The 576,716-nt window shown below is 43.1% G+C and overlaps 6 protein-coding genes and 5 long non-coding RNA genes across 18 annotated transcripts; 5 read left to right on the top strand and 6 right to left on the bottom strand.

Annotated features, from left to right (window-relative positions):
• Positions 1-31,455: 31,455 nt before the first annotated feature.
• Positions 31,456-33,052, bottom strand: LOC115152403 (cyclin-dependent kinase inhibitor 1B-like). Its single transcript, XM_029697253.1, has 3 exons — positions 32,352-33,052; positions 32,054-32,171; positions 31,456-31,660 (listed from the first exon to the last, which is right to left on the bottom strand). Exons 1-2 carry the CDS (start codon positions 32,944-32,946, stop codon positions 32,056-32,058), a joined length of 711 nt encoding a protein of 236 aa, XP_029553113.1. The 5' UTR covers positions 32,947-33,052; the 3' UTR covers positions 31,456-31,660; positions 32,054-32,055.
• Positions 33,053-39,775: 6,723 nt separating this feature from the next.
• LOC115152404 (cyclin-dependent kinase inhibitor 1B) lies at positions 39,776-41,771 on the bottom strand. Its single transcript, XM_029697254.1, has 3 exons — positions 41,071-41,771; positions 40,773-40,890; positions 39,776-40,379 (listed from the first exon to the last, which is right to left on the bottom strand). The coding sequence occupies exons 1-2, from the start codon at positions 41,663-41,665 to the stop codon at positions 40,775-40,777; spliced, it is 711 nt and encodes a 236-aa protein (XP_029553114.1). The 5' UTR covers positions 41,666-41,771; the 3' UTR covers positions 39,776-40,379; positions 40,773-40,774.
• Positions 41,772-87,276: 45,505 nt separating this feature from the next.
• On the top strand, positions 87,277-412,791 carry LOC115152405 (membrane-associated guanylate kinase, WW and PDZ domain-containing protein 2). 8 transcript variants are annotated; one of them, XM_029697258.1, is made up of 23 exons: positions 87,277-87,904; positions 132,137-132,253; positions 208,216-208,335; positions 229,180-229,404; positions 269,849-270,083; positions 287,547-287,626; positions 334,182-334,239; positions 335,058-335,179; positions 344,606-344,788; positions 347,243-347,775; positions 347,933-348,104; positions 362,948-362,979; positions 364,781-364,973; positions 365,696-365,811; positions 370,454-370,646; positions 372,276-372,527; positions 377,234-377,419; positions 399,577-399,910; positions 401,011-401,239; positions 401,641-401,784; positions 401,982-402,120; positions 409,671-409,759; positions 412,143-412,288. In XM_029697258.1, the coding sequence occupies exons 1-23, from the start codon at positions 87,607-87,609 to the stop codon at positions 412,197-412,199; spliced, it is 4,107 nt and encodes a 1,368-aa protein (XP_029553118.1). In that variant the 5' UTR covers positions 87,277-87,606; the 3' UTR covers positions 412,200-412,288. The 8 variants fall into 8 exon arrangements, with proteins under 8 accessions (XP_029553118.1, XP_029553122.1, XP_029553119.1 ...); XM_029697262.1 differs by having other exon boundaries at positions 365,696-365,787; XM_029697259.1 differs by having other exon boundaries at positions 412,140-412,223.
• On the bottom strand, positions 159,695-164,053 carry LOC115152407 (uncharacterized). Its single transcript, XR_003867477.1, has 5 exons — positions 163,832-164,053; positions 160,808-160,949; positions 160,367-160,593; positions 160,080-160,266; positions 159,695-159,774 (listed from the first exon to the last, which is right to left on the bottom strand). It is a non-coding gene; the product is annotated as an uncharacterized LOC115152407 (long non-coding RNA).
• LOC115152409 (uncharacterized) lies at positions 186,612-187,495 on the top strand. Its single transcript, XR_003867479.1, has 3 exons — positions 186,612-186,772; positions 186,883-186,958; positions 187,075-187,495. It is a non-coding gene; the product is annotated as an uncharacterized LOC115152409 (long non-coding RNA).
• Positions 250,960-257,380, top strand: LOC115152408 (uncharacterized). The gene is made up of 6 exons (XR_003867478.1): positions 250,960-251,388; positions 252,002-252,048; positions 253,803-253,894; positions 254,566-254,695; positions 255,378-255,566; positions 257,133-257,380. It is a non-coding gene; the product is annotated as an uncharacterized LOC115152408 (long non-coding RNA).
• A 24,784-nt stretch (positions 412,792-437,575) lies between the features above and the next one.
• On the bottom strand, positions 437,576-453,788 carry LOC115152410 (L-lactate dehydrogenase A chain). The gene is made up of 8 exons (XM_029697264.1): positions 453,670-453,788; positions 451,665-451,790; positions 445,718-445,835; positions 445,294-445,467; positions 444,556-444,729; positions 444,300-444,417; positions 439,057-439,180; positions 437,576-438,684 (listed from the first exon to the last, which is right to left on the bottom strand). The coding sequence occupies exons 2-8, from the start codon at positions 451,788-451,790 to the stop codon at positions 438,520-438,522; spliced, it is 999 nt and encodes a 332-aa protein (XP_029553124.1). The 5' UTR covers positions 453,670-453,788; the 3' UTR covers positions 437,576-438,519.
• A 6,682-nt stretch (positions 453,789-460,470) lies between these two features.
• On the bottom strand, positions 460,471-463,070 carry LOC115151329 (uncharacterized). Its single transcript, XR_003867278.1, has 5 exons — positions 463,018-463,070; positions 461,582-461,696; positions 461,403-461,487; positions 460,721-460,820; positions 460,471-460,637 (listed from the first exon to the last, which is right to left on the bottom strand). It is a non-coding gene; the product is annotated as an uncharacterized LOC115151329 (long non-coding RNA).
• A 148-nt stretch (positions 463,071-463,218) lies between these two features.
• Positions 463,219-463,538, top strand: LOC115151330 (uncharacterized). Its single transcript, XR_003867279.1, has 2 exons — positions 463,219-463,273; positions 463,376-463,538. It is a non-coding gene; the product is annotated as an uncharacterized LOC115151330 (long non-coding RNA).
• A 9,493-nt stretch (positions 463,539-473,031) lies between these two features.
• On the bottom strand, positions 473,032-474,404 carry LOC115152411 (uncharacterized). The gene is made up of 4 exons (XM_029697265.1): positions 474,268-474,404; positions 473,995-474,123; positions 473,676-473,897; positions 473,032-473,576 (listed from the first exon to the last, which is right to left on the bottom strand). The coding sequence occupies exons 1-4, from the start codon at positions 474,281-474,283 to the stop codon at positions 473,203-473,205; spliced, it is 741 nt and encodes a 246-aa protein (XP_029553125.1). The 5' UTR covers positions 474,284-474,404; the 3' UTR covers positions 473,032-473,202.
• A 3,859-nt stretch (positions 474,405-478,263) lies between these two features.
• On the top strand, positions 478,264-554,324 carry LOC115152412 (filamin-C). Its single transcript, XM_029697266.1, has 42 exons — positions 478,264-479,069; positions 485,959-486,207; positions 490,421-490,518; positions 495,464-495,620; positions 495,952-496,148; positions 496,671-496,833; positions 497,023-497,223; positions 498,690-498,954; positions 499,201-499,337; positions 499,587-499,780; positions 499,929-500,186; positions 500,469-500,592; positions 501,000-501,160; positions 503,025-503,406; positions 503,655-503,917; positions 504,153-504,431; positions 504,645-504,963; positions 505,310-505,483; positions 506,640-506,802; positions 507,117-507,277; positions 510,917-511,084; positions 511,241-511,361; positions 511,544-511,700; positions 511,770-511,959; positions 512,046-512,314; positions 515,933-516,029; positions 516,316-516,456; positions 517,493-517,621; positions 517,936-518,109; positions 518,441-518,602; positions 519,289-519,492; positions 519,785-519,937; positions 520,172-520,294; positions 524,464-524,721; positions 525,090-525,362; positions 525,578-525,715; positions 526,467-526,582; positions 527,002-527,134; positions 527,388-527,564; positions 552,483-552,701; positions 553,217-553,429; positions 553,523-554,324. Exons 1-42 carry the CDS (start codon positions 478,670-478,672, stop codon positions 553,708-553,710), a joined length of 8,148 nt encoding a protein of 2,715 aa, XP_029553126.1. The 5' UTR covers positions 478,264-478,669; the 3' UTR covers positions 553,711-554,324.
• Positions 554,325-576,716: the final 22,392 nt, after the last annotated feature.

Below are 576,716 nucleotides of genomic sequence, written 5' to 3' on the forward strand. Positions count from 1 at the left end.
ACGCGCATCTCCAGTGTCACTGTTCCCAGCCTGACCACTCACAAAACAGAGCTGCTGTACTTAGCCCAGAGACTGCAGACACCCCATTCCACTTTCTGGCAGCTTTAGAGAGCCAATGGAAGCCTTAGAAAATGTCACGTTACAGCAGAGATGCTGTATTTTCGATAGATATGCCACAGAAGGAGAACAAATTGTCAGACAGGGCACATCCTGTATGGAATCTTCTCAGGTTTTGGCCTGCCATATGAGTTCTGTTATACTCACAGACACCATTCAAACAGTTTTAGAAACTGTAGAGTGTTTTCTATCCACATCTACTAATTATATGCATATTCTCATTTCTGGGCAAGAGTAGTAACCAGTTTAAAATTGGGTAAATTTTTTATCCGGCCGTGCAAATACTGCCCCCTAGCCCCAACAGGTTTTAAATGCATTTGGCTAAGGTGTATGTAAACTTCCGACTTCAACTGTACATTAATATCCACACATTGTTATTGTTTTTCATAGTCCATTATTTTCTATTGTGTCCATGTCTTTCATTGTCTGTCTATGTTAAATGCTTCTTTTACTGTGTAGTAAAGTGACTTCTACTGTGTTGTGGCCTATGAATGACCCTGCTCTCCAGATGGGCCCAGAGCGGGCCCTCAACAGATCCTCAGTGGCCCCTGGCACAGAAAGCCACTAGGTCTCCCAGGCTTCAAGTCCCCGTCATTAATATATTAGCTACTGCTAAATGACACCTCCAAAGTCACACAGCCAACATAAGTAATTAATGGGCTCCTGGAATCATAAATATTGTGCCTGCGCGCACACACACGAAAACATGCACGCATGCACGCACCAACGCAGGCATGCAAGTGCACATGTGCAAGCGCTCAAGCATGTAGAATGTACACATACTGAACAGGCACATGTGGACACTCAGCTAGAGCAGAAACAGGGAGGTAGTGTATTGAGTGGAGCTGGGGCCTATACCGTCAGCTGACTACTCCCCTGCATAGATAAAGTGGGGCAAACTCTAGAGGGGAAGGCCAAACAACAGGGCTAATTGGTGACACATTCCACCCATTAACGCTATTATACTGCCTCACTGCTTTTTTTTTTAGGAAAGATTTTGGCACGGCTTCAGAAACTCAGAGATATTGAAATACAATGCCTGGCCCTACCCTTGCAGCTAACCAAACCCAACCCTGGGGGTTAATGAAAGGCCCAAAGTCATTTCTAGCTAAAACCACTGATCAAATCAAAGTTTATTTGTCACGTGTGCTGAATACAACAGGTGTAGGTAGACCTTACAGTGAAATGCTTACTTACAGGCTCTAACCAATAGTGCGAAAAAAAGGTGTGTGCGTGTGTGTGTGTGTGTGTGTGTGTGTGTGTGTGTGTGTGTGTGTGTGTGTGTGTGTGTGTGTGTGTGTGTGTGTGTGTGTGTGTGTAGGTAAGTAAAGAAATAAAACAACAGTAAAAATACATTTGAAAATAACAGCAGCAAGGCTATATACAGACACCGGTTAGTTAGGCTTATTGAGGTAGTATGTACATGTAGGTATGGTTAAAGTGACTATGCATATATGATGAACAGAGAGTAGCAGTAGCGTAAAAGGAGGGGTTGGCAGGAGGTGGGACGCCATGCAGATAGCCCAGTTAGCCAATGTGCGGGAGCACTGGTTGGTCGGGCCAATTGAGGTAGTATGTACATGGTTGTATGGTTAAAGTGACTATGCATAAGATAAACAGAGAGTAGCAGCAGCGTAAAAGAGGGGTTTGGGGGGGGGGGGCACACAATGCAAATAGTCCAGGTAAAAATTGGTTACCTGTTCAGAAGTCTTATGGCTTGGGGGTAAAAACTGTTGAGAAGCCTTTTTGACCTAGACTTGGCACTCCGGTACGGCTTGCCATGCGGTAGTAGAGAGAACAGTCTATGACTGGGGTGGCTGGGGTCTTTGACAATTTTTAGGGCCTTCCTCTGACACCGCCTGGTGTAGAGGTCCTGGATGGCAGGCAGCTTTGCCCCAGTGAGGTATTGGGCCGTACGCACTACTCTCTGAAGTGCCTTGTGGTCAGAGGCCGAGCAATTGCCGTACCAGGCAGTGATGCAACCGGTCAGGATGCTCTCGATGTTGCAGCTGTAGAACCTTTTGAGGATCTCAGGACCCATGCCAAATCTTTTTAGTTTCCTGAGGGGGAATAGGCTTTGTCGTACCCTCTTTACGACTGTCTTGGTGTGTTTGGACCCTTCTAGTTTGTTGTTGATGTGGACACCAAGGAATTTGAAGCTCTCAACCTGCTCCACTATAGCCCCGTCGATAAGAATGGGGACGTGCTCGGTGCTCCTTTTCCTGTAGTCCACAATCATCTCTTTAGTCTTGGTTACGTTGAGGGACAGGTTGTTATTCTGGCACCACCCAGCCAGGTCTCTGACCTCGTCCCTATAGGCCGACTCGTCGTTGTCGGTGATCAGGCCTACCACTGTTGTGTCGTCTGCAAACTTAATGATGGTGTTGGACTCGTGCCTGACCATGCAGTCGTGGGTGAACAGGGAGTACAGGAGGGGACTGAGCACGCACCCCTGGGGAGCTCTAGTGTTGAGTATCAGTGTGGCAGATGTGTTGCTACCTACCCTCACCACCTGGGGGCGACCCGTCAGGAAGTCCAGGATCCAGTTGCAGAGGGAGGGTTTTAGTCCCAGGTTCCTTAGCTTAGTGATGAGCTTTGAGGGTACTATGGTGTTGAACGCTGAGTTGTAGTCAATGAATAGCATTCTCACATAAGTGTTCCTTTTGTCCAGGTGGGAAAGGGCAGTGTGGAGTGCAATAGAGATTGCATCATCTGTGGATCTGTTTGGGCGGTATGCAAATTGGAGTGGGTATAGGGTTTCTGGGATAATGGTGTTGATGTGAGCCATTACCAACCTTTCAAAGCACTTCATGGCTACGGACGTGAGTGCTACGGGTCTGTAGTCATTTAGGGAGGTTGCCTTTGTGTTCTTCGGCACAGGGACTATGGTGGTCTGCTTGAAACATGTTGGTATTACAGACTCAATCAGGGACATGTTGAAAATGTCAGTGAAGACACCTGCCAGTTGGTCAGCACATGCCCAGAGCACACAGCCTGGTAATCCGTCTGGCCCCGCAGCCTTGTGTATGTTGACCTGTTTAAACATCTTACTCACGTCGGCTACGGAGAGCGTGATCACTCAGTCGTCCGGAACAGCTGATGCTCTCATGCATGCCTCAGTGTTGCTGGCCTCGAAGCGAGCATAGAAGTGATTTAGCTCGTCTGGTAGGCTCGTGTCACTGGGCAGCTCACGGCTGTGCTTCCCTTTGTAGTCTGTAATATTTTGTAATAGCCCTGCCACATCTGACGAGCGTTGGAGCCGGTGTAGTATGATTCAATCTTATCCCTGTATTGACGCTTTGCCTGTTTGATGGTTCGTCGCAGGGCATAGCGGGATTTCTTGTAAGCTTCCAGGTTAGAGTCCCGCACCTTGAAAGCGGCAGCTCTACCCTTTAGCTCAGTGCGAATGTTGCCTGTAATCCATGGCTTCTGGTTGGGGTATGTACGTACAGTCACTGTGGGGACGACGTCCTCAATGCACTTATTGATAAAGCCAGTGACTGAGGTGGTGTATTCCTCAATGTCATCGGAAGAATCCCGGAACATGTTCCAGTCTGTGACAGCAAAACAGTCCTGTAGTTTAGCATCTGCTTCATCTGACCATTTTTTTATAGACCGAGTCTGTTGTGGTCGGATTTACCAAATGGAGAGCGAGGGAGAGCTTTGTACGCGTCTCTGTGTGTGGAGTACAGGTGATCTAGAAACGTTTTCCCTCTGGTTGCACATTTAACATGTTGATAGAGATTTGGTAGAACTGATTTAAGTTTCCCTGCATTAAAGTCTCTGGCCACTAGGAGCACAGCCTCTGGGTGAGTGGTTTCCTGTTTGCTTATTTCCTTATTCAGCTGACTGAGTGCAGTCTTAGTGCCCGCATCTGATTGTGGTGGTAAATAAACAGCCACAAAAAGTATAGCTGAGAACTCTCTAGGCAAGTAGTGTGGCCTGCAATTTATCACAATATACTCTACTTCAGGCGACCAAAATCTAGAGACTTCCTTAGATTTCGTGCACCAGCTGTTGTTTACAAATATGCACAGACCGCCTGCCCTCGTCTTACTCGTGTGCTGTTCTATCTTGCCGGAGCAGCGCATATCCCGCTAGCTGAATACCCATGTCGTCATTCAGCCACGATTCCGTGAAACATAGGATATTACAGTTTTTGGTGTCCCGTCGGTAGGATATTCATGATCGTACCTCGTCTAGTTTATTGTCCAATGATTGCACGTTGGCGAGTAATATTGACGGTAACGGCAGCTTTCCTACTCGCCTTCTGTGGATACGGACGAGGCATCTGGCTCTACTTCCTCTGCGTCGCTTCCTTATGCGAATAATTGGGATGTCTGCCCTGCGGGGTATTTGGAGAATATCGAGTGAGTCCTGCTTGTTGTTGTTGTTGTGTGTGAAAAAATATTTGTCTAATCCGAGGTGAGTGATCGCTGTCCTGATATCCAGAAGCTCTTTTCTGCCGGAAGATATGGTTGCAGAAACATTATGTACAAAATAATTTACAAATATCAACAACAAAAAACCCACAATAGCACAATTGGTTAGGAGACCGTAAAACGGCGGCCATCTCCTCCGGCGCCATTTTTCCAATCAACATGGCCTGCGTCACTCCACCAAATCAACAATTGACTGTAACTGTAAATCTGCTAACTGCACTCTACTACACAGTAGAATAGATAACAATTAGAAAACACTGTAAACGTCTTTGGGTTGTCTGTAGCATCTGACAATATCTCTGATTTTAATTCTCATGTCCATTAGGTTATACTACTGCTTTTAAAAAATCTGTGCTTTATTGTTGAACATCATTCTTTTGGTAGAGCTCCTAGACAGGCACTTGTACATACAGCATCTCATCAATTTGTGAAAATGGACAAAGAATCCTCTGATCTCCCAATCCTCTTTAGTTAGGCTCTCTGTTGGTACCATTACTTTTCTGGTTTTACACTACCTCTCCCTGAATCCACAGAGAAAATGATAATGGTGGGACAAAATAACAAAACAGACAAAAATGATTAAAGAAAAAACTGACTAGTGACAGCCAGAGGGAGGAGGATAGGTTCCCTTGTGTCTGGTTCTTCTCAATCTCCTCGATGTAGTTCTTCTTTCTCACCATCACCCAGGCATTGGCTTTTAGGGCTTCAAGTTCAGGGTCTTTGTTCGTGACAAATGGACGGCAAGAAAAGGCTGCACAAATAATAAATGATTGATTGATTGGGCTTCCAAGCCAAAGTAATGGGAGGCTACCTTTGGGAAGTTCTGAAGGGGATAGTTTCTTAGTCCCCATACACTTGTGACATGCTTCCACACTACAACGCTGGCCTGCCTCTAACAGCCCTGGCTTGACTTTCCATTATGCTGCGCATTAAGGTTTACATTTCTCCCCTCTGCTTTTTCGTGCCTTTTTTTCCATCACAGGAAGCCAGATGGGAGTCTGGCATGCAAGGTATTTCACCTCATTCCATCTTAAAACCTGCGTCTGGTGTGCGCTGCCTTCTCACGAGTGTAAATTAATACCTTGGCTCATTCAGTCACATGTTTGACACTGTAATTGGGGTCGTTTTTTTGCCAGCGAAAAATGCACTCTAGCAAAAGCTGCATAGTGTATGGAATAAAAGTTTGATGAAGTTCCTCCCTTTTAAACTCCCCCGTGCTATTCTGCTTCATACTGTTAAAAATAAGTTTAATTTATGACCATAAGTGGGACTTTTATTGCTGAATCTACACTACCGTTCAAAAGTTTGGGTTCACTTAGAAATGTCCTTATTTTTGAAAGAAAAGCAATTTTTTTTGTCCATTCAAATATCAAATTGATCAGAAATACAGTGTAGACATTGTTAATGTTGTAAATGACTATTGTAGCTGGAAACGGCTAATGGAATATCTACATAGGCGTACAGAGGCCCATTATCAGCAACCATCACTCCTGTCTTCCAATGGCACATTGTGATAGCTAATCCAAGTTTATCATTTTAAAAGGCTAAATCATTAGAAAACCCTTTTGCAATTATGTTAGCACAGCTGAAAACTGTTGTGCTGATTAAAGAAGCAATACAACTGGCCTTCTTTAGACTAATTGAGTATTAGCATTTGTGGGTTAGATTACAGGCTCAAAATGACCAGAAACAAAGACCTTTCTTCTGAAACTCATCAGTTATTCTTGTTCCGAGAAATGAAGGCTATTCCATGCGAGAAATTGCCAAGGAACTGAAGATCTCGTACAACGCTGTGTACTACTCCCTTCACAGAACAGCACAAACTGTCTCTAACCAGAATAGAAGTAGTGGGAGGCCCTGGTGCACAACTGAGCAAGAGAACAAGTACATTAGAGTGTCTAATTGAGAAACAGACGCCTCACAAGTCCTCAACTGGCAGCTTCATTAAATAATACCCACAAAACACCAGTCTCAACGTCAACATTGAAGAGGTGACTCCGTGATGCTGGCCTTCTAGGCAGAGTTGCAAAGAAAAAGCCTTTTCAGACTGGCCAAGAAAAATAAAAGATTAGGATGGGCAAAAGAACACAGACACTGGACAGAGGAAGATTGGAAAAAAGTGTTATGGACAGACAAATCTAAGTTTGAAGTGTTCAGATCACAAAGAACATTTGTGAGACGCAGAAAAAATGAAAAGATGCTGGAGGAGTGCCTGATGCCATCTGTAAAGCATGGTGGAGGCAATGTGATGGTCTGGGGTGCTTTGGTGGTGTGTAAAGTGGTAGATTTGTACAGGGTAAAAGGGATCTTGAAGAAGGAAGGCTATCACTCCATTTTGCAACACCATGCCATACCCTGTGGATGGCGCATCATTGGAGCCATTTTCCTCCTACAACAGGACAATGACCCAAAGCACAGCTCCAAACTATGCATTAACTATTTAGGGAAGAAGCAGTCAGCTGGTATTCTGTCTATAATGGAGTGGCCAGCACAGTCACCGGATCTCAACCCTGTTGTGGGAGCAGCTTGACCGTATGGTACGTAAAGAAGTGCCCATCAAGCCAATCCAATTTGTGGGAGGTGCTTCAGAAAGCATGGGGTGAAATCTCTTCAGATTACTTCAACAAATTTACAACTAGAATGCCAAGGTCTCCAAGGCTGTAATTGCTGCAAATGGAGGATTCTTTGACGAAATCAAAGTTTGAAGGACACAATTATTATTTAAATTAAAAATCATTATTTATAACCTTGTTAATGTCTATTTCCTATTCCTTTTGCAGCTCATTTCATGTATGTTTTCATGGAAAACAAGGATATTTCAATGTGACCCCAAACTTTTGAATGGTAGTGTAATTCATGCTGATAAAAAAAATTAATAGGTCTCAAACTCGCGCACTTTTGATAGACTTAAACTGCAAATTATTGAGATATCAGTGTCACCAACAAAAACTTAAACAATAGGCCTGTAGCAAATGCAGCATATGGAACACATTTTTCACCTGCAAATAGCACTTTTTCAGTAGTGCTCAAAGCATGATAATCCGAGAGCAGCATTTATTTTTGTATTTGAAGCAATGAGCTCAATCAGTCCTCTATAACATGTCACGGATTCCCCCGGTACTGCTCCTTATACATTTACATTTAAGTCATTTAGCAGACGCTCTTATCCAGAGCGACTTACAAATTGGTGCATTCACCTATAATATCCAGTAGAACAACCACTTTACAATAGTGCATCTAAATCTTTTAAAGGGGGGGGGTTAGAAGGATTACTTTATCCTATCCCAGGTATTCCTTAAAGAGGTGGGGTTTCAGGTGTCTCCGGAAGGTGGTGATTGACTCCGCTGTCCTGGCATCGTGAGGGAGCTTGTTCCACCATTGGGGTGCCAGAGCGGCGAACGGTTTTGACTGGGCTGAGCGGGAACTGTGCTTCCTCAGAGGTAGGGAGGCGAGCAGGCCAGAGGTGGATGAACGCAGTGCCCTTGTTTGGGTGTAGGGCCTGATCAGAGCCTGAAGGTACGGAGGTGCCGTTCCCCTCACAGCTCCGTAGGCAAGCACCATGGTCTTGTAGCGGATGCGAGCTTCAACTGGAAGCCAGTGGAGAGAGCGGAGGAGCGGGGTGACGTGAGAGAACTTGGGAAGGTTGAACACCAGACGGGCTGCGGCGTTCTGGATGAGTTGTAGGGGTTTGATGGCACAGGCAGGGAGCCCAGCCAACAGCGAGTTGCAGTAATCCAGACGGGAGATGACAAGTGCCTGGATTAGGACCTGCGCCGCTTCCTGTGTGAGGCAGGGTCGTACTCTGCGAATGTTGTAGAGCATGAACCTACAGGATCGGGTCACCGCCTTGATGTTAGTGGAGAACGACAGGGTGTTGTCCAGGATCACGCCAAGGTTCTTAGCACTCTGGGAGGAGGACACAAGGGAGTTGTCAACCGTGATGGCGAGATCATGGAACGGGCAGTCCTTCCCCGGGAGGAAGAGCAGCTCTGTCTTGCCGAGGTTCAGCTTGAGGTGGTGATCCGTCATCCACACTGATATGTCTGCCAGACATGCAGAGATGCGATTCGCCACCTGGTTGTCAGAAGGGGGAAAGGAGAAGATTAATTGTGTGTCGTCTGCATAGCAATGATAGGAGAGACCGTGTGAGGATATGACAGAGCCAAGTGACTTGGTGTATAGCGAGAATAGGAGAGGGCCTAGAACAGAGCCCTGGGGGACACCAGTGGTGAGAGCACGTGGTGCGGAGACAGATTCTCGCCACGCCACCTGGTAGGAGCGACCTGTCAGGTAGGACGCAATCCAAGCGTGGGCCGCGCCGGAGATGCCCAGCTCGGAGAGGGTGGAGAGGAGGATCTGATGGTTCACAAAGGCAGCAGATCGGTCTAGAAGGATGAGAGCAGAGGAGAGAGAGTTAGCTTTAGCAGTGCGGAGAGCCTCCGTGACACAGAGAAGAGCAGTCTCAGTTGAATGCCCAGTCTTGAAACCTGACTGATTAGGATCAAGAAGGTCGTTCTGAGAGAGATAGCAGGAGAGCTGGCCAAGGACGGCACGTTCAAGAGTTTTGGAGAGAAAAGAAAGAAGGGATACTGGTCTGTAGTTGTTGACATCGGAGGGATCGAGTGTAGGTTTTTTCAGAAGGGGTGCAACTCTCGCTCTCTTGAAGACGGAAGGGACGTAGCCAGCGGTCAAGGATGAGTTGATGAGCGAGGTGAGGTAGGGGAGAAGGTCTCCGGAAATGGTCTGGAGAAGAGAGGAGGGGATAGGGTCAAGTGGGCAGGTTGTTGGGCGGCCGGCCGTCACAAGACGCGAGATTTCATCTGGAGAGAGAGGGGAGAAAGAGGTCAAAGCACAGGGTAGGGCAGTGTGAGCAGGACCAGCGGTGTCGCTTGACTTAGCAAACGAGGATCGGATGTCGTCAACCTTCTTTTCAAAATGGTTGACGAAGTCATCCGCAGTGAGGGAGGAGGGGGGGGGAGGGGGAGGAGGATTCAGGAGGGAGGAGAAGGTAGCAAAAAGCTTCCTAGGGTTAGAGGCAGATGCTTGGAATTTAGAGTGGTAGAAAGTGGCTTTAGCAGCAGATACAGAAGAGGAAAATGTAGAGAGGAGGGAGTGAAAGGATGCGAGGTCCGCAGGGAGGCGAGTTTTCCTCCATTTCCGCTCGGCTGCCCGGAGCCCTGTTCTGTGAGCTCGCAGTGAGTCGTCGAGCCACGGAGGAGGAGGGGAGGACCGAGCCGGCCTGGAGGATAGGGGACAGAGAAAATCAAAGGATGCAGAGAGGGAGGAGAGGAGGGTTGAGGAGGCAAAATCAGGAGATAGGTTGGAGAAGGTTTGAGCAGAGGGAAGAGATGATAGGATGGAAGAGGAGAGAGTAGCAGGAGAGAGAGAGCGAAGGTTGGGACGGCGCAATACCATCCGAGTAGGGGCAGAGTGAGAAGTTTTTGATGAGAGCGAGAGGGAAAAGGATACAAGGTAGTGGTCGGAGACTTGGAGAGGAGTTGCAATGAGATTAGTGGAAGAACAGCATCTAGTAAAGATGAGGTCAAGCGTATTGCCTGCCTTGTGAGTAGGGGGGGAAGGTGAGAGGGTGAGGTCAAAAGAGGAGAGGAGTGGAAAGAAGGAGGCAGAGAGGAATGAGTCGAAGGTAGACGTGGGGAGGTTAAAGTCACCCAGAACTGTGAGAGGTGAGCCATCCTCAGGGAAGGAACTTATCAAGGCGTCAAGCTCATTGATGAACTCTCCAAGGGAACCTGGAGGGCGATAAATGATAAGGATGTTAAGCTTGAAAGGGCTGGTAACTGTGACAGCATGGAATTCAAATGAGGAGATAGACAGATGGGTCAGGGGAGAAAGAGAGAATGTCCACTTGGGAGAGATGAGGATTCCAGTGCCACCACCCCGCTGGCTCGATGCTCTAGGGGTATGCGAGAACACGTGGGCAGACGAGGAGAGAGCAGTAGGAGTAGCAGTGTTATCTGTGGTGATCCATGTTTCCGTCAGCGCCAGGAAGTCGAGGGACTGGAGGGTAGCATAGGCTGAGATGAATTCTGCCTTGTTGGCCGCAGACCGGCAGTTCCAGAGGCTGCCGGAGACCTGGAACTCCACGTGGGTCGTGCGCGCTGGGACCACCAGGTTAGAGTGGCAGCGGCCACGCGGTGTGAAGCGTTTCTATGGCCTGTGCAGAGGGGAGAGAACAGGGATAGACAGACACATAGTTGACAAGCTACAGAAGAGGCTACGCTAATGCAAAGGAGATTGGAATGACAAGTGGACTACACGTCTCGAATGTTCAGAAAGTTAAGCTTACGTTGCAAAAAATCTTATTGACTAAAATGACGAAAATGATACAGTACTGCTGGCTGGTGGAGTAGGCTAGCTAGCAGTGGCTGCGTTGTTGACTTTGTTTGACCGTGTAGCTGGCTAGGTGTAGCTGGCTAGGTGACCTCGATAGTTTCAGTACTACACCTTGTCATGATACAAAAGCAACTTTGTAGCTAGCTAACATAACACTAATCAAGACGTTCCTTTGTAATGTATTTAGTTTCTACAGTGTTACTAGTTGGCTGGGTTTGGAAAAAATGGCGTCGCGGGGGACGGCAATAGCTGGCTAGCTAACCTCGGTAATTACTAAACTACACAATTATCAAGCTATGACAAAGACAACTATGTAGCTAGCTAGCCAACACTGCACTAGTCAAATCGTACCGTTGTAAAGTATTGGTATCTACAGCGCTGCTAGTCGGTAACGGTTGGCTAGCTGTTGACTAGCTAGCTAGCAGTGGGTTAATGATGACTAGGTGTGTTGACTACGTCTGGCGTCGCGGCTGGCTAGTTACTAATAATTACTCTAAACTACACAAATATCTTAGATGCAAAGACAGCAAAGACAACTATGTAGCTGGCTCACTAACACTACACTAATCAAGTCGTTCCGTTGTAAAGTATTAGTGTCTAGAGCGCTGCTAGTCGGTAACGGTTGGCTAGCTAGCTAGCAGTGGGTTAATGAAGACTAGGTGTGTTGACTAAGTCTGGCGTCGCGGCTGGCTAGTTACTAATAATTACTCTAAACTACACAATTATCTTAGATGCAAAGACAACTATGTAGCTGGCTCACTAACACTACACTAGTCAAGTCGTTCCGTTGTAATGTAATAGATTCTACAGTGCTGCTAGTCGGTGGAAGTTGGCTGGTTGGCTAGCTAGCAGTGTTGACTAGCTAGCTAGCAGTGATGACTACGTTAGGAGGACGAAGATAGCTAACTTCGATAATTACTCTAAGCTACACGATTATCTTTGATACAAAGACGGCTATGTAGCTAGCTAAGAAAAGAATTGCTCGGATCAAACAAATCAAACCGTTGTAATGTAGTGAAGTGTAATATTACCTGTGGAGTGAAGCGTAGTGCGACTGCTCGCTCCAAACCGGAAGACATACACCAGTTCGAGGTCTATGTCACCGGGCTCTAGGTGTCACTGAACTGTCTCATTACGCACACCTGATTCCAAATCCCCTGATTAGTAATTGAATATAGGTGCCCTCTGTTATCTATTGTCTTGTCGGTTATTGTTCCCATGTCCGTTGGTCTCCGATGCAACTTCGGCAGCTGCAACTGGCCCGTCCGCCACCGCTGGAACTTCGGCAGCTGCAACTGGCTTGTCCACCACAACTTCGGCAGCTACAACTGGCCCGTCCAACGAAGACGCAACTTCGTCAGCTACAACTGGCCCGTCCAACGAAGATGCAACTTCGTCAGCTGCAACTGGGCCTGACCGACCCGCACCACGTCCCTGTGGTCGTCCCCGAGGCTGGTGTTGTTCCGATGCTGGTGCAGCGCGTCGGCGGGGTGGGTGCACCAGTGCACCAGTTCCGGAGGTCTACGTCACCGGCCTCTAGGCGTCGCTGAACTGTCTCATTACGCACACCTGATTCCAATCCCCCTGATTAGTAATTGTATATAGGTGCCCTCTGTTCACCATTGTCTTGTCGGTTATTGTTCCCATGTCTGTTGGTCTTGTGAGTACCTGTGCTTTGTTGTTTCGGTTTTTGTGCAGCGTGTATTGTGCACATGTTATTACTGGTCTCATCCTGTGTAGTGTTTATTACAGGTCTCGTCCCATGTAGTGTATTACGGGCTCGTCCCGTATATTTATTAGAGGTTTTACCTCGCTCTTTTGTTCTGGGTTACAACCCTGTGTTTTTGTATACATGTTTGTTTTATGCTTCGTCCCCGTGCCTTTTCATGGCATGTTGTATTTTTGGGTGGAGTATTAAAACCCCCTATTACATATTCCTGTGCCTGTCTCGATTCATTTATACAATGTGACAGAATAACCAACCAGACAATGGAGACAGCGGGAATGGCCCGTCCGACACTGCGGCAACGTTGGCAGCTGCAACTGGCCCGTCCGCCACAACTGTCCCGTCCGACGCCGCCGCAACTGGCCCGTCCGCTGCAACTGGCCCTTCCGATGCAACTTCGGCAGCTGCAACTGGCCCGTCCGCCACCGCCAGAACTTCGGCAGCTGCAACTGGCTTGTCCGCCACAACTTCGGCAGCTACAACTGGTCCGTCCTACGCTGCCGCAACTTTGGCAGCTGCAACCGGCCCGTCCAACGAAGACGCAACTTCGTCAGCTGCAACCGGCCCGTCCAACGAAGACGCAACTTCGTCAGCTGCAACCGGCCCGTCCAACGAAGACGCAACTTCGTCAGTTGCAACCGGCCCGTCCAACGAAGACGCAACTTCGTCAGCCGCAACCGGCCCGTCCAACGAAGACGCAACTTCGTTAGCCGCAACCGGCCCGTCCAACGAAGACGCAACTTCGTTAGCCGCAACCGGCCCGTCCAACGAAGACGCAACTTCGTCAGCCGCAACCGGCCCGTCCAACGAAGACGCAACTTCGTCAGCCGCAACCGGCCCGTCCAACGAAGACGCAACTTCGTCAGCTGCAACCGGCCCGTCCAACGAAGACGCAACTTCGTCAGCTGCAACTGGCCCGTCCAAAGAAGACGCAACTTTGTCAGCTGCAACTGGCCCGTCCAACGAAGATGCAACTTCGTCAGCTGCAACTGGCCCTGACCGACCCGCACCACGTCCCTGTGGTCGTCCCCGAGGCTGGTGTTGTTCCGATGCTGGTGCAGCGCGTCGGCGGGGTGGGTGCACCAGTGCACCAGTTCCGGAGGTCTACGTCACCGGCCTCTAGGCGTCGCTGAACTGTCTCATTACGCACACCTGATTCCAATTCCCCTGATTAGTAATTGTATATAGGTGCCCTCTGTTCACCATTGTCTTGTCGGTTATTGTTCCCATGTCCGTTGGTCTTGTGAGTACCTGTGCTTTGTTTCGGCTTTCGTGCTGCGCGTATTGTGCACTTGTTATTACTGGTCTCATCCTGTGTAGTGTTTATTCACTCTTTTGTTTGGGTTACATCCCTGTGTTTTTCTATACGGGTTTGTTTTGGGCTTCGTCCCCGTGCCTTTTCATGGAATGTTGTATTTGGGTGGAGTATTAAAACCCCCTAATTTGTATTCCTGAGCCTGTCTATAATAATTTATAAATGTGACATGACAAAAAAAAAAAATCAACAGAGTAGGCTAATAAGTCATTCGTTTTTTGGGTTATTTTCAGGCAAAACAATTTGAAGATCAAGGGGTATGAATTGGAATGACTGGAAATCTGACAGGTTTTTAAAAAATGTGAAGATATAGCCTAATCGTTTTATTATCTGTAGTAGAATCAATGGGTTAGAAGAAGCCTACATAACCGACCCATAAAGTAAACTAACATTGATTTATCCTGCAATGGATGTCGTGCCATTGGTAATATTAATTTGTCTTCTTCTAATGCCCCAAAATGCCTTAAGCAGGTTGATGTTTATTGGGATGAGTCTTATCCTTGAGGCAGAACTGAGCAATTTCTGCTAGATGGGCCAGCTGCAAAGTCAAAATTGGCTTTGTAATTTACTTAATTTACGGTTAGCCACTAGGGTTCGCATTGTGGTTAAGTTTACAATCAGATTTTGAACTTTGTGGCTGTGCCAGCTACTAACCACTCTGCAGAGCTGCCTCCAGAAGAAGATTCATGACAAAAACGCTAACCTGCGCCTCCTAAGGGGAATGAAATCTAAATGTAACTGAAAGTATCAGATTATGTTGCTGAGTTTGGGTGATCCAAAAGTTACTGATTACAATTTGACAGGTAACTATTAACTGTAACGGATTACATTTAGAAAGCAACCGACCCAACCCTGAACACACACACACACGGTCTGGTGCATGGACCACTCAAGAAGAACCAACCCCTTTGATAATAATAAATTCCTCCTCAGCCTGGTGTTACAAGTTCGGTCAGCAAGGCAGTCACTGATGTGCATAATAGAGTGATGGAGGCCAGTTTAGAACCTGGTAGCGGAGTGCAGCGGACCATAGTGATCAACTATAATGGACGTAGTATTGTGGAACACTACAGCTTCAAGTCCCTCTGAGTTATAACACACTATTCATTGTCTCTGTTACATTGTCTCCGTTACAATGTCATTGTCATACAAAGCATTCGTAACAGCTAATAACAAACATGTAATGTCATTACTACTAACGTAGTTTATGCTCCACTACATTTCTGGTTGAATGTTCAGAACAGAGAAAGACACACTATTCTGAGAAATTAAAATATAAGTGGCAATTACCCAAACACCCAGCACTTGACTAGTCCTTTAGAGCCACCACAACTGGATATAGACATGACAGAGGCCAGTATGGAGTACCCACCTCAGATACTTACTGATAAGGTTGTAGAATTCATCTTTATCTTTGCAACACCTGACAAAGCATGCATTTCGTGAAATGAGTGTCATTGTATTTTCATATAAAAGAGGAATATTTCATCAAAATGAAACCAGCATCTACCAAGCCCTGAGTGCCGAACTGCCTAAACAGAGGGCAACCTACAACAAGGCGAGATCCCCACTACGCAAGCTAAACCTGAGATGCCGCTTCATCCAACCTGAAAAACTCATCTTGACCTTCCAGAATACAACACACTTGTTTTCCACTGCCAAGGAGGCTCAATACTTTTTCTAGAAGCACATCAAGCCCAACACACAAAGGGACGAGCCGACAAGATGTAGGCTAACCCCAACTTGACTGGCTCAATATTCAGGTAGAGTTTTCTATACATGCACAATCACGCAACCTATGGCTATGATGCTGCCCTCAGTATAAGACAATGATGAGGACAAATCCTCAATACTATTATTACTGTTTAACATTGGACTTTGTTATTATATTGCCTATGGACCAATATATTGAAGTGTCATTGACACTGTGGCTGCTTCCTTGTGGGGCTAGAGCGCATTGAATATGATGGATATATGGTAATATAAATTGGGTAGTTATTTTTTGGGGGGCTACTGTTTAGGGAGATGGCTAGTCCCATATGGGCTACCACACAATTCCTTTAGTTTTTTCTTCCTGTAGATTGCAGTTCCTATGGCTTCCAGTAGATGTCAACAGTCTTTAGAAAGGGTTTCAGGCTTGTTTTTTGAAAAATGAACAAGTATTTGTAGTTTTTCCACTGTGTCCCCCATTAGAAAAATAGTCATGTTGCGCGCTTCAACGAGAGCTTCGTTATTTATCTTCGCTATTGAACACATTTTTCTCTGTCTAAATATTATTGTTTATTTAGATATTAGAATACCTGAGGATTAGGATTCGTTTGTATGCATGTTGAACGAGAGAATTACTGAATCAAGCGCGCCAACTAAACAGACATTTTTGGGATATAAAGAAGGACTTTAACAAAACGACCATTCATTGTGTAGCTGGGACCCTTGGGATTGCAAACAGAGGAAGATCTTCAAAGGTAAGGGATTTATTTAAATCGCCATTTGTGATTTTATGATGCCTGTGCTGGTTGAAAAAGTATTTTGGTGTGGGGCGCTGTCCTCAGATAATCGCATGGTATGCTTTCACTGTAAAGAAATCTAACAACGCGGTTGGATTAACAAGAAGTTAAGCTTTTAAATGATGTAGGACACTTGTATTTTCATGAATGTTTAATATTACGATTTTTCTATTTTGAACTTCGCTCTCTGCAATTTCACCGGATGTGTGTAGGTGTCCCGCTAGCGGTTCATGTGCCCAAACAAGTTTTAATTTGCAATTTATTGAGAAATGACATATTAAGATCATTGCATATGAATGATCTAATAAATATCTTGGCATATTTCTTTAGAAAAATTCTTCGGCATTGAATTCCAAATTCTATTCTGCATAATATTATGTAAAAACCAATATTTGGGTTTATATATATTTAAAAATATATATATTTTCCTTCTTTATTATATTCCCCTAACCCTACAACCGTATTCTGCACATGCAATCCCTGATTAAACAGCAACACTTTAGGTCATAATAAATGTAAGTGGTAATGTTAGCACCATTATTTTTGTTTGAGTTAACTCTGAGCATGACAACATATAATCAACACAGACACAATGACAAATGACAAATCAGGCAGCCTGCCATCACAAATTGAGTCAAAATGTAGGTATTGATAGCATAAAATGATCAGTGGGCCTAACTACCAAGTAAAAACTAGATGAGAAAGGGCTATGATATAAAGCATGATATCTTCATATCATATGTATATAATGTAAGAATAATTAAGCCTACTAACTGAACACATTTGCCACATAAGGTTACAAAATTAGGTTATGTAATAGTTAACATAACTATACAATTTGTTTAAGTAAGTGAAAGTGTTATATGCTTAATTGATAGTAAACAATATTAGTGTGAATACATACTTTACAAGTAGCAGCACAATACCTACTGATATTATTTGTTTGCAATAGAAAAAGATACATTGCAATCTATGGCATTTATAGAACTTGCATTGGAGAATGTGAATGCGCCCCAAATCGATAGCTGTCCTTTTCACCCCATTCGAGGCAGTGAAACGGAGTGCATCGTACTGCAATGACAACTTTGACTGATGTGAAGGCCAAGACGTCAGCATTTACGTCTCTACAAAATCATATAGGCCTCTACCATATTGTTGTCCTTGTGAAGGGCACTCGTTTTACAGAGATGATTTCAGCTTACATCCATTTAATTATGCTACTTCACAAGTAGTCACATTAATGTGTAGTAGGATATAGGCTACGATGTTGTTTGCAAACGTGTTACCTTGCATGACAAGACAAATACAGGAGACTGACAAACGCAATGGATTTGGAAGTCGCTCCACCAGGTTGTGAAACATTGCAAAAGATTGAAAATGTAATACCATTTATGCTTGCAGGGAGAGCAAAGTGAATTGTTAATTATTAGAGATTGGGGTGGGAGGTGGGATTAAGGCACCCAACCGAGGCCAGACTCAGGGTGCAAAGACAGGAGAAGACCAAAATAATATATCTAAAAGGCTGCCACGAGTTCTATATCATCCAGCCTTCTGCGTGGCCATTGTCACACATACACATGAATATTGAGTGGTGGTAGGCAAAAAAAAAGAGAGGAGCTGGCATCTGGAGGCAAAACACATTGCGCCGTATCTCTCTCCCTATCCCCCTCTCTCTCCCTCCTCCCCCTCTCTCATTCATTCACTGACTTGCACCACGCACACACACACACACACACACAAGCTTGCAAACCAACAGCGCACACGCGCAAAAACAATGGACACATAAAAAGTTAGGCAAACAGAGTTAGAGATTATCTGCAGGTGCCCTAATGTGCATCACCGACTCCCTAGTGAGCATGCTCACCACCACACCTTGGCAAAGCGTCAGAGGGGCTAAAACATGAACATCTATTGCAACATTTTGAGATCTGTCTGTTCATGACTAACGATGTAGAAAACTGATACCAAAGTCGATATGACATGCGTTCACATCCAAAGGGAGCATAGGCCCAAAACCTATCCAAACTCTGCATTGTTATAGGCTACAATGCTACCATCAAAGTAGGCCTAATAGAATGGGGATAGTAGGCCTAGTCAATATTAGATTCTGTTGGCCTTTTGGTGCATGATTGCGCAATATTCAGCCCAATATTCAGCCCAGCTGCACTGTCTTGGTTGCTGGCAAAATAGACCGCCCACTGCAGAAATACACACAAAAATGTATAGACATGAATTCATCCATCCATTCGTCACGCTAGGTAAAAATCTATCGAGCTTTAGGGAGGGGGGTAAGGGGATCAGGGAACTTTAATTTGGTGACAGAGCCTCATTTGCAGGTCAATGCGATGGTACACTTCTCGCTCAATCCACCAGTGCCAGATGGCCATGGAAAATGCTAATTTGTGTTGGCTGCATTTTCCTACTTTCTGTATATAACTGCCGTCTTTGCAGATGGGTGCTGTTAATTGTGTGCTTTCTTCAAACAGGATTTATGTTTTGAGAGTTTGAATATTTAGAGGCACGTTTCTTACCTCGTGCGTGAGCTAAGCTTTCACTCCAATGGGTGTGAGGCATGAAAAATATATGTTTTATTGTCACATACACCATATAGGTGCAGTGCAATGTGTTGTTTTACAGGGTCAGCAATAGTAGTACGGCGCCCCTGGGGCAAAATAGGTTAAAGTGCCTTGCTCAAGGACACATCAACAGAATTTTCACCTTGACGCATCAGGTATTCAAACCAGCAACCATTCTCTTACTGGCCCAACCCTAACCCTACCTGCCAGGGCCATCCCTCCTGTACATAAAATGTTACTCAGTGTGGGCAATTGGTACCTGATTTTCCAAGTCGAACATGTACAGAGAATATTGCTTTTTGATATAATTTACCAATGATTTAAGCAAGTTTTATCTACCATGATGAACACAAGCTTGTATTAGGCTACAGAAATCCGTACCTGCAGTTACAAGGCAAGGCCTAAACTATATAGTAACTACATACAGTGGGGGAAAAAAGTATTTGATCCCCTGCTGATTTTGTACGTTTGCCCACTTACAAAGAAATGATCAGTCTATAATTTTAATGGTAGGTCTATTTCAACAGTGAGAGAGAGAATAACAACAAAAACATCCAGAAAAACGCATGTCAAAAATGTTATAAAATGATTGCCATTAAAATGAGGGAAATAAGTATTTGACCCCTCTGCAAAACATGACGTAGTACTTGGTGGCAAAACCCTTGTTGGCAATCACAGAGGTCAGACGCTTCTTGTAGTTGGCCACCAGGTATGCACACATCTCAGGAGGGATTTTGTCCCACTCCTCTTTGCAGATCTTCTCCAAGTCATTAAGGTTTCGAGGCTGACGTTTGGCAACTCGAACCTTCAGCTCCCTCCACAGATTTTCTATGGGATTAAGGTCTGGAGAGTGGCTAGGCCACTCCAGGACCGTAATGTGCTTCTTCTTGAGCTACTACTTTGTTACCTTGGCCGTGTGTTTTGGGTCATTGTCATGCTGGAATACCCATCCACGACCCATTTTCAATGCCCTGGCTAAGGGAAGGAGGTTCTCACCCAAGATTTGACAGTACATGGCCCCGTCAAATGTGGTGAAGTTGTCCTGTCCCCTTAGCAGAAAAACACCCCCAAAGCATAATGTTTCCACCTCCACGTTCGACGGTGGAGATGGTGTTCTTGGGGTCATAGACAGCATTCCTCCTCCTCCAAACATGGCGAGTTGAGTTGATGCCAAAGAGCTCCATTTTGGTCTCACCTGACCACAACACTTTCACCAGTTGTCCTCTGAATCATTCAGATGTTCATTGGCAAACTTCAGACGGGCATGTATATGTGCTTTCTTGAGCAGGGGGACCTTGCGGGCGCTGCAGGATTTCAGTCCTTCACGGCGTAGTGTGTTACCAATTGTTTTCTTGGTGACTATGGGCCCAGCTGCCTTGAGATCATTGACAAGATCCTCCCGTGTAGTTCTGGGCTGATTCCTCACCATTCTCATGATCATTGCAACCCCACAAGGTGAGATCTTGCATGGAGCCCCAGGCCGAGGGATATTGACAGTTCTTTTGTGTTTCTTCCATTTGCGAATAATCGCACCAAATGTTGTCACCTTCTCAACAAGCTGCTTGGCGATGGTCTTGTAGCCCATTCCAGCCTTGTGTAGGTCTACAATCTTGTCCCTGACATCCTTTGAGAGCTCTTTGTTCTCGGCCATGGTGGAGAGTTTGGAATCTGATTGATTGATTGCTTCTGTGGACATGTGTCTTTTTTACGGGTAACAAGCTGCGGTTAGGAGCACTCCCTTTAAGAGTGTGCTCCTAATCTCAGCTCGTTACCTGTATAAAAGACACCTGGGAGCCAGAAATCTTTCTGATTGAGAGGGGGTCAAATACTTATTTCCCTCATTAAACTGCAAATCAATTTATAACATTTTTGACATGCGTTTTTCTGGATATTTTTGTTGTTATTCTGGATATTTTTGTTGTTATTCTGTCTCTCACTGTTCAAATAAACCTACCATTAAAATTATAGACTGATCCTTTCTTTATCAGTGGGCAAACATACAAAATAAGCAGGGGATCAAATACTTTTTTCCCCCACTGTATATAGCATATACAGTCAGGTCCATAAATATTTGAACATTGACCAAGTTATTTTTATTTTAGCTGTGTACCACGGCATATTGGAGTAGAAATTAAATAATGAATATAATGAGGGTATTTACATCCAAATCAGGTGAACGGTGTAGAAATTACAGTCCTTTTAATATGTGGCCCCCCTTAAGGGACCACAATTCGACTTTTTTCATTCAACTTTTTCACGCCAGACGCTTTATCTGGACCTGGTTCGTCAGGACCTCCACCAGCCGAAGCTAAGTAGTAACATTAACATTATGCCTTCTAATTGCAGTCGCTGTACTAATAATATACAGAAGAACAATCACCATATGGCGAGGATAGCTATACTGCAAACCCAACTTCAGACGCAATCGTTAAGCAAGGGTAATTTAAGTGTAGGAAAGGATGAAACAGCATCTGTGCCACCAATAAATACAAATAGTAGTATAAATCCCCTCGCACAGTCCCCGCAGCCGGACAATTTTCTCATGGCTTCTAGAGGGAAATGCTGTAGGAATGCTCAACCGGTGTCGCTCATTCAGCTGACAGAAACTTTCAACCGGTTCTCCCCATTAAGCAACGGGTCGGAGTCAGAGGCCGAGCCTTCTCTGGTCTCTCCTCCTCCCGTTACGGGGTCTGAGACACCGAAGCCTCCCGCCATTAGCTCTGACAAATTGAAAACCCTAGTCATTGGCGACTCCATTACCCGCAGTATTAGACTTAAAAAGAATCATCCAGCGATCATACACTGTTTACAAGGAGACAGGGCTACCAATGTTAAGACTAATCTGAAGATGGTGCTGGCTAAGGCTAAATCTAGCGAGTGTAGAGAGTATAGGGATATTGCTATCTACGTCGGCACTAACGATGTTAGGATGGAACAGTCAGAGGTCACCAAGCGCCACATAGCTTCAGCGTGTAAATCAGCTAGAAAGATGTGTAGGCATTGAGAACTGTCTCTGGCCCCCTCCCAGTTAGGGGGAGTGATGAGCTCTACAGCAGAGTCTCACAACTCAATCGCTGGTTGAAAACTGTTTTCTGCCCCTCCCAAAAGATAGAATTTGTAGATATTGGCCCTCTTTCTGGGACTCACCCACAAACAGGACCCTGCCTGGCCTGCTGAGGAGTGACGGACTCCATCCTAGCTGGAGGGGTGCTCTAATCTTATCTACGAACATAGAGCCCTATCTAAATCCCCTAGCTCCACAATGAGATAGACAGCCTGCCAGTTTAGTGGTCTGCCACTAGAACAGTCATTGTAGTCAGCTCAGCTATCCCCATTGAGACTGTGTCTGTGTCTCGATCTAGGTTGGGCAAAACTAAACATGGCAGTGTTCGCCTTAGCAAACTCGCTGGAATGAAGACCTCCTCCATTCCTGTCATTATTGAAAGAGATTGTGATACCTCACATCTCAAAATATGTCCACTTAATATTAGATCCCTCACTTCCAAGGCAATTATAGTCAATGAACTAATCACTGATCATAATCTTGATGTGATTGGCCTGACTGAAACATGGCTTAAGCCTGATGAATGTACTGTGTTAAATGAGGCCTCACCTCCTGGTTACACTAGTGACCATATCCCACGTGTATTCCGCAAAGGTGGAGGTGTTGCTAACATTCACGATAGCAAATTTCAATTCACAAAAAAGAATGACAATCATGATCATTACAAAGAAAATTACAGACTTCTCTTTAAATCTGCGTATTCCTCCAAAGCTCAGTTGTCCTGAGTCTGCAAAACACTGCCAGGACCTAGGATGTGTACCAAACTCACTAAAAGTGGCAGTAATAAAGCCTCTCTTGAAATAGTTTTAAACATTTTCTGGGTCAAGATTTGGCTATCGACCTATATCAAATCTCCCATTCCTCTCAACATTTTTTGAAAAAGCTGTGGCGCAGCAACTCACTGCCTTCCTTTAGACATTTAGTTAACAACGGGCATGGAACAAGACAGGACAGCGTCTGGAAATTAAAACATAACATTAATGCTGACACGGAAAACCAACGGAGGAACAGACAGATATAGATGGGGCAATCAACAAGGTGAAGGAGTCCAGGTGAGTCCAATTAGCGCTGATGTGCGTAATGATGGTGACAGGTGTGCGTCATGAAGGGCAGCCTGGCACCCTCGAGCGCCAGAGTGCACGGGAGCAGGCATGACAAAAAACATGTGGCCAAATCAACTATTTGGTACATTCTTAAAAAGAACGCACTGGTGAGACCAGGAACACCAAAAGGCCCAGAAGACCACGGAATCTTTCCCTGGTGAAGAAAAACCCCCTCACAACAGTTGGCCAGATCAAGAACACCCTACAGGAGGTAGGCATATATGTGTCAAAGTCAACAATTAAGAGAAGACTTCAGAGTAAATACAGAGGGTTTACCACATGATGTAAACCATTGGTAAGCCTCAAAAACAGGAAGACCAGATTAAAAACATTTTTAAAAGCCTATACAGTTCTGGAACAACATCCTTTGGACAGATGAGACAAAGATCAATGTGTACCAGAATGATGGGAAGAGAAGTGTATGGAGAAGGAAAGGAACTGCTCATGATCCGAAGCATACCACCTCATCTGTAAAGTGTGGTGGAAGTAGTGTTATGGCGTGGGCATGTATGGCTGCCAATGGATCTGGTTCCCTTGTATTTATTTATTTGACTGCTGACAAAAGCAGCAAGGATAATTTTGAAGTGGTTAGGGCTATATTATCTGCTCAGATTCAGCCAAATGCTTCAAAACTCATTGGACGGCGCATCACAGTGCAGATGGACAATGGCCCGAAGCATGCAACGAAGTGGAATGTTCTGCAATGGCCAAGTCAATCACCTGACCTGAATCCAATTGAGCATGCATTTCACTTGCTGAAGGCAAAACTGAAAGCCCCAAGAACAAGCAGGAACTGAAGGCTGCAGTAAAGGCCTGGCAGAGCATCACCAGGGACGAAACCCAGCATCTGGTGATGTACATGGGTTCCAGACTTCAGGCAGTCATTGACTGCAAAGGATTTTCAACCAAGTACTAAAACTTACAATTTAATTTATGGTAGTTTGTCCAATTACTTTTGAGCCCCTAAAATTGGGGGGCTATGTATACAAATGGTTGTAATTCCTACACGGTTCATACAATAATTTTGACAAAATCCTTAAATTAAATATGAAAGTCTACACATAAAGCACATCTTAATTGTTTCCTTTCAAAACCATTGTGGTGGCGTACAGAGCCAGAATAATGCAAATTGTGTCACTGTCCAAATTCTTATCGACCAAACTGTATACAGTACCAGTCAAAAGTTTGGACACCTACTCATTCAAGGGTTTCTTTATTTTTAAAATGTTCTACATTGTAGAATAATAGTGAAGACATCAGCTTTATGAAATAAATATGGAATCATGTAGTAAACAAAAATGTTAAAATATATTTTGATTTGTTTATAATGGAGATTCTTCAAACCGTAGTGTGGCTTTTTTATAGAGGTTTTGGAGCAGTGGCTTCTTCCTTGCTGAGCGGCCTTTCAGGTTATGTAGATATAGGACTCGTTTTACTGTGGATATAGATACTTTTGTACACGTTTCCTCCAGCATCTTCACAAGGTCCTTTGCTGTTGTTCTTTGATTGATTTGCACTTTTCGCACCAAAGTTCGTTCATCTCTAGGAGACAGACCTGAGCGGTATAACAGCTGCGTGGACCCATGGTGTTTATACTTGCGTACTATTGTTTGTACAGATGAACATGGTACCTTCAGGCATTTGGAAATTGCTCCCAAGAATAAACCAGACTTGTGGAGGTCTACAATTTTCTTCTGAGGTCTTGGCTGATTTCTTTAGATTTTACCATGATGTCAAGCAAATAGGCACTGAGTTTGAAGGTAGGCCTTGAAATACATCCACAGGTACACCTCCAATTGACTCAAATGATGTCAGAAGCTTCTAAAGCCATGACATAATTTTTCTGGCAATTTCCAAGCTGTTGAAAGGCACAGTCAACTTAGTGTATGTAAACTTCTGACCCAGTGGAATTGTGATACAGTGAATTATAAATTAAATAATCTGTCTGTAAACAATTGTTGGAAAAATGACTTGTGTCATACACAAAGTAGATGTCCTAACCGACTTCCCAAAACTATAGTTTGTTAACTAGAAATTTGTGGAGTGGTTGAAAAACGAGTTTTAATGACTCCAACCTAAGTATATGTAAAGTTCCAACTTCAACTGTACATAACCTTTGTTATGTTTCACTATATTGGATCACTCCAATATATTGGTATACCAGTACCAGATTTAGTCGGGACCGAGACTCAGGGGCCATCAATGTGGAAGGGGGGGATCTCGCACAGACCCCGGAAGGGGAGGCGATGCCCAGGACCGCTGAACCAACCACAGAGGGAGGTTTCACATTTACCCGAGAGTACCTAGTAAAGGTGCAAGAGGAAGCCCAGCTGGCCACAGCACAGATATCAACGAGGGGCATTCTCCTCAGTATAGCCCAGAACGCAGCCACACCTCGTTTTGAATGTGCCACCACAGATCCCAGCACTGCCTTGCCAGCCAGGCGGTATGCTGTCGTAATCATGTACACAATCCAGTGAGAGAGCCTCTGCTTTGATAGCCCAGCCCGCAGGACTCTCTCACCATAGCAGACAAAGAGCTGGTCTGTTGTTCTCTCTGACCGCATCCGCTCCACATAGGCAGCCAGTGCACGCACAGGGCACAGCATGCCGGAGGGAGTCACAGACGCCCCTGCTGGGGGGGGGGTCAAATACCCTCTCACTGTAGAGGCTGCCAAGCCCTCATCCAAGCAAGACTGCAGGTATTGGAGGACATACTGCTGCCTGCCCCCCCCCCCGCATGACTCGGGCACAACCTCAATACCGGTGCACTAAGAGCAGAACAACCGCCAGCGCAACGGTTGTAGCCGGTGCCCTTGCGCTCCGCATGGTGTTCATTACGCCCTCCTGTAGTCCTAACATCAAATCAAATTTTATTAGTCACATGCGCCGAATACAACAGGTCCAGTGAAATCCTTACTGACAAGCCCCTAACCAACAGTGCAGTTTCAAAAAATACAGATAAGAATAAGAGGCCAAGAGAACAGAGAGACCCATATGTGGCTTTCAAGTCCCCATCAAAGACTCTGGAGGGCTTCAGTCGCGGGTTCCTCCCTATAATCTCCCGGTCCGGGAGAACCATGGCAGCTATCATGGTGTCCATGGTCGGGTACTCCCGGAGGCCGAGTGACTCGCAACGTAACTCCATGGTCCAGTCTCTGCTGTGAGTCGGAAGCACCCCCCTGCAGAGGCCCAGCTCTCCTGCAAGGCATCACAGACCTCAGCAGAGATGGGGACAGAGGGAGAGTAATCACTGTCCACCAGATTGATGTCCAGTGCAGTGTCTACCCGAGTGAGTAAGCTCCTCATAGCCTTTTGAGCCGCTGGGGGCGATGAAGGTCCGCTGCCAGCTTCTGATGGCCTGTCATGAACCTCTTGGAGGAATAGGAACCCGGTGAGGGATAAATTACCCAGTACCTCTGTAAAAAACAAGGAAGACCCGTGTGGGAAAAGCAGGCAGACAAAAGAAATACAAAATAAAAGAATCAGCAACCAGGTAATGGATTTGATTTATTTGTTTTTTCGCCAACTGCAATATTACCTAACCGGTTTAATATCCAAGCAGTAAAAACAGCACCGTATGATGGAGTAATCGTTAAGGATCTCCAAAGTTAATGTCTCAATGTAGTGGAAAGCCCACCACGATATTCTTATTCTTACTCTGCAGGGGAAAGAACAAGAAAAAAACCCTGCAGGGTAATTAGCAGAGAACCTGCGAGGGAAGCAGCATGTTAAAGCAATTCACAACACAAACATAGAACAAGCCAGTCGGCAAGTTGTGAAAGGTAAATTACAGTTTGTGGCAGCAAGAGCCACCATACTAATGGATGCACACGGATTCGTAGTGTAACGCTAACGAAACACACGTACGACAAAACACGGGCGGAAGATACAGATCAACCACAAACGAAGCACTCAAGAGGAGGAGCTGGCCATGTGGCCAGCTGCTCCAGGTTGCAAACAGCCAGTGAGTATACTTCCACGCAAGATATTACACTTTAGAGTGACTTACCAAGTGAACTTCAGAAAGTTTGTACCTCAAACCATATGGATGTCCGCCGACAAAATGAAAGAGAACGTGTGTCATGGCAATGGGGTCTATATATAGGGGCAGACCCCAGGCGTGACACAGGTGTACACAGGAGTGAATCTGTAAATCCTCACCTCGGATGTATCCCTCCGCCGCGAAGTGATACCATTATATTGGAGTGATCCAATATAGTGAAACATAACATTCTAGAACAAATACATGCCATAGCGTACAGCAACAACCTGCTACAAACAAACTCAACACTGGGATTAAAAACTTGAGTTACCTAGCTATCTTCCACCTCTGCACAGTTTCCTCAACTCAACTGAGAGAGAAGGTTAGCTGTTTTCTCACTGCAGCTGCACTCTCAATAGTCCTAAAAAAAAGCGCCTGCCAATCAAACAGGCTTCCCATTAGTTCTGAGCCATCTGCATGGTCCTAAAGCCAGCCCTCTAATACTGCAAGAACAAACGCCCCTTCTATTTTGCTTGTGACAATTTGTTTATGACAACGTTCTTGTGGGCCCCTCTCATTAGCTGCTATGGGTAATTTTATTTAACCTTTATTTAACTAGACAAGTCAGTTAAGAACAAATGATTATTTACAATGACGCCTTTCACCAGCCAAACCCTAACCTGGACGACACTGGGCCAATTGTGCGTCGCCCTATGGGAGTCACAATCACGGCTGGTTTTGATACAGTCTGGAATTGACCCAGGGTCTGTAGTGACGCCTCTAGCACTGAGATGCAGTACCTTAGACCCCTGCGCCACTCGGGAGCCCAATGCACACCCATGGTAATGCACACCCATGGCACCCATTCTAGTCTGCCCATGCGCGTGAATCTACAGCAGAGGTTGGCACCCCAAGGACATGTTAAGATAAACCACATATCAGTGCTACACTTGTGGTGAAAGACTATTCCTTTTCGGTTTAAAGTTTTGGACATGTGCAATTGATATTATTTCCATCGTTTTTAGCATTTTACGAGGAAACAACACTTATATTTTAGGTTACGTCTTGTATCCACTCATTCCAAATAGACACAATCAAAAATGTTAATAGAATGAGAAAACATGCAGACTTCCAAAACAGAAAAGCCTATGAAGACCTATCACATTTGGCATGTGCTGCATTTATCATATCAACTGTATCATATGGATAAAATAGATAGATACATGTATTGGTTTTACATCTCTAATATTGCAAGCGAGAAGTTTAAGAATAATTGTGTTCTGTGTAGGCCGACATATAGGCTACTCATCGACAAGACTAGACTCCTATTCTTGTTTAATAAAATGTTGTCCAGTGGGCCTACTAAAACATTCAAGTTATGGACATTCTACTGTATAAGACATTATATTCAACCAAATTAATTTGTTGTCAATTTACTGAACATGTCAGGGCTGAATTTTGTTGCCTGGTGATTTGTTGAGACCATTTTGGTAACATCTTTCAAAACTTGGCAAATGTTATATTTCAACATTGAAAGTAAAGCTATCGCCTCATTAGTTAACATATTATTTTTCAAAATGTGAAGAATATGTTTTTATTTTTGCGTTGGAAAGCAATAGGCCAATGACCCAAACTCCTATGAAGGGATGTATAACTCCACAAACATCATCAGTATTGCCATCAATATTTCCACATTTATTTTCATGAACTAAAGACAAAATGGTTGTTATCTCCGATTTTGAAGTGTTATAAACTCAGCAAAAAAAGAAACGTCCTCTCACTGTCAACTGAGTTTATTTTCAGCAAACTTAACATGTGTAAATATTTGTATGAACATAACAAGATTCAACAAATGAGACATATAAACTGAACAAGTTCCACAGACATGTGACTAACACAAATGGAATAATGTGTCCCTGAACAAAGGGGGGGTCAAAATCAAAAGTAACAGTCAGTATCTGGTGTGGCCATCAGCTGTATTACGTTCTGCAGTGCATCTCCTCCTCATGGACTGCACCAGATTTGCCAGTTCTTGCTGTGAGATGTTACTCCACTCTTCTACCAAGACACCTGCAATCCCGGACATTTCTGGGGGAATTACCCTCCGATCCAACAGGTCCCAGACGTGCTCAATGGGATTGAGATCCGGCCTCTTTGCTGGCCATGGCTGAACACTGACATTCCTGTCTTGCAATAAATCACGCACAGAACGAGCAGTATGGCTGGTGGCATTGTCATGCTGGAGGGTCATGTCAGGATGAGCCTGCAGGAAGGGTACCACATGAGGGAGGAGGATGTCTTCCCTGTAACGCACAGCGTCGAGATTGCCTGCAATGACAACAAGCTCAGTCCAATGATGCTGTGACACACCGCCCCAGACCATGATGGACCCTCCACCTCCAAATCGATCCCACTCCAGAGTACAGCCCTCGGTGTAACAATCATTCCTTCGACGATAAACGCGAATCCGACCATCACCCCTGGTGAGACAAAACCGCGACTCGTCAGTGAAGAGCACTTTTTGCCAGTCCTGTCTGGTCCAGCGATGGTGGGTTTATGCCCATAGGCGACGTTGTTGCCAGTGATGTCTGGTGAGGACCTGCCTTACAACAGGCCTACAAGCCCTCAGTCCAGCCTCTCTCAGCCTATTGTGGACAGTCTGAGCACTGATGGAGGGATTGTGCGTTCCTGGTGTAACTCAGGCAGTTGTTGCCATCCTGTACCTGTCCCGCAGGTGTGATGTTCAGATGTCCCGATCCTGTGCAGGTGTTGTTACACGTGGTCTGCCACTGCGAGGACGATCAGCTGTCCGTCCTGTCTCAGGCGTCTCACAGTACGGACATTGCAATTTATTGCCCTGGCCACATCTGCAGTCCTCATGCCTCCTTGCAGCATGCCTAAGGCACGTTCACACAGATGAGCAGGGGCACTGGGCATCCTGTCATTTTCAAACTATTGGCTAAGCCACTGATAGGGGCTTTGTCAGCATTATGAAGGGGGTATAGGCCTATGCGTCTACCATGCTGAGTGCGTGGCTTGCTTTCTTTCAATTAAGGGTAAACTTGTAAGTATGACAAACTGAATGGTTTGTTTCAATGGATCAGGACAATTACAAAGACTAGTAGTTTTTTTTCTTATTTCGGGCAGGTAGCCTCCACGGCCGAGGTGGTGTGGCACGTTGAAGTAAACAGTGTGGGTGAGAGGTTCTTTAGACGAGTTGAGTGCGGGTGAATGTGGGAGTGTCCGTGTGGACAATGCGGGTTCCAAAGGCAGCTGCTGCCGTTCTTTAGAAGCGAAAGGGGCCTTTAAATTAGACTATATCCCACAGCTGCCATGCTGCCCATTTGAATGTACCATCCCAATGCAATCCAACTAAGCTTGTACTCTTCTCCCTCATCTTTCTTATTTCATATTCTAGTTATTTCTTTAAAAAACCAAGGACAACTTTTTTAAGCATCCAGAAATAACAAAGTTGACCATGAAGGATGTTATATGAGGAACATTATTAGGCTGTGGGGCATTTTATTTCAATTCAATTGTATCGTTAATAGTTTAGGCCTATGCTTGCTTGATTTAATGTCCATGATTCTCTTGCCAGATGAGTTTGTAATCAGACATGCTATGAATTTTCATCTCAGGAAAAGGGGTAGGCTATTTGATGGCAAAACAGAGCGGGCGGCGCAAATTGTGTTTTTCTTGTTGTGTCTGGTTCCAACAGATGTTGGCCGAGCTATGAGGTGACGTAGGCTATGGAAGGAGTGTCTATACGGCTGTAAGCGTTTGTTACCACTTTACAAACAGGTGGGATAATTCACTACTAAAACTGACCCTTCCCGTAAAATATTCTGAGGTGATAAAAACCAAATTGTTGCATTTCAACAAAAATATTTTATTTTCATCTTTTGCTGAACAGAAAATCAGGGCAAAAAAAATAAATCTCAGAAGCACTATGAAATCTACTTTTTAAGTGTACTATAAAAAGCTACATGGTTGCAAAACATCACCAAAAAAACATTGTAAATCAAATAAAAAAAGTTGCCCTTTGGCTAAATGAAAAAGGTATTTGCAAATATAAAGAAATATAAATAAATTATAAGTTAGAATAGTCTTAAAATATAGCCTATATTTAAACAACCCTGATATACTTAACAGAAATCTGTATTTATAAAGCTGAACACTTTGGCCAGTGTAGACAATTTAAAATAGTTTAGGATTGCACATTTAACACTGTCAAGTGTCTGTATGCAAAGCAACCATGAATGCTACATTTTGTTTGAGTCTTTCTGCGAATTCTCTCTCCCGACCATTCAATCTTGAGACCCATGGAGTGTCGGCTACTTTCTATATACTGTAGGTCCACTCAGACACACCAAGCCAATGAATGGTCGAGCAGGAGTGTTCTCCTTCCCTTGTTTTCAGTCTTGTCTTCAAGTCGGAAGGTAGGGTTATAAGGGAAAGGATTGTTCAAACGCCTGGAAATATTAACAAAAAAAGTGTTTGTTAACCGAAATCCAAAATTGTATAGACATGAACGACAAAAATCATGTATCAGATCTCTCAAAATATATTCTGAGTTGCAACCTCAGCAGGGGTCACCATTTGCCTGAGCCTTTCTGGTCACAGTGACGCAGATTTCCCTACCCAATCACAAATTTACTACGAGCTAAACTCACTATCAGCTTCCTCGACCAGTTAAAGTGTGTAATAGTGTTTTAGTTATGCTTTCCCTTCGAATGCTTATCGGGAATAAAATAACCCCACAATGTATGCGCAATTACGCACAAGTAACTATTGTGTCCATATGTAAAACGGCCAATGGTCAAATGCCTTGTAGCCATATTGAACTATAAACTATAGCTACATACCTTCAACGAATTCTCTTCCGTGGAGTTTGTTCTACATGACATTGAGACGAAGGATGGTGGCAAGTGCTTTCATTTAGCTTCGTTTCGGTCGTCATCCGTTTTCGTTTCACGTAGAAGTCTGGGGGGAAAAAAGTAACATTTAAATCCAAGAACTCACAGCATGGCCCGGGTGGCCAAATATTAGCCCACTGACCGGACAACACATGAAAATGACTACATCACTTAACCAAATATATCTCGAGATTCAGCATCAATGCGTAAAACACCCTAGGCTTAGCCTACAGATATTTAGGCCTACCTGTAGCAAGTGTCGTTGTCGTATCAGTAGTAGTAGTTATTTTGCATCGAACGCACTGGACTTGTTTGCGAGTAGGCTTCCCCGAGTTCAGCTTCACTGCGCAGTTCTCCTGGTTGACTTCGGTGAGGCGTGGAGTGTTACTTTTGGAGCTGGTCAAGCGGTCATCACAATGAGGCGATACATCCCGAGAAGAGGAGTCCAGTAGGATAACTTCAACGTCTGGCTTCACATTGACCGGTGTTACAACAATCCTCGCCCTCCCGACCAGTACAGAGTCCTGGTAGAAAACAGGGCTCGTATCCACCGGGGTTTCCTCCCACACATAGTCCCCAGACAGTGGCACTTCGGCCTCGAAATTAAAGTTCCATTTCCGGCGGTCCCTATACGAAATCTCCCGCATCTTGGATTTCATATCCCGGTTCAGTTCGTCGTGATCCACCGGCCCAAAAAGATTACGACAGACGCCCGTATGTGCGTGGAGAGGAAAGGTCATCGGTGTGGACAACCTCTCCACGGCGCTGCTTAATAGCAGGACGTTTGACATGGTTTTCCCCAAATTCAACAAGAGATGTAAATAAATCCCAGGATTTAGCATATCCTTAAATAGTTGGGGTTGCGTTTGCCCTCTTGTTTCTATGGAGTTGCGCCACACGGTTCTAATTTAAATGTGCCCGAGAAGAGCGTCACACCGTATTTAAAGTTCCAACAATAAGTTGTAGGTTCCTCTAGCGAGAACGCTCGACCATTGGTTCCTTTACGTCCAACCCTTTCTAAGAATCCATAACCCATGTCCATTGGCTGGTACGAATATTTGGACAGGGACCAAGAAGATTTGTGTCTGGGGTGTCAGTACTGGGAATTGACTGAATGCATTTCCAAAGTCAATGTGAAACTGTTGCTACCTCAAGATTGCCGTTCTGCTTGTCCACAGTTCATGGTTGCCATGTCGACCGTTTTCTAGCATTGGGCTACTGTGGAAAATGTTTTGGTCCAGGGTTGCGGGTTTTAGAGCTACCTAAAAATTGCGCCTGCGTCCACCATGGCATTTCTCTTAAAATGTGATATATTTCACTGTGACCTGCTGCTGGCTGTTGCTGGGTGAGTGAGTGCGTGAGTGAGTGAATGAAGGGCTGTGATTGAAATGACAAGGCAATTTATAACGGTTTTTAGTCTTAACGCCTGGCACAGTATAATGACACTGCGGTCAAGCAATCTGCACTGTAGAATTTGCGTGCGCACATGGAATGTACATATGGTATCTCGCGGAATATGCTTGACAGGGATAGACGCTCCTATCGATGAACCTCTTCTAAACATATGTAGTGTTGCCAGTGAATTGTGTGAGGATGATGTGATATGTTCATAACCATTTCATTCAAAAAGTGAAACAAGTTGTATTGACTTTATTCACACTGTTTTTGTTTCGGTTTCGGTAGCAACACGCATCACAAGCAGAGACATGCCTCCCCATGCAGTAGTTCGGGAAGACCCTATTCAGTGATTTAGATTACACATCACTATTATTGCATTTGGGATCTCATGAAACATGTCAGAAATACAGACTTGCAGCAAAGCAACATCTAAGCACTTTATAAGGGCATAGATCTGAATAAAATAATATATTGTGATTAATAGTCATGATTCGATAACCTGTTGCCAAATATGATAATGTATAATTTTGGAATGGTCATGCTTTTGATTGAAGAACTAATTCAAATAGATTGCCAATACAAGTAATTACTGAGTTTCATCTCATATTCCATAAGTTATACATATCCCATATAGGAGAGTTATTGTAAGTTTAACATATTGTTTCAAATATGTACCATTTTGAAAATACACATACATATTGGCCATATACCACAAATCTCGAACTGCCTTATTAAGTGACAATTAAATTATTGTTTCAAATACTTTGTTAGCAACCTCAATGGATTCATGTAGTACAACTACTCCACTATCTATGTTATGGATTGGAAGCATCTTTACAGTTCAATTTTGAAAATGCACCCCTCCAGACCAACTTACATTGCATACGTGATAATGGCATCCATCCTATATTGGAGACTCATTTAAAAGACAGTTTCAAAAAGTAGTCAGCAAACTCAATGGAATAAAATGTACTACACTGTAAGACTTTTCTGTCATTTCAATACAAACTATCAAGCGAGACCCAAATGCAGACACAGGAGGCAGATGGTTGGAGTCTTACAATGTTTATTAATCCAAAGGGGTAGGCAAGAGAATGGTCGTGGACAGGAAAACATTTCAAAACCAGATCACAGTACCAGGAGGTACAGAGTGGCAGACAGGCTTGTGGTCAAGGCAGGCAGAATGGTCAGGCAGGTGGGTACAAAGTCCAGAAACAGGCAAGGGTCAAAACCGGGAGGACTAGAAAAGGAGAATGCAAAAAGCAGCAGAACAGGAAAACCGCTGGTTGACTTGGAAACATACAAGATGAACTGGCACAGAGAGACAGGAAACACAGGGATAAATACACTGGGAAAAATAAGCGACACTTGGAGGGGGTGGAGACAATCACAAGGACAGGTGAAACAGATCAGGGTGTGACAAAAACACTAGGATGCACAGTATAATACCATACAGGTGTTTTACAGCATTCATGTTGTAGATTGCAATGCATTATGGGTAAAATGCTGAAAAATACTGTAATTTGGAATCCTCCTGTAAGAATTACTCTAACATACTATATTTCTTTACAGTAATAGCTTATGCCTACTTATCTGTTTCAAATCAAATTAAAGTTTATTTGTCACGTGCGCCGAATACAACAGGTGTAGACTTTACAGTGAAATGCTTACTTACAGGCTCTAACCAATAGAGCAAAAAAAAGGTGTGTATGTGTGTGTGTGTGTGTGTGTGTGTGTGTGTAGGTAAGTAAATAAATAAAACAACAGTAAAAATACATTTGAAAATAAGAGTACCAAGGCTATATACAAACACCGGTTAGTCAGGCTTATTGAGGTAGCAGGTACTGGTGGGTATGGTTAAAGTGACTATGCATATATGATGAACAGAGAGTAGCAGTAGCGTAAAAAGAGGGGTTGGCGGGTGGTGGAACACAATGCAGATAGCCCGGTTAGCCAATGTGCGGGAGCACTGGTTGGTCGGGCCAATTGAGGTAGTATGTACATGAATGTATAGTTAAAGTGACTATGCATATAAGATTAACAGAGAGTAGCTGGGGGGGGGGGGGGGGGCACACAATTCAAATAGTCCAGGTAACCATTTGGTCCAGGTAACCATTTCAGGAGTCTTATGGCTTGGGGGTAAAAACTGTTGAGAAGCCTTTTGTCCTAGACTTGGCACTCCGGTACCGCTTGCTATGCGGTAGTAGAGAGAACAGTCTATGACTGGGGTGGCTGGGGTCTTTGACAATTTCCAGGGCCTTCCTCTGACACCGCCTGGTGTAGAGGTCCTGGATGGCAGGCAGCTTTGCCCCAGTGATGTACTGGGCCGTACGCACTACCCTCTGAAGTGCCTTGCGGTCGGAGGCCGAACAATTGCCGTACCAGGCAGTGATGCAACCGGTCAGGAGGCTCTCGATGTTGCAGCTGTAGAACCTTTTGAGGATCTCAGGACCCATGCCAAATCTTTTTAGTTTCCTGAGGGGGAAGGCTTTGTCATGCCCTCTTCACGACTGTCTTGGTGTGTTTGGACCATTCTAATTTGTTGTTGATGTGGACACCAAGGAATTTGAAGCTCTCAACCTGCTCCACAACAGCCCCGTCGATGAGAATGAGGACGTGCTCGGTGCTCCTTTTCCTGTAGTCCACAATTATCTCCTTAGTCTTGGTTACGTTGAGGGATAGGTTGTTATTCTGGCACCACCCGGCCAGGTCTCTGACCTCCTCCCTATAGGCTGTCTCGTTGTTGTCGGTGATCAGGCCTAACACTGTTGTGTTGTCAGCAAACTTAATGATGGTGTTGGAGTCGTGCCTGGCCATGCAGTCGTGGGTAAAAAGGGAGTACAGGAGGGGACTGAGCACGCACCCCTGGGGAGCTCCAGTGTTGAGGATCAGCGTGGCAGATGTGTTGCTACCTACCCTCACCACCTGGGCGCCAACCTCATGCTGTCAGGTGAGACACATGAAGTTCAGACTATTTTAGTAAATATCTTCTTGAAGTGGCTGTGAAGTGGAATAATATTTTCACCAGCTACTGGGTAGGTACCTTGCCTTGTTTATAATCATACTTATTGTTAGCCAACATTGAATTACTGCATGTTTCCTTAGCTAACTTAGCTAGATAGCTGGCTAATGTTTGCTAACTAGCAAGTTAGCTAAAGTTGACAAAAGCCATTTCGGTCTGCTCTAAATTGCTCATAGATATCTAGCTGTGCGACCTAGAAAAACATAATGAGAGAATATTGTGATTATAGACTGTATTGCAGACTCTGAGTGCCATAGAGAATACACTGAGCGCAGATCCGTGACCGTTACATTTCCACCACTACTACAGAGAATATGGCTTGTTTCAAGCAGTTTAAAAGATGACCCATATTTTTTCGGATTGATGTGCCTCATTTTACACATAAACCGCGTTGTAGGCAGTACTCGTGAGCCACTAAAGCTGATGTGAATGACCAATGCACCATATGTGACTCACCACCTGGATTCGGTCTTATGTAGCAACATTTGAACTTCATTATTATTATTTTTTTTACATTGGATTAAAGTAGAGACTCAAAGCTACAAAACGGTATATCATACACTGCATTTGAGGAAACAATGGGAAAGTAATTCTGATTTGAATGTTGATCAACTTGTAAACTCACTTTTGAGAACCCGTCTTTTAATGTTTTGGTGCTACTATTGGAGAGCCCTTCTCTGTCTACACCCATTCAGCATTGTTCACACCCTCTTAAGCCTTAGCCCTACCCATCTCTTTAAGGGTTGATCTGACCGTTCTGTACTAACTTGCTACTTCCAGACATCTGAGAGAGAACAGCTCACTGAACATTACTTACCCTAGCAGAGCTGGTTAGGCTGTTATCCAGAGCGTTGGTGACTGCAACTGTGCTGTCAGATTGTCCTTTTGTAAATTCAGAGTGCACACTAGACTCTCTGGCCAATAAGTATGGTTGTTCCAAAAGCTCTGACCTCACACAACGACAGTTAAGCATCCAAGCTAACTGGCTAACATTGGCTAGCTACTTCCAGTCACATGAGACACCCCACTCTGACCATTTTAATCACCCTAGCAGAGCTGGTTAGGCAGTTTGTTGGCTTTGTTGCTGACGTTTACTGACACCGGAAATATTCAACGGGTGTTGAGCGTTCAAAAATTAATCAGTTAATCTGTGTTCTGGCACACTAAGACGAGAGTCTTTTGGGTAGGGGGCAGTATTTTCACCTCCGGATGAAAAGAGGGCCCAAAGTAAACTTTTTGGTTTGAATCAGGTTTGAATCAACCCAAGATGATGAATCCTGAAGATGGAACAAGGTGCATGACAAGATGGCCCAGAGGAAGCCAGCTGTTTGTTCTCAATCCCTACCTTGCCCCATTCTTCCAAATGTTCACTGAGTTTGAATGAAGACCTCTAGTGAGGTAAGATTTGCCAGTTCTTGCTGTGAGATGTTACTCCACTCTTCTACCAAGACACCTGCAATCCCGGACATTTCTGGGGGAATTACCCTCCGATCCAACAGGTCCCAGACGTGCTCAATGGGATTGAGATCCGGCCTCTTTGCTGGCCATGGCTGAACACTGACATTCCTGTCTTGCAATAAATCACGCACAGAACGAGCAGTATGGCTGGTGGCATTGTCATGCTGGAGGGTCATGTCAGGATGAGCCTGCAGGAAGGGTACCACATGAGGGAGGAGGATGTCTTCCCTGTAACGCACAGCGTCGAGATTGCCTGCAATGACAACAAGCTCAGTCCAATGATGCTGTGACACACCGCCCCAGACCATGATGGACCCTCCACCTCCAAATCGATCCCACTCCAGAGTACAGCCCTCGGTGTAACAATCATTCCTTCGACGATAAACGCGAATCCGACCATCACCCCTGGTGAGACAAAACCGCGACTCGTCAGTGAAGAGCACTTTTTGCCAGTCCTGTCTGGTCCAGCGATGGTGGGTTTATGCCCATAGGCGACGTTGTTGCCAGTGATGTCTGGTGAGGACCTGCCTTACAACAGGCCTACAAGCCCTCAGTCCAGCCTCTCTCAGCCTATTGTGGACAGTCTGAGCACTGATGGAGGGATTGTGCGTTCCTGGTGTAACTCAGGCAGTTGTTGCCATCCTGTACCTGTCCCGCAGGTGTGATGTTCAGATGTCCCGATCCTGTGCAGGTGTTGTTACACGTGGTCTGCCACTGCGAGGACGATCAGCTGTCCGTCCTGTCTCAGGCGTCTCACAGTACGGACATTGCAATTTATTGCCCTGGCCACATCTGCAGTCCTCATGCCTCCTTGCAGCATGCCTAAGGCACGTTCACACAGATGAGCAGGGGCACTGGGCATCCTGTCATTTTCAAACTATTGGCTAAGCCACTGATAGGGGCTTTGTCAGCATTATGAAGGGGGTATAGGCCTATGCGTCTACCATGCTGAGTGCGTGGCTTGCTTTCTTTCAATTAAGGGTAAACTTGTAAGTATGACAAACTGAATGGTTTGTTTCAATGGATCAGGACAATTACAAAGACTAGTAGTTTTTTTTCTTATTTCGGGCAGGTAGCCTCCACGGCCGAGGTGGTGTGGCACGTTGAAGTAAACAGTGTGGGTGAGAGGTTCTTTAGACGAGTTGAGTGCGGGTGAATGTGGGAGTGTCCGTGTGGACAATGCGGGTTCCAAAGGCAGCTGCTGCCGTTCTTTAGAAGCGAAAGGGGCCTTTAAATTAGACTATATCCCACAGCTGCCATGCTGCCCATTTGAATGTACCATCCCAATGCAATCCAACTAAGCTTGTACTCTTCTCCCTCATCTTTCTTATTTCATATTCTAGTTATTTCTTTAAAAAACCAAGGACAACTTTTTTAAGCATCCAGAAATAACAAAGTTGACCATGAAGGATGTTATATGAGGAACATTATTAGGCTGTGGGGCATTTTATTTCAATTCAATTGTATCGTTAATAGTTTAGGCCTATGCTTGCTTGATTTAATGTCCATGATTCTCTTGCCAGATGAGTTTGTAATCAGACATGCTATGAATTTTCATCTCAGGAAAAGGGGTAGGCTATTTGATGGCAAAACAGAGCGGGCGGCGCAAATTGTGTTTTTCTTGTTGTGTCTGGTTCCAACAGATGTTGGCCGAGCTATGAGGTGACGTAGGCTATGGAAGGAGTGTCTATACGGCTGTAAGCGTTTGTTACCACTTTACAAACAGGTGGGATAATTCACTACTAAAACTGACCCTTCCCGTAAAATATTCTGAGGTGATAAAAACCAAATTGTTGCATTTCAACAAAAATATTTTATTTTCATCTTTTGCTGAACAGAAAATCAGGGCAAAAAAAATAAATCTCAGAAGCACTATGAAATCTACTTTTTAAGTGTACTATAAAAAGCTACATGGTTGCAAAACATCACCAAAAAAACATTGTAAATCAAATAAAAAAAGTTGCCCTTTGGCTAAATGAAAAAGGTATTTGCAAATATAAAGAAATATAAATAAATTATAAGTTAGAATAGTCTTAAAATATAGCCTATATTTAAACAACCCTGATATACTTAACAGAAATCTGTATTTATAAAGCTGAACACTTTGGCCAGTGTAGACAATTTAAAATAGTTTAGGATTGCACATTTAACACTGTCAAGTGGCTGTATGCAAAGCAACCATGAATGCTACATTTTGTTTGAGTCTTTCTGCGAATTCTCTCTCCCGACCATTCAATCTTGAGACCCATGGAGTGTCGGCTACTTTCTATATACTGTAGGTCCACTCAGACACACCAAGCCAATGAATGGTCGAGCAGGAGTGTTCTCCTTCCCTTGTTTTCAGTCTTGTCTTCAAGTCGGAAGGTAGGGTTATAAGGGAAAGGATTGTTCAAACGCCTGGAAATATTAACAAAAAAAGTGTTTGTTAACCGAAATCCAAAATTGTATAGACATGAACGACAAAAATCATGTATCAGATCTCTCAAAATATATTCTGAGTTGCAACCTCAGCAGGGGTCACCATTTGCCTGAGCCTTTCTGGTCACAGTGACGCAGATTTCCCTACCCAATCACAAATTTACTACGAGCTAAACTCACTATCAGCTTCCTCGACCAGTTAAAGTGTGTAATAGTGTTTTAGTTATGCTTTCCCTTCGAATGCTTATCGGGAATAAAATAACCCCACAATGTATGCGCAATTACGCACAAGTAACTATTGTGTCCATATGTAAAACGGCCAATGGTCAAATGCCTTGTAGCCATATTGAACTATAAACTATAGCTACATACCTTCAACGAATTCTCTTCCGTGGAGTTTGTTCTACATGACATTGAGACGAAGGATGGTGGCAAGTGCTTTCATTTAGCTTCGTTTCGGTCGTCATCCGTTTTCGTTTCACGTAGAAGTCTGGGGGGAAAAAAGTAACATTTAAATCCAAGAACTCACAGCATGGCCCGGGTGGCCAAATATTAGCCCACTGACCGGACAACACATGAAAATGACTACATCACTTAACCAAATATATCTCGAGATTCAGCATCAATGCGTAAAACACCCTAGGCTTAGCCTACAGATATTTAGGCCTACCTGTAGCAAGTGTCGTTGTCGTATCAGTAGTAGTAGTTATTTTGCATCGAACGCACTGGACTTGTTTGCGAGTAGGCTTCCCCGAGTTCAGCTTCACTGCGCAGTTCTCCTGGTTGACTTCGGTGAGGCGTGGAGTGTTACTTTTGGAGCTGGTCAAGCGGTCATCACAATGAGGCGATACATCCCGAGAAGAGGAGTCCAGTAGGATAACTTCAACGTCTGGCTTCACATTGACCGGTGTTACAACAATCCTCGCCCTCCCGACCAGTACAGAGTCCTGGTAGAAAACAGGGCTCGTATCCACCGGGGTTTCCTCCCACACATAGTCCCCAGACAGTGGCACTTCGGCCTCGAAATTAAAGTTCCATTTCCGGCGGTCCCTATACGAAATCTCCCGCATCTTGGATTTCATATCCCGGTTCAGTTCGTCGTGATCCACCGGCCCAAAAAGATTACGACAGACGCCCGTATGTGCGTGGAGAGGAAAGGTCATCGGTGTGGACAACCTCTCCACGGCGCTGCTTAATAGCAGGACGTTTGACATGGTTTTCCCCAAATTCAACAAGAGATGTAAATAAATCCCAGGATTTAGCATATCCTTAAATAGTTGGGGTTGCGTTTGCCCTCTTGTTTCTATGGAGTTGCGCCACACGGTTCTAATTTAAATGTGCCCGAGAAGAGCGTCACACCGTATTTAAAGTTCCAACAATAAGTTGTAGGTTCCTCTAGCGAGAACGCTCGACCATTGGTTCCTTTACGTCCAACCCTTTCTAAGAATCCATAACCCATGTCCATTGGCTGGTACGAATATTTGGACAGGGACCAAGAAGATTTGTGTCTGGGGTGTCAGTACTGGGAATTGACTGAATGCATTTCCAAAGTCAATGTGAAACTGTTGCTACCTCAAGATTGCCGTTCTGCTTGTCCACAGTTCATGGTTGCCATGTCGACCGTTTTCTAGCATTGGGCTACTGTGGAAAATGTTTTGGTCCAGGGTTGCGGGTTTTAGAGCTACCTAAAAATTGCGCCTGCGTCCACCATGGCATTTCTCTTAAAATGTGATATATTTCACTGTGACCTGCTGCTGGCTGTTGCTGGGTGAGTGAGTGCGTGAGTGAGTGAATGAAGGGCTGTGATTGAAATGACAAGGCAATTTATAACGGTTTTTAGTCTTAACGCCTGGCACAGTATAATGACACTGCGGTCAAGCAATCTGCACTGTAGAATTTGCGTGCGCACATGGAATGTACATATGGTATCTCGCGGAATATGCTTGACAGGGATAGACGCTCCTATCGATGAACCTCTTCTAAACATATGTAGTGTTGCCAGTGAATTGTGTGAGGATGATGTGATATGTTCATAACCATTTCATTCAAAAAGTGAAACAAGTTGTATTGACTTTATTCACACTGTTTTTGTTTCGGTTTCGGTAGCAACACGCATCACAAGCAGAGACATGCCTCCCCATGCAGTAGTTCGGGAAGACCCTATTCAGTGATTTAGATTACACATCACTATTATTGCATTTGGGATCTCATGAAACATGTCAGAAATACAGACTTGCAGCAAAGCAACATCTAAGCACTTTATAAGGGCATAGATCTGAATAAAATAATATATTGTGATTAATAGTCATGATTCGATAACCTGTTGCCAAATATGATAATGTATAATTTTGGAATGGTCATGCTTTTGATTGAAGAACTAATTCAAATAGATTGCCAATACAAGTAATTACTGAGTTTCATCTCATATTCCATAAGTTATACATATCCCATATAGGAGAGTTATTGTAAGTTTAACATATTGTTTCAAATATGTACCATTTTGAAAATACACATACATATTGGCCATATACCACAAATCTCGAACTGCCTTATTAAGTGACAATTAAATTATTGTTTCAAATACTTTGTTAGCAACCTCAATGGATTCATGTAGTACAACTACTCCACTATCTATGTTATGGATTGGAAGCATCTTTACAGTTCAATTTTGAAAATGCACCCCTCCAGACCAACTTACATTGCATACGTGATAATGGCATCCATCCTATATTGGAGACTCATTTAAAAGACAGTTTCAAAAAGTAGTCAGCAAACTCAATGGAATAAAATGTACTACACTGTAAGACTTTTCTGTCATTTCAATACAAACTATCAAGCGAGACCCAAATGCAGACACAGGAGGCAGATGGTTGGAGTCTTACAATGTTTATTAATCCAAAGGGGTAGGCAAGAGAATGGTCGTGGACAGGAAAACATTTCAAAACCAGATCACAGTACCAGGAGGTACAGAGTGGCAGACAGGCTTGTGGTCAAGGCAGGCAGAATGGTCAGGCAGGTGGGTACAAAGTCCAGAAACAGGCAAGGGTCAAAACCGGGAGGACTAGAAAAGGAGAATGCAAAAAGCAGCAGAACAGGAAAACCGCTGGTTGACTTGGAAACATACAAGATGAACTGGCACAGAGAGACAGGAAACACAGGGATAAATACACTGGGAAAAATAAGCGACACTTGGAGGGGGTGGAGACAATCACAAGGACAGGTGAAACAGATCAGGGTGTGACAAAAACACTAGGATGCACAGTATAATACCATACAGGTGTTTTACAGCATTCATGTTGTAGATTGCAATGCATTATGGGTAAAATGCTGAAAAATACTGTAATTTGGAATCCTCCTGTAAGAATTACTCTAACATACTATATTTCTTTACAGTAATAGCTTATGCCTACTTATCTGTTTCAAATCAAATTAAAGTTTATTTGTCACGTGCGCCGAATACAACAGGTGTAGACTTTACAGTGAAATGCTTACTTACAGGCTCTAACCAATAGAGCAAAAAAAAGGTGTGTATGTGTGTGTGTGTGTGTGTGTGTGTGTGTGTAGGTAAGTAAATAAATAAAACAACAGTAAAAATACATTTGAAAATAAGAGTACCAAGGCTATATACAAACACCGGTTAGTCAGGCTTATTGAGGTAGCAGGTACTGGTGGGTATGGTTAAAGTGACTGCATATATGATGAACAGAGAGTAGCAGTAGCGTAAAAAGAGGGGTTGGCGGGTGGTGGAACACAATGCAGATAGCCCGGTTAGCCAATGTGCGGGAGCACTGGTTGGTCGGGCCAATTGAGGTAGTATGTACATGAATGTATAGTTAAAGTGACTATGCATATAAGATTAACAGAGAGTAGCTGGGGGGGGGGGGGGGGCACACAATTCAAATAGTCCAGGTAACCATTTGGTCCAGGTAACCATTTCAGGAGTCTTATGGCTTGGGGGTAAAAACTGTTGAGAAGCCTTTTGTCCTAGACTTGGCACTCCGGTACCGCTTGCTATGCGGTAGTAGAGAGAACAGTCTATGACTGGGGTGGCTGGGGTCTTTGACAATTTCCAGGGCCTTCCTCTGACACCGCCTGGTGTAGAGGTCCTGGATGGCAGGCAGCTTTGCCCCAGTGATGTACTGGGCCGTACGCACTACCCTCTGAAGTGCCTTGCGGTCGGAGGCCGAACAATTGCCGTACCAGGCAGTGATGCAACCGGTCAGGAGGCTCTCGATGTTGCAGCTGTAGAACCTTTTGAGGATCTCAGGACCCATGCCAAATCTTTTTAGTTTCCTGAGGGGGAAGGCTTTGTCATGCCCTCTTCACGACTGTCTTGGTGTGTTTGGACCATTCTAATTTGTTGTTGATGTGGACACCAAGGAATTTGAAGCTCTCAACCTGCTCCACAACAGCCCCGTCGATGAGAATGAGGACGTGCTCGGTGCTCCTTTTCCTGTAGTCCACAATTATCTCCTTAGTCTTGGTTACGTTGAGGGATAGGTTGTTATTCTGGCACCACCCGGCCAGGTCTCTGACCTCCTCCCTATAGGCTGTCTCGTTGTTGTCGGTGATCAGGCCTAACACTGTTGTGTTGTCAGCAAACTTAATGATGGTGTTGGAGTCGTGCCTGGCCATGCAGTCGTGGGTAAAAAGGGAGTACAGGAGGGGACTGAGCACGCACCCCTGGGGAGCTCCAGTGTTGAGGATCAGCGTGGCAGATGTGTTGCTACCTACCCTCACCACCTGGGCGCCAACCTCATGCTGTCAGGTGAGACACATGAAGTTCAGACTATTTTAGTAAATATCTTCTTGAAGTGGCTGTGAAGTGGAATAATATTTTCACCAGCTACTGGGTAGGTACCTTGCCTTGTTTATAATCATACTTATTGTTAGCCAACATTGAATTACTGCATGTTTCCTTAGCTAACTTAGCTAGATAGCTGGCTAATGTTTGCTAACTAGCAAGTTAGCTAAAGTTGACAAAAGCCATTTCGGTCTGCTCTAAATTGCTCATAGATATCTAGCTGTGCGACCTAGAAAAACATAATGAGAGAATATTGTGATTATAGACTGTATTGCAGACTCTGAGTGCCATAGAGAATACACTGAGCGCAGATCCGTGACCGTTACATTTCCACCACTACTACAGAGAATATGGCTTGTTTCAAGCAGTTTAAAAGATGACCCATATTTTTTCGGATTGATGTGCCTCATTTTACACATAAACCGCGTTGTAGGCAGTACTCGTGAGCCACTAAAGCTGATGTGAATGACCAATGCACCATATGTGACTCACCACCTGGATTCGGTCTTATGTAGCAACATTTGAACTTCATTATTATTATTTTTTTTACATTGGATTAAAGTAGAGACTCAAAGCTACAAAACGGTATATCATACACTGCATTTGAGGAAACAATGGGAAAGTAATTCTGATTTGAATGTTGATCAACTTGTAAACTCACTTTTGAGAACCCGTCTTTTAATGTTTTGGTGCTACTATTGGAGAGCCCTTCTCTGTCTACACCCATTCAGCATTGTTCACACCCTCTTAAGCCTTAGCCCTACCCATCTCTTTAAGGGTTGATCTGACCGTTCTGTACTAACTTGCTACTTCCAGACATCTGAGAGAGAACAGCTCACTGAACATTACTTACCCTAGCAGAGCTGGTTAGGCTGTTATCCAGAGCGTTGGTGACTGCAACTGTGCTGTCAGATTGTCCTTTTGTAAATTCAGAGTGCACACTAGACTCTCTGGCCAATAAGTATGGTTGTTCCAAAAGCTCTGACCTCACACAACGACAGTTAAGCATCCAAGCTAACTGGCTAACATTGGCTAGCTACTTCCAGTCACATGAGACACCCCACTCTGACCATTTTAATCACCCTAGCAGAGCTGGTTAGGCAGTTTGTTGGCTTTGTTGCTGACGTTTACTGACACCGGAAATATTCAACGGGTGTTGAGCGTTCAAAAATTAATCAGTTAATCTGTGTTCTGGCACACTAAGACGAGAGTCTTTTGGGTAGGGGGCAGTATTTTCACCTCCGGATGAAAAGAGGGCCCAAAGTAAACTTTTTGGTTTGAATCAGGTTTGAATCAACCCAAGATGATGAATCCTGAAGATGGAACAAGGTGCATGACAAGATGGCCCAGAGGAAGCCAGCTGTTTGTTCTCAATCCCTACCTTGCCCCATTCTTCCAAATGTTCACTGAGTTTGAATGAAGACCTCTAGTGAGGTAAGTACACATGCACACGACACCAGCTTTATTTGTCCCCTGTCTTTTTACCCACAGAGTAACAGCCTTGGTGCTGAACGCACCATTGGGTGCACATTGCCTGCCTTCCAGGACACCTACAATATCAGGTGTCGCAGGAAGGCCAAGAAGAACATCAGGGACCTCGCTATCCGAGCCATGGCCTGTTCTCCCCGTTTCCATTGCTCATAATCATAGTACCATCTAAACCGCTGTGAAATATATTTTCAGCTTTTTGAAGCTGGTGTACAAAACCGAAAGAAAATGTGAGAAAACGAAACTTAAGAACGGGAAGCATAGAAATAGCGCACGTAGAACATATCTACCGCTTCTTAGACTTGCTTTCAGTGAGAATGGCGCACATTTCTATGTGGATTTGATTGGGACACACAAACAGTTACATATTGCAGCTTTAATAGAGAACAACTACTCATCTATCTATGTTATGGATTTAAAGCATTTTTACTGTACCATTTTGAAAATGTAAACTTGCTGAGAATAATTACAGACATTTAATCCTATACCTTCACCATAAGTACTGACATCTACTGTTGGAGTGCTTGGACGTGTGACCTACCATCCTTACCCATCCTGTGCAACTCCTGTAACACTCTTCTCTGACTCCTGCTCAATGGCTCATGTTCCGGGTACTCTACTTCTCCAATACACCTGAATCTAAGGCCCTCACTGGCATTGGAAGGAAATACATATCTTGGTCCTTGACAGTGCTTTGTTTTATGTTCACAATGCTGTTGTGGCAGGATTTGATTTGATTTATTCTTTCTATTTCTAAATGGCATCTGCTGAGGGATTCCTTCGTGCTCCATCCCCAGTTGCTCTTTCGTCAAACTGCATCCAAACAGCAGATGTTTGTGGCACTATTGCTGGTGCTTCTGCTTCATCTGATCCCTCTTCTTCCTATTGCCCTGGTGCCTGAGCCAGCTGACTGCTGGGGCTGTCCCTCCCTGCTGCTGAGGTTATTCATTGAAGAGCCTCATCAATCACTCTGGCATCACTGAAGGCTAACTTCTTAAACCTGGGGTCAAGTGCAGCGGTTTCTGATAGCACGTGATTATAGTCCATTCTGTGGAACTTTCTGTCCATTGATGAACATAGGGTGTCCATCAGCTCTGTCACATGTCCTGTGGTTACATTTGCTTCTCTCTGGTGGCTGGCTGTGATTCGCTGCAAACCCTTACACAGGAGTATAATGTTTGATGCTGTTACATAGCTGAAAAGAGAGAACAGTAACTTATTAGTTCTGGCGTTGCATAGACTTTCGTTTTTCAGCACCTACTGTGCTCCTGTGGAAGTATTTCATAGCTGCTTTCACTTTGTCCACAGTGGGCTTCATCATCTTCAGAGCATCTCTTACAATCAGGTTGATTGTGTGGGCAAGACATGGATGTGGTTCCATTTTAACATTTTCATGGCTTTGGTTATGTTAGCTGCATTGTCGCTAACACAACAGACTACTTTTCCATCTACTTGCCACTCCTCTGCCAAGTACTCTGAGGTGTGTCTGTTGCTGATCTAAAAGTCCAGAAGACAGCTAGACATAGACAAATCTTCAATGAAGTGATTACCCTTGATGTCCAGCAGTCAGTGGTAAGGCAAACTGCAGTAGCTTTTTGGACTCTTTCCCGCACTGAAGCCTGTGTGCTCTCGTGAAGTTGTGGAGTAAGTGATTTTGAAAGGGTTTTCCTGCTTGGAATTGTGTACATTGGATTTAGACTATTGCTATAATTTCTGAAACCTCTGTCCTCCACGATCGAAAATGGCTGGAAATGAATCGGTGGCAATCATTTTAGCCAATGCAATATCAATTTGGCCTTGTTTTGCTACAGACATAGACTTTGGCATAAACTGGTCTATAGAAGACTGCGTTGCTGTGGGTCGTGGAGTAGGCCTACTTGACTGAGTGGATACATCTCCACGTGTGGAGGTGCTGGCTCCACCACTATCACTAGCAGGCCCGCTAGTTTCTCAAAGCTCCGCTACAGTTAGCTTCACAGTTGGGTGCACAGTTCGCATATGCCGGTGTAGGTTGTGCGTAGAACTGGCTTTATATGAGATTTTGTTTTGGCAAATTCTACACTGTGCTCTAACATTGTCTACATTTATTAAAATGCATCCAAATGCTACTGTGCTTCCGACTCATTTTCCAGCTGTTGTTTTCACAGCTGACCTTCCTCTCTCTCCTCGGCTGCTAAGTGTGTGACTGTGAGTGAGTTGGCTCGGCCCTCCCTCACGCATCTTTGGTTCATTGGTTGACACTGCGTGTCTGACAGGAACAAAGGTGAGGCGGTTAGTCTGAGTAGACAGTCAGAACGAATGTGTGCGCTTGAGCATTTAGGCCTATATTTTATTCCTTTTTCGTTCTTTGAATTAGTTAATTCTATTCATTTAAATCTTTTGATTATTCACATCTTAATTTTTTTATAAATTGATTCGGCTCTTCTGAAATGCAAGCCGGCTCCCAACGTTCACCTACAAGAGCTGACTCGTTCGCGAATGACCCATCACTACTGTTTATGCAACTTGTTAATTGGTGAGCATTTAGTGTTTACATTGACAGCCGCAAGTTATACCACTAAATCCTTGATCACCAAGCTGGTCGAGAGCTATGATCAAAGACAAACTTGACATGTACTACTACAAATTATTCATTATGAATGGAAAGGCCAACTTAGGTAAATAAGGTTTCTGTTTATTATTTTTAATACATTTGCAAACATTCTAAAAACCTGTTTTCACTTTGTCATTATTATTGTGTGTAAATTACTGATGAAAATAAATGCATTTTAGAATAAGCCTGTAACATAACAAAATGTGAAAAAAGGGAAGGGGTCTGAATACCTTCCGACTGCACTGTATGTGTGTTTAAAATCTGTCCATGTCTTTCTGTCTGTGTTGTCCTCAGAATGCCCAGTGTGTGAGTGATGGCTGCAGCGTGATCAACAGTGTTCTGGAGGGAAACGTCAGTGTTGCGTCAGGAGCAGTAATCCAGCACTGCCACCTTCAGGTCTGGGGAACTCTTACACTGAAACGTATAACAAAATGTTTATTTCACTGTGGCCCCATACGCTGTGATGTTGTTTGACCCATGACCTCTTCTCCCAGGGCCCAGTGGCAGTGCATTCAGGTTGTTTAATATCAGGCCTGTAAGTGACATCCTCGTCGCACATCCAGCAGCTGGCCTTAACCAAGGACCTCATCATCCAAGGGCACCGCATTGTTGTCACCTTAGCTTGCTACATAACTTCTGAGGGGGGGGGGGGGGGGGGGGGGGGGGGTGCTGGCTAGAAGCATGAGGAGCTCTGCACACTAGACTCCAGTGAGTGTTGATGTCCCTTTATTTTACCATTGGGAGCTGAGTGAGAACACATTGGGATTTACACCAGGGGTTGCAGTGGTGCTATTTAGTGTCTCAGGCCCTGCCTCATTCTCTTCCCCTATTCCACACTTGATGTGTACAGTCTCTAAAATGTGCATTTGTGTGGGAGTTCCTGTGGGGGGCAGGTGCCTGAGTGCATTTCACAGGCTCATTTTGCACTCTTTCTGTCAGACGGCCATAGAAATAGAAAAATGGCTGGTGGAAAACAAGTATAGACCTACTGTTATCTGAATGCTGACTCTTTTTAATGACAATAGCCATCTCTTGTGCTCCAGTTGCAGCGGGGAGCAGGGAGAACCTGGAAGTGGCCACCCGCTGCCTGGCCTGTATAGATGAAGTGCTGGGCTGCCTGGTCGAGGGGGGCTGATGAGCAGGCTGGCTGCTAACTCCGTATGGAGCCATTCCTTCTCCCTCCTGGTGTGGGAAGACCTGCCAGGTGGCGTCCAGGCCCTGGCCACTGAGAGATTCAACTGGCTCAGCAGGTCAGACCCATACTGATACTAATAACTTCTAACCCTACATTAATAGGTGCTGCTAATGTCTGCATATTTGCACCATAATGCTTTCTCCCTGCAATTTAAATTCCTGAAAAAACTGCTGTCAAGAAGAAAGGGAAACAAGGAAAGGAAGCCTTTCCTAGTGACAGTATATGACTGCCCCCTACAGGCCAGATTTACTGGTGCGTGCTCCACTGCACTATGAGGGGGCGGGGCAGGTGCATATACGACAAGCTGTGATGTCATCACAGTGATCTCCATTGGTCAAGGCAAGGTCCCACCCCTTAGGGTGTTGCAAGAAGTGGAGTGTCCTCCCATATTGGACCTCTCACGTGAGTTAACTGCCCAGTTCCAATTCCCCCCTAGACCTGGGTTTTTCAATGTTGGTCCTGGATGGCCAAAACACTCCTGGTTTCCATCCTCTCCTTCTAATCAGGGACTGATTCAAACACCAGGTGGGACACCAGGTGAGTGCAATAAACTAACCAGGTAGAAACAAAAAACAGAAATGTTTTGGCACTCCAGGACCGGAATTGAAAAGCCCTGCCCTTTCGCCTAGCCAAACTCTCATGGCAAAGCTATTTTGATGAGTTATCACTACTCTTTTAGCCGGAACAATACCCCTAAAAACATAACCCTGAACTGGAGGCTGCTGAGGGGAGGAGGGCTTATAATAATGTCTGGAACGAAGTTAATGGAATGGCATCAAACACGCAGTGGTGAACGTTAGGGTGAAGGTTGACGGCCCATTGCTGCCCGAACTCGTCGCATCAAGCACCCCGTATTGTTCCGTTCCAATAAAGGGCAGGACGGCGCTGTCACCAGGGAGAGAGAGGCTGGAGTGCGAGAGGCTGGAGGATCTGAAAGACCACTGTGTGATACATGCAAGACTATAGCCTTGTTCACACTGCAAACCTTAGTGCTCAAATCAGTTTTGTTTTTAAAATCTGTTTTGGAATACTGACTGTCCAAACAGCAAGTTACAAGTGACCAAATAGGATGTGTGTGTGTGTTCAGACAGCAGTCATTTGCTGACATGTCTACGCTAGTTGTCATGAACATACTTTGGTGCGAAAAGTGCAAATCGCTAGTTGTCATAGTAACGACCGGTGTGTGCACAGTGGTGTAGGCTGATTGGTGGCGGTAATCAATCCCAGAACAACAGCAAAGAACGTTGTGAAGATACTGGAGGAATCAGGTACAAAAGTATCTATATCCACAGTAAAACGAGTCCTATATTGACATAACCTGAAAGGCCGCTCAGCAAGGAAGAAGACAGTGCTCCAAAACCTCCACAAAAAAGCCAGACTACGGTTTGCAACTGCACATGGGGACAAAGATCGTACTTTTTGGAGAAATGTCCACTGGTCTGATGAAACAAAAATAGAACTGTTTGGCCATAATGACCATCATTATGTTTGGAGGAAAAGGGGGACGCTTGCAAGCTGAAGAACACCATCCCAAACGTGAAGGGTGGTGTTCTTGTGGATGGTGTTCTTGTGGATGGTGTTCTTGTGGGGGTGCTTTGCTGCAGGAGGGACTGGTGCATTTCAAAAAATAGATGGCATCATGAAGAAGGAAAATTATGTGGATATATTGAAGCAATATCTCAAGACATCAGTCAGGAAGTTAAAGCTTGGTCGCAAATGGGTCTTCCAAATCGACAATGATCCCAAGCATACTTCCAAAGTTGTGGCAAAATGGCTTAACCTCTCTGGGATAGGGTCCCTTTTTCAGAATTTTCGCCTGTTTGATGTGCCCAAAGTAAACTGCCTGTTACTCAGGCCCAGAAGCTAGGCCTGATATGCATATAATTGGTAGCATTGGATAGAAAACACTTAGAAGGTTCTATAACTGTTAAAATAATGTCTGTGGGTATAACAGAATTGATATAGCAGGCGATAATCGAAGAAAATCCAACCGGAATTTTTTTTTTGGAGCTCCCAGGCTCTTCCAATGCAAATCTATTGCTCAATCTTATTTCTGTTCCCCAGATTTCAGTACCTATGGCTTCCACTAGATGTCAAAGTCTTTATACAAGGTTTCAGGCTTGTTCTTTGAAAAACAAACAAGTAGTTGTAGTTTTTCTGAAGTGCGCTCCATTAGAAAAGTAGTGTTTTGGCACGAGTGAATGAGGGCGCTCTTCGTTATTTTCCTTTCCTATTGCACATACTACTTTCTGTATTAAATATTCTCATTTATTTAGATATTAGAGTAGCTGAGGATTAATTAGAAACGTTGCTTGACTTGTTTGGACAAAGTTTACAGGTAACTTTTTGGATTCCTTTGTCTGCATGTTGAAGAGAGGATTTCTGAAATTAAGGGCACCAACTAAACTGACTTTTTGGGATATAAAGAAGGACTTTATCGAACAAAACAACCATTCATTGTGTAGCTGGGAGCCTTGGGATTGCCATCAGAGGAAGATCTTCAAAACTAAATGATTTATTTTATGCTGATGTGGGGCGCTGTCCTCAGACAATCGCATGCTATGCTTTTGCTGTAAAGCTTATTGTAAATCGGACAACGCAATTCAATTAACAAGATTCTAAGCTTTTGAATGATGTAAGACACTTGGATTTTCATGAATGTTTAATATTACGATTTTCTATTTGAATTTGGCGCTCTCCAATTTCACCGGATGTTGTCGACTGCTGTCCCGCTAGCCCTATTAAGGACAACAAAGTCAAGGTATTTGAGTGGCCATCACAAAGCCCTGACCTCAATCCTATAGAAAATTAGTGGGCTGAACTGAAAAAGTGTGTGCGAGCAAGGCCTACAAACATTACTCAGTTACACCAGCTCTGTCAGGAGGAATGGGCCAAAATTCACCCAAATTGTGGGAACCTTGTGGAAGGCTACCCAAAATGTTTCACCCAAGTTAAACAATTTAAAGGCAATGCTACCAAATACTAATTGAGTGTATGTAAACTTCTGACCCACTGGGAATGTGATGAAAGAAATAAAAGCTGAAATAAATCATTCTCTACTATTATTCTGACATTTCACATTCTTAAAATAAAGTTTTCTTTATAAGCCTATTTGTTTATCTTCTACTGTTTTTGTTTTGTCTGTTACTGTTCATCCCGAAATCTGGATGAAAATACAATGTTTTGAGAAAGAAATACATTTTATTTACCCCCCCACTTGCATTTCTGTTTATAGTGTAAATATATGCTGAATATGCATACATACTGTATACATTTGTGCACATACATGTACCTGTGAGCGCTATGACAAACTGCCGTGGACTCCACTGAACATGCAAAAGACACGAGATTGTAGTGTTTTACATTTGTCACATCCGTGTGTAGTTGGCGTGTATAAGAGATAATCATTTGATAGTTTGTGTGTAGAGTTTTGATGCAAAAACACCATTTTGAGAAGAGTTTTGAAGAGACGTGTGACGTTTTGTGTGTAGAGTCTAGAGAAAAGGAGCCATAGTTACAGAAATCATGTTTAAGCAATTTTCAAAAACTGTAATGATAAACCTTCAGTTTTTATAAACTGCACTCTAGAGTTGTAAGCCTAGATATCTCCAATCCTAAAATAAAATGGCGCATACATAAAAAACAAGTACTTTCCCCCCCTTGTCAACCACACGTCTCTGCTTTTCTGCTTCATAAAAAGCTGAAGTCTGGAACTCCTTCCAGGTCATCTCTCTCTCCATTCCTTGGCCTTGGTTGCCTGAAGACTCACCCTGAATTGAATCCTGCTGCTCTATTGGTCTCTACGTACATTCATTGTGTAAAACAAACATCAGTTTGGCCGGAGCGATGTGGATGGTTAGCCAAGGAATGGCCTTGGTACGTAAAAAATACGTTTGCAGGACAATAAACATATTTTCCTGTGAAACCTGTACATATGTGAGGGCTGTTGGGGTCCTGCTCCAGATGACAAAACCTGCACGCACTCCGAGGGTTGCAGGTTTGCCAACTTCCTTTTGGTCACTCATTTTAATCAGAGAAATATCCAATAAACCAAAGATGTTGCTTTAACTGTGAATGTACTTTATTGCACACAATCTTCAAATAAAATGGAGCATAGATAAAATAAACAAGTTATTATAATTTATTTACATTGAGTTGTGTGTGTGTGAGAGAGGGGGCACGTTTTTAAACTCTAACTGTACACATTAAGCAATACTCTATTACAATATTATCAATCACACTTTGATAGATATTTTGAGTAATATAGTAATTATGTAGATATTTATAACGGATACCGTATGTAGGCCTAGATATCTAAAATAAAATGGAGCATACGCAAAATAAATAAGTAATTACAATAGGTTTACTTTGGGGATAACGTGTATGTGTGACAGAGAGAGTGTGTGTACATGTTGTGTTTTATGTTTCCTTGTCAGCCACCCATCTCTGCTTTGTCAGTCTTGATAGCCCCCGGTGCATGCACTTCTGGGTGAAGGTGTCAAGGGGCAGTGGTGGAGTGCATGGCAGATCTGAAAGAGAGACACAAATTCACAGTAAGTACACATTTCATCAACATGTTTGTGTGTGCACATATAGATGGGCATTCATAGCTTTTCATTTCAGGCAACACTGTAGGCTACACCTCATTAGCCTACAGTGTTCTTAACTGACTTGCTTAGTTAAATAAAGGTTAAAAAGACTATTCTTGTTTTGCTGGGGGCTGCATTTATTGGTCTCAGCAGAACCGCAAAGACCGGTCTTGGCTGTAGGTCAGGCCCTATTGTGCCCTATTCGGATGGGATTAGTTTTACTGGGGGAGGCTGTGTAATGTAATTATGTGCACGAGCACACAACACCACACCTGTAATGTTTGTCCCGTCCTATCTGCCATGTCAGTAATTGTTACATGGCAGGAGAGTAACAATTCCAACCAAAATAACCTATTTTTTTTTGCGAACTCCAAGGTCCTCTGATAATAGTAGTCCCATGAGAATCGATGTCCCTGTGTTTTGAGAGAAATGTCTGTGTTTGACAGGTGTTGCTTGCGTTTTGTGCAGGAAAACGATAACTGATGCGAGAAATTTAACTAAGTGCTGCACATAAGCTATATATGAATGGCCTACATGTAGACTATCAACTTTCACCGTGAATGCTTTTGTTTATATGTTTTGTGTGTATGAATTAAATATTACCAAGGGCATCAGTAAAAAATAGAGCCTTTTTAATACAACCCTTGCTCTTAATAGAGAGCAAAGCAGCAGCACACAACTAACCTAAACATTTGGAAATGATAAGTTAACATTCTCATTGATAGCCTTACATGCTGACCAGACCACATGTGCATCTGCGCGCACCATCGCACGCTTGTTGATTTTGTCCCCCCACACCAGACACTATCAGGACAAAACTCTGAACCAATGAATTTGGGGACAGGTCAAAAAGCATGAAACATTTATGGCAATTTAGCTAGGTAGCTTGCTGTTGCTAGCTAATTTGTCCTGGGATATGAACATAGGGTTGTTATTTTACCTGAAATGCCACAAAAGACTGGAGTGTGGACCTCAGTTCATCTTTCAATCACCCACGTGGTTATATGCTCCTAAAAACCAATGAGGAGATGGGAGAGGCAGGACTTGCAGCATGTCCAGCATCACAAATATAAGCAAGTTCTATTTTAGTGCCTGGCCACGCAGACACTTGCTGATGCATGCGAGCAGTGTGGGTGCAATAATTGAATAACCTGTATGTGTACATTTATTTTGCAACGCTTGCACATGCGACTCAATATACACTGCACTCTTTGCGAGAGGTAGTTAGCAAACCAGGCCAAAGACCCTTCAGAGACACCAATACTCCTTAGCCTGCCCACAAGAATGGAATGGTCTACCATATCAAAAGCTTTGGCCAAGTCAATAAAAATAGCAGCACAACATTGCTTAGAATCAAGGGCAATGGTGACATCATTGAGGACCTTTAAGGTTGCAGTGACACATCCAAAACTTGAGCAGAAACCAGATTGCATACCAAAGAGAATACTATAAACATGAAGAAAGCCAGTCAGTTGTTAATTGACAAGTTTTTACAACACTTTTGATAAACAGGGCAAAATAGAAATAGGCCTATAACAGTTAGGAACAGCTTGATCTACCCCTTTAAATAAAGGACGAACCGTGGACGCCTTCCAAGCAATGGGAACCTCCCCAGAGAGAAGAGTTAGGCTTGACGATTATAAGGGCAGCAACCTTAAAGAAGAAAGGGTCTAAACCATCTGAGCCAGATGTTTTTTGGGGGTCAAGTTTAAGGAGCTCCTTTAGCACCTCGGACTCAGTGACCGCCTGCAGGGAGAAACTTTGTAGCGGGGCAGGGGAAAAAGAGGGAGGAGCATCGGGGCGAGTAGCATTAGAAGGGGTGGGAGATGAGGAAATGTTGGACAAGCAAGGAGGCATGGCTGAGTCAAATACGAATCCTGACTTAATGAAGTGGATGATTAAAAAGCTCAGCCATGTGCTTCTTGTCAGTAACAACCACATCATCAACTTTAAGGGACATGGGCAGCTTTGAGGAAGAGGGTTTATTCTCCAGGTCTTGTTTTCTAGAACTTCTTGGGGTTAGACCCACAGAGAAAGAACTGCTCCTTAAAGTAACTAACCTTGGCCATCCGGATAGCCTGAGTGCACTTATTTCTAATTTTCCTGAATGACAGCCAATCAGTATGCGTATGCCGAGCCTTTCGCCAAATGCAATTCTTGAGGTGGAGTAACTCTGCAAGATCATGGTCGAACCAGGGGCTGTTTTTAATTCAAATGTTCTTTATTGGGGAGTGTTTGTTCACAATATCACTGAAAATATTCAAAAGGAAGGTCCAAGAGTCTTCGACAGAAGGAATCAAGCTGATGCTATACACATTTACAGAGGCCAGGTCATGAAGAAAGGCTTGCTCATTAAAGTTTTTTAGCAAGCGTCTATGACAGATCAGGACAGGTCGTTTCACTGAGCAGCCATTATGAACACAGGCTGTAAAACAGTGATCACTAAGGTCAATTACAGAAAACACCAGACTAATACCCATCAGGATTATTTGTGAAGATAGCATCAAGGAGAGTAGCCTTTTCTGGGTGTTTGGAGTCAAACCTTGTGGGATTGGTATTAATCTGAGAAAGATTTAGGGAGTCCCATTGCTTTAGAATTTGTTCAGGTAGTTTAAGCATGTCCCAGTTTAGTTCACCTAGCAGGACAAATTCAGACTTAGTGTGAGGGGCCAGGAGAGAGCTTAGGGCAGGTAGGGTACAGGTCGGTGCTGATGGAGAATGATAACACCCAGCAACAGTCAACGAAGAGCTATTTAAAAGTTTAAAGCTTAAAACCAGCAAATCAAATTGTTTGGGGACAGACTTGGTGGAGATAACTGAGCACTGAAGGCGATCCTTGGTAAAGATTGCCACTCCCCCACCTTTGGAAGCTCTGTCTTGCTGAAAAAGGTTATAACCAGAAAGGTTAACATCAGTATTCAAAACACTCTTAACCACGTCTCAGTAATTACCAACACATCTGGATTGGAGCTGTGAACCCACACTTTCAATTGATCCATTTTAGGCAATAAGCTTCTAGTGTTAATGTGCAGAAAACCCAGGCTTTTACGAGAGCAGAAATCAGTGAAACAGTTATCAGAGCACAAATCAGAATTGGGGCTAGCAACAGTAGATGGGCCAGGGTGTACATGCACATTTCCAGATATCATCAACAGCAATACAATCAATGCACGGCAGAAGATAGCGAGAGCTCTGCAGTGTTGATTTATGACATTTGAATGTGCATTAGATGGCAACAAGATCATATTATATAGCAATTTCATCAGGTAACAGGAATACAAAGCCGGCGATAGGTGGTTAGAATAGGATGGGAGGCATCATAACTGTCATTTATTGGGAAAAAATAAAGAATTTACAGGGGGCAGTTTGGAAAAAACTAATCCGGTCCAAATCATCCTCTGGAATAACTGACATTCTGGAGTAACAATTACATAACATAATAAAGCGATGCTCTGCCTTCTTAACAACGCTATCAACAAGGCAGGTCCTACAGTACCTAGTTTTGTCGCACCTTGACTACTGTTCAGTCGTGTGGTCAGGTGCCACAAAAAAGGACTTACGAAAATTGCTCTTGTCTCAGAACAGGGCAGCGCGGCTAGCCTTTGGATGTCCACAGAGTGCTAATATTAATAATATGCATGTCATTTTCTCCTGGCTGAAAGTGGAGGAGAGATTGACTTCATCACTACTTCTATTTATGAGAGGTATTGACATGTTGAATGCACCAAGCTGTCTGTCTAAACTACTGTCACACAGCTCGGACACCCATGCATACCCCACAAGACATGCCACAAGACTACATGGAACTCTATTCCACATCAAGTAACTGACGCAAGCAGTAAAATTAGATTTAAAAAACTGATTAAAAAAACACCTTATGAAACAGCGGGGACTGTGAAGCAACACAAACATTGGCACACACACACACACACACACACACACACACACACACACACACACACACACACACACACGATAACATACGCACTATACATACACATGGATTTAGTACTGTAAATATGTGGTAGGGGTGGAGTAGGGGCCTGAGGGCACACAGTGTGTTGTGAAATCTATGGATGTATTGTAATCAATTGAATCCATTTTGAATTGAGTCTGTAACACAACAAAATGTGGAATAAGTCAAGAGGTTTGAATACTTCCTGAATGCACTTTATGTATGGAATAAGGTGCCATTTGGGACACCCAATGGAACAGGTTATTGAATCCCCCATCAAATCTAATTCAACATTATTTTAAACTGACATGGCTAGAATCATGATTTACACAAAAAAGAGTAGCATAGGTCACTGTTGATTGTCACGTATACTCCCTCTCTGGCCTCTAGGTCACCAGACTGCTGATTATTACGCACACCTGTCACCATTATCACGCGCACCAGCGCTTATTGACACTCACCTTGACTCTATCACCTACTTGATTACCTGCCCTATTTATGGTCACTCCCTTTGGATCTTTCCCAGGCGTTCTTGTTTCTGTATCTGTTTCATGTCAGTGCGCTGTTAGTGTTTCTTGTTTTGTTCATGGTCGTTTATTTATTAAATGTATTCACTCACTGAACTTGCTTCCCGACTCTCAACGTACATCGTTACAGAATAATGCCTCACCAAAGGGAAGCATCAGGGTGTGGTTTTTGTGTTGGAAGTTACTTCGGGCCAGGGTTCCTCTGCCAGAGCAACCAAGGATGCCTCAGCCAGCTCTTCAGGCTTTCATGCCTCAGCCGGTACATCGGGTTGTCAAGACTCGGTTGGCGGGTCAAATGTGTATTGCCGAGTCTACCGAGGATGCCTCAGCTAGCTCGTCAGGCTTCCATGCCTTAGTTAGCTCGTCAGGCTTTCAAGGCTCGGCAGGCTCCCATGCCACACCTGGCTCGCAAGCCCCGGCGCTTCAGACTGCTCATCAGGTTCCTGTGCCTCAACGGAGGCAACTGGTCCGCTCCTGATCCCTGGGAACGTCCCTCTGGTCGGCGTCCTGCGGCTGGAGCTGTGCGTCGGAGAGGGGGTGCTGTTTCGTCTGCTCCTTCTTTGGCGCTCTAGGTCGCCGGGCTCCCGCTCCCCAGCCGGTTCAACAGGTTCCCGCGCTTCGGCTGGAGTCATGTGTCAGGGAGGGGGTACTGTCACGTATACTCCCTCTCTGGCCTCTAGGTCACCAGACTGCTAATTATTACGCACACCTGTCACCATCGTCATGCGCACCAGTGCTTATTGACACTCACCTGGACATCACCTCCTTGTATACCTGCCCTGTTTATGTCACTCCCTTTAGTTCCTTCTGTCACGTCCTGACCATAGAAAGATGTTATTTTCTATGGTAGAGTAGGTCAGGGCGTGACAAGTTTTTTCCTCTCTATGTTTTCTATTTCTATGTTGTCAGGTTCTAGTTTTGTATTTCTATGTTGGGGTTTTGTTTGGGATGATCTCCAATTAGAGGCAGCTGGTCCTCGTTGTCTCTAATTGGAGATCATATTTAAGTAGGGTTTTTTTCCACCTGGGTTTGTGGGAGATTGTTTTTGAGTAGTGTATGTTTCACCTCTGCGTCATGGTTTGTTGTTTTTGTTTATGTATTGCATAGTTTCATAGTGTAAATAAAATGTGGAACGACACACACACTGCACTTTGGTCCGCTTCTCCTTACGACAACCGTGACACCTTCCCCAGGCGTTAATGTTTCTGTATCTGTTTCATGTCGGTGTGCTGTTAGAGTTTCATGTTTTGTTCATATTTGTTTATTTATTAAATGTATTCACTCCCTGAACTTGCTTCCCGACTCTCCGCGTACATTGTTACAGTGATACAATAGAATCAGAACATAATGTTATGACTCAATTTGAGTACTTGTGTTCCCAAACCACAATGAAATCTAATGTTATTTACAAAAAATGTGTTTACAACTGGAAAAGAGAGACAGGCGGAGTTTGAGCTGTATTGCTCACACCTTTCCAATCCTTTCAAAACTACACAAGTGCCCAGGTGGTAGGGGGAATAGACATTGGCCCTGCTAGAAACAACCCCTAGCTCCTTCCGCCTAGACACTTTGATGGAATAGATAAATGTATAGTTGTAAGCAATATCTGTTAAATCCACTTCAGAGTAGATGAGACAGGTTAAAGAGATTTTTAAGCCTTGAGACAATTGCCACATGTATTGTGTATGTGTGCCATTAAAGAGAGTGAATGGGCAAGACAAAAGATTTAAGTGCCTTTGAATGTTGCTGGGTACTGTAATGCTACTGGGTATTTCACGTTCAACAGTTTCCCGTGTGTATCAAGAATGGTCCACCACCCAAAAGCCATCCAGCCAACTTGACACAACTGTGGGAAACATCATAGTCAACATGGGCCACCATCCCTGTGGAACGCTTTCGACATTTTGCAGTCCATGCCCCGACGAATTGAGGCTGTTCTGAGGGCGAAAGGTGGTGCCACTTCATAGTAGGAAGTACTATTATAAGAAGTATAAGAAAGCCATTATACATTGAAACTAACAGAGGGGCTATGGTAGTAGTGTATGTCAACATCAGAGGTACAGCGCCTTCAGAAAGTATTCATACCCCTTGACTTACTCTACATTTTGTTGTTACAGCCTGAATTCAAAATGGATTAAATACCATTTTTTCTCACCCACCTACACACAATACCCCATAATGACAAAGTGAAAATATGCTTTTAGAAATGTTTGCAAATTTATAAACAAAAAACATAATTTACATAAGTATTCATACCCCTGAGTCAACGCATGTTAGAATCACCCATGGTAGCGATTACAGCTGTGACTTTCTCTGGGTAAGGTCTTCATGAGCTTTGCATGCCTGGATTGCACAATATTTTTCAATAATTACAATATTTTAATTCTTCAATCTCTGTCAATTTGGTTGTTGATCAGTGCCACACTGCCATTTTCAAGTCTTGCAATAGATTTTCAAGACTTGGTAGGCAGGCTCAGATTTTGTAACTAAGCCACTCAGGAATATTAAATGTCATCTTGGTAAGCAACTCCAGTGTATATTTGGCCTTGTATTTTAGGTTTTTGTCCCGCTGAAAGGTGAATTCATCTCCCAGTGTCTGTTGGAAAGTTGAACCCGGCTTTCCTCTTGGATTTTGTCTGTGCTTAGCTCTGCCGTAATTTCCAGACTATAAGCCGCAAATATTTCCCGCTTTCCAATTTTTTTTCTCCAAAAAAACACATTCTCTGACGTGCTCATTTTTTGGGCTGGACGAAGCTTTCATTAGACCAATGAAATTGCCGAACGGGTTAATGAGTCGATGATAAGACGTTGGAAACAGCAGCGTGAGGAATTGACTCGGTGCAAAAAGACAACTAAAGCTTACTGCTAATTTTTTATTTTTTGTTACAAGCCGTGTTTCGTTAAAGCCTATTTATTTTTGTTACAAGCCGTGTTTCGTTAAAGCCTGTGTAAAGTTCATTTGTTTCAATGTACCGGTAGGCACCTGCGGCTTATTTATGTTCAAAAAATATATATCTTTTTTAAATTCAATGGGTGCGGCTTATATTCAGGTGCGCTTAATAGTCCGGAAATTACGGTATTCTGTTAATTTTTATCCTAAAAAACTCCCTAGTCCTTGCTGATAACAAGCATACCCACAAAGAGATGCAGCCACCAACATGCTTGAAAATATGGAGTGGTACCCTGATCTGTTTCACTTGTCTTTGTGCTTGTCTACACCCCCCTCCAGGTGTCGCCCATCTTCCCCATTATTCCCAGTGTATTTATACCTGTGTTCTCTGTTTGTTTGTTGCCAGTTCGTTTTATTCGTCAAGCCTACCAGCGTTTTTCTCCTTGCTCCTGTCTTTTTCTAGTTCCTGTTTTCAAATTTTTCTGGTTTTGACCATTTCTGTCTTCCCTGAGCCTGCCTACCATTCTGTACCTCATCACACCACCCTGGATTATTGACCTCTGCCGGCCCTGACCCCCAAGACTGTCTGGCGTCCTATACCTTATGGACTCTGATCTGGATTACGGACCTCTGCCTGCCCTTGACCTGTCGTTTTGCCTGATCCCTGTTCTAGTAATAAACTTTTGTTACTTCGACACTGTCTGCATCTGGGTCTTCTCCTGAAATGTGATAGATGTGCTGATTTTGCCCAAAACACAATACTTTAAAATCAGAATATTAAGTTAATTTCTTTGCCACATTTTTTTCAGTTTTATTTCAGTGCCTTAATGGAAACAGGATGCATGCTTTGGAATATTTGTATTCTGTACAGGACCTGTCAAACTCATTCCCCAGAAGGCCAAGTGTCTACGGGTTTTCTCTCCTCCCTGGTACTTGATTGAAGAATTATTGTCACTGATTAGTAAGGAACTACCCTCACACTGTTGTCTAGGTCTTCATTTAAACGAGAACCCAAAAACCATCAGACACTAGGGCCTCCATGGAATGAGTTTGTCACCCCTGCTGTACAGTCTTCCTTCTTTTCACTCTGTCATTTAGGTTAGTAATGTGGAGTAACTAGGGCTGTGGCGGTGACCGTATTACCGCCACACCGGCAGTCACGAGTCATGAAGTCAGTCAAATTCCACGTGGCTGTTTAGTCACGGTAATTAGTTATGCTGCTGATGGTCATTAGTTGCTAAACTTGCTAATGTAGGTGAAAATTCATGAGTATGATTGATTTTCCAGTATCTAGACTGTTCTCCCAGAAGTATTGAGACAGAAAACATAGGGTTAATTAATAGACACGTGTAAGAAGAATAAAGGCTGAGCTCAGGAGAATGTACAGACTGGGTCAACATGGAGTTAATCACTAGACATGCAAAAAAAGGACGTAAGCAGAAAATGTATGCCTGTGCTGTTATAGGCCTGACGGAAGTCATTACCTGGTCTTGTGACTAGCATTGAGACATGCAATTACATTATGTATGTATGTCTGTGCTGTTGTAGGCCTGAGGGAAGTCATTGCCTGGTCCTGTGACTAGCTTTAAGGCATGTGCTTGTATTGTATATGTATGTCTGTGCCATTACAGGCTTGGGGAGAGCCATTGTGTAGTCCTATGAGTATCATTGGACAGACACCTGCATTTGTGTATGGATACGCCACCAACAGAATCGGTAAACAAGCAAGAATTGAGACAGAAAGATAATGGTGGCAAGAGGTCAAGGGGTGTTAATCATCTACATAGAGGGGAGTGACCATGTGTGTTATCTGAAAGTGGAAACCTATAAAGCCTGAGGTCTGTGGCAAGAATGTAGTTCTTCCATGGAATTGCTCGGCTTTGTTACTTTCTGTAATAAAGTCTATTTGAATTCACAAGCTCTGGTATCTGAGAAATATTTGATTCAATATTTCCATGACACTAACTGCCTGGTACTCAACATTCTATTGTCCCTCTAATCCCTCTGACGTCAATGAAAATGTTATTGAAAATCTAATCAAACACTTCATTTATTTATATAGGCTATGCAATTGCGTGAGAAAACAGAGTGATAGCCTCTACTAAATAGAGGAGGATCCCATCAGCTTTCTATAGGCTAGGTCTACTGTATTTATTTCTCAATTTTCCTGATATTAAGCACATTGCTTATATTTACAACAGGAGTATAGCCTACCTGTCTGGTATGAAAATGAACCACGGGAAAAGCGTCCTCCATTTGCTATTTGAGTGCATAGATGACACGTCTTTTTTCCCACTGCACCTGTTTCGACACAGGTGCATGATAATGGTCCTTTCTAAATGAAAAAAAAAATTCACACATATATTATTTTGTATTTGTAAATACAAGATTAAATCAAGAATAGTCTGATGGGTGACAATATCACTTGTGAATTATATATTATCACTTGTGAATGATGCCCAGCATAAGAAACAATGCCTTTTTTTTACCTTAAAAAATAACAATCACACACACACACACACACACACACACACACACACACACCACAAACGTTTAGGTGTTTAGTTTAGCCTAGTTTTTGTTTTGGTTGATAAAGGCCATTTAGTGGAGGGTAAAATAATGAACATTTTATTATTTATATTTATTATTATTTCTGACGAAAGAAATGTTAAACATGGCAATGTTGTTCTCATGGTCTCAATAAACACATTCAATACTTAGTTGCATATCATGATTTATGCACTTTTTCATTGCTATTTCAGTTTTTTTATTTCATTCTAAAAACCTGTTTTCGCTTTGTCATTATGGGGTATTGTGTGTAGATTGATGAGGAAAAAAGTGTTTTTAATACATTTTAGAACAAGGCTGTAACGTAACAAAATGTGGAAAATGGGAAGGGGTCTGAATACTTTTCGAATGCACTGCATTTCAGCAATGTGACTTTGCACCCTCACTTGTCACTGATCGCTCTGCTCCAACTGACACACTGGCCTTGCCACCTGCCTCCCAGGTCACCTCTTCATCCACCTCTCAGGCCACTGTGACCACTGTTCCCACTGCTATCCAGCCCACCTCTCCAGCTGCCTCCCAGGTCACCTCTTCAGCCACCTCTCAGGCCACTGTGCCCACTGTGCCCACTGCTATCCAGCCCACCTTTCCAACTGCCAAAACAAAGCACACTGAACCAGAAGATTCGAATTCCTCCAATGAGTAAAACTTCTTTACACACTTTTAATTGTTACAATTCACCCCAAGCACTGTTACAACTAACCCAGGCCATGGGGTAAATTGTAAAACTTCACTCCTTGTATTTAAGACAACACCATGCGTTTGCAGTTTCCTTTACATATATGAACACACCAATTTGTAAAGGACAGACGTAGAATGTTTGTATCATGTTTTGAATACACTACCATAAACGATCTCTGAGAAACTGACAAAAACATATAGTCCAGCAGAGAGAATACAGTAGACGGCACACATCAAAAAGTGATTGATGAGGTATTTTATGGGTCACGTGGTTATGCCCATATATGTACATCCTGTCCTTCCGTTCTCACGCTATCGAGTGAATGTTTATGTAACCTGATAGTGCATCTGTTTATGTTAAAGCTGTCATGATGACTGATGTGTAGTGACCTCGTTGAACTGTGGAATGTGTTTGAACATTTGAAAGATTATGGCCCCTGTTCTAGTGAACTTAGGGCCTGGCTGTTGTATATGAAACAGTAATGTCTGGGGTGTAGGTCAGCCGGAGTATAAGTAAGAGCTGTGAACACTACGAGCGACCTCAAGAGATAAACCCCAGAACACTAAAGGAGAAATTAAACATGGATTTTTTGATCACTGACACACCCGTGATGACCTTAACAATGGAAGCAGGACCCCGGTTAAAACATATAGAAAGGGAAGAGTACAAAGCATAAATATACGATGCGCCAAAAAAGCGTTTTCTAAATATGTATAGAACCCAAATACCGCCCGCAACTGTGTTGAAAGATCAAGTGTTGATGTCTAATGGACAACTATGGGGTTATCTGTTTGATTACCCAGCCTGTAGAGTGAAACTCTATACCGTAGCCGAAGGAGAAGAATATACAGACCAGACTTTAGGAGTGGACTACTGGCTTGTAGACTGGCATGTGTTTCGAACTGAGAGTTATCACAAAGGGGTATAGCTTGTTCACGGGCTACGAGATCCGTTGGGAAGGTGCCCCTGACTCCTCAGGAAGAATATTTCATAGGGTGAAAATACAAAGAATGAACTTCCATCTGGGTGTGTGGAGTTCTATATCAGCAACGAGAAAATCCGCAACGGTAACATCCGTGATGGTGGACTGACTGGGGATTTTAGGTTGCGTATGCTTATTCCTTTTAAAAGTTGGCATATAATGGAATTGAAAATGTTTGAGTTAGTGGATGCTCTCTTTGTACAGAGCCAACACCAGCAGAATATTGTTAAAATAAGGAAGTGCATTATACATATGAATCCTAAGGATGTTGATTCAAAGGAACCCCCAGAAGGGTCATCCTCAGAAGGGTCATCCCCTGAAAAAAACCTATATGTGGATGTTACATTAACCACGCCCCGATACCAAAGGAATGGTTCAACAATAAAAGGGGGTGACCATAAAGCCTCTGGTTCTTCATTTCAGCATATACCATGGATATTCATATACCATATCAGGACTCCAATATGTCATGGGTACCAGACCCTAAGGACTCTATGCCTCACAGCCCTCCATTCTACTCCCCCCAGCCAAGACCCTCGACACCCCCTACATGTACACAGCCTGAGGATGTGTTTGATGGGGTGGTCAGTACTATTTTTGTGGACACCATCAAGGCCTCTGTAGCCTCACTTTTAGATGTGGTGATTGGAGAGTATATAAGAGAAAAATGCCACGGTTGTGAGATCAATCACCCCAGCCAGCGCCGGCATCCGTGTTTATATGACCCACCCAGGTACTACTTCTTCAACCACTTTGAGGAGCTGGTGAAAAGACTGTGGTCCAGCCGCTTTATACCATCGATGGTCAGAGCCCTGGAGTCTATGGGTCTTGTGCCATCTATTCCCAGAGTTTACGGTGTAACCGAGGCTTTCCTACATGAACTGAAGGAGGTGATCTACATCCATGAGAAACTCAAAGAAATCCGGCACGCCCTGGTGGACGACAACAAATACAAGGAAGCTTTGGTGGCTGATGTGGTGACTTTCAAGCTCAATAAACCCCAAGAGAACGAGTAACAATCTATATTTTTTATTTAGATATAAAGCAATGGGTAACTATATGCATACAATGTTAGAGAGAATAAATACATTTTTTCTTTTGAGAGAATTTACAAATATTATGTAGCAAATTATTGAAAATAAAGTGAAGAATGTATCGCTCTACACAACCCACAATACAGGGGTTAATGCAGAGTGTGTGCTAAAAATGGAACAAATCATGAGTCATGTAAGACATACGGGGAGACTCTACAATGGTCACAACTGGTATCCCGTCTTGTGGATGATTCTGAAGAACTAGAAACATCCTTGTCTAAGATTTTAGTTTATTTGTTTGAAACATCATTTAATTGTAACATGTATCATATATATTTGTTGTTTATATACTTATAAAACGGATGTATGTGTCTTAAAAATTCAGCCATATAAGCCTGTAAATGTAAACCAAGTATACAAGGTGTTGCATGCATGGGTCATTGAGAAAATGGGTACTAATATCCTGCTACGTATCCTGAATTGTATGGATACGTAATACTTAAAAAATGTTTGCAAAAATAAAATGCAATTTTATTATTTGAAAGGGGCTCATTAATGTTATTGTACATCAGAGAGGCAAGAATGATGACAGAGCAGATGTTGAAAAACATTTATTATACCCCCTCTAACCCAGGGTCTTATTGGGGGAAGGAGAGGTTCCAGAGAGCTATAGCCGAAGAAACAGGTAGCAGGTTAGGCGCTGCTCAAGTGAATGAATGGCTAGCATAAACCTGTGCGAAAACAATTTCCACGAAATAGAGTTTTTTCTACTCATCCCTTGTCCAAGTTTCAGGCGGATCTATGTGACATGCAGGCCCTTGCAGATAAAAATGATGGAAATCAATACATGCTAACGGTTATAGATAGTTTCTCTAAAATAGCATTTGTAAGGGTCTTAAAAATTAAGAGTGGGGCAGAGGTGACCCGGGCCTTTGACTCTATCTTGAAGGAAGGAGGAGCACCCAAGAAAGTGCATACGGACGGCGGTAAAGAATTTTTGAATAATACTTTCAGAAACTCATGAAGAAGCACAATATCGTACATTTTGCTACAGGTTCAGATTTGAAAGCTTCCGTTGTTGAACACTTTAACAGAACTTTGAAGGAGAGGATGTGGAAATACTTTACGGCTCACAACACCCATAGATATGTGGATATAGTTCAAGATTTAATAAAGGGTTATAACTACAGCTACCATAAGAGTATACGGATGAAGCCATCTGAGGTCTCTTCTGAAAACTATTTTCAAGTCTTTAAAAATCTGTATGGTTTGTTCCCCCTTTGCCGTATGAAAAAAGATAGATTTTAAATTCATGTTGGGGGACTTGGTACGTATAGAAGGGTTCCTTTTATGAGAAGGAACTCCAGAAGGTACAGCTGGGTAAAGACAAAGTCTTTCACGTGGAGGAGATTCTGGATCAAAAGAGAGAAAAGGGTAAAAAAATGGGTGTTGGTCCATTGGAAAAACTGGCCACAAAAGTTCAACAGTTCAACAGTATTAGAGGACGAGGTGGTGGAGGCAGTGGGGGTTAACTTAAACCCTCATGCATGATAAAAACACCTCCATTCGAGTGTACACAGGAATGCATCATGGAGCACAATGTATTTTACCTGACTCTCCCCAGTAATGCATCTGCACATATATATGAATAACCAAAGTTCGAATTACACAACCAATTTTCCAAAGCCTATAGAGTTATCAGAGGCCTGGGAAGTAGGTCTCAGCGAGATTACATACCCCTATAGTTGGTATAATATCAAGGATAAGGACTGCGATTTTTATTGCAAAAGGATATCGGAACCCCCAAAACGTATAAAGCTTAAAAAAGGGTTCTATAGAACTATAGAGAGGATCATGTCAGAGTTGAATGAACTCCTAACCCTGAACAATATGGAAATACTATTGAACTACAACCCTATTCATAAACGTGTACAAATCTCAGGGGCTGCTGATGGGGGTATAAAGACCAGTGGTAATTTAGCCTACATGTTGGTGATGATTTCCAATAAATGGACGTACGTGTACAAATCTCAGGGGCTGCTGATGGGGGTATAAAGACCAGTGGTAATTTAGCCTACATGTTGGTGATGATTTCCAATAAATGGACGTATGTGAAAGATAAATTATTCCCATTCCCTGCGGATATACATGCAGGGTTTTACAACATATTTGTGTATACCGACATCATATCCTATCAAATGGTAGGAGACAGTTATGTGCCCCTCCTGAGAACAGTTCATATAGAGGGAAAGGATGGTGATGTAGTCACTGTTAACTATGACAAGCCACACTATATACCTGTAAGCAAGAAATATATTGAAAACATTCTGGTTGAGCTTAAAACGGATCAGAACAAAAATATCGAATTTACTTATGGTAAAACGATTGTGAAACTCCACTTTAGACCCTCCAAAAATTCTCTACATATCTAATATATTATTAGTATTATATATATATATAATTTGTTTTTATAAACATAATACAAATATATTAAAATGGTTATGGTACACAACCACCATCTCGACCCTAACCGCTATGTCTCATACTATGTTGATCAAGTGGGTAATGGATTACCCGGTTATCATGGAACCCCTACCATGTACGGTTCGAGGATAGGAGGTATATTTCGTAACCTCTTTAGGATGGTTTTACCGTTTATGAAGCGTGGCCTCAGCATAGCCAAACCACGTTTAAAATCAGCGGCCAAAAAAATTGTGAGGTGGTGGCCAATGATATGACTAGACGGGCTTCATCAGATCCCGAGCATCAAGAAGGCTTGGGTCTTATGCTGTTGTCTCGAAGACCAAAAAAGAGACCTCCGGGTATAAGGTGTAGGCCAGCCCTTAAAAAGCGGAGGTTAACCGTTAAAAGAAACTCAGCAAGTCGAAGACGCCGCAAAGTGAGCAGGTCTGGACCAAAAACTGCAAAAAGAATACTCAGAAGTATTTTCTAAAAGAACAAGCAACATGTCTCTTTTACACCGCATGTCCTCTAAAGCTATAAAGACAGAGCTCGGTCTTTTCACGGCCCCCTTAACCCAATTTTCAATAGATAGGTCCTGTTATGTGGAGATAGCCCCACTCTCTGTCATTACAGACAATGGTCCTATAGAATTTTTCATACCAGGGCATGATGACAACTACCTGGACCTCAACAACACCTTATTACATTTACATCTCAAAGTGGCCAAAAGAGATGGTACTAATTTTGCAAATGATGCCAAAGTGAGTCTCCTTAATTACCCCTTGGCAACCATCTTCTCCCAAGTGGATGTGACTTTGGGTGAACGCCTTGTCAGTCAAACCAGTGCCACCTATCCTTATAGGGCTATCCTGGAATGTTTACTAAACTACTCAGAAGACACTCTGAAGACACAATTCAGTGCCGGGCTGTTTAGCAAGGATTTCTCTATCTATGGAAGACATAGACCCCACCACCGGTGAAAACAAAGGACTGGAGGCACGTGCTCGCTACTGTGCTGAATCTCGGGAGTTTCTTCTGCTAGGGCCTATACACTCTGACATTTTCTTTCAAGAACGTTTACTCTTATATTCGGTTGATTTAAGGCTAAAATTAACCAGGGCCAAGGATGTGTTTTGTCTGATGTCCGCCCAAGACGGTAACATTAGTTTAAAAGTGTTGGGGGCTACGCTTTTTATTTTAAAAAGTGTCTGTATCTCCGGCCGTTCGTCTGGGTCATTTACAGGCTTTGATGAAAAGAAATGCCCTTTACCCTCTCCAAAGAATTACCATGAAAACCTTTAGCATACCTGTGGGCAGTAGAATCTGTAGTCAAGGAAACCTTTTTCTAGGCCCTTTACCCCACTATATGGTTATAGGCTTGGTTGATCACGCCTCTAATACGGGCAGCTTACATAAAAAAACTTTAACTTTAAGCATTTCAATGCAGAGTATGTAGCTCTCTGTCAGAACGGACGTCAGGTCCCTGCTAAGGCTTTCCAACCATAATTTAATAACATATCTGTGCGAGAATTTTACAATCTATTCCTGGCTACCGGGAGGCATCTAAAAGATTTCTCTTTACCTATTGACAGAAATGATTTTGCAGAGGGTTACACATTGTATGCGTTCAATTTATCACCGGATGATGACACCTCAGGAAATCTGTCTGTGGTGTCCCAAGGTAACCTCAGGCTGGAAATGTGTTTCCGTACACCTTTAGCTTGTACAGTTAGTATGTGTAACGTTCATCATATGTGGTAGTTGAAGTAGACCAAGGCGCAGCGTGGTAAGTGTTCATGATTTCTTTATTCATAAACACACTCAAACAAAATAACAAAAGCGAAAACGCACAGTTCCATCAGGTACAGACACTAAACAGAAAACAACCTCCCACAAACACAGGAAGAAAACAGGCTGCCTAAGTATGATTCCCAATCAGAGACAACGATAAACAGCTGCCTCTGATTGGGAACCACACTCGGCCCAAAAAAATAGAAACAGAAAACATGCCTAACCAAACATAGAGAATAATAAGGATCTCTACGGTCAGGGCGTGACAGTACCCCCCCCCCCCCCCCCCAAAGGTGCAGACTCTGGCCGCAAACCTGAACCTATAGGGGAGGGTCCGGGTGGGCATCTCCTCTTGGTGGAGGCTCCGGTGCGGGATGCAGATCCCCCTCTGCTTTGGGCTCCCCCCACTTTCGTGGAACCGGATCGTGGATCGTCGCCAGAGGCTCCGGACCCTGGATCGTTGCCGGAGAAACCGTACCGTAGATCATTGCCGGAGGCTCTGGACTGGGAACCCCCGCTGGAGGCTCTGAACTGCCGACCTTCGCTGGAGGATCTGGACTGCCGACCGTCACTGGAGTATCTGGACTGCAGACTGTCGCTGGAGACTCTGGACTGCAGACCGTTGCTGGAGACTCTGGACTGCAGACCGTTGCTGGAGGCTCCGTGCCATGGATCATCACTTCAGGCACCGCACCATGGATCATCACTGGAGGCTTCATACGTGGAGCCGGAACAGGTCTCACCGGACTGGGGCGATGCACTGGAGACCGGGTGCGCGGAGCTGGCACAGGATATACTGGGCCGTGGAGGCACACTGGAGGTTTGGAGCGTAGGGCAGGCACAACCCGTCCTGGCTGGATGCTTACTTTAGCCCGGCAAGTGCGGGGTGCTGGCACAGGATGAACTGGGCTGTGAAGGCGCACTGGCGACACAGTGCGTAGAGCTGGCGCAGGATATACTGGGCCGTGGAGGCGCACTGGAGGTCTGGAGCATAGGGCTGGCACAACCCGTCCTGGCTGGATGCTCACGTTAGCCCGGCAAGTGTGGGGCGCTGGCACAGGATGAACTGGGCTGTGAAGGCGCACTGGCGACACAGTGCGTAGAGCTGGTGCAGGATATCCTGGACCGAGGAGACGCACCGGAGACCAGGAGCGCTGAGCCGGCACAATCCGTCCTGGCTGACCCGGTGCCTGACTGGTCACACGCTCCCCATGGTAAGCACGGGGAGTTGTCTCAGGTCTCAACCCTGACTCCGCCAATCTCCCCGTGTGCCCCCCCACCCCCAATTTTTTTTGGGAGCTACCTCTCGGGCTTCCGTTGTTTCCGTGACTCCCGATCTCGTCGCCGTTCCTCCCTCGCTGCTTCCACCTGTTCCCATGGGAGGCGATCCCATCCGGCCTGGATCTCCTCCCACGTCCAGGATCCTTTGCCGTCCAGGATGTCCTCCCATGTCCACCTATATGGCCACGCTTGTCACGTCCTGGCCAGTATAAGGGTTAATTAGTATTGTAGTTTGGTCAGGACGTGACAGAGGGTATTTGTTTTATGTGGTTCGGGGTGGTGTGTTTTTGTTGAAGGGGCATTTGGTTTAAGTATTCCGGGGTTTTTTGGGCACTGTTTGGTGTTCTGGTATTCTATGTTTAGTCTAGTATGTCTGTTTCTATGTTTGGTTAATTGGGGTTGGGACTCTCAGTTGAAGGCAGGTGTTGTCTATCTGCCTTTGATTGAGAGTCCTATATATTAGGGTGTGTTTGTGTTTGTTATTTTGTGGGTGATTGTTCTGTGTTGAGCTTAGGCTTTGCCAGACTGTTTGTTGTTGTTTGTTCGTTAGTTCTCGTGTTTTTTGTTCTTTTTGTACGTTCATTTTTGGAAGTAATTAAAAATCAAGATGAGCATACACGTACCTGCTGCGTTTTGGTCCTCCTTCACCGACGACAAGTGTGACAACGCTGCTTTGTCCATTTTTGGTGGGAGGTTCTGTAACGTTCATCGTATGTGGTAGTTGAAGTGGAACAAGGCGCAGCATTGTAAGTGTTCATGATTTCTTTATTCATAAACACACTCAAACAAAATAACAAAAGCGAAAACGCACAGTTCCGTCAGGTACAGACACTAAACAGAAAACAACCTCCCACAAACAAAGGAAAAAAACAGGCTGCCTAAGTATGATTCCCAATCAGAGACAACAATAAACAGTTGCCTCTGATTGGGAACCACACTCGGTCCAAAAACATAGAAACAGAAAACATAGTTTTCTCACCCGAGTCACACCCTGATCTAACCAAACATAGAGAATAATAAGGATCTCTACGGTCAGGGCGTGACAGTATGATTGTTTATGCATGCTCTGATTCAATCTTGGAAGTGAATGCCCGAAGACAAGTCTTAGTGGATTATTATTAAGATATTAAGGATCGTTGAGCAAAAACATGAATACCCAAGAGCTAGAAGGTCTCATGAGCCGCTTGATTGGAAAACAATTTTGTGGAGTATGGGCTTGTGATGAACTACCTATTGAGAAATGGAAGGAGCGACCGGCCATGTTTATTGTCAATACCCATCCTAAACACATGCCGGGTGAACATTGGCTTGCTGTGACATTAGAAAATGAAGGAGGAAGAAAAATCTCAACTTTTTTTGATTCCTGCAGCTTTCCCCCCGGATTTTCACATTAGCAATAAGGCAGCAATAAGGCTGGTGATGAAGGGCACCACTATAGTTAGTAAAGGCAGAAGAAAACCCCCAGACTGTTGTATGCTATGTCTTTTCTTTTGAAGACTGGCCCTTTTATTGGCAAAGAGTTTGATCGCAGTCTTTTGTCTCTCAATTTTATTTAATTGGGTCAGGGTGAGTGGAATGCGGCCTTTGGGAAGATTCAAAGCAATCTCACATAGCGATAATATGAGATCTGAAGAACAGTGACCCAAGATGGCCTTCTGTTCTTTAGGGGTAGCCCCAACTAGGGATCTCAAGAGAAGTAGGTTTCTTTTTAAACGCAGAGACATATTGGTTACTTTTTAGCAATGTAAACTGTCGGCCACTCCCACGGAAACATTTACATTTACATTTAAGTCATTTAGCAGACGCTCTTATTCAGAGCGACTTACAAATTGGTGCATTCACCTTATGATATCCAGTGGAACAACCACTTTACAATAGTGCATCTAAATCTTTTAGGGGGGGGGGTTAGAAGGATTACTTTATCCAATCCTGTTCTGAGCCTCAGGTGTTCTGGAGTATTTGATTTTAAATCCACGATTAAATAAAAAAATGGGGCTTTGGTAGGGTCCTCATAGCTTTCCATAAAGTAGGATTTCCTTCCAGGGTACATCTGCTGAGCTAGAGTGTTTATTTGTAGTTTGTCTCTAGGGTTTTTGAACAAAACCAAGTAATTGGCGTTCAAACTAATGGTACGGCTATTTTTACCTTGGTGAAACACATTTTGTACCAAGTAAAGCACTGACAGGTTTCGATGATGAGTATATTGAGTGAAAGCTCCTGCAATTTCAGGATGTTCGCTACCGGCAAATAGCATATCGTCCAAAACCAGCAGATTGTTTTTATGAGGTAAAAGTTCATCATCAGACAGGGATGCGGGTATTCCTTCAACAAACTTGATTTTTATTTTCAAAGGTTGATAACATGAATAACACCACACAATACTGTCAGGTTTCTGAGATAATACATGTTCAGAATTCTCTAAAATACTTTTTACAAAACAAGTTTCACCGCTATTGGATGGGCCTGCGATTAAGGCTGAAAATGTTAGTTGCAACCTGGGATCAAAACCTTCTACAGCAGCCTCTACAGCAGCCATTATATCTTTTTAAGACACACGGGGCTTGTAACATAAGTCAGTAACCAAAGGGCAAGGTGGTCCCGTCAGGTAAAAGCTAAATCTTGTCATAGACTACCCGGAATCTTTTAGTAAGTGGGGCATTACGTAGATCGAACCCCATTTTATCCCTAACAATCTTTTTGTAGTTCAGAATTTCCAATTCACTATTCCGGTCATTTATGAACACCTCGACTAAGCGTGTGATTGATTCCAAGTTTACACGCGGGGCATTTTCATAATTTTGAGTCACGCCTTTGATACAGTTGTGTACTCTATCGCCCACCATGCTGATCTTGCTCTATCTGAACTACAGTATAATTTCATTATTTTGCAGAAAAAATGTATTGACCTTAAATTATGATTGAATACATGGAAAACTAAGTATATGTTGTTTTCTAGAGTACACAAAAATGATTATAATGATTCAAGTGTACGTACCTAGTTCGGTGTATTTTTGTTTTAAACATATTGATGAGTTAGTTAATTAAGATGCTGAATATAAAAATGGGCTTCTTCTATAGAAATAGGTCAGGCCTCTTTCTTAATAGTACCAAGCAGCTAATTCAATCTATGTTCTTACTGGTCCTAGACTATTGCAAAATCATCTATGTGAATGCAGCTGCCACTTCATTAAAGCCTTTAGATGCATTTGACCATAGATCACTTTGTTTTATTACGGGTACAGGTTCAGTACACATCCCTGCATTCTCTATTATAAAGCAGTTTGACCCTCTTTGAGGTCACGTAGGTCAATTTGTTGCTCTCTTTGCCTTTATAAAGCTCTTTTGAGGTCACGTAGATCAATTTGTTGCTCTCTTTGCCTTTATGAAGCTCTTTTACATACTGTAAACTCCCTCTGTAGCTAACATCTACAATAACCATTAGACGTACGAGTCAGAGTTATCATACACAGTCTCAGGGATTGCTAACTCTGGAAATTCCTTTGGTCTGTACAGAGTTAGGTAAATCAGCTCTTTGCCCCTTACTTGTGGAATAATCTCCAAGCTTCTCTAAACATTGATGTTTTGGTGTCTCTAGGTTAATCTCTACACTGCTGAATGAGGACCTGTTACAACTTACTTACAAAACATTTAAAGGAGTTTGTGAAACCATTCAGTCATGGATGTATGTAAATATTTAATACGTATTGCTTGTTACAGAAGACTACTGTTGTACATTGAATAGCCATTCATCCCTGTTACACCTTGATGTGATGGCTCTCTATGTTTGTACATGTTTATAATCCACATAGTGTGAATAGTGGTTTCCATAAAATTATTACCCCCACTAAACATGAATCTGAAATGATCTTTCTTACCACTATTACTTTGGGGTTCTAATCCCCCTATTTCAGAATCCCCACTGTGAACAAATATTTAACATTCATTATCCTTCACTATATTTATCCCTAAACCTCCCACAATAACTAAAGTCTATTGTTAGTCTCAATGACCTTACTGACAATATCAAAGTTTTATACATAGCTAAATATATTGTTGGAGACAGTTTTCATGTCTTTCATTATGCCAACATTTGTTTATTAGTTTATACACTGCTCAAAAAAATAAAGGGAACACTAAAATAACACATCCTAGATCTGAATGAAAGAAATAATCTTATTAAATACATTTTTGTTTACATAGTTGAATGTGCTGACAACAAAATCACACAAAAATAATCAATGGAAATCCAATTTATCAACCCACGGAGGTCTGGATTTGGAGTCACACTCAAAATTAAAGTGGAAAACCACACTACAGGCTGATCCAACTTTGATGTAATGTCCTTAAAACAAGTCAAAATGAGGCTCAGTAGTGTGTGTGGCCTCCGTGTGCCTGTATGACCTCCCTACAATGCCTGGGCATGCTTCTGATGAGGTGGCGGATGGTCTCCTGAGGGATCTCCTCCCAGACCTGGACTAAAGCATCCGCCAACTCCTGGACAGTCTGTGGTGCAACGTGGCGTTGGTGGATGGAGCGAGACATGATGTCCCAGATGTGCTCAATTGGATTCAGGTCTGGGGAACGGGCGGGCCAGTCCATAGCATCAATGCCTTCCTCTTGCAGGAACTGCTGACACACTCCAGCCACATGAGGTCAAGCATTGTCTTGCATTAGGAGGAACCCAGGGCCAACCGCGCCAGCATATGGTCTCACAAGGGGTCTGAGGATTTCATCTCGGTACCTAATGGCAGTCAGGCTACCTCTGGCGAGCACATGGAGGGCTGTGCGGCCCACCAAAGAAATGCCACCCCACACCATGACTGACCCACCGCCAAACCGGTCATGCTGGACGATGTTGCAGGCAGCAGAACGCTCTCCACGGCGTCTCCAGACTCTGTCACGTCTGTCACATGCTGTGTGAACCTGCTTTCATCTGTGAAGAGCACAGGGCGCCAGTGGCGAATTTGCCAATCTTGGTGTTCTCTGGCAAATGCCAAACGTCCTGCACGGTGTTGGGCTGTAAGCACAACCCCCACCTGTGGACGTCGGGCCCTCATACCACCCTCATGGAGTCTGTTTCTGACCGTTTGAGCAGACACATGCACATTTGTGGCCTGCTGGAGGTCATTTTGCAGAGCTCTGGCAGTGCTCCTCCTGCTCCTCCTTGCACAAAGGCGGAGGTAGTGGTCCTGCTGCTGGGTTGTTGCCCTCCTACGGCCTCCTCCACATCTCCTGATGTACTGGCCTGTCTCCTGGTAGCGCCTCCATGCTCTGGAGACTACGCTGACAGATACAGCAAACCTTCTTGCCACAGCTCGCATTGATGTGCCATCCTGGATGAGCTACACTACCTGAGCCACTTGTGTGGGTTGTAGACTCCGTCTCATGCTACCACTAGAGTGAAAGCACCGCCAGCATTCAAAAGTGACCAAAATATCAGCCAGGAAGCATAGGAACTGAGAAGTGGTCTGTGGTCACCACCTGCTGAACCACTCCTTTATTGGGGGTGTCTTGCTTATTGCCTATAATTTCCACCTGTTGTCTATTCCATTTGCACAACAGCATGTGAAATTTATTGTCAATCAGTGTTGCTTCCTAAGTGGACAGTTTGATTTCACAGAAGTGTGATTGACTTGGAGTTACATTGTGTTGTTTAAGTGTTCCCTTTATTTTTTTGAGCAGTGTATTTCTCATTAAGAATAATGTTGTTTTAATTCTATATGGGTCATGCTTTGCTTTGGTCATGTGTTCTCTTATGGGTCAATGATTTTAATTACAATATAGCAATTATGAGATCATGGAACGGGCAGTCCTTCCCCGGGAGGAAGAGCAGCTCCGTCTTGCCGAGGTTCAGCTTGAGGTGGTGATCCGTCATCCACACTGATATGTCTGCCAGACCTGCAGAGATGCGACTCGCCACCTGGTTATCAGAAGGGGGAAAGGAAAACATTAATTGTGTGTCGTCTGCGTAGCAATGATAGGAGAGACCATGTGAGGATATGACAGAGCCAAGTGACTTGGTGTATAGCGAGAATAGGAGAGGGCCTAGAACTGAGCCCTGGGGGACACCAGTGGTGAGAGCACGTGGTGCGGAGACGGATTCTCGCCACGCCACCTGGTAGGAGCAACCTGTCAGGTAGGACGCAATCCAAGAGTGAGCCGCGCCAGAGATGCCCAACTCGGAGAGGGTGGAGAGGAGGATCTGATGGTTTACAGTATCAAAGGCAGCAGATAGGTCTAGAAGGATGAGAGCAGAGGAGAGAGAGTTAGCTTTAGCAGTGCGGAGAGCCTCCGTGACACAGAGAAGAGCAGTCTCAGTTGAATGACCAGTCTTGAAACCTGACTGATTTCGCCATCACGGTTGACAACTCCATTGTGTCCTCCTCCCAGAGTGCTAAGAGCCTTGGCATGACCCTGGACAACACCCTGTCGTTCTCCGCTAACATCAAGGCGGAGAACAACAGGGTCAGTCCCTACACCCAAAGAAGGGCACTGCACTCATCCACCTCTGGCCTGCTCGCCTCCCTACCTCTGCGGAAGCACAGTTCCCGCTCAGCCCAGTCAAAACTGTTCGCTGCTCTGGCACCCCAATGGTGGAACAAGCTCCCTCACGATGCCAGGACAGCGGAGTCAATCACCTGAAACACCTGAGACACCTGAAACCACACCTCTTTAAGGAATACCTGGGACAGGATAAAGTAATCCTTCTAACCCACCCACCCCCCCTCTACCCCAAAAAAAGATATAGATGTACTATTGTAAAGTGGTTGTTCCACTGGATATCATAAGGTGAATGCACCAATTTGTAAGTTGCTCTGGATCAGAGCATCTGCTAAATGACGTAAATGTAAATGTCTTTCTCTGAGACAGACAGATATCTAGAGAGAGAAAAAACTGAGATTACATTCATTAAAGTTAAGATACAATTTTAAAACCCTTTATTTAATTCTAAATATTTAGTACTGTCAAGTTCGTCGTAAGGATGGGACCAAAACGCAGCGGGAATATGAATACTCATCTTCTTTATTTAGAAGAAGATCAAAATAAACACTTAATACAAAACAACGACAAAAAAACAGTCCTGTAAGGCACACAGCTACACCCGGAACAACTACCCACAAACAGTGACAAAAAAAAACCCTTACTTAAATATGGCCTCCAATTAAAAGCAACGAAGAACAGCTGCTTCTAATTGAAGGCCAAACCAAAAACCCTGAACATAGAAATAGACTAAATAAACACAGACATAGAAATATACTAACATAGAACATTGCCCAAAAAACCCGAAACACACTAAACAAACACCCCCTGCCACGCCCTGACCAAACTACAATAACAAACAACCCCTTTTACTGGTCAGGACGTGACAAGTACAGACCTTTTAAACATGTTATAATTAGTTAAACAATTTTACTATGCAATATTTAACCAACCAGAATGTTTTTATACACATAAAACATTTTTATACAACATATATATTATTACCGCACAGTACTACACTTTAATATCCTTTAAATGTTTATATTTATAATTATCTGTTGTAGGAAAGACTGTATTCATATAAAATAAGGCCTTTTGATTATTTTCAAGATTCTCTAGGTGTGTGTAAAAATAGTTGACATCCGTGCAGGCTTTTGAAAATACATACGAACTAACTGATTTGGTTTCATTTGAACTATCGAATTCGGCACAACCTAAAATTGTCACTTCGGAGTCTGGACTAAATCAAATCAAATCTTATTTGTCACACACGGTTAGCAGATGTTAATGCAAGTGTAGCGAAATGCTTGTGCTTCTAGTTCCGACAATGCAGTAATATCCAACGAGTAATCTAACCTAACAATTTCACAACAATTGTCACAGCTGTCTGAAGAATGGGACCAAAGCGCAGCGTGTGTATCGTTCCACATTTTATTACATGTCATGTCCTGACCGGTAATAGGGGTTATTTGTTATTGTAGTTTGGTCAAGACGTGGCAGAGGGTATTTGTGGTTGGTTGTTTAGAAGGGTGTTTGATTTATTATTTCCGGGTTTTGGCCTATGTTATATGTTTTGTATTTCTATGTTCATTCTAGTATTAGTATTTCTTTGTTTAGGTCATTGGGTGTTGAACTCTCAATTGGAGGCAGGTGTTTCCTAGTTGCTCTGATTGAGAGTCCTACATATAGGTATGTGTTTGTGTTGGTAGTTTGTGGGAGATTGTGCTAGGTATAGCTTTTATGCCTTACCGGCCTGTTATTCGTCATTGTGTTTTGTGTACGTGTTTATTTTGGGTTTTCCTTCTTTGCCAATTTAATAAAAGAAGATGAGTGCACATAACCCCGTTGCGTTTTGGTCCGACAATGATTTTTCTTTATCATCTGATGAAGAAGAATGTGACATTATAACTGTGAAACTATGCAAGACATACAAATAAACTCATAAACAAAACAACAAACCGTGACGAAGAGGTGCAACATACACTTACTCAAAATAATCTCCCACAAACCCAGGTGGGAAAAACAACCACTTAAATATGATCCCCAATTAGAGACAACGATGACCAGCTGCCTCTAATTGGAGATCATTGCCCCCCAAAAAACATAGAAATACAACAACTAGAAACCCACATAGGAATACATAAACTAGACAAAACCCCCAACATATAAAAAAGAAGCTAGAACCAACATAGACATAAATAAACTAGACAAAACCCTCTGTCACGCCCTGACCTACTCTACCATAGAAAAATAAAAGCTTTCTATGGTCAGGACGTGACAACAATTACCTTATACACACAAGTGTAAATGAATGAATAAGAATATGTACATAAAAAAATATATATATATGAATGAGTGATGGTATAGAACGGCATAGGCAAGATGCAGGGGATGGTATAGAGTACAGTATATACATATGAGATGAGTAATGTAGGATATGTAAACATATAAAAGTAGCATTGTTTAAAGTGGCTAGTGATACATTACATCAAGACGGCAAGATGCAGTAGATGGTATAGAGTACTGTATATACATATGAGATGAGTAACGTAGGGTATGTAAACATTATATGAAGTGACATTGTTTAGAGTGGCTAGTGATACATTTATTATATACATTTTTCCATTATTAAAGTGGCTGGAGTTGAGTCAGTATGTTGGCAGCAGCCACTCAATGTTAGTGATGGCTGTTTAACAGTCTGATGGCCTTGAGATAGAAGCTGTTTTTCAGTCTCTCGGTCCCTGCTTTGATGCACCTGCACTGACCTCGCCTTCTGGATGATAGCGGGGTGAACAGGCAGTGGCTCAAGTGGTTGTTGTCCTTGATGATCTTTTTGGCCTTCCTGTGACATCGGGTGATGTAGGTGTCCTGGAGGGCAGGTAGTTTGCCCCCAGTGATGCGTTGTGCAGACCTCACTACCATCTGGAGAGCCTTGCGGTTATGGGCGGAGCAGTTGTCGTACTAGGCAGTGATACAGCCCGACAGGATGCTCTCGATTGTTCATCTGTAAAATTTTGTGAGTGTTTTTGGTGTCACGCCAAATTTCTTCAGCCTCCTGAGGTTGAAGAGGCGCTGCTGCGCCTTCTTCACCACGCTGTCTGTGTGGTTGGACCATTTCAGTTTGTCCGTGATGTTTACGCCGAGGAACTTAAAACTTTGCAACCTCTCCACTACTGTCCCGTCGATGTGGATAGGGGGGTGCTCCCTCTGCTGTTTCCTGAAGTCCACGATCATCTCCTTTGTTTTGTTGACGTTGAGTGTGAGGTTATTTTCCTGACACCACACTCCGAGGGCCCTCACCTCCTCCCTGTAGGCCGTCTCGTCATTGTTGGTAATCAAGCCTACCGCTGTAGTGTCGTCTGCAAACTTGATGATTGAGTTGGAGGCGTGCATGGCCACGCAGTCGTGGGTGAACAGGGATTACAGGAGAGGGCTGAGAACACACCCTTGTGGGGCCCCAGTGTTGAGGATCAGCGTGGTGGAGATGTTGTTACCTACCCTCACCACCTGGGGGCGGCCTGTCAGGAAGTCCAGGACCCAGTTGCACAGGGCGGGGTCGAGACCCAGGGTCTTGAGCTTAATGACGAGTTTGGAGGGTACTATGGTGTTAAAAGCTGAGCTCTAGTCGTTGAACTGCATTCTCACATACGTATTCCTCTTGTCCAGATGGGTTAGGGCAGTGTGCAGTGTGATTGCTATTGCATCGTCTGTGGACCTATTTGGGCGGTAACCAAATTGGAGTGGGTCTAGGGTGTCAGGTAGGGTGGAGGTGATATGGTCCTTGACTAGTCTCTCAAAGCACTTCATGATGACGGAAGTGAGTGCTACAGGGCGGTAGCCATTTAGCTTAGTTACCTTAGCTTTCTTGGGAACAGGAACAATGGTGGCCCTCTTGAAGCATGTGCGGACAGCAAACTGGGGTAAGGATTGATTGAATATGTCTGTAAACACACCAGCCAGCTGGTCTGCGCATGCTCTGAGGACGCGGCTAGTGATGCCATCTGGGCCTGCAGCCTTGCGAGGGTTGACACATTTAAATATTTTGCTCACGTCGGCTGCAGTGAAGGAGAGTCCGCAGGTTTTGGTAGCGGTCCATGTCAGTGGCACTGTATTGTCCTCAAAGTGAGCAAAGAAGTTGTTTAGTCTGTCTGGGAGCAAGACATCCTGGTCCGCGACGGGGCTGGTTTCCCTTTTATAGTCCGTAATTGACTGTAGACCCTGCCACATACCTCTCGTGTCTGAGCTGTTGAATTGCGACTCTACTTTGTCTCTACACTGACGCTTAGCTTGTTTGATTACCTTGCGGAGGAAATAGCAACACTGTTTGTATTCGGTCATGTTTCCGGTCACCTTGCCCTGATTAAAAGCAGTGGTCCCAGTCCACGTGATCGAAGCAATCTTGAAGCGTGGAATCCAATTGGTCGGACCAGCGTTGAACAGACGTGAGCGCGGGAGCTTCCTGTTTTAGTTTCTGTCTATAGGCTGGAAGCAACAAAATGGAGTCATGGTCAGCTTTTCCGAAAGGAAAGTTAGAATAACAATGATCTAGGGTTTTGCCAGCCCTGGTAGCGCAATCGATATGCTGATAGAATTTAGGGAGCCTTGTTAAAATCCCCAGCAACAATAAATGCAGCCTCAGGATATGTGGTTTCCAGTTTACATTGAGTCAAATGAAGTTCGTTCAGGGCCATCGATGTGTCTGCTTGGGGGGGATATATGCGGCTGTGATTATAATCGAAGAGAATTCTCTAGGTAGATAATGCAGTCGGCATTTGATTGTGAGGAATTCTAAGTCAGGTGAACAGAAGGACTTGAGTTCCTGTATGTTGTTATGATCACACCACGTCTCGTTAATCATAAGGCATACACCCCCGCCCTTCTTCTTACCAGAAAGATGCTTGTTTCTGTCGGCGCGATGCGTGAAGAAACCAGCTGGCAGTCCCGACTCCGATAGCGTGTCTCGGGTGAGCCATGTTTCCGTGAAACAAAGAACGTTACAGTCTCTGATGTCTCTCTGGAAGGCTACCCTTGCACGGATTTCATCTACCTTGTTGTCAAGAGACTGGACATTGGCGAGTAGTATGCTCGGGAGCGGTGCGCGATGTGCCCGTCTACGGAACCTGACCAGAAGACCGCTCCGTCTGCCCCTTCTACGGCGTCGTTGTTTTGGGTCGCCGGCTGGGATCCGATCCATTGTCCTGAATGGTGGGCAAAATAGAGAATCCGCTTCGGGAAAGTCGTATTCTTGGTCGTAATGTTGGTGAGTTGACGTTGCTCTTATATCCAATAGGTCCTCCCGACTGTCTGTAATAAAACCGAAGATTACCTGGGGTAACAATGTAAGAAATAACACATAAAAAAACAAAATACTGCATAGTTTCCTAGGAACGCGAAGGGAGGCGGCCATCTCTGTCGGCGCCGGAAGTAAACGCAACTGAAGAGATTCTTATGGCTTTCAAATCATCTCGCCCGCAGACTTCCTCTCCCAGTGTGTACCCAGGCATGGTTGTCTCACTCAGGGCCTGTTCGATCTGGCCGTATCTTAAGCCATTCTCTCATCCGCAGCGCAGGAGAAAAACTCCCTGCTTTTGTTTGAAAAGGGTGCTGTGGCCGCTGTTTGTGAAAATCTTCACAGTTGAATCATCCGGTTGGAAAATGTAACCCATATGGCCGTCACTCATATCCAGCACTCCATTAAAACAATCAGGGGCATCACAAAGAATGTCTTCGATGGTTTTGTCATTGTGTTCTTGACATAAGGAACACAATACACCTACAATTTGTCTAGGAGACATGTTTAATTTCTTCTTTAGTTTTCTGGGGTTTATCTCTTGAGGTCGCTCGTAGTGTTCACAGCTCTTACTTATACTCCGGCTGACCTACACCCCAGACATTACTGTTTCATATACAACAGCCAGGCCCTAAGTTCACTAGAACAGGGGCCATAATCTTTCAAATGTTCAAACACATTCCACAGTTCAACGAGGTCACAACACATCAATCATCATGACAGCTTTAAGCTTTAACATAAACAGATGCACTATCAGGTTACATAAACACTCACTCGATAGCGTGAGAACGGAACGACAGGATATACATATATGGGCATACCCACTCACTCGATAGCGTGAGAATGGAAGGACAGGATGTACATATATGGGCATAACCACGTGACCCATAAAATACCTCATCAATCACTTTTTGACGTGTGCCGTCTACTGTATTCTCTCTCCCAATGTTTGTAGAGCAACTAAAGTTACATTCATAACTCTAAATGAAGCATAATAGGAATACCCATTTCTTTGTTATCTGCTCAACACAGAATAGCTGTATGTGCGCAGAAAATATCCTTTCTATTTTATTCAGCTTTGTTTAATTGTATTGTTCATACTATAAAATAATTCCACGGAATTCTAAACAAACCTTGTCTGTTATTTGAACTAGTGTTGCCCACAGCCATTTGGCATAGCCAGATCAGGCCCTAACATAAGGACAACTCAGAGTATGCTATTCTGTTCTTCTGAAATAGACTACATTTTCTTCATATCATGCTTCTTTAGACCTGTCTAAATGTCGTGACCGCCACAGCCCTTGAAGTAACTATTGTATAATGTTGTTGATCCATCCTCAGTTTTCTCCTATCACAGCCATTAAACTCTGTAACTGTTTTGAAGTCACCATTGGTGAAATCCTTGAGTGTCCTTCCTCCCCGGCAACTGAGTTAAGAAGGACGCCTGTATGTTTGTAGTGAGTGGGTGTATTGATACACCATCCAAAGTGTAATTAATAACTTCACCATGCGCAAAGGGATACAATGCCTACTTTATTTTTTGCCATCTACCTATAGGTGCCCTTTTTTGAAAGGCATTGGAAAACCTCCCTGGTCTTTATATTTGAATCTGTGCTTGAAATTCACTGCTCGACTTAGGGACCTTGATAATTGTATGTGTGGGGTACAAAGATGAGGTAGTCATTCAAAAAGCATGTTACACTATTATTGCATACAGAGTAAGCCCAATTAATGTATTATGTCACTTGTTAATTTGAATTTTTACTCCTGAACTTATTTAGGCATGCCATAAAGGGGTTGAATACTTATTGACTCATACTTATTCAGCTTTTCATTTCAATTCTAAAAAACACAATTCCATTTTGACATTATGGCATGCCTAAATATTGTGTTTAGGCCAATGACACTCAATCTCAATTTAATCCACTTTAAATTCAGGTTGTAACACAACAACATCTTGAAAAGGTAATGGGGTGTGAATACTTTCTGTTGGCAATGTAGGCTACACTACCTTTTAACTGGCTGAACACAGACCATTAGACACTCGTGATGTGCATTGCAGCTATCGGAGACAAGTCAGACAGCCGACATCAGATGCTTTTTTTTTTACTGCAATAGAATAATAATACATAGAAAGCGAATGTGGTGGAAGAGGAGGACGACGAAATAAACGATTTGATGCTTGTTGCTTTAAATCTGCGCGTGCTCAATCTCAACTGGTCTATGCACTATGAGCAATCTGGCGGTGCAGACTAAAGAACATTCATTTGCGACTCTATTTTTTTCCTTTCCATCCATCCCTCCTATTAATCTCCCCTCCTGCAGACTTCACATCCGGTTCACCCGCTAGTTAGTAGCCTATCTTCTGTGTCTTGCCTGTGTGTGTGTGACGGCCTGATTCTCCACCGAGCTGTACTGCAGACCCCCTATCTGAACGCGCTGCGTGCTAGACGGATACTACGCCTGGCGTGCATCGGTGATGGAGCTACCGTCGGCGCTCTGAGCTGGTGGGAGCCGATCTGTATGACACAAAGGCCGGGATGAGACGATAGGCTATCGGATGGGCGCCCCGGCTTGGTGATACTCGCTCAACGATGTCCAAGAGCCTGACGAAGAAAAATCACTGGACCAACAAAGTCCACGAAGCGGTCGTCACCAGGAGCATAGAGGGAGAATTTGGCTTCGAGTTGAAGGGGGGCGCGGAGATTGGGCAGTTCCCCTACTTCGGGGAGGTGAAACAAGGAAAAGAGACCGTCCAGAGCGGCAAGCTGGCCCAGGATGAGTTACTGCTGGAGGTCAACGACACGCCGGTGGCCGGGCTCACCACCCGGGATGTTCTGGCTGTCATCAAACACTGCAAAGATCCGATCCGCTTCAAGTGTGTCAAACAAGGTGAGGAATGCCAGACGGGGCCAAAGGCGTAAAAGCATGAACATTGAATGAGTGTTTTTGAGCCGCCGCCACACAGGGAAAGACAAGGAGCCATCTGTCTGGTTGTAGCCTATTTTATGTATGTCTACTCATCAGAAATAGCCTATATATGTGTCGTCAATGGGTAGGCCTATTGTAAACTATGTCACTCAAATGGAAGAGAAATAGTGCCCATAAGCATAGACTATTGTCGCATTTCCATACAGGATTTACCCCAGTGTTATACCCAGAAGGGCGTAGGTGCACATTTTGCTATGGGGTCACCTCTGATGTTGACATGCACTACTACTACCACCAGAGGTGGGACCAAATCACTGTTATTCTACTAACAAGCAAGTCACAAGGTCTGAGTCCCAAGTTGAACTGGTCAAGTCCAAATTGTGCATTCCAAGAGCAAGTCAAGTCACAAATCTATAATTGCACTGACTTCAATGCTACCAGACAGTCCATTTTATTATTTTGTCTACAATACATTTTGATTACGTAATGATTAATTCCAAATGTAATTTTATTAAGTAAATTATTAATATCAAGCCATTTTTACATGCCAAAAGACCGGTAGGCCTATGCTAGTAATTGTTGCTTGGTGCCCCATTATTGCTGGTGAGCTTGCAAAGTAAATAGTGAATATTCTTGATCACGAAACCATTTTTGGAGCTGCATATTTATTTATGGCAATCCTCTCTCCCTATAATTTGATGTTTGCGCTGCACCCAATTATATAGCTGTACAGCAAATCAGCGGTCTGTTCGCTAGCTCAGTGGCTCTCAAACCTTTTGGCCCATGACCCCTAAAAAGGAGTGGTTAAAGGTTTGCGACTCCCACCCCCCAGCACATGCTCGCGAATACACGTGAACATGCGCACACAATCTCTGCGCAAAGGTAGCCTGTCATTACAGCCATAAACGGTGATGCTTTTTTAAAAACATTTACATTTACGTCATTTAGCAGATGCTCTTATCCAGAGCGACTTACAAATTGGTGCATTCACCTTATGATATCCAGTGGAACAACCACTTTACAATAGTACATCTATAAGATACAGAAATACATAAGAAATGCATAAGATACAGAAATAAACTGCATGTTATAACTGCATTTTGAGATGAAAGTCATTCATGTTAGCAGTCAATATCAACTAAGGATATCATGTCACATTCTCACTCAGCCTTTTGAGGGTTGGGGGGCCCCCAAATCTTCTGGCAAAACGTTTTAGTGGCCCCTCTCTTGACGACAGAGTTTCCTGCAATTCTACACACTTTGTCATGGGTTCGAGAGAAAATTGTGCAATTTTATAACAAATGTAATGCAATTTGCCATGGGGCAGAGAGACTTTAAAAAAATGTTTTACAGCTCATTTCCCAGAAGCACAGCAATTCACTTTTTTTTAGTAGAAAGACGATGACCATAACTTCCCCCATGAAGTTGCACAACGATTTAAGTCATTCGTTTTAATCAGTATGATATACTTGGGGTTGAAGTGGGAAACCTGAAGTGATAACTTCAGATATTTTCAGTGCCAATGTCATGCGTTTTCCCTTATGAAATGACATGCTAATACTTTTCAGTCTACGTTTCTTTTTAGGGCTGGGTTTTATTGCAATGTTACCCATTCAGAAACACCTGCAAAGGTATTCCTCTTCTCAAGTCGTGACTGAGCCAAACAACTTTTTGCGGTAGCCTACACTTCACCGTCTGAGCCATGGAGCAAATTAAAATAGGGGGTGCAAATTTACGTTTTAAACCTAAGCACCAAATTATCATAATCCGTTGAATAATTTGAAGTTTCACTTATTTTTTTAGCTAGTCTGCATAACAAATATTTTATAAATGGTAAAATTGCGTGTGATATGATTGTATTTTGGGACCCTGCTTCCCATCGCTCCAAGATGAGTGGTTTTGACCACGCTCCACTGCTTTGATTGGTGCAACAAGAAGTCTATCCTATAATGAAAGGACAACCTCGTAAGAAGTCAGAACTTGTTTATCTATTTTTTTGGCTGTTTTTACATTTGTATTGATGTTTCATGTCCAATGCACTCAGGGTGTTTTTTTGGTCTCTTCACAGCAACATTTGCAGAGCTGAGATGGTTGTATCCTTCATATACACTACCAGTCAAAAGTGTGGACACACCTAGTCATTCCAGGGTTTTTCTTTATTTTGACTATTTTCTACATTGTAAAATAATAGTGAAGACATCAAAACTATGAAATAACACATGTAATCATGTAGTAACCAAGCAGATTTTTTTTGTTTTGGTCCTTAAATGAAACTGGTATATTTCTTTATATTTCACAATTTAGCCAATTTAGGTTTTTAATGCAGGGCCGACAGACAAGTTCCTTACTTTCTCCCCCTTCCACTTGCCTCTTCCATTTGGGCGGTAATGCTGAAATTAGTTGGTTGTAATTTTGAGTAGAGCAGACGTTTCCATATATTTTTGTTAGGCGCATGTGTGACATAACGCCACCAGACATTCCTGTCTTGCAGGATATCACGCACACGATTGAGCAGTATGGCTGGTGGCATTGTCATGCTGGAGGGTCATGTCAGGATGAGCCTGCAGGAAGGGTAGAGAGGAGGATGTCTTCCCTGTAACGCACAGCGATGAGATTGCCTGCAATGACAACAAGCTCAGTCCAATGATGCTGTGACACCGCCCCAGTCCATGACGGACCCTCCACCTCCAAATCGATCCTGCTCCAGAGTACAGCCCTCGGTGTAACACTCATTCCTTCGACGATAAACACGAATCCGACCATCACCCCTGGTGAGACAAAACCGTGACTCAGTGAAGAGCACTTTTTGCCAGTCCTGTCTGGTCCAGCGACGGTGGATTTTTGTCCATAGGCAACGTTGTTGCTGGTGAGGACCTACCTTACAACAGGCCTACAAGCCCTCAGTCCAGCCTCTCTCAGCCTATTGCGGACAGTCTGAGCACTGATGGAGGGATTGTGCGTTCCTGGTGTAACTCGGGCAGTTGTTGTTGCCATCCTGTACCTGTCACGCAGGTGTGATGTACCGATCCCGTGCAGGTGTTGTTACACGTTGTCTGCCACTGCGAGGACGATCAGCTGTCCGCCCTGTCTCCCTGTTGCGCTGTCTTAGGCGTCTCACAGTACGGACATTGCAATTTATTGCCCTGGCCACATCTGCAGTCCTCATGCCTCCTTGCAGCATGCCTAAGGCACGTTCACGCAGATGAGCAGGGACCCTGGGCATCTTTATTTTGGTGTTTTTCAGAGTCGGTAGAAAGGCCTCTTTAGTGTCCTAAGTTTTCCTAACTGTGACCTTAATTGCCTACCGCCTGTAAGGTGTTAGTGTCTTAATGACCGTTCCACAGGTGCATGTTCATTAATTGTTTATTGTTCATTGAACAAGCATGGGAAACAGTGTTTAACCCCTTTACAATGAAGATCTGTGAAGTTATCTTTGAAAGACAGGGTCCTGAAAAAGTGACGTTTCTTTTTTTGCTGAGTTTATATTTTGATTGTTCAAATCCATTTTGATTTGTCACATGCGCCGTATACAACAGGTGTAGACCTTACCGTGAAATGTTTACTTACAAGCCCTTAACCAACAATGTAGTTTTAAGAAACTAGAATTAAGAAAATATTTACTAAATAAACTAAATAAAAAATGTAAACAAAAGTAAAACAATAAAATGACAACGAGGCTATATACAGGGGGTACCGGTACCGAGTCATTGTGCAGGGGTACAGGTTAGTCGAAGTAATTTGTACATGTCGGCAGGGGTAAAGTGACTATGCATAGATAATAAACAGCGAGTCGCAGCAGTATAAAAACAAAAGGGGGTGGTGGTGCGATTGCAAATAGTCCGCTTGTCGTACAGTAGCAGAGAGAACAGTCTACGACTTGGGTGACTGGAGTCATTGACAGTTTTTGGGACCTTCCTCTGACACTGCCTAGTATATAGGTCCTGGATGGAAGGAAGCTTGGCCCCAGGGATGTACTGAGCCATGCACACTACTCTCTGTAGCGTCTTATGGTCATATGCCGAGCAGTTGCTGGTCAGGATGCTCTTTAGTGCATATGTAGAACTTTTTGAGGATCTGGGGACACATGCCAAATCTTTTCAGTCTTCTGAGGGGGGAAAGATGTTGTCGTGCCCTCTTCACGACTGTTTTGGTGTGTTTGGTCCATGATAGCTTGTTGGTGATGTGGACACCAAGGATCTTGAAACTCTCGATCCGCTCCAGTACAGCCCTGTCGATGTGAATGAGGGCGTGTTTGGCCCTCCTTTTCCTGTAGTTTACGATCAGCTCCTTTGTCTTGCTCGTGTTGAGGGAGAGGTTGTTGTCCTGGCACCACACTGCCAGGTCTCATCGTTGTTGGTGATCAGGCCTGCCACCGTTGTGTAATCAGCAAACTTAATGATGGTGTTGGACTTGTTTGGCCACGCAGTCGTGGGTTAACAGGGAGTACAGGAGGGGACTAAACTCGCAGCCCTGAGGGACCCCAGTGTTGAGGATCAGAGTGGCAGACGTGTTGTTACCTACTCTTACCACCTGGCGGCGGCCCGTCAGGAAGTCCAGGATCCAGTTGCAGAGGGAGGTGTTTAGTCCCACTGTCCTTAGCTTAGTGATGAGCTTTGTGGGCTCTATGGTGTTGAATGCTGAGCTGTAGTCAATGAACAGCATTCTCACATAGGTGTTCCTTTTGTCCAGGTGGGAAAGGGCAGTGTGGAGGCGGTATGCGAGTTGGAGTGTGTCTAGGGTATCCGGGATGATGGTGTTGATGTGAGCCATGGCCAGCCTTTAAATTCATGGCTACCGACGTGAGTGCTGCTGGGTGGTTTGCTTTGCTTTCTTGGGCACAGGGACAATGGTGGTCTGCTTGAAACATGTTTTAATTACAGACTCGGTCAGGGAGAGGTTGAAAATGTCAGTGAAGACACTTGCCAGTTGGTCCGCGCATGCTCTGAGTACATGTCCTGGTAATCCGTCTGGCCTCGCGGCCTTGTGAATGTTGACCTGTTTAAAGGTCTTGCCCACATCTGCTACGGAGAGCGTGATCAGACCTTGGCCCTGATCAGACCAGGTTTACCGTTAGCAATATTTTTGGTAATTTGATTTAAACAATGCCTTCAGAAAGTATTCACACCTGTTTACTCTTTCCACATTTTGTGTTACAGACTGAATTTTCAGTTGATTAAAATGTTATTTTGTGTCACTGGCCTAGACACACAATACAGAATTCTACTTTGACATTATAGGGTATTTTTACATATTAATTTAAAAATAAATGTGTTTGTGAACAGAGCCCCATAACCAGCATGCTGAGTGGACTATTGTCTAGGTTAATCTCTTTGTATGTGAGGGATTTGTGGTGGAATGTGTGGCCATCGCTTCCTTTTAGTTGTTTGCAGAATTGAATAGCTCTTTTCGGAATTTTTATAAGTAGCGGGTATAGTCCTAACTCTGCTCTGCATGCATTGTTTGGGGTTTTGCATTGTACACAAAGTCCATGCAGAATTTTGCTAAAGTATAGTCCCTCAATTGGGTGTTTGTCCCATTTTGTGAATTCTTGGTTGGTGAGTGGACCCCAGAACTGACAATCATAGAGGACAATGGGATCTATTACTGATTTTAAGTATTTTTAGCCAGATCCTAATTAGTGTGTTGAGTTTTATGTTCCTTTTGATGGCGTAGAAGGCCCTTCTTGCCTTGTCTCTTAGATCTTTCACAGCCTTGTGGAAGTTACCTGTGGTGTTGGTGTTTAGGACAAGGTAGGTATAGTTCTTTGTGTGCTCTAGGCAATTATTTTTTAAATCTGGCTCCTGGACCTTTTTGGGAACACTATTTTATGTCTTTCTGAATTTCACTGTCAGGGTCCAAGTCTGACAGAAGATCTAGGTGCCACTGTAGGCCCTAATTAGTTGAGGAAAGAAGCACCAGATGATCTGCAAACAGTAGACATTTGATTTCCGAGTTTAGTAGGGTGAGGCCGAGTCCTACAAACTGTTCTAGTGCCCTCACCAATTCATAGATGCATATACAGTGCTTTCAGACCCCCCCCCCCCCCCCCCCAGTATTCAGACCCCTTGACTTTTTCCACATTTTGTTACGTTACAGACTTATTCTAAAATTGATTATATAATTTTTTTCCCATCAATCTACACACAATACCTCGTAATGGCAAAGCAAAATCTGTTTTTTTTTAATTATCAAACTGATGACATTTACATACGAATTCAGACCCTTTACTCAGTACTTTGTTGAAGCACCTTTGGCAGCAATTACAGCCTCGAATCATCTTGGGGATGACGCTACAAGCGTGGCACACCTGTATTAGGGGAGTTTCTTACATTCTTCTCTCCAGATCCTCTCAAGCTCTGTCAGGTTGGATCGTGACCGTTGCTGCACAGCTATTTTCAGGTCTCTCCAGAGATGTCCGACCGGGATCATGTCCTGGATCTGGCCGGGCCACTGAAGAACATTCAGAAACTTGTCCCGAAGCCACTCCTGCGTTGTCTTGGCTGTGTGCTGAGGGTCATTGTCCTGTTGGAAGGTGAATCCTTGCCCCAGTCGGAGGTCCTGAGCACTCTGGAGCAGGTTTTCATCAAGGATCTCTCTGTACTTTGCTCCATTCATCTTTCCCTCAATCCTGACTAGTCTCCCGGTACCTGACGCTGAAAAACATCCCCACAGCATGATGCTGCCACCACCATGCTTCACTGTAGGAATGGTGCCAGGTTTCCTCCAGACGTGACACTTCAGGCGAAATAGTTTAATCTTGTTGTCATCAGACCAGAGAATCTTGTTTCTCATGGTCTAAGAGTCTTTAGGTGCCTTTTTGCAAACTCCAAGTGGGCTGTCGTGCCTTTTACTGAGGAGTGGCTTCCATCTGGACACTACCATAAAGGCCTCATTTTTTGGAGTGCTGTAGAGATGGTTGTCCTTCTCGAAGGTTCTCCCATTTCCACAGAGGAACTCTGTATCTCTGTCAGTGACCATCGGGTTCTTGGTCACCTCCCTGACCAAGGCCCTTCTCCCCTGATTGCTCAGTTTGATCTGCCGGCCAGTTCTAGGAAGAGTCTTGGTTCCAAACTTCTTCCATTTAAGAGTGATGAAGGCCACTTCAATGCTGCAGAAATATTTTTGGTACCCTTCCCCAGGTCTGTGCCTCGACATAATCCTGTCTCAGCGCTCTACGGACAATTCCTCCGAGATCATGGCTTGGTTTTTGCTCTGACATGCACTGTCAACTGTGGGACCTTATATAGAGAGGTGTGTGCCTTTCCAAATCATGTCCAATCAATTCAATTTACCACAGGTGGACTTCAAACAAGTTGTAGAAACCGCTCAAGGATGATCAATGGAAACAGGAGGCGCCAGAGCTCAATTTCAAGTCTCATAGCAAATGGTCTGAACACTTATGTAAGTAAGGTGTTTCTGGTATGTATGTATGTATGTATGTATGTATGTATGTATGTATGTATGTATGCATGCATGCATACAGTTGAAGTCAGATGTTTAAATACACCTTAGCCAAATACATTTAAACTCAGTTTTTCCACAATTCCTGACATTTAGTCCTAGTAAAAGTTCCCAGTCTTAGGTCAGTTAGGATCACCACTTTATTTTAAGAATATGAAATGTCAGAATAATAGTAGAGAGAATTATGTATTTCAGCTTTTATTTCTTTCATCACATTCCCAGTGGGTCAGAAGTTTACATACACTCAATTAGTATTTGGTAGCAAAGCCTTTAAATTGTTTAACTTGGGTCAAACATTTTGGGTAGCCTTCCACAAGCTTCCCACAATAAGTTGGGTGAATTTTGGCCCATTCCCACTGACAAAGCTGTTGTAACTGAGTCAGGTTTGTAGGCCTCCTTGCTCGAACATAATTTTTCAGTTCTGCCCACAAATTTTCTATAGGACTGAGGTCAGGGCTTTGTGATGGCCACTCCAATACATTTACATTTTTACATTTACGTCATTTAGCAGACGCTCTTATCCAGAGCGACTTACAAATTTGACCTTAAGCCATTTTACCACAACTTTGGAAGTATGCTTGGGGTCATTGTCCATTTGGAAGACCCATTTGCGACCAAGCTTTAACTTCCTGACTGATGTCTTGAGATGTTGCTTCAATATATCCATATAATTTTCCTGCCTCATGTTGCCATCTATTTTGTGAAGTGTACAAGTCCCTCTTGCAGCAAAGCACCCCCACAACATGATGCTGGCACCCCCTTGCCTTACTGTTGGGATGGTGTTCTTTGGCTTGCAAGTGTCGTGTCTTTGGCTATGCCGGATTAAGTGATATGACATGCTATCCTATAAAATCCTTTCTCTGTAATTAATATCACCTAATTAGCTAATCATGTAAATGTAATTAACTAGAAAGTCGGGACACCACGGAAGAGTGTTTATAGAGCCGTTATCTTCCGAATAAACTCTTAAAAACGTAGTAATATTTCACATCAATAGCCGTCTATTAATCCTCATCTTATTTTCAGTCTCATAATGAAAGTTGTAAATTCTTGGTTATCTTCACGAACCCTGGCTACCAAGTTGAATCAGCAATACAAAATTGGGTTTAATTATTTATTTACCAAATACCTAAACTAATCACACAGAATTACATATACACAGAATACAAATTATGTCATACAGAAAACGCCCCTGGTGGACGGAGCCGACATGGCGGCTTGTTACACAAAGAAAGGGGGTTGGGCTTGAATGAAAGAGCGGGAAGACTGAACACAGAAACAGCTTTGCTATGCCATCGTAAATACATTAACGTATGCATTCTAAATTACCGCCTATTTGGAAAAGGAAAATGCAATAAATATTTACTCTGAGCTGCGCTTCGGTAGGTTGGTCGTAGATGCTGGCGGTGTTGGCCAACAGAGATCTTCCTGTCCTCGGAAGAATGTCTCTGGTGGTAAAATGGATACGTTGTAGTACCTTCGTGGTGTGTTAGACTGGGTCCGTCGTCCGTCCATTCCTAGCCCACGTCTACAGCGGCCGCTGCTAACTCAATGGCTAGGAAGTATCACTTCTGTCGTGAATAAGCATTCAAAGTTCATACCATTCGCAACCAAAGCTCATGCTGAAGTTGGCTTAGTTCTGTACTTGACGTGTGTCCTTTTAAAACCTGTTGAGGACAGACGTTCCGCTAGCGGAACCCCGTTCCACCTGCGGAACCCCTAGCCAACAGCCAATGGCATCGCATGGCGCGAAATACAAAACCAACTAAAATACCACAATTAAATTTTCTCAAACAATCAACTATTTTACACAATTTTAACCACATTGTCCGATTTCAAAAAGGCTTTACAGCGAAAGCAAAACATTAGATTATGTTCGGAGAGTACATAGACACAAATAATCACACAGCCATTTTCCAAGCAAGCATATATGTCACATAAACCCAAATCACAGCTAAATGCAGCATTAACCTTTGATGATCTTCACCAGATGACACTCCTAGGACATTATGTTATACAATACATGCATGTTTTGTTCAATCAAGTTCATATTTATATCAAAAACCAGCTTTTTACATTAGCATGTGATGTTCAGAACTAGCATACCCACCGAAAACTTCCGGTGAATTTACTAAATTACTCATGATAAACGTTCACAAAAAGCATAACAATTATTTTAAGAATTATAGATACAGAACTCCTCTATGCACTCGATATGTCCGATTTTAAAATAGCTTTTCGGTGAAAGCACATTTTGCAATATTCTAAGTAGATAGCCCGGCATCACAGGGCTAGCTATTTAGACACCCAGCAAGTTTAGCCTTCACCAAACTCCGATTTACTATTAGAAAAGTTTGATTACCTTTCCTGTTCTTCCTCAGAATGCACTCCCAGGACTTCTACTTCAATAACAAATGTTGGTTTGGTCCCAAATAATCCATAGTTATGTTCCAACAGCGGCGTTTTGTTCGTGCGTTCAAGACACTATCCCAATGGTAAATAAGGGTCATGCGCATGGCGCATTTCGTGACAAAAGATTTCTAAATATTTCATTACCGTACTTCGAAGCATGTCAACCGCTGTTTAAAATCAATTTTTACGCCAATAATTATATGCATATTCTAGTTACTGGGCAGGAGTAGTAACCAGATTAAATCGGGTACGTTTTTTATCCGGCCGTGTAAATACTGCCCCCTAGCCCTAACAGGTTAACCAATGTTTAGTTGGCTTCAAAGCCCTTTTGAGATCATCGAACAATAATTCAGAGATGAGTGATATTGTCGCACCCGAATCAATTAGCGCATGACAAGTTAAGCAGTCCTCCAGGACTGTTTCCAGGTATGGTAGTTTGGATTTGTGTTTAGTGGACATATTCCCCACAAAGTGGAGTGGTCGTTCGCAACGATGTGATGTGTCATTTCTGTTCAAAGTGGAAGCAGATCGACTTTTCAGATTTTGAGTGGGCTTGGCTTTAACGAAGCGTTTGACATTTTTCTTTGCAACTTTTGTATCAGAGTCTATAGACAAAGCCCGTGGGCTTGATTCTTGATCAAGTGGGCCCTGGATAGGGTCTTGAGTGAGAGCGGGAGAGATTTGAATTTTAATGTCCTTGCTATGGGTGTTAATTCCTGCAGACCTGGTGTCCGGTAATCCCCTGTCTAGTCCTTGTGACTTATCTTTTACCCTTTTCTCAAATGTTTCTCGCTTTAGTTCTTCATGTAGTGGAACATCTGGAGAACATTGGTCTATGTTTTGATCGTCCTTCGTCCTTCAACCCTTTGTTGAAGGACGATCAAACCCTTGTGCTCTGACACTTTGTGTGGGTTGGGTGCAGGAACGTAGCGAACATGTCGATTGTAGCGGTAGTCGTTTTGAAGGCGACGTACTTTACAGTTATTTCGACCGCGGCGGTTATTGGATTCGTGGTTTCGTGGTAGAAACCGTTGTTGTGCGTCACCTCTCAACACTCCAATACCTGATAATGCACCCTCTATTTGGAGTGAGTGCTCCTGGTCAAACTTCAAAACCGAGTGGTCAGGGCTCTTAGCATTGCCAGCTTTTGATGCCTCAAAAGCTGTGGTTGCAAGCTCTCTGAGTTGTAAGATAGGCAAGCCAACGTGGGCTGCAGGGCCCAAGTAGGTAATGAAGGTGGGATACATGTTCGACAGAAACATTTGTTTGAATGGTAACAGCTCTTCCATTCCTGTTTCCGTGAGTAGGCCGAAGTAAGCTGAACGAAGCCTATGATAGAGAGCTTGTGGGTGTTCGTTCCGAGCTTGTTTGACCGTGTTAGCCAGTGAGCTATCGTATTTGCGAGTCGCAGAACCACTGAATTCTAATTTCAAAGCTGTGGCAAGTTTAGCGTAGTCATTTAGCACGTGTTGCTGTTGTAGGCGAATGAACCTCGTCACGTGTCTATTCGACGTTCGCTTCAATAGGTAAACCCTGTCAGAACCCGCAGCATTCGGGTAGCCACCCAACGCGTCCTCTGTCAGCTAGGAACGTCTCAGTATCGTTTGGCTGACCTGGAACGGGGTCAAAGGTGGGGAAATTCTTGACGAGTTTGTCCAGGTATTCTGCATCAAGCGGGCGGAGAGGGTTGGCTTCATCCTGTGGGGAAATTGTGGCCGAAAGGCCAAGAGGAGAAGACTGAGGGACACATGATGGAGGCAATGTCTGAAACCTATCGTCTTCACTCCTTTGAGTACCGGACTCCGGTTGCTTGGATGGGTAGTTGCACTGTAGAGCGTGACCATTCTGGATTTCCTCCAGATGGTACCTAAGGGTGGTATTCTGCTGCATTGCAGAGTCCACTTGAGCGCTTTGAGTACCGATTTTGGACACGTGAGTGTCACACCTGCTCCTTTCGGTCTCAAACTTATCTGTCATGGTTTGCAGATAGAGGTCTTGAGTACGGAGCGAGAGATTCAGTGATGATATTTCCTCCGCTTGCTTAGAAATCAATATTTCCATCTTCATCACCTGAGTTCTCTCATCATTCATTTGGTCAGCGACTTCAATGAGTTCTGCTGATTTGTCATCCAACTTTGTCATTGTGTTCATTAACTGATCGTCTTTGGTCTGCAGCGCTTTGAGTAGAACCGTGTTACTTTGAGTAACGTTCAACAAAACTGCATGTATGTTATCAAGTTCAGCGCTCCTGTTTGTAGATAACTCTTCAGATGTATCTAGTTTGGCGTGGACTACATTGCATTTAGTTTTGGCTAAATCGAGTTGTTCCTGCAGACGATGATTTTGTTGGAGAGTTTGTGCTCGTTCATCGTCATAAGTATTTGCAATTACTTTTAATTGTTCTGATTTCAAACGCAGTTCCTCGACTAGCAGAATGTTTTAATTTGCTGCTTTTGTCAATAGTTGCTCAGTTCTCTCCACCTGTGCCCTCATGTTAGCCATGTCTTGCACGTGCTTCAGCTGTGCACTGTGGTATTGGACCGATGCCAACCTTTGATGGTGATACATAAGTACTAAAGTGGAGAGAAGAGTCACAAAGCCTGTGTTTGGTTGATTTTGGAGAGCGTTCGCAATTTCTGCAGTTTTTTCACTAATGGCATAATTAGGGTTGGTATCGCTGCTGAGGTCAGAGATCAATCGTTTTATGGGTGGAGGTTAACTAATTAGCGGAGGAGTGGTGACCACCTCTTTTGATAGCTTGCACATTATTAGAAAAATTTAGAGGAAAAATGTTCCTATTTTTTTCAATGTTTGGGTTTGGAATTCATTGGAAGCTGCAAAGACAAGTTTAATCTATTTATAGATGTTGACGAACCATCAGTACTGTACCAGTAATGTGGAAGTTGGACGTGAATGAATTTGAAAATTGAATTAATTATTCAATGCCAATGATTAATCCTACCTGGGTAGGCTATCTGGGTATCAACCTCTCTAGGGTATGTGGGACGAAATCGTCGCACCTACTCAACAGCCAGTGGAATCCCATGGCGTGATATTCAAATACCTTAGAAATGCTATTACTTCAATTTCTCAAACATATGACTATTTTACACCATTTTAAAGACAAGACTCTCGTTAATCTTACCACACTGTCCGATTTCAAAAAGGCTTTACAACGAAAGCAAAACATTAGATTATGTCAGGAGAGTGCCCAGCCAGAAATAATCAGACACCCATTTTTCAAGCTAGCATATAATGTCACATAGACCCACACCACAGCTAAATGCAGCACCAACCTTTGATGATCTTCATCAGATGACACTCCTAGGACATTATGTTATACAATACATGCATGTTTTGTTCAATCAAGTTCATATTTATATCAAAAACCAGCTGTTCTTCGTCAGAATGCACTCGCAGGACTTCTACTTCAATAACAAATGTTGGTTTGGTCCCAAATAATCCATAGTTATATCCAAATAGCGGCGTTTTGTTCGTGCGTTCAAGACACTATCCGAAGGGTAAATAAGGGTTACGTGCCCAACGCGTTTCGTGACAAAAAAAATCTAAATATTCCATTACCGTACTTCGAAGCATGTCAACCGCTGTTTAAAATCAATTTTTATGCAATTTTTCTCGTAAAAAAGCGATAATATTCCGACCGGGAGTGGTTGTTTTCGTTCAAAGAGAGAGAAAGTAAACATGGAGTCGACTCGGGCACGCGCCTCCAGTATCATTGTTCTCAGATCGACCACTTACAAAATGCGCTAATGTTTTTCAGCCAGGGCCTGCAAAGCCACCATTCAGCTTTTTGGCGCCTTCTGAGAGCCTATGGGAGCGTTAGAAAATGTCACGTCATGCCAGAGATCCCCTGTTTTGGTTAGAGATGATCAAGAAGGCCATGAAATGGTCAGAGAGAGCGCTTCCTAAAGTTTTAGAAACTTTGGGGGTTTTCTATCCAAATCAAACAATTATATGCATATTCTAGTTACTGGGCAGGAGTCGTAACCAGATTAAATCGGGTACGTTTTTTATCCGGCCGTGCAAATACTGCCCCCTAGCCCCAACAGGTTAATGTGGAAAAAGGTTACAATGTCTCATTTAGAAAACTCATCACTTTGGATATTATTTAAAAGATCCACTTGAGAATGTAAATCTGGCTTATTAGTTCAATTGAATAAGACATCGATATCCGTCTGGATATCATAAGTAACGACTTGAGTGTCACCTGACTAATTCTTCTTGAAGGAAAGTACTGGTGACTCTTCAGAGGTCCCTGATTTGCACACGCTGAAATCAAACGGAAGTACCCAGGGCGGGACTTCCGTTCCGCAAGGCGGAGGAATTACAATGTGGCACAAGACAAAATGGCTGTTCTCTTTGTTAGCTTAACATCTCGGGCAAGCTAATCCTACTTTATGTCTGAAAAATGCACAACATAGGATTCCCTTGGCAAGGGAAAGGTTTTAATACGTTATGAGTATGTTCAAACCCTTTTTGGCATTATTTTGATGACGTTTTAACCGGAACTCGCGGCAAACAACGAAATGCGCCGTGGTCTACTTGCGTGGAAACACGAGAGAGACAGAGAGATACTTATTGCTGGTCAAGCTAATCTCTACTAAATTTCAATCGGCTGGCTCTTTGTCCTCGCTCGAGAAATTAATAATGACCGAGCCTACATGCGTCTGAAACGCGCAAGGCAGAAATAGCCTAGCGTTTGGCCAAACGCTCTATTCCTCAGATAGCTTTATCAGCCCTCATACATAACTGTATAGCTTACGCTACCCACTGACTACGTCAGAGAACAACATGGAGGCGGGGAATCTCCAGCACACACCACCAATAATTCCTGTCAACAATTCCTATAATGTATATAGTAAACTTGGTATATTATGTAATCTGCTTTTCAATTTTATATAGGCTGAATCAAAATGAAGCGTCATCCTATTTTAGGTTCCTCGCACGGGGGCTCCAAATGTCGTGTCTTTCGCTATGCCGGATTAAGTGATATGACATGCTATCCTATAAAATTCTTTCTCTGAAATTAATATCACCTGATTAGCTAATCATGTAAATGTAATTAACTAGAAAGTCGGGACACCACAGAAGAGTGTTTTATAGAGCCGTTATCTTCTGAATAAACTCTTAAAAACTTAGTAATATTTCACATCGATAGCCGTCAATATTAATCCTCATCTTATTTTCAGTCTCATAATGAAAGTTGTAAATTCTTGGTTATCTTCACGAACCCTGGCTACCAAGTTGAATCAGCAATACAAAATTGGGTTTAATTATTTATTTACCAAATACCTAAACTAATCACACAGAATTACATATACACAGAATACAAATTATGTCATACAGAAAACGCCCCTGGTGGACGGAGCCGACATGGCGGCTTGTTACACAAAGAAAGGGGGTTGGGCTTGAATGAAAGAGCGGGAAGACTGAGGAACACAGAAACAACTTTGCTATGCCATCGTAAATACATTAACTTCTTGGGGCTATGTGGGACGTTAGCGTGCCACCCGTGGCGCACCCTATCAACAGCAGGTGCATTTCAAGAGCGGCAAATTTGAAACCAAATAAATGTCAAAATTCAAATTTCTCAAACATACAACTAACTTACACCCTTTGAAAGATCAACATCTCCTTAATCTAACCACGTTGTCCGATTTCAAAAAGGTTTTACGGGGAAAGCATAAAGTTAGGTTATGTTAGGAGAGTACATTGACAATAGCTGTGTGTAATGCATTGTCGATTCAAAGACAGGCGTCACCAAAACCATAAAATCAGCTAAAATTATGCACTAACCTTTTACAATCTCCATCAGATGACACTCCTAGGACATTATGTTAGACAATGCATGCATTTTTAGTTCTATCAAGTTCATATTTATATCTAAAAACAGCGTTTTACTATGGCGTTGATGTTCAGGAAATCGTTTCCCTCCAATACCGGCAGTCAAGTCATGACAACAAAATAATGAATTAATATTAGAAAACATTGGTAAAATATTATATTGTCATTCAAAGAATTATAGATTTACATCTCTTGAACGCAATGGACTTGCCAGATTTAAAATTAACCTTACTGGGAAATCACACTTTGCAATAATCTGAGCACTGCGCCAGAAAAATACGCATTGCGATACAGACTAACCGCCATGTTGGAGAGATCTAAAATCGAAAATACTATGTAAATAATCCATTACCTTTGATTCTCTTCATCAGATGTCACTTCCAAAGAATCCCAGGTCCATAACGAATGTAGTTTTGTTCAAAAAAGCTCATCATTTATGTCCAAAAACCTCCGTGTTGTTAGCACATGATCTAAGCCAGCCGGACTTCACTTCACGAACGGAAAAAAATATATTTATGTTCGTTCAAACATGTCAAACGTTGTATAGCTTAAATCATTAGTGCCTTTTTTAACCAGAACATGAATAAAATTCAAGGCGGACGATTGGGTTCTCTTTTAAAACGTTTCGGAACGAGAGTACCCACCATCAACTTGCGCGCCAGGGGTCTAATCGGCCATCACAGTTCCAAGTCTCTTATTCGGTCAGATCTCACAGTATAAGACTCAAAACACTTTGTAAAGGCTGGTGACATCTAGTGGAAGCCATAGGAAGTGCCAAAACATTCCTCAGCCCCTTTGTTTTTCAATGGCATAGGTTTAAAGTCAATTCAACACATCAGGTATCCACTTCCTGTCAGAATCTGTCTCAGGGTTTTGCCTGCCAAATGAGTTCTGTATTACTCACAGACACCATTCAAACAGTTTTAGAAACTTTAGGGTGTTTTCTATCCATATATATTAAGTATATGCATATTCTAGTTACTGGGTAGGATTAGTAACCAGATTAAATCGGGTAAATTTTTTTATCCAGCCGTGAAAATACTGCCCCCTATACCCTAACAGGTTAACGTATGCATTCTAAATTACCGCCCATTTGGAAAAGGAAAACGCAATAAATATTTACTCTGAGCTGCGCTTCGGTAGGTTGGTCATAGATGCTGGCGGTGTTGGCCAACAGAGATTTTCCTGTCCTCGGAAGAATATCTCTGGTGGTAAATTGGATACGTTGTAGTATCTTCGTGGTGTGTTAGACTGGATCCGTTGTCCTTCCTTTCGTAGCCCACGTCTAAAGCGGCCGCTGCTAACTCAACGGCTAGAAAGTATCACTTCTGTAGTGAATAAGCGTTCAAAGTTTATACCATTCGCAACCAAAGCTCTCGCTGAAGTTGGCTTAGTTCTGTACTTGACGTGTGTCCTTAACGCAGAGGCTGCAGACCTCATGTACCGGAACTCTGGTTACATTGTGTCATTGTCTTATATAGTGGCGAGGGGAGAAGGGTGTGTTTCATCGTTTATAACCCCTGGCTCTTCACAGGGGCGGGCCACTGACTAAGCAGGGAACTTTCCTTATGAAAACCCAATTCTCTCATTTGGAAGCTACAATTACATTTATTCTTCTAACAAACAGTTTCAATATCAAACATTTAACTTGCACAACAATTCCATGTGAATTTGATAACTAGAATATGTAGGCTTTCCCAGGTACAGTTTATGTCGTCCTGTCATCAGTCCCGCTAGCGGAACGTCTGCTCCAATATCCAATGATGGGCGGGGCGCGAAATACAAACTCCTCTAAAATCCGAAAACTTCCATTTTTCAAACATATGACTATTTTACAGCTATTTAAAGACAAGACTCTCCTTTATCTAACCACACTGTCCGATTTCAAAAAGGCTTTACAGCGAAAGCAAAACATTAGATTATGTCAGCAGAGTACCCAGCCAGAAATAATCAGACACCCATTTTTCAAGCTAGCATATCATGTCACATAAACCCAAACCATAGCTAAATGCAGCACTAACCTTTTATGATCTTCATCAGATGACACACCTAGGACATTATGTTATACAATACATGCATGTCTGTTCAATCAAGTTCATATTTATATCAAGAACCAGCTTTTACATTAGCATGTGACGTTCAGAACTAGCATTCCCACCGAACACTTCCGGTGATTTTACTAAATTACTCACGATAAACGTTCACAAAAAGCATAACAATTATTTTAAGAATTATAGATACAGAACTCCTCTATGCACTCGATATGTCCGATTTTAAAATAGCTTTTCGGATGAAGCACATTTTGCAATAATCTAAGTACATAGCCCGGCATCACAGGGCTAGCTATTTAGACACCCAACCAGTTTAGCCTTCACCAAAATCACATTTCCTATAAGAAAAATGTTCTTACCTTGCTTGTTCTTCGTCAGAATACACTGCCAGGACTTCTACTTCAATAACAAATGTAGGTTTGGTCCCAAATAATCCATCGTTATGTTCCATCAAGACGTTTTGTTCGTGCGTTCTAGACACTATCCCAACGCTAAATCTCGGCCACGAGCATGACGCAGAATTTGACAAAAAAATTCTAAATATTGCATTACCGTACTTCGAAGCATGTCAACCGCTGTTTAAAACCTGTTTGGGCTAGGGGGCAGTATTGAGAATTTTGGAAAAAAATATGTGCCCATTTTTAACTGCCTCCTACACCAACTCAGAAGCTAGAATATGCATATTATTGTTCAGGTTTGGATAGAAAACACTCTGAATTTTCTAAAACAGTTTGAATGGTGTCTGTAAGTATATCAAAACTCATATTGCAGGCAAAAACCTGTGAAAAATAGATTAAAAAAAATGATAATTTTGTGACTGTACTATTTAGTGTCATTGTTTTATAGATACCATAGTGAGAAAGGATTCAGTTCGCAACTCCTACTGCTTCCACTAGATGTCAACGATCTTTAGAAAGTTGTTGGAAGCATCTGTGATTAATACAGACCGAATTAGAATGCTTGTAAGTTGACACGTCATCACTTCATTTTTTGCGCCTGCGCATAAATCTGAGAAGAGTCTCTTTGTCATAATCGTTTATTCTAGACACTTGATAGGTTGTGTGAAAATATTACTGATGTTTACTGATGTTTCACGTTAAAAATGGACCAAAAGATTAATGCTAAACAACGTTTGACATGTTTGAACAAACATAAATAGATTATTTACTAGGTTTTTTTTAGCTTTTCGGCGTTACTTTACACTGCCCACCTCATTTTGTGGGAGCCTACTGAACGCTAACTATTTGGACATAAATTATGAACTTTGTCAAAAGAAACCACATTTGTTCTGGACCTGGGATCCCTGGCAGCGCCTTCTGATGGAGATAATCAAAGGTAAGGGGATATTTAGAATGTTATTATCGATATTAGATGATGCTAATGCTAACGGTATAGCTTAGCTTAGCTTAGCTTAGCTTATAGCTTAGCTTATGTTGTTAGCATAGTACCCAGTTTATAGCAAAATGTGATTTCCCAGTAAAGTTATTTTGAGATCTGGCCATTCGGTAGCAATTACGAGATGATAATATATTATTCTTTGAATGACAATATTATAATTTACCAATGTTTTCGAATAGTAATTCCGTGATTTGTAATGCTGGATTCACTGGGAGCATTCGAGCTGAAAAAAATTCTGAATTTCACCGCGACTGTAAATGCTGTTTTTGGATATAAATATGAACTTGATGGAACTAAAAATGCATGTATTGTCTAACATAATGTCCTATGAGTGTCATCTGATGCAGATTGTCAAAGGTAAGTGCATAATTCTAGCTAGTTTTCTGTCTGTTGATGCCCTTCTTTGAAATGGCTAAACATTACACGCAGCTATTGTCAATGTACTCTCCTCACATAACCTAACTTTATGCGTTCTCCGTAAAGCCTCTGAAAATCGGACAGCGTGGTTAGATTTAGGAGATATATCTTTCAAATGGAGGAAAATAGTTGATTATTTGATTATTTGAAATGATTACTCTTGCAGTTTTGAATTCCCCGCCATGGTCACATGACAATGAATCCCAATACCGGGATAAGTTCCTGGCCTCAACTTCTCAATTTCTCAAGTTTGATTGAATTTCTTTAACCCTATTTTTGACATGATCGGTTAACCTCTTATGGCTAGGGGGCAGTATTTTCACGGCTGGATAAAAAACGTACCCGATTTAATCTGATTATTAGTCCTGCCCAGAAACTAGAATATGCATATAATTATTAGCTTTGGAGAGAAAACACTCCACAGTTTCTGAAACTGTTTGAATGGTGTCTGTGAGTATAACAGAACTCCTATGGCAGGCAAAAACCTGAGATGCTTCTGTTCAGGAAGTACCCTGTTTGAACATTTCTTGCCCTTGTTGATTCTCTCTATCTATTACAAGGGATCTCTGCTGTTACATGACACTTCCCACGTCTCCAATGAAGTCTCAGAGCCCGGGAAAAACAGGAATGACGTAATTCAGAGCCCTGGCTGAAGCACACGAGAGCAAAAGCTAAGTGGTCACTCAGTGGACTAAGCCTTACGCTCGCGACCCGCCCCGCCCCCGGCTTTCGGTTTTTCCCTCAGTATACAGACAGGCAGATTCCCGGTCGGAATATTATCGCTTTTCTACGAGAGAAATTGCATAAAAATTGGTTTTAACAAAGGCTATTCAACAGTTCTTCAGTAGGGTCAGAGAGAGAGGGGAAGGGAGAAAGGTATTTAAGGAGGGGGGTCATAAACCTTACCCACAGGCCAACGTCATGACTCAAGCCTCCCCCTTTTTCCTCCAAACATAACGATGGTCATTATGGCCAAACAGTTCTATTTTTGTTTCATCAGACCAGAGGACGTTTCTCCAAAATGTACGATCTTCGTCCCCATGTGCAGTTGCAATCCGTAGTCTGGCTTTTTTTATGTCGGTTTTGGAGCAGTGGCTTCTTCCTTGCTGAGTGGCCTTTCAGGTTATGTTGATATATAGGACGCATTATACTGTGGATATAGATACTGTTGTACCTGTTTCCTCCAGCATCTTCACAAGGTCCTTTGCTGTTGTCCTGGGATTGATTTATACTTTTTGCACCAAAGTACGTTCATCTCTAGGAGACAGAACGCGTCTCCTTCCTGAGCAGTATGACGGCTGCATGGTCCCATGGTGTTTATACTTGCGTACTATTGTTTGTACAGATGAACGTGGTACCTTCAGGCGTTTGGAAATTGCTCCCAAGGATGAACCAAACTTGTGGAGGTCTACAATGCTTTTTCTGAGGTCTTGGCAGATTTCTTTTGATTTTCCTATGATGTCAAGCAAAGAGGCACTGAGTTTGAAGGTAGGCCTTGAAATACATCCACAGGTACACCTCCAATTGACTCAAATGATGTCAATTAGCCTATCAGAAGCTTCTAAAGCCATGACATAATTTTCTGGAACTTTCCAAGCTATTTAAAGGCACAGTCAACTTAGTGTATGTAAACTTCTTACCCACTGGAATTGTGATAGTGAATTATATGTGGAATAATCTGTCTGTAAACAATTGTTGGAAAAATTACTTGTGTCATGCACAAAGTAGATGCCCTAACCGACTTGACAAAACTATAGTTTGTTATGTGTGTGTGTGTGTGTGTGTGTGTATATATATATTTGCAAACATTTCTAAAAACCTGTTTTTGCTTTGTCATCATGGGATATTGTGTGTAGATTGTTTTTATTTTTAATCCATTTTAGAATAAGGCTTTTATGTAACAAAATGTGGAAAAAGGGAAGGGTTCTGAATACTTTTCGAATACACTATAAATGTATGGCAAGACCTGATAATGGATGTCTAGCAATGATCAACAACCAATTTGATAGAATTTGTTAAATAATAATGGGAAAATGTTGCACAATCAAGATGTTTTTCTCACATCTGTCACGGAGAGCGAGATCACACTGTCATCTGGAACAACAGGGGCTTTTTTACATTTACATTTTAGCAGACGCTCTTATCCAGAGCGACTTACAGTAGTGAACATACATTTTTTTTTCTTTCTGTACTGGTCCCCCTTGGGAATCGAACCCACAACCCTGGCGTTTCAAACACCATGCTCTACCAGCTGAGCCACACAGGGCATGGCTTTCATGCAGGCCATTTGATTAGATGTTCAAGAGTCTTATGGCTTGGTGGTAGAAGCTGTTAAGAAGCCTCTTGGATCTAGACGTGGTGCTCCGGTACCGCTTGCCGTGCGGTAGCAGAGAGAACTTCTATATATATATATATATATCTATACATCCACACAGTATGAACGCCCAGTAGCTGTCTGATTTGTAAACACACACACACACACACACACATTCTGTGGTTGATTCAAACAGTTCAATTGGTGCTTTAAAGCAGGTAAAATTGGTGCAGATCCGATCAGAAAGGTAGGGAGGGAGAGAAGGAGCAAGGGATAAGAGAGGAAGAGGTCAAAGGGATGAGGAAGAAAGAAAGGAAGAGGGAGTGGGGGAAGAAGAAGAAGAAAGAAAGGAAGTAAGATTTGAAAGAGAGGAAAGTAATGCAGATGGACTCAGCGGGAACAATCCAGAAAGTAATAGTATAGAGATTGTAGCGTACTCTTTCTAAGCAGTTCTCTGTGAGTTTGTGCAGTGTTATAGAATGAATTATACAGTATTCACTCCCCTTCACTTTTTCCACATTTTGTTATTAGGGCCTGAATTTAAAATGGATTACATGTAGATTGTGTCACTGGCCTACACACAATACCCCATAATGTCAAAGTGGTTTATTGTTTTTTGAGATTTTTTCACAAATTCATCGAAAATGAAAAGCTGAAATGTCTTGAGTCAATAAGTATTTAAAACCTTTTATGGCAAGCCTAAATAATTTCAGGAGTACAAATTTGCTTAACAGGTCACATAATAAGTGCCATGAACTAACTCTGTGTGCAATAATAGTGTTTAACGTCATTTTTTAATGACTACTTCATCTCTGTACCCCACACATTGAATTATATGTAAGGTCCCTCAGTCGAGCAGTGAATTCCAAAACACAAATTCAACCACAAAGACCAGGGAGGGCTTCCAATGCCTCACAAAGAGGGGCACCTATTGGTAGATGGCAAAAAAACAGACAATGAATATCCCTTTAAGCATGGTGAAGTTATTACTTACAGTTTGGATTGTCTATCAATACACCCAGTCACTACAAAGATGCAGGCGTCCTTCCTAACTTAGTTGCAGAAGATGAAGGAAACCAGTAATGTACTGAACTATACTCTACTTTTCTTTACTGTACTATAAAATTCTTTCCAAACTTGTGTGAGAGACAGAGACTTTTCACACTCAAATCAAATCAAATCAAATTTATTTATATAGCCCTTAGTATATCAGCTGAAATCTCAAAGTGCTGTACAGAAACCCAGCCTAAAACCCCAAACAGCAAGCAATGCATGTGAAAGAGGCACGGTGGCTAGGAAAAACTCCCTAGGAAAAACTCCCTAGAAAGGCCAAAAACCTAGGAAGAAACCTAGAGAGGAACCAGGCTATGAGGGGTGGCCAGTCCTCTTCTGGCTGTGCCGGGTGGATATTATAACAGAACATGGTCAAGATGTTAAAATGTTCATAAATGACTAGCATGGTCAAATAATAATAATCATTGTAGTTGTCGAGGGTGCAACAAGCACGTCCGGTGAACAGGTCAGGGTTCCGTAGCCGCAGGCAGAACAGTTGAAACTGGAGCAGCAGCATGGCCAGGTGGACTGGGGACAGCAAGGAGTCATCATGCCAGGTAGTCCCGAGGCATGGTCCTAGGGCTCAGGTCCTCCGAGAGAGAGAAAGAAAGAAAGAGAGAAAGAGAGAATTAGAGAGAGCATATTTAAATTCACACAGGACACCGGATAAGACAAGAGAATACTCCAGATGAAACAGACTGACCCTAGCCCCCCGGCACATAAACTACTGAAGCATAAATACTGGAGGCTGAGACAGGAGGGATCAGAAGACACTGTGGCCCCATCCGATGATACCCCCGGACACGGCCAAACAGGCAGGATATAACCCCACCCACTTTGCCAAAGCACAGCCCCCACACCACTAGAGGGATGTCTACAACCACCAACTTACCGTCCGAAGACAAGGCCGAGTATAGCCCACAAAAATCTCCGCCATGGCACAACCCAAGGGGGGGGCGCCAACCCAGACAGGAAGGCCACGTCAGTGACTCAACCCACTCAAGTGACGCACCCCTCCCATGGACGGCATGGAAGAACACCAGTAAGTCAGTGACTCAGCCCCTGTAATAGGGTTAGAGGCAGAGAATCCCAGTGGAAAGAGGGGAACCGGCAAGGCAGAGACAGCAAGGGCGGTTCGTTGCTCCAGCCTTTCCGTTCACCTTCACACTCCTGGGCCAGACTACACTTAATCATAGGACCTACTGAAGAGATAAGTCTTCAGTAAAGACTTAAAGGTTGAGACTGAGTCTGCGTCTCTCACATGGGTAGGCAGACTATTCCATAAAAATGGAGCTCTATAGGAGAAAGCCCTACCTCCAGCCGTTTGCTTAGAAATTCTAGGGACAATTAGGAGGCCTGCGTCTTGTGACCGTAGCGTACGTGTTGGTATGTACGGCGGGACCAAATCGGAAAGATAGGTAGGAGCAAGCCCATGTAATGCTTTGTAGGTTAGCAGTAAAACCTTGAAATCAGCCCTTGCCTTAACAGGAAGCCAGTGTAGGGAGGCTAGCACTGGAGTAATATGATCAAAGTTTTTGGTTCTAGTCAGGATTCTAGCAGCCGTATTTAGCACTAACTGAAGTTTGTTTAGTGTTTTATCCGGGTAGCCGGAAAGTAGAACATTGCAGTAGTCCAGCCTAGAAGTAACAAAAGCATGGATTAATTTTTCTGCGTCATTTTTGGACAGAAAGTTTCTGATTTTTGCAATGTTACGTAGATGGAAAAAAGCTGTCCTTGAAACAGTCTTGATATGTTCTTCAAAAGAGAGATCAGGGTCCAGAGTAACACCGAGGTCCTTCACAGTTTTATTTGAGACGACTGTACAACCATCCAGATTAATTGTCAGATTGAACAGAAGATCTCTTTGTTTCTTGGGACCTAGAACAAGCATCTCTGTTTTGTCCGAGTTTAAAAGTAGAAAGTTTGCAGCCATCCACTTCCTTATGTCTGAAACACAGGCTTCTAGCGAGGGCAATTTTGGAGCTTCACCATGTTTCATTGAAATGTACAGCTGTGTGTCATCCGCATAGCAGTGAAATTTAACATTATGTTTTCGAATGACATCCCCAAGAGGTAAAATATATAGTGAAAACAATAGTGGTCCTAAAACGGAACCTTGAGGAACACCGAAATTTACAATTGATTTGTCAGAGGACAAACCATTCACAGAGACAAACTGATATCTTTCCGACAGATAAGATCTAAACCAGGCCAGAACTTGTCCATGTAGACCAATTTGGGTTTCCAATCTCTCCAAAAGAATGTGGTGATCGATGGTATCAAAAGCGGCACTAAGATCTAGGAGCACGAGGACAGATGCAGAGCCTCGGTCTGACGTCATTAAAAGGTCATTTACCACCTTCACAAGTGCAGTCTCAGTGCTATGATGGGGTCTAAAACCAGACTGAAGCGTTTCGTATACATTGTTTGTCTTCAGGAAGGCAGTGAGTTGCTGTGCAACAGCTTTTTCTAAAATTTTTGAGAGGAATGGAAGATTCGATATAGGCCGATAGTTTTTTATAATTTCTGGGTCAAGATTTGGCTTTTTCAAGAGAGGCTTTATTACTGCCACTTTTAGTGAGCTTGGTACACATCCGGTGGATAGAGAGCCGTTTATTATGTTCAACATAGGAGGGCCAAGCACAGGAAGCAGCTCTTTCAGTAGTTTAGTTGGAATAGGGTCCAGTATGCAGCTTGAGGGTTTGGAGGCCATGATTATTTTCATCATTGTGTCAAGAGATATAGTACTAAAACACTTTAGTATCTCCCTTGAGCCAAGGTCCTGGCAGAGTTGTGCAGACTCAGGACAATGGAGCTTTGGAGGAATACCCAAATTTAAGAGGAGTCCGTAATTTGCTTTCTAATGATCATGATCTTTTCCTCAAAGAAGTTCATAAATGTATTACTGCTGAAGTGAAAGCCATCCTCCATTTGCGAATGCTGCTTTTTAGTTAGCTTTGCGACAGTATCAAAAAGACATTTCGGATTGTTCTTATTTTCCTCAATTAAGTTGGAAAAATAGGATGATCGAGCAGCAGTGAGGGGTCTTCGATACTGCACGGTACTGTCTTTCCAAGCTAGTCGGAAGACTTCCAGTTTGGTGTGGCGCCATTTCCGTTCCAATTTTCTGGAAGCTTGCTTCAGAGCTCGTGTATTTTCTGTATACCAGGGAGCTAGTTTCTTATGACAGATGTTTTTAATTTTTAGGGGTGCAACTGCATCTAGGGTATTGCGCAAGGTTAAATTGAGTTCCTCGGTTAGGTGGTTAACTGATTTTTGTCCTCTGACGTCCTTGGGTAGGCAGAGGGAGTCTGGAAGGGCATCAAGGAATCTTTGGGTTGTCTGAGAATTTATAGCACGACTTTTAATGCTCCTTGGTTGGGGTCTGAGCAGATTATTTGTTGCAATTGTAAACGCAATAAAATGGTGTTCCGATAATCCAGGATTATGAGGAAAAACATTAAGATCCACAACATTTATTCCATGGGACAAAACTAGGTCCAGAGTATGACTGTGGTAGTGAGTAGGTCCAGAGACATGTTGGACAAAACCCACTGAGTCGATGATGGCTCTGAAAGCCTTTTGGAGTGGGTCTGTGGACTTTTCCATGTGAATGTTAAAGTCACCAAAAATTAGAATATTATCTGCTATGACTACAAGATCCGATAGGAATTCAGGGAACTCAGTGAGGAACACTGCATATGGCCCAGGAGGCCTGTAAACAGTAGCTATAAAAAGTGAGTGAGTAGGCTGCATAGATTTCATGACTAGAAGCTCAAAAGATGAAAACGTCATTGTTTTTTTTTTTGTAAATTGAAATTTGCTATCGTAGATGTTAGCAAAACCTCCGCCTTTGCCGGATGCACGGGGGGTATGTTCACTAGTGTAACCAGGGGGTGAGGCCTCATTTAACACAGTAAATTCATCAGGCTTAAGCCATGTTTCAGTCAGGCCAATCACACTCTTACTTTGACCACCAGACGACAGAAAGAGAACTGAAAAATGTGGTAATATACAGTCGTGGACAAAAGTTTCGAGAATGACACAAATAATAATTTCCACAAAGTTTGCTGCTTCAGTGTCTAGATATTTTTGTCAGATGTTACTATGGAATACTGAAGTATAATTACAAGCATTTCATAAGTGTCAAAGGCTTTCATTGACAATTACATGAAGACCTCTGCAATCCGCCCTGGCATGCTGTCAATTAACTTCTGGGACACATCCTGACTGATGGCAGCCCATTCTTGCATAATCAATGCTTGGAGTTTGTCAGAAGTTGTGGGTTTTTGTTTGTCCACCCGCCTCTTGAGGATTGACCACAAGTTCTCAATGGGATTAAGGTCTGGGGAGTTTCCTGGCCATGGACCCAAAATATCGATGTTTTGTTCCCCTTGCCACTTAGTTATCACTTTTGCCTTATGGCAAGGTGCTCCATCATGCTGGAAAAGGCATTGTTCGTCACCAAACTTTTCCTGGGTGGTTGGGAGAAGTTGCTCTCGGAGGATGTGTTGGTACCATTCTTTATTCATGGCTGTGTTCTTAGGCAAAATTGTGAGTGAGCCCACTCCCTTGGCTGAGAAGCAACCCCACACATGAATGGTCTCAGGATGCTTTACTGTTGGCATGACACAGGACTGATGGTAGCGCTCACTTTTTCTTCTCTGGACAAGCTTTTTTCCCGATGCCCCAAACAATCGGAAAGGGGATTCATCAGAGAAAATGACTCTACCCCAGTCCTCAGCAGTCCAATCGCTGTACCTTTTGCAGAATATCAGTCTGTCCCTGATGTTTTTCCTGGAGAGAAGTGGCTTCTTTGCTGCCCTTCTTGACATCAGGCCATCCTCCAAAAGTCTTTGCCTCAATGTGCGTGCAGATGCACTCACACCTGCCGCTGCCATTCCTGAGCAAGCTCTGTACTGGTGGTGCCCCGATCCTGCAGCTGAATCAACTTTAGGAGATGGTCCTGGAGCTTGCTGGACTTTCTTGGGCTCCCTGAGGCCTTCTTCACAACAATTGAACCGCTCTCCTTGAAGTTCTTGATGATCCGATAAATGGTTGATTTAGGTGCAATCTTACTGGCAGCAATATCCTTGCCTGTGAAGCCCTCTTTGTGCAAAGCAATGATAACGGCATGTGTTTCCTTGCAGGTAACCATGGTTGATTCCATGCACCACCCTCCTTTTGAAGCTTCCAGTCTGTTATTCCAACTCAATCAGCATGACAGAGTGATCTCCAGCCTTGTCCTCGTCAACACTCACACCTGTGTTAACGAGAGAATCACTGACATGATGTCAGCTGGTCCTTTTGTGGCATAGCTGAAATGCAGTGGAAATGTTATTTTGGGATTCAGTTCATTTGCATGGCAAAGAGGGACTTTGCAATTAAATGCAATTCATCTGATCACTCTTCATGACATTCTGGAGTATATGCAAATTGCCATCATACAAACTGAGGCAGCAGACTTTATGAAAATTAATATTTGTGTCATTCTCAACTTTTGGCCACGACTGTACAGTACCAGTCAAAAGTTTGGACACACCTACTCATTCCAGGGTTTTTATTTTTACTATTTTCTACATTGTAGAATAATAGGGACAACATCAAAACTATGAAATAACACATATGGAATCATGTGGTAACCAAAAAAGTGATTCTTCAAAGTAGCCACCTTTTGCCTTGATGACAGCTTTGCACACTCTTGGCTTTCTCTCAACCAGCTTCACGAGGTAGTCACCTGGAATGCATTTCAATTAACAGGTGTGCCTTTTTAAAAGTGAATTTGTTGAATGTCTTTCCTTCTTAAAACGTTTGAGCCAATCAGTTGTGTTGTGACAAGGTAGGGGTGGTATACAGAAGATAGCCCTATTTGGTGAAAGACCAAGTCCATATTATGGCAAGAACAGCTCAAATAAGCAAAGAGAAATGACAGTTCATCATTACTTTAAGACATGAAGGTCAGTCAAACCGGAAAATGTCAAGAACTTTGAAAGTTGCTTCAAGTGCAGTCGCAAAATCCATCAAGCGCTATGATGAAACTAGCTCTCATGAGGACTTCCACAGGAAAGGAAGACCCAGTTACCTCTGCTGCAGAGGATAAATTAATTAGAGTTAACTGCACCTCAGATTGCAGCCTAAATAAATGCTTCACAGAGTTCAACAGACATCTCAACATCAACTGTTCAGAGCAGACTGCGTGAATCAGGCCTTCATGGTCGAATTGCTGCAAAGAAGTCACCACTAAAGGACACCAATAAGAAGAAGAGACTTGCTTGGGCCAAGGAACACGAGCAATGGACATTAGACCGGTGGAAATCTGTCCTTTGGTCTAATTAGTCCAAATTTTAGATTTTAGATTCCAATCGCAGTGTCTTTGTGAGACGCAGAGTAGGTGAACGGATGATCTCCGCATGTGTGGTTCCCACCGTGAAGCATGGAGGAGGTGGTGTGATGGTGTGGATGTGCTTTGCTGGTGACACTGTCAGTGTTTTATTTAGAATTCAAGGCACACTTAACCAGCATGGCTACCACAGCATTCTGCAGCAATACGCCATCTCGTCTGGTTTTCACTTGGTGGGACTATCAATTGTTTTTCAACAGGACAATGACCCAACACACATCCAGGCTGTGTGCGGGCTATTTGACTAAGAAGGAGATTGACGGAGTGCTGTATCAGATGACCTGGCCTCCACAATCATCCAACCTCAAACCAATTGAGATTGTTTGGGATGAGTTGGACCGCAGAGTGAAGGAAAGGCAGCCAACAAGTGCTCAGCATGTGTGGGAACTCCTTCAAGGCTGTTGGAAAAGCATTCCAGGTGAAGCTGGTTGAGAGAATGCGAAGTGTTCAAAGCTATCATCAAGGCTAAGGGTGGCTACTTTGAAGAATTTAAAATCTGAAATATATTTTGATTTGTTTAACACTTTATTGGTTACTACATGATTCCATATGTGTAATTTCATAGTTTTGATTTCTTCACTATTATTCTACAATGTAGAAAATAGCAAAAATAAAGAAAAACCCTTCAATGAGTAGGTGTGCCTAAACCTTTGACTTGTACATACAGTACCAGTCAAAAGTTTCTCAAAAGTATAGACTCTTAGCTTTCATTTGACACCCAATTTGACATGCTCATTTGAACTTCACATGTCACATAGTCACTTTTACATGGAAATGACCTTAACGCCTGCTGTAAACCACCGTTCACTGGTAAATTATTTTAAGTGTTTCACCAAAATGTCTGAATTCAACATTACCCTCTTCCTACTCGTCAGCACTGAAGGTTGAAACAGACAAAGTCCCCTTGCGAAGACTATATGGGCCCCGCAGGCAGGCAGTCAGACAGCTGCAGGGAACAAACAGACTGTATATCTCAGACTGACAGAAAGTTATTTGTATCCGAATGACAATTGACAATTAATGTGATGAATGATGACCTTTGACATGTCCGACTCCTCCCTCTCCTCATTTAACACAACCTGAACCCTAGAGGCAATTATTTAACAAGAGTTTAGTAAACTGAGCAATATAAAAACTTGCCTCCTTATAATGTACATTGTTAAAGAAAAGTTTCCAAATAAATTATAGTGTGAGATTATAATAAAGTTTACTGTATTTTTTGCTTTTTGCATGGTGCGTTTGCATTACAAAAATGTTGGACATTAAAAACCTCTCCTTATCTGGCAATGTGAACCAGGCTGTAAATCTCTGATTGAGAATGTTTCAGGCCTCCTTCCAGGAGCCTGATGATTCAAACAATATTCATGTTATGCTAATGTTTATTTCTTCTATGTTGAGGAGTGTGAAAGAGTGCCATGTCAAAGGTCACCAGTCATCATTTGTTTATTTTTGTGTTATCATAAAAAAATTAAATAATTTCATAGCAATGTAAAGCATACATTCATTTAATTTGGACACAGTGTTTCCTGTCCTATTCTCCTGAATCTATGCTTTCCGTTAGGGTCTGTGTAGTTACTAGGTTTGAATGGCGGGAACCTGGTTACTGAGATTTACCAGAATATACCGCCCAAAACCACTCCCTTTTCCCGGGATAAATAACTGTGAGAAACCGGTAAATGATAATAAATTATTAATATGAACAGCATTGTGTGAAATGAAACTGTTAAATTATATGCGATGTCTAAATCTGTCTTTTCTGCGACCTCTGCATGATGAATCATCAACACTCATGGTGGGGACAGACAGCCCATCTCAGTATGGAGTGCAGTTCACAATGCATGTAGACCTATCATCTCATCATCGTAACGTTTTATGTCTGTGGTACAGTAATATAAAGACTGAATGCGCATATAATTTACCCATCTCCATCTGGCTTTCAGGGGTCACCTTCAGGTAATACATTCCATGCAGTATTAGCCGTATAATTAGCTAATTAATGATGGGTTATTTATAATAAGCTTCTAACTTATATCCTCTGTCTCTTGCGCAATACGGATGTACCTGTGCTCTGCTGGACTTTCCTTCACGGGACTCTCCTTGGAGTCCCATGCAGGAAAAACTAGCCTAGAATAGCTTGCTGGACATAATTCTTTTGCATTTCTTATACCAATGGAATATTCGCTGGTGTTTGCTCAACGTTAAATACAACAGCCAATAGAACTCACGGGTAGTTTGAAAGAAGATTGAATGTGCAATGGCGGAAGGCTATAGCAGTTATTTATTCAGACCCATAGCCATTCAATCTTCATTGATGAGAAGTGAAGGCCTTCTGCATCTAATTCTATTCCTACAGTATATTATTCAAGGATGTCATTAGAATGACAAAGATAAGGAAAACAAAACTTATTTAATTTAGCTGTTGAAAGCAAGGAAGGAATGAAGCAACAACAGAAAGAGAAAGAGAAAGAGGAGGTAGGCTAATAACATTAAGGGACATTTTATGAAAGGTATATATCCGTCAGCCTACTGATTATACAAATAGGCCCTATTATTTCAAAATGAAAGTCAAATTTGCTAGTCTATACAGTGAGGGAAAAAACTATTTGATCCCCTGCTGATTTTGTACGTTTGCCCATTGACAAAGAAATGATCAGTCTATAATTTTAATGGTAGGTTTATTTGAACAGTGAGAGACAGAATAACAACAAAAACATCCAGAAAAACGCATGTCAAAAATGTTATAAATTGATTTGTATTTTAATGAGGGAAATAAGTATTTGACCCCCTCTCAATTAGAAAGATGTCTGGCTCCCAGGTGTCTTTTATACAGGTAATGAGCTGAGATTAGGAACACACTCTTAAAGGGAAAGATCCTAATCTCAGTTTGTTACCTGTATAAAAGACACCTGTCCACAGAAGCAATCAATCAGATTCCAAACTCTCCACCATGGCCAAGACCAAAGAGCTCTCCAAGGATGTCAGGGACAAGATTGTAGACCTACACAAGGCTGGAATGGGCTACAAGACCATCACCAAGCAGCTTGGTGAGAAGGTGACAACAGTTGGTACGATTATTCGCAAATGGAAGAAACACAAAATAACTGTCAATATCCCTCGGCCTGGGGCTCCATGCAAGATCTCACCTTGTGGAGTTGCAATGATCATGAGAACGGTGAGGAATCAGCCCAGAACTACACGGGATAATCTTGTCAATGATCTCAAGCAGCTGGGACCATAGTCACCAAGAAAACAATTGGTAACACACTACGCCGTGAAGGACTGAAATCCTGCAGCGCCCGCAAGGTCCCCCTGCTCAAGAAAGCACATATACATGCCCGTCTGAAGTTTGCCAATGAACATCTGAATGATTCAGAGGACAACTGGGTGAAAGTGTTGTGGTCAGATGAGACCAAAATGGAGCTCTTTGGCATCAACTCAACTCGCCGTGTTTGGAGGAGGAGGAATGCTGCCTATGACCCTAAGAACACCATCCCCACCGTCAAACATGGAGGTGGAAACATTATGCTTTGGGGGTGTTTTCTGCTAAGGGGACAGGACAACTTCACCGCATCAAAGGGATGATGGACGGGGCCATGTACCTTCAAATCTTGAGAACCTCCTTCCTTCAGCCAGGGCATTGAAAATGGGTCGCAAATGGGTATTCCAGCATGACAATGACCCAAAACACACGGCCAAGGCAACAAAGGAGTGGCTCAAGAAGAAGCATATTAAGGTCCTGGAGTGGCCAAGCCAGTCTCCAGACTTTAATCCCATAGAAAATCTGTGGAGGGAGCTGAAGGTTCGAATTGCCAAACGTCAGCCTCGAAACCTTAATGACTTGGAGATCTGCAAAGAGGAGTGGGACAAAATCCCTCCTGAGATGTGTGCAAACATGGTGGCCAACTACAAGAAACGTCTGACCTCTGTGATTGCCAACAAGGGTTTTTCCACCAAGTACTACGTCATGTTTTGCAGAGGGGTCAAATACTTATTTCCCTCATTTAAAATGCAAATCATTTTATAACATTTTTGACATGCGTTGTTCTGGATTTTTTGTTGTTGTTGTTATTCTGTCTCTCAAATGAACCTACCATTTAAAATTATAGACTGATCATTTCTTTGTCAGTGGGCAAACATACAAAATCAGCAGGGGATCAATACTTTTTTCCCTCACTGTACTTTGTAGGCTGCAAGCCTGCACCAGAATCGCATGTTCTCTCCCTGCTTTATCAAGGTTTGAATGAGGTGTGTAATTCCAGTCCCTTATGATACATTTTATCATCTGGATCTGCACCTCAGTGCACTACTGCCGTCAGTGAACAGGGGGCACTACAGGACTGTAGAACCCCTCTAACCAATCAGCATCCAGATCTGGATGAGTCCGGCTTCCCACTGGCAGATAATTTTTTCCTCTGTCGTCTCCCAATGGTCTCTATCTCTCTTCCCCCGTCTCCATTGCCGTTCCTGGGATGTAAATTAGCTGCAGCGGGGGCTTTGTGCTGGAGCATCGGTAAGGAACCAGGGACAGAGGGACGTAGAGGCTGACCAAAACAGTAGACGATGCTCCGTGTCTGGGCACAGGGCTAGAGGACGACTGGGAGGACAGGGCTCTCTGTGGATGTATACCTGTGGAGAACAGCGGACCTATTTTACCAGTCCTGCCAGCTGGGCCAGCTGCTGATGAGGTGCCTACGCTGTCTGTGCTGGTGTGTGTGTCCTTGCTGTGCATGCGTGTCTATGTATGTGTTCAGCACTGATTGTGTCAGTCGTGATTTTCACACTCTGACCGGCTGATCATCTTTTCCCAATCAGCTACCATTTTTTTGTTGCTTTGCTCTTTGTTCCTCTCTCTCCTCTCCTGCTCTAACCAGCAGACTTATGCTGTGGTCGAACTCACCAGTGCCTCAGAGCTTGGCTAAAATGGTGATCTTAATTTTTACATATGATGTTATTGATGAGGAAGAGCTATGTGTTTTTTCAGATCGAATCAGTACAGTTGTCATCGCCAGGGTTAGAAGCTGTGTGCATGTGTGTGGGTACATGTGTGTGTTTGATTTAGATCTGTGCAGTTTACCCTGTCTAGAGGCAATGTTTCTGTGCGCGTATGTGTGTGCACATTTGCAAGCGTGTGTGGTCATGTGCACGGTTGTGCTTGAGTGTGTGTGACAGGGTTTGTGTGTGTGTGTGTGTGTGTGTGTGTGTGTGTGTGTGTGTGTGTGTGTGTGTGTGTGTGCTCCTGTAAAAGCATTTCCTTTTTAAGGACAGTAAACATCATTGTCATTGTGTATGCATGAGTGGCTGGACATGTTTGTCATTTATACATGACAGTGCCTGTGCCAGTGGATAGGAAACAGTGTGTGTACTTAGTGTAACCTTAGCTTGTACATACTTGTGAAGATGATATGAATGTCCTACTGAATGACTGTCCTCTCTGTTTGTGAGGAAGTCTTCATTCACTGTATGGCCATCCTGTGTGTAGGGATGTTATGGTGACCGTATTACCGCCACATCGGCGGTCACGGGTAGAGGTTGACCGATTATGATTTTTCAACGCCAATACCGATTATTGGAGGACCAAAAATGCCGATACCGATTAATCGGGCCGATTTCAAAAAAATATATATAAAAAAATAAATAAACACATAAACACTTATTTTAACTTAATATAATACATCAATAAAATCAATTTATCCTCAAATAAATAATGAAACATGTTTAATTTGGTTTAAACAATGCAAAAACAAAGTGTTGGAGAAGAAAGTAAAAGTGCATTATGTGCCATGTAAGAAAGCTAACGTTTAAGTTCCTTGCTCAGAACATGAGAACATATGAAAGCTGGTGGTTCCTTTTAACATTGAGTCTTCAATATTCCCAGGTAAGAAGTTTTAGGTTGTAGTTATTATAGGAATTATAGGACTATTTCTCTCTATACGATTTGTATTTCATATACCTTTGACTATTGGATGTTCTTATAGGCACTTTAGTATTGCCCGTGTAACAGTATAGCTTCCGTCCCTGTCCTCACTCCTAGCTGGGCTCGAACCAGGAACACATCGACAACAGCCACCCTCGAAGTAGCGTTACCCATGTAGAGCAAGGGAAACAACTACTCCAAGTCTCAGAGCGAGTGACGTTTGAAACGCTATTAGCGCACACCCGCTAACTAGCTAGCCATTTCATATCGGTTACACCAGCCTAATCTTGGGAGTTGATAGGCTTGAAGTCATAAACAGCGCAATGCATTGCGAAGAGCTGCTGGCAAAACGCACGAAAGTGCTGTTTTGAATGAATGCTTACGAGCCTGCTGGTGCCTACCATCGCTCAGTCAGACGGCTCTATCAAATCATAGACTTAATTATAACATAATACACAGAAACACGAGCCTTAGTTTCCGGATTCAACCATATTAATAACCTATCACGTTTATTATTTCAGTGAAATACGGAACAGTTCCGGATTTTATCTAACGGGTGGCGTCCATAAGTCTAAATATTCCTGTTACATTGCACAACCTTCAATGTTATGTCATAATTACGTAAAATTCTGGCAAATTAGTTCGCAACGAGCCAGGCGGCCCAATCTGTTGCATATACCCTGACTCTGCGTGCAATGAACGGAAGAGAAATGACACAATTTCACCTGGTTAATATTGCTTGCTAACCTGGATTGCTTTTAGCTAAATATGCAGGTTTAAAAATATATACTTCTGTGTATTGATTTTAAGAAAGACATTGATGATTATGGTTAGGTACAAGTTGGAGCAACGACAGTCCTTTTTCGCGAATGCGTACCGCATCGATTATATGCAACGCAGGACAGGCTAGATAAACTAGTAATATCATCAACCATGTGTAGTTAACTAGTGATTATGATTGATTGATTTGTTTTTATAAGATAAGTTTAATGCTAGCTAGCAACTTACATCGGCTTCTTACTGCATTCGCGTAACAGGCAGGCTCCTCGTGGAGTGCAATGTAAAGCAGGTGGTTAGAGCGTTGGACTAGTTAACCGTAAGGTTGCAAGATTGAATCCCCAAGCTGACAAGGTAAAAACCTGTCGTTCTGCCCCTGAACAAGGCAGTTAACCCACCGTTCCTAGGCCGTCATTGAAAATAAGAATGTGTTCTTAACTGACTTACCTAGTTAAAAAATATTTATAAAAAAAATACAATAATCGGCAAATCGGTGGCCAAAAATACCGATTACAGATTGTTATGAAAACTTGATATCGGCCCTAATTAATCGTCCATTCCGATTAATCGGTCGACCTCTAGTCACGGGTCATGATGGCAGTCAAATTCCACATGACTGTTTAGTCACGGTAATTAGGCTTCTCCAAGTTCGGATGCAGCTGATGGTCATTAGTAGCCTACCAAACTTGCTAACTGCCTGGTACTCAGCACTCTGTTTTCCCTCTAATCACCCTGACATCAATGCAAATGTAATCGAAAATATAATAAAATACTTCATATGAGCTCATGTTGCGCAACATTTCTATAGGCTATGCAATTGTGTGAGAGAACAGAGTGTTAAAAAGAGGAGGATCCCATCATCTTTCTATAGGCTAGGCCTACTATATTTATTTCTCAACTTTCCTAATATTAAGCACATTGCTTCTCTTTACAACAGGAGCATAGCCTACCTGGCTGGCATGAAAATTAACCACAGGAAAAGCGTCCTCCATTCACTATTTAAGTGCATAGATTACCTATTTTTTTCCTGCTGCCCCTGTTTCGAGACAGTTGCATGATAATGGTCCATTCTAAATCAAAACAAATTTCACACATACACTAAATAATATATGTAAAGACAAGATTAAGTCAATAATAATGTGATAGGTGAAAATATTAGCCTATCACTTGTGGATATGTTATCACTTGTGAGTTATGCCCAACTTAAGGCATGAAACAGCGCATGTTTTTTTTGTTGCTAAATGTTCTAGGCCTATATGTTTTGATAAGGTTTATATCACAAATAAAGTGGCCAAATAACTTAAAATGAAGCTCATTAATCCGCTTTACAATGGGTGTAGAGCCTAACTGATATTTGGAAAGTATTCAGACCCCTTTTTCCACATTTTATTACGTTACAGCCTTATTCTAAAATTGATTCAATTAATGCTTTTGCTCATCAATCTACACACAATACCCCATAATGACAAACCAAAAATTGTTTTTACAAATTTTTACAATTTTATATCAAATTTCAAATGGAAATACCGTATTTACGTAAGTATTCAGACCTTTTGCTATGAGATTCGAAATTGAGCTCGTGTGCATCGTGTTTCCAATGATCTACAACTTGATTGGAGTCCACCTGCGGTAAATTCAATTGATTGGACATGATTTGGAAAGGCACACACCTGTCTATATAAGGTTAAACAGTTGACCAGTGCATGTCAGAGCAAAAACCAAGCCATGAGGTCGAAGGAATTGTCTGGAGAGCTCCAAGACAGAATTGTGTTGAGGCACAGATCTGGGGAAGGGTACCACAACATTTCTGCAGCTTTAAAGATCCCCAAGAACACATGTCTCCATCATTCTTAAATGGAAGAAGTTTGGAACCACAAAGACTCTTCCTAGAGCTGGCCGCCCGGCCAAACTGAGCAATCGGAGGAGAAGGGCCTTGGTCAGGGAGGTAACCAAGAACCCGATGGTCGCTCTGACTGAGCTCCAGAGTTTCTCTGTGGAGATGGGAGAATCTTCCAGAAGGAAAACTATCTCTGCAGCACTCTACCAATCAGGCCTTTATGGTAGAGTGGCAAGACGGAAGCCACTCCTCAGTAAAAGGCACATGACGGCCCGCTTGGAGTTTGCCAAAAGGCACCTAAAGACTCTCAGACCATGAGAAACAAGGTTCTCTTTTCTGATTAAACCTAGATTGAACTCCTTGGCCTGAATGCCAAGCGTCACGTCTGGTGGAAACCTGGCACCATCTCTATGGTAAAGTAGGGTGGTGGTGGCAGCATCATGCTGTGGGGATGTTTTTCAGCGGCAGGCACTGGGAGACCACTCAGGATCGAGGGAAATATGAATGGAATAAAGTACAGAGATTCTTAATGAAAACCTGCTCCAGAGCTCTCAGGTCCTCAGACTGGGGTGAAGGTTCTCATTCCAGCAGGACCACGATCCTAAGCACACATCAAAGACAGCGCAGGAGTGGCTTCGGGGCAAGTCTCTGAATGTCCTTGAGTGGCCCTGCCAGAGCACGAACTTGAACCCGATCGAACATCTCTGAAGAGACTTGACAATTGTTGTGCGGCGACCTGACGAAGCTTGAGAAGATCTGCAGAGAAGAATGGGAGAAACTCCCCAAATACAGGTGTGCCAAACTTGTAGCATCATACCCAAGAAGACTCGAGGCTGTAATCACTGCCAACGGTGCTTCAACAAAGTACTGAGCAAAGGATCTGAATATTTATGTAGATATGATATTTCAGTTTTTAAAATTTGCAACATTTTTAAACCTATTTTTGCTTTGTCTTTGTATGGGGTAGTGTGTGTAGATTGATGAGAGGGGAAAAAACTATTTAATCAATTTTAGAATAAGTCTGTAACTAACAAAATGTGGAAAAATCAAGGGGTCTGAATACTTTCCAAATGCACTGTACATACGCAGCGTGTGAGTTTCAAGTTTGGGGAAGAACATGTTTTTCTTTTAAAATGCTCCTTTATAATAAAAGCATTACATGAATAATCGCATTTGTGGTCAATTTTGAGAATGGTGTTTTCCTCCTAATGGAATATTCACGCTTATAGTCTACTCCCTTGTGTGCATTGCTATGCTCATAATGTGAAAAATTGCCTAATAGTTTATCAACATTTTAAGCTAAACGTTCTCATCTATTGCGTCAGACTCATTGCTTAAAACAGTTTTTTTGATGCTAGTGGTTGAATTAATTTGGGATCTATTGCATCCCACAACTGTCCCAGACTATGTTTGGAAAATGTATTTATTGCACAGAGTAGACTGGGGAATGGTAGATTGACATAGGTTAGTGCTTTTGCTGTTCATTAGGCCTACTCATATTGTTGGCTAACAAAGTATGTGTGGACAGTATATCTTCAATATGCATCTTGGAATTGGCTGAGGACGAGCTCAGTTGCATCTCTAATGTGTGTTCTGTCTTCTCTTGTAGCCTATGAGAAACACCCGATCACGTGACTGAGAGCCATGTGAGTGAGAGGTGCTTTGGCTTGCAGCCGGGAGAAAGGAATTATAAAAATTATATTCAGCCGTTGTGCAAAAGGCATGGATTTTTTAGGTGGCATTAGAGCCACACAAAGGGGATGTAGCCGGGCAATTCGAGGCATTATCAAGTGCTTGTCAAATTGTGAATGAGAGACTGATGAATTGTGTACAGCCTGCGCTAAAAACAAAGCAGAGCTCATGCCTTTCATGCAACTTTTTTTGAAATCGTCATTAAAGTTGTCATGCAGCCTTAGAATGTATTAAAAATGTAAACATATAGCGCAACATTTGTATCACAACTAATGTTACATAAATAACTCTAAATTATAGGAGTACCTATTTCTTTGTTAACCTCTCAACACAGAGTAGCCGCATGTGTGCACTCCCTCAAATCAATTGGAGAAAATATACTTTCTATTTTATTCAGCTGCATTCAATTGTATTCTTCATACTATAAAATTAAGCCACTGAATTGTGAGCAAATCATGTCTGCTAAATGAACTAGTGTAGCCCACAGCCATATGGCATAGCCAGATCAGGGCCTAACATGAGGACAACTCAGAGTATGCTATTCTGTTCTTCTGAAATAGACTACATTTTCTTCATATCATGTTTCTTTACACCTGTCTAAAATAAATAATGGATTTATTGTGATGGTGTAAGTTATATTACATGGATTTATTAGACTTTTTAAAATGTAGATGTTCCAAAGGTCTGCATCATTGGCTTGTAGGCTATGCATGGAAGCCAGGAGATGCTAAATGTGACCGACTGGATCGATTCAGTCTTATGTAGCAACATTTGGAAATTGTGTTTTTTACATTGGATAAAAGTAGAGACTCAGAGCTAGAAAATTGTATATCATACACTACAGTTGAGGAACAATTGGTAAGTAATTATGCTCTGAAAGTTGATAAGCTTGTAACTGCACTTTTGAGAAAAGGCCCCTTGAATGTTTTGGTACCTACCCATTCAGCATCGTTCACACCGTCGTAAGGCTGTAGCCCCACACATCTCTTTAAGGATTCACATGTGAGGCTATGTACTAAACAACCAAAGATTTCAAGACTAAAGGCTGGTTTATACTTCGGGTGTGTTCGTAATTTTAATCTGGAGTGCCAGAGTGTGCTCTGGGCTTCCGTAAACTCAGAGCGTTTCACTCTCGTAGTGTTCAGATTAGAGGTCGACCGATTTATGATTTTTCAACGCCGATACCATTTATTGGAGGACCAAAAAATGCCGATACCAATTAATCGGTGTTTAAAAAAACAAAAAACAATACAACAATACTGAATGAACACTTATTTTAACTTAATATAATACATCAATAAAATCTATTTAGCCTCAAATAAACAATGAAACGTTCAATTAGGTTTAAATAATACTAAAACAAAGTGTTGGAGAAGAAAGTGAAAGAACAACTACTTCAAGGTCTCAGAGCGAGTGACGTCACCAATTGAAACGTTATTAGCACGCAGCCCGCTAACTAGCTAGCCATTTCACATTGGTTACACCAGCCTAATCTCGGGAGTTGATAGGCTTGAAGTCATAAACAGCTCAATGCTTGAAGCACAGCGAAGAGCTGCTGGCAAACGAACGAAAGTGTTGTTTGAATGAATGCTTACGAGCGTGCTGCTGCCTACCACCGCTCAGACTGCTCTATCAAATATCAAATCATAGACTTAATTATAACATAATAACACAGAAATACGAGCCTTAGGTTATTAATATGGTCAAATCCGGAAACTATCATTTTGAAAACAAAACGTTTATTCTTTCAGTGACATATGGAACCGTTCTGTATTTTATCTAACGGGTGGCATCCCTAAGTCTAAATATTGCTGGTACATTGTACAACCTTCAATGTTATGTCATAATTATGTACAATTATGGCAAACTAATTACGGTCTTTGTTAGGAATAAATGGTCTTCACACAGTTAGCAACAAGCCAGGCGGGCCAAACTGCTGCATATACCCTGACTGCTTGCACGGAATGCAAGAGAAGCGACACAATTTCCCTAGTTTAAAGAAATTCATGTTAGCAGGCAATATTAACTAAATATGCAGGTTTAAAAATATATACTTGTGTATTGATTTTAAAGAAAAGCATTGATGTTTATGGTTAGATACACATTGGTGCAACGACAGTGCTTTTTTTGCGAATGCGCTTGTTAAATCATCACCCATTTGGCGAAGTAGGCTGTGATTCGATGAGAAATTAACAGGCACCGCATCGATTATATGCAACACAGGACATGCTAGATAAACTAGTAATATCATCAACCATGTGTTGTTAACTAGTGATTATGTTAAGCTTGATTGTTTTTTTATAAGACAAGTTTAATGCTAGCTAGCAGCTTACCTTGGCTTCTTGCTGCACTCTGTTAACAGGTAGTCAGCCTGCCACGCAGGCTCCTCGTGGAGTGCAATGTAAGGCAGAGCATTGGACTAGTAACCGAAAGGTTGCAAGATCGAATTTGTTCTTAACTGACTTGCCTAGTTAAATAAAGGTAAAATAAAAATTGCAAGATCGAATCCTCGAGCAGACAAGGTAAAAATCTGTCGTTCTGCCCCTGAACAAAGCAGTTAACCCACCGTTCCTAGGCCGTCGTTGAAAATAAGAATGTGTTCTTAACTGACTTGCCTAGTTAAATAAAGGTTAAAAAATGTATAATAATAAATAAAATCGGCCACAATCAGTGTCCAAAAATACCGATTACCGATTGTTATGAAAACTTGAAATCGGCCCTAATTAATCGGCCATTCCGATTAATCGGTCGACCTCTAGTTCAGATTGCACACAGGACGCTCTGGCCGAGGAGTAGGTTTGATCCAAGCATTCTGACCTAACAACAGAAGTCAAGAACCCAAGCTAACTGGCTAACAATGGCTAGCTTGCTAGCTACTTCCAGACACAAATGAGAGAATAGCTCACTCTGACCATTGGGATTATGAACCATAATCCCAACTAATAACGTTACTACCCTGCATTAATCTGCAGGTAGCTAACCAACCAGGTTAAATGTTAGCTAGCTAACATTAGGCTATAACTAGCAATGCAAATGGCTCTGAGATACGAGTAATATTACTACACAGATCATACAAGTAATGTTAGCTAGCTAGCCAGCCAGCTAACATTAGCTAGCTAACAGTACACTTTAATTTAGAAACATGTAATATCTAAAAATGTAGCTAGCTAGACTCTCTTACCCGTATACATGGATGGACGCTTCTCCCTCTGTCACGATTCCATGGTTGCCCTGAGTTTGAAGATGTCATCTGGAGACAGGTGTTTTATACAACAGCTTTCTGTGTGTTCTCTTTTCGACTCCGTCTGCATATTTGCAATCAAATGGCAGAGTTTTCTCCATCTCCTTAGCTATCATACTCTGATTCCACTGATTTCTGAACTTGGTCCTCCAGAAAGTGGAGAGCAACACTTATGCAGTTCTACTATGAGATATATTTTTAAAAAAAAGATGCGTTAGAAAGGATTACCTACACATACTGACCAGTTCATATTATAGACAGAAGCGCGCTACATGGCAGACCAATCCGAACTCATCTCTCGTCATGTCCAGCCCACTCATTATCTCAGCCAATCATGGCTAGCGGGAAGGTTGCTGTATTTTTCCGTGACTAAACCAACTAGGCTCGTAATTTAACTATTTTATTTGTATTTACAGATGGCATACAAGTTTGTTATTAAGGCACATGAAAGTTCGCATGTTCCAGAAAGTATTTCTGTCATAAAATGTATTTTGATAAAAAACTATTTTTAAGTTCAAATGGCACTCCTGTGAAGTAGTGACGTGCGACATACGCCGAGTTTCCTGAAACAAGTCACAAATGTGTTTATGTAAATTAACGGTCAATTACCGTGACACCGGCAGTTATTTGCTTGACAATCACCGGCTGACAAAATTTAATGGCCGCCACAGCCCTACCTGCATGTTAAATGTTGGGTAATATGATGTGTAGTTAGGGGTGGGGATGGGGGTGCGGTGACATGTGAATGCGGAGTATGGTGTACTTGTCATGTTGTTCTTTTGGAATTGGTAGTGCAAGATACAGGCCTTGTAATGTGGAGACATTTTAGTGGGAGAGGTTTGGGGCATGTGGTGTAGTCTATGGTGTATGGTGTACACAATGGGTTTCAAATTCAATTCCCGGAGGACCATTTGTCTGCGGGTTTTTGCTCCTCCCTTGTACTTGATCGGTCAGTTAAGGTCAATTGATTAGTTAGGAACGCCCCTCACCTGGTTATTTAGGTCTTTATTGGACACAAAATTAAAGTCCCTCAAGGAATTTTGTTTTTCCCCCCTGGTGTACACTGAAGTTTTACAAGGGTTTGTCATGAGATGTAGGGATGAGGTGATACACTGCCAGATTGAGACTCAATGCACTCTGTCAGACTCAGTACACTACGTCAGTGAGATGTGATAAAATAGGCCTCTGTCCATGTCCCCCTCAGTTACACAATTACTGTGATGTGTGTTTTACTATGTGTTAGTTTGTGTGTGTGTATGCGCCTGCCTTCCTGCACGTGTTTGTGTGTGAGTGTGTGCGTCTGCTTGCCTGCTTGTGTGTTTTTTAGTGTGTATTTTAACCTTGTCTGTTTGTGTGTGTAGGGGGCATGGTGGATAAAGACCTCCGGCACTACCTCAATCTGCGCTTCTCCAAGGGTTCCGTGGACCACGACCACCAGCAGATCATCAGAGACAACCTCTACCTCCGCACCGTACCCTGTGAGTCAACACATACACACACAGTCAGACAGACAGACACCCACAGACACACACACGAAAAGACACACGCGTAGACACATGCACGGTTGTCATAACCTACCTCCGCATCTGACCCCTTACCATAGCAGAACACTAGGGATGAATTTCATTATTTATCCTGTCCTTGAGCTCTCTCTCTTTCTCTCCTTGACATTATACAAATGGACAGGTGGAGGCCAAATCCCTGTAGGCATCCTACATATCCCTTTCAATCGACTTGTGTTGAGGTGAGACTATTGAGATGCACCCGACCTGTGTTTGAGGTGCGGTGAGACTATTGAGACCCAGCAACTATCCCAACTATTGAGATGCAGGACATACAGTATAGGCCATATTTGGTTTATTTTAATATTTTTTTCCAAGGTGGTTGATGCTAGGTAACGGTTGTCTTTTTTTTAATATCGAACTGTCGAAATGTCACCATTTTCACTACTTATGGCTACTATGTAGGGAATGTGTTGCCATTTCCGATGCACTCTGTGTGTGAAGATTTACCAGACTACTCTGGTAATACATAAGGAGCCATAGAAAATACTTACCTGCGTGAGGACAAAGCCTCTAGCAAGAGTTGTAAAAGAAATGGTGCTATATGCTATATGAATCCTGAATGAATACAGTCTACCTATACTGTTGCTTTGCATTAAAGGGGTCTCTCTTTCTCTCTCTCTCTTCCTCTCTCTTCTTCCTCTCTCTCTCTCTCTCTTCTCTTTCTCTAATTTCTTTCCTTCTCCTCTGATTTGGTGTATTTTCAGTGTTTCTCTCTCTCTCTCTCCTCTGATTTGGTGTATTTTCAGTGTTTCTCTCTCTCTCTCTCCTCTGATTTGGTGTATTTTCAGTGTTTCTCTCTCTCTCTCTCCTCTGATTTGGTGTATTTTCAGTGTTTCTCTCTCTCTCTCTCTCTCCTCTGATTTGGTGTATTTTCAGTGTTTCTCTCTCTCTCTCTCCTCTGATTTGGTGTATTTTCAGTGTTTCTCTCTCTCTCTCTCCTCTGATTTGGTGTATTTTCAGTGTTTCTCTCTCTCTCTCTCCTCTGATTTGGTGTATTTTCAGTGTTTCTCTCTCTCTCTCGCCTCTTATTTGGTGTATTTTCAGTGTTTCTCTCTCTCTCTCTCTCTCTCTCTGATTTGGTGTATTTTCAGTGTTTCTCTCTCTCTCTCTCTCGCCTCTTATTTGGTGTATTTTCAGTGTTCTCTCTCTTTCTCTCTCCTGACTTTGCTTGGTGCTCCATTACTGCACACGCTCAGTATCTCTTTTTCTTTCTCTCTTTTTTTCTCTCTCGCTCCCTCACCCATCGGTCGCCAAGCTCTCTTTCCATGGCAACCAGCCTCGTCTCAGTCCTGCGTTGCCATGACGCCCTGCTGCCCCTCCCCCACCCCTGCACACAGAATGTGCACAGTATTAAAGACCCAATGCAGTCGTTTTTATAAAAATATCAAATCATTTCTGGGTAACAACTGAGTACCTTACTGTAATAGTCTCCCATTTAAAATTGACGAAATTAGCAAATAACTATTTAGCAAGCAAACATTTTGCTAGGACTGTCTGGGATTGGTCTGAGTGGGGAGGGCAAAACTAGCTGTTATTGGCAGAGAAGTTTGGAACTCTCTTTGTTATTGGTCTATTAACCAATTTACCTGCATAATGATGTCACCAGGCAAGCCGAAACTCCTGCCCACACAAACCTGCTGATTTAGAAGATCAGGAAAAAACACTGATCACAGTTTTTACAGTGTTAGTTTCATCAGCTGTTGTACAATATGATACAAAAGCCAGGTAAAACATAATTTGAACTGCACTGGACCTTTAACACACACATAAATCGAAGTCACACACACACACACTTAGTGTACAAAACATTAAGGACACCTGCTTTTTCCATGACATAGACTGACCAGGTGAATGCTGTGATCCGTTATTGATGTCACCTGTTAAATCCACTTCAATCAGTGTAGATGAAGGGGAGGAGACAGGTTGAAGTAGGATTTTTAAGCCTTGGACAATTGAGACATGGATTGTGAGTGTGTGCCATTCAGAGGGTGAATGGGAAAGACCAAAAAATGAAGTGCCTTTGAACGGGTTATGGTAGTGGGTGCCAGGCTCACTGGTTTGTGTCAAGAGCTGCAATGCTGCTGGGTTATTCACACTCAACAGTTTCCAGTGTGTATCAAGAATGGTCAACCAGGCAAAGGACATCCAGCCAACTTGACACAACTGTGGGAAGCATTGGAGTCAACATGGGCCAGCATCCCTCTCGACACCCAGATGATATGAGGCTGTTCTGAGGGCAAAAGGTGTTACCAATGTTTGGTATATATCCATATACTCAGATAGATAAAAAATGCAACAGTCTGACTCTGACTTCTTTCCTCTGTGTGTGAGATATAGAGTGCTTAGTGACAGGTTCTGCCATGTCACCTATAAGAGCATGACAGTCTGACAGGTGTGTGCGCGAGCCCTTTTAGCTCATATGGATGTCTGTCCAGAGGCCTTTGTATTTTGTTTGTCGTTGCCGTGGGGAAGCGATGTCATTGCTTTGATTCTGTTTCTACCAGCACTCTTCTGTCAATATGCGCACGCACACACGCACGATAGGGATGTGACAAATGTAAAAATTATCTTACATGCATGGGACATCATGTCCCACTATTTTTCATCAATGTAATGGTTCGTTGCAGTGATGTATGACAGCGTGTTCATAGAAATCCAACAATCTGTTATTAACGCCACATATGGGGTGTCTGAGAGCTCGTGCTTTGTACTGGCAGAGGAATCATTGTACAATTTCTCCATCCTGGCCGTCACGGTTTATCCATATGGAATCTGGTAGTCTGGCTGTAGATACAGTGCATTCGGAAAATATTCAGACTCCTTGACTTTTTCCACATTTTGTTACGTTACAGTGTTATTCTAACATTTATAAAATAATATTTTTCCTAATAAATCTACACACAATACCCCATAATGACTAAGCAAAAACAGGTTTTTAGACATTTGATCATGCTTGAGATGTTTTTACAACTTGATTGGAGTCCACCTGTGGTAAATTCAATTGCCTGGACATGATTTGGAAAGGCGCACACACCTGTCTATACAAGGTCCTACCGTTGACAGTGCATGTCAGAGCAAAAACCAAGCCATGAGGTTGAAGGAATTGTCTGGAGAGCTCCTAGACAGGATTGTGTCAAGGCACAGATCTGGGGAAGGGTACCAAAACATTTCTGTAGCATTGAAGGTCCCCAAGAACACAGTGGCCTCCACCATTCTTAAATGGAAGAAGTTTGGAACCACCAAGACTCTTCCTAGAGCTGACCGCCCGGCCAAACTGAGCAATCGGGGGAGAAGGGCCTTGGTCAGGGAGGTAACCAATAACCCGATGATCACTCTCACAGAGCTCCCAAGTTCCTCTGTGGAGATAGTTTTCCTTCTGGAAGATTCTTCCATCTCTGCAGTACTCCACTAAATGGGCCTTTATGGTAGTGGCTAGCCGGAAGCCGCTCGTCAGTAAAAGGCACATGATAGTCTGCTTGGAGTTTGCCAAAAGACACCTAAAGACTCTCAAACCATGAGAAACAAGATTATCTCGTCTGATGAAACCAATGTTGAACTCCTTGGTCTGAATGCGAAGCGTCAGGTCTGGAGGAAACCTGGCACCATCTACGGTGAAGCATGGTGGTGGCAGCATCATGCTGTGGAGATGGTTTTCAGCGGCACGGACTAGGAGACCAGTCAGGATCAAGGAAAAGATGTACAGAGTAAAGTACAGAGAGATCCTTGATGAAAACCTCCAGAGTGCTCAGGACCTCAGACTGGGGCAGAGATTCACCTTCCAACAGCAAAACGACCCTAAGCACACAGCAAAGACAACGCAGGAATGGCTTCGGGACAAGTATCTTAATGTCCTTGAGTGGCCCGGCCAGAGCACGGACTTGAACCCGATCAAACATCTCTGGAGAGACCTGAAAACAGCTGTGCACCAACGCTCCCCAACTTGACAGAGCTTCAGAGTATCTGCAGAGAAGAATGTGAGAAACTTCCCAAATACAGGTGTTCCAAGTTTGTAGCGTCATACCCAAGAAGACTCGAGGCTGTAATCACTGCCAAAGGTGCTTCAACAAAGTACTGAGTAGAGTCTGAATACTTACAGTTGAAGTCGGAAGTTTACATACACCTTAGCCAAATACATTTAAACTCAGTTTTCAGAATTCCTGACATTTAATCCTGGTAACAATTCCCTGTCTTAGGTCAGTTAGAATCACTACTTTTATTTTAAGAATGTGAAATGTCAGAATATTAGTAGAGAGAATTATTTATTTCAGCTTTTATTGCTTTCATCCCATTCCCAGTGTGTCAGAAGTTACCATAAACTCAATTAGTATTTGGTAGCATTGCCTTTAAATTGTTTAACTTGGGTCAAATGTTTTGGGTAGCCTTCCACAAGCTTCCCACAATAAGTTGGGTGAATTTTGGCCCATTCCTCCTGACAGAGCTGGTGTAACTGAGTCAGGTTTGTAGGCCTCCTTGCTTGCACACACTTTTTCAGTTCTGCCCACAATTTTCCATAGGATTGAGGTCAGGGCTTTGTGATGGCCACTGCAATACGTTGACTTTGTTGTCCTTAAGCCATTTTACCACAACTTTGGAAGTATGCTTGGGGTCATTGTCCATTTGGAACACCCATTTGCGACCAAGCTTTAACTTCCTGACTGATGTCAGGAATATATCCACATAATTTTTCATCCTCATGATGCCATCTATTTTGTGAAATGCACCTGTTCCTCCTGCAGCAAAGCAGCCCCACAACATGATGCTGCCACCCCCGTGCTTCACGTTTGGGATGGTGTTCTTTGGCTTGCAAGTGTGTTCTTCGGCTTCTCCAAAATGTACGATCTTTGTCCCCATGTGCAGTTGCAAACCGTAGTCTGGCTTTTTTATGGCGGTTTTTGAGCAGTGGCTTCTTCCTTGCTTAGCGGTCTTTCAGGTTATGTCGATATAGGACTCGTTTTACTGTGGATATAGATACTTTTGTACCTGTTTCCTTCAGCATCTTCACAAGGTCCTTTGCTGTTGTTCTGGGATTGATTTGCACTTTTCGCACCAAAGTACGTTCATCTCTAGGAGACAGAAAGCGTCTCCTTCCTGAGTGGTATGACGGCTGCGTGGTCCCATGGTGTTTATACTTGCGTACTATTGTTTGTACAGATGAACGTGGTGCCTTCAGGTTTGTGGAAATTGCTCCCAAGGATGAACCAGACTTGTGGAGGTCTACAATTTCCTTTTTTTTATTTATTTCACCTTTATTTAACCAGGTAAGCTAGTTGAGAACAAGTTCTCATTTACAACTGCGACCTGGCCAAGATAAAGCAAAAGTAGTGCGACAGAAACAACAACACAGAGTTACATGGAATATACAAGCGTACAGTCAACACAATAGAAAAAAAAGTATGTGCAAATGGCATGAGGAGGTATGGCAATAAATAGGCCATAGTAGCAAAGTAATTACAATTTAGCAGATTAACACTGGAGTGATAGATGAGCAGATGATGGTGTGTAAGTAGTGATACTGGTGTGCAAAAGAGCAGCAAAGTAAATTAAAACAATATGGGGATGAGGTAGGTAGATTGGCTGGACTATGTACAGCTGCAGCGATCAGTTAGCTGCTCAGATAGCTGATGTTTAAAGTTAGCGAGGGAAATGTAAGTAGGCCTTGAAATACAGCCACAGGTACACCTCCAATTGACTCAAATGATGTCAATTAGCCTATCAGAAGCTTCTAAAGCCATGATATCATTTTCTTGAATTTTCCAAGCTTTTTAAATGCACAGTCACCTTAGTGTATGTAAACTTCTGACCCACTGGAATTGTGATACAGTGAATTATAAGTTAAATAATCTGTCTGTAAACAATTGTTGGAAAAATGACTTGTATCATGCACAAAGTAGATGTCCTAACCGACTTGCCAAAACTATAGTTTTTAACAAGAATTTTGTGGAGTGGTTGAAAAACGAGTTTTAATGACTCCAACCTAAGTGTATGCAAACTTCCGACTTCAACTGTATGTTATATTGATATTTACGTTTTTTTTAAAAACTGTTATTGCTTTGTCTTTATGGGGTACTGTGTGTAGATTGAGGGATAAAAAAATGAAACAAAATGTGGAAAAAGTCAAGGGGTCTGAATACTTTCCGAATGCACTGTATGCCACCTGGGTATTGAAGCAGACATCGTATACCATTGGAAAAGGCTGCATATCAACTGCAATCATTTCTGTATTCAGTGTAGTGATTTTCTCACTTTGTCCCTTTTTCACTTTTGTGTGAAGAGCCTGTTTAATGTCTGTTGTTGAGGGCCTGCGCTGCTCCCAGCAATGGTTTGGGTCTCACGGTGCCTACCTTTCAAAGACCATGACAGTTATTCTGACCATTTGATATTTCAATTGTAAATTAATGCATTTATTATGTTAAAAACCTCTTATGGACAGGCGTTCCGATAGCGGAACGCCTCGCCAATATCCAATGGTAGCGCCTGGCGTGAAATACGAAAAACCTTAAAAATGCTATAATTTCAATTTCTCAAACATATGACTATTTTACACCATTTTTTTATTTTATTTATTTATTTCACCTTTATTTAACCAGGTAGGCAAGTTGAGAACAAGTTCTCATTTACAATTGCGACCTGGCCAAGATAAAGCAAAGCAGTTCGACAACATACAAAAACACAGAGTTACACATGGAGTAAAACAACATACAATCAATGATGCAGTAGAAAAAAATAAGACTATATACAATGTGAGCAAATGATGTGAGATAATGGAGGTAAAGGCAAAAAAATGCCATGGTGGCAAAGTAAATAAAGTATGGCAAGAAAAAAACACTGGAATGGTAGATTTGTAGTTTGAAGAAAGTTAAAAGTTAAAATATAAATAATATGGTGCAAAGGAGCAAAATAAATAAAATAAATAAATACAGTAGGGGAAAAGGTAGTAGTTTGGGCTCAATTAAAGATGGGCTATTTACAGGTGCAGAGATCTGTGAGCTGCTCTGACAGCTGACATTTGAAAGATAAGACTCTCCTTTATCTAACCACATTGTCTGATTTCAAAAAGGCTTTACAGCGAAAGCAAAACAACAGCCAGAAATAATCACACAGCCATTTTTCAAGCTAGCATATATTTCACAAAAACCAAAACCACAGCTAAATGCAGCACTAACCTTTGATGATCTTCATCAGATGACACTCCTAGGACATTATGTTATACAATACATGCATGTTTTGTTCAATCAAGTTCATATTTATATCAAAAACCAGCTTTTTACATTAGCATGTTTTGTTCAGAACTAGCATACCCACCAATACCCATTATCACCAAAATAGTGATAATATTTCAACCGGACGACGACAACGTATTCGTTCAAAGAGAGAAAGAAAAACATGGAGTCGTCACATGCACGCGCGTGCCAGTGTCATTGTTCTCAGAAGGACCACTCTCCAATACCCCTGCTGCTTTTCGCCCAGAGACTGCAGAGCTATCATTCAATGTTCTGGTGCCTTCCTAGAGCCAATGAAAGCCTTAGAAAATGTCACGTTACAGCAGAGATCCTGTATTTTCGATAAAGAGGCTAGAGAAGGACAAGAAATGGTCAGACAGGGCACTTCCCATATAGAATCTTCTCAGGTTTTGGCCTGCCATATGAGTTCTGTTATACTCACAGACACCATTCAAACAGTTTTAGAAACGTTAGAGTGTTTTCTATCTAAATCCACTAATTATATGCATATTCTAGTTACTGGGCAGGAGTAGTAACCAGATTAAATCGGGTACGTTTTTTTATCCGGCCGTGAAAATACTGCCCCCTATCCCAAACAGGTTAAAATAGGTCATAAGATACCTCAGGAAACCAAATGTAAATTGGAATTCCTCAGAAAATGTATTGATTGATCCAGAAGCACATGGAAAATAAGATGATAGTGTATTTTATGACTGTAAGACAACAGTTGCTGGCCTGTCCAAACTACTCCTAAACTATATTGAAACTAATTTCACACATAATAATAATAATAATAATAATAATAATAATAATAATAATAATAATAAATGTGGCCTAAAGACAATATCAAATTGACAATAGTCTGAGCGACTATTCTATTGTCAAATAGAGAATGAAGAGACTGATGACCAGCACAGCTTGCATTGACGGTGTGCATTGGCAAAAAAGCGAGGGGCTTACCAAATAGCACTTCTTCCATATCATCCTACAGAGGTCTATGCAGGCCAGACGTATTGATTGCTATGCCCTATCAGAAGGAGCAGATTCCAAGGTTTCTAATGAACCTTTCCAAATAACTCTACAAATTGCACGAATGGTCTCTGTTTCAAAATATAACTTTTTCCTAGATTAATTGTGGCTCTGTGCAATCCTCATCAGCAATAGCCATTTGGCGAAAATATAATTGATATTTTCTTCTGTTCTATTATATTCTTACTGTAAAATATGTGTGTTGACTGTGGTAGGGCAGGGCCTGTGACGTCTGCTGAATGAACAAGTACATTTCATTGGCAAGGCACAGTCATAGAATGGCATGGCACAGCCATAGCCTTGGTACTAAAGCACAGTTAAATAAAACTCAAAACATGCTATTCTGTTCTTTTGAAATAATTTGCCTTGTATCATGTTTTTTATGACTTTCCCAAACAAAATATGAATGGATTTATTTGTGATTGTGTATATTAACACTAGAAAGGCAGAGAGCATCATAATGACTCAAAACAGTGTTTAATTACTCCGCCATTTTGAAAGTCATGCCCCCCTCCGTCCTTGACTTTTCCTAAATAAGTCTATATAACACACTGTCATTGTTTTGAATCTTAATATCACAAACTGAACTGGAGTTATAAGGAGTTCATTTTTTGAATGGTTTTCCCCGGCCTGCTCCGCTCCGATAGTTGAATGTGCCACGCCCAGTTGATAATCACCTTGATAATTGCCTCGAATCGGAACCTAAACTAAGGAATTTCACACACGTAACAACAGATTAAATAAATGAAGTATAGTATTATGTTGGAGAATTGGTGAGTTGATGCGAACGATGCATAATTATGTAATCTCCAGTTGTGAACAAAGAACAGGGTATTCTTTTGTATTTATCTATTCTAATTATAATATCAAAACAGTGTACCCTATATCAGTCCACCGAATCCTAGCAGTTTTATTACTCTATTCTTGGCCTACTTGGAGTAGGCCATTTATTTATTTATTTAACTAGGCAGGTCAATTCTTATTTATAATGACAGCCAGTGAGTTAACTGACTTGTTCAGGGGCAGAACTACAGATTTTTAACTTGTCAGCTTGGGGATTTAATCTAGCAACCTTTCGGTTACTTGCCCAACGCTCTAACCACTAGGCTACCTGCCGCCCCAATACACAATGCTACACAATGAGAGTGTGCGTAATTTACAATGGCAAGACCAAAATTAATGGATGCACATGCTGTGTTAGCATTGCTACAAGATCTGAATGAAAATGACTCCGATGGCTGGGAAGAAATGGATCATAACATCTCTGAGTATTATTCTGATTCATGCTGAATTGCTTTCCATATGTGGGAAAGGATCCATATCGGGCAGCAGGTGAGCGAGTGTTGGACAATGTTTCAGATCAGATGTCACGGCTGTATTAGGTGAAAGGAGGAACTCGTGTTTCAACGCAAATTATTTTTGTTTCATAGTTGTAACAAAAGCACTCCACAAATAAAATACATTTTACACTTTAACTTCTGTATTTTTTGTGGTTTTTGGTTTTTACATATAGACTACAGTAACAAACTAATGAAACATTTTATTATGTTCTTTGAAATATTTACATTCCATATTCTAATGTTACCTACAGCGAGGGAAAAAAGTATTTGATCCCCTGCGGATTTTGTATGTTTGCCCACTGACAAAGAAATGATCAGTCTATAATTTTAAGGGTAGGTTTATTTGAACAGTGAGAGACAGAATAACAACAACAAAAATCCAGAAAAACGCATGTCAAAAATGTTATAAAATGATTTGCATTTTAATGAGGGAAATAAGTATTGTAAGAGCTTGTTGTATCATGAGCCTATAGCTGTCAGTGTGTGTCAGCCAGTGCTGCAGCCTCAGCAGCATGGGCAATTCCTCAATGTCACTCAGGCATTAGGTACACTCTCTACACTCTCTTCTACCGGCATCAGATAGTCCAGACACATACAGCACAGCTTTCCAGGGAAGGGGATCAACCTTGGCACTGCACAGAATCTTGTATCCAAAGTAACTACTCATTAAAATATTAAGATTAGTGAAATTGCACAGTGGCTTGCTCAGGCTGATCCCTTTGAATGTCTTTTAACTAACACTTGGACGCAAAGAGCCCTTCCAACCATTTATACTTCAGAGTATAATGTTCTTCTAAACAATTAACCTTGTACCCGGGTTGATTAAATGTAATGAGATGCGCACGGTCGCTCGCGCACACACACACTTGCACACACTTACTTTACACACACCTTGTTACTATGTAACTAAAGCCATATGGAAATTGTGTTGGAACAATATTCTCAAGCATCCAGGAGTTATTGGAATAAAACAATTATTGATTATTTGGTTTGGGTAAATTAAATAATTTCCTTGCACACACCATGGCCGTGCACCAGGCTGACCGTGTTTACAGATGCCTGCCAGATATCACAACACCTGGATAGCTCATATTAGATAATGACATCTACAGTACCGTTTCCATTGAATTAAACGTTGCACACTGTTCTGTCGTACTGAAGCCCCTGGAACAATACGTGTGATTTCTCTAGCCAAGGGATGGGCAACTCCTCGTGGGACTTATTGGTGTTACATGTTTTCCCCAGCCCTAGCTAATACACCTGAGTAAACTAATTGTATTCTAATCTAAACTGAAGACCATGATTAGATGATTATGGGACTCAGTGACAAAGAAACAATTGTATTCTTATTATATGTATTATTATATTTCTAATGGTTGGATTATATATGTTAACATGTTTCTACCTGGATGTTTTAAACCAACACCTCATCATCATGGATTGGTTAGTTTCCCTGGTGAAATGCTACAGACATTTACATTACATTTGTTTACATTTTAGTCATTTAGCAGACGCTCTTATCCAGAGCGACTTACATTTCATTTCATACATTTTTTTTTTTTTCGTACTGGCCCCCCGTGGGAATCGAACCCACAACCCTGGCGTTGCAAACACCATGCGTTGCAAACACCATGCTCTACCAACTGAGGGAAGACCATACTGGGAAGACCATACTGCAGATGTGTGAGATGTGACAGAAATGTTATTTTTCTGTTGTTGCCATGGTGAGGTGGTGTTGCTAGGCCCTGGCATGTTGTCATGGCAGCAGACAGAGGTGTCTGTGGAGTGGAGAGAGAGAGAGAGGAGTTTAAGAAAGACAAGGATGGAATGAGTAATAGGAGGAGAGGAAAATAAGAGAATGGGGAAGGTAGAGATGGATTGAAATAGACTGACAGAGACAGGTTGAAAGGGAGGGGGAGGGATAAGAAAGAGGGAATGGAATAAGAGGTGAGAAAGAGAGAGGGACAAGGAGAGACAAAGAGCGAGGGAGATTGAGGGAGAAGAAATAGAGGGATAAGGGAAATTAGAGTGAGATGAGGATGAATTGAAAGAGGGGGAGAGAGAGAAGATAGAGGGAGAGAGAATGAGGGATGGAGAGAAAGAGAGAAAAAGAGGGAGGGGGAATTGAGAAGGCTCTTAATGACAATCTCTCGGCTCCTTGTCTCCCTTATCTCAATGGTGTTCTGGTTGATCAGTGGTGAAAAGGATGCTGGGTAAACAAATGGGTGCAGAAAGCGAGTGTGTGTGTGTGTGTGTGTGTGTGTGCACATGTATGTTTGTGTGCACGTTGGCTGTAGCAATAGACCTCTAAACCAGGAAATGTATTACCCATCAAACTTCCCTTTTCTGGGAAGTTAGGAACCAATATACACAGGAAGTTAGGAAAGCAAAGGCTAGCTTTTTCAAACAGGAATATGCATCCTGTAGCACAAACTCAAAACAGTTCTGGGACACTGTAAAGTCCATGGAGAATAAGGGCACCTCCTCCCAGCTGCTCACTGCACTGAGGCTAGGAAACACTGTCACCACCGATATCCACGATAATTGAGAATTTCAATAAGCATTTTTCTATGGCTGGCCATGTTTTCCACCTGGCTACCCCTACCCCGGTCAACAGCCCTGCACCCTCCACAGCAACTCGCCCAAGCCTCCTAATTCATCCAAATCCAGATAGCTGATGTTCTGAAAGAGTTGCAAAATCTGGACCCCTAAAAATCAGCTAGGCTAGACAATCTGGACCCTCTCTTTCTAAAATTATCTTCCGAAATGGTTGCAACCCCTATTACTAGCCTGTTGTCACGACTTCGGTCGAAGTTGATGCCTCTCCTTGTTCGGGTTGTGTTCGACGTCACCGTTCTTCTAGCCATCGCTGATCCATCTGTCATTTTCCATTTGTTTTGTCTCGTTTTCCCACACAACTGGTTTTCATTTCCCAATTATTGGTCATGTATTTAACCCTCTGTTTCCCCCATGTCTTTGTGTGTGATTGTTATTTGTTCAGGTCGGTATGTTCTGGCTGGTTTGTACCGGGTGCTGTTTATCACCCATGCTTTGTGGCAATTGTTCTTTTTGCACTTTGTAAATTGTTTACTTTGTGTTGTTGAGTAAAGTGCGTTGTTTCACTCATCTCTGCTCTCCTGTGCCTGACTTTATACACCAGCTACACCCACCATCCTGACAGAATCACACACCAAACCATATGGAGTCAGCAGGAGCAGATACCCCCCTATTAGGGGTCGAGGAGCACGTCCAGCAGCATGCAGCCATACTACAACATCTCGGCACCGCCATGGGTCGCGTCCTGCAGAATATGGATTGTTGAGAGAGAAGAGGAGTTCCTCCAGCGCCTCCACCAGCACCACCAAGGGCACCACTACTCACCCCTCCTTCATCCGGTCCCAGTGGGATTCAGCTCGCTTTTCCGAGTATGATGGGACGGCTGCGGGATGTCAGGGGTTCCTACTCCAGCTGGAGCTCTACCTGGCAACCATCCACCCGGCTCCTTCTGGCCGTGAGAGCGTGTCCGCCCTTGTTTCTTGTCTCTCAGGGAAAGCCCTGGATTGGGCCAACGCCGTATGGGAGGAAGGAGACGCGGTGTTGGACCAACTCGAGGATTTCACCTGCCGCTTCCGGGCAGTTTTCTACCACCCGCCTGAGGATACGTCTCGTCCACCTTAGGCAGGGGACGAGGAGCGCACAAGAGTTCGCCTTGGACTTTTGGACCCTGGCCCCCTGCGCAGGATGGAACGACAGGGCCCTGATCAATCACTACCATTGTAGTTTACGTGAGGACGTCCGTTGGGAGTTGACCTGCAGGGATGCCACTCTCACCTTTGACCAGCTGGTGGACCTGTCCTTCCGGTTGGATAACCTGCTGACTACCCGCGGACGTCCAGATTGGGGTCTGTCGATTCCATCCCCCAGCACCACCGCTCCTACGCCCATGGAGCTGGGAGGTGCTGCTATTAGGGCGACCGGAGGAGGGGCCGGTCCATGCACCATATGTGGCAGCAGTGGGCACACTGCCGGTCGGTGCTGGGGAGGTTCCTCTGGGAGTCGAGGCAGCAGGCAGGGCACTCTTGTGTCACCCCAGGTGAGTCGGCACCAGGCTCACCCAGAGCCCCCTGTTGCTCACATGTTTTTGTTTAGTAATTTTCCTGAGTTTTCCCCGCATTCCCAGCATAAGGCGCTCGTAGATTCAAGCGCAGCTGGGAATTTTATTGACAGATCATTTGCCCATAGTTTAGGGATCCCCATTGTTCCTATGGATATGCCCTTCCCTGTGCACGCCCTAGATAGTCGACCATTAGGTTCAGGGCTAATTAGGGAGGCCACCGTTCCACTGGGCATGGTGACGCAGGAGGGTCACAAGGAGAGAATCAGTCTCTTCCTTATTGATTCTCCTGCGTTTCCCGTGGTGCTGGGCCTACCCTGGTTAGCCTGTCATGACCCCACTATTTCGTGACAACAGAGGGCTCTTACGGGGTGGTCACGAAAGTGCTCGGGGAGGTGTTTAGGGGTTTCCGTCGGTGCTACTACGGTGGAAAGTCCAGACCAGGTCTCCACCGTGTGCATCCCCTCTGAATATGCCAATTTGGCTCTCGCCTTCTGTAAAAAGGCGACTCAATTACCACTCCATCGACGGGGGGATTGTGCGATAAATCTCCTGGTAGATGCAGCACTTCCCAGGAGTCACTTGTATCCCCTGTCGCAAGACGAGACTGCGGCTATGGAAACATATGTCTCTGAATCTCTGGGGCAGGGGTACATTCGGCCCTCCACTTCACCTGCCTCCTCGAGTTTCTTTTTTGTGAAGAAGAAGGATGGAGGTCTGCGCCCGTGTATTCACTATCGAGGCATCAACCAAATCACTGTGAGGTACAGTTACCCGCTACCTCTCATAGCCAGTGAAATAGAGTCAATGCACGGGGTGCGCTTCTTCACAAAATTGGATCTCAGGAGCGCTTACAACCTGGTGCGTATCCGGGAGGGGGACGAGTGGAAGACGGCATTTAGTACCACCTCAAGGCACTATGAGTACCTCATCATGCCGTTAGGATTGATGAATGCTCCATCAGTTATCCAGGCCTTTGTAGACGAGATTTTCCGGGACCTGCATGGGCAGGGTGTAGTGGTGTATATCGACGACATTCTGATATACTCCGCAACACGCGCCGAGCATGTGTCCCTGGTGCGCAGGGTTCTTGGTCGACTGTTGGAGCATGACCTGTACGTCAAGGCTGAGAAACGTCTGTTTCCAACAGTCCGTCTCCTTCCAAAGGTACCGCATTTCCACTTCAGGGGTGGAGACGGAGAGTGACCGCATTTCAGCCGTGCGTAATTGGCCGACTCCCACCACGGTAAAGGAGGTGCAGCGATTTCTAGGGTTTGCCAACTACTACCGGAGGTTTATCCGGGCTTTGGTCAGGTAGCGGCTCCCATTACCTCACTGCTGAACGGGTGACCGGTGTGTTTGCAGTGGTCAGCTGAGGCGGACAGGGCTTTTGGTCAGCTGAGGGCTCTGTTTACCTCTGCTCCCGTGCTGGCTCATCCGGATCCCTCTTTGGCATTCATAGTGGAGGTGGACGCATCCGAGGCTTGGATAGGAGCCGTGCTTTCTCAGCGCTCGGGTACGCCACCAAAGCGAAACTATGACGTGGGGGACCGGGAGTTGTTGGCTGTCGTCAAGGCTTTGAAGGCGTGGAGGCATTGGCTTGAGGAGGCTAAACACCCTTTTCTTATCTGGACTGACCACCGCAATCTGGAGTACATCTGGGCGGCGAGGAGACTGAATCCTCGCCAGGCAAGGTGGGCCAAGTTTTTTTTTTTTTTACCCGTTTTGTTTTCATCCTATCCTACACACCAGGTTCCCAGAACGCGAAGGCAGACGCACTGTCCCGGATGTATTACACAGAGGAGCGGCCCATGGATCACACTCTCATACTCCCGGCCTCTTGCCTGGTGGAGCTGGATGCGGACATCGAGCGGGCGTTATGTACAGATCCCACTCCCCTCCAATGTCCAGCTGGGCATCTGTATGTTCCGTCTGCTGTCTGCGACCGGCTGATCTATTGGGCCCATACGTCACCCTCCTCTGGTCATCCTGGTATCGGTCGGACGGTGCGCTGTCTTGGTGGGAAGTACTGGTGGCCCACTTTAGCTAAGGACGTGAGGGTTTATGTTTCCTCCTGCTCGGTGTGCGCCCAGTGCAAGGCTCCTAGGCACCTGCCCAGAGGTAAGTTACAACCCTTACCCGTTCCACAACGGCCGTGGTCACACCTGTCGGTAGATTTCCTGACTGATCTTCCTCCTTCACAGAGTAACACCATGATCCTGGTCGTTGTGGATTGTTTTTCTAAGTCCTGTCGTCTCCTCCCTATGCCCGGTCTCCCTACGGCCCTACAGACTGCGGAGGCCCTGTTTACACACGTGTTCTGGCACTACAGGGTGCCTGAGGACACAGTATCTGATCGAGGTCCCCAGTTCACGTCAAGGGTCTGGAGGGCGTTCATGGAACGTCTGGGGGTCTCGGTTAGCCTTACAGGTTTTCACCCCGAGAGTAATGGGCAGGTGGGGAGAGTTAACCAGGATGTGGGTAGTTTCTGAGGTCCTATTGCCAGGATCGGCCGGGGAAGTGGGCAGCGTTCGTGCCCTGGGCAGAGATGGCCCAGAACTCGCTCCGACACTCCTCCACTAACCTCTCCCCTTTCCAGTGTGTATTGGGGTATCAGCCGGTTCTGGCTCCTTGGCATCAGAGTCAGACCGAGGCTCCTGCGGTGGACGACTGGTTCCGGCGTGCAGAGGAAACATGGGACGCCGCCCATGTTCACCTTCAGCGCGCCGTGCTGCGGCAGAAAGTTGGCGCAGACTGTCACCGCAGTGAGGCCCCGGAGGGGCAGCCGAAACCTGCCCCTCCACCTGCCCTGTTGGAAGCTGGGTCCGCGGATTGTGGGGCCATTTAAAGTCCTGAGGGGAGTGAACAAGATTTGTTACAGCTTCCCCCCGATTACCGCATTAACCCCTCGTTCCATGTGTCTCTCCTCAGGCTGGTGGTGGCTGGCCCGCTCCAGGAGTCTGAGTTGCGGGAGGTTCCTCCACCCCCTCTGGACATCGATGGGGCCCCGGTGTACTCCGTTCGTTCCATACTGGATTCGAGACGTCGGGCGAGGGGCCTTCAGTACCTCGGGGACAGGGAAGGGGTATGGTCCAGATGAGAGATGCTGGGTTCCGGTGGAGGACGTGTTGGATCCTTCAATGCTGCGAGAGTTCCACCGCCTCCATCCGGATTGCCCTGCGCCTCGCCCTCCGGGTCGTCCCTGAGGCCAGTGTCGATGCGCTGCTGGAGCCGTGCTTCAAGGGGGGGGGGGGTACTGTCATTACTTCGGCCGAAGTTGATGCCTCTCCTTGTTCGCGTGGTGTTCTGTGGTCGACGTCACCGGTCTTCTAGCCATCGCCGATCCATTTGTAATTTTCCATTTGTTTTGTCTCGTTTTCCCACACACCTGGTTTTCATTTCCCAATTACTGGTCATGTATTTAACCCTCTGTTCCCCCATGTCTTTGTGTGTGACTGTTATTTGTTTAGGTTGGTATGTTCCGGCTGGTTTGTACCGGGTGCTGTTTATCACCCATGCTTTGTGGCAACCGTTCTTTTTGCACTTTGTAAATTGTTTACTTTGTGCTGTCGAGTAAAGTGTGTTATTTCACTCATCTCTGCTCTCCTTTATACACCAGCTACACCCACCATCCTGACACCTGTTCAACCTCTCTTTCGTATCATCCGAGATCCCTAAAGATTGGAAAGCTTCCGCGGTCATCCCCCTCTTCAAAGGGGCAGACACTCTAGACCCAAACTGCTACAGACCTATATCTATCCTACCCTGCCTTTCTAAGGTCTTCGAAAGCCAAGTTAACAAACAAATCACCGACCATTTCGAATCCCACCGTACCTTCTCCGTTATGCAATGTGGTTTCCGAGCTGGTCATGGGTGCACCTCAGATACGCTCAAGGTCCTAAACGATATCATAACCACCATCGGTAAGAGACAATACTGTGCAGCCGTCTTCATTGACCTGGCCAAGGCTTTCGACTCTGTCAATCACCACATTCTTATCGGCAGACTCAACAGCCTTAGTTTCTCAAATGACTGCCTCGCCTGGTTCACCAACTACTTCTCAGACAGAGTTCAGTGTGTCAAATCGGAGGGCCTGTTGTCCGGACCTCTGGCAGTCTCTATGGGGGTGCCACAGGGTTCAATTCTTGGGCCGACTCTCTTTTCTGTATACATCAATGATGTCGCTCTTGCTGCTGGTGATTCTCTGATCCACCTCTACGCAGACGACACCATTCTGTATACTTCTGCCCCTTCTTTGGACACTGTGTTAACTAACCTCCAGACGAGCTTCAATGTCATACAACTCTCATTCCGTGGCCTCCAACTGCTCTTAAATGCAAGTAAAACTAAATGCACACTCTTCAACCGATCGCTGCCCGCACCTGCCCGCCCGTCCAGCATCACTACTCTGGACAGTTCTGACTTAGAATATGTGGACAACTACAAATACCTAGGTGTCTGGTTAGACTGTAAACTCTCCTTCCAGACTCAGATTAAGCATCTCCAATCCAAAATTAAATCTAGAATCGAGTCCGTATACTTTTGGTCATGTAGTGTAAGTTGCTGCATGTAGGCAGGGAGTAGGAACATAGAGACAATCTGATTGGCCGAAGTGGGGGGGCTGTACACGTGGCTGATTTTGGTCTAAACATGGTCAAGCACGCTGGATCCTCTTGTGGGTCAGGATACATGTTGGTGATATTTGGGGAAAATTTGTTCAACGGGCTTGGTTAAAAAGGCTTGGTTAAAGTTGCATTGCAGTGAGACTGGAATTCTGTGAGAAAGGGTTGTCAAAGGTCATCACCTTACCAATATTCTGTGTCCACTGGTGGGAAGGCCGTGATATAATTTCTTCAGGATTTGCGTGGAGATCAGTATGTTTATGCGTAGGTGAGGTGTCAGTGACCCTGTCTGAGACTGGGGCTGTACTGTTGCAAACACTGGAGTATAGCTGCATACAGACAGATCCGCTGGCAGAGATATGGGGCCATATATGTTGAGCATCTCAGAGTAGGAGTGCTAGCTATTTATTTGCTACCGTTTGCCATTTTTGTTTGCCTTTTCTATTGTTTACATTTTGTCATTTGAACTTCACTGAGTGTATAAAACATTAGGAACACCATCCTAATATTGAGTTGCCCCTCCTTTTGCCCTCAACAGCCTAAATTCATCAGGGTATGGACTCTACAAGGTGTCAAGCGTTCCACTGGGATGCTGGCCCATGTTGACTCCAATGCTTCCCACAGTTGTGTCAAGTTGGCTGGATGTCCTTTGGGTGGTGGACCATTTTTAATGTGTGGAAAAACCCAGCAGTGTTGCAGTTCTTGATACACTCAAACCGGTGCGCTTGGCACCTACTACCATACCCCATCCAAAGGCACTTAAATATTTTGTCTTGCCCGTTCACCCTCTGAATGGCACACATACACAACACGTCTCAATTTTCTCAAGGCTTAAAAATCATTCTTTAACATGTCTTCCCCTTTATCTACACTGATTTGTCTACACTGGTTCCTCTCTAGGTTTCTTCCTAGGTTTTGGCCTTTCTAGGGAGTTTTTCCTAGCCAACCGTGCTTCTACACCTGCATTGCTTGCTGTTTGGAGTTTTTTGGCTGGGTTTCTGTACAGCACTTTGAGATATCAGCTGATTTGATTGAAGTGGATTGACATCAATAAGTGAGCTTACCAATATTCTGTCCAGGGGTTTGAATAGTATGTGGTGTTATCTGGTAGGTACAAATCATTAAAATCCAGACAGAACATATTTACACAAGAAACAACCTATTATCACACAGTCAAACTCTCATTTCATTTAGTAATAAGTTCACCATTCTGCCGTAGGTAAGTACGGAAGAAAAAAATGTATAAAATGTATGCATTCACTACTGTAAGTCGCTCTGGATAAGAGCGTCTGCTAAATGACTAAAATGTAAATGTAAGTAGTTTAGGCCAAAGCTAGTCAGCATACTACCATGATACACACTCCATTCCCACACACACACACCTGACACGGACTGCATACTCATACTTTCACGTTAATGCACACGTAGTCAGGCCTAGGGCCCCTAGACCTAGCAAGTATAGCATAACAGTAGGTTTGTCTAATCGGTTCCATAACAGTAAGCCTGTTTGTACTGGGCCGGTGTCTTCCGATTCTTGTCACGGGGGCCGAAGGGGTTCTACATTTTTGTTTCTGCTCTAGCACTTGACACACTTGAGTCAGCCATTCAAAAGGGGATGGGGTGTGCGTCATTCTGGGCCCCGGAGCCAGGATTGGGAGACACTGTTGGGCATGTGCAATCATCAAATTACTGATGGTTCAGTTATAGTTGAAGTCGGAAGTTTACATACACATAGGTTGGAGTCATTTAAACTTGTTTTTTCAGCCACTCCACAAATGTCTTGTTAACGAACTATAGTTTTGCCAAGTCGGTTAGGACACCTACTTTGTGCATGACACAAGTAATTTTTCCAACAATTGTTTACAGACAGATTATTTCACTTATAATTCACTGTATCACAATTCCAGTGGGTCAGAAGTTTCCATATGCTAAGTTGACTGTGCCTTTAAACAGCTTGGAAATTTCCAGAAAATTATGTCATGGCTTTAGAAGCTTCTGATAGGCTAATTGACACCATTTGAGTCAATTGGAGGTGTACCTGTGGATGTATTTCAAGGCCTACCTTCAAACTCACTGCCTCTTTGCTTGACATCATGGGAAAATCAAAAGTAATCAGGCAAGACCTCAAATTGTATACCGCAAGTCTGGTTCATCCTTGGGAGCAATTTCCAAACGCCTGAAGGAACCACGTTCATCTGTACAAACAATAGTATTCAAGTATAAACACCATGGGACCACGCAGCCGTCATACCGCTCAGGAAGGAAACACGTTCTGTCTCCTAGAGATGAACGTACTTTGGTGCGAAATATACACATCGATCCAAGAACAACAGCAAAGGACCTTGTGAAGATGATGGCGGAAACAGGTACAAAAGTATCTATATCCACGAGTCCTATTTCGACATAACCTGAAAGGCCGCTCAGCAAGGAAGAAGCCACTGCTCCAAAACCGCCATAAAAAAGCCAGACTACGGTTTGCAACTGTACATGGGGACAAAGATCGTACTTTTTGGAGAAATGTCCTCTAGTCTGATGAAACAAAAACAGAACTGTTTGGCCAAAAGGACCATCGTTGTGTTTGAAGGAAAAAGGGGGACGCTTGCAAGCTGAAGAACACCATCCCAACCGTGAAGCACGGGGGTGGCAGCATCATGTTGTGGGGGTGCTTTGCTGCAGGAACGACTGGTGCACTTCACAAAATAGATGGCGTCATGAGGCAGGAAAATTATGTGGATATATTAAAACAACATCTCAACACATTAGTCAGGAAGTTAAAGCTTCCTGACAAATGGACAATGACCCCAAGCATACTTCCAAAATTGTGGCAAAATGGCTTAACTTCTTGGGGCTATGTGGGACGTTAGCGTGCCACCCGTGGCGCACCCTATCAACAGCAGGTGCATTTCAAGAGCGGCAAATTTGAAACCAAATAAATGTCAAAATTCAAATTTCTCAAACATACAACTAACTTACACCCTTTGAAAGATAAACATCTCCTTAATCTAACCACGTTGTCCGATTTCAAAAAGGTTTTACGGGGAAAGCATAAAGTTAGGTTATGTTAGGAGAGTACATTGACAATAGCTGTGTGTAATGTATTGTCGATTCAAAGACAGGCGTCACCAAAACCATAAAATCAGCTAAAATTATGCACTAACCTTTCACAATCTCCATCAGATGACACTCCTAGGACATTATGTTAGACAATGCATGCATTTTTAGTTCTATCAAGTTCATATTTATATCTAAAAACAGCGTTTTACTATGGCGTTGATGTTCAGGAAATCGTTTCCCTCCAATACCGGCAGTCAAGTCATCACAACAAAATAATGAATTAATATTACAAAACATTGGTAAAATATTATATTGTCATTCAAAGAATTATAGATTTACATCTCTTGAACGCAATCGACTTGCCAGATTTAAAATTAACCTTACTGGGAAATCACACTTTGCAATAATCTGAGCACTGCGCCAGAAAAATATGCATTGCGATACAGACTAACCGCCATGTTGGAGAGATCTAAAATCGAAAATACTATGTAAATAATCCATTACCTTTGATTCTCTTCATCAGATGTCACTTCCAAAGAATCCCAGGTCCATAACGAATGTAGTTTTGTTCAAAAAAGCTCATCATTTATGTCCAAAAACGTCCGTGTTGTTAGCACATGATCTAAGCCAGCCGGACTTCACTTCACTTCACGAACGGAAAAAATATATTTACGTTCGTTCAAACATGTCAAACGTTGTATCGCAAAAATCATTAGGGCCTTTTTTAACCAGAACATGAATAAAATTCAAGGCGGACCATTGGGTTCTTTTTTAAAACGTTTCGGAATGAGAGTACCCAACATGAACTCGCACGCCAGGTGTCTAATGGGCCATCACCGTTCCAAGGTTCTTCTTCGGTCAGATCTCACTGTAGAAGACTCAAAACACTTTGTAAAGGCTGGGGACATCTTGTGGAAGCAATAGGAAGTGCCAAAACATTCCTCAGCCCCTTTGTTTTTCAATGGTATAGGCTTAAAGTCAATTCAACACATCAGGTATCCACTTCCTGTCAGAATCTGTCTCAGGGTTTTGCCTGCCAAATGAGTTCTGTTATACTCACAGACACCATTCAAACAGTTTTAGAAACTTTAGGGTGTTTTCTATCCATATATAATAAGTATATGCATATTGTAGTTACTGGGTAGGATTAGTAACCAGATTAAATCGGGTACATTTTTTTATCCAGCCGTGAAAATACTGCCCCCTATACCCTAACAGGTTAAGGACAACAAAGTCATCCTATTGGAGTGGACTTCACACAGACCTGACCTCAATCTTATAGATCATTTGTGGGCAGAACTGAAAAAGGGTGTGCGAGCAAAGGGGCCTACAAACCTGATTCAGTTACACCAGCTCTGCCAGAAGGAATGGGCCAAAATTCACCCAACTTATGTGGGAACCTTGTGGAGGCTACCCAAAACGTTTAACTTGAGTCAAACAATTTAAAGGCAATGCTACCAAATACTAATTGAGTGTATGTAAACTTCTGACCCACTGGGAATGTGATGAAAGGAATTAAAGCTGAAATAAATACATCTCTACTATTATTCTGACATTTCACATTCTTAAAATAAAGTGGTCATCCTAACTGACCTAAAACAGGCAATTTTTGCTCGCGTTAAATGTCAGGAATTGTGAAAAACTGAGTTTTACCTTATTTGGTGAATGTGTATGTAAACCTCTGACTTCAACTGTACGTTGCAGTGTTGTTCTAATATTGTATGAATTCGTTTTTTACTCTGTGATGATTTGTGGATTCGGCCCTGGTGTGTGTGTGTGTTTGTTTGTGTGTGTGTGTGTGTGTGTGTGTGTGTGTGTGTGTGTCAGTGGAGGATCCTCAGAGGAGGAAGGGGAGGACCACCCTCCTCAGTGATTTTCATAAAAATACAAATTGTAAAACAATAAAAAAGTTACCAAATAATTTATTAAAACATTGTTTTGCAATGAAGGTCTACAGTAGCCTCGAGCACTCTGTAGGGTAGCACCATGGTGTAGCCGGAGGACAGCTAGCTTCCGTCCTCCTCTGGTTACATTGACTTCCAAATAAAACCTAGGAGGCTCATGGTTCTCACCCCCTTCCATAGACTTACACAGTAATTATGACAACTTCTGGAGGACGTCCTCCAACCTATCAGAGCTCTTGCAACATCAAAGGATCAGAGAATGAATCTAATACTGAAAGCATAAGCTACAGCTAGTTAGCACTGAAGTGCATAAATTGTGGTGAGTAGTTGACTCAAAGAGAAAGACAATAGTTGAATAGTTTTGAACACATTCATTTCTTCAAAAATGAAGGAGAATAGATAGAGATTTCACTTTTTAGTTTCACTGCTAGCAAACGCACCTAGCTAGTTTAGCCTACTCAAACACCCTGCTCAAACTGAGGGATGCTATGTTAGCTAGCTGGCTATGATTATCCAACACAACACTGGAACTCTTCCAAGTTAAGGTAAGCTTTTGGTTTTACTAATTTATTGCCAGCAGGGTCCGCAGGTGTGAGTGCTAAACTGCTTACTGACTGTACACTGTAACTTTACTGCATGATTGTAGCAGGTTTACTAGCGTGTTAGTGCTATTAACTATGTTGACTATGATGTTACTTTAGTTAATATGGTGACAATGATGTAGGCTGTATGTAGCGGTTATGATATGGTTTGGCTTGGTGTGTTGTGCATTGAAGTCCACAATCGAAGGGAAAAGGTAAGAGAAGGGTAGCGCATAGATGTGAGAAGGAATACACCGTGGCTGCTATGAAAGTGAACCGTCTGTACGTGCTTTCATGGGTGGATTTATTCCTCTGATTCTGTTGAAAAACGTTTCTTAAATGTAAGCAAACGGAACGAAACGGGGATAAACATACCTGAATTTCTCCAATATAAACTCTCATTTGCAACTGTTGGACTAATGATTACACACTAGATCAGCTAGATACAGGCAAGAATGTGCAAGGCAGTATGGAATGTGTCACTGTCTGTCACCTCAACATTTTCTCTCGACCTGTGTGCACCGACACTGTAAACGTTCATTCATAGGCTAGGTTGTATCAACCTCATGATGGGTATAGGGAAAATGTATAATGTAGTAGCCTAAACCTGTCGATGTTACATGTAACTATTCCCCAGGTCGTTGCAGTAAATGAGAATGTGTTCTCAGTCAACTTACCTGGTAAAATAAAAAAAATGTAATAAAAGAACTGGGTGAATGGAATATGAATGACATTTGTCCAATATGCTGTAATAGAAATAAGGCTGACCGCCACTGGTATATGTGTGAGTATTCTTACATAGGCATTCCTCTTGTCCAGATGGGATAGGGCAGTGTGCAGTGCGATGGCATTGTCTGTGGACCTGTTGGGGAGGTATGCAAATTGAAGTGGGTCTAGGGTGGCCGGTAAGGTGGATGTGATATGATCCTTGACTAGTCTCTCAATGTACTTCATGATGACAGAAGTGAGTGCTACAGGGTGGTCATCGTTTAGTTATCTTTGCCTTCTTGGGTACAGGAACAATGGTGGCCATCTTGAATCATGTGGGGACAGGAGACTGGTATAGGGAGCGATTGAATATGTCTGTAAACACACCAGCAAGCTGGCCAGCACATGCTGGACGCGGCATGAGGACGCGGCTAGGGATGCCGTCTGAGCCGGCAGCCTTGCGAGGGTTAACACGTTTAAATGTCTTTCTCATATCGTCCCCGGAGAAGAAGAGGGGGGGGGGCCCACAGTCCTTGGTAGTTGTTGGCACCTCAAAGCGGGCAAAGAAGGTGTTTAGTTTCTCTGGAAGCAGGACGTCGGTGTCCGTGACATGGCTAGTTTTCTTTTTGTAGTCCGTGATTGGATGTAGAACCTGCCACATACATCTCATGTCTGAGCCACTGAATTGCAACTCCACTTTGTCCCTATGCCAACATTTTGCTTGTTTGTTTGCCTTGCGGAGGGAATAACTAAACTGTTTGTATTCAGCCATATTCCTAGTCTTCTTTCCATGGTTAAATGAGGTGGTTCGCGCTTTAAGTTTTACGTGAATGCCGCCATCTATTCAAGGTTTCTGTTTAGGGTAGGTTTTAAGTCACAGTGAGTCACAGTGGGTACAACATCTCCATATACTTCCGTATAAACTCACTCACCGAATCAGCGTATGAATCGATATTTTTCTCTGAGACTGCCCGGCACATTTCTCAGTCCGCGTGATCAAAATAATCTTGAGCGTGGATTACGATTGGTCAGACCAGCGTTGCATGGTTCTTGTCACGGGTACATCCTGTTTGAGTGTCTGCCTGTAGGAAGGGAGGAGCAAAATGTCGTCAGATTTGCCAAAGGCCTCCCTTTGGAGGGGGAGGGCCTTGTATGCATCGCGGAAGTTAGAGTAGCAGTGATGCACGAGTGCTACCATCAATATGCTCGTTAGCCATGTTCTCAAATTTGCTTTCTTAAAATCCCCAGCTACAATATATGTTTTCCAGTTTGCATAGATTCCAGTGAAGTTCCTTGAGGGCTGTCGTGGTATCGGCTTGAGGGGGGATATACACGGCTGTGACAATAACCAACGAGAATTCTCTTGGGAGTTAATATGAACGGCATTTGATTGTGAGGAATTGTAGGTCAGGTGAACAAAATGACTGTATGTTGTTACTATTACACCATGAATCGTTAATCATGAATCATACACCCCCACCCTTCTTCCCAGAGAGGTTTATTTCTGTCGGCGCGACGCATAACAGATCCCGGTGGCTGTACCGACTCCGACAACATATCCCGAATGAGCCATATTTCCGTGAAACAGAGAATGTCACTATCTCTGATGTCTCTCTGGAAAGCAATCCTTGCCCTAATTTCGTCTACCTTGTTATCTAGAGACTGGACATTGGCGAGTAATATGCTCGGGAGCGGTGGGTGGTGTGCACGCCTCCTAAGTCTGACCAGGAGGCCGCTCCGTCTACCTCTCCTGCGGCGACGTTGTTTTGGGTCGGCCTCTGGAATTAGATCCAAAGCCCTGGTTGGTGGTGCGAACAAAGGATCCACTTCGGGAAAGTCGTATTCCTGGTCGTAATGTTGGTAAAGTTGACGTCGCTCTGATATCCAATAGTTATTCCTGGCTGTATGTAATAACACTTAAGATTTTCTGGGCTAATAATGTAAGAAATAATACATAAAAAAAATACTTCGTAGTTTCCTAAGGACTAGAAGCGAGGCTACCCTCTCTGTCGGCGCCATCATATTAGGAGTGATATACTGTTTGCTGTGACTGTAGGGGGTCCATCCTTTCTAACTCCTGCCAAGAGATCTCTTTGACTGTTTTGACTGAGTACAGCATGAGGTACTTTAATTCAGTTCTGCTAATCAAAAACAGCAATTGTTGCTACAGAGTAAGAATGACAAGATAAAGAAGCCCTTACAAATGTGGAAGCTTATGCAATACTTATGTAAACTATAGGCACATCTGCTCTTACTAATATGTATTATTTTGTATATGTTATCTGTAAATAGTTTTCTGCTTATACTGGCCTCTTACTTGTTTTCTTTTTGTTCTGCACAAATAACGTCAAGACCTCCAGTGGTCAGGTTACATACTGACTGCTGCTGGTCTACTGTCTATCAGTTCACCTCAGCTAATAAGATAATGGAGTTTGACGTTTAACATTGCAGCTTTGATTTATTGGTGGAGGAGCCCCTCCCCATTACATGAATACAGGATATGATTAGATTTGTTGGAGAGTTATAAAAACAATAATATTGTAATAGAGTGGAAAATTCCACAGCTAATCTTTTCATATGCAATATCTAATAACTAATTATGAGGTGATAAGAAAACACAATGCAACTGTTTTGAACCTCAAAACAGTCCCCACTAACCTGCCAGCTTAAAGAAAATACACACAAAATGTTAAAATACAATAGTTTAAGGATTCATGCATTCAAACATGAATCTGTTCTGCTGGGTAACAAATGGGACAAATCCCCTCCAGAGATTGGACAGTTTGATGAGCTGAGCTGGTGATCCCTCTTCTCTGCGTCTGGGGACATAGTGTCCATCAACAGGGCACACATATCATCAGCCTGAGAAAGGAGGAGGATGTGGTCAGAAGCAGAGTTAATGGGTGATGAAGAGTTTCCCCAGGCATGCCTGTAAAAATATATCCGATGGGATCATTGAAGTGAGCAGACTACATCATTGTAAGTCAGACACTTAGTTGTGCAACTATAAAGATAATACACATGCATACATTCACCATGTCTACCATTCTGAGCAAAGAACATAAGGGGTCTCTTGTTTATGTTAAGAATCTTCAGTGAATACTGAGCATTTCATTTGACATCTTCATGCTATCTACTGTTAACCGTAGCAGAGGAAGGATGCTTACCGTGGCCAGGTCAAGTGCGGTCTGTCCCTACTTCTTCTTCATTGTAGGGTCAGCTTCGTGGGCCATCAGTAGAGCACACAACTGAGTACAACCCTTCCAAGCTGCCTCATGGAGTGGAATGAAGGCCCGCTTGTCTGTAGCATTCACACGTGTTGAACTTGATCAGGAGGGCTGCAATGTCCACATGCTGTAGAGCAGTGACAGAGGAGAGGAGAAGTGACATTACTTACACAGTAGGTGTGATCATGTGCAGCAGACGCTTTCACATGATCAACGTTGCCACTAACCTCTGTACCTACTGTATTCCTTTGTCTGTATCTACTGTGACCGCTTTTGAAGACAATCATGGAAGGAGAAAATGGTAGGCACAGGTAGGCCAAAAACATGGTAGGCCAAAAACACTCATCTTCAAAGTGATGTGCACAGATGAGATTGTGTTTGGGTTGGTTTCCAATTAATCCGCCTGACATTTGCAACCCACTGCTGCAGCCTGGGCTTGTCATGAAATGTGAATCTGTGGGAAAAGATTATGTATTTTAGTAGTAGTCTAGGTCTTTGCCAATTGTAAACAGTAAACAACAAATATACTAATCAGCTGTTAAATATTGCACAAATAAAGTAGGCCAACATACCTAGTGACAAATTAAGCACAGTGAAATGGTTTCCAGTAAAAGTTCAATAGTGTGTCTTTATACATGTAAACCTTAAAAGAGATGAAAACCACATACACCACCAATTGTGCTGACTCAAGCGCAGTGGAAGTCTTGACTGATTGTACACCCATCTTGGAATACCCGATGGTCAAATGCTGACCCTTCTACCTCCCGAGGGAGTTTTCAGCTGTTATCGGGACTGTTGTATACATTCCACCTTAGGACAAGGAATATAGGTAACACTTTATTTGACGCATGGTGTCAACGCCTTCATGACTAGGGCTGTGGCGGTCATGAAATTTCGTCAGCCGGTGATTGTCAAGCAACTTACTGTCGGTCTCACTGTAATTAACATAAACACATTTAGCATCCCCTGGCTTCCACACACAGCCTACAAGCCACTGATGCGCACCTTTGGAACATCTACATTTCTATAAGTCTAATGAATCCATGTAATATAGCCTACACCTTCACAATAAATCCATTATTTATTTTAGACAGGTCTAAAGAAACGTCATATGAAGAAAATGTAGTCTATTTCAGAAGAACAGAATAGCATACTCTGACTTGATACCCTGATCTGGCTATGTCATATGGCTGTGGGCTACACTAGTTAATTTAGCATACAAGATTTGTTTATAATTCTGTGGCATTATTTTATAGTATGAAGAATAAAGTTGAACAAAGCTGTATAAAGTAGAAAGGATATTTTCTCCAAACGATTTGAGGGAGTGCGCACATGCGGCTATTCTGTGTTGAGCGGTTAACAAAGAAATAGGTATTCCTATATGCTTCATTTAGAGTTATTAATGTGACTTTAGTTGTTCTACAAATGTTGGGCTATATGTTTTGATTTTTAATACATTGTAAGGCTGCATGATGCGACTCTAATGATGATTTGAAAAAAGTTGCTTGAAAGGCATGAGCTCTGCTGTGTTTTTTTCCAATAAGACTGTACATACTTCATCAGTCTCTCATTCACAATTTGACAAGCACTTGATAATGCTTAAAATTTTCCGGCGGCATCCTCTTTGTGTGGCCGTAATGCCCTCTAAAAGATTCCATGCCTTTTGCGGGCAGTGGCTGTTGTGCCCTTGGGCTTAATATAATAATTATGATTCCCTTCTCCCTGAGTGCTGCGTGGTCAGAAGCACCTCTATCTCACATGGCTCTCTCTGCCCATCACGTGATCGGGTCTTTCTCACAGGCTACAAGTGAAGACAGACACATCTCGTCCTTATCCAATTCCGTGGTGCGTATTGAAGATATTGGAAGAACTGTCCACATTTACTTTTTGTCAGCCTACAAGATGAGTAGGACAAAGGAACAGCAAAACGCACTAGCCTATGCCAATATTCTATAGCCCATAGTACAAAAGTTACCTATTCTGTGTGAGAAATAAATATTCCAAACATAGTCTGGGACAGTTGTGGGATATGATAAATCCCAAATGAATACAACCACTAGCATCCCAAAAACTTTTTTATGCAATGAGGCTGACGCAACAGATTTAGCTTAAAATGATGATAAACTATTAGGATATTTCTTCACATAAGGGCAGCAATGCGCACATGGCAGTAGGCTATAAGCGCAAATGTTCTGTTAGTGGGAAAACACCATTATCAAAGGTGACCACAGTTGCTATTATGAATATAATGCTTTTATGATAAAGGTGCATTTTTATGGTGAAAATGTTCTTCCCCAAACTTGAAACTCACGCGCTGCTTTGGTATGCCAGTTAGTCTCTACACCCATTGTAAAGCGGATTAATGTGCTTAATTTTAAGAAGTTATTTGTCCACTTTAGTTGTGAAAGTTCGAAAAGTGTTCAGACCCCTTGACTTTTTCCACATTTTGTCACGTTGCAGCCTTATTCTAAAATGTATTATAGTTTTTTCCGACATCAATCTACACAAAATACCCCATAATGACAAAGCAAAAACTGGTTTTTAGTATTTTTATCAAATATATAAAAAATAAGAAACTGAAATATCAGATTTACTTAAGTATTCAGAACCTTTACTCAGTGGGATGGTGCCCATGAGGCCATCGTAGAGGTGTGTACACGTGAGGGACGCCCTCCCTAAGGGGGTAATGCAAAGACCTTAACCCAACACCTAGCGACCTCGACAAGCGGTTCAGACCTCTTGGCGTAATGATTAAGGTATGGGCTTGACAGTCGCTGAACCAGGGTTCAAGTCCCTGTCGGGGCTACCCCCAGAATTCGCTGCAATATCCCCAGCAAGATTCCAGGTGGTAGCTCAACGCTTTATGCTACTAGGCCTACAGTCCCTCAACTAAATAACCCACCTTGTGCTATTCCTGAACTTTAGCCTCAGTATTAAGCTGTGAAGATTTCATATCACAATCAATATTTTACCTGTAGATGAATTCCAGACATTTCCTGAGAGGTTTGTGAGATCTGTAGAAAATACATCCATGGCGAACAGAGAGATGCTTTGTTTTCTGTGTCTTTTGACAAAACCTATAGGTTTTTTTATTTATATTTTTACCTAAAAAAACACCTGACGTATCGGTTAACAAATTTAAAATGATTGTAGAAAATACATGTTAGGCCTATCGTATAGGCTTTGTCGGGTGTTGTATTTTTTTACACAATCAAGCTGTTACTACTCCTAACAGTCACATAGCTAACTAGGCCTACACTATGCCTAACAGTCACAACTTTATGTACTTTTGTGACATTGTTATTAATTAATATAATGAATAAAATCATCAGAAGTGCTAACAAATTACAAATTAGCCCATTAGCTTAATTTGAGTGAGCCATAAAGGTTAAAAGCTAGGCTAATTGTCTATGACTTTTTTTAATTAGGCTAGCAAGTCACACCATGCTCAACAGTAAAAACTCACCACTGTAAGCCAGTCCTGTTTTAGACACTGTACAATCACATTCGCAATCTATATTATGGGCATTGGACTTTCGTTTTAAGCAATCCCTTTTTTTTTGCATCCATCTTGTTCGTTCACAGTTGTTTTTAAAATGGTTCTCTTTTCTAATACATTTCTGGACTCTCTAACGTCATAATGAAGCTAATCAGATACCAAACATTACCCAGATAGCAAAAATGTTTCTTACTGCGATACAAGTTGGATCTATTGCAACATCTGGTCCGGATCCATAAAACTGACCTAGCCAAGGTCCAAATGTACAACAGGAAAATACCTGGTGCAGTTTTCGAATTTCTGGAGTTTGGCCAGAACAGGGTGCATGGAATGCTTATCAATCCAATAATTTAATATGATTGTTCAAATTGATAATATAATATTATTTTCGATGTTTCAATTTCTCAATTTTCTGATCCACTTGCTAAATTCAATAACAGTCTAGCCTATAAACTGAGTTCCAATTTTTCAATTTAAAATGTTTATATAGCTTTCGTTATTCTTTTGTTTTATTTTTATTTAGGCTACCTGGTGTAGTTTGAAAAATGAATGTGTGCGGTAGGAAAACTGGGTAGTTCAAGTGGATGCTATAGGCTACAGTGCAGAGACCCTGTTCATCCAAAATGGTGTATGAATGTGGATCCTGTTGATGAGAAATCACACACACACACACACACACACACACACACACACACACACACACACACACACACACACACACACACACACACACACACACACACACACACACACACACGCACACACACACACATCAAATTTCCCCCATGCAACTTTTGACTATGCATACTCTTCTAACAGCCATGGTGCGTTATGAGCACAAACAAATTAAGCAACTTGACCTGGTGTGTGTGTGGAGGCTGCCTGCGGCTGCAACTACGAGTGCCAGCTGATTAATAATAACAAGTATTTAATTCAGTGCTGGCCACAAAATGTATCATACCCATCATGTTTTGCTCTATTAAGAAGTTTACTTTGGATGTAATAGGCTATAGGTTACTTGGGTTTAACAGATGCCTATACCTTTGTCTTGTTTAGGGTACTAGGTGGTAACTAGATCATGCTTAGGCGAAAAAACTATAAAGGGAAATAAGTGGCTACATTTTACACTTTTAGAGTTATTTCATGAAATGTTGTTTTTAGAAAAGGGTGTTTCTTTTAAGAACCGTGGTACTCAACTCAGTTCAATAGTAATCCAATCAGTCAGTGACGTATCGGTAAAAGCACGAAATTGAAAATCATTTGCAGTGGTGATTTTAGCATGTAAATCTTGGTGGGGAAAACAAAGATTTTCTTAATTGCACTATAACGGTGACAAATGGTGTCCACAAACTGTTAGATCCTACATAAAGCTGTCCCAACAGCAGAGTTCCAACAGCAGTCCCAACACCTTACCACTGCTACACCTGGCTATCAGCAGAGCCTTGTCTGGCAGTGAAAGAGTTCATTCAGCCTCATTTACTGCCTTTTTAAAAAACACAGCTGATATGGCTGACTTGCTTCAACAAATGTGGTTTTTACTAACAATTGAGATGTACAAACTATGGCATAAGGGGACGACAAGCGGATAAGAGGCAATCCGTAATTTCGATTAAGACATTAATGAGCGAGCTAGGACGGACGTAGTCAATATAACTATTTGTTTAGCACTTTTGAAATGTACAGCGACAGAATTCAGAACATGGACTGTTCTTACAGTGTTCTTCCTGTACACCAAGTCAGAACCGTAGGATACATAAAGGGGGGAAAATAGGCCAAATGATTAAGGTGATGCACATTGGCTACTAATAGCTCACTACACAACATACGCTTAGTATTACTTTCTTAGCTACAGTATACATATCTCCCTGGCATATTACATAATTTATGCAGGAGCATACAATACATTTTTGGACTTACCTTGTTGTGCTGTGCTCTCTTGAACAGGAAGGTGGCGCGGCGGTCCTTCGTGGGCAAATTTTGGCATCAAAGTCTGGCATTCTCTGGATTTATGGTGCTTTCAAGACAACTGGGAACTCTGAAAAAAATCAAGGTCGAATCATGATGACGTCAGTGAACTTCAGGTCTTAGCTCTAGAAAGAGGCCAGAGTTCCCGATTTACAATTCTGAGTTGGATTACCATTCAAAAAGCCTATAATGGAATATCGAAGGACATTCATGCTTTCTTTAATGGTAGTAGGCACTAAAGCTTGTGGTGATCGGTTGCATGTTATGGAGCCTATCCACAATTATATTGTCGGTTCCCGACGGGTTCGGGTTAAGGTACGAATAGGCAAACATAGTTTACGGTGCATAGAAACCGATAATCTAAAACACAACATTTGAATAATCAAACCATTATTCTGTTTCTCGTTATTCAATATTTCCTTTAGACACTAACTTTTTAGCCTATGTGTTTTTTTAAATGTCAGATTCAAATCAAATGAATGAGGAATGACCCTTTTCTCATTTTGTATCTTGTCATCTAATAAGTATTAATTGGCCAAAAGTTAGGCTACCCCTACAGGTCCTTTTTAAAAAAAAAAAATAATGCATCCTATAGGCTAATTACTATTTTGCCCCTGTCAGTTTCCCCCCCAAAAATAAAAACATTGGTCTATATAGAAAAATCACAAGCTTTGAATTAGAATTTTTCCTCAGCGAGTCATTTTGCTCCATGCAGTGAATGTGATTGTAAAAGGTAGGTCAAGGTATGCTAACAAAGTGACATTTCCCAAAAACATGATTACTTGTAGCAAACAGTAAAGTTAATTTTGGAATTTTCATTTTACAGAAATGGTAAAATCAGTCATAATTTTAGCTAGCTAACTTACAATGGTAGCTAGCATATTTACATTGTTTGCTGACTTGCTTTGCAAGCTACCTAGCTAGCTAGCTAACAGAAAACCTTATCATAGTAGCTAGGTAGGAAGACTCACACAATTAGCTTACCGTTAATAACAGTGTTATCCAATGTCATCATTGTATACCAAATGTGACTCAAGTAAATTATTCTCACTAGCTACTTAGTTATCATAGGTACATGTGCAATCTTGATATTATGGTATTTCAATATATGTGGTGGTCATGTTACTGTAACATTACAGGGCTGGCTGTATTAGCTGTAGCTAACGGTAACTAGCTAACTGTTCAGAAATTCCAGATAAGCTTGCCCATATAGCACGAATTTGTATTATACCGTTAGCTGGCCAAATAACTTGTAGCCTACTAACTGTTAGCTAGATAACTGTTAGTAAATCAAGAACATTGTATTTTTTATAACCACGTGTAACGATGTGACACGCTATGCATTGCAGCCATGAGATTACATTTTGGTAGTGCAATTAAATTGCATTCAGTGGAAATATGTTTTACATTCACTCCATGTAGATGCAATCAAAATGTATTTGATTTAAAGCAATATCCATGTGACATAGACTTCTTTGAAAATTACAGAATGGATCCTTGGCGGAAGAAGGAGCGCCAAGAAAAGATGAACACACGCAAGGCAGGTTGCGCAGGCCAATGGCACCATCTGCTGTTCAACTGCTTTGGCAGGGTGTGTATTTATTTTTTCCATGTTATCTGTGCGATATTGTCCTTTTGATTAAATGATTAATATTTAACATGGGTTTTAATGTCAGTCAGATCTAGGACCTTACTCAAAATAGATAGATAAATAGATAGATCTGTATTGTCCTCAAAGAGCACATTTGTTTTCACAGCCTTGTATGGTAAATAGCTGTATATTCACCAACAGTCAACATCATTATATAAAATAAAAACATCATCACACTCAACCCAACACCATCATGAAGGTGACATCTAGACAAGACAGCATGACATAACTTAATGGTAGTTATCAGGAGGGAAGTTTGTTGAGCTCAGTGATGGAAAAAGGCACAAAGCTCTTACCAAAGCATGCCTTTTTGCACAGCAGGAACCTGTTATCTGAGGCCGGATGGGAGGGGTGTGTTTTAAAGGCAGTCTGTGTGATCTTGAATACTTTGTATTCTATTAGTGACTGTGGGCATTGTAAAAAAGCAGGTGGTGGAGCCATAGAGGAGGACGTCTAGATGATGCCAACTCCTTCAAATGCTAAATGTATGAAAGAAAGCCTATAATACCTCTGTATGATAAACTATGAAAACAGATGATCCATCTTCCTCGAAATGGAAACGAACGACGAAGACAAAGCCAGCGAAGTCCAGGACTACTCAAGGTGAAGTGATGGGTAGGTTGGGGCCTACACTTCAATTATATGAGCATTAACAGAAATGTATACACCAACATTTAGCCCTTTCTGGTTTTTGATATAATTTAAATTAACTTTAACTTAAAGCTACAATATATAACTTTTTGGGCGACCTGACCAAATTCACATTGAAATCTGAGTTATAGATCTGTGCATGCATGTCTAATAAGCGGTCGATCTGTTCTATGTGGGCTATTTCTATACTTTGTTTTTGCGTCTTTTGGTTTTGTACACCAGCTTTAAACAGCAGAAAATACAATATTTTTAGTAATGGAAAATATATTTCAGTGGTTTCACAATGACTGTTTCGTCACATAAACTGAAATTAGGAGAAATATTCAAATTTTAGCAACCAGGAAATGGCAGAGCGATTTCTGGATATTGCAAAAAACAAAGATATAGATACAGTTGAAGTCGGAAGTTTACATACACCTTAGCCAAATACATTTAAACTCAGTTTTTCACAATTCCTGACATTTAATCCTAGTAAAAATTCCCTGTTTTAGGTCAGTTGGGATCACCACTTTAATTTAAGAATGTAAAATGTCAGAATAATAGTAGAGAGTGATTTATTTCAGCTTTTATTTCTTTCATCACGTTCCCAGTGGGTCAGAAGTTTACATACACTCAATTAGTATTTGGTAGCATTGCCTTTAAATTGTTTAACTTGGGTCAAACATTTCGGGTAGCCTTCCACAAGCTTCCCACAATAAGTTGCGTGAATTCTGTCCCATTCTTCCTGACAGAGCTGGTGTAACTGAGTCAGGTTTGTGGGCCTCCTTGCACCCACTTGCTTTTTCTGTTCTGCCCACAGATTTTCAATAAGATTGTGGTCAGGGCTTTGTGATGGCCACTGCAATACGTTGACTTTGTTGTCCTTAAGCCATTTTGCACAACTTTGGAAGTATGCTTGGGGTCATTGTCCATTTGGAAGACCCATTTGCGACTAAGCTTTAACTTCCTGACTGATGTCTTGAGATGTTGCTTCAATATATCCACATCATTTTTCTGCCTCATGGTGGCATCTATTTTATGAAGTGCACCAGTCCCTCCTGCAGCAAAGCACCCCCACAACATTATGCTGCCACCCCCGTGCTTCATGGGTGGGATGGTGTTTTTTGGCATGCAAGCCTCCCCCTTTTTCCTCCAAACATATCAATGGTCATTATGGCCAAACAGTTCTATTTTTGTTTCATCAGACCAGAGGACATTTCTCCAAGAAGTACGATATTTGTCCCTATGTGCAGTTCCAAACCGTAGTCTGGCTTTTTATGGCGGTTTTGGAGCATTGGCTTCTTCCTTGCTAAGCGGTCTTTCAGGTTATGTCGATATAGGACTCGTTTTACTGTGGATATAGATACTTTTGTACCTGTTTCCTCCATCTTCACAAGGTCCTTTGCTGCTGTTCTGGGATTGATTTGTACTTTTCGCACCAAAGTACATTCATCTCTAGGAGACAGAACGTGTCTCCTTCTTGAGCGTTTTGACAGCTGTATGGTCCCATGGTGTTTATACTTGCGTACTATTGTTTGTACAGATGATCGTGGTACCTTCAGGTGTTTGGAAATTGCTCCCAAGGATAAACCAGAGGTCTACAATTTTTTTTCTGAGGTCTTGTCGGATTTCATTTGATTTCCCCATGATGTCAAGCAAAGAGGCACTGAGTTTGAAGGTTAACATTGAAATACATCCACAGGTACACCTCCTATTTACTCAAATTATGTCAATTAGCATATCGGAAGCTTCTAAAGCCATGACATAATTTCCTGGAACTTTCCAAGCTGTTTAAAAGCACAGTCAACTTAGTGTATATAAACTTCTGACCCACTGGAATTGTGATACAGTGAATTATAAGTGAAATAATCTGTCTGTAAACAATTGTTGGAAAAATTACTTGTCATGCACAAAGTAGATATCCTAAGTGACTTACCAGAACTATATTTTGTTAACAAGTAATTTGTGGAGTGGTTGAAAAACTAGTTTTAATGACTCCAACCTAAGTGTATGTAAACTTCCGACTTCAAGTGTTTCTTTAAAGTTTAAAAGTAATAAACAATCAAAGCAAAAAAGGCCACTTTTGCATCATACTTACACTAAAGTCTGTCCATGTTTGGTTTTGAGCTATGATGTCCTCTGCTGTCAAAGTGTCTAGTCCAACAACACGAACCCAGCGGTTTTGGCAGCTGACGTGCCTTGAAGCGTATGCAAGGTCTAAATCAAAGCCTTAGTACCTAATCCCCTGGTAACGTTCACACAGGCCAAAGCGTCACTGTGAGACAGACTTTAAAACAGTGTTTAACTTTAGTCTTTATTGAGTTCTGTTCTTTATTTAAAAACAGATTATCCATCTATGGAAGATGTGGAGGCACTGGGGCCAATTCAAACAAAGTCCCACACTGTCATTATATGACCAGTAATCGACACATCAAGAATTTGCCATTTTTTGATTTTTCATCATTATATATCAACTGTTATTTTAGAGGTTTAAAACTAATAAACAAGCAAAGCAATATAGCCAACAATTACAACATAACAACACTAAAGTCAGTCCTAACTCTTTTTTTGATCTATGAGGTCCTCTAGGACTGTTGTTATTCTGTCACAATGGGAGGCCTGAGGAATCAGGAGAGGTGGAGTCAGGCACAGGAGACAGATGATTTCGGGAATAAACTTTTAATAAATATTCTCACGGAAAAAATGAAAAGAACGGAGTGCAGGGTGTGCTAAATAAAAGGCACCACCCTCTTACGAACGATAACCAGGGACGCAACCCAAATACAATACTTCGTAATCCCGAGAGGGAAAAACACAGATCCTCATAACCAACATACAACCCTGACAACAAACAATCCCGCACAAACCACAAACCTAACTAACTAGCCTAAATACCCCTCCCCACTAACAACTAATACAAAACAGGTGCGTAACTAACCTAGGCCTAACTAACAGAACGTGAAGCATAAATCAGTGGCAGCTAGTAGGCCGGCGACGACGACCGCCGAGCGCCGCCCGGGCGAGGAGGGGCGCCACCTTCCGTAGGTGTCGTGACATATTCTGTGCTGTGTTGTGCTAAATTCTGCATGCCTTCAGATTTGATTCCTCCTTGTTTTTCGGTGCAAAAGCGAAAACTATACTAAATCTCTAATATACTACATCATTATGTTATGTAATCATTGTTTAGTTCAGGTTTTCAATAGCCCTATTCTTCTTTAATTACCGTGCTCTCCGTCTGGTTTTAGTAAGTTTTAGTTACTGTTGGACCGGGCCCGAGTGTAATGGCCACTACAGTATGTACTGTTGGTAAAGCTTATCCAAGTTGTCTTATCTTTGGAGTTAACATTAGTTAACAGTCCAACAGTAACTCAAACTTACTGCGCGTTCTCCAGAGAGAGGGCACCGTTATTACAGAATTATAGGGTTATTTAAAACATGAACCTAACAGTCATGTTAACTCATCATGTAATATGATCTCATGACATTTGGGCAAAATATTGTCTTTCAGTGTCAGGATTGAGACAACACTCAATCTACATTATCCAATTCGGAAATGAGAGCCAAGGCTGCCTCCAAAATCAGAGTGAGATAGAGGTATAATGTGCACTCCAATAAAATGTTGCTGAATGGAATGTTTTTATACTTTGTTGCAGAAGCCAATTATATTTTCACCTACTATAATGTCCGAGATAAACAAACTGAGGGCACAGCTGGCTGCTAAAGGTGAAGTTATCGCAAACTTGAAAGACGTAAACAAGGATCTGAAATGTGGAAGTGACTGAAAAGGACAAAAGTCAGTCTCATGATCAAAAGGTGGGCCTGACTTCACTCACTCACTCACTCACTCACTCACTCACTCACTCACTCACTCACTCACTCACTCACTCACTCACTCACTCACTCACTCACCAATACTCTGTTTAGTTATGTTTGCCACAGTTTGCTGTAATGATGGATATTGCAATCTCTTCTTATTTTGTTTATATTATTAAATGAATGATTGTTTCAATATTATTTATTATTTATTGGTTGGTTGTCCAAAAACATTAGATTCTCAAACCCTTTTAATCATTAAAACAGTATCCTTCAAATACTATAAAATGTCATCCTAGACTTCTTTGTGTGCTTTTAAGGGTTTCAACTTAGAAGCACATGTACTAACTGTAAGAAAGACTACCTGTTGGTGTAATATATTTGATCAAAAGCCTTGGAAATTCTGTCGTGATTCAGGTGGTTAATGAGGATGGGATGTCAGACTATACAGACAGTCAGTCATACGGAGTTGTGCATGTGTAGTTTATATTTTGGTTTTACTTCAAAACAGGATTGTTGCTTTAATAAGTTCTACAATTTGCAGGTGTCTACATCTCAGGGAGTGAGGAGGAAGGAGATGATGATTATGACAGCTCCTCCGATGAGGAAGCGACCCATGAGTAAGAAGTGCAACCTCTTTGTCTCATATGTAAGTATCTCTCTCGCTCTCTCTGTGTCTTTGTCTCTCCATCCATCCCTTCAACATTTCACATGTATTACCACACATTTTTTGGGGGAAATGTACTTTTTCTAGATTTATTTTATCTGCAAGGTTGGATTTTGTTCAGGTTATTGGGTAATGTCTTGCAGGGATAGAAAACCAGCGATCCCCTGATTTATTTAACCTTTATTTAACTAGGCAAGTCAATTAAGAACAAATTCTTATTTACAATGACGGCCTGCCCATCATAGTATCTACAATGGCGGCCTACCTGATCAAGTATCTGTGTCTTTGTTTATGTTATATAGTATAACGTTGACTACGTGTTTCATAAAGTTGCCTAACTGGTATTCTATTTTGTCGGGGGTTAAGCCCTTACACTCGTGGAAATTGACCTATGTGGATAGGGCCAAAATAAAATGTTTTTAACAGAAGAACCATAAAAAGAATATACATTGCCTTCGGAAAGTATTCAGACCCCTTGACTTTTTCCACATTTTGTTACGTTACAGCCTTATTCTAAAATGTAAATAAAATTATCCTTTGCGATCTACACCCAATACCCAATAACGACAAAGTGAAAATAGATTTTTAGATTTTTTTGCAAATGTATTAAAAATAAAACAGAAAAACCTTATTTACGTAAGTATTTCAGACTCTTTGCTATGAGACTCAAAAATGAGCTCAGGTGCATCCTGTTTCCATTGATCAGCCTTGAGATGTTTCTACAACTGGATTTGAGTCCACTTGTGGTAAATTCAATTGATTGGACATAATTTGGAAATGCACACAAATCAAACCAAATTGTATTTGTCACATGCGCCGAAATCCTTACTTACAAGCCCTTAACCAACAATGTAGTTTTAAGAAAAATAAGCGTTAGGTAAAAAATGAAGTAAGAAATAGAAGCAGTAAAATAACAGTACAGAGTCAATGTGTGGGGGCACAGGTTAGTTGAGGTAATATGTACATGTAGGTAGCGTGAAAGTGACTATGCATAGATAATAACCAGAGAGTAGCAGCAGCGTTAAAGAGGGGGTGGGGGGGGGGGGGGACAATGCAAATAGTCTGGGTAGCCATTTGATTAGCTGTTCAGGAGTATTATGGCTTGGGGGTAGAAGCTGTTAAGAAGCCTTTTGGACTTAGACTTGGCGCTCCGGTACCGCTTGCCGCGCAACAGCAGAGGGAGCAGTCTATGACTAGGTTGGCTGGAGTCTTTGACCATTTTTAGGGCCTTCCTCTGACACTGCCCGATATAGAGGTCCTGGATGGCAGGAAGCTTGGCATCAGTGATGTACTGGGCCGTATGCACTACCCTCTGTAGTGCCTTTCGGTCGGACGCCGAGCAGTTGCCCTACCAGGCAGTGACGCAACCAGTCAGGATGCTCTCGATGGTGCAGCTGTAGAACGTTTTGAGGATCTGAGGACCCATGCCAAATCTTTTCAGTCTCCTGAGGGGGAATAGGCTTTGTCGTGCCCTCTTCACGACTATCTTGATATGTTTGGACCATGATAGTTTGTTGGTGATGTGGACACCAAGGAACTTGAAGCTCTCAACCTGCTCCACTACAGCCCCGTCGATGAGAATGGAGGCGTGCTCGGTCCTCCTTTTCCTATAGTCCACAATCATCTCCTTTGTCTTGATCACATTGAGGGAGAGGTTGCTATCCTGGCACCACACGGCCAGGTCTCTGACCTCCTCCCTATATGCTGTCTTGACGTTGTCAGTGATCAGGCCTGTCTATATAAGGTCCCACAGTTGACAGTGCATGTCAGAGCAAAAACCAAGCAATGAGGTTGAAGGAATTGTCCGAAGAGCTCCGAGACAGGATTGTGTCGAGGCACAGATCTGGGCAAGGGTACCAAAACAATTCTGCATGATTGACGGTCTCCAAGAACACACTTGCCTCCATCATTCTTAAAAGGAAGACATTTGGAACACCAAGACTCTTCCTAGAGCTGGCCACCCAGCCAAACTGAGCAATCGGGGAAGAAGGGCCTTGGTCAGGAAGGTGACCAAGAACCCGAGGTCACTCTGACAGAGCTCTAGCATTCCTCTGTAGAGATGGGAACCTGCTCCAGAGCGCTCACTACCTCAGAGAGAATGGCGCTGGAGGGGATGGCTGCCATTTTTATGGGCTCCTAAACAACTGTGCTATTTTGTTCGTTTTTTTGTTTCTAACTAGTTTTTTTTACTAATTTTGTACATAATGTTGCTGCTACCATCTCTTATGACCGAAAATAACTTCTGGACATCAGAACAGCGATTACTCACCTCGAACTGCACAAAGATTTTTTCTGTAACGAGTCCGATGTGAAGGATTTACTGCTTTCTCGGGAACGGGCCCAAATCCCCATCATTTGTGTAGACGAGTGAGTAGACTTCCACTAACGTCTGTTCTATTGGACAACGTGCAATCATTGGAAAACAAAATAGATGATATACGATCAAGACTTTCCTGCCAACGGGACATACAAAACTGTAATACCTTATGTTTCACTGAGTCGTGGCTGAACGACTACGCGGATAATATAGGGCTGGCAGTATTTTCCATGCATCGGCAGGACTGAGAAGCTACGTCTGGTAAGACGAGGGGCGGGGGTGTTTGTCTTTTTGTAAATAACATCTGGTGCGCGATGTCTAATATTAAAGAAGTCTCGAGATATTGCTCGCATGAGGTAGAGCACCTTATGATAAGCTGTAGACCACACGATCTACCAAAAAAGTTCTCATCTATATCATTCGTAGCCGTCTATTTACCACCACATGCCGATGCTGGCACTAAGACGGCACTCAACCAGCTGCATAAGGCCATAAGCAAACAAGAAAATTCTCAGTTTCAATCCGTTTTACCTAATTTCTACCAGCATGTCACATGTGCCACCAGAGGAAAAACAACTAGGCCACCTTTACTCCACACACAGAGACGCATACAAAGCTCTCCCTTGCCCTCCATTTGGCCAATCTGACCATAATTCTATTCTCCTGATTCCTGCTTACAAGCAAAAACTAAAGCAGGAAGTACCAGTGACTCGCTCAATATGGAAGTGGTCAGATGACGCGGATGCTACGCTACAGGACTATTTTGCTAGCACAGCCTGGAATATGTTCCGGGATTCATCCAATGGCATTGAGGAGTATACCACCTTAGTCATCAGCTTCATCAATAACTGAACTCAAAGCATGCTCTGACCAATTTGGCAAGTGTCTTCACTGACATTTTCAACCTCTCCCTGACTGAGTCTGTAATACCTACATGTTTCAAGCAAACCACCATCGTCCCTTTGCCCGAGGAAGTGAAGGTAACCTGCCTAAGTGATTACCGCCCTGTAGCACTCACGTCAGTAGCCATGAAGTGCTTTGAAAGGCTGATCATGGCTCACGTCAACAGCATCATCCTAGACACACTCCAATTCGCATGCCGCCCCAACAGATCCACAGATGACGCAATGTCAGTCACACTCCACACTGCCCTTTCCCACCTGGACAAAAGGAACACCTATGTGAGAATGCTGTTCATTGACTACAGCTCAGTGTTCAACACCATAGTGCCCACAAAGCTCATCACTAAGCTAAGGACCATGGGACTAAACACCTCCCTCTGCAGCCGGATCCTGGACTTCCTGACGGGCCGCCCCCCAGTTGGTAAGGGTAGGTAACAACAAGTCTGCCACTCTGATCCTTAACACTGGGGCGCCTCAGGTATGCGTGCTTAGTCCCCTCTTGTACTCTCTGTTCACCCACGACTGTGTGGGCAAACACGACTCCAACGCCATCTTTAAGTTTGCTCACAACACAACAGTGGTAGGCCTGATTACCGACAGCCTATAGGACAACAACCTCTCCCTCAATGTGAGCAAGACAAAGGAGCTGATCGTGGACTACATGAAAAGGCAGGCCGAACAGACCCCCATTAACATTGACAGGGCTGTTGTGGAGCGGGTCGAGAGTTTCAAGTTTCTTGGTGTCCACATCACCAACAAACTATGATGGTCCAAACACACCAAGACAATCGTGAAGAGGGCATGACAACACCTTTTCCTCCTCAGGAGACTGGAAAGATTTGGCATGGGTCCCCAGATCCTCAGTAGGGAACAGGAATTAGGAGGATGCAATTATGGTCAGATTTTCCAAATGGGGGGCGAGGGAGAGCTTTGTATGCGTCTCTGTGTGTGGTGTAAAGGTGGTCTAGAGTTTTTTTTCACTCTGATTGCACATTTAACATGCTGATAGAAATTAGGTGAGACTGATTTCAGTTTTCCTGCATTAAAATCCCTGGCCACTAGGAGTGCTGCCTCTGGGTGGGCGTTTTCCTGTTTGCTTAATTCCTTATACAGCTGACTGAGTGCAGTCTTAGTGCCAGCATCCGTCTGTGGTGGTAAATAAACAGCCACGAAAAATATAGATGAAAACTCTCCTGGCAAATAGTGTGGTCTACAGCTTATCATGATATACTCTTTTTCAGGTGAGTAAAATCTAGAGACTTCCTTAGATTTCGTGCACCTGCTGTTGTTTACAAATATACACAGACCCCCCCCTCGTCTGACTGGAGTGTGCTGTTCTATCTAGCCGGTGCAGCGTATATCCCGCCAGCTGAATGTTATCCATGTTGTCATTCAGCCACGATTCAGTGAAACATAAGATGTTACCGTTTTTGATGTCCCGTTTCTGGTGACACTGTCTTCTGACTGTGCCGGGGTGGAAATTATAACAGTACATGGTCAAGATGTTCAAACGTTCATAGATGACCAGCAGGGTCAAATAATAATAATCACAGTGGTTGTAGAGGGTGCAACAGGTCAGCACCTCAGGAGTAAATTACAGTTGGCTTTTCATAGCCGATCATTCAGAGTCAGAGAAAGCAGGTGCAGGAGAGAGAGAGAAAGCCGAAAACAGGAAGTCCGGGACAAGGTAGCACATCTGGTGAACAGGTCAGGTTTCCATAGCCGCAGGCAGAACAGTTGAAACTGGAGCAGCAGCATGACCAGGCTGACTGGGGACAGCAAGGAGTCATCAGGCCAGGTGACAAGGCATGGTCCTAAGGCATGGTCCTAGGGCTCAGGTCCTCAGAGAGAGAGAGAGAGAGAATTAGAGGGAGCATACTTCAATTCACACAGGACACTGGATAAGACAGGGGAAATACTCCAGATATAACAGACTGACCCTAGCCTCCCGACACACAAACTATTGCAGCGTAAATACTGGAGGCTGAGGCAGGAGGGGTCGGGAGACATTATGGCCCTGTCCGATGATACCCTCGGACAGGGCCAACCAGGAAGGATGTAACCCCACCCACTTTGCCAAAGCACAGCCCCCACTAGAGGGATATCTTCAAACCACCAACTTACTACCCTGAGACAAGGCCGAGTATAGACCACCAAGATCTCCCCCATGGCACGAACCCGAGGGGGGCGCCAACCCGGACAGGAAGTTCACGTCAGTGACTCAAGTGACGCACCCCTCCTAGGGACGGCATGGAAAAGCACCAGTAAGCCAGTGACTCAGCCCCCGTAATAGGGTTAGAGGCAGAGAATCCCAGTGGAGAGACATCAAGGGCGGTTCGTCGCTCCAGTGCCTTTCCGTTCACCTTCACACCCCTGGGCCAGACTGCACTCAATCATAGGACCTACTGAAGAGATGAGTCTTCACTAAAGACTTAAAGGTCGAGACCGAGTCTGCGTCTCTCGCACAGATAGGCAGACCATTCCATAACAATTTAGCTCCAAAGGAGAAAGCCCTGCCTCCAGCTGTTTGCTTAGAAATTCTAGGGACAATAAGGAGGCCTGCATCTTGTTCTCCAGCTGTATCCACTGAAATAGCGGTGGGTGAGCGAGGTTCAAGGTACGAGAGCAGGGGGCACGGGATGGGCCGCAGAGCCGTTCACAGAAGACGGACCTAGCCCATGGGGAAGGGAGGAGGTAGCACAGAGCAACACTTTAAGGGGCATTGCACTAATAATGGCGCTGACTAGGGAAACGTTCCTGCTGTTCTTAGTGCCAGTCTACACGTGTGAACAATTCCCCTTAGATAAGAATTTGGAGGGCAGATATTATTAAATATTAAAGCATTAGACCTCTCACTAAAGGCGTCACACAAAAGTTATAATTAAATCCGAACTGGATTTAACTAAAAATCTATTGAAAAGCACACATTTGTAAATTTCTAACACTAAAAGTAATTGGAAAGGTAGATACAAATTATTTGTGACATTGTGGTTACAATAAAGAATGTAAACAAGATGCTATGTTTTTATTTACATTACTGATGGACAGCTGGTGGCATTTTGAAAACAGGTTTTCAAACACTTGTAGCCCGATTAGCAGGACAATGGACTCTTTATAGCCCGGCTACTGTAGGTATGAAAATCACAACTTTCCAGTTCTCCTCACACCGCACAAAACTCCACCCTGGTAACACAGCTGCTTATCTAAAAATGACATTGAGACCAAAGAGAACAGACAAAATGGACATTGTTTTCATCAAGCCAGCTTCTTTCTATGGTGCTACCCGTTCCAGGGTTAGGACTGTAACCACGACTTGAAAATGAGCCGAAGCTGAGAGGATCACCAAAACTAAAAGTATTTTGTTTTCAGTGCATTTTCTTAAAAAAAAAATATATATAGCCTATCAATGTGTAGGCATACTGTGTAATAAAATCGCTAACTAAATAAAGGTTAAATAAAAATAAAATGTAAAAAAATTATTCTGTACTAAAACGTGAATATGTTTTGCAGAGCATACAACCATGCCGACAACCATCCGTGGAGATCAGTGGACAAAGGGCTGGACAACGGGACACACCGAAGAAATGCATGGTTGCCAAGAAAGCGGTTAGTTTTGCAAGATTCTTAAAATATGTATGCAGCATTTGTGTGTTGGAGTCACTTTAATTCTTAATTGATATACCGTTTCTATTATAGGCCATTGTAATCGATGGAGGCTCCGGGCGATACCATTCTGCTCGTCAGATTCTAACTTTGAAGACCGAGATCCAGTCATTGAAGGCAGACCAGCAGAAAGAGAAACATTATCTGAGGGCAGAGATACGGGCGACAGCTGATGCATTGGTCCAGAGTCAGGCGGCATTGGTGGAGAGTCAGGCGGAGAATGACGCGTTGAAGAGGGCGAGGAACGGGATGGAGTCACAATCCATGCCAGGCACACCTGTGAGCTCTGGAACTCCACCACCTCAGAGACGAGCACGGAGAAATGACAATGTTCAATTATATTCCATGATATTCTTTTAAGATATGTTTTGAATATAAGCAAGTGATGTCTGCTATATAATCAAGTTGATGGCACAGTCATATAGCCTCGACACCTACATAAAGAAGCGTGTGGGCGACCACGTGCAACTGCAAAATGTCGGATAAAGCATATACTGTAGAGTACTGTATTTCTTCATCAGCATCTTTATGCTTTCGTTATAATAATGATAAAAATACTCTTTCAAAATGCAGATGTTTATTTAGTTATGGATCATAATGCATTACTATGGGAATAAATATCACTTAATTACAGAAATGTTGGAACAGTTGGAAGTTGTTTAATGAAGGTAAACAAATTGTTGCTTACTGGAAAATACTCTTTCAAACACACACGGTCACATTGTACAGCACCATTATGGCTATTAGCAGGTAGCTGGACAATAAATAGACTTGCCTAGAAGGAGGGTAGGGGGATAGTTATATCTTCAAATGTATTTCTGTTAGGTTGGCTGTATCACAACCGGCCGTGATTGGTTGCAATTTCAGCTTAATCCACCAGAAAATAAAAACACATAATAACAATAATTAATAATATTATTAATACATATGACCGTGATTGGGAGTCCCATAGGGCGGTGCACAATTGGCCCAGCGTTTCTCCCTCTAAAAACAGAAATAAATGTTTTGGCCTTGTTTTTTTGATAACAAAATAACCTCCAAAATATCGTTATATATTCTCAAGTTGATGGCACAGTCGTATAGCCCGGCACCTACATAAAGCTGAGTAACTCACTCATTCATGGCTTTAGATCAAAATAAATAAGTACCAACATTCTTTCTGATATTCTTTAATAAAGAAATGTTTTGGTTATCCTGACCTGGACACCATGTACAGTATTATAAAATAACTCCTGATTGGTGCAGGGGTCTAAGACAGTGCATTGCAGTGCAACATGTGTTGCTACAGATGCAGGTTTGATACCCATGCCGGCCGCCACGGAAGACCCATTTGTAATTATTGTCAGTCACGTCATTGAACTAAAATATTTTTAGATATGCTGTTGGCCTACTGTAGGCGACATGAGTCTCACTAGTGTTGTGTAATGTGCTGTTAAAAGTGGTGTAGGTCTTATTTATTTAACGAGTATATTGAAGTTAGAAGCAATATGATTTGAAGCAATAACCTACAACTATTTTAGCACCCTTTCACACTGCTCTGAGACGAGCATTTTAACTGAATCTCCGTTTGGGTATTGTTTAGACTACAATTAGGGTGTAGAAATGTTATGCTCTTAGTGTAACCTTTATTTAACTAGGAAAGTCAGTTAAGAACAAATTCTTATTTACAAGGACAGCCTACTCCTTCCTCCCCATCGGGGAATTGAACCCCGGTCTCCCGCATGCCAGCACAACACAGGGATTCTTTAGCTAAATAGCCCAGTACTGTAGCCTACTCCCAACCGTCACGTTGTTCAGTGCCATATTTTCCATTCCATCCTAACGGAAACCCATAGGGTTTTACTTGGAATAGAAACACCATAATATTAATCAAATTAATTAAACAACATTTCTTAGTCAGTCCCATATACTATGTTCTTACAAAAAAAGGTTTTAAATTCTCTTGTACAGCCACTATTGAAGGCTATCAAATGCTTCTCAAAGATGCCCTCTGGTGGTCAAACTAGCACTAACTAGCTGTAATGTTTACAATGGCTGACACTTAAATAACGTGCCATAGAATTCTGCGGCACCATACAAGCTGTGCTGCTGTACGCTGCAACTTTTAAAGGATGAACGACTGTATCAAAAGCAGCACTAAGATCTAGGAGGACAGATGCAGAGCCTTGGTCTGACGCCATTAAATGGTAATTTACCACCTTCACGAGTGCGGTCTCAGTGCTATGATGGGATCTACAACCAGACTGAAGCGTTTCGTATACATTGTTTGTCTTCAGGAAGGCAGTGAGTTGCTGCGGAACAGCTTTTAATTTTGTTTTTGAGAGTATTGGGAGATTCGATATAGGCTGATAGTTTTTTAGATTTTCTGGGTCAAGGTTTTTTTTTTTTTTCAAGAGAGGCTTTATTACTGCCACTTTTTGTGAGTTTGGTACACATCCGGTGGATAGGGAGCCATTTATTATGTTCAACATAGGAGGGCAAAGCACAGGAAGCTGCTCGTTCAGCAGTTTAGTTGGAATAGGGTCCAGTATGCAGCTTGAAGGTTTAGAAGCCATGATTATTTTCATCAATGTGTCAAGAGATATAATATAAAAAAATGTGAGTGTCTCCCTTGATCCTAGGTCCTGGCAGTGTTGTGTTGTGCAGGACAACTGAGCTTTGGAGGAATATACAGATTTAAAGAGGAGTCCATATTTTTCTTTCTATTGATCATAATCTTTTCGTCAAATAAGTTAATGAATTTATCACTGCTGAAGCGAAAGCCATCCTCTCTTGGGGAATACTGTATTTAGTTAGCTTTGCGACAGTATCAAAAATAAATGTTGGATTGTTGTTATTATCCTAAATTAAGTTGGAAAAATAGGATGATCGAGCAGCAGTGAGGGCTCTTCGATACTGCACGGTACTGTCTTTCCAAGCTAGTCGGAAGACTTTCAGTTTGGTGTGGCGCCATTTCCGTTCCAATTTTATGGAAGCTTGCTTCAGAGCTCGGGTATTTTCTGTATACCAGGGAGCTAGTTTCTTATGACAAATGTTTTTAGTTTTTAGGGGAGCTGCTGCATCTAGGGTATTATGCAAGTTTAAATTTAGTTCCGATTTTTGTACTCTGAGGTCCTTGGGTAGGTGGAGGCAGTCTGAAAGGGCATCTAGGAATCTTTGGGTTGTCTGAGAATTTATACCACGGCTTTTGATGATCCTTGGTTGGGCTCTGAGCAGATTATTTTTTGCGATTGCAAACTTAATAAAATGGTGGTCCGATAGTCCAGGATTATGAGGAAGAACATAACATTAAGATCCACAATATTTATTCCACGGAACAAAACTAGGTCCAGAGTATGACTGTAGCAGTGAGTAGGTCCAGAGATATGTTGGACAAAACCCAGTCGATGATGGCTCCGAAAGCCTTTTGGAGTGGGTCTGTGGACTTTTCCATGTGAATATTAAAGTCACCAAAAATTGGAATATTGTCTGCCATGACTACAAGGTCTGATAGGAATTCAGGGAACTCAGTGAGGAACGCTGTAAATGAGGCATCTTCTTAAATGAGGAGAGGCCTCATTTAACACAGTAAATTCATCAGGCTTAAGCCATGTTTCAGTCAGGCCAATCACATCAAGATTATGATCAGTGATTAGTTCATTGACTATAACTGCCTTGGAAGTGAGGGATCTAACATTTAAGTAGCCCTATTTTGAGATGTGAGATATCACAATCTCTTTAAAAAAATGACAGGAATGGGGGAGGTCTTTATTCCAGTGAGATTGCTAAGGCGAACACCACCCTATCTCATTGTGGAGCTAGAGGTGTTAGAGCCCTGTCTATGTTCATAGATAAGATGAGCGCACCCCTCCAGCTAGGATGGAGTCCGTCACTCCTCAACAGGCCAGGCTTGGTCCTGTTTGTGGGGGAGTCCCAGAAAAAGGGCCAATTATCTACAAATTGTATCTTTTGGGAGGGGCAGAAAACAGTTTTCAACCAGCGATTGAGTTGTGAGACTGCTGTAGAGCTCATCACTCCCCCTAACTGGGAGTGGGCCAGAGACAGTTCTCAATGCCTACACATCTTTCTAGCTGATTTACACGCTGAAGCTATGTGGCGCTTGGTGACCTCTGACTGTTCCATCCTAACATCGTTAGTGCCGATGTAGATAGCAATATCCCTATACTCTCTACACTCGCTAGATTTAGCCTTAGCCTTAGCCAGCACCATCTTCAGATTAGTCTTAACGTTGGTAGCCCTGTCCCCTGGTAAACAGTGTATGATCGCTGGATGATTCTTTTTAAGTCTAATACTGCGGGTAATAGAGTCGCCAATGACTAGGGTTTTTAATTTGTCAGAGCTAATGGTGGGAGGCTTCGGTGTCTCAGACCCCGTAACGGGCGGAAGAGAGACCAGAGAAGGCTTGTTCTCTGACTCCGACTCGTTGCTTAAGGGGGAGAACTGGTTGAAAATTTCTGTCGGCTGAATGAGCGACACCGGTTGAGCATTCCTACAGCATTTCCTTCCAGAAGCCATGAGAAAACTGTTCGGCTGCGGGAATTGTGCGAGGGGATTTATACTATTTTACTTATTGGTGGCACAGACGCTCTTTCATCCTTTCCTACACTTAAATTGCAATTGCCTAACGATTGCGTCTGAAGTTGGGCTTGCAGCACGGCTATCATCACCATAAGGTGATCGTTCTCCTGTATATTATGAGTACAGCGACTGCAATTAGAAGGCATAATGTTAGTGTTACTGCCTAGCTTCGGCTGGTGGAGGTCATGTAGAACCATGTCCAGATAAAGCATCCGGGGTGAAAAAGTTTAATTTAAAAACGTTGAGTGAGGGGAACATTTTTTAAATATAAAACAGTAATTAAAAAGTAAAAACTAGCAACAAACCGCACAGCAGCACGTAAAGTCCGCAAGTTGTGACCGGAAATTACAAATATGTACAGTTAATTTCACAAATTAACTGTTAACAAGGCACACCTGACCTCTTAAGGATCGGATACTTCATCTCAATTTCCGCCTAAAATGACATACCCAAATCTAAATCTACCTCAGGACATGAAGCAAGAACATGAATATTCTTGATACTGTTTTTGAAAGGAAATACTTTGAAGTTTGTGGAAATGTGAAATTAATGTAGGAGAATATAACATATTATATCTGGTGAAAGTCAAAGCAAACAAACATGTGTTTTCTATTTTTTTGTTGTTGTTGCATCATCTTTGCAATGCAAAAGAAAGGCCATACATTTACCTAGGAAGCTGGGTGTAATTGTGATGTTGTCCACAAGAGGGTGGCAGTGTATGTGCAAAGTTTCAGACTGATACGTTCAAGAATGAGAGCTCGACATAATATTTTGTATCAAGTCTCCCAGGTGTCCGTCACGAGTTTGCCCATATGTACACAAGTGGCCGAATTGGTCTCTTGATACATTTCCAAGTACATAACTATAGTGAACATACAAAAATGCTATGGTAATAAAACATTTAAGCTTACACTTAAATGGTCAAACGAGCAGTTAAGGAATCCCTAGAGGAACTGCTTTCGAGAGAAATTAAATCACTCAAGGATATGGTGGAAGCCTCCAACACGTCTATCTTAAAACTCTCAAACGACATTGCCAGCCAATCGGTCACATGCAAGTGTCTGGAGCTGTGATGAGATGCAGGTTAGCGCCAGGGCAGCTACAGATGACGTAGCCACCTGCCGAGATGCAGTGAAGCAACTGCGGGATAAAATTACATTGCATGACGACAGAGAGAGAGGAGAATGAACATGCGTCTTGTGGGTCTGGAAGAAACGGCAGAAGGTTCTGACCCAAAAGGTTTTCTTCACGAGAATCTGCCAAAATGGATACCGTTTCTACAGTGGTTCCTCCTTTAAATGTTGTGTCATACTGCGGCACACCTTGTGGGCTGCTGCAGTATTCTGTGGCACGTTATCTATTTGTCAGCAATTTTTCTGTTAATGGAAGTTATTGCTAGTTTGACCACCAGAGGGCATCTTTGAGAAGCCTTTGATAGTCTTCCGTATTGGCATTAACAGAGAATTTAAAACCTTTTTTGGAATGACATAGTATATGGGATTAATTTTAAGAAATTTGGCTTAATTTGTTTAATATTATAGTGTTTCTATTCAGAGAGTAACAAAAAACTAAACCCTCAGGGTTTCCGTTAGGTTGGAATGGAAAATATAGCGCTGTACAACGGAAGGAGTAGGCTGTCCTTGTAAATAAGAATTTGTTCTTAACTGACTTGCCTAGTTAAATAACGGTTACACTAAGAGCATAACATTTCTGCACCCTCATTTTCTAATTCTTGTATAACCAATACCCAAACGGAGATTAAGTGAAAATAAAATCTAATTGATTTATCAAGACCTGTCCCCATGCTTGCCTCAGAGCAGCGCGAAACGTTGCTAAAATAGTTATAGGCTTTTGCTTCTAACTTCAATATGCTCTTTAAATAAATAAGACCTACACCATTTTTAACAGTACATTACTCAACACAAGTGAGACTCATTTCACCTATGGTAGGCCTACAGTATATCAATTTTATTTTTTTCAATGATGTGACTCTCCGCCAATAATTACATTTAGAGGATTGGAGGACTCTAAATGAATATCTAAGGGGAATTTTCCATTAGGATCTGTGAGAATATCTGAGAATATCTAAGGGGCTTTTATATCATTCTAAATTAATTAAATAATAATAATAACCGCTTTGTTTAAAAAGTAACAATATTTTGGAGCTTTCCTTTTCATTTAACCTAGAGTGAGCTAGGAAAAAGGCAATTCTTGAACATGGGGCTTGACATTCTCACTAATTTGTAAATAAAACCAAGTTGTTATTTAGAATGATTTATTTCTGGAGAAACCTAACTTTATTATTTAGCAGACATCACTTGCTTATATTCATGAAGATGATGAGCGATCGGCAAAGGCAATCTGTAATCTGCTGGCATCACGGCACGACATCGACATCGCTCTAATTACAGTCAGAAGACAGTAGAAGACACTTGCGTGGACTTGGAAAGGCTCGGTAAAAATGTTTTTATTTATATATTTTTTTAAATTATCAGAACATTAACCATGTGTGTTCGCTTGTTTTGTACTGTTCTGTAGTTTCAACCCAATGATTCGATTGACAAACAAAGAACTTTGCGTCCTGCAGGCCCAGGCATGGATCAAAGCTGGCGAGACATTCAATAATGTCATCTTCACAGACGAATCAACCGTGGCCCTTGAACAAAAGGAAGAAGATCAAGCAAGCCGAGTCCCAAGCATCCGCTCAAACTCCATGTGCGGGGGGCAATTTCTCGCCAGGCACCAGGCCCATATTGGATTTTTGATGGTAAGTTTGGCTATTTACAAAGCAAAAGGTACATAAAATACTGTAGCCTACACCTCACGGACTGTTATGTGTTCCACAATAATTCACTCTTGCCTCCTTTTTCAGATATCGTGGCTCGAGATTTCTTAGAGTAACATGATGGTCAGAGAGGTGTTTCTGGGTACACATAGTTTCTTTCAAAGTAGGATTATAGCAATATTTATGTTTTGGCCTATTTACATGTATATTTCTATTATTGTACCTAATTTTGACTTGTTAGGCTAAATGTCTTTTTTTCTTCTCCAAATGCAGACAATGACCCAAAACACACTGCCGCCCGGGTTTGCATTGCAAATAAGGCCATAAACTGGGTCAAGATGCCAGCAGAGTAAGTAGACCTTTATGTAGTAAAATAAAGGTTAAATAAAAATAAATAAAAGACCTACAACACCTTCGGTAGGCCTACAGTATATCTACAAATATTTTTTTCATCTCTACACGTAGGTCTCCTGATTTAAACCCGATCGAACTTGTTTGGCATCAACTGAAAACATTCATCCATAACTCTGCCAAGCCGACAGGCAAAGATGAACTGGTCAAGGCCATCAAGATGTTTTGGCTAGAGAAATTGACGATACAACAATGCAGCAAATACATTGATCATCTCAGCAAGGTTTTACCTGTGGTCGTGGAGCTGGGTGGAAGTGTGACTAAAATGTGGTTAATATAAACATCCGCATTTGAATGTCTTTTTTCTCGTTATTTTATTAACAAAAGCATAAAGATGTTGATGAACAAATACTGTACTGCTGTTTTGAGTTAGAAAGGTAACACTTTAGAGTACTTAAGCATCGAATACATTGCAAGTTGAAGCATTTTCACAACAGTAGCCGGGTTATAAAAAGTATATTGTCCTGCTAATAGGAAACATTTGCATGATGGGCTACACTTGCTCATGTGTGATGTCTTCACTATTATTCTACAATGTAGAAAAAAGTAAAAAGATAGAAAAATCCGGGAATGAGTAGGCATGTCCAAACTTTTGACTGGTACTTCCTTAATTAATTTGATTAATATTATGGTGTTTCTATTCCATGAAAATGAAAAACCTTCTGGGTTTCTGTAAGGATGGAATGGAAAATATGGCGCTGTACAACGTGACGTTGGCAGTACAGTACTGGGATACTTAGCTAAATAATTCCTGTGTCGTGCGAACGGGAGACCGGTTGCAATTGTAAGTAGACCTAATAAAAAACATCCTACTTCTATTTGGCTGTTAAGCCTCATAACTTAACTGGCTGAGGTAAGCTATTTTATATAGGTCTCCTAAGAAATATACTCCAATTAAGCAAATAGACTCCAATTAAACCCTCTTGTTGTTTGTAAAGTAAAATTAAAATGAAGATTATTGTTGAAATGAATTGCTCGACTGGTGTAGGTTTTCTTCATCTGTTGGTCTGCAACACTTGCACAGAAAGTTAGCTATATTTTCAGCACCAGTCACTGTTCACCTCATATTGATTGCGCTGCAGTTGCCGGCAGTTGTTTTTTTAAATTGAACCTTTATTTAACTAAGCAAGTCAGGTAAGAACAAATTCTTATTTACAATAAAGGCCTACCCCGGCCAAACTCGGATGACGCTGGGCCAATTGTGTGCAGTCGGATGTGATACAGCCTGAATTCCAACCAGGGACTGTAGTAAAGCCTCTCACACCAAGATGCAGTGCCTTAGACCGCTGCACCACTCGGGAGCCATGACCAATATATATATATATATATATATATATAATATATATATATATATTTTTCTGAACATTACCCATGTGTTATTTTTTTTGGGGGGGGGTCACACCTAGCTCAAGTTGGGGGGGGTTCACACCTAGCTTGGCTATTAGACAATTCTTTAGTAAAGGTTGAATAGTCTATTGTTCAGCTAATAGCCCATCCTGCTACACTGTGAAAAACTAATAATAATACTTTTTCCCTTTTCCACATGTTGAAGATTCCAATTGATAAAGTGTTTTTTGCCACAATCGGCCCCAACCCCAATTAATACATTTGTGCACAGTCGATAGCATGCCGGGCTAGAATGTTGAGGGTTCGAAACCTGCTCCCTGCTTGTTTCATAACATTATTTTGCTAGCCTGGATGGTTACTCCCATCTCATTCCTGCTCTCTTCCACGTGGAAGAGTGGCTCGCTTGTGGGCGTGCTGGCAGGATGTACTGTTTTTTATTCTGTATATATGAATTACAAATCAGCCTTTACTTAAATCATGTTTCTAGTCTATTGCATAGTTACAATGTGTAATCATTGATGTCCCAGGAGCAGGAGTGGTTAACACTGTTGAGGTGTATAATTGTAATACATACATGCAGACACAGCATCATTCAAAGAATTGAGTTTGATACACCTTGTATTGGATATGACTGAAAAAAAACGAGCTAAATAGCAATTTTGTAAATTAACTTTATGACAAAAAGATATGCACAATCGTTTGTCTCTTCGTTAACAAACATATTCCTCTCAATCGTACATTTTTTGCTTGACTCGTTATGACGTTATAATTACTTAAAGGAACCGCTGTACAAGTGAAGAAAATTGAAATTCAACGGTAACACCGAATCTACAGTGGCAATAATAACCGTAGCCGCACCCTCATTTTCTGTCTGTTAAGATATGAGGACTGAGTGGATATCCTGCGGGGAACCCACCGAGACATGGAAGATCCAATCTGGAATTCTACCTAGACTACAGCAACGAAACCACACTGAATAGGAAATCGACCTTCGACCACGTTAAATGACAGATGAAAGAAAGAGGACTTCGCCCTTTCCTGATATACCCAGCCATCCTGAGAATCAGGAAAAATGGAACACTCCAAGAATTCCATACTGTGGAAGAAGCAGAGGCATACCTTGCAGCTGAGAACAACTACAAGATAAGGAGTCCAGTCATTGCCCCCCATTCCTCCAGATGCTCCCCACTGCAGACGGAAGAAACAGACAACTATGGCCCCCCTCCTTCCTTGGATACCCCATCGCATGAAAGCCCATCTTAACTAGTAAGATGGACACAACTAATGCTAAGCTAACTAGTTAACTTCACCCATATTTATTTGTTCTTCAGCGACATAATTTAGGTAATTTGGTGAAGGGCATGGTGGATGTGTTAGCTTGGCTGTTAGGAGTCTGGTTATATGGCTAAAATGCAGCTGGCTGGCATGTGGCTCGCTAGCTGAGTCGGCTGGCCGGGTAGGTTAGGTTGGCTGGATACATTTTTGGTTCAGGCTGCAAACGTTAGATGGCTAAAATAATTAGCCGTCAGTAAAGCAGTCCTCGGGTAGGGTAAAGTTTATGGGGATTAACCTTTCTGGCGCAGGCGTTCCACTAGCGACCCACCTCGACAACATCCGGTGAAATTGCAGAGCGCGAAATTCAAATTACAGAAATATAAATATTTAACATTCATGAAAATACAAGTGTAATACATCAAAATAAAGCTTCACTTCTTGTTAATTCAGCTGCTCTGTCAGATTTCAGAAAAGCTTTACGGCGAAAGCACACCATGCGATTATCTGAGGACAGCGCCCCGCATACAAAAGCATGAAAAACCTTTTTCAACCAGGCAGGTGCGCCACGAAAGTCAGAAATAGCGATATAATAAATGCCTTACCTTTGAAGATCTACTTCTGTTGGCACTCCAAAAGGTTGCAGTTATATCACAAATGGTCCTTTTGTTCAATAAAGTCCTTCTTTATATCCCCAAAAACTCAGTTTAGCTGGCACGCTTCATTCAATAATCCACTGGTTTCCCTCCTTCAAAATGAATACAAAATGAATCCCAAACGTTACCAATAACCTCTCTGGGGTAGGGGGAAGTATTATGACATCCAGATAAAAAGTGTGCCCAAAGTAAACTGCCTGTTACTCAGGCCCAGAAGCTAGGATATGCATATAATTGGTAGATTTGGATAGAAGACACTCAACATTCTAAAACTGTTAAAATAATGTCTGTGAGTATAACATAACTGATTTGGCAGGCAAAACCCAGAGGACAAACCATCCAACAACAACAAAAAATTCAGCCTACCACTGTTTGTCCTCGGGCTGTCATGTTTATTATGAGGCGGAATCCTCCCAGATTGCAGCACCTAGGGCTTCCACTAGATGTCAACAGTCTTTAGAAAGAGTTTCAGGCTTGTTTTTGGAAAAATGAGCTAGAATTTGTAGTTTTTCTAAGTGGCTGCCATTTTGGCTGTAGTGTTTTCATGCCCGTGGATGAGAGCGCGTTCTTTGTTGCCTGGTTGAACCGTGAGCTCATCGTGATGTCATTAAATTCCCATGCTTTGAATTCCGCTATCAAGCGTACCAAATGCTTAGAATACATCAGACGCAAAAAGGTTGATATCGCCCTAATACAAGAAACCCGCCTCAAACATTCTGATATCAATAGATTCCAAAACAGATACTATAAATGTGTTGCTCACTCCTCAGCCACTAACAAAATGAAAGGTGTTTTAATATTATTTGATAAAAAAGACTATGCGTTCAGGTTGATGGTTCTGATAATGACGATGAAGGACGTTTCGTATTTGTAACTACGGTTATAAATCACACTAAGATGTGTTTTGCCTCAATATATTGCCCAAACATATCGAATTCTAATTTCCTTAGTTCTATCTCAAAAAGACTATTAGATCTTAAAGAATACCAACTTGTTGTGGGAGGAGATTTTAATCAGGTATGTAATTCTCAGTTAGATAGGTCTCATCTTTCATCGCACTCTCAAACTGATCAGGCTTCTGTTGATCTCATTTCTGCAGAGCTTAATACACTGCTCATAAAATATAAAGGGAACACTTAAACAACACAATGTAACTCCAAGTCAATCACACTTCTGTGAAATCAAACTGTCCACTTAGGAGGCAACACTGATTGACAATAAAATTCACATGCTGTTGTGCAAATGGAATAGACAACAGGTGGAAATTATAGGCAATTAGCAAGACACCCCCAATAAAGGAGTGGTTCTGCAGGTGGGGACCACAGACCACTTCTCAGTTCCTATGCTTCCTGGCTGATGTTTTGGTCACTTTTGAATGCTGGCGATGCTTTCACTCTAGTGGTAGCATGAGACTGAGTCTTACAACCCACACAAGTGGCTCAGGTAGTGCAGCTCATCCAGGATGGCACATCAATGCGAGCTGTGGCAAGAAGGTTTGCTGTGTCTGTCAGCGTAGTGTCCAGAGCATGGAGGCGCTACCAGGAGACAGGCCAGTACATCAGGAGACGTGGAGGAGGCCGTAGGAGGGCAACAACCCAGCAGCAGGACCGCTACCTCCGCCTTTGTGCAAGGAGGAGCAGAAGAAGCACTGCCAGAGCCCTGCCAAATGACCTCCAGCAGGCCACAAATGTGCATGTGTCTGCTCAAATGGTCAGAAACAGACTCCATGAGGGTGGTATGAGGGCCCGACGTCCACAGGTGGGGGTTGTGCTTACAGCCCAACACCGTGCAGGACGGTTGGCATTTGCCAGAGAACACCAATATTGGCAAATTCGCCACTGGCGCCCTGTGCTCTGCACAGATGAAAGCAGGTTCACACTGAGCACGTGACAGAGTCTGGAGACGCCGTGGAGATCGTTCTGCTGCCTGCAACATCCTCCAGCATGACCGGTTTGGCGGTGGGTCAGTCATGGTGTGGGGTGGCATTTCTTTGGGGGGCCGCACAGCCCTCCATGTGCTCGCCAGAGGTAGCCTGACTGCCATTAGGTACCGAGATGAGATCCTCAGACCCCTTGTGAGACCATATGCTGGTGCGGTTGGCCCTGGGTTCCTCCTAATGCAAGACAATGCTAGACCTCATGTGGCTGGAGTGTGTCAGCAGTTCCTGCAAGAAGAAGGCATTGATGCTATGGACTGGCCCGTCCGTTCCCCAGACCTGAATCCAATTGAGCACATCTGGGACATCATGTCTCGCTCCATCCACCAACGCCACGTTGCACCACAGACTATCCAGGAGTTGGCGGATGCTTTAGTCCAGGTCTGGGAGGAGATCCCTCAGGAGAACATCCGCCACCTCATCAGGAGCATGCCCAGGCATTGTAGGGAGGTCATACAGGCACGTGGAGGCCACACACACTACTGAGCCTCATTTTGACTTGTTTTAAGGACATTACATCAAAGTTGGATCAGCCTGTAGTGTGGTTTTCCACTTTAATTTTGATTGTGACTCCAAATCCAGACCTCCATGGGTTGATAAATTGGATTTCCATTGATTATTTTTGTGTGATTTTTGTTGTCAGCACATTCAACTATGTAAAGAAAAAAGTATTTAATAAGATTATTTATTTAATTCAGATCTAGGATGTGTTGTTTAAGTGTTCCCTTTATTTTTTTGAGCAGTATATTTTAGACGCATGGCGTCTAAGGTATTTGACTGTCAAAGATTACACTTTCTTTTCTTCAAGACATAATACATTTTCACGGATACACTACATATTTGTATCTCCCTATATAAACAGGTGTATTCAGACAACCGAGATGCTCCCCATAGTCATTTCTCACCATGGAGCTGTCCTGTATAGTATTTTACTTGACAGCTACAATCAGAAAAGTGACAGAAAATGGCGCTTCAACACAACATTGCTGCAGAATATTGCATTTTTGACAAAACTTTCAGAAAAGTTGAAAGAATTTGTATTGTTTAATACAGATACAGCCACATCCCCTGAGTCACTTTGGGAGGTGACAAAATGTTTTCTGAGAGGAAACTGTACCTTCTTTGCCTCACATCTTAACTCAACTCGCAGTAAAAAAGTAGTAGATCTGGAAAAACAGATTGCTCTGGTTGAAAATTAGCAGAAACAAAAATGTACAGAGCTAAAGGGGAAGATTTTAACAGCATTAAAACATGAGTTTAACACTTTACTAAAATCTAAAGCAAAATGTATAATGCATCGCACAAGAGTAACATACCATTCTGCAGGGGAGAAAGCTAGTAGAATTTTGGCTGCAAGGCTTAAGCAAAATTAGGTGTTTTCTTGTATCAATACAATTCAATCACCATCTGGTAAGATATCACATGACCCAGCAGAAATTAATGATGCGTTATGGCTGTTTTATTCCCAATTATATACGTCAGAGGCGGACCCTGATCACAGTAAGATGACACACTTCGTATCATCATTGGGCCTTCCCAAACTCGACAGAGAGCAATCTGGATTCCTTGATTCCCCACTTACTCATGAAGAACTCAGGAATGCATTAACATCTATGAAAAGAGGCAAATCACCAGGACTTGATGGTTTCCCTTCTGAGCTGTTTCTTGAAATATGGGATATTGTTGGGCCACTAATTCTTGGTTCTCTCAATCATGCATTAAAACATGGAGAATTCCAGACCAAAACACCTCACTGATTATAGTTTTGTTAAAAAGGACAAATCTCCCCTAGACTGTAAAAGTTATAGGCCCTTAAGCCTTATTACAACATAGCTCAAGCTGTTTGCAAAGGTACTTGACAACAGATTAGAACTGCTTGTAGGACATCTAATTAGCAACGATCAAACTGGGTTTATAAAGGGTAATTTAGCCTCAGAAAATATTAGACGTCTATTCCATATCATAAATGAGTCTGAAAACAACCCAGTCCCTGCTGCACTTTTTAGTTTGGATGCAGAAAAAGCCTTTGATAGGCTAGAAGGGAACTATTTATGGTGTGTTTTGGAGGCCTTTGGTTTTGGTAAAGGATTTATCTCCATGTTAAAAACGTCGTATTCTGCATCCCAAGCAGTTGTGCCGATGGGAAACATTCTATCCAAGTCTTTCTGTCTACAACGTTCCACAACACAGAAAAAATGGCGCCGACAGAGATTGTCGCCTCGCTTCACGTTCTTAGGAAACTATGCAGTATTTTGTTTTTTTATGTATTATTTCTTACATTGTTACCCCAGGAAATCTTATTACATACAGCTGGGAAGAACTATTGGATATAAGAGCAACATCAACTTACCAACATTACGATCAGTAATACGACTTTCCTGAAGCAGATCCTCTCTTCGGACCACCACCCAGGACAATGGATCTAATCCCAGCAACTGACCGAAAACAACAGCGTTGCAGAAGGGGCAGACAGAGCGGTCTTCTGGTCAGGCTTTGTTAACGGGCTCACCGCTCCCGAGTATACTACTCGCCAATGTCCAGTCTCTTGACAACACGGTAGATGAAATTCGAGCAAGGGTTGCCTTCCAGAAAGACATCATTCTCTGTTACATAGAAACATGGCTCTCTCGGGATATGTTGTCGGAATCGGTCCAGCCACCGGGCTTCTCCATGCATCACGCTGACAAAGATAAACACCTCTCTGGGAAGAGGAAGGGTGGGGGTGTATGCTTTACGATTAACAACTCATGGTGTGATCATAACAACACACAGCAACTCAAGTCCTTCTGCTCACCCGACCTAGAATTCCTTACCATCAAATGCCGGCCATTCTACCTACCAAGAGAATTCTCATTAGTTATAGTCACAGCTGTGTACATCCTCCCCTCAAGCGAACACCAAGATGGCCCTCAAGGAACTTCACTGGATTCTATGTAGTAAACTGGAAACTATATACCCAGAGCCTGCATTTACTGTAGATGGGGATTTTAACAAAGCACATTTGAGATCAATGTTACCTACATTTTATCAGCATATTGATTGCACGACACGTAGGGCTAATGCTCTCGATCCCTGCTACTCTAACTTCCGCAATGCATACAAAGCCCTCCCCCGCCCTCCCTTCGGCAAATCCGACCACGACGCCATCTTGCTCATCCCGGCTTATAGGCAGAAACTCAATCAGGATGTACCTGTGAGGAGAACCATTCAATGCTGGTCTGACCAATCGCCGTTTATAAATAAGTGCATTGGAGATGTCACAACCACTGTGACTATTAAAACCTACCCTAACCAGAAACCGTGGATGGATGGCGGCATTCGCGAAAAACTGAAAGCACGATCCATTGCATTTAACCATGGAAAGAGGTCTGATTATATAGCTGAATATAAACAGTGTAATTATTCCCTCCGCAAGGCAATCAAACTAGCGAAATGCCGGTACAGGGACAAGGTGGAGTAGCAATTCAATGGCTCAGACACAAGATGTATGTGGCAGGGTCTACAGGAAATCACGGACTACAAAAGCCAAAACAGCCACATCACGGATACCGACGTCACGCTTCCAGACAAACTAAACACCTTCTTTGTCCGACTTTGAGGATAATACAGTGCCACCGTCGCGGCTCGCTAACACCCTCTCCTTCTCAGTGGCTGACGTGAGTAAAACATTTAAACACGTTAACCCTCTGATGGGCTACATTGGGTGTCACTCTGGTATGGAACCGCGAAATGCAGGGATTGGGGCATGACCTGAACTGGGATACCATTTGGGAAAATGTATTTGTTACCTCTAAAAACCCAGCACACCAGCTTATACATTCTAACCTTATACATAGCAGTTATGCAACCTATTTAGACGTTTTAAGATGAAGCTGATTCCAACTCCAATATGTGATAGATGCCATATGAATGCTTTTGGAACACTAATGTTTTGGGAATGTCCTATGGTGTCCCAGTTCTGGTCATATGTTTCAGATTTCTTTAGAAAAATTATGGGTTTCCCTGTGAACAAAGATCCACCTTTATTTTTGTTGAATGATGACTCATCACTTGTATTGCAACTGGTTCAGAAAATAATCATTTATGTGGGGTTTACAGCAGCAAAAAAAGTTATCTTTAGTGCTTGGATTACCCCTACAATCCTCTGGCCTCAAACATGGTTATCATATTTTCAAGATATTGTTCGTATAGAGCGATCAGTGGCCGTGATAAATAAAGCTTGGGCAAATACAGTTGAGGCATGGGATGTATTATGCAAAAATGTATCAGATAATAAAAACTCTTCACCAAGCAATGGACCTACATGGGGCAGTATTTTGACGTCCGGATGAAAAGCGTGCCCAAAGTAAACCGCCTGTTACTCAGGCCCAGAAGCTAAGATATGCATATGCATAGATTTGGATGGAAAACACTCTAAAGTTTCAAGAACTGTTAAAATTATGTCTGTGAGTATAACAGAACAGATATGGCAGGCGAAACCCAGAGGACAAACCATCCCCCCGCCCACAAAAATTCAGTCTACCACAATTTTCAATGGCTATCACTTTTATTATAAGGCCAAGTCCTCCCATATTGCAGTTCCTAGGGCTTCTACTAAATTTCAACAGCCTTTAGAAAGAGTTTCAGGCTGGTTTTTGGAGAAATCAGCCAGAAATTGTAGTTTTTCTAGGTGGCTCCCATTTTCGCTGTAGTGTTTCCAAGCTCGTGGAAGAGAGCGCGTTCTTTGGTATTTTTCTCCGGTAAAGACAATACCGATTCTCCGTCTTAAATTGTATCATTTATTTACGTATTAGGGTACCTATGGTTTGTTTATAAATGTTGTTTGACTTGTTTGGAAAAGTTTATTAGTAACGTTTGGGATTCATTTTGTATGCATTTTGATGGAGGGAAACTGGGTGGATTATTAGCGCACCAGCTAAACTGAGTTTTTATGGATATAAAGAAGGACATTATCGAACAAAAGGACCATTTGTGATGTAACTGGGCCTTTTTGGAGTGCCAACAGAAGAAGATCATCAAAGGTTGCAATTTCTGACTTTCATGTCGCACCTGCCTGTTTGAAATATGTTTTTCATGTGTTTGTATGCGGGGCGCTGTCCTCAGATAATTTCATGGTTTGCTTTTGCCGTAAAGCCTTTTTGAAATCTGACACAGCGGCTGGATTAACAATAATTTCAGCTTTATTTTGATGTATTACACTTGTGATTTTATGAAAGTTAAATATTTATAATACTGTAGTTTGAATTTCGCGCTCTGCAATTTCACCGGATTGCAGTTAAACAATTTAAAGGCAATGCTACCAAATACTAATGGAGTGTATGTTAAGTTCTGACCCACTGGGAATGTGATGAAAGAAATAAAAGCTGAAATAAATAATTCTCTCTACTATTATTCTGACATTTCACATTCTTAAAATAAAGTGGTGATCCTATCTGACCTAAGACAGGGAATTTTTACTATGATTAAATGTCAGGAATTGTGAAAAACTGAGTTTAAATGTATTTGGCTAAGGTGTATGTAAACTTCGAACTTCAACTGTATGTGAGAATGCTGTTCATTGACTACAGCTTAGCGTTCAACACCATGTCCCCTGCAAGCTTGTCACCAAGCTTAGGACCCTGGGACTGAACACCTCCCTCTGCAACTGGATCCTGGACTTTCTGTCGGACCGACCCTAGGTGGTGAGTGTAGGCAACATCCTCTCCACCATGCTGATCCTCAACACGGGGACCCCACAGGGGTGTGTGCTTAGTCCCCTCGTATACTCCCTGTTCTAACAGAATTTGCTGCTGACACGACGATGGTAGAGCTGTTCACCAGCGACGATGAGAGAGCCTACAGGGAGGAGGTCAGTGACCTGGCAGTGTGGTAACGGGACAACAACCATGCCCCCGTCCACAACAACCATTCTGAAGTGGAGCGGTTTGACAGCTTCAAGTTCCTCAGTGTCCAAATCATTAAGGACTTTAAATGGTCCAATCACACACGCTGAGTTGTGAAGAAGGAACGACAGAGCCTCTTCCCCCTCAGGATGTTGAAAAGGTTTGGCATGGGCCCTCAAATCCTCCAAAAGTTATACAGCTGCACCATTGAGAACATCTTGACTAGTTGCATCACTGCTTGGTATGGCAACAACACCACCCTCCATCGCATGGTGCTACAGAGGGTGGTGTGGACAGCCCAGTACATCACTGGGCCCAAGCTCCCTGTCATCCAGGACCTCTATATCAGGCGGTGTGAATGGAAGGCCCGGAAAATTGTTAAGAACTCTAGCCACCTAAGACTATTTTCTCTGCTTCCGCACGGCAAGCGGTACCAGTGCATCAAGTCTGACGCTAACAGGCTCCTGAACAGCTTCTATCCCCAAGCCATAAAACTGCTAAATAGCTAACAGAATGGCTACACAACCCCCTGAAAAAAACTACAACAGAATGGCTGCACGGACTATCTCACTTGACCCTTGTCTCTATGCATACTCACAGGACTCTACACACTCACGCACACATATACATATCATGCACACACATTTATACTGAATCTACACACACGCACACACACTCACATACAATCATCATTTACGCTGCCGCTACAGTATTCAGTTTATCATACACTACATGACCAAATGTATGTGGACACCTGCTTGTCGAACATCTCATTCCAAAAACATGGGCATTAATATGGAGTTGGTCCCTCCTTTGCTGCTATAACAGCCTCCACTCTTCTGGGAAGGCTTTCACTACATGTTGTAACATTGCTGCGGGGACTTGCTTCCATTCAGTCACAAGAGCATTAGTGAGGTCGGACACTGATGTTGGGCGATTAGGCCTGGCTTGCAGTCAGCGTTCCAATTCATCCCAAAGGTGTTCGATGGGGTTGAGGTCAGGGCTCTGTGCAGGCCAATCAAGTTCTTCCACACTGATCTCGACAAACCATTTCTGTATTGGGGTCAAAGACGAGACGTAAATTTGTCCGAAGGCCATTCATTTAACATAAAAAGATTTATATGTATAAATATTTTATTAAATCACTCAACTCTTACCCTTCTTTTGACCCAGAAATATTTGTGTTGCAAACTATTAAATTAAGAGGGTTTTTGAGCTCTAAAGTGTCAATGTCCTTCACTGTAACTGTCGGGTTAAAATTCAAATGACAGAAGTGTTTTTTTAAAAGTGTCATCCTAAAAATGTAAATTAACACCCATGGCATAATTGTTAGTGTTTGCAACAATATATAGAATAATGGGCGAAATACAGTATCTAATTTAAAAAAAAAACTTCATCAATCTCATTCAGTATAACAAAGGTAAATAGCCATTTTAAAGCATATCACATGATGGTAATCATGTGACAGTGTGTGACATCACAAAGAAGACCCATTGAAGACCCTCTATCAATGTGATGAGGTGAGTAAATCTCTGAAATATTTGATGATTTCACCTTTCCACCCTCTAGTAACCTTTGTAACAAAAACGCATGTCCTTCAGTACAGCAGAGAAAGCATAATTGTAATGTTATTATTTTATAAAAAGCTATATTAAATTTGAAAATGAATGATAATCTTTATAAGTCAAGGTCATTACTTTATATAGGTGGCCAAGGAACTGCCTGTTAAATATGTTTGTATGAAATCCGTCCTTCAGTATCACGCTTTTGTCCTTCAGCACAACAAAAGTTTCATGTCATACCACAATGTCACCTGTTATGCTGAATGACAGGAGCTTTCTTATCCCATGTTTTCACTAGTTTATAACATTTAATCATGCAATTCATATTTACTTGTATGAATACTGAATATTGTAATTTTAAACTATTTTATGGCATTTTAAGGTATTTCAATGCACATTATCTTTATACTGTAGATGCCGTTGCCTAATAAGGAGAGGGCTGCATGGCACAGACAAAATATTAACGCAGATCCCATTGCTAGGGAGGAAAGACTACCTCATGTATCAGTTAAACTATGTTGCATAGTAAAACCCATGATCTTTGTGTGTGGCGTATGGGTCATTTCTCTCTCTAGTATGGAAGTTCAGCTAGCCTGCCACATTTTAAACATCCTATTCCGTTTTTTACAGTTTTATAACTTAGAAAATAGCTAAAAGAAAACTACTATTGCAGCTATTAATAATAGTTCATAGGATCATTATTGTTATTGCTGAAAGAATCACATTTAATCAATATTTGTGGGCCTTGGTGATATGTATCATTCAGGGTAACAAAATATTGTCATACAGTATAACACCAGTATTTTATATTCAAATACAATAACTTTGTTTTGTTGACTCAGAGATACAAAAACAAATCTCAAAGGGTGGAGTGAAAGATATTTCCATAGATAAAAAAAAAAAATCAGTGTAAGGCAAGACGTTTTTGTAAATAACCAACACATTTTGAGTTGTACCCGTGACACATCAAATATGTGGTATTCAAAATAAAATAATGTAATTTTTTCTGCGTAGTTATATTTCTGCTAGTCTAAGCATGGATATATAACCTTGTGATTATGAAAAATGGGCATAGAATTACAATTTTAAAAAAACACTTAGTGTTATACTGAATGACATTTTACTAGGGTACATTCATATGAATCACAATAAAACTGAATTATTGGCTTTCTTCTTGAATATAACTAATATAAGGGCATACAGTAGGTGACACTCCAATGAACATAAAAAAGCCTTTTAGGGAATTGCAATTGCTGTAAAAAAAAAAAAAAAAGTGAAAACCTAATAAGTCTTTGACCCATGGACCTCGCTTTGTGCACGGGGGCATTATCATGCTGAAACAGGAAAGGCCCTTCCCCAAACTGTTGCCACAAATTTGGAAGCACAGAATTGTCTAGAATGTCATTGTATACTGTAGTGTTAAGATTTCCCCTTCATTGGAACTAAGGGGCCTAGCCCGAACCATGAAAACCGTCCCAGACTATTATTCCGCCTCCCAAACTTAACAGTTGGCACAATACATTGGGGCAGGTAGCATTCTCCTGGCAATGCCAAACACAAATTTGTCTATCGGTCTGCCAGATGGTGAAGCATAATTCATCACTCCAGAGAATGTTTTTCCACTGCTGCATAGTCCAATGGTGGCGAGCTTTACACCACTCCAGCTGATGTTTAGCATTACGCATGGCGATATTAAGCTTGTGTGTGTGGCTGCCCGGCCATGGAAACCTGTTTCATGAAGCTCCCAACAAACAGTTCTTGTGCTGACGTTGCTACCAGAGGCAGTTTGGAACTCGGTAGTGAGTGTTGCAACCAAGGACAGATAATGTTTACACGTTTCAGCACTCGGCGGTCCTGTTCTGTGAGCTTGTGTGGCCTACCACTTCGTGGCTGAGCTGTTGTTGCTCTTAGATGTTTCCACTTCACAATAACAGCCCTTACAGTTGACGGCGGCAGCTCTAGCAATTCAGAAATTTGACGAACTAACTTGTTAGAAATGTGGCATCCAATGATGGTGAAGACACTGAGCTCTTCATTAAGGCCATTCTAATGTCAATGTTTGTCTATGAAGATTGCATGGCTATGTGCTTAATGTTATACACCTGTCAGCAACGGGTGTGGCTGAAATAGCCGAATCATCTCATTTGAAGCAGTGTACTTTTGTGTGTATAGTGTATAACCTGATGCCTAGTCACCTTTCCCCTATACATATAGTACCAGTCAAAAGTTTGGACTCACTTACTTATTTCAGGATCTTCCTTTATTTTTTACTATTTTCTACATTGTAAAATAATACTGAAGACATCACAATTATGAAATTACACATATGGAATCATGTAGTAACCAAAAAAGTGTTAAACAAATCAAAATAGATTTTAGATTCTTCAACGTAGTCACCCTTTGCCTTGATGACAGCTTTGCACACTCTTGGCATTCTCTCAACCAGCTTCCCCTGGAATGCTTTTCCAACAGTCTTGAAGGAATTCCCTCATATGCTGAGCACTTATTGGCTGCTTTTCCTTCATTCTGCTGTCCAACTCATCCCAAACCATCTCAATTGGGTTGAGGTCAGGTGTTTGTGGAGGCCAAGTCATCTGATACAGAACTCCATTACTCTTCTTCTTGGTCAAATAGCCCTTACACAGCCTGGAGGTCTTGTGGTCGTTCATTTCTTTATTATCAAATGAGGAGAGACAAACTTATCACACAAGTCAGAGTTATACTTAAACTGAATCTTTATTAGTGAGAGCTTTGCAAAAGCGATGGCTGGTCGACAAATCACGCTAAGATGATTCGTTAAGAGCCCCAAGACAAAAGTACAATGGTCTTTTATAGCCAAGATAAACCCCTTTCAACCTACATGACGACAACAGATATATAGAATGGGTCACAAGGTTAAGATTTGTATGAAAGATACCTATAATACATAGCAGACAGTATCTGCTGTGTCAACAGTTTTCATTGTGTAGAGACCAGTGTCTGTCCCTCCGACTCCAAACTGGAACCATCTCTCTCCCTGGTACGGTATAGAACATAAAAATTAACTCATGCTCTGGAATGCTCTTTAGGTTTTATCACCCAAATGACATCGTAAATCTCCTGTCAGTGTTATCTCCCAGAAGCCAATCCTCAGTAGAACACACACAATAGTTAACAAAATACTCTATTCTGTTGCATAAAACAACCATTTGATGCAATAAAAGTATAATAACATAATCTTGAAATTTTGCTCTCACAGTGTGTGTTGAAAAACAAATGGTGGTCCGACTTAGCGCAAACCAGATGGGATAGCTATTTAAGATAGCTGGTGCAACCAGAAGTTATGTCGCTATGCATTTGAATGAATGTCACTCAATAAATATTATCCTCACAATTATCTTATCAAACAGTGTTTGTGTTTATAGCTATAATAGCTAACAAGTAAACAACCACAAGCCTTGTCAAGATGCTCAAGCTACCTGACGTTAGCTAGCTACGCGTTAGCTTCCAATTCATCACAAATTATTCAACATTATGCAACATGACAAAATTCCGAACAAAATAATAATAACAAAAAATCGATCACCAACTTACATTTAGAGTTAAGTGCTTTGCATGTTTGGTGTAGTTGAAAGCTGAACACTACGGTATATTCAGGTTCTTGCAGCTTCTCTTCTTCTTGCTTCTGTTCTTCTGGCAATGTTCAACAGGTGCTAATAATTTCCCTGTATGAATGAGCAGGTCCTGGTTGAGAGTGCGTGAGGGATTTCTCTTCAGCGTGTGCATGTGACATAAGCTCACCCACGTTACAGCATGAACCTGAAACACAACTTTGGCTGTGAGTGATGGGGAAAAAAATTGGTCTTTAGGACAAATACTTGGTTTAGTTTATAAAGTTGTGACTTTATGGGGCCATCTATGAGAATTGTCTTTCCATCTTTCTAGGCCGTACTTCAACTAAACTGCAGTACCGAGAATGTCCTCTGAGCACAGTGGAAAGCGTGCTTCCAGACCAGAAGCCTGGCCCCTTGGGTTACACATAACTTTTTTAAGGGATAGACCTAGGGTTAGGGTTTTTTTCTGCAAAAAACATTATGGGTTTATAACTTCATAGTTCTCTTGCTATTTGCCGTGGCCATCTGCGGGTACTACATACCTCTTTCACAACATTCGATGGGCTCATAATCTGAGGTTGCAACTGCATCAGATCTACAAATCACCATTAGCTACTAAGCAATGAGATAGAACCATCCATGTGGTTTGCAACTCAGTGAACCTGCGCAGCATACGTTCAATTCGATGCCCATGAATGAACAGATGTCGACGCATATCAAATTATCCAGCAGCCATTAAGAAACAACAAAAAATAAATAAAAGTAAGTAATTTAATCGATTAAAAATGTATTCTGCCAGTCTTTAAATTGGTAACATCTTGAAAAGGTGTTAGGTTTTACATCTTTTTCGGTTTATAATTGTTTTGCTAACTATAACCAGAAAATGTTTCACTTTTGATAGATATGCACCAGCCGTCTCTGTCGGTCACCACAACGTGTGCCCAGGCGAACAGTGATATTTCTCACCAAATAGCCGTAACCTTATTAATATCAAGTTACCTGAGGTAAACCCACAAGGTTTATGTGGGTAAATCTAATTACTAACAACAGTGCATCAAGCATTATGATGCAGAACAATCGGCTGGGAATAGCATTTTCGGAAGGGGACTTGGTAAAATGGTACTCAATAGAACTAATAGGAGCTGGCAGGTTGAAAAATGCCCTCAACTAAGTCCTGTTTTTCTGTGATAACTTCAAAACTACAGCAAGAATTTGGGTCATAAGGTAATATTGTGAAACTGGACTCCATGGCAGAGGAAATGAACTAATTTTCATCAGAAAAAAGCATTGTTAAAAATGTAATGTATCCAGACTATAGCTAATAGTGGTGGCATATTATTGGGTGTCAACCAGCTAGCTAGCTGGTAGTGCTAGCATTACAAAAGGGCTGTCAAGCACTGAGCTAAGTGGGGCTAGTTAGTAAGCTAGCTAGTAGTGATGGTGCATTAACCAGTTAAATGTAATCAAAAATGTAATCAACGTGATTCCCAAAAGTAATGATTTATCATGAGAGGGCCATAAACAATAACTAGTAATGCTGCATACTCAAAGAAAGGTTAAAATCTCACCTTTCTGGTACAAATAATTATACATTGCTGAGGTGTAGTCGCTTTTGAGGACACAAGTTCAAGTACTAGGTACAAATATGATAAAAATATGAAAATATAACATATTTTATATGATGTATGACTCTGTGTGTGTGTGTGTGTGTGTGTGTGTGTGTGTGTGTGTGTGTGTGTGTGTGTGTGTGTGTGTGTGTGTGTGTGTTACTGACTGACTTGCAACTCACATTATACAAAAAGACTAGTCACTCAAACCTTAGCTAGTAGGGATACTGGAACTGTGGTCTTGTTTTACATCAGATTGTTTCATTGAGTGCTTGTCAACTCTTTCCCTTTGTTGAGTATGTGTTTATATTCTATCTCCACATTTTCTGACATTGGCCAGACAATTTTCTTTTGTATAGAAAGAGATACAGTAAAAACTGTATTGTATGTGTGTGAAAAGCATTTGCTTGAGCAAATTTGACAGAGAATAGAAATAAGAAATCCAATCAATGGATAGAAAAAGACAACGTAGACAACCCTCAATCCTGATCTCTTGCTCGCTCCCTCGCCCTCTCTCTCTCCTTAACCAATCAGTGGTCTTAGCTGATCAATGGAGTTGCAAAGAAACCAACACCATAGTCTTGAGTTTACAGTGTGCTTGAGTAGAGTAGAGCTTCCACTTGGCACAGACTCAAACACTGCCTTTCATTAGAACAAATAATCTCTAACTGCTGCATCTAAGCAAACACATGCACACACACATAAACACACACATAAATTATAGCTCAGTGTTCAACACTATAGTTCCCTCTAAGCTCATCACTAAGCTCAGGACCCTGTGACTGAACACCCTCTTCAACTGGATCCTGGACTTCCTGACGGGCCGCCCCCAGGTGGTGCGGGTAGGCAACAACACATCCACCATGCTGACCCTGAACACGGGGTCCCATCAAAGGTGCGTACTCTTCCCCTCCTGTACTCACTGTTCACCTATGACAGGGCACGACTCCAACACCATCATTAAGTTTGCTGACAACACGACAGTGGTTGGCCTGATCAACGACAAGACATCCAATAGGGAGGAAGTCAGTGACATGGCAGTGTGGTGCAAGGACAACAACCTCTCCCTCAATGTCAGCAAGACAAAGGAGCTGATCGTGGACTAGAAGAAACGGAGGACCGAGCACGTCCACATCCACATCGACAGGACTGTTGTGGAGCGGGTCGAGAGCTTCAAGTTCCTCGTGCCTAAATCACTAAGGAATTATCATGGTCCACACACACCAACACAGTCATGAAGAAGGCATGAAAACACCTCTTCCTCCTCAGGAGGCTGAAAAGATTCGGCATGGGCACTCATATCCTCAAAAAGTTCTACAGCTGCACCATTGACAGCATCTTGACTGGTTGCATCACCTCTTGGTATGGCAACTGCTTGGCATCCGACCACAAAGTGCGACAGAGTGTAGTGTGTACGGCCCAGTACGTCACTGGGGCCGAGCTCCCTGCAATCCAGGACATCTACACCAGGCGGTGTCAGAGGAAGGCCCTAAAAATTGTCAAAGACTCCTAGACTTTTCTCTCTGCTACCGAATGGCAAGAGGTAAGATTCATCAAGTCTGGAAATAACAGAACCCTGAACAGTTTCTACCCCCAAGCATTAAGACTGCTAAATAGTTCGTCCGGATAGCTATTGGTTAATTACTTAGCTGTCTGCATTGACCCTTTTTGCTCTAACTCTTTTGACTCATCACATGTGCTGCTGCTACTGTTTATTTTCTAGCCTGTTGCCCGTTCACTTTAACCCTACTTATGTACATATCTACCTCAATTACCTAGTATATAGCTAAGTTATTGTTACTCATTGTGTATTTACTCCTTGTGTTATTACTTTTCTATTATTTATCTTTTTTTCTCTGTACATTGTTGGGGTTATTTTCCTTGTTCTTTGTCAATCATTGGCTCATTGGTGAAATTAGCATTATGACAATATCTTTAATTTAATCATTCAAAAACCTTTATTAATGCAATTGCAGACAGAAGTTGACAACAGGAACATTGCACTAATGTTTCCGAGTAAGTTCTGCAAAATAGAAAAGGTCCCAAGTTGCTTTTATCATGCTTGTAGTCAACCCCTTGTGATGTAACTGCCTACGTCATTACCTTCGACCCATGAGACCAAAACCATGCCTACACAGCTATATAAACAAGACTTTTAGTGTTATCTAAAAGCTTAGCAGTAAATGTCCAAGTTGATTTATAGTGGAATGTCTGACTAATCTCTTACACTCCCTGGGGAGTTCTGTGTCTCTGCATCTCTTTTATCTTTTAGGCTCTTGTCACAGACACCCTGAACTCACTCATCTCTCTTCTTTATAAGAGGCAGAGACTAGAAAATAACTGTGGAACAATATTCAACCTCATAATGTATATATATTGTTAATCTGTAGTCTAGGACCCTATAAATGTAAGGAGGAGGGGTCTTATAACTTTATAATAATCTTATAAACATTTGGTACAGCCCCTATCATGACCCCAAGGTGAACCTCCGACATTGGGAAGGGCCTGTAAGTAAGCATTTCACTGTTAGTCTACACCTGTTGTTTATGAAGCATGTGACAAATAAAATCTGATTTGATTTGACACACACAGGCACACATGCAAACACATACCGACTTGAGGGACAGACGCAAGCACTGCCTCTCATTGTCACATAGAATCCCCTTCTCTTACTGTATTAACATCTAAACGGATGCACACACGCACACACACACCAGAGTCTGGAGCTTAGAGTAGGGCTAATTGCAGCTTGGTAATAATGTGATGTTTCTGCAATGTTGCTGTTTCCACAATAAGCTGACTGGCTGTGTGTGTGTGCGCGTGTGCATGCAGTGCGTGTATCATGGCTTGTTAGTGGTCTGTGTGTCCACAAACATCCTCAGATTGATTTGCATGTGGAGAATCAGCAATGGCGTTTAACAAAATGTTCTATACGTTGTTTACAAATTTCTGTGGAAGCTGAAAAAACAAAAGCTTATCTTGTCTTATCCTATCTTCTCTTATAAACATACACCCAAGCCTAGTGTTTTGAAGGGCTCACATTCACATATGTTGGTTCACCACTACACATCTTTGTAAGTATGTATCCATTTAATCCTACTGCTTGGGTGGGGCCTTAAAGCTCTCTTATTGCTTTCCAATCCATTTTGCAACAGCATACAATTATGAAATGGGTTTGGATTATTATCAGAAGTATGACTCTTCTTACTCTCTCTCTCTGTCTCCTACTCTTCTCCTCAATGCTTGTGATCCCTCAATACTCACTCCTCCTATTCCTCTGTGTCTGTAACGATTGACAATAAAGTAACGTTCTTCCTTTCTTCTTCTTCTCCCTCTGTAGGTACCACCAGGCTGCCAAAGGAGGGAGAGGTGCCGGGGGTGGACTATAACTTTGTGAGCGTGGAGCGCTTTATGGAACTGGAGCAAAGCGGAGCCCTGCTAGAGAGTGGAACCTATGAAGGTAAGTTCACTGACCACGACACTGATCACTACGGCTACACGAAAAACCAAATTCTAATTTAAATTACAATATTGACATATCCAGACAGCAAAAAAAAACATTTTTTTATTGTATACTCATTTTTCGTCTGTCATGTTCCGGCTGCTTCCCAGGACCTACACACATCAAGCCCCACTTTGATTTTTCATATAAATCCATGTTTTCTGTATTATAGTATAACATTTGCGCTAGCCGCTAATGCTACTCACTAACTAGCTAGCAAATATTATGGAGCTAGGGGGCAAATATGTCTACCCAAATTTCGCTCTAATACAGGCTGATACCAGTGGGGTGTCAGCAAGTTGTTTTTTGCAATGACATGTTCTGAATCAGAGAAGAATAGGCTAAGCATATTCTAAAATCTTTGTCTGAATCTAACATCTACCGGTATTCAAATGTAATTAGGGTCTCCAGGGAAACACTAACCAACACTTTGGTTCCTATCTGGTTACAAAAACTCCTACTGTACCTGACTTTTTCATTTGTTATCATGCTAAACAACACCAACCATAGAATTAGAATAATCAAATCAAATCATATTGTATTAGCCACATGCGCCTAATACAACAGGTGTAGACCTTACAGTGAAATGCTTACTAACAAGCCCCTAACCAACAATGCAGTTTAAAAAAATATGAATAAGAATAAGAAATTAAGTTAAAAACAAGTAGTTAAAGAGCAGCAGTAAAATAACAATAGCGGGGCTATATACAGGGGGTACCGGTACAGAGTCAATGTGCGGGGGCACCGGTTAGTCGAGGTAATTGAGGAGGTAATGTAGGAGTTATTAAAGTGATTATGCATAGATAATAACAGAGAGTAGCAGCGGCGTAAAAGAGAGAGGAGGGCAATGCAAATAGTCTTGGTAGCCATTTGATTAGATGTTCAGGAGTCTTATAGCTTGAGGGTAGAAGCTGTTTAGAAGCCTCTTGGACCTAGACTTGGCGCTCTGGTACCGCTTGCCTTGCGGTAGCAGAGAGAACAGTCTATGACTAGGATGGCTGGTGTCTTTTAGGGCCTTCCTCTGACACAGTCATTCTATTTCTATGATTGCAACAGTTCACCCAAGTATTTTTTATCTAATCATAGGAAAATTGCAATCGCAATATTTATTTGAAAAACAGCAATTCGATTTTCTGCCCATATTGTGCAGACCTACAAACCAAAACACTGACCTCAACTGCTTTGTCACAAAGAATGGCTGTGGTTTTTGTCTTGACTTCAATAAGCATTTCATTCACAGTCCTAAGACAGTCCTCTATGGCTTGGGGTGGTCTAGCAGTCTAGGCTAGACCGGAACACATACAGTGCATTCAGAAAGTATTCAGACCCCGTGACTTTTTCCACGTTTTGTTACTTTACAGCCTTATTCTAAAATGATTTAAATAAATGTTCCCTCATCAAACTACACGCTAATGGGTTCGGATTTCTAAACTTTAAATATTGTTAATCATCAGTTATACTAGAGACATGAGGAGTGCCGTAGTCTGGTTTATACACCAGAAGTTAATGGGTATCTGTAGGAGGAATGTATACGGTGGGGTCAATGAAGGTTGGATAGGAGCCAGGGGCCTTTGGGAGGTGCTGAGTAGAGGAGAGGCAATCACATGATTGTTGTCACTGATAATGGTGGAGAGCTGTGGATTAGAGAGGAAGGGGGTCGAGGTCAGGTCGCATTAAGGGAGAAGGAACAGTTTGTTGCCTGATACACTTGACTTCCTGCCTAGTAATAAAGATGTAATGTTTAGAGTGTGAAGGAGGAGACTCCACCGAAATTGGAGTATATATACTACCACTGTTGGAAATATGACTTTGTCTTATGCAGCTGTATGACCCAATGGGTGAATAAACTTGGTTTAAGTTTTACTCGGTTCGTTTAGAACTTAACAACACAATACCCCATAATGACAAAGCGAAAACAGGTTGTTTGGCATTTTAGCAAATTTACAAAAATGTAAAATGATTAAAATGATTCATCATAGCGCTTGATGGTTTTTGTGACTGCACTTGAAGAAATTGTTAAAGTTCTTGAAATTTTCCAAATTGACTGACCTTCATGTCGTAAAGTAATGATAGTAGGACTGTCATTTCTCTTTGCTTATTTGAGCTGTTCTTGCTCTAATATGGACTTGGTCTTTTACCAAATAGGGCTATCTTCTGTATACCACCCCTACCTTGTCACAACACAACTGATTGGCTCAAACGCATTAAGATGGAAAGAAATTCCACAAATTAAGGTTTAACAAGGCACACCTGTTAATTGAAATGCATTCCAGGTGACTACCTCATGAAGCTGGTTGAGAGAATGCCAAGAGTGTGCAAAGCTGTCATCAAGGCAAAGGGTTGCTACTTTAAGGAATCTCAAATATAAAATATATTTTCATTTGTTTAACACTGTTTTGGTTACTAAATGATTATATATGTGTTATTTCATAGTTGATGTCTTCACTATTATTCTACAATGTAGAAAATAGTACAAATAAAGAAAAACCCTGGAATGAGTAGGTGTGTCCAAACTTTTGACTGGTAATGTAGGTGTGCCAAGCTTGTAGCGTCATACCCAAGAACACTGTAATCACTGCCAAAGGTGCTTCAACAAAGTAGTGAGTAAAGGGTCTGAATAAATATGTACATGTGATATTTCATTTTTTATACATTAAATAAAATGTATAAAAACCTGTTTTTGCTTTGTCATTATGGGGAATTGTGTGTAGATTGATGAGGATAAAAAAAAAAAAAACAATTTCATGATAAAGCTATAATGTAACAAAATGTGGAAAAAGTCAAGGGGTCTGAATACTTTCCGAATGCACTGTATATACCGCTGCATCGTGAGTTGGAATCCGGCCCACTTTCTGAAACTGTCTCTTCCATCTTTTTCTTTGGTCTATCCTGTCCCAAAAACGAATAATATGAAAGGAGTGCCCTCCTATGAGAGCAGATCTAATTCAGAAAATATTGAACGGATGGTTCACTATTTAGCTTATTATCGACATACACAGGTTTGTTGTCGTCTCATCCCAAGTATCCAGAATCTCCTATGTGGCATTCTTGAAGCATGTAGCAATGCTAGTTGAAATGGATTTAATCAGATAGCAATGCATTCAAAAGCATTACATCGACCATGAAGATTGCACTTCCCCCTCTTGTGTTTTAATTTTCATTACAAATTGAGATGTAAGTGCCCGCAGGCACTGCCTGCCAACCAGAAAGATGTGGTTTCTCCCAGTGGGCTTCTGCTGTTTGTAAGAGATACACACACACACACACACACACACACACACACACACACACACACACACACACACACTGGATAAGTGAGTCACCAGATCGTCCATCTGTGGATCTCTGCCATGGTCTGAAGCCAGATGCACAGACTTGAATAGCATCAAACCCAAGACATACACTATGATATGTCATAATGCCATGTGCACAAGTACAGTGAAATGCATTTGTTCCTAGCTCCAAACCCAACAATGCAGTAATCAATATCAATGTAGGACTGAAAATAACATGAGGTAGAAAAAAATACATGATAAATAAAAATAACTCTATACAGGGTCAGATCCAATACCATGTTTACAATGTGCAGGGATATTGGAGGGAAAGAGGATGAAGTCGGAAGTTTACATACACTTAGGTTGGAGTCATTAAAACTTGTTTTTCAACCACTCCACAAATGTCTTGTTAACAAACTATAGTTTTTGCAAGTCGGTTAGGACATCTACTTTGTGTATGACACAAGTAATTTTTCCTACAATTGTTTACAGACAGATTATTTCACTTATAATTCACTGTATCACAATTCCAGTGGGTTGGAAGTTTACATACACTAAGTTGACTGTGCCTTTAAAAAGCTTGGAAAATTCCAGAAAATGATGTCATGGCTTTAAAAGCTTCTGATAGGCTAATTGACATCATTTGAGTCAATTGGAGGTGTACCTGTGGATGTATTTCAAGACCTACCTTCAAACTCTGTGTCTCTTTGCTTGACATCATGGGAAAGTCAAAAGAAATCAGCTAAGACCTCTGAAAATTGTAGAACTCCACAAGTCTGGTTCATCCTTGGGAGCAATTTCCAAACGCCTGAAGGTACCATGTTCATCTGTACAACCAATAGAACGCAAGTATAAACACCATGGGACCACACAGCGTCATACCGCTCAAGAAGGAGACGCGTTCTGTCTCCTAGAGATGAGCGTACTTTGGTGCGAAAAGTGCAAATCAATCCCAGAACAACAGCAAAGGACCTTGTGAAGATGCTGGAGGAAACAGGTACAAAAGTATCTATATCCACAGTAAAACGAGTCCTATATAGACATAACCTGAAAGGCCGCTCAGCAAGGAAAAAGCCACTGCTCCAAAACCGCCATAAGAAAGACGGAATACGGTTTGCAACTGCACATGGGGACAAAGATCGTACTTTTTGGAGAAATGTCCTCTGGTCTGGTGAATCAAAAATAGAACTGTTTGGCCATAATGACCATCGTTATGTTTGGAGGAAAAAGGGGGAGGCTTGCAAGCCGAAGAACACCATCCCAACCGTGAAGCACGGAGTTGGCAGCATCATGTTGTGGGAGTGCTTTTCTACAGGAGGGACTGATGCACTTCACAAATAGATGGCTTCATGAGGAAGAAATATTATGTGGAATATATAGAACCAACATCTCAAGACATCAGTCAGGAAGTTAAAGCTTGGTCGCAAATGAGTCTTGCAAATGGACAATGACCCCAAGCATACTTCCAAAGTTGTGGCAAAATGGCTTAAGGATAACAAAGTCATGGTATTGGAGTGAGCATCACAAGGCCCTGACCTCAGTCCTATCGAAAATGTGTGGGCAGAACTGAAAAAGCGTGTGCGAGCAAGGAGGCCCACAAACCTGACTCAGTTACACCAGCCCTTTAGGAGGAATACAAAATTCACCCAACTTATTGTGGGATGCTTGTGGAAGGCTACCTGAAACATTGGACCCAAGTTAAACAAGTTAAAGTCAATGCTACCAAATACTAATTGAGTGTATGTAAACTTCTGACCCACTGGGAATGTGATGAAAGAAATAAAAGCTAAAGAAAATCATTCTCTCTACTATTATTCTGACATTTCACATTCTTAAAATAAAGTGGTGATCCTAACTGACCTGAGACAGGGAATTTTTACTAGGATTAAATGTCAGGAATTGTGAAAAACTGAGTTGAAATGTAGTGGGCTAAGGTGTTATGTAAACTTCCGACTATACCTGTACATATGAGATGAGTAATGTAAACTTGGCAAAAGTAACAGTCAGTATCTGGTGTGGCCACCAGCTGCATTTAGTACTGCAGTGCATCTCCTCCTCATGGACTGCATCAGATTTGCCAGTTCTTGCTGTGAGGTGTTACCCCATTCTTCCACCAAGGCACTTTCAAGTTCCCGGACATTTCTGGGGAGAATGGCCCTAGCCCTCACCCTCTGATCCAACAGGTCCCAGACATGCTCAATGCGATTTTGATCCGGGCTCTTCGCTAGCCATGGCAGAACACTGACATTCCTGTCTTGCAGGAAATCACGCACAGAGCAAGCACCATTATCATGCTGGAGGGTCATGTCAGGATGAGCCTGCAGGAAGGGTACCACATGAGGGAGGAGGATGTCTTCCCTGTAACGCACAGCGTTGAGTTTGCCTGCAATGACAACAAGCTCAGTCCGATGATGCTGTGACACACCGCCCCAGACCATGACGGACCCTCCACCTCCAAATCAAACCCGCTCCAGAGTACAGGCCTCGGTGTAACGCTCATTCCTTCGACGATAAACGCGAATCAGACCATCACCCCTGATGAGACAAAACCGTGATTCATCAGTGAAGAGCACTTTTTGCCAGTCCTGTCTGGTCCAGCGACGGTGGGTTTGTGCCCATAGGCGACGTTGTTGCCTGTGATGTCTGGTGAGGACCTGCCTTACAACAGGCCTACAAGCCATCAGTCCAGCCTCTCTCAGCCTATTGCGGACAGTCTGAGCACTGATAGAGGGATTGTGCATTCCTGGTGTAACTCGGGCAGTTGTTGTTGCCATCCTGTGCCTGTCCCGCAGCTGTGATGTTCAGTTGTACCGATCCTGTGCAGGTGGTGTTACACGTGATCTGCCACTGCGAGGACGATCAGCTGTCCATCCTGTCTCCCTGTAGTGCTGTCTTAGGCGTCTCACAGTACGGACATTGCAATTTATTGCCCTGGCCACATCTGCAGTCCTCATGCCTCCTTGCAACATGCCTAAGGCACGTTCACGCAGATGAGCAGGGACCCAGGGCATCTTTCTTTTGGTGTTTTTCAGAGTCAGTAGAAAAACTCTCCTGAGTTTTCATAACTGTGACCTTAATTGCCTAAGCTGTTAGTGTCTTAATGACCGTTCCACAGGTGCATTTTCATTAATTGTTTATGGTTCATTGAACAAGCATGGGAAACAGTGTTTAAACCCTTTACAATTAAGATCTGTGAAGTTATTTGGATTTTTACGAATTATCTTTGATAAACAGGGTCCTGAAAAAGGGACGTTTCTTTTTTTGCTGAGTTTAGAATATGTAAACATTATTGAAGTGGCGTTATTTAAAGTGACTAGTGATACCTTTATTAAGTCAATTTATTAAAGTGGCCAGAGATTTGAGTCTGAATGTTGGCAGCAGCCTCTCTATGTTAGTGATGGCTGTTTAAGTCTGATGGCCTTGAGATAGAAGCTGCTTTTCAGTCTCTCGGTCCCAGCTTTGATGCACCTGTACTGACCTCTACTTCTGGATGATAGCGGGGTGAACAGGCAGTGGCTCGGGTGGTTGTTGTCCTTGATGATCTTTTTGGCCTTCCTGTGACATCGGGTGCTGTAGGTGTCCCGGAGAGCAGGTAGTTTGCCCACGGTGATGCGTTGTGCACACCACACTACCCTCTGGAGAGCCTTGCGGTTGAGGGCAGTGCAGTTGCCGTACCAGGCGGGGATACAGCCCGACGGGATGCTCTCGATTGTGCATCTGTAAAAGTTTGTGAGTGATTTTGGTGACAAGCCAAATTTCTTCAGCCTCCTGAGGTTGAAGAGGCGCTGCCTTCTTCACCATGCTGTCTATCTGGGTGGACCATTTCAGTTTGTCCGTGATGTGTATGCCGAGGAACTTAAAACTTTCCACCTTCTCCACTACTGTCTTGTCGATGTGGATGGGGGTGTGCTCCCTCTGCTGTTTCCTGAAGTCCACGATCATCTCCTTTGTTTTGTTGACGTTGAGTGATAGGCTATTTTGCTGACACCACACTCCGAGGGCCCTCACCTCCTCCTTGTAGGCCGTCTCGTTGTTTTTGGTAATCAAGCCTACCACTGTAGTGTCGTCTGAGTTGTGCATGGCCATGCAGTCACGGGTAAACAGGGAGTACAGGAGAGGGCAGAGAACGCACCCTTGTGGGACCCCTGTGTTGAGGATCAGCGGGGTGGAGATGTTGTTTCCTACCTTCACCACCTGGGGGCGGCCCGTCAGAAAGTCCAGGACCCAGTTACACAGGGCAGGGTCGAGACCCAGGGCCGCTTGTCCAGATGGGATAGGGCAGTGTGATGGCGATTGCATTGTCAGTGTAACTATTGGGGTGGTATGCAAATTGTAGTGGGTCTAGGGTATCAGGTAGGGTGGAGGTGATATGATCCTTGACTAGTCTCTCAAAGCCCTTCATGATGACAGAATTGAGTGCTACGGGGCGGTAGTCATTTAGTTCAGTTACCTTAACTCTCTTGTGAACAGGAACAATGGATCCATCTTGAAGCATGTGGGGGCAGCAGACTGGGATAGGGATTGATTGAATATGTCTTTAAACACACCACCTAGCTGGTCTGCGCATGCTCTGAGGACGCGGCTAGGGATGCCGTCTCGGCCGGCTGCCTTGCGAGGGTTAACACGTTTAAATGTTTTACTCACGTTGGCCACGGAGAAGGAGAGCCCACGGGCTTTGGTAGTGGGCCGTGTCACTGGTACTCTATTATCTTCACAGCGAGCAAAGAAGTTGTTTAATTTTCTTTTTGTAGTCTGTGATTGACTGTAGACCCTGCCACATACGTCTCATGTATGAGCCGTTGAATTGCAACTCTACTTTGTCTCTGTACTTACGCTTTGCTTGTTTGATTGCCTTGCGGAGGGAATAGCTGCACTGTTTGTTTTCGGTCATGTTTCCAGTTGACTTCCCATGATTAAAAGCGGTGGTTCTCGCTTTCAGTTTTGTGCGAATGCTGCCATCAATCCACGGTTTCTGGTTAGGAAAGGTTTTAATAGTCACAGTGGGTACAACATCTCCAATGCACTTGATAATAAACATGCTTACTGAGTCAATGTATACATCAATGTTATTGTCTGAGGCTATCCGGAACATATCCCAGTCCACGTGATCAAAGCAATCTTGAAGCGTGGAATCTGATTGGTCAGACCAGTGTTGGATAGACCTGAGCATGGTCGTGTCCTGTTTTAGTTTCTGTTTATAGGCTGGGAGCAACAAAATGGAATCATGGTCAGATTTGCCGAAGGCAGGGCAGGGGGAGGGCTTTGTATGCATCGCGGAAGTTAGAGTAGCAATGATCCAGAATGCTACCAGCTCGTGTCGCGCATTCGATATGCTGATAGAATTTAGAAAGTCTTGTTCTCAGGTTAGCTTTGTTAAAACCTGTTGGGGCTACCCCCCCACTTCTCTTAATTTCCGCCTGAAGACATACCCAAATCTAACTGTCTGTAGCTCAGGCCCAGTAGCAAGGATATGCATTTTCTTGGTTTCATTTGAAAGGAAACACTCTGAAGTCTGTGGAAATGTGAATTGAATGTAGGAGAATATAACACAATAGATCTGGTAGAAGAAAATACAAGGAAACAAACATACGTTTTCTGTTTTTTATTGTTGCTGTATCATCTTTCAAATAAACAAGAACAGACAAACATACAGATGGGATGCTGGGATGATTTGATTGAATAAAATAAGATGGCAACAATAGCTGAGCAAAGTTTCGGAAAATTAACTCCAAAAATGAGCGAGCCACATGCCATTCATCATGAAGTCACCCAGGTGTCCCACACCAATGTACCCAAATGTACCCAAGTGGCCAAATTGGTACAGTGATACATATTGAAAGAAACTATATACAAAATACAAATGTCATTCTAACACTACCCCCCCCAAAAAAAAAATATCCACAATATTGTGCTGATGGTGCCATGCCACATAGCAGTTTCTTTCTGCTGTAAAGCAGAGGCTTACTGCGCAGGTGGTGCAGGTGATGGCACATTTTCTGTGACAAAGGGCACAGCGACGTCTCCCCACTGTGGCCTTTTTGCCCTGAGGCACATCCATGCCTTCAGAGATGTATCTGGGCAGGTGAACACCACAGTTTGGAGCAGAAGGGACAGAGGTAGAGGGGACAGAAGGTGCTTCAGTGTAGGCAGCAAGCTCCTGGATGAGCAGCTCTCTGAATGCAAGCTGTGAGATGGGGGGCTGTCCACAGCTCTTGGCCATTTCCTTCTGTAGTATGAAAGAATTGACCACACCAATGTCAATAAAATGATAAAAAAATGTTTTGTACCATTTCATGGTCTTGTGTAGCACATTGTAGTATCCTATCAGTGCATCTGACAGGTCTACACCCCCCATGCCCTTGTTGTAGTCCTTCACAGCTGCTGGAATGGGGACATTTTTGGTGTTCCATGCCCCGCTACCGTCCTTCATACGCCTGATGACGTGATCTCCACTGAAGGCCTTGTGGATAGTGGAGCACATGACCACCTCTCTGGTATCCATCCACTTCACAAACAGCAGGCCATCTTCACGGATCCATCGCATGGTACCCCGCTCAGCCCGCTTAGGCATGTCGTTTTCCTTGGTTTTCGGAAAGCCTATCATGTTGGTCCGAATGGTGCCACAAGCCCACACATCACGCTGCCTCAGGTCTCTGAACAGGGTAGGGCTTGTGTAGAAGTTGTCTACAAACAGTTTGTAGCCCTTCCCCAGCAGTTGAAAATCCAATAATTCCATAACGGAATCATAACTCAGTCCATTACCGGTTGCAAAACTGCTCTTCCCCTCATAAACAAAAAAATTACAGGTGTAGGCACACACAGAATCAGCCAAAACAAACCGTTTGTATCCCCACTTGGTCGGTTTGTTTCTCATGTATTGTTTGAGGCTGATTCTGGCCTTTGAGGCTACCATCCTCTCATCAATGGACAGGTTCTGGGCAGGCTGAAAATGGGTCTTGCAAGCCTCAACAATGTTGGGGTAGAGAGGTTTGATCTTGCATAGCCTATCAAACCTTGGTGTGCCTCTCTGCTTGTCATTCTCCCCATCAACTTCTGGGTCACTGATGTGAAGTGCCCGTGAGATAGTCAGAAACCTTTTGCAAGACATCACAGTCATGGGGAAAGGCAGTTGGTAGAGAGCTGACGTCTTCCAGTAGTTCTTCAGAGTTTTCAACTTCACCAGCCCCATGTAAATGACCAGTGAAAGAAAGCAGAAAAGGTCTGAAATGGAAATGGGCTTCCATGCCTCTTTCTTTCCTGCCTGCTTCTTTGCGCCATACTTGTTGGTGTTAGACACCAGGGAATCAACAACTGACGAGGTGAAAAACAGTTGGAAAAGTTGAAGGGGGCTGTACTTTGCAGTCATGTCAAGTTGTGGGCCTGGCTGCCTTTTGGGTCTGAAAACTGGTGGAGTTGGTTCCACATCATCTTCTGACACAGAGTGCCAACGACCCTCTGGCCCTTTGTCTGAAGGTTTCTCTCTGCCCCACCTCCTTTTCTTTGTTACTGACTTCACACCTCTAGATGGCCGGGTAGGTGTGGAGCCAGAGACAGCAGGGGTCCGTCTGGATGAACCAGCTTCAGAGGGGGATGGGCACCTAGCCACTGGTGGTTCATAGTCAGAATCACTGCCACTGTGAATGAAAGACAAAACTCAGTAAGAATACTTTCACATATGAGCCCTGTATCAACATGTAAAATAAACATATGTGTATTATATAAAGAATACTTTCATATATGAGCCCTGTATCAACATGTAAAATAAACATATGTGTATTATATAAAGAATACTTTCACATATGAGCCCTGTATCAACATGTAAAATAAACATGTATGTATTATATAGAGTACAGGGAACATTATGGTGAAGTGCTGTTCCATTCCACGTTTATGTAAATTCAATTTAAAAAATATATATAAACACACAGTACAGCCAATGTGTACTTTACACATGTACATTTTAGTAATTTAGCAGAAGCTCTTATCCAGAGCGACTTACAGTAGTGAATGTATACATTTCATGCATTTTTTTTTTGTATTGGTCGCCCGTGGGAATCTACCCCGTAGCCCTGGCATTATACACACCATGCGCTACCAACTGAGCCACAGGGAAGACATTGCGTTACTGATGGAATTTTTATATGTTGCAAATAAAATAAGAAAATCTCAATAAAAAAAAAATGATATTTCATATTATTCATTTCAAACAATAACATTAGCACTTACTTATCAAGCACGGCGTCCTCCCCGTGAAGAAACATGTCTTCAACTAAAGAGTCAAAACTAACTTCACTAAAAGAGGATTCCTCCAACAATTCCGTTACGCTTTCTCTATCAATTTCCTCTAAAATCTCGGTTAAATCTGTATACCTAGACTTTGTTTTAGACTTTCCTGATTTATTCGCCATAATTTCACTATATAAACTTGCTGAAAATGGTTTCGATTATTTACCGCTATGCGTAACACTCCTGGCTCCGTCAAGTAGAATTTGCAATGGCGAGAGAACCTCTTTTACGCCAGAGTTTATGACAAAGGCTGGTCTTCAAACGTATAACCATCACACATCGTCATTTACCTTTGCTCATTGGCTATCTTCCAAGCTAGATTTCAAGATGATCAGTGGTCATTGGGCCAAAATACAGTCAATCAATGATAGACCGGTCCTACCATTGGTGCGTAAAGAGGTCATTGATCGCTGTCTTCAAATCGGTTTCTTTCGGTCAATAGGTCCCAGGAAAAAAGACATCAGGGTAGATGTGTCACTAACAATCAGAGGATTGCAATGAAGCCGACCTTGACTAGATACACGTTTGGTTTGTGAGTGTAATTACCACGAATGTCACGTCCAAAGTTGAAGGAGACGGAAATCACGACGCAAGCGGTTTACAAATGTTTCGTGTTAGGCTATAAAAATGGATTTTATCAAACATAATGGATATTCACTAAGTAGTTAGGACACTTGGCATTGCCACTAGACGAAGATCTTCAAAAGTAATTGATTATTTTATTGCTATTTCTGACTTTAGTGACGCTAATGCTTGGTTGGAAAATGCCAGGAATGCTTGTGTTTGCGGGAGCTGTCCTCAGATTATTATAATGTATGCTTTCGCCGCAAAACATTTTTGATATCTGACACACTGGCTGGATTAACAAGATGTTAAGCTTTTAAAAACTGTAACCTACAAGTATTTACATAAATGTTTTAATATAACGATAGTGTATTTAGAATTTTGAAGCTATGCATTTTCACCGGATGTTAGCCAAGTGTGATGAATTCGTCCCACCTAGCCCATAGAGGTTAAAATCCCCAGCTACAAAAAATGCAGCTTCAAGATGTATGGTTTCTAGTTTACATAGAGTCCAGTGAAGTTCTTTCAGGGCCGACGAGGTATCTGCTTGGGGGGGGATATACATGGCTGTGACTATAATCGAAGAGAATTCTCTTGGAAGATTATGTGGTCGGCATTTGATTGTAAGGAATTTTAGGTCAGGTGAACAAAAGGACTTGAGTTCCTGTATGTTGTTGTGATTACACCATGAGTCGTTAATCATAAGGCATACACTCCCGCCCTTCTTCTTACCAGAGAGATGTTTGTTTCTGTCGACGCGATGCATGAAGAAACCGGGTGGCTGTACCGACTCTGACAACATATCCCAAGTGAGCCATATTTCCGTGAAACAGAAAATGTTACAATCTCTGATGTGTCTCTGGAACGCAACTCGTGCCCTAATTTCGTCCACCTTGTTATCTAGAGATTGGACATTGGCGAGTAATATGCTCGGAAGCGGTGGATGGTGTGCTCGCCTTCTGAGTCTGACCTGTAGACCGCTCCGTCTGCCTCTCCTGCAGTGACCACATTGTTTTGGGTCAGCCTCTGGAATAAGATCACATGTCCAGGGTGGAGGTCCGAACAAAGGATCCGCTTCGGGAAAGACGTATTCCTGGTCATAATGTTGGTAAGCTGACATCGCTTTTATTTCCAATAGTTCTTCTCGGCTGTATGTAATAACACTTGAGATTGGCTGGCCTACCAATGGAAGAAATAATACATAAAAAAAACAAATAACTGCATAGTTTCCTAAGGACCTGAAGCAAGGCGACCATCTCTGTCAGCGTCATCTAACTGTTATGTAAATGACTGCCGGCCTCACGGTAATTGACAGTTTATTAACATGAACAGGTTTAGCATCTCAAGGCCTCCACACATACAAGCAGCTGATGTGCTCATTTGGAGCATCTACATCATTTTTTACAATTAAATCCATTTAATATACACCATCACAATAAATCCCTAGTTTATTTTTAGCAAGTCTAAAGAAACATGATGATATGAGGAAAATGTATTTCAGAAGAACAGAATATGAGTCGGCCTATGTTATCTGCCTATGCACCATGCCATAGGCTGTAGGCTAGTTAATTTAGCAGACAAGCTTATAAGTCCCGTGCCGTTATTTGATTTACATCGTTTTGTAGTAAGAAGAATATAATTGAACTTAGCTTATTGAAATAGAAAGGATATTTTTCCCATTCCGGAGGGGGTGTGCCTACGAAGTGGCTATTTTGAGCGTAAAAGTTATCATTTAAAACAGGTCCTCTACGCTAGATTGAGAGTTATTTGGCAACTTTGGTTGTGTTGATACAAACCCTGAGAATGTCTTAGAAATCAAAACATATATAGGCTGCATGATGCGACAACAGGCTATTGAGGATTTGAGAAAGTCACAAAAAAGCTTGCTCTGTTCCTTGCCTCAGGCTCTACACGCTGTTCTTTCATCAAATTATCATATTTTCACCCATCAGGCTATTCTCAATTGAATCTTGTCTTTACTAACATGTTCAATTAGATTCGATCTAGAATGACCCATTATGAAATGGGCAGGAACAGGGGAAGGCGGAAAAAAGACGAATAGCGAATGGAGGCCGCTTTCCGCAGTTCGTCTTTCAATCATGCCGGGTAGGCTATTCCGGTTTTAACGTAGAGCTTGTGCTTAATATTAACAGCTGAGAAATAAATATAGTAGCAACTGGGATCCTCCTCTTTTTATTGGCAACCATCAAAACTCTACATTCACACGGGAATGCATATAGAAATGTCTGGCTTATAAGAACACCATGTTCTCTCTGTGCCCTTGAGAAAGGAATGAAGGCGTGAGAGGAGATGGAAACGCATGGTGGTGCAATATTTTGTTTCTAAAGGTAATGTGTCAGCCTATTTATTATGAAAATATATAAAATGCCCTATTACCAAATCAAATACAAATTCACTGTAATTGTAGGCTAACTCTGTAAGCCGCCCAGCACAATCAATGAACAAACAGCTTTGCCAAGGCCTATATGTTCTCTCCCAGACTCATGGATAAACGTTTGGAGCGTAAGGTAACAGTCCATCCAGTATGCATAATAAGACAGTCCATACTCAAAGGCGATTACTAGAATGTATTTACTTTTGGAGTATAGGCTAGACCAATTATGTACCAAAGATTATGTTTTAAAAAAGTATAATATTGTGCCATGTATAAAAGGCCTAAGTGGTAGGCTATTAGTCTATGTATTGTATAATGGTGAAATCATTATTTAAATTACTTTTTTAATGGGCTTGGGCTCATATATAAAACTATGCATGAGCTCGAGTATGGTATGGGTGTTTTGAATTAATCATCACCTTATAAAGCGCTGTCCATTTCCTGGTGTTTGGCTTTGAAACAACATCAACAACGACCATGTTTTCCACTCAGTGGTTGAACTTCTTTCTTCAAATTGATCAATCATCAAGGTGAGCTTAAAAAGCATGATACTGTTTTGATAACAAGTTTTTGATGTGATTTACATTGTGATTTACATTTGCATTGATGTCAGAGTGGTTAGAGGGACAATAGAGCGCTGAGTATCAGGCAATTAGCGACCTGATGGTCGTTATAAAATTGGGGACTACCAACACATGTCCAGAGTGCATAAGAGGAGTGTACTGTGACTCAATGGTCACGTGGAATTTGACTGCGGTTATGACTCATGACTGCCAGTGTGGGGTAATACGGTCACCGCAACAGCCCTAGTCCCGAGTTCAAATCAGGTTAAGAGCTGCTTAGGGAGGAAGTGGCACTGTTAACCAATCAGTGTGATGTCTGTCATATTTGAGGATCTGTTATGTGGAAGGAATATGTAGGATGCTCCACCACTACACTGCTTATACTTATACAGACAGGTTAGAGAGATGTATATGTGAAGGGATGTACAGTATGAAGCTTTATCTCAAACTCAGGGCATTTAGTGTGTGTGAGTGAGTGTATGTGTTTGCAGGTCTGTGTGTGCATGTGTGTTTGCGTGTGTGGGGGGGGGGGGGGGGGGGGGGGGCGACAGAAGGCTTTCTCACAGCCTGCAATTAAAGGCTCCTCCTGCTTGGATAAAAGGAGTCAAATGCAACTGCTACGCCTGTGCTTTTCTTTCCCTCTTCACACTTCTTTGTTCTTCTATTTCTCTTCTTTTCTTTCTCAATTTTCTCTCTCTCTCATATTGAAGAGATAATGACATAAATCAAATCAAATCAAATTTATTTATATAGCCCTTCGTACATCAGCTGAAATCTCAAAGTGCTGTACAGAAACCCAGCCTAAAACCCCAAACAGCAAGCAATGCATGTGAAAGAAGCACGGTTGCTGGGAAAAACTCCCTAGGAAAAACTCCAGAGAAAGGCCAAAAACCTAGGAAGAAACCTAGAGAGGAACCAGGCTATGAGGGGTGGCCAGTCCTCTTCTGGCTGTGCCGGGTGGATATTATAACAGAACATGGTCAAGATGTTAAAATGTTCGTAAATGACCAGCATGGTCAAATAATAATAATCATAGTAATTGTCGAGGGTGCAACAAGCACGTCCGGTGAACAGGTCAGGGTTCCGTAGCCGCAGGCAGAACAGTTGAAACTGGAGCAGCAGCATGGCCAGGTGGACTGGGGAAAGCAAGGAGTCATCATGCCAGGTAGTCCTGAGGCATGGTCCTAGGGCTCAGGTCCTCCGAGAGAAAGAAAGAGAGAAAGTGAGAATTAGAGAGAGCATATTTACATTCACACAGGACATAAGACAAGAGAATACTCCAGATGTAACAGACTGACCCTAGCCCCCCGACACATAAACTACTGCAGCATAAATACTGGAGGCTGAGACAGGAGGGATCAGAAGACACTGTGGCCCCATCCGATGATACCCCCGGACAGGGCCAAACAGGCAGGATATAACCCCACCCACTTTGCCAAAGCACAGCCCCCACACCACTAGAGGGATATCTACAACCACCAACTTACCGTCCGAAGACAAGGCCGAGTATAGCCCACAAAGATCTCCGCCACGGCACAACCCAAGGGGGGGCGCCAACCCAGACAGGAAGACCACGTCAGTGGCTCAACCTACTCGAGTGACGCACCCCTCCCATGGACGGCATGGAAGAACACCAGTAAGTCAGTGACTCAGCCCCTGTAAAAGGGTTAGAGGCAGAGAATCCCAGTGGGAAGAGGGGAACCGACAAGGCAGAGACAGCAAGGGCGGTTCGTTGCTCCAGCCTTTCCGTTCACCTTCACACTCCTGGGCCAGACTATACTTAATCATAGGACCTACTGAAGAGATAAGTCTTCAGTAAAGACTTAAAGGTTGAGACTGAGTCTGCGTCTCTCACATGGGTAGGCAGACCATTCCATAAAAATGGAGCTCTATAGGAGAAAGCCCTACCTCCAGCCGTTTGCTTAGAAATTCTAGGGACAATTAGGAGGCCTGCGTCTTGTAACCGTAGCGTACGTGTAGGTATGTACGGCAGGACCAAATCGGAAAGATAGGTAGGAGCAAGCCCATGTAATGCTTTGTAGGTTAGCAGTAAAACCTTGAAATCAGCCCTTGCCTTAACAGGAAGCCAGTGTAGGGAGGCTAGCACTGGAGTAATATGATCAAATTTTTGGGTTCTAGTCAGGATTCTAGCAGCCGTATTTAGCACTAACTGAAGTTTGTTTAGTGCTTTATCCGGGTAGCCGGAAAGTAGAGCATTGCAGTAGTCGAGCCTAGAAGTAACAAAAGCATGGATTAATTTTTCTGCGTCATTTTTGGACAGAAAGTTTCTGATTTTTGCAATGTTACGTAGATGGAAAAAAGCTGTCCTTGAAGCAGTCTTGATATGTTCTTCAAAAGAGAGATCAGGGTCCAGAGTAACGCCGAGGTCCTTCACAGTTTTATTTGAGACGACTGTACAACCATCCAGATTAATTGTCAGATTCAGCAGAAGATCTCTTTGTTTCTTGGGACCTAGGACAAGCATCTCTGTTTTGTCCGAGTTTAAAAGTAGAAAATTTGCAGCCATCCACTTCCTTATGTCTGAAACACAGGCTTCTAGCGAGGGCAATTTTGGGGCTTCACCATGTTTCATTGAAATGTACAGCTGTGTGTCGTCCGCATAGCAGTGAAATTTAACATTATGTTTTCGAATGACATCCCCAAGAGGTAAAATATATAGTGAAAACAATAGTGGTCCTAGAACGGAACCTTGAGGAACACCGAAATTTACAATTGATTTGTCAGAGGACGAACCATTCACAGAGACAAACTGATATCTTTCCGACAGATAAGATCTAAACCAGGCCAGAACTTGTCCATGTAGACCAATTTGGGTTTCCAATCTCTCCAAAAGAATGTGGTGATCGATGGTATCAAAAGCGGCACTAAGATCTAGGAGCATGAGGACAGATGCAGAGCCTCGGTCTGATGTCATTAAAAGGTCATTTACCACCTTCACAAGTGCAGTCTCAGTGCTATGATGGGGTCTAAAACCAGACTGAAGCGTTTCGTATACATTGTTTGTCTTCAGGAAGGCAGTGAGTTGCTGCGAAACAACTTTTTCTAAAATTTTTGAGAGGAATGTAAGATTCGATATAGGCCGATAGTTTTTTATAATTTCTGGGTCAAGATTCGGCTTTTTCAAGAGAGGCTTTATTACTGCCACTTTTAGTGAGCTTGGTACACATCCGGTGGATAGAGAGCCGTTTATTATGTTCAACATAGGAGGGCCAAGCACAGGAAGCAGCTCTTTCAGTAGTTTAGTTGGAATAGGGTCCAGTATGCAGCTTGAGGGTTTGGAGGCCATGATTATTTTCATCATTATGTCAACAGATATAGTACTAAAACACTTTAGTATCTCCCTTGATCCTAGGTCCTGGCAGAGTTGTGCAGACTCAGGACAATGGAGCCCAGGAGGAATACCCAGATTTAAAGAGGAGTCCGTAATTTGCTTTCTAATGATCATGATCTTTTCCTCAAAGAAGTTCATAAATTTATTACTGCTGAAGTGAAAGCCATCCTCCATTTGCGAATGCTGCTTTTTAGTTAGTTTGCGACAGTGTCAAAAAGAAATTTCGGATTGTTCTTATTTTCCTCAATTAAGTTGGAAAAATAGGATGATCGTGCAGCAGTGAGGGCTCTTCGATACTGCACGGTACTGTCTTTCCAAGCTAGTCGGAAGACTTCCAGTTTAGTGTGGCGCCATTTCCGTTCCAATTTTCTGGAAGCTTGCTTCAGAGCTCGTGTATTTTCTGTATACCAGGGAGCTAGTTTCTTATGACAGATGTTTTTAATTTTTAGGGGTGCAACTGCATCTAGGGTATTGCGCAAGGTTAAATTGAGTTCCTCGGTTAGGTGGTTAACTGATTCTTGTCCTCTGACGTCCTTGGGTAGGCAGAGGGAGTCTGGAAGGGCATCAAGGAATCTTTGGGTTGTCTGAGAATTTATAGCATGACTTTTAATCTTCCTTGGTTGGGGTCTGAGCAGATTATTTGTTGCAATTGTAAACGCAATAAAATGGTGGTCCGATAATCCAGGATTATGAGGAAAAACATTAAGATCCACAACATTTATTCCATGGGACAAAACTAGGTCCAGAGTATGACTGTGGCAGTGAGTAGGTCCAGAGACATGTTGGACAAAACCCACTGAGTCGATGATGGCTCCGAAAGCCTTTTGGAGTGGGTCTGTGGACTTTTCCATGTGAATGTTAAAGTCACCAAAAATTAGAATATTATCTGCTATGACTACAAGATCCGATAGGAATTCAGGGAACTCAGTAAGGAACACTGCATATGGCCCAGGAGGCCTGTAAACAGTAGCTATAAAAAGTGATTGAGTAGGCTGTATAGATTTCATGACTAGAAGCTCAAAAGACGAAAACGTCATTGTTTTTTTTTTTGTAAATTGAAATTTGCTATCGTAAATGTTAGCAACACCTCCGCCTTTGCCGGATGCACGGGGGGTATGGTCACTAGTGTAACCAGGGGGTGAGGCCTCATTTAACACAGTAAATTCATCAGGCTTAAGCCATGTTTCAGTCAGGCCAATCACATCAAGATTATGATCAGTGATTAGTTCATTGACTATAACTGCCTTGGAAGTGAGGGATCTAACATTAAGTAACCCAATTTTGAGATGTGAAGTATCACAATCTCTTTCAATAATGGCAGGAATGGAGGAGGTCTTTATACTAGTAAGATTACTGAAGCGAACACCGCCATTTTTAATTTTGCCCAACCTAGATCGAGGCACAGACACGGTCTCAATGGGGAAAGCTGAGCTGACTACGCTAACTGTGCTAGTGGCAGACTCCACTAAGCTGGCAGGCTGGCTAACAGCCTGTTGCCTGGCCTGCACCCATAAGACGTCTCTCCCTCTGGCTCGCTGTCAATATTTGATCATAAAATGTATTTCCCCTGACAGAGGAAGATTTCATATACAGATAAAACACACATCACCATAGCAATGCCTTATTGTGCTTCAAAAGTGAAATATTATGAGTAAAAAAAATCTACCTTGTCAAAACATACAGAACTCAGTCATACATTTACTGTTGCATGTCAGTCAAAGGTAGCTGTGCTTGTCCATGCTGAATCTCTCATCTCCTCGCTTGAGCTCTCTCCATCACCCTCACTAACCAGTGTCAGAGGAAGGCCCAAAAAATTGTCAAAAGACTCCAGTCACCCAAGTCTAGGTCCAAAAAGGCTCCTTAACAGCTTCTACCCCCAAGCCATAAGACTTCTGAACAACTAAACTAATCAAATGGCCAGTAATCACCCCTCCCCCCTCTCGGATTATTATCTATGCATAGTCACTTTGCAAATGACCTCGATTAACCTGTAGCCCCCGCACATTGACTTTGTACCGGTGCCCCCTGTATTTAGCCTCGTTATTGTTATGTACATTTCTTGTGTTACTTTTTGATTGATTTGATTTTTTTAACTTAAGTTTATTTAGTAAATATTTTATTTACTCTATTTCTTGAACTGCATTGTTGGTTAAAGGCTTGTAACTAAGCATTTCACGGTAAGGTCTACACCTGTTGTATTCGGCCCATGTGACAAATAAAAAGTGATTTGATTTTGATGTGCCCTGTCGATTAATAAATGTATTGGATTGGTGGAGCAATAGTGTGCGGGAACCTCTATTTCTGTGTGTTGAGTTCCACTGGCCCGCACCTCGCTACCTCAATGTGCATTTGTTTTCCCTTCTCCAGAGAACTTGTACGGTACTCCCAAGCCCCCAGCCGAGCCCAGTCCAGCGGCCCCTCCTTTGAATGTGAGTGAGGCGCTGCTGCCCGGAGCCTGGCCCAGCGCCCAGGGCAAGAGGAAAAGGAACCAGTCGGTTAGCAACATGGAGCAGCGAGCCAGCCTGGAGCTGCCTGAGGAGGAGGACTGCAGCCCTCCCGTGGTCAACGAGAATGGCGTGGCCATCACGCCAGGTGAGGAACGTTTAACTGAGCTCTGTCCAAAAACAGCCCCTAGACTCTAGTCCTATTCTTAATTTCACACAAACATACAGTGGTAGCCAAATACCTATATGAAAAGAAATCATGAAAATGAAATAATAATCTTGTATGGCAGAAAAGTATTTGTACAAACACCTAATAAGTCATCTAAAAAGTCACTAGGTAAGATTTAGCATTTTTGGCTTTATATGTCATTGGTGTATTTGTATATTTGTTAACTTACAGTGCATTCGGAAAGTATTCAGACACCTTGACTTTTTCCAATTTTGTTACATTAGGTTTATTAAAAAATGTATTCAATTGTCTTTTCCCCTCATCAATCTACACACAATACCCCATAATGACAAAGCAAAAACAGGTTTTACATAAATATTCAGATGTTTTATTCACACACAAATATATGTATATATATACACACACAGTTGAAGTCGGAAGTTTACATACACTTAGGTTGGAGTCATTAAAACTCGTTTTTCAACCACAAATTTCTTGTTAACAAACTATAGTTTTGGCAATTCGGTTAGGACATCTACTTTGTGCATGACACAAGTCACTTTCCCAACAATTGTTTACAGTCAGATTATTTCACTTATAATTCACTGTATCACAATTCCAGTGGGTCAGAAGTTTACATACACTAAGTTGACTGTGCCTTTAAACAGCTTGGGAAATTCCAGAAAATGATGTCATGGCTTTAGAAGCTTCTGACAGGCTAATTGACATCCTTTGAGCCAATTGGAGGTGTGGTTCATCCTTGGGAGCAATTTCCAAACATCTGAAGGTACCACGTTCATCTGTACAAACAATAGTATGCAAGTATAAACACCATGGGACCACGCAGCCATCAAACCGCTAAGGAAGGAGATGCGTTCTGTCTCCTAGAGATGAACGTACTTTGGTGCGAAAAGTGCAAATCAAACCCAGAACAACAGCAAATATATATATATATATATATATATATATATATATATATATATATATATACACACACACTACCATTCAAATGTTTTGGGTCACTTAGAAATGTCCTTGTTCTTGAAAGAAAAGCACATTTTTTGTCCATTAAAATAACATCAAATTGATCAGAAATACAGTGTAGACATTGTTAATGTTGTAAATGACTATTGTAGCTGGAAACGGCAGATTTTGAATGGCATGTCTACATAAGCGTACAGAGGCCCATTATCAGCAACCATCACTCCTGTGTTCCAATGGCACGTTGTGTTAGCTATCCAAGTTTAACATTTTAAAAGGCTAATTGATCATTAGAAAACCCTTTTGCAATTATGTTAGCTCAACTGAAAACTGTTGTTCTGATTAAAGAAGCAATACAACTGGCCTCCTTTAGACTCGTTGAGTATCTGGAGCATCAGCATTTGTGGATTCGATTACAGGCTCAAAATGGCCAGAAACAAAGAACTTTCTTCTGAAACTCATCAGTCTATTCTTGTTCTGAGAAATGAAGCCTATTCCATGTGAGAAATTGCCAAGAAACTGAAGATCTCGTACAACGCTGTGTACTACTCCCTTCATAGAACATTCTAACCAGAATAGGAAGAGGAGCTGGAGGCCCCAGTGCACAACTGAGCAAGAGGACAAGTACATTAGAATGTCTAGTTTGAGAAACAGACTCCTCACAAGTCCTCAACTGGCAGCTTCATTAAATAGTACCCGCAGAAACACTGGTCTCAACGTCTGAGCTGTTCATGCCATAATATGGACTTGGTCTTTTTTACAAATAGGGCTATCTTTTGTAAACCACCAATACCTTGTCACAACACAACTAACTGGCTCAAACGCATTAAGAAGGAATGAAATTCCACAAATTAAGGTTTAACAAGGCACACCTGTTAATTGAATTGCATTGCAGGTGACTACCTCATGAAGCTGGTTGAGAGAATGTGCAAAGCTGTCATCAAGGCAAAGGGTGGTTTCTTCGAAGAATCTCATAAAATATATTTTGATTTGTATAACACTTTTTTGGTTAGTACATGATTCCATATATGTTGTTTTGATGTCTTCACTATTATTCTACAATGTAGAAAATAGTAAAAATAAAGAATAACCCTGGATTGAGCAGGTGTCCAAACTTTGGACAGGTACTGTATATTTGTTATATATATTTTTATAAAATGTAATTGTAACTTTTGAGTTTCGTGTATAAGTTGTATATACATTATATACAAACATTTTAACTCATTTGTATACAATGTTTTATTTTAGGTATGACTTTCCACGGTTAGAAAACACATGCCTTTTATAAAAAAGTTTATAATACTGTTTATTTATCCATGTATAAATTCTGCATGACACAATTTAAGAATCAAATAAAAGCTTAACTGGTCTGTTATAAGAGAAGGCATAATGACGTATCAGGCAACCTGTTAAGTAAAACATTTTTATTAACAGATTCCCTGACGATGATGCCAAACAATCACTCATACCCTGTCTACACAGTGCTGGAAATATTTTATAAAAAATGTTATAATATGTACCCAACAAGCATGATAGCCGTTGGTAAATATTTCCCTGAAATATTTCCACATGTGCAGCCTTCCAAAATACAGCTAGATTGAGAAATAGGCCTACTGTATGGAGGCCATGTTCAAAGTAACGGTCCAGTGTTTCCAGAGTTGTATGAAATATGACCTATAATTAATTACAATATGAGTAAAATGGTTTTAGTCCCCCCCTCAATTTTTTTATTAAGTATGTTAAAAAAGCAGCTTTTCTGTGGCTTTTTTGTGGCTTACCCCAACAACACAATGGTGAGGGCATATACCGGTCATAAAAAATATCAATGCAAGTAGACTGCTGATTGGCTAGCTCATCATCATCTTCTATGAGGAAATAGCAAGCCTTTCTGTTTGAGATACAAGTTTGAGGTGGTTTAAAAATATAGATATTTTCATTTATTCCAATTTATGCTTTCCCCACAAATACGAGAATAGGATGAGTCAAAAACATCATTTGGGTATGAGTTGACAGAATATCAACTTTTAAAGTGAGATTTTCACTGACAGTTATTTTAACATTCTACGGTATATCCTATAGAGGCAAACAGCAGAATGCATATTTTTGTGTGCCCTGGGTTGCTTCATTTAACTTAGCTTAACTTTCTATTGTACTATGGAACAGAACAGCAATCTTGAATTGTGATTATTAGAAAGTGAAGTTTAATCTTTTGTATAATGAAACAATTTAAGTTTAACGATTTACATGATCTTTCCATAATGTCCATTCTGTTCTCTATTCAAAAATGTCCGTTAAGCTTACATTCCGCTCCTTATTCTTGGACATGGAACGCAGCTCAGAGATTTTTGTGTTGATAGCTGAGCCGAAGTTAACTGGAAGGGTGTTTGGCCACTTCTGGAGAGTAGCCCCTATGGTATAAAAGGGGAAAAGGAAATTAAGTAAACACTTACAATAAAGGATGAAAGTAAGTAAATGTACAAAGGCCTATATTCCTGTTAGCATTTTGATTTGTTTTTCAATTTACTGTAGATGGCATCCAGCTTAGTTTTCTCTAGCGGCTAACGGTGTGGTCCACTCCACTTTGACATCCCCCGGAGGTTGCTCACCAGCAAGACCTCCACGGGATAGACAGCCGTGGTCAATGTCCATACAAAGGATGAGGCAGTTGGCATTTATAGCATAGGCCCAGCCAGCTTGTCAACAAACACCCCTGTCCCTGGATGGATTTCAACCTATTTAAACACGGAAACAGGGATGTTTTTTAAAATGAATTTTATTTTCATCAAATAAAATATGCAATAGAATAAAAATTGTTTGAATGTGTGAAAATAGATGAATGTTCATTTAAAGCCGATTTACCTGATCTGAATCAGTCACAGGAACCGGAGATAAGGGGGTGGGGGCAGACGCAGGACTGGAGAGGGCGGAGCTGGGTTGTGCAGAGCCAGACGCAGGACTGGAGAGGGCGGAGCTGGGTTGTGCAGAGCCAGACGCAGGACTGGAGAGGGCGGAGCTGGGTTGTGCAGAGCCAGACGCAGGACTGGAGAGGGCGGAGCTGGGTTGTGCAGAGCCAGACGCAGGACTGGAGAGAGCATAGCTGGGTTGTGCAGAGCCAGACGCAGGGCTGTAGAGGGAAGGGCTAGGTAGTGCAAGAGAAGCCATTTTACCTAGTTTCCTCACATATATGAGGAGCCCAGGCACATCTAAACTCAGCAAAAAAAGAAACGTCCCTTTTTCAGGACCCTGTCTTTCAAAGATAATTCGTAAAAATCCAAATTACTTCACAGATCTTCATTGTAAAGGGTATAAACACTGTTTCCCATGCTTGTTCAATGAACCATTAACAATTAACGAGCATGCACCTGTGGAACGGTCATTAAGACACAAACAGCTCACAAACGGTAGGCAATTAAGGTCACATTTATGAAAACTTAGGACACTAAAAGAGGCGTTTCTACTGACTCTGAAAAACACAAAAAGAAAGATGCCCAGTGTCCCTGCTCATCTGCGTGAACGTGCCTTAGGCATGCTGCAAGGAGGCATGAGGACTGCAGATGTGGCCAGGGCAATAAATTGCAATGCCTGTACTGTGAGACGCCTAAGACAGCGCAACAGGGAGACAGGACGGACAGCTGATCGTCCTGGCAGTGGCAGACCACGTGTAACAACACCTGCACAGGATTGGTACATCCGAACATCACACCTGCAGGACAGGTGCAGGATGGCAACAACAACTGCCCGAGTTACACCAGGAATGCACAATCCCTCCATCAGTGCTCAGACTGTCCGCAATAGGCTGAGAGAGGCTGGACTGAGGGCTTGTAGGCCTGTTGTAAGGCAGGTCCTCACCAGACATCAGCGGCAACAATGTTGCCTATGGGCACAAACCCACCGTCGCTGGACCAGACAGGACTGGCAAAAAGTGCTCTTCACTGACGAGTCACATTTTTGTGATGGTCGGAATCGCGTTTATCGTCGAACGAATGAGCGTTACACCAAGGCCTGTACTCTGGAGCGGGATCGATTTGGAGGTGGAGGGTCCGTCATAGTCTGGGGCGGTGTGTCACAGCATCATCGGACTAAGCTTGTTGTCATTGCAATGCTGTGCGTTAGAGGGAAGACATCCCCCTCCCTCGTGTGGTACCCTTCCTGCAGGCTCATCCTGACATGACCCTCCAGCATGACAATGCCACCAGCCATACTGCTCGTTCTGTGCGTGATTTCCTGCAAGACAGGAATGTCAGTGTTCTGCCATGTCCAGCGCCATTGAGCACGTCTGGGACCTGTTGGATCGGAGGGTGAGGGCTAGGGCCAATCCCCCCAGAAATGTCAGAGAACTTGCAGGTGCCTTAGTGGAAGAGTGGGGTAACATCTCACAGCAAGAACTGGCAAATCTGGTGTAGTCTATGAGGAGGAGATGCACTGCAGTACTTCATACAGCTGGTGGCCACACCAGATACTGACTGTTACTTTTGATTTTGACCCCCTCTTTGTTCAGGGACACATTATTCAATTTCCGTTAGTCACATGTCTGTGGAACTTGTTCAGTTTATGTCTCAGTTGTCGAATCTTATGTTCATACAAATATTTACACATGTTAAGTTTGCTGAAAATAAACGCAGTTGACAGTGAGAGGACGTTTCTTTTTTTTTGCTGAGTTTACATGCATAACATATTGATTAGATTGAAGATAAGTTTAGTAATGAAATAACATATTTCAGAGGAGTGCTACTGCAGATGTTAAAACCTTATAGTTTCTGTGAATATAACATGAAACAGCCAACCTGGTTCAGCTCATTTGTCAACACTGGCAAAAATGCCTCACACAAGCATTACTACAATAGTGATATATGGGTGGACATTGATGTTCAAAATTAAAGGACTGACTGGTTTGTAGCATCACACAGACATCAAGCGGGTCCATACGAACAACAAATGTTTGTGAGGAACAAGGTGTTGTTGGGGGTCCTAGGGGTAAAACATTAGTAGTAGTCATGGTATCAGTTAGCTTTCAATACTGAATTAGGTGGGCAGCCTATTTAAAAAATCACAGTTAAGCAGCACAGACAGTTTTTTTTTTAGCCCAGTGGATAAGAGTCAAGACTATTGCTCAGTATTACCTTGAAGAACCATCTCCTTCCATGTGTCATTCTGCTGTTTCAGTTCAAAGTTCTCCTGTTTAAGTTTGGAGATCTCCTGCTCCAATTTGTCAACTCTGTTCGTGAGCTTAATGCTGTTTGATGACTGGTACTGTTTTAGGAACTCTTCATCTGATGTCTTCATTTTCACCTTTGACTTCTGGGTATCATATGAATGACAATATGGGTGAATGACAAATGCTGACAATCACTGTTCATTGAACACAGGAGGGACAATTTTGTAGCGGTAATACAATGTAAATGAGCCTTACCTTTGGCTGCAAAGAGGTCGGGTAATCTATGTCAGTTGAGTCGTCTGACTCTTCTCCTAATTTTTGGGTTGAAACAGATGCCCCCTTGCTCTGCTTGGGAGCCTGGGGTTGGACATCGTTATCACTGGCGAGTGAATTCATTTTGCTTGTTGTGTGGAATCAGTTGTCTGAAACAAATTCAAGGTAGAAGAAGACATTTTCCAGAGTTAGGGTCATGGGTTAGGCTTAAGCCAATTCTTTCCCAATCTAAATGCCTGGCATGACTGCAGCGTGGAGGGATGACTAATATGAGGGACAGGGGGAAACCTAGTCAGTTGTACTACTGAATAAATTCAACTTAAATGTGTCTTCCACATTTTACCCAACCCCTCTGAATCAGTGAGGTGCTGAGGGCTGCCTTAATCTACATCCACATCGGCATCCGGGGAGCAGTTGTTGTTGGGGGTTAACTGCCTTGCTCTGGGGCAGAATGACAGATTTTTACCTAGTCGGCTCGGGATTCAATCCAGCAACCTTTCTGTTGCTGGCCCAATGCTCCTACCTGCCAGGCTACCTGCCTCACACTCTATAAACAACAGTTGCAAAAATGTCAATAAACCTCCATCTACAGACCAACACCCATGCAATGGAACTCTTATTTTTGTGCCTGACCAAATACAATGTGGGTATGGGTGGTGGTTCACATCATGTTATTACCTAACCTGTTACCATTGGAATATTCTATATCCTTGTTAACTTGGATTTTTTTTTAAATCTTGTCTTATTACTTTAGCCAGCTATATTCTCATAAATGCTGGGGGAAGTTTTGCCCTGGAAATGGGTGTCTCTGTTGTTCCACTCTGTGAAAGACATACAGACTACAATAGCAGTGTCAAACGGTATAACTTAAAACCATGCATATCTGAAGCAGAATATTTATACTTACTGCTGACAAAAATGACATTGCTATATAATGGGGCCACCTTCCTGGCGGCTTCATCCCGACTCCAATCAATTATGGTGTGATAGTCAGTACAGGATTCCCCTGGTTATTGAGTTTGCTGCCATTGTATCACCTTATAGCATTTGTCTTGACTTCGCTGTACCTCCCTTGAGTGCCCCCCTCACTCCACCGCACAACAGAGAACTTTCGGTCCATGCTGAATGAGTGAAACATAGTTCTCACTATTTTTACATGATTAGACCAGAACGTTAGCTAACGTTAGTTTGTGCCAATTCTTAGAAAAATATGCTGGCGTGTTAGCCATGTAGACATGTGTAAAGTCAGCAGTCTTCTTAGAGTATCTTTCCATTTCATGTGAATTTAATGTGAAATCATGGGAATACATATCTATTGTTAACTTACCTATCTTCGTCTCATTGTACTTTCAGTTTCTCGTCGTGGTGACTGTATGACTGACTTTAGAAATGATATTTTTTCGACCTGTCTCTCTCCTACTTTCCGCTTGTCACCGTGGTGACTCATTGACTGCAGAATTAAAATAATTTCTAGCTACGTCACCCTTATGTTTCTACTTAAAGGGACAAAAAAGGTGAAGCTAGCTAGCTATCTAAAGCTCAGGGAGTGATTTTCGTTACGAGCTAGACTAATTATGCTACTACCACAGAAGAACAACTGAGAGATGGAGTTCACAAAAATACTTCACTGGGCCACATAATGTGAGTACTCATCTTTTGATAGGACTGACAGTTGTTATATTGCTGTGCAAAGTTGATATGATGTTCATAAACATATTAATAAAGTTTTTATTAAGTGTATTTTACATGTTGTCACTTACAGGACTTGCAAGAGACGCAAAATGAATCGGAGACAAGCAGCTGTCGGCACAGTGACTGCGGTAAGTGGGACCTACAGTGCGTTTTATTTATTTATTTAGAAAAAAAGTATTGAATATTTAAAACATACAATATACTTGCAGTGAAGCCGCTCAACAACTACATCACATTAGTCATCGAACAGACTCCCATCCAGAGCAACACACAGAAGCAACCAGGGTCAACGCCCTGCTCAAGGTCAAGTCGACAGATCTCCCACAAGGTCAAAAACGGGGACCCAAACCGGCGATCCAACAGCCACCGGCCCAAGCTCCCAACCGCCAGGCTACCAGCCCTCCAAGATCCCCCCCACAGTTCCCCAAGAGCTGCCCTCAACCATCTGAGAGCCCCACCCCTGAGAAAATAAGAAAAAAATATATTATAATAATCATTCCACCCCCCAAATAACCAAGAAAATGAACAAAAGTGAAAGACAAAGGAAAACAGACAACAGCAATGCAAGAAACCAAAAGATATAATGGACCACAAAAATCATAACAGTAAGGCCAACTGAATATGTTTGTGTGCATGTATGGCACTATTTACATGTGTGTGTGTGTGTGTGTGTGTGTGTCCATGTATGTGCACCTGAGTGCATTTGAATGAGTGTGTGTGTATATGCATGTGTACAAACACCTGCACAGAATCAGCCTCAGGCAAACTGGATTTAGCTGTAAAAACACTGCCCCTTGGTGTCATTCAAACGGACTTTTTGTTATGTTTTATTTTGACTTTATTTTTATACTTTTATCTTTGACTGTCATTCTCTCCCCGCCCAGCAACTCCACTCCCACTTGTCTCCAATTTCTCATCACAACCCTCAGTTTCCCTCAGCCCATCCCACCTATCTCTGCTGGCCACCCTCTTCGGATTTCTACACACCATATATCTTTCAACTATGCTGGGATGTTTAATATACAATTTCAATCTACAATTGAAGTCGGATGTTTACATACACCTTAGCCAAATACATTTAAACTCAGTTTTTCACAATTCCTGACATTTAAACCTAGTAAAAATTCCCTGTCTTAGGTCAGTTAGGATCACCACTTTATTTTAAGAATGTGAAATGTCAGAATAATAGTAGAGAGAATGATTTATTTCTTCCACTCCAATACCTTGACTTTGTTGTCCTTAAGCCATTTTGCCACAACTTTGGAAGTATGCTCGGGGTCATTCTCCATTTGGAAGACCCATTTGCAATGAAGCTTTAACTTCCTGAATGATGTCTTGAGTTGGAGATAGGAGATGCCTCTCGTAGGAGATGGCGCCGGAGGGGATGGCTGCTGGTTTATTGGCTCTTAACCAACCATGCTATTTTGTTTGTTTTTTCACGTTGTCTGTAACTTTTGTACATAATGTTGCTGCTACCGTCTCTTATGACCGAAAAGAGTTTCTGGACATCAGAACAGCGATTACTCACCTCAAATTGGATGATGAGTTTTTCTTTATTGAGTCAGATGAGAAGGATATACTCCAAACACCCGAACTGACCCTCATCCCCGTCATTCGCTGGAGAAGGAAACTGAGATTTTGCGGAAAGAGATCAGGGTGCCTTGTGAAGATCAGGCGATGAGTGGCTAATCTGCCTTTGCCCGCAGTACTGCTAGCTAATGTTCAATCGCTGGAAAATAAATGGGATGAACTGAAAGTACGTATATCCTACCAACGGGACATTCAAAACTGTAATATCTTATGTTTCACCGAGTCATGGCTGAATGACGACATTAATAAGACACAGCTGGCGGGTTATACACTCTATCGGCAGGATAGAAAAGCAGCCTCTGGTAAGACACGGGGCGGGGGCCTATGCATATTTGTAAACAACAGCTGGTGGACGATATCTAAGGAAGTCTCGAGGTTTTGCTCGCCTGAGGTAGAATACCTCATGATAAGCTGTAGACCACACTATCTACCTAGAGAGTTTTCATTTGTATTTTTTGTAGCTGTCTACATACCACCATAGACCGATGCTGGCATTAAAACTGCACTCAGTGAGCTGTATACCGCCATTAGCTAACAGGAAAACGCTCATCTAGAGGCAGTGCGCTTGGTGGCCGGTGACTTTAATGCAGGGAAACTTAAATCAGTTTCACCTCATTCCTATCAGCATGTTAAATGTGCAACCAGAGGGACAAAAACTCTAGACCACCTTTACTCCACACACAGAGACGTGTACAAAGCTCTCCCTCGCCCTCCATTTGGCAAATCTGAACATAATTCTGTCCTCCTGATTCCTGCTTACAAGCAAAAATTAAAGCAGGAAGCACCACTGACTTGGTCTATAAAAAGTGTTCAGGTGAAGCAGATGCTAAACTACAGGACAGTTTTGCTAGCACAGACTGAAATATGTTCCGGGATTCTTCCGATGGCATTTTTGGAGTACACCACTTCAGTCACTGGCTTCATCAATAAGTGCATCGATGACGTCGTCCCCACAGTGACCGTTCGTACATATCCCAACCAGAAGCCATGAATTACAGGTAACATTTGCACTGAGCTAAAGGGTAGAGCTGCCGCTTTCAGAGTGGGACTAACCCGGAAGCTTATAAAAAATCCCGCTATGCCCTCCGACGAACCATCAAACAGGCAAAGTGTCAATACAGGACTAAGATCGAATCATACTACACCGGCTCCGACGCTCGTCAGATGTGGCAGGGCTTGCAAACTATTGCAGACTACAAAGGGAAGCACAGTCGAGAGCTGCCCAGTGACGTGAGTCTACCAGACGAGCTAAATAACTTCTATGCTCGCTTCGAGGCAAGTAACACTGAAACATGCATGAGAGCATCAGCTGTTCCAGATGACTGTGTGATCACGCCAATGTGAGTAAGACCTTTAAAACAGGTCAACATTCACAAGGCCGCAAGGCCAGACGGATTACCAGGACGTGTACGAGATTGCGCTGACCAATTTGGCAAGTGTCTTCACTGACATTTTCAACCTCTCCCTGTCTGAGTCTGTAATACCAACATGTTTCAAGCAGACCACCATAGTCCCTGTGCCCAAGAATACTAAGGTAACCTGCCTAAATGACTACCGACGCGTAGCACTCACGTATGTAGCCAGGAAATGCTTTGAAAGGCTGGTCATGGCTCACATCAACACCATTATCCCAGAAACCCTATACCCACTCCAATTTGCATACTGCACCAACAGATCCACAGATGATGCAATCTCTATTGCACTACACACAACGGTACAAAATGAACACCTATGAGAGAATGCTATTCATTCACTACAGGTCAGCGTTCAACACCATAGTGCCCTCAAAGCTCATCACTAAACTAAGGATCCTGGGACTAAACACCTCCCTCTGCAACTGGATCCTGGACTTCCTGACAGGCTGCCCCCAGGTGGTAAGGGTATGTAACAACACATCTGCCATGCTGTTCCTCAACACGGGGACCCCTCAGGGGTGCATGCTCAGTCCCCTCCTGTACTCCCTGTTCACTCATGACTGCACGGCCAGGCGCGACTCCAACACCATCGTTAAGTTTGCCGATGACACAACAGTGGTAGGCTTGATCACCGACAATGATGAGACAGCCTATAGAGAGTACGGTCCAGTACATCACCGGTGCCAAGCTTCCTGCCATCCAGGACCTCTATACCAGGAGGTGTCAGGGGAAGGTCCTAAATATTGTCTAAGACTCCAGCCACCCTATTTGTGGACTGTTCTCTGCTACCACATGGCAAGCGGGACCGGAGCGCCAAGTCTAGGTCCAAGAGGCTTCTAAACAGCTTCTACCCCCAAGCCATAAGACTCCTGTACAGCTAGTATTTCTCCCAGTCTCTCTCTGTCTCTATTTCAATCTCTCTCTCTTTGTCTGTTTTATTAATTTCTCTCTTTTTATACCCCTGTCCCTTCTCTCTTTCTGCACCCCCCCATCTCATTCATGTTTTTCACAAGAGTGAGAACAGCGTAAATCTTTGATATGATAACATAAGGTCTCTGATGTGGCCCATTGGTAGATTGGCATTATACATCATTGTATGTTATCCAAAATAGTAAAATATGTTGGTATTACCTCAGGGTCAACTAGTATTTATTTCTCTCTCTCTTGACCTCTCCCCCTCTTTCTCTCTCCTTCTCTCACACTTCTTTAGAGGAAGGACATTTCTTTATTTCTCTCACACTCTCTCTCTCATGTTTTTCAAATCACGAGAGCACCCGACAGAGTAAAGCCTTGATATGATAACATTATTGGCATGCTTTTCATCCGTTTTTTTTCATTCTTACCAAGGATATTGATGAGATTGTCAGCCAAACCAAACACCGGTAAAATAGCAACACGGTTCACATGGGCCCAGGTGAGTGATAGACAGTAGATGAAGCTAATTAAATAAAGTTGTATGACATGAAATAATCAAAGTTAACTGACTTATTTAACTTAAGACAGACAAACAAAGTAATGACAAAATGCACACTACTGTAAACACTCTTACCCTCCCTCTCATCACCTCTCCCTCTCATCATTCTCATTTATATTTCTGTCATGTGTGTTGTGGCTTTCTTTCTTTTTTGTGCAAAGTACAGTACACCAAAGCAAGGTTATAATGTAGTATTAGAAAACTAAAATCAAACTCAACCTACATAAAACGTATAATATTGTTTCCTGTCATTTGTAGGACAGTGTCCCTCAAGAAACAGAGGATATCCGAGTCACATCTCGATTCTCTCCTTTGCTTTGAGACGAGACACTACTGGTGTGTTGGTGGAAGACTTCCTGACACTTCTACGATTACATTCTGCAGGGACAAGTGCAGTTCCAGCATGCAAGTATTTTTTTAGAGAAGCCACTAGCTGGTTTTGTAGATCAACTTGAATGTCATCATTACTGCAAAGTATGTACAAAGTACCTTGGCAATTCACAAACTAAAGAAGAAACACTCACGTGTGTCCTCGTCCGTAACAGTGAAAAACTGTTTAGAGGAAGGACATTTCTTTATCAATGTCCTATTGAAGGATCAACTGAAATATATTCTTGAAAATCAGGGTATGCATGAGCTATGTTTTCGTTCTGATGATAATATTAGACATGTAATGCATGTTATACAATGGGTGGGTCTAATCCTGAATGCTGATTGGTTAACCTCCCTGGGCAAGGTGGGACGTTTGCACCTAGTCAACAGCCAGCGGAATCGTTCGGCGCGAAATACAAATACCTCATAAATGCTATAACTTCAATTTCTCAAACATATGACTATTTTACACCATTTTAAAGACAAGACTCTCGTTAATCTAACCACACTGTACAATTTCACAATAGGCTTTACAACGAAAGCAAAACATTAGATTATGTCAGGAGAGTACCCTGCCAAAAATAATCACACAGCCATTTTCAAAGCATGCATATATGTCACAAAAACCAAAACCACAGCTAAATGCAGCACTAACCTTTGATGAGCTTCATCAGATGACACTCCTAGGACATTATGTTATACAATACATGCATGTTTTGTTCAATCAAGTTCATATTTATATCAAAAACCAGCTTTTTTACATTAGCATGTGATGTTCAGAACTAGCATACCCACCGCAAACTACCGGTGAATTTACTAAATTACTCATGATTAACGTTCACAAAATACATAACAATTATTTTAAGAATTATAGACACAGAACTCCTTTATGCAATCGCGGTGTCCAATTTTAAAATAGCTTTTCGGCGAAAGCACATTTTGCAATATAGAGTAGATAGCCCGGCCGTCACGGCTAGCTAATTTGACACCCACCAAGTTTGGCCCTCACCAAACTCAGATTTACTATTAGAAAAATTGGATTACCTTTGCTGTTCTACGTCAGAATGCACTCCCAGGACTTCTACTTCAACAAGAAATGTTGTTTTGGTTCGAAATAATCCATAGTTATATTGAAATAGCTCCGTTTTGTTCGTGCGTTGAGGTCAGTATCCGAAGGGTGAAGCGCCGGCGCATTTCGTGACAAAAAAATTCAAAATATTCCATTACCGTACTTCGAAGCGACGTTGTATTTGTTCAAACACTGAAAGAAAAAAATGAAGTCCTCTCGTGCATGCGCGCTCCAGTGTCAGTGTTCCCTGCCTGACCACTCACAAACACTCCTGCTGTTTTTCGCCCAGAGACTGCAGAGCTCTCATTCCACTTTCTGGCGCCTTCTTAGAGCCAATGGAAGCCTTAGAAAATGTCACGTTACAGCAGAGATGCTGTATTTTTGATAGAGATGCCCTAGAAGGACAACAAATTGTCAGACAGGGCACTACCTGCATGGAATCTTCTCAGGTTTTGGCCTGTTAACCCACTGTTCCTAGACCCGTCATTGAAAATAAGAGTTTGTTCTTAAAAAAGAGATACGCATGTGCTTTTGTGTGGTTTGGATCCAAAAAGCTATACGACCTGCTATTTCAAGTCTTTTGTGGAGGAATGTGCAACTCTCATTATGTTATGTTTGTGATGCGGTAGCAAGACCAATACTATGCCCAGTATAGTTTGCCTTCACTCTGGGATACAACACACAAATTGAACGTCAAAGGTTTACACATGTTTAGATAAGAAACCGAACGACAGAGATCACCAAACCACTGTGGAGATAAGAGAAATAGTTATGACTGATGGCCAAACTATATTGGGCATAAAGGGCTCATCTGCCATTTTGGGTTTACCTAAGTTTGATTTCATCAATGGAATGGTCCCTGACTACATGCACTGGGTGTTACTTGGAGTGTGCACACAGATGGCCACTTTATGGATTGATTCCAAGAGCTATGCACACTATGGTACATTAAACCCAGATAATTGACATCTTCTGTCTATAAAACCTCCAGATAGTATTGCTTGAGTTCCAAGATCAGTAACTGAAAGCAAAATTCCAGAAAGCCCACAAGTGGCAGCACTGGCTTCTCTACTATAGCTTGCCAGTCCTGAAAGCCATACTCCCACAGATGTATCACTCTCATTGGGCTTTGCTGATAGAGGGAGTAAGCATTCTGTTGGGGTCTGAAATAATTGTAGGGCAGATCGATTACGCCCACAAGGCATTAGTGTGCTTTGTTGGAGGTGTAGCGTCACTGTACGGAGAAGTGCACATTACATTCAATGTTCATTCACTTCTGCCTCTAAGCCAAAGCGTAGTACACTGGGGTCCTTCGTGGGCCCACTCAGCCTTTATGTTTGAGGATTTCAATGAATACCTCATAACACAAGTGAAGAGTAGTAATGCTTTACACAACAAATATGCAAATAGAAATACAGTGGGGCAAAAAAGTATTTAGTCAGCCACCAATTGTGCAAGTTCTCCCACTTAAAAAGATGAGAGAGGCCTGTAATTTTCATCATAGGTACACGTCAACTATGACAGACAAAATAAGAGAAAAAATTCCAGAAAATCACATTATAGGATTTTTCATTAATTTATTTGCAAATTATGGTGGAAATGAAGTATTTGGTCACCTACAAACAAGCAAGATTTCTGGCTCTTACAGACCTGTTACTTCTTCTTTAAGAGGCTCCTCTGTCCTCCACTCGTTACCTGTATTAATGGCACCTGTTTGAACTTGTTATCAGTATAAAAGACACCTGTCCACAACCTCAAACAGTCACACTCCAAACTCCACTATGGCCAAGACCAAAGAGCTGTCAAAGGACACCAGAAACAAAATTGTAGACCTGCAACAGGCTGGAAAGACTGAATCTGCAATAGGTAAGCAGCTTGGTTTGAAGAAATCAACTGTGGGAGCAATTATTAGGAAATGGAAGACATACAAGACCACTGATAATCTCCCTCGATCTGGGGCTCCACGCAAGATCTCACCCCGTGGGGTCAAAATGATCACAAGAACGGTGAGCAAAAATCCCAGAACCACACGGGGGGACCTAGTGAATGACCTGCAGAGAGCTGGGACCAAAGTAACAAAGCCTACCATCAGTAACACACTACGCCGCCAGGGACTCAAATCCTGCAGTGCCAGACGTGTCCCCCTGCTTAAGCCAGTACATGTCCAGGACCATCTGAAGTTTGCTAGAGAGCATATGGATGATCCAGAAGAGGATTGGGAGAATGTCATATGGTCAGATGAAACCAAAATATAACTTTTTGGGAAAAACTCAACTCGTCGTGTTTGGAGGACAAAGAATGCTGAGTTGCATCTAAAGAACACCATACCTACTGTGAAGCATGGGGGTGGAAACATCATGCTTTGGGGCTGTTTTTCTGCAAAGGGACCAGGAAGACTGATCCGTGTAAAGGAAAGAATGAAGGGGGCCATTTATCGTGAGATTTTGAGTGAAAACCTCCTTCCATCAGCAAGGGCATTGAAGATGAAACATGGCTGGGTCTTTCAGCATGACAGTCCCATAGAGTGGCGCTCAATTGCCACAGCGTCATCCAGGTTAGGGTTTGGGCAGGATAGGCCGTCATTGTAAATAAAAATTGACTTGCCTAGTTGAATAAAAGGTAAAATATTATAGTTTTTTTTTCAATCAAGATTAGGAACATTCAACAGATTCCCAAATGGCAGATTTCATGTGTGTCTTAAATGAAAAAATACCTTTACATTACCAAATACATTTATATGGTAAACCTACTCTGAGAGTATGTATTAGGCTGTTTGAGAGTATGTTTGATTCCTAATCAACCCATCCAATGTTAGTAGATCAATAAAGCTACAATACTCTAGCAGTAGTCAAGCTGTTAATCCTGAAAAGCCTTGATAGTGCATAGGTCAAATTAGCTTTTGAATATCCTGTCTTTTTCAGCTTCAGACAAACATCGTTTTTTGTATTAATTTCCTTTTGGGGGGGCTTTCTGATAACACCACATATCCTGTCACCAACCATTATTACTGTGCACTATAACTATTTGAAATGACATAAAACAACATGACTGTCATGGCAGCCTGAAGTGGTTGTTTTTCAAAATGGTACAGCTCCTTAACAGGACTAACAATTACATAACTAGTTTATGAACTAAATAATTATTTAAATATGCAGACATTTGGGGAACCCTGATACACAGTCAAGTTAGTTCAGACAGTATGACCTGGAAAGATAGATGTGTGGCAGAAGAGGTGGGACAGCGAGCCCAAGGGACGGCATTTAAATGCCCTCCAAATAAAGGTCGGTTGACAAAGATTCGAAGGTCAGATTAAAGGAAGAGGTGGTGTTTGCTTGGTTGCACCTAGGAGATTGTACATTGAACTCATCATTACATCTGGTTGGAAAGCTTGTCAATGGTGCATGTACACCTGTAGTGTGTGGTTGATGAAACAGTGTAGCATGTGTTGATGCTACACTGCTACATGTTGTAAGTACCGGTATGTGGAAGAGAGGGAAAGTGGTTCATCCTTTAAAAGTTGCAGCATACTGCAGCACAGCTTGTGTGGTGCCGCAGAATTCTATGGCACATTATTTAAGTGTCAACCACTGGTAACATTAATGCTCGTTATGCTAGTTTGACCACCAGAGGGCATCTTTGAGAATCATTTGATAGCCTTCAATAGTGGCTGTATGAGAGAATTTAAAACTTTTTTTGTACAAACATAGCATATGGGACTGATTTTAAGAAATGTTGCTTAATTAATTTGATTAATATTATGGTGTTTCTACTCCAAGAAAAATTAAAAACCCTGTGGGTTTCCATTAGGATGGAATGGAAAATATGGTGCTGTACAACGTGACGGTCGGGAGTGGGCTACAGTGCTGGGCTATTTAGCTAAATAATCGCCATGTCAGGTTCAATTCCCCGACGGGGAGGAAGGAGTAGGCTATCCTTGTAAATATGAATTTGTTCTTAACTGATTTCCTAGTTGTGATGTATTCACTATTATTCCACAATGTACAAAATAGTAAAAATAAAGAAAAACCCTGGAATGAGTAGGTGTGTCCAAACTTTTGAGGCCATCAAGATGTTTTGGCTAGAGAAATTGACGATACTACAATGCAACAAATACATTGATCATCTCAGCAAGGTTTTCCCGTGGTCGTGGAGCGTGGTGGAAGTGCAACTAAAATGTAGTTTAAATAACCATCTAGATTTTTATTGTCTTTTTTCTAGTTATTTTATTAACGAAAGCATAAAGATGTTGATGAAGAAATACTTGTACCACTATTTTGAGTTAGAAATGTAACACTTCAGAGAATTTAAGCATTGAATACATTGCAGGTAGGGGGATGTTCACACCTACAGTAGCCGGGCTATAAAGAGTCTATTGTCCTGATAATCGGGCAACAAGTGTTTGAAAACCTGTTTTCAAAATGCCACCAGCTGTCCATCACTACTGTAAATAAAAACACAGCATCTTATTTGTATCTCGTTTACATTCTTTATTGTAACCACAATGTCACAAATAATTTGTATCTACCTTTCCAATTACTTTTAGAGTTTGGGATTCATTTAATTAATATTATGGTGTTTATATTCCAAGAAAAACGAAAAACCCTCTGGGTTTCCGTTAGGATGTAACGGAAAATATGGCGCTGTACAACATGATGATCGGAAGTATTTAGCGAAATAATCCCTGTGTCATGAGCAGGCACGCCGGAGACCGGGGTTCCTTGTAGGCTTCTTAACAAACTTGCCTAGTTAAATAAAGGTTACACTAAGAGCATAACATTTCTACACCATCATTTTAGTCTAACCAATACCCAAACAAAGATTCAGTCAAAATAAAAATCTCATTGATTTATCAAGACCAGTCCCCATACTTGTCTCAGACAGCATGAAGCGGTGCTAAAATAGTTGTAGGCTAATGCTTCAAATCCTATTGCTTCTAACTTCAATATGCTCTTTAAATAAATAAGACCTACACCACTTTTAACAGCACATTACTCAACACTAGTGAGACTCATGTCGCCTACGGTAGGTCCTACAGTATATCGAAAAATATGACGTGACTCTCTTCCAATAATTACATATGGAGGATTGGAGGATTCTAAATTAAAAACAAAAACTGCCTCTTGGGTCTCCCGGTGGCTGCCAGCACGGGTAACTGTAGCAACGCATTTTGCATTGCATTGCAATGTGGTGACTGAGCAACTGGGGAGGCCCCATCCACAAAGTATCAAAATACAGAGAGGTGTTGGTAAAGGTATATTGTCCTGCTAATAGCCCATAATGGGCTATTATAATACTGTACATGGTGTACAGGTCAGGATAACCAAAACATGTATTTATTAAAGACTATCAGAAAGAATGTTGGTACTTATTTATTTTCATCCAAAGCAATGAATGAGTGAGTCACTCAGCTTTATGTAGGTGCCGGCTATATGACTGTGCCATCAACTTGATAATATATAACTATATTTTGGAGGTTATTTTGTTTTTAAAAAAAAAACAAACGTGAGCGATTGTAATCTGAATAAAGGCCAAAATAATATTGGTACAGGCCAAAACATTTATTTCTGTTTTTAGAGGGAGAGAAAAGCTGGGCCAATTGTGTGTCGCCTATGGGACTCCCAATTACGGTCGGATGTGATACATAATAATAATAATAATATTTGACTTAGAAATAAATTTGACAATAGAATTCTCCCCCTACCCTCCATCTAGACAAGTCTATTGTCCAGCTACCTGCTAGAACTGCGGGAACGTTTCCCTAGTCAGCTCCATTATTAGTGGAATGGCCCTTAAAGTGTTGCTCTGTGCTACCCAGTGTGGTGGCGTGAGGGTCCACCCCCCCTCCCTCCTCCTCCATTGCCCATCGGCTAAATTTGTCTTCTGTGCGCAGCTCATCGGCCCATCCCGTGCCCCCTGCCCTCATGCTTTGAACCTCGCGTGCTTTCAGTGGATACAGCTGGAGAACTACAAGGCAATCCCATTGTGCGCCACTCGGGAGCCATGAGCAATATATATTGACCTGCTAATAATAGGGTTAATAATATATCTGTGAGAATATAATTCTAAATTAATAATAATAAAAATCGCTTTGTTTAAAAAATAGCAATATTTCGGAGATGATTTTGTTTTCAAATAATATTAAATGAGTGAGAAAAAGGACATTCTTGAACATGGGGTGAGACATTGTTACTAATTTGTAAATAAAGCCAGTTTGTTATTTAGAATTATTTATTTCTGTTTTTAGAGGAAGAGAAATCAAAAACCTACAGTCATCTCATGGGTCTCTCAGGCGCTGTTCAACGTGACCGGTCGGGAGTGGGCTACAGTACTACTGTAAGAGCAAAATTAAATAATAAAAACCTTACTGTAACAACAGTTTTAGTAAGTAATACTGAAGTCGTGCACAATTATCAGTTTCTATTTAGGTTGATGTTGCACATTCATTGTCAGTTAGAGACACAGTAGGACCCAAAAGCATAATCAGTGCTCCAACTCCCCCTTGCGCTGCTCTGGAGCAATGAAGTGGTGACGCAGGATACCGTACTAAACCACAAATTACCTCTAAATCACGGAGCATAATCGCAAAACTTTAGTGGCGCAACCACTGTAGGGTTATTGAGGTTGGACGGGGATGAGGGTGCGGGGTTGGAAAGATTTGGTGGATGGGTGGGGTTTCTTAGATGTTAGTAGGGCTCTTTTTAAATGTTCTTAGTAGTACAGGATTAGGTATGAGGGTTTCATTTTTCATAATGTTTGTTTCTTTATTCATTTAGTCTGTAAGCTGTGATTGACTACACACTCGAGTACAGTAGGTGGCGGCATTATGAGGGAGTGGAATTGTTTCTATTTTTTTTGTTTCCTGTGCTGAGGCAGTGAAGAGAGTAGAGGGTTGCAGCAGCTCAAGGGTTGCAGCAGCAGAGAAGTATTTGAATGTGAGAGATTTTAGTGCAGAAAATCTACAGGAAGTTTTGAGAGAAGGGGTTGGTTCCATCCTCCCAGGCCTACTGTCTGGGTCTGGTGTAGGATTGTTTAGCGCTAAGTAGTGGAATGTGGTGGTGGGTTTTTGTGGATAAAGTATAGGTGCAGGATTAGGTGATGGTGCAATTTAGGCTTTTTCCATCCCCCTTTTCCCTTTTTTTTGTGACCCGCATTCCTATGGTTTCAAATCCGCTTAAAAGGTTGAATGGGCGCGAGATGACCTGCACGAGTAAGATGAAACATCATTGCGTGAGCAAACACTTGAGTCGAGTGAGAAAATTTTGTTGAGCGAGCAGAGAACGGATCCCACGAGCACAGGCCGGTAAGGTGCATGCAAATTAAATGTGAGAGCTTGCACTGCATTGCCAGACACGGTAAATTAATTAGAATGTTATAATGACACAAGGCGAGACCCAGGTGCAGACACAGGAGGCAGATGGTTGGAGTCTTACAATATTTATTAATCCAATAGGGGACGGCAAGAGAATGGTCGTGGACAGGCAAAAGAGTCAAAACCAGTTCAGAGTCCAAAAGGTACCGAAGGGCAGGCAGCATCAAAATACACTGGTGAAAACCGGTGACACCTGGAGGGGGTGGAGACAATAACAAGGACAGGTGAAACTGATCAGGGTGTGACAAGAGTAGAGATTTATGTTCGCCTGAAGAAATACTTACTACATGTCAAGACTCAAAAATTACTGCACACTCACAAATACGGCATGTCCCCGCATGGATGACTTTTCTCCATCTCACACCAAAATCCATTTGCTCTCGCAACTGCTTACTATACTTTTATGACAAGGGGGAAATTCTAGCCAATGAACATAGCCTGTAGCAGTTTACTGAAACTCAATTGGTCAGGTTTTTGGACCAAACACTGTTTGACAGCTCTCTAACCGGATTTTTGCCCATAGAGATGAAAGGGGACGGTGAAAGGTGAGCGATCACTGACAATAATAAAGAGGTAAGTTCAACAGTTTTTCAGTAGAGAAACTAGATAACCAACTAGCTAGCTAATCAACGATGATTTCAATATTGAAATTATAGTAAGTAGTTATTTGGTCTTCTGTTATTAAAGCAAGCTATTGATGAGGAAAGGTAGCCGAACGTCAATTAGGTAGGAAGCTAACTAGCTAACGTTAGCTAGCTAACTAATGTTATACAAAATGAATTAGCTAGCTAATGTTACATCTTGTGGTTTAAGCAAACCCAAGGTGGTTTCATTTTCTATACAGTCTCTGGTTTAACTAAGAGCATTATACCTAAGTTGAGAGGGGATTTTAGTAGAGGAGGAGGACTTGAAAGGCCAGCATGAATGGGTGGCAGACGAGGGGGGGGGCAGGTTGAGAACAGACAGGGAAGACCCTCATTGTGGAAGAGGTCAGTGATTGAAGTGGAGGGGGTGCCAAGAGAGGTCAGGCTCTGAACCAAATAATAGCCAGTATAGTAAACTGCTTACAGCATACGTTGAGCTACAATCTGATTTAAATAAATGTTTGATCATTTTTCTTGTACAGTTACAATAAATGAGAATAACCTGAAACCATGTCTCTCTCTACATCCCTCTTTCCATGCAGGTTCACTGTCACTAATATGCAGTGGCGATATTAGCATGTAAATCTTGGTGAGGCAAAAAAAAATATTAAAATGTTGATGCATGCCAACAAAGCCACTACACAACACTAAACAATACATTAATTGCACTATAATGGTGACAAACGGTGCCCACTTACTGTTAGGGCTTACACAAATTTGTCCCAACAGCAGAGCTTTCTTTTCAGCACTGTGGAGTGATCCTTGCTACCGCTACACCTGGCTATCAGCGGAGCCTTGTCTGGCAGTGAAATAGTTAATTCAGCCTCATTTACTGTCTTTTTAAAAAACATAGCTGATATGGCTGACTTCCTTAAACAAATGTGGTTTCTATTGACAATTGAGATGTACAAACTATGGCATAAGGGAACAATAACACGCTATCCATAATTTTGATTAAGACATTAATGAGCGAGCTAGGACAGATGTAATAAATATAACTATGTGTTTAGCACTTTTGAAATGTACAGCGACAGAATTCAGAACATGGGCCGTTCTTACAATATTATCCCTGTACACCAAGTCAGAACCATTGGATAAATAAACAGGGCATATAAGCAGACAATAAAAGCTCTTGCAATATTCAATTATTACATTTCTCTAAAACAGGCTATAGGCTACATGTGCACCATCAAGTCAGAACAGTTTGCTAAGTTATAAGGGAGGAATGGGATCAAATTATTAGGATGAGGCACATGGGCTATTAACAGCTTACTACACAACATACAGTTAGTATTACTTTCTTGGCTACAGTATACATATCTCCCTGGTATATTACATAATTTATGCAGCAGCATACAATACCTTTTTGGACTCACCTTGTTGTGCTGTGCTCACCTGAACAGGAAGGTAGTGTGCCGGTCCTTCTTGTGGGCTCTAAAAAAAGGCAGAAATCCCGACTTGGAATTCTGAGTTGGATGACCGTTCAAAATTATTTTCAGTATTTTCCCAGTCAGAGCTAGTTTTATCCGAGTTCCCAGTTGTCTTGAACTTACTGAAGTCAGAGATTTCCCAGTTCCGAGTTTCCAGTTATTTGGAACGCAGCAGAAGTCATGTTGGATTGACAGGATGGCCAATGTCTTCAAACTTTTCTAGCCCACCTCATGGGTCTCCCAGTCACCGCTGGCTGTAACACAGCCTAGGATCAAATCCGGGGCTGAAGTGGCGCCTTAGCACTCATTGTTGAATTTGTAATTTCCAACTTGTTGTGTAATGTTTATGGCCGATGAGCACTAATACGTTTTATCTATAATCTCTTCATATAACAAGGATTGAAAAGGATTTGCCAGTAGATTGCCGACTTGATGCATGATGATGATTGCTTGTCTAGCTTGCTAGCTAAGATTTTGAAAGTAAAATATTGAAATGATCAGTCCAATCAAAGCGGCGGTAAATATAATGTGATTTGGTTTCATTTTATCTGTGGCCAATGATGGGCACTTCTAATATAAGTCTATGGCTTGAATTTTTGAGCTCTGCCCATAGATTTTGCGGCAATGTAGTGTCCCCATGAGTGACAGAACACTAAGCCAATCACAGTGCAACTAGAGAACATTACCAACCCCTAAGTTCCGTATTTTCTGTTTGTATGTGGCTTTAACTAAAAAAAATTTATTTTTTTTTTATTTTTTTTTACATTGTTTGCAAACTGATATGTGACACGTATTAATGCCAAAATAACATGCAAAACAGGTGGGGCTCAAAGCTTGGGAGGCTCTGCCCCACTTGCCCTGAATGACGCGTTGCCACTGCTAATATGTGGTGGTGAAGTTGTTCTCTGCTCAGCTGACAGAAACAGGAGATACAGGAGTCCATTCTGTTCCAAGTAGGGTACCTTGGCTCCCCTCTATGTACAGCACTCTGGGGACTTTCTGCAGGTAACCATGACATCCACCAATCGCCCATGTAACTTAATCATTAGTGGTACTGAGAGTTCCTCTTATTTCTTTGACGCTGTAATGAAGGCATTGTGCATAAGACAATTGTCACGTAGAGAGGATGATGACCAGCTGCTATCTATTGGTTAGAACGATTGTTCTATACTGAATGTATGTGATAGTCATTGCTAAACAATATAAGTGGTGTAGGTAAGGGATGAAGTGAAAACGTATAGGAGGATAGCTCTCTACTACGAGGTGGGTTGGGCATGAAATGACAGCAGGCATGCTGACTGACAAGTGGCGTGGATTGGTACAGGGCAATTCCACAGTAGCAGAGTGAAGCTAAGACTCAGATTGTGCATAGAGTTGTATGGTTTGTTCCACTTTGAAATCATTGGTTTTTGTTTGACATACATTTTAAAGTAAAAAATCGGAGTGTCAGCATCCCTCTGTTACTGTAGTATTGCCCTAAAGCTCGGCTCAGTCCAGTCCCACATCGTGTGTTTTTAATTATTTGGCTAAATGATTATCCATAGTTGCCTCTTTTGATATAGCCACAGCAGTCTTAAAATAAACTGTTACCTTGAATGAAACATTAATATGTTAAAACATTTAAACTCCAATTGAACTTTGTCTGTGACATTTTATTGTCCTCTCTCTCACTACAGTTGTTCTCAGGAGACAGGTCAGTGTGTGCAAAGAGAACATATTTGACCAGGTGGAGTCAAGCTTCTACCTACGTATTTCATCGCCCTGGACCTCTACACCAGCGAGGCAGAGGACACCAAGTTTGGACCAGTGAGTCACCAACTCATCTTATGCCTTACACATCTCAGCACATACAGTACCAGTCAAAAGTTTGGACACACCTACTCATTCAAGGGTTTTTCTTTATTTTTACTATTTTCTACATTGTGGAATAATAGTGAAGTCATCAAAACTATGAAACAACACATATGTAATCATGTAGTAACCAAAAAAGTGTTAAACATTTATCTTTGCTTATTTGAGCTGTTCTTGCCATAATATGGACTTGGTCTTTTACCAAATAGGGCTATCTTCTGTATACCACCCCTACCTGTTAATTGAAATGCACTCCAGGGGACTACCTCATGAGGCTGGTTGAGAGAATGCCAAGAGTGTGCAAAGCTGTCATCAAGGTAAAGGATGGCTACTTTGAAGAATCTCAAATATAAAACACTTTTTTGGTTACTACATTATTCCATGTGTTATTTCATAGTTTTGATGTCTTCAATATTATTCTACATTGTAGAAAAAAAATGAGGGAAAAAACCCCTGGAATGTGTAGGTGTGTCCAAACTTTTGACTGGTAATGGACAGTATGTTTCGCTCCACCTTCCATAAAAACTGCAGTGCCTTACTTTGTTTACCTTTTTACCAATGTCTATGGATTGTACAATGATTTTAACACCATACTAAATCTAATTCCATTTCCTGTATTGTTCTGCCCTCTCTATAGATTATGCTAATGCCCCGCTTTAAGAACCTGGAGATCTTCACTGGTTCTGAGGGAGGTGACTTGGCCACAAACAGTACCTGGGACACCTTCCATCGCTACCACTTTCTGAAAAACAGCCACAGGGTGGTCAAGACATCTGCTGCAACTTCATCTTTAGTGTGTCAGCTCTGCTGCACCTGGGAGCTAAAGGTATGGCACCACACTCCCAACAGTCATGTATGCTTAAACATACTTGTATGCTCATTTATATGTTCCTTAAAGTGGCAATTAGCAGTTGAAACAATAAAAAAGTGTTTTCCCTGCCCCTGTTTCAGTAAAACGCTGAGGGATTGGGCTGGAGAAATGTAGCCACTCTCAAATTGATAGAGAGAGCTAAGGATGCAAGGACTGACCATCGTGCCTCCTTCTAAAACCCCATTGGAGGAGATGACCCAAGGTTCCTCGCCTCAGACCTCCTCCAATGGGTTTTGAGAAGGATGAGCATAGAGAGGAGTTAAGCAGAGATTAATTGGGACAAAGCTCATGCCATTGTTTTAGGGGGAAACTTATGTTGCATGAGATACTTTTGTATATATAGTATGTGGACACCCCTTCAAATTTGTGGATTCGAACATTACAGCCATACCCGTTGCTGACAGGTGTATAAAATTGTGCACACAGCCATGCAATCTCCATGGAGAAACATTGGCAGTAGAATGGCCCTACTGAAGAGCTCAGTGACTATCAACGTGGCACCGTCATAGGATGCCACCTTTCCAACAAGTCCGTTCGTCAAATTTCTGCCCTGCTAGAGCAGCCCTAGTCAACTGTAAGTGCTGTTATTGTGAATTGGAAACGTCAAGGAGCAACAATGGCTCAGGCGCGAAGTGGTAGGCGACACAAGCTCACAGAACGGGACCCCCGAGTGCTGAAGCATGTAAAAATGGTCTGTCCTTGGTTGCAACATTCACTACCGAGTTCAAAACTGCCTCTGGAAGCAACGTCAGCACAATAACTATTCATCAGGAGCTTTATGAAATGGGTTTCCAGCTGCACACAAGCCTAAGAAACGGGTTCTCCGGAGTGATGAATCACGCTTCACCATCTGGCAGTCCGACGGGCAAATCTGGGTTTGGTGGATGCCAGGAGAACACTACCTGCCCCAATGCATAGTGCAAACTGTAAAGTTTGGCGGAGGAGGAATGATGGTCTGGAGCTGTTTTTCATGGTTTGGGCTAAGGCCCCTTAGTTCCAGTGAAGGGAAATCTTATTGCTACAGCATACAGTGACATTCTAGACGATTCTGTGCTTCCAACTTTGTAAGAACAGTTTGGGGAAGGCCCGTTCCTGTTTCAAAATGACAATGCCCCGTGCACAAAGCGAGGTCCATACAGAATTGCTTTGCCGAGATCGGTGTGGAAGATCTTGACTGGCCTGCACGGAGCCCTGACCTCAATTCCATCTAACTATTTTGGGATGAATTGGAACAGCGACTGCAAACCAGGCCTAATCACCCAGCATCAGTGCCCGACCTCACTAATGCTCTTGTGGCTGAATGGAAGCAAGTCCCAGCAGCAATCTTCCAACATCTAGTGGAAAGCCTTCCTAGATTAGTAGAGGCTGTTATAGCATCAAAGGGGGGACCAACTCCATATTAATGCCCATGATTTTGGAATGAGATGTTCGACGAGCAGGTGTCCACATACTTTTGGTCATGTAGTGTACATCTATTCTGTTTGCACTCACATCTTTCTTCTACTTGTGCTCTTTCCACAGATGGTTCTGGCATGCTGATAACATATGATCTGATGAGACTCCCTATGCGATTTGACTCCTGTATTACTGACTGTATGCAATACAACTTCCAATGCCAAATTGAAATAATTTGGGATTCTGTAATTGACAGACAATGGTAGTTCCCAATCAGACAATCACTATAAAACAAATCTGTTTTCCTCAGTGAAATGTTTGGTGAATGTGTTGTTTTGTCCTCAGTCCTCCTTTGAATGCTGTGTGTACTGATTCAGTTCTAAATGACCATCATTGAGTCCATCCTCACCTCCTCCATCACTGCAATGGATTGTTCAGTCTGCTGAGAGGTTCATTGGGTGCCACCTGCCCTCCAGTTTCTTCCGTGGCCCTCACCAACCGGCCACCTGGTCTGCAATAATCCTGTCATCCATGGATTTTGCACTATTCATCCACAGACTATGCACCCTGCATGATCATCCCAGAACTGCACATTTTATAATGTAGCTTAAAGTGTTCATAGTGTACATACTGCATGTGGATCTGTAGACAATCTGCATCTATATCTTTTTTTGTCTGTATATTCTGTTTATCGTCTGTCTGTATATTCTGTTTATTGTTGCAGCACTATTTCATAGAGTCCTGTACATGCACATGTATTTGCAGAATAAAGCTGATTCTGACATGTTAACCTAGTTTAGCTCAGTTTACAATCTATTATTTGAGACTGGTTATATACTGCATGAACTGTAGCAGGTAGCAGATTCTTTCCTTTGTGTCTTCCTTTAATTTAAAATCCCCATGTGCTGTGTATATGTGTCCATGGGCTTAATACCCAAAATATTGGCTCCTGCCTGCAATTAGTGAACTCGTTTTATGGTGTTTACTAGAGCTGACTGTCTGCTTTTCGTTTTACAGACGAAGGTTGCTGGCTAACAAGTAATTAGCTAGCTAACTTTAGCAAGTAGATTCCACTGAACTCAAGGTATTGTACTCAGGGCGGCAGGTAGCTGAGTGGTTAGAGCGTTGGGCCTGTATCTGAAAGGTTGTTGGATCGAATCCCCGACCTGACAAGGTGAAAATCTGTCGTTCTGCCCCTGAACAGTTAACCCACTGTTCCCTGGTAGGCCGTCATTGTAAAATAAGAATTTGTTTTTATCTGACTTGCCTAGTTACATAAAGGTTAAATGTAAAAAATAGTGTAACTATTAGAATTTATTTGGTTATCAAGCTGCTGAGTTTCCCAAGTCGTTCAGCACTTATTGCCCAAGCCGGCTAAGTAGACGGCTCGTAATAGCCAGTCACAACACTGGACTGGCAGGAATTTGTCCATCACTCCAGTGAAAATGACCCACCTTTAAGCCCGTCACCCATCAGCCTGAAATCCAAACCCAAAGGTACCAAGGCTTGAGAAAGAGAAATTTGAGAAATTGAGAGCGAAAACTTGACAGGTCGGATTGTATGGTGTCAAATCCTATTTAAAAAGTAGAACGCGCACGAGTTGAAAGATGAAACATCATTGCGCGAGCAAACACAGAGTCTAGAGAGAAGAGCAAGCAGAGCCTATGTGGACAATTTAATGCGTAACTTTTTTTTTTACACATTTGAACCACGTTTCTTTCCTTGCAGTTCTATATGTACAGTTTAAGACGATGTTCTGCTCACTCAAAGTCACACTTCAAAATCTCAAGTTAATTTGTGCTCTCAACTAGCCTGTGCACTCGTGGGAACCATGCTCTGCTTGCTCAACCACATTTCTGTATGTGTGGGACAGGGACAGTGAAGGAATATATACCGTTTTTGCATTAGCACTACACACCTGATTAAAATCATCAACAATAGATGATATGTGGATAATTTCTGTGCTAGGGCAAAAACAAAAAATGTGCACCCCTTTGGGTCCCCAGGACCGGGAATAAGAAACGCTGTTTTATCTAGACTAATCACATTCCCCATGTCACCTCTCCCTAGCAACCACACTGTATGTAGACATGATCCAACTCTGTGAACACATTGACTATACTTTAATGGATGTTTGTTATGTGTACCGGTTTGCTTTATTTGTCGTTTAAAAAAAGTTTCAGTGTTGCTCCAATTTGCAAACAAAGTAATCGTGACGCTATTTATGTTTTTCAGGTGATCATGGTGACAGTCTATCCTAGAGATTGGGAACTCTAGTTCTCGGAATGCAATTGGTTTAATCAGGTGTGTTAGCTGGGGCTGAAAAAGTGTGACACCAATCATGCCCCCGAGTACCACAATGAGGATGACCATAAGAAGATGGAATCAATACACAAGATCCTGCTTGATCTGATACAGGGCTCTCCTGGAGAGATACAGTCTTGTAGGTTTTCTACAACCCTAATCTAGTGCACCTGATTCTAATAACTAGCTGTTTGATAAGCTACAGGAGGGTAACACTCCAGTAGATCTGAACATCCACCTAGTCCCCCCACCATTTTCTTTTGTCACTTTTCTCCTTCTACTATAGCTGTCTTTGGTTATTGGACTGAGAGGGATGTAAACACAGACAGCTTGCAGCTACCACATTTAACAATGTGTGATTCGTTCATTTCATATTCTTGTTTGTGCTGAGGAGGTTGAGTAGGTTAATATGAATAGTACTGATGACTGTATTACAATCATGCTGGTAAGTTTGACTTGAGTGAAATATTATGTTTTCTTATGTTTGGTATTGTAATAATTTCTGTAACTGGTCTCATCATCTCTTGCTTGCATTTCAATAGCTGTTCTTTAAGAATTATACACAGGGGCGGCTCTAGCCTTTTGGGGGCCCTAAGTGAGATTTGGTCTTGGGGCCCCTCACCTAAATTTGACATTTTAGTCATTTAGCAGATGCTTTTATCCAGTTCAACATATAGGAGCAATTAGGGTTAAGTGCCTTGTTCAAGGGCACATAGACAGATTATTTACTGGTACTCCTGGAGGTCAGGGCTCCTGGGCACGTGCCCAATTGGTAGTCAGCCATGATTACTTCAAGTTTAGATAACTGGCTAGACTAACTACCTAGTGGCCGGCACAAGATGGAGGGAAAGTTGTAGCATAACTAACGAAATTACAGTGTTTATTTTTGGGCATGATGATGTATGATGTTGTTGTTTGTATATGTATGTTTTGTATTGATTATAAAATAAAATAGTAAGTTGAGACCCCACAAAAATATATGTTTTGGGTCGGGCTCCCTACCGGCCAGGGGGCCCTAAGCGACCTCTTATGTCACTTATTCCTGGAACCAGCCCTGATTACACAATTGCCAGAAAGTCTGGATAAATCAGACTAAGATGCTGCAACATCAGTCAACAGCCATCTTAGTGCAGAACAACATTGCCTGGACACTTATATGTATGATTTTGTGATGAGACTCCAAATAATATTGGAGATATGGCCAAAGAGTAGCTAATACCGATGATCAAGGTAAAAAATAGACAGTCGCTGCATTATGCAATTATATGTCATTTTAAAGAATTGTTTTAATTAGCTAATGTAGCGAACTAGCTAGCCACATACGGTGGAGAGATTGGTTAGATTCAACAAAGTTAACATTTGTAGTCGTTCTGAGCTCATGCCTGTTAAATAGTTAATCTGCCTTGAATTTAATTGTGACTATGGCTGAGATAACTGAACAAAAGAAGTATGTTGAGGGTCAATGTTGTACAACGAGTTAGCTAGCCAGCTAGCATACTTGTGCCATAAGTGGGCTGTTCAGACGAGATGTGAACCCGGGAGCCCGCTAGCAACTGACGTTACAACATCAACTTATGAATCAGTTAAATTTCAATAATCTATTTTGAATTCAATTTTGAATATGGCTTAGATATGGCTGAGAAAAAATATATACTGAGCGTCAATGTAGTTGGGATATAACGTTAGCTAGATGGCTAAAAACCTGTGTAGCTAACTACTGTTGCTAGTAGAGGAGAGAGTGACGAGGTTTCAGTTTTGCATCACAGATCGGTACATAGAACATATTAGAACATATAGATTTCCGATGAGGGCATGCTGCATTTCTCACCTTGAATTCGACTGTGTGATCTGTAATCCTAATTCTATCTGTTTCTGTTTCTCCTTCAACAAAAATGAAATAGCCTCCATGTAATTTAATGAATTTAGTTAGCTTACCTTCATTCTTTGCTGTAAAAGATAGTAGAGAAACAACACCTTTCTTGGATATTCAAACGTAAGGCACTTCTGTTATGTAATCTTTGTCGGTCATTCGAGTGTCACCGTTGACAATTTGTTGATTTTCTTAAATTTCATTTTAGATGGGAGAATGCACATTTTCTATACATTCTTCCAGCAAGAAAACTAGCGAGCAGATTGTGGGGCGCCATCTTCTGACCATTTAGGGAATTGAGATCTCAATCGCTGTGCCAAATATCATTCCTTAATATGGAGTATTGACTGAGACATGAAAAGGCGAAAAACTCACTTTAACATGCATTGCTGGCTCAAAACCTAATATAGACGCGTTCATAATACATTGATGTTAGAAGGCCTTTGTTGAGCGCCATGTAGGACTACAGTGTGTGTTTTCAAGACCGGTAATGTATTCTGTGTGTTCATGTATCCCCTATCTGTTCTGTGGGACACTTAAGAGAGTGTGAAAAGACCACTAGAGCTGTGTTCTTCTTTGTTCAGCATTAAGCAACAGGGAAGTAGTTTTCTCTAGGAAACTCTATCCAATTTACACAAAAGGGGCCAATTCAGAGTTGAGATCATTCAACAATGCTGGCGTTCCTTGCCTGACTACATTGCAGATGCCTGCCAGACCTCACAACACATCGATAGTTGTTTAACATCAGCTAACCACATCTTATGATATAAAAATCTGATGCCCTACTGTGCAGTCGATGACATGGTGCAAAACCATATGTTGATGATCATCAAGGACCTCACCCACCTGAGCCTGTTAACCCAGCTACTATCTAGAAGGCTGAGACAGTAAAGGTGCATCAAAGCTGGGACCGAGAGACTGAAAAACAGCTTCTATCTCCAGGCCATCAGACTGTTAAACAGTCACCACTAGCCGGCCTCCGCCCAGTACCCTGCCATGGGGATTCATTTATAACCGTTATGTAAATTTTACACTAAATATCTACGTGCGCTATTTCTGGAAAAACAGCGCACGCACACAAATATTGAGATTTATAAACTTGGTGCAGCCATACATATGCATGTTTCCTGTTATAAATCAGACCCGTGGCATGAACGGCCATTATAACTCCCCCTGAATAACGCCCCTCATTTACATTGCATGGTGAAAATAACGTCCTTATTTGCTGTATACTTTGGAAGTATTGGAATTAGACCAAGACAGTATATCAAAAGTATTAAAACCTCTATGGGATCGGTGTCCCTATACCGGGACGGTTGATGCTAACATGCGCTAATGTAACTAGAATGACATTGTAAGTAACAGCAAACTTTCCAGGACATAGACATGTCTTGTATGGGCAGGAAGTTTAACTGATTGTTAATCTAACTGCACTGTCCAATTTACAGTAGCTACTACAGTGAAAAAATACCATGCTATTGTTTGAGGAGAGTGCACAACAACAAAAAACTTTTAACACCGCAACTGGTTTGATATATTCACCTCTGAAGGTAAATAATGTACTTACATTCAGCAATCTTGCTCTGATTTGTCATCCTGAGGGTCCCAGAGATAAAATGTTGCATACTTTTGTTTGATAAAATCAATTTTTATATTCAAATACAGGAACTACAGTTTGAACCCCTGCTGTGTCTGTCTCCACACCCGTCACCCCCGGCCATCTAGATGTGTGAAAGTTAGTGTATAAGCTAATAATCTTCCTGGGAGTGTGTAAACAAATGTTTCATTATTTATTGTTATGTTCTCTGTACTTATGTACTTTAACATGTATCAATTGACCAATTCGGCACATTTGGGCAGACTTGATACAAAATACTGTGCAGTATTGCAATGCTTCACTGGATCAGTCTAAAACTTTGCACACACACTGCTGCCATCTACTGGCCAAAATCTAAATTGCCCCTAAACTGCAATATGAAGTTATGGCCTTTCTCTTGCATTTCAAAGATGATAAAAAAAAAAAAATCCAAACACGTTTTTTGTTTTGTATTATCTTTTACCAGATCTAATGTGTTATATTCTCCTACATTCATTTTACATTTCCACAAACTTCAAAGTGTTTCCTTTCAAATGGTATCAAGAATATGCATATCCTTGCTTCAGGTCCTGAGCTACAGGAAGTTAGATTTGGGTATGTCATTTTAGATGAAATTTGAAAAAAGTGTCAGCTCCTTAAAGGTTTTAATGGTGAACTTGATCAAATGTCTTTGGAGGTGGTAGCAAAATGTTACATTTTGCAATGCCGTTTGCTGTATATGCCCATTTCTAAAACACAAAAACAGTTGCACATTGTTGTGGACCTGTAAATAGTTTATTTGAATTCAGTAATGTTTTGCATTTATTTTCTCCTGAACTTAATATGCTGCACTGCTCGATACATTGTAAACTAGCCTACAGTAGACCTACTTACTGTGGTAGTCTACAATCTTCAATGCATTATATCAACTGTCTGTTCACCTGTTAAATTCTACTGTATCTTATCACCCGCACTCCCTTTAGGATGCATAGAGCAAAAACTAGAAATTGAAAAGAGAGATGCGCATTGTAATTTGTTGTATGGCTATTTCGGTAACATGAACTAATCATGGCCACAAAAGGTGCAATGGTTATGATATACACTGAGTATACCAAATATTATTGAGTTGCATCCCCCTACCCTTTTCCCCTCAGAACAGTGCCAGAACAGCCTAAATTCATCGTTGGGGCATGGACTCTACAAGTGGTCGAAAGCGTTCCACAGGATTGCTGGCCCATGTTGACTCCAATGCTTTCCACAGTTGTATCGAGTTGGCTGAATGTCCTTTGTGTTGTGGACCATTCTTGATACACATGGGAAACTGTGGAGTGTGAAAAACCCAGCAGCATTGCAGTTTTTAACACAAACCGGTGCGCCTGGCACCTACTACCATACCCTGTTCAAATGCACTTACATTTTTGGTCTCACCCATTCACCCTCTGAATGGTACACATTCACAATCAATTTCTCAATTGTCTCAAGGCTTAAAAATCATTCTTTAAACTGTTTCTTCCCCTTCATCTACACTGATTGAAGTGGATTTCACCTGGATTCACCTCATTAGTCTATGTCATGGAAAGAGCAGGTGTTTTTAATGTTTGTATACTCAGTGTATGTATTATGTTTATAAATGAAATATTGTCTAGGCTGCTTGAGAAATTTTACATTACAGTATTCAGACATAGCCTATAAACGTCAATGGAAAAGATGAACCCTCTGTTCTACTGTAAAACTGCGCTTCGGGTCGGATAGCATAGAACAAAATACTCTAAATACCGGTAGCTTATTTATTTAATACTGTGAAGTGGGTCCAATTAAATGAGAGATGGGACGAATGGTAGCATATCCTAACTTGTAGGCCTATTGGCTATTTCACGAGTATGAAACCATCACAGTCAGAAAAGTTGAGTAACTTATTCTGCAATGATCATCGAAATGAAATAAATAATAAATAATCGTAAGAGCCAGTTTGCGCTGTTCTGTGAAGGGAGTAGTACACAGCGTTATACGAGATCTTCAGTTTCTTGGCAATTTCTCGCATGGAATAGACTTCATTTCTCAGAACAAGAATTGACTGACGAGTTTCAGAAGAAAGTTCTTTGTTTCTGGCCATTTTGAGCCTGTAATCGAACCCACAAATGCTGATGCTCCAGACACTCAATTAGTCTAAAGAAGGCCAGTTGTATTGCTTCTTTAATCAGAACAACAGTTTTCATCTGTGCTAACATAAATGCAAAAGGGTTTTCTAATGATCAATTAGCCTTTTAAAATGATAAGCTTGGATTAGCTAACAGAACATGCCATTGGAATACAGGAGTGATGGTTGCTGATAATGGGCCTTTGTACAGCTATGTAGATATTCCATACCAAATCAGCCGTTTCAACTACAATAGTCATTTACAACATTAACAATGTCTCCATGTATTTCGGATCAATTTGATGTGATTTTAATGGACAAAAAAATTGCTTTTCTTTCAAAAACAAGGAAATTCCTAAGTGACCCCAAACTTTTGAACGGTGGTGTATTTGTATTCCCAACTCTGCTCGTCCTAATTTTTCCTTTCTTTGTATTTTTGGCATTTGTGGGTATTGTTTTGTATTGTCAGGTATTACTGCACTGTTGGAGCTAGGAACATAAGCATTTCGCTACACCCGCGGTAACATCTGCTAAATGTTTGATGTAATGTCTGCAATGTACTCAGGCAGGAACGCCACCAATGTCAATGCCAGACTTCTGAAGTTAGCAGATCTCAAGTTAGAATCTGACCGATGCGACTATCCAGACTTAGGCAGGGTTTTCTGGATCAAAAATGGGCTTAGGTGGTTGGGGGCGTGGCAGTGAGCACAGTCGGCCCATCTACGTGGCTGAGTTTTATATAACATTTGGAGGACCCCATATTGGTGGTGTAGAGAAATGTGCAAATTGTTTTGCCATTGTCTTGAAATTATGCACATTTCTCCATGGAGCTGAAATGTTTGCAGTTTTAAAGCTAATATCCTGCAATTCAACATATTCTGTCATGGAGCTGAGACAAAATGTTGCAGTTTCAAAGCTAGTTGGCTGCAATTCTCAATTTTGCCATGGCTAATGCAGTGTTCTTTTGCTAAAAAATAATAATAAAATCTACATTGCTAAATTAATTGTTTTTGGAATTTTAACCTCCCTGACTGTCTATCTTTTATTTTGGTGATTGTTAGTTCTCAAAGATTATATATATATTTTTAAATACACTAAGTGGCCAGTTTATTAGGTACACACATCTATTACCGGGTTGAACCCCCCTTTGCCTCCAGAACAGCCTGAATTATTCGGGGCATGGATTCTACAAGTTGGAAATGTTTCACAGGGATGTTGGTCCATGCTGATGCGATGGCATCACGCAGTTACTGCAGATTGGACGGCGGTACACCACCGCCAACAGCCTGTACAGTTGACACCAGGCAGGATGGGTCTATGGACTCCTGCTACTTATGACAAATCCTAAATCTGCCATAAGAATGACAAAACAGGAACCAGAATTTGTCAGACCAGGCAATGTTTTTCCACTCCTCATTTGTTGAGTGTTGGTGATCGCGTGCCCACTGGAGTCGCTTTTTCTTGTTTTTAGCTGAGAGGTGTGGAACCTGGTGTGGTCGTCTGCTGCAATAGCCCATTCGTGACAAGGATCGATGAGTTGTGCATACCGAGATGCCTTTCTGCACACCACTGTTGTACTAGGCCGTTATTTGTCTGTTTGTGGCCAACCTGTTAGCTTGTGCGATTCTTGCCATTCTCCTTCGACCTCTGTCATCAACAAGCTGTTTTTACCCAGAGGACTGCTGCTGACTAGATGTTTTTTGTTTCTCGCACCATTCTCTGTAAACCCTAGACAATGTCATATGTGGAAAGCCGAAGAGGTCGGCCGTTTCTTAGATAGTGGATCTGGCGCACCTGGCACTGACGGTCATGCCACCCTCAAAGTCGCTTAGGTCACTCGTTTTACCCATTCAATCGAACAGTAATTGAATGCCTTGATGCCTGTCTGCCTGCTTTATATAGGAGGCCACAGCCACATGACTCACTGTCTGTAGGAGCAACACATTTTCGTGAATGAGGTGGTGTACCTAACTGTCTGGTGAGTGTGTATAGGTCCATTATCTTTTCTACATACTTTATCTGGTTTTAGTCATTTAAGTTTACACTGAAACTGTTTTTCCATCCCAATTTTTGTATATACACCTGCTCTATCCATGACATAGTCTGACCAGGTGAATCCAGTTTTAAGCTATGATCTCTTATTGATGTCACTTGTTACATCCACTTCAATCAGTGTAGATGTCAGTCATTTACCACTTGGGGAGTGGGAAACATAAGAAAGGAAATGGATATCGTCCTTTATGCTAAAAAACCTTTGGTCCTCAGTATCCAGATCTCACTGGGAAACTTGGCATCTGAATCCACAGGATCAGAATTCCATCAACCAAAAGCCTGTCCAAGTAAACAGCACACCATTTTTTATCCAGTGAAGGCAATGATGAACCATCTATTGCCATTGATTTTACAAAGAGTTTTACATTTTTTAAGTATTATTTCTAGGTTATTTCTGTCTGCCAACTGCCCGGTACAGTTGAAACCGGGATTCATCTGTGAACCGCACACTTCTCCAGCGTGCCAGTGGCCATCGAAGGTGAGCATTTGCCCACTGAAGTTGGTTACGACGCCAAACTGCAGTCAGGCCAGACCCTGGTGAGGACGACGAGCACACTGATGAGCTTCCCTGAGATGGTTTTTGACAGTTTGGTCAGAAATTCTTTGGTTGTGCAAACCCAAAGTTTCATCAGCTGCCCGGGTGGCTGGTTTCAGATGATCCCGCAAGTGAAGAAGCTGGGCTTGCATGGTTACACATGGTTTGCGGTTGTGAGGCCAGGTGGACGTACTGCCAAATTCTATAAAAAGACGTTGAAGGTGGCTTAAGATAATTTTTCTAACAGTCGATTCTCTGACCACAGCTTTGGTGGACATTCCTGCAGTCTGCATGCCAATTGCACGCTCCCTCAAAACTTGAGACATCTGTGGCATTGAGTTGTGTGACAAAACTACACATTTTAGAGTGGCTTTTTATTGTCTCCGGCACAAGGTGCATCTGTGTAATGATCATACTGTTTGATCAGCTTCTTGATATGCCACACCTGTCAGGTGGATGGATTATCTTGGCAATAGAGAAATGCTCACTAACAGGAATGTAAACACATTAGTGGATTTTCTTTTTGAGAAATAAGATTTTTGTGCTTCTGGAAAGTTTCCTGGATCTTTTATTTCAGCTCAATGGACCAACTCTTTACATGTTGCATTTATATTTTTGTTCAGTGTATATATGTGACTCACCACCTGGATTCAGTCCTATGTAGCACAATTTGAAATTGTGTTTTTTACATTGAATAAAAGTAGAAAATGGTAAACTGCAGTTGAGGAACAATGGGAAAGTAATTCTGCTTTGAAAGTTGATAAACTTGGAATTCCAACTTAGGAACTCTGCCCTCTTTCTAGAGCTCCTACATAGATCATACATGTAACAGTATGCTTTAACTCACAATGCAAACGACTTTCTGACTATATTAGAAACGTATAATAGCTCGGGAGAGGTGAAGGTCAAGTCATGCATCCTCCGAAACATGACCCGTCAAACCGTGCTTCTTAACACCCGCCAACTTAACCTGGATGCCCGCTGCACCAATGTGTCAGACTAAACACCTTTCAACTGATGAGCGAGGTCAGCCTGCAGGCACCCGGCCTGCCACAAGGAGTTGCTAGAGCTCAATGAGCCAAGTAAAGCCCCCTCTGGCCAAACACTCCCCTAACCCGGACAACGCTGGGACAATTGTGTGCCGCCCTATGAGACTACCGGTCACAGCCGGTTGTGACACAGCCTGGGATTGAACCCGGGTCTGTAGTGATGCCTCAAGCACTGTGATGCAGTGCCTTAGACTACTGCGTCACTTGGGAGGCCCCCCCCCAAAAAATGTGGGGATTTAATAAAAAAACGAACAATCAAAACATTTGTGCTTCTCCTGTGAAGTAATGACGTGTGACATAAGCCTATTATTCTTGAAACGGGTCACAGTATATAGTATATTTATTATAAAAAAAATACTAATATTTTCTACTATTTGGACTTATGCGACCCCAAAGAAAGCTTAGGTGGCCCACACAAGGATTTCAATGGCAGAAAAATCCCTGTGAGATGGATGACAGAAGACCATACTACAGTTGAAGTCAGAAGTTTACATACACATAGGTTGGAGTCATTAAAACTCGTTTTCAACCACACCACAAATTTCTTGTTAACAAACTATTGTTTTGGCAAGTCGGTTAGGACATCTACTTTGTGCATGACACAAGTAATTTTTCCAACAATTGCTACAGGAGGGACATCAGGAGATGGCGTCATGAGGAAGGAAAATGATGTGGATATGTTGAAGCAACATCTCAAGATATCAGTCAGGAAGTTAAAGCTTGGTCTCAAATGGGTCATCCAAATGGACAATGACCCCAAGCATACTTCTAAAGTTGTGGGAAAATGGCTTAAGGACAACAAAGTCAAGGTATTGGAGTGGCCATCACAAAGCCCTGATCTGAATTCTATAGATAATTTGTGGGCAGAAATGAAAAAGAGTGTGCCGAGCAAGGAGGCCTACAAACCTGACTCAGTTACACCAGCTCTGTCAGTACGAATGGGCCAAAATTCACCCAACTTATTGTGGGAACCTTGTGGAAGGCTACCCAAAACGTTAATGTATTTAAAGGCAATGCTACCAAATACTAATTGAGTGTATGTCAACTTCTGACCCACTGGGAATGTGATGAAAGAAATAAAAGCTGAAACAAATCATTCTCTCTACTATTATTCTGACATTTCACATTCTTAAAATAAAATGGTGATCCTGGCTGACCTAAGACAGGAATGTTTACTAGGATTAAATGTCAGGAATTGTGAAAAACTAAGTTGAAATGTATTTGGCTAAGGTGTATGTAAACTTCTGACTTCAACTGTATATAAAGTGCTGAGCTTTAAAACAGCTCTCTGCATTTGATTCTCTCTATCTTCTCTACAGAGTCAAGCGAGCATGAGGACAAGAGCACGGACGTGTCTGAGGAGGTTTCTATGATGGATGTCCTCACCCTGCCTCCTCCCTTCACTGAGCCCCCCACAGAGGGAGAGGAGTCCCCCGAGCGGGAACCCCCCAAATCGCCCCCCAAACTCCCCAAAGGAGATGAGGAGGAACTGGGACCTCTACCCGACAACTGGGAGATGGCCTACACTGAGAAAGAAGAGGTCTACTTCATAGAGTAAGTGTGCGTTTTTGTCTCTCCGCATTTTTGGCCATTTTGTTTACCTTAAATATCTCACCCTCCTCTCACTCACAGACAATCCCCCTCCTGGCCACCCCCACTCCACATACACAGGGGATGGGGGTTAAATCTTACTTCTTTTTTTTAAATGACAGATATGAATTCTACCCTCCTTTCGTATTTTTGTTGAATATTCAGACACTACAGAAACAGAGCGGTACGCAGGATAGATAGTGAAAGTAGGAAAGGTGGTCGCAGGGATTGAACCCACGACGTTTGGGTTGTAATTTGATTTATGTCAGTATTGCCAATCAATAACACAGGCAGACATGATCTTATCTCTCTCCCTCTTCTTGCCCTGTCTCTCTTTCTTGCCTCTCTCTTTCTCCTCCTCCCTCTCTCCTCCCCTTTCTCATCTCTCCCAGTCTCCCCTCCGTCTATCTCTCGCTCGCTCTCTCTTTCTCTCTCTCTCTCTCCTTCTCTCTCGCCCTCTCTCTTGCGGTAGTTGCTTGTGTGAGGGTGTGGTGGGTCGTGAGGATGGTTACTATTCCTTTTTCTTTACTTTTAGCTCTTGATATTTTATTTTTCCATGGTGGAGGGTTAACGCATCGTTTGTCGATTGATTTCCACTGTTTATCATTTACAGTTGGGGGTGTAGGGTTAGTTTATTTTGGGTTGGGAGTCATGGTGGCTGCAACGGCATCTCAGCTGAGTGGGGAAGAAATGCTGTCGCTTTGGAATGGCTTCAGGTTCGTTCTGGAGAATGGTGTCAAAGTGGAAGAAGTTTTGCTCATGGTCGGCAAACAGGTGGGAACAGAACATACTGTGCACACTCTGCATCCAGAATGAACAAGGCGGTGGTTGTGTTCATGAAAAAGGGATTTTTGTTAGGGTTGTGTTGGTGACGATTTCACCTCTTTTGACCCTGTCGACAAGAGTAGTGGTATCTAATCTCCCTCCGTTTAACATGGACGAACAGATCCCAAGGAGTTGATTCGTTTTGGTAAGTTTGCAAGTGGTTTTCGTGTGCTCTCGGCTGGGTGCCAAGCGGAATCGCTAAACATGTTGACTCTCGCAGAACAGCAGATAAAGTTGAAGTCGAATGTTTACATACACCTTAGCCAAATACATTTCAACTCAGTTTTTCACAATTCCTGACATTTAATCCTAGTAAAAATTCCCTGTCTTAGGTCAGTTAGGATCACCACTTTATTTTAAGAACGTGAAATGTCAGAATAAAAGTAGAGAGAATGATTTATTTCAGCTTATATTTCTTTCATCACATTCCCAGTGGGTCAGAAGTTGACATACACTCAATTAGTATTTGGTAGCATTGCCTTTAAATTGTTTAACGTTTTGGGTTCCCACAATAAGTTGGGTGAATTTTGGCCCATTCCTACTGACAGAGCTAGTGTAACTGAGTCAGATTTGTAGGCCTCCTTGCTCGACACATGCTTTTTCAGTTCTGCCCACAAATGTTCCATGGGATTGAGGTCAGGGCGTTGTGATGGCCACTCCAATACCTTGACTTTGTTGTCCTTAAGCCATTTTGCCAAAACTTTGGAAGTACGCATGGGGTCATTGTCCATTTGGAACACCCAAGCTTTAACTTCCTGACTGATGTCTTGAAATCTTGCTTCAATATATCCACATCATTTTCCTTCCTCATGATGCCATCTATTTTGTGAAGTGCACCAGTCCCTCCTGAAGCAAAGCACCCCCACAACATGATGCTGCCACCCCCATGCTTCACGATTGGGATGGTGTTCTTCAGCTTGCAAGCATCCCCCTTTTTCCTCCAAACATAACGATGGTCATTATGGCCAAACAGTTCTATTTTTGTTTCATCAGACAATAGTACATTTCTCCAAAAAGTACGATCTTTGTCCCCATGTGCAGTTGCAAACCGTAGTCTGGCTTTTCTATGGCGGTTTTGGAGCAGTAGCTTCTTCCTTGCTGAGAGGCCTTTCAGGTGATTTCGAGTTAGGACTCGTTTTACTGTGGATATAGATACTTTTGTACCTGTTTCCTCCAGCATCTTCACAAGGTCCTTTGCCGTTGTTCTGGGATTGAGTTGCACTTTTTGCACCAAAGTACGTTCATCTCTAGGAGACAGAACGTGTCTCCTTCCTGAGTGGTATGATGGCTGTGTGGTCCCATGGTGTTGATACTTGCGTACTATTGTTTGTACCAATAAACGTGGTACCTTCAGGCATTTGGAAATTGTTCCCAAGGATGAACCAGACTTGTGGAGATATACAATTTGTTTTCTGAGGTCTTGGCTGATTTCTTTTGATTTTCGCATGATGTCAAGCAAAGAGGCACTGAGTTTCAAGGTAGGCCTTGAAATACATCCACAGTGACACCTCCAATTGACTCAAATGATGTCAATTACCCTATCAGAAGCATCTAAAGCCATGACATCATTTTCTGGAATTTTCCAAGCTGTTTAAAGGCACAGTCAACTTAGTGTATGTAAACTTATGACCCACTGGAATTGTGATCCAGTGAATTATAAGTGAAATAATCTGTCTGTAAACAATTGTTTGAAAAACTACTTTTGTCATGCACAAATTAGATGTCCTAACCGACTTGCCAAAACTATACTTTATTAAAACTTGCTAGGGCTCGGGTCCTTTTTTCTCAATTTCCGTCTGACTGACGTGCCCAAAGTAAACTGCCTGTTGCTCAGGCCCTGAAGCCAGGATATGCATATAATTGGTAACATTGGAAAGAAACTTTGAAGTTTGTAGATATGTGAAAATATTTTAGGAGACTCTAACGCAATAGATATGGTAGGAGAAAATCCAATGAAAAACCAACCTGAATTATTTTTTTGAGGGCCCATGATCTTACAATGGAAAGTATAGGGAAATAATGAAATCTAGCTCCCAGTATGCAATTCCTATGGCTTCCACAGGGTGTCAGCACTCTATGTTCAAGGTTTCAGGCTTGTTTCTTTCAAAAGGAGTAAGAAATATGAGTTTTAGTACTGGGACACACTATTGGAAATTCTTGTTTGGGCGCGCGATGAAGACAAGACATACCTGCTAATATCAGTTTCCTATTGAACATACTTCTTTCCTTATGACATTTTATAGTTTGATTATATTTTAGGGTATCTGAAGAGTCAATAGAAATGTATTTTGACTTGTTTTAACAAAGTTAAGCGGTAGATTTTTGGATTCCTTTCTCTGCATTTTGAACGAGTGGATTACTCAATTCGATGGCGCCAACTAACAGACTTTTTGGGATATAAAGAAGGATTTTATCTAACAAAATGACAGTACATATTATAGCTGGGACCCTTTAGATGACAAATCAGAGGAAGATTATCAAAAACTAAGTGAATATTTAATTGCTATTTGTGAATTTATGAAACCTGTGCAGGTTTAAATTGGACAGTGCAGTTAGATTAACAAGAATTTAAGCTTTCAACCGATATAAGACACTTGTATGTACCTACATGTTTAATATCCATAATTTTTATGATTATTTATTTGAATTGCGCGCCCTCCAATTTCACCGGAAGTTGTTCCACTAGCGGGACGCCTAGCCATAAGAAGTTTTAACTAGTTTTAATGACTCCAACCTAAGTGTATGTAAACTTCCGACTTCAACTGTAAATGTACACTTTAAGGTTAAGCAGGGGGAGGGGTGGTACACATTGTTTGCTAGCACAGATAGTTTGCAGTGTTTTGAGTCTGGGGACTTAGGGCACAATAAGTTTGCGTGCCCACATAAGGTCCAGAGAGAGAGTGCTAGTGCAGACAAGCCCGACCAGTCGGCAACGGGGGCTAGGACGCAGGGGGCAGAGGCTGGAGTTAGCTCTGCTGTGGGGCAGGCTACTGGAGGGGGTACCGCAGGCCATGGAGAAAGATGTGGGGGCGGGAGCTAGTGGGCAGTGGTGGAAGAAGTACCCAATTGTCATAATTGAGTAAAAGTAAAGATAACTTAATAGAAAAGGACTCAAGTAAAAGTGAAAGTCACCCAGTAAAATATTACTTGAGTTAAAGTCTAAAAGTATTTGATTTTAAATATACTTAAGTATCAAAAGTAAAAGTAAATAATAATAATACTTTCAAATTCATTATGTTAAGCAAACCAGAAAGCACACATTTTTTTGTTTACAGATTGCCAGGGGCACACTCCAACACTCAGACATAATTTACAAACAAAGCATTTGTGTTTAGTGAGTCTGCGACATCAGATGCAGTAGGGATGACCAGGGATTTTCTCTTTAAGTGTGTGAATTGAACGATTTTCCTGTCCTGCTAAGCATTCAAAATGTAACAAGTACTTTTGGGTGACAGGGAAAATGTAGGGAGTAGAAAGAACATTATTTTCTTAAGAATATAGTAGAGTAAAAGTCGTCAAAAATATAAATAGTAAAGTACAGATCCTCCAAAAAACGACTTAAAATATTTTTACTTAAGTACTTTACACCACTGCTAGTTGGCTTGTGGAGTTGAGTGGGGTTGCAGCTGTGCAAAATGAGTAGAGGCAGGTTGCTGAAGGAACAGAAGGTGGGTCTGTGGTGAATGGTAAGTGAACTGGTTGGGCTGAGGAGGGTAACACACAGAGGAAGAAAAAGGGCCCTGGGGGGGCGGTTCAGACAGGGGGGAGGAGGAAGGTACCGTGCCACTGGAGGAGGAGTCAAGAGGTCTCCTCCCCAGTGAGTCGAAGGAGGACGAGGGGGCCTCCTTTTCAGATGGCTCATTGGATCTAGAGCTGACAGCCAGTCAGGCCTATGGCCCAGTATACAGCATACGGTTTCTGATGTAGACTAAATGGAAAAATAAGGTTCCTTTGGAGTCTTATTTTCCTGATCCAGGAAGGTGTGTACGGTCAGTACAACACACAATGAACAATGAGTAGTTTAGAGTCCTCTTGCCCAGGAAGAGGTTTAGGCTGAAGAAATGGGTCACATATGGGAATGTCTTCAGAATCTGCTTAAATGGATAGGCTTTTAATAGCATGGCGGCTTGATGAGTTTGTCTACTGGTTCTGATTTTGGTGTTGTCCTTACCACCTCTCATGGAGATTTTACAGTTAGGTTCCCTTAACATGAAGGGCGGCAGAGATGGGGGAAAGAGGGGGTTGCTGTGGGAATATGTAAAACAAAAACATTTAAATGTGATTTTTTTTCAAGAGACCCACAGTGATGTGATTAATGAAGTGGATTGGGGCGTCTGGTGGAAGGGTGTACATGTGCTGAGCCATGGCATAAATCTTAGTGCAGGGGTATGAGTGCTTTTTTCCCTGGGCCTGGGTGTCAAAATTCTTTCTTCAAAGGAGTTATGTAAGGGTAGATTGATTGTTAGTGGTTAGAGCCAAAATCAATGACCTTTGCTTTCATAAATGTGTATGCACCTCGTACAGGGCAGGAGAGGGGGCTCCTTTTTGTGTGTCTAAGGCAGGAGCTTGTACACTTAGCATTAGACGAGGTGCTTAGAGCGTTGAGCCAGTAACCGAAATGTTGCTGGATCGAATCCCCGAGCTGACAAGGTAAAAATTCTGCCCTGGAGCAAGGCAGTTAATCCACTGTTCCACACTTCAGTTGAAGTCATTAAGTTGTACAACTGACTAGGTATCCCCCTTTCCCTTTTCCGTTTCCCTTTGTGTTGGGGGAGATTGGAACTGTTCCATTGACTTTACTAAAGACAGGAAGAGCGAGGAGCTGCATTCGGGCTCAGCAGGGATGTTGAAAGATGTTCTGTATCAGTTCAATCTAGTGGACACATGGAGAACTAAGTATCCCACCTGAAATCAGTATACGTGGGTGAAGGTGGTTGGGGTAGGGTGAGAGTAACCACCTTTGGTAGGGTTAGTGCAGGAAATTGACATTTCCCTGGCTTTTCACAAACTGTCGGCTGCTGTCTCTCAGATGGCCCCTGGCCTCGCCCCGGGGGTCGACGGTTTACCTGTGGATTTTTATAACAAGTTCTGGGTAATTATTGGACAGGACTTGTTTTGAGTGTTGCATAAGGGGGAGGAGCTGCCCCTAAGCTGTAGACGGGCAGCTTTGAGTCACCTGCCCAAAAAAGGGGACTTGAGCGACCCTGCGGAAATGTAATTAGCATTAAAAAAATCCCCATAACAATGCAGTTTTTTGCATTGGATCAGTCTCAATCCACCGCATCCACTGATGTCGCACTTCCGCATCTGCGGTGAAAGGTGACTAAGCTAGTGCGGTTTTTGTCAGATCATGAGACATCCCGAAAATCGGTCTTCTCACAAAATCGTCTGTAGTGTCTGCACAGTTTGGCCTACAAACTATTATGACCCCTCTATGGAAAGACGAGACTCTCACGAACACAATGATGTTCTCCACAAGCATCTTGGAGTCTGAAGTAGGTACAGCCGATCTGCAAACTTCTGTCTGTAGCATCCAAATACTTTGGGCAACACACTAATGTGACCCCTCTGTGGAGAGGCGAGACTCTCACGAACACGTACATGTTGGTTATTTTGCTCTTGGATGCCCCCAAGACTTGTTTGAAGGTCCCCCGTTACCAATTTAAAAGATGAATGGATGAATAAGGGGTTAAATACATGTCAAAAAAATGTAATGACATGACACTTCAGAACAAACTTCCTTTACGTTTTTTGGGGGGGACTATCTGTTGTTCCATGTCACAGGAGGTTCATGGCACCTTAATTGGGGAGAACAGGCTCGTGGTAATGGCTGGAGTGGAATTTGTGAAAGGGTATCAAGTACGCTAAACACATGGTTTCCATGTGTTTGATGGCATTCCATTCACTCAAACCCAGTGATGTTATTTAAAGGGATGGTCTCTGCATGCCTTAGGGTTGAATTTTTGTTTTAGAAAAATATTAACAGTGGAGAGATGTTTCAGGAAGTATTGGGGCTCAGGGAGGCTGTTTGTACGGTTGGAAATGAGGGGTTGTCGTGGAAATATTCACTCATTCATATTTCTTAGATACCGGAACTTGTGAATTCAAATATACTTTATTACAAAGTAACAAGCCGAGCTGCCACATGGACCAACTGACTTTCCAGCCTCGGCACACACGTTTTATACAGTTTTCATCCTTACGTCACCCACATAGTAACACCTCTTTATGTTAATGATTCATCCCCTTTGGCATTTAGCCAAAATTATATTTTTGCCTTGCACCTATTTTAGCTTGGTTTCCATTTTCTTATTGGCACAGATATTAGGGCATAGATTCTATTGGTGGTGTAACCATAGTAATGATACAAAAATAAACAGATACTAATGGTGCTTAAGTAATACAAACATATGCTCCTAATGCACGTCTAATGAACCTCACGGGACTAGGTAATGGCTTCCCTTAGCCTAATGACTTAGACACACATATAGAGTGCATTTCTAATGAACCTCATGGGACTAGGTAATGGCTTCCCTTAGCCTAATGACCTAGACACACATATAGAGTGCACTTATTCTGCTTACCACTCTAAGATGTATAATGTGCACACATGTACTGGAAAATTCTCAATATATCACCCCAATAGGACTTACTAAGTCCCAAACGTTTGTCCAGTACAAGTGAGAAGGGAAGAACCTTCTATGTTGCTTAGGAAACAATCTGCCTCCCTTTCACCTTATCAACCTTTGCTTCACTTTCTCATTCATACTGGGGAGTCAGGACCAAACATTTCCTTTCACATATAGCTAGAAGGAAGTAAAAGATCCATCCTCAAGCCAATTGTCCTTTAACATGCAGTATAAAAGCATGTGCATGCATTTCTTAGCCTTGCCCAAGGTTCTCAGTTATGTAAAATATATGAAAAACCAAAACATAAACAATAATCAACTAAACCTCATACACCCTTATAACATCGTTCTCAATATGACACCTAAACATTATGGCCCTCCCTCACAGACACACACCTCTCTAACAACTAATCGGTTATAAGTGAAAAAACTGTTAGAGGATTAAGGGCATGGTCCGTGGACTCCTGTAATCGGAAAACCCTATGTCACATACATGTCTAAGCGAACAGATATTCAGAAGGTCTAACATAATTTATCATTCAGCAACTCTTACATTGAGTACATGGTTATATTCTGTTATACTATGTGTATACTTTAAATACATTCTTTATCCCAACATAAGGGGCAGTCGCAGAAACCTTAAACGTCGCAGGTTCAGGTACGATTAATTTACCTGTCATGGGGATTTGCTACACAGTTTACAATTCATGGGCTGGCCCACTTATTTATACCAGCCATTTTTTGTTGCTTTTCTCAATTTTGGGTCAGTGTTTGATTCTGGGGTAGTTTCTTCATTGTGGCTACCCCAGTTGGTAACATATGTCCAGATTTTCTGCAGCAACCCACTTTCTTGTGTTTCTGCCATTGTCTTAGTTGGTGTACTAGTGCTAGTGGGAGGTGTTTTTACCATTTCTTCTAGGTTTGCTGCTATTGCTGTCAAAGCTATTCTTCTTCATCTGTCCTGGTTTCCACTGTCTGTTAGGAAGACCATGTGAGGGCAGAGAAGTCGATGGTAGGGAAGTCTCCTTCCCATTCTCCTGTCGTTGTTTCTCCGTCCCCTTGGACAGCGCCTCCGTCAGGGATATCTGCCAGAGTAGATATGTCATCAGGAGCAACAAGCATGTCACTCCTCCTCATCCCTGGACTCTCTGGATATTCAGGAGAAAGTTTCTGTTGTCTATTGGGAGTTGCATCTTGGTCCTCTTCTCCTTCTGTTTCCTCCAGGCTCCTGCCTGGTGTATCAGCATCCTCTCCTTTCGTTCCCTCCGGGCTCCTGCATGGTGTATCAGTATCCTCTGCTTCCTCATGGCTCGATGGTCGCTCGCCGACCGCCTGCAGAACTCTGGTACAGTGGTTTAGATGGTACCAGTAGTGCTTCCTTTCACCTGGACGGCTGTTGGTGTTGCTAGGACCACTTCGTAGGGACCCTCTCACCTTGGCTCGTTCCACTTCCTCCGGAACACTTGGATGTAGACCTGGTCCCCTGGGATCACCGGACGGGGAACCTCTGGTCCTGGTTCAGGTTTTCACCTTTTTTCCATGAGGTTTTCAAACTCCGAGACTTATGGCCTCTGTTCTATGATCACACCACACACAATCTTATTTCCATCTCTCATCACACAACAAAATGACATTCCAGCTGAAGCTGGTGACTTCATCCACTTCAGCTGAGCTGCTTTTAGTTTCTCCACTTTCTCATTCTGGTTCCTACAAGAGTGGAAAACTTGCAAGCAACGAGAAACACAAAACATACCAGTATTAACAATGTGATAAGCTATGCAAAGTTATACACTGCTCAAAAAAATAAAGGGAACACTTAAACAACACAATGTAACTCCAAGTCAATCACACTTCTGTGAAATCAAACTGTCCACTTAGGAAGCAACACTGATTGACAATACATTTCACATGCTGTTGTGCAAATGGAATAGACAACAGGTGGAAATTATAGGCAATTAGCAAGACACCCCCAATAAAGGACTGGTTCTGCAGGTGGTGACCACAGACCACTTCTCAGTTCCTATGCTTCCTGGCTGATGTTTTGGTCACTCTTGAATGCTGGCGGTGCTTTCACTCTAGTGGTAGCATGAGACGGAGTCTACAACCCACACAAGTGGCTCAGGTAGTGCAGCTCATCCAGGATGGCACATCAATGCGAGCTGTGGTAAGAAGGTTTGCTGTGTCTGTCAGCGTAGTGTCCAGAGCATGGAGGCGCTACCAGGAGACAGGCCAGTACATCAGGAGACGTGGAGGAGGCCGTAGGAGGGCAACAACCCAGCAGCAGGACCGCTACCTCTGCCTTTGTGCAAGGAGGAGCAGGAGGAGCACTGCCAGAGCCCTGCAAAATGACCTCCAGCAGGCCACAAATGTGCATGTGTCTGCTCAAACGGTCAGAAACAGACTCCATGAGGGTGGTATGAGGGCCCGACGTCCACAGGTGGTGGTTGTGCTTACAGCCCAACACGGTGCAGGACGTTTAGCATTTGCCAGAGAACACCAAGATTGGCAAATTCGCCACTGCCGCCCTGTGCTCTTCACAGATGAAAGCAGGTTCACACTTAGCACATGTGACAGACATGACAGAGTCTGGAGACGCCGTGGAGAACGTTCTGCTGCCTGAAACATCCTCCAGCATGACCGGTTTGGCGGTGGGTCAGTCATGGTGTGGGGTGGCATTTCTTTGGGGGGCCGCACAGCCCTCCATGTGCTCGCCAGAGGTAGCCTGACTGCCATTAGGTACCGAGATGAGATCCTCAGACCCCTTGTGAGACCATATGCTGGTGCGGTTGGCCCTGGGTTCCTCCTAATGCAAGACAATGCTAGACCTCATGTGGCTGGAGTGTGTCAGCAGTTCCTGCAAGAGGAAGGCATTGATGCTATGGACTGGCCCGCCCGTTCCCGAAGCCTGAATCCAATTGAGCACATCTGGGACATCATGTCTCGCTCCATCCACCAACGCCACGTTGCACCACAGACTGTCCAAGAGTTGGCGGATGCTTTAGTCCAGGTCTGGGAGGAGATCCCTCAGGAGACCATCCGCCACCTCATCAGGAGCATGCCCAGGCATTGTAGGGAGGTCATACAGGCACGTGGAGGCCACACACACTACTGAGCCTCATTTTGACTTGTTTTAAGGACATTACATCAAAGTTTGATCAGCCTGTAGTGTGGTTTTCCACTTTAATTTTGAGTGTGACTCCAAATCCAGACCTCCATGGGTTGATAAATTGGATTTCCATTGATTATTTTTGTGTGATTTTGTTGTCAGCACATTCAACTATGTAAAGAACAAAGTATTTAATATGATTATTTCTTTCATTCAGATCTAGGATGTGTTGTTTAAGTGTTCCCTTTATTTTTTTGAGCAGTATATATGCATGAAAACCAAAGTCTGAGACCATGACAATTCCCACTCTATCTTCACCTGACTCTATGCCTCCAGGATACTTTTCTGCTGGATTCCACAAAAAATGAAAGCCCTAAAAATCCACCTCATGCTTTCGCCCAGTCTTCACCTTTCCGGCCCCAGATTCTGAAAGGTGTTCCCAAGCCATGTCGTTTTCACTTTGTTGCCCATCTCCTCCATTGTCACCTGATAGGCAAGTGCTTATCCCTAATCAACGCTACATCCTCTTGAGGTATCTCAGCATTGTATATGCTTTCAGATCAATGCCTTCAAAATGTTGCTTAGAGTACAATTAGTACAATTACCGCAGCATCTATCCTCTTTCATATGATGCGTTAACCAATAAAACAACCCAAATATGATGTTTAAAGTTGCTCCCAGACCCAACCCATCTGCATGTCTACAGTGGAATCAAGTCTCTCTCTCTTTAGCTCTGCTTCAAGCTCACCTATTATACAGCTAGACCTCACTTCTCGTGAGAACTATGTACCCACAGAGGAGAGATATGACGATCTTCACCGCTGCAGGTGCTGTAAGGAGTACTGAGTGCGGACCAGACCAACACTGTCCCAACACTCCCTCCCCCTGCTACATATACATTTGCACATATATCTTTCCATCTAACCCATAACACACTAGTCACTACTCCTAATGCACTTCTACAGTTATAAACATACTAAAACATTTTCAAATCAATCAGTCAATATACATCAGTCCCTCCTCTGGAACACTGATCACTCTTATGTTCCACGAAACCAAAAAACATATTGACTTTAAAAGGAAAGAGAAAAAAGTACATGTTTAATAACTTCACACCACCCTTGATGTGACTAAAACTGGGGAAAGAACCGTCCATCGGTTACATTCTATGCCCATGTTATGCTGTTCTCCATGCCGTCTCCTTAATTTTAATCTTTGGGGTGTTATCGCCAAACGCAGACTATGAGCTTTGTATGCAATTTAATTGTACCGTAACATCCAGACATCTCTATGTATCGATGCGATATAACATTAAAAGAGAACCAAAAAAACCTTAATGGTTGACCCAAGTTATCATTCTGTGAGTTCTCTAACAACCTCCCTGTCAGAGGATACTTAGATAAGGTTTCTAGAGCCTCCCTAGGTCTAATAAATTTGAGCAGTGCCCCCACCCCTCCAGTTTAAGAGCAACTCTCTCTCGCTATAGCCGAATCATAACCACAACATTTTATAAATGATCCAACCCAAATTCAGAATGACAGTCATTAGTGCTTACTTTGAGTCTAGGACTCGAATTCCAGCTTCTCAATTTAGCACACATCATCCCTGTTAGAATGTACATTTATAAACGTAACCTTTTATTGCCGGTAATAACTCTTCTCATTACAGCCCCCTTTGTCCCTGCTTTCTTGTCACAAGTGGCCTGGTAATGAAAGATCAGTATCTCAATGCATACTTAGTCCAAATCGCTCGCAGTGTGTAGACCAACCCCCCCCCCCTTTCTCCCGTCTCTCTCTCTCTCTTTTTCAGATAGCGTTTACAGTTCATCTTCCCAATGGCACATGTAACTCTTGCCTGTCCCATTTGATGGCCCTTGATAATGTCTCGATTTAAATATCCAAATAAATACATCCGTTTCTCCCACGTACACGAGTGTCTCACCTGAGCCGTACGCTCACTCCACACGCGCTCTCAGCACTCCTGCCGCCCGCACCCCGGTTTATGGCTCGGACTCCGATAGAAGTGTAAAAAGTCACTGTCACATTGCACTCTTTTGTCGCTCTTTCTTCAGCCGGTTAGGGAAGGTTTTGAAGTTCACACACACTATTTGTGGTCAAATTATTCCTACCATGCATTAAGACACGATCTGACGTCACCTTCCATGAGAACCTCAAAAAAGCACAGATCAGAACAACAGTTTAGTTCAATTCCTTTTCTGTTTCAGGAAATCCAGACAAGCATTGACAATATGAGAAATTATTACATTAACCTTTTCTTAATAACATTATCTCCACGACAAATGTCTAAGAGCATAACAACATACTGTTACTGCTAAAACCTCCCTTATTTTACTGGCGACCTCTCGGAAGAGTTACCAGATCAGGAAGTTAGCATCCTAACCCTCCTGGAATCCCACACTCCATAAATCCCAATCTGGTGAAATTTGTATTGAAATATATACCAAAAATGAAATCAGCAATACATATATCACAATGTATTTGGAGTAACTGTCATCCCTTATTAACTTATATTTTCCCTTCTTTATGCAGACTGAATAAGTACATTTGTATATTTACCCAAAGACCAGGACCCCAGGGAACTGGACTTTTCCCTTCGAACACAATTCACAACGTGATTCAAAAACATCTTAAATCAAAAATAAACAAATTCGAATAACCAATCAACTTATCTCATGAAGCAATGGTTAAATAGAGTAGAAACTAGTGTTTCTCATTCATTTTATAATTAAAACCCACCTGTTTCTATCATTTCAAGTGAGATTGATCAGGCCTCACCAGAAAGTCAGGATACCGGGCATTCGACACCATTAAATATTTCCACTCCCTTTTCTTTCCCTGTCCTTCAGAAACCATTTCAAAACCTTCCAAACATTTCCATCCTTCTGCATACCCAATTTAAACTGAATTGAATAAACCCCATCCAAAATAAATCCTACAGTATCAACACCACTAATGCATATTCATAACCGGTAAATTGTGTGTGTGTGTGCTGGTGAACCGTAGGTCAAAAACACACATGAACAGGCCTCACTTATCTGGAACTCAGTTTATGGCCTAATCCAGATACTTGTATACTTAAAACAGTCGAATATCACTAACTGCTCTCCCCAATACCACAGTCTCCGGGGACATTTCAACAAGAGATAATGAAACCCCCTCTTCTGGAAAAGAAAGTGTACATCTCGTTAGCATTCACTATTCTATATTTTAATCAGCAAGCCAAAAGTATTAATTATAAACCATTGTCTTTACTCCAATAATTAAATGTTTGTTTCAATCCACCAACGTTTATGCATCTTTTATTTAGCATGTACTATTCATGATAACCACCACACCACAATGTTCATGAACTAACTGCAAAAATATAAAGTTAATTTTAGATTTAGTAACCCCTTTGCTAATTCCTTATTACCCCACCACCCTTTCTTACATTCTAGAAATTTCTTTCAGAATAAGATGACATAAAATGTAAATCTATTTCAGAATAAAACCACATAAAATGTCTCATGAGATCCCAAAAAAACAAGGCTTTCTGAGTTTGCAAGGAGTGTTTGGCCAGATTATTGAAATGTGTTACCTTCAGAATTCATTCCCCTGACATTTCACCTAGATTCTTCAGCCCAAAATACATTTTCCTGTGGCAAGTTTAGCCAATTTCTCATCATAAGGAATCTGTGATATTTGATCCCTGGCCTCTACTAAAAAGTTGGGTAAGACGTGATCTCATACGTCTTCCTTCACATAGAAACTGTAATCTCTATGAACCACTATCGATTGAACCGAGGCTATACACCGATATGTGACATTTCCTCTCCTGCTACTCTCAAAAGGATTTGTTGTTGCTCTTTTGTAAAAGATGCAAACGCATGTATAGCGGCATTTCCTTCGATTGCAGCAGGTTCCATTCCCACTCTACACTCCCTTTTCCAATGACCAATAGCCAAACACCTAAAACAGGACTCTGTCTCCCTACACTTTGATGTTTTCCACTACGTTTCTTTGGTTTACCTTGGCCATTGAAACTATAGGTAGTGACTTTCCCTGTGGCCCTATTAACCCCTCGCACGTCTGCGAAGTGAGCGGAGTTATATTCCACTCTCAAAACATCCTGCTCTATTTCATCCACTACCCCCCCCCCCCCCCCCCCCAAATTACCATTTTGAACACAGGGTTCAAACCTGCCATCAAAGTAGAAGTGCAAATTCTATCAAGGCACTCCCGTACCCAGTATTTTGGTAGCTAAATGCCTCTATTAATTCCCCATATTCGAGCCAAATTGGTAGAATGCTCGTGCGCCTCTTTCAGCGACTCCATGGCTTTATTAAAATCATCTAGCTCCATATTACAGGGAGAAATGGGGCCGTTTGTCGACATTTCAATAGTTATTATTCCCAAACCTGTCCCTTCTATAATACACACCTTCTATTAACTATTCTCCAAGGTGGCGCTACCCACTTCCCCGGATAATAATTAATTGGTCACGGCACTTAATACCTTGTTTTAGAACCTATACTACAGCGTCTGCAAATTTATTACTGGAGAGTATGGATGACTTAATGTCTTATTCCAGTATTGCGCCTCATATCACTATTATTGATAACCCATATTACCAAAATTATTCACACTTGTTTTCCTATTTCCACATAATCTTTCATTTATCTTCCTTATCTGTTCTAACGCTACTGATATTTTTGTTTCTGGGTTTATTTGTCTGTTTATTCCTTTAGCTTCCTTTGATATTCGTATTTATTCTTTGCTCCCTAGTTTTGTTTTATTGTGCTATTCACTTTATTAAAACCAGTCTCTTTCTCTTGTTCTTAGATTTCTCCCTACTGGTCCAGGGCTAAATCTTCCTAACAGTCTGTTAAGCCCTGGATGGCTTGACCACACCCTATTCCCTCCTATTGATATCCACGTTATTTTTCTTTCTCTGATTATTGTACTCGGTCTATTGGTTATTACCCCTGTCTCTAGGTTTTTATAACTGTTCTCTCTTTCCAAGTTTAAGCTTACTTCAAATGTTATTACTTCTATGTTTCTCTTTACTGTATATTTTTCTACCTTGCAGCACAGTATGCAATTTTTAATGGCCTTACAGGCAATCGCTGATGTCGTCTTGACATTTATTACTATGTTATTTTATAATGTTCATGTATTTTATATTTATCCTGACTGTTCAAACTTCTAGTATTATATTACTTCAATTGATATTCATGTACCATTCAAACTCCCCTCCTTTAGTACGGGACTCGGTGCGTCCTCCCTACCAGGTCACACTTAAGCAATGGTCCGGGAGAAGTGCGCAACCCCTTCCCCACCAACAGCAGAGAACTTTCACACTCACTTGTACACAACTCTTATGCTTTCCTAAGCGACCTGCAAATTCAGTTCTTCTCTGATACACTTCCAGAAAAAAAGCGGTATTATACAGGCTTTTACCTGTCTGAGCAGTCCTTCGCTGATTCACTTCCTCAACACAGCCAAGTGTTAACCACAGGATTTTTACCTATCTGAGCAGTCCTTATTGATTTACTTCCTCGCCACAATTGGCAGTAACCACAGGTCTTTTTGTCTGTCTGAGCAGTCCCTTATTGATTCACTTCCTTGAAAAAATAGGCGGTAACCACAGGTCTTTTTGTCTAATTCTATTCGACCATGCAGATTGACAGTTGCCACTCCAAACTGGATTGAACAGAACAGTCAACAGGGCAGACATGATCTGAACGAGATTGAACAACCACCCCTGATGAATGACTGAGCGAGCTGGATGAATTGAATGACCCACCTGACTTGGACTGATTGAATAAGATGAATGGGTTGCGTTTGTGCAAACTCAAACAGGCCTAAACAAACAAGTCCGGCCAAACTGAATCAGACAACACAATCCTAACTCAAACAGACTGAACAGACTGGCCAGATGAACCACCCAAACAAGACAGGTGAATAACCCCACTCAACTGAACCATCCAAAACCGTTGAAACACACTAACTCCCAATCCGCAGTGGCCACACTAATATTTCTATTATACTTTCACTGCTGCAACCCTTAAAGCTTTTTCTTTTTCTTTTCTTCTTTTTTAAATGATTTTGCATGCATTTATTGAATTCAAAAGCTCCTAATATCCTTTAGTTCGTTAAATTTGGAGAGACCTACTTGGTGTTTCTATTGCTGAGGCAGGCTCCGAAACAATCCACACAAACTTGAACTATAAGTAAGACTTGGCTTACCTCTCTTTTAGGTGGCCACCTGTTTGTGCTATTCATCCAGAAAGACTTGTCTGCAGTCACAGAGTGTCCAACCATTTACTGGTCCCTTGTAGCCACTCCTGGCAAGCTCACCATTTATGTCATGGAAATATTCGCTCAATCATATTTCTCAGATACCGGAACTTGTGAATTCAAATACACTTTACTACAAAGTAACAAGCCGAGCTGGCCCATGGACCAACTGATTTTCCACCCTCGGCACACCTTTTATACCGTTTTCATCCTTACGTCACACACATAGTAACTCCTCTTTAAGTTAATGATTCAGGACTAGGTAATGGCTTCCCTTAGCCTAATGACCTAGACACACATATAGAGTGCACTTATTCTTCTTACTACTCTAAGATGTATAATGTGCAGACATGTACTGGAAAATTCCCAATAGGGTTGGATGTACGGTTATAATGTGGTGCTGGAGGGTGTACTGTACTGGGATGTTGTGTACTGTAAAATATGATTGTGTGGAGGTTGTGGTGGCATGCGATGCATTTTTAGGGTGTGGGGGTTAGTGAAATTAGGATGGCTCATTAAAGTAAGACAAAAAGTCAAAAGTCTCTCTCTTTCTTTCTCTCCTCTCCAGTCACAACACCAAAACCACGTCATGGCTGGATCCTCGGCTGGCAAAGAAGGCCAAACCACCTGAGGAGTGCAAAGAGGACGGTGAGTGTTTGTGTTTTTATGTACAAATGCATATGTATGTTGATGCATAAGGTTTCTCTCTTCTCTTCCTCTCCTCTCCAGTAAAGGACCTGTGTGTGATGGGAATTATAATTGCTCTGTGGAGTGTTAGCACAAACCCTGCTCTCTGTATCCCCCATCTCTCTATCTTGCTTGCTTTTTTCTCACTTGATCTGTTTCTGTTCATGTCCTTCTTTCTCCCTTTCTTTTTATCTATTTTTATTCTCACTCACAACCCACCTTTGGAGTAATATGTGGGCAATTATCTTGATACCTGAAAAAAAACTGCATAGTTAATAATCATATTGCATATGTCGTGTCTTTGGCTACGCCGGATTAAGTGATATGACATGCTAACTTATAAAATTATTTCTCTGTAATTAATATTACCTGATTAAGCTAATCACGTAAATGTAATTAACTAGAAAGTCGGGGCACCACAGAAGAACGTTTATTGAGCTGTTATCTTCTGAATAAACTCTTAAAATACTTAGTAATATTTTACATCGATAGCAGTCAATCTTATCTTATTTTCAGTCTCATCATGAAAGTTGTAAATTCTTGGTTATCTTCACGAACCCTGGCTAACAAGTTGAATCAGCAATACAAAATTGGGTTTAATTATTTATTTACTAAATACCTAACTAATCACACAGAATTACAAATACACAGAATACACTTGATGTCATACAGAAAACGTCCTGGTGGACTGAGCCTGTATCATGGCTGGTTACACGAAGAAAAAGGGGGTTGGGCTTGAATGAAAGAGCGGGAAGGTTTACGAACAAAGAAACAGCAGCTATGCTATCGTAAATACATTATCTTATGCATTCTAAATTACCGCCCATTTGGAAAAGGAAAATGCAATAAATATTTACTCTGAGCTGCGCTTCGGTAGATTGGTCGTAGATGCTGGCCGTGGTTGGCCAACAGATCTTCCTGTAGTGGTAATGGAAGAATGTCAATGGTGGTGGTATCTTCGTCTGGTTGTTAGACTGGATCCGTCGTCCGTCCTTTCCTAGCCCACGTTAGCAGCGCTAACTCAACGGCTAGGAAGTATCACTTCGGTAGTGAATAAGCTCAAAGTTCATACCAGTTCATACCATAGCTCACGCCGAGGTTGGCTTAGTTCTGTTCTTGATATGTGTCTGTCCTTATAACGTAGAGGCTGCAGTCCTCACGTACTGGAACACGTGAATGTCTTTTCGTCAAAGACTTATATAGTGGAGAGGGGGAAAGGAGGGGTTTCATTGTTTATAACCCCATGTCTCTTCACAGGGTTGGCCACTGATCGGCAGGGCACTTTCCCTATGAAAACCCAATTCTCTCATTTGGAAGCTAAAATTACATTTAATCTCCTAACAAACAATTTCAATATCAAACATTTCAATTGCATAACAATTCCATGTGACTCTGATAACTAGAGGGTGTATACTTTCTCCGGTACAGTTTATGTCGTCCTGCCATCAATCATAATGTCTCAGATAACAATGAACTGACATACATACTCATTACGTTATCAAGCATATTTCCAACTGGTTTTATTAACAAAAGATGGTTCCTTTCCCTATTTGTTTGATGTTCCCAGACTCTCTATATTTAACACAGGCTATTCCAGTCCTTCAGTAGGGTCAGAGAGAGAGGGGAAGGGAGAAGGTATTTATGGGGGGGTCATAAACCTTACCCACAGGCCAACGTCATGACAGTCCCCCCATGTTGGGTTCAATCTTGCGATTAACCTGCATGTTGTAAACCAACATAAAAATGAACGTGGGTTGTCCTGGTTGTGGATCATCGTTGTGGTCCCCATCTGGCGGTCGACCCGGGTAGGGTGTCTGCAAATGAAGAAGTCCGCTCCAAGGCTGGGCAGCAGATGTCCAGTTGGTGGTTGCTATTGCAGTCCCCCCTCTGGTGGTCGACCCGGGTAGGGTCTCTGCAAATGAAGATGTCCGTTCCATGACTCGGCAACGGATGTCCGGATTGGGATCGCCGTTCCGGGCCCGTCGTCTGGTCGTCCAGACTGGAATATCTGGGCAGTAACTTAGGCAGAGGTTAACAACGCACACACACTCATGAAATATATCATTACATTTCCTCCCAAATGAGCGGCGTTGTGGCACTAACTGATGGTTGTATGGGGGAGTTGTTTATGGCTCTATCACTTTCTATGTGCCAAAGAAAATGAAACAAAATTAATGAAAGCATAAACAAAACAAAATAGTTATGCCACCTTAATCATCTAATTGGACTGTATTCTATCTACGTCCATGGTCTTGGCAAAATGACCCTATCATGGCATTGTCTAATGTCATATCTAGGGCTTTCCTAATTTGCGGGGTGGCGCTTAGGGTACTATCCTAAGTTGACAACTATATGATAAGTCTACAGCTGTAAGGCACTAGTTTTGGGCAGTCTACAGGATGACCTATGGACTTCTGGTTAGAAAACTGGTGAGTGCTGTAGAGTCAAAGGCCTAGAAGTAAATGTTCAACTTTACTAAGGCTGATATTTTGCTTGGACCCTTAAGTGATCCTAGCATAAATCCTAATTGGATGTTCCGTTGTGCATGTGCGTTTATGCTTACACAATCGCGCATGTCAAGGGAAGATAACCAAGTATCCTGGCAGATTACAACTTGTTCAGAATGAGTCTGACGTAGTCAGGTAATTTTCAGGTCAATGCCTGGAGGTCAGTCAGAATTGGTGTCAAGGGAGTCTGTAGTAGTTTTTCTACAAGTCACTGTTTCTTCCACTATTGTAGTGGCGGTAGGTATGAAGTCTATTTCATAGCTATGTTATCCACGGAGGAGCTAACCTCACTACGGAAGTACTCTAAGTATTAGACCAGTCGTACGTGGTGTGATCATGGTTCATGACTTCTAATAACTTTTCTCCTGAACGGAGGGTTCTATTTATTAGTGGCATGTGTTAACCATTGGAGGAGTGCAATGGAGATTCCCTTCCCCGTGTTGCACTCTGAGTGACTCCTATGTCGCTATTATCAATAGCAATTTAACTTGTGAGGTTACTAATCCTCTTACTGAGTGTTGCTGGACTGACTGTGGTATTGGTACTGGTATTCAAGGGGTCCAGTTGTCCTACCGATTTATTCTGAAATATTATCTACCGGAACACATGATTGGAGCATATTACTAGTTGTATTGTAGTTGAACCTACACATGGCAAGGAATGATTATTGTTGCCATTTGTTTTGGAGGTGGACAAGTCCACTGGACTTCCTTTACGACCAGTGTGGTACACCTCAGTACTATCTTAGATGTGTTCTAAGATAATCCCCGTCTAGGGGCCTGTCTGCTCCTCACTGTTCTCATAGGGGAGTTTACAACTAGATTTGATTTATGCTCTGGCGGCCTCGTACAGTGTTGTCCGTAGTCTCGACCCCCCCACCGGCCTCGATGAGGCTCATCATGGGTCTGGGCTACTATTCCCCACCTTTGTGTCTCGGGACCCCCCCACCAGCGGGTGGTGTTGGTGTCCGAGGCGCAAACGAGAAGGTCGGACCCTATGTACGAGTTGTCAGTGGCCGCGTTATTATGAGAATGCTGTAACCTTTCAACCAAATCTCCTGGTGTTTGTGCTTCAACACCCTCAGTGGCTGTCGAGGTCTGTCAGTCACCACCGCTTCCGCGTGTGGCAACCTCTTCAGTACGTGCAAACTGAGACGAGGATATCGGTCTGTGATATCGCAAAGTGTTTCACCAGTGGGAGTCATCGGGTCAGTTGCTGGACTGACGCCATTAGTGTCATTGTAAGGGGTGACAGTCCCCAACAAAGCAGAAGGTGTATCATCGGAAGCAGAGTGTACTCTGCACATCAATGTTTTTCTTGCTGAGACGGCCGCAGTGCTTGCGGAAGTGTCCGAAGGGCCAGAGAAGTTCATCTCAACTACCGTATTGCACGACTGCAAGAAGGAGGGAAGTTGCTCATTCACAGAGACAGCTGGCTCGAAATCATGAAAAGAATGGTCAATCAGATTGGCTGATGGAATGTGTCGAGATATCGTAATATCTCCTTGGATCGGATTCTGCACCAAGAGGTTTCTACACGTCTTTTTCCCAAGGGGTGCTTTTGACAGATACCCCTTGTGAAGGACTGCGTTGCAGCTAGCGTTAGGGGAAGACAGTGTGGTCAGTGGAGAAGGCACTGTGGCCTGTGACCATACCTGGTTGGTTTTCCAATCCATCAATGGGAGTAACCGATCCATCAAGTCTGCTCCAAGTAGCAGGGTTACAGTTTCGAGGCTGGTAACATACACAGGATGAACGAGCGATACGTCCTGGAAGTGTAGTTTCAACATGACTCTCAATGTGAGAGGCGAGGTAGTCTGAGTGACCCCTCGAAGTGTAGTGTCGCATCGTTCCACTTTTAACCAACGTTTAGTTGGCTTCAAAGCCCTTTTGAGATCATCAAACAATGTTTGAGAGATGAGTGATATTGTCGCACCCGAATCAATTAGCGCATGACAAGCTAAGCAGTCCTCCAGGACTGTTTCCAGGTATGGCCGTTTAGATTTGTGGTTAGTGGACATATTTCCCACAAAGTGGAGTGGTCGTTCGCAACGACGTGATGTGCCATATCTGTTCAAGATGGAAGCAGATTGACTTTTCCGATTTTGAGTGGGCTTGGCTTTAACGAAGCGTTTGACCTTATTCTTTGCAACTTTTGTATCAGAGTCTATAGACAGAGCCCGGGGGCTTGTTTCTTGATCAAGCGGGCCCTGGATAGGGTCTTGAATGAGAGCGGGAGAAATTTGAACTTTAACGTCCTTGCTATGGGTGTTAATTCCTGCGGACCTGGTGTCCGGTAATTCCCCGTCTAGTCCTTGTGACTTATCTTTTACCCTTTTCTCAAATTGTTCTCGCTTAAGTTCTTCCCATAGTGGGACTTCTGGAGAACATTGGTCTACGTTTTGATCGTCCTTCAACCCTTTGTTACCCTTGTGCTCTGACACTTTTTGTGGGTTGGGTGCAGGAACGTAACGAACGGGTCGATTGTAGCGGTAGTCATGTTGATGGCTACGTACTTTACAGTTATTTCGACCGCGGAGGTTATTGGAATCATGGTTTCGTGGTAGAAACTGTTGTTGTGCGTCATCTCTCGACGCTCCAATACCTGATAATGCACCCTCTAACTGGAGTGAGTGCTCCTGGTTAAACTTCAAAACCGAGTGGTCAGGGCTCTTAGCGTTGCGAGCTTTTGATGCCTCAAAAGCTGTGCTTGCGAGCTCTCTGAGTTGTAAGATAGGCAAGCCAACGTGGGCTGCAGGGCCCAAGTAGGTAATGAAGGTGGGATATATGTTTGACAGGAACATATGTTTGAATGGTAACAGCTCTTCCATTCCTGTTTCCGTGAGTAGGCCAAAGTAAGCTGAACGAAGCCTATGATAGAAAGCTTGTGGGTGTTCGTTTCGAGCTTGTTTGACCGTGTTAGCCAGTGAGCTATCGTGTTTGCGAGTCGCAGAACCACTGAATTCTAATTTCAAAGCTGTGGCAAGTTTAGTGTAGTCATTTAGCACGTGTTGCTGTTGTAGACGAATGAACCTTGTCACGTGTCTATTTGACGTTCGCTTCAACAGGTAAACCCTGTCAGAACCCGTAGCGTTCGGGTAGCCATCCAACGCGTCCTCTATGTCAGCTAGGAACGTCTCAGTATTGTTTGGCTGACCTGGAATGGGGTCAAAGGTGGGGAAATTCTTGACGAGTTTGTCAAGGTATTCCGCGCCAAGCGGGCGGAGAGGGTTGGCTTCATCCTGTGGAGAGATTGGGGCCGAAAGGCCAAGAGAGGAAGCCAAGCCTTGTTGTTGTTGGCCAAGAGGCACCAGATTACTCAGTGCCGAAGGGCAAAGAGGAGAAGACTGAGGGACACATGAGGGAGGCAAGGTCTGAAACCTATTGTCTTCACTCCTGTGAGTACAGGGCTCCGGTTGCTTGGATGGGAAGTCGCGCTGTAGAGCGTGACCATTCTGGATTTCCTCCAGATGGTACCTAAGGGTGGAATTCTGCTGCATTGCAGAGTCCACTTGAGCGCTTAGAGTACTGCTTTTGGACACGTGAGTGTCACACCTGCTCCTTTCGGTCTCAAACTTATCTGTCATGGTTTGCAGATAGAGGTCTTGAGTACGGAGCGAGAGATTCAGTGATGAGATTTCCTCTGCTTGCTTAGAAATCAATATTTCCAACCTCATCACCTGAGTTCTCTCATCATTCATTTGGTCAGCGACTTCAATAAGTTCTGCTGATTTATCATCCAACTTAGTCATTGTGTTCATTAACTTGTCGTCTTTGGTCTGCAGCGCTTTGAGGAGCACCGTGTTATTTTGAGTAACATTCAACAAAACAGCATGCATGTTGTCAAGTTGAGCGCTCCTGTTTGTAGATAACTCTGCAGATGTATCTAGTTTGGCGTGGACATCATCGTATCTAGTTTTGGCTAAATCGAGTTGTTCATGTAGCATATGATTTTGTTGAAGAGCTTGTGCTCGTTCATCGTCATAAGTATTTGCAATTACTTTTAATTGTTCCGATTTCAAACGCAGTTCCTCGACTAGCAGAATGTTTCCATTTCCTGCTTTTGTCAATAGTTGCTCAGTTCTCTCCACCTGTGCCCTCATGTTAGCCATGTCTTGCACGTGCTTCAGCTGTGCACTGTTGTATTGGATCGATGCCAACCTTTGATGGCGATACATAAGTGCTAAAGTGGAGAGAACCGTCACAAAGCCTGTGTTTGATGGTTGATTTTGGACAGCGTTCGCAATTTCGGCTGATTTTTCACTAATGGCATAATTAGGGTTGGTATCGCTGCTGAGGTCAGAGATCAATCCTTTTATGGGTGGAGGTTCACTAATTAGTGGAGGAGTGGTGACCACCTCCTTTGGTAGCTTGCACATTATTAGAAAAATTTAGAGGAAAAATGTTCCTATTTCTTTTTCAATGTTTGGGTTTGGAATTCATTGGAAGCTGCAAAGACAAGTTTAATCTATTTATAGATGTTGACGAACCATCAGTACTGTACCAGTAATGTGGAAGTTGGATGTGAATGAATTTGCAAAAGCAAATTGAATGAATTAATCAATGCCAATGATTAATCCTACCTGGGTAGGCTATCTGGGTATTAAACTTGAATTAACCTTAGAGGTTGCTTCATCCAGGTTAATATGAGAAGTTTTAAAAGTGTCTCATTTGATTGGAAGAACATTAAGGTTTGTTCAACAATTTAACTTATTAAATTGAATGAGATGATAATCCCTACCATCTCCATTGATTGGATATCATAAGTGTAAACAGTAGATTAAATGTTGGGAACACTTCCCACTATGGTACACTTCTTCCTTGGGCCGAAGCCACATGGGATTCCCGCTGGGGCGGGACTTCTGTCAGTACTGGATTACTGAATGGGTTTTGCAAAAACCAAATTTTACTGATTGATCAATTTTAATGATAAATCAAACCTGTATAGGCTATTTGGGATTTAAACTTGAATTAACCTTAGAGGTTTATTCATCTAGGTTAATGTGGAAAAAAGATTACAATGTCTCATTTAGAAAACTCATCAATTTGGATATTTTTTTAAAAAAGATCCACTTGAGAATGTAAATCTGGCAATTTCACTTATTAGTTCAATTGAATAAGACATCGATATCCGTCTGGATATCATGAGTAACGACTTGAGTGTCACCTGACTAATTATTTGAAGAAAAGTACTGGTGACTTCTCATAGGGGAGTCTGCTGGCACACGTTGAAATCAACGGAAGTACCCAGGGCAGGACTTTCGTTCCGCAAGTCGGATGAATTACCATGTGGCACAAACAAAATGGCTGTTTTCCCTTTTGTTAGCTTAGCATCTCGAGCAAGCTAATGCTACTTGATGCCTGAAAAATGCTCACATAGGATTCCCTTGGCAAGGGAAAGGTTTTACTTATAACGTATTATGTTCAAACCCTTTTCGGCGATATTTGACGATGTTTTAACCGGAACTCGCGGTAAACAACAAAATGCACCGTGGTCTAATCGCATCGAAACGCGAGAGACAGACAGAGAGATACTTATCAAGCTAATCTCTCCTAAATTACTATCGGCTGGGTCTTTGTCCTCGCTCGAGAAATTAATAATGACCTAGCCAACACGCGTCTGAAACGCGCGAGGCAGAAATAGCCCAGCGTTTGGCCAAACGCGCTATTTATCAGATAGCTTTATCAGCCCTCATACAGAACTGTATAGGGTATGCTACCCACTGACTACCTCAGAGCACAACACTGAGGCGATTCTCCAGAACACACACGCACCAATAATTCCGATCTACAATTCCCATAATGTATATAATCAACTTGGTATATTATGTAATCTGCTTTTCAATTTTATATAGGCTGAATCAAAATGAAAGCTTCATCCTATTTTAGATTCCTCGCACGGGGGCTCCATATGTCATTATCACATTGACCCAACGTGCGTCTTAGTTTTAGAGTCCTCTCAGGGGGCGCCATAAATGTCTGTTCAGACCCTTTTCGGATCATTGAACAATGTTAAATTCTTAGGAAGCAGAGTATACTCTGGGCTAACAGTGGAGAAGGCACTGTAAAATTGGGTTTAATTATTTATTTACTAAATACCTAACTAATCACACAGAATTACAAATACACAGAATACACTTGATGTCATACAGAAAACGTCCTGGTGGACTGAGCCTGTATCATGGCTGGTTACACAAAGAAAAAGGGGGTTGGGCTTGAATGAAAGAGCGGGAAGGTTTAGGAACAAAGAAACAGCAGCTATGCTATCGTAAATACATTATCTTATGCATTCTAAATTACCGCCCATTTGGAAAAGGAAAATGCAATAAATATTTACTCTGAGCTGCGCTTCGGTAGATTGGTCATAGATGCTGGCCGTGGTTGGCCAACAGATCTTCCTGTAGTGGTAATGGAAGAATGTCAATGGTGGTGGTATCTTCGTCTGGTTGTTAGACTGGATCCGTCGTCCGTCCTTTCCTAGCCCACGTTAGCAGCGCTAACTCAACGGCTAGGAAGTATCACTTCGGTAGTGAATAAGCTCAAAGTTCATACCAGTTCATACCATAGCTCACGCCGAGGTTGGCTTAGTTCTGTTCTTGATATGTGTCTGTCCTTATAACGTAGAGGCTGCAGTCCTCACGTACTGGAACACGTGAATGTCTTTTCGTCAAAGACTTATATAGTGGAGAGGGGGAAAGGAGGGGTTTCATCGTTTATAACCCCATGTCTCTTCACAGGGTTGGCCACTGATCGGCAGGGCACTTTCCCTATGAAAACCCAATTCTCTCATTTGGAAGCTAAAATTACATTTAATCTCCTAACAAACAATTTCAATATCAAACATTTCAATTGCATAACAATTCCATGTGACTCTGATAACTAGAGGGTGTATACTTTCTCCGGTACAGTTTATGTCGTCCTGCCATCAATCATAATGTCTCAGATAACAATGAACTGACATACATACTCATTACGTTATCAAGCATATTTCCAACTGGTTTTATTAACAAAAGATGGTTCCTTTCCCTATTTGTTTGATGTTCCCAGACTCTCTATATTTATCACAGGCTATTCCAGTCCTTCAGTAGGGTCAGAGAGAGAGGGGAAGGGAGAAGGTATTTATGGGGGGGTCATAAACCTTACCCACAGGCCAACGTCATGACACATAGGAGGGAATTGCTGCCATATTGCCTCCACCTATCCACTCAGTATATGTCCTTCTACATCAGAAAGGTCAAGGGAAATGAAGGTAAGGGCAATTAGACATAGGGAGGGCCCTGTGTTTTGTGCAATCATGTGACATACCAATATTTTATTCTGTATTTTAAGCCGTAGCCCTTTACACTCACAACCAGTACATGGTTTGAAAATGGCAGATTTGCATTAAAACCCCAGATGGTAGCATAAGAATAGATTCTTCTGAAATTAACTCAGTCTTTAAAACATTTCATCACAAACTGTATCAACCTGAAAACAAAAGTTGAAAGAAAGATATTTCCTAAATAAGGTACATTTACCAATTATAAGTGAACCGGAGAAAATGTATATGGATAGAAACATTTCCCTAGGTGAGCTGGTGGAGGCCATTAAGTTTACAAAATGGTAAATCACCTGGTAATGATGGATTCCCAGTGAAATTCTACATACACTTTCATCCCAAATTACTAAAGTCTATGTTACTTATGCTCACAGCAGCTCTAGAGAAAATTAACTTACCCAATCACCATGTTTGGCTACAATCACCCTACTTAAAAAGAAAGACAAGGATCCATTATCATGCAGATCCTTCCAACCAATGGCACTTTTTTATTGTAGAATATATATCCTTTTTAAGGTATTGGCTTTTTGCATGGAAATACACTGAACCAAAATATACTGCTCAAAAAAATAAAGGGAACACTAAAATAACACATCCTAGATCTGAATGAATGAAATAATCTTATTAAATACTTTTTTCTTTACATAGTTGAATGTGCTGACAACAAAATCACACAAAAATAATCAATGGAAATCCAATTTATCAACCCATGGAGGTCTGGATTTGGAGTCGCACTCAAAATTAAAGTGGCAAACCACACTACAGGCTGATCCAACTTTGATGTAATGTCCTTAAAACAAGTCAAAATGAGGCTTAGTAGTGTGTGTGGCCTCCACGTGCCTGTATGACCTCCCTACAATGCCTGGGCATGCTCCTGATGAGGTGGCGGATGGTCTCCTGGGGGATCTCCTCCCAGACCTGGACTAAAGCATCCGCCAACTCCTGGACAGTCTGTGGTGCAACGTGGCGTTGGTGGATGGATTGAGACATGATGTCCCAGATGTGCTCAATTGGATTCAGGTCTGGGGAACGGGCGGGCCAGTCCATAGCATCAATGCCTTCTTCTTGCAGGAACTGCTGACACACTCCAGCCACATGAGGTCTAGCATTGTCTTGCATTAGGAGGAACCCAGGGCCAACCGCACCAGCATATGGTCTCACAAGGGGTCTGAGCATCTCATCTCGGTACCTAATGGCAGTCAGGCTACCTCTGGTGAGCACATGGAGGGCTGTGCGGCCCCCCAAAGAAATGCCACCCCACACCATGACTGACCCACCGCCAAACCGGTCATGCTGGAGGATGTTTCAGGCAGCAGAACGTTCTCCACGGCGTCTCCAGACTCTGTCACGTCTGTCACGTGCTCAGTGTGAACCTGCTTCATCTGTGAAGAGCACAGGGCGCCAGTGGCGAATTTGCCAATATTGGTGTTCTCTGGCAAATGCCAAACGTCCTGCACGGTGTTGGGCTGTAAGCACAACCCCCACCTGTGGATGTCGGGCCCTCATACCACCCTCATGGAGTCTGTTTCTGACCGTTTGAGCAGACACATGCACATTTGTGGCCTGCTGGAGGTCATTTTGCAGGGCTCTGGCAGTGCTCCTCCTGCTCCTCCTTGCACAAAGGCGGAGGTAGCGGTCCTGCTGCTGGGTTGTTGTCCTCCTACGGCCTCCTCCACGTCTCCTGATGTACTGGTCTGTCTCCTGGTAGCGCCTCCATGCTCTGGACACTACGCTGACAGACACAGCAAACCTTCTTGCCACAGCTCGCATTGATGTGCCATCCTGGATGAGCTGCACTACCTGAGCCACTTGTGTGGGTTGTAGACTCCGTCTCATGCTACCACTAGAGTGAAAGCAGCGCCAGCATTCAAAAGTGACCAAAACATCAGCCAGGAAGCATAGGAACTGAGAAGTGGTCTGTAGTCCCCACCTGCAAAACCGCTCCTTTACTGGGGGTGTCTTGCTAATTGCCTATAATTTCCACCTGTTGTCTATTCAATTTGCACAACAGCATGTGAAATGTATTGTCAATCAGTGTTGCTTCCTAAGTGGACAGTTTGATTTCACAGAAGTGTGATTGACTTGGAGTTACATTGTGTTGTTTAAGTGTTCCCTTTATTTTTTTGAGCAGTGTATAAATGCAACATATAAAGTGTTTCATGAGCTGAAATAACAGATCCCACAGATTTTCCATACGGACAAAAGCTTATTTCTCTCAAATTTGGTATACAAATTAGTTTACATCCCTGTTAATGAGCACTTTTTTAATGAGCCAAGATGATCCATACACTTGACAAGTGTGCCATATCAATAAGCTGATTAAACAGTATGATCATTAGACAGGTGCACCTTGTGCTGGGGAAAGTAAAAGGCCACTCTAAAATGGTCACACAACACAATGCCACCCAATTCTGGAAGTCTCTCATGAGGAGGAGATCAAGCTGGGCTACCATGCATCCGTCATCACTACTTCTTTGCACATGAGGACTTCCAGTAGGGCAGCCCTGCATCAAGAGAAATGGATCTCTCCTCCTCCTCCTGAGGAGGAGACCAAGCGGGACTACAACAAAAATAATGGAGGCCATCAGCCCAAGAAGCCTCAGACACATCCAGCAGGTGACGGATGTTGCTGGGCGAAACACTGAGCCGTCGCGCTCTCTATGGTAAGGGCTATTTGACAAGCTGCAGAATCCAGAGACAATCCCAAATAGATTTTCTACTGGGTCAGTAGGAGCAAACTTTTAGCACGATTTATCCTGAAGCCTAGAGTGAGCAGGTGCGACAACAGCTGCACTGTTTGCTCCGCTGCTGGAGGCCGAGTGTCCGCATAGATCAACCAGTTGTCGTTGTACGTCAGGAATCTTCAGCCTCTCCCCCATAGGGGGGCTAGGGCCGCTTCGGCACACTTCGTGAATACCTGCCATGGACAGACCAAATGGTAAGGTGATATATCCGTAGGCTATACCCTAGGAGGTGAACCTCATATCTCCTGTGTGCAGGATAAACTGATGTGGAAATAAGCATTCCGCTTGGGGGCCAAGAAGTAGTGGCTGAAGAAGACCTGGTGAGCTTCCTCCCTCGGCACCACACGTCGCCAACAGAGACTGTATCTTGTGTCTGAGGGCTCAGACCGCTTTCCCCTGTGCAGTGGACTGCACTATTCCCAGGTAGTCTCTACCCCTGACCTACGGTGCATATTACCCAGGGGGAGACTGCACATGTATGCCATTTCTCCCTGTGAGGAGCAAGGGAACTCACCTGCTCCCTGAGGAGAAAAGGGGAACCCTGTGGCGGCCGCCCCGCCGGGGCGACTGAGCATGTGGGCAACCTGTCCCGTGGAAGGGTCTAGGAACCTGCCAGGCCTGGTGGCTGGACAAAGTAGCCCTCCAGAGGTCGTTGTGTTTTGAGTGGAAACATTCTGAACCATCATCCTCGGCCCGTGGGCCTGGATATGATAGGAACTATTTATTAGAGAGCTGAACTGGGGGAAACAATGGTGTTGATCCACCCCAACAGCAACTTATGGGTCTTCAGGTGGGGGGCTCGTGTGACCTGTCGCAGATCTCCTGAGTAGACTATGTTTTTCAAGGTCAGAGGAGCTCAGCCTGCTCCCCAAGCCCCCGCACCTTGGGTCTAGTCATTCAGCCATGGAAGGCTCCACGGGAGGAGGGATGAACTATCCCAACTATGCCATAAATATCCAAGTGGGGATAGCCAGTCACCAGACAAAGTGGCTCTGCCCAGGAAGACTCCATCAATGACACACAGTCTGGGAAGGCTGGTACACGTTGTCGGATGGATATGGAATTACCCTTATCACTTTCAGATTAATCAGAAAGGTCCACCCCCTGGGAAAGATAGGAGACCTTTGAATTTGTCAAGAGCTCAAGCGGAATGGAAGACTGTATAGCCTCTTCCCTGCTCTGTGACTTTGTTCTGAACGGAGTCATCTTTGAGCAAGAGCGAGGCCTGAGCAATGCTTTCTACATACTTTACGATCAATGACACCGGGGCCCAGCTTAGCGTAATGCACACAGCTAGTGGGGTCAACGAGAGCCGCCAAAGTGTGGTCCACGCTGAGGCAAGTAGCACAGAACCGATATGAATCAGACTGGATGTAATGCCGGCAATTGGCAGGAAAAGCTTTGCTAGGCTTGTGCTGCTTTTTCTCCCCCTTCCCTAACGACATCTTGTTTCGACTGGACAAAGTTAAAATGGAATTACCAGGGGGCTAGCAAGCTACTCCACATGCTGTTACTACGATGTGAAGTCGGGAGAGACACGGAGTAATGTGAACTTGAACCAGGTCAAATAAAATAAAATTGTATTGGTCACATACACAGATTTAGCAGATGTTATTGCGGGTGTAGCGAAATGCTTGTGAGCCTAGCTCCAACAGAGCAATAATATCTAACAATACACACAAATCTAAAAAGTAAAAGAAACATAGAAATATTAGTGATGAATGTATAGACAATATAGACAGTATATGGATATAATGTCATATCTGAAGAACAGTATATGTACAGCAATAGTTAAATAGGATAGGCCTTGACTAGAATAAATTATATACATTTGAATACATTTGAATACATTTGAAAAATATTCAGTCCCCTTGACTTTTTCCACATTTTGTTAGGTTACTGCCTTATTCTAAAATTGATTCAATAGTTTTTTTCCCTCAGCAAATCTACACATAATCCCCCATAATGACAAAGCAAAAACAGGTTTTTAGAAATGTTTGCTAATTAAAAGAAAATGGAAACCAGCAATATCACATTTACATAAGTATTCAGACCCTTTACTCAGTACTTTGCTGAAGAAGCTTTTGCACTGATTACAGCCTTGAGTCTTCTTGGGTATGACACTACAAGCTTGGCACACCTGTATTTGGAGAGTTTCTCCCATTCTTCTCTGCAGATCCTCTCAAGCACTGTCAGGTTGGATGGGGAGTGTTGCTGCAAAGGTATTTTCAGGTGTCTCCAGAGATGTTCGATCAGGTTCAAGTCCGGGCTCTGGCTGGGCCACTCAAGGATATTCAGAGACTTGTCCCGAAGCCACGCCTGCATTGTCTTGGCTGTGTGCTTAAGGCCGTTGTCTTGTTGTAAGGTGAAACTTCGCCCCCTACTGAGGTCCTGAGCAGGGTTTCATCAAGAATCTTTCTGTACTTTGCTCTTTTTGTCTCAATCCAGACTAGTTTCCCAGTCCCTGCGGCTGAAAAACATCCCCACAGTATGATGCTGCTACCACCGTGCTTCACTTTAGTGATGGTGCTATGTTTCCTCTAGACGTGATGCTTGTCATTTGTCTTCCCCTCCCTGACCAAGACCCTTCTCCCCTGACTGCTCAGTTTGGCCGGGGGCAGCTCTAGGAAGAGTCTTGGTGGTTCCAAACTTCTTCCATTGAAGAATGATGGAGGCCACTATGTTCTTGGGCACCTTTAATGCTGAAGAAATATTTTGGTAACCTTCCCCGGATCTGTGCCTCGACACAATCCTGTCTCAGAGCTCTACGGACAATTCCTTCGACATGCACTGTCAACTGTGGGACCTTATATAGACAGGTGTGTGCCTTTCCAAATCATGTCCAATTAATTGAATTTACCACAGGTGGACTGCAATCAAGTTGTAGAAACATCTCAAGGATGATGAATTGAAACAGGATGCACCTGAGCTCAATTTCAAGTCTAATTGCAAAGGGTCTGATTACTTACAAGGTATTTGTTTTTTAATTTTTTTATTAATTTGCCAAAAATGCAAAAACCTGTTTTTGCATAGTCATTATGGGGTACTGTGTGTAGATTGCTCAGGATTTTACGCAACAGAATGTGAAAAAAGTCCAGGGGTCTGAATACTTTCCAAAGGCACTCTATAGTATATGTATATATTCCTAGGTATTACTGCACTTTTGAAGCTAGATACACAAGCATTTTGCTGCACCTGAGATAACATCTGCAAATCTGTGTTTCGCGACCAATATGCTGATTTCATTTGAAAAGAAAGGAAAGAGAATAGGACATTGTAAAAGAAGGGGAGGGTTTAAAGACTTAGAAAATTAAGGAAATAGGACATAGGGAAGGAAGGGAATAGGACCTCTAGGAAATGGTTTAGTATATAGGAAGAACATCCTCTTTGTAGTATTAGTACATAGCCCCAATTGTAACGGCCGTCGTCAGAACGAGACCAAGGTGCAGCGGAGGATGTGTTCATCTTGAATGAATTTTAATAACCGAATGAACACTTTATACAAAAGGAACCAAAAAACACCAGCAACAGTTCTGTCAGGAACAAACTAAACAGAAAGCATTCACCCACAAACCCCAAAGGAAAAACAGGCTGCCTATGTATGACTCTCAATCAGCAACAACGATCTACACCTGTTCCTGATTGAGAGCCATACACGGCCGAAACAAAGAAAACCACCAACATAGAAAAAGAAACCTAGAACGCCCACCCATGTCACACCCTGGCCTAACCAAAAATAGAGAACAAAAAACCCTCTCTATGGCCAGGGTGTTACACCAATGCATGATTACTTTCATCTGCTTTTCCTCACCCCATCTCTGTTTTCTCACCCCCTTTCTCTTCCTTCCTTTTCCCACTTCTTTTTCATTGTCTTTGTCCTTCACTCTCGCTCTGTCAGTGTCTCGCTCTCCTGCCGTGTTTTGAGTGAGAGGTGATGGGTGAGAGTGTGTGTGTGCACGTGTGCATGAGATGTATTTGTGCATAGACTTTAGTTGGTGTATGACCAAGCTGTATGTACAGTAAATGCTTTAGCTGACTCATAGTTCAAAGGCTTGTCACCACAGATCTAGCACACAGTCTTTGAGAGAATGGCGCCGGAGGGGATGGCTGCTGTTCTATTTTGTTCGTTTTTTGGTGCTGCTTGTAACTTATTTTTTTTTGCTTATTTTGTACATAATGTTGCTGCTACCGTTTCCTATGACCGAAAATAACTTCTGAACATCAGAACAGCGATTACTCACCTCGAACTGGACAAAGATTTTTTCTTTAACTCATCCGACGCGAAGGATATACTGCTTTCTCGGGAACGGACCCAAATCCCCTTAATTTACGTGAAGAAAAGACAGAGAAAAAGGGGCGGAGGTTAGGCTGCCTTCTGAGAATTCGTAGGCGAGTGAGTAAATCTCCACTACCATCCGTTCTATTGGCCAACGTGCAATCATTGGAAAAACAAAATAATGACATACGATCAAGACTATCCTACCAACAGGACATTAAATACTGTAATATCTTATGTTTCACCGAGTCGTGGCTGAACGATGACATGGATAATATAGAGCTGGCGGGATTTTCCATGCATCAGCAGAACAGACGAGGGGTAAGGGGGAATGTGTATATTTGTCAATAACAGGTATTGCTCCCTATGATGGCGCCGGAGGGGAAGGCTGCCGTCTTATCGGCTCATGCTTTTCGTGTTGTTCGTAACTTGTTCGTAACTTGTTTTGTACATAATGTTGCTGCTACCGTCTATTATGACCGAAAAAGACCTTCTGGACATCAGAACTGCGATTGCTCATCTCAAACTGCACGAAGAGTTCTTCTACAATGATTCAGATGGTAGGTATATAATACAGACACCAGACCAGGCCCAGATCCTCGTTATTCGCTGGAGAAGGAAACAAAGATCCCGCGGAAAGAGATCAGGGTGCCTTGTGAGGGTCAGGCGAGTGGCTAATCTGCCCTTGCCCTCTGTCCTGCTAGCTAACTTTCAATCGCTAAATGAGACAAACTAAAAGCACGTTTATCTTACCAATGGGACATTAAAAACTGTAATATCTTATGTTTCACAGAGTCGAGGCTGAACGACGACATTAATAACATACAGCATATGCTCTATCGGCAGGACAGAACAGCAGCCTCTGGTAAGACACGGGGCGGGGGCCTATGCATTTATGTAAACAACAGCTGCTGCACGATATCTAAGGAAGTCTCAAGGTTTAGCTCGCCTGAGGTAGAGTATTTCTTGATAAGCTGTAGACCACACTATCTACCTAGAGAGTTTTCATCTGTATTTTTCGTAGCTGTCTACATACTTCTACAGGCTGTTGCTGGCACTAAAACCGCACTCAATGAGTTGTATACTTCCATAAGCAAACAGGAAAGCGCTCATCCAGAGGGGCACTCCTAGTTGCTGGGAACATTAATGCAGGGGAAATTAAATCAGTTTTACCTAATTTCTATCAGCATGTTAAATGTGCAACCAGAGGGAAAAAAACTCTAGACCACCTTTACTCCACACACAGAGATGCGTACAAAGCTCTCCCTCGCCCTCCATTTGGCAAATCTGTCCATAATTCTATCCTGCTGATTCCTGCTTATAAGCAAATATTTAAGCAGGAAGCACCAGTGGTCAAATGAAGCAGATGCTAAACTACAGGACTGTTTTGCTAGCACAGACTGGAATATGTTCCGGGATTCATTCAATGGCATTGAGGACTATACCACATCAGTCACTGGCTTCATCAATAAGTGCATTGAGGACGTCGTCCCCACAGTAACCGTACGTAAATAACCCAACCAGAAGCCATGGATTACAGGCAACATCCGCATCGAGCTAAAGGCTAGAGCTGCCGCTTTCAAAGAGTGGGACACTAACCCGGACGCTTATAAGAAATTCCGCTATGCCCTCAGATGAACCATTAAGATTGAATCCTACTACACCGGCTCTGATGCTTGTCGGATGTGGCAGGGCTTGAAAACTATTACGGACTACAAAGGGAAACCCAGCCGCGAGCTGCTCAGTGACGCGAACGTACCAGACAAGCTAAATGCCTTTTATGCTTGCTTCGAGGCAAGCAACACTGAAGCATGCATGAGAGCATCAGCTGTTCAGGACGACTGTGTGATAACGCTCTTGGTAGCCGATGTGAGCAAGACCTTTAAAACCTGTTGGGGCTAGGGGGCAGTATTTTCACGGCCGGATGAAAAATGTACCCAATTTAAACAGGTTACTACTCTGGTCCAGAAAATAGAATATGCATATTATTAGTAGATTGGGATAGAAAACACTCTGACGTTTCTAAAACTGTTTGAATGATGTCTGAGTATAACAGAACTCATATGGCAGGCAAAAACGGAGAAAATTTAATCAGGAAGTGGGGGAAATTAGAAATGTAGTTTTTCTTTTGAATCCCTTGAAAAACTACAGTGACATAGGATTTACGTTGCACCTCCTAACTCTTCCATTGGCTGTCAACAATCTTTAGGAACTGGTTTCATCTGTCACCTGTTACCGGGCAGAAAATTATGGCTCAGTCAATCACTGGCCAGTCTGAGGAGATGTGTCTTATGATGCGCATACACGTGACGTCATCGTTTTTTATTTTTCTTCTGGGATGAATACCTATTGCCCGGTTGTAAAATTATCACAATTTTACGTTAAAAAATACCCTAAAGGATTGATTGTAAACATCGTTTGACGTGTTTCTACAAACGGTAATGGAACTTTGAACATTTCGTCTATGGATTTGCATCCATGCCACATGGCATTGTAAAGTGTTCTGGATGGGTCAACAAAGCGGACATATTTGGACATAAATGATGGACTTTGCAGAACAAATGAACATTTATTGTGGAAGTAGGTGCCCATCCGAGTGCATTCCGCCGAAGATCAGCAAAGGTAAGAAAATATTTCAAACATATTTTTAGAGATTTGTCAACGTCGTGGTTGTAGGCTAACTGTATAGCTTAGCATCGAAGGCTAAGTTCTGTACTCAGAATATTGAACAATGTGCTTTTTCCGTAACATTATTTTGAAATCTGACAAAGTGGTTGCATAAAGGAGTAGATTATCTCTAATTCTTTAAATAATTGCTATAAATTTTGTCAACGTTTACGAGTTCTTCTGTAAATGTATGTGCCTATTCACCGGCAGTTATGGGGAGAAAACATTTTCTGAACGTCACGCGCCAATGTAAAAATTGGGTTTTTGGATATAAATATAAACTTGATCGAACAAAAAATGCATGTATTGTCTAACATGATGTCCTAGGAGTGTCATCTGATGAAGATTGTCAAAGGTTAGTGCTTCATTTTAGCTGTATATCTGATTTTGTGACGGCTATCCGTGCTTGGAAAATGGCTTTTTTTTTTTGCTAATGTGCTATGCTAAAATAATCTAATGTTTTGCTTTCACCGTAAAGCCTTTTTGAAATCGGACAATGTGATTGGATTAACGAGTAGAGTATCTTTAAAATGCCGTATAATACTTGAATTTTAATTTTGAGATTATTATTTATTTGAATTTCGCGCCGTGCTATCTCACTGGTTGTTGTCCAACCAATCCTGTTAACGGGATTTTATCCTCTAGAGGTTAAACAGGTCAGCATTCACAAAGCCGCAGAGCCAGGACGTGTACTCAAAGTATGCGCAGACCAACTGGCAAGTGTCTTCACTGACATTTTAAACCTCTCCCTGACAGAATCTGTAATACCTACACTACCGTTTTAGAAGTTTGGTGTCACATAGAAATGTCCTTGTTTTTTAAAAGAAAAGCTCATTTTTATGTCCATTAAAATAACACCAAATTGAACAGTGTAGACATTGTCAATGTTGTAAATGACTATTGACTAGTTGAGTATCTGGAGCATCAGCATTTGTGGGTTCAATTACAGGCGCAAAATGTCCTGAAACAAAGCACTTTCTTCTGAAACTCATCAGTCTATTCTTATTCTGAGAAATGAAGGCTATTCCATGTGAGAAATTGCCAAGAAACTGAAGATCTCGTACAACGCTGTGTACTACTCCCTTCACAGAACAGTGCAGTTAACTGGACCTCAGATTGCAGCCCAAATAATGTAATGAATTTATCCTCTGCAGCAGAGGTAACTCTGGGTCTTCCTTTCCTGTGGCCAGTTTCATCATAGAGCTTGATGGTTCTTGCGACTGCACTTAATGAAATCAAATCAAATCAAATCCTTCTAGGGAGTTTTTCCTAGACACCGTGCTTCTACACCTGCATTGCTTGCTGTTTGGGGTTTTAGGCTGGGTTTCTGTACAGCACTTTGTGGTATCAGATGATGTAAGAAGGGCTATATAAATACATTTGATTTGATTTGATTTGACTAAATGAAATTGTCAAAGTTCTTGACATTTTCTGAATTGACTGGCCATGTCTTAAAGTAATGATGGACAGTTATTTCTCTTTGCTTATTTGAGCTGTTCTTGCCATAATAAGGATTTGGTATTTTACCAAATAGAGCTATCTTCTGTATACCACCCCTACCTTGTCACAACACAACTGATTGGCTCAAATGCATTAAGAAGGAAAGAAATTCCAAAAATGTACTTTGAACAAGGCACACCTGTTAACTGAAATGCATTCCAGGTGACTCCCTCATGAAGCTGGTTGAGAGAATGCCAAGAGTGTGTAAAGCTGACATCAATGCAAAGGGTGGCTAGTTTGAAGAATCTCAAATGTCTTCACTAATATTCTACAATGTAGAAAATAGTAAAAATAAAGAAAAACTTTTGAATGAGTAGGTATGTCAACTTTTGACTGAAACTGTAGATTGACACACCGGTGCTTCAATCGACTCTAGTGAATGGCTGTGATAGGAGAAAACGGAGAATGGATCAACAACATTGTAGTTACTCCACAATAATAACCTGACAGAGTGAAAAGAAGGAAGCCTGTACAGAATAAAAATATTCCCAAACATGCATCCTGTTTGCAACAAGGCACCAAAGTAATACTGCAAAAAATTTGGCAAAGCAATTCACTTTTTGCCCTGAATACAAAGTGTTATTTTTGGGGCAAATCCAATACAAAACGTTACTTTGTACCCCTCTCCATATTGTCAAACATCATGTTATGGATATGGTTGTAATCGTTAAGAACGGAGTTACTTTTGCTTCCCTCCAATCCTGGGGGCACACACTTTCTGGTCGGCTTAAATTGAAAATATGGCGAATAGGAGTGGCAATATCTTCTGCTATTTTCCTCAGTAATTTTCCATCCAAGTTGTCAGACCCGGTGGCTTGTCATTGTTGATAGACAAGAATAATTGTTTCACCTCCTCCACATTCACTTTACGGAATTCAAAATTACAACGCTTGTCTTTCATAATTTAGTCAGATATACTTGAATGTGTAGTGTTAGCGTCTTGCTAATGAAAAAATCATTAAGGTGTTTGGCAATATCAGTTGGTTTTGTGAAGAATGAGCCATCTGATTCAATGAATGATGGAGCTGAGTTTGCCTTTTTCCCCAAAATTGTATTTAAGGTGCTCCAAAGCTTTTTACTATAATTTTTTTATGTAATTTATCTTTGTTTAATAGTGTAGTTTAGTCACATGATTTCTCAATTTGCAATACGTTCACCAATCGATTGTGCTGCCATTCCTTTTGTCTCATCCCTCTCAACCATACACTTTGTCAATTCCTCATCAATCCACTGAGATTTAACAGTTTTTACAGTCCTTTTCTTAATGGGTGCATGCTTGTTAGTAACTGGAATAAGCAATTTCATAAATGTGTCAAGTACAGCGTCTGGTTGCTCTTCATTACACACCATGGACCACCAAATATTCTTTCCATCAACAACATTTGAATCATTACAACATTTATTGTATGACACTATATTAGGCCCAGCCTTTGGAACGTCGTTTTCTTTAGATATGGCTACTATATTGTGATCACTACACCTCGATGGATCTGGATACTGCTTTCAAGCACATTTCTGTAGCATTAGTAAAGATGTGATCAATACATGTTGATGATTTCATTCCTGTACTGTTTGTAACTACCCTGGTAAATTGACTGATAACCTGAACCAGGTTGCAGGACCTGGTTACAGTTTGAATATTTTTCTTGAGTGGGTAGCTTGATGAAAGCCAGTCAATATTTAAATCACCCAGCAAATATACCTCTCTGTTGATATCACATACATTATCAAGCATTTCACACACATTATCCAGATACTGACTGTTAGCACTTGGTGGTCTATAGCAGCTTCCCACCAGAATGTGCTTTAGGTAAGGCAGATGAACCTGTAGCCATATTACTTCAAACGTATTTAACATGAGATTCTCTCTAAGCTTTACAGGAATGTGGTTCTGAATATAAAACAGCAACACCTCCACCGTTGGCATTTCTATATTTTCTGTAAATGTTATAACCTTGTATTAATACCACTGTATCATCAAAGTTGTTATCTAAGTGTTTCAGAGATAGTCAGAATATGAATGTAATCTGTTACTAGCAAATTATTGATTTCATGAACCTTGTTTCTTAAACTACATATGTTAATGTGGGCTATTTTGAGCACTTTTCTTCTGGGATGCTTGCTTGTTTTCATTGCTTTATTGGGAAGCTTAGCAGAAGTAGATATGCTCATGTTATTTATGTCAGTGCAGGGTGAGCTGCACACAGTGGACTTCATCCTAGGGCACACTGCTTCAGTGCTAACAGTATAAATGTGGTTCATAGGCACATGATTACTACATACAACAGCTGTAGGATCAGCAGAGGCATGCAGGGCAGTTAGAGGGACATAAATTAGGTTACTTACATTGTGTCTACCAACGCCCCTGGTATAATGTACATTTGCTGAAGCATTATGACAACTCTGCATCACATGGTAGGGATTAGCTGAGCTGGGCTTGGGTCATGGATAAATCATTGTCTCAACGCAATCTTATAATGCTGTGAAAGGATCCAGGAACCCAAATGATTTGGGTGGATCCCATCCTCCTTGTAAAACGTTTTTTTTGTTTCCAAAAGGTATCGAAATTGTCAACAGAAGTTATACCCATTGAGCTGCAATAATCACATAGCCAGGTCAGCACCTCAGGAGAAAATGTCAGTTGGCTTTTCATAGCCGATCATTCAGAGTATCTCTACTGCTCCTGCTGTCTCTAGAGAGTTGAAAACAGCAGGTATGGGACAGGTAGCACGTCCGGTCAACAGGTCAGGATTCCATAGCCGCAGGCAGAACAGTTGAAACTGGAGCAGCAGCACAGCCAGGTGGACTGGGGACAGCAAGGAGTCATCAGGCCAGGTTGTCCTGAGGCATGGTCCTAGGGCTCAGGACCTCCGAGAGAGAGAAAGAATGAAAGAGAGAAATAAAGAAAGAAAGAGAGTTAGAGAGAGCATACTTAAATTCACACAGGACACAGGATAAGACAGGAGAAATACTCCAGTGTGTCGGGGGGCTAGACTGGCCCTAGCCCCCCGACACATAAACTACTGCAGCATAAATACTGGAGGCTGAGATAGGAGTGGTCGGGAGACACTGTGGCCCCATCCGACGATACCCCCGGACAGGGCCAACCATGCAGGATATAACCCCACCCACTTTGCCAAAGCACAGCCCCCACACCAATAGAGGGATATCTCCAACCACCAACCTACCGTCCTGAGACAAGGCCGAGTATAGCCCACAAAGATCTCCGCCACGGCACAACCCAAGGGGGGGCGCCAACCCAGCCAGTAAGATCATGTCAATGACTCAACCCACTCAAGTGACGCACCCCTCCCAGGGACGGCCTGGAAGAGCACCAGTAAGCCAGTGACTCAGCCCCAGTAATAGGGTTAGAGGCAGAAAATCCCAGTGGAGAGAGGGGACTGGCCAGGCAGAGACAGCAAGGGCGGTTCATTGCTCCAGTGCCTTTCCGTTCACCTTCACACTCCTGGGCCAGACTACACTCAATCATAGGACCTACTGAAGAGATGAGTCTTAAATAAAGACTTAAAGGTTGAGACCGAGTCTGCGTCTCTCACATGGGTAGGCAGACCATTCCATGAAAATGGAGCTCTATAGGAGAAAGCCCTGCCTCCAGTTGTTTGTTTAGAAATTCTAGGGACAGTAAGGAGGCCTGCGTCTTTTGACCATAGCGTATGTGTAGGTATGTACGGCAGGACCAAATTGGAAAGATAGGTAGGAGCATGCCCATGTAATGCTTTGTAGGTTAGCAGTAAAACCTTGAAATCAGCCCTTGCCTTAACAGGAAGCCAGTGTAGAGGCTAGCACTAGAGTAATATGATACATTTTTTTGGTTCTAGTCAAGATTCTAGCAGCCATGTTTAGCACTAACTGAAGTTTATTTAGTGCTTTATCCGGGTAGCCGGAAAGTAGAGCATTGCAGTAATCTAACCTAGAAGTGACTAAAGCATGGATACATTTTTCTGCATCATTTTTGGACAGAACATTTCTGATTTTTGCAATGTTACGTAGATGGAAAAAAACTGTCCTTGAAACAGTCTTGATATGTTCGTCAAAAGAAAGATCAGAGTCCATAGTAACGCCGAGGTCTTACACAGTTTTATTTGAGACGACTGTACAACCATCAAGATTAATTGTCAGATTCAACAGAAGATCTCTTTGTTTCTTGGGACCTAGAACAAGCGTCTCTGTTTTGTCCGAGTTTAAAAGTATAACATTTGCAGCCATCCACTTCCTTATGTCTGAAACACAGGCTTCCAGCGAGGGCAATTTTGGGGCTTCACCATGTTTCATCGAAATGTACAGCTGTGTGTCCTCCGCATAGCAGTGAAAGTTAACATTATGTTTCCAAATGACATCACTAAGAGGTAAAATATATAGTGAAAACAATAGTGGTCCTAAAACAGAACCTTGAGGAACACCGAAATGTACAGTTGATTTGTTGGAGGACAAACCATCCACAGAGACAAACTGATATCTTTCCGACAGATAAGATCTAAACCAGGCCAGAACTTGTCCGTGTAGACCAATTTGGGTTTCCAATCTCTCCAAAAGAATGTGGTGATCGATGGTATCAAAAGCAGCACTAAGGTCTAGGAGCACGAGGACAGATGCAGAGACTCGGTCTGACACCATTAAAAGGTAATTTACCACCTTCACAAGTACAGTCTCAGTGCTATGATGGGGTCTAAAACCAGACTGAAGTGTTTTGTATAGATTGTTTGTTTTCAGGAAGGCAGTGAGTTACTGCGCAACAGCTTTTTCAATTTTTTGGAGAGGAATGGGAGATTCGATATAGGCCGATAGTTTTTTATATTTTCTGGGTCAAGGTTTGGCTTTTTCAAGAGAGGCCAATGAAGATGGCCATTTAAATAGCTTACTATCCCTCCGGTAATTCTATTTGCTTTCACCTGTCAGGTCAAAACGAGATGACAGGCTTGACAGGCTTACCGGCCAAGTCATCATGGAAGGTGCAGAAAAAGCAGTGCAAGCTATCCACACTTGGATAAGTTTGCCCTGGTAATTGCAGGAATTACATGTCTCAGTCTGATTCCCATCAACTCTGTGCTACTTGACTCGGTGTAGACCACACTTTGAGGATGACTACGTTGAGAATTAAGTCCCAGAGGAGGGAGAGGCGAAACCGTCTTCCCCTCTGCTCGAGCTCCCGACAAATTCGGAAGTCCCCCATCTTTCCCAGGGTGCGGAACTTTTTGTAAAATCTGGAATTGAGGGCAACGGCATATCTCTTGCGGCATCAGACACCGCCTCTTCTGACCAGGAGGGTAATTATGCCCCTAAAGAGGAATGTCTCTGCTCAGCTTGTGACAAGGCAAGGCAGGAGTCAATAAATCACCTCCCCTTTATCAAGGCAATCGGACGCGCTGCCACCAAACTCGAGGTTGGGTATCCTTTGCCTCCCCTGCCTACCACTAGGATGGGTAGAATCCCCTCACAGGAAAATTCCACATCCATCCGACAATGTGTACCAGCCTTTCCAGACTGTGTCATTGGTGGATGCTTCCTGGGCGGAGCCACTTAAGTCACTTTCTCCTGTGACTGCCTACCCACTTGGATATTTATGACATGGAGTTCCCATGGAGCCTTCCCTGGCTTAACACCTTGATTTAAGGCGCGGGGGCTCTGGGAGCCGGCTTAGCACCTTGATGACCAGAGTCGCTTCGGGAGTCATGTGTCAGGCAGAGTCTCCTTGGAAGTCCTGTGTCAGGTCACAAAAGAGCCCTCCACCTCAAGATCCATAAGTCCCCGTTGGGGCGGATAGACACCTCCTTTCCCCTAGTTGAACTCTCTAATAAAGAGTTTCCATCACATCCAGGCCAACTGGCCGAGGATGATGGTTCACAATGTTCCCAATCCAAATAATCAAGCTCTAGCGGGCTACCTTGTCCAGCCACCAGACCTGGCAGGTACCTCGTCCCAGCCACGGGACAAGTTGCCCCCAGCGGGGCGGCTGCCATGGGGTTCCCCCTTTTCCCCCAGGGACTAGCTGAGTTCCCATGTTCCTCACACGGCAGAGTGGCAGTCTCCCCCTGGGTCCTACACACCGTACAGACTACATGGGAATAGTGCAGTCCACTGCACATGGGGAAAGTGGTCTGAGCCTTCAGAGACAAGATACATTCTCTGTTGGCCAAGGGAGCCACACGTGTGGTGTCGAAGGAGGAAGCTCACCAGGGCTTCTTCAGCTACTATTTCTTGGTCCCCAAACGAGGGATTACACCCCATCCTGGATTTATGACACCTCAACAAATGTCTGAGGGTCAGTAGACCTCAATGATGCTTATTTCCACATCAGATTTTATCCTGCACACAGGAGATATGAGGTTCCTATCTCCTAGGACATAGCCTACAGATATCTCACCTTACCATTCGGTCTGTCCCTGGCCCTACGGACATTCACAAAGTGTGTAAAAGCCACCCTAGCCCTCCCTATGGGAGATATGCTACGGGAGAGAGACTTAAGAGTCCTGACATACATTGACTACGGTTGATCTGTGCAGACACTCAGGCTCAGACAGCGGAGCACACAGCCCAGCTGTTGCCACACCTGCTCGCTCTGAGCTTCAGGATAAATAGTGCCATAAGCTCGCTCTTACCAACCCAGCAGAAAATCTATGGACGTTCTCTGGTCTTTGTAACCTCACTCTGCTTGAACCTGTCCCTCAAACTGGCATTCTTCTTGATGCAGGGCTGCCCCACTGGGAGTACTCACCCACAAAATAGTGATGATGGATGCGTCTACAGGGATGGTGGCAGTTTACGAGAGGCGTATGTCAAACACCATATGGTCAGACTCTCGGAATACAGTACATATCAATGTTCTTGAGCTCTATATTGTGTTACTAGCTCACAGGCACTTCCGTCTGTTCCTACAGGGCCAGCATGTCCTTGTCAGGTCGGACCATATGTCTACGGTGGTGTATATTAACCACCAAGGAGGAACACGCTCCTGTCAACTTCACTCTATGATGAGAGATATCTGTTGGCTCTCAGTGCAACACATGTGTCAGCCAGACTAAACCCAGGTGTGGAATCCCCTACCAAGGGAGTGGCGAATTCATCCCAAAGGTGTTGACGAGGTGTGGGGATGTTACTGCAGAGCTGCCATCGATCTGTTTCACATCGCAGGACAACACGCACTGTTGCCTGTTCTTCACGATGAGAGATCACAAGGCTCCTCTGGGCATGTACGCGCTGGCCCACAAGTGGCCAGATGTGATTTATGTGAGCTTTTCCTCCAGTGGCACTGATCACCCTCAGTCTGGACAGTGAGAGCGAATGGTCTATCCCTAATTCTGATAGCCCTGGTTTGGCCCGGGAATCCAGGCTGGTGGAGATTGTATCGTGCAACCATGGCACCTCCCACAGCACAGGGATCTGCCGTCCCATGCACAGGGCTAAATATTCCACCCTCATCCCGAGTTGATATCTGGGCTTGGTCTGGGCTTGGTACAACCTAGACTCTGTGGGCTTGCCTCCAAACATGGTTTCCACGATTCAGAGTGCCAGAGTTTTCTCCAAAAGAGGTCTTTCGTTGTTTTCTCCAAAAGAGGTCTTTCGTTGTTTCATCCCTGCCATTCTCTCCTTCCTACAGGACTTGCTCTATGAGGGAAAGGACTTTTCCACTGTTAAGGTCTTCTTGGAGGAGGACTCAGTCTGCATTGTAGGACTTTGTGAGGCCACAATTGCGGCTCACACCCTGGTTCATCGTTTTATGAAGGGAGGGTGCAGTCTCCATCCAGGCTCCAAACCACTTGCCCCGTTGGGGACTTGGCACTTGTTCTGAATGCGCTCACGGGCGTTTACTTTAAACCCCTGGAGACGATGCATCTTAAAACTCTCTCTTATAAGACGGCCCTGTTGCTCACCTTGGCCACTGAACACGCTGAACAGTGACCACTGAACACGTTGTGCATCTGCATGGCTATTCCGGAGTTGTGACCAACTGTTTGTTTGCTTTGCCTACCCTGCTCGAGGTAGGCATTTGTCATACAACGCTTCACCCATTGGGTAGTGGAGGCTATCGCCAAGGCGTACAGTTGTCTGGGAATGCAGTCTCCCCTTGGTGTCTGGGCGCATTCCTCTAGAGGAATTGCCACATCATGGGCATCTCTGTCTCTGAGATTTGTGCAGCGGCTAGTTGGGCTTCCCCTCATACCTTTGGGAGTTTCTTTCGCCTGGACATCACTGCGCCCTCTCTGGCACACACAGTTGTTGGCACTGGAGCTGAGTGTGATAGATCCGTTACATTACCATGTACCACAACAGGCTTTTCAGGAAACGGGCTATTGACAATTGGGGCGTTTTGCAATTGTCCCAAAGGAGTGATGCGCGGGTTGACTCATAACCCGCAGCCCCGCAGTTATATCTGCGGGGTGGGCTTGTTTGGGTCATGAAATACTGTGTGGATAAAGGGCAGGTAGGTGGGAGGGTGACTTGAATAGAAAGAAAACACCTTAAAAAATAATAATTGTATAATTCGTATCCAATTTATATCTATAGGCTGCATTGAGGTTTTTCTTTAAAAAATATATCCTACACGCCAATCTCCAAATGATTTTTGTATTGGGTAGAAAACATTAACGTGGAGGCAAAAAGGACAATGTCGGAGTTAATTCAATGAGAGAAAAACTGTGAAATGGAGATTTGAAGGGAGGGCCAGAAAAGTAATTTTTAAGAAAGATTTGGTGATAGCAGTGTCCAGATTTCAGTTTCAATTTAACCCACCTGAACAGTAGGCTACAGTTCCCTTGCATGCCATAGGCCTATTTGAAGTCCCCATCTTGTGACTGTCGAATTAGTATAGCGCCTCACAATCATCACACGCAACATAGCCAACATATGAAACATAGCCAACATATGTTGCGTGTGATGATTGTGAGGCGCTATACTAATTCGACAGTCACAAGATGGGGACTTACTTCAAATAGGCCTATGGCATGCAAGGGAACTGTAGCCTACTGTTCAGGTGGGTTAAATTGAAACTGAAATCTGGACACTGACTGTATATTTATAACCTCTCACATAGCCTTAATATTAACTCCTACAGAATTAATAATTTCTTGCAGTAAAATGATGCACCAAATTTTGCCTAAATGTGGGCTATGGAACAGGAGTGGAGAAATATGATTTCTTTCTTTCAGCATCTTGAGAGAATGCGAATGCTCAGTTAGATACCATCTGTAGAGGTGCTGTCTTTATCAGCATCATAAAAGCTGAAACTATTTCAACCACATCAAATATGCATCCAAGTCGAACTGAAATCTAATCAGAAACATGTTGGGTCATTTTCACAGCTTTCTATTTCCTTACAACCGGTCAAACTGATGTAATTTTGAGATTTTGCACAGAAAATATTTCCAGTTTTTTAGAGCTATTGCATTTTCTCCCCGGTCCCTAAACATCTTTGCTCTGCGAAAGAAACAGAGATTACAGAGAATTTTCCAGATTGAAGCATTCATTCTATCGATTTATGGCATTCTTCTGGTGAGCAAGGCTTTATTTAGTCTTCTAGGGCAAAATATAATGACAGAAGAGAAGCTACATGTACAGTGCAATCGGAAAGTATTCAGACCCCTTCACTTTTTCCACATTTTGTTACGTCACAGCCTTGTTTTCTCATCAATCTACACAAAATAGCCCATAAAGACAAAGTGAAAACAGGTTTTTATAATTTTTTTCAAAAGTATTACAAATGCAACAGTATTCAAACTCTTTGCTATGAGACTCGAAATTGAGCTCCGGTGCATCTTATTTCCATTGATCATCCTTGAGATGTTTCTACAACTTCATTGGAGTCCACCTGTGATAAATTCAATTGATTGGACATGATTTGGAAAGGCACACACCTGTCTATATAAGGTCCCACAGTTGACAGTGCATGTCAGAGGAAAAACCAAGCTATGAGGTTGAAGGAAATGTCAGAAGAGATCCGAGACAGATTATGATTATGATTATGTCGAGGCAAAGATCTGGGGAAGGGTGCCAAAAAATGTCTGCAGCATTGAAGGTCCCAAGAACACAGTGGCTTCCATCATTCTTAAATGGAAGAAGTTTGGAAGCGCCAAGACTCTAACTAGAGCTGGCCGCCCGGCCAAACTGAGCAATCGGGGGAGAAGGGCCTTGGTCAGGGCGGTGACCAAGAACCCGACGGTCACTTTGACAGAGCTCCAGAGTTCCTCTGTGGAGATGGGGGAACCTTCCAGAAGGACAACCATCTCTGCAGCACTCCACCAATCAGACCTTTATGGTAGAGTGGCCAGACGGAAGCCACTCTTCAGTTAAAGGCACATGACAGCCCACTTGGAGTTTGCCAAAAGGCACCTAAAGGCCTCTCAGACCATGAGAAACAAGATTCCCTGGTTTGATGAAACCAAGATTGAACTCTTTGGCCTGAATGCCAAGCGTCATGTGTGAAGGAAACTCATCACCTAGCCAATACCATCCCTTCGGTAAAGCATGGTGGTGGCAGCATCATGCTGTGGGGATGTTTATCAGCGGCAGGGACTGGAAGACTAGTCAGGATTGAGGGAAAGATGAACGGAGCAAAGTACTGAGAGATCCTTGATTAAAACCTGCTACACACTGACTCGGTGACAGGGTTCATCAGAAAGTGCATAGAGATGTTGTTCCTACTGTGATGATTAGAATTTATCCAAACCAGAAACTGTGGATAGATGGCAGCATTCACACAAAACAATCTGCAAACCACCACAAGCAACCATGGCAAGGTGATTGGGAACATGGACGTGTACAAACAGACCAACTATGATCTCCATAAGGCAATCAAAGCGGCAAAATGTCAGTACAGAGACAAAGTGTATTCAACGGTTCAGACAAGAGATGCATGTGGCAGGGACTCCAGACAATCACAGATTATAAAAGGAAAGCCAGCCACATTGGACACCGACACCTTGCTTCCGGACAAGCTAAACACCTTCTTTGCCCGCTTTGAGGATGACAACAGAGCAGCCGACGTCGGCCCCCGCTTACGAGGACTGTGGGCTTACGATCTCCATGGCCGATATGAGTAAGACATTTAAGCGTGCTGACCCTCGCAAGGCTGACTGCCCAGACAGCATGCCAAGCCGCGTACTCGGAGCATGCACAGACCAGCTGGCTGGAGTGTTTGTGGACAGATTCAATCTCTCGCTATCCCAGTCTGTTGTCCCCACTTCAAGATGTCCACCATCGTTCTTTTATCCAAGAAAGCGAAGGTAACTAAACTAAATGCCTATCGCCCTGTAGCACTGACTTTTGTAATAATGAAGTGCTTTGAGAGGCTAGTTAAGGATCATATCACTTCCATCTTACATGACACCCTAGACCAGGCCTGGGCAATTCCAGTCCTCGGGAATTCTCACTTTCATCAATTCTGTAAGAGGTTGAGCTATTTCAAAATAAAACGTAATAAAGTGTCTCACAAAATTAAAAACCCCCAGGGTTTTCTGAACGTACAAGGACTGTTTGGTCATGCCAATGAACGAATGTTGTCGATGCCGGTGCTAGTAATGTTTTTCATGCCTTTAGAAATCGAGATCCCCAAATACTTTACCTCCGTTTTGCCAATAGGGCTTTTTAATGTGATGCTTTATGGCCCCGCTCTGCCAAATAGTTTGCCAGTGTTGTGAGGTCGCGTATGTGAGTATCTTTGTCTTTTGAGACTAACAGCAAATCGCCAACGTAATGCGCCATAACAGACTCCTTGAATTTACACCTTTTTAGCAATGATTTTACGCATTTACAATGGAACCCGAACCATTGCCAAGACTCCTCATCCACCGGGCACGACCAACATTTGTTCTTATCTATCACGCTGTACCCTTCCGAGCCTGAGGTAATGGATGCTAATAGAGCTGCCAAATCAGCCATTACAGGTGTTATCCTAACTGAATGTTTGTAATCCACGGAAATCTACTGTGATATGTCACTTCCTTCCCTTTCTCACTGGGAATAAAGGGCTGTTACCACAGGTCGGTTCTTATGAGTATACTCTTTTCCAGTATAACCGGGATATCCTCCACCACCGAGTCGTTAATTAGATACTTCTGTGTCGGTGGCGTGGGAATTCCCTCCTCCACAATAGGTTTACACCCTTAGATAAAACCGCAATCCAAGGCATCTTTTGTCCATAGTTCGCAAAGATTATCCAAAACCAAAATTGGTTCAATCCCAGCTACCATAAAGAATGAGCCTGGTATTTTTATTGTACCTATTGTTAATGGCATGGGTAGTAGTTGCATAGCTTTAGATTATGCCCTAGTTACTCCTAGTTTTTTACCAGTCACGTCATAGTTGTCAGTCATCTTTATTTTATTTTACCCTTATTTTACCAGGTAAGTTGTCTAAAAAGACATTCTCATTTACAGCAATGACCTGGGGAATAGTTACAGAGGAGAGGAGGGGGGGATGAATGAGCAGTTCTTTAATTTTGGTTTTATCGGTTTTACCTTTCTGTTGAGAGAACGCTGACACTACAACTCTTGTGTATTGAGCTTGTGATTTCTCCTTGACGTCACTGCATCACTGCACAACAGCATCTTTGAGTTCTTCATTTGAAATTTTCCGTCAGCAGGGAAATGCTGACCAATTTTTTCAATACACCATAGGCAAGGCTGTACATTGCAATATGAATTTCAATACACACAATAGGGAAAGGGGATACCTAGTCAGTTGTCCAACTGAATGTATTCAACTGAAATGTGTCTTCCGCATTTAACCCAACCCCTCTGAATCAGAGAGGTGCAGGGGGCTGCCTTAATTGACATCCACGTCCCCCGGGGGAACAGTGGGTTAATTGCCTTGCTCAGGGGCAGAACGACAGATTTTTACCTTGTCAGCTCAGGGATTCAATGCAGCAACCTTTCGGTTACTGGCCCAACACTCTAACCACTAGGCTACCTGCCAATAGGCTGGATAGTGAGGTGATTTCCCAGGTGATGTCCCACAATAAGAGTAACAACGCTAATATGTGTGCAAACTCTTCACAGTTGTTATCTTGGTGTCTGATACCAATGTATCTTGGGTCCATAAAAGTGGGTAAGGCTATATGCCCCCAATATTCCACAATTTCAATTTATGTTTAACTTTTTGGTGTAAAATGAACAACTTATTGTCTTTTGTTGAATTTATATAACAATGTTCCAACCTTATTTAGCATTATCTAGTCTAAATATGGCATTATTCCACTATTTGTATCCGTTTCCATCAGTTTCATTGGGGGACTTTTATTTTAATTGTAAACCGCAAATCCCACTATTGTGGCTAATCCTTATTGTGGCTAGCTTCACACAGATGCCAACAGGAATGGAATGTCAATACGACCGGGCTGGGCCAGCAGCAGTGTAGGATATGTAAGGGTTAATCAACAAGGGACTATATATTCTATGGAAAATAATGAACGTGGAAGGTATGTTCCACAACGTGTTAACAGAGTGGACCTGACCTTCCACGGAGTTGCATTATTTTCCAGAGAACGCATAGTCACGAGTTGATTTTCCCTTTTATACCATGTCTGTAATTGAACACATTTGCCACTATAAATGTGTTCATTTGCCGGTAGAAATGTGTTCAACATCCACTGAAGTAGTTAGCAAGTTTACTACGTTGCTACAGTAGTTGCCGTGGTAACCAAACAAACAGACTTGCTAGTTTTACTAACCAGACCATTAGTCATAGCTGCTTTTATGTAAATTGAATTCAGCAATAACAATACTGTTTTCAATTCGACTTTTGCTTTCAAAAGCAGCTCAAACAAAACATGTAAAAATGAACTATAGCTATTGAATTCTACCGTGCAAATATACTGTAATGACCTGACTAGATCATAAAGGAACAATTGTCCAGACAAAGGAGATAGTTTACGAATTTACGGTTTATTAACCCAACTTCACACAGGCTACTGTTTGGCCATAGCCCATGCCAAATAAATGAAGGATACCCTATAAAACAACCGTGACCTTCTCTTGTGAAGGCCAGACAGTAAGAGAGAGAACAATGGCTAAACCTGGTCTTAACTTCAAATGCTCCATCCCCTTACCCAACCCCCCTCCACACCACTCACCAACCAACAGGATTTTTTTATTTAACCTTTATTTAACCAGGTAGGCTAGTTGAGAACAAGCTCTCATTTGCAACTGCGACCTGGCCAAGATAAAGCAAAGCAGTTCGACACATACAACAACACAGAGTTACACATGGAATCAACAAACATACAATCAATAATACAGTAGAAAAAGTCTATATACAGCATGTGCAAATGAGGTTAGGATAAGGGAGGTAAGGCAATAAATAGGCCATGGTGGCGAAGTACAGTCGTGGCCAAATGTTTTGAGAATGACACAAATATTAATTTTCACAAAGTCTGCTGCCTCAATTTGTATGATGGCAATTTGCATATACTCCAGAATGTTACGAAGAGTGATCAGATGAATTACAAATAATTGCAAAGTCCCTCTTTGCCATGCAAATGAACTGAATCCCCCAAAAAAACATTTCCACTGCATTTCAGCCCTGCCACAAAAGGACCAGCTGACACCTGTTAACACAGGTGTGTGTGTTGACGAGGACAAGGCTGGAGATCACTCTGTCATGCTGATTGAGTTCGAATAACAGACTGGAAGCTTCAAAAGGAGGGTGGTGCTTGGCATCATTGTTCTTCCTCTGTCAATCATGGTTAACTGCAAGGAAACACCTGCCGTCATCATTGCTTTGCACAAAAAGGGCTTCGCAGGGTAGGATATTGCTGCCAGTAAGATTGCACCTAAATCAACTATTTATCGGATCTTCAAGAACTTCAAGGAGAGCGGTTCAATTGTTGTGAAGAAGGCTTCAGGGCGCCCAAGAAAGTCCAGCAAGCACCAGGACCGTCTCCTAAAGTTGATTCAGCTGCGGGATCGGGGCACCACCAGTACAGAGCTTGCTCAGGAATGGCAGCAGGCAGGTGTGAGTGCATCTGCACGCACAGTGAGGCGAAGACTTTTGGAGGATGGCCTGGTGTCAAGAAGGGCAGCAAAGAAGCCACTTATCTCCAGGAAAAACATCAGGGACAGACTGATATTCTGCAAAAGGTACAGCGATTGGACTGCTGAGGACTGGGGTAAAGTCATTTTCTCTGATGAATCCCCTTTCCGATTGTTTGGGGCATCCGGAAAAAAGCTTGTCCGGAGAAGACAAGGTGAGCGCTACTATCAGTCCTATGTCATGCCAACAGTAAAGCATGCTGAGACCATTCATGTGTGGGGTTGCTTTTCAGGCAAGGGAGTGGGCTCACTCACAATTTTGCCTAAGAACACAGCCATGAATAAAGAATGGTACCAACACATCCTCCGAGAGCAACTTCTCCCAACCATCCAGGAACAGTTTGGTGATGAACAATGCCTTTTCCAGCATGATAGAGAACCTTGCCATAAGGCAAAAGTGATAGCTAAGTAGCTCGGGGAACAAAACATCGATATTTTGGGTCCATGGCCAGGAAACTCCCCAGACCTTAATCCCAATGAGAACTTGTGGTCAATCCTCAAGAGGCGGGTGGACAAACAAAACCCCACAAATTCTGACAAATTCCAAGCATTGATTATGCAAGAATGGGCTGCCATCAGTCAGGATGTGGCCCAGAAGTTAATTGACAGCATGCCAGGGCGGATTGCAGAGGTCTAGAAAAAGAAGGGTCAACACTGCAAATATTGACTCTTTGCATCAACTTCATGTAATTGTCAATAAAAGCCTTTGACACTTATGAAATGCTTGTAATTATACTTCAGTTTTCCATAGTTACATCTGATAAAAATATCTAAAGACACTGAAGCAGCAAACTTTGTGGAAATTAATACTTGTGTCATTCTCAAAACTTTTGGCCACGAATGTAATTACAATATAACAATTAACCTGTCTGGGAACCTGGTCAACAGCCAGTGGAATCGCGTCGCGCGAAATACAAATACCTCATAAATGCTATAACTTACATTTCTCAAACATATGACTATAGATACACCTCTCCTGAATCGAACCATGTGCATCACAAATACCCAAAACACAGCTAAATGCAGCAGTAACCTTTGACAATCTTCATCAGATGACACTCCTAGGACATCATGTTACACAATACATGCATTTTTGTTCGATAAAGTTCATATTTATATATAAAAACAGCATTTTACATCGGCGCGTGACGTTCAGAAAATATTTTCCCTCAAATGCTTTACAAAATTACTATTCGAAAACATTGTTAAAATGTAATATTGTCATTCAAAGAATTATAGATTAACATCTCGTGAATGCAACCGCATTGCCCGATTTTAAAAATAACTTTACTGGGAAATCACACTTCGCAATAAACGAGGTGCTATGCTCAGAAAAATAGGCTTGGCGATACAGGTTAGCGCCATCTTGGAACCATCTAAAATCAAATATACTATTGTAAATATTCCCTTACCTTTGATTATCTTCATCAGAAGGCACTTCCAGGAATCCCAGGTCCACAACAAATGTAGTTTTGTTCGAAAAAGTTAATAATTTATGTCCCAATAGCTCCTTCTTGTTAGCGCATTCCAAAGGCTACTCATAATGTACTGAAGCGCGCGGGACTTGTCATCATGAATGTGCAAAAAATATATATTTACGTTTGTTCAAACGTTGTATAACATAAATCTTTAGGGCCTTTTTCAATCAGAGCTTCAATAATATTCAAGGCGGACGATTGTATTGTCTTACTAAACGTTTCGGAATGAAAGGGTACCCACGGGCGCCCGCGTCATAGTAGTAATGGCCCTCCCCCTATGACCAACTTTCCAGGCCTCTCGTTCGGTCAGTTTTTACCGGAGAAGACTCAAACCACTTTGTAAAGACTGTTGACATCTAGTGGAAGCCTTAGGAAGTGCTAAATGAATCCTAACTCACGGTGTGTTTCAAATCAGATTTCCACTTCCTGCATGGAATCTTCTCAGGTTTTGGCCTGCCATATGAGTTCTGTTATCCTCACAGACACCATTCAAACTGTTTTAGAAACTTTAGAGTGTTTTCTATCCAAATCTACTAATTGTATGCATATTCTAGTTACTGGGCAGGAGTAGTAACCAGATTAAATCGGGTACGTTTTTTATCCGGCCGTGCAAATACTGCTCCCTAGCCCCAACAGGTTAAACACAGGAATGGTAGAATGTGCAGGAGATGAATGTGCAAGTAGAGATACTGGAGTGCAAAGGAGCAAGATAAATAAATAAATAAATACAGTATGGGGATGAGGTAGTTGGATGTGCTAATTACAGATGGGCTATGTACAGGTGCAGTGATCTGTGAGCTGCTCTGACAGCTGGTGCTTAAAGCTATTGAGGGAGATAAGATTCTCCAGCTTTAGTGATTTTTGCAGTTTGTTCCAGTCATTGGCAGCAGAGTATTGGAAGGAGAGGCGGCCAAAGGAAGAATTGGCTTTGGGGGTGACCAGTGAGATATACCTGCTGGAGCATGTGCTACGGGTGGGTGCTGCTATGGTGACCAGTGAGCTGAGATAAGGTGTGGCTTTACCTAGCAGAGACTTGTAGATGACCTGGAGCCAGTGGGTTTGGCGACGAGTATGAAGCGAGGGTCAGCCAACGAGAGCGTACAGGTCCCAGTGGTGGGTAGTATTTGGGGCTTTGATGACAAAACGGATGGCACTGTGATAGACTGCATTCAATTTGTTGAGTAGAGTGTTGGAGGCTATTTTGTAAATGACATCGCAAAAGTTGAGGATCGGTAGGATGGTCAGTTTTACGATGGTATGTTTGGTAACATGAGTGAAGGATGCTTTGTTGCGAAATAGGAAGCCAATTCTAGATTTCATTTTGGATTGGAGATGTTTAATGTGAGTCTGGAAGGAGAGTTTACAGTCTAACCAGACACCGAGGTATTTGTAGTTATTCACATATTCTAAGTCAGAACCGTCCAGAGTAGTGATGCTGGACAGGCGGGTGGGTGCGGGCAGCGATCGGTTGAAGAGCATGCATTTAGTTTTACTTGCATTTAAGAGCAGTTTGAGGCCATGGAAGGAGAGTTGTATGGCATTGAAGCTCGTCTGGAGGTTAATTAAAACCTCTTTGGGCTAGACGTGCTGCTAGCAGCACACCTCGACAACATCCGGTGAAATTGCATAGCGCGAAATTCACAATACAAAAATCATAATATTAAACATTCATGAAAATACAAGTGTCTTACATCGTTTAAAATCTTAACTTCTTGTTAATCCAGCCACTTTGTCAGATTTCAAAAAGGCTTTACGGCAAAAGCATACCATGCGATTATCTGAGGACAGCGTCCTGCGAACAAAAGCATTAAAAACATTTTCCAAACCAGCAGACGTGTCAGGAAAGTCAGAAATAGCTATAAAATAAATCACTTTTGCAATCCCAAGGGTCCCAGCTACATAACAAATGGTCGTTTTGTTTGATAAAGTCCTTCTTTATATCACAAAACAGTCAGTTTAGTTGGCGCACTTGATTCAGTAATCCACCTGTTCCCCTCGTTCAAAATGCATTCAAAGGAATCCCAAAAGTTACCAATAAACTTCGTCCAAACAAGTCAAACAAAGTTTCTAATCAATCCTCAGGTACCCTAATATGTAAATAAACGATACAATTTAAGACAGAGAATAGTGTGTTCAATACCGGAGATAAATAACGAAGTGCGCGCCCTCATCCACGCGCTCCACAACACTACAGTCAAAATGAGAGCCACCTAGATAAACTACAAATTCTAGCTAATTTTTCAAAACACAAGCAAGAAACCCTTTCTAAAGACTGTTGACATCTAGTGGAAACCATAGGAACTGCAATCTGGGAGTTATTCCTTTGAATCTCCCATAAACAAGGATTTGAATGGAATGTGACCTCCAAAAAAAATGAATTCCGGAAAGATTCTCCTTCGAGGCCAGGCCCAGGAAGCTCTTCAGCTGATGCTGGTCGGGGGGGGGGGGCAGCCCCCACCTTGTCCTTCATGGTGCTGATACCCTCCTTCCCCACTCGGTGGCCCAGGAAGGACACCTCTCTCCTCATGAAGTGGCACTTCTCGGGGTGGAGATTCAGACCTGCGGCAGCCACCCGCTCCAGCACACGCCCTAGCGCCACCAGGGCTGGCTGGAAGGAGCTGCCATGGGCCAGGATGTCATCGAAGTATACCAGACACTGCTGTCGGGGGATGCCACCCAGCACCCTGTCCACCAAACGGTCAAAAGTAGCTGGAGCGTTGCACAGGCCGAAGTACAGGACCTTGAACTGCCAGTGTCCTCTGTTAGTGAGAATGCAGTTTTGGCTCTGGCCTCTGGGGAGAGGGGCACCTGCCAGTAGCCACAAAGGAGAACTAGGAGGACCCCCTAACCAGGTCCAGCAACTCATCGATACGTGGTATGGGGTATGAGTCCTTCCTTGTTACCTCATTCAACCACCTGTAGTCCACACAGAACCTCAGATTGCCTCCCTTCTTAGGAACCGTGACGACTGGCGCCACCTAGGGGCTGTCTGAGGCGTGCCAGCGGGATACGGCGGGGATGCATCTTGATGGGCCGTCATCACCTGTGTTGATCTCATGCTGCACCAGATGAGTCTGACCCACCTCTTCCTCACTCAGAGCAAAGCTGTCTCTGAATTCCAACAGCAACTGCCACAACTGTTCCTGCTGCTCGGGGTCAAGACCAACACAGGTCCTCCCCTATATCGCCCTCACTGCAGACACTGTGTCCTCTCCTCTCCCATCTGGGGTAGCTGGGCTGGGAGGGTGCGGCCCAGGCTCACGGAGGGATGTGTCGTGGAGGTAGCTGGGGGAATGTAACACACAGCCGTAGGTGACAGAGGGGCTGGGGAAAAGTCACACACAAATGTGGGGGGGGGGGAATCCAGCCATGAATCTCTGCTGCTTTAACTGTTGGAGTAAAGGGTTTGTTGGGTTGAGTGATTGTGACATTAGAGGGGCCATGGTGACTGCTGGCCCTCCCTGGAAGCTCAGTGTGCCCCCATTTAGGTCTAACTGGCAGCCTGTGCTCCTAAGAAAGTCCAACCCCAGGATACAAAGGTCCTGCACAGCCGCCACCCACACAGGATGACGCACAGTCCTGCCCCCTACTGTCAGTCATCATTCCCTTCCCTTTCATGGGTGCCAGCTCACCTGTGACTGTGCGGAGCTGCACAGTTGTGGGCTCAAACTAAGTCCAACCTGGCACAATATCCGGCCTCACCAGGGTTACTGTGGACCCAGTGTCCACCAGGGCAGAGCAGGGCACCCCCTCCACAGTGACAGGGACATGACAAATGTCCCCAACAGAGGTCCGGCCCACCACAACAACAGGCTCCATCAGCTTGCCCTTGTCTGCTTCTGGGGGAAGTGGAGCCTTGCTTTCCCGTCTGTGCCGGTGGGCTCCTCCTGAAGATGATGGTGTTTGGGAAAGAGAGCCAGGGGTCCGCACTACCCGGTTTATGCGGACCCCGAGCCATTTCCCTGAGCTCTGGGGGACATGGGGCAATCCCGGCGTAGATGGCCTGGCTGGCCACACCCCCAGCAGACCCTTGGGCCAGGGCGTGTGTTTCATGTTGCCTGTAGTGACACAGCACGAATGAGTTCAGTCATTTCAGCCACCCATGCAGGCTTTTCCAGCTCTGGGCTGCTCTGCCCCCCAGCCCACACCGTGGGTCTGTCTCCCTGTACCCCCACCAAATCCCCAGCTGAAGCCCCAGCCCACACCAGCTCCCTCTCCATAGCTATCTCCAATGTTATCTGCAATTGTTCAGAATGAGCCTGCTGGGTCTGTATGTGCAGCTCCGTAGGAGAGAGCGCCTGTATGAACTGGTCCCGTGCTAGCTCACTCGGCACGGAGGGGGGCATGTGAGCATATGCCCGCCGAGAGAGGCTCTCAATGTCATTAGCTAGCACCCGTAGTGGCTCTCCAGGCTGCCTGCGTCTATTACTCAGTTCGGAGCGCAGCAGCCCGGGCTGTACACATTGTTCAAAGCACCTCCTCAGTGCTCCCGCTAAAGCCTCATAATCACGTCTGTCCTCGGGGCTAATCAATATCAAACAGGCCAGAGCATCATCCGTGAGGCACAAAGCCAACTGCAGTGCCCTATATTCATTCGACCACCCCCCAAAATGAGCTAACAGTTCAAACTGAGCATGAAAAGCTTCCCAATCCGCCTTACCGGAATACTTCGGGTTCTTAACAGATTCAGACGCAATCGGGAACTGGGCGCTGCCATGTTTGTTAACATCCTGAGCCCCAGATTCCTCGTGCTGCCGCATCGACGTCACCCCTTCGGTCCATCCACCAGAATCCACGCGAAGCATAGTCGGCGAAGCACTCATGTCCGCTTCAGCCGCCATCATTCTAGTGTCCTCCCTCAAGCGGCCTCTGTGCTCCGACGCCCTGGCGATCTCCTCAGCCAGATCTTCCGACGTCCATGCACACGCACTTCCTTGGCCATAATCGTCCCCTCAGCCACCTAGCTGGCTAACTTTTATCAATGTTTTTACTTCTGACACCAATGTAATGACCTGACTAGATCATAAAGGAACAATTGTCCAGACAGAGGAGAGAGTTTACGAATTTACGGTTTATTAACCCAACTTCACACAGGCTACTGTTTGGCCGTAGCCCACGCCAAATAAATGAAGGATACCCTATAAAACAACCGTAACCTTCTCTTGTGAAGGCCAGACAGTAAGAGAGAGAACAATGGCTAAACCTGGTCTTAACTTCCAATGCTCCATCCCCACTGCCCAGCCCCCCTCCACACCACTCCACCCCACCAACCACCAGGATGCCCGGCATTTTTATTTTTATCTTTATTTAACTAGGCAAATCAGCTAAAAACAAATTCTTAGTTTCAATGACAGCCTATGAACAGTGGGTTCCCTGCCTTTTCCAGGGGCAGAACGACAGATTTTTACCTTGTCAGCTTGGGGATTCAATCTTACAACCTTTCGGTTATTAGTCCAACACTCTAACCACTAGGCTACCTGCCGCGCCATCAGAACATTCCAGGCATTCCCGTGATTGGCAGATATCAGGTTGATTGGCATGTCGGACCCCGCGAACACTGGGTACTGGTAAGTACAACACAACCAACTAACAGCATAACACACAGCTGTCTGTGTGGGTCGCTACAATACCGTGCATCATAGGGAAATAATGCAAGCTCTAGAATGCCTTTCAAGGCAATCAGAAAGGTATTATTCAACAATGCCATGGTATAAATGCAAATAACAGATGAACAGTCATTAGTCTATTATAATCAGATTGCCTTGTGACATTATTCAGCATGCCAAAAACTCCATCCCACCTGAACAGGCTGCAATTACAGGTATCTTTTTTCAAACAGTTATTCACAAAAAGGGTGTTATCATAATTTTCACAATTTCAGAGTGTTATTTTGACTTCATAGTGTGGAAATATAATTTTAAAAACCTGCACTGCCCATTTAAGGTACTCTTTGTGTTTAGGTAGAACAGTGAACGACTTACAGGAGAGAGTGGAGAGGATGTGCTAGAATAGCAGTACAGGCGGCTCACAATTGGCCCAGCGTCATCCATGTTAGGGGATGGTTTGGCTGGGGTAGGCCGTCATTGTAAAATATGAATTTGACTTGCCTAGTTAAATGAAGGTAAAAAATGTTTTTAAAGATCTGAACCCAGGTTTGCAGTGCTACATGTATGCTGGAGGCAGCAGCTTAGACCGCTAGACCACCCCAGGACACAATAGGGCACTACTTTTGACGAGTGTAACATAGACCTACTGTATAAACACATTATTCACAACAGGACTAACAGTACTGTACGTATTTATGAATGTATGGGCTCTGTTGTGGAAGAGGATCGCCAAATAATCTCTCCTGAAGATGGAATGCTGCATATGAGTGACTCGTGAATATCTGAAATTGAATGTTTGTGAGAAGTTTCACAGAGAGAGAGAGAAATATTCATTTTTCACAGATACATTTCAGTGTAGGAATGGAACAGGTTATGAAATGGTATTGTGCGAATGTGTGTGTGCATGCATCTGCATTTGTGTGCGTGCGTGCATATGTGTGTGTAATGAAAGATAAAGTGAGGGAGAGAGGAAAATAAGAGTAGAGGAGGATGGAAGGAGGACAAGAAGATGGGGAGGGAGAGGAGGATATAGAGGGTGAGAAGGAGGAGGATGTAAGGCGGAAACGAGGATCGAGGAGTAGAGGAGGATGGATGGAAGAGAAGGAGGGGAGAGGAGAGGATGGTGGGACGAGGACATTTACAGAACAGCCATGTCAGCCACCCAAAGAGAGGAAGGGGGGAAAGAAAGAGGAAAAGAGAGGGGGACAGAAAGCAGAGGGTGTTAGTAGTGAAGGAGCGAGTGCAAGATACTTTCAGTTAAAAGAGGGAAAAGAGACAGGGGAAAAAATATTTACAGATGAACCACATCAGTACAATACTGTAAATAATCGTGTTAACTATACAGATGTCAGATCTTAATTTGATCACTCTTCTGTTGTGTAATATTTTCCTGTGCATCAGGAAATTCAAATGAGCCTTGTGAAACCCGCAGTTCTCTTTCTTTCCATGCAGTCGAGTCATTCGGATCAGTGGGGCCATATCTGTGACCGACCACCTTCATTCAGTCTTATGTAGTAACATTTAAAATGCTATTTTTTACATTGGATAAAAGTAGAGACTCTAGAAAATGATATATCATACACTGCAGTTGAGGAACAATGGGAAAGTAATTCTGCTTTGAAAGTTGATAAACTTGTAACACCACTTTTGAGAAAATGGCCCTTGAGTGTTTTGGTACAACTACTGGAGAGCTCTTCTTTGTTTCCACCCATTCCGCATCGTTCACACCCTCTTAAGCCTTAGTCCCACCCATCTCTTTATGATTCAAGTGAGGCCATGTGGTAAACACACGCTATATCAAATCTAAGTTTATTTGTCACATGCACAGGATACAGAAGGTGTAACGGTACAGTGATAGTACTTGCATAGTAGCAATATCAAAAACAGAAAGTGTCCAGATAAAAATATTTTATAATTATAATTGACTCTTACCTGAAATACTTGTCTAAATTGATGGGTCATGTGAAGGAAATGCTATAACCACTCCTCACCCACATCTAGCTAAGTGGATGGGTTACTATTGTCTAGACATGTACACATGTTCATGAAATACAATCGATGGCTGTAATAAACCCCAGACACACCTGCTAATTTGATGGGTCATGTAATAATCCAGCCGAAGTGGAGTCTTTTGTTTAAACATGTACAGTTGAAGTCGGAAGTTTACATACACTTAGGTTGACGTCATTAAAACTCGTTTTTCAACCACTCCACAAATGTCATGTTAAAAAACTATAGTTTTGGCAAGTCGGTTAGGACATCTACTGTGTAAATGACACAAGTAATTTTTCCAACAATTGTTTACAGACAGATTATTTCACTTATAATTCACTGTCACAATTCCAGTGGGTCAGAAGTTTACATACACGCAGTTAGTTGACTGTGCCTTTAAACAGCATGGAACATTCCAATAAATGATGTCATGACTTTAGAAGCTTTGGATAGCCTAATTGACACAATTTGAGTCAATTGGAGGTGTACCTGTGGATGTATTTCAACGCCTACCTTCAAACTCAGTGCCTCTTTGCTTGACATCATGGGGAAAAATCAAAAGTAATCAGCCAAGACCTCCGAAAAAAATTGTAGACCTCCACAAGTCTGGTTCATCCTTGGGAGAAATTTCCAAACGCCTGAAGGTAATCAAATCAAATCAAATTTATTTGTCACATACACATGGTTAGCAGATGTTAATGCGAGTGTAGCGAAATGCTTGTGCTTCTATTTCCGACCATGCAGTAATATCTAACAAGTAATATAACCTAACAATTTAACAACAACTACACAAGTGTAAAGGAATGAATACGAATATGTACATAAAATATATGAATGAGTGATGCCCGAACGGCATCGGCAAGATGCAATAGATGGTATAGAGTACAGTATATACATATGAGATGAGTAATGTAGGATATGAAAACATTATATGAAGTGGCATTGTTTAAAGTCGCTAGTGATACATTACATCAAGATGTCAAGATGCAGTAGATGGTATAGAGTACAGTATATACATATGAGATGAGTAATGTAGGGTATGAAAACATTATATAAAGTGGCATTGTTTAAAGTGGCTATTCAGCATTCACACAGGTGGGTCAATTGACTCTAAGGGGATTTTATTAAGATCCGACACCTTTGTGTTCTCCAGTAACCCTGGTATGTATCAATGTCTTTGTTGTGATGTTACTCTTTTCGCCTGATCGAAGACCCAGTTATGTGTGGAAATGTTGTCAGTCTAGTAAAATATCACTTTAACAGTATACAGATTCATTTCGTTTTCATTGAACTATTCGCTCAGTCCAGCACCTGGAAAAGGGTCCTTCTTGAATGTGATCATATTCCTGCCAAATCGTTCTCTTTCTTTCTTCCTTCCCTCTGTCCAGAACTGCCGTATGGCTGGGAGAAGATCGATGACCCTATCTATGGCAGTTACTACGTAGAGTAAGTCCTCCCCGCAAAACAAAAAACAATCGCAGGACATTAGCTAACATTCTCATTAAGTTCTAATCAGGTTTTGGTCTAACATTAGCATTATAACATGCAACAGACATTAAAAGAACATTCAACAAATGCTGTTCTAAGAAAAGTAATTTCTGTCTTCATTGGTTACACAGTAAAGGGGTTACTGTAATATTCACAGTACGTTATTTGCCACTAGCTGTCTGTAAGTTACTGTAATATCCTAGCAATGACACACAATACTGTCCAATTTACTGTATTCTAGTGTAAAAACGTCAACGTTACTATAATCGGAATGAAGGAAATACATTGAGGGAAGACTGGGTTTGTATTTTACAGTATTTTACTGTAATTAAATGGGATTGGTGCAAGCTGGTTGGCTGCTAGGTAATGTGTTTGCATAGAGTACCATTCGAAATACAGATTTTTCACTGCCCACAACATCTTTGTTTGCCACAGATTTAGGACAAAATCCTGACATAACACTTTCACCTCAATCATGCACTGATTTCTATTTGAGCTACATTCACCAATTTCAAATTAGATGTGTGTTCTCACCCAAGTATCAACGACTACATTGCAGACACCTGCCAAATCTCACAACGCATGGCTAGGTGTTGAACATATAAACTAACCACATCATTATGATGTAGCAATCTGATGCCCATGCAACAGTGCAATGTAATCAGCCTGGAACATAACCATTGTTTTAGTCAATGTGTATCTGTCTGCTGTGGAGAAGGGAACACAAAACACACTGATGCTGCTGGATTTCACTGTCATAGTCCTGTTCCCTGCAGCCACATCAACAGAAGGACCCAGTTTGAGAACCCTGTCCAGGAGGCCAAAAGACGACTGGAGCAGCAGCAGCAGATGCAGGACCAGGGACTGTCAGCTCTGCCTTTACCTAGTATATACAGAGGTACAACAATAACCCCTATACTCCACAGTACTACCACTCTACTATATAGCCAGGGACATTCTGCTCTATTCAGAGATAAAGATATATATACTATACATACAATATCAGCCCTGGTCACTACATTCAAAAATAGAATTTACCATTTTAACTCTTCTTACAATCAACAGAGGCATAATATGCTCAGGGTTGGCATTATGGGTTGGGAGGGGCCTGGCCTGCCTTACTGCACCTCCTTGCTTGTCTAAATAAAATATATAAATATTTATCATTTATTTGACCGAGACCCGCGCCGACTGAAAGACACATCAATCTCAGATAAAGCATTCGTGCAAGTGAAACAGTGCCCCTCTGTCTCCGTATGTGTAGACTATGTATCTGATCCTGTCTGGGCAGAAAGAATGTGGCATGTCATGTTTTTTCGGGCCTGACAGCATCAGATACATGGGCTACATATAATAAGACAGAGCGGAGCGAGAGGAATCACTCTTGCCAAAGTCTGTCCTGAATAAGCCCACTGCGCTTCTACGGGCATAATATGCAGACCTAAGCTTGTCGCCTTCATTCCTGCTTTTGGGACAATGACTCACATTGTTAGGGCGGAGACATGAGCGTCTCATTGATATTTTACCAAAATTACAGTGGGGCAAAAAAGTATTTAGTCAGCCACCAATTGTGCAAGTTCTCCCACTTAAAAAGATGAGAGAGGCCTGTAATTTTCATCATAGGTACACTTCAACTATGACAGACAAAATGAGATCTGGAGACTGGCTAGGCCACTCCAGGACCTTGAAATGCTTCTTACGAAGCCACTCCTTCATTGCCCGGGCGGTGTGTTTGGGGTCATTGTCATGCTGAAAGACCCAGCCACGTTTCATCTTCAATGCCCTTGCTGATGGAAGGAGGTTTTCACTCAAAATCTCACGATACATGGCCCCATTCATTCTTTCCTTTACACGGATCAGTCGTCCTGGTCCCTTTGCAGGAAAAACAGCCCCAAAGCATGATGTTTCCACCCCCATGCTTCACAGTAGGTATGGTGTTCTTTGGATGCAACTCAGCATTCTTTGTCCTCCAAACACGACAAGTTGAGTTTTTACCAAAAAGTTATATTTTGGTTTCATCTGACCATATGACATTCTCCCAATCCTCTCCTGGATCATCCAAATGCTCTCTAGCAAACTTCAGATGGGCCTGGACATGTATTGGCTTAAGCAGGGGGACACGTCTGGCACTGCAGGATTTGAGTCCCTGGCGGCGTAGTGTGTTACTGATGGTAGGCTTTGTTACTTTGGTCCCAGCTCTCTGCAGGTCATTCACTAGGTCCCCCCGTGTGGTTCTGGGATTTTTGCTCACCGTTCTTGTGATCATTTTGACCCCACGGGGTGAGATCTTGCGTGGAGCCCCAGATCGAGGGAGATTATCAGTGGTCTTGTATGTCTTCCATTTCCTAATAACTGCTCCCACAGTTGATTTCTTCAAACCAAGCTGCTTACCTATTGCAGATTCAGTCTTCCTAGCCTGGTGCAGGTCTACAATTTTGTTTCTGGTGTCCTTTGACAGCTCTTTGGTCTTGGCCATAGTGGAGTTTGGAGTGTGACTGTTTGAGGTTGTGGACAGGTGTCTTTTATACTGATAACAAGTACAAACAGGTGCCATTAATACAGGTAATGAGTGGAGGACAGAGGAGCCTCTTAAAGAAGAAGTTACAGGTCTGTGAGAGCCAGAAATCTTGCTTGTTTGTAGGTGACCAGATACTTATTTTCCTCCATAATTTGCAAATAAATTCATAAAAAATCCTACAATGTGATTTTCTGGATTTTTTTAAACATTTTGTCTGTCATAGTTGACGTGTACCTATGATGAAAATTACAAGCCTCTCATCTTTTTAAGTGGGTGAACTTGCGCAATTTGTGGCTGACTAAATACTTTTTTGCCCCACTGTATATAATTACGTCTGTCCAAAACATTATTCAAAATACTTTAACAGAGAGCTTGACTTAACCACACAGGATCATTAAATTGTTTTTGCTGAGGATTCACAAGTGCATAGGCCTATGCTTATTTGGGAAGCCAGCAATTTGGGCAGCATGTGTGGCAATAGGCCTAGCTGCTCATTGAGTTTCGGCTGTCAGTGAAAAGCATAAAAAATGTGTGTAGATAATGTGTCTTGAGTATAATTTAAAATATTGAGACAAGAAGGGGAGGGGTGTGTGGCTAAGACATGGGTGTCTCTCTCCAGAATGCATGCACTCCGCTCTCCAGAATGTGCTCCGATGTCTCCGCTAATTCTTGCACGTTCATTATTCCATTGTGTGAATTGTATGTAACCAGTAGGCCTAGTAAATATACTGTTAATTCCAGTCATTTGGTTTCATTAATTTCTGTTAATGCATGAATTACAGTCATTTATTGTTCTCATTCTCGGAGTGGAAACGTTGTTTGCAGAGTGTTGCTTTACAGTCCCCGCTGTTCCATAAGGTGTTTTTTAATCTGTTTTTATAACTTCATTAGGGTAGGGGGCACAATTTTCACCTCCGGATGAAAAGCGTGCCCAAAGTAAACTGCCTGCTACTCAGGCCCAGAAGCATATAATTGGTAGATTCGGATAGAAAACACTGTAAAGTTTCCAGAACTGTTAAAATAATGTCTGTGAGTATAGCAGAACTGATATTGCAGGCGAAAACCTGAGAATTATCCATCCAGGAAGTGGGATTTTTTTGTTGTTGTTGTAGTTTTCTACTGAATGCCATTACCGTATCCATTGACTTAGGACTCAAATTGCACTTCCTATGGCTTCCACTAGACGTCACCAGTCTTTGGAAATTGTTTCAGGCTTGTATTCTGAAATATGAGGGAGTAAGACCAGTCTGAATGAGTGGACCCTGCAGTTTCCCAGAGGTTTTTCATGCGTGCGACTGAGAACACGCCTTTCTTGTTTTCCTTTTGTCCGGTTGAAATGTTATTGATTATTATGACTAAAAACAACCCGAGGATTGATTATAAACATCGTTTGACATGTTTCTACGAACTTTACTGATACTTTTCAGATTTTTCATCTGTCTGTTGTGACTGCCTTTGAGCCTGTGGATTACTGAACAAAACACGCGAACAAAACGGAGGTTTTTGGATATAAAGAAGAACTTTATCGAACAAAATGAACATTTATTGAGTAAATGGGAGTCTTGTGAGTGCAACCATATGAAGATCATCAAAGGTAAGTGATTAATTTTATCGCTATTTCTGACTTTTGCAACTCCTCTACTTGGCTGGTAACTGTTTGTAATGGTTTGTCTGCTGGGCGCTGTTCTCAGATAATTGTATGGTATGCTTTCGCCGTAAAGCCTTTTTGAAATCTGACACCGTGGTTGGATTAACAAGAAGTTCATCTTTAAACCGATGTATAACACTTGTATGTTTTATGAATTTTTATAATGAGTATTTCTGTTTTTGAATTTGGCGCTCTGCAATTTCACTGGATGTTGGCCAGATGGGACGGTAGCGTCCCACACCCCCTAGAGAGGTTAAATCTAATTTACTACTTGCGTCAGTTACTTGATGTGGCATAGAGTTCCATGTAGTCATGGCTCTATGTAGTACTGTGTGCCTCCCTTAGTCTGTTCTGGACTTGGGGACTGTGAAGAGACCTCTTGTGGCATGGCTTGTGGGGTATGCATGGGTGTCCAAGCTGTGTGCCAGTAGTTTAGACAGACAGCTCAGTGCATTCAACATGTCAATACCTCTCATAAATAAAAGTAATGATGAAGTCAATCTCTCCTCCACTTTCAGTCAGGAGAGATTGACATGCATATGCCCTGTTCTGAGCCAATTACAATTTTCCTAAGTCCTTTTTTGTGGCTCCTGACCACAAGACTGAACAGTAGTCAAGGTGCGACAAAACTATGGCCTGTAGGTCCTGCCTTGTTGATAGTGTTGTGCTTTATTACAGACAAACTTCTCCCCATCTTAGCTACTACTGCATCAATATGTTTTGACCATGACAGTTTACAATCTAGTGTTACTCCAAGCAGTTTAGTCATCTCAACGTTCTCAATTTACACATTATTTATTACAAGATTTAGTTGAGGTTTAGGATTTAGTGAGTGTTTTGTTCCAAATACAATGCTTTTAGTTTTAGAAATATTTAGGGCTAACTTATTCTTTGCCACCCACTCTGAAACTAACTGCAGCTCTTTGTTAAGTGCTGCAGTCATTTCAGTCGCTGTAGTAGCTGACGTGTATGCTGTTGAGTCATCCGCATACATAGAAACTCTAGCTTTACTCAAAGTAGGTGGCATGTCGTTAGTAAAAATTGAAAAAAAGCAAGGGGCCTAAACAGCTGACCTGGGGAATTCCTGATTCTAACTGGATTATATTTGATAGGCTTCCATTAAAGAACACCCTCAATGTGAACATGTGTCAAAGGCATTAGTTGAATTTTAATTTGAGATTTTTATCATTTTAATTCATATTTTTATGATTAACCAGGTGACAATAATTTTGAAAAACAAAAACGTTAATATTGAAATGAAACTGTTTAACGAAAATGCGAATACAAAAATAATCAGAACTGCCATGCAGATAGGTAGAAATGGTAGGAAAAATGGTAAGCTTCCCCAAACTTGAAACTCACGAGCTGCCTATTGACTTTATTATAACACCCAGAAGGTCCCGTAAAAAAACTGTCCAAATCAAATGCCTGTTCTTTCTGGTGCCAGCCCTGGCAATACTAAGGATGTGGGTTAAATTTCCACAAGAATCACATACAAGTACTATAAAATATGTATACTCACATAAGTCGCTTTGGATAAAATCATCTGCTAAATGGCATATAATATTAGATACAGACAGTAGAGTGCACTCCACTTATATTGAATGCTGTATTAGCAATCAACCGCTTATAGTGATAACGTTGTCCTGCATGGATGTATTCACTATAAGAGGGATTATTATTGTGCCTGAGTTTGGCCTGAGTGGGTAACACTGCAAACTCTAGTCCACACACACACACACATATATATATATATATATATATATATATATATATATATATATATATATATATATATATATATATATATATATATATATATATACTGCTCAAAAAATAAAGGGAACACTTAAACAACACAATGTAACTCCAAGTCAATCACACTTCTGTGAAATCAAACTGTCCACTTAGGAAGCAATACTGATTGACAATAAATTTCACATGCTGTTGTGCAAATGGAATAGACAACAGTTGGAAATTATAGGCAATTAGCAAGACACCCCCAATAAAGGAGTGGTTCTGCAGGTGGGGACCACAGACCACTTCTCAGTTCCTATGCTTCCTGGCTGATGTTTTTGTCACTTTTGAATGCTGGCGGGGCTTTCACTCTAGTGGTAGCATGAGACGGAGTCTACAACCCACACAAGTGGCTCAGGTAGTGCAGCTCATCCAGGATGGCACATCAATGCGAGCTGTGGCAAGAAGGTTTGCTGTGTCTGTCAGCGTAGTGTCCAGAGCATGGAGGCGCTACCAGGAGACAGGCCAGTACATCAGGAAATGTGGAGGAGCACGTAGGAGGGCAACAACCCAGCAGCAGGACCGCTACCTCCGCCTTTGTGCAAGGAGGAGCAGGAGAAGCACTGCCAGAGCCCTGCAAAATGACCTCCAGCAGGCCACAAATGTGCATGTGTCTGCCCAAACGGTCAGAAACAGACTCCATGAGGGTGGTATGAGGGCCCGACGTCCACAGGTGGGGGTTGTGCTTACAGCCCAACACCGTGCAGGACGTTTGGCATTTCCCAGATAACACCAAGATTGGCAAATTCGCCACTGGCACCCTGTGCTCTTCACAGATGAAAGCAGGTTCACACTGAGCACGTGACAGACGTGACAGAGTCTGGAGATGCCGTGGAGAACGTTCTGCTGCCTGCAACATCCTCCAGCATGACCGGTTTGGTGGTGGGTCAGTCATGGTGTGGGGTGGCATTTCTTTGGGGGGTCTCACAGCCCTCCATGTGCTCGCCAGAGGTAGCCTGACTGCCATTAGGTACCGAGATGAGATCCTCAGACCCCTTGTGAGACCCTATGCTGGTGCGGTTGGCCCTGGGTTCCTCCTAATGCAAGACAATGCTAGACCTCATGTGGCTGGAGTGTGTCAGCAGTTCCTGCAAGAGGAAGGCATTGATGCTATGGACTGGCCCGCCCGTTCCCCAGACCTGAATCCAATTGAGCACATCTGGGACATCATGTCTCGCTCCATCCACCAACGCCACGTTGCACCACAGACTGTCCAGGAGTTGGCGGATGCTTTAGTCCAGGTCTGGGAGGAGATCCCTCAGGAGACCAGCTGCCACCTCATCAGGAGCATGCCCAGGCGTTGTAGGGAGGTCATACAGGCACGTGGAGGCCACACACACTACTGAGCCTCATTTTGACTTGTTTTAAGGACATTACATCAAAGTTGGATCAGCTTGTAGTGTGGTTTTCCACTTTAATTTTGAGTGTGACTCCAAATCCAGACCTCCATGGGTTGATAAATTGGATTTCCATTGATTATTATTGTGTGATTTTGTTGTCAGCACATTCAACTATGTAAAGAAAAAAGTATTTAATAAGATTATTTCTTTCATTCAGATCTAGGATGTGTTGTTTAAGTGTTCCCTTTATTTTTTGAGCAGTATATATTTACATATACTGTTGAAGTCGGATGTTTACATACACCTTAGCCAAATACATTTAAACTCAGTATTTCACAATTCCTGACATTTAACCCTAGTAAAAATTCCCTGTCTTAAGTCAGTTAGGATCGCCACTTCATTTTAAGAATGTTAAATGTCAGAATAATAGTACAGAGAATGATTGATTTCAGCTTTTATTTCTCTCATTACATTCCCAGTGGGTCAGAAGTTTACATACACTCAATTAGTATTTGGTAGCATTGCCATTAAATTGTGGGTCAAATGTTTCGAGTAGACTTCCACAAGCTTCCCACAATAAGTTGGGTGAACTTTGTCCCATTCCTCCTGACAGAGCTGGTGTAACTGAGTCAGGTTTGTAGGCCTCCTTGCTCGCACATGCTTTTTCAGTTCTGTCAACAAATTTTCTATGGGATTGAGGTCAGGGCTTTGTGATGACCACTCCAATACCTTGACTTTGTTGTCCTTAAGCCATTTTGCCACAACTTTGGAAGTATTCTTGGGGTCATTGTCCATTTGGAAGACCCATTTACGACCAAGCTTTAACTTGTTTGGGATAGGGGGCGGTATTTTCACGTCCGGATGAAAAGCGCGCCCAAAGTAAACTGCCTGCTACTCAGGCCCAGAAGCTAGGATATGCATATAATTAGTAGATTTGGATAGAATTCTAAAACTGTTAAAATTATGTTTGTAAGTATAACAGAACTTATTTGGCAGGCGAAACCCCGAGGACAAACCATCCAGGACTTTTTTTTGAGGTCACTCTCTTTTCAATGAGGTTTCTATGGGATCTAGATTTCTAAGGCACTTGCTTGTAGTTCCTATTGCTTCCACTGGATGTCAGCAGTCTTTAGAAATTGGTTGATGTTTTTCTTTGAGAAATGAAAAAGTAGGGCAGTTCAGAACGAGGGTCGAGTCTAGTGTACTGTTTGTTAGGGGCGCGACATGAAAGCTCGCTCCACTTTGTTTTTATCGGCTACTTATTGCAGTTTATCCCGTCTTAAATTGTATTGATTATTTACGTTAAAAAATACCTGAAGTTGAATTAGGAAATTTGTTTGAAATGTTTGGATCAAGATTACAGGTAACTTATTAAATATTTTGTGGTCATATTGCGCGAGTTGGAACCGGTGTTTTTTAAAATCAAACACGCCAAATAAATGGACATTTTGGAGATATAAAGATGCAATTAATCGAACAAAAGGACCATTGATGATGTTTATGGGACATATTGGAGTGCTAACAGAGGAAGATCTTCAAAGGTAAGGCATGAATTATATCGTTATTTCTGAGTTTTGTGTCACGCCTGGCGGGATGAAATATGATTGTCTGTGTTTGTTTGATGGGGTGCTGTCCTCAGATAATAGCATGGTTTGCTTTCGCCGTAAAGCCTTTTTGAAATCTGACACGGTGGCAAGATTAACAAGAAGTTAGGCTTTAATTTGGTGTATTGCACTTGTGAATGTATGAAAGTTAAATATTTTTAATAATTTATTTTGAATTTCGCCCTCTGCAGTTTCACCAGATGTTGTCGAAACGTTCCAAAAGCGGAACCCCTTTCCAAAACAGGTTTTAACTTCCTGACTGATTACTTGAGATGTTGCTTCAATATATCCACATAATTTTCCATTCTCATGATGCCATTTATTTTGTGAAGTGCACCAGTCCCTCCTGCAGCAAAGCACCCCCACAACATGATGCTGCCACCCCCGTGCTTGACGGTTGGGATGGTGTCTTCAGCTTGCAAGCCTCCCCTTTTTTCCTCCAAACATAATGATGGTCACTATGGCCAAACAGTTTTATTTTCGTTTCATCAGACCAGAGGACATTTCTCCAAAAAGTACGATCTTCGTCCCCATGTGCAGTTGCAAACCGTAGTCTGGCTTTTTGATGGCGGTTTTGGAGCAGTGGCTTCTTCCTTGCTGAGGTGCCTTTAAGGTTATGTCGATATAGAACTTGTTTTACTGTGGATATAGATACTTTTGTACCTGTTTCCTCCAGCATCTTCACAAGGTCCTTTGCTGTTGTTCTGGGATTGATTTGCACTTTCGCACCAACGTACGTCCATCTCTAGGAGACAGAATGCGTCTCCTTCCTGAGCAGTATGACGGCTGTGTTGGCCCATGGTGTTTACACTTGCGTACTATTGTTTGTACAGATGAATGTGGTGCATTCAGGAGTTTGGAAATTGCTCCCAAGGATGAACCAGACTTGTGGATGTCTACAATTATTTTTCTGAGGTCTTGGCTGATTTGTTTAGATTTTCCCATTATGTCAAGCAAAGAGGCACTGAGTTTGAAGGTAGGCCTTGAAATACATCCACAGGTACACCTCCAATTGACTCAAATGTTGTCAATTAGCCTATCAGAAGCTTCTAAAGTCATGACATAATTTTCTGGAATTTTTCAAGCTGTTTAAAGGCACAGTCATTTTAGTGTATGTAAACTTCTGACCCACTGGAATCGCGATACAGTGAATTATAAGTGAAATAATCTGTCTAAACAATTGTTGGAAAAATTACTTGTACCATGCACAAAGTAGATGTCCTAACCGACTTGCCAAAACTATAGTTTGTTAACAAGAAATTTGTGGAGTGGTTGAAAAACAAGTTTTAATGACTCCAACATAAGTGTATGGAAACTTCCGAGTTCAACTGCATGTACATATTTTAGGAGTGATTATTCTACTGTTATTACTGGCCTACTCTAACCCCCCCCCCCTCCCCTACACACAATTCTCCAGAGAAACCCCAATTCACGAGGGACCCCACCCAGCTGAAGGGCTCCTTTCTGTCCACGGCTCTCCAGAAGAGTAACATGGGCTTTGGCTTCACCATCATTGGAGGGGACGAACCAGATGAGTTCCTGCAGGTCAAGAGTGTCATACCCGAGGGTCCCGCTGCACAGAACCAGAAGATGGACACAGGTACTGTGGTTTAGGAACTAACCACACACACACACAATTTTGTTGTTACAAAATCATGAAATATATTAAGCCACATTCCTCTGTGTGGGTGGGTGTGTGGGTGGGTGGGTGGTGCGGCATTTACCAAAGACGTGCTCCTCCAAACATATTCAAATTATTCAGGCATATAATAACATAACGGTCAGCTTATTGAAAACGTGCCTCACACATACGATACCATTTATGGGAGCCTAGTATTTTTATTTGAGGAGAAGTGCGATGCGTAAAGGCCTATATTTGAAGCCAATTACCACAATGTTGACTGTCACCACTCCAAACATATTGAGGAAGCACTGGAGTTTTAAATTTTTTGACTTGATAAACTGTATCAATCCACTATGGACTAGGAAGAGAATATTCCATGCCCCCAGCTGAATTGGAGTCGATGACAACCCAAAGACCGTCAATAACCTACAGAACTTGAGACAACAGCATACAGTTTTAAGCCATGAAATGTGTTGATTGGCCAATGAGTGGCCAAGCCCTCATCACGTCTATAATTTATTTATCCATCAAAACCCAGAACTTTCGCGCCACCGCTAGCTATGGCGCTCATAATTCCCACAGTGAAAATAGCTCAAATATTTCTGACACACCCCTGGACCAGCGCTAACCTTTACCATTAAAATAGAGCCCTCTATCTCCCTCTTGCTCGCTCACTGTCCTGATTTCACTCTCTTCTGCTTGCTGTCTCCCTCTCTCTTTGACGTTGCCAAACATACACAAACACACACACACACACACTCACAAACACCATCCCTGACTGATATTTGCTGGCCTATTTGAGCTGTGGTGTTGCTGTGTGGGAGGGGAGTATGTGTACGTATGTGTGTGTCTGCACGCGTGTGTGTTTGTTAACCATCACCAGGTTGACATAGCAGTACAGTGGCAGTGTGATGGTTGTCTCTTGGTGCCAATACACTCCAGATGGCTGGCATGTCCACAGAGACACACTGAGCCTCTGCTGCACACACACACACACACACACACGCACACTCACACACACACACACACACACACACACACACACACACACACACACACACACACACACACACACACACACACACACACACAGTGGTGTAAAGTAGTCAAGTAAAATAATTTAAAGTACTACTTAAATCGTATTTTGGGGGGGTATCTGTACTTATATTTTTGATAACTTTTACTTTACACTACATTCCTATTGAAAGTAATGTACTATTTACTACATACATTTTCCCTGACACCCAAAAGTACTCGTTACATTTTGAATGCTTAGCAGGACAGAAAGATTGTCAAATTCATGCACTTATCCCTGGTCATGCGTACTGCCTCTGATCTGGTGGACTCACTAAACACACATGCTTCGTTTGTAAATGATGTTGGAGTGTGCCCCTGGCTATTCGTAAGTAAAATAAACTAGAAAATGGTGCCATCTGGTTTGATTAATATAAGGAATTTGAAATTATGTATACTTTACTTTTGCTACTAAAGTATATTGAAGCAATTACATTTACTTTTGATACTTAATTATATTTAAAATCAAATACTTTTAGACTTTTACTCAAGTAGTATTTTCTGGGTGACTTTCACTTTTAGTTGATAATTGTCTATTTGTATTTATTATGGATCCCCATTAGCTGCTGCTTTCCCATTAGCTGCTGCCAAAGCAGCAGCTACTCTTCCTGGGGTCCAGCAAAATTAAGGCAGTTTATACAATCTTAAAACATTACAATACATTCACAGATTTCTATTAAGGTATCATTACTTTTACTCACGCACCCCTCCCCCCCCCCCCCCCCCCCCCCCACACACACCCACCCATGTAGAGCTTTGCCTTCATTCTAACTCTGCTGCCATACTGATATCATGGGCCTCTGTGACACTCTAGGGCAGGGGTCGGCAACAGGTGAAACCAGCCCACGAGTGTATTTCTTTGGCCCCCAAAATATTAATGTTTTTGGGGGATTTTAGTGTTTGGTAAAAATGTACTGTAAAATCACCAATTCAGCAAAGAAAATCTGTTCCCAAGTGTTCCTAAAAATAAAAAGAGAGACGTGATCATGTTTCAATGTTATCAAGGTAAATACAATCTATTTTTGGGTATACTTTGTAAGTGCTATAATGTGCCTTGGCAGCAGCTAATGGGGATCCAAAATAAATACATAACATTTGCAGTGTACAAATTACCATCTGCTCTGACAAAAATTGGCCCCCAGCTGAATCTAGTTGCCTACCCCTGCTCTAGAGACATCGGCCTTCTGTGTTTACTAATTATACACACTCTATAGTTCGCTAGAGATTCCGATGATAGACTTAGCTGAGACACATTTGAATGTGTTTGTTCAGTACAGAATGTTTTTATACCTGTTTCAGACCATCTTCTTCCGTTTGATTCCTAATGAACAAGAACTCTGCCTCCTCCCCCTTTAGGTGATGTCATCGTCTACATCAATGACATCTGCTGCCTGGGCACCACTCACGCCGATGTGGTCAAACTCTTCCAATCTGTTCTCATTGGAGAAAGTGTCACCCTGGTCCTCTGCCGGGGCTACCCCCTGCCTTTTGACCCCGAGGACCCCAGCGGGGCGTCCGCCGGAAACTCCCTGACCCCCATTGGCATGGAACACCACCCCATGGTGGTGAACGGGCGTAGCAGCTACAACCATTACCTGGAGTACCTCTCCCTGAGCTCTCAGCTCCCTTCACAGGCTCTAGCCCAGCCAGGGGCACCCCACCCTGGGGACACCCACCTGGATGGGTCCTCATTACCACCCACCAACCCCGGGTCCGCTCCGGCCGTGACGCCTCGCGACGACAATGTCTCCATGGTGTCGTCAGGGGCGACGGGGATCACCGGTGGCGTGATCCAGGGGGTGGAGCTGCTGACAGTGACTATGGTGAAGAGGGCGGAGGGGTTCGGGTTCACCATCGCCGACAGCCCCACGGGGCAGCGGGTCAAACAGGTGGGGTGTTATTCTTGTGTTAACCTTCTCTGTATGTTGTACATTTTGCATTGTGTATTCTACTGCTCTGTCTGTGTCCGTTTGTCCATCCGTCCCTCTGTCTGTCGTCACCCCTACTTTTCCGTCCTCATACCTGACTATGTTCCGTGTTGTACAGGTGTTGGAGCCGGTTGTGCAGGACGGAGTGGGTCTGAATGAAGGGGACCTGATCCTGGAGGTGAACCAGCAGGGCGTGGCGGGGGCGGGACACGGCCGTGTGGTGGAGCTGCTCAAAGAGTGTCCTGTCGGAGCCGAGGCCACGCTACTCATACAGAGAGGAGGAGGGGAAGGTAAGTCTCTCTGTCTCTTGAACAGCCTCTTTCTGACTTGATTACCCTTTTCACACTACTGAGCTTAGCTGAGCCAAGCCGAAATGTACTAGGGTGGCTTGGTTAAGCACCCACAATAGATCCTAGAATGGACACAGTGCTGGAAATAACAATGCGAGGAGAAAATATCAGAGCCAGCATAATAATTGTTCAGGTTGTCATATAAGTGTCAAAAGGGTATCTATCTCGCTGTTTATCAGCATGTGTCTCTCTCTCTCTCTTTTTTTAGATTTTTATTTTCACTCAATGATAATATACCTTTGCAATCCTTATACGTACAGTATGTTCCACCTGCAGACACTTGTGGTTCAAAGAGGAGATTGATGAAAGATCTCAAATTATTTAGATTGTCTTGAAGGATGTCTCTTTTTAGGCATTCACTGACAGACATACCACAACAGACCTGTTTCTACAGACCTATGTACAGTACAGTATTTAAGAGCTACTGGGTGCTTCATCATATAGGGAGTCTTTGTCCCTCCCTTTCTCTCTTTTTTTTCCTTCTTGTATTTTCACTTTTATGATTGCACAGTTGGAATTTAGAGAGGGGAGATTGATGGATACAAAGAGGGGTACAGACAGGAAGGATTCTATCAGGAGAATCGGACCCTAGTCATCAAGGTAGTTGTGTGGTGCAGAATCGGCTGTGTTTGCACTTGACCACACTCTATCACTATCCTTTATGATGCATGTACTGTTGTGCTTCTGAAATGAGTGGAAGAATGAAATACACCACCATCTTTGGCCCAAGGGCGTTGCTAATTACCTTAGGCTGCCTGTACCAGCCGACCCATAGAACAACTCACACACACATACACATACACAAAGGCACACATGCATACACACACATGCAGACTTGAGGACACACACACACATTAACACATACAGTGCATGTGGAAAGTATTCAGACCCCTTGACTTTTTCCACATTTTGTTATGTTACAGCCTTATTCTTAAAAGGATCTGACCCTTTTTCAAATTTTCGCCTAAAATGACATACCCAAATTAAAATGGATTCAATCGTTTTGTCAGCGATTTCAGACTCTACTCTTCTTGGGTATGACGCTACAAGCTTGGCACAGATCCTCTCAAGCTCTGTCAGGTTAGATGGGGAGCATCGCTGCACAGCTATTTTCAGGTCTCTCCAGAGATGTTCGATCGGGTTCAAGTCCGGGCTCTGGCTGGGCCACTCAAGGACAATCAGAAACTTGTCCCAAAGCCACTCCTGCGTTGTCTTGGCTGTGTGCTTAGGGTCGTTGTCTTGTTGGAAGGTGAACCTTCCCTCCCAGTCTGAGGTCCTGAGCACTCTGGAGCAGGTTTTCATCAAGGATCTCTCTGTACTTTCTCTCGATCCTAGCTAGCCTCCCAGGCCTTGCCCCTGAAAAAGATCCCCGCAGCATAATGCTGCCACCACCATGCTTCACCGTAGGGATGGTGCCAGGTTTTTCTTCCAGACGTGATGCTTAGCATTCAGGCCATAGAGTTCCATCTGGGTTTCATCAGACCAGAAAATCTTGTTTCTCATGGTCTGAGAGTCCTTTAGATGCCTTTTGACAAACTCCAAGCGGGCTGTCAAATCAAATCAAACTTTGTCATATGCGCCGAATACAACAAGTGTAGACTTTACCGTGAAATGCTTACTTACAATCCCTTAACCAACAGTGCAGTCCAAGAAGAAGAAAATATTTACCAAGTAGACTAAAATAAAAAGTTATAATAAAAAGTAACACAATAAGAATAACAATAACAAGGCTATATACAGAGGGCACCGGTACTGAGTCAGTGTGTGGGGGTACAGGCTAGTTGAGGTAACCTGTACATGTAGGTGGGGGCGAAGTGACTTTGCATAGGTAACAAACAACCAGTGAGTAGCAGCAGTGTGTAAAAGGGGGGGCGGGGTCAATGTAAATTGTCCGGTGGCCATTTTATGAATTGTTCAGCAGTCTTATGGCTTGGGGGTAGAAGCTGTTGAGGAGCCTTTTGGTCCTAGACTTGGCGCTCCGGTACCGCTTGTCATGCAGTACCAGAGCGCCAAGTCTAGAACCAAAAGTCTTTTACTGAGGAGTGGATTCTGTCTGGCCACTCTACCATAAAGACCTGATTGGTGGAGTTCTGCGGAGATGGTTGTCCTTCTGTAAGTTTCTCCCATCTCCACAGTGGAATTCTAGAGCTCTGTCAGAGTGACCATTGCATTCTTGTTCACCTACTTGACCAAGGCCCAAGGCCCTTCTCAGTTTGGCCGGGCGGCCAGCTCTAGGAAGTCTCTTGGTGGTTCCAAACTTCTTCCATTTAAGAATGATGGAGGCCACTGTGTTCTTGGGGACCTTCAATGCTGCAGATATTTTTTGGTACCCTTCCCCATAATTATGCCTCGACACAATCCTGTCTCAGAGCTCTACGGACAATTCCTTCGACCTCATGGCTTGGTTTTTGCTCTGACATGCACTGTCAACTGTGGGACCTTTCCAAAGGTGCAATGCTGTCATCAAGGCAAAGGGTGGGTACTTTGAAGAATCTAAAATATATTTTGATTTGTTTATCACTTTATTGGTTACAACATGATTCCATATGTGTTATTTCATAGTTTTGATGTCTTCACTATTATTCTATAATGTAGAAAATAGTTATTTTTTTGTTTTAACACTTGAGTGAGTAGGTGTGTCAACTTTTGACTGGTACTGTATATAAAAACAAAAAACTCTGCATACCCACCCAGCCTGGCAAGAGTGTCCCAAAGGGTGTTTAGTTTCCCCAGTGGGTATTCTCTGCTCTCCAGGCACCATTGCATGAGCCTGAAGCCACACTCTGAATTCACTTTTAGAAAGTTTGGCCAAAGGCACTGAGCCTAATAAGGCATTTTTAGTTTCATTTGAATTTAATTCTAAGCAAGTCGCAGCCTATATGCGCAATTTATAGAAAATAATGATTTAACACAATGAAATGTTGTTTAAATGCTGAGCGCTTAATGTTCCTGCCAGCCTAGTGTGTGGCACTCGCAAATGCTTCACTATTTAGTTGTCGACTATAGCCTTGAAATAATAGGCAAATAATATAGCGTAAATAATTCATTTTTGTTCCTTCTTAGGTTACCTGACTGGCTCCTGACCTATTTAAAGTGTTTATATGTAAATCATGTAGCCTATTTGAAATGATGAGTGCTTATTACAGTCACCTTTTCACGTTGTTTATTAAAACACTTTTCATTCAAATCAAATGGTTTGGTTTCAATACTTAAAAACCAAATGGTAGGTCCAGGTAGCCACAGAAATATAAGGGTGATTTTAATGAATGGAGCTAATTTAGTGCGGCAATTACACACACAAACAGCCGAGGGGTGTTTGGCTCCATAATGGCCAGGCCCAAAGGATTCTGGTATGATATGGATGTGATGGCACAGCTGCTGCCTGTTAGACATGGTGTGACAGAGGGAAAGAGAAGAATAGGAAAATGGACCGCACACTTATGTGACAACCTGAACAATATTATCCTGGCTCTGATATTTTCTCCTCCAAAGGTTTCAATGCATATAATTAATTTATGTTCAGTTTAGTTTACTTAGTTTATAGTTCATTACATGATAGTGTTTAAATTGCAGCTAGCCTTTACTGGTACACATGCAACAGCCTCTGCACCCAGGTCTAGATAACACTCAATCCCGGCTGGTAGAGAGAGACACACACACACACACACACACACACACACACACACACACACACACACACACACACACACACACACACACACACACAACACACACACACACACCACACACACACACACACACACACACACACACACACCACACACACACACAACACACCACACACACACACACACACACACACCACACACACACACACACACACACACACACACCACACACACACACACACACACACACACACACACACACACACACACACACACACACACACACACACACACACACACACACACACACACACACCACACACACACACACACACACACACACACACACACACACACACACACACACACACACCACACACACACACACACACACACACACACAACCACACACACACACACACACACACACACACACCACACACACACACACCACACACACACACACACACACACACACACACACACACACCACACACACACACACACACACCACACACACACACACACACACACACACACACACACACACACACACACACACACACACACACACACACCACACACACACACACACACACCACACAACACACTACACACACCACACACACACACACACACACACACAACACATCACACACACACACACACACACACACAACACACACACGAACACACACACACACACACAAACACACACACACACACCAACAGGACACACACACACAACACACACACACACACAACACACGAACACACACACACACACCACACACACACACACAGACACACACTACACACACACACAACACACCACATATCCCACACACACACAACACACACACACACTACACACACAAAAACTGCATTTACCCTTTGTTGCACTACTATTTCTGCACTGACACTATACACACACTGGACTCCGACCACCCACACACTCACACATACTTACACTGACACTGTAACACACACATACACAGCCTCTGTGTGAAAGAGCAAAATATAATGATCTGATGATCCCATATATCCAGTGGAAACGTCATGAAATACCTGAAAACGTTTTCCTTGCGCAAAAAACAGCTGTCTGTCCTGAGCTTACTGGCACAGGAAACAATAGGCTAGTTTTTATACAATGATGCAAGTTTGCTAACGATATCTTCGGGCCGGACCAAGTTTTAATGTGGCACTTCACTAGCGATAGCTCAAGTCAAAATAAATAGAAAGGGAGGAAGACAGGCGGAGTAGGGGGGAGGGGGGGGTCTACTAAGCTATATGGAATAGATTTTGAAATGTATGACCCCTTAAGGTAAAATAAACAACAAAAATAAACATTGAATTTTCCATTACTGCTGTTAGCCCATAGAAACGCATTGAGTAACTCACTACATGGAACAACAGATAGTACCCCAAAAACATCTAAAGGAAGTTTGTTCTGAAGTGTCTGTCCTATATCTAAGATATATTTAACCCCTTATTTTAGGCATTAAACCGTCTCCATATATACTTCCATACATTTTTTTAACTGGTACTGGGGACCTTCAGACGAGTCTTGTGACAACCTACATGTACGTGTTCGTGAGAGACTCACATTTCCACAGATGGGTCATATTCGGGCGCTGTTCGGACGCTACAGACAGAAGTTAGCAGAAGAGGCTGTACCAACTTCAAACGAGTCCTGTGACGCTTGTGGGGGTTGTAGAGTTTGGCGGCTAAACAGTTCAGACGATTCTGTGAGACACAGCCCATGCAAACAGATTTATTTTGATGGGGATGTTTGTATTATGTTAATTTGATTTCCACGGGGCCGCAGAAATTGCAGAAGGGTTAAATTAGCATTAGCCAACCCTTATGCTGAGGGAGACTAGCTAGTTTGCTACCACCAACCCTGTACAAACCTGGATAACTCTGCTGCTGCTGCACTTAGATCTGTGTGTGTGGGTGAGAGGGAGGAGAGACTGGGGGAGGGGGATGGGGTAGGAGGTTGGCAGTTGGGGAGGGTAGAGATTGTCACGCCAGGTACAGCATAAAGTATGCAGTAGAACCTAGACTGTGTGTGTGTGTGTGTGCACAAGCGTGGTGAGTAGTGAGTTTGTCACGTGTACACTAGATAGAATGAGAGTATAGAGAATCACACACTGAAATATTAACAGTATGTTTAGTGAATGGGCGAGCTAAGGATGTTGATATAAGTCTTGGTGTTAGGATAAGTGTTTATTTCCAGCGAGTGTATTTAATGGGTTTAGTTTAAGTAGCTAGCTTGTTGGCTAGTCACTTTGGTAAATACTGGCCGGCTAGCTAGCTGAGACCAAAGATATGAGAGAATGTTTTTATGACTGAAGCACATACAGTATCTCCTGGCAGTGACACATTTCCCCTCTGAGGAATGAAGCTGAACTTTACTACAACTATTACTGAACAAAAATATAAACGCACCATGTTTCATGAGATGAAATATAAGATCTCCAAAAAATGTCATACGCACAAAGAACGTATTTCTATCAAATGTTGTGCACAAATTTGTTTACAGCCCTGTTAGTGAGTATTTCTCCTTTGCCAAGATAATCCATCTACCAGACAGTGTGGCATATCAAGAAGCCTTTTATTGTCCCCAGCACAAGGTGCACCTGTGTATTGATCATGTTGTTTAATCAGCTTATTGATATGCCACACCTGTCGGCTGGATGGATTATCTTGGCAAAGGAGAAATACTCACTTACAGGAATGTAAACAAAGTTGTGCAAAACATTCTAGAAAAATAAGCTTCTTGTGCGTATGGAAATGTCTGGGATCTTTTATTTTAGCTCATGAAACATGGGACCAACACTTTGTATGTTGCGTTTATATTTTTGTTAATTGTATATGTTATGGGATGTATAGACAATATGGACAGTATATGGATAGAATATGTAGTATATCTGAACAATAGTATATGTACAGCAATAGTTAAATAAGATAGTCCTAGAATACAGTACATACATATGAAGTGGTAAAACAGTATGTAAACAATATTAAAGTGACCAGTGTTTTAATTTAAACTTTAATTAGGCAAGTCAGTTAAGAACAAATTCTTATTTACAATGACGGCCTACCCCGGCCTAACCCTAACCCGGACAGCGCTGGGCTAATTGTGCGCCGCCATATGGGACTCCCAATCACGGCCGGTTGTGATAAAGCCTGGAATCAAACCAGGGTCTGTAGTGACGCCTCTAGCACTGAGATGCAGTGCCTTAGACTGCTGCACCACTTGGGGGCCTATGTACATAGGGCAGCAGCCTGGTGCATGGTAGAGTATCCAGGTGATAGACTGCTAGTGACAGTGACCAAAGTTCAGGGCAGGGTACTGGGCGGGGGCTAGGGGTGATTATTTAACAGTCTGATGGCCTTGAGACGGCAGCTGTTTTTCAGTCTCTCGGTCCCAGCTTTGATACACCTGTACTGACCTCGCATTCTGGATAGTAGAGGGGTGAACAGGCCGTGGCTCGGGTTGCTGTGGTCCTTGTAGATCTTCTTGGCTTTCCTGTAACACTGGATTCTCTAGATGTCCTGGATGGCAGGCAGTGTGCCCCTTTTAATACGTTGGGCAGACCTCTGGAGAGCCCTGCAGTTGCGGACAGTGCAGTTGCGGTACCAGGCGGTACTACAACAAAACATGATGCTCTCAATTGTGCATCTGTAAAAGTTTATGAGTTTTAGGTGCCAAGCCAGATTTCTTCAGCCTCCTAAGGTTGAAGAGGTGCTGTTGCGCCTTCTTCACCACACTGTCTGTGTGGGTGGACCATTTCAGTTTGTCAGTGACGTGTACGCGCCGAGGAACTTGAATCTTTCCACCTTCTCCACTGTGGTTCCGTCATTGTGGATAGGGGGGTGCTCCCTCTGCTGTTTCCTGAAGTCCACGATCAGCCCCTTTGTTTTGTTGACATTGGGTGAAAGGTTATTTTCCTGGCACCACACTCCCAGGGCCCTCACCTCTTCCCTGTAGGCTGTCTCATCGTTGTTGGTAATCAGGCCTACTACTGTTGTGTGGTCCGCAAACTTGATGATCGAGTTGGAGGCGTGCGTGGCCACGCAGTCATGGGTGAACAGGGAGTACAGGAGGCAGCTGAGCACGCACCCTTGTGAAGCCCCAGTGTTGAGGATCAGTGAAGTCTGGGCTGCAGACCGTTACCGAAGGCTCTGGGCTGCAGACCATCGCTGAAGACTCCGGGCTGCAGACCCTCGCTGGAGGCCCCGGGCTGAGGGGCGTAGCTGGAGGCCCCGGGCTGAGGGGCGTAGCTGGAGGCCCCGGGCTGAGGGGCGTCGCTGGAGGCCCTGGGCTGAGGGGCGCCGCTGGAGGCCCCGGGCTGAGGGGCGTCGCTGGAGGCCCCGGGCTGAGGAGCGTCGCTGGAGGCCTCCTGCGTGGAGCTGGGACCGGTCTCCCCGGACTGGGGAGACCTTCGGGAGACTGGGTGCGCAGAGCAGGCACGGGGCACACTGGGCCGTGGAGGCGCACCGGAGGTCTGGAGCTCAGGGCTGGCACACCCCGTCCTGGCTGGATGGTCACTGTAGCCCGGCACGGGCGGAGCGCTGGCACAGGGGCGAACTGGGCTGTGCTGGGGAATGAGGGCTGCCGTGCATAGAGCAGGCGCAAGATAAACTGGGCCGAGGAGACGCACTGGCGGCCAGATGCGTTGAGCCGGCACACTTCTTCCTGGCTGCCGGCCAACTCTCGCCTGGCAACCGCACCGGACTGTGCGTGCGGATGGGCGAGAGAGTGTGCATCACCCCATAATGCATTTCTTGCCCCTCTGCACGCCCACTCCGCAGTGCCCTCTCCGCCAGTACCATTTCCCGGAATCTCGCGTCGAACTCAGCGCTTGACTCCTTTATTGGCTCCGGTTTGCTCCACGGCTCTCTCCTGTACGCCCGGGAAGTTAGGTCAGGGCTCCCCCCTGACCTAGCCAAACTACCCGTATGGTGGGTGGTTCTGTCACAAGCGTCGTAGTGAACAGACCAAGGCGCAGGGTGTGCATTCCTCCTGAGTCGGACTAGAAGTCCACTCCCAATACCTCTTCTCCACCGGCGGTGTTTTGAATCAGCTTCTGGAATCAGTTCAATTGCCCTGGGGGGTACAAACGAAGGATCCAATTCGGGAAAATGTTATTCCTAGTTGTAATGCTTGTGAGTTACATTCGCTCTGATATCCAAAAGTTCTTCCCGGCTGTATGTAATAACACAAAAACAATTCTGGGCTAATAATGTAAGAAATAACACAGAAAAAAACTAAATACTGCAAAGTTGCCTAGGAGCTAGAAGCACGGCTGCCCTATCTGTCGGTGACATCTTGCTTGAGAATGTGCGCTTTTAAAGGGAGATTAATGTTGGAAAACCTTTGTACAGTAAGAGAAATATGATCCTCCACGTGTGAGTCCGGTTTCTTTATACTGGGCTTAGACCAGAAGAAAGCTTTGATTATATTCAGAGGTAGTATTTACAGTTGAAGTCAGAAGTTTAAATACACCTCAGTCAAATACATTTAAACTCAGTTTTTCACAATTCCGGACATTTAATCCAAGTGAATATACCCTGTTTTAGGTCAGTTAGGATCACCACTTAATTTTAAGAATGTGAAATGTCAGAATAATAGTAGAGTGTGATTTATTTAAGCTTTTATTTCTCTCATCGCATTCCCAGTGAGTCAGAAGTTTACATACACTCAATTAGTATAATTAGTATTTAGTAACATTGCCTTTAAATTGTTTACCTTGGGTCAAACATTTTAGGTAGCCTTCTACAGGCTTCACACAATAAGTTGGGTGAATTTTGGCCCATTCCTCCTGACAACTGGTGTAACTTACTCAGGTTTGTAGGCCTCCTTGCTCACACACGCTTTTTCAGTTCTGCCCACAAATTTTCTATGGGATTGAGGTCAGGGCTTTGTAATGGCCACTCCAATACTTTGACTTTGTTGTCCTTAAGCCATTTTGCCACAACTTTGGAAGTATGCTTGGGGTCATTGTCCGTTTGGAAGACCCATTTGCGACCAAGCTTTAACTTCCTGACTGATGTCTTGAGATGTTGCTTCAATATATCCACATAATTTTCCATCCTCATGATGCCATTTATTTTGTGAAGTGCTCCAGTCCCTCCTGCAGCAAAGCACCCCCACAACATGATGCTGCCACTCCCATGCTTCACGGTTGGGATGGTGTTCTTCGGCTTGCAAGCATCCCCCTTTTTCCTCCAAACATAACGATGGTCACTATGGCCAAACAGTTCTATTTTTGTTTCATCAGACCAGAGGACATTTCTCCAAAAAGTACGATCTTTGTCCCCATGTGCAGTTGCAAACCGTAGTCTGGCTTTTTTTTATGGCGGTTTTGGAGCATTGCCTTCCTTGCTGAGCGACTTTTCAGGTTATGTCGATATAGGACTCGTTTTACTGTGGATATCGATACTTTTGTACCTGTTTCCTCCAGCATCTTCACAAGGTCCTTTGCTGTTGTTCTGGGATTGATTTGCACTTTTCGCACCAAAGTACGTTCATCTCTGAACTCGTCTCCTTCCTGAGCGGTATGATGGCTGCGTGGTCCCATGGTGTTTATACTTGCGTACTATTGTTTGTACAGATGAACATGGTACGTTCAGGCATTTGGAAATTGCTCCCAAGGATGAACCAGACTTGTGGATGTCTACAATTTTTTCTGATGTCTTGGCTGATTTCTTTTGATTTTCCCATGATATCAAGCAAAGAGGCACAGAGTTTGAAGGTAGGCCTTGAAATACATCCACAGTGACACATCCAATTGACTCAAATGATGTCAATTAGCCTATCATAAGCTTCTAAAGCCATGACATAATTTTATGGAATTTTCCAAGCTGTTTAAAGGCACAGTCAACGTAGTGTATGTAAACTTCTGACCCACTAGAATTGTGATACAGTGAATTATAAGTTAAATAATCTCTCTGTAAACAATTGTTGGAAAAATTACTTGTAGATGTAGATCACAAAGTAGATGTCCTAACCGACTTGCCAAAACTATAGTTTGTTATTAACAAGAAATTTGTGGAGTGGTTGAAAAAAGAGTTTTAATGACTCCAATCTAAGTATACTTCCGACTTCAACTGTATGGGCATTTCTTAAATGGCATTGTTTCCCAGATGGTTTTATTAAAAAATGTAAATTATTGTTTGAAAAATTAACTGTACAAGTGAGTATAAACAGATCACTGACCGAAGCCTTCATTGTTGAGAGAGGCGTAAAGCAGGCTTGTCCTCTTAGCGCAGCACTCTATGTGCTGGCCATCAGCCACTTGTTAAAAATAATTGTAAAAGATGATAGGATAAAAGGTGTATCTGTTGGAAATAGTCGTGTAGTTATCTCTGCTTATGCCGATGACATAAGTCTTTATTCATTCGCAAGAAGAATTACATTTTCTAAATGATCATTTTGGATTCTGTGAGAAAGAGCTTTCTCAACCTTTAAACCTATAGAATTGAAAGATTAAATGTAATTGCTCGGGATCTATATACGTAGAACTAATTGGACTAAGAAAAACTGGGATCGAAGAAGAATTAGGAGACCTTGCTGCAGTGAACGTGGGTGTGAAGTAAAAATGTTTTGCTAGTGCCATAGCTAGAAATGTGCTTTGGTTGGTTGACGTGCAGAGGTTGGGAAAATTACGTAGGAAATCAAGAAAAAAACATACCTCATCACAGTTTGGGCTATGGCAACTTCACTGACAATTTTATAAACTTGAATATTAACTGGAACAGTGACTTGAACGAAACTATTTATAAACTGATATCTGATTAAATGTATGGTGGTGAAGTTACATACTGCAACATCACCCCTGCAGAAAGTAAAGAATGTATAAAAAATCTACTATGCATGGTTGATTTCTGTACAATGTTTACTAGTGCATGCTGTTGTAAAGTGGACCTGTTTTGTTAGTAAAATGTTGTCCTATGCCTAATTGTCGTGATGAACAGAGTTTAGAACATATTTTATTGAACTGCTACAGAACCAAAGAAATATAGGGTCTGATGAACTATTGATTTTGATGTATATATAAATCAAGACTGTCTTTCACGGTGTCTTCGATACTCACATGTATAACAATACTAAAGCATTCTGGTGGACAATAAGATTTGGAAGACAAGATGCATTATGATTATAAAATAACTTTTTGTCCCCTCAAACACTCTTTTAACATAAAGACAAGACAAGAGCTAAATCAAGCAGGCCAGTCACCCAACAATGTGGCTAGATAACAATCTACCTATATAGTTAACATTATCTGAGGATTTTTTTTTTAAATCTCTGATTCACTTCATAAAGCTTTTCATGTACTTTAAAATATCTATGTCATTGATCAGATATGAACTTTTACCTCAGATAGAAATTGTCAATTCACTTTCAAGCTGATTCTATTTTTCGAGTCTACTCGTTTTGGTAGTTAGCTCACCAGGCGTCAAATTTCACAGGCTCATTTTATCAATCTGAAAAAAAAAAAAAGACATATTATCATTACCAACATAAAAACAAATTATATACAGTTTATCTTGATATTGCTGTCCAAATCTGAATGATAGAGCTTCCAAAATTGGTCCTAAACTGTCAGATTGAGTGGGGGGAGGCGCCTCCCTGTGGCAGCATTGTCAAATTAGCCATTTTTTTTTTTTTTTTTTAGAGAAGGCCAAAATCCCGCTCCTTAATCTCTAAACCAATCATATATCATTAATGCAGACATTGTAACCTATCGAAAGAGGGGTTTGATGAAAAGATTGGTGATTGTAGCACAGAGATATTGATGTGACAACCATAGTGAAACATGTTTACAAATTTTTAATAGGGGGCTGTAAACGGTTCAGGGGCAAATACTGACTGCAGCTATTCATTAGCATTGTTTAGAAGTACTCCCCTCTTACACGCATGCTAAGGTGCCGGGAGATCACAATACTGAGTTCGGTTTCAGATTTAGAATTATAATGAGCGCCATGTTGGCTAGGTCCATGATTTGGCATTCAATGTTTATTTAGACCTTTTTTGGAATTACATACCGGCCGTAACGGCAGTAAATGTAAATAGTTGCAGGCAGGGCAGGCATATTTGCTGAGTAACGAATGCATTTTTACATTCTAACGCTTGTAGAGCTATATAATGGTAAGATGAATATACCCAAATACTGGTTCAGTTGGCACCCAATGTTCTTAAATCAGACAATCCAATTCTAGTAAGAATCTAAATTAGAATGTTATTTCAGGGACCGTACTTGTGAACATTAGAAAAAGTTTAAATTCAAACAGTTTCTCCATCTCAAAATGCACATCAGCCAATTAAAGTCGTTGATTTACTTGCACATGATAGAACGTTAGAACAGAGCCCTGTGGGTCCTGGTCAAAGGTAGTGCACTAAACAGTATAGGGAATATTGTGCCATTTGTGAACCAGATCATGACTAAACACTTAATTTGATTCCATATAGGTCGATTGGCTCTCAAGTTCGTACCCACATTCCGTCTGACTGTTCTGTTAGAATCTTACAGCCGCTCTCCGTAATTCGTTTTCCAGCTCAATGCCAGCCCCGGAAATATTATGAATTGAAATAGCCTAACCATTGAACAGCATCAAATATCCAAGATTGTGCCTTTTGAAGCCCTGTACCCCTGTGTATATATTCATTGACTGTTTTTTAGCTGGCTGACCTTCAACTATAGTTCTCCCAGTGTTCTCTCACTGACAAAGCACAGGACAAATAACCACTTCTCAATGGCATGCTGCTAACATTTCTCATGAAACACTCGCTCCCCCTCTCCTGCTGCCCACCACTACACTGTTATCCAGGGTCCTTCAGAGGAGCACTGAAGCGGAATAAACGCAGATAGTTCCACATGATTCTTCAGATGCTGCTATAGCTGCTTTGCTAGTTACAGTACAACTTCTGTTATATGAACTTGCTGCTTTGTGAACAATTAAGGAGACAGCGCTTCTACCGTAATTGCATGTTAGCTGACAGTATAATATATTGGGTCTCTCCCTTTCTCTGTACGCTCAGTGTGCGTGTCTTTGATGTGTTGGAGTCACAGGGGGCCTGTGTTAGTGAGGTTGTTGTGATAGCGGCTAGGCTATGTTAGCCTTCCTGTATGTGATGTACCCATAGAGTTGGATAGAGGGCTCACTTGGCCCGAAGCCTGCTTTAGCATGGGCATTGCTATGGAGGGCTTTCACCATTTTGAAGTAGCCAACTATGTTGGGCTTCCTATGGGTTAAGGAAGGATCACAGAATTACATTCAGTTCAGCCAATGCATTATACTCCTGAGAAAACATTGCAGCACTACAGGTGGCAGTAAATCATCAACCTTGGCTTTATCCCTGTTCAGACAATACACACTTGTGCACAGTAGATGGTGGTATGCACCTTTTCAGTTAATTTACAGACTGCCAATATACTCATGTAGGATAAGAAGAAGAAAGTACAGCTATCCCTCAATGGCGCTGTGCATGCTGTCTCATAAGCAGCCATTGCAAAGATAGGAGATGAGCTCTCTTGTTCATCTCTATCGGTTGTTGTGATGTAGCGACTGGGCTACACTAGGTTTCCTGTGTTTACCCTGTGATGTACAGCTCTTCCGAGCCCAGCTAGGAGTTATTAGGGATTAAAAAAAAGGATCTGCTCCCTCCAGCCTACAGCTAATGATGCAATTATGTTAAGAACAAACGCAACCAGCAAACTCATTTAGGGGCAAGTTACACAAACAATGCCAAAACAAGAAGAATAGGAAATGCAGTAAACTGCGAATGTTATCTCTGGGTAATGAAGGGTCGTTTTCACAGTCTAATGTTGATAAAACAGAAGTTGGTTTTGTGATTCACACAGTTACTGAGTATAACCAGTTACACTGGTTTTTAGGTAGAATGGTGTCCCTCTGCTCTCATGTTATGTGTAATAGCCTACGATGTATGGATTCAAATAGAATCTGTGATAGTTAATTCTTGTATTCTTCTGTATTCCAGTTCTTACATTGCACTGGCATTAGCCTATTCCCTCTTGTACTATCGTTCTCCCCCCAAAATTGTGGTCTGTGTTATAAGATAGCCATCTACAGTTGTTTTCCTGTTTCTGCTCTCAGGACTAAAATGTGTTTGTTTCTCTGCAGGTCACCTCTCTCCATGGAAGACCTCCAAACAGGTAAAACACAACTATTTGTGTGTGTATATTTATTTGTTTGCAGAGGGAGAAGGGTGACACAGTAACATATTTAATCAGTGTGTGTGCGTATGCGTGTGTGTGTGCGTATGCGTTTGTCTGTCTCCGGGACTTAATTGAGCAGCCTGGGAGATGTTTATGCTTTTGCTTCACTGCTGATTTAACCAGTCTTTCTTGACCTGCTTAGAGTCAATCATACACATTGTTGGTAGCCTATTATGTTTATTTGTACAGTAATTCTCTGAAAAGAGGATGGGCTCGTATTATTTTTGCTTCAATTAGGCACATCTTTATAGTGGTGGTTTCGGCTTTGAAAACAATTATGCTCCGGAACTTTGGCGACTGCTTAGTATTTTTTCAACCTCCTGCTTTATGCTGTCAATGTATAGTTCATACATGCATAATCTATGAGCAGAATTGCTGTCTTAGCTACCTCTATTAGCCACAAAATCCCTAGCTGTGCAGCACCATTTTCCTTACATTTTCCACCACGTGGGCCAGCCCCCTAGCAATTCAAGTTCTAACCAATGAGCTTCAGCCCCTTGTCATTTGAGTGACAGCTAGCAAGGTGCAGACACAGCAGAGCGAAAGAGAGAGCAATGACATTGTGCACATATGTGACTTAGTACATCATTGTCAGGGACCACTTTTGGCTCGTGAGCACCACTTTAAGAACTACTGACTAAAATGTATAGGGTAAATCCATTTGAATTCAATCACTTTTTGGCAGCACCCATATGATTTGAACGAAACCTCCCATACATATTTGCCCATTGTAGAAGTGCTCAGAAAGTGACTTTTTGGACCTGAATGCCAAAACATTCAAGAGACAAAAGTGCTCAAAGTTGATCCATGTCGCATACCCCACAATACTAGGCAATGCAAAAAAGTGTTAAACAAATCAAAATATATTTGAGATTCTTCAAAGTAGCCACCCTATGCCTTGACAGCTTTGCACACTTTTGCCATTCTCTCAACCAGCTTCATGAGGTAGTCACTTGTAATGCATTTCAATCAACAGGTGCCTTGTTAAAAGTTAATTTGCGGAATTTCTTTCCTTCTTAATGCGTTTGAGCCAACAAGTTGTGTTGTGACAAGGTAGGGGTGGTATACAGAAGATTGCCCTATTTGGGAAAAGATCAAGTCCATATTATCGCAAGAAGAGCTCAACTAAGCAAAGTGAAAAGACAGTGCATCATTACTTTAAGACATGAAGGTCAATCAATACGGAAAGTGTCAAGAACTGAGAAAGTTTCTTCAAGTGCAGTCACAAATGCTACCACAGCATTCTGCAGCGATAAAGCATCCCATCTGGTATGGAGGAAAAAGTGGGAGGCTTGCAAGCCAAAGAACACCATCCCAACCATGAAGCACGGGGGTGGCAGCATCATGTTGTGGGGGTGCTTTGCTGCAGGAGGGACTGGTGAACTTCACAAAATAGATGGCATCATGAGGATGAAATATTACGTGGATATATTGAAGCAACTTCTCAAGACATCAGTCAGGAAGTTAAAGCTTGGTTGTAAATGGGTCTTCCAAATAGACAATGACCTCAAGCATACTTCCAATGTTGTGGCAAAATGGCTTAAGGACAACAAAGTCAAGGTATTGGAGTGGCCATCACAAAGCCCTGACCTCAATCCCATAAAAACTTTGTGGGCAGAACTGAAAAACTGAGTTTAAATGTCTTTGGCTAAGTTGTATGTAAACTTCCTACTTCAACTGTAAATCTCTCTCCTTTATCCCATCCCATCCCTATCTGTCTCTGCTGCTGTGCCTTCAGATACCAGAGCAGTGGGACCCCCATGGTAGTCCCCAGACTTGCTTGTCAGCCCCAATGCTTCCCCCCGGCACACCCTTCTCTACCCAGCCACAGCATCGCACCTCGGTCCCCGACTCCACGGAGGGCTTCGACCTCAACAAACCCGACCCATATGACCTCTATGAGAAGTCCAGGGCCATCTACGAGAGTAGACGTGAGTATTGTTACATGGTGTAAGATAAAGTTGCCACTAGGCACTGACCTTGGGTAAGTTTTGGATTTTCCCCACTAACGGAGGGAAATTATGATTGGGGGAGGGGAAGCTGATCTTAAATCTGTACCTTGGGGAAACTTCACCTCTGAACGAGTACCACACTTCCGCTTCCTGGTTCTGCACTGGTGGCTTATAGGAGGTGGAGTCTTTTCCTTAACTGAGAAGATGTGGCAACGTAATGTCTGTTTTGTCCAGTAGTGGCAGAAGTTAAATCCACAGCAACCAAAACCAACAACTAAATTAACCTAGCTTCATAACATTAAGGAGTCGTATTTAGGTTGGCATATTCAGATAATGCTTAACAACACTAAGTGTGAATACTGAATATGCAATCAGTAGAATTTGTACCGGTCTGTCTTTTTTGTTATTCAGTCTATGAAGGATATTGATCTCTCAATAATGATAGATTACAAATCAGTGCTGCATTCTCTCCTCTCTTGGCCACCGTAGTCTGTGTTTGGGGGGGAATTCTCTGCATTCAAATTCTTTCTTCCTCACTATCTGTATCCCCTCCTCTCTCACCTCTTTTTATCCTTATTTTTTCTACTCCTCTCCCTATCGTTCTCTCCCTCTCTCTCCCTTCCCTCTCCTTCCTCATCCCCTCCCTTTCTCCCTGTGCCTCCCTCCCTCCCTCCCACTCTCTCTTTCTCTCCTCCTATCAGGTCCAGAGTACCAGGAGGTGGAAGTTCACCTGTTGAGGGAGAAGACTGGGTTTGGCTTCCGCATTCTGGGGGGAGACGAGGCCGTGCAGGCTGTGAGTCCGGACGCCCGCGACAAGGCTCGTATGGGACGGGCTGGACAACACACACCATTATACACACCTAGCATGTCTAACCTCATTGAACACACCTGCTGCCTGCTGCTGCCTACACACCTAACACACTGAACAACATGTAATACACACCTAACATCATTTATACAACAAGTGGGTCTAATCCTGAATACTGTTTGATTAAAACCGCATTCCTGCCGGTGTCTATCCACAAGTTACCACCGGCTAAATCTATGACGTTAAAACGCCTATTTACTTTGTTCTATCTGACTGCGCAATCCACTGTCTCATCAGCCAAGCAATCTATAAACTTGATCTACACTATAAAAAGCATCTAGATATTATCTCCCATTACTTTTAGACAAACATTTAGTTTTCAACAGCGGAGATTTGTATAAACCTTGCTGTCTGTCTTTCCGACTTTGCAGCATTATTTCAATATTCAAATTTGATCTCCAGCTGTCCCATAGTAATGAACGTGTCGGGAGTCGGGATGAGACAGACAGGCAGGCAGCATTTCTCAACCAGTCGAAATCAGGAATCAGATAGCATAATTTTTATGGATATACAGTATACAAAGAAATGTCAATTGAAAAAAGGTAAAACGAAACAAAGTGCAGCTTTCCAGCTTTAGTTTGAAGTGATTGTGTTAGCTTTGTTGTTGGCTAGCTCGTCTGAACAACAGTGTCCTGATGAGTGAGCAAATTTTCTATGCCAGGTGAAATCACGCCTCATTAGCTCATTGTTATGGATGTATCCAAATAAATGTCTCTATAAAACAGCTTATGCAAATGCAGATATTGTTATACTGGCTGCACTTTTTGACGGGACTGTAAGTTAGCTGTAGTTGACTAGCTAGCAAGCAAGGTATAAGAATGTTGTCAGCCAGTATGGCAATGGAACATTTCAAAGTAAGAACTGGGTCACGTCCATAGATACAGAACAAAAACACTGAACGACTGGGTCGCGTCTCTTTTAAAACCTGTTTAGGATAGGGGGCAGTATTTTCACGGCCGGATGAAAAACGTACCCGATTTAAACTGGTTACTACTCTTGCCCAGAAACGAGAATATGCATATTATTAGTAGATTTTGATAGAAAACACTCTGAAGTTTCTAAAACTGTTTGAATGATGTCTGGGAGTATAACAGAACTCATATGGCAGGCAAAAACCTGAGAAAATTCCAAGCAGGAAGTGGAATGTTTGAGAATTGTAGTTCTTCTTTTGATTCTCTATCGAAACTACAGTATCTGTGGGGTTACGTTGAACTTTCTAAGGCTTCCATTGGCTGTCTAAAGCCTTCAGAAAGCAGATTGAGCCTTCTCCTGTCTCTGGGCAGAGTATAGTAGCTCAGTTTCTCAGTGGTCTGCCTGGGGACAAAGAGATTGCATATGCGCATTCCCGCGAGCATGCTGTTTTTTCTTTTCCTCCTTGAATGAATACACTATTGTCCGGTTGGAATATTATCGCTATTTTACGAGAAAAATACCATTAAAATTTATTTAAACAGCGTTTGACATGCTTCTAAGTACGGTAATGGAAACTTTTGACTTTTTGTGTCTCGAAATGCGCTCGTGCATTACCCTTTGGATAGTGACCTGAATGTACGAACAAAACGGAGGTATTTGGACACAAATATGGATTATTTGGAACAAAAACAACATTTCTTGTGGAAGTAGCAGTCCTGGGAGTGCATTCTGACGAAGATCAGCAAAGGTAATACAATATTTCTAATACTGAGTTTAGTTTGCCCCGAACTTGGCGGGTGTCAAAATAGCTCGCCGTGATGGCGAGCTATGTACTCAGAATATTGAAAAATGTGCTTTCGCCGAAAAGCTATTTTAAAATCTGACACAGCGATTGCATAAAGGAGTTCTGTATCTATAATTCTTAAAATAATTGTTATGTATTTTGTCAACGTTTATGATGAGTATTTTTGTAAATTCACCGGAAGTTTTTGGTGGGAATACATGTTCTGAACATCACACGCCAATGTAAAAAGCTGTTTTTGGATATAAATATGAACTTGATTGAACAAAACATACATGTATTGTATAACATAATATCCTAGGAGTGTCATCTGATGAAGATAATCAAAGGTTAGTGCTTCATTTCGCTGTGTTTTGGGTTTTATTGACATATATGCTTGCTTGGAAAATGGCTGTGTGATTATTTTGGTCTATGTACTCTCCTAACATAATCTAATGTTTTGCTTTCGCTGTAAAGCCTTTTTGAAATCGGACAATGTGGTTAGATTAACGAGAGTCTTATCTTTAAAATGGTGTAAAATAGTTGATTGTTTGGAAAATTGAATTGTGGTATTTTAGTTGTTTTTGTATTTCGCGCCATGCGATTCCATTGGCTGTTGCCTAGAGGTCCCGCTAGCGGAACGCCTGTCCACAACAGGTTTTAACTGAACCGATAGACCAACCAGCCAGCTTGGGTACCAACTCTAGATTTGTTTTGGGACTATATCTTGTGGAAGGATGAAATATTATGAATAAATTCATCAAAATAACATTTTTTCTGAAAATATGTCAATCATTATTTGAATATGTTGGTAACCTGTTGTATAGAAGTGATAATGCCCTCGAAGCCGGTGTTTGGAGGAGATATTGACACGACTTCGTCTCAGGCCTAACAACACCCGTGCCAATATATCCTCCAAACACCGGCTTCTCGAGCATTATCACTTAAGTAATACACACCTAACACCACAATATCCAACTACACCATAATGCACACCTAATGTCATCTTACACACATCTAACCAACTCAGAGGTCCATTATTATATTTTTTCTTAGACCAAACTGATTTCAAATCAAAATGCAAGTTATAGATCTGTCATTCTCATTGAAAGCAAGTCTTATAAGCGGTACAGTGGGGGAAATAAGTATTTGATTCCCTGCTGGTTTTGTACATTTGCCCACTTACAAAGAAATGATCAGTCTATAATTTTAATGGTAGGTTTATTTGAACAGTGAGAGACAGAATAACAACAAAAAAATCCAGAAAAACGCATGTCAAAAATGTTATAAAATGATTTGCATTTTAATGAGGGAAATAAGTATTTGACCCCTCGGCAAAACATGACTTAGTACTTGGTGGCAAAACCCTTGTTGGCAATCACAGAGGTCAGACGTTTCTTGTAGTTGGCCACCAGGTTTGCACACATCTCAGGAGGGATTTTGTCCCACTCCTCTTCACAGATCTTCTCCAAGTCATTAAGGTTTCGAGGCTGACGTTTGACAACTCGAACCTTCAGCTCCATCCACAGATTTTCTATGGGATTAAGGTCTGGAGACTGGCTAGGCCACTCCAGGACCTTAATGTGCTTCTTCTTGAGCCACTCCTTTGTTGCCTTGGCCGTGTGTTTTGGGTCATTGTCATGCTGGAATACCCATCCACGACCCATTTTCAATGCCCTGGCTGAGGGAAGTAGGTTCTCACCCAAGATTTGACAGTACATGGCCCCATCAAATGATGCGGTGAAGTTGCCCTGTCCCCTTAGCAGAAAAACACCCCCAAACAATAATGTTTCCACCTCCATGTTTGACGGTGGAGATGGTGTTCTTGGGGTCATAGGCAGCATTTCTCCTCCTCCAAACACGGCGAGTTGAGTTGATGCCAAAGAGCTCCATTTTGGTTTCATCTGACCACGACACTTTCACCAGTTGTCCTCTGAATCATTCAGATGTTCATTGGCAAACTTCAGACGGCATATATATGTATTCTTGAGCAGGGGGACCTTGCGGGCGCTCCAGGATTTCAGTCCTTCACGGCGTAGTGTGTTACCAATTGTTTTCTTGGTGACTATGGTCCCAGCTGCCTTGAGATCATTGACAAGATCCTCCCGTGTAGTTCTGGGCTGATTCCTCACCGTTCTCATGATCATTGCAACCCCACGATGTGAGATCTTGCATGGAGCCCCAGGCCGAGGGATATTGACAGTTATTTTGTGTTTCTTCCATTTGCGAATAATCACACCAAATGTTGTCACCTTCTCACCAAGCTGCTTGGTGATGGTCTTGTAGCCCATTCCAGCCTTGTGTAGGTCTACAATCTTGTCCCTGACATCCTTGGAGAGCTCTTTGGTCTTGGCCATGGTGGAGAGTTTGGAATCTGATTGATTGATTGCTTCTGTGGACAGGTGTCTTTTTTACAGGTAACAAGCTGCGGTTAGGAGCACTCCCTTTAAGAGTGTGCTCCTATTCTCAGCTCGTTACCTGTATAAAATACACCTGGGAGCCAGAAATCTTTCTGATTGAGAGGGGGTCAAATACTTATTTCCCTCATTAAAATTCAAATCAATTTATAACATTTTTGACATGCGTTTTTCTGGATATTTTTGTTGTTATTCTGTCTCTCACTGTTCAAATAAACCTACCATTAAAATTATAGACTGATCCTTTCTTTATCAGTGGGCAAACGTACAAAATCAGCAGGGGATCAAATCCTTTTTTCCCCCACTGTACATCCGTTCTATATGCAATAGTTTTTTGTTGGTTTGGTTTTTTATTTTTTGCTACGAAACGTTTTGCGACAGTGTGGCCCACTGAACACGTCCCATAGAATTCAACTATGTTTATTTATTCCCACCCAGCACACCTATAAATGTGCTGCTAATATAGATTGTCTTTGAACAGATTGTGATTGGGGCGATCATAGAGAACACTCCTGCAGAGCGAGATGGACGTCTTCGACCTGGGGACGAGCTCATCTCCGTGGATAAGATGGTGGTTGCTGGGAAACCACACAGATACGTGATCGACCTGATGCACGCCGCTGCACACAACGGTCAGGTCAGCCTGAAGGTCCGGAGGAGAGTCCACTTCCTCAGTGAGTAGTATTCACTACAACGTATACACTAATCACTACTATACTATGTAGTACACTATACACACACAGTATACCAGTGGCGGTCAGTGCCATTTAAGATGGAGGATGATTTTTTTTCATGTGCATGGCCTTATTTCTATTACAGCTTATTGGATGACTGTCATTCATATTCCATTACCCAGTTTAATGTAACAGTGATAGGTTTAGACTACTATATGATACTCAAATGTTCTCCATACCCATTATGATGTTGCTACAACTTAGCCTATGAATGAAAGTTTACAATGTAGGTGCACACAGGTCAAGAGAAAGATTTGAGCTGACAGACAGTGACACATTCAATACCGCCTTGCACACTCTTGCCTGCATCTAGCTGATATAGGGTGTAATCATTAGTCCAACAGTTGCAAATTAGAGTTTCTATTGCACAACTTCAGGTATGTTCATCTCCGTTTTGTTTCATTTGTTTCCGTTTAAGATTTTTTTTCAACAGAATTGGCGGAATTAATACACCCCTGATCATGTGCAAACACAGTTCACTTTCATAGCATCCACGCTTTATTCCTTCTCGTATCTATGTGCTCTCCTCCTCTCACCTTGTCCATTCACTTGTGGACTTCAATGCACAAACACATCAGCTGTATGTGACAAGGCAAAAAACCTTTCCAAGCCAAACCATATCATAACCATTACACACAGCCTACATCGTTGTCACCATATTAGCTAAAGTAAAGTGATAGTCAACATATCTAATATAACTAACGCCTCATTAAACCTGATACAATCATCCAGTAACGTTACAGTGTAAGCAGGACTCTGATGGCAATAAATTAGTAAAAGCTTACCTTGACTTGGAAGAGTTCCAGTGTTGTGTTGGATAGTGTTTGAGTAGGCTAAACTAGCTAGCTGCATTTGCTCGCTAAGTAAGTGAAACTGAAAGTGAAAAGTGACTCTCTCTCTCTCTCGCGTCTCCTTCATTTTCGAAGAAATTAATTTGTTCAAAACTTTTCAACTATTGTTTTTCCTCTCACTTTCAGTCAACTACTCTCCACATTTATGCACCGCAGTCCTAGCTAACTGTAGCTTATGCTTTCAGTACTAAATTCATTCTCTGATCCTTTGATTGGGTGGACAACTTGTCAGTTCATGCTGCAAGAGCTCTGATAGTTGTTGTCATAATTACTGTGTAAGTCTATGGAAGGGGGTGAGAACCATGAGCCTCCTAGGTTTTGTATTGAAGTTAATGTACCCAGAGGAGGACGGAAGCTAGCTGTCCTCCAGCTACACCATACTTCTACCCTACAGAGTGCTGTTGAGGCTACTGTAGACCTTCATTGCAAAATAGTGTGTTTTAATAAATACTTTTTTGACGTGATTATATTTAGTATAGTTTTGTCTAAAAAGTATAAATGTTTTATGATTTTTGCTCTTATGAAATTCACTGAGGATGGTCCTACCCTTCCTCCTCTGAGGAGCCTCCACTGCACTATATACATTATACAATGGCCAGATCAGGCTGACGGTCAGGAGGAGAGTCCACTTCCCTGGTGAGAAGGGTACGTAGCATAGAGGGGGTAGAAAAAAAGTCACCTTCAACATCTCTCTCTCGATTTCTGCTGCCCTCTGTAGATGAGGTTTTAGGGGTGAACGGCCGTAGCCCTGGCTACGTGTCCACGCAGCACAATTCCCCACCCAGCGACGTTGCCTCAGCTTCCTGTCCCGTAACCCCCGGCAATGTCCCGCCACCATCCACCACCTCCCCTCCGGAGGGCGCCGTCCCCCTGCATACCAGTGATGTCATCATCCACCGCAAAGAGAACGAGGGCTTCGGCTTCGTCATCATCAGCTCGCTGAACCGACCGGAGAACACAGCTGTCATCAGTGAGTCACACGATGTCTCTCAAGTGCCGTAGGAATAGAATCACCAGAGTAAAACTACTAAAGTAACTCTATTTCTATGTCTTTTGCTAAGGGTTATTCTGGAATAAAACAGAATGGGTGCTCCAATTCCAAGTAACAGTCCATTATGTAGTAGACCATTTGGAATTTTCTGTTAATTGATAGTTACACAACACCACTCCATGTGTTTTAAAGTTAGCCAAGAGGGGAGATAAACCTTTTGCCATGATATTAGAACACTTGTAATAACTCAGAAAACATTACACTTCTACAACTACCTCTCCTTCTTGGCCAGTCCTCACCCTTCGATGTTTGCAGATCTGTGAGGTAGAAGCAATATGGTGGAATCTTTAGCACTACACTGTGGTAAATATATACAGTACCTATCCAGACCCTTCAGACAAGCTAACATCAAGGGGTTATGGCCAAGGGGTAGGGCAGGGTTGCCCAAACTCGGTCCTGGGGACTACAAGCGGTTCGTCGAGGAGGCATTCTCCTATTTTCATTCCATGTTTTCTACTATCTGTGATAAACACGCCCCTCTCAAAGTACCGGGTAAGAGGTTGAGACAATCCCTGGTTTACAGTGGAATTATCTGATTTGATCCTAACATCTCAAATGAGGCTGTGAATGAAACTGCCGAATGCCGACCTATGGTTAATCTATAGAATTCTATCAAAATTGTTCACAGTCGCTGCTGTCCTTGTTTGTTCCTAAGGTTAGAACTGAGATGGGAAAACAATATTTTTCCCATAACACCCCTTCATCCTGGAACATGCTTCAAAATATATTAAAGTTAGGGGAGTTAGTGTCCTTGCCTGTTTTTAAGACTGATCGATGACTGTTTTTGACAGCTGCAGTTGTTTTAAATCTACAAATGTATCTGTAACTTGTGACACTTTTGTATTTTATATAATGGCGCTGGGGGTTATGGCTGCCGTTTTAAAGTCTCCTAAACAACTGTGCTATATATTTTTTTTGCGTTGTTTGTAACTCATTTTGTACATAATGTTGTTGCTACCGTCTCTTATGACCGAAAAGAGCTTCTGGATATCAGAACAGCGATTACTCACCTCGAACTGGCCGAAAATGTTTCTTTAATGAGTATGACCTGAAGGATATACTGCTTTGTCAAGGCCCAAATCCCCATCATCAGCATTAAGAAAAGACAGAGGAAATGGGGGGGGGGGGCGGGGTGCCTTTTAGGAATTCGCAGATGAGTAGGTAAACCACCACTTCCCTCCGTATTATTGGCCAACGTGCAATCATTGGAAAACAAACTGGACGATCTACAATTAAGACTATCCTACCAACGGGACATTAAAAACTGTAATCTTATGTTTCACCGAGACGTTGCTGAACGACGACACAGATAATAATAAGACGAGGGGCGGGGCTGTGTCTGTTTGTCAATAACTGCTGGTGCGCAATGTCTAATATTAAAGAAGTCTCAAGGTATTGCTTGCCTGAGGTAGAATACCTCATGATAAGCCGTAGACCACACTATCTACCAAGAGGGTTGTCAACTATATTATTAATAGCCATCTATTTACCAACACAAATCTATGCTGTCGCTAAGACACTGAACGAGTTGTATGAGGCCATAAACAAACAAGAAAATTCTCATCCAGAAGTGGCGCGCCTAGTAGCCGGGAACTTAAATCTGTTTTGCCTAATTTCTACCAGCATGTCACATGTGCAACTAGAGGGGAAAAAAACTCTAGAACACCTTTACTCCACACACAAAGACGCATACAAAGCTTTCCCTCGCCCTCCATTTGGCATATCTGACAATAATTCTAATCTCCTGATTACAAGCAAAAACTAATGCAGGAAGTACCAGTACCAGCTCAATACAGAAGTGGTCAGATGACGCAGATGCTACGCTACAGGACTGCTTTGCTAGCACCGACTGGAATATGTTCTGGGATTCATCCAATGGCATTGAGGAGTATACCACCTCATTCACCGGCTTCATCAATAAGTGCATCGACGACGTTGTCCCCACAGTGACTGTACGTACATTTCCCAACCATAAGCCATGGACTACAGGCAACATCCGCACCAAGCTAAAGGATAGAGCTGCCGCTTTCAAGGAGTGGGACACTAATCCAAACGCTTATAAGAAATCATGCTATGCCCTCAGATGAACCATCAAACAGGCAAAGCATCAATACAGGACTAAGATTGAATCCTACTACACTGGCTCTGACACTCGTCGGATGTGGCAGGGCTTGAAAAATATTATGGACTACAAAGGGAAACCCAGCCGTGAGCTGCCCAGTGACACGAGCCTACAAGATGAGCTAAATGCCTTTTATGCTCGCTTCGAGGCAAACCACACTGAAGCATCCATGAGAACACCAGCTTTTGCAGGGGACGATGTGATGGACTTCCTGATGTGCCACCCCCAGGTGGTAAGGGTAGGCAACAACACATCTGCCACGTTGGTCCTCAACACTGGAGCCCCTCAGGGGTGCATTCTTAGTCCCCTCCTGTACTCCCTGTTCACCCACGACTGCGTAGCCCGACTCCAACACATCATTAAGTTTGCTGACAACACAACAGTGGTTGGCCTGATCACCGACAACGATGAGACAGCCTGCAGTGTGGTGCCAGGACAACAACCTCTCCCTTGATGTGAGCAAGACAAAGTAGCTGATCATGGACTATATAAAAAGGAAGGCCGAAGTGCTCCCCATCACTGTCCCTTTGATCTGGAGGAAAAAGTTTCCTCTGAAGAGAAGGCATTTAAAGACATTATCAGGAAGCACTGGTACATTACTGATACTGACCCACAATTGAAACCCATTTTTAAATATCCCCCATGTATGGTTTTTAAAAGACACCCAAATCTGAGAAATATAGTGGTTAAATCTGATTACCCACCAGAGAAAAGTGTTAGGTTCTAATTTTTCTGAGTAAATAACTCACATACACTAGAGAAGCTTAACCAAATGTAATTATTTCCAAAGGGTTGACACAGCTGTGTTCAGACAAAAACATGTTTCCACCACTACAAGTGTGTATACATATATATATATATATATATATATTATGGTTTGACAGGAAGAGGGTATTAGGATAGTGAACCATCATTTCTCCCTTCAGGGGATCTGACTTCAACCTCTCCATCACCGAATCCGCAGAAGTCCATCTGCTTCCCCTATAGCAATCCTGTGACTTCCTCCCGTCCACCCAACACATTCCAAAGCCATCTGTCTTTCTACAGAGAACCATTAACCTCTGACATAACAACCAGTCTCTTCCACTCCTTTATATACTATGCTTATGCATATAACAATGTTCAACGTTTACCATGAATCCAACAAAAGGGAAACTTTGTTGGACAAGGTTCCAGAGGGTAATTACAAATGTGGCCAATGTGCTCAATGCAGCTTTACGTACAAATGCAACTAATTTACCCACCCCCGCACAGGACAAAGATTTAAGATCAAGGGCTTGATTACCTGCATGTCCACCAATGTTATTTTCATGTTGAAATGTCCCTGTGGTCTGTCTTACATCGGGAAAATCTGTAGAAGCCTTAAGACACGAATCAATGAGCACCGCAGCAATATACGGACAGGTGAGACAAAAATACGGTTACTGCTCATTTTGTACAAGCTGGATATCCTATTAACTCTCTGAGATACATTGAAATAGAAATGGTCAATATGTCACGCAGGGGAGGGGACATTGAGAGGAAACTTCTTCAAAGGGAATATTTTTGGATCCACAGGCTCAACACACTGTCTCCTCTTGGCCTTAATGAGGAGTTTGACTTGAATCCGTTTTTATAGTTTTTTTTCATCCTAATTGAATATTGTATGTGAATTATTGTAAATATTGATTACATTCCCTGTGTATGAACATATATTTTGATACATTGAATGTTAATATTGTGAAACTGTTATACATTTTTTTACCTCCTGTTTCAGGAAGTGATGTCACTGAGTACTGCCCCTATATATAGGACCTTCCACCCCCACCTGGGATATGGATGCATGATGAAGACCTAAGGGTCGAAACATTGTTAATAAATATCACCTGGGAGCATGAGCAGCAGTGTGCAGCGTTTTCCTTTATGTTTCCATGAGTTTGCCTACAGCTCCAGCACCTGTGGAAAGTACCTGGATGTGTGTATGTTCTTCAGCTTTTGTAACTTTTTTTTGTCAGCTGCCCAATGGGGCAAACTCGGAGTAGGCTCAAGTTGTGTGACTGCTCAGTGCACTTTGTCAATCCCTGTGCATATTTTGGTTTTTGCCCTAGCACTATACAGCGTATTCAAATGATCAACTCATCATCAAGCTTTGATTATTTGAATTAGCTGTGTAGTGCCTAGGGCAAAAAGCAAAACGTGCACCCCTTGGGAACCCCAGGACCGAGTTTGGGAAAACCTGGTGTAGCGATAGGGAGTGATTTGAGACCAATAGACGTTAAAATGTTTCTTCTGTAATATGCTCCCACAGTGGTTTGTTGAGAATCACACAAGACATTTCAGTCCCACTGGGATGTTCTTCAACTACCCAGTGTGATCAAAACATTCTTGTTTGTGTGTGCATCTCAATAAACCACCAGGGGGCAGATTTACGGACAGTACTTTCATTTACAATGTATTTTCTGTCCAGCACTTGACAAGTTTATTCACATATTTGCCAAAACATTGATTCTACTCCCCCTACTAGCTGTGCCCCACAAGATTGGGCGTATCATCGAGGGCAGCCCAGCGGATCGCTGCGGCCGCCTGAAGGTTGACGACCGGATCCTGGCCGTCAACGGGCAGTCCATCATCAGCATGCCCCACGCCGACATCGTCAAGCTCATCAAAGACGCCGGACTCATCGTCACCCTGCACATCATACCGGAGGAAGGTGAGTCAGAGAAAATGAGAGAGAGCGGAGGGATGGAGGGAGGGAGAGAAGGAGAGAGGGAGAGAGAACAAAGAATAGGGAGGGAGGGAGTCAGAGGATATGAGAGAGAGAGAGGAGAAGGGGATGGCGTGAGGGAGGGAGGGAGGGATAGAGAGGGAGAGTAGCAGTGAGTGGAAGAGAGATCTAAAGAAAGAGTAAGTACTCACATGGAATGACCAGAAATTGCTGTCTCTAGATGGTCCAGACTATTACAGTATACCTCTGGCTTATTATCATTATGCTGACCCTACTTCTCTTGAGCAGGTTAAGCTGGACTCGCCATTCAAACTATACATTATTCAACAGACTCGAGCATTTATACATTTTGACAAAATAATTGCATTTTGCTCCTGTACCAACAAAAGAAAGAACCAATTACGTGTGCAAAGCTGTCCTCAAGGCAAAGGGTGGCTATTTGAAGAATTTAATTTGTTTAACACTTTTTTGGTTACTACATGATTCCATATTTGTTATTTCATAGTTTTGATGTCTTCCGTATTATTCTACATGTAACGTCTGCTTCCAATTCACACTCTCAAACGCATAGATCCCCTGTACGCAGCTCACTCTCCAGATCCCAATCACCTGAATTCTGATCACCTGTTCACACCTGTATGTAATTTACACACTCTATTTAGTTCAGTTCTTTGCACCCTAAATTGTGAGGTATTGTTTGTTTTGATACATGTTCTATTCGGAGCTCTGTTTATTTCCATATTAGTCCTCCTGTGTATTGTCGTTTTTGACCATCCACACTAACGAGGTCTTTTTGCCTGTACTTTTGCCTATCAGATTTCCTGTCATCAAACTCTTGCCTGCTCTCCCAGACTACGTTATTATTATTTTCCCTGCCTGTACTGTTACCTTCTGCCTGTCCCTGGACCAGGCTACTTGCCTCCTCCTGTGGTCCTTTACCGATAAACTTCTGCTGTGTCCTGTGCTTGAAACCAGCACTGTTTCCCATCGTTCTCATTATACTACAATGTAGAAAGTAGTACAAATAAAACCCTTGAATAAGTAGGTGTGTCCAAACTTTTGACTGGCACTGTATATAATCCTTGAACAGGATTATCTATTTTGGATGCAAGTTGAATGGAATTGATGGAGAGAGAGAGAGACTGCGATAGAGTGCTCGTGTATGCACTGATTTAATGCAACGATACCCGAGTTAGTAGCTGTTTTAAATAGCTGCAGCTACAATTAAAGAATCTTCTTTACAATAAAAAAATACAGTGACCCCGAAAGCCAGATGGAGACGTGTAAATTAGACGAGCATTCAGTCCTTATGTTAGGCTACTGTACGCTGTAGAAAAAAGGGTTCCAAAAGGGTTCTGCGGCTGTCCTGATAGGAGAACCCTTTTTGGTTCCAGATATAACTATTTTCGGTTCCATGTAGAACCCTCTGTGGAAAGAGTTCTACCTGGAACCAGACGGGTTATACCTGGAAGCAAAAGGGGTTCTTCAAAGGGTTCTTCTATGGGGAAAGCAAAATAAACCTTTTTGGTTGTAGATTGCACCCTTTTTTCTAATAGTGCAGTATAGGCTATACTGCACACAAGAAAAAGACGTTACCTGGATGAGATGAATTGCTCTCTTACTGAGATGAGCTATCTGTCCCCACCCTGAGCGTTGATGATTGATCATGTAGATGGCAGAGAGAAGCCAGATTTACACATCACATCACAGTGTTCATATACAGTGCATTCGGAAAAGTATTCAGACCCCTTGACATTTTTTACATTGTGTTACATTACAGCCTTTTTCTAAAATGGATTAAATAGTTTTTTTCCCTCATCAATCTATATACCATAATTTCTGGACTATTAAGCGCACCTGAATATAAGCCGCACCCACTGAATTAAAAAATTGTTTTTATTTTGAACATAAATAAGCCGCTTATGTCTATAAATCGCAGGTGCCTACCGGTACATTGAAACAAATGAACTTTACACAGGCTTTAACGAAACACGGCTTGTAACAAAAATAAATAGGCTTTAATTAACGAAACATGGCTTGTAACAAAAATAAATAGGCTTTAACGAAACACGGCTTGTAACAAGAAATACAAAATTTGTAGTAAGCTTTAGTTGTCTTTTTGCACTGAGTCGATTCCTCACGCTGCTGTTTCCAACGTCTTATCATCGATTCATTAAGACCAAGCTCATGACTACCGTAATCAGAATGATGGGAAGTTTGAGAGCGCTCGATATAATCTAAACAGTAAACAAAAAAGTTGTTTGACCTTAACCCGTTCAGCAATTTCATTAGTCTAATGAAAGCTTCATGCCGCCAAAAAACTGAGCACGTCATTTCACCACATTTTGAAAGTGGGAAAAATTCATATATTAGCCGCGTCATTGTTTAAGCCGCGAGGTTCAAAGCGTGGTAAAAAAGTTGCGGCTTATAGTCCGGAATTTACGGTACAATACCCTTTAATGACAAAGCAAAAACCTTTTTTAACATTTATTTGAAGAAAAAAACCTCACATTCACATAAGAATTCTGACCCTTTATTCAGAACTTTGTTGAAGCACCTTTCGCAGCGATTACAGTCTCAAGTCTTCTTGGGTATGACGCTACAAGCCTGGCACGCCTGTATTTGGGGAGTTTCTCCCATTCTTCTCTGAAATTCCTCTCGAGCTCTGTCAGGTTGGATGGGGAACATCGCTGAACAGCTATTTTAGACGTTCGATCAGGTTCAAGTCCGGGTTCTGGCTGGGCCACTCAAGGACATTCAGAGACTTGTCCCAAAGCCACTTCTGCGTTGTATTGGCTGTGTGCTTAGGGTCATTGTCCTTCTGGAAGGTGAACCTTCGCCCCAGTCTGAGGTCCAGAGTGCTCTGGAGCAGGTTTTTAGCAAGGATCTCTCTGTACTTTTCTCCGTTCATCTTTCTCTTGATCCTGACTAGTCTCCCAGTCCCTGCCTCTGAAAAACATCCCCAGAGCATGATGCTGCCACCTTCACTGTAGGCATGGTGCCAGGTATCCTACAGACATGATGCTTGGCATTCAGGCCAAAGAGCTCAATCTTGGTTTTATCAGACTAGAAAATCTTGTTTTTATTGGTCTGAGAGTCCAATCGGGCTGTCATGTGCCTTTTACTGAGGAGTGGCTTCCGTCTGGCCATTCTACCATAAAGGTCTGATTGGTGGAGTGCTGCAGAGATGGATGTCCTTCTGGAAGGTTTTCCCCATCTCCACAGAGGAACTCTGTCAGAGTCAAATTCCTGACCAAGGCCCTTCTCCCCCTATTGCTCAGCTTGGCCGAGCGGCCAGCTCTAGTAAGAGTCTTTGTGGTTCCAAACTTGTTCCATTTAAGAATGATGGAGGCCACTGTGTTCTTGGGGACCTTCAATGCTGCGTAAATGTTTTGGTATCCTTCCCCAGATCTGTGCCTCGACGCAATCCTGTCTCAGACCTCTACACACAATTCCTCCAACCTCATGGCTTAGTTTTTGCTCTGACATGCACTGTCAACTGTGGGACCTTAAATAGACAGGTGTGTGCCTTTCTGAATCATGTCCAATCAATTAAATTTACCTCAGGTGGACTCCAATCAAGTTGTAGAATCACCTCAAGGATGATCAATGGAAACAGGATGCACCTGAGCTCAATTTCGAGTCTCATAGTAAAGGGTCTGAATACCTATATAAATAATGTACTTCTGTTTTTTTTATTCATACACTTCTAAAAACCTGTTTTCTCTTTGTCAGTATGGGTTATTGTGTATAGATTAATGTGGAAAAAAATAATAATTTCATCAATTTCTTTTGTAAAGTAACAAAATGTGTAAAAAGTCAACTTTCCGAATGCACTGTATATCAATTTATTATAATCCACATAATTCAAACGGAATGAGCTGTAACAAGAGGAGAGACTGCATATACTAAAGAAAATAATAAAGAATGTGTCTTTAACCCTGCATTATTATATAACTCATTTTGAACGAAATCCAGGAATGAGTGAGTCACTTAGACCTATGCTTCTGATTCTGTTGCCTATTTGAGTGTTGTTTTTTTATATCCTACTGATTCTGTGATCACCAAGCCTCATGCATCCGCAGAATGTAGGATAAAACCACTTTACCATTCTGTCTGTTTTGAAACTTTGCTGTGCTGTATTAATGGATTTTCCAATTTGGTTAATTAAAACAGATTTTCTGGTATTACTTATCATTTATTTAGTGCTGTTTACACTGTTCCAAACAGGCAGAAAAATAATATTGTAATCTATTTTATTAAAAATATATATTTCACCTTCATTTAACCAGGTAGGCCAGTTGAGAACAAGTTCTCATTTACAACTGCGACCTGGCCAAGATAAAGCAAAGCAGTGTGACACAAACAACAACACAGTTAAACATGGAATAAACAAACGTACAGTCAGTAACACAATAGAAAAAGTCTATATACAGTGTGTGCACATGGCGTAAGGAAGGTAAGGCAATAAATAGGCCATGGTGGCAAAATAATTGCAATTTAGCAAATAAACATTGGAGTGATAGATGTGCAGAAGATGCATGTGCAAGCAGAGATACTAGGTGCAAAGGAGCAAAACAAGAAATAACAATATAGGGATGAGGTAGTTGGGTGGGCTATTTACAGATGGGCTGTGTACAGGTGCAATGATCGGTAAGCTGCTCTGACAGCTGATGCTTAAAGTTAGTGAGGGAGATATAAGACTCCAGTTTCAGTTATTTTTGCATTTCGTTCCAATCATTGGTAGCAGAGAACTGGAAGGAAAGGCGGCCAAACGAGGAGTTGGCTTTGGGGATGACCAGTGAGAAATACCTGCTGGAGCTCGTACTACGGGTGGGTGCTGCTATGGTGACCAGTGAGCTGAGATGAGGCTGGGCTTTACCTAGCAAAGACTTAGAGGACCTGGAGCCAGTGGGTTTGCTAATGAATATGAAAGCGAGGGCCAGCCAATGAGAGCATACAGGTCGCAGTGGTGTGTAGTATATGGGGCTTTGGTGACAAAACGGATGGCACTGTGAAATACTACATCCAATTTGCTGAGAAGAGTGTTGGAGAATATTTTGTAAATGGTATCACTGAAGTCAAGGATTGGTAGGATAGTCAGTTTTACGAGGGTATGTTTGGCAGCATGAGTGAAGGAGGCTTTGTTGTGAAATAGGATGTCGATTCTAGATTTCATTTTGGATTGGAGATGCTTAATGTGAGTCTGGAAGGAGAGTTTAGAGTCTAACCAGACACCTAGTTATTTGTAGTTGTCCACATATTCTAAGTCAGAACCGTCCAGAGTAGTGATACTAGACGGGCAGGCGAGTGTGGGCAGTGATCGGTTGAGAGCATGAATTTAGTTTTACTTGCATTTAAGAGCAGTTGGAGGCCACAGAAGGAGTGTTGTATGGCATTGAAGCTCGTCTGGAGGTTTGTTAACACAGTGTCCAAAGAAGGGCCAGAAGTATACAGAATGGTGTCGTCTGCATGAAGGTGGATCAGAGAATCACCAGCAGCAAGAGCGACATCATTGATGTATACAGAGAAAAGAATTTGCCCAAGAATTGAAACTTGTGGCACCCCCATAGAGACTGCCAGAGTTTCGGACAACAGGCCATCCGATTTGACCCACCGAACTCTATCTGAGAACTAGTTGGTGAACCAGGCGAGGCAGTCATTTGAGAAACCAAGGCTGTTGAGTCTGCCGATAAGAATGCAGTGATTGACAGTCGAAAGACTTGGCCAGGTCGATGAAGACGGCTGCACAGTATTGTCTTTTATCGATGGCGGTTATGATATCGTTTAGGACCTTGATCGTGGCTGAGGGGAGGCTTGGGCAAGTTGCTGTGGGTGGTACAGAGCTGTTGACCGGGGTAGGGGTAGCCAGGTGGAAAGCATGGCCAGCTGTAGAAAAATGCTTATTGAAATTCTCGATTATCGTAGATTTATTGGTGGTGACAGTGTTTCCTAGCCTCAGTGCAGTGTGCTGCTGGGAGGAGGTTCTCTTATTTTCCATGGAATTTACAGTGTCCCAGAACTTTTTAGAGTTTATGCTACAGGATGCAAATTTCTGTTTAAAAAAGCTAGCCTTTGCTTTCCTTACTGCCTGTGTATATTTGTTCCTAACTTCCCTGAAAAGTTGCATGTTGCAGGGGCTATTCGATGCTAATGCAGTACGCCACAGGATGTTTTTTGTGCTGGTCAAGGGCAGTCAAGTCTAGAGTGAACCAAGGGCTAGCTCTGTTCTTAGTTCTACATTTTTTCGAATGGGGCATGCTTATTTAAGATGGTAAGGAAAGCACTTTTAAAGAATAACAAGGCATCCTCTACTGATGGAATGAGGTCAATATCCTCCCAGGATACCCAGACCAGGTCGATTAGAGAAAGGCCTGCTCGCTGAAGTGTTTTAAATCAAATCAAAGTTTATTTGTCACGTTCGCCGAATACAACAGACCTTACAGTGAAATGCTTACTTACAGGCTCTAACCAACAGTGAAAAAAGGTATTAGGTGAACAATAGGTAACCTGTTACATCTAGGGGGCAGTATTTTCACGGCTGGATAAAAAACGTACCCGATTTAATCTGATTATTAGTCCTGCCCAGAAACTGGAATATGCATATAATTATTAGCTTTGGAGAGAAAACACTCCAAAGTTTCTGAAACTGTTTGAATGGTGTCTGTGAGTATAACAGAACTCCTATGGCAGGCAAAAACCTGAGATGCTTCTGTTCAGGAAGTACCCTGTCTGAACATTTCTTGCCCTTCTTGATTCTCTCTATCGTTTACAAAAGATCTCTGCTCTTACGTGACACTTCTCACGTCAACAATGGAGTCTCACAGCCCGGGAAAAACAGGAATGATGTCATTCAAAGCCCTGGCTGAAGCACACGAGAGCAAAAGCTGAGTGGTCAGTCAATGGACTAAGCCTTAGGCGCGTGACACGCCCCGCCCCCGGCTTTCGGTTTTTTCCTCAGTTTACAGACAGGCAGATTCCCGGTCGGAATATTATCGCTTCTCTACGAGATAAATTGCATAAATATTGGTTTTAAACAGCGGTTGACATGCTTCGAAGTACGGTAATGGAATATTTCGAAATTTTTTGTCATATTTTGCGTCATGCTCGTGGCCGAGATTTAGCGTTGGGATAGTGTCTAGAACGCACGAACAAAACGTCGCTGTTTGGATATAACGATGGATTATTTGGGACCAAACCTACATTTGTTATTGAAGTAGAAGTCCTGGCAGTGTATTCTGATGAAGAACAAGCAAGGTAAGAACATTTTTCTTATAGGAAATGTGATTTTGGTGAAGGCTACACTGGGTGGGTGTCTAAATAGCTAGCCCTGTAACGCCGGGCTATGTACTTACATTATTGCAAAATGTGCTTCATCCGAAAAGCTATTTTAAAATCGGACATATCGAGTGCATAGAGGAGTTCTGTATCTATAATTCTTAAAATAATTGTTATGCTTTTTGTGAACGTTTATCGTGAGTAATTTAGTAAAATCACCGGAAGTGTTCGGTGGGAATGCTAGTTCTGAACGTCACATGCTAATGTAAAAAGCTGGTTTTTGATATAAATATGAACTTGATTGAACAGACATGCATGTATTGTATAACACAATGTCCTAGGTGTGTCATCTGATGAAGATCATCAAAGGTTAGTGCTGCATTTAGATATGGTTTGGGTTTATGTGACATGATATGCTAGCTTGAAAAATGGCTGTGTGATTATTCCTGGCTGGGTACTCTGCTGACATAATCTAATGTTTTGCTTTCGCTGTAAAGCCTTTTTGAAATCGGACAGTTTGGTTAGATAAAGGAGAGTCTTGTCTTTAAATAGCTGTAACATAGTCATATGTTTGAAAAGTGTAAGTTTTCGGATTTAGAGGAGTTTGAATTTCGCGCCCCGCCCATCATTGGATATTGGAGCAGACGTTCCGCTAGCGGAACGTGTAGATGTAAGAGGGTAAGTAAAGAAATAAAAACAACAGTAAAATAGACAGTGAAAAATAACAGTAGTGAGGCTATAACAGTAGCGAGGCTACATACAGGCACCGGTTAGTCGGGCTGATTGAGGTAATATGTACATGTAGATATGGTTAAAGTGACTATGCATATATGATGAACAGAGAGTAGCAGTAGCGTAAAAGAGGGGTTGGCGGGTGGTGGGTGGCGGGACACAATGCAGATAGCCCGGTTAGCCAATGTCCGGGGGCACTGGTTGGTCGGGCCAACTGAGGTAGTATGTACATGAATGTATAGTTAGTGACTATGCGTATATGATAAACAGAGAGTAGCAGCAGCGTAAAAGAGGGGCCAAATCTTTTTAGTTTCCTGAGGGGGAATAGGCTTTGTCGTGCCCTCTTCACGACTGTCTTGGTGTGTTTGTACCATTCTAGTTTGTTGGTGATGTGGACACCAAGGAACTTGAAGCTCTCAACCTCCTCCACTACAGCCCCATCGATGAGAATGGGGGCGTGCTCGGTCCTCTTTTTCCTGTAGTCCACAATCATCTCCTTAGTCTTGGTTACATTGAGGATAGGTTGTTATTCTGGCAGCGTTTGACAGTGATGAGGGGTGGTCGTTTGACCTCGGACCCATTACGGACGCAGGCAATGAGGCAGTGATCGCTGAGATCCTGGTTGAAGAGAGCAGAGGTGTATTTAGAGGGCAGGTTGGTCAGGATGATATCTATGAGGGTGCACATATTTAGGGTTGTACCTAGTAGGTTCCTTGATCATTTGTGTGAGATTAAGGGCATCTAGCTTAGATTGTAGGACAGCCGGGGTGTTAAGCATATCCAAGTTTAGGTCAACTCACAGTACAAACTCTGAAGATAAATGGGGGCAATTAATTCACATATGGTATCCAGGTCACAGCTGGGGGCTGAGGGGGGTCTAGAACAAGCGGCAACAGTGAGCCTTGTTTCTGGAAAGATTTTTAAAAGTAGAAGCTCGAACTGTTTGTGCACAGACCTGGATGGCATGACAGAACTCTACAGGCTATCGCTGCAGTAGATTCAACTCCACCCCCTTTGGCAGTTCGATAAACAGCCCTTCCAACTACCTCATCCCCATACTGTATTTATTTATTTATCTTGCTCCTTTGCATCCCAGTAACTCTACTTGCACATTCATCTTCTGCACACCTACCATTCCAGTGTTTAATTGCTATTTTGTAATTACTTCACCACCATGGCCTATTTATTGCCTTACCTCCCTTATCCTACCTCATTTGCACATACTGTATATAGACTTTTTCTACTGTATTATTGACTGTATGTTTGATTATTCCATGTGTACCTCTGTGTTGTTGTATGTGTCGAACTACTTTGCTTTATCTTGGCCAGGTCGCAGTTGCAAATGAGAACTTGTTCTCAACTAGCTTACCTGGTTAAATGAAGGTGAAATAAAAATAAATAAAATAAAATATCTTGGCGGAAAAGGTTGTAGTTGGGGATGGAAATTTCAGAATTTTTGGTGGCCTTCCTAAGCCAGGATTCAGACATGGCTAGGACATCAGGGTTGGCGGAGTGTGCTGAAGCAGTGAATAAAACAAACTTAGGAAGGAGGCTTCTGATGTTAACATGCATGAAACCATGGCTTTACGGTTACAGAAGTCAACAAATGATAGCGCCTGGGGAATAGGAGTGGAACTGGGGGCTACAGGGCCTGGGTTAACCTCTACATCACCAGAGGAACAGAGGAGGAGGAATTTAATAAGGCATTTTGAGGGGGACTGAGGGCTCTACAGTGAAATAAAACAATTAGAACTAGCCAAGACAGCAGTAGACAAGGCATATTGACATTAGAGAAAGGCATAAAGCAATCACAGGTGTTGATCAGGAGAGCTAAGACAACGGGTAAATGGCAATGAATGGGCAGAGGTGGTCAGTTGGGTACATACAGGACCCGAGTTCAAGGCTGGGGTCGACAGGTAAACAAAATAAGGTACCGTGTTATTGAAACAGTCCAGGGGGCATCAGCTGTGTAACCGAGTGATCATAGGGTCAAAAGAGCAGCAATAGGTGAGTCAGGGTGCCGTTTGGTAGTCACTACTGCGCTAGGCGAGCAGGGGACACAGCGTTCAGAAAAGCTAGTGGACCGGGGCCAGTAGATGGTTCTTCGGCAACATCGTAACAGAATAGACCACATCGGGTGATCACGTTGGCAGTCCAGTCGTGATGAATCGGCGGGGCTCTGTGTCGACAATAAAGGGTCCAGGCCAGTTATCAAAGGAGGTATTGTAGCCCTAGAATTAGCTGGTATATGGGTCTAGCTCGAGGCTAGCTCAAGGCTATCTGGTGCTTGCTTCGGGACAGAGGTGTTAGTTGTTTGCAGCTCGCTAACTGCGATGATCTGGTGTAATGATCCAGAGCGGCAGGAATCTGGTGACATGGTAGAGAGAAGCAGTCCGATATGCTCTGGATTGATATCGCGCTGTGCAGACTGGCAGGTGTTGTCCGAGCTAAGGCTGGCTGGTGGCTGCACTTGTTTGTTAATCAAAAATATATCTTTGACAATGATTTTACCTGAGGCCTAATTCACATGATATGTCTACAATACTTATATCCACTAGGCTAATAAATAATCACATTTTTCCTTTCGATTATTTAATTAACCTATATCATGTTATTTCAGTTTATCCCGTTGGAGCATATGCCAAAGCAGTTTGGAGTTGTTGAATGGGATTGACAAAATGTATTAACATTGAATTTGAATGAACTGAATGATTAGGAGAAAGAAAAAGAGGGTGATTGAATTTAGATCAATAGTGTAAGAATTGCTATTCCTCTGTTCCGCTCGCACACTTTGTCAGAAGAAGCTGTGACTGGACTGTATGTAGCCTATTACTTACTAAAATTGTTGTTACACTGTAAGGTTTGTATTATAAGAGTAACAAATGTTCTGTTATATTACATTATATTCTTAAAATATATGTGATGACTGAATATACGCAAGTGATGTCTAGTAAATTACCAAGTTGATGGCGAAGCCATAAAGCCTCGGCTACTAGCCACAGATAAAAAATAAATAAAGATTTAACATTTTCAAGACTTGAGCTATTTAATGTATGTGTTTTATTTACCACATTTACTTGTGGAATGTTATGGAATTGTCACGGCTATCGAAAGGAGCAGACCAAAGTGCAGCGTGGTTGTAGTTCCACATTTTATTAAATCCGTGAAACTTTGCAATACATAAATAACTGAATTAACAAAACAAACCGTGACTCAGAGAGAAACAAACACTACTGAAAATATAATAACCCACAAACCCCAGGAAGAAAAATCCCTACTTAAATATGATCTCCAATTAGAGACAACGAGGACCAGCTGCCTCCAATTGGAGATCAACCCCCAAAAAAACAACGTAGAAATAGAAAAACTAGAACTTAAACACAGAAGTACAAAACATAGAAAAACACAAAACACCCCCTGTCACGCCCTGACCTACTCTACCATAGAAAATAACCTCTTACTATGGTCAGGACGTGACAGGAATAGATGGCAACAATAAAAATAATAATCTGGTGGCATTTGTTGAGAGTCAGGCAGAGAATGGAGTAAAAGTGCATTGTACTGTAAGTACGCAACAAGGCTGTGGGCCAGGTATAAATGGTTTTAGCAGCCTTTGCAATAAATTGGAATACAAAAGAAGCCATCGACCCTTGATGGGCTATGAGCAGAACAATAGGCTCTTGCCGAGTTTAGGGACTTTACATTTATTAATGAGTATTTTGTAACACTTGCACTGTTTTCTAACCACATTTTCTAACCGCTCTCCTCGCCTCCTCCTGAAAACCAATTGGAGAAGGTTAGGGGGAGGGACCTCTAACCTTCTCATCCAATGGGTTTTGAGAAGGAGACGAGCAGAGAGGATGCAACAAATCAAGGAAATGCAATTGCGATTCTCCCAAGGACAGAGGAAGCAAGTATTTAACAGCTATTACAATTTTTTGACAGTGCCAGACTGACTGACTGAGCTACCATAATACCATGGCCTGTTCAGAAACCACCCCTAGACCCTACTGCCCAGATTTTAGACACTTGTGGAAATCTGAGCGGGACTGTTGGGTGGTTACATGGTGAAATCTCCACCTTACCCTCTGATATCAAATCACATTTTATTGGTCACATACACGTGTTTAACAGATGTTATTGCAGGTATAGCGAAATCCTTACAGGCTTGGTAGTATTGCTTAGACCTGTCCGATTCTTTTTAGATCTCCAGAAGTGTCCAGGGGTAAGGGTTGTTTCTGGACAGGACCCCGCAACTCTTCGGGTGTGTGGTGGACCTACAGCACGACACTTGAGGCATTGGTTGGATGTTTAAGTCCAGTGCTATACACACACTGATTTGCATAGGTGTAAACTGGACACCCACGGTGCCCTATCAGGCTGATCAGACAGGTCTGGGTAGCTGGAGACCTGCTGTAAAATGTGAAATTATATTTTTTACTTGTCTACTATTCACACCCTTGCTTCATTCCAGCTAGTTAGATGTGCACCCACTGACTAACTATAGCTAGGGCATATTTTTAATCTAGCAATCGATACTGTTGTTTTGGCTTTATAGCATAATTTAATAGGATTAATCATGGTTAACTAGGATACAGTATAGTATATCAGTTAACCATTTACAGTAACAGCAGTTCATTAATAAGTCAATACACACTAAATCTTATGTAGAAATTGAGAAATCTTATCTTGGCACTGTGGCACTGTATGGGTGTTGTGTAGCCCAAACTGTTCGGACGCTATAGACAGAAGTTGGCAGATAGGCTAACCATTTACAGTAACAGTAGTCAGTTAATAAGTCAATATGGTATGGGCAACTATTAACCCATTAGAGTCTAAGCCCTGTCTAAAATGTAAAAAAAACGATATCTCTAGCTTAAATTTACAGATTTTTATGGGGATTTTTTATAACGCTAACTAGGTTTCCGTGGGGGTGCAGACATCAACCTCAGGGGGTTAATCAATTAATTCATAGATAATAGATTCATAAATGGCGTTAGAAGGGTGACCTACTTTGAAAGGACAGGAAGTGTTGGCTGTACACTTGACCAGGCATTCCACATTTAACCCCACACATATTTGAACATCAAAATATCAAGTTGTTTTTTGGTTTTATATGTAAAAACGAAAAACAAGCAACTTTAAAAAAAATGATTTATTGAAGCGCTAATAAACAGACCGTTTTCACCTTCCCGATTGCTCCATTTTAACTCGGAAAACAAATGATCAAAACTTACACAGACCGTAGTCTTACCTCAAGAATCTTGATTTAATGTTGTCGATGAAATAGGCTAATAATTTTGACCAACATAACAACATAGACACCAAAATGTTCTGTCAATCCTCGAGATCAACATTAATTCCAGCACTTTGGCTGTTGTTAAATCGCGTGCAGTATCACACAAGCTCTTTATCACTTGACTGTCATTCAGAAATGTTTTCCTTTCCTGAATCAGCTGATGTTAAGCAATAATGACCCCACATAACTAAACAGCTAGACATAAAACGCAATCAAATAACTATTATGCATAATTATTGAAGAACCTGTTAATGACGGTATCGATTTTTTTAATTAATCATATTTACTCTTTCTGTTTGAAGCATTGGATTTTGCAATCACATACATTATTTTGGATATGTGTGGTCATGAAACTGTTTTCACACGTAGGGAGATACGAGATTACAGTACACTTCCGAGATCTCCATACAGGACAAGAGTCTGACAGCAATATCCAGGAATTTCACAGGATCAAGGTCAATGTGTAATTCAATTGTTTGTAAATGCTTAGTATATGATATAACAACAAACAACTGTGTCATAAATGTAAGGAAAGAAAGGTAGTGTTTTATGTCACACGATATTTGCCAAATCTGTAAAGACTCCAAGCATGAGAAAGGGTTTAAACAGTCATGAATTATATTAATGTATGTTCCCCCTTTATATCTTAATGTATTCACAAAAAAATTATAATTATTATTAATTACTGTTTAATAGCTCCAAACAGCTCCACTATAAGAAATGCTCACTTATACCCTAGTTTACTAGTTTACTAGAGTTGTGGAAGTTGACCTCATACTCTAGAGTGAAAAAGAGAAAAACCTGTATAAATAATGTCTGTTAGTGGTCGAGGGAAAGAGAAAAAGAGAGGCGGAAAGAAAGAGACAAAGAGAGAAAAACAGACAGAGCTAGAACAGCCTCTACATCTCTGGAGACTAAAGTGTAATTTCCTTTCCTATGACATGTTCATTTTTCAATTAGTTCCCGATTTCTCCTGCTCCCGCTGTTCGGGACACACTGTTGTTTCGAGCAACTGTTGCTATGAAACTGCTCCATTACTAGCACAACACATCTCTGTTAAGCTTTCTGAGTGGCGCAGCGGTCTAAGGCATTGCATCGCAGTGCTTGAGGCATCACAACAGACCTGGGTTTGATTCCAGGCTGTGTTGCAGGGACCTCCCGTTATATCGACGTCCCACAGCACTCTATTGACTCCTTGTGGCGGGCCGGATGCATGCACGCTGACTTCGGTTGCCAGTTGCAAGGTGTTTCCTCTGACACTTTGGTGCGGCTGGCTTCCGTGTTGAGCAAGCAGTGTGTCAAGAAGCAGTGCGGCTTGGCAGGGTTGTGTTTTGGAGGATGCATGGCTCTCGACCTTCGCTCTCCCGAGTCTGTATGGGAGTTGCAGTGATAGGACAAGACTGTAACTACCAATTGGATATCACGAAAATTGGGGAGAAAAACAAAACATTTAAAAACTCTGTTGTTACCATGTGTGGCAGACCAGGGGGTTTCGTCAAGATGTTTACACAGATCAGACACGAACAGAGTTGGATTACCTCGGTTTCAAGAGTGTCTATTTAAGTAACATCCGAAAATAAAAGAATAGGTCTCCTCCAGGAGATCTTCTCCGGGATACCGTGTTCTGGGCCCCGAGGTCTTGCTGTATCCTGGGGGAGAACAAAACTGAGCTCCCTCCGTTATCTCTGGCACTGAGCACAACTATACGGGAGTAACCTCTCTTCCCCCAGTCCCCTCTCCCATGTGCTGCCCTTCTGGCAGCCTTATGGGACTTGTCCAGCTGGTGAACAATCAGCCCCTTGTTTACTCACCAACCACAATCATCCCCAATTAGTCCTGGCCGGAGAGCCCATCGAGGCCTGGCAGGTCCAGCAGAGGGAGCCATCGCCTCATGATGTAGACTCCGTCTGTCAACAGGCCTCGATGAGTCTCCCTCTGGTGCCCCCCCTCCCCTTAGCTCTAATGGGGAGGGGGCTGTTGTCAGTGCGACGTATGTCTCATTTCTTGACGGGGCATCCCATGCTTTTCACCTGACCTGTGCACAACAGAAAAAGAGAAGCGTTGAAGGGACAAGAACCACCTGGTGACCATGCCAACGCCTGTTTGGCTTGCTGCACGCGGCCTCGTTGTTGATTCCCCTGGGCCTGCTCCATCTCCGACCTCCTCAACGGTGGTTCAACTCCCACCAGCTGCACCCAGCCGCCAGCTGCGGGTGACCGCACAATGCCTCAGGGCATTGTTGAGGTGGCGCTCTCACTCCTTTCTCTCAGTTTCTGGTGGAGATGCTGAGGATGTGCTGCCGGGAGCTGGTCAGCACAGACGCCTCCCAGATTGGCTGGGGGGGTGGGACCAAGGGCGGCTGTTGGCTACCCACTTGCAGCAGCAGGCACATCAATACACTACAGCTCCGAGCTGTACTGCTGGCACTGCAGTCTTTCCTTCCACATCTGAAGGGAAGACATCCTGGTGAGAACGAACAACACCAGAGTGGTCGCTTACATCAACCATCAAGGTGGACTGAGGTCCCTGGCCATCCAGACCAGGGGACCATGGTCTGTGACCAGGGTGAAGTGGGTATCCAAAAGGTAATACTTGAGAGTGTCTAGCGCCCACTTCACGCTAGGCACTCTTTCTCGACAATAGAGTACCTTTTCTCTCTGGGTATTAGCTTTCGGCTTATGATGGGGTGCTCCTCCCCATCGTGTACCTAGGACAAGACGTCCCTTAGTCCTGTTTCGCATTGCGTCCGTCTTGACTAACATCAGCACCTGGAAATCGGGTGTTACGAGATTCGGATGGGAGCACAGTGCTTCCTTCAGGCGCCTGTACGCCGCTTTGGTCTCGCCCGTCCATTTCGGTGTTTTGGTTAGATCGGTAAGGGTTGGAGTCTATAGCCACAAAATTGGGAATAAACCAACTGTAGTATCCTGCGAGTTCCAGGAAGGACTTGACCTGTGTCTTGGTCTGTGGAATAGGCCAGTCATGTACCGCTTGGACCCTCCTCTCCTGGGGCTTGACGTCCCCCCATCTGATCAAATACACCAGGTACTCCACCTCCTCAAACCCTAGTTTGCATTTCTTGGGGTTTGCTGTCAACCCGGCTTGCCTGAGCATGTCCAGCATCGCCTGGAGGTGTGTCAGGTGCTCTTCCCCAAACTTGGTTGTGGTTGATGATAGCATCCAAATAGGCTGCTGCGTACTGTTGGTGGGGTCGAAGTACTTTGTCCATCAGGCACTGGAACGTGGGCGGGGCTCCGTGGAGACCGTGCTGTTGGACTCTTCGATGACCCCATCCTCAGCATAACCTCCACTTCCTGCTTCACAGCCTTCCTTCGGGCCTCGGGAATCCGGTATGGCCTCTTTCGCACCGTTTCCCCGGGCCGGGTGCCGAAGTGGTGTTCAATGAAGGTTGTGCAGCCTAGCTTCACAGGGAACTTTTCTCCCATGGGCTGCCCTTCTGGCAGCTTTATGGGACTCGTCCAGCTCGCGAGCAATCAGCCTCTTGATTACTCACCAACCACAATCAGACCCAATTAGTCCTGGCCGGAGAGCCCGTCGAGACCTGGCATGTCCAGCAGAGGGAGCCATCACCTTGGGATGTAGACTCCATCTGTCACCAGGCCTCAACTAGTCTCCCCCTGGTGGCTGACCTGCTGTACGCAACACATGATAACGAAGGTTACATATGTAACCACGGTTATGTGAGCTATATGGATCACTCCAATATATTGGTATCACTCAGGGAAACACAGGGAAACATCCAAGGTGAGAATTTACAGATTTACTCCTGTGTACACCTGTGTCACGGCTGGGGTCCGCCCCTATATATAGACCTCATGGCCGTGACACACATTCTCTCCATCATTTTTGAGGCGCCTCTAGCACCGTAGAGAATTGGAATGATCCATATAGCTCACACAGCTGTGGTTACATACGTAACCATCGTTATGTTTCACTGTATTGGATCACTCCGATATATTGTTAAACCCGTACCAGATTAGTCGGTGCTTGAGGGACCTGGCCAGCCAGTGGAAAAGTCCCAGCACAGGACCGAGACGCAGGGGCCATCAATGTGGAAGGGGGGTCCCGGCACAGTCCCTGGAAGGGGAGGCGACGCCCAGGACTGCTGAACCAACTGCAGAGGGAGGTGCCCCATTTACCTGGTAGTACCTAGCAAAGGTACAAGAGGAAGCCCAGCTGGCCGCAGTACAGATATCAGCAAGGGGCACTCCTCTCAGTAGAGCCCAGGACGCAGCCACACCTCGTGTAGAATGTGCCACCATAGATCCCCGCACTGGCCTGGTATGCTGTTGTAATGGTGTTCACGATCCAGTGAGACAAAGAGCTGGTCAGTTGTTCTCACTGACCGTGTCCGCTCCACATAGGCAGCCAGGGCCCTCACAGGGCACAGCATGCCGGAGGTAGGCCCAGACTCCCCTGCCACTGCCGGGGGGGTTGTAAAGCAGACAGGATAAAAAGGGATGTTCACATGCCTGTCTGACAGAACCTTTGGGGAAAGAAGGGTTGGGGTGGAGAGATATACTCCTCCCCCCAGGATCCATCTGGTAGCACTCAGAAGTTACAGAAAGATCATGGAGCTCACCCACCCTCTTCATGGAAGTAATCGATACCAAGAAAACCACCTTCACAGAGAGATGTTTCAGGGAGGCAGACTCCAACTTTTCCGAAAGGCGGCTTTGCTAAAGCTGCCAAGACCACATCCAGATCGCCATTGAGCGGGTCCTAGCTGGATGCAGGCGACTAACCCACTTCATAAACCTGGAGACCAAGGGATGGCGCCCCACTGGCCTGTCCATCCACCACATATGGCAGGCAGATATTGCAGCCAAATACCTTCTCCGTGTAGAGGCTGCCATAACCTCATCCAAGCGAGACTGCAGGTATTGGAGGACATACTGCACCCCGCATGACTCGGGCACAACCTCAATACCAGTGCACCAAGAGCAGAACAACCGCCAGCACAACTGGTATGCCGCGGTTGTAATCAGCGCTCTGCATGGTGGTCATTACACCCCCCTGTAGTCCTAGCATGGACCATTGGTGCCGTTCAGTGGCCAAGTCCACAGACTGAGGTGGTGCAGCCTCGGATGCCACAGAGTTCCCCCGACCTAAGACAGCAGGTCCAGTCTCTGGGGAAGTTGCCAAGGTGTCCCAGACAACAGGGACAAGAGAAGGCTGAACCAGGGTTGTCTGGGCCAGTATGGGTCCACCAGAAGCAGACGATGCTCTCCCATCCTGGTCCTGTCCAGCACAGCCTGGATCAGAGGAAAAGGGGGGAATGCATAAGCTCCAGCCCTGGCCAATCGTGAGCCAGAGCATCCAAGCCCAGAGGCCCTGGTGGCTCCAACATGAAATACCACGGGGGGCAGTGTTCATTGTCCAGGGAGGCAAACAGGTCCACCTGCACTCTCCCGAACTTATCCCACAGGTCCTGCACCACCTGGGGATGTAGGCTACAGTCCCAAAGTGGCGGGCCCTCCTTCAAGAGCATATCCGCTGCCACATTTAGGATGCCAGGTACGTGCACTGCGCGTAGAGACGCTAGACGTCCCTGAGCCCAGAGAAGGAGATCCCGTGCCATAACATGGAGGTGGTGGGACATCAGTCCACCCTGATGGTTAATGTAAGCCACCACTCTGGTGTTGTTCGTTCTCACCAGGACGTCTTCCCTTCATGTATGGAAGGAAAGACTGCAGGGCCAGCAGTACAGCTCGGAGCTGTAGTGTATTGATGTGCCTGCCGCTCCAAGTGGGTAGCCAACAGCCGCCCTTGGTCATACCCTCCCAGCCGATCTGGGAGTCACCCGTGGCTGGGTGCAGCTGGGAGTTGAAGCACCGTTGAGGAGGTCGGAGAAGGAGCAGGCCCAGGGGAATCAACAACGAGGCCGCGTGCAGCAAGCCAAACAGGCGTTGGCAGGTTAGGGCGGATACCACCCACTACTGCCGAAAGTAGTCGAGGCAAGATAAGATTGCCTGAACCCTTCTGGTGGGCAGGAGTGCTCTCATGAGGACTGAGTCCAGTTCCATGCCAATGAAGGACACCCTCTGGGTGGGTGTCAGACGACTCTTGTCGTTTACAGTAATGCCCAGCCCATCGATGTGGGTCAAGAGCACATCTCTGTCTGATAGGACCTGGGTCCTGGTCGGGGCACAATCAGCCAATCGTCTAGGTAATTGAGGATCAACTATCCTGCAGACGACACCCTTGTCCAGGAGTGAGGAAATCTCCAGCCGCAGGTTTTTCTTCAGGGGGTTGGCCACCGCGGTGACACAAAGGCCCCTGAAGAACGGAGGCCGGCACTGGAATTGGAGTCAGTACCCCTTTCGAGCATTGAGGACAACAGCCATGGGGACTCCACACAATTCTCCCACTTTGCCCTTTGAGACCGGGTAAGCAGCCGAGGCCGGGGAAAGGTGTGTCTGGGGATCTGCCAGGGCCCGCCTCTCCTCTGGCGCCCCGAGCACATAGGTCCCCCAGGCACGTCCCTATGACGGTGACGGTTCACACCATCACACCTGTCACAAAGGGAAGCCATAAGCTCATCGAAGCCAACCATGCCTCTCCCAGGGGACCGAAGGCCTGGGAGAGCTTATGTCGTGACCTGCTTGGAGGAATAGGAACCCGGTGAGGGATAAATTACCCAGTACTTCTGCAAAAACTGGGGAAGACCCGTGTGGGAAAAACAGGCTGTTGCTTCACCTCACGCTGTGCCCCTCCCCGCTGTCGTCTCTTAGCGTGAGGTGATGGGGCAGGAGAGGGACCCCACCATCGTTCAGGTGCAGGTTGGTTGTGACGGACCGTGTGCCTTGGACCCGGGCCTGAGGAGGTGGCATGAACCGTCTCAGGGTCTCGCGGTCCCCACAAACCTTATCGGTCTGCTCTAGAATGTCATCAACCACTGGGCCAATGTCAGCCCTGGGGTGAGGGGCAAATGTGCTCTGGAGAGCAGCTGGCAGACGGGATTGGGCCAGCCAGACATGGCACCAGGAGGCAACCACCTGCGCCAAGGCCCATCCAATGGCGCGGGACACATCCCTCTGGAGCAGGGAAAGCAAGCGAGACACCTCCATCACTTCCCGGAGGAGCTCCTACGTGCCCTCCTGCTGCCAGGAAAACAGAGTCTGCAGGTAGGCCTGCAGTAGCATGGCCGTGCTGGTAAGGCGGCCAAGAGAGCAGAGGGAACCATATGTGGCTCAAGTCCGCATCAAAGACTCTGGGGGGATCCCGCCTTCAGTCGCGGGTTCCACCTGGCAGAGGTCCAGCTGTCCTGCTAGGCCTTGCGGAACTCAGCAGAGATGGGGACAGATGGAGAGTCCTCACTGTCCACCAGTTGATGTCCAGTGCAGTGGCACTGGAAGTAGGCCGCTGGGGGCGATGAAACCTGCTGGATGCTTCTGATGGCCAGTCAGTCTGGTAGCCCGCTCACGTGGTGAACAGTGCCAGCATTGTCCCCCAGGAACAGCCTATCCCTGGCCAACAGTGAACAGCTGTCGTTGCCATCGAAGCTATCAACCTCCTGACGCAGGGCATGCTCCCTCCATTCAAGGTGGTCCCAGCAGTCTGACTCATGCCCCCATCCAGGACTGGCAGCCAAGGGGCTCTGTCTGCGGTGGCACTGGCCACGCTTCGTTGGAGGGGTACTGGGCCCAGTAGAGGGACTAACAGCTCGCTGCCGCACCACTCCTGAGGGAGGGAGCTCGTCCCCAGCCTGAGCCCCAGCTTGGCCGACCCTCTTGTGCATGGCCTCCAATCACGCCAGGTGCAGGTGTTCTAAGAACACCACACAAAACAGGCATCCAGTATGGCTCAAACCCAGGCATTGCATACACGAGGTATGCGGATCCCCAGGGGATGACACCATCACACCTGTCACAAAGGGAAGCCATAAGCCCAGCCAAGCCAACAAGGCCACGGATCAGGGGTCTGATGCACTGGGAGAGCTATGTCATGACTCGCTTGGAGGAATAGGAACCCGGTGAGGGATAAATTACCCAGTACCTCTGAAAACACAGGGAAAAACAGTTAGACAAAAAATACAGCAACCAGGTAATGGATTTAATTTGTGTTTTTTTGTTTTAGTTTTACGCCAACTATGATTTTACCTAGATTTTATTCAAGCAAAAAACAAAAAACAGCACCATATGATGGAGTAACTCCGTTAAGGAACTCCAAAGTTAATGTCTCAACGTAGTGGCAGCCCACCACCATATTCTTACATTCTGCAGGAGAAAGAAGAAGAACACCATGTAGGGGAATTATCAGAGAACCCGTGTAGGGTAATTAGCAAAGAACCCGCGCCTATAGCGCGGGGACAGCATATTAAAGCAATTCACAACACACGCAAAACAAGCCAGTCGGCAAGTTGTGTAAGGTAAAATACAGTTTGTGGCAGCAAGAGCCACCAATGTATTAATGGATGCACACAGAGTCGTAGTGTAAAGCTAACGAAACACAAGCACGACAAACCACAGGCGGAAGATACAGCACTCAAGAGGAGGGGCTGGCCATGTGGCCAGCTGCTCCAGGCTGCAAACAGCCAGTGCGTATACTTCCACGCAAGATATTTCACTTTCCAAGCAAACTTCAGAAAGTTTGTACCTCAAACCATACGGACGTCCGCCGAGAAAATGAAAAAGAACGTGTGTCGCGGCCATGGGATCTATATATAGGGGCAGACCCCAGCCGTAACACAAGTGTATACAGGAGTAAATCTGTAAATCCTCACCTCAGATGTATCCCTCCACCGCGAAGTGATACCAATATATTGGAATGATCCAATATAGTGAAACATAACTCCATCTCTCCATCTTAGATCCCCATTCGAGGCCCAGCTCAGAGAAGCAGAGCCCCATGACCCAGAAACACAGCCCCCAGGCCCAGCCCAGCCCCATAGTCAACCAGCCCAGCCAAGGAGCATCCCAGCCGGGTCATGCACCAGCCCAGCCGGGCCAGACAACCACCACCCAGGAAGGCCCAGCACCACCAGCTCTGCCCGGCCAAACACCAGACCAGCCAGGCCAAGTACCAGCAGCAGCCACGCAGCCTACCCCAGGAGCGGCCGCCCAGCCCAGCCCAGCAGGGACCCAGCAGAGCCCGGTCGCCCAGCCACCCGGCCACCCTCCCCCGCTCTACCTCCACGACGGCAGGTATTTCAAATCAAATTGTATTTGTCACATGCACTGAACAGGTGTAGACCTTACACTGAAATGCTTACTTACAAGCCCATAACCAACAATGCAGTTAAGGAAAATACCTAAAAAAGTATGAAATAAAAGTAACAAATAATTAAGGAGCAGCAGTAAAATAACAATAGCGAGGCTATATACAGGGGGTACCGGTACAGAGTCAATGTCCAGGGGCACCGGTTAGTCGAGGTAATATGTACATGTAGGTAGAGTTAGTAATTAAAGTGACTATGCATAGATAATAACAGAGTAGCAGCAGCGTAAAAGAGGGGGGGGGGGGCAATGCAAATACTCTGGGTAGCCATTTCATTAGATGTTCAGGAGTCTTATGGCTTGTGGGTAGAAGCTGTTTAGAAGCCTCTTGGACCTAGACTCCGGTACCGCTTGCCGTGCGGTAACAGAGAGGACAGTCTGACTAGGGTGGCTGGAGTCTTTGACAATTTTTAGGGCCTTCCTCTGACACCACCTGGTAGAGAGGTTCTGGATGGCAGGAAGCTTGGCCCCGGTGATGTATTGGGCCGTACGCACTACCCTCTGTAGTGCCTTGCGGTCAGAGGCCAAGCAGTTACCATACCAGGCAGTGATGCAACCCATCAGGATGCTCTTGATGGTGCAGCTATAGAACCTTTTTAGGATCTGAGGACCCGTGCCAAATCTTTTCAGTCTCCTGAGGGGGAATAGGTTTTGTCGTGCCCTCTTCACAACTGTCTTGCCCTGTGCCGTTTGGGAATGACAGAGATATTACATTGCATTTTGTGTGTGTGTGCGACGTGCGTGAGCCTGCCTGCGTGCGTGTGTGCATGCTTTTCCAATTAGCGAGAGCGTGCACTTGGGTTGTATGTGTGCAGGGTAGGTGGACGTATGCTAAGATTGTGGATGTTTGTATACATTTACGGATGTGTGTGTATAATACATGGCGCCCAGCCGGAGAGCTTATGTTCTCTGTCACACCCAGAGAGAGAGCTGCCGCCGTGAAGGGTTCTTGTGTGTGTGTGTGGACTTGCATTATCTATGGAATACGCACACTCTTTCTCAACCTCATATTTGTCTGGTGTCTACAGGTCAGAGGTGAAAGCCAGGCAGGACGTGAAACCGGATATCCGCCAGCCTCCCTTCACTGACTACCGGCAGCCCCCCGTTGACTACCGGCACCCTCCGGTGGCTGATTACCGGCAGCCGCCCACACTGGATTACCGTCACCCTCCTCCCCTCATCGACTACAGACAACACTCAACAACACTTGCTGCACAGTTCCCTCTAGCACAGTTTCCACCTGACTTCAGACCACAGGTAAGACTGCACATCCCAGAAGCAATTACTACAGTACACACCATATGTAGGACTACATACCCCCGAATTCCCTAGTACAAACACTCAAAATCTGCACAGCTTTCATTGGTGCAGTTCCCCCCGGACTTCATGCCACAGATAAGTCTGCACATCCTAGAATCCCCTACTAAACATCACAGTTGAGACTACATATCCGAGAATCCCTTATTACAGAAAATACTTAGTGGACAGACAGTTCCCTTTAGAGCAGTTCCCCCCAGACTTCAGACCACAGGTAAGTCTGTACATCCCAGAATCCCATATTACAGACAGCATGTAAAACTACACATCCCAGACTAAGTTGACTATGTATTGGCTATATTTTTTATGAATGTTGGTTCTTGGTTGTGTGCTGTGCACAGGACTTTGACTACTTCACGGTAGAGCTGGAGAAGAGTGTGAAGGGTTTTGGCTTCAGTATCCGTGGGGGACGGGAGTACAAGATGGATCTGTTTGTTTTGCGGCTTGCAGAGGATGGGCCAGCCATCCGCAATGGCAGAATGAGGGTGAGGGACATCACTTCCTGTCCTGACTGCAACACAGCAACATTCTTTTCCAGCTAATAGAAATGCGGTACTTTATATAATTTGACAAGTCTCTATGTTCATCCTGTCCCATCTTTACTCTCTTTTATCACTCTTTTATCACTTTGTTTCTTTTCTCTCACTCTCCCTCTCGCTATTTCTCTCTCTCTCTCTCTCAGGTGGGGGATCAAATCATTGAGATAAATGGCGACAGTACCCGGGACATGACTCATGCCCGGGCCATCGAGTTGATCAAGGCGGGGTGCAGGCGGGTGAGACTGTTGCTAAAGAGAGGCACGGGACAGGTGCCTGAGTATGGTGGGTCTCCCCCCAAATAAACCTCCATCTTAATTTTTAATCTTTCCCTCTCGCTTTATAATTTTTCTCTGTCTTTGATTATATCTTTCTCTCTCAATCTTTCTTTTTGGTTGACAATCTCTCTCTTGTGCTAGTTTTTTACATTTTCTCTCTTGTTTTCCATCATTGCTCACTCTCTCTCTCTCTCTCCCCCTCTCTCTCTCCCCCTCTCTCTCTCTCTCTCTCTCTCACTCTCTCTCTCTCAATTTCAATAAAATTCTAAGTGCTTTATTGGCATGGGAAACATATGTTTACATTGCCAAACCAAGTGAAATAGATAATAAACAAAAGTGAAATAAACATGAAATAATGAACAGTAAACATTACACTCATAAAAGTTCCAAAGGAATAGAGACATTTCAAATGTGATATTATGGCTAAATACTGTGTGGTAACGATGTGCAAATAGTTAAAGTAAAAAAGGGAAAATAAATTAACATAAATATGGGTTGTATTTACAATGGTGTTTGTTCTTCACTGGTTGCTGCTCTGATGGCACACTGGTATTTCACCCAATAGATATGGGAGTTTATCATAATTGGATTTGTTTTCGAATTCTTTGTGAGTCTGTGTAATCTGAGGGAAATATGTAACCTGCCGGCTCGATTCTGTCTTACGTAGCAAAATTTGAAATGGTGTTTTTACATTGTCTAAAAATAGAGATTCAGAGATAGAAAATGGTATATCATACACTTCAGATGAGGAACAATGGGAAGGTAATTCTGCTTTGGAAGTTGATAAACTTGTAACCTCACTTTTGAGAAAATGGCCTTGAATGTTTTGGTAACCTACTGGAGAGCTCTTCTTTGTCTACACCCATTCAGTATCGTTCACACCATCTTAAGAATTAACTCAATAATTGCCTTAGGCGAAAGGCTCGGCACACGCATACTCAGGCAGACTGGCTATCATTCAGCCAAATGAGAAATAAGTGCACTCAGGCTATCCAGAAGGCCAAAGTTAGTTTCTTTAAAGAGCAGTTCTCTCTGTGGGTCTAACCCCAAGAAGTTCTGGAAAACATTTAAAGACCTGAAGAATAAACCCTCCTCCTTACAGCTGCCCATGTCCCTTAACGTTGATGGTTGTTACTGACAAGAATCACATGGCTGAGCTTTTTAATCACCACTTCATTAAGTCAGGATACCTATTTCACTCAGCCATGCCTCCTTGCCCGTCCAACATTTCCTCATCTCCCACCCCTTCTAATGTGACTATCCCTGATGCTTCTCCTCTTTTTCCCCTGCCACGCTACAAAGTTTCTCCCTGCAGGCAGTCACTGAGTCCGAGGTGCTAAAGGAGCTCCTTAAACTTGACCCCCCAAAAACATCTGGGTCAGATGGTTTAGACCCTTTCTTCTTTAAGGTTGCTGCCCCTATAATCGCGAAGCCTATCTCTGACCTTTTTAACCTGTCTCTCCTTTCCGGGGAGGTTCCCATTGCTTGGAAGGCAGCCACAGTTTGTCCTTTATTTAAAGGGGGAGATCAAGCTGATCCTAACTGTTATAGGCCAATTTCTATTTTGCCCTGTTTATCAAAAGTGTTGGAAAAACTTGTCAATAATCAACTGACTGGCTTTCTTGATGAATGTAGTATTCTCTCGGGTATGCAATCTGGTTTCCACTCAGGTTATGGACGTGTCACTGCAACCTTAAAGGTCCTCAATGATGTCACCATTGCCCTTGATTCTAAGCAATATTGTGCTGCTATTTTTATTGACTTGGACAAAGCTTTTGATACGGTAGACCATTCCATTCATGTGGGCCAGCTAAGGAATATTGGTGTATCTCTGAGGGGTCTTTGGCCTGGTCTACTAACTATCTCTCTCAAAGAGTGCAGTGTACAAAGTCAGAAAATCTGCTGTCTCAGCCACTGCCTGTCACCAAGGGAGTACCCCAAGGCTCAATCCTAGGCCCCACGCCCTTCTCAATTTACATCAACTACATAGCTCAGGCAGTAGGAAGCTCTCTCATCCATTAATATGCAGATGAAACAGTTTTATACTCAGCAGGTGCCTCCCCGGATTTTGTGTTAAATGCTCAACAACAAAGCTTTCTTAGTGTCCAACAAGCTTTCTCTACCCTTAACCTTGTTCTGAACACTTCCATAACAAAGGTCATGTGGTTTGGTAAGAAGAATGCCCCTCTTCCCAAAGGTGTTATTACTACCTCTGAGGGTTTAGAGCTTGAAGTAGTCACCCCATACAAGTAATTGGGAGTATGGCTAGATGGTGCACTGTCCTTCTCTCAGCCCATATCAAAGCTGCAGGCTAAAGTTAAATCTAGACTTTGTTTCCTCTATTGTAATCGCTCCTCTTTCACCCCAGCTGCCAAACTAACCCTGATTCAGATGGCCATCCTACCCATCCTATATTACAGAGACATAATTTATAGATCGGCAGATAAGGGTGCTCTCGAGCGGCTAGATGTTCTTTACCAGTCAACCATCAGATTTGCCACCAATGCTCCTTATAGGACACTTCAATGCACTCTATACTCCTCTGTATACTCGTCGCAAGACCCACTGGTTGATGCTTATAAAACCCTTTTAGCCCTCACTCCCCCCCTATCTGAGATATCTACTGCAGGCCTCATCCCCCACATACAACAACCATTTTGCCAGTCACATTCTGTTAAAGGTCCCCAAAGCACACACATCCCTGAGTCACTCGTCTTTTCAGTTCGCTGCAGCTAACGACTGGAACAAGCTGCAACAAACACTCAAACTGGACAGCTATCGCAATCTCTTCAATTCAAAGACTCTGAGCAGTTGTGGCTGCTTTGTGTGATGTATTATTGTCTCTACCTTCTTGCCCTTTGTGCTGTTGTCTGTGCCCAATAACGTTTGAACCATGTTTTGTGCTGCTACCATGTTCAAATCAAATGTATTTATATAGCCCTTCTTACATCAGCTGATATATCAAAGTGCTGTACAGAAACCCAGCCTAAAACCCCAAACAGCAAGCAATGCAGGTGTAGAAGCACGGTGGCTAGGAAAAACTCCCTAGAAAGGCCAAAACCTAGGAAGAAACCTGAAGAAGAACCAGGCTATGAGGGGTGGCCAGTCCTCTTCTGGCTGTGCTGGGTGGAAAATATAACAGAACATAGCCTAGATGTTCATGTTCATAAATGACCAGCATGGTCAAATAATAGTAATCACAGTGAACAGGTCAGGGTAGTGTTGCTAACATGCTGTGTTGTCATTTGTTGCTGCCTTGCTATGTTGTTGTCTTAGGTCTCTCTTTATGTAGTGTTGTGCTGTGCTGTGTCTCTATCAGTGTTGTGCTGTGTTGTGCTCTCTCTTGTGTTTTGTCCTATATTTATATTGTATTTATTTTATTTTTTTAATCCCAGGCCCCCGTCCCCACAGGAGGTAGGGTTGATCCGAGCGTTCTGTCCTAACAACAGCAGTCAAGCACCCAAGCTAACTGGCTAACGTTGGCTAGCTTGCGAGCTAATTCCAGACACAAACGAGGGAACAGCTCACTCTCACCATTTTACTCTTTTACATTTACGTCATTTAGCAGACGCTCTTATCCAGAGCGACTTACAAATTGGTGCATTCACCTTATGATATCCAGTGGAACAACCACTTTACAGTGCCAGTAGCACTTTACTCGCCCTAATAGAGCTGGATAGGCTGTTTTTATGTTATCCAGAGCGTTGGCTACTGCAACTGTGCTACTGGCAACAATTGAGTGTCCGTAAATTCGTCAGTTATTCTGCGCTCTGGCACACTCAGACGAGTGCTCTGAAATCAAAGTAGATAGCCAGAGTGAATTTACCAGCTACGTCTATCGACAGCTGTCGCAGTGACAACATAATCATTCTATTGAAATAGTTACTTGCATTGTGGAGTCTTTTGTTTAGACATGTAGCTAGCCAGTTAGCTAAACAATGAACCATAATCCCAACTCATAACATTACTGCCCTGCATGAATCTGCAGGTAGCTAACCAACCAGGTTCAATGTTAGCTAGCTTGCTAACATTAGGCTATAATTAGCAATGCAAATGACTCTTAGATACAAAAAACATTAGTACACAGATCATACACGTAACGTTAGCTAGCAAGCCAGCCAGCTAACGTTAGCTAGCTATCAAACAGTACGCTTTGACTTGAAATGAAAACAGCCTTCTGACTAAACTAGAAATGTGTAATATCTGAAAATTCATATCTGAAAATCTTACCCGTATACATGGATGGACGCTTCGCCCTCTCTGTCACGGATGCCGTTGTTGCCTTAGTTTGAAGATGTAATCCTGAGACGGGTGTTTTATGCAATAGCCTTCTGTGTGTTCTTTTTTTGACTCCGTCTGCATATTTGCAATCAAAAGGCAGAATTTCCTCCATCTCCTTAGCTATCATACTCTAACTCCACCGTGCATTCCATCGATTTCAAAACTCTGTCCTCCAGAAAGTGAAGAGCAACTCCTTTTCAGTTCTACTTCGTGATATCTTTAAAAAAAAAAGCTGTGTTAGAAATTGCTATCTCCATGGCTCTCCTGTGAGAGCGACATATGTCTACTTTCCTCAAATGAGTCACATGTCTCTAATATAGTCCTAGATTTGACAGGAGGTTAGGAAGTGCAGTTTCCACCTCATTTTGTGGGCAGTGTGCACATAGCTTGTCTTCTCCTGAGAGCCAGGTCTGCTTACGGTGGCCTCTCTCAATAGCAAGGCTATGCTCACAGATTCTGTACATACGTCAAAGCTTTCCTTAATTTTGGGTCAGTCACAGTGGTCAGGTATTCTGCCGCTGTCTGCTCCCTGTTTTGGGCCAAATAGCGTTCTAGTTTTCTCTGTTATCTTGTTAATTCTTTCCATTGTGTCAAGTAATTATCTTTTCGTTTTGTAATGATTTGGTTGGGTCTAATTTCATCATCGCTCATTCACTCTTTCTCTCTGTTTCTCTCTGTTTCTCTCTGTTTCTCTCTCTCTGTTTCTCTCTCTCTCTCTCTCTCTCTCTCTCTCTCTCTCTCTCTCTCTCTCTCTCTCTCTCTCTCTCTCTCTCTCTCTCTCTCTCTCTCTCTCTCTCTCTCTCTCTCTCTCTCTCTCTCTCTCTCTCTCTCTCTCTCTCTCTCTCTCTCTCTCTCTCTCTCTCTCTCTCTCTCTCTCTCTTCTCTCTCTCTCTCTCTCTCTCTCTCCTCTCTCTCTCTCTCTCTCTCTCTCTCCTCTCTCTCCCCCCATCCCCCCCCCCCCCCCCCCCCCCCCCCCCCCCCCCCCCCCCCCGTTTATACCTGGTTCTAACATGCGTCCGTTGTCCTGATCTTGTCCACATTCTGATTCTGCCCACATTTTTTGACAGGTGTAGACAATCAAAAGATGCAATTTGAACTGATTGTGATTAGATCTTCATGACCACCTCTGGAGGTAGTCGAAGACACATCTTGTACAGATAACCTTGAAGTGTAAACAAATCCTGACAACGAAAGCAAATACATTAGGCCAACGTCACAGTTGTTTCCACCCACAAAAAAAAAAAAATTACACCGGCCAGTTGAGGTAGTAGCCTAATTATGGACAACGGTAACTTTACAATTCCTCTAGAATTAAGATCATGGTCTTCGTTAGAAGCCATGTGCCTACTGACCCGTAGACTAATGCCACTTAAAAGTAGCCTAAAGAGTGCTACGTATTGTATATTAAATTGGACAGTGGCCTCGCTCAAGCTTACAGAAAACTATACGCCTTTACTTATCAGTTTGGACATCTTCTGCAACTTATTGCTAGAGATTTGTCTGGAAAATGCTCAAAGATTCACAGAATATAATATAATGAAATAAAATTGAAAAGGATTGCATTATATTACAGGCATCAGATTCTAATTAAGTATAAGCCTAAACAGTTTTACCAAAGGGGAAAAAAATTGACTTCCTGAAGAAGGTCTGTGGTTTGGTTTCCTCCAAATCATTGCTTAGTGATTATTCACTTTCTTCCACTCATTGAGGGTTGATAGACTGATATAGCTACTAGCATTACAGAATTTAAACTGAACTACAAATGTATTAGGTTTGCATGGGACATACTATGATGGAGTCGCAGCAGAGAGAGCAGTGCATTACAAGTGAATGTCAAGGTATAATGTGTAAGCCTAATTTTCCTCCTGTAGCCTGCCTTTAGCTCTAGCCAGAGTGGACTTTTATAACATTTCGATAGAAAAGCCACTGTATTATTTTCATATCTGATATAGAAACTGAATTTGGCTATTGACATGACCAAAAAAAGTATATAAAACGCTAAGCAGCTTACCCTTAGTATTTTCATCCTCCAAAGCACTGTCCAGAATAAACAGTGGGCTGGTGGTAGGACTGTCACCCATGGGCTTTGGGTTCTCAGGTTCCCACCATTACAGTCATTGGCTTTTCTGTACAATGTTTTCAGTTATTTGATTTTGCGTTGGCATTGGCCGTGGGAATGGGAGAACCCTTTTTCTGTCATTCAGGATGATATCTGTTCATAAATATCTTTATTTTTATAAGCCTTATCTAACTTTGTTTGGCGTGGCATTAAAATAGAGGTGAAGACAACTTCAACGTCACAAGATAGCAATGTCAAAGGTTATTTACAATACAAGATAACAATAATATAAAGGCAGTGTACGTAAACATCCATGCGTAAAGATCACCCCTGTTCAGACCAATGTGTTGTGACATTCGGAGATGCACTGTAGCCTACTTTTTGTTTTTACTGTGTGCATTAGGGCCTAAGTGTCATTCTTTTAATGTATTGTGCATTAATTATATTTTGTAAACACATTCAGATTCTCAGCTGGTGTGTTTGGTAAGTTTTTTAGGGATGAGTATTCATTTGAATATTAAATATTGAATATCAATTTGTACAACTGTGGACAGGTCGAGGTTATCGGGACAGTATTATCCCCAGTCTTAATGTTGGATAACAAAAGTATGCTATAATGATGAGAGTATAAAATTATTGAACATAAAAGTGTGCTGTTGTTTGTCGTTATATACAGCTTGTGTCATAAGGGGAGGTCCAAGGCAGGTAGAAATAATTTGCATACAGGAGGGACCAGTGTATCTGGTTACAATGCAGACTCAGTGGGCAAATAAGATACACATTTTATTACCATGTGTATATGCAACTAATCTTGATCAGATAGTGATCGGATCATCCTGAAGGATGGTGACAACCACATGTTAATGCAAGGTGTAATCACGGCTTCCCTCTCACACACACTAATGCAGACCACCGCAAATGTTACAACCATGATGGGTGCTATAAACAGCAGATAATACCTGAAATGTTTCATACCTACCTACTCTTACTGCTACTGCTCTGTGGAACCTGAAAGACACCTTAACTGACACAACAAAAGCTTTAGCTAATTCAATCTGCTTCCTTAACCCGACATTGAAACAACATCTGAGAAGCTTCTGATGATGCTTTCTGCTTATCAAACTGTCCTTTGTGAAATAACACGAGTGAAAATGTCTTTTTAACCCCTTTACTTTAACTCTAATGATTGGTATAGGCTTTTACTCCACTTCCCTTAGGAATGGTACCTTCCAACCTCTCCATGTGCATGAAAGGTGATATGCTAAGCTCACCCTATTTCTTCCTAATGGGCCACTCTAAAGACACGGTTCGTGAAAAGCTGCATGTCTTTCTCTCCATTCTGACTCTCATTTAAATCTGCTTGTGTGTGTGTTTGTGTGAATGCGTGTGTGTGTAAGTGCATGAGTGCAAGTGTGTGTGTGCTGGCGTGTATCCTACCTGTGTGTGAATGCTGGTGTGTGTGTGTGTGTATATCCTACATGTGTGCGTGTGTATGTGCATCACTGCGTGCCTCTGTGTCAGTGCGTGTGTATGGTAATATCTGTTTATGTGTTGAGACAATCAGGCTTGTGTTTGGTTGTGGTGGTCTCAGTAGAAAAAGCAATCAGGTCTGAAGAGGACCTGCACCACAGTAGACTATGCAATGAAGTGCACCCTCAGTAAAGTGAAACTGCTCTCAGTGTTGGCCAGGGCCATCCTCACACACGCACACACACACTTCAGTAATAGACCGATCTTGTCACACACAGAGTGCATCCCAGGTGGCACCCTAAAATGGGCCCTAGTCAAAAGTAGTGCACTGTATAGGGAATAGGGTGCCATTTAGAACGCATACATAATGATATATATATATACACTCAGTGGCATTGACACATTCACTTACTGTTCGATTGAACGTTAGAATGGGCAAATCAAATTACCTAAGCGACTTTGAGCGTGGTATGATCGTCGGTTCCAGGCGCGCCGGTTCCAGTATCTCAGAAACCTCCTGGGCTTTTCACGCATGACAGTGTCTAGGGTTTACAGAGAACGGTGCGACAAACAAAAAACATCCGGTCAGCAGCAGTCCTGTGGGCGAAAACAGCTTGTTAATGAGAGGCCGAATGAGAATGGCAAGAATTGTGTAAGCTAACAGGTGGGCCACAAACAAGCAAATAACGGTGCAGTACAACAGTGGTGTGCAGAACAACCTTGTCCCGGATGGGTTAATGCAGCAGACGACCACATCGGGTTCCACTCCTATCAGCTAAAAACAAGAAGAACCAGCTCCAGTGGGCACGCGATCACCAACGCAGGACATTGGCAAAAACAGTGGCAAAACATTGCCTGGTCTAGCAAATCCCAGTACCTGTTGCGTCATGCTGATGGCAGAGTCAGGATTTGGCGTAACATGCATTACGTTCGTGAGCGTTGCAAAATAAATGTACACATACATGTTATTCAATAATTTAATCTTAATCTTGGTTAGAACTTGGTTCTAACTTGTTTCTATTTTAGGCGCTTGACGTGTTGCAAATCCCGCCTCTCCAATATCCTCATTGGTTTTTAGGAGCATATACCCACACGGTTGATTGAAAGCTGAATTGAGCACCACACTCCAGCCTAGTTGGTGTTGGTAATGCACCTTAAAGTTGGTTGCCAAACGCCATATAAAGTCCACAGAAGAAGACTGAAGGAGGAGAGATTACTAGAAACAAACCAAGTCCCCCCCCTTTTATCTGTGGATTAATTGTCGGAGTAGAGAACACACGATTTTGTTTGACTCAAAATTGGTCAAAATTCTACAAAGATCCACGAAAAAAGGACCTTGTGCATTTCAGGTAAAATAACAACCCAATGTTTATATCCCAGGACCAATTAGCTAGCAACAGCAAGCTAGCTAAATGTCCATGAATGTTTCATGTGTTTCGACCTGTCCCCAAATTAATATGGTGGGTTCAGGGTTTGTTTTGATATTTCAACCTGCGTGTCCTGATCGCATCTGGAGTGGATGGACAAAATCAACATGTGCGTGCCCGGTGTAGTCAGCATGTAAGCAGCATGAGTCCATGGCCCCATCCTGCCTACTGTCAAGGTACAGGCTGGTGGCGGTGGTGTAATGGTGTGGGGAATGTTTTCTGGCACACGTTAGGTCCCTTGATACCAACGCTTCCATGCCCCGAAGAATTCAGGCTGTTCTGGAGGCAAAGGTGGGTCCGTCCAGGTACTAGATGGGTGTACCTAATAAACAGGCCACTGAGTGTATATAGTCCTGACTGTCCTGGTGATGACAGTGCAGCTGTGTGTGAACAAGGATCTGAGTGTGGATACATAAGGAGATTATAGAGAGATAATACTATTTTATTTTGGTCTAGCAAGGCTGCAGTCTTGATTGACATCATTCCTCTCTGTTTTTCTTCTTTATCCTGCAACTATCTGGCCATATGGAAAACAATTATACTCAGGGAGACTATTATGGGTCAGCTTTACAGCTGTGTGTGTGTGTGTGTGTGTGTGTATACTTATGTCTGTCTGTGTGTGTGAAGAGAGGGCTGTGTGTGTGTGTGTGCATGCATACTTATGTTTGTCTGTCTCTGTGTGTGTGTGTGTGTGTGTGTGTGTGTGTGTGTGTGTGTGTGTGTGTGTGTGTGTGTCACTGCGTATCAACCTGTAGAGTGTGTCTCTGACTGGGTGTCATCCTCTCTCAGTAGACGGTGCCTCCCCCTGGGAAACCCTTCCTCCAGCCCTCTCTGCCCTGCAGGAAGTGACCCTTGACCCCCATCAGCCGCCCACCTCATCTCTCTCATCCCATCCAGCCTCCACCCTAGACTCCCCCCACCAGCTCTCTCTAGAGGCCTCACCGTGTACGGCAGCCCAGGCTCCAGACCCCAGCTCCACGAGAGGGGCTACAGGTGGCAGGTCCCAAACCAAGTGCACTGTCCGGGAGCAGGAAACCCCACATGGGCCTGGGTAGGTGGAGGGGGGACCCCAAGAGCCCCAGCCTATGCTGCGGCCCCCCAAAGCTCTCAGAGGGAACTCCGCGGAGAGGATGGAGAGCAGCAGCACCGGCGCCCCTGATGGGGAGAGTGTACACACACCCACGCAGGCTCCGAACACTGCTGCGTGGCCCTGGGACTCTTCCTACCTGAGTGTGAGTCTGAACGGAGGCGGTGGAGATCGGTTTACTGGTATACACTGGACAAGACCACTTCTGACCAGGTTGGACTGGCTGGCTCTTCATAGGCTCCCAAATCCAACCCACCACTCACACCATCAGATGCAAGAGGGATCTCTCTCTCTCGCTCTCTCTCTCTCTCTCTCTCTCTACCTCTCTACCTCTCTCTACCTCTCTCTCGCTACCTCTCTCTCTCTCTCTCTCTCGCTACCTCTCTCTCTCTCTCGCTACCTCTCTCTCTCTCTACCTCTCTCTCTCTCTACCTCTCTCTCCCTTTCTCTCTCTACCTCTCTCTCTCTCAAGATGATTACAACCCACCACCTTAAAAACAGAATGATATATTACAGTTGTTGTGTGTGTAAACATAAGTGCGTTGGTTTTGACCGAGTTTGGAAAACCCTTGGTTATGTTACTAGAAATAGACTAGATTCTCAGTGGCGAGTTTAGCATGCAAATCTTGGTGGGGCAAAAAAAAAGAAGTGGGATGCATGCCAGCAAAGCAGTTAGGTCCTACATAAACCTGTACCAACAGCAGTCCCAACATCTTACCACTGCTACACCTTGCTATCAGCGGAGCCTTGTCTGGCAGCGAAACAGTTCATTCAGACTCATTTACTGCCTTTTAAAAAAACATAGCTGATATGGCTGACTTGCTTAAACACATGTGGTTTCTAATGACAATTGAGATGTACAAACTATGCCATAAGGGGACGACAAGTGGATAAGAGTATCGTAATTAGCTACTAGCTACATTAATTAGCTACATTAATTAGCTACTAACATCTTACTACACAACATACACTTAGTATTACTTTCTTAGCTACAGTATACATATCGCCCTGGCATGTTACAAAATGTATGCAGCAGCATACAATGCATTTTTGGACTCACCTTGTTGTGCTGTGCTCACTTGAACAGGAAGGTGGCGTGGCGGTCCTTGGTGGGCAAATTCTGTCATCAAACTCTGAAATTCTCTGGATTTATGGTGCTTTCAAAACAAAAAAAACAAGGTTGAATCATGATGACGTCATTGATCTTCAGGTCGTAGCTCTAGAAAGAGGCCAGATTTACAATACCGAGTTGGATGACCGTTGAACACGTATTTTTCAAGTCGGAGCTTCTTTATTCCCGACTTCCCAGTTGTCTTGAACTCACCAAAGTAAAGTTTCCGCAGTTCTGAGTAAACAGTTGTTTTGAGCGTGGCACAAATCATGCTTCATTGACAGCATGGCCATTGTTGAATGTTTATCATTTTAAACTTGGAAAAGAGACCCCTTAAATCCAGATTTGGGACCACACAGCCACTGTCACTGATTCCTTCCAAATCACTCATTATTGAATTTGCGATTTCCAACTTGTTGTGTAATGTTTATGTCCAATGGCCGATGAGCACCGATATGTTTAATCTATCATTTCTCTTCATGATTTCTCTTCATATGACAAGGATTAAAAAGGATTTGCCAGTAGATTGTTGACTTGATTCATGATGATGACTGCTAGCTAAGATTTTGAAAGTATGATGTTGACATGATCAGTCCAATCAAAGCTACTGTACAACGTGATTTGACATAATTTTATCTGTGGCCAATGACCTTGAGCCTTCTTGGATGTGCACTTCTAATGTAACTCTATGGCAGCACCCAAGGGGCTAGAATTTTCTAAGTCTACCCCTTAGACTTGGAGGTGAAGTAGTGTCCCATGAGTGACAGAACACTGAGCCAATCACGGCACAACGCTCCGTATTTTCTGCTGGCTTGCCCCACCACAGAAAGCACTGAGCTAGGCTGAAACAGCTGCATTTTGGAGTTGCCTTACTCAAGAAAACAAGCTTTATTAACTCAATGATGTATATTATTTTTACATTGTTTGCAAACTGATATGTGACACGTATTAATGCCAACAGGAAAGCCCCCCCCCCCCTACAAATGTGGGGCTCAAAACAGGTGCCCTGAATGACGGGTCGCCACTGTAGATTCTGTAACTATGGACATTTTTAGCTGGGCTATACTGTATGTATGTGTCAGCAGCACGTGAAACAGAGAACTCTAGCTGTCCATTCTATATTTCCCATTTCTATGCCTTTTACTGTGCATCATGAACCACAACACTGTGGGGGTTCGGGGCATAGGATTTGTTGAAGAGCGGACGTTTTACATGGGATACGAGGTGGGGCGGAGTGCCGTTCGCCTCGATCACAGCGACGGCGTCATTGCATTTTGGTACACCAGGAGTACATTAATTTCAAATGGAACGCGCCTTGCAGCATTGCGCTGCAGCATTGCGTTGCAGAGGCAGTTGCAGTGCATTCTGTGTGGTGCATATGTTGGATTTAGCTTTTGTTTCAGCTTGAGGGAGCTGAAATGCAGAACGAGTGAGAGATTATACAGTACTGTACAGTACACATATCAAACAGCACATCATCAGTGGCTAGTACCAAGGTGTAAGCCTACTGTTTCTGTTTGGTCTACAGCGTCAGAAAACATTTTGAAACTTTACAGTGCGAAATAATCATATGCAGAAGAATCATAAAACATCTGACTTCTTTAACCTACTAGCTTTTTCATCATATTATGGGTTCCTAAATGAATTGTTTGAGTACAATGCATTTTGGCCTTTCCTATGGGTATTATGTGTAGCCTGTAGAAGAGGCTAGCCGTAGAAATGCAGAGCCATTCATGTTGGCACCAAACAATTACACTCATATTTGCAGTCTTTTAGCTTTTGGTGCCAACAGGTCAAAGTCTATTTCTCAATCTATTTCTCAATCCTAATTCTAATCTCAAGGTCTATCTCTAATCTAAACTCTATTGCCCTGGCCTGTACTGTAGCATGAAGGTCTGAGTGAATGGCCTTCCTAGAGAAAGGCCCCTAGACACTGATTCCTTGGTCAGTTTAGCATTTTCCCCGCTAGTGGTTAATGCCAGGATTGGGGAGGGGAATATGATATTTGATTTGTACCTAGGGAAAAATGTAATCCTGGAGCAGACTTTGATTCCTGTTGCCCAAAGTTGACTGTTGTTATTTTATCATGAAAAGCCACACAAGGCCAAACACGAGTGTGTGTTCTTTTAGAGTGCAATCCTGCCACTGGGTAATTTGAGGACCAATGTTGGGAGCTCCTACCATCTTTATAGGTATTTGGAAATTCACAAAATCAGAACCTATATATCTCTTCTTTGGTAATAGTAATTGAATTTTGAGTGTTAAGTTGCATATGTTGCAGAGAGGATGAAACTACTGATGCTCATACTGGCACGGATGCCAGCTGTTCCGACAACATGTGTTCATTCATCAATGAAACGATTTCTCTCAATGCAGATTCACTAGACTGAGTGCAGTGTTCCAGTCCAGACGATAAACATATCATTTCTATGGTAAAAACAAAAAGGTCAAAGGTGAACAAATTGATACTGGTTGCGTTCCAGGTAGACTACATGCATCAACCAATGGTTGTGTGCCACATCATCGACTGTGCATTCGGCCATCAGATTGCTATATCATAGGATGTGGTTAGCTGATATGTTAAACACCTATCCAGTGGTTGTGAGATCTGACATTCATCTGCAATGTAGTCAGCTGGGAACGCGGACAATATCGCTCAACCCTCAGTGTGTCCGTGGAGGCTTTCCCCTGCCTGCCTGCTGTGAGTGATTTTGTATACAGAAAAAAATATGAATAATGATAAATCTGTGTGAAGGATGGCACGTTCATGAATCCCTCATTAAGCTCAGTATACCTGTGTCGTGTTAACCATGTATTATCCACCATGTACAGCTGAATTCCTACAAAATATGGTTGACTGTACCATTGATACTGTAGTTTCAAAGACCGAAGTGGACAACTATTTTTATGAAATGTGACTATGGATATATTACATTTTGCAAAAAAATCTAATAATTGTTTACTGAAAGATATTCTGAAATACTGTCAAATAAACTCTTGACATGGTGTAAAGTACTCATTTTCAGGATGTCTGTGTGGGATTTTAATGTCTGAATGTGAGTGAATGTGCTTTAAAAAGTGGTAATATGTATTGACTGTGTTCAATATTAATTATCCATATAATGATAGGCCCATAGACTTTTTAAAATGGATTGACCTCATTGTAGTATAGGTCTCAAAGGCCCCGTCTAGTGCAGAAGACTTAGAAAGCCCACATTATATTATACTGTTGGTCCCATGTTTCATGAGCTGAAATAAAAGATCCCAGAAATGTTCCATACTGACAAAAGCTTATTTCTCTCAAATTTTAAGCACAAATGTGTTTCCATCCCTGTTAGGGAGCATTTCTCCTTTGCCAAGATAATCCATCTCACCTCCCAGGTGTGGCATATCAAGAAGCTGATTAAACAGCATGATCATTACATAGGTGCACCTTGTTCTAGGGACAATAAATGGTCACTCTAAAATTTGCAGTTTTGTCACACAACACAATGCCACATATGTCTCAAGTTTTGAGGGAGTGTGCAATTAGCATTCTGACTGCAGTAATGTCCACCAGAGTTGTTGGCAGATATTTTAATGTTAATTTCTCTACCATAATCTGCATCCAATGCCATTTTAGAGGCCTGCATACTCACAAGACATGTCACCCATTGAGCATGTTTGCGATGCTCTGTATCGAAGTGTACGACAGTGTGTTCCAGTTCCCGCCAATATCCAGCAATTTCACACAGGTACTGACTGGTTCTGATCCACGCCCATACCTTTTTAAGGTATCTGTGACCAACAGATGCATATCTGTATTCTCAGTCATTTGAAATCCATAGATTAGGGCCTAATTTAGTTATTTAAATTGACTGATTTCCTTATATGAACTATAACTCAATAAAATCTTTGAAATTATTGCATGTTGTGTTTATATTTTTGTTTAGTGCTTTCGGAAAGTAATCAGATTGTGGTTAATTCAATTGATTGGACATGATTTGGAAAGGCACACACCTGTCTATATAAGGTCCCACAGGTGACAGTTCATGTCAGAGCTTCGAGACAGGATTGTGTCAAGGCACAGATCTGGGGAAGAGTACCAAAACATTTCTGCAGCATTGAAGGTCCCCAAGAACACAGTGGCCTCCATCATTCTTAAATAGAAGAAGTTTGGAACCAACAAGAGCAATCGGGGGAGAAGGGCCTTGTTCAGGGAGGTAACCAAGAATCCGATGGTCACTCTAACAGAGCTCTAGAGTTCCTCTGTGGAGATGGGAGAACCTTCCAGAAGGACAACCATCTCTGCAGCACTCCACCAATCAGGCCTTTATGGTACAGTGGCCAGACAGAAGCCGCTCCTCAGTAAAAGGCACATGACAGCCAGCTTGGACTTTGCCAAAAGTCATCTAAAGACTCTCAGACCATGAGAAACAAGATTCTCTGGTCTGATGAAAACAATAATGAACTATTTGGCCTGAATGCCAAGTGTCACATCTGGAGGAAACCTGGCACCATCCCTACGATGAAGCATGGTGGTGGCAGCATCATGCTGTGGGGATGTTTTCCAGCGGCAGGGACTGGGAGACTAGTCAGGATCAAGGCAAAGATGAACAGAGCAAAGTACAGAGAGATCCTTGATGAACCTCCCCAATCCTATTCTTTAACTGAGATGGACACGTGAATCCAACATATCAGTTATTGTAGACAAACTGGAATTAAAGCCATAGGCAGTTGCGCAGATTTGTATTTTCTCTCCACTTTTTCAACTTTTTTTCACTTTTTATTTACCCTTGTTTATAGCCAAGTTATCATTATCCATTGTGTAAATAGTCTTGTCTTAATATACTGCTCAAAAAAATAAAGGGAACACTTAAACAACACAATGTAACTCCAAGTCAATCACACTTCTGTGAAATCAAACTGTCCACTTAGGAAGCAACACTGATTGACAATAAATTTCACATGCTGTTGTGCAAATGGAATAGACAACAGGTGGAAATTATAGGCAATTAGCAAGACACCCCCCAATAAAGGAGTGGTTCTGCAGGTGGTAACCACAGACCACTTCTCAGTTCCTATGCTTCCTGGCTGATGTTTTGGTCACTTTTGAATGGAGGCGGTGCTTTCACTCTAGTGGTAGCATGAGACGGAGTCTACAACCCACACAAGTGGCTCAGGTAGTGCAGCTCATCCAGGATGGCACATCAATGCGAGAAGGTTTGCTGTGTCTGTCAGCGTAGTGTCCAGAGCATGGAGGCGCTACCAGGAGACAGGCCAGTACATCAGGAGACGTGGAGGAGGCCGTAGGAGGGCAACAACCCAGCAGCAGGACCGCTACCTCCACCTTTGTGCAAGGAGGAGCACTGCCAGAGCCCTGCAAAATGACCTCCAGCAGGCCACAAATGTGCATGTGTCTGCTCAAACGGTCAGAAACAGACTCCATGAGGGTGGTATGAGGGCCCGACATCCACAGGTGGCGGTTGTGCTTACAGCCCAACACCGTGCAGGACACCAAGATTGGCAAATTTGCCACTGGCGCCCCTGTGCTCTTCACAGATGAAAGCAGGTTCACACTGAGCACATGTGACAGTCTGGAGACGCCGTGGAGAACGTTCTGCTGCCTGCAACATCCTCCAGCATGACCGGTTTGGCGGTGGGTCAGTCATGGTGTGGGGTGGCATTTCTTTGGGGGGCCGCACATGTGCTCGCCAGAGGTAGCCTGACTGCCATTAGGTACCGAGATGAGATCCTCAGACCCCTTGTGAGACCATATGCTGGTGCGGTTGGCCCTGGGTTCCTCCTAATGCAAGACAATGCTAGACCTCATGTGGCTGGAGTGTGTAAGCAGTTCCTGCAAGAGGAAAGTATTGATGCTATGGACTGGCCCGCCCGTTCCCCAGACCTGAATCCAATTGAGCACATCTGGGATATCATGTCTCGCTCCATCCACCAACGCCACGTTGCACCACAGACTGTCCAGGAGTTGGCAGATGCTTTAGTCCAGGTCTGGGAGGAGATCCCTCAGGAAACCATCCACCACCTCATCAGGAGCATGCCCAGGGGTTGTAGGGAGGTCATACAGGCACGTGGAGGCCACACACACTACTGAGCCTCATTTTGACTTGTTTTAAGGACATTATATCAAAGTTGGATCAGCCTGTAGTGTGGTTTTCCACTTTAATTTTGAGTGTGACTCCAAATCCAGACCTCCATGGGTTGATAAATTGGATTTCCATTGATTATTTTTGTGTGATTTTGTTGTCAGCACATTCAACTATGTAAAGAAAAAAGTATTTAATAAGATTATTTCTTTCATTCAGATCTAGGATGTGTTATTTTAGTGTTCCCTTTATTTTTTTGAGCACTGTATATGTAGACTAATATTTCATTGTTAGTCTACACGTCTTGTTAACATTTTTACATTCACACTGAACAAAAATATAATTGTAAATATAATGTAAAGTGTTGGTCCCATCTTTAATAAGCTGAAATTGAAAATCCCCGAAATGTTCCATTCGCACAAAAAGCTTGTTTCTCTGAAATTCTATGTGCACATTTGTTTACATCCCTGTTAGTGAGCATTTCTCCTTTACAAAGATAATCCATTCACCTGACAGATGTGGCATATCAAGAAAAACAGCATGATCATTACACAAGTGCACCTTGTGCTGGAGACAATAAAGGCCCAATCATGTGCAATTTTGTTACACAAACACAATGCCACAGTCTCAAGTTTTGAGGGAGTGCACAATTGGCATGCTGAGTGCAGGAATGTCCACCAGAGATTTTGACAATTGAATGTCCAACATCATTTTAGAGAATTTGGCAGTAGTCCAACTGAGCTCACAACCGTAGACCACATGTATGGTGTCATGTGGGCAAGCGGTTTGCTGAACAGAGTGCCCCATGGTGGCGGTGGGGTTATGGTATGGGCAGGCATAAACTGAGGACAACGAACACAATTGCATTTTACTGATTTGAAATTTGAATGCACAGTAATATTGTGAGGCCCATTACTTTTGAGGTATCTGTGACCAACAGATGCATATCTGTATTTACATTTACATTTAAGTCATTTAGCAGACGCTCTTATCCAGAGCGACTTACAAATTGGTGCATTCACCTTATGATATCCAGTGGAACAACCACTTTACAATAGTGCATCTAAATCTTTTGGGGGGGGGGGTTAGAAGGATTACTTTATCCTATCCCAGGTATTCCTTAAAGAGGTGGGGCTTCAGGTGTCTCCGGAAGGTGGTGATTGACTCCGCTGTCCTGGCGTCGTGAGGGAGCTTGTTCCACCATTGGGGTGCCAGAGCAGCGAACAGTTTTGACTGGGCTGAGCGGGAACTGTGCTTCCTCAGAGGTAGGGAGGCGAGCAGGCCAGAGGTGGATGAACGCAGTGCCCTTGTTTGGGTGTAGGGCCTGATCAGAGCCTGAAGGTACGGAGGTGCCGTTCCCCTCACAGCTCCGTAGGCAAGTATTCCCAGTCATGTGAAATTCATATAAACTGTAAATCAGTAACATCTTTGAAAATATTGCATTTATATTTTTGTGCTATACATATATTTTAGTAATTTAGCAGACACTCTTATCCAGAGCAACTTACTGGAGCAATCGGGGTTAAATGCCTTGCTCAAGGGCACATCGACAGATTTCTCACTTAGTCAGCTAAGGGATTCAAACCAGTGTCCTTTCGATTACTGGCCTAACGCACTTAACGGATAGGCAACCTGCTGCCCAGATGGCCTAGCGGCATGTGACAAATACATTTTATTTGATTTGATTCTAACACCAAGACATATTGTATAACGTTTTTAAAACATGCACTTACATAGCATCATTTAATTTAGAACATGACTGTTTCCGAATTGCGGAATAGTGTGAGATCATAAAGGTCCTTAATAGACTATAATTCACATAATGTATATTCTATGTGTGAGTGCATAGTCACAGGGCTCCCTACGAACGTTTTCATTTGGGGCACCAGCCCATGATCGCACAACATTTTTGTGGAGGTCATGCAATGGAAAATATGAGTAGCCTAAACAATTTATAAAGTAATTCAATGTGCTTCAATAACATGTGTACTAGATGGAATGATTCTAGAAGTAAATTGTTTAACATGTCTAAGCAGGAATGCATGATTGTACTTCCGACAGAGATGGCCGCCTCGCTTCACGTTCCTAGGAAACTATGCAGTATTTTGTTTTTATATGTGTTATTTCTTACATTGTTACCCCAGGTAATCTTAGGTGTTATTACATACAGTCGGGAGGAACTATTGGATATAAGAGCAACGTCAACTCACCAACATTACGACCAGGAATACGACTTTCCCGAAGCGGATCCTCTGTTTTGCCCACCACCCAGGACAATGGATCGGATCCCAGCTGGCGACCAAAAACAACGACGCCGTAGAAGGGGCAGTGTGTGTTTACGGACATATTCAAGCAATCCTTATCCCAGTCTGCCCTTCCCCACATGCTTCAAGAGGGCCACCATTGTTCCTGTTCCCAAGAAAGCTAAGGTAACTTAGCTAAATGACTACTGCCCCATAGCACTCACTTCCGTCATCATGAAGTGCTTTGAGAGACTAGTCAAGGACCATATCACCTCCACCCTACCTGACACCCTAGACCCACTCCAATTTGCTTACCGCCCCAATAGGTTCACAGACTACGCAATCGAAATCACACTGCACACTGCCCTAACCCATCTGGACAAGAGGAACACCTATGTGAGAATGCTGTTCATCGACTACAGCTCAGCTTTTAACACCATAGTACCCTCCAAACTCATCATTAAGCTCGAGACCCTGGGTCTCGACCCCGCCCTGTGCAACTGGGTCCTGGACTTCCTGAGGGGCCGCCCCCAGGTAGTGAGGGTAGGTAACAACATCTCCACCCCGCTGATCCTCAACACTGGGGCGCGTTCTCAGCCCACTCCTCCACAAGGGTGCGTTCTCAGCCCGCTCCTGTACTTCCTGTTCACCCATGACTGCGTGGCCATGCACGCCTCCAACTCAATCATCAAATTTGCAGACGACACTACAGTGGTAGGCTTGATTACCAACAAAGACGAGACGGCCTACAAGGAGGTGGTGAGGGCCCTAGGAGTGTGGTGTCAGGAAAATAACCTCACACTCAACGTCAACAAAACAAAGGAGATGATTGTGGACTTCAGGAAACAGCAGAGGGAGCACCCCCCTATCCACATCGACGGGACAGTAGTGAAGAAGGTAGAAAGTTTTAAGTTCCTCGGCGTACACATCACGGACAAACTGAAATGGTCCAACCATACAGACAGCGTGGTGAAGAAGGCGCAGCAGCGCCTCTTCAACCTCAGGAGGCTGAAGAAATTTGGCTTGTCACCAAAAACACTCAAACTTTTACAGATGCACAATCGAGAGCATCCTGTCGGGCTGTATCACCGGGTACGGCAACTGCTCCACCCATAACCGTAAGGGTAGTGAGGTCTGCACAACACATCACTTAGGGCAAACTACCTGCCCTCCAGGACACCTACACCACCCGATGTCACAGGAAAGCCAAAAAGATCATCAAGGACAACAACCACCCGAGCCACTGCCTGTTCACCCCGGATTTGTCCAGAAGGCGAGGTTAGTACAGGTGCTTCAAAGCTGGGACAGAGAGACTGAAAAACAGCTTCTGTCTCAAAGCCATCAGATTGTTAAACAGCCATCACTAACACAGAGAGGCTGCTACCAACATACAGACTCAAATCTCTGGCCACTTAAATAAATTGACTTAATTAAGGTATCACTAGTCACTTTAAATAACGCCGCTTTAATAATGTTTACATATCCTACATTACTCATCTCATATGTATATACTGTATTCTATACCATCTACTGCATCTTGCCTATGCCGCACGGCCATCGCTCATCCATATATTTATATGTACATATTTTTATTTATCCCTTTACATTTGTGTGTATAAGGTAGTTGTTGTGAATTTGATAGATTACTTGTTAGTTATTACTGCATTGTCGGAACTAGAAGCACAAGCATTTCGCTACACTCGCATTAACATCTGCTAACCATGTCTATGTGACCAATAAAATTTGATTTGATTTGTAAATGCAGATCAGAGGTTCGGTGCAGTGGTATTATTTTTGAGATTCTGAACATCACAGTCTTATGCAATTCATTATTGATTGATTCATTGTTTGTGTTATTGATGACCACATTGCAATTAGTACCCTACTCATGAAATATTAGTTTAATATTAGCCATAATAATATTCATTGTCATTAAGACGAAAATCATGAATAATGATAATGTATATGGTTAAGCATGTTTTTAATCTGCGAGAGAAGGCTGTACGGCATAAAATGAGTTGCAAATGCGTGCCGTACGTTAAGTAGTGACACGTCATGATGTATCGTACTGCGTCAGAGGGGTCCGTTTTTTCATCTTTTCTCAAATAATATTGGTCTATTACCATGTCAATCAACGCTGAATCAAAACTTAGTTCACACCCCGGATTTTGATGCAAACACAGTCGCTATTGTCCCATTAGTTTCATTGCAGCCTCGTTTGAATGCTGCGGTTGCCCATATTTGTACGGAATGGGGTTAGTTAGCGATAGTTAGCTAGCTAGCTATAGTAAGCAGCTTGGGCCGTTTCCATATGAATTAAATCGGTAGAAACAAGACAAAACAACCAACTAGTTAAGCTGACTATATACAGCTAAACACAGCAACATTTTCCATGAGACAGAGAGCAATCATTTGAGCTACACCACTGATGTACTCGCCTGTACCAACCAAGTCATAATGACATGATTTGCTCATCTGAGAGCTATTCACTAAGTTTAACAGCATCAAACAGACAACACCAAACATTTATCTGCTGTTCACTTATTTCACTCACCTAGACATCATCGCTTTTCAAAGTGCAAGGAAGTCTCGAATCCGTATCACCAACCAACATAGACACAGCCTCTTTCACAGTGAAAAGTCGTGTCCGCTTCGGCACAGTCATTTGAGTAATGACGTTGCTGTCAAATGACAGCATACCCTGTTTCCGGTTTCTGGTTGATGAAAACAGCCACATGAATGCGACAACCGGTTGTTAGCAAATTCATTTTGCGATATTGACATTGATATTATTGTTAGAAAACAAGGCCGATCGCGGAAGAAATAGTAATTTAAAGAAATGCCGTCGATGTCCGCTATGTGTTCGTTATTGAGCATGGAGCATGATCCTGGAAAAGGAAGACAAAGCTAGTAAGCATTAGTATTTGAAATCTTAGTGCTAGCATTTCAGTCTGAAACAGATTGACAAATCATGGGAATTTGAAGAGCTATAAAGACATTTATTCCTGCCAGTCAAGCATTGCTAGGCAACAGTAGCCTTGGCAACACTGCTCCCTTATGGCTAAAGCAAGTGTGAGAAACCTGCTAACATACAGTAAGTTTGTGCTTTATTACTAACTACAGTTGAAGTCGGAAGTTTCCATACACTTAGGTTGGAGTCATTAAAACTCATTTTTCAACCACTTCACAAATTTCTTGTTAACAAACTATAGTTTTGGCAAGTCGGTTATGACATCTACTTTGTGCATGACACAAGTAATTTTTCCAACAATTGTTTACTGACAGATTATTTCCCTTATAATTCACTGTATCACAATTCCAGTTGGTCAGAAGTTTACATACACTAAGTTGACTGTGCCTTTAAACAGCTTGGGAAATTCCAGAGAATTATGTCATGGCTTTAGAAGCTTCTGATAGGCTAATTGACAACATTTGAGTCAATTGGAGGTGTACCTCTGGATGTATATCAAGGCCTACCTTCAAACTCAGTGCCTCTTTGCTTGACATCATGAGAAAATCAAAAGATATCAGCCAAGACCTCAGAAATAGAATTGTAAACCTTCACAAGTCTGGTTCATCCTTGGGAGCAATTTCCAAACGCCTGAAGGTACCACATTAACCTGTAAAAACAATAGTACACAAGTATAAACACCATTAGGACCACGCAGCTGTCATACCGCTCAGGAAGGAGACGCGCTCTGTCTCCTAGAGATGAACGTAGTTTGGTGCGAAAAGTGCAAATCAATCCCAGAACAACAGCAAAGGACCTTGTTGTAACGGTTGTCGTCGGGAATGGAGGGTCAAAACGCAGCAGGAATGTGGATGCTCATCTTGTAATTTATTTTAACCAAGAAAACACCAAAATAACAAAAGAAGAACTCACAAACACCAAAACAGTCTTGTCATGCTCACACACGCAAAACAAGAAACAATCTCCCACCATACCAAACCAAACAATTACCCATATATAGGACTCTCAATCAGAGGCAACGAGAAAGCACCTGCCTCCAATTGAGAGTCCAACCCCCCATCAACCTAAACATAGACATACAAAAGACCAGAGACCACATAGAAATACAAACATAGAATATTACCCAAAAACCCGGAAATAATAAATCAAACACCCTACTAAATAAACCACCACCCCGAACCACATAAAACAAATACCCTCTGTCACGTCCTGACCAAACTACAATAACAAATAACCCTTATACTGGTCAGGACGTGACACTTGTGAAGATGCTGGAGGAAACAGGTACAAAAGTATCTATATCCACAGTAAAACGAATCCTATATCGACATAATCTGAAAGGCTGCTCAGCAAGGAAGAATCCACTGCTCCAAAACCGCCTTAAAAAAGCCAGACTACCTTTTGCAACTGCACATGGGGCAAAGATCGTACTTTTTGGGGAAATGTCCTCTGGTCTAATGAAACAAAAATAGCACTGTTTGGCCATAAGGACCATTGTTATGTTTGGAGGAAAAATGGGGAGGCTTGCAAGGCGAAGAACATCATCCCAACCGTGAAGCACGGGGCTGGCAGCATCATGTTGTTGGGGTGCTTTGCTGCAGGAGGGACTGGTGCACTGCACAAAATAGATGGCATCATGAGGCAGGAAAATTATGTGGATATATTGAAGCAACATCTCAATACATCAGTCAGGAAGTTAAAGCTTGGTCACAAATGTGTCTTCCAAATGGACAATGACCGCAAGCATACTTCCAAAGTTGTGGCAAAATGGCTTAAGGACAACAAAGTCAAGGTATTGGAGTGTGTCACGTCCTGACCAGTAAAGGGGTTATTTGTTATTGTAGTTTGGTCAGGACGTGGCAGGGGGTGTTTGTTTTATGTGGTTCGGGGTTTGTTGGGATATGTTCTTATGTAAGAGGGGTGTTTGTTTTATGTGTTCCGGGATTTTTGGGTATTGTTCTATGTTTTTTGTATTTCAATGGTTTTTCAATGTTGTGTATTTCTTTGTTGGCCTGGTATGGCTCTCAATCAGGAACAGCTGTACATCGTTGTTGCTGATTGGGAGTCATACTTAGGTAGCCCTTTTTTCACCTGTCTTTTGTGGGAAGTTGTTTTTGCATTGCTGTGTGTAGCCTGCAAGACTGTTTGTCGTTCGTTGGTTTTCTTGTTTTGTTATGTGTCTCAAATAAAAGTTAAATATGAGCACTCAACCCGCTGCGCCCTGGTCTACTCCATACGACGATCGTTACAGTGACCATCACAAATCCCTGACCTCAAACCTATAGAAAAATTGTGGGCAGAACTGAAAAAGCATGTGCAATCAAGGTGGCCTACAAAACCTGACTCAGTTACACTAGCTCTGTCAGGAGGAATGGGCCAAAATTCACCCAACGTATTGTGGGAAGCTTGTGGAAGGCTACCCAAAACGTTTGGCTCAAGTTAAGCAATTTAAAGGCAATGCTACAAAATACTAATTGAGTGTATGTGAACTTCTGACCCACTGGGAATGTGATGAAAGAAGTAAAAGCTGAAATAAATCACTCTCTACTATTATTCTGACATTTCACATTCTTAAAATAAAGTGGTGATCCTGACTGACCTAAGTCAGGGAATTTTTACTAGGATTAAATGTCAGGAATTGTGAAAAACTGAGTTTAAATGTATTTGGCTAAGGTGTATGTAAACTTCCGACTTCAACTGTAAATACTGCACTCTGACCCACAAAACTTCTTTGCTAGATTCATGATAGTGTTGTTAAACAAAGCGAAGAAAGTGAACTTCAAAACGTGATGTAGTTTTATTGAAATTTGTAGCTGTCGTCCAGATCCAGCTCCAGTGGAATACATCTCTCCCTTCCCAGGGAGTATGATGGGATGGCCGCACAGTGCCAGGGGTTTCTTTACAACTGGACCTATACCTGGCCACTGTTCACCCAGCTCCCTCAGGAAGGGAGAGAGTATCTGCCCTCGTCTCATGCCTCTCGGGGAGAGCTCTGGAGTGGGCAAACGCCGTGTGGGGGGAGGAAGACGCGGCGTTGGACCACTTCGAGGAGTTTACCTGCCGTTTCCAGGCTGTTTTTGACCATCCGCCCGAAGGTAGAGCGGCGGGTGAACGACTCTTCCATTTGAGGCAGGGGACGAGGAGCGCACAGGATTTCGCGCTGGAGTTCCGGACCTTGGCCGCCGGAGCAGGGTGGAATGACAGGGCCCTCATCGACCGCTATCGATGCAGCTTACGTGATGCCACCACCAACTTTGACCAACTGGTGGATATGTCCATCCGGGTTGGATAACCTGCTGGTCATCCGTGGACGTCCTGAGGGGGCTCTGTCGGTTTCATCTCCCAGCACTCCCGCTGGTGTAGTGGGGTGTGTTAGTTTTGGTATAGGTTCTAGGTTTGTTTTTCTATGTGTAGTTTTGGGTGCTGGACTCTCAATTGGAGGCAGGTGTTTCTAGTTGCCTCTGATTGGCGCATAGAGAGGCTTGAGGAGGGGCCTTCACGTGCACCATCTGTGGCTGCAGAGGGCACACTGCCGGTCGGTGCCGGGTTGGTCCCTCTGGGAGTTGAGGCAGCATGCAGGGCACTCTGACGTCACCCCAGGTGAGTATGCACCACTCTCATTCAGAGTCCTCTGTTGTCCACCTGTTTGTACCTGTTTGTTTCCCTGAGTTCTCCTCGCATTCCCAGCATAAGGTGCTCGTTGTCACAAATATCTTCGTCGTCAGACGATATAGCGAAATCATCGTCAGAGAACGTGGACCAATACGCAGAGGAGTTAGTGCTCATCATCTTAATTTATTAAATGAATGTGAACACGGAGAAAAAACAAGAAAACTAAAAAAGACTAGTGACAGTTTTACAGGCAGAATAAACGCAGTGCAAAATTCAACTACCCACAACCTACCAAACAAACACACACCTACTTATAGGACTCCCAATCAGAGGCAACTAGAAACACCTGCCTCCAATTGAGAGTCCAGCACCCAAAACTACACATAGAAAAACAAACCTAGAACCTATACCAAAACTAACACACCCCACTACACCACACACAAAACCCCACAATACAAAACAAATATACCTCTGCCACGTCCTGACCAAATATAATACAAATAATACCTAAATATTGGTCAGGACGTGACACTCGTCGATTCAGGCACAGCTGGGAATTTCATTAACAGAGCGTTAGCACTTAGTTTAGTGATCCCCATTATTTCTGTGGATAGACCTTTTCCGGTTCACGCTCTGGATAGTTGACCATTACGGTCCGGGCTAATCAGGGAGGTCACCATCTCCCTGTCCATGGAGAAACAAGGGGTTCACGATAAGAGATTCAGTCTCTTTCTCATTGACTCTCCTGCGTTTCCCGTGGTACTGGGCCTTCCCTGGTTGGCTCGTCATAACCCCACCATTTCCTGGCAACAGAGGGCTCTCACGGGATGGTCGCGAGAGTGCTCGGGGAGGTGTGTAGGGGTTTCCGTTGGTGCTACCATGGTGGAAAGTCCAGACCAGGTCTCCACCGCGCGCATTCCCCCAGAATATACCAATTTGGCTCTCGCCTTCTGTAAGAAGAAGGCGACTCAATTACCACCCCATCGACGGGGGGATTGTGCGATAAATCTCCTGGTAGACGCTGCACTTCCCAGGAGTCACGTGTATCCCCTGTCGCAAGTGGAGACGGTGGCTATGGAGACATATGTCTCCGATTCCCTGCGTCAGGGGTACATTCAGTCCTGCACTTCACCCGCCTCCTCGAGTTTATTTTTTGTGAAGAAGGAGGGAGGTCTGCGCCCGTGCATTGATTATAGAGGTCTCAATCAAATCACAGTGAGGCACAGTTACACGCTACCTCTTATCGCCATGGCGATTGAGTCAATCCACGGGGTGCGCTTCTTCACTAAACTGGATCTCATGAGTGTGTACAATCTGGTGCGTATCCGAGAGGGAGACGAGTGGAAGACGGCATTTAGTACCACCTCAGGGCATTATGAGTACCTTGTCATGCCGTACGGGTTGATGATTGCTCTATCAGTCTTCCAATCCTTTGTAGACGAGATTTTCAGGGACCTGCACGGGCAGGGTGTAGTGGTGTATATCGATGACATTCTGATATACTCCGCTACATGCGCCGAGCATGTGTCCTTGGTGCGCAAGGTACTTGGACAACTGTTAGAGCATGACCTGTACGTCAAGGCTGAGAAATGCCTGTTCTTTCAACAGTCTGTCTCCTTCTTAGGGTATCGCATTTCCACATTAGGGGTGGAGATGGAGAGTGACCGCATAGCAGCCGTGCGTAGTTGGCCGACTCCCACCACGGTAAAGGAGATGCAGCGATTTTTATGGTTTGCCGATTACTACCAGAGATTTATCCAGGGTTTTGGCCAGGTGGCTGCTCCCATTACCTCACTGCTGAAGGGGGTCCGGTACGTCTGCAGTGGTCGGTTGAGGCGGACAGGGCTCTTGGGCAGCTGAGAGCTCTGTTTACCTCGGCTCCCGTGCTTGCCCATCCGGATCCCTCTTTGGCATTCATAGTGGAGGTGGACGCGTCAGAGGCTGGGATCGGAGCCGTGCTCGGGCACGCCACCGAAGCTCCGCCCCTGTGCTTTCTTCTCGAGGAAGCTCAGCCCGGCGGAGCGGAACTATGATATGGGGGACCGGGAGCTGTTGGCTGTGGTTAACCTGTTAGGGACAGATGTTCCGCTAGCGGAACGCCTCACCAATATCCAATAGTAGAGCGTGGCGCGAATTACAAATACCTCAAAAATGCAAAAACTTCAATTTTTCAAACATTTGACTATTTTACATCATTTTAAAGACAAGACTCTCCTTTATCTAACCACATTGTCCGATTTCAAAAAGGCTTTACAACGAAAGCAAAACATTAGATTATGTCAGGAGAGTACCCAGCCAGAAATAATCACACACCCATTTTTCAAGCTACCATATATGTCACAATAACCAAAACCACAGCTAAATGCAGCACTAACCTTTGATGATCTTCATCAGATGACACTCCTAGGACATTATGTTATACAATACATGCATGTTTTGTTCAGAACTAGCATACCCACCGAAAACTTCCGGTGAATTTACTAAATTACTCAGTTTTGTTTGTGCGTTCAAATCACTATCCGATGGTGATGCGCCGGCGCGTTTCGTGACAAAACATTTCTAAATATTCCATTACCGTACTTCGAAGCATGTCAAACGCTGTTTAAAATCAATTTTTATGCCATTTTTCTCGTAAAATAGCGATAATATTCCAACGTTGTATCCGTTCAAACACTGAAATAAGAAAATGGAGTCTTCACATGCACGCTCACCAGTGTCATTGTTCTCAGAAGGAGCACTCTCCAAAACCCCTACTGTTTTTGCCCAGGGACGGCAGAGTTATCATTCCATGTTCTGGCGCCTTCTGAGAGCCAATGGGAGCCTTAGAAAATGTCACGTTACAGCAGAGATCCTGTATTTTTGATAAAGAGGCTACAGAAGGCCAAGAAATGGTCAGACAGGGCACTTCCCATATAGAATCTTCTCAGGTTTTGGCCTGCCATATGAGTTCTGTTATACTCACAGACACCATTCAAACAGTTTTAGAAACTTTAGGGTGTTTTCTATCCAAATCTACTAATTATATGCATATTCTAGTTTCTGGGCAGGTGTAATAACCAGATTAAATCGGGTACGTTTTTTATCCGACCGTGAAAATACTGCCCCCTATCCTAAACAGGTTTTAAGGCTTTGAAGGCGTGGAGACATTGGCTTGAGGGGGCTAAATACCCTTTCCTCATCTGGACTGAACACCGCAACCTGGAGTACATCCAGGCAGCTACGAGACTGAATCCTCATCAGGCAAGGTGGGCCATGTTCTTTACGCGTTTTGTGTTTACCATGTCCTACAGACCAGGTTCCCAGAATGTTAAGGCAGACGCACTGTCCCGGCTGTATTACACAGAGGAGCGGCCCATGGATCAGACTCCCATTCTCGCGGCCTCCTGCCTGGTAGTGCCGGTCGTGTGGGAGCTGTACACGGACATTGAGCGGGCGTTGCGTACTGAACCCGCTCCACTCCATTGTCCCGTCGGACTTCAGTACGTTCCATCTGCTGTCCCTGACCAGTTGATCTATTGGGCCCACACATCACCCTCCTCTGGTCATCCGGGGATTGGTCAGATGGTGCGCTGTCTGTCTGGGAAGTACTGGTGGCCCACCTTGGCTCGGGACGTGAGGGTTTATGTTTCCTCCTGCTCGGTGTGCGCCCAGTGTAAGGCTCCTAGACACCTGCCCAGAGGTAAGCTTCATCCCTTACCCGTTCCACAACGGCCTTGGTCACACCTGTCGGTTGATTTTCTAACGGATCTTCCTACCCCACAGGGGAACACCACGATCTTGGTCGTTGTGGATCGTTTCTCTAAGTCCTGTCGTCTCCTCCCTCTGCCCGGTCTCCCTACGGCCCTATAAACTGCGGAGGCCCTGTTTACACACGTCTTCCGGCACTACGGGGTGCCTGAGGATATAGTATCTGATCGGGGTCTCCAGTTCACTTCGAGAGTCTGGAGATCGTTCATGGAACGTTTGGGGGTCTCGATCAGCCTTACTTCGGGTTTCCACCCCGAGAGTAATGGGCAGGTGGAGAGAGTGAACCAGGATGTGGGCAAGTTTCTGCGGTCCTATTGCCAGGACGGGCCGGGGGAGTGGGCGGCGTTCGTGCCCTGGGCAGAGATGGCGCAGAACTCGCTCTGCCACTCCTCCACTAACCTCTCCCCCTGTCAGTGTGTATTGGGGTACCAGCCGGTCCTGGCACCGTGGCATCGAAGTCAGACCGAGGCTCCTGCGGTGGACTAGTGGTTCAGACGCACGGAGGAGACCTGGGAAGCCGCCCATGTTCACATCCAGCAGACCGTGCTGTGCCAAAAGACCAGCGCGGACCGTCATCGCAGTGAGGCCCCGGTGTTCGCACCAGGGGACAGGGTCTGGCTCTCGACTCACAGTTTGTGGGGTCATTCAAATTCCTGAGGAGAGTGAAAGAGGTATGTTATAGGTTACAGCTTCCCCCCGATTACCATATTAACCCCTCGTTCAATGTGTCTCTCCTCAGGCCGGTGGTGGCTGGTCCGCTCCAGGGGTCTGTGGTACGGGAGGTTCCTCCGCCCCCTCTGAACATCGAGGGGGCCCCAGCGTACTCCGTCATTTCCATCCTGGATTCAAGGCATCGGGTGGGGGGCCTTCAGTACCTCGTGGAGTGGGAGGGGTATGGTCCGGAGGAGAGGTGCTGGGTTCCGTGGCGGATGTATTAGACCCTGAACTACTGCGTGAGATCCACCGTTGCTGGCCGGATCGCCCTGCGCCTCGACCTCCGGTTCGTCCCCGAGGCTGGTGTCAACGCACCGCTGGAGCCGCGCGTCGGGGGGGGGGGTACTGTCACGACTTCCACCAAAGTCGGCTCCTCTCCTTGTTCGGGCGGCGTTCGGCGGTCGACGTCACTGGCTTTCTAGCCATGGCCGCTCCATTTTTCATGAATCCATTTGTTTTGTCTTGTTTCCTGCACACCTGGTTTTCGTTCCCCAATCAATTCATATGTACTTACTCCTCTGTTCCCCATCATGTTTTTGTGTAGGATTGTTTGTGTTAATATTTCAGATTTGAATACCACAGAAGTAGACCAAGATGTAATACCCTCTAACTTTTTGTCTAAATTGTTAGAAAAGTGGTCAAAGTAGATCATTTGTTTCGAAAGATGTATTTTTGCATTGACAGTGAATGGCAGTTGGAAGTGATGATGTCACAATGGGGAGCTTTAGAATGTTGAGGAAAATGCCATGAAAGTGAATGAAGATCGATTATAATGTAAAGTATGAAATATATAAAAAAGTTGAACTCCAGACCAGTCTATACGTTTTAAAGTTCATGGCCACTGTCACACTGGAGAAGTGTTCTCTTCACGGATTAATCCCAGTTTCAACTGTACTGGGCAGAAGGCAGACAGCGTGTATGGCATCCTGTGGGCGAGCGGTTTGATGATTTCAATGTTGTGAAGAGTGCCCCATGTGGGATTATGTGGGATTATGGTACGGGCAGTAGTTGAATCAGGTGTGCTAGTTCAAGACTACGTCATTATTGTGAAACGTCTGGAGGTCCTCAAGGAAAGATTTGAGGAACACAGCAGTATGGATAGCCTTAATCAGCGCTTTTTGCTCTAGGGATAGGTCACTCATTGTAAGAGGACATTTCGTCTTTGCATAAACAAGAAAACTATATTTCTCCACAGCCTAATATGTGAGACTAAATTATTCTCCCAACTTGTGCAGTTATCTTATCTGACGCTAGGTGGCATAAACACACGGTGTGAAATATACCAAGATGACAGAGAACATGTTCAATGTCAAATCAAATGTATTTGTCACATGCGCCGAATACAACAGGTGTTGAATACAACCTTACAGTGAAATGCTTACTTACCAGCCCTTAACCAACAATGTAGTTCTATACTCAATATTGGACACCTTTATACTTCCTTGTATGCCAATGTTTCACATGATCAATATTAATGTTCTACATGCCATTGTATCTAAACATGCCTTTTACAAACTACGTTGTAATCTTTCAGAAGTTACATTATCTTTGTTCAAATACATCTCATACAACCAATGACCAATAGGCAGTAAAACAATAATTAATAGGTCAAATGTAGACACTGCACACTGTCCTGGGTCTTTGCTTTAATCGATGAAGACCTATCCAAAATTATAATCATTAGACCAAAAATATCTAAAAGAAATAAAAATGAGACAGGCATTGTTATCTGTTATCATCCACGTGAACTCTGGATCTACTGCCCGTCATTCTGTTGACCTTTCATCAGTGGTGGAAAAGTACTCAATTCTCATACTTGAATAAAAGTAAAGATACCTTAATAGAAAATGACTCAAGTAAAAGTCAGTCACCCAGTAAAATACTACTTGAGTGAAAGTCTAAAAGTATTTGGTTTTAAATATACTTAAATATCAAAAGTAAATGTAGTTGCTAATATACCAAAAGTAAAAGTACAAATCATTTAAAATTCCTTATATTAAGCAAACCAGATGGCACAATTTTCTTGTTTTTTTTATTTACGGATAGCCAGGGTCACAATCCAACCCTTCAGACATTATTTGTGTTTAGTGAGTCTGCCAGATCAGAGGCAGTAGGGATGACCAGGGATGTTCTCTTGATAAGTATGCGAATTGGACCATTTTCTGTCCTGCTATGCATTCAAAATGTAACGAGTACTTTAGGGTGTCAGGGAAAATGTATGGAGTAAAAAGTATATCATTTTCTTTAGGAATGTGGTGAAGTAAAAGTAGTCAAAAATATAAATAGTAAAGTAAAGTACAGATACCGCCCAAAAATACTTAAGTAGTACTTTAAAGTATTTTTACTTAAGTACTTTACACAATTGCCTTTCATTGAACCTGACCTTTAACCTTCTGGCTGGGGTCTGTTCCCCTCCCTCTGTGACCTCACTGGAGTGCCGCGCTGCCTCAGAAAGGTCTTCTCTGTAACCAGAGTAGGTTGACCGAAAGGTCAAGGGGTGTGGTGGTCTCAAACCCCTCAGGACACTGAGCTATATTTAACCTCTGGGTAGACACTTACCTCTTAAGAACTGCACTAGGAGGGGAGTAGAGGGGTGCAAGAGGATAAGGTTCACCATGAGATTAGCCATGACATTCATGTTACTGACTCCAGCCCGCTAGTTCAGATACAGTACAGAGTAACCCACCCTTGTAAACCGGTTGGGGAACCCTGGTTGACAAGAAAGAAAGAGAACATAAAACAATTCCACAACTTAAGTCAGTTTTCATATTTATGTTGTAATTTAGTAAGTATAAGACTGTTAGGTGGATTACTATGACACTGTTACTTTTGTGAAGAAAATAACCTCCCTATCCTTCAATGGCTGACCATCACCTGTAGTCCTTATGCAGTTCTAGGTAACCCCTATCAAGGCTGGTCTCATAGACCAGACGTAACATAGTAAATGAAAATCTGGGATGCTTGGTATGGTTACATAAGACCGAAGGTAGCGGTAGCCACCTAGCTAATGTTAGCCACAACAACTTGGAATTCGTAACATATCACACAAAATTGATGATGGACATCCATAAATGAATACATATGGTGAAACTTTTGACTGGTACTGTAAATGCATGTCTTTTAGGAAATGACTAGGGTTCAACTAGTAGGACCATGCTTTCTCAGAGCAGGGCCGCGTTCATGTTGACACGAAACCATTTGGAAACCTTTGGAGGTACAATCTGAACTTCTTTCTGTTTTTTTCTCAATGCCGACTGAGGTGAGCAGGCGACCTTGGATTGTGCTCCCAGTCCCCCTTGCTTATCTCAACTGTTCTGTCAATATTGATCCAATTGGCATCTTGAACAATCAACAGTTTTGGCTGTTCAGGATGATCCTTCAGTCTGACTTGACCTGCGGCTTGTTTATTATGACACTCAACCGAAGACGTTTTCAAACTTTTCGCAACAGAGGAGGAAAATGTTTCTTACTGGACAAGCACTGGTAGTCCCTCCCTGTTAATCTGTTTGTTGCCCAATGAGCAGAACCCTTATGGTCACTGTCGATCATGTCAGTTTTTTCATAAAAGAATCCCCTCAGCCCTTGTGTAAGGTGTCGCTCTACTACCTGCATCAAAAGGAACATTTTAGTTTTTTTACTGCTTCTGCTTCGCATGTTTTTTATTATTCTTTTCCTGTCCACTTCAAGTTCTCAGCTGTTCTAATAAAGTTACACTACCGTTCAAAAGTTTGGGGTCACTTAGAAATGTCCTTGATTTGGAAAGAAAAGCATTTTTTTTGTCCATTAAAATAACAGCAAATTGATAAGAAATACAGTGTAGACATTGTTAATGTTGTAAATTACTATTGTAGCTGGAAACGGCTGATTTCGAATGGAATATCAACACAGAGGCCCATTATCAGCAACCACACCTGTGTTCCAATGGCATGTTGTTAGCTAATAAAAGTTTATCATTTTAAAAGAATAATTGATCATTAGAAAACCCTTTTGCAATTATGTTAGCAAAGCTGAAAACTGTTGTGCTGTTTAAAGAAGCAATATAACTGGCCTTCTTTAGACTGGTTGAGTATCCGGAGCATCAGCATTTGTGGGTTCGATTACAGGCTCAAAATGGCCAGAAACAAAGAATGTTCTTCTGCAACTCATCAGTCTATTCTTGTTCTGAGAAATTAAGGCTATTCCATGCGAGAAATTGCCAAGAAACTGAAGATCTCGTACATTGTTGTGTACTACTCCCTTCACAGAACAGCGCAAACTGGCTCTAACCAGAATAGAAAGAGGAGTGGGAGGACCCGGTGCACAACTGAGCAAGAGGACAAGTACATTAGAGTGTCTAGTTTGAGAAACAGACACTTCACAAGTCCTCAACTGGCAAATAGTACCCGCAAAACACCAGTCTCAACATCAATAGTGAAAAGGCGACTCTGGGATGCTGGCCTTCTAGGCAGAGTTCCTCTGTCCAGTGTCTGTGTTCTTTTTCCCATCTTAATCTTTTATATTTATTGGCCAGTCTGAGATATGGCCTTTTCTTTGCAACTCTGCCTAGAAGAATCAGTTGAATCAGCTGCAATTCTAACACGTAAACACAAAACTCCCATACAGGCATGGTATAGCTCACACGTGCACGGACACACAGAGAGTGACAAAAGAGAGGCTTGTTTCATCCTGGTAGTTTTATTTGGTTGGTGGTGAAGAAAATCGGATCATATGTACATCCAGCTGCCTTGACAAGCACAGTACAGCGCCGTAGTTCCAGTTCAGCGCATAATAACTATATAGGCCTTTATCGCAGTACCATCACAGCGGAGTTTGGGCCACATGGAGAGACCGATTTTAAGAAATCATCATTAATGGTGACAAAACTGAGCAGACATTTAGGGTGCACAGAACACTGGCGACAAGCAGGATTGTCACCAACAGTTACTTACAGGTCAGGTTTTAACTCTAAACATAACATTGGAAAGTGCCATCAGATTTTTTTTTATGTGAGCGCCCAGACAATTCCAATAAGTTCTCTGTTTATAACGCTTTTTATTTTTGACATACAAAACAGCAGGTACGGTGCAATTGGCAGTGTGTTCAAACCCAGTGCCTTTCTTCAGACCTGGTCCTAGTCTTACTTTCTACCGATACCAAACAAAGTCACCTTTCATTGAGAGAGACTCGCATCCGTGCACTTACGGTTAGTTTTGCAACTGAATGGCTCTGGCCAACTCTCGCACACAAAGAGCGTAATGGTGGAAATCAACCTGCTCACAATTTCAATCACTTTCTAAAACATTAACAGCAAAAGAGTGTGAAGAAGATGAGAAACATCGATGACATAGTACAAGCCAAGACATTAATATCTAGAAACAGCAAAATTACCCCTCCAAATTCGACATCATACTATATACTTCTCCCACTCAAAATAATATTTTTTTCGGAGGCCAAAACGAGCTCCCATTGGCTTTTCAACTAAGCTACTGTACATAATTGATCCTGCCTAAAAGACTTCATTTGTACCATCAATAGTTAGAATATAGGGGAGAACAAGGCCGGGTATACAGAAGGTGGGATTGGGGGTTGGGGATGTTACAGAAGGGCACACAGGACTCTTTACAAGGTGAGCTCTTTCTGTACGCCCCATAGGGTCTCGGCGCTGTTGCTCAGCTGCTTCTCCTCCTCGGGCTTCAGAGTCATGTGGATGACGTCGGTCAGACCGCTGTTTCCCAGCACGCAGGGCACGCTGAGAAACACCTCCTCCTTCACACCGTGCATTCCCTGAGATAGGGAGGGGGATGGATGGAGGCAAAGAGAGAAACTGGTTAGGGGCCGAACACAGCTGGAGTGTTGGTTTGGGTGGGGTGGGCGGAGGGGCATGTGTGTACATGAGAGGTAGGCGTGGGGGGTAGGGGGGTGGGGGTGCGTATTAGCATGTGTGTGCCAACTTAATCCTTACATCTTCAGTCTTAACAAGCATCTGTTACAGTACATGCTTTGGCATATATATAGATTGCATGTCGGTTTGAGACTATAAAAAAAATATTCAAAGAAAGACTTTACTCCTAGTCTACAACCACAGACAATGAGGAGGACGCAACATTGCATCTGTCCCATTATGGCAGATGGACTCCCAGCATATGGTCTTCTTACCTTGACCAGGGTGGACACAGGGTGGACTTTGTGGAGGTTCTTCAGGATGCTCTCAACCAGGTCAGCGACGGACATGCCGATAGCCCAGGAGGTGTAACCCTTCAGCTTGATGACCTCATAGGCACTATATGACATAGAGTGAAACGAGGGGAGGAGTTAGAGGGGAACATCCAAGATACAAACATACACTACATGACCAGAAGTATGTGGACACCTGCTCATCGAACATTTCATTCCAAAATCATGGCCATTAATATGGAGTTGGTCCTCCCTTTGCTGCAATAAAAGCCTCCACTCTTCTAGGAAGGCTTCCACTAGATGTCGGAACATTGCTGCGGGGACTTGCTTCCATTCAGCCACAAGAGCATTAGTGATGTCGAGCACTGATGTTGGGTGATTACACCTGGGTCACAGTAGACGTTCCAGTTCATCCCAAAGGGGTTTGATGGGGTTGAGGTCAGGGCTCTATGCAGGCTAGTCAAGTTCTTCCACACCGATCTCGACATACCATTGCTGTATGGACCTCACTTTGTGCACGGCGGCCTTCCCAAACTGTTGCCACAAAGTTGGAAGCACAGAATTGTCTAGAATGTCGCTGTATGCTGTAGCATTAACATTTCCCTTCACTGGAACTAAGGGGCCTAGCCTGAAACATGAAAAACATCCCCAGACCATTATTCCTCCTCCAACAAACTTTGCAGTTGGCACTATGCATTTGGGCAGGTAGCATTCTCCTGGCATCCGCCAAACCCAATTTTGTCTGTTGGACTCAGTTCTTGTCAGACAGTTCTTGACTTTGCTTCCAGAGGCAGTTTGAAACTCGGTAGTGAGTGTTGCAACCGAGGACAGAACATGTTTTACGCACTACGAACTTCAGCCCTCAGTGGTCCCGTTCTGTGAGCTTGTGTGGCCTACCACTTTGTGGCTGAGCCATGTTGCTCCTAGACGTTTCCACTTCACAATAACAGCACTTACAGTTGATCGTGGCAGCTCTAGCAGGGCAGAAATTTGAAGAACTGACTTGTTGGAAAGGTGGCATCCTATGACGGTTCCACATTGAAAGTCACTGAGCTCTGTTTGTCTATGGAGATTGGATGGCTGTGTGCTCGATGTGGCTGAAATAGTCGAATCCACTAATTTGAACGGGAGTCCACATACTTTTGTATATATAGTGTATATTACATATACAAATACCTTTAAACACATCTATATAACCTATATATATAACATATGTGTAACCTTCCTAACACCTTTATACACACACCTTAAACCTACACTTCTAACATAACACCTTTGTACACACCTCTTTAACCTATAAGATAGGTATAACTTTTATAAAACATTTAAAACAACCATCAAATTTTTTAGGAAATATGGGTAGTTTTTCCTGTTGTAAATGCTAAAAACCATTAGTGGAAAATATACACTAAGTATAGCAAACATTAGGAACACTTTCCTAATATTGAGTTGCACCCCCATTCTTTTGGTCGGGGCATGGACTCTACAAGGTGTCGAAAGCATTAAACACAGGGATGCTGGCCCATGTTGAACCAATGCTTCCCACCCACAGTTGTGTCAAGTTGGCTGGATGTCCGTTGGGTGGTGGACCATTCTTGATACTGTTGGGTTCTGAGAATATTAAATATACTTATTCATGTCACTGAGGGAGAGAGGTTAATGTATAACGTTTACATTATGTCAGGATATGTTATTGTTAGCCATCAGGGATCCTATTGGAGGGAGCCTCTGGGAGGAGAAGAGACACAGTCTGGTACCAGTCACCATGACAGCCGTGAGTTGGGGAGGAGTGAGGACTTTGAGGCAGAGGTCAGGTCAGATGAAGTGAGGAAGAACAGATATCACTAAGGTTATGTCTAGCAACAGAGATGCATTGGCTGTTCAGATGTGTAGGAGGAGAGGGTTAAATATCAGTGCTTAGGCCTCCCGGGTGGCGCAGTGGTCCAAGGCACTGCATCGCAGCGCTAGCTGTGCTACCAGAGATTCTGGGTTCGAGCCCAGGCTCTTTCGCAGCCGGCCGTGACCAGGAGGCCCATGGGGCGGCGACACAATTGCGTCGTCCGGGTTAGGGAGGGTTTGACCGGCAGGGATATCCTTGTCTCATCAGGCACTAGCGACTCCTGTGGCGGTCTGGGCGCAGTGCACGCTGACCAGGTCGCTAGGTGTATGGTGTTTCCTCCGACACATTGGTGCGGCTGGCTTCCGGGTTAGATGTGTGTTGTGTCAAGAAGCAGTGTGGCTTGGTTGGGTTGTGTTTCGGAGGACGCATGACTCTCGAACTTCGCCTCTCCCGAGTCTGTACGGGAGTTGCAGCGATGAGACAAGACAGTAACTACTACCAATTGGATACCATGAAAAAGGGGGTAATAAAAAAAAAAAATATCAGTGCTTGTGTGAATATGTTTTTGTCGGTTCAGCTGTTCGACCCTCTGGGAATGAATAAACTTGGTTTAAGCTTTCATAGTGTCCGTTGAGTTCTTACTCTGATAATTGGAACCTAACAATACAGACGGGAGACTGTTGAGCGTGTAAAACCCAGCAGTGTTGCAGTTCTTGACACAAACCAGTGTGCCTGACGTTTTTTTTTCTCACCCATTCACCCTTTGAATGGCACACATACACATAGACATGATTGAAGTGACATCAATAAGGATCATAGCTTTCACCTGGTCAGTCTATGTCATGGAAAGAGCAGTGTAGCGTTCTGGAAGTTTTGTATATTTAGTCTATTTTGAAAACAGCAGGGACAAATGCCATTAATGTAGTTATAAAGTGGGTTGTGAATTACTTGTAAAAACATGTAATTAACGGTAATGCCATTACAGTCTACAGCATTCCATAACAACAAGTAAAAGGCTTTAGTCATTGGCATAGTCAGTGCTTACTGTGTTAGTCCAGCATGTTTTCCAAATTCTTTCCTCATTACTCCAAACTCCATTAGATTTTTTTAGGCCTGTAGTAATTTAACTCTATCTTAACCATTGTGTTAATGATTTATACAGTATAGACTGATTCATTTGGAGTTCAACTCTATGGATCACTTTCCAGATTAAGCCGAATCCTGGACTAAAAATCTATTCCAACGGAGATTCAACATTGAGTATGCTTTTTAGCCCAGGACTAGGCTGTGTCCATGAAACTGGCCCTAAAAGCAGAGTATTTCCAAGTATGACAAACTACAAGTTCACTACATCAGGTTTCTAATTTTATAAATAATACAGTCGTGGTCAAAAGTTTTGAGAATGACACAAATATTAATTTTCACAAAGTCTGCAGCCTCTTTTGTATGATGGCAATTTGTATATACTCCAGAATGTCATGAAGAGTGATCAGATGAATTGCAATTAATTGCAAAGTCCCTCTTTGCCATGCAAATGAAATTAATCACCAAAAAACATTTCCACTGCATTTCAGCCCTGCCAAAAAAGGACCAGCTGACATCATGTCAGTGATTCTCTCGTTAACACAGGCATGAGTGTTAACGAGGACAAGGCTGGAGATCACTCTGTCATGCTGATTGAGTTCAAATAACAGACTGGAAGCTTCAAAAGGAGGGTGGTGCTTGGAATCATTGTTCTTCCTCTGTCAACCATGGTTACCTGCAAGGAAACACGTGCCGTCATCATTGCTTTACACAAAAGGGGCTTCACAGGCAAGGATATTGCTTCCAGTAAGATTGCACCTAAATCAACCATTTATAGGATCATCAAGAACTTCAAGGAGAGCGGTTCAATTGTTGTGAAGAAGGCTTCAGGGCGCCCAAGAAAGTCCAGCAAGCGCCAGCAACGTCTCCTAAAATTGATTCAGCTGCGGGATCGGGGCACCACCAGTACAGAGCTTACTCAGGAATGGCAGCAGGCAGGTGTGAGTGCATCTGCATGCACAGTGAGGTGAAGACTTTTGGAAGATGGCCTGGTGTCAAGAAGGGCAGCAAAGAAGCCACTTCTCTCCAGGAAAAACATCAGGGACAGACTGATATTCTGCAAAAGGTACAGCGATTGGACTGCTGAGGACTGGGGTAGAGTCATTTTCTCTGATGAATCCCCTTTCCGATTGTTTGGGGCATCCGGAAAAAAGCTTGTCCAGAGAAGAAAAGGTGAGCGCTACCATCAGTCCTGTGTCATGCCAACAGTAAAGCATCCTGAGACCATTCATGTGTGGGGTTGCTTCTCAGCCAAGGGAGGGGGCTCACTCACAATTTTGCCTAAGAACACAGCCATGAATAAAGAATGGTACCAACACATCCTCCGAGAGCAACTTCTCCCAACCACCCAGGAAAAGTTTGGTGACGAACAATGCCTTTTCCAGCATGATGGAGCACCCTTCCATGAGGCAAAAGTGATAACTAAGTGGCTCGGGGAACAAAACATCGATATTTTGGGTCCATGGCCAGGAAACTCCCCAGACCTTAATCCCATTGAGAACTTGTGGTCAATCCTCAAGAGGCGGGTGTACAAACAAAAACTCACACATTCTGACAAACTCCAAGCATTGATTATGCAAGAATGGGCTGCCATCAGTCAGGATGTGGCCCAGAAGTTAATTGACAGCATCTTGAAAAAGAAGGGTCAACACTGCAAATATTTACTCTTTGCATCAACTTCATGTAATTGTCAAAAAAAGCCTTTAACACTTATGAAATGCTTGTAATTATACTTCAGTATTCCATAGTAACATCTGACAAAAATATCTAAAGATACTGAAGCAGCAAACTTTGTGAAAATTAATATTTGTGTCATTCTCAAAACTTTTGGCCACGACTGTATATTCATGTGCTACAGTAGTCTTTGAGCTCTGCTTTACCGAACAATTAGGGCTCCCGAGTGGCGCAGCGGTCTAAGGCACTGCATCTCAGTGCAAGAGGTGACACTGTTATGCCTGGTTCAAATCCAGGCTGAATCACATCTGGCTGTGATTGGGAGACCCATAGGGCAGTGCACAATTGGCCGGGTAGGCTGTCATTGTAAATAAGAATTTGTTCTTTACTGACTTGCCTGGTTAAATATTATTTTTTTATAAAACCATTGTGTTCATTAGGCATGAAACGGAAGAAAACAAGACGAAAAGGAGTGAGTACTATATGAATGGAGTACTATCTGAACTTCTCCACTAAGTAACGCATTTCCCATTGCAAACATTTTTAAAAGGGTCAGCCCTGATTAACCTGACCCTAGATAAATAAAGATAAAGTTGAATATATAGCGAATTGTGTTTATAAGACTCACCCGTCGACCACCATCTTGTGGACGTGCTTCCAGTCCTCCTTGTCTGCGTCTGTGCCCATGTCTGGGTTCAGGCCCTTCAGGGAAACACCGGCAACATTCACACCGCTCCATACGGGCACTGGAAGAAAGAGAAGAGACAGGCATCCAGTCAGTCTGTCATAGACACAGTACCAATGTACGTGAAGGTCTTCCACAATATTGTAATCAGACAGACAGGTTCCGGTGTGGAGTGTATTTGAAGCCATAGCCTACATACCGCTGGAGTCTCCGTGTTCTCCAATGATCCAGCCGTGACAGCTGGATGGGTGAAGGTGTAGCTTCTCGCCCATCAGGTGGCGGAAACGACCAGAGTCCAGGTTGGTGCCGGAACCGATGACGCGGTGACGGGGGAAACCACTCAGCTTCCAAGCCACGTAGGTTAGGATGTCAACTGTGGATTGGGGAAGAAGGGGGGTGACAAATATTAGCACAATCTGAGTTAACAAAACAAAACAAACCCTATCCTTAACCATACCACTAACATTATGCCTAACCTTAAATTATATTTTTTCTTTGAAGAAATGTTCACTGTATAGCATATATTGACTTTGCAGATTGGTCATACAGTGGGGACCGAAAGAGAGGGGAGGAGGGGTGAAGGGGTGACACATTTTATAGGAGTTGTCAGCAATAGGACCGTGGAGTTGTTAATGGTAATGTAACCTGACCCTGATCATGGAAAGCTACAGGATGAGCAGGCTTTTGTTCCAGCCCAGGACTAAAATTATTCAAACCTATCAATGACTTATTATAATGCTAGAGTAATGATCAAGTCACTAGACGATGTTAAACCGAATTACCTTCACTTTCACTTTTCTATCTAGAGTACTCTCCTTCTGTCTACCTTCCTGTTCTATTGCTCTCTCTCTTTCTCGCTCTCATCCATCCATCCATCCATACATCTCTCTCTCTCTCTCTCTCTCTCCTTCTCTCTTATGCCTCTCTCCTCTCGTACCAGGATTGGAGACGACCAGCAGGATGGCGTTGGGGCTGTACTTGACGATCTGGGGAATTATGAATTTGAAGATGTTGACGTTACGCTGCACCAGGTTCAGACGGCTCTCACCCTCTTGCTGACGAGCACCGGCTGTGACCACCACCACCTTGGAGTGGGCAGTCGTACTGTAGTCTTGAATGAGAAATAAGATGCATGTTAAACACACACAAATGCAACCTAGTGTTCCGAAGCACCCCCGCAACAAATATGTGTGTGTGGTATGTGTGTGTGTGTTTGTATGTGTGTGCCTTTGTGTGTGTGTGCCTTTGTGTGTCTGCTCAACTTGTGTGTGCATGTGTATGTTTGTGTGTGTGTGTGTGCACAACTCGTTTGTGCGTATGTGTTTCAGTGTGTGTGCATAAGTGTATGACTCTTCACTCACCCTTGTCGCCCACGATCTTGTGAGTCTTGCAGAAGAGGCTGCCATGCTGCAGGTCCATGACCTCACCCTTCAGTTTATCTTCCATCACGTCAATCAGGCACAGCTCATCGCACAGGTCCTGGTCAACACATGCAAACCAGGAATATTATGGTTCAGGAATATACTCCATATAGAAAAGTATATGGCTATACTGTACATAAGGGGCTGGTTTCCCAGGCACAAATTAGGGCAAAATCTTGGCATAAAAAGTTATTTAACCGTTGAAACTGCTTTTTAGTCGCGGACTATGGTTTATTTGTGTCCAGGGAAACTAAGCCCTGCTCCATTTTACTAATGCATTTAATGGTGGAATGATCATTATTCAGTAGTACACTTTGTAGTGTTTAACAATATAACCTATATAAAAAGTAGTTATGTCTAAAATGCATTTTCACTGTGTTTTATTTTGACAACTGACCAGGCCCATCTCACACTTAGAGGCCTAAAACCACTTCCCTCCAGTCCATTGTCTCATTGACACCAGTCTCATGCCAAATAGGCCTATTGAACAACTGGATAAAACAAGCTTCTACTGATTGGTTATAACTCAAGCCCTGGAAAAAACACACTGGCAGCCCAACAGTTACCTCCGGCTCACTCCACTCAGATCACCTCGGCAGACTTGACATGCACAGCTCTCAGCAGAGGTCTATTTCCTGTAAGTTTCCTCACTGGCTTAGTTTGCATCCCTAATGGTACTCTATTCCCTATATAGTGTACTACTGTTGACCAGGGCCCACAGGGTGTATGACAATACATTGAGTGTCCAAAATATTAGGAACACATTCCGAATATCAAGTTGCACACTCTTTTTCCCACAGAACAGCCTTAATTCGTTGGAGCATGGACTCTACAAGGTGACAAAAGCATTCCACGCGGATGTTGGCCCATGTTGAATCCAATGCTTCCTACAGTTGTGTCAAGTTGGCTGGATGTCCTTTGTGCGGTGGATCATTCTTGATACACATGGGAAAAACTGTTGAGCATGAAAAACCCAGCAGCATTGCCGTTCTTGACACACTCAAACCGGTGTGCCTAGCACCTACTACCATAACCCGTTCAAAGGCACTTAAATCTTTAATCTTGCCCATTCACCATCTGAGTGGCTTAAAAATCCTTCTTTAACCTGTCTCTTCCCCTTCATCTATACTGATTGAAGTGGATTTAACAAGTGACACCAATAAGAGATCATAGCTTTCACCTGGATTCATCTGGTCAATCTACAGTATGTCATGGAAAGAGTAGTTGTTCCTAATGTTTTGGGACACAACCTATGCCAGTCAGGAAACAAAAAATGGCCCATAGGGTTCTGGTCAAAGGTAGTACAATAGGGAATAGGTGTCATTTGGGGCGCAATAGTCAGGAGCCTTGTTTGTAACTTTATAGGTCTTTTTTCACTTTTTTAAAAATTGTTTACCCCCTTTTTCTCCCCAATTTCGTGATATCCAAAAGGAAGTTACAATCTTGTCCCATCGCCACAACTCCCGTACGAAGGTTGAAGGTCGAGAGCCGTGCGTCCTCCAAAACATGACCCTGCCAAGCCGCACTGCTTCTTGACACAATGCTCGCTGAACCCGGAAGCCAGACGCACCAATGTGTCAGAGGAAAGTAGATATGGACAAGGATATCTCTACAATTTCTCCAGAATTAAGACGTTGGTCTTCATTAAAAATCAACCCACTGGGCGCAGACGTCAGTTCAATGTCTAGTTTTGATTTACAAAAATATAAATATAAAGTGTTGGTCCCATGTTTCATGAGTGAAATAAAAGATCTCAGAAAGTTTCATAAGCACAAAAGGCTTATTTCTCACACATTTCTTTACATTCCTGTTAGTGAGCATTTCTCCTTTGCCAAGATAATCCATCCACCTGACAGGTGTGGCATATCAAGAAGCTAATTAAACAGCATGATCATTACAGAGGTGCACCTTGTGCTGGGGACAATAAAAGGTTACTCTAAAATGTGCAGTTCTGTCACATGCCAGAGATGTCTCAAGTTCTGAAGGAGCGTGCAATTGGCATGGTGACCGCAGGAATGTCCACCAGAGCTGTTGCCAGATAAGTAAATGTTAATTTCTCTACCATAAGCTGCCTTCAGGGTCATTTTAGAGAATCTGACAGTACGTCCAACCAGCCTCGAAACCGCAGACCATGTGTAACGACGCCAGCCCAGCATCTCCACATCTGGCTTCTTCACCTGCGGGATCGTCTGAGACCAGCCATCCGGACAGCTGATGAAACTGTGGGTTTGCACAACCGAAGATTGTCCTCACCAGGGTCTTGACCTGCCTGCAGTTCGACTTCAGTGGGCAAATGCTCACCTTCGATGGCCACTGGCACGCTGGAGAAGTGTGCTCTTCACAGATTAATCCCGGTTTCAACTGAACCGGGCCGATGGCAGATGCGTGAGCGAGCGGTTTGCTGATGTCAAAGTTGTGAACAGAGTGCACCATGGTGGCGGTGGGGTTATGGTATTGCCAGATATAAGCTATGGACAATAAACACAATTGCATTTTATTAATAGCAATTTGAATGCTCAGCGATAGCGTGGCAAGATCCTGAGGCCCATTGTCGTGCAGTTCATCCGCCGCCATCTCCTCATCTCTCAAGCTTGATAATGCATGGCCCCATGTCTCAAAGATCTGTACACAAATCCTGGAAGCTGGAAATGTACCAGTTCCTGCATACTCGGCAGACATGTCACCCATTGAGCATGTTTGGGATGCACTGGATCGACTTGCACGACAGCGTGTTCCCGCCAATATCCAGCAACTTTGTACAGCGATTGAGGAGGAGTGGGACAACATTCTACAGGCCACAATCAACAGTCTGATCAACTCTATGTGAAGGAGATGTGTCACGTTGCATGAGGCAAATGGTGTTCACACCAGATACTCGTTTTCTGATCCATTCCCCTACCATTTTTTAAGATGCATATCTGTATTCCCAGTCATGTGAAATCCATAGATTAGGGCCGAATGAATTTATTTCAATTAACTGAGTTCCTTATATGAACTGTCACGTAGTAAAATCTTTGAAATTGTTGCATGTTACATTTATATTTTTGTTCAGTGTACATTTGCTTGAGTTGTCAACTAATGTGAATTAAACATGAAATCAACAACAAATGTCACCACGTCATTGGATTTATTGTAGGTTCAAATGACATGGTGACCAAAAAAGATGAGACGCCCTTATGTTGATTACTTTTGCAAATCCAATCAGTATCCCCTGTCGATTCAACGCCATCACAGAGATTTTTTTGGGTCGAAATGACGTGGAAACAACTTTGATTCAACCAGTTTTTGCCCTGTGGGAAGTGCCTACTGGCACTGTGGTCGGATGCACAGTCCAATTGAAATTAGATAATGCACATAGAAATGAAGAGGCCTATTTATAAAAAGATATTGTCCCGAATGGGGAAAAAGGGTTCCCCCATTCCATGTCCAATGCCAGCGCAAAATCGAATATTTGAAAACATTGTACAGAAAGGCCAAAGACTGCAATAGCAGGAGTGGGAACGGGAGTGCCCGATATCCATTTTAGTCAGAGCTGGACGCAGTATTGGGTGACCATCCCAACACCCGTCCGTTGTTCATTCTGGACAGTGCTGTGGCAATATTGAGGGAAAGCTGCTCCGCGCTTTATCAACTTTTTTGGTAATGTGAATAGTCTAATTCCGTTGCTATATCAGATATGAAAATAATAAAGTGGTACCATGCCTTTAGATAGTATCTCTTAGATAGTACCTCTTTACTTTTTTCAAAATTTTTTGTGTTACAGCCTGAATTTGAAATGGATTAAATTAAGATTTTTGCCTACTGACCTAACCACAATACCCCATAATGTCAAATTGTTTTGACAAATGAATAACAAAATCAAATGTCTTGAGTCAATAAGTATTCAATCCCTTCGTTATGGCAAGCCTAAATAAGTTCAGGAGAAAAATCTGCTTAACAAGTCACATAATAAGACTCACTCTGTGTGCAATTATAGTGTTTAACATGATTTTTGAATTACTACCTCATCTCTGTACCCCACACATACAATTATCTGTTAGGTTCCTCAGTCGAGCAGTTCATTTCAAACACAGATTCAACCACAAAGACCATGGAGGTTTTCGGGCACCTTTTGGTAGATAGGTAAAAAAAAAAGGACCCATTGAATATGTGAAAAAAAGGAAGCCTTTACAAAATAAAAATATTCCAAAACATGCATCCTGTTTGCACAAGGCACTAAAGTAATACTGCAATAATGGCCTATGTTAAGCTTTAAGTACAAAGTATTTGTAAGGTGTTAAGCTTGTTTTAAAATATGCTTAAAATGATTAAAATACAAAAACAATTGTGATTGTTTTGAATTGTGTTTAGGAAATAAAGGTAGACATGGTTTTAAAAAGCTAGTGGTAACATTTCATTCAGCACAGAAACGTGTAGGCAGCTTAACTTACCCTATTTACCCCATACCCGGAGTAGGTTGTCCCAAAAGACCATTATGTTTTCAAAACTGTAATGTTTACATGAATTCTGATTTATTTCTAGGGATACACAACATCCTGAAATATATGTATATATATTTGTTTGAAATAATACTATATTTCCCTTGACGGAGTGATGCTGAATGTAAAAAAAATTCTCTATTTACCACACTCTCCCCTAAACTGTAGGATATGTCCAAACTGATGCGTAAAGGCACATTGCTTTCTGTATGCATGGCTACTTTTAGTTTGACACTTTGTTCCTTAATAAAGTCATAGTATTTGCTTTACATGCATTATTCTTTGAATTTTTTATCTATTCCCACTTCTACACATTTTTAATGATGAGAGTGTAAAATTATTGACAAAAATTAGTGTGCTGTTTTTTTGTCGATTTATACAGCTTGTGTCATAATGGGAGGTCCAAGGCAGGTTACATTAATTTGCATACAGGGAGGGACCAGGGATTTTGGTCACAATATGGATGCAGTGGGCAGATAAGAGACACATTTTAATACCATGTGTAGACGCAACAAATCTCGATCAGATAGTGATCGGGTCATCTTGATCGGATGATGACAACTACATCCCACTGGGCACAGTCCAATCAATGTAGTTTTCATGTTGATTCAACCAGTGTGTGCCCAGTGGGATGTTAATGCAAGGTGTATCCATGGCTAGAGTATAAAAACGGCTCTCAATGTTTCTGACACTCCCTGAGGTAGAGAGAACTGGAATCCATCAAACATTTACAGAATGTACTTCACTTATCAGCTTCACCTCATTTACCCTGTTTTCTCTGGCTGGGGGTGTATAAGACAAAGCCAGACTGAATACAGAGGGGTTAGGTTTTAGACCAGAGATCTTGGAGCCCTTGAACAGTTTCCTGTGTTATTTTCTCTAATCTTCTCTCTTACCAGTTAGAACAATGGAGGTAATGCCTGGGTCATGTTCATTAGGGCATGCAACAGATTTGTTTTTTGTATTTACATTTTTCAACAGAAAACAATGTCATATTGGACACGTACATGTAGTCCCTCTCTGTTTAGGTACGAATTCTTCCGTTTGGTGCCAAATGAACACGACTCTGAACATTGTGTCCTAGTCATGTCTGTCTAACTTCTTATGTTCATTCATTTTCATGCACTTTACCTAAACACCCCTTACCTCTGTCCTCGATCTCCCTCATTCCCACTACCTATTACCCCCCCTGCCGCCGCTGCCACAATTCACACTGTAACACCTAATACCCCTGTCACTCTGGTTAAAAGTCTTACACCCTTTCATTCCACCACTCCCCTAATCTCTTATTCTGCAATTACTGCATCCAAAATACCACAGTCGACAACAGTTACTGCACTTTTACTGCAGTTTAAAAACTGCAATCTTTTTTTGTAAGGGGGTCCCCCCACCCCCTCTATCAGTCTCACCTTGAGCAGGACGCTGACTGCGGAGGCCATGCCAACCATGCCGACGCCAACAACTGTCACCTTGCTCCGGGAGCCAACAGGCTCACCAGCCAACACATGGGTGATCAGCTTCTCCTTGGTAGTCATCTGAAAGACAGACAGACCCAGAGACCCAGAGAAACCCATAGAAAGACAGAGAGACAAAGACAAAAGGGGGGAGAGAGAGAGAGAGAGAGAGAGACAGGGTCAGAGACCTACTGTATCCTGATTCCATTTGTTTTCCCTAGTACATCATCGCAGAGAGCAAGAATGAATAGAAGGCCAAAGAGTCGACTCTCAAAACAATTAATGAATTGGTATATATCATTCACCTCTCCACCATGCTAGCTGATGTGTGGTAAGGATTCTGGCATCCACACATTGTTAGTGGATGAGGTGTTTCCCCCTTATTTTGTAAAGCACTTTCAGCACCTTAGTTGGTAGAAAGGTGCTATATAAATCCAATCAGTTATGATTATTATTTATTATATGTCCAGTGTTTCTGTCAGCTCAGAGGCCGCAATGAAGTGAATATTAAATTACAGTTTTTAAATGAAAGTATGAGCATTATTATCTTGTCTATATGGAGTTACCATCCCCATTCCCCAAATTTTTTTGTAATATGGCATTTTAACTAAATTACTTTCCTTTTATCATATTCAAATGATATCAAAATGTATTGGTTGCTAACAGCTAGTTATATCATCCCACTCTGCAGCCCAGCATAAAATCTTTATCTGCTATTTGACCAGCAACACTGGGTCTCCATAGCAATGCCTATCTCTCTCCCGCACCCTTCTGCTCCTGCCTCCGGTTGCCCTGCCTAACTGACCACAAACTATTATGGAGAGGCAATGGTGTCATGACATGGGCGCTATTTATACTTCCTGGTTCGGGGAGAACGATGGTAAAGGGCCTGTTTAGAATATGACATTGAATTGATGACACTGCTACAACAGCATTCAGCTATTTTAGGCTCCAAATTTCCACCCTGTTAGGATCTTGTATTCATTATTGGTTGTTCCACCATGTTTTTTTGCTTAATACCTTGTTGTGCTTCATTCCATCCTGTTAGGTCAGTATTTAAAAATAATAATTGAACAATACCATAAAATGTTATGTATATTTTTGTGGTAACCTGCAGAGATAGAAGGGGTCAACTAAACATTCTATTGATATTGAATCTTATATTGAAAAATAGGGTGCAAATAAAGCGCTGGTTCTGAAAATAACACACATTTTACTCATTAATCTTTGTTTCATAATTATTTGAAGAAAACAAAAGAATGTGATAGAATAAAGGACAATCTAAATCTAGATATATATGTGTGTTAACACTTTCAGATATACGTGTATGTCCCTAACATGGTGGAAATATATCATGGTCCATGTGTGAACAATCTGCCTATAATTATTTAAGGGATAATCAACGAGAGGCTATGCGTTCTCTGCAGAATAATGAACGGTGTGGAAGGTGTGCTCCACGACGCTCTAGCGAAGTGGAACTAACCTTCCACGGAGTTGCATAGCCTCTCGTTGATTACCCCTTAAAGATTCGCTAGTTTAGCTAACCAAACCATCAGTCTTAGCTTTCTATTATGAGAATCTAATTCAACAATGCCAATAATGTTTTCAATTTTACTTTTGCTTTCAAAAGCAGCTGAATAGAACATGTAAGAATGAACTATAGCCATTGAATTCTACCATGCTGATATAGCGTGCATTATAGGGAAATAGAATGCCCTTCAAACCAATCAGAAACAAGTATTCAACAATGCCTGGTATAATTAAGCAATAAGCCCCACGGGACATGGTATATGGCCAATATACCACAGCTAAGGACTGCTTGAGCTTGACCACTAAAAGTGCTAGAATACCCCACAAAAATGAAATAGGTACTTTCCTCCCCAAATGTTATGAGGTCCAAAAGGCACGCAAAGTAGGAATGACCCATCCCATTGCTTGATCACAAAATCTGATGTCTCACCTTGAAGGTTTAGTGAAAGTGATGTGGAAACAGCAACTGAGAAGTGAGTTGGAATGTCTTCGGCTGGCCTCTTCTTCCCTGGCTGGATGCAGCTTTTCTGCAGCAATGGAGCACATGGGGGAGGTCCACGGTATTTAAATAGCTTAGGGGTGCCCGGTAGACATTGCGTGATTACATATGAATCATACCAGACCTGTCAGTGTTAAATGTCACGTCCATGCAGAGCAAATGTAATTGCTGTGCTCTTGGATGCGATAGTGCGCGCCACGGTCGGTTAATGTGTCTCTGCATAGGCTATTCTGTGCTATTGCCCAAGTGCATCATCAGAGGAATCCCTCCAGTAGCCCTACTCTACTCTAGAACGGTAGCCTTTTTATATAGTGTGAGGATATCATTTTGGGTCCATCTTAGTTTCTATTTCATCACACTGAAACCCGGTCACATCACATAAACAGAAAAATGGCACCAAACAAGATATCCCAGAATGGCTCATACACATCATGTAGGCTACACATCTTGTGTGGTCAGTGTTGGCTTTATTGCATTGTTGCTCCAGTGTTCTAACAGGGCTGTTGCTGCTGTAAACATCTAACACTATAACTTGATCAGGGTTGGGGTGTAACTGATTACATGTAATCACATGTAATCAGTTACATGTAATTGAATTACACAAAAACTTTAACTGTAATCATTGCCCATAGGGGGCACGTGCCCCCTCAGATTTGTCCAGTTCAATGTATTTATTTTAAAATCTTGTTGCTGTTTCTCTGTAATATTAATAGCCACCTAGCAAAATTAATGAAGTTGGTTTAAGCTAGCCCAGATAGGTTCCCAATCTCTCAACCTCATTTCAAGATATCAATCAAGTTAGTGTAGCTAGCTTGTCTGACTGGCATGCCTACTGGCAAATTTGGTAGACTTTATAAAAGCAAACAATAACTGAATGTACTGAATAAGATTCCTTTCAATCTTTTACCCAGATTTTAGCAGAGATGCAAAGAAGCATATTTAGTCTCTTAAAAAAAAAATTCAGGAGGATACAAACAGCTCACCTGGTATGCTTACATATGCAGAAAAATTGCCATTTTTTTACATAAAATTAAGCATAATGAATATGGCTCTAGATTGCAGGAAAAAACTGTTTCAGGTGTTTAAAAAAATGCAAAAGTCTCCAACTGGCAGCCATGTAATCAGTTATGTTACCAGCAGCAGTTATGTTACCAGATCTGTAATCAGATTACAGATCTTGCAATACTTTTAAATTCAGAAAGGATGTTTGCGAAAAAAATACATTATGATGCATTTCTGTTTTCTCAATGACATTCAATTCAGTATGGAAAAAGGCGCAAGTCTAAGTTTGCTCCACCTGAGTGAGTCTGACCACAACTCAGAGAGCACTATGATGACACATAAAATGCGTTTGATGGATCGTTTTTGTATTCTTCTACATCTTCTTAAGCAGAAAGTAATAAGATTACATTGCTGAGTTTCGGTAGTCCAAAAGTTAGGTTACTGATTCAAATTTATGGCAGGTAACTAGTAATTGTAAAAGATTACATTTAGAAAGCCTACAACCCACTGCCCCACGTGATAAAATGGTTAGAAAAGAGCAATAGCCGTGGCAGAATCCCAATAGTTATAATAACAACACTATACATGGAATGTGCTGTACTTCCTTCTCTCATTATAATGTTTGTATGGGGGCTAATGACATGAGAGGTTTAGGATAACTGATTGTGTGGGGGACACCTCATCTGCCACCTGTGATTCATAGCCCGCATCCTCCTTAAAGGGATGTGACTGAGTATAATCTAACTCAATGTCTCCCCCTTGTGACTTTTGCTTACAAATGCAGTTGACTTCATTGAGGATGGTTACATGCACACAATAATATGATTATTGTGAGTTGTCAGATGAATATAATAGTTTGATTTAAACGTTTACATGCTTTGCAAAAATAATGATTTATTATATTCCTATTTACATGGACACATCTGATATCAGGTTACCTGATGATGGGACTGATAAATGCAGAAAATCGGCAATCAAAATAAACGTTCTACCTCAGTGACCATGTTGTTTTTGGGAAGCCTTTTTGATCAAGTTTGTATTTTAACATTATTTCTAAGATGCATTCTTTCAGTTTTTCCGAACTCACTTCACTCGCGTAAAAGAGGGAAGCTCGTGTTGCTGGTGCTAGCACATGCACAGAAATACACAGCTGGAAATGTTTACATGTCCTAATAATTCGAAAGATTGCTCAGAAAACCTGGCAGTGGTGGAAAAGCACCCAATTGTCATACTTGAGTAAAATTAAAGATACTTAAATAGAAAATCACTCAAGTAAAAGTGAAATTCACCCAGTAAAATACTACTTGAGTAAAAGTCTAAAAGTACACTCTAAAAATAAAAGATTCCTGGAGTATCCTTTAGAGGTTCTTCAAATTGAAACTGTGGGGGAACACCTATAAGTTGTTCGAAGAACCATAACATTAGCTAGCTAGCTTATATACAAGCAAACCTGATATGTTTGATGCATGTTGCTAGCTTGCTTTCAATATTATTTCAACTCGAACTGGCTAGCTACTGTAAGATCCCTGCTAAATAATCAAGTCAACTAGCTATCTAGCATTTTAGGGCTTCAGCTAACCTCCAAAAAGATGCCAACAAGAAACAACATTATTGTGTATTTTCTAGGGCAAAAATAATGATCATCAGATAAGGATGCAGTGACCAGACACCAGTCCCGTTTCAGAGTAATGGAGGACATAACCACCATTGATAATGTAATCAGAGCTGTGTGTGTGTTTGTGTCTTGTATGTTGTAAGGAGGTGCCCCCCATCCATGTTGCCGTAATGGACTACTCTTGGGCCAGGGTGAGTAATGCCAACCAATCAGTGCCATGCTGCTACATGTCCCTTGTGAATTAGCTGTGAATCATAATCTCTGGTTGGCTATGTTCAACCGTGTATTTTATGTTGGCTTCCATGACTATATGGTGACAGTCTTTCTCGCTCTCCCACCCTCTCTTTCTCTGTGATTGGAGCTGGGTCGGATCTGTAAGTCAGGCTCCTTCATGACCAGTATCTGTGATGAGATGGGTCTGGAGCTGATCTACTGGTGCTGGCAAAGACCTCAGAAGGGACAAAAGGTGATTACTAATAAGACAGGACATCACAAGTGTTTAGTAATATCAGAACCAGAATCACCTTTATTCGCCAAATACATTTGCATGTACAGGAAATTGACTCAATAAACAGAATTTACAAGCAGACAAACTGAATTTACGGACAAGATAACACCACCGCTTGTGTCACGAATACATGTGTCACGAATACATGTGTCACTCATCATCTCTACCTCTGTTTTCAACAGATGGAAGACAGGAGAGAGGATTTGGTCATGGAGTCCTCTGACTGAAAGACAGGTTGATACTGATGTCTGAATTGGGAAAGACCTCGTACTCAGCATTAAAATTAGACAATTATCCATTTGCACACACTGTATATAGACTTTCTTTTTTTCTATTGTGTTATTGACTGTACGCTTGTTTATTCCATGTGTAACTCTGTGTTGTTGTTTGTCACACTGCTTTGCTTTATCTTGGCCAGGTCGCAGTTGTAAATGAGAACTTGTTCTCAACTAGCTTACCTGGTTAAATAAAGGTGAAAAAAATAAAAATAAAATAAAAACCAAGACACATCTATTCCTTTTTGTCTTTTTTGATCCGAATAAAACATTTTGTCCAAACGCCAGATTTCAGTAGCAGAGAGGTAGATGAAGCTGTTAAGGATTTAACTTGCAAAGTGGAATTATTAGCTGATTTGGGTAAAAATGATTTCACGTAGCCACTGTCTTCTCTCTTCTTATCATTTTGGCCCTCAGTGTCAGTGAGTATCCTAGCAACGGTTCCATTTTGGAATCTCAATAAGGACACAGAGAGCTGTTTTTAGAAAAGAGCAGGCGAGGGGTTACTTAAATTGCTCTCTTCCTAGAGAATAGTAGACCCGATTTAAAAAAATATACTCGGATTTGACAAGCAGAGAAGTAGGGGAAGATTAAAAAATATTTTTGTCTAACTTGTTGGGTTAGTGGTCAAAACGGTAGTGATTTGGAAAGTAATGAATTGAATTGCTTCTTAAATGATTTTCAGCAGCTAGAAAGAGACAGGTGATTGGCTACGAAAACAGCTCTAGTTACAGATTGGTAGGCTCGATTTCAAATCCGATTTTTGACTTGACAAGCAGAGAAGTAGGGAAAGATGTCATACCTTTTGAACTTTTTTCTTTAACTTCTTCCATTAATGGTCAAAACGGTAGATGTTTGGAAAATTAGAAAAGCAAATGGTAATGCAGTTACAAAAACAGCTGTACCGTAAGGTCTGTAGTGAATATAAATGAATTGCAGAATTGTTTTATTTATTTAACCAGACAAGTCAGTTAAGAACACATTCTTATTACAATGACAGCCTACTGGGGAACAATGGGTTAACTGCCTTGTTCAGGGGCAGAATGACAGATTTCTACCTTGTCAGCTCAGGGATTCGATCCAGCAACATTTCGGTTACTGGCCCAATGCACTAACCACTAGGCTTCCTGCTGAAAAGTAGATGAATATCCCATAGGCTCTAACTTTTTGTGTAACTTGCTGCTGTAGTGGTCAAATTCCCTGTCTTAGGTCAGTTAGGATCACCACTTTATTTTTAGAATGTGAAATGTCAGAATAATAGTAGAGAGAATGATTTATTTCAGCTTTTATTTATTTCATCACATTTCCAGTGGGTCAGAAGTTTACATACACTCAATTAGTATTTGGTAGCATTGCCTTTAAATTGTTTAACTTGGGTCAAACGTTTCAGGTAGCCTTCCACCAGCTTCCCACAATAAGTTGAGTGAATTTTGGCCCATTCCACCTGACAGAGCTGCTGTAACTGAGTCAGGTTTGTAGGCCTCCTTGCTCGCACACACTTTTTCAGTTCTGCCCACAAATTTTCAATAGGATTGAGGTCAGGGATTTGTGATGGCCACTCCAATACCTTGACTTTGTTGTCCTTAACTTCTATGGGCTAGGTGGGACGTTTGCGTCCCACCCTAGTCAACAGCCAGTGGAATCGCGTGGCGCGAAATACAAATACCTCAAAAATGCTATAACTTCAAATTCTCAAACATATGACTATTTTACACCATTTTAAAGACAAGACTCTCGTTAATCTAACCACATTGTCCGATTTCAAAAAGGCTTTACAGCGAATGCAAACATTAGATTGTCAGGAGAGTACCCTGCCAAAAATAATCACACAGCCATTTTCAAAGCAAGCATATATGTCACAAAAACCAAAACCACAGCTAAATGCAGCACTAACCTTTGATCTTCATCAGATGACACTCCTAGGACATTATGTTATACAATACATGCATATTTTGTGATGTTCAGAACTAGCATACCCACCGAAAACGTCCGGTGAATTTACTAAATTACTAATTTACTAAAAAACATAACAATTATTTTAAGAATTATAGACACAGAACTCCTTTATGCAAACGCTATGTCAGATTTTAAAATAGCTTTTCAGCGAAAGCACATTTTGCAATATTCTGAGTACATAGCTCGGCATCACGGCTAGCTATTTTGACACCCACCAAGTTTGGGGCTCACTAAACTCAGAATTACTATTTGAAAAATTGTATTACCTTTGCTGTTCTTCATCAGAATGCACTCCCAGGACTTGTACTTCAACAACAAATGTAGTTTTGGTTCCAAATAATCCATAGTTACATCCAAATACCTCCATTTTGTTCGTGCGTTCAGGTCACTATCCGAAGGGTAACGCGCATTTCGTGACAAAAAAAATTCAAAATATTCCATTACCGTACTTAGAAGCATGTCAAACGCTGTTTAAAATCAATTTTTATGCGATTTTTCTCATAAAATAGCGATAATATTCCAACCGGGCAACGTTGTATTTATTCAAAGGCTGAAAGAAAAAAAATGGAGTAGTCTCGTGAACGCGCATCTCAGTCTCACTGTCCCCAGGCTGACCACTTACAAACTCTGCTGCTGTTCTTTGCCCAGATACCGCAGACACCCCATTCCACTTTCTGGCAGCTTTAGAGAGCCAATGGAAGCCTTAGAAAATGTCACGTTACAGCACAGATGCTGTATTTTTGATAGAGATGCAACAGAAGGACAACAAATTTTCAGACAGTGCACTTCCTGTATGGAATCTTCTCAGGTTTTGGCCTGCCATATGAGTTCTGTTATACTCACAGACACCATTCAAACAGTTTTAGAAACTTTAGAGTGTTTTCTATCCAAATCTACTAATTATATGCATATTCTCGTTTCTGGGCAAGAGTAGTAACCAGTTTAAATCAGGTACGTTTTTTATCGTTTTTTATCCGTGCAAATACTGCCCCCTAGCCCCAACAGTTTGCCATTTTGCCACAACTTTGGAAGTATGCTTGGGGTCATTGTCCATTTGGAAGACCCATTTGCGACCAAGCTTTAACTTCCTGACTGATGTCTTGAGATGTTGCTTCAATAAATCCACGTAATTTTCCTGCCTCATGAAGCCATCTATTTTGTGAAGTGCACCAGTCCCTCCTGCAGCAAAGCACCCCCACAACATGATGCTGCCACCCCCGTCAACAAAAAAAGCACACATAATTTCCTCAAACTGTTCACATTAAGCCATAGTCTTTTACAACATTATCAATCACACTTTGATTTGATAGATATTTAGAGTAATTATGTAGATACTGAGAATGGATATGAAGGAGTAGATATCGCCAATCCTAAAATAAAATGGAGCAAACATTTAATAAACAAGTAATTACAACTTGTAATTGTGGATAATGTGTTGCTTTATTTTTCCTTGTCAGCCACCCATCTCTGCTTTGTCAATCTTGATAGGCCCAGTGTATGCACTTCTGGGTGAGGCTGTCAGGTAGTGGAGAGCAAGGCAGATCTGAAAGAGAGATGCACAAAGTAAGAATACCACTCAACAACATGTTGGTGTGAGTGAGCATACCCAATATATTTCTGAATAACCTGTATCCATCTGGGTATCCTCAAGTGTCTCCCTTCACGGCCAGTGTAGTAGGAACTGGTGCAGCCGGTAAATTAAATACCACAGTAGGGGGTGGCATATCTAAAAGAGAGGCACAATTTTCTTAACTGACAATAATTATTCAACTAAATAGACAATGAGTGTAAGGCCTAGATTCAATTAGATCAAGTGTTAACCGGTGATAGCGGACACCACATAGCTGATGTTTTGGCCATGTCGGAGGTGTAACTGTTGGATCTATCAAAGCAGCAGCTCTTGATCATTGTCACAAAACTACACCCGTCCTACTCACGTTACAAGTTCAGAACGAGAAAGTGTAGGTTATATAGAATTAATGCCACTCAAATTCAAAATCATTCAACTAAATAATGAGGATTTCTATCAGCCTAATCGAGGTGTAGATTACATCTCAAATTCCAGTGTTCTAACTTGTAAACAGGGCTGCATGAGATTTCTGTTAATGCAACTCCGTGCAGCCAATGGCAATGTCCGCTTTAGGTATAATGCCAGGAACCGCTTGTGAATTTGACAGCTCTAACACAGTTCTACCTCAGACATCGCCAAAACAACCGCTATGTGGATGTCGGCTAAAACGGACGTGATTGAATAGGGCCCCAAGCGAGGGAGAGTGTGCATGTGTGTATACATGCATGTGATAATTACCTGTATCACCTGTCGTGACCGGTGTAGCAGATACAGCGGCAAACTGCAGTTGTGAAGACTGGTTGAGCTAATAGGGGTGTCAGATCTAAAAGAGAGAGGAACAATTTTCTTAAGTTAAAATAATTATACAACAAAACAGAATGATTGAGTGAGTGTGTATACGTGTGTTTGATAATTACCTGGACCACATCACACTGCTTCAGGTCTACAAGCCTCTGGAAGTTCCAGCGTGCCACTCCAGGCCTGGAACAGCTTGGTGGAAAGACCTGTCACCCACTGAGCAGGTTGGCAGATCTGAAAAATGGGCACAATATAATTTTAATGACAAAGCCTTGACTACACACTAACCTAAACAGAACAGACTATGGGAGGCGCACGGTAGTATAGAGCCATGACTACATGGAACTCTATTCCACATTAAGAAACTCATGCAAGCAGTAACATTTGATTTACAAAACAGATAAAAATACACCTTATGGGACAGCGGGGACTGTGAAGAGACACATGCATACACACGATAACATACGCACTGTACACACAAGGATTTTGTTGTTGTAGATATGTGGTAGTAGAGTAGTGGCCTGAGGGCACACACTTAATGTGTTGTGAATGTATCGTAATGTTTTTAAAATTGTATAACTGCCTTAATTTTGCTGGACTCGAAGAAGAGTAACTGCTGTCTTGGCAGCAGCTAATGGGGATCCATAATAAATACAATAAAACAAATCAATTAAGATTGGGTGTGTATATCTGGCAACCCACACAGCAGACTTCATTTTCCCAACTGCTCATTGTACTTGCCCTTGCAATCTGACGTGTGTGTGTTCTGTGTTATTATGACTTAGAAGTCTCAACCTGACCACATCATTGTAGTAGGCCATTCAGTGATTAGCGTGGGAAAAATTACTATCAACAGTGTACAGTAAAAAGTATATCCAATATTTAGATCTGGATTGACAAGTAGGCTAAATCATGTGAAGTTACAAACCTCTAGGGCTTTGTCTACACTCAAGTTAAATAAAGGATGTAGGACATGAGCTTTAAGACCATGCCTCAGGACTACCTGGCCGGATGACTCCTGGCTGTCCCCGTCTCCAGTCCACCTAGTTGTGCTGCTGATCCAGCCTCTGCTGTTTCTGTCTGCAGCTATGGAACCCTGACCTGCTCAAGGCTCACCGGAGGTACTACCTTGTCCCAGGCCTGCTGTTTGATCCTGTCTCTCTCTACCGGACCTACTGTCTCAACCTCTAAATGCTCAGCTATGAAGAGCCAACTGGCATTTACTCCTGAGGTGCTGAACTATTGCACCCTCTATAAACCTCTATTATTTATTACTGCTGGTCATCTATGAATGTTTAAACAACTTGAAAAATAATCTGGCTAAATGGCTGGCCACGCCTTAGAGCCCGGTTCCTCTCTAGGTTTCTTCCACATCTGCATTGCTTGCTCTTTGGGGTTTCAGGCTGGGTATCTGTATAAGCACTTTGAGATAACTGCTGATGTAAAAGGGGCTTTATAAAATACATTTGATAGATTGCTTGTAAATGCTTCTTTTCATGTCAGTAAATCTAAACAGGACATTGAGTCGTCTTATTTTCTCAATAGGAAGTTGTACCTTTGTCAGAAGGTGTCATGAATCCCGCTTCCTGAGTCTGTTTCCTGCCCGAGTTGCCTGTTTTCTGTCTTGGCGTCTGTTTCCTGAGGTTCCTGAACGCACCCTGTCTGGTTGCCGGGCGACGAAGCTAGGCGGTAGATCTCTCGATTACCCGCACCTGCATCTCATCAGCTATCTGCACACCTGGTCCTGATCATCACCTCTTCTCTTCATAAGCACTGACATCCATTCCCTGCCGGATCGTTTGCAATGAACAGTATGTTGTGTCAGCGTATCAGCCTCAAGTTTACTAGAGTTAGTTTTGTTGTTCTGTACTTTTTGCTTGCCGTGTACTCACCTCCATTTACTCTGTCTACAGTCATTCTCCCGGAACATTCACCCCACCCCTGCCTGGTCGTCGGTGGCTTCTGTGACATTGGATCTGCCTATTACTCTCACCAACTCACCTCCGCTGCCCGCTCCGTCTCCTGGATTATTCTGCTTTCACATGAGTCTGTAAATAAATACTCATCTTCGTTCAACTCACCTTGTCCTGGTCTGCTTCTGGGTTCGGCTTTAGAGAATCGTGACAGAAGGTGAGTGTAGCTGGTGCATGAAGTCAGGCGCAGGAGAGCAAAATGAGTGAGCAACTACTTTACTCAAAAAAAGGTACAAGGTAAAACAAATACACTTGACCAATAACCAACGGTAAACTTTACGCACGGGTGAACACAGCACCCGTGGAAAAACCAGCCATCATGAACCGAACTGAACATAGAAATAATCACGCACAACAAACATGGGGGAAACAGAGGGTTAAATACATGAACATGTATACAGAAGGTACAGGTGGTTAAAGACAAAGTCTTTCACGTGGAGGAAATTCTAGATCATAAGAGAGAAAGGGGCAAAAAATGGGTCTTGGTCCGTTGGAAAAACTGGCCCCAAAAGTTTAACAGTTGGGTTTTAGAGCAAGATGTGGTGGAGGCAACGGGGGTTAACTTAAACCCTCAGGCATGATAAATACATCGTCATTCGAGTGTACACGGGAGTGCATCATGGAACATAGCGGCTTCTACCTGACCCTCCCCAGTAATGCGTCTGCACACATATATAGTAAGAATCAAAGTTCTAATTATACAACCAACTTTCCAAAGCCTATAGAGTTATCCGAGGCCTGGGAAGTAGGTCTCAGCGAGATTACATACCCCCACAGCTGGTATAATATCAAAGAGAAGGACCGGGATTTTTATTGCAAAAGGATATCGGAACCTGCGAAACTTATAAAGATTAAAAAAGGGTTCTATAGAACCGTAGACAGGATCGTCTCAGAGTTGAATGAACTCCTAACCCAGAACAATACGGAAATACTCTTGAGCTACAACCCTATTCATAAACGTGTACAAATCTCAGGGACTGCGGATAGGGGTATAAAGACCACCGGTAATTTAGCCTACATGTTGGGGCTGGTTCCCAATAAATGGACGTATGTGAAAGATAAAATAACCCCATTCCCTGCGGATATATGCAGGGTTTTACAACATATTTGTGTATACCGACATCATATCATATCAAAGGGTAGGAGACAGTTGTGTGCCCCTCCTGAGAACAGTTCATATAGAGGGAAAGGATGGAGGGATAGTCACAGTCATCTACGACAAGCCACACTACGTACCTGTAAGCAAGAAATATATTGAGAACATTCTGGTTGAGCTTAAAACGGATCAGAACGAAAACATCGAATTTACTTATGGTAAAACGATTTTAAAACTCCACTTTAGGCCCTCCAAAGCCTCTCTACATATATAATGTCTTATTAGTATTATATATTATTATTTTATATAGGTTTTTTTTAGAAACATAATACAAAATAAAATAAAAATGGTTATGGAACAAAACCACCATCTCGACCCTAACCGCTACGTCTCATACTATGTTGATCAAGTGGGTAATGGGTTACCCGGCTATCATGGATCCCCGACCATGTACGGTTCGGGGATAGGCGGTATATTTCGTAACCTCTTTAGGATTGTTTTACCGTTTATGAAGAGAGGCCTCAGCATAGCCAAACCGCATTTAAAATCAGCGGCTAAAAATATAGTAAGTGAGGTTGTAGCCAATGCTATGACCCGAAGGGCGTCACCAGATGCCGAGCATCAAGAAGGCTCGGGGCTTATGATGTTGTCTCGAAGACCAAAAAAGAGACCTCCAGGTATAAGGCTCAGGTCTGCCCCTAAAAAGCAGAGGTTAACCGTTAAAAGAAACTCAGTAAGTCAAAGACGTGGTAAAGTGAGGAGGTCTGGACCTAAAACGACAAAAAGAATACTCGGAAGTATTTTCTAAAAGAACCAAGAAACATGGCTCTTTTACACCGCATGTCCTCTGAAGCTATAAAGACAGAGCTCGATCTTTTCACGGCCCCCTTAACCCAACATTCAATAGACAGGTCCTGTTATGTGGAGATAGCGCCACTCTCGGCCATTACCGACAACGGTCCTATAGAATTTTTCATACCAGGCCACGGTGACAACTATCTGGACCTCAACAACACCTTGGTGCATTTACGTCTAAAAGTGACCAAAAGAGATGGTACTAATATTGCAAACGATGCCAAAGTGAGTCTCATTAATTACCCCTTGGCCACCATCTTCTCCCAAGTGGATGTGACTTTGGGTGAACGTCTAATCAGTCAAAGCAGTGCCACATACCCCTATAGGGCCATCATGGAGTGTTTACTCAACTACTCCGAAGACACTCTCAAGACACAATTCAGCGCCGGGCTGTTTAGCAAGGATACTGCAGGAGTCTCTATGGAATCGATAGACCCTTCCACCGGTGCAAACAAAGGACTGGAGGCACGCGCTCGCTACTGTGTCGAATCTCGAGAGTTTCATCTGCTAGGGCCTATACACTCTGACATTTTCTTTCAAGAACGTTTACTCTTAAATTCGGTTGATTTAAGACTCAAATTAACCAGGGCCAAGGATGAGTTTTGTCTGATGTCTGCCCAAGACGGTGACTTTAGTTTAAAAGTGTTGGGGGCAACGCTTTTTATTAAAAAAGTGTCTGTATCTCCGGCAGTTCGTCTGGGTCACACACAGGCTTTGATGAAAGGAAATGCCCTTTACCCTCTCCAAAGAATTACCATGAAAACCTTTAGCATACCTGTGGGCAGTAGAATCTGCAGTCAGGAAAACCTTTTTCTAGGCCCTTTACCCCACTATGTGGTTATAGGTTTGGTTGATCACGCCTCTAATACGGGCAGCTTACATAAAAACCCATTTAATTTTCAACACTTCAATGCAGAGTATGCAGCTCTCTGTCAGGACGGACGTCAGGTCCCTGCTAAGGCTTTCCAACCGCAATTTAATAACAACATATCTGTGCGAGAATTTTACAATCTATTCCTGGCTACCGGGAGGCATCTAAAAGATCTCTCTTTACCTATTGACAGAAATGATTTTGCAGAGGGTTACACATTGTATGCTTTCAATTTATCCCCCGATGATGACACCTCAGGAAATCTGTCTGTGGTGTCCCAAGGCAACCTCAGGCTGGAAATGCGTTTCCGTACACCTTTAGCCTGTACAGTTAGCATGATTGTTTATGCGTGCTCTGATTCAATCTTGGAAGTGAATGCCCGAAGACAGGTCTTTGTGGATTATTATTAAGGACTGTTGAGCAAAGACATGAATACCCAAGAGTTGGAAGGGCTCATGACCCGCTTGATTGGAAAAAAATTTATGGAGTGTGGGCTTGTGATGAATTACCTATTGAGAAATGGCCTGAGCGGCCGGCCATGTTTATTGTCAATACCCATCCTAAACACATGCCAGGTGAACACTGGCTAGCTGTGACACTAGAAGATGAAGGAGGAAGAAAAATCTCAACTTTTTTTGATTCCTACGGCTTTCCCCCTGGTTTTTCACATTTTCCCAAATCTATTAAAGATTTTTTGACCAAAAACGGATCAAAGATCTACTACAGCATCAAACAAGTGCAAGATAACCTTTCCACTAAATGTGGTCAACACTGTGTATTCTACCTGTGCCAAAGAGCCCGTGGAGTTTCTTTTGAAGATGTTATGTCTCTTTATAATGATGATTTAAGAAGTAATGATAGCGTGGTAGATTGTTTTGTTAGAAAATATCAAAAGTGTTCAAATATGTGTCCTTTAAGACCGTGTAATCAAGGCGTATGCTCACGTCAAATGTTTCAAGAATGCCACAAATGTTAAATTGCTTATTTTTTCTAATAAACTTTATTGAATTTAATCATAGTCGTTCAAAAGTCATTCAAAATTCATTCAAAATTCCTTCAAAAGTCTAACCACCCCGAGAGATCGGGATTAGGAAAAGGTCCGGAGGCGTTCATGGGGCTAAATGAGTCATCATCATCCCCTTCATAGGGGGGAGGGTTTGTTGGGACATCTTTAGGGGTGCTGTAGCTCGGTGAAGGGTTTTGTTTTAAAGCTTGAATCTGTTGGCGAAGCTTATGGTTAGGTACCCCCGAGAGGGGAATGTTGACGATTGCCAGGGCCTTAAGAAACTGAGGCCACCCTGGTGGTCTTTGGTCATCAGCAACCTTGTGGGCTGCCGTGGTACTTTTAAGCAAGTCAAACATATGTGAACCCTTGACAACAGCGCCCTGAAGGATAAACTCTCCTTTGTCATTCCAAGTAGCGGTCCCCTTTGAGTCTTTTAGCTTGTTCATAATGTATCTAGCATTTTTCCTGTTACGTGCCGGAACATGTGTCAACATGTCATGCATAACATTATCTTCAACAGGCATATGATCTTCAGCCGGTAAGATCGCAGGTACAGGCATTACCGGGGGATGGCTCTCTCTAAGCGCGTCATCTTTTAAAGGTTCAGGTAGGGAAAGCGTTAAATGGTTGGTATCTCTCTCACCTTGTTTTACCAAGGTCAAATACCTTTGCAAGAGGTTTGTGTATTTTTTAACCTTATCATAGGGGTTCAATTCTTTTCGGTTCAAAACATCCTTCATGGCCGTATCCAAATCATTTTTCGCTGTTTGTCTGATATTTTAAGGACCCTGCATTTGTTTTTTAAGTCTATCCAACTCTTGTTGAGGCACCAAGTACATTTTATTTGCCATCACACTCTGTGTTCAACCCCCACGCCTGGCAGCAATAAGGCTGGTGATGAAGGGTACTGCTATAGTTAGCAACGGCAGAAGAAAACCCCCAGACTGTTGTAGGCTATGTCTTTTCTTTCGAAGACTGATCGCGGTTTTTTGTCTCTTTAATTTTTTTAATTGGGTCAGGGTGAGTGGAATGCGCCCTTTGAGAAGATTCAAAGCAATCTCACATAGGGATAATATGAGATCTGAAGAACAGTGATCCAAGATGGCCTTCCGTTCTTTAGCTGTAGCCCCAACTAGGCTTCTCAAGAGGGGCAGGTTTCTTTTTAAACGCAGAGACATAGCGGTTACTTTTTAGGAATGTACACCGCCGGCCACTCCCACGGGAACAGGCCTGTTCGGAGCCTCAGGTGTTCTGGAGTATTTGCTTTTAAATCCACGATTAAATAAGAAAATGGCTCTTTGGTAGCGTCCTCATAGCTATCCATAAAGTAGGATTTCCTTCCCGGGTACATCTGCTGAGCTAGAGTGTTAATTTGTAGTTTGTCTCTAGGGTTTTTGAACAAAACCATGTAATTGGCGTTCAAACTGATGGTACGGCTGTTTTTACCTTGGTGAAACACATTTTGCACCAAGTAAAGCACAGACAGGTTTCTATGATGAGTATATTGGGTAAATGCTCGTGCAATTTCAGGATGTTCGCTACCTGCAAATAGCATATCGTCCAAAACCAGCAGATTGTTTTTATGTGGAGGTAAAAGTTCATCATCAGACAGGGATTCAGGTATTCCTTCAACAAACTTGATTTTTATTTTCTTCAACAATTCATCATACATAGGTTGATAACATGAATAACACCACACAATATTGTCAGGCTTCTGAGATAACACATGTTCAGAATTCTCTAAAATACTTTTTACAAAACAAGTTTTACCACTGTTGGAGGGGCCTGCGATTAAGGCCGAAAATGGTAGTTGCAACCGGGGGTCAAAACCTTCTACAGCAGCCATTATATCTTAAGCTTTAAGACACACTGGGGCTTGTAGCATAAGTCAGTAGCCAAAGGGCAGTGTGGTCCCGTTAGGTAAAAGCATTCTCTTGTCATAGACTACCCTGAATCTTTTAGTAAGTGGGGCATTCCTGAGATGGAAGCCCTTTTTATCCCTAACAATTATTTTGTAGGAGCTCAAAATCTCCAAGTCACTATTCCGATCGTTTATGAACCCCTCGACCAAGCGTGTGATTGATTCCAAGTTTACACGCGGGGCATTTTCGTAGTTTTGAGTCACGCCTTTGGCTTTCAACACCACGTGATTGTCTTTAGTCCTAAAAGCATAGCTTTTGGGCCCACAGGAGGACCATTCTGTGATATGGTCACCATCTTTGAGTTCACTCGTTAAACCACCCAGATAGTTGCTAAGCGGGGGGCTCCAGTCACCCTGTTTGCTTACATAGACCACAGAGTCTGTGTCGTGGTAAAGAACCCTCCTCTGAAGCTGCTCCATGAGGGCGTACAATTCAAGTCGGCCATAGGCCGTGGTAAATGCTGCAAGAAACACATTTAAATTACCTGGGGGTAGAACCCACTTTGTGTTACGTCTCCATTGCACCAGGGCAAAGCCTTGACTCAAGAATGAAAAGTGTGAAATTTCGTATTGGTCCGAAAAAACAAATTCCAAAAATTCTTCGGGGTCTTTAATGATCGACGTTGTTAGCATATTGCATCTCTGCGAAAGCTTCCCCCAAAGCGAGTTTAAGTACAATTTCGACACATTTCGTTTGGTCTTGTTGACCTCTATTCTGTCAGGGTCAAGAAGAATGCCTTCTCTGTCATGATAGTCTCGAATGTACTTGTCTTTGCTCCCTTGATCTGTGACCGATGAAGGATAGCCTGAAGCCATCTGCTTGCATCTCAAGAAGGTCTTGATGTACTCTTTAAAAAGAGTGTCTGATTTCCTGGAAAAGTTCCACACTTCAAAGATTTTGTTCACACGATACCCCTTCTCTAGAGCCTTTGTGAATTCAGGTGTAACCCAGACAGCTGTAAGGGCTCTTTCCTGATCTGAGTGATCACAAGGCTTTTCCTGGTTGTTGTTTTCACTGCAGGTGCGACATAGGGGAAAGAAAAGTTTTCCTTGAGGTCCCTTGTAAGGCAGCACTGGTATAAACAAACCCCTAGGTGGGTAGACCGTTGCTTTGATCAGACCAAAATAGTTTTGGGGTAAGTCAAAGTCGCGGTGAATAATTTCAGGATGCCCCATAGGATAGCATGAGGAACTCATTACATGAGGATAAAGAGATGTAAAATCTACATAACCTATTGTCTCGTCTGGTTGCGCTACATACCGCAAGGTCAAAGCATTGGTACGGCCTCCATACAGGGCCTGTCGTGGGTCCAAGGGTTCTGGTGGGTCAAAGCTGGAAAGGAAAGCTCGAACATGAGGATCAGACTTTTTGAGTGAGGTCCACTCATGCTCCCACATAACATTCACTTTCAAACCATAAGTAGCCTGTAAAGATTCACATTTGTCTTGAAACTCTAGGTACATTTCACCAAAAGTCTTTTGGGTTAGGACACACAGGGCCTGTGGCTCAAAGCAAGATTTACACCCGTGGAAGAAACAACCGTTGTACTCAAACACGGCCTCAACACCGTCAATCTGTGTGTATCCATCTACATGATAAGGCCCAAACGCCTTCTCACCCCTATTCAAAGCATGTTGAATAAAAATGTCTTTATCCTGGGCCAAGTACTCCAACCACTGAATGGAGCCACTAGAGTATGACTTCAATTGGCGTCGGTAGTTGTCAGGCGAGGGGATAGCTATAGATGCTAGAGGTAGAAAGTGTGTACGATAGGTTTTCATGCATGCCGATGCAATAGTTGTACAACTCCAGGGGTCAATGCCTGCATCTTTGATGACCTCTGCTCTGAATCTGAGGCACCCCTCGCGAAGGATAACCACGTCGTTGTCACAGTATGACTCCATCTCTTTGTGGAAATCAAAAGTGCTGTGACATACTGTCTCGTACCATGTCATGAATCTCTCTCGCTCTTTGGGAGACATTTGATCACAACCGTACATTTCAGGTCTCGGATAAGATCCTATATAGTGTAAATTCTCCTCAGATGTAAAAAAATGGGGAAACCAACCTTTCACAGAGTTCTCAAAACCCAAGGCCTCAGGCATTTGAGACAATCTCATGGGTAAGAAGCTTAAACTGTCAATGTATCTCTGGTTGAAAGCGGGGTCTACAAAACACAAGATTTTACTACCTTGAGCTTTGACACTGGGTGCAACGCCTTGCTGTATCAGAGGGTTCAAAAGAAGGTAACGAATCATATGCTCTAGAATTGTGCGCTATAAACGTAAAGTTTCTGTACTGGGGTTTTCTGAAGTGTTTTAGAAAGAGGAGTGCACAATTGGGTCCCTCAGCTGACCACTTATCCCCCTTGAAAGTCATGGTAGATACAAAAATAGGCAAATGAACCCCTGATTGTTGATTAGTCTCAAAATCATAAAAAACGTATTTCTCTGAATGTTCATCTTCAGCCAATGGCTGAATATAACACTCGTGGGGCACTTCTTGAACAACTTCAGAGTCTCTGCTTTTCAAAGGCCCTTTACAGATTGGGCAATGAATGATTCCACACACATGAGGTTTAGGGCTGTCTATTTTAAGGTTGTAATTGCATTGACATTTTGGACATTTCCTGTTAATATCACAACTGCTTACAGATTTACAGGCCTTGGGGTGCCATGTTTCAATTTTGTGTTTTTCGTAACAGTAGGCCGAACGGCATGTCCTGTGACAATCGGCACAGGGTGTCAGGTTTAAGGGCTGCATCGGACATTTTTCATCCAGACATACGGAACAGTTATAACGGCACGAGTGGCCACCCTTTCGGGTGTAGCCAGTATGACAGGCTGGACACACATATGGTGCGCCTAAAAACGCTCCGATGTTGGTAATGGCATAGTAATGGTCGTTTTGCACATAAAAGTACAGGATCTGAGGATGAGGTTGGGGGTTGTTTTGGAATTTCAAGAGAGAAGCATTAGCTCTACTGTGGTACAAAACCACAATCTTGATGTTCAGAAAGTTTTCAAATTTGACTATGTCAGAGAATGCGACAGCATCCTGTATACCCAGACCGACAGCATTTTGAAGCTCTCTAGCCTTTTGCAACGCCTCTAGATCCGTACATCCTGGGTTTAGTAAATGTGCTAGGCCTATTGCAAAGCATAGCTTATTACCGTGATTGTGAACGTTTATGAGGCATGCCCTTTTATTGTTTATGATTTCTGATTGCATTAGGCTATCTAGCTTCCTTCTCTGCCCCCCACCACCCAGGGGATGCCTTATTATTTGCACAACAAGCTCCAGCGACCTATCGGCTATGATGGATAAATTTGATTGAACAAGTCGTTCCAGCAGGGCTATAAATTGTTCAAGATCTTCTTCACCATTGGGTAAAATAAGAGAGACACAGTTTTGAATGCTATCTCCACAAATTTCCAACTGTAAGACATCACGAGGTTCGCCATAATCTCTTGCCCTCTCTAACAGTTCGTTCAGAGTATCCAAAATCATCACGTAAAAAACAGCATAATCGAGATTTTGATTCACCCATGTGAAATTGAAAAACTGTCTAATCTCTGTATTTCTGAATTTATTTCTGTACACAACCCTGACACTTCTATCAAGACCATCTCCCTCCTGATTTATTAGAAAATTTCCAATTCCTCAAAAACATCATATTCCGTTTCAGACTCTTCTGAAAGGGGCATTAATAGCGGGCTGCTTGGGGGGTAGATGTAGAAAATCTCAGGCTCTCGTTCATTTGGTTTATTAAAAAAACTAGGGCTGGCGGGATTTGAGATAATTGGTTTTCATATGTTGTTCCTGACTCGTTCATATGTTTAATTATTTCAATTAGGTCGGCGGGAATTTGGGAAAATAGATTTTCGTCTATCGGAATTATGTCTGATACCCCACCCTCGTTCATCCGTTCAATTAAAGCTAGTAGATCGGCGGGTATTTTCGCCAAAAGGCTTTCAACTGTCTCAATTATAGGCACGTCCATTTCGGTAACTGGTTTTAGCGCCGGTATTTGCGTTTTAACAACCGGGGCATTGTTCTATGCCAGAAGGATAGATCCTGACTGTATTGCCGCTCGAGTAAATCAACCATTCGTTGGTGTAGCAAGACATTTCTGGATTTTAGAGCCTTTGAAAAGGCCTTGATAAACTCCGCTTGGTCTATTTCAGGTTTGGGTGTTTCTACATAAGAATTGGAGGAATCAAGAAGATTGGCTGCGTTACAGAATAGCCAGTCGTCTACCTGTGAAATGTCATTTAAAACGTTGAAATCATCAGTTTTCCTTGTTTTATTGTGAATGTCAGGCGCTCCGAAATCCTCCGCGGGTTCTCGGTGTGTATGGTCTTCTGTGCCGTTATACGCCGGGGAGGAGTCTGTAAAAACATTATTTGTCATTGTTTTAGCATTTTCAATCATAAAAATGTATAAATTATAATAAACTCTGTATTACTAATAACATAAGGGCTTCATACCATGTCCGTGTAGGGCCGTTTCTTGAAGAAGTAACTTTTTGGGCCTGGGAGATTCTTCGCAATGCACTTGCGCCGATGTTGTGCCCTGTTTGGGGTGGAAATATGTCGCTTGGTTCCTGGGTGGTGTTAGGGTAAACCCGTTCGAACAGAAAGGCAGAATAGCATCGATGTCCTCGTTCAGAGTACACGAAGCACCCGTGATCCTTCTTTTGGGTCTGTCCGCTGTAAACACAAAAAATAGCTTTTAATATAGGGTTCACACTTTGTTTTTAATGTATACATTTTCTTAGGGATTTTTTTTATTTACTATTGAACTTACGTCTACAATAGTGTGACGGAGACTGGCTGCTTTCGGCGCTGCACGCAGTTTGATTCTGAGAATCCCTCTCTGACAAATTCGGTTCCAAATCATCTAGCCCACGGAGCATCTGCGTAAAGGATTGCGAGCCTACAGACGTTAGATAATATTAACATATATACGAAATATACACATTTTTAAAATATGAGAATACGGGCATTTGACATATTACCTTAAAATCATTGTCCCTGAAAATACCTCTCCAAATCTAATATATTATTTTCACTAACTCACCTTCAGAAAGCTCCATTAGGACCGATTCCGAGATTATCTGTTGGCCTGATAACTCTTCTGTCTGCTGGCCCGGAGTCTTTTGAGGTGCGCTACGGGATGTCTTACGGTCTGGATAGTTTCACTATCCTGCCATGAGTTTACAGAGCTGGGGGGTGCCGTTTTTTCGGGCGTCATCCTGTATGCAAAAAAAGGGCCATATAAAGTACTCGAATGTCTAGAGACCCAAAACCACAGGCGGGTGTCTCGACATATTCGGTCTGCCGATATTGCACTTATGCTTCATAGCACCGCGTTGGGGTGTCCGTTGTAAATTTATATCCCGGGGTGGGGGACCGTTAGTATATGCGCTGATTAGAAAATAACATATGTTTTAAACAGTAGGAGTTCGTCTAGACCTGATGTCTTATGCCTGGGCTTTTTCACTTTTTAGCCCCCACACGTTTGAAGGTGAGATAAATACGTATTTGAAAGGGCTTGGGGGGTAATAAAATGGAAAGTGCCTAGACCAATTGAAGAGAAGCCGGCAATCCGAAACAAACTTACACACACCTTTTCTGGTTTCAAAAGCACCCCCATGCAGAGACACACCCACACACACACACACAATTACCCACCCTCACACACCCCCCTGCGCACGTGCCAGTCCTGAACAAACGTACACACACACACTTTTTCTGGTTTCAAAAGCCCCCCATACAGAGACACACCCCCCCTTTTTTGTTTTGAAACACACACAATTACCCACCCTCACACGCACACACCCCCCTGCGCACGCACACGTCTTTCCGGAATTCCTTTTTTCTCAAGCGCTGCCTGGGGATGGCTCGAAAATGCATAGCCCCTAACTTTAAAGGTGAGATACAGCTTTAAAACCATTTTATTTAATTCATAATATTTAGTACAGACCTTTTTAAAAACAGCTTGTGTAATATTGTAACACGCATTAATGTTTTTTATGTATAGACAAAGTTTGAAGAAATTACAGATTCCCGTTCGTTAAGGGGTAGCTTTAAAACCATTTATTTAATTCATAATATTTAGTACAGACCTTTGCATAATTAATACATTTTTACTGTTCCTTTCTTACGGATAACGGGCCCGGCTATAGGGTTGTCACTGAACCCCAACCGCCGTCTGTGTCCAACTCCCCAGCGTCAAGACTCGGTAAGTTTTCACCCCAGGGATAGATCCTACGTCTGGCCTGTAGACTATCGCCCCTGTGTCTTAAGGATAGAAGCGGCCATCGACGTAATTGTTCACGATTTTTGAAAAGATTGTCCAGCTTATTCATCAGGGTTATGAATATAGGGTAATCCCTCCATTTAAAGCTAAACACAGGCATAAAAAAATTCACATCCTTGCAGGCTTTCGATAATACATATGAATTTACAGACTTGGTAGCATTTGTACTATCAAATTGTTCACATGCTAAAATTGTCACTTTGGAGTCGGGGCTATAAGCCATTGAAGAGATCCTGATGGCTTGTAAATCATAGCGACCCTCCACAAGCTCTTCCATAGCATAACCTGGCACGGCTGTACCACTCAGGGCCTGTTCAATTTGACAGAGCGCTAGCCGTATCTTAAGCCATTCTCTCATACGCAGTGCAGGAGAAAAACTCCCGGCTTTTGCATGATAAAGGGGTCTGGGTCCGCTGTCTGTGAAAATCTTCACCGTTGAATCCTCAGGTTTGAACATATATGTCATATGGCCATCACTAGTATCCAAAAACTCTTTAAAACATTCTGGGGCCTCACCCCAAAGATCCTCGATGCTTTAATCATTGGGTTCGCGACAAGAGACGCATAGTACCCCGAGAATTGGCCTAGGAGTCATAATTTTCTGTTTAATGTTCAGGGTTTTTATTTTTAAAATCTTGTTTAGTGTTCTGGGGCCGCATGTGTGTCTGGGGCGTATTTATAAGACGTCTGCCTCCAACACATAACCCCCCGGACATTCCTAATTCATAGACAACAACCCTAAGAGCAATAAAATAGGGGGTGTGGGGTCATCCTCTTTGAAATGTTCAAACACAACCCCCCCAGTTCAATGAGGGCCCTACACATCAATCATCATGACAACTTCAAAGAGATGCAATATAGATATAACACACACTCTAACACGTGACAGAACAGGATAAAAATATATCACCCTAACCACGTGACACCTTCCCGCCAGGATGTCCAGACCGGATGCCCTTATTTGGGCATGTACGAACCAGCCGGACATAGGGTCATAAATCAGACGCATAGGGTCATAAATCACAATTTTGACCGATGCCGTCTCGTTTATTCTCTCTTAGGTCAAAATACCTCTTCTCTTTTTTTAAAGCGAAACCTGGGTATTTAGATTTTTCTTATTGTTATTGTATATCATACTCTGTGGATGAATTATAGAGCAGGTGGTTTGAGCCCTAACTGCTGATTGACTGAAAGCCAAGGTATATCATACCATATACCATGGGTATGAGAAAAAATACTATTTACTAGTCTTATTACATTGGTAACCAGTTTATAATAGCAATAAGGCACCTAAGAGGTTTGTTGTACATAGCCAATATATAAGGGCTGTATCCAGGCACTCTGCATTGCATCGTACGTAAGAACAGCCATTAGCCGTTATATATTGGCCATATACCACACCTCCTCTGGCCTTATTATACCATGGCATTGTTGAATACTCGTTTCTGATTGGCTTGAAGGGCCTTCTAGAGTGTGCATTATTTAAGCAATAAGGCACGTGAGGCAGTGCTGTATCCTGAATACAGTCACAGGTAAATGGCGTTGTTCGTCCTGATGCGATAGCGGAGGATCAGTCAACCCAGCGTGCCTTATAGCTTTTAAAAAACTTTTTCCCACATATTAAAATAACAATGTATTACATATTTTTATTAAAAACTCTATGTTGATAAGTAAATTCATGCAATTTAATTCTTCCACCAGACGATATAGTCTGGATAAAAAATCTAGTTCTTAGTTCTTTTGGTCATGTTGCTACAGAAGCGGCCGTATTTTTTATTAATTTTGCAAAGTTGGCTGATTTCTTTTGATTTTCCTATGATTTCAAGCAAAGAGGCACTGAGTTTGAAGGTCGGCCTGAAATACATCCACAGGTACACCTCCAATTGACTCAAATTATGTCAATTAGCCTATCAGAAGCTTCTATAGCCATGACATTATTTTCTGGAATTTTCCAAGCTGTTTGAAGGCACAGTCAACTTAGTTCATGTAAACTTCTGACCCACTGGAATTGTGATACAGTGAATTATAAGTGAAATAATCTGTCTGTAAACAATTGTTGTAAAAAGTACTTGTGTCATGCACAAAGTAGATGTCCTAACCAACTTGCCAAACCTATAGTTTGTTAACAAGAAATTTGTGGAGTGTTTGAAAAACGAGTTTAAATGACTCCAACCTAAGTGTATGTAAACTTCCGACTTCAAATGTACATAATGCATTGGCTTTGTAGCTCAATGAACCACTAGCAATAGGCTATGGGACCTCATGTTTTATGAGGCCTTCCTAAATCTCTCTCTTTGAGAAAATAATATAGCCTATCAATTGAAAGATTAGGCTATTACAAGGATTTAGCAAAGGGGCAAAAGTACAAAATAACCATAAAATACCAAATATAAGCCGCAACTAAGCCACATAATGAGGCCCACTTGATTTTAGGATACATCATTTTCTTCTCTTGGATCAATTGTTTAACCACTCTCGAGAAGGCCAAGGCACCACAACCCAAATTGGAGTGTCTAAAAATAGAGCGCACTGTCACAACTGTTGCGCTGCATGCACAGGACCTGACCCACAGTGAATGAATCACTGCCATATCATACCTTACGGCCAATCCTGACTCCTCCCGTTATCCACATATAGAAAATAGTCTATGACTGTAGTTATGACATAGTGGTCTACGACGGGTGTGTCGTAGTCTGATGGTCCCTTTATATACTCCACTCTTGCACACCTCACACCAATCAAGTTTAACTGACTTTCATACAGAACTCAAGGAACTACTGTGCGTGAAACTGTTGCTTTACTACTCACCAGCTATAGAACGGACTGAACTGAAGCATCATTTCTCAAAAAGTGACATTATTCTCTAAGCCTATCTATTAAGAAGCAGAGTCTACATCTGTCAAGCCACTGCCAATTTAGAACCAGTTTACCGGCTGTAAATCGGACTGTAAATCTGACCATTTATTTCATCGTTGTCCTACCTAACAAGAAGTGGCTTCTTCACATCCGAAAAGTCTTCGGGGAACATTTTTTAAAACTCATCTCTCCAAGTTTTGAACTTTTACCACAGCGAATAGTGCGCACGCTTGGCATCGACACGTTAAACTCTTTTGCAGATAATTTCACACATCGGTCTATCTTTCGGTATAAAAAGCCACACATGGAAACCGGCAGCATGTCAAGCAATAATGCACATTACTACGACAACAGCCATCCACCACAGTACTACCAGGGCACTGACAACTCTGAAGGGGACGAGGAAGACGAGATGCCGGCTACAGAGAAGGACCTTGCTGAGGATGCGCCATGGAAGAAAATACAACAGAACACTTTTACCAGGTGGTGCAATGAGCACCTCAAGTGCATCAACAGGAGCATCACTGACTTGCAGAAGGATTTTGGCGACGGTTTAAAGCTGATCGGGCTCCTGGAAGTTCTGAGTCAGAAGAAGATGTACAGAAAGCACCACAATAGACCCAACTTCAGACAGATGAAACTGGAAAATGTGTCTGTGGCTCTTGAATTCTTGGACAGGGAACACATCAAGTTGGTGTCTATTGGTAAGTGATAATTAAGCTTTTGGGGCAATTCTTTATTTATTGTTATTCATCTTTGAGAGAGAGGGGGAGAGAGAGAGAGAAGGAGAGGGAGTTCAATCAAACTCCAGTGCATAATCGGGACAGAGGGAATAACAGAACAGAACAATACATGTGCCTCTATTTATTTTAACAAAATATATCAAAATAATAGCTTTTTTACTGATTCATAAATCTATTTTCTTTAGGTTACAATATAGACTATACAGAAATGAATTCATCAATTATTAATTAATCAATGGATAATACATTCATTATAGACTGTCAGTGTCATTTCACAAAATATTTGTACTTTACATAATACACAGTAGAGTAATAATATGTCTTTACACATTAGTGGATCTTAGATTGTCGACCACATATTATTGAGAGACCAATTTGAATCATTCAGCTGAGTGACTAAACATCCATCCACACTGCAGTATTATGGCCCCTCTGTAAATCCAGTTTGCAGTAGAGGTGCGTTGGTAAAATCACTGATGAAGCCAAGCTAAGCCAGTAAAAAAGCCATATTAGGTTGTGATAATTGTGTTGTTTGCTCTATAACCCATTCGTTCATACGCCAACGTGATATACAATAAGGCCTAGACAACAAAAAGACAAGTCACACATTGGCAGAATAAATTCAACAACACATACGTTTGTTTCATCACAAAACTGGAGAGCAAAGTCCATGAAACAAATATTGCACATAACAAACAGTTATATCACCTGCAGTATGGTCAAGCAAGATTTAGAACCACAGAGTTACCCACAAGTCAGCACAAAGACAACAGGAGCACTGCCGCCGCTATTCCAGCACCATTTACACTTAAACATCATCAAATCAACAAGACTATAAATGCTTAGTTTAATACACTGAAAACAAACTTAAAGATACCAAAAATAATTTTGTCCAATCAATGTTGCTAAAAATCATGTGGTTGTCCATGGCACTCCAATCAAGTTGTAGAAACATCTCAAGGATGGTCAATGGGAACAGGATGCACCTGAGATCAATTTCGAGTCTAATAGTAAAGGGTCTAAATACTTATGTAAATAAGGTGTTTCTGTTTTTATATATATATATATATATATATATATATATATAAACATTTACAACAATTTCCAAAAACCTGTTCTCGCTTTGTCAGAATGGGGTATTGTGTGTAAATTGATGAGGATGAGGATGAGGATAACCCTTCCCTTTTTTCTATATTTCCATTTTAGAATTAGGCTGTAACGTAACAAAATGTGGAAAAAGGGAAGGGTTCTGAAAACTTTCCGAATGCACTTTATAGCATTTAGCAAAAAAAAAGGAATGTTCATACACATCTAGAATCTATGAATTAAATATCTGAGAACAGCAATATTTTACACACACATAAATGTACCCATAAGTAATAATTTCTGATGAAAACAAATGTGAAAAAAATTGGTGGATATAGCGTTTCGGAAAGAAACTCTTCATTTTGACATATTGAGTCATTTCAATATTGATGTGTCACAAAGACACAGACAGAGGGTTTTTGTTTAGAAGGAAATATGCCCTTAACTGTAGTTGACTGCTGAAGAGACACCCAACAAATGAGACATGAAAAGTGCTCTTTAAGCACCTTGGCTAGTTATTTCTTTAATTTTGTCTACTGTACACTATGTTTACATAACCATCTTATGATATGATAAGGGTTAGTACTATGAGAAGTCTAGCTAGCGTTTTCCAGACTCACATTTCACTAAGTAGATGGGATATTAAACCCATGACACTGGTGACTGATTTCTCTCCCCACACGGCGCGATGAAATTCCTAGTGTGACCGCTGCTTTGAGCGGGTGGTTGTGAAGGGCACGGCGTGTGTGTCGTGATGCCCGGGGGTACTCTCTATGGAGAGCGATGGACCTCATGCCTCTGGAATGTCCCAACGTCCTGCAGTATAGTGTCAGCAAAGAAGTTAGGGGTCATTCACACAATGCCCACCTCAAAGTGTGTGTGTTGGGGAGTGGCAGGCGGAGAAGGTGTTTATACTTGCGACCTTGTCAGTCTGACAGAAACGGGACACGATAACGGCAGCGCTGTCATTCCTCTCCTGACGCCTGCCTCTTGAGACTTGATGCAGCAACACCAAGTGAACAGTGAAAACAAACCATGAAATAACTTTTCTGTGTTGTCACAGCAACTGAGTACGTGATACTGAGTACGTGTCACTGGCACACACTTTTTGATAGGTGGCTGTTTGACCACATGGCACACAGATGTCCAAAAAACCTGAGATGGCAGTATTAAAACCACATCAAGCCATACAACCCTCTTACCACACCACACCACCTGCTTATGCCAGTCAGTCTAATGGGCCTTATCAAACAGCCATTAAGCAGAGAAGAATAAACAATAATAGACTCAGAAATAAACAACTCACATGACCAGCCTCTTCACTTGCTATTGCCTAATAATTGTCTACTAATTGGTTGATTATGTAATTGGAAACATTTACACTGAGTATACCAAACATTAGGAACACCTTCCTAATATTCAGTTGCACTCAGAACAGCCTCAATTCATCGGGGGTGGGACAGTACAAGGTGTCGAAAGCATTCCGCAGGGATGCTGGTGTCACGTCCTGACCAGTAAAGGGGTTATTTGTTATTATTGTTTGGTCAGGACGTGGCAGGGGGTGTTTGTTTTATGTGGTTCGGGGTTTGTTGTTATATGTGTTTTGTTGAGGGGTGTTTGTTTAGATTAGTCCGGGGTTTTTGGTTAGGTTCTATGTTGTGTATTTCTATGTCTGATCTAGGGTGTTTAGTTCTATGTTTAGTTAATTGGGATTGGGCCTTCAATTGGAGGCAGCTGTTTCTCATTGCCTCTGATTGAAGGTCCTATATATAGGGGTGTATTTGTTTTGGGTATTGTGGGAGGTTGTTTTTGCATTGTTATGTTTAGCCTGCAAGACTGTCTAGCTGTCGTTCGTTTTTTCGTTTTGTTGTTTTTGTGTAATGTTCGTCATAAAATAAATATGAGCATTCACGTACTCGCTGCATTTTGGTCCACTTCCTACAACGGCCGTTACAGAACCTCCCACCAATAACAGACCAAGCAGCGGGGGAAGGAGCTACAAAGGAATTATGTGGACTATACGGAAACTTGGACATGGGAGGAGATCCTGGACGGGGCTGGACCGTGGCACCAGGCTGGGGAATATCGTCACCCACCGGAGGAGATAGAGGCAGCCAAGGCGGAGCGGCGCCGGTATGAGGCTCTATACACACGGTTGGCATTTAAGCCTGAGAGGCAGCCCCAATAAATTTTTTGAGAGGGGGGGGGGGCGCATGGGAAGTTTGGGGGGGCCAGGGTTAAGCCCCAAGCCAACTCCCCGTGCTTATCGGAAGCAGCCTGTTATTGGTCAGGTCCCATGCTATGGGGTGATACGCACGGCGTCGAGGCCGAGCATTCACAAGTCGGTGTGCGAGGTGCCAGCGCCCCGCATTTGCCAGGAGGAAGCGGGCATCTAGCCAGTAAGGGTGGTGCCAGTACTGTGCTCGAGTCCGCCAGTGCGCCTTTACGGCCCAGTGTATCCTGTTCCCGCTCCTCGCACTAGCCCTGAGGTGCGTGTTTCCAGTCTGGCACATCCAAAGCCAGCACCATGCACCAGGCTTCCAGTGCGTCAGCCCAGTCCAACTCGTCCTGTTCCTGCTCCTCGCACTAGCCTTGGGGTGCGTGTCTCCAGTCTGGTACCTCCACTGCCAGCACCACGCACCAGGCTTCCAGTGCGTCAGCCCAGTCCAACTCGTCCTGTTCCTGCTCCTCGCACTAGCCATGTGGTGCGTGTCTCCAGTCTGGTACCTCCATTACCAGCCCCACACATCAGGCTTCCAGTGTGTCAGTCCAGTCCCAAGCTTCCGGCAACAGTGCCCAGTCCAGAGCTTCCGGCAACAGTGCCCCGTCCAGAGCGTCCGGCGACAGTGCCCCGTCTAGAGATGGCCCACAGTCCGGTACCGAGTGAGACGGCCCACAGTCCGGTACCGAGTGAGACGGCCCACAGTCCGGTACCGAGTGAGACGGCCCACAGTCCGGAACCGAGTGAGACGGCCCACAGTCCGGAACCGAGTGAGACGGCCCACAGTCCGAAACCGAGTGAGACGGCCCACAGTCCGGAACCGAGTGAGACGGCCCACAATCCGGAACCGAGTGAGACGGCCTACAGTCCGGAACCGAGTGAGACGGCCTACAGTCCGGAATCGGCGCAGCCAGAGTCGCCCTACAGTCTGGAGCTCCCAGAGTCGCCCTACAGTCTGGAGCTCCCAGAGTCGCCCTACAGTCTGGAGCTCCCAGAGTCGCCCTACAGTCTGGAGCTCCCAGAGTCGCCCTACAGTCTGGAGCTCCCAGAGTCGCCCTACAGTCTGGAGCTCCCAGAATCGCCCTACTGTCCGGAACCCCCAGAGTCGCCCTACTGTCCGGAACCCCCAGAGTCGCCCTACTGTCCGGAACCCCCAGAGTCGCCCTACTGTCCGGAACCCCCAGAGTCGCCCTACTGTCCGGAACCCCCAGAGTCGCCCTACTGTCCGGAACCCCCAGAGTCGCCCTACTGTCCGGAACCCCCAGAGTCGCCCTACTGTCCGGAACCCCCAGAGTCGCCCTACTGTCCGGAACCCCCAGAGTCGCCCTACTGTCCGGAACCCCCAGAGTCGCCCTACTGTCCGGAACCCCCAGAGTCGCCCTACTGTCCGGAACCCCCCGAGTCGCCCTACTGTCCGGAACCCCCAGAGTCGCCCTACTGACCGGAACCCCCAGAGTCGACCTTCAGTCTGGAGCTCCCAGAGTCGCACTACAGTCCGGAGCTTCCAGAGTTGCTCTTCTGCCCGAGGTCTACAGCGAAGCGCTTCAGCCCGAGGTCTACAGCGATGCGCTTCAGCCAGAGGCATTCAGCGGGGGTGGACAGGTTAGGTGGGGGACTAAGGCCAGAGCCTGAGCCACCTCCACAGTAGGAGGATTGGGGAGGGGGGGTGTAGCACGGGAACCGTCGGTGACGGTAGCCACCCCCCCTTCCCTCCCTTTAGTTTGAGGGGTTTATTTTTGTATATATTTGTTTTTTTGTGAGGGGGGGGGGGTACTGTCACGTCCTGACCAGTAAAGGGGTTATTTGTTATTATTGTTTGGTCAGGACGTGGCAGGGGGTGTTTGTTTTATGTGGTTCGGGGTTTGTTATTATATGTGTTTTGTAGAGGGGTGTTTGTTTAGATTAGTCCGGGGTTTTTGGTTAGGTTCTATGTTGTGTATTTCTGTCTGATCTAGGGTGTTTAGTTCTATGTTTAGTTAATTGGGATTGGGCCTTCAATTGGAGGCAGCTGTTTCTCGTTGCCTCTGATTGAAGGTCCTATATATAGGGGTGTATTTGTTTTGGGTATTGTGGGAGGTTGTTTTTGCATTGTTATGTTTAGCCTGCAAGACTGTCTAGCTGTCGTTCGTTTTTTCGTTTTGTTGTTTTTGTGTAATGTTCGTCATAAAATAAATATGAGCATTCACGTATCCGCTGCATTTTGGTTCACTTCCTACGACGGCTGTTACAGCTGGCCCATGTTGACTCCAATGCTTCCCTCAGTGTCAAGTTGGCTGGATGTCCTTTGGTTGGTGGACCATTCTTGATACACATTGGAAACTATTGAGCTTGAAAATCCAGGCAGCGTTGCAGTTCTTCACACAAACCGATGTGCCTGGCACCTACTACCATACCCCGTTCAAAGGCACTTCAATCTTTTGTCTTGCCCATTCCCTCCCTGAATTGCACACATACACAGTCATTCATGTATTGTATACTAAATGTATCTTCCTCTATATTTTTTACTACAAAACATAGAAACCTGACATGTTCACATATGTTGATGTTGGGCTGGTGCTGAAGATGATGAATATGAAGTTAAAAAATGGTCCTTACATATACAGTTGAAGTCGGAAGTTTACATACACTTAGGTTGGAGTCATTAAAACTCGTTTTTCAACCACTCCACAAATTTCTTGTTAACAATCTATAGTTCTGGCAAGTCTGTTAGGACATCTACTTTGTGCATGACACAAGTAATTTTCCCAACAATGGTTTACAGACAGATTATTTCACTTATAATTCACTGTATCACAATTCCAGTGGGTCAGGAGTTTACATACACTAAGTTGACTATGTCTTTAAACAGCTTGTAAAATTGAAGAAAATTATGTCATGGCTTTAGAAGCTTCTGATGGGCTAATTGACATAATTTAAGTCAGTCTACTCTTAATCAAAGTATGATGCAATTGTTTTGTTTATATATAGTCTCTGAGTTTGGTTAGTTTTGAAGAGGTACGAAGAGAGATGACTGATCTAAGAATTCACTGGTTAAGTTTGTTGGCATGATTACCAGCCTCTTTATTGTCCTACTACTTAGTGCATCTTACTGGATTTATCTCACACTAAGATAACTTATTTTCCAAAGTACTTTCAAAGCAAATGAAATGCAAGTGCTGTTAACTTAGGGAAGGATTCCATATCAACATACTCTATGTCCTCAGCAGTTGAGCCCAACCATGCCTCATTGTCTGTATGTGGAATACCAGGGATACTCAGTCACTCTTGTGTTGGAGAGGAGTGTCTGGGGTGGGGTGGGGTGAGAGAGTGGAAGTCAGGTCAGACTTGATAGATGTGATAGTAAGTCGCTCTGGATAAGAGCGTCTGCTAAATGACTAAAATGTAGATGTAATCACAAGGCCATTTTGTTTATCTAAAGACTCAGATAGAATCAGATACCAAACAGTCAATTAGGCCTGAAAAGCCATACACATAACATTGCTTCTTGCCATGATAAATGGGAACTAAAATCTGATACTAGATCTGTGTTTCTCTCCCCTCCAGACTCCAAGGCCATCGTGGACGGGAACCTGAAGTTGATCCTGGGTCTGATCTGGACTCTGATCTTGCACTACTCTATCTCCATGCCCATGTGGGAGAACGAGGATTATGAGGAGGCCAAGGAGCTGACCCCCAAGCAGAGGCTGCTGGGCTGGATACAGAACAAGGTGCCTGAGCTGCCCATCAACAACTTCCACCGCGACTGGAGGGACGGCAAGGCCCTAGGAGCCCTGGTAGACAAATGTGCCCCTGGTTAGTACATGTGGATTTCGTGTTGCCCGTATATGTCCTCAGGACACACCTCCCTGACAGACACAGCACTGTCCCATGGGAACTTTAGTTCCTGGTAGGATAACATCTCTTCATCAGAACACAATTACACACAAAACATCACAAATGCTCAAGATATCAATTTCTGGTCGAGGCAGAAATCCCAACATCTCGCAATGTTGAAGATACCAATTTCAATTTGAGGCAGAAATGTATATAACATCTTGGTAGACAGAAAATCTTAAATTTTTTGTATTAATTTTTACACCTTTTTCTCCCCAATTTCATGGTATCCAATTGGTAGTCATAGTCTTGTCTCATCGCTGCAACTCCCGTACAGACTCGGAGAGGCAAAGGTTGAGAGCCAATGCATCCTCCAGGACACAACCCAACCAACCCGCTTGCTTCTTGACACAATGCCCGCTTAACCTGGAAGCCAGCCACATCAATGTGTCGGAGGAAACACCGTACACCTGGCGACCGTGTATGCGCCCGGCCCGACACAGGAGTTGCAATGTGACAAGGACATCCCTGCCAGCCAAACTCTCACCTAACCCGGACATCGCTGGGCCAATTGTGCACCGCCCCATTGGTCTCCCGGTCGCTGCCGGCTGTGACAGACCCTGGACTTGAACCAGGATCTCTAGTGTCACAGCTAGCAACTGCGATGCAGTCCCTTAGACCACCACGCCACTCAGGAGGCCCTAGAGACAGAAATTCTATCTAACATCTTGGAGAGAAAGAGAGAAAGAGCTCTAGTACGTCCCTGCCAGCTGTCCCAGACTAAGTGAAGTAGCTCTCTTCAGCCTCCCCACACAACACCCCCAAATTTGGGCACGATTCCTCTTCATCTGTCAAGGAAGATGTGCTTATATGCTTGGCATGGCTTTAAAAAGCAGGCCGTTCTGTGCTAGAGATTGATGGCACGTGGATAAGCATTGGAGCAGGAGTGGAGATTCACAGAGATGACTCGTTGACTTGAAAATGCCTCCAATTTGACCAGAAGTTTCTGACCCTCTGACATGAAACTTTAAAAAGTCTAATTTTGGAGTTATAGAACAGAGAGAGGAGTCTAGAACACTGTGGTTGAATGTTTACATGACTCAGAAAGCCTGACGTGACACAGCGACTTTCAAACACCTAACAAGCTACAGCTGAGACCATACAAGGCCCAGGTTCCTTACTGAACATGTAATATTTACATTTACATCATTTAGCAGACGCTCTTATCCAGAGCGACTTACAGTAGTGAATGCATACATTTCATACAATTTCATACATTTAAAAAAAAAAAAAATTCTGTGCTGGCCCCCCGTGGGAATCAAACCCACAACCCTGGTGTTGCAAACACCATGCTCTACCAACTGAGCTACAGGGAAGGCAATATCATTTAGGAAGTTGACAAATCCTGCCCTGCTCAAATCCTTACAGTTAGTTTGTAATGTACACTACCGTTCAAAAGTTTGGGGTCACTTAGAAATGTCCTTGTTTTCCATGAAAACATACATGAAATGAGTTGCAAAATGAATAGGAAATATAGTCAAGACATTGACAAGGTTAAAAATAATGATTTTTAATTGAAATAATTGTCTTTCAAACTTTGCTTTTGTCAAAGAATCCTCCATTTGCAGCAATTGCAGCCTTGCAGAGACCTTTGGCATTCTAGTTGTCAATTTGTTGAAGTAATCTGAAGAGATTTCACCCCATGCTTCCTGAAGCAACTCCCACAAGTTGGATTGGCTTGATGGGCACTTCTTACGTACCATACGGTCAAGCTGTTCCCACAAAAAGCTCATTAGGGTTGAGATCCGGTGACTGTACTGGCCACTCCATTATAGACAGAACACCAGCTGACTGCTTCTTCCCTAAATAGTTATTGCATAGTTTGGAGCTGTGCTTTGGGTCATTGTCCTGTTGTAGGAGGAAATTGGCTCCTGTCCACAGGGTATAGCATGGCATTGCAAAATGGAGTGATAGCCTTCCTTCTTCAAGATCCCTTTTACCCTGTACAAATCTCCCACTTTCGCACCACCAAAGCACTCCCAGACCATCACATTGTCTCTAGCATGTTAAAAAATGTTCTGCGTCTCATGAATGTTCTTCTTTGTGATCCGAACACCTCAAATTTAGATTTGTCTGTCCATAACACTTTTTTTCCAATCTTCCTCTGTCCGGTGTCTGTGTTATTTTACCCATCTTAATCTTTTATTTCTATTGGCTAGTCTGAGATATGGCTTTTTCTTTGCAACTCTGCCTAGAAGGCCAAAATCCCGGAGTCGCCTCTTCAATTTGGATGTTGAGACTGGTGTTTTGCGGGTACTATTTAATGAAGCTGCCAGTTGAGGACATGTGAGGCGTCTGGGCTCCCTGTGGCTCAGTTGGTAGAGCATGGTGTTTGCAATGGTGTTTGCAACACCAAGGTTGTGGGTTCAATTCCCACGGGGGGCCAGTATAGATTTTATTTATTTTTTTAATTATGAAATTAATTGAAATTTATGCATTCACTACTGTAAGTCGCTCTGGATAAGAGCGTCTGCTAAATGACTAAAATGTAAATGTAAAAATGTCTGTTTCACAAACTGGACACTCTAATGTACTGTCCTCTTGCTCAGTTGTGCACCGGGGCCCCCCAGTCCTCTTTCTATTCTGGTTAGAGCCCGTTTGCGCTGTTCTGTGAAGGGAGTAGTACACAGTGTTGTACCAGATCTTCAGTTTCTTGGAAATTTCTCGCATGGAATAGCCTTAATTTCTCAGAACAAGAATAGACTGACAAGTTTCAGAAGAAAGTTCTTTGTTTCTGGCCATTTTGAGCCTGTAATCAAACCCACAAATGCTGACGCTCCAGATACTCAACTAGTCTAAAGAAGGCCAGTTTTACTGCTTCTTTAATCAGAACAACAGTTTTCAGCTGTGCTAACATCATTGCAAAATGATTTTCTAATGATCAGTTATTCTTTTAAAATTATAAACTTGGATTAGCTAACACAATGTACCAATGGAACACAGGAGTGATGGTTGCTGATAATGGGCCTATGTACGCCTAGGTATTCCATAAAAAAATCTGCCGTTTCCAGCTACAATAGTCATTTGCAACATTAACAATGTTTACACTGTATTTCTGATCAATTTTATGTTATTTTAATGGAAAAAAATGTGCTTTTCTTTCAAAAACAAGGACATTTCTAAGTGACCCCAAACTTTTGAACGGTAGTGTATTTATACTTAACAGATTTATAGTTTTGGTACAGCTAGAGAAATCAGGTAGAACAAGAATCGTCCCCTCCTTTGTTTGAGAAAGTATTTCTCGTGTATCCCTGACAATATTCCAGCGCCAGATCAATGTAATGTAAACGTTTAAATGTCACAAGAATGTTACAGTAACCCAGCAGCTCCGCGGTGTCAGTAATAACGACATAATAGACTCTTGTTGAGCTCTGGGTTCTTTGAGTCAGTGAACTCACTGCATTGCTAACAGATAATTAAGCATTAGCAGCACAAGGCACATTTATGGCCTCCTGAGTGGCACAGCGGTTTACGGTACTGCATCGCAGTGCTAGAGGCGTCACTACAGACCCGGGTTGTATCACGACCGGCCGTGATCGGGAGTCCCATAGGGCCCAGCGTCGTCCCTGTTAGGGCAGGGTTTGGCCGGTGTAGGCCGTCATTGTACATAAGAATTTGTTCTTAACTGACTTGCCTAGTTAAATAAAGGTACTTAAAAAAAAAAAAAAATAAGCACATAGAAATAGAATTACATTGCGGTCCACACATCATAGACCCATTGACTTGAATGGGAATGCTAATTCTAGTAAGTCTATTTCTAGTGTTTAGCCTGTTTGCTTTAGCCCTGTGTCCGACAGGGAAACTGAAAGGACGTCTGTTACTTTCGTTGTTTTGATATTGAAGCCCTTCAATCAAGGGCTAGTTAAACATCTATCTATACAAACTGGAGGAGAGCAGCATGGGTAAATACATGTTCTCACAGGGTGGTAGGGTGTTAGTGGTAATTAGTAGAAGTGTAGTAATGATGATAATCTTAGTTCTTTCTGTTACCAGATAAGACACTTATGTAATTGTTAGAGGATGCCATCTTAACCCTGAGAGGATGCCATCTTAATCCACTCTAAAACCCCTGTCACTCCCTCCTTCCTCCCTCTACTTCTTTCCCGTCGTTTCCCTCTCTCTTTCCCTGTAGGTCTGTGCTCTGACTGGCAGGACTGGGACCCTAACCAGCCTGTGGAGAACGCCAGAGAGGCCATGCAGCAGGCTGATGACTGGCTGGGTGTGCCCCAGGTAAGACACACTACTCTGGGGACTACTGTCCATGGAAAGCCCCTTAAGGCTTGTCAAATTTGCAGTTTAACATGTTCAAATCAGATGTTCAAAGGCAAGTTCACATGTGAAAGTAAATCACATGTGAAAATCTAATTTGCAGTTTCACATGTAAGAAAACTCCACGTGAAAATCTCACTTTCACATGTGGAATTGCAAGTTCAAATGTAGTGATGAAATAGCGTTATTCTCCTCACATGTGAAAAGGTGGTGTTAACATGTTGCAGTAGCAATGTTACAGTATGTAATGCCATTCTGGAAGAAGGTAACTTAGCCTCCCCGAGTATAGTAATTAAGGTACTTTAAAAATAATCATTTCTTATTTCTGAGCCATCCATTCGGAGTGTTACTCAATATTCTTGTAATGCTTTTTGTATAAGAAATCTTAAATTACAGCTCAATTTGACCAAATTATGAATTTGCGATTAATTGTGATTAATCGCAGATCCTGCGATAAAGTCAATTACATTTTTTTAGCGTTTGACAGCCCTCGTTGACATAAAAATATAAAAATTCACATGTGAAAGTGTAGTAGACATGAGTCGATCATGGTTCTTCATGGTCACGTGAAGAAGTAGGCCCGCCTTCAACTTCAGAATTTGTGTTGTTCCTTTTGTTTGTACGGTCAAGACATTGGCTTTTCCTGTGGGAGACCCGGGTTCTCAGAAGCACACATGAGAAATGTAAAATATCACACATGAAATGTGAAACCACATACAGTTGAAGTCGGAAGTTTACATACACTTAGGTTGGAGTCAGGCTAGGGTTATTTTTCTCAATTTCCGCCTGACTGACGTGCCCAAAGTAAACTGCCTGTTGCTCAGGCCCTGAAGCTAGGATATGCATATAATTGGTACCATTGGAAAGAAGACACTTTGAAGTTTGTAGAAATGTTTTAATAATGTAGGAGACTATAACACAATAGATATGGTAGGAGAAAATCCAAAGAAAAACCAGAGAGCCCATGCTCTTACAATGGAAAGTATAGGGAAATAATTAAATCTATCTCCCAGTATGCAATTCCTATGGCGTCCACTGGGTGTCAGCACTCAATGTTCAAGGTTTCAGGCTTGTTTCTTCCAAAACGAGTAAGAATAATGACTTTTACTCCAGGGACACGGTCTTGGAAATTCGTGTATGCACGCGCGATGAAGAGGAGACACATTGAACATACTTCTTTCCGTATGAAATATTATAGTTTGATTACATTTTAGGGTATCTGAGGAGTCAATAGAAAAGTATTTTGACTTGTTTTAACAAAGTTTAGCGGTAGATTTTTGGATTCCTTTCTCTGCATGTTGAACAAGTGGATTACTCAAAATGATGGCGCCAACTGAACAGACTTTTTGGGATATAAAAAAGCATTATATCTAACAAAATGACACTACATGTTATAGCTGGGACACTTTGGATGACAAATCAGAGGAAGATTTTCAAAAAGTAAGTGAATATTTAATCACTATTTGTGAATTTATGAAACCTTTGTCGGTAGAAAAATATTTTGATGTGGAGCGTCATTCTCAAACAATCACATGGCACGCTTTCGATGTAATGGCTACTGTAAATCGGACAGTGCAGTTAGATTAACAAGAAGTGAAGCTTTCAACCGATATAAGACACTTGTATGTACCTAATGTTTAAAATCCATAATTTTTCTGATTATTTATTTGAATTGCACGCCCTCCAGTTTCATCGGAAGTTGTCCCGCTAGCAGGACGCCTAGCCTTAAGAAGTTTTAAAACTCGTTTTTCAACCACTCCACAAATTTCTTGTTAATAAACTATAGTTTTGGCAAGCCGGTTAGGACATCTACTTTGCGCATGACACAAGGAACTTTTCCAACAATTGTTTACTGACAGATTATTTCACTTATAATTCACTGTATCACAATTCCAGTGGGTCCTTAGTTTATATACACTAAGTTAACTGTGCCTTTAAACAGCTTGGACAATTCCAGAAGATGATGTCATGGCTTTAGAAGCTTCTGATAGGCTAATTTACATAATTTGAGTCAATTGGAGGTATACCTGTGGATGTATTTCAAGGCCACCTTCAAACTCAGTGCCTTTTTCCTTGACATCATGGGAAAATCAAAAGAAATCAGCCAAGACCTCAGAAAAAAATGGTAGACCTCCACAAGTCTTGTCCATCCTTGGGAGCAATTTCCAAATGCCTGAAGGTACCACGTTCATCTGTACAAACAACAGTACACAAGTATAAACACCATGGGACCACGCAGCCATCATACCGCTCAGGAAGGAGACGCGTTCTGTCCCCTAGAGATGAACGTACTTTGGTGCGAAAAGTGCAAATCAATCCCAGAACAACAGCAAAGGACCTTGTGAAGATTCTGGAGGAACAGGTACAAAAGTATCTGTATCCACAGTAAAGCGAGTCCTACATCGACATAACCTGAAAGGCTGCTCAGCAAGGAAGAAGCCATTGCTCCAAAACAGCCATAAAAAAGCCAGACTACGATTTGCAACTGCAAAGATCGTACTTTTTGGAGAAATGTCCTCTGGTCTGATGAAACAAAATAGAACTGTTTGGCCATAATGACCATAGTTGTGTTTGAAGGAAAAAGGGGGAGGCTTACAAGCCGAAGAACACCATCCCAACCATGAAGTACGGGGGTGGCAGCATCATGTTGTGGGGGTGCTTTGCTGCAGGAGGGACTGGTGCACTTCACAAAATTGATGGCATCATGAGGCAGGAAAATTATGTGGATATATTGAAGCATCATCTCAAGACATCAGTCAGGAAGTTAAAGCTTGGTCGCAAATGGGACTTCCAAATGGACAATGACCACAAGCATACTTCCAAAGTTGTGGTAAAATGGCTTAAGGATAACAAAGTCAAGGTATTGGAGTGGCCATCATAAAGCCCTGACCTCACACCTATAGAACATTTGTTGGCAGAACAAAAAAGCGTGTGCGAGCAAGGAGGCCTACAAAACCTGACTCAGTTACAGCAGCTGTGTCAGGAGGAATTGGCCAAAATTCACCCAACTTATTGTGGGGAGCTTGTGGAAGGCTACCCGAAACGTTTGACCCAAGTTAAACAATTTAATGCTACCAAATACTAATTGAGTGTATGTAAACTTCTGACCCACTGGGAATGTGATGAAAGAAATAAAAGCTGAAATAAATTATTCTCTCTACTAGTGGCAATGTCACGTGATTTGTTTTGTGGTAGATTTTTTTTTTTATTATGTAAAAATGGTCATAGGATTTGTTCGCATGTATTCACACGTGTCCGAAAACCACGTGTTTTTCACGTGATTTATTAGTTTTTTTTTGTTGCGGCACGATGTGGAGCTAGTGAGTGTAATGCTATGAATGTTTTAGTTAACAGAGGGACAATACATGGCAAGGTTTCATATTGTCTACTATGTTTCACTTTTACTGTAGTTTAATTTGTTTGAGTGTTGAGTAGGTGCATGAGTAGGTGCATGATTATAGCATATTATAGATTTATATGCTGAGATGTAGATTTGCCAAATTCAATTCCAAGACTGACACTGTCAGATGTACTATTTAAGTGCTTGTTTATCTACTTGTTCACTTGTTTATCTGATACAACACGTGCATAGTCTCAGTGAAGCAGGGCCATTCGTGACATGGCATCACCCTAGGGTGTGATTCATGCTGAGATGGCCTAGGGTGTATATTGAGCTGGCCTAGGGTGTATATTGAGCTGGCCTAGGTTATACTGTATATTGAGCTGGCCTAAGGTGTGTATCGTAGTGAGAGATAAGGCCAAAGTTATGTGTCTTGGATTCCCAGGTCCCAGGCCTAGGGGGCTGAATTCTCCCCGGGCTGAGGGCTGTCTTGTGAGCTGTCAATGAGGTGTGGGAGAGGGCTTGGCTCTGGGCTAAATCATGGTTTACTGAGGCCACAGTGCTTAACCCTGCTGTGCTGGGGTCAAGAAATTTACACCACACTGTGATATGGCCAAAAAACAGGGAGGGAGGGAGGGAGGGAGGGAGGGAGGGAGGGAGGGAGAAAGAGAGTGGAGGAGGAGGGAGTCAATGAAATAGAATCTATGCAATGTGGAAATGTGCCTTTACATTGGTTTACAGAACACATAAACAATAGAGACATCAAATGTATTTTATGCCTGTCTGTTATACAAACTTCTACCTTTTGCTAAGTAGACAGACTATCTACTAGGCCTACTAAGTCATTTAGTCCTGTATTGATTTCTTAAAAACGATTTACAGTAAAGACCAGACAACAGTCCTCTTTAGGGGTAAATACAGATGTGCTTTGACATATGCTCCCCATGGGGCAAAAGGGTTTAAGTCAAGTAAGACAATTGTGGCTATATTGACCCCTAACCCAATGTTTCCCAACCATTTTTTAATTTTTTATGTGGCACACCTAAAATGTTCCTATAAATTAATGTAGTGGTAATGACCTCCTTCTTGGCAGATCCATACTGCAAATCCTCTATTTTCAGTGACAAATATTTTTTTACAGATTAAATAGGATTTATTTGAACTATTGTCATAGTTCTTTACTCATGAGGATGCATTTGTGTGTGCTAATGGTTCTCACAGGCTAAGTAAAATGATAGCCTACAAATCACTTTGCTCATGATACGATCCCCTCAAATGATAATGTAACAACAGTCTGAGCGCACCAGACTTGAAACAGTGATACAGATGTAACCATGTACCATTCAATGTATTATCTGAGTGGCACTGTTGCTCCCAAATCGAGATTCCATATGCATTCCACAGGTCACGTTTCTAAGTGAATGTTCCAAAAAATTAACAAGATCAGGAAAACTTTTGCGACACACCTGAGTTCCTCAAGGCACCAGTTAAAAATCACTTCCCTAACCCATGACTTTCTGCTTGTTGACTAGGTAACTAACTTTTCACACCCTCCTTGTGGCCTAGGTGATCAACCCTGAGGAGATTGTAGATCCGGAAGTGGATGAACAGTCTGTGATGACTTACCTGTCCCAGTTCCCTAAGTCTAAACTGAGGCCTGGCGCTCCCCTCAAACCTAAAGGGGTTCAGCTGTACCCCAAAAAAGCCAAGTCTTACGGACCAGGTGGGTACCACTGGGATAGGGACCATACTTTACCACAGTGGTGAGTTGAATCTAGCACTGATTTAGTAGATAAAGACATTTTTACTTGTGATAGTTGTGAGGTTGTTTTACCTACTGTAGTTGAATGCACTTGGGGATAAAGCATCTGCCCGATGACTAAAGTAATGTAAGTGAATCAGGATTTCTGATAAGCATAATGTATTGTTTCATATACTGCCCATAGACTCAAACACATCTAACTCGCTCTTTTACACATATTTTTCTAATTATAAATTCTGCTGGAAATTCATGGACATTGTACAATGAAGCAATCTTCCTCTCTCTCCCATAGGTATTGAGGCAAATGGTAACATGGTTCTGAAGCCAGCGGTGTTCACAGTGGAAACTCTGGAGGCAGGTCAGGCTGAGGTGCTGGTGTATGTCATTGATCCTGAGGGACACACTGAGGAGGCTAAGCTGGTCTTCAACAACGACAAGAACAGGACCCACACCGTCATTTACATCCCCAAGGTTGAGGGCGCCCACAAGGTATCTGATCACTACCATCAATATCCCATATAGATTTATTTTACTTAACTTTACATTCTTACTTGACTTTACTATACACACATCTCATCATCACAATGTACTACTAGCCCACTGAAACTCTTTAAAGCAAAACTTAAAGGCCCAATGCAGTCAAAATTCATTTCCCCCCTGTTTTGTATCAGCTGATGAAACTAACACTGTAAAAGTGTGAAAGGATTTGATCAGTGTTATTTCCTGATAGCTGCTTGTTGAAAATACAATCTACACAGGACCTTCGCATGGGCGGGAGTTTCAGCTTTCCATGGTGACATCACCATGCAGTAAATTGGTTAATAAACCAATAACAAAGTTCCAAACCTCTGCCAATAACAGCTAATTTTCACACCAATCCCAAATTTGCCAATGTAAATCTATTACAGTAAGCTAATTAATTGTTACCCAGAAATTATTTGAAATGTATATATTTTTTAAAGTCTGCATTGGGCCTTTAATAAAGGAACATTTTACTGGTTCTTTCTTCAGGTGAAAGTGCTGTTTGCTGGGCAGGATATTGATAAGAGCCCCTACACAGTGAACGTGGCCAAGGCCATAGGTGATCCCAACAAGGTCCAGGCCAGAGGACCAGGGCTGGAAGCTACTGGCAACATGGCCAACAAACCCATCTACTTTGACATCTACACTGCAGGTAAGGAGTGGAGACACACCAGACAAGGAACACATTAGTAGCAGTGATCAGATGAGTTCCTTGCAAAACTACTAAAACTAGAGAAGGAATTTACTGTGAGGGCCCAAAATAATGTCCCACGTTTCCTTGTTTTGATCACATGGTTGGTTAACAGTGTTTTGATTGGTCTCTTCCTGTTATCCTGTCTAGGTGGCGGTAACGGTGATGTGAGCGTTGTCATCGTGGACCCTGAGGGGAAGAAAGACACGGTGAAACTGATCTTGGACAACAAGGGGGACAGTGTTTTCCGTTGCACCTACCGGCCCATGTTGGAAGGCCCCCACACCATCCATATCCTGTTTGCCGGTCAGGAGATCCTTAAGAGCCCCTTCAAGGTTCAAATCGCAGAGGGTAAGTTAGCACTGAGCCAACTGTCACTAACAGTCACCAACTGTCACTACACAAATCACCGTTGTTGGCACTACTGTTGCATTGTGTCATTCCGTTGTTGATATATCACGCTCTAGTTCCACAGTTATTTCAATCACTCGCCGCTGCCAACATGTCGCCACGATGACCAGTCAGTGTTATGTTGAAGTTAAACCAACTTCCTGTCTGTGATTTTTCACTCCTCCCTCTATCTTGGGTCCTCTTCCAGTTCAAATAAATCCCGAGTCTGCATTCACCTCTCCCAGTGGAGAGAAGGGCCCAGAGGGCAAGAAGGGTGGTGTCCCTACCCTCAGAGGCAAAAAGTGCAGACCAAGTTAGTATGGGTTGTCTAGGTGGAGGCCTGCGCCCGTTGGTATGCTAGCCGGGCCCCACAACATCTATGTCCTGTGCCCTATGCCATTTTCCCGATGCCCTGTATGCTTCCTGTGGCAATGCCATGCCCTCTGAGGGCCAAGAAAGAGTGCCTTGCTTGGGCGGTTGCTGCCTTGCCTGTGGCAGCTTGGTGTTGGAGACAGATATCTCATACATTTCTATTATGTAGCAAAGTGAATGTTCTTGACTAGTAGGAAACTTTCCAGGAAAGTGATTTTAGTCTAAGTGAGTCAGTGCTTCCCAGATTGCATTATGAAATGTTTCATTTTTAAATGTTTTGGCTTGTTGTGTTTCCTTGATTTGGGTTAGTATTCATAGGTTTTATTGCTTCAAACTTTTAAGAGTAACCAAGCCTGCAATCAATGTTTCTATTAGACTGAAATGTTGTTAAGTCATTTGTTGCCTGGAAGCTCCATTAGTTTCTTCATGATGCAAACAATACATGGTTGTATTGATATACAGTACTTGTCAAGTTTGGACACACCTACTCATTCAAGGGTTTTTCTTTATTTGTACTATTTTCTACATTGTAGAATAATAGTGGAGACATCAAAACTATGAAATAACACATATGGAATCATATAGTAACCAAAAAGTGTTTTATATTTGAGATTCTTCAAAGTAGCCACCCTTTGCCTTGCTGACAGCTTTGCACACTCTTGGCATTCTCTCAACCAGCTTCATGAAGTAGTCACCTGGAATGCATTTCAATTAAACGGTGTGCCGCCTTAAAAGTTACTTTGTGGAATTTTTTTCCTTCTTAATGTATGTGTATTATACAATGTGAGTGTACTGCATTCAGCATTGTGCTATTCCTATACTGCATTGTATCAAAGTTCAAAGCTAGCATCCTATGGAATTGATTGACTGATTATGTTCATTGACCTTAATAATGAAATTCATTATAGCATCTTGCCTGCATCATGTTTGCATACGACATTGTATCGTATGTGAATGCTCCTGCCAGCTCCATTTGGTCCTACACTGCTAGGTTAGTCTGTCAATCTGTCAGTCTGTGTACCACTCTCCTTAACCACCCCTTTCCTTCTCTCCAGCCATCAATGCCGACACGTGTTGTGCCACAGGCCGAGGCCTTCAGCCAAAAGGGGTGAGGGTCAAGGAGGTGGCAGACTTCAAGGTCTTCACCAAGGGAGCTGGCAACGGAGAGCTCAAGGTCTCAGTGACTGGACCATGTGGAGATGAGGAGACAGTGAAAGTAAAAGATATTGGTGATGGTGTCTATGAATGTGAATATCTTCCTAACCAGACTGGTAAATACAGCGTCAACATCACCTGGGGAGGACAGCCCATCCCACACAGGTAAGGACTTTCAATAAGCTGTTTTAAATGCTTATAAATGTGTAGAAATGCTTATTAATTATAATGCTTTTTTAATGTTCTATTAGTGTTTGTTAATGATTAAATACTCATTAATAATAGCACATAAAGTTTTTATAAAGTTATCATAATGTGTTTACTACACTTCCCAAAGTCCAGCACCTACATAGTCTACTGCAACATACCCTCCTTTCCTTTTCTTTACCTATTTCTGTGTGTCTCTTTCAGCCCCTTCGATGTGGAGGTGAGTGAGGTGGCAGGCCCTCAGAAGGTGAGAGCCTGGGGTCCTGGTCTGGTGACCGGCCAAGTAGGCAAGTCGGCTGACTTCGTGGTGGAGGCCATCGGCACGGAAGTGGGAACTCTGGGTAAGCCAAGACATGAGGGACATGGGGCATTATGAGTAAAATAGTTGAACAAGTAGAGTAATGGATTAGATGACAGTAACAAAATCAAACTTCTTTAGTGGAACTTATCTTTACATTTTCTAAGAAAAGGCACATTACTTCTTCTTTATAGTCACAAGTTCAGTTGGTATTCTAACAGGTGTGCAGAGGGAAATTACCTATATGCCTCTTGAGTGATTGGGAGACTAAAGTCAAACGTTCTCTCTCCAGGCTTCTCTATCGAGGGTCCATCCCAGGCTAAGATTGAGTGTGATGATAAGGGTGACGGCTCCTGCGATGTCCGCTATTGGCCCACTGAGCCAGATGACTACGCTGTCCATGTCATATGTGATGACGAAGACATCAAGGACAGCCCCTTCATGGCCCACATCCTCTCTGCAACCAATGACTGCTTCCGTGAGAAGGTTAGCTCCTCCCACCACACCAGCCTAGCTCCACCCTTACAGGAGTAGTTTTTATGACACACAAAAACACACTGATGTACAAACAAACACACACACATTTAATTGTACCTCTATGCAACTCACATTAATGTTTACCTCTCTGTTGCAGGTGAAAGCTTTCGGTCCAGGCCTGGAGCCCATAGGGGTCATCGTAAACAAACCAGCAGAGTTCACCATCGATGCCCGCGAGGCTGGCAACGGCCATCTGAAGATCTACGCCAAGGATACAGAGGGCGTCACCATCGACATTAAGATCACTGATAAGGGAGACGGGACCTTCTTGTGTGTGTACGTCCCCATCAAGCCCATCAAACACACCATCATCATCACCTGGGGAGATGTCAACATACCCAACAGCCCCTCCAGGGTGAGTAGGACTGACCTACTGGGATTTGAACCCAGGATCTCCTGTGTGTCACTAAACCGTGTTAGCCCACTGAGCTAAAGCCTAGGCATTAGGTCAAGGACGGGGAGCCAATACAAGTCTTCAGGTCTCAGACAAGTTTACATAAGCCCAGCCAGCCTACTCTTATTTAGGGAAAATGATACTCCACTAGAAATGGATATGAGTACTTTAGGTAGCAACAATAGTGTTGTGTGTCAAGTGTTGCCTCTGTCTGAATAACATTGTGTGTTTCTGTGTGTATAGGTGATTGTTGGAGAGGGCTGCCACCCAGACAAGGTCAAGGTGTATGGTCCAGGAGTGGAGAAGACAGGACTCAAGGCCAACGAGCCCAACTTCTTCACTGTGGACTGCGCAGAGGCTGGACAAGGTATGTGTGTTAATAGGAAATACTACTCAAAGTGTTCTTCGGCTTCTTCCTGTAGAAGAACCCTGTAGGGTTCCAGGTATAACATTTTCACCCTGTTAGAACCCTTTTAAAACCATTTCTTCCATAGAGAAGGCAGTTTCTTTATTTTTTATTTAACCTTTATTTAACTAGGCAAGTCAAATTCTTATTTACAATGACGGGCTACCCCGGCCAAACCGTAACCCGGACAACGCTGGGCCAATTGTGCGCCGCCATATGGACGAGCATCGTCTTGCACTTGTTCTGCCAATACCAACCTAACTTTAGTGCCTGCAACTGTAAAAGATCAGAAAGTTTTTGATACTGATAGGCACAGTATTATGAGATTTCTTCATATGTAGATATACATATCTATTGACCTCCCATAGGAGACATCAGTATTGGGATCAAGTGTGCTCCAGGAGTGGTGGGTCCAGCCGAGGCTGACATCGACTTTGACATTATCAAGAACGACAATGACACCTTCACTGTCAAGTACACCCCCCCCGGTGCAGGGAAATACACCATCATGGTGTTGTTCGCTGAACAGGTGAGACTAAAACTACACTACCCAGGGTCCTTCAGTAGAGAGTTACTGTTACAAGGGACATCAAACGTGGAGACACTATGGAGGCTCTAATCTAGAGCGCCCAGTTAAATTGTGTTTGAGAGCATTTTTTAACTCTCTAAATGGTTAAATGAGCGAGAAATAGATGTCATTGTTGCAATAGTTTGTGAGTGGGCAACACATACTATCATCTTAAATTGACATGTTGAATTATTTTGCCATGTTCAATTATTGTATATTTTGCACTAATTTCCCTAATGTGGACAGTTGTTTTACTACCTTACACAATCTTGCATTTTCACCATAAAATTAAGTGGAATTCAACATCCTTTTTACCTCAGACTGGTGATGTTAGAATAAAAGTTTAGTCATCATGATAACATGAGATTGCTTAAAACAGATCAATATCTTTGATTTTGTACCGTTGAGTTTGTCACACGTGCTGGGATGCGCAGGACTTAGAACTCGGAGTGGCCAGGAAATGGCACAGAAAATTAGTGGGTGGTCTCTCTATAAAAGTTGCTTGCCACACACCAATACATGGTTTTGACAGTCAAACTAGCAGTTAAATAGCAACCAACCTTTGTCACTATTGATATCCTATGCCGCGTCGTGATATGTTGAAGTTAACTAACAGAAAAAGTGGTCTGTTCCCTTTTCTGTGATGGCAGCCTCCCAAAATCAACATCCGACATTCTAAAATATAGATATAAGCCTTCTAAACAAGTTCTCATCTAAACAACCATGTATAGGTTATTCTAATTTTCCGTGTGCCCTTTGAATAGTGTTAGTTTAAACAGTGCAACACCCCAAACATTTGCCCCCTGTTCTATAGATTTTGGCGTAATATCAATGGAAGTGATTAACAAAAAAAAGTGTTGTGTTACACTTACCTGGTTGGCGAGCCACCTGAATACAAATGCAACACTTCAAAATGTAGCTAGCTCTCTTTCACAAATCGTCCTCTAACCAGTAATGTACATATTATTTGGAGATTCCGTGTGGTTTTTGAGCTTTATTCGTTTTAACAGGACGTGCAACCTCATCTCCCCCCTCTAGCGCCATTGAACTCAACATGATATCGACATGAGTGATTGACAAATAAGTGTTGTGTTTCTCTTTCCGTTTTGGCGACCCCCAAATCAAAATGCATCACTCCAAAATGTAGCTGACTGTCATCTGCAGGTTGTTCTCTAACCAGCGATGTAAATAATAACTCCAGTTTCCATGTGTTTTTTTAGTTGTGTTAGTTTCAGCAACGCGTACAACCTGATTTTCTCCCTAATCGATAGGGTTTTGGTGCATGTGCAGTTTATAAGGTGCTTTTTTACAAAAACACAAGTAATATGATTACTATTGTTGCACATTAACTTCATGTGTATATACTACATTTTATATTTAGGTTTCCAATACAGTTTATCACAAACTGTTTCTGCGTATTGGTTATTGATTTGAACATGTTAAATCTGTGTTTTAACATTGGGATTCTTATCAAAATGTCTTCTCAACAGGAAGCAGCGACAGCATCATTTTCAACTTAAGTTTTAAATTGAACATTCAACATTTATTTCCAGTGTTATTGTACCTGATCAGGTAAAAACTCCTGAATGAGTCCAAAAACGTGCTATGGTTTATTTATTTTGATGATATACCAGAAATCACCAAAATGGGTTTGCCCTGCCTACTGTTACTATGTGGCTTAGCATTAGAACTATAATAATTCTAACTATTCATTCTAAGGATGACCCGAATGGAACAAAAGTTGCCGTAGTTGGGATCTCGATTTGTGTTCGAGTTTTTATAAAAAATCGTACAGCAGCAAAACCATTCCATGTTTGTGTTACAGGAAATCCCCATTAGTCCATTTAGAGTGAAGGTGAATCCTTCCCATGATGCTGGCAATGTGAGGGCTGAGGGCACAGGACTCAACAAGACAGGCGTGGAGGCGGGCACTCCGACCCACTTCACCATCTTCACAAAGGGAGCAGGCAAGGCCAAGCCAAAGGTCCAGTTCACAGCAGCAGAACTGAAGGGAGAGGCTGTCAGGGACTTTGAGATCATAGACAACCATGACTACTCCTACACCGTTAAGTACACCGCTATTCAACAGGGTCAGATGACCATCTCCGTCACCCATGGAGGGGACCCCATTCCCAAGAGCCCCTTCAATATTACTGTGGCTCCTCCTGTAGATCTGGGAAAGGTCAAGGTTACAGGACTGGACACCAGTAAGTTCTCAACATTGTACACAGTAACTTTGCAACGTAAAGCCCAAATTGTAATTGATTTGAAAACTGGATCTTGTTATCTTATTCATTTTCTTCTTCTTGGGACCATGTACATCTGACATTGCCCTAGATTATAGCTATATACCGCAGCTAATTGTTATTTGCAAAGGTGTTGTCAATAGTTTGAATGAGTAGCTGTTAAAACTGATGAATATATGATTTAAGCATGTTTGTTCTTGTTATTTTAGAGGTAGAAGTTGGCAAGGATCAAGAGTTCTACATCAACACCCAGGGAGCCGGAGGACAGGGCGAGGTGGCCGTCAAGATGACCTCACCCTCTGGCCGACCAATCCCTTACAAGCTGGATTCGGACACAGCCAATGGAGCCCACTCGGTGAAGTACATCCCCCCAGAGGAGGGGCCTTACAAGGTGGACGTCAGCTATGATTGCAACCCCGTCCCTGGATCCCCCTTCGCTGTGGAGGGAGGGATGCCTGCTGACCCATCAAAGGTAAAAGTGACTACAACATTTGACATGAGCTTCAGTGGGATCTATTTTAATGTGAGGCTCATGAAAAGACAGTAACTGTCCGCTGACTGATACTCCGAAATGTAATCTATACTGAAGCTTAGTGAAGCATCATGAATGTTTTTTTGTCCTAATGTTAACACTACTGGCATCAACTTCTTCTTGCTTCTTCATGACATTATGAGTCTCTCTAACATCTATTAACTTTATCCTTCAGGTGCGTGCATACGGCCCAGGCCTGAAGGGAGGCATTGTGGGTAAACCAGCCCCCTTTGCCATTGACACCAATGGAGCGGGCCCCGGCGGGCTGGGCCTGACTGTGGAGGGGCCGTGCAAGGCTAAGATCGAGTGCCAGGACAACGGACACGGTACCTGCTCAGTGTCCTACCTGCCAACTGAGGCTGGAGAGTATGCCATCAATATCCTGTTTGGAGAGCAGCACATCCCTGGGTCTCCTTTCAAGGCAGCTGTTAAGCCATGCCTGGAACCCAGCAAGGTGAGATGAGATGATACTTTATTTAATATACTTTATGCCTTCGATATGCCTAGTTATTGATTTTTTGACATGCCTATTGGTTGTGTATTCCGGCTGATTATATCGTTTATATATTTTCCATGTTTTTTAGGAATGTATGATGTCAAATTTGAGATTGTATATATGTTTCTGCATCTGTAAAAATATAAAATAAACCTATCCCTAAACTTACAGGTAACAGCCAGTGGTCCAGGCCTAGATAAAGCCAAGGCAGGGGAACCAGCCTACTTTACAGTGGACTGCACCAGTGCCGGAGAGGCTGAGCTCACCATCGAGATTGTCTCTGAGTCCGGGGCTCAGGCCGAGGTCCACATCCAGAAGACAGACGAGGGAACCTTCTCTGTCACCTACATCCCACCTTTCCACGGCACACACACCATCACCATTAAGTACGGGGGTCATGTGGTTCCCAACTTCCCTGCGCTCATCCAAGTGGAGCCGGCTGTTGATACCAGCGGAGTGCAGGTCTATGGACCAGGAATGCAGCCCAGAGGTAAGGAGGAGTAGTTGTGGAGTGGTTAGGGCATATTACCCTTGCCTAGGTAAAGTAGGCAAAGGCTCCTATAGCTAAAGGCTACTTAAGCTGTTTAACTATAATTTGGTAAATGCCTCAAGCTAAGGCTAGCTAGCTACTATACACAGTAGTTTACGAGCAAAACAAAGCATAGCTTACTGATAAAAGCCATATAGCTAAGGCTACTATAGCATACTGGCAAAAAGCTACTATAGCTAAAGTATACTGGAAAAGGTTACTCTACCTAACACTACTGTAGCTAACAATTACATGCTAACAATTACAGTAGCTTGCGATCCTTCCTTGCAATCATCTATGTCTATAGGAGTCATCAAGGAGGTTACCACTCACTTCATTGTGGATGCCCGCAAAATGACCAAGACCTTTGGTGACCACTTGAAAGCATGCATCATCAGCCCTTCAGGCACCAGCACGGACACCTACATCACAAACAAGGGAGACGGAACCTTCAGAGTGGAATACACCGCCTATGAGGACGGTAAGAACATGTAGAAGATGAAAACTTTTCTGATAGCTTTCTGATAGCTAAAGTTAGGTTGCTTTGTAGGATATGTTTAATAGCTATCCGACTCCAAGGACCATAAAGGGACAATGTAGATGTACACAGGGCAAGTCCATCACATGTTACTTGTTCTTTTATTCAGTTTTGTTCAACAAGGAATCCTTGAAAAGAGTGATAGCGAGATATTATCAAATCAAAGTTTATTTGTCACGTGCGCCGTATACAGTGCAAAAAAGGTATTTGGTGAACAATAGGAAATAAAAACAACAGTCAAAAGACTGAAAATAACAGTAGCGAGGCTATATACAGTAGCGAGGCTACATACAGGCACCGGTTAGTCAGGCTGATTGAGGTAGTATGTACATGTAGATATGGTTAAAGTGACTATGCATATATGATGAACAGAGAGTAGCAGTAGCGTAAAAGAGGGGGTGGCGGGTGGCTGGACAAAATGCAGGTGTTTGAGTGGAGGGTTCATTTAGGACTAGATAGATAGAGTAGATAGAGAGGGTATAAATACAGAATGAGGCAGAGGAGGTGATCTGAGGGGTTTAGAGAAGAAAGGCAGAGAGGGGAGAGGGCTTTATAAATAGAGTTAGTGCTGGAACAGAAAAGAAGCTCAGGTATATATGCACTGCTCTGTCCTGCTCTGAGCCTCTTCTCTCAGATACAGGAGTAATGGCTAGCTGGAGGTATTAATAGAGTTCTGTCAAGTTAATGTTATTACGGTATAACAACATGGGGAAGATGTGTTATTTTTGTGTATTAATGATTCGTCTCACATCTCCATAGTTACCACAAGTCTCATTCATTATCTGAACGAATCTTAGGAAGAAAGGTTCAATCGTGATAAAATATCATAAATGCACTGAAAATCGTCTTAGATAGATATAACTTAATTGCCCTGCACAGTAAAACCAGCTTGGTCATCATACAAGATCATGTACAGTATATCTGCCATAAAATCACCTGTAATCATGTGTATCTGTCTACTGAGAACACACACACACACACACACACACACACACACACACACACACACACACACACACACACACACACACACACACACACACACACACACACACAGAGCACTGTGAGATATTGAATCTGGTTGGTCTGTCTGTTCCAGGTATGCATGTGATTGAGGTACTGTATGACGAGGTGGCCATCCCTAAGAGTCCCTTCAGGGTGTCAGTGGTGGAGGGATGTGACGCCACCCGGGTCAGGGCCTACGGGCCAGGGCTGGAGGGAGGACTCATCAACAAACCCAACTGCTTCACCGTCGAGACCAGGTACAATCACAGCAAAGGAAAAGATTGCATACACACAGCCAATGTTTCTGAACAGGTGATGGATATCAAATAATACGTTCAGTAAATGCTAAAAAGAGACTGCACACTGCAATCTATGCTCCCATGTGGTTTATTGATGACAATGTTTCGAAACATTATAGCTAGTTAAGCACATAAGAACACATGATCACAGGAAAATCATTCACAAATCCAATGTCTTTCAATTCTTCCAATAATGAGAAAGCCTTTCCTATGAAAGCAATGTAATTGATGTGAAATTACCATTAAAGTTGATCATTGTCTGTGTTCTCTAGGGGTGCTGGTACTGGAGGCCTGGGCCTGACCATAGAGGGAGCGTCAGAGCCAAAAATTACCTGTAAAGATAACAAAGATGGCAGCTGCAGCGTAGAGTACGTTACCTTCACACCTGGAGAGTACGACGTCAATATCAACTTCGGAGGACACCCCATTCCAGGTAATGCCTCATACACATACAAATTCTAGTTTTATTAGTCGTATGTCCAGGATACACATGGTATACATCAAGGATGGGCAGCTGATGGGGGTGGGGGCCACAAAACATCTGAACTCATCATGAGGGGCCGAAGTGGCTCGCGGGTCTGTGTACCCACATCCATACCCCACATACAGTTTTTTTTTCTCTCCGCAGTCATTTAGCCAGCCAGGCTATGGCTGGCTGGCTAAATGACTGCGGAGAGAAAAACAAACTGTATGTGGGGGTATGGATGTGGGTACACAGACCCGCGAACCACTGCGGCTATGGCTGGCTAAATGACTGCGGAGAGGGAAAAAAGTTTTAAAGTGAATTTCCTGCAATTCTATACATGTTGCTGTCACGTCCTGACCAGTACGGGGTTATTTTTGTTATTGTTAGTTGGTCAGGACGTGGCAGGAGTGTGTTTGGTTTGTGTTGTTGGGATTTTGGGGTTGGTTGTATGTTCCTTATTTTTATATTTCTACGTACCCTTCTAGGTGTTGTATTTCTTTGTTTTGGCCTGGTATGGCTCTCAATCAGGGACAGCTGTACATCGTTGTCACTGATTGGGAGTAATACTTAGGTAGCCCTTTTTTCCACTGTGTTTGTGGGAAGTTGTTTTTGCACTGCTGTGTGTAGCCTGCAAGACTGTTTGGCTGTCGTGCGGTTTTTCTTGTTTTGTGTTCTCTTGAATAAAGTTTAAGATGTTCACGAGACCCGCTGCGCCTTGGTCCACTACCTTTGACGACTGCCGTTACAGTTGCGGAGAGAAGATCTATTTTTATTTATTTTAATTTCATGCAATTTTGCTATGGGGCAGAGAGAATAATTTGCAGTTTAACAGCTAATTTCCTGCAATTCTATTAATTTTGCCATAAGGTGGAGAGACGTGTGTAGTTTTGATTGTAATATATTAGTGACAGTGAATAACAAAATCATTGGGGGCCTCCCGGTCGGTAATTTTACCATGATTACTACAAGTTCAGATAGCTGGCTAGACATTGGCTAAATTGAGTGACTATCAGTGACTGACATAACAATAGAAAATCTGCTGATACACAACCAAATTTCTAAATTGCACCTTGTGTGTTCTACTATTCTAACTTTCATACCTGATTGAGTCCCCCCCCCCAAAAAAATCTCTCTATATATAGAGTACACTGAACAAAAATATAAACGCAACATGAAACATTTTAAAAGATTTTACTGAGTCACAGTTCATTTAAGGAAATCAGACAACTGAAAAAAATGCATTATGCCCTAATCTATGGATTTCACATGACTGGGAATACAGTATGCATCGGTCACAGATACCAAAAAAAAATGTAGCGACGTGGATCAGAAAACCAGTCAGTTTCTGGTGTGACCACCATTTGCTTCATGCAATACGATATGCGAACTTGCTGGATATTGGTGGGAACTTAAACATGCTGTCGTACACGTCGATCCAGAGCATCCCTAACATGCTCAATGGGTGACATGTCTGGTGAGTATGCAGGCGGAGAACTGGGACATTTTCAGCTTCCAGGATTTGTATACAGATCCTTGCGACATAGGGCCGTGCCTTATCATGATGAAACATGAGGTGATGCGGCGGATTAAGTTGTCCTTAGCTTATACATGCCCATACCATAACCCCAACACCACCATGGAGAACTCTGTTGACTACATTGACAAGAGCAAAACGGTCGCCCACAGGACGCCATACATGCTGTCTGCCATTTGCCCGGTACAGTTGAAAACGGGATTTATCCATGAAGAGCACACTCCTCCAGCATGCCAGTGGCCATGGAAGGTGAGCATTTGCCCACTGAAGTCGGTTATGACGCCGAGCTGCGGTCAGGTAAAAACCCTGGTGAGGACGACGAGCACTCAGATGAACTTCCCTGAGGCGGTTTCTGATAGTTTGTGCAGAAATTCTTTGGTTGTGCAATCCCACAGTTTCATCAGCTGTCTCATGGCTGGTCTCAGACAATCCCGCAGGCGAAGAAGCCGGATGTGGAGGTCCTGGGCTGGCAGGGTTACATGTGGTCTGCGGTTGTAAGGCTGGATGTACTGCCAAATTCTCTAAAATGACGTTGGAGGCGGCTTATGGTAGAGAAATGAACATTAAATTCTCTAGCAACAGCTCTGGTGGACATTTTTGCAGTCAGCATGCCAATTCCACACCCTCAAAACTTCAGACATCTATGGCATTGTGTTGTGTGACAAAACTGCACATTTTAAAGTAGCCTTTTACTGTCCCCAGCCCAAGGTGCACCTTTGTAATGAGCATGCTGTTTATTCAGCATCTTGATATGCCACACCTGTCAGGTGGATGGATTATCTTGAGACAAATGCTCCCTAACAGGGATGTAAACAAATTTCGGCACAAAATTTGAGAAAATAAGCTTTTTGTGAGTATGGAACATTTCTGGGATTTTATTTTTCAGTTCATGAAACATGGGACCGACACTTTACATGTATACAGTGCATTCGAAAAGTATTCAGAACCCACATTTTGTTACGTTACAGCATTATTGTACAATTGATTCAATTTTTTGTTCTTCCCTCATCAACCTTGCCGCAGAAATGTTTTGGTACCCTTCCTCAGATCTGTGCCTCGGCACAATCCTGTCTCTGAGCTCTACAGACAATTCCTTTGACCTCATGGCTTGGTTTTTGCTCTGACATGCATTGTCAACTGTGGGACCTTTATATAGACCGATGTGTGCCTTTCCAAATCATGTCCAATCAATTGAATTTACCACAGGTGGACTCCAATCAAGTTGTAGAAACATGATGAATGGAAACATGGTGCACCTGAGCTCAGTTTCGAGTCTCATAGCAAAGCATCTTAATACTTATGTAAATAAGCTATTTCCCTATTTTCTATATATTTTTTGACAAATTTGCAAACATTTCTAAAAACCTGTTTTCTCTTAAATCATTATGGGGTATTGTGCGTAGATTGCTGAGCATTTCTTTTATTTAATACATTTTGGATTAAGGCTGAAACCTAACAAAATGTAGAAAAAGTCAAGGAGTCTGAATACTTTCTGAAGGCACTATATATATATATATATATATATATATATATATATATAATTTTTTTGTGTCGTTTTTGAAAATTGATCCGCGGACCTACAAAAGAGTGGGTCACGGGCCGCCAGTTGCCCATCCTTGGTTTACACCGTCCAACGAAATGCTTACTTGCAGCTTCCTTCTCGACAATGCAACAACAATAAAATTTAATAACAGATAAGACTCCAAACATAAAGTGAATGGCTCGGTAGAATAGAATAAACATTTTAGCGTAAGTATAATACAGGGAGGAACAATTGATAGTCCAATAATTAATAGTCCCCACATAAACGCACATACAAACACATACACTTACACACTGCATGGAGAAGAAGCAGCAGATTCATCACCATAGTACAAGTTTCAAGTTTATTTACTATGCATAATAAATAGTGAAAATCTTACCCCAGCTCTCACGATAAAAACACCATAAAAACACAATATCCAATACTTCTCAATATCTCTCTCTTCTACTGGCTGCCTCTGATTGCCTTCTTCCCTATCATCCTAATAAAATAGCTGACCATACAGTGTCTCTCCATGTGTCTCCTGCAGGCAGTCCGTTCAGCGTGCCAGTGAGGGATGTGGTGGATCCCAGTAAGGTGAAATGTTCAGGCCCAGGTTTGGGAGACAGAGTCAAAGCCCACCTACCTCAGACCTTTACTGTGGACTCTACACAGGCAGGACAGGCAAAACTGGAGGTCAGTCTCACAGGACCATCAGGTAAGAGGAACTCTACATACTTTACTTTACTCACTCATGCACACGTTCAAGCATAAAAAACACCCATAAACACACACACACACACACACATACACATGAATGTTTACATATAGTGACTTATTTGAATGTAGCTAATCTGCCCTCTTTTCCCCATAGGTTCAGAGCCTGTTGCTGTAAAAAACAACAGTGATGGTACACATACAGTCAATTACACTCCAGTTCATGATGGCCCTTACACTGTGTCAGTTAAATATGGAGACCGGGAGGTTCCTCGCAGGTGAGACATACTGGACAAAACTAGAAACCCTTACTGTAATATCCTCATTTACTTTTCTGTAGGCATTTCATACATTTTCAATAGGGTCATGAAATATATATATATATATAATTTTTTTTTCTCTCTCTCTCTCTCTCTCTCTCTCTCTCTCTCTCTCTCTCTCTTTCTCTCTCCATTCGCAGTCCATTCAAGGTGAGATCTCAGCCTGGTCATGATGCCAGTAAGGTTTGTGCAAGCGGTCCAGGTCTGGACAAGTCAGGTGTGCCCGCCAGCCTGCCAGTGGAGTTCACCATTGATGCCCGCGACGCAGGAGAGGGACTGCTCACTGTACAAATACTGGTGGGTAACCCCCCCCCCTCTCCCACCAGACACACACCCCACACACATTAACATCCTCTTCCCCTGTAGGACCCAGATGGCAAGCCAAAGAAGGCTACCATATATGATAACAGAGATGGGACCTACACAGTGTCCTACGTACCAGACTCCACCGGCCCTTACACCATCATGATCAAGTATGGAGGCGATGAGATCCCCTACTCTCCCTACCACATCTTAGCCCTGCCCACTGGAGACGCCAGCAAGTGTCTGCTCACTGGTACGCCTCTCATTTTCCCTTCTCTTCTATTTTATCTTCTCTTTTCTTTTCAGTAGTCTGACAATTTTCTCTCTCCTTATTCCCAGTGTCCATCGGAGGACATGCCCTGGCATCAGGTCTGACTAAGATGCAGGTGCACGAGGAGGCCATCGTCTCTGTGGACGCAAAGGCTGATGGGAAGGGCAAGGTGACCTGCTCGGTCACAACCCCAGAGGGGGTGGAGCTAGACATGGATGTGCAGGAGAACCGTGATGGAACCTTCGACATCTACTACACCGCTCCAGAACCCGGAAAATATGTAATCACCATCCGCTTCGGAGGACAGCACATACCCAAGAGCCCCTTCCATGTTACGGTTGAGTACATATTAGTAATATAGATTTGTGTGTTAATTAATATATATACACACACTACTATTCAAAAGTTTGGGGTCACTTAGATTTTAAAAGAAAAGCACATTTTTTGTCCATTAAAATAACATCAAATTGATCAGATATACAGCGTAGATATTATTAATGTTGTAATTGACTACTGTAGCTGGAAACGGCAGATTTTTTATGGAATATCTACATAGGCGTACAGAGGCCCATTATCAGCAAACAAGAATAGACTGACAAGTTTCAGAAGAAATGTCTTTGTTTCTGGCCATTTTGAGCCTGTTATTGAACTCACAAATGCTGATGCTCCAGACACTCAACTAGTCTAAGAAGGCCAGTTTTACTGCTTCTTTAATCAGGACAACAGTTTTCAATTGCAAAAGGGTTTTCTAATGATCAATTAGCCTTTTAAAATGATAAACTTGGATTAGCTAACACAACGTGCCATTGGAACACAGGAGTGATAATAGGCCTCTGTATGCCTATGTAGATATTACATTAAAAATCAACTGTTTCCAGCTACAATAGTCATTTACAACATTAAGTGTCTACACTGCATTTCTGATCTATTTCCTGTTATTTTAATGGGTAAAAAAATGTGCTTTTCTTTCAAAAACAAGGACATTTCTAAGTGACCCCAAACATTTGAACGGTAGTGTACTTTATGTGGCGCTGAGCTCATTTTTGCAGACGTTTTTACGCAGAGCAACTTACAGTTAGTGCATTCATCTTATTAAAATACTGTAGCTAGTTGGGACAACCACATATCACAGTCATAGTAAGCGAGTGCGACGGGGGGTGCTGTGGGATTATTTAAGATACTCTTTCAAGAGGTAGGGTTTCAGATGTTTTCAGAATATGGGTAGGGCCTCTGCTGGCCTAGCTTCAGGGGGAAGCTGGTTCCACCATTGGGGTGCCAGGACAGAGAAGAGCTTGGACTGGGAATAGCGGGAGCTGCCCTCCCATAGGGATGGGAGGGCCTAAAGACCAGAGGTGGCAGAAAGGAGTGCTTGGATTTAGGTGAAGGGTTTGAACATAGTCTGAAGGGTAGGGAGGGGCAGTTCCTCTTGCTGCTCAGTAGGTAAGTACCATGGTCTTGTAGTGGATTCGAGCTTCGACTGGAAGCCAGTGGAGTGTGCGGAGGAGTAGGGTGACATGGGATAACTTGGGAAAGTTGAACACCAGGTTGGCTGCAGTGTTCTGGATTAGTTGCAGGGGTTTGATGGCACAAGCGGGAGCCCAGACAACATCGAGTTGCAGTAGTCCAGACGGGAGATGACAAGTGCCTGGACTAGGACCTGCGCCACTTCATGTGTGAGGAAGGGTTGTACTCTACGGATGTTGTAGAGCATTAACCTGCAGGAGCGAGTAACTGCTTTTATGTTGACAGAGAATGAACGGGTGCTGTCCTGGGTCACGGCAAAGGATTTGCACTCTGGGAGGGGGACACTGTGGAGTTGTCAACCGTGATGGAGAGGTCTTTGAGTGGGCAAGCCTTCCCTGGAAAGAAGAGCAGCTTCGTCTTGTCGAGGTTGAGCGTGAGGTGGTGGGCTGACATCCAAGCTGATATATCTGCCAGGCATGCAGAGATGCGTGTCGCCACCTGACTGTCAGAAGGGGGGAAGAAGAAAAGTAGTTGAGTGTCATCCGCAGAGCAATGATAGGAGAGACTGTGAGGATATGACGGAGCTGAGTGACTTGGTGTATAGAGAGAAGAGGAGAGGGCCTAGAACCGAGCCCTGGGGGACACCAGTCGTGAAAGTACGTGGTGCAGATACAGATCCTCTCCACATCACCTGGTAGGATCAGCCTGCCAGGTAGGATGCAACCCAAGAGTGTGCAGAGACGCCCAGCCCTGAGAGGGTCGATTTGATGTTTCAATGTGTCGAAGGCAGTGGATAGATCTAGGAGGATGAGAACAGAGGATAGAGATTTAGCTTTGGCAGTGCAGAGAGCCTCCATGACATAGAGAAGAGCAGTTTCGGTTGAGTGACCCATCTTGAAGCCTGACTGGTTAGAGTCAAGAAGGTTGTTCTGAGAGACAACGAGAGAGTTGGTTAGAGACAGCATGTTCAAGTATTTTGGAAAGTACAGAACGAAGGGATACCGGTCTGTAGTTTTGACGTCAAAGGAGTCGAGTGTTGGTTTTTTGAGGAGGGGAGCGACTCAGGCCATTTTGAAGTGAGAAGGGACGCAGTCAGTGGTCAGGGATGAGTTGATGAGGAAAGTGAGGAATGGGAGAAGGTCTCCAGAGATGGTCTGGAAAAGGGAGGGGGGGGGGGTCGAGCGGGTAGGTTGTCGGGCGTTCGGACCACACTAGTTGCAGGATTTAATCTGGAGAGAGAGAGGGGGAAAGAGGTCAAGAAGTAAGGTAGTTCTGTGTGAGTACGACCAGTGGACTCAATAGGCTGAGTGAATGAGGAGCGGATGTTGTCAACCTTCTTTTCAAAGTGGTTGACAAAGTCTGCAGAGATGGAGGAGGGAGGGGGAGGAAGTGGAGAATTAAGGAGGGCTGAGAAGGTGGAAAAGAGTTTCCTAGGGTTAGAGGCAGAAGCTTGAAATTTAGAGTAGAAAGTGGCTTTAACAGTGGATACAGAGGAAGAGAAGGTAGATAGGAGGGAGTGGAAGGATGATAGATCCTCTGGAATTTTAGTTTTCCTCCAATTTTGTTCAGCTGCCCACATGCTGTTTTGTAAGCTTGCAATGAGTCACTCAGCCACGGAGCAGGAGGGGAAGGCCAAGCCGGCTGGTAAGAAAGGGGACAGTATGAGTCATAGGATGAGAAAAAGGGAGGAGAGTAGGGTTGAAGAGCAGAATCAGGAGACAGGAGGGAGAAGAATTTAGCACAAGGGAGACATAATAGGATAAAAGAGGAGTGAGTAGTGGGAGAGAGAGAGAGCAAAGATTGTGACGACGCAGGACCATCTGGCTAGGGCCTGAGTGGCTAGGTTTGGAGGAGAGGAAGACAGAAAAGGAAACAAAGTCATGATCAGAGAGCTGGAGCGGGGTTGCAGTGAGATTAGTAGGCAAACAGCCTTTAGTAAAAATGAGGTCAAGCGTATTGCCTGCCTTGTGAGTGGGAGAGGTCTGGGAAAGGTTGAGGTCAAAAGAGGCAATGAGGGGAAAGAGAGAATTGGAAAGAAATGAATCGAAGGCAGATGTCGGAAGGTTGAAGTCACCAAGTACGAAGAGCGGTGAGCCATCGTCAGGAAATTAGCTTATCAAGGTGTCAAGCTCATTGAGGAACTCTCTAAGGGCACCTGGTGGGCGATAGATGACAACAATGTTAAGCTTAAGCAGCCAAATATCACAGGCATAGAAATGCATTTTTCCAGAATCAGAGACACAAATTGGGGGGAGGGGGGTCTGTTGAGAGAGTGGTGTGGAGCATTCTGTTGGACAATACTAACATTGGGTAATAGTTTACTTAATGCTTTATAACTTGTTGTTATCATGTATGAGTCTTTATAATATCTTATTATAAGGGTTTAACAACATTTTAACTGACTCAAAAAGGCTGCATTAAAGTTACATTTTTACTTTGTATAGACATAGCTTGCTATAGTTACTCGTACATGTATCATATGCCCTTTTAGGCAACAAAGGAGCCCATTGTCCCTAGTGACGGCATGGATCAGTTCCGCCCTCTCAACCTGGTCATCCCATTCACTGTACAGCAGGGACCGATCACAGGTACAGGGACATTTCCGGAAACTTTCACAAATTTCCCAGGTTTTCCCCCAAACCCCCAGTTAAAGGATTCCCTCTCTGCTTATGCAAGGATGCAAAGATTCCTTCCTGATTCCAGGAACTCTCCTATCAGGATTTTGGGAAAACCTTGGAAATTTGGGAAACTTTACAGAATGTTGTAATCCTAACAGATGCTCATTAACACATAAAACAGTACACAGGTACCTGTAGATACTCTCACTGTTTCTGACACAATGACACACTCACTTTCCTTTCCTGGAATTTCCAGGTGAGGTACGTATGCCTTCCGGTAAGACGCCCCGCCCCTACATCACAAACAACAAGGATGGGACCATCACAGTTAAATTCAACCCTACTGAGAAGGGTCTGCACGAGATGGACATCAAGTATGAAGAAAATCACATCCCAGGTACAGTACGCTTCTGGCTGTCAAAACCAGAGGAGAAAACACCTTGTGTTAGCCTGTCTTCAAACTAAACCCAGACTCACTTGAAGTAGTTATGCTCAATCAAGGTTCTTATGTTTATATTTCAACAACAAAAAATCCAGCTCATGTAACGATGTGCGCTGAGAGCCGGGAAGCAAGTTCAGGGAGTGAGTGTCTTAATAAATAACGCCTGGAGAATGAACAGCCTGGTGACCTAGAGGCCAGAGAGGGAGCACATGTGACAGTACCCCCTCCCCGACGCCAACCAAAGGGACGTTCCCGGGGATCAGGAGCCGACCGGTCACCCCTGCTGATGCGCGGGAACCTGTCGCCGGCAGGGGCGCTGGAACCTGATAGACCCACTGAGGCAGGGGAGCCTGGCAATCCGGCTGAGGCATGAGAGCCTGACGAGCCGGTAGAAGCAGGGGAGCCTGGCTATCCGGCAAAAGCATGAGAGCCAGACAAACGGACAGAGGCAGGGTAGCCTGGCGATATGTCTGAGGCATGAGAGCCTGTAGCGGCTCCCGGACCTGACGTCATTCCCACCGAAACAAAAAAAACAAAAGAGCACTCCCTGATGCTTCCCTTAGGTAAGCCGTTATTTTGTAACAATGTGCGCTGAGAGTCGGGAAGCAAGTTCAGGGAGTGAGTGTTTTAATAAATAAACACAACATAATACAAAAATAAGAAACACGAACAACGCACAGAACTGACACAGAACAGAAACAATAACGCCTGGGGAAGGTACCAAAGGGAGTGATATATATAGGGAAGGTAATCAGGGAAGTGATGGAGTCCAGGTGAGTCTGATGATGCGCAGGTGCGCGTAACGATGGTGACAGGTGTGCACCATAACGAGCAGCCTGGTGACCTAGAGGCCAGAGAGGGAGCCCACATGACAGCTCAGGTGTTTAAACAGGCAGATTTATGTAAATGAATGTTAAATAAACATTGATGAACATTGAACAAACTTTTTTCTGATGGTCCATTCCCTCCATTATCTCTCTCCCCCTCACAGCAAGCCCCCTCCAGTTCTATGTGGATGCTATGAACAGTGGTCTGGTGACAGCATACGGCCCTGGTCTCTGTCACGGCACCATCAACAAACCTGTCACTTTTACCGTGGTCACCCAGAACGCTGGAGAAGGTACTTCTTCTGACTATTTTTCTTATTTAAACCAATACTTTTGAAATACAGTTTTATTGACTTGTATTCCCCCCATCCACAAACATGGGAAAACATTTCTCCATCTAAACCTATGTAGACAGTTGAGTAAAACCCTCTCTCTCTCTCTCTCTCTCTCTCTCTCTCTCTCTCTCTCTCTCTCTCTCTCTCTCTCTCTCTCTCTCTCTCTCTCTCTCTCTCTCTCTCTCTCTCTCTCTCTCTCTCTCTCTCTCTCTCTCTCTCTCTCTCTCTCTCTCTCTCTCTCTCTCTCTCTCTCTCTCACACCCCCCCTACAGGTGGTCTGTCCCTGGCGGTGGAGGGTCCTTCTAAGGCAGAGATCACCTGTAAAGACAATAAGGATGGAACCTGTACTGTATCCTACCTGCCCACCTCACCAGGAGACTACAAGATCATTGTCAAGTTTGACAGCAAACACATACCCGGCAGCCCCTTCACTGCTAAAATCACTGGTGAGTGGGTCTGGACCAGAACATTCAGGGGTGCACCCACATACAGTCACAATGCCACTCATACTTTTGCCGTGAAATCACTGGTATATTGATCAATCATATGTGTTGTAGGGCTCTGCGTAAAATGGTATTTGGGATGGTTAGTAAAGGGTTAGCAAATGATTTGTAAGTGTAAGTAAATGGTCAGTCATTGTGAGTGAATGTTAGTAATTGTTTGTACATGTTAGTAACTGTTAGTTCATGGTTTGTAAATGGTTTATACATGTTATTATGTAGTTAGTAAATGTTAATAAATGGTTTGTCAATCTATTTTCCATTTCTCTCTATCAAGGTGATGACTCTATCAGGACGTCCCAGCTCAACGTGGGGACAGCAGCAGACGTATCACTGAAGATCACAGAGTCTGACCTGAGTCTGCTGACGGCTAGTATCAGAGCTCCATCAGGCAACGAAGAGCCGTGTTTGCTCAAGAGACTGCCCAGCAGACACATAGGTGAGACACTACCCACTAGTCTGGCCTGAGCCTGTGACTTTCAATAACATGGCTCTGGTGGGCAGTGGCGGTTCTAGACCATTTCAACTGGGGGGGCCAAGCTGGGGCCAGTTGTACTGTTAGAGGGGCCAGTTACATTAGAAGTTATTGTTGTCATATCGTTTTCTTCACTGCATTGCAGGCATTAGCAGGCAAAAGACCATGTTCATAATCATCATCGTTGCCACTGTCTAATAACGGATGTAAAAAAAGAGCGATAGCAAAACTTTGTTATGTAAAAAATTATTTCATACTCCACATTTAGGGGGGCCACAAGGGGGTCCAAAATTGTTGTCACAGGGGCACTGGCCCCCCCCTGCCCACCCCCCAGAACCGCTAGTGCTGGTGGGTAGAATAAATGTTTTGGTTTCCTTACTCTGAAGCAAAGTAACCTTTCTCTCCGTGTGAAGCATCAGTCTTGGGACTCACGACAGACAGACAGACAGACAGACAGACAGACAGACAGACAGACAGACAGACAGACAGACAGACAGACAGACAGACAGAGAGCACTGAGTTCAACTTTCTTGAAGCATAAAACGATGACAGCAATGTCAGAATTTGTGAATCCTTTAACTAATCCCTGTTTAAATATTCTGTTGAAATATCTACTTACACACTCCTCTCCTCCATCTCTCCATCTGCAGGTATCTCCTTCACCCCTAAGGAGGTGGGAGAGCATGAGGTGAGCGTGAAGAAGAACGGTAAGCACGTGACCAACAGCCCTTTCAAGATCCAGGTTGGCCAGTCAGAGATTGGCGAGGCCAGTAGGGTCAAGGCCTTTGGTAAAGGACTGGTGGAGGCACACACCTTCGAAATGACTGAGTTCTTTGTGGACACTAGGAATGCAGGTAAGGCATGTTAGACATATAAAAGGAAAGATTCACCCATTTTGAATGTTGTACAGTTTTTGTGTATCTCTGAGCGATATTCTATCGATTCCCAGAGTCATTTCAAGTGTTCATGTGTGTCTGAGCTATTCGCCGTTCAAGCAGGCAGAAATACAGGCGGTATGACGAGTTTTGCATCAACATTCAAAATGGGTGTATCTTTTCTTTAACTAATCTAACCCATATCTGCTAAAGTGCATAGACAGATACAATGCTGTCTCCATTGCCTTACATCTTTATCTCTTTTTCTCAGGTTATGGTGGTCTGGGGTTGTCGATCGAGGGTCCGAGTAAAGTGGATATTAACTGTGAGGTTGTGGAGGATGGGACGTGCAGAGTCAGTTACTGCCCCACAGAGCCAGGCAACCACATCATCAACATCAAGTTCTCTGACAAGCACATCCCAGGTTAGTGTTTCTTTGTCTTACTTCAGTTTTGTAAATGTTATCAAAAATGTGTAAAATCCGTTTCATTGCGTTTCATTATCGAACAACATTGTCAGTCACTGTTACCTGTGATTTTTTTCTGCACCAATTCCGGTTTTGGACCTGTCATTGGCTAATACACTTCTCCCTGACATCACTAATTGGCTGTTGCTGGTTCTCTCTTACCTCTGATTGGCTGATCCTCTGCCCCTACAGGAAGTCCTTTCACTGTGAAGGTGACAGGAGAAGGAAGGATGAAGGAGAGCATCACCAGGAAGAGAACTGCCCCCGCCATCGCTTCTGTCGGCAGCGCCTGTGGCCTCAACCTCAAAATCCCTGGTGAGCACAGCCTAACAACAGCTGGTGTGCGATATCTAATGTTAAGGAAGTCTCAGGTTTTTGCTCGCCTGAATTAGAATACCTCATGATAAGCTGCAGACCATACTATTTTCCAAGAGTTTTCATCTATATGTTTTGTAGCTGTCTATTTACCACCACAAACCGATGCTGGCACTAAGACCGCATGCAACGACCTGTATAGGGCCATAAGCAAACAAGAAAATGCACATTCAGAGGCAGTGTTTGTCATGGCCAGTGATTTTAATGCAGGAAAACTGAAATCCGTTTTACCTAATTTTTACCAGCATGTCACCTGTGCAACTAGAGGTGACAAAACTCTAGATCACCTTTATTCCACACACAGAAACCATAATCAGACCATAACTTTATTCTCCTGCTTCCTGCTTACAAGCAAAAACTCAAACAGGAAGTACCAGTGACGCGCTCAATATGGAAGTGGTCCGATGAATCGGATGCTAAACTATGGGACTGTTTCGCTAGCACAGATTTTAATATCTTCCAGGATTCATTCGATAACATTGAGGAGTTTACCACATCATTAACTGGCTTCATTAATAAGTGCATTGACGACATCGTCCCCAGAGTGACTGTACAGTATGTACATACCCGAGCCAGAAGCCATGGATTACAGGTAACATCCGCACTAAGCTAAAGGCTAGAGCTGCCGCTTTCATGGAGCGGGACACTAATACGGACACTTATAAGTAATCCCGCAATGACCTCCGATGAGCCTTCAAATATGCAAAGCGTCAATATAAGACTAAGACCGAATCCTACTACGCCGGCTCTGAATCTTGACGGATGTGGCAGGGCTTGCAAACTATCACGGATTTCAAAAGGAAACTAAGCCGTGAGTTGCCCAGTGACACAAGCCTACCAGATGAGCTGAATGGCTTCTATGCTCGCTTCGAGGCAAACAACACTGAGCCATGCATGAGAGCAGCAACTGTTCCAGACAACTGTGTGATCTCTCTCTCTGTATGTGAGTAACACCTTTAAACAGGTTGGCATTCGCAAGGCCATGGGGACAGTTGGAATACCAGGCCACATACTTAGAGCATGCACTGAACAGCTTGAAAGTGTCTTCACTGACATTTTCAACTTATCCCTGACCGGGTCTGTAATACCAATACCATGTTTCAAGCTGAACACCATAGTCCCAGTGCCATAGTCCCCACCATAGTCCCCGTGCCCAAGGACACCAAGGTAACCTGCCTAAATGAATATCACCTGTTAACACTCACATCTACAGCCATGAAATATAAGAATGCTGTTCATTGACTACAGCTCAGCATTAAGCACCATAGTCCCCTCCAACTTCATCACCAAGCTCAGGACCCTAGGACTGAACACCTCCCTCTGCAACTGGATCCTGGACTTCCTGATGGGCCACCCCCTAGGCGGTGAGGGTAGGCAACAACACATCCGCCACGCTGACCATCAACACGGGGGTCTCTCAATGGCGTGTGCTTAGTCCCTCCTGTACTCCCTGTTCACCAACAACTGCGTGGCCATGCACAACTCCAATACCATCATCAAGTTTGCTGATGATACGCTATAGGGAGGAGGTCAGAGACCTGGCAGTGGTGCCAGAACAACAAGTTCTCACTCAGAGTTAGCAAAACAAAGGAGCTGATCATGGACTACAGGAAACGGAGGAGCAAGCACGCCCCCATCCACATCGATGGAGCTGTAGTGGAGTGGGTCGAGAGCTTCAAGTTTCTCGGTGTCCAAATCACTAAGGAATTAACATGATCCACACACACCCACACAGTTGTGAAGAGGGCACGACAACACCTCTTCCCCCTCAGCAGGCTGAAAATATTTGGCATGGGCCCTCAGATCCTCAAAAGGTTCTACAGCTGCACCATTAAGAGCATCTTGACTGGCTGCATCACCACTTGGTACGGCAACTGCTACAGAGGGTGGTGAGTATGGCCATTGCATCACTGGGGCCAAAATCCCTGCCATCTAGGACCTCCATACCAGGTGGTGTCAGAGGCAGGCTCAAAGAATTGTCAAAGACTCCAGCCACCCAAGCCATAGACTGTTCTCTCTGCTACCGCATGGAAAATGGTACCAGTGCATCAAGTCTGGAACCAACAGGACCTGAACAGCTTTTACCACCAAGCCTGCTAAACAACCAAGACTGCAAAATAGCTAATCAAATGGCTACCCGCTGCTGCTACTGTCTATTATCTATCCTGTTGTCTAGTCACTTTAACCCACCTACAGTGCAGTCGGGAAGTATTCAGACCCCCTAACTTTTTCCACATTTTCTTACGCTTCAGCCTTATTCTAAAATTGATTAAATTGTTTTTTCTTCGTCACTCTACACACAATACCCCATAATGTCAAACCAAAAACTGTTTTTTGTAATTTTTGCAAATGTATAAAAAATACAAATTTACTTAAGTATTCAGACCCTTTACTCAGTACTTTGTTGAAGCACCATTGTCAGTGATTACAGCTTGGCACACCTGTATTTTGGGAGTTTCTCCCATTCTTCTCTGCAGATCCTCTCAAGCTCTGTCAGGTTGGATGTGGAGCGTCGCTGCACAGCTATTTTCAGGTCTCTCCAGAGATGTTCGATCGGGTTCAAGTCCAGGCTCTGGCTGGGCCACTCAAGGACATTCAGAGACTTGTCCCGAAGCCACTCCTGCTTTGTCTTGGCTGTGTACTTTGGGTCATTGTCCTGCAGAAATGGGAACCTTCACCCCAGTCGGAGGTCCTGAGCACTCTGGAGCAGGTTTTCATCAAGGATCTCTCTGTACTTTTCTCCATTCATCTTTCCCTCAATCCTGACTAGTCTCCCAGTCCCTGCTCCTGAAAAACATCCCCACAGCATGATGCTGCCACCACCATGCTTCCCTGTAGGGATGGTTCCAAGTTTCCTCCAGATGTGACGCTTGGCATTCAGGCCAAAGAGTTCCATCTTGGTTTCATCAGACCAGATAATCTTGTTTCTCATGCCCTGAGAGTCCTTTTGGTGACTTTTGGCAAACTCCAAGCGGGCTGTCATGTGCCTTTTACTGAGGAACTCTGGAGCTCTGTCAGAGTGACCATCGGGATCTTTGTCACCTCCCTGACCAAGGCCCTTCTCCCCCGATTGCTCATTTTGGCCTGGCGGCCAGCTCTAGAGCCTTGGTGGTTCCAAACTTCTTCCATTTAAAAAATATGGAGGCCACTGTGTTCTTGGAGACCTTCAATGCTGCAGACATTTTTTGGTACCCTTCCCTAGATCTGTGCTTCGACACAATAATGTCTCGGAGCTCTATGGACAATTCCTTCGATCTCATGGCTTGTTTTTGATTTGACATGCACTGTCAACTGTAGGACCTTTCAAATCATGTCATGTCCAATCAATTGAATTTACCAAGTGGGCTCCAATAAAGTTGTAGAAACATCTCAAGGATGATCAATGGAAACAGAATCTACCTGAGCTCAATTTCGAGTCTCATAGCAAAGTGTCTGAATACTTATGTAAATAATATTTATTTCATTTTCATAAATTTGCCAAAAAATCTATTTTCGTTTTGTCATAATAGGGTATTGTGTGAAGATTGATGAGGATTATTTTTTTTAATCAATTTTAGAATAAGTCTGTAACGTAACAAAATGTGGAAAAAGACAAGGGGTCTGAATACTTTCCCAATGCACTGTATTGTACATAGCTAATTCAATAACATCATACCCCTGAACATCAACTTGCTACTGGTACTCCCTGGATATAACCATGTTATTTTTTACTCGTCATTGTTATTCAGTATTCTCTGTGTATTTATTCCTCTTGTCACTATTTCAATTTTTTCGTTAAAATTTTTTCTTTAAATCTGCATTGTTGAAAAAGTACCAGTAAATAAGCATTGTTTACGAAGCATGTGACAAACACATTTAGATGTTTATTTCATTTTAAACATGGTCCCAATGTGGTCAAGTATTACTCTCATGGTGCTGACGTGTGTTAATATCATCTATAGAATGAACACAACGGTGGTTGTTACCCCTATCACTCGACTCTCAATCAACTTTCATACAGCTTTTGCTAGCTGGCTTAAAAGCTAAGCTAGCTAGCACAAGTCTTCAAGTATAGCTTGCATCTAAGACTAACCAAACATTAACCATCCCTGCTTTCTCTCCACCAATAGGAAACTGGTTCCAGATGGTGTCAGCCCAGGAGAGGATGACGCGCACATTCACACGCAGCAGCCACACGCACACGCGCATGGAGCGCACGGAGATCAGCAAGATGCAGGGCGGCGAGACGAAGAGGGAGGTGAGGGTCGAAGAGAGCACCCAGACGGGAGGAACAGGAGGAGCCAGTCCATTCAGAGATGTTTTTGGAGAGTTCCTGGGCAGAGAGAGTCTGGCTAGCTTCGCTGGGATACCCGCTACAGTCACACCAGGTGAGAATGAATGAAGAAAAAATACAAATTTACTAACACTCAACTGTTGTACTTGTTTTTCTTTTACTGATTTTACAGATAGCGACAATATTGATCAAGGTTTTACTTGCAATGATCATAATCGATATGTGGTTGTTTTAACTACACTCGTAAAAGAAAACTGATAACAAAAGGTTTCTTCAGCTGTCCCCAGATGAGAACCCTTTTGGGTTCCTTTCTCTGTGAAAAGGGTTCTACATGGATCCCAAAATTGTTGTATCGGGAACCAAAAAGGGTTCTTCAAAGAGTTCTCTTATGGGGACAGCCGAAGAACCCTTTTTCTCCCAGCCAGTCTGACACCCCCTATCCTTCGCTCCTCTCTCACCTAGGTGAAACCGCTACCAAGGGTAGTATGATGGCCCAGGTTACCAGCCCTGGGGGTAAAACAGAACAGGCAGAGATCATAGATGGAGGGGACAGCACCTACAGCGTCCGCTTCGTGCCCCAGGAGATGGGGGCCCACACGGTCAATGTGAGGTACAGCGGGCAGCACGTCCCAGGTAGTCCCTTCCAGTTTACAGTTGGACCCCTGGGAGAAGGAGGGTCCCACAAGGTTCGGGCCGGAGGCACTGGGCTGGAGAGAGGAGTGGCAGGAGCACCAAGTAAGTAGTCTGACCTTACAAATTTCTGAAAAAAACCACAACTGTTGTATTTGTCCTTTCCTTTACACTAACTAGCACTGATTTTGCATACAGCACATATATTTTTGAAGAATGTTTTACTTTCAATACGTGATTTTTTTTGCCTACTTTAGTTGAACCAGGTTTCTATCTGTCTTTCTCTCTCTCTCCCTCCCTCCCTCCCTCCCTCCCCGTAGCTGAGTTTAGTATCTGGACGCGGGAGGCCGGTGCAGGCGGTCTGTCAATCGCTGTAGAGGGGCCCAGTAAGGCTGAGATCTCCTTTGAAGACAGGAAGGATGGATCCTGTGGGGTGGTCTACATCGTACAGGATCCAGGTGAGATAGGGTAGAAAAATCCCATCCAGCTCCAAGGACCAATAATTGAACAAAGTATTTGGACAGTGACACTTTTTTTTGGGGGGGGGGGGCTCTGTACACCAGCACTTTCAAATTATACTATGAGAATGAGGTTAAAGTGCAGACTACATTATTTACCATTTATTTCTATTGGGAACAAAATAATCTGAAACGCAACCAAAACAAACTGCCAATGCATCCAACAAATTTGTAGAGTCATAAGCTTGATGGAGTCATTGCGTGCTAGGAATTTGTGACCAAATACTAAGCTTTTGACTACACATATAAGTAAACTTGTCCAAATTATTTTGGTTCCCTAAAATGGGGGGAACATGTATTAAAAAGTGCTGTAATTTCTAAATGGTTCACCCACATTGTATCATTTAAAATCCAAAGAAGCTACATAACACTAAGAAGCTACATAGCAGTAGGCTAGGCAGTAGTTGGTCTAAGAAGCTAAATAGCAGTTGTCCCCAGTTAGAGGGATGAGGACACAGTAAGAAACAAACACACTGACTACAAGGCGTCAGTCTTTCCCATAGTTTATCAAAGAAACAGATAAGCTCTCATATTCAGCAGAGACAATGATAGCTATTGATCTGATCATACTAAACTGAGATCTTTTTTTGTCATTTACGCCATGTTTTTCTCCTTTCCTACTACTACATTTCAATCATCTGATCACTGTTATTTTGGTCTCTAACTCCCTGGTTCCGCTGTGTGTCCTCAGGTGACTATGAAGTGTCAATCAAGTTCAACAACGATCACATCCCCGACAGCCCCTTTGTTGTTCACATAGCAACGCTGTCTGATGAGGCATGCCGACTCACTGTCACCAGCCTGCAGGTAGGAACACACACACACACACAATCACATAATTACGTATTGTGTTAGAACACTCCTCACAAGACCATAATTTAGCATAACAATAGTCGCTTGTTGGTCGGGCTTTGTTTGTCCTTGGAAGTGTAACTGGAGGCTTGGGCTGTAGCAGTAACCAAGGCTATTTTAATGTGTTGTTGTTTAATGGTGAGTGAGAGGGATTTGGGGTCTTATCCATGGCTATCGGTACTGCTCATCACCCCCCACTAGGAAACACATTAACACCTTCTCCCTCTTACACACACTAATCCCTCTACTTATCTCCTTATTGTTGTTTCGTATACAAATGAGTCACAGTCACACACACACATTCTGCACACACAAGACAAGCTTACAGAGCTTTACCAGGTCCTAACCCTGTTTTTCCTTCCTCCTCCCCTCAGGAGAAGGACCTAAAGGTGAACCAGGAAGCGTTGTTCGCTGTACAGTGTAACGGGGCAAGGGGCGTGGTCGATGCTAAGGTCCATACCCCCTCCGGCTCAGCAGAGGAGTGCTACATCACAGAGCTGGACAGTGGTAAGATATAAGGATAGGTTTGGTATTAGACCTCACAGTTATATGGTTCCTTACTCTGAAAGTAGGCCATGGGCCTGGAGAGACTGTAATTTGAGGTTCGGATTTCTGTACACACTATTCCTAACTTCAGTCACCACTAACCAAAATTAAATGGGAGAGATGGGGACAAATGTGTTACTTAATGTTGAACAAAACATGAACTTTATACCATTACCATTATATTTATTTATATCTAATCACTCCTATTCCCCAGACAAGAACGCCATCCGCTTCATTCCCCGTGAGAATGGCGTGCACTCCATCGATGTCAAGTTCAATGGCAGCCACATCCCTGGAAGTCCGTTCAACGTGAGGGTGGGGGAGGCCGGACAGGCTGGAGACCCAGGCATGGTGACAGTGTATGGGCCTGGACTGGATGGAGGATCCACAGGTACATACACTACTCTATATCTTCTTCTTACTCCCGCTGTACACAGACCCTCTGCTACTGACATCACATGCAGGAGAGGTTTGTCATCAATTATTAATATACATACATTATATTAATCATTGGTTGTAATCTGGTTGCAGTGACGTCATTTCAACCAGTTTTGCCTATTGTGATTAGGGCTGTTGCGGTGACCGTATTACCGCCACACAGGCTTTCACGAGTCATGAAGGTAGTCAAATTCCACATGACCATTTAGTCACGGTAATTAGGCTTCTCCAAGCGCTGCTGCTGCTGCTGGTCATTAGAAGCCTACCAAACCTGCTAACTGCCTGGTACTCAGCTCTCTATTGTCCCTTTAATCACTCTGACATCAATGCAAATGTCTTCGAAAATATAATCAAACACTTCATGAACGCCCATGAGCTCATGTTATGCAGTATTTCTATAGGCTTTGCAATTGTGCGAGAAAAAGAGGAGGATCCCATCAGCTTTCTATAGGCTAGTCCTACTAAATTTATTTATTAGCTTTCCTAATTTTAAGCACATTTTTATATTTAGAATAGGAGTATAGCCTCCCTGGCCAGCATGAAAATAAACCACGGGGAAAAGCGTCCTCCATTTGATACGTTTTTTTGATGCTATTGGTTGTGTAAATTTGAGATCTATCGCATCCCACAACTGTCACAGACTATTTTTGGAATATTTATTTCTCGCACAGAATAGAATAGGTCGACTTTTGTACTATGGGGTAGTAGATTGACATAGGCTAGTGCTTTTGCTGTTCGTTAGGCCTACTCATCTTGTTGGCTGACGAAAAGTAAATGTGGACAGTTCTTCCAATATCTTCAATATGCACCTCGGAATTCAAATCAAATCAAACAAAATCAAATGTTGTTTGTCAAATACACATGGTTAGCAGATGTTAATGCGAGTGTAGTGAAATGCTTGTGCTTTTAGTTCTGACAGTGCAGTAATATCTAACAATAATATCTAACAGTAATATTTAACAAGTAATCTACCAATTCCCATACTACTACCTAATACACACAAATCTGAAGGGTGAATGAGAATATGTACATGTAAGTATATGGATGAGTGATGGCGAAGCTGCAATAGATGGTATAAAATACAGTATAAACATGTGATATGACTAATGTAAGATATGTAAACATTATTAAAGTGGCGTTATTTAGAGTGCATTGTATAAAGTGACTAGTGACCCATTTATTAAAGTGGCCAGTGATTGGGTCTCAATGTAGGCAGCAGCCTCTCTGAGTTAGTGATTGCTGTTTAGCAGTCTGATGGCCTTGAGATAGAAGCTGTTTTTCAGTCTCTTGGTCCCAGCTTTGATGCACCTGTACTGACCTCGCCTTCTGAATGGTAGCGGTGTGAACAGGCAGTGGCTCGGGTGGTTGGATGTCCTTGATGATCTTTTTGGCCTTCCTGTGACATCAGGTGCTGTAGGTGTCATGGAGGGCAGGTAGTTTGCCCCCGGTGATGTGCAGACCGCACTACCCTCTGGAGAGCCTTGCAGTTGAGGGCGGTGCAGTTTCCGTACCAGGCTGTGATACAGCCCGACAGGATACTCTCGATTGTGCATCTGTAAAAGTTTGTCAGGGTTTTGGGTGACAAGACAAATTTCTTCAGCCTCCTGAGGTTGAAGAGACGCTGTTGCGCCTTCTTCACCAGTGTCTGTGTGAGTGGACCATTTCAGTCTGTGATGTGTACGCCGAGGAACTTTCCACCATCTCCACTACTGTCCCTTCGATGTAGATAGGGGGATGCTCCCTTTGCTGTTTCCTGAAGTCCACGATCATCTCCTTTGTTTTGTTGACGTTGAGTGAGAGGTTGTTTTCCTGACACCACACTCCGAGTGCCCTCACCACCTCCCTGTAGGCTGTCTCGTCGTTGTTGGTAATCAAGCCCACTACTGTTGTGTCGTCTGCAAACTTGATGATTGAGTTGGAGGCGTGCATGGCCACGCAGTCGTGGGTGAACAGGGAGTATAGGAGCGGGCTGAGCACCCTTATGGGGCCCCAGTGTTGAGGGTCAGTGAAGTGGAGATGTTGTTTCCTACCTTCACCACCTAGGGGCGGACCGTCAGAAAGTCCAGGACCCAATTGCACATGGCAGGGTTGAGACCCAGGGCCTCCAGTTTGATGATGAGCTTGGAGAGTGTCAGGGAAATTCTAGAGGAAGAGAGAGACTGTACATTCTTCCAACAACAGCTTTATTTTAAGATTTGCAAAAATGAAGCAAATCAACATCACCAAGAATGGTTCAGAGTTGAAAGCTTAAAACCTACCCTAACCAAAAGGATCATGGTTACCTCCACCTTGCCGGCCACCTTAGACCCACTTCAGTTTGCATACCGCCCCAACAGGTCCACAGACAACGCAATCAGCATCACACTGCACACTGCCCTATCCCATCTGGACAAAAGGAATACCTAGGTAAGAATGCTGTTCATTGACTACAGCTCAGCATTCAACACCATAGTACCCTTGTTGTTGAAAAGTACATAATTAGTCATGCTATCCTGTATTTTACTGCTTAAAGAATAGTCTCTTGTTATATGTTAGTGTTTTTTCTAACCTGATACAAACTTGTCTTGGTGTGACTTAGTCATAAGACTGGGCTTACAGCTAAGAGACGTTTGGGTGCAACCGCAGCATGTGAAATCCCGTGGGTTTACTATCTACAGAAAGTCACATGTATGGAACCTTGCAGAAAGGAGTAGAGTTTGTTGTTGTGAATGCAGTTAGACGGTTGAGCCCTCAGCAAGAGGTTGATAGCCTATCTTAAAGTCTGCACAAACAACCCTCCTTTTACACACTATCTGCTGACTGCCACGTATACAGAAAGGGGTTGTATTTTCTCTATAAAAGCAGGGACCTGGCTATGTTTGTTAACTTCTTTGGGATAGGGGGCAGTATTTGCACAGCCGGATAAAAAACGTACCCGATTTAATCTGATTACTACTCCTGCCCAGAAACCAGAATATGCATATAATTAGTGGATTTGGATAGAAAACACTCTACAGTTTCTAAAACTGTTTGAATGGTGTCTGTGAGTATAACAGAACTCATATGGCAGGCCAAAACCTGAGAAGATTCCATACAGGAAGTGCCCTGTCTGACAATTTGTTGTCCTTCTGTTGCATCTCTATCGACATTACAGCATCTGTGCTGTAACGGGACACTTTCTAAGGCTTCCATTGGCTCTCTAAAGCCGCCAGAAAGTGGAATGGGGTGCCTGCTGTCTCTGGGCAAAGTACAGCAGCTCTGTTTGTGAGTGGTCAGCCTTGGGACAGTGAGACTGGAGATGCGCGGTCACGAGACTTCTCAATTTTTTTCATTCAGCCTTTGAATGAATACAACGTTGCCCGGTTGGAATATTATCGCTATTTTACGAGAAAAATAGCATAAAATTTGATTTTAAACAGCGTTTGACATGCTTCTAAGACGGTAATGGAATATTTTGAAATGTTTTGTCCCGAAATGCGCTCGCACGTCACCCTTCGGAAAGTGACCTGAACGCACGAACAAAACGGTGGTATTTGGATATAACTATGGATTAATTGGAACCAAAACAACATTTGTTGTTGAAGTAGAAGTCCTGGGAGTGCATTCTGACGAAGAACAGCAAATGTAATCAAATTTTTCTAATAGTAATTCTGAGTTTAGTGAGCCCAAAAATTGGTGGGTGTCAAATTAGCTAGCCTGTGATGGCCGAGCTATGTACTCAGAATATTGCAAAATGTGCTTTCGCCGAAAAGCTATTTTAAAATCGGACATAGCGAGTGCATAGAGGAGTTCTGTATCTATAATTCTTCAAATAATTGTTATGTATTTTGTCAACGTTTATCATGAGTAATTTAGTAAATTCACCGGAAGTTTTCGGTGGGTATGCTAGTTCTGAACATCACATGTTAATGTAAAAAGCTGGTTTTTGATATAAATATGAACTTGATTGAACAAAACATGCATGTATTGTATAACATAATATCCTAGGAGTGTCATCTGATGAAGATCATCAAAGGTTAGTGTTGCATTTAGCTGTGGTTTGGGTTTATGTGACTGTCACGTCCTGACCAGTATAGAGTATATTTGGTTATTGTAGTTTGGTCAGGACGTGGCAGAGGGGAGTTGATGTATGTTTATGGGGTTTGTCACTGGTCTATGTCTGGTTTTCTATGTCTAGTTAATTGGGGTTGGACTCTCAATTGAAGGCAGGTGTGTTGAGTTGCCTTTGATTGGGAGTCCTATATAGTAGGGTGTGTTTGTCCTTGTGTTTCGTGGGTAGTTGTTTTTTGCACTGCTAGGTATAGCCTGCGAAACTGTCTCCTGTCGTGTTGTCTGCATTTATTGTTTTTCGTGATCAACGTGTTTAATAAACATGATGTTGAGCACACAACCTGCTGCGTACTGGTCCACGTTCTCCGACAGTGATTTCGCGATATCGTCAGAAGACGAGGATCGTGACAGAACTACCCACCAAAACAGGACCAAGCAGCGGAGAAGGGAGCGGGACGCCGAATATATGGATTATTGTGAGAAGTGGACTTGGGAAGAGATACTGGCCGGAGAGGGCCCGTGGAAGAAGGCTGGGGTGGAACAGGAATGCTACCGGGGGACACGTCTGGCTAGGAAGCCGGAGAGGCACCCCCAATAATTTTTTTTGGGGGGGCACACGGGTAGTTTGGCTGGGCGTAGGAAGAGCCATAAGCCAGCTACCCGTGAGTGCAGGGAGGAGCGAAGAAGGTGGAGAGCACCGTGTTTCGCCGAGGTGCGCACTATCTCGCCCATACGCACGCACAGCACAGTCCGCCCTGTACCAGCACCCCGCTCGTGCAGGGCTACTAGTTCCATTCAGAATAGAAAACACCCTAAAGTTTCTAAAACTGTTTGAATGGTGTCTGTGAGTATAACAGAACTCATTTGGCAGGCCAAAACCTGAGAAGATTCCAAACAGGAAGCGCTCTCTCTGACTATATCTTGGCCTTCTTGATCCTCTCTAACCAAAACAGGGGATCTCTGGCATAATGTGACATTTTCTAATGCTCCCATAGGCTCTCAGAAGGCGCCAGAACGATGAATGGTGGCTTTGCAGGCCATGGCTGAAAAACATTAGCGCATTTGGATAATGGTCGATCTGAGGACAATGAGACTGGAGGCGCGTGCACGAGCCGACACCATGTTTACTTTCTCTCTATTTGAACAAAAACAACGACTCCCGGTCGGAATATTATCGCTTTATTACGAGAAAAATCGCAAAAAAAATGATTTTAAACAGCGTTTGACATGCTTCGAAGTACGGTAATGGAATATTTAGAATTTTTTTTGTCACGAAACGCGTCGGGCGTGTCACCCTTCTTTACCCTTTCGGATAGTGTCTTGTTTACGAACAAAACGCCGCTATTTGGATATAACTAGGGATTATTTGGAACCAAACCAACATTTGTTATTGAAGTAGAAGTCCTGGGAGTGCATTCTGACGAAGAACAGCAAAGGTAATCAAACTTTTCTAATAGTAAATCGGAGTTTGGTGAGTACCACACTTGGTGGGTGTCAAAATAGCTAGCCTGTGATGGCCGGGCTATCTACTCAGAATATTGCAAAATGTGCTTTCACCGAAAAGCTATTTTAAAAATCGGACATAGCGAGTGCATAAAGGAGTTCTGTATCTATAATTCTTAAAATAATTGTTATGTTTTTTGTGAACGTTTATCGTGAGTAATTTAGTAAATTCACCGGAAGTGTTCGGTGGGAATGCTAGTCACATGCTAGTCACATGCTAATGTAAAAAGCTGTTTTTTGATATAAATATAAACTTGATTGAACAAAACATGCATGTATTGTATAACATAATGTCCTAGGATTGTCATCTGATGAAGATCATCAAAGGTTAGTGCTGCATTTAGCTGTGGTTTGGGTTTATGTGACATTATATGCTAGCTTGAAAAATGGGTGTCTGATTATTTCTGGCTGGGTACTCTGCTGACATAATCTAATGTTTTGCTTTCGTTGTAAAGCCTTTTTGAAATCGGACAGTGTGGTTAGATTAACGAGAGTCTTGTCTTTTAAAATGGTGTAAAATAGTCATATGTTTGAGAAATTGAAGTAATAGCATTTCTAAGGTATTTGAATATCGCGCCACGGGATTACACTGGCTGTTGAGTAGGTGGGACGCAAGCTGCCCATCATTACACACACCTGTCACCATCATTACGCGCAATAGCGCATCATTGGACTCACCTGGACTCCTTCACTTTGTTGATTGCCCCTTCTATATCTGTCTGTTCCTCAGTTTGATCCCTGTGTCAGCATTATTGTCGTTATGTGTCCCGTGTCCAGACGCTGTTCGTGTTTTGTTTCATGTCTGTTATTCATTAAATGTTCACTCCCTGTACTTGCTTCTCGTCTCCCAGCATCTGTCCTCACAGAATGCTGACACCAATATTGGAAGCATCAGGGAGTTTAGTTTTTTAGTTTTGGTTGGTGACGTCAGGTCCGGGTGCTGCTGCCGATGGAACCCGGGGGTGTCTCAGCTCGCTCGTCAGCCTTCCACGCCTTAGCCAGGGGCGAAAATCTGATATCAAATTTGGAGGGGACAATTACATGACATTTTCTCAAGAGCAATTCCTGAGGGGGACACCAAAAGTAGTTATGTAACACATAGCCTACCTTGTAATATGTTAAATGTATATTGAGGAACCAATAACCATAAGACACTGGCACCACAAACAAAATTCTGATCAGCACCTCAACTTGGTCAAACAACCCCCGCACCTCCACTGGAAGCCTCCTGAGGACCTCTGCTGCCTCTCCACTGCTGCTACAGGGGTATTTGCTGCAAAAGAGAAGCAACTGCACTGAAGGAGAATCTATGTTCAGATCAGGGTGTTGATCTAGAGACTCATCCAACTCCCCCGTGAGAAGTGCTCTTTACAACTTTTGCAGGATGTTTAGACTGTCCTGGTCAAAACGGTTGCCAAACTGAACCTCCACACCATCCAACACTTAAAAAGATTTGCCCTATAGTGTTCCACTGCTTTGCCAGTAAATCGTCTTGAGTATGTCTCAATGGATTCAATGGAGTCAATCAATGTTGTTGCTTTCTCATACAGTGCAAGGTAGCTTTCGTCATTTCTCTTGCCCCTAAGAGATGACCACACACACTCGACTGCAGCCTGCATACCAGAGACAGTCTGAGTTTTCTTCTGCAGTTTAGGCATTCAAGCTCTCCAAGAACAGCAGAGGCAAGTGTGAGACCCAACACAGTCTTGCCTTTGCTGAAGTGCTCAAATAAGCCACAGGCAGTTGAAGCTGTCTTGGATGCAATTTTTGCCATCTCCTCTAGGCTGCTTAGTACCCGCTCATACTGCCCTAGCACAGCTCTAATAGCAGTATTCCGCACAGTCCACCTTGTTGGACATAGGGGTTTCAGGGTGGTCAGATGTATATGTTTGGACATGGAAATTGATTCAAACATGCTCTTAAACTTTCCTGACTGGCCATAGAGGACACCTAACTGATGGACCCAAGAAAGGGAATCCTGGATCAGTGGGGAGGCTGAGCAGCCAGCCTGTGTAATCAGATTTACACAGTGTGCTCCACAATGCACATAGAGCGCTAATGGCTAATGGCTGCTGCCTCCTCACAATTGCCTGTGTACCTGTGTATTTTCCTGCCATGTTTGAGGCACCATCGTAACTCTGCCCACGTAAGCCAGACATGAGAAAATTGAGCCTCAACAACACATCAGTTGCCACTTTCACAATGCCCTCACCTGTTGTCTCTGACACCCTGTATAGGCCAATAAACTCCTTGTAAGGGACAAGGTCATGGTCAACATAACGCAGGCAGACATTCTCCTGTTCAGCACCAGAGACATCTTGAGTACCATCAACAATTACTGAGAATTGTACAATCGGAAGAGACCTAATCTCAACTACAATGCCTCAAATTACTGTATTGGCCATGATGTTCCGAATTTCATTCTGTGCTTTGGGGCCTGTGTACATTGTGGTACGCTCTGTTAACCACTTCAGTAAAATGGGATCATCCTCTCATGCCCTAAGTTTCAAAATCTTGTATAAATTCCCACTGTCATCCGTGTGGCCTCTAAAGGCTTGTCCCTGTCTTACTACATGCCACACCGAACTATCAACTTTCATCAAGCAATGCTTTGCGTCCTCCTGCTGTTTACCCCACGCGCTGGATAACTGGGCACTGATTGGATTTAGCTGGTGTGCTGTTACAGTTACAAAGTGTCGGTGGGTTTGGCAGTTTTGATGTGCTGTGAATTTTTCAATGGCTTTTCTCCAGTTCCTAAATCCTGCACTAATGAAGGCAGCATCCGCTCTTTGGCCAAAAGATGGCTGGCTAGAAAACCCTTGGCTACAGTGAAAACACAACACTCCTTTTATTGATAGATTATAATGTAGCCAGAGGAAATCGCGAAACCATTTCTCTTGAAACGTCAACACTCTGTTGGCAAGAGTTTGCGGTTCTATAAATTGTGGGTGTGGGTGATATGGTTTTGTGTCATCACTGAGGTAACTGGACAATGCTGTGCCACTGTCCCCTATACTGGTGCTGCTGGCAACAAGGGTGACACCTGGTCCTGCCGTGGCTGTGACACTGTCCTCTGAAGTCTCTCTCCCTGGCTCTTTCCCTTTCACCACCCTCATTGACTCAGTCTGTCTCCTAGAAAAGAAAAAAGGTGTTTGCCATACTCCTAACTACCGGTACACAAAACTACACAATCACAACAGCAATACCATTGCCTTAAACAAATCTTAGTTCAGTCACCAGTTTAAGTTGAGAGTGGGGGTATCCATGGCATTTTCCAATTATGTCCCTATTTTACACGTCTAAAAATGAGAGAACCTTTCATAATGTTGCCAAACAAAGACTCAACAAATTTACCTGACACTCCCTGTCTCTGCCTATCTGTCCCCAACTCTGCTGTCTGTGAGCCATCTGTTGCCTGCTCTGCCTAATGACATCATTATGAAACATTTCCATTAGCATTTCACTTCTTTCTTCTGAACATTTTATCAACTAGTCTTTGAGATACTAGGCTACTAAGGTTCCTACTTTGCGTGTTGGTGTACTGAAAAATGCTCTGTCTTTTACATTTTTTTGGCATTTTTCCTACCTGGCTGGCTACACACACAGTGCAGGCTATTTACAGTAGGAGATTAGCTTCTATCATCTATTATCTTTTATCATTCTATAATGGGCTACAATCTACAAGGTAGCTAGCTAGTCAGTAGATCACACCATTGTGAGGCAAAGGGTGGGGGGGTCGCAATCTTTTCAAACTTAACGCGCTATTAAGTGTCTATAATCAGCACAAGTGCTTTCATTGCGTATTATTAATATTATTGAAATTACATAGATATGTTTACAGTGATATATTGGGCCAGACGAGCTGAGGCTCCCACGCCTCAGCCGGCTCATCTGGGGCTCCCCCGCCTCAGCCGGCTCGTCGGGCTCCCACGCCCCTGGGGGGGTGTACTATCACACCTACTCCCGCTCACCCTCTCGCACCAGGCTGCCCATCATTATGCACACCTGTCACCATCATTACGTGCATTGGCGCGTCAGTGGAGTCACCTGGACTCCTTCAAATCTCATTTGGAGAAAATATCCTTTCTATTTCATTTAGCTTTGTTCAATTGTATTCTTCATACTATAAAATAATGCCATGGAATTCTAAGTAAATCTTGTCTTCTAAATGAACTACACTGTGTGCACAATTATTAGACAAGTGAGTATTCTGATCTTATCATTGTTTCTATTCACATTTTTGAACTCCAAACCATATAAACTTGAATGCTTATTGGATTTAATCATTTTCAGGTGTTAACTTCTCTAGGGCCAGTGGGACGAAATCGTCCCACCTACGTAACAGCCAGTGGAATCCTGTGGCGCGTTATTCAAATACCTTAGAAATGCTATTACTTCAATTTCTCAAACATATGACTATTTTACACCATTTTAAAGACAAGACTCTCGTTAATCTAACCACACTGTCCGATTTCAAAAAGGCTTTAAAACGAAAGCAAAACATTAGATTATGTCAGAAGAGTACCCAGCCAGAAATAATCAGACACCCATTTTTCAAGCTAGCATATAATGTCACAAAAAACAAAACCACAGCTAAATGCAGCACTAACCTTTGATGATCTTCATCAGATGACACCCCTAGGACATTATGTTATACAATACATGCATGTTTTGTTCAATCAAGTTCATATTTATATCCAAAACCAGCTTTTTACATTAGCATGTGACGTTCAGAACTAGCATACCCCCCGCAAACTTCCGGTGAATTTACAAAAAATTTACTAAATTACTCACGATAAACGTTCACAAAAAACATAACAATTATTTTAAGAATTATAGATACAGAACTCCTCTATGCACTCGCTATGTCCGATTTTAAAATAGCTTTTCGGTGAAAGCACATTTTGCAATATTCTAAGTAGATAGCCCGGCATCACAGGGCTAGCTATTTAGACACCCACCAAGTTTAGCCCTGACCAAAGTCAGATTTACTATAAGAAAAATGTTATTACCTTTGCTGTTCTTCGTCAGAATGCACTCCCAGGACTTCTACTTCAATAACAAATGTTGGTTTGGTCCCAAATAATCCATAGTTATATCCAAATAGCGGCGTTTTGTTCGTGCGTTCAAGACACTATCCGAAAGGGTAAATAATGGTTACGCGCCCGACGCATTTCGTGACAAAAAATTCAAAATATTCCATTACCGTACTTCGAAGCATGTCAACCGCTGTTTAAAATCAATTTTTATGCAATTTTTCTCATAAAAAAGCAATAATATTCCGACCGGGAAAGCGTATTTACGTTCAAAGAGAGAGAAAATAAAAACATGGGATCCCCTCGTGCACGAGCCTCAGTCTGATGGTCCTCTGATAGACCACTTAACCAAGGTGCTAAAGTTTTTCAGCCAGCGGCTGGAATTACATCATTCAGCTTTTTCCTGGGTTCTGAGAGCCTATGGGAGCCGTAGGAAGTGTCACGTTACAGCAAAGATCCTAAATGTTCAATAAACAGAGCCAAGAAGCCCAAGGAATGGTCAGAGAGGGTACTTCCTGTTTGGAATCTTCTCAGGTTTTTGCCTGCCATATGAGTTCTGTTATACTCACAGACACCATTCAAACAGTTTTAGAAACTTTAGGGTGTTTTCTATCCAAAGCCATAATTATATGCATATTCTAGTTTCTGGGCAGTAGTAATAACCAGATTAAATCGGTGTACGTTTTTTATCCGGCCGTGTAAATACTGCCCTCTAGCCCTAACAGGATATGTATTTGTGTAATGAGGGAGGGTGTGGCGAAAGTGAATAACACCTTATATCAAGGTGTGCATAATTATTAGGCAGACTCATTACCTCAGGTAAAATGGGCCAAAAAAGAAATTTAACTGACACTGAAAAGCCAAAAATGTAAAATGCCTTTCTTTTCAATAGCTAAACTATTGAGGTGTGACCACCGGATATTCAAACGTTTTGTTGCGAATAGTCAACTGGGGCGCAAAAAAACGCATGGGGAAGAAAAGGCGCAAATTAACTGCAAAAGACTTGAGAATAATTAAACGTCAAACTACCAGGAACCCATTATCCTCCAGTGCCACCGTATTCGAGAACTGCAACCTACCTGGAGTGTTCAAAAGAACAAGGTGTCAAGTGCTCAGAGACATGGCCAAGTTCAAGAAGACTGAAACAAGACCACCACTGAATAAGATTCACAAGTTGAAGCATCAAGATTGGGCAAAGAAATACCTGAAGACCGATTTTTCCAAGGTTTTATGGACAGATGAAATGAAAGTGACTCTTGATGGACCAAATGGATCGGCCCGTGGCTGGATCAGTAATGGACAGAGGGCACCACTTTGAGTCAGGTGCCAGCAAGGTGAAGGAGGGGTACTGGTATCAAATCAAATTTATTTATATAGCCCTTCGTACATCAGCTGAAATCTCAAAGTGCTGTACAGAAACCCAGCCTAAAACCCCAAACAGCAAGCAATGCATGTGAAAGAAGCACGGTGGCTAGGAAAAACTCCCTAGGAAAAACTCCCTAGAAAGGCCAAAAACCTAGGAAGAAACCTAGAGAGGAACCAGGCTATGAGGGGTGGCCAGTCCTCTTCTGACTGTGCCGGGTGGATATTATAACAGAACATGGTCAAGATGTTAAAATGTTCATAAATGACCAGCATGGTCAAATAATAATAATCTTAGTAGTTGTCGAGGGTGCAACAAGCACGTCCGGTGAACAGGTCAGGGTTCCATAGCCGCAGGCAGAACAGTTGAAACTGGAGCAGCAGCATGGCCAGGTGGACTGGGGGCAGCAAGGAGTCATCAAGCCAGGTAGTCCTGAGGCATGGTCCTAGGGCTCAGGTCCTCCGAGAGAAAGAAAGAAAGAAAGAGAGAAAGAGAGAATTAGAGAGAGCATATTTAAATTCACACAGGACACCGGATAAGACAAGAGAAATACTCCAGATGTAACAGACTGACCCTAGCCCCCGACACATAAACTACTGCAGCATAAATACTGGAGGCTGAGACAGGAGGGATCAGAAGACACTGTGGCCCCATCCGATGATACCCCCGGACAGGGCCAAACAGGCAGGATATAACCCCACCCACTTTGCCAAAGCACAGCCCCCACACCACTAGAGGGATGTCTACAACCACCAACTTACCATCCTAAGAAAAGGCCGAGTATAGCCCACAAAGATTTCCGCTATGGCACAACCCAAGGGGGGGGGCGCCAACCCAGACAGGAAGACCACGTCAGTGACTCAACCCACTCAAGTGACGCACCCCTCCCATGGACGGCATGGAAGAACACCAGTAAGCCAGTGACTCAGCCCCTGTAATAGGGTTAGAGGCAGAGAATCCCAGTGGAAAGAGGGGAACCAGCAAGGCAGAGACAGCAAGGGCGGTTCGTTGCTCCAGCCTTTCCGTTCACCTTCACATTCCTGGGCCAGACTATACTTAATCATAGGACCTACTGAAGAGATAAGTCTTCAGTAAAGGCTTAAAGGTTGAGACTGAGTCTGCGTCTCTCACATGGGTAGGCAGACCATTCCATAAAAATGGAGCTCTATAGGAGAAAGCCCTACCTCCAGCCGTTTGCTTAGAAATTCTAGGGACAATTAGGAGGCCTGCGTCTTGTGACCGTAGCGTACGTGTAGGTATGTACGGCAGGACCATATCGGAAAGATAGGTAGGAGCAAGCCCATGTAATGCTTTGTAGGTTAGCAGTAAAACCTTGAAATCAGCCCTTGCCTTAACAGGAAGCCAGTGTAGGGAGGCTAGCACTGGAGTAATATGATCCATTTTTTTGGTTCTAGTCAGGATTCTAGCAGCCGTATTTAGCACTAACTGAAGTTTGTTTAGTGCTTTATCCGGGTAGCCGGAAAGTAGAGCATTGCAGTAGTCCAGCCTAGAAGTTACAAAAGCATGGATTAATTTTTCTGCGTCATTTTTGGACAGAAACTTTCTGATTTTTGCAATGTTACGTAGATGGAAAAAAGCTGTCCTTGAAACAGTCTTGATATGTTCTTCATAAGAGAGATCAGGGTCCAGAGTAATGCCGAGGTCCTTCACAGTTTTATTTGAGACGACTGTACAACCATCCAGATTAATTGTCAGATTCAACAGAAGATCTCTTTGTTTCTTGGGACCTAGAACAAGCATCCCTGTTTTGTCCGAGTTTAAAAGTAGAAAGTTTGCAGCCATCCACTTCTTTATGTCTGAAACACAGGCTTCTAGCGAGGGCAATTTTGGGGCTTCAACATGTTTCATTGAAATGTACAGCTGTGTGTCGTCCGCATAGCAGTGAAATTTAACATTATGTTTTCGAATGACATCCCCAAGAGGTAAAATATATAGTGAAAACAATAGTGGTCCTAAAACGGAACCTTGAGGAACACCGAAATTTACAATTGATTTGTCAGAGGACAAACCATTCACAGAGACAAACTGATATCTTTCCGACAGATAAGATCTAAACCAGGCCAGAACTTGTCCATGTAGACCAATTTGGGTTTCCAATCTCTCTAAAAGAATGTGGTGATCGATGGTATCAAAAGCGGCACTAAGATCTAGGAGCACGAGGACAGATGCAGAGCCTCAGTCTGACGTCATTAGAAGGTCATTTACCACCTTCAAAAGTGCAGTCACAGTGCTATGATGGGGTCTAAAACCAGACTGAAGCGTTTCGTATACATTCTTTGTCTTCAGGAACGCAGTGAGTTGCTGTGCAACAGCTTTTTCTAAAAATTTTGAGAGGAATGGAAGATTCGATATAGGCCGATTAGTTTTTTTATAATTTGTGGGTCAAGATTCGGATTTTTCAAGAGAGGCTTTATTACTGCCACTTTTAGTGAGCTTGGTACACATCCGGTGGATAGAGAGCCGTTTATTATGTTCAACATAGGAGGGCCAAGCACAGGAAGCAGCTCTTTCAGTAGTTTAGTTGGAATAGGGTCCAGTATGCAGCTTGAGGGTTTGGAGGCCATGATTATTTTCATCATTATGTCAAGAGATATAGTACTAAAACACTTTAGTATCTCCCTTGATCCTAGGTCCTGGCAGAGTTGTGCAGACTCAGGACAATGGAGCTTTGGAGGAATACCCAGATTTAAAGAGGAGTCCGTAATTTGCTTTCTAATGATCATGATCTTTTCCTCAAAGAAGTTCATAAATGTATTACTGCTGAAGTGAAAGCCATCCTCCATTTGCGAATGCTGCTTTTTAGTTAGCTTTGCGACAGTATTAAAAAGAAATTTCGGATTGTTCTTATTTTCCTCAATTAAGTTGGAAAAATAGGATGATCGAGCAGCAGTGAGGGCTCTTCGATACTGCACGGTACTGTCTTTCCAAGTTAGTCGGAAGACTTCCAGTTTGGTGTGGTGCCATTTCCGTTCCAATTTTCTGGAAGCTTGCTTTAGAGCTCGTGTATTTTCTGTATACCATGGAGCTAGTTTCTTATGACAGATGTTTTTAGTTTTTAGGGGTGCAACTGCATCTAGGGTATTGCGCAAGGTTAAATTGAGTTCCTCGGTTAGGTGGTTAACTGATTTTTGTCCTCTGACGTCCTTGGGTAGGCAGAGGGAGTCTGGAAGGGCATCAAGGAATCTTTGGGTTGTCTGAGAATTTATAGCACGACTTTTAATGCTCCTTGGTTGGGGTCTGAGCAGATTATTTGTTGCAATTGCAAACGCAATAAAATGGTGGTCCGATAATCCAGGATTATGAGGAAAAACATTAAGATCCACAACATTTATTCCATGGGACAAAACTAGGTCCAGAGTATGACTGTGGCAGTGAGTAGGTCCAGAGACATGTTGGACAAAACCCACTGAGTCGATGATGGCTCCGAAAGCCTTTTGGAGTGGGTCTGTGGACTTTTCCATGTGAATGTTAAAGTCACCAAAAATTAGAATATTATCTGCTTTGACTACAAGATCCGATAGGAATTCAGGGAACTCAGTGAGGAACATTGCATATGGCCCAGGAGGCCTGTAAACAGTAGCTATAAAAAGTGAGTGAGTATGCTGCATAGATTTCATGACTAGAAGCTCAAAAGACGAAAACGTCATTGTTTTTTTTTTTGTAAATTGAAATTTGCTATCGTAAATGTTAGCAACACCTCCGCCTTTGCCGGATGCACGGGGGTATGGTCACTAGTGTAACCAGGGGGTGAGGCCTCATTTAACACAGTAAATTCATCAGGCTTAAGCCATGTTTCAGTCAGGCCAATCACATCAAGATTATGATCAGTGATTAGTTCATTGACTATAACTGCCTTGGAAGTGAGGGATCTAACATTAAGTAACCCAATTTTGAGATGTGAAGTATCACAATCTCTTTCAATAATGGCAGGAATGGAGGAGGTCTTTATACTAGTGAGATTACTAAAGCGAACACCGGCATTTTTAATTTTGCCCAACCTAGATCGAGGCACAGACACGGTCTCAATGGGGAAAGTTGAGCTGACTACGCTGACTGTGCTAGTGGCAGACTCCAGTAAGCTGGCAGGCTGGCTAACAGCCTGCTGCCTGGCCTGCACCCTATTTCATTGTGGAGCTAGAGGAGTTAGAGCCCTGTCTATGTTCGTAGATAAGATGAGAGCACCCCTCCAGCTAGGATGGAGTCCGTCACTCCTCAACAGGCCAGGCTTGGTCCTGTTTGTGGGTGAGTCCCAGAAAGAGGGCCAATTATCTACAAATTCTATCTTTTGGGAGGGGCAGAACACAGTTTTCAACCAGCGATTGAGTTGTGAGACTCTGCTGTAGAGCTCATCACTCCCCCTAACTGGGAGGGGGCCAGAGACAATTAGTCGATGCCGACACATCTTTCTAGCTGATTTACACGCTGAAGCTATGTTGCGCTTGGTGACCTCTGACTGTTTCATCCTAACATCGTTGGTGCCGACGTGGATAACAATATCTCTATACTCTCTACACTCGCCAGTTTTAGCTTTAGCCAGCACCGTCTTTAGATTAGCCTTAACGTCGGTAGCCCTGCCACCTGGTAAACAGTGTATGATCGCTGGATGATTCGTTTTAAGTCTAATACTGCGGGTAATGGAGTCGCCAATGACTAGGGTTTTCAATTTGTCAGAGCTAATGGTGGGAGCCGTCGGCGTCTCAGACCCCACAGCGGGAGGAGTAGAGACCAGAGAAGTCTCGGCCTCCGACTCCGACTCGCTTAATGGGGAGAACCGGTTGAAAGTTTCTGTCGGCTGAATGAGCGACACCGGTTGAGCATTCCTACAGCGTTACCCTCCAGAAGCCATGAGAAAGTTGTCCGGCTGCGGGGACCGTGTGAGGGGGTTTATACTAACGTTACTATCTGTACTTGCTGGTGGCACAGACGCTGTTTCATCCTTTCCTACACTGAAATTACCCTTGCCTAACGATTGCGTCTGAAGCTGGGCTTGCAGCACAGCTATCCTTGCCGTAAGGCGATCGTTCTCCTGTATATTATAAGTACAACGACTGCAATTAGAAGGCATCATGTTATGGGCTGCTATCATTGAGGATGAGGTTGTTGGACCTTTTCGGGTTGAAGATGGACTGAAACTCAACTCCCAAACCTACTGCCAGTTTCTGGAAGATTCTTCCGTCAAACAGTGGTACAGGAAGAAGTCCTCAGCCTTCTAGAAGGCCATGATCTTTATGCAGGACAATGCTCCATCACATGCATCCAAGTACTCCACTGCTTGGCTAGTCAGCAAGGGCCTCAAAGATGCCTGAATAATGACCTGGCCCCCTTCCTCACCTGACTTAAATCCTATTGAGAACTTGTGGGCCCTTCTCAAACGTGAGATTTACAGTGATGGAAGACAATACACCTTTTTGAACAGCATTTGGGAGGCTGTGGTTGCTGCTTCAGCGAAAATTGATCGTGAACATTTACATTTACGTCATTTAGCAGACTCTCTTATCCAGAGCGACTTACAAATTGGTGCATTCACCTTATGATATCCAGTAGAACAACCACTTTACAATAGTACATCTATATCTTTTGGGGGGGAGGGTTAGAAGGATTACTTAATCCTATCCCAGGTATTCCTTAAAGAGGTGGGGTTTCAGGTGTCTCCGGAAGGTGGTGATTGACTCCGCTGTTCTGGCGTCGTGAGGGAGCTTGTTCCACCATTGCGGTGCCAGAGCAGCGAACAGTTTTGACTGGGCTGAGCGGGAACTGTGCTTCCGCAGAGGAAGGGAGGCAAGCAGGCCCGGGGGGGATGATGAACGCAGTGCCCTTCTTTTGGTGTAGGGACTGATCAGAGCCTGAAGGTACGGAGGTGCCGTTCCCCTCACAGCTCCGTAGGCAAGCACCATGGTCTTGTAGCAGATGCGAGCTTCAACTGGAAGCCAGTGGAGTGTGCGGAGGAGCGGGGTGACGTGAGAGAACTTGGGAAGGTTGAACACCAGACGGGCTGCGGCGTTCTGGATGAGTTGTAGGGGTTTAATGGCACAGGCAGGGTCACGCCAAGGCTCTTAGCACTCTGGGAGGAGGACACAATGGAGTTGTCAACCGTGATGGCGAGATCATGGAACGGGCAGTCCTTCCCCGGGAGGAAGAGCAGCTCCGTCTTGCCGAGGTTCAGCTTGAGGTGGTGATCTGTCATCCACACTGATATGACTGCCAGACACGCAGAGATGCGATTCGCCACCTGGTTATCAGAAGGGGGAAAGGAGAAGATTAATTGTGTGTCGTCTGCGTAGCAATGATAGGAGAGACCATGTGAGGATATGACAGAGCCAAGTGACTTGGTGTATAGCGAGAATAGGAGAGGGCCTAGAACTGAGCCCTGGGGGACACCAGTGGTGAGAGCACGTGGTGCGGAGACGGATTCTCGCCACGCCACCTGGTAGGAGCGACCTATCAGGTAGGACGCAATCCAAGAGTGAGCCGTGCCGGAGATGCCCAACTCGGAGAGGGTGGAGAGGAGGATCTGATGGTTCACAGTATCAAAGGCAGCAGATAGGTCTAGAAGGATGAGAGCAGAGGAGAGAGAGTTAGCTTTAGCTGTGCGGAGCGCCTCCGTGACACAGAGAAGAGCAGTCTCAGTTGAATGACCAGTCTTGAGACCTGACTGATTTGGATCAAGAAGGTCATTCTGAGAGAGATAGTAAGAGAGCTGGCCAAGGACGACACGCTCAAGAGTTTTGGAGAGAAAAGAAAGAAGGGATACTGGTCTGTAGTTGTTGACATTGGAGGGATCGAGTGTAGGTTTTTTGAGAAGGGGTGCAACTCTCGCTCTCTTGAAGATGGAAAGGACGTAGCCAGCGGTCAAGGATGAGTTGATGAGCATGGTGGGGTAAGGGAGAAGGTCTCCGGAAATGGTCTGGAGAAGAGAGGAGGGGATAGGGTCAAGTGGGCAGGTTATTGGGCGGCCGGCCGTCACAAGTCGCAAGATTTCATCTGGAGAGAGAGGGGAGAAAGAGGTCAAAGCATAGGGTAGGGCAATGTGAGCAGGACCAGCGGTGTCGTTTGACTTAACAAACGAGGATCGGATGTCGTCAACCTTCTTTTCAATATGGTTGACAAAGTCATCCACAGAGAGGGGGGAGGGGGAGGAGGATTCAGGAGGGAGGAGAAGGTAGCAAAGAGCTTCCTAGGGTTAGAGGCAGATGCTTGGAATTTAGAGTGGTAGAAAGTGGCTTTAATAACAGCAGAAACAGAGGAAGAAAATGTGGAGAGGAGGGAGTGAAAAGATGCCAGGTCCGCAGGGAGGCTAGTTTTCCTCCATTTTCGCTCGGCTGCCCGGAGCCCTGTTCTGTGAGCTCGCAATGAGTCGTCAAGCCACAGAGCAGGAGGGGAGGACCGAGCCGGCCGGGTGGATAGGGGACATAGAGAGTCAAAGGATGCAGAAAGGGAGGAGAGGAGGGTTGAGGAGGCAGAATCAGGAGATTGGTTGGAGAAGGATTGAGCAGAGGGAAGAAATTATAGGATGGAAGAGGAGAGAGTAGCAGGAGAGAGAGAGCGAGAGGGAAAAGGATACAAGGTAGTGGTCGAAGACTTGGAGGGGAATTGCAGTGAGATTAGTAGAAGAACAGCATCTAGTAAAGATGAGGTCAAGTGTATTGCCTGCCTTGTGAGTAGGGGGGGACGGTGAGAGGGTGAGGTCAAAAGAGGAGAGGAGTGGAAAGAAGGAGGCAGAGAGAAATGAGTCAAAGGTAGACGTAGGGAGGTTAAAGTCACCCAGAATTGTGAGGGGTGAGCCATCCTCAGGAAAGGAACTTATCAAGGCGTCAAGCTCATTGATGAACTCTCCAAGGGAACCTGGAGGGCTATAAATGATAAGGATGTTAATTAAAACCTCTTACATCTAGACGTTCCGCTAGCGGAACACCACTCCAATATCCAATGATAGGGCGTGGCGTGAAATACAAACTCCTCGAAAATCCGAAAACTTCCATTTTTCAGACATATGACTATTTTACACCATTTTAAAGACAAGACTCTCCTTTATCTAACCACACTGTCCAATTTCAAAAAGGCTTTACAACGAAAGCAAAGCATTAGATTATGTCAGCAGAGTACCCAGCCAGAAATAATCAGACACCCATTTTTCAAGCAAGCATATAATGTCACAAAAACAAAACCACAGCTAAATGCAGCACTAACCTTTGATGATCTTCATCAGATGACACTCCTAGGACATTATGTTATACAATACATGCATGTTTTGTTCAATCAAGTACATATTTATATCAAAAACCAGCTTTTTACATTAGCATGTGACGTTCAGAACTAGCATTTACTAAATTACTCACGATAAACGTTGACAAAAAACATAACAATTATTTTAAGAATCATAGATACAGAACTCCTTTATGCAATCGCGGTGTCCGATTTTAAAATAGCTTTTCTGTCACGTCCTGACCAGCAGAGGGAGCAATTGTATTAGTTTTGCTCAGGACGTGGCAGGGTTTTTGTGTGTTAAGTGTTGTGTTGGTGATTGGACTCCCAATTGAAGGCAGGTGTGTTGAGTTGCCTTTGATTGGGAGTCCTATATAGTAGTGTGTGTTTTTCTTTGGGGTTGTGGGTAGTTGTTTTTGCACTGCGTTAGTTAGCCTGCAAAACTGTTGCTGTCTTGTTTATTGTTTTTTCCTGTGGATGCCTTACTTGAGTATTAAAAAACTATGAGTATCCACATTCCCGCTGCGCCTTGGTCCATTTTTGAAGACAGCTGTGACAGAACTACCCACCACAACAGGACCAAGCAGCGGAGGAATGCTGGCGAGGACTGGGGAACACAGCGGTTAAGGCAACCCGAGAGGCAGCCCCAATAATTTTTTTGGCGGGGGCACCAGGGCTGTTTGACGGGGCGAGGATGGAGCCCCAGGCCAGCTCCCCGTACCCTGTTTAGGCTGAAACAGACTGGACAGGTCCCGTGCTTTGGGGTTGGGGCTGTGGTGAAGCCTGGGATTTTCAGGCCGGTAGGCACAATACCAGCGCCCCGCTTGTGCCAGGGCGAAGTGAGCGTCGAGCCTGAAGGGGTGATGCCAACCCTGCGCTCAAGACCGCCAGTGCGCCTTTACGGTCCGGTGTTTCCCGCTATACGCACTAGCATGGAGGTGCCAGAGTGGCCCGACTGCCCGGAGCTGCCAGAGTGGCCCGACTGCCCGGAGCTGCCAGAGTGGCCCGACTGCCCGGAGCTGCCAGAGTGGCCCGACTGTCCTCCGGCCCAGCCCGAGTGGCCCGCCTGTCCTCCGGCCCAGCCCGAGTGGCCAGCCTGTCCTCCGGCCCAGCCCGAGTGGCCCGCCTGTCCTCCGGCCCAGCCCGAGTGGCCCGCCTGTCCTCCGGCCCAGCCAGAGTGGCCCGCCTGTCCTCCGGCCCAGCCAGAGTGGTCCGTCTGCCAGGGTCAGCCCGAGTGGCCCGTCTGCCCGGCGCAGCAATCGGCGCCACCGAAGTGGGCGACGCCGAAGGTGGAGCGAGGTCCACGTCCCGCACCTGAGCCACCTCCAGGATAGGTGGGTTGGGGAGGGAGGGTGTAGCACAGTGCCGTCGTTGACGGCAGCCACCCTCCCTTATTGTTTAGGGGTTATTGTTTATTGGTTTTGTTGGGGTATTGGGGATTTTTTTGTGTTTTCTTTTTTAAGGTGCATTCCGGGGTCTGCACCTTGAGGGGGGGGGGTACTGTCACGTCCTGACCAGCAGAGGGAGCAATTGCATTAGTTTTGGTCAGGACGTGGCAGGGTTTTTGTGTGTTAAGTGTTGTGTTGGTGATTGGACTCCCAATTGAAGGCAGGTGTGTTGAGTTGCCTTTGATTGGGAGTCCTATATAGTAGTGTGTGTTTTTCTTTGGGGTTGTGGGTAGTTGTTTTTGCACTGCGTTAGCCTGCAAAACTGTTGCTGTCTTGTTTATTGTTTTTTCCTGTGGATGCCTTACTTGAGTATTAAAAAACTATGAGTATCCACATTCCCGCTGCGCCTTGGTCCATTTTTGAAGACAGCTGTGACATTTTTGGTGAAAGCACATTTTGCAATATTCTGAGTAGATAGCTCGCCATCACGGGCTAGCTAAATTGACACCCACCAAGTTTGGTACTCACCAAACTCAGATTTACTATAAGAAAAATTGGATTACCTTTGCTGTTCTTCGTCAGAATGCACTCCCAGGACTTCTACTTCAACAACAAATGTTGGTTTGGTTCCAAATAATCCATAGTTATGTCCAAATAGCGGCGTTTTGTTTGTGCGTTCAAGACACTATCCGAAGGGTAACGAAGGGTGACGCGCGGACGCGTATCGTGACAAAAAAATTCAAAATATTCCATTACCGTACTTCGAAGCATGTCAAATGCTGTTTAAAATCAATTTTTATGCGATTTTTCTCGTAAAATAGCGATAATATTCCAACCGGGAGTTGTTGTTTTCGTTCAAAGACTGAAAAAGTAAAATGGACTCTTCACGTGCCTGCGCGCACCCGTCTCATTGTTCTCAGATCGACCACTTACCAAATGCGCTACTGTTTTTCAGCCAGTAACTGCAGAGTCATCATTCAACGTTCTGGCGCCTTCTGAGAGCCTATGGGAGCCTTAGAAAGTGTCACGTTACAGCAGAGATCCTTTGTTTTGGATAGAGATGACAAAGAAGGCCAAGAAATGGTCAGACAGGGTACTTCCTGTACAGAATCTTCTCAGGTTTTGGCCTGCCATTTGAGTTCTGTTATACTCACAGACACCATTCAAACAGTTTTAGAAACTTTGGAGTGTTTTCTATCCAAAGCTAATAATTATATGCATATTCTAGTTTCTGTGCAGGAGTAATAACCAGATTAAATCGGGTACGTTTTTTATCCGGCCGTGAAAATACTGCCCCCTATCCATAACAAGTTAAGCTTGAATGGGCTAGTGACTGTGACAGCATGGAATTCAAAGGAGGAGATAGACAGACAGATGAGTCAGGGGAGAAAAAGAGAATGTCCACTTGGGAGAGATGAGGATTCCAGTGCCACCACCCCGCTGACCAGATGCTCTTGGGGTATGCGAGAACCCGTGTTCAAACGAGGAGAGAGCAGAAGGAGTAGCAGTGTTTTTTGTGGTAATCCATGTTTCCGTCAGCGCCAAGAAGTCGAGGGACTGGAGGGTAGCATAGGCTGAGATGAATTCTGCCTTGTTGGCCGCAGACCGGCAGTTCCAGAGGCTGCCGGAGACCTGGAATTCCACGTGGGTCGTGCGCACTGGGACCACCCAGGTTAGAGTGGTAGCGGCCATGCGGTGTGAAGCGTTTGTGTGGCCTGTACAGAGAGGAGAGAACAGGGATAGACAGACACATACTTGACAGGCTACAGGAGAGGCTACACTAATGCAAAGGAGATTGGAATGAAAATTAACTAAACAACTGGGGAAGCAAGAGAGCAGGGCCTCCCTCACTAACCATTCACTGAAACACTCAAATATAACTTTTCCAACTTCCACTTTAGAAATTATAATTTTTCTAAGCTACAGTGGTTCAATGTTTCCAGGAATAGGCTCAAACTTAGTTTATTCAGCTAGATAACTTTGTACAGTATTCTTCCGTGAAACCCACCCAGTGCACCGTGTCCTATGACGCCGTAGCTAACTAGCATGTTTACATCCAATAAAACACATATAGCACCAATACCTGGTTACAACAAACTACCAATGGATCATTCGTGTCCGTGTCTAGTTCCTTTCATAACGCAGAAGTAATTAAACGTTGGCTAGCTAACACAAAGTCAGTCCTGCTAGCTACACAAGTGGACTACACAACTCGAAAGTTCAGAAATGTAAGCTTACGTTGCAAAAATCTTATTGACTAAAAATGATACAGTACTGCTAGCTGGTAGAGTTGGCTAGCTAGCAGTGGTTGCGTTTACCTTTATCTTTTATCTTTGATACAGAGACAACTATGTAGCTAGCTAACATTACACTAATCAAATCATTCCGTTGTAATGTATTTAGTTTCAACAGTACTGCTAGTTGGTAAAGTTGGCTAGCTAGCAGTGGCTGTGGTGTTGTGGTGTAGACGCCGTTTGAAAAACGGCGCGAACGAATGAATACAGCTGGCTAGCTAACCTTGTTAGTTTCTCAAAGTTAGTTTCTCAAAGCTACACCTACACCTTTAGCTACACCTTTATCCTTGATGCAAAGACAACTATGTAGCTAGCTAGCTAACATTACACTAATCAAATCGTTCCGTTGTTCCGTTGTAATGTAATGTAATGAAATGTAATATTACCCGCGGAGCGAAGTACAGCACGACTACTCACTCCAACAGATCAAGAAACTGACAGACTCCATGGATGGAAGGCTCATGGCAGTTATTGAAAATAAGGGTGGCTATATTGGTCACTGAATATTTTTGAAAGGCCAAAAATGTTATAATTGTCATTTTGTGTTACTTATCTGTTACACTTACTCTAAAAATTGAGAATAAACAAGTGAGTTGAGAGAAATAATTTTTGTAATTTAGTTGCCTAATAATTGTGCACACTTATATATTTCCCTGAGAAAGACAAAACTCACTTTTCCTTTGTTAAACATTCAGGTTTGAGGTTCAATAACATTTTGGATTGACTGAGAGCATTGTGTTTGTTCAACAATAAAATTAATCCAGAGGAATTCAATTTGCCTAATAATTGTGCACGCAGTGTATATGTTCCAAAGGTCTGCATCAGTGGCTTGTAGGCTATGTGTGGAAGCCAGGAGATGCTAAATGTGTTTATGTTAATTAACGGTCAATTACTGTTAGACCGACAGTTATTTGCTTGACAATCACCAGCTGACGAAATGTGTGACCGCCACAGCCCTAGTTATGATGCTGGCTTAAAATGATGTATTATGAATGCTAGGTCTCCTCACCATGTAGTCTTTCTCTCTCCCTCTAGGTGTAGCCTCAGAGTTTGTAGTGAACACCTGTAATGCTGGGTCGGGTGCCCTGTCCGTGACCATCGACGGTCCCTCAAAGGTGAAGATGGACTGTTCCGATTGCCTTGATGGCTACAAGGTCATCTACACACCCATGGCCCCCGGCAACTATCTCATCACCATCAAATATGGAGGACCCAACCATATAGTGGGCAGCCCATTCAAAGCCAAAGTCACAGGTGTGTGTTCGGTGTGACGTGTGTGTGCAGCTTGACTGCCAGATCTTGATGAAAAGGATGTTAAAGGTTAGAGGTATAAAATGAGACACTCTGAAATGTTCAAAGTTCCTAGAAATTATGTAATGAATACGTAGTATATAAATAACAAATTACGTAAATGTTACATAAATAAAAAAATTCTCTCATCGGGATTGTAAATTGAATAGTCACTGTGCTGAAGACTGAGTGCATCCTCTGAAGCACCGGCAAAATGTAGAAAATAAGGCTAGATACTGTATGTTGTTGTGAAGTTACAAAGAATCCCTCCTAGTGTGAGGAATCTATGCTGTATGAATATGTTGAGATGGGGAAAACAGTAGCCTACAGGTTAACAGTGTTGTTCTAAGTAGCCTCCATTCATGGTGCTCTTGTTTGTTCTGAGGAGGGGAGGTGAGGTGGAGGGGAGGTGTTAGATTATGTTATGTCTGGTTTGAGTCGTGACTGCAGCTCTTTTGTAACATGTCTCCCTCCCTCAGGTACCCGTCTGTCTGGTGGTCACAGCCTTCACGAGACGTCCTCGGTCCTGGTAGAGACGATCACTAAGACGTCCAAGTTAGCAGGAGCGTACAGTACCTCGTCCTCCTCAAAACTGACCTCTGACGCCAGCAAGGTGGTGTGTCGAGGCGGTGGGCTCACCAAGGCTCTGGTTGGACAGAAGAATATATTCAATGTGGACTGCAGCAAAGCAGGTGAGAAGAACAGACTCGAGGAATAGATACACACATCAATATGTAACACACACACACTCCTCTAGTACCATTCCTAACCCTCCCCTCTTCCAGGTACTAACATGTTGCTGGTGGGAGTGCACGGTCCCAGGACGCCCTGTGAAGAGGTGTACGTTAAACACATGGGCAACCGCCTGTACAACGTCACCTACGCTGTCAAAGACAAGGACAACTACACCGTTATCGTCAAGTGGGGGGATGGCAGTGTCCCAGGTAGCCCCTTCAAAGTAGCTGTGCCCTGAAATAACTCTGTTCTCCAAACCTTGAAATCTCACCCCTGACCCCCATTTCACCCCCACAATGCTCCGCTACTCCGCTACACTCTTCAATGGACGACTGTAGAACGAACCTCCTCTCTCAATATGCACAAAAAAATGCAAGGGAGTTTTTCTCTCCCTCTCCCCTATAAGGAAAAAATAAGATTTCAACCTTTATTTAAAAATTATTAACTCTAACTGTTACTGTTTAGAGAAAAGTTGTCGGTGACTAGTGTGGTGTCATAGAGTTGGAAAGAGGGCACTCCTATATTTTGCTATTAATCGTTTCTGTAACTGCATGGGCAGTGCGCCGTCTATCGATCGCTGTGTACTGTAGATGTGTTCCAAGTCATGTTGGTCAAAGTATTTTGATTGGTCCCAAGACCCTGTTTGACCAATAGAAAGGGATTGTTGTGTAGCAAAGGATGCCTTAATGTGTGAATGTTATAAACAGAAGATAATTTGCTATTAAACAGTATTAAATAACGTGTGGTTTTGTATGCTTAAAAAAAGAGAAACATGTCATTTTGTTATATTAACCTATAATTTTTGTCAAACTTTGCAGATATAATAAAGATTTAACTGCTGCCTTGACAAAACACAAGTGGGTTTATTTTGTGATTTTGACTGAATGTGAGTGTCATTATGAACTCGCCCTGGGGCTTTTCTAGGATTTTAAGACATTTTGGGCTTAGCCCAGAGCCGGTAGGGGGATCCGGGGGCATCCTCCCCTGGCAAAAAAAGAAGGAATTTCAATAGTTAAATGCATGAATTTTGGTGCACTTTTGAGATGAGCATTGAGAGTGTAGACGTTGAGAGATTAGATATTTTTCAGGTAATTTGCACCTTCCCACCTTCCACAGCAGACACTGCCAGTACTTAATTAAAGTAACTACTGTGGATCTCTCTACTCTGGAACACATACATCTAGAGTGTATTGTCAAAAATCTCTCAAACATAGACTCTGACTTGTCCAATGAGCCAAACTGATTAAAGAATCACACAGTACACACACACACACACACACACACACACACACACACACACACACACACACACACACACACACACACACACACACACACACACACACACACACACACACACACACAGAGTGCAGTAATTAGAATCGATAGAGCACCTTTAAGTGTTACAGTCTACTGCGTACTCACCCCTCCTCTGCCTCTCTCCATCGCTTTTTCCATGTCTGTCACGCCCTGGCCATAGAGAGGGTTTTATTCTCTATTTTGGTTAGGCCAGGGTGTGACTAGGGTGGACATTCTATGTTCCTTGTTCTATGTTTTGGTATGTATTTGTTTTGGCCGGGTATGGTTCTCAATCAGGGACAGCTGTCTATCGTTGTCTCTGATTGGGAACCATACTTAGGTAGCCTTTTCCCACAGGGTTGGTGTGGGTAGTTGTTTTCTGTTTGGTGTGTTCACCTGACAGAGCTGTTGCATTTTGTTCCACTTTGTTTTTTGGTTGCAGTGTTCAAGTTATTAATAAACATCATGAACACGTTCCACGCTGCGCTTTGGTCTACTCCTTCTTCCAAAGACAACCGTTACAGAACTACCCACCACCAACGGACCAAGCAGCGTGGTAAGAAGGACTCCTGGACATGGGAGGATATCCTGGATGGCAAAGGATCCTACACATGGGAGGAGATCCTGGTTGGAAGGGATCGCCTCCCATGGGAACAGGTGGAGGTAGCCAGGAGAGTGGAGGCAGCAGGAGAGGGAAGCGAACGTTATGCGGGAACACGGCTGGGAAGGAAGCCCGAGAGGCAGCCCCCCCCCAAAAAATGTGTGGGGGGGGGGGCACACGGGGAGATTGGCGGAGTCAGGCTATAGACCTGAGCCAACTCCCCGTGCTTACCGGAAGCAGCGTGGTACTGGTCAGCGCACGGTGAAGCGCACGGTGTCTCCTGTACGCGCTCATAGCCCGGTGCGCTATAGGCCAGCCCCCCGCAAGTGCCATGCTAGAGTGGGCATCGAGCCAGGGCGGATTGTGCCAGCTCAGTGCGTCTGGTCTCCAGTGCGCCGTTTCGGCCCAGGGTATCCTGCGCCGGCTCTGCGTACTGTGTTTCCGGGGTGCTGGGAGGGCTCAGTTCATCCTGTGCCTGCGCTCCGCCCGTGCCGGGCGAAAGTGGGCATTCAGCCTGGAAGAGTGGTGTCAAGCCTACGCACCAGATCTCCAGTGCTCCCCCACAGCCCGGTCTATCCTGTGCCTCCTCCACGGACCAGGCCTCCAGTAGGTCTCCCTAGCCTTGTGAATCCTGTGCCTGCACATTGCGCACCGCTCCCGAGCATACTACTCGCCAATGTCCCGTCTCTTGACAACAAGGTAGACAAGATCCGAGCAAGGGTAGCATTACTCGAGACACGCTATCTGAGTAGGTACAGCCACCTGGTTTATTCACGCATCGCGCCGACAGAAACAAGCATCTCTCTGGTAAGAAGAAGGGTGGGGGTGTATGCCTTATGAATAACGAGATGGGGTGTGATCATAACAACATACAGGAACTCAAGTCATTTTGTTCACCTGACTTAGAATTCCTCACTATCAAATGCCGACCGCATTATCTACCAAGAGAATTCTCTTCGATTATAACAACAGCCGTGTATATCCCCCCCAAGCAGACACATCGACGGCCCTGAAAGAACTTCATTGGACTCTATGTAAACTGGATACCACATATCCTGAGACTGCATTTATTGTAGCCGGGGATTTTAACAAGGCTAATCTGAAAACAACGCTCCCCAAATTCTATCAACATATCGGTTCTGCTACCAGGGGTAGCAAAACCCTAGACCACTGTTATTCTAACTTCCGCGACGCATATAAAGCCCTCCCTCGCCCTCCCTTTGGAAAAGCTGACCACGACTCCATTTTGTTGCTCCCAGCCTATAGACAGAAATTAAAACAGGAAGCTCCCGCCCTCAGGTCTGTTCAACGCTGGTCTAACCAATCGGATTCCACGCTTCAAGATTGCTTCGATCACGTGGACTGGGATATGTTCCGCATTGCTGCGAACAACAACATTGACGAATACCCTGACTCGGTGTGCGAGTTCATTAACCTGTTATGGATAGGGGGCAGTATTTTCACGGCCGGATAAAAAACGTACCCGATTTAATCTGATTATTACTCCTGCCCAGAAACTAGAATATGCATATAATTATTGGCTTTGGATAGAAAACACTCCAAAGTTTCTAAAACTGTTTGAATGGTGTCTGTGAGTATCACAGAACTCATTTGGCAGGCAAAAACCTGAGAAGATTCCTTACAGGAAGTGCCCTCTCTGACAAGATCTTGTTCTTCTTGTCTCTGTTTATTGAAGACTGAGGATCTTTGCTGTAACGTGACACTTCCTACGGCTCCCATAGGCTCTCAGAGCTTGGGAAAAAGCTGAATGATATCGAGGCAGCCCCAGGCTGAAACACATTTGCGCGTTTGGCAAGTGGTCTATCAGCGGACAATGGGACTCATGCTCGTGCACGAGACGACACCATGTTTTTATTCTATCGTCTTTGAACGGATACAACGACTCCAGGTCGGAATATTATCGCTTTTTTATGAGAAAATGGCATAAAAATTGATTTTAAACAGCGGTTGACATGCTTCGAAGTACGGTAATGGAATATTTAGAAATTTTTTGTCACGAAATGCGTCGTGCTCGTAACCCTTCTTTACCATTCGGATAGTGTCTTGAACGCACGAACAAAACGCTGCTGTTTGGATATAACAATGGATTATTTGGGACCAAACCAACATTTGTTATTGAAGTAGAAGTCCTGGGAGTGCATTCTGACGAAGAACACCAAAGGTAATAACATTTTTCTTATAGTAAATCTGACTTTGGTCAGGGCTAAACTTGGTCGGTGTCTAAATGGCTAGCCGTGATGGCTGGGCTATCTACTGAGAATATTGCAAAATGTGCTTTCACCGAAAGCTATTTTAAAATCGGACATATCGAGTGCATAGAGGAGTTCTGTATCTATAATTCTTAAAATAATTTTTATGTTTTTTGTGAACGTTTATCGTGAGTAATTTAGTAAATTCACCGGAAGTTTGCGGGGGGTATGCTAGTTCTGAACGTCACATGCTAATGTAAAAAAGCTGTTTTTTGATATAAATATGAACTTGATTGAACAAAACATGCATGCATTGTATAACATAATGTCCTAGGGTTGTCATCTGATGAAGATCATCAAAGGTTAGTGCTGCATTTAGCTGTGGTTTTGTTTTTTGTGACATTATATGCTAGCTTGAAAAATGGGTGTCTGGTTATTTCTGGCTGGGTACTCTGCTGACATAATCTAATGTTTTGCTTTCGCTGTAAAGCCTTTTTGAAATCGGACAGTGTGGTTAGATTAACGAGAGTCTTGTCTTTTAAAATGGTGTAAAAAGGTGTAAAAAGTTTTCGGATTTTAGAGGAGTTTGTATTTCGCGCCACGCCCATCATTGGATATTGGAGCAGGTGTTCCGCTAGCGGAACGTCTAGATGTAAGACGTTAATAAGTGCATCGGTGATGTCGTACCAGCAGCGTCTATTAAAACATTCCTCAACCAGAAACCGTGGATTGATGGCAGCATTCGCGCAAAACTGAACGCGCGAACCACTGCTTTTAATCAGGGCAAAGTGACCGGAAAGATGACCGAATATAAACAGTGTAGCTATTCCCTCCGCAAGGCAATCAAATAAGCTAAGGGTCAGTACAGAGACAAAGTGGAGTCGCAATTCAACGGCTCAGACACGAGAGGTATGTGGCAGGGTCTACAGTCAATCACGGACTACAAAAGAAAAACCAGCCCCGTCGCGGATCACGATGCCTTGCTCCCAGACAGACTAAACAAATGTTTTGCTCGCTTTGAGGACAATACAGTGCCACTAACACGGCCCGCTACCAAAACCTGCGGGCTCTCCTTCACTGCAGCCAACGTGAGTAAAACATTTAACCCTCGCAAGGCTGCAGGCCCAGACGGCATCCCCGGCCGCGTCATCAGAGCATGCGCAGACCAGCTGGCTGGTGTGTTTACAGACATATTCAATCAATCCTTATCCCAGTATGCTGTCCCCACATGTTTCAAGAGGGCCACTATTGTTCCTGTTCCCAAAAAAGCTAAAGTAACTGAGCTAAATGACTACCGCCCTGTAGCACTCACTTCCGTCATCATGAAGTGCTTTGAGAGACTAGTCAAGGACCATATCACCTCCACCCTACCTGACACCCTAGACCCACTCCAATTTGCTTACCGACCCAATAGGTCCACAGACGACGCAATCGCCATCACACTGCACACTGCCCTAACCCATCTGAATAAGAGGAATACCTATGTAAGAATGATGTTCATCGATTACAGCTTAGCATTTAACACCATAGTACCCTCCAAACTCGTCATTAAGCTCGAGACCCTGGGTCTCGACCCCGCCCTGTACAACTGGGTCCTGGACTTCCTGACGGGCCGCCCCCAGGTGGTGAGGGTAGGTAACAACATCTCCACCCCGCTGATCCTCAACACTGGGTCCCCACAATGGTGCGTTCTCAGCCCTCTTCTGTACTCCCTGTTCACCCACAACTGCATGGCCATCCACGCATCCAACTCAATCATCAAGTTTGCAGATGACACTACAGTGGTAGGCTTGATTACCAACAACGACGAGACGGCCTACAGGGAGGAGGTGAGGGCCCTCGGAGTGTGGTGTCAGGAAAATAACCTCGCACTCAATGTCAACAAAACAAAAGAGATGATCATGGACTTCAGGAAACAGCAGACGGAGCAGCCCCCTATCTACATTGACGGGACAGTAGTGGAGAGGGTGGAGAGTTTTAAGTTCCTCGGTGTACACATCACGGACAAACTGAAATGGTCCACCCACACAGACAGCGTGGTGAAGAAGGTGCAGCAGCGCCTCTTCAACCTCAGGAGGCTGAAGAAATTCGGCTTGTCACCAAAAACACTCACAAACTTTTACAGATGCACAATCGAGAGCATCCTGTCGGGCTGTATCACCGCCTGGTACGGCAGCTGCTCCGCCCATAACCGGAAGGCTCTCCAGTGGGTAGTGAGGTCTGCACAACGCATCACCGGGTGCAAACTACCTGCCCTCCAGGACACCTATACCACCCGATGTCACAGGAAGGCCAAAAAGATCATCAAGGACAGCAACCACCCGAGCCACTGCCTGTTCACCCCGCTAACATCCAGAAGGCGAGGTCAGTACAGGTGCATCAAATCTGGAACCGAGAGACTGAAAAACAGCTTGTATCCCAAGGCCATCAGACTGTTAAACAGCCATCACTAACATTGAGTTGCTGCTGCCAACATACTGACTCAACTCAAGCCACTTTAATAATGGGAAAATTGATATAATCAATTTATCACTTGCCACTTTATATTATTTATATTAGATCATGTTTACATAACCTACATTATTCATCTCATATGTATATACTGTACGCCATACCATCTACTGCATCTTGCCATCTTGATGTAATAAATGTATCACTAGCCACTTTAAACAATGCCACTTTATATAATTTTTTTACATTTTAGTTATTTTAGCAGACGCTCTTATCCAGAGCAACTTACAGTAGTGAATGCATACATTTCATACATTTTTTTCCTGCACTGGTCCCCAGTGGGGATCGAACCCACAACCCTGGCGTTGCAAACACCATGCTCTACCAACTGAGCCACACGGGACTCAGTAGACTGTTATGTTTTCATAACCTACATTACTCATCTCATATGTATATACTGTACTCTATACCATCTACTTCATCTTGTCATCCTGATGTAATGTATCACTAGCCACCTTAAACAATGCTGCTTTATATGTTTTCATACCCTACAATACTCATCTCACATGTATATACTGTACTCCATACCATCTATTACATCTTGCCGATGCCGTTCGGCCATCACTCATTTATATATTTTTGTGTACATATTCGTATTCATTCCTTACACTTGTGTGTATAAGGTAGTTGTTGTGGAATTGGTAGATTACTTGTTAGATATTACTGCATGGTTGGAACTAGAAGCACAAGCATTTCGCTACACTTGCATTAACACCTGCTAACCATGTGTATGTGACAAATAAAATTTGATTTGATTTGATTTCAACTGCATGAGTTACACCAGGAACGCACAATCCCTCCATCAGTGCTCAGACTGTCCGCAATAGGCTGAGAGAGGCTGGACTGAGGGCTTGTAGGCCTGTTGTAAGGCAGGTCCTCACCAGACATCACCGGCAACAACGTCGCCTATGGGCACAAACCCACCTTCGCTGGACCAGACAGGACTGGCAAAAAGTGCTCTTCACTGATGAGTCGCGGTTTTGTCTCACTAGGGGTGATGGTCGGATTCGCGTTTATCGTCGAATGAATGAGCATTACAACGAGGCCTGTACTCTGGAGCGGGATCGATTTGGAGGTGGAGGGTCCGTCATGGTCTGGGGCGGTGTGTCACAGCATCATCGGACTGAGCTTGTTGTCATTGCAGGCAATCAACACTGTGCGTTACAGGGAAGACATCCTCCTCCCTCATGTGGTACCCTTCCTGCAGGCTCATCTTGACATAACCCTCCAGCATGACAATGCCACCAGCAATACTGCTCGTTCTGTGCATGATTTCCTGCAAGACAGGAATGTCAGTGTTCTGCCATGGCCAGCAAAGAGCCCGGATCTCAATCCCATTGAGCACGTCTGTGTCACGTCCTGACCAGTAAAGGGGTTATTTGTTATTATAGTTTGGTCAGGACGTGGCAGGGGGTATTTGTTTTATATGGTTTTGAGTGTGTGTTTATGTAGAGGGGCGTTTTATTTATGTTTCCGGGGGTTTTGGTTTAGTTCTATGTTGTACAGTTCTATGTCTGTTTCTAGGGTGTTTATTTCTATGTTTAGTATTTGGGATTGGGGCCTTCAATTGGAGGCAGCTGGTTATCGTTGCCTCTGATTGAAGGTCCTATAATTAGGAGTTTGTTTGTTTTGGGGATTGTGGGAGATTGTTCTTTGTACTGCTGTGTGAGCCTACAAGGCTGTTTGTCGTCCGTTCATCATTTTCTTGTTTTTTTTTCGTGTTAAATAAAATGAGCATTCACATACCCGCTGCGCCTTTGTCCATCCATTACGACGACCGTGACAGTCTGGGACCTGTTGGATCGGAGGGTGAGGTCTAGGGCCATTCCCCCCAGAAATGTCCGGGAACTTGCAGGTGCCTTGGTGGAAGAGTGGGGTAACATCTCACAGCAGGAACTGGCAAATCTGATACAGTCCATGAGGAGGAGATGCACTTCAGTACCTAATGCAGCTAGTGGCCACACTAGATAATGACTGTTTCTTTGATTTTGACCACCCCCCCCCCTTTGTTCAGGGACACATTATTCAATTTCTGTTAGTCACATGTCTGTGGAACTTGTTCAGTTTATGTCTAAGTTGTTGAATCTTGTTATGTTCATACATATATTTACACGTTAAGTTTGCTGAAAATAAACGCAGTTGACAGTGAGAGGACTTTTCTTTTTTTGCTGAGTTTAGTTGAATGACATCCACACATGGCTAAGAGGAGAGAGAAGAAAGAAGACGCTATGCTGATGATGATACGTTTGTATTCATTCACACTATGCCCTTAGAATAAGAAACGAAGTGAATTGTGTTATGTTTACTGGATTAAGTTAACCAAGCATTCAGACCAGCCTTCCTGATTAAACCTTCTTAAACTATACTGAATAAAATTATAAAATGCAACAATTTCAAAGATTTTACTGAGTTACAGTCCATATAAGGAAATCAGTAAATTGAAATTAACGTTGGAGGTGGCTTATGGTAGAGAAATTAACATTCAATTCTCTGTGTAATGATCATGCTGTTTAATCAGCTTCTTGATATGCCACACCTGTCAGGTGGATGGATTATCTTGGAAAAGGAGAAATGCTCACTAATAGGGATGTAAACACATTTGTGCACATAATTTGAGAGATATAAGATTGCGTATGGAACATTTCTGGGATATTTTATTTAAGCTCATGAAACATGGGAAGAACACTTTACATGTTGCGTTTATTTTTTTGTTCAGTATACATTACACGGGTGTTGTGCGGACTGTTCTACCTGAAACATGACAAAGAAAAACAAGAAATGTATGCATATTCACACCACAATTTAATGTAACATATGTGAGAATCTCAAGATAACCATCATACAACAACCTAACTTGATTGCTTGGTTGGACTTTTTCAAAATAAACTTGAATTTGTCAAATTCAAAGTCATATAGCTACAAATACTAATTTGTCCACACCGTTCTTTTTTCATTTCCAAGCAAGGAGAGGCGTCACAAAAATCAGAAATACAACTAAGATTAATCACTAACCTTTGATGATCTTCATCAGATGGCACTCATAGGACTTCATGTTACACAATACATGTATGTTTTGCTCGATAAAGTTCATATTTATATCCAAAAAAAAACCATTTTACATTGGCGTGTAATGTTCAGAAATGTTTTGCCTCCCAAAACTTCTGGTGAACGAGCACATCAATTTACAGAAATACTCATCTTAAACATTGATAAAATATACTACTGTTATTCAAAGAATTATAGATACACTTCTCCTTAATGCAAACGCTGTGTCAGATTTCAAAAAAGCTTTACAGCGAAAGCAAACTTTGCAATAATCTGAGTACAGTGCTCAGACATCAAAACAAGCCATACAGATACCCGCCATTTTGGAGTCAACAGAAATGACAAAAATGACATTATAAAAATTCACTTACCTTTGATGATCTTCATCGGAATGCACTCCCAGGCATCCCAGTTCCAGAATAAATGTTTGTTTTGTTCGATAAAGTTCATCTTCATGTCCAAATACCTCCATTTTTTTTGCACGTTCAGTCGAGTAATCCAAATTCACTGTGCTCGCGCAGTAAGTTCAGGCGAAAAGTCAAAAAAGTTATATTACAGTTCATAGAAACTTGTCAAACGATGTATAGAATCAATCTTTAGGATGTTTTTATCATAAATCTTCCATAATATTCCAACCGGACGATTCCTTTGTCTTCAGAAAAGAAAAGGAACACACCTAACTCTCACGGGAGTGTGCGCGATTGAGCTCATGTCATTTTCTCAGTCATCTGACTGCATATGCTCTTATTCTCTCCCCATTCACAGTAGAAGCTTGAAACAACATTCTAACGACTGCCTTAGGAAGTGCAAAATCACCCCACAGACACTGTGTATTAGAAAGGCAATCACTTGAAAAACTACAAACCTTAGATTTCCACACTTCCTGGTTGGATTATTTCTCAGGTTTTTGCTTGCCAAATGAGTTCTGTTATACTCACAGACATCATTCAAACAGCTTTAGAAACTTCAGAGTGTTTTCTATCCAAATCTACTAATAATATGCATATCCTACCTTCTGGGCCTGAGTAGCAGGCAGTTTACTACGGGTACGCTTTTCATCCGGACGTCAAAATACTGCCCCCCACCCAAGAGAGGCTAAGTTGACTGTGCCTTTAAACAGATTGGACATTTTCAGAAAATTATGTCATGGCTTTAGAAGATTCTGATAGGCTAATTGACATCCTTTGAGTCAATTGGAGGTGTACCTGTGGATGTATTTCAAGGCCTACCTTCAAACTGTGTGCCTCTTTGCTTGACATCATGGGAAATCAAAATAAATCAGCTAAGACCTCAGAAAAAAACTGGAGACCTGCACAAGTCTGGTTTATCCTTAGGAGCAATTTCCAAACGCCTGAAGGTACCACGTTCATCTGTACAAACAATAACACGCAAGTATAAACACCATGGGACCACACAGCTCAGGAAGGAGATGCATTCTGTCTCCTAGAGATGACCGTACTTTGGTGCGAAAAGTGCAAATCAATCCCAGAACAACAGCAAAGATTGTACTTCTCGTTCTCTGGTCTGATGAAACAAAAATAGAACTGTTTGGCCATAATGACCATCGTTATGTTTGGAGGAAAAAGGGGAATCTTGCAAGCCGAAGAACACCATCCGAACTGTGAATCACGGGGCTGGCAGCATCATGTTGTGGGGGTGCTTTGCTGCAGGAGGGACTGTTGCACTTCACAAAATAGATAGCATCATGAGGCAGAAAAATTATGTGGATATATTGAAGCAACATCTCAAGACATCAGTCAGGAAGTTAAAGCTTGGTCGCAAATGGGTCTTCCAAATGGACAATGATCCCAAGCATACATCCAAAGCTGTGGTAACATGGCTTAAGGACAAGAAAGTCAAGGCATTGGAGTGGCCATCACAAAGCACTGACCTCAGTCACATAGAACATTTGTGGGCAGAACTGAAAAAGCGTGTGCGAACAAGGAGACCTACAAAACCTGACTCAGTTATACCAGGTCTGTCAGGAGGAATAGGCCAAAATTCACCCAACTTATTGTGGGAAGCTTGTGGAAGGCTACCCGAAACGTTTGACCCAAGTTAAACAATTTAAAGGCAATGCTACCAAATACTAATTGAGTGTATGTAAACTTCCGACCCACTGGGAATGTGATGAAAGAAATAAAAGCTTAAATAAATACTTTTCTCTACTATTATTCTGACATTTCACATTTTTTAAATAAATTGGTGATCCTAACTGACCTAAAACAGGGAATTTTTATTTGGATTAAATGTCAGGAATTGTAAAAACTGACTTTAAATGTATTTGGCTAAGGTGTATGTAAACTTCCGACTTCAGCTGTACATCACATCAATGGAGTTGAGCTGAGATGACTGTGAGCAACCTGAACCCCCAACTACACCGAGTCACTGTCAGTCAATACTTAATTAAACATTTTAATTCTTAAACCATTTCTGTGCATATGTTTGCCCTCTGTAGCTGCATGCCTTTCTTTGTTTGCTGAAATCCATACTTTTTAATAAAACTTTTGTAAAATACAATCACTGACTGTTTCCTCATATCGATTGACAACACTCGATGTAGTCGGAGTTACACTCCGCCCGCTGTCGTCGCAACCCAATTCCACTGAAATGTATAGTACCAGTCAAAGGTTTGGACACACGTACTCATTCAAGGGTTTTTCTTTATTTTACTATTTTCTACATAGAATAATAGTGAAGACATTACAACTATGAAATAACACATATAGAATCATGTAGTAAGCAAAAAGTGTTAAACAAATCAAAACAGATTTTTTTATTTGAGATTCTTCAAAGTAGCCAGCCTTTGCCTTAATAACGGCTTTGCACGCGCTTCGCATTCTCTCAACCAGCTTCATGAGGTAGTCACCTGGAATGCATTTCAATGAACAGGTGTGCCTTGTTAAAAGTTGATTTGTGGAATTTCTTTCCTTCTTAATGCGTTTGAGCCAATCAATTGTGTTATAACAATGTAGGGGGGGGGGTATACAGAATATAGCCCTATTTGGTAAAAGACCAAGTCCATATTATGGCAAGAACAGCTCAAATAATCAAAGAGAAACAACAGTCCATCATTTCTTTAAGAAATGGTCAGTCAATCTGGAAAATTTCAACAACTTTGAAAGTTTCTTCAAGTGCAGTTGCAAAAACCGTCAAGCGCTATGATGAAACGAGCTCTCATGAGGACCGCCACAGGAAAGGAAGACCCAGAGTTACCTCTGCTGCGGAGGATAAGTTCATTAGTTTTAACTGCACCTAAGATTGCAGCCCAAATAAATGATTCACAGAGTTCAAGTAACAGACTGCGTGAATCAGGCCTTCACGGTCAAATTGCTGCAAAGAAACCACTACTAAAGGACACCAATAAGAAGAAGAGACTTGCTTGGGCCAAGAAACATGAGCAATGGACATTAGGTGAACGGATGATCTCCGGATGTGTGGTTATCACCATGAAAGAGGAGGTATGATGGTGTGGGGGTGCTTTGCAGGTGACACTGTCTATGATTTATTTAGAATTCAAGGCACACTTAACCAGCATGGCTACCACAGCATTCTGCAGTGATACGCCATCCCATCTGGTTTGTGGGACTATCATTTGTTTTTCAACAGGGCAATGACCCAAAACACACCTCCAGGCTGTGTAAGTGTTATTTGACCAAGAAGGAGAGTGTTGGAGTGCTGCATCAGATGACCTGGACTCCACAATCACCCGACCCCAACCCAATTGAGATGGTTTGGGATGAGTTGGACCACAGATTGAAGGAAAAGCAGCCAACAAGTGCTCAGCATTTATGGGAACTCCTTCATGACTGTTCGAAAAGCATTCCTCATGAAGCCTGGTTGAGAGAATGCCAAGAGTGTGCAAAGCTATCACCAAGGCAAAGGCTGGCTAGTTGCTTAACACTTTTACGGTTACTACATGATTCCATATGTGTTATTTCATAGTTTTGATGTCTTCACTATTATTGTACAATGTATAAAATAGTAAAAATAAAGAAAAAGCCTTGAATAAGTAGGCTTTTCCAAACTTTTGAATGGTACTGTACATATCATGGAGTTGAGAAACCCAGTTACTAGCTAGCTAACTTTGCCTACTAGTTAACATTAATTTGCTTTACTCAAAACAGCAATGTGCAACTTCTTACTCCTCGACCTAAAATCCATGTAACAAGTTATCTACAACTTTTGCGCAATACCCTAGACGCAGTTGCACCCCTAAAAACTGAAAACATTTGTCATAAGAAACTAGCTCCCTGGTATACAGAAAATACACGAGCTCTGAAGCAAGCTTCCAGAAAATTGGAACGAAATGGCGCCACACCAAACTGGAAGTCTTACGACTAGCTTGGAAAGACAGTACCGTGCAGTATCGAAGAGCCCTCACTGCTGCTCGATCATCCTATTTTTCCAACTTAATTGAGGAAAATAAGAACAATCCGAAATTTCTTTTTGATACTGTCGCAAAGTTAACTAAAAAGCAGCATTCCCCAAGAGAGGATGGCTCTCACTTCAGCAGTAATGAATTCATGAACTTCTTTAAGAAAAAGATCATGATCATTAGAAAGCAAATTACGGACTCCTCTTTAAATCTGCGTATTCCTCCAAAGCTCCATTGTCCTGAGTCTGCACGACCCTGCCAGGACCTAGGATCAAGGGAGACACTAAAGTGTTTTAGTACTATATCTCTTGACACAATGATGAAAATAATCATGGACTCTAAACCTTCAAGCTGCATACTGGACCCTATTCCAACTAAACTACTGAAAGAGCTGCTTTCTGTGCTTGGCCCTCCTATGTTGAACATAATAAACGGCTCTCTATCCACCGGATGTGTACCAAACTCACTAACAGTGGCAGTAATAAAGCCTCTCTTGAAAAAGCCAAATCTTGACCCAGAAATTATAAAAAACTATCGGCCTATATCGAATCTTCCATTCCTCTCAAAACAATTTGAAAAAGCTATTGCGCACTGCGTTCCTGAAGACAAATAATGTATACGAAACGCTTCAGTCTGGTTTTAGACCCCATCATAGCACTGAGACTGCACTTGTGAAGGTGGTAAATTACCTTTTAATGACGTCAGACCGAGGCTCTGCGTCTGTCCTCGTGCTCTTAGATCTTAGTGCTGCTTTTAATACCATCGATCACCACATTATTTTGGAGAGATTGGAAACCCAAATTGGTCTACATGGACAAGTTCTGGCCTGGTTTAGGTCTTATCTGTCGGAAAGATATCAGTTTGTCTCTGTGAATGGTTTGTCCTCTGACAAATCAACTGTAAATTTCGGTGTTCCTTAAGGTTCCGTTTTAGGACCACTATTGTTTTCACTATATATTTTACCTCTTGGGGATGTCATTCGAAAACATAATGTTAAATTTCACTGCTATGCGGATGACACACATCTGTACATTTCAATGAAACATGGTGAAGCCCCAAAATTGCCCTCGCTAGAAGCCTGTGTCTCAGACATAAGGAAGTGGATGGCTGCAAACGTTCTACTTTTAAACTCGGACAAAATGGAGATGCTTGTTCTAGGTCCCAAGAAACAAAGAGATCTTCTGTTGAATCTGACAATTAATCTGGATTGTTGTACAGTCATCTCAAATAAAACTGTGAAAGACCTTGGCGTTACTCTGGACCCTGATCTCTCTTTTGAAGAACATATTAAGACTGTTTCAATGACAGCTTTTTTCCATCTACATAACATTGCAAAAATCAGAAACTTTCTGTCCAAAAATGACGCAGAAAAATTAATCCATGCCTTTGTTACTTCTAGGTTGGACTACTGCAATGTTCTACTTTCCGGCTACCCAGATAAAGCACTAAATAAACTTCAGTTAGTGCTAAATACGGCTGCTAGAATCCTGACTAGAACCAAAAAAAATTATCATATTACTCCAGTGCTAACCTCCCTACACTGGCTTCCTGTTAAGGCAAGGGCTGATTTCAAGGTTTTACTGCTAACCTACAAAGCATTACATGGGCTTGCTCCTACCTATCTTTCTGATTTGGTCCTGCCGTACATACCTACATGTACGCTACGGTCACAAGACGCGGGCCTCCTAATTGTTCCTAGAATTTCTAAGCAAACAGCTGGAGGCAGGGCTTTCTCCTATAGAGCTCCATTTTTATGGAATAGTCTGCCTACCCATGTGAGAGACGCAGACTCAGTCTCAACCTTTAAGTCTTTACTGAAGACACATTTCTTCAGTAGGTCCTATGATTAAGTGTAGTCTGGCCCAGGGGTGTGAAGGTGAACGGAAAGGCTGGAGCAACGAACCGCCCTTGCTGTCTCTGCCTGGCCGGTTTCCCCTCTTTCCACTGGGATTCTCTGCCTCTAACCCCTATTACGGGGGCTGAGTCACTGGCTTACTGGTGTTCTTCCATGCCGTCCCTGGGAGGGGTGCGTCACTTGAGTGGGTTGAGTCACTGACGTGGTTTTCCTGTCTGGGTTGGCGCCCCCTTTGGGTTGTGCCGTGGCGGAGATCTTTGTGGGCTATACTCGGCCTTGTCCCGGGATGGTATGTTGGTGGTTGGAGATATCCCTCCAGTGGTGTGGAGGCTGTGCTTTGGCAAAGTGGGTGGGGTTATGTCCTACCTGTTTGGCCCTGTCCGGGGGTTTCATTGGATGGGGCCACAGTGTCTCCTGACCCCTCCTGTCTCAGCCTCCATTATTTATGCTGCAGTAGTTTGTGTCGGGGTGCTAGGGTCAGTCTGTTGTATCTGGAGTATTTCTCCTGTCTTATCCGGTGTCCTGTGTGAATTTAAATATGCTCTCTCTAATTCTCTCTTTCTCTCTCTTTCTTTCTTTCTTTATTTCTTTCTTTCATTCTCTCTCTCGGAGGACCTGAGCTATAGGACCATGCCTCAGGACTACCTGGCATGATGACTCCTTGCTGTCCCCAGTCCACCTGGCCATGCTGCTGCTCCAGTTTCAACTGTTCTGCCTGCGGCTATGGAACCCTGACCTGTTCACCGGACGTGCTACCTGTCCCAGACCTGCTGTTTTCAACTCTCTAGAGACAGCAGGAGCGGTAGAGATACTCTCAATGATCGGCTATGAAAAGCCAACTGACATTTACTCTTGAGGTGCTGACTTGTTACACCCTCGACAACTACTGTGATTACTATTATTTGACCATGCTGGTCATTTATGAACATTTGAACATCTTGGCCATGTTCTGTTATAATCTCCACCTGGCACAGCCAGAAGAGGACTGGCCACCCCTCATAGCCTGGTTCCTCTCTAGGTTTATTCCTAGGTTTTGACCTTTCTAGGGAGTTTTTCCTAGCCACCGTGCTTCTACACCTGCATTAGTTGCTGTTTGGGGTTTTAGGCTGGGTTTCTGTACAGCACTTTGAGATATCAGCTGATGTAAGAAGGGCTATATAAATACATTTGATTTGATGTGATTTGTGCTTGTGTTGTGAAAAACATGAACACATTGAAAAGCTAGTTGGCTTCAACTATTCAAACACAACAGAAGCATGGCAGTGTCACTCATAGTCCTAGCTCTACCAAAAGCTGTATGAAACCCTTTTAAAGACAGAATAACACAATACAAAATAAACCAGGGCAATGTACAGTTGAAGTTAACATACACCTTAGCCAAATACATTTAAACTCAGTTTTTCACAACTCCTGACATTTAATCCAAGTAAAAATTCCCCGTTTTAGGTCAGTTAGGTCAACTTTGTATGAAGAATGTGAAATGTCCGAATAATAGTAGAGAGAATGATTTATTTCAGCTTTGTTTTCTTTCATCACATTCCCAGTGGGTCAGAAATGTACATACACTCAATGAGTTTTTGGTAGCATTGCCTTTAAATTGTTTAACTTGGGTCAAAAGTTTTGGGTAGCCTTCCACAAGCTTCCCACAATAAGTTGGGTGAATTTTGGCCTATTCCTCCTGACAGAGCTGGTGTAACTCAGTCAGGTTTATAGGCCTCTTTGCTCTCACACGCTTTTTCAGTTCTGCCCACACATTTTCTATGGGATTGAGGTCAGGGCTTTGTGATGGCCACTCCAATACCTATTTTGTTAAGTCCCTCCTGCAGCAAAGCACCCCCACAACATGATGCTGCCACCCCCGTGCTTCACGGTTGGGATGGTGTTCTTCGGCTTGCAAGCCTCCCCCTTTTTCCTTCAAACATAACGATGGTCATTATGGCCAAACAGTTCTATTTTTGTTTAATCAGACCAGAGAACATTTCTCCAAAAAGTACAATCTTTGTCCCCATGTGCAGTTGCAACCCGTAGTCTGGCTTTTTCAAGCGGTTTTGGAGCAGTGGCTCCTTTTTTGCTGAGCAGCCTTTAAGGTTATGTCGATTTAGGACTTGTTTTACTGTGGATATAGATACTTTTGTACCTGTGTCCTCCAGTATCTTCACAAGGTCCTTTGCTGTTGTTCTGGGATTGATTTGCACTTTTCGCACCAAAGTATGTTCATCTCTAGGAGACAGAGCGTGTCTCCTTGCTGAGCGGTATGACGGCTGCGTGGTCCCATGGTGTTTACACTTGCGTATTATTGTTTGTACAGATGAATGTGGTACATTCAAGCGTTTGGAAGTTGCTCCCAAAAATGAACCAGACTTGTGGAGGTATACAATTATTTTTCTGAGGTCTTGACTGATTTCTTTTGATTTTTCCATAATTTCAAGCAAAGAGGCACTGAGTTTGAACGTAGGCCTTGGAATACATCCACAGGTACACCTCCAATTGACTCAAATTATTCAATTAGCCTATCAGAAGGTTCTAACGCCATTACATAATTTTCTGGAATTATCCAAGCTGTTTAAAGGCACAGTCAACTTAGTGTATGTAAACTTCTGATAAATGGAATTGTGATACAGTGAATTATAAGTGAAATAATCTGTCTGTAAACTATTTTTTGAAAATTACTTGTGTCATGCACCAAGTAGATGTCCTAACCGACTTGACCAAATTATAGTTTGTTAACAAGAAATTTGTGGAGTGGTTGAAAAACGAGTTTTAATGACTCCAACCTAAGTGTATTTAAACTTCTGACTTCAACTGTATATGCTGATGAAGCTGTTTGAGTGGATATGGTCAGGAGCTTCAAGTTCCTCAGTGTCCACATCACTAAGGACTTAATATGGTCCTCTCACAGCAGCACAGTTGTGAAGAAGGCACAGCAGGCTATATACAGTAGCGAGGCTGTAAAAGTAGCTAGGCTACATACAGACACCAGTTAGTCAGGCTGATTGAGGTAGTATGTACATGTAGATATGGTTAGAATGACTATGCATATATGATGAACAGAGAGTAGCAGTAGCGTAAAAGAGAGGTTGGCGGGTGGTGGGTGGGACACAATGCAGATAGCCCGGATAGCCAATGTGTGGGAGCACTGGTTGGTCGGGCCAATTGAGGTAGTATGTACATGAATGTATAGTTAAAGTGACTATGCATATGTGATAAACAGAGATTAGCAGCAGCTTAAAAAGAGGGGTTGGGGGCACAAAATGCAAATAGTCTGGGTAGCCATTTGATTACCTGTTCAGGAGTCTTATGGCTTGCCATGCGGTAGTAGAGAGAACTGGGCCGTACGCACTACCGTCGCACTACCGTCTGTAGTGCCTTGCTGTCAGATTCCGAGCAGTTGCCATACCAGGCAGTGATGCAACCAGTCAGGAATCTTTTGAAGATCTGAGGACCCATGCCAAATTTTTTCAGTCTCCTGAGGGGAAAAAGGTTTTGTCGTGCCCTTTTCACGACTGTCTTGGTGTGCTTGGACCATGTTAGTTCGTTGGTGATGTGGACACCAAGGAACTTGAAGCTCTCAACCTGCTCCACCACAGCCCCCTCGATGAGAATGGGGGCATGCTAAGTCCTCCTTTTCCTGTAATCCACAATCATCTCCTTAGTCTTAATCACGTTGAGGGAGAGGTTGTTATCCTGGCACCACTCGTTGTTGTTGGTGATCAGGCCTACCACTGTTGTGTCATCGGCAAACTTAATGATGGTGTTGGAGTCATGCCTGGCCGTGCAGTGAATGAATAGCATTCTCACATAAGTGTTCCTTTTGTCCAGGTGTGAAAGGGCAGTGTGGAGTGCAATAGAGATTGCATCATCTGTGGATCTGTTGGGGAGGTATGCAAATTGGAGTGGATCTAGGGTTTCTGGGATGATGGTGTTGATGTGAGCCATGACAAGCCTTTCAAAGCACTTCATGGCTACAGATGTGAGTGCTACGGGTTGGTAGTCATTTAGACAGGTTACCTTAGTGTTCTTGGGCACAGAAACTATGGTGGTCTGCTTGAAATATGTTGGTATTACAGACTCACATGGAGAGGTTGAAAATGTCAGTGAAGACACTTGCCAGTTGGTCAGCGCATGCTCGGAGTACACGTCCTGGTAATCCGTCTGGCCCTGTGGCCTTGTGAATGTTGACCTGTTTAAAGGTCTTACTCACATCCGCTGCAGAGAGCGTGATCAAACAGTCGCCTGGAACAGCTGGTGCTCTCATGCATGTTTCAGTGTTACTTGCCTCAAAGCGTACATAGAAGTAATTTAGTGCATCTGGTAGGCTCGTGACACTAGGCAGCTCTCGGCTGTGCTTCCCTTTGCAGACCGTCGGAGCCGGTGTTGTACGATTCGATCTTCGTCCTGAATTGATGCTTTGCCTGTTTGTTGGTTCGTCGGAGGACATAGCAGGTTTTCTTATAAGCTTCCAGGTTAGAGTCCCGCTCCTTGAAAGCGCCAAGTTATCCATGACTGTAATCCATGGCTTCTGGTTGGGGTATGTACGTACAGTCACTGTGGGGACGACGTCATCGATGAAGCCAGTGACTGATGTGGTGTACTCCTCAATGCCTTCGGAATAATCCCGGAACAAACAATTCCAAGCTCATACTGTGGAAATAAACACTGATATTACAAAACATTAGGAACACCTTTCCATGACAGACTAACCAGGTGAAGGCTATGGTCGCTTATTGATGTCACTTGTTAAATCCACTTCAATCAGTGTATATTGATTTATTTAACCAGTTAAGTCATTTAAGAACAAATTCTGATTTACAATGATGGCCTACCCCTGCCAAACCCGGACGACGCTTGGCCAATTGTGCACCGTCCTATGGGAATCCCAATGACAGCCAGATGTGATACAGCCTGGATTCAAACCAGGAACTGTAGTGACATTCAAACCAGGAACTGTAGTGACATCTACTTGCACTGAGATGCAATGCCTTAGACCGCTGCGCCACTTGGGAGCCCAAAATGAATGGGAGGAGACAGGTTAAAGAAGGATTTTAAGCCTTGAGACAATTGAGACACAACCTGTGTATGTGTGCCATTCAGAGGGTGAATGGGCAAGATTAAAGATTTAAGTGCCTTTGAACGGGGTATGGTAATAGGTGCCAGGCGCACCGGTTTGAATGTGTCAAGAATTGCAACACTGCTGGGTTTTTCACGCTCAACAGTTTCCTGTGTGTGTCAAGAATTGTCCACCACCCAAAGGACATCCAGCCAACTTGACACAGCGGTGGAAAGCATTGGAGTCAACATAGGCCAGCATCCCTGTGGAATGCTTTTGAGACCTTGAGTCCATGCCCTGACAAATTGAGGCTGTTCTGAGGGCAAAAGGGGGTGCAACTCAATATTAGGAAAGTGTTCCTATTATTTTGTACACTCAGTTAATGTAAATCACAGGTTAATCATGTTTGACTGCACTGGGCCTTTAAGAGCTATTAGCATGTGTAAAGATCCATGTCCTTCCAGAGCTGACTGATCAAGACTGGTCAAGCTCTGTTTTTATCATGACTGGTCAATACTAATCTTCTACTTCTTATCATTAAAGATATTCTGACACACATGTACACACTTGGAAACAGGCCATTTTACTCACTGCACAGTCAGTCCCTTTGGATAAAAGTATATGCTAAGTGGCATACATTGTTGTCATCCTCGTCACTTTGAGCAATATTTTAACTGCCTGGTTACAGCTCCTATGCTTTATCTACATGGGGCTACAGAGGCTCTCTTAGGTCTCCATCCATCCCAATGCCTGTTGCATGGACTTCATGTAAGAGCAAAAACAGTTACAAATGGTACTGGGACATAAGCTACCACCCCCAGCATGCCAACAATAACACGCAGGTACAGTAACCTAGAAGTTAAGAGTGTTGGGCCAGTAACCAAAAGATTGCTGGTTTGGATCCCTGAGCTGGCAAGGTGGAAGTATCTGCCATTCTACCCTTGAGCAAGTCAATTCAATTCAAATCAAATCAAATTTATTTATATAGCCCTTCGTACATCAGCTGAAATCTCAAAGTGCTGTACAGAAACCCAGCCTAAAACCCCAAACAGCAAGCAATGCATGTGAAAGAAGCACGGTGGCTGGGAAAAACTCCCTAGGAAAAACTCCTGAGAAAGGCCAAAAACCTAGGAAGAAACCTAGAGAGGAACCAGGCTATGAGGGGTGGCCAGTCCTCTTCTGGCTGTGCCGGGTGGATATTATAACAGAACATGGTCAAGATGTTAAAATGTTCGTAAATGACCAGCATGGTCAAATAATAATAATCATAGTAGTTGTCGAGGGTGCAACAAGCACGTCCGGTGAACAGGTCAGGGTTCCGTAGCCGCAGGCAGAACAGTTGAAACTGGAGCAGCAGCATGGCCAGGTGGACTGGGGACAGCAAGGAGTCATCATGCCAGGTAGTCCTGAGGCATGGTCCTAGGGCTCAGGTCCTCCGAGAGAAAGAAAGAAAGAAAGAGAGAATTAGAGAGAGCATATTTACATTCACACAGGACACCGAATAAGACAAGAGAGTACTCCAGATGTAACAGACTGACCCTAGCCCCCCGACACATAAACTACTGCAGCATAAATACTGGAGGCTGAGACAGGAGGGATCAGAAGACAATAATTGCTCCCCAGGTGCGGACAACATTGGTTAAGGCAGCCCCCCCACACCTCTGATTCAGAGGGGTTGTGATAAATGTGGAAGACACATTTTGGTTTAATGCATTCAGTTGTGCAACTGACAACCATACTTCATTTTATGGTGTTTATCATTCTCACTGACAGTGGTTTACACATACTGTTAAAAAGTCTGTCTGGAGACGCACTCACGCACACACACACACACACATTACAGGCCTGGCTGTTAATCAGTGTCTCTCTTTCACCCTTTCTTTGTGTATTTTGCTCTCTCTCACTCTCCTTCCTCTTTCTCTCTCAGTGAAAGGCTGCATAGGGATGTCAGGGGAAACCCCCATTTAAAATCCGTTGTTGTACACTCCGTGTCATGGATTGGATTAGTGTAAGCATTGGTTAGATGGACTTTCAAATCCGTTAAATCCATGATGGGGAATGTGCAAGTGCACACTTCAGGAGAAGGGTAGAGAATCGAGATGGAGCCCTTGACTGTGTTTCAATTGGCTCACATTGATGAAGGGAAGTGAATGAGGGCAGATGGAAGGGAAGAGAGAACACCTTCCTGCAATAAAACGCAACTCATGGGTGGATCTCAATTATATTTCATGATTCCTTGTGTGCTCTCTCCCATGGGAGAAGAACATTGGATCTTCTCCTCCAATATGTTTTGAGAAG

Source organism: Salmo trutta, chromosome 17, assembly GCF_901001165.1.
Source record: "Salmo trutta chromosome 17, fSalTru1.1, whole genome shotgun sequence".
In the NCBI taxonomy this organism is placed as follows: Eukaryota; Metazoa; Chordata; class Actinopteri; order Salmoniformes; family Salmonidae; genus Salmo; species Salmo trutta.

Excerpts from the sequence above, each read along its gene's own strand:
- LOC115152403 (XM_029697253.1), bottom strand. The coding sequence starts at position 32,946 with ATGCTAAATCCTGGGATTTATTTACATCTCTTGTTGAATTTGGGGAAA. Across the intron at positions 32,172-32,351 it reads GACAACGACACTTGCTACAG|ACTTCTACGTGAAACGAAAA; the intron begins GTAGGCCTAAAT and ends TTTTCCCCCCAG.
- LOC115152410 (XM_029697264.1), bottom strand. The coding sequence starts at position 451,790 with ATGACTACCAAGGAGAAGCTGATCACCCATGTGTTGGCTGGTGAGCCT. Across the intron at positions 444,730-445,293 it reads GCTGGTCGTCTCCAATCCTG|TTGACATCCTAACCTACGTG; the intron begins GTACGAGAGGAG and ends CCCAATCCACAG. Across the intron at positions 439,181-444,299 it reads CACAAGATGGTGGTCGACGG|TGCCTATGAGGTCATCAAGC; the intron begins GTGAGTCTTATA and ends TATGTCATATAG.
- LOC115152404 (XM_029697254.1), bottom strand. The coding sequence starts at position 41,665 with ATGCTAAATCCTGGGATTTATTTACATCTCTTGTTGAATTTGGGGAAA. Across the intron at positions 40,891-41,070 it reads GACAACGACACTTGCTACAG|ACTTCTACGTGAAACGAAAA; the intron begins GTAGGCCTAAAT and ends TTTTCCCCCCAG.
- LOC115152412 (XM_029697266.1), top strand. The coding sequence starts at position 478,670 with ATGGAAACCGGCAGCATGTCAAGCAATAATGCACATTACTACGACAAC. Across the intron at positions 496,834-497,022 it reads CTTTGACATCTACACTGCAG|GTGGCGGTAACGGTGATGTG; the intron begins GTAAGGAGTGGA and ends TATCCTGTCTAG. Across the intron at positions 527,565-552,482 it reads ACTGGATGGAGGATCCACAG|GTGTAGCCTCAGAGTTTGTA; the intron begins GTACATACACTA and ends CTCTCCCTCTAG.
- LOC115152405 (XM_029697255.1), top strand. The coding sequence starts at position 87,607 with ATGTCCAAGAGCCTGACGAAGAAAAATCACTGGACCAACAAAGTCCAC. Across the intron at positions 335,180-344,605 it reads TTTACCTAGTATATACAGAG|AGAAACCCCAATTCACGAGG; the intron begins GTACAACAATAA and ends ACAATTCTCCAG. Across the intron at positions 402,121-412,139 it reads GGGACAGGTGCCTGAGTATG|TAGACGGTGCCTCCCCCTGG; the intron begins GTGGGTCTCCCC and ends ATCCTCTCTCAG.
- LOC115152411 (XM_029697265.1), bottom strand. Across the intron at positions 473,898-473,994 it reads TCCGTCACACTATTGTAGAC|CGGACAGACCCAAAAGAAGG; the intron begins GTAAGTTCAATA and ends TTGTGTTTACAG. Across the intron at positions 473,577-473,675 it reads AACGGCCCTACACGGACATG|ACTCCTCCCCGGCGTATAAC; the intron begins GTATGAAGCCCT and ends ATGTTTTTACAG.